The sequence below is a fragment of the Phalacrocorax carbo genome, chromosome 13, assembly GCF_963921805.1.
Source record: "Phalacrocorax carbo chromosome 13, bPhaCar2.1, whole genome shotgun sequence".
Classification (NCBI taxonomy): Eukaryota; Metazoa; Chordata; class Aves; order Suliformes; family Phalacrocoracidae; genus Phalacrocorax; species Phalacrocorax carbo.
Window position 1 is genome coordinate 14673931 of NC_087525.1, and position 452946 is coordinate 15126876.

At 43.6% G+C, this 452946-nt stretch overlaps 2 protein-coding genes and 1 long non-coding RNA gene across 14 annotated transcripts; all 3 read right to left on the bottom strand.

Moving 5' to 3' along the window:
- Nucleotides 1–11860: 11860 nt before the first annotated feature.
- Nucleotides 11861–21189, bottom strand: LOC135315620 (uncharacterized). 2 transcript variants are annotated; one of them, XR_010375104.1, is made up of 3 exons: nucleotides 20790–21189; nucleotides 18769–18826; nucleotides 11861–17791 (listed from the first exon to the last, which is right to left on the bottom strand). It is a non-coding gene; the product is annotated as an uncharacterized LOC135315620 (long non-coding RNA). The 2 variants fall into 2 exon arrangements; XR_010375105.1 differs by having other exon boundaries at nucleotides 11861–17221; nucleotides 17565–18826.
- Nucleotides 21190–29159: 7970 nt separating this feature from the next.
- Nucleotides 29160–37655, bottom strand: PPIF (peptidylprolyl isomerase F). The gene is made up of 6 exons (XM_064464891.1): nucleotides 37319–37655; nucleotides 35318–35348; nucleotides 34412–34500; nucleotides 32137–32233; nucleotides 31281–31356; nucleotides 29160–30890 (listed from the first exon to the last, which is right to left on the bottom strand). Exons 1-6 carry the CDS (start codon nucleotides 37508–37510, stop codon nucleotides 30755–30757), a joined length of 621 nt encoding a protein of 206 aa, XP_064320961.1. The 5' UTR covers nucleotides 37511–37655; the 3' UTR covers nucleotides 29160–30754.
- Nucleotides 37656–48061: 10406 nt separating this feature from the next.
- Nucleotides 48062–406543, bottom strand: ZMIZ1 (zinc finger MIZ-type containing 1). 11 transcript variants are annotated; one of them, XM_064464893.1, is made up of 23 exons: nucleotides 406434–406543; nucleotides 354483–354623; nucleotides 281780–281862; nucleotides 209085–209195; nucleotides 192047–192160; nucleotides 179078–179183; nucleotides 101393–101537; nucleotides 85429–85543; nucleotides 82972–83189; nucleotides 81350–81548; nucleotides 80022–80312; nucleotides 78247–78429; nucleotides 75793–75967; nucleotides 74330–74516; nucleotides 70725–70935; nucleotides 69418–69523; nucleotides 68710–68870; nucleotides 68364–68431; nucleotides 66425–66493; nucleotides 65645–65892; nucleotides 62454–62617; nucleotides 56386–56634; nucleotides 48062–52715 (listed from the first exon to the last, which is right to left on the bottom strand). In XM_064464893.1, exons 4-23 carry the CDS (start codon nucleotides 209142–209144, stop codon nucleotides 52608–52610), a joined length of 3177 nt encoding a protein of 1058 aa, XP_064320963.1. In that variant the 5' UTR covers nucleotides 209145–209195; nucleotides 281780–281862; nucleotides 354483–354623; nucleotides 406434–406543; the 3' UTR covers nucleotides 48062–52607. The 11 variants fall into 11 exon arrangements, with proteins under 11 accessions (XP_064320963.1, XP_064320972.1, XP_064320966.1 ...); XM_064464902.1 differs by lacking the exon at nucleotides 406434–406543 and adding an exon at nucleotides 405905–406050 and having other exon boundaries at nucleotides 74330–74471; nucleotides 80022–80294; XM_064464896.1 differs by lacking the exon at nucleotides 406434–406543 and adding an exon at nucleotides 405905–406050 and having other exon boundaries at nucleotides 80022–80294.
- Nucleotides 406544–452946: the final 46403 nt, after the last annotated feature.

Here is a 452946-nt window from a genome sequence, read left to right on the forward strand (position 1 = left end):
CTGATCGCCCCTACAAACACGGCGTTCTTTACCCCAGTGACACCATGTGTATCACGCAGCCGGCCTGATTTCTGGGAAGGTTTGGGTGTTCTTCTCATTCAGCCCGCATGAGAGAGAGCAAGAACGCACACTCACATGTGCGCATTGGTATGCACTGGGGGGAAGGGGGGAGAGGAGGTTGGCCAAGGAATCATGCAATTCTAAAGCCCTGAAAAAAGTGACTATTTTATCAAATGATGGACATCCTCCCAGCTGAACCGCATGGAAAGGAAAACCATGTATTCAGAGCTAGTTGATAAATTATTGTTTGAAAAAACAAAGCATACTGCTCTTCAATATAAAGTTTGCCAGTAGCACTGTTCCCATAGCAAGCACAAGCCACAAAGCCAAGCTCAGAACTGAAATACATCTTTCCACCAGAAGAACTGGGGGGTCCCCAAATGCCAACACCTCAAATTTAGCACTCCACTGAGACCAGGGAAAAAAAAAAAGCCAAGTAGACCAACTGCAAAGCCCTAGCTCCCTATTACCACATTTTCTATGATTCCTCAAAGAAATAACTTTCATGTTTAAAACAAAAGTAAATTAACACAAACAATATGGCGTCAAAAATGATCAAACTACTTTTCCCTCATTTTTCATTGCCAAGCGCTTCGCCTTCCTGCTCTATGTGAATGAGGTCAGGAGACAATGCAACACCCTGCTGGTCACAGAAGGGCCAAATAATTCCCACTTTAAGAAAAATAACAGGGATTCCATAACAGATTTCATATACCATTGATACTTAGAAATGAAAAGCTGTTTCATTATTCTTCATGGTACTACCACTTAAATAGTACACTATGGTTACTATTTTTGAAGTTGGTCACAATCACATCAAAACCCCCATCTCGGATCCTCCCAGTATATTAGCAGGCATAAGATCTAGACTAGATTCCAACTGTGCATTAAACTTGGGTAGTCTTGCTCAAGGCCCCCATACATGAATCATTCTCTGCCATATAACACAAGTCAGATACATTAAAAAGGCTCCTCCTTTCTCCATATGCCTCTGAAGGGTGTACACAAGAGACACTGGCAACACAGGAACGTGGAACGCCAAGGGCTGAATGCTGACAGTCAGGTCTTTTCTACTACCTAGTTAGTTTTTGATCCTGAAAAAAATAGACTACAACATTTGGCTTTGCTTTTCTGACCTTGAGAAACAGATCATTTGCAACCTCCTGTCTCTAACACCAGCTGTTGGGCCCACACCTACTCACTGACCACTTCTGTTTTACTGGAAGTAACACAGTTGCTCTTCCTCACCATCTGTATCTCAAAAATACTTCAGAAAAAAACAAAACTGAGGAAACTGGCCTTGATATAAATAATACCTAGATTAAACAAATAACACAGTAGATAAATACCTCTCACAATCCTTTTACAAATGCCAGGAGACAATTTTTAGTAACTGAACATGCTGAGAAACACCTACCTCAGTCAGCATTACTGGGTCTTCTTCCAAAGGGCCAAAACTGCAGCTGAGGCAATCACATTTGTGAGGACTTAGAGCATCGCTGATTTGCAGCCCAGGTGAGCAGAGACAGCCAACACTCCTCTGCAAGAGAGCAGAACACCGTCAGCCACAGCAGTTTAAAAGCACTGCCCAGGCATACAGCTCGGGGCCCACGAGGACACCAGAGAGGCAGCAGCAAGCCTGGGCATTCTTGGGAGACTTTGCTTCTATACCAAATAAAAATGCAATAGTCATGGATATTTTTTTCCTTTTTTTAAAAAAATCAAGTCTAAAAATGGAGCTTACATGCCCAGCTAACCCAACCAAAACCCGTGCCTACAAGGAAAGCAAATCCTAGCCAAAAACTTTATGGATATTTTAAGTGGAGTAGGGTGCAAGCCAAAGACTTTCTTTTATTTTGTACCCTAGCCTCCTTTTCACCAGCTGAGAACAGAAACGAGAATGCCACAACACCATAAGAAAGCTTTCTTTTACACAGTTTCCAAACACATCTAAGCAGCAAGCACAGAAAAGCTAACTGCAGCTAGCTTTTTATAAGGTTTCCCTACAGATTTGCAACATAACAAGGAGATAAAACTCAATGGACTTCCAAGGAGACAGACATATTTTTACTCAATTTGATTTTAGCCAGCAAAACTTAGAGAAGTAATAATGCAGGAAAACACTGCAAAGGCAATAGGAAATAAGACCTCAAAACTCACTGCTTGTAAATAAAACAGTGACAAACAAACAAATACCACTAGCGTAGGAAAAAAAATACCTTTGTTGAGGACCTTCAGGTACAAAGCCAGAGAGCAGGAAAGGGCCTTCTTTCCCTCCACCTCTCTTATATTGGCTGCTGCTCCCGATTGCTGGGGGGCTTCAGCTGTGCTGGCCAGCTGTGGGGGCACCAGCTCCTCCCCAGGTGCAGGCGCTTCCCGCCCGGCTGTGCCTGCTGCAGCGCAGAACCAAGCAGCCCTCCCCGACAGCACGATGAGAAAAAAGGGCAAAGGCATCGGTGCCACCACCAGGAATCCTCGTGGGCAGCTGGGAGGCAAAGGACAGGTCAATTCCTGTCTAGGAGAGACAAATAACTCTCATTTTAATGTTCACAGTAATTGTAATCTCAGCATGGTTATGGGTTAGGCAGCTGTAGGAATTTCATCGAGGAAATATGCAAAAGTAAGCTTTGTGGGACAAACACGACCAGTGCGCGTTGTAATGAACCAACTCAAACTGCTTTCCAACATACGCTGCTGAGGTTTCTGAATGTGCCAGACAATTTCTGAATGCAGTGATTGCACATATGAAGTAATACCTTACCCAGCTATGTGGTCTGACGTGTAGTTACTTCACTGGCCATTTGGCTACCCCATGTGTTTGCATTCCTTTAACTAAACTGAGGTAAAAGTGTCTGAGTTAAATAAAGACAACAGGTACCCACTGACACCAACGTCTTTCAGGATTTGGAGGAACTGAACCAACTTCATTAAACCAATCTTCCATAGGGACATGAACAACAATTCACTGATTCAGAGCAACAAAAGCAAAACCAAACATGTAGTAGCTGACAGAGTCCCTGACGCTCGGTGAAAGACACCCCAAATAGAGCATATTCAGTAACAGAGTTTAAATTAGCTAGTAACAGTCAGGATAAGCACACGGTGTTATTTTGGATAATTCAACTCAATGGTCATAAGAGTTTATAAAAAAGGAGGCAAATAGAGGGTTTGGAAGTAGGGACAGGAAATGAAACAAAAACTATCATTATGTGATCCTTATCGCTCTGAAAGGATAAAACAGAAGTCTAAAAAATCAGGAATGATGAAAGGCAACAAATAGTTTCCCTGAGAAAGGAGACTTTGCACAAGGCCTCCATCTCCTGAGAAAGAGATCACTGAGGATGGATGTGATAGTGGCCTATAACATAATAATAAATGACACAAATGAGGGAGGAAATATTAATTGCTTCTACAATGTTTTCCTTCTAGAAGCAGGGAATTTTGGATAAAATTATCTCAGGTAACATCATTAAAACAAAAATTTCACACAGCAGACTGAAATTCATAGTCATGGGATATTCTAGCTGTCAAAAGAATAAATGAGATCAAAACCACATAAAAAGTAAAAATCATAATAATTTTTAAAATCCTGTAAGGGTTATTAACCACGAAGATGCAACCCTGGCTCAGGAAGTCCCAAAGCACTGAAGTAGCCAGCAGGAAGAGGTGATGCCACCAGAAGGCTGATTGCCTATGTTTAGTAGCTTTTCCCTCATTAAGCTATTATAGGAAAGACGATATCAGAGTAGGTGCTGGTCTGATCGCCGGGCTGGCCTGAGAGGACTATTTTTTGTGTGACAGTAGGAGCTGCCATATAGGAATGTTTTAAACTTCATATAAGTTAAAAATACTTATGTAAGGAAACACTTGCACGGCGCCCATCAGGCACCTGCCGGCTGTTCGGGCAGGCTCAGACAAACATGCCCAAGGAAATACCCTTTAGTTCCCCAGCATTCATGCTTTGGAAGAAAACCTCGCGGCTCACCTACATTTGCCCTCGGTTGGGCTAATTGGCAGGAAACTAATCGAAACACCACCGTAATTTGTAGTCTACAAGTGAATATTGAGCTACTGCAGCTAGGTTTTTATCTTTTGGGGTTTGTTTTCTTTAAATTCATTGCAGATACCTTTGGTTGAAAAGCTGGTCCTAATTAGCTGTGTTCAGAGTTATTTTAAATGCATTCACGCACGGCATTCCTGCTCGCTGGGCCACGCTGCCCGCTCTGGCTCTCCACGTGGCAGGATAAGGTTTAGCCCTCAATTAGTCTCACCGTATGGTTTCTGGGGTCACAAAGGAATTTACTGAGTCAAGTAAAATTTCTAAGAGGTGTTTAAGCATCTCCTAGCCTCCTATAGGTCCGGTAAATGGAGCTTATAAGGATGAGGTCGTGGGCTCTGGCTGAGCCTTGTGCCGTGCCGTGACACGGAGAGGAGGCAGCCGAGGCACGTTGGGCTTCCATGATGGGTTTCAGCCATGCCACACTATGCCCTTCTGCCCAGCACCGAGCCACAGCCGAGGACATCCCGGATTATTGTGGAGCTTGGTTAGCCTGCGCCGATCTTAAATGATGGCTTTAACTCCAGGGCTACAGCTTCACGCCCAGACAGCCCCTCATGCTGTTCAGAGTCCTGAGGCGCTCCTGTGTGAGTGAAAACGCGCAGGAGCTGTGAGGAGAGCACGAGACCTGGGTTGAGAAACACTTTGCAATTTGTCTTTTCTGCCATAAATATCTCTGCCCACCTCTCTACAAGGGGAGGAAATGTTAGTCTGAAGCAGACAGACATATTCAGACTAAAGGAGTTACATCTGGAGGCTTTTGTGAGATTAATGTAGCCAAGAGAAGAAAGTGAACTTCTTCTCCCCTGATTTCCTTCCTACGTTGAGCCCTGTGCACCTCCTCACAAGAATTTAGCGCAACGGGAGAAGAAATAGAGGCTCAAATAAGGCTTTACAGTCCCAGGAAAGGTGAAGTTCAGCCTAAGGTATGTATGATTTGCTCCCTCAAGGACTGTACACGTGAAATATAGCTTAGATTTTTGGTTTTTCAAAATGAGAATTTAATACGCTTCCTAAACCTGATCTTCTCTTCAACACCTTACCAGCAAACCCGACAGATTCCAAACAGCTTTCTAAATATGAGAAGTAAGGGAAATTTTTCACCTGAGTTCTTTTTGTAAAAGTAGACAATACAGCTGGTTGTGTTTAACTTTACAGTAATGGGCAGATAAACCTTATTTTCACTACTGGCATGTAGTCTTGTTTTCTTAAGAGTTAAAAGCTGCTTTTCTTTTAACCCAGGTACTGCCTGGTCTCTAGCATGTCACCAATCCCTTTCAGAGATATCTAAAGAAAAAGAAAAAAAGAAGAAAAACAAATTCCAAAGCTGTGCCCTGCTCCCCAGGTCAAACAAACAAACAAACAAATCCCAGTAATTAATTAGAATTAATCTTCTAAAAAACCCCGCTGGTTAAAATCTGGTTCAGTGACTGGAATGAGCCATGTACGTTTAGATTCTCAAGTTTATCAACTTCAGCGGAGGCTCCTTCACCTATAGATTTAGTCTGTAAGTCATTGTGCATGAAATAACTGGAACTGTAAACTTCAAGTCCCTAGATGCCTCCTACCTCCTTGTTTTCTCTTGCCTTCCTCAACTCCCCCTCCATTGCCTGTATTTCACAGTTGTTGGTCTTTTGTGGCCTCTTTATTTCAAGTCTGAAGTTATATTACGTGCTTTGCACCACCCCAGTTTTTCAAAAGCAATATTTTTGTATTACAATAAGATGCTGCCCCCTCCCACGGCCTTAACAGCATTCTCACACACATCCCAAGCAGCCCGTGCCCCACGCCGCCTGCGGCGTAGGCAAAGGCCCCGGTGCTCTCCGCTGCCCGTGGTCCTTTGAAGAAAATTATTTGTTCTAGTGTTGAGTATTTTATTTTCAAAAGAGAAACATTTATTTAGAAAGCACTGAAAGGGCCTTAAGTTTGACAGAAGGACATGGAGAAACAGCTAAGCCATAGGAAATAGGCTTCGCCCAGCGCCAAAGCCTGGTACCTCTAGATCAGAAGGAAGCAGGTGTGTGACCACAGCTGTTTCACTGCCCTTGCAGGAAGCAAAGCGAGGCCTCTGTCATGAAGTCACGATTGTGGTTTCTGGTCTTTCGCACACCGTCCCGGCTACTAGCTCAGCAGAGAACCAAACATGCCATGTACGAGGCAGATAGCACTACTTTGCCAGGGGCGGGAGCTGAGTTCCTGGTTGCCCTGTTAGTCCCCAGGCATGGCCACCTGCAGCTGAACTAAAGCCTAATAATCCCCACCTTTTCTACTCCCCAGAGCTCCTCCTGTCACTCCTCAGAGAGCTCAATAGCTCTAGGAGGCCTTACTAGCAGGGATGAATCTGATTTTTCTGCTGCTGTTTGAAACCCTCTTTGTTTGGCCAGGTGGAGCCATGGAATAGCTCTTCAGGGCAGAAAGCACCTTGCTTAGGGGAGCGCTTTGCTCCCTTGAACGTTAGGGGAGACAAGTGACACGGTGCAATGGTTTTGCAGTGCAGCAAAAACAATTTCCCAAACACAGTAAGCTGGGTGTGAAAATGATCTTCTTGATGTCTCCGTTTAGCACATTTGGTTGCCTAGTGAGAAGGAGCCCGAGACGGCGTTAGCAGACGGGTCTGCAAGATCAGTGCTGGCAAATGTGGAAACTTTTGCAGCCTCTGGCTCCAGCCCCAGCTCGTCCCCACTTTCCATGAATGCCTAATTGAGGCTGCTTGGCTTTTTCCGCAGAGGTGAGAGCCAGTTTCCAGGCAGGGCATATGGGTGTATTCTGTAAGTCTTTGCCTTGTAAAGTTTTAGCACCCAAAAAAGCCTCCCGTCTCCAGTATGATTCAGTTGGCTGGCAAGGGAGTGGCTGACAGGCAGGGGTGATGGTTGTTGCTGTTGGCGGGAGAAACCAGAGGGTAGGAGTGGGGACAGAGCGGCTCTCTTTTAAAGAAATTATGCTGACAGCAATCATCTCATTTCGTATGGGGCATGAAACCCTCTCAGGCTACTACACTAAAGTCCCAGCGAGACAGAACACCTGGGTACAGCCGCAGCACAGGGACAACAGGCAGCAGCGTGAGGCCGAGGGTGTAGCCTTTTGTGGCTGTCCATCCCTGTGCCATTTCTCCTGGTGCAATCCATGTCAGCCGGCCCGTCCCCCAGCTTAGCATCTGCCAGAGACCACTTGCAGCAGCCATGGGACTTACGTGGCACTCACACCTCCACCTGCAGCACCTCAGCCTCTGGACCGCGCAGCGCTGGCGGCAGCATCCCGCCGCTACGTCCCGCTACGCTGCGGGTTCAGAGGGGCAGGTCCCGAAAGAGGCATGCCTCGTACCGCTGTGCGGGCAGTGGCTCCCATGCCAGAACTAGGCTGAGCTGCTGTTTCCATGTGTGGAGCAGCGCAAAGAGCCGCACAAAGCCACAGCTCAGCATCCAGAGCAGGACGGGGCCGCCCATGCCAAGAGCTTGCCCCCCACTGATTTCCCATAGGTGCCCGAGTCAATATTAACTTAGGCGCAGCTTAGATAGGGAGCATCCGATAACACCCAGCTAGGAAGCTGTCTAGGCTCCCCAACATGCTGTGTTCACACTGTTCCTTTCTCAGGGGGCCAGACCCTGCACCTGCCAAACATAATGTGGATAATGGAGCGGCCTGGCCTATCACGGATGTTGGGGTTTTATATTAATCACATGGAAATAATTTTGGACAATTAAGCATACAGATGAAAGGCCAACTGGCTGCACATGTTGTGTGGGGCACGGCCTAAAAGCAGCCCCAGTGATTGAGATGATGTAGTGTGAAAGCTGGATTAAACAGGTCAAGTAAATTTGGAGCAGCTAAAATAAACTAAACGCTCTTCCAAAACTTATGTTGTGCTTGCCACATAATATTGCTGTGCTGTGGTAGCATGTCCCAAACATGCCAAAACTGTGATGTGCTTGTTCCAGGGTCACAGTGCCAGAGGGTGAGAGAGCGAGGACGGTTACTTTGGAAAAAAAGCCGGTCGGAAAGTAGTTCTGAGAAAGTCACAAGCGCTTCTGAATGAGCGGCCTGATAAGGCCTTGCACGTCTTCCCTGCCAGCCAACCTGCCCAAAGACCCTGAGCCCTAGGAAGGGATCCAGGCTCACACTGAGCAATCAAATGCAAATGAATGTTCTGGGCTTTTGCTCCCCTCTATAAACATTTTCCAGCTAGTGGTAAGCTGTTTTGAAAGCCCCCAGCAGCTTGGCTGGGAGCTGAAGCCATTTTACAACATCTGGGAATGATTCCCGAATCACTTCCCCACATACACCTGTATTGAACTCCATTTGCAGCCAGTTTGCTGTGGAAAGCCAGCCTGCACTGCCCATCCAGGGCCGGGGGGGGCATCACCATCATCCAGGATGGCCAACTCCAGCCCCAGCGTGGTTTGTGGGGCTCTGCAGGGGTGGCTAACGGTGTGAAATGCTTGCCATCCCTCTGTGCTGACCTCACCTTGGGCCATCACCAGCAACACAGCATGCAAAAGGCTTTAGGAGAGTGAGAAAGCCATGTAGGAAAATAAAACGGCCCTCAGGCACTCATGGGCAGATTCCTAGGCTGGACATTAATCATACTGGGAACACAGGGAGTCCAAAGTGAGTTGCAAAAGGGCTTGGATGAACCTCAGCCCTTTTCCTATCACGCAGCCCTCCGTGGCCACCCCTGCCCAGGCTGGTGCTGCTCAGTCTTCCACAGTGCTCTTGTTTTATTTTCTTACCATTTAATTGCCATATGCTTCGTATTATCTTTGTTTTTACTTTGTCTTGGTCATTCCAATCCTTCGCTACACCAGATAATCAAGAGTTGTCAGCAGTAAGCCATTAGAGAGTAAAACACAGCACTTGAAAGATAGGAAATGTTAAGGGTCGATGCTTCAAATTCTTCCTTGTATGGAGCCCTGCAACATGTAAAGGGTTTTATCCATCTTGAACTCATCACTGGAAAAGCGTTTTTAGCTTGTATGTGTGGTTTCAGTGTTGTTCTTTTGAATGGCTGTATTTCAGTATCGTATTAATTGCCAAAGCCCTGCCTCATTTGCAAGGGCAGTGATGGAGAGTGCACGTGGCACAAAGGTGCCAGAGCGAGAGAAGGCGGTAAGAGCTCACTGCCCCAGAGACAGCTGGACAGCACACACTCTTTTGGGTTTTTTTTTAATTTCTCCATGAGAATTTGCAAATGTACCAAAGTTCATGAGTTTGCAATTAATGTTCTTTATATGAAGCATGTAAACCCATGGAAAGCTTTGTGAAGGAAGAGCAAACTACTCAGAGAAGGTAAAATAAGCTGACTAGAAACTTGGTGATTCCCAACTAACCACATATGAGCTAAGGGGGAGGCATTTGCATTTGCCACGGTGACCGGTTGGTTGTGTGCAAAACTCCTGGGTACCCAAGCAACCTGCTCGGAGGTGCGGGGAGAGGGAAAGGGGAAGGTCAAAAGATGGAGAAGCTCTGAACCCTGAATTTAGTGTGATTGCTGCTGGAGTTCAGAAGTATCCTCTGGAAATACGGAAGAGAGGGTGTGAGCCTTTGGCTACAGATCCCTGGGGTTCCAAGCTGGAGGACTGTACTTGGGTAAACGAGGAAAAGAAACCTACGCTTAATATTCAGAGCTTTGGGGTCTGTACTTTATTTTCTCCACCCCTCTTGTTCTATACCTATTTTCTAGAAAACCTTGACCTGAAGGCTTGCTAAACAACCATTTGCTTTGGTTCAGCGCCAGCCCCATTTACCTGGCGGCACAGAATAGAGAAAAGCAAGACCTGCAGGCAGCCTGGTGACAGCGGGAGTATCCGGGCAGCGTCTGGGAACATGCCCTGACCGTCTGCAGAAGATCAGAGCAGGGTTTTTTTGTTTGCCTTTGGAGGAGTGCCCCTTGGCTGACACAGGCATCCTGGCTGTAAGGAGTGGTGACAGTAAAGCACAACAGATAAAACCGAAAGCCTTGCAGGAGTTGTCATACATTTATTAATGACTTACAAAGCAAGAGTGGGGCTGCCTGCAGCGTAACAACCCACTGCCCTTCTAAACTTACACACCTATTTGAAACCGTTCCTTAAAAATAAATGAGATGGTCAGCTTCAGTGCAGCTAAAACCTCAGAGCATCAAGCCTTTTGGCCATCAACTGTTTTTTCCTGGTGAAGGGCAGCTACAGCCCCTATTTCTGAGCCCTGTGAAGCACTCCTAGGCTGGAAAGGCGGTTGTGCAGGTGTCACCGACGTCAGGGTGAGCCCAGCCAGGCTGACTGGAGCCCTTTCTCCTCGGGTACACTGTCATGCACCCAGGATGAGATGGAAAGGACGCAGCGAAATGCTGATGGCTTCTGAGAAACTCTGCCTGCTGCCTCCGAGGCCAGCCCAGGGATTCGCTTTCCAACCTTTCCATCGCCCCACTGGTGCTGCGGGATGCCCCGCAACACTGAACACAGCCTTTAATCACTGCAGCGCTGACAGCAAGCCCCGTTATGTGTGTGTGTGCTCACCGAGGCCTGTTTTATTTATGTCCAGAAGGATCTTTTATAAAATCAAATGTCTGAACAATGTCAGCGCTGCGTGGTTATTCTCTGAAGGCTGCGGCAGCGTGTTTCTGTGCTGTTGTGTTTCTCCAGAAGACTTTTGCCAGACAGCTATACATGGCTGTGGAGTTACTGAGAGAGCTAAATGGAGCCCTGATGCAGACATCCCCTTAAAAACTTTTGTGTATTTAGCTTCCCAGAAATACAATGATTTTCAAGCATAACGAGAGTTTTAAAGACAAATGTGAACTTTTCTAAACACGTTAGAGCTTTTCTCTTTCTGAAAAACAAATAGGGGCTGGTGGTTGAGTACTGCAATTACACTGACAAGCTGACAGGCTTACGCCAGGATAACATCTATCATTTTGGAATGGCCGACATGACCTGAGAAGTAATGCTGCAGCACGAGGTCAGGCCAAGGCTGAGCATGCCAGTTTCTCCATCCCATCAGATCTCTTCTGGCCAAAGAAAGAGGTCTAGTGGGGAAGTCAGGGGATATGTTCAAGCTCTCTTGTGCTGGAGAAAGGAAAATAAAAGGGAAACCTGAATGCTGGAGACTGGCAGAGCACTGGGAATTACCTTCGATGGCTGCCTTGCTACCTGGTCACCTTCCTAGTGGTCAAGCCAATGACGAAGGTGGCTGGAAGCACAGCATCCCTGGCATCAGGCAAGGGCTCCCCCAGTGCCCCTGGGGTCCCTGCACCCCAGGGCCTCACGCAGCGAGGGGTCAGGTCCCCAGCGTGGTCCCTCTTTGCCAGCACTGAGGTGAGGCTGGCGAGGGGGACCCCACTCCTGGCAGTCACAGAATCACAGAGTGGTGAGAGTTGGCAGGGCCCTCTGGAGCTCACCCCGTCCCACCCCCCGCTGGAGCAGGCACCCCCAGAGCAGGGGCACAGGGCCGCGTCCAGGCGGGGGGTGAATGTCTCCAGGGAAGGGACCCCACAGCCTCCCTGGGCAGCCTGTGCCCCTGCTCTGGCACCCGCACAGGGAAGGGGTTTGTCCTCATGTTCAGGGGGAACTTCCCGTGTTCCAGCTTGTGCCCGCGGCCCCTTGGCCTGGCGTTGGGCACCGCTGAAAAGAGCCCGGCCCCATCCCCCTGACACCCACCCTTCAGATATTTATAGGCACTGATGAGATCCCCCCTCAGCCTTCTCTTCCCCAGGCTGAACAGACCCAGGTGCCTCAGCCTTTCCTCAGAAGGGAGATGCTCCAGGCCCCTGATCACCTTGGCAGCTCTGCGCTGGGCTTGCTCCAGCAGTCAACTGAGGCAAAATAGCCCCCTGTCCTGCTCCTGCTTCCCACTCCCTTTGGTAGATGATTCCCACCCCCAACGGGCCTTATGGTACAAATAAGGGACGACTGCTTTGTGGTTGAGCACCTACGGCACTGACAGAGACTAGATTGCCACCCGTTATTTCCCTCTTGTAAGTAAAAGGGGAAACTGTGGCATCTCACACACCTCTGGGCAGAAATAGCTGACAAATACCAAATTCTTCATGGCAAAGACTGCCACTTATGGCATCTGGGCCGCGCTTTGAGATGTTAAACAACTAATTTCAAATGCTGCCCTGTGATATGAAGCATATTTATAGTTGGAGCAATCAGGGTGTTTTGGGAAGACTTGCCTTTATAAATAACCCCCTGGCCTAGACGTTGACACTGGTTTTACAGCTGCCACACAGCTCCCAGGACTCGAGGACAAGATCAAACTACGGCCCTACTCACTGGCCGGCTACTTGTGCAGAACAAACATGCACAAATTAACATCTCTGGACATTTCCAGGAGCAATGGAAACTAATAATTCTTTTGGACAGGATGGATTTCCTGCTGAATTTAATAACAACATTTGGAGACAACCGTCTGGATACTTGCTGCTTTGAGATAACCAGCCAGTAAAATAACTGTGGTGATTTTCCTTGCAAAAAAATTCATGTGTGACAGCCAGACATGTACTCTCTTATTTCTAGTCATCGTTGTGTATAGTTTTAGAACCTCCATCAGAAAAATACTTAAGATGAAGGAATAAAACTCAAGACAGCCCGCTATCAGCAAGCTTGCTTTTTATGAGGCTTTCAAAGCTCCACCGAATTTCAGGGCTCTGGGTTGAGGCTTTCACAAGATCTGCATTTGGCACCCAGTTCCCTTTGAATTCAGATGAAGCTGGGAGTGTAACTCCCTTCAGGCCCTTCAAAAGAACCCCAGTTTTTGTCTGCAGTGGCATAAAAAATAAGAGCGGGGGGGGCAGGGGAGAGAGAGGAACTCCTCCAAGAACAGACTGAGAACAAGAGTAGAAAGAAATGATAAGGAGTGCTGGGAAGCCAAGATTCACATCATGAAAGAGGGGTTTAAATGCAGTCGGACGCCAAAAGGCAACACTGAGGCATCTATTCTGACAGCCTGTATGCTACAAGTCATTAAATCTCAGCCAGTTACTGTAATTTTTGTCCTAATAACTCCTCTGGCATATCTTCAAAGAGAGGCATTTTGTCTTCACTGGAAGAGCCACATCAGTTGGTGGCTTGGTCCAAAGCTAATCATCCCCACTGGTCAGACATCGATCCTCATTTTCTATGTTCATTTGCACACCTCAGATTCCAGGTGTTGTGTCTTTTTGTGCTTTCATATGGTAAATTAAGTACATGGTATTTTTTTCCTACATTCCATTATAAAGTGTAATTAAGTCACTCTCAGTCCTTTCCTTTCCCCCATCCCATTTTATTGCCCTTCAGGATAAAAAGTCTCTTTTTATAAGGGATTTTCTTCTAGTCCAAATAATTTCTGTGGCTGTTTTCTGCAACTTGCCTGGTTTTTCAACATTTTTTGAAAGTGGTCCCTGAACTTCACAGAGCATGCCTTTGTCCCTCTCTCCTTTTTAAAGACAAGGCTTCCCCCTCTTTCTGCTTCCTATCCCCAGCAATCGCAGCGGCCCTTTTGCCACCGCACCGTAATGGAAGCTCGTGCTGAGTTTTTGCACCCACGGCCGCCCCCGCCGCCTTCAGACCTGCAGGTTTTAGGATGCAGTACTCTACCTATACACGCCACCTCCATGTTCTCACAAGTATAGCTTTGTAGTTATCTAGATAAAAACCCATAGACATGAACCTATCAATTCACTCTCATTACTGTGCCTGACTTTCCTTGTTACCTGTTTATCATCAGTCTGTCCATAAGTTTTACCAGCAGTGATTTTTATATTGGTGTTGACAAAAAGGATTGATCGGGAATCTGCTTAAAAGCCCAGTCTTTGTAAAATGCCACTGACTACACCCGTCCCCGCATTTGGTGACTACTTCAGGGGAGCTATTGGGTATCAAATTCCAATTCAATTGTCAGGTGCTATATTGAGGTTACAATTATTTTTTCCTTAAAACAGAAAGCCGTGATGTCCTAAGTCACATATGGTACAGAAGGTGAAGCGTATTATGTCACACTCGCGGTTTTATCAGCCAAATCTAGAATGTCTTCCAGGAGCGCAGCCTGGATGCCCCGTGTTAGGCGCTGCAGCGGCAGTGTGGCCGGGGCAGCTCAGGGGAGCGGTCGGGAGCCACGCCAGGCTGCGCAGCCTGAGCCGTCGCATTCCCCGCTTCTGACAGGACGGCCTCGCTCTCCGACTTCTGTGCACACCAGGACTGCCTAGGCATGACAGCTAAAGACAGCCTCAATGCGGAGGTTTCATATCTCACAGGTACATCGGAGGCCTCTCTCACAAAGCACTCTCCGCTTCTCCGACGCTGCCCGCACAACCCAAGCAGGCTACTGCCGGAGGCACCAACATTTCAGGCAAGAAAATCACATTCTAAGGCTCAGTTTTGCCAACTAGATGATACTTCTGCCATTAATGAACATTTCTAATTCATCTCACTTGCTGTTTGCGTGGGTATATCAGCTACTGGGAAAACAAAACCTGCTGTCTTTGGATTCCTGGGGAGGGACAGGAGGCTGCCTGCAGTAGCACACTCCCGATATCCTTCCCAGTCCAGCCACAGTCTCTGTGCTCCTTGGGGACTGTCGGGCAGGAAAGCTGAGCTCTTTCTGCTGTCCTGTACCTCTGCCTGGCAGCGGTACTGGAGCCGTACGTCCCAGCAGTCCCTGGGCAGGGATGCATCAGCCTGTGCGTACCTCAGCATCGCCCAGTCCTTGCGGGGCCCGGGGTGGAGGTCATCTCCCTGGGACACAGCTATATTTTGGGTGGGTGCGAGGGGCAGACAAGCCCGTCTAGTGCTGGATATGTGACAAGTATGAGTTCATTAGGAGAGACTGCAGTTACAGCCCAGCCTTGCTCCTCCACCGAGACAAAGTCCAGCAGCACGATGTGCTGTAAGACAAATGAACTGGCTTCTCCTAGGAAAGCTTCTAAAAACTAATGGTGTTTGAGGGAAAGCATAGCTCGAAGGAATTAAACTTGATTCCAACCTGACAGCAATCCAAAGAGAAAATTAATTCCATTTTAAATACTAGAGGGTTTTTTAAAATTTTTTTTTTTTGGTTACTGAAGCAGGCTTTAAGCTGGATCATCATCTCTTTTACTGGGCCCTCACCCACTAGGACCAGAAAGAATGCTTTTACAGCTTTATTTTTTATATTTCTGACAAGGGTTACTTTCCCCTTGAATGTTCCTATGCTGCACTTCTGGAGCAGATTATGTGGAATAAAAAAAAAAAGGAAATCTCTAGCACAGACTGGCAGGGAACCCCAGTAACAGACCAGCACATTTTCCTCAAACCCAAGCACTTTTGCTAGGCCATTTAGAGACAGACACCTTTGCCAAATTACAAATCTTTCAGGAAACCTCTGGGTCCGTGAATGTGCTTTGGTCCATCTTTGGTACAAAAGGGTCTCACTAAATGGGGGTCAAGAGAAAACACAGTTATTACAAATCAAGGCTTATAGGTGTCATTTGAATCACTGCAAACCCTTCCCTTCACTTACAAAACCCATGCAGTAATTCAGCCTTATCTGTCAGTAGCTGCTTTTGGTTGAAGCCGTTCATTTATCACTAGAGATTCCTATCGCTCCCCAAACTACCGAGGCACCAGTAGCCTGCCGAGCATGAAGCCAGCGGAGGCTTATCTGCAGGAAGGGCAGGCCAAGCCCCGCTCACCCTGGGGCTGGTGTCCTCTGAGCCTGAGACTTAGCCCAGCGTCTTACCATGGGAAAAAAAAATAACAACATATAAACAGCAGGGAGATGCATTACCTCCATTTTAAACAAACTTTTAAAATAGAGTTGTAAACATAGAAAGCAGCCATCGTTATGCATTGCCCCAGATGACCATCTCTAACCTAATGGTGAGGATAAACCGCAGCGGGCTGGTGTTAGCGGTGCTCAGGTGGGGGTGAGAGCTGCCACAGACCCCCCTCCCAGGGCTTGGTGGAGGTGTCACCAAAAGCAAGACCCCAGGAACAGCAACCTGAGAGCCCAAAGCTTGTCCTGATCCGGCAGCTCTCGGGCAAAACCCAGCACCGCACCGGCGTGGCGTTAGGGCTGGCAGGGAGCACAGCAGCACAGGCAGCTCCTGGTTTGGCCACGTCGCAGCCCGGAGGTTTACTAACCCCTGGCAGCTAGAGCAGGAACACAAAGCACAAAAACAGCTCCCCAAAATGCCAAGTCAGCAGTTTTCTTATCAGAGGAGGCTGAAAAACAGGGCTCTGAAATACACTGGGAGACTTTCCCATTAAACATCAACTACGAGGTCTTTATTTATAACTTATAAAAGTAATCGCATTTCAAATTTGTCAGGGGAAAGAGGGGCTGCTTTAGGTTTTTTTTTAAGCTATGAATTTTGTTACCAAAAAACTGCTGTATTAAGCATGAATGCTGATTATTAAAAAGCAAAGCCAATAAAAATGATCCAAAGGACAACATTCCTTAATGGAGACCATAAAATACAAGGACAAGGGAAGGACAATTTGGAACAAAGTGATAGGAAATTAATACCTTTTACTGCCAGTTAGTCTTACAAACAGAACGAATCACATCAATGGACTTAAAAAAAAATAAAAATAACATAACTTTCAGACTCATCGTTGATCATGCATGCTTGGGAAGAGTTTCAATTGGGATTGAATTTTAATCCTCAGACACTGCTAACCACACCGGGCATTTTGCCTTTAGCGTTCGTGGGCAAGCATTTAAGTTAACCCATTGACCTAATAGCTTTGTACATCCAGGTGCGAGGAGTTTTGTCCGCATAGGGAAGTAGGGGAGGAGAAATGAGAAGTTGTTTACTGGTGTGTTGGGCTTGGCTTTTGTTTTAACCATTAGAGACCGGTTGTCGAAAGCTGCAGGGTTTGGATGCAGCCATTCAGACACAGTCAGGCAGAGGTTTGGTCTCGGTCCATTTCCAGTTTTAATAACCAGTGGCTGCAATAAAGGACAAGGAACTTGAAAATGTGCAGGGCTAAGATATAATATTTTATAGTTCATCTTGGAAGGCAGAAAGTTGATATCTCACTAATGCATATTAGAGGTTGTTGGAGAGTTTCCAAACCTAAAGGACCTACCTTATTTTGTTTTTATTCATTCTGGTCTGAAGTCTGTGGTTTTGTTTTCTCCAGCTTTCCATTGCTCCGTGTCAGCCTAGTACAAAATAGGTGTAAAATACCGTCTGCCCTCATTTATGCTGATGGTCTGCTGGTAGCAAAGAAGCCATTGCAACACTGCTGCCCTAACGCTGATACCCTAGCTGTATGCCTATATGACTGTAGAAAAAGACCTGAGAAATAAGCAGCTACAAATTGTTTACCCAGGAGGAGAGTGTCTTGTCCTAAAAAATTACAGTGGATTGAAATAGGTTACAAATTTCACTGATTATAAAGGATCTATATCAGCTTGAGGGTCACACCACATAGGTTCAAGTCATTTTGCCTGCTGTTTTTTCCCCCTTTGGGACCACCACCATTTCCCAGCGCATCCCACTTACGTGACTAAACAGCAGGGAACGAGCCAGAGACACCTGGAGTGGGGACAGGATCGGCCTCAGCACCCCAGTCAGCAGAGAACCGGCTTGCCAGGTGAATTATGTCAGCTACAAACCAGGTCAGAACTGCCACCATTTTATCATCCAGACACGTATTTCTGCCAGGTTTCAAGAGGGTGATTGAAGAATACATGTTGAAGCTGTGACTTTAGAGACAGCTAAAGGGAACGCTGAACTAATAAAATAGGGGGAAATTCAGGATAACAAATTACATCAATGGAACAGGAACAATTTGGGGTCTTGTTAAGCCCAGGATCTTAGTCAGCAATGACACACTGGGCCAATATTATTTTAACCCTTTGACTCCTTGATACAGAGTTCAGTCTGCTCTTAGAGGGGCCCTGCTCTCGAAGAACAACAGGGAACAAACCTACGTTATCTGCAAGCTGTTAGCAGCCATTGAAAAACCATCAGCTTCATTCCTGAGGAATGGAGGCAGCTTCTGGGCAGACAAAGCTGGCACAGACCACGCTCCAGATGCCCCAAAAGGGGGAAATAAAGGAACAGAGTTCTCTTAGATGGGATAATAAGGACTGCAGCTGCAAAGTCCCACTGAGAGCAAGGCAGTGCCTTCAGGCTGTAAGCTTAAGCTCTATTTAAAGGCTTAGGAGGCAATGCTGCCACACGCTAAGGATGTCTGCAGAAGCCTGTCAGCTGGACGGGAACCACCAGCCCAGCTCCCAGGGTGACCCCAGCCCTGCCGGGAAATCCTCGTCCCTGCGGCTTCGTCCCAGCTCCGGCCGGGCAGGATGGAAAGGCTCCCACCCGCCAGGTGTGCAGAGGCCCTCGCTGCGGGCGAGCGGGAGGGCTCAGCCTCAGGCGGTGTGCAGAAACCCCAGCGCTGGCAGGAGGAATGGGGATGGGACGCGTCGCAGCCCTGCAGCAGTTGCAGGTAGCTGGGTGCTCTGTTCGGCTCTCCTCCCCAGCCGCAGGCTCAGATACACAGCTGATTTCCCAGCGCTCTCATCTTTTGAGTTCTGTGGCTCCTAAAAGGCATTGGTTTACCTCATTTTTTTTTCTGAAATACTGTATCGATTCCTCTCTTACAGAGATAACATATTCTTTTCTTCTGTATTGTAATGTACTGCGCCCACACTGAGCTGTTTTGGTTTCAGAATTGTTTCTGCTTCACCGACCCACCTGGCACTTTGCTGCACGTTACCGCGGCTTTGTCTCTCTTCAGTCTTGCACCCTTGCTTTTTCACCTGTGTTTTGAGTTTAGAAAGCAGAGGAAATAGAAAGTAGGAGGAATACATTATTCTGCGCCCATGGCTCAGGATGCTGCTGTTGCACCCCAGGTGTGACATTGGCAGCAAAGGACATCCCTCCTTCCTCTGCGCCTCGGGCAGCGGCGGGTGGAGGTGCCCCCTGCCACCCTGCTTCTCAGATGCCCTCAGAAAGAAGATGATATAAACCTCATTAACTGGGGCAGCAATTAAATGGGAGTAAAAATATCACCAGCAGCTGGGAAACGCTGCTGTGCTGCCTGCAGGCAGAGGTAACCGGCCCCCGGCCTCCCCTGCGCCCGCTGCCTCCTCCGCCTTTCTCAGGAATCAGATCTTAATGGCAGAGAGAAGCACTAGCTGTAAACTTCAAAAGTCACATTTTTTGAGCGTGGCCAAGAAGTGGGGTTGTAAAATTAGGGGCCGGCCGCAGCTTTCGGGTTTGCATGCAGCAGGACCCCACAGGAAGGGCATGTCATCCAGCCGTCAGGGTACAGTCTGGCCGCCCTCTCTTGTGAATTGTGTGCTGAACCAGATGCAGTTTTATAACTCTGCTTAAGGCGATCTGGGCCAGGATGGTTTCTGGAAAATTATTTCATATTATTCTGAAGAGAAAAAAAAGCATTTCCTTCCACTTTGGCACGCAGGGAACAGTGGTGAAAAGGTAGAGAGGAGCAAGATGTAATTATCTTCTCCACTGATCCACACCAATTTCTGTGCATTTTGTAACTAACCATCCTATAATCCTCCTGTTCACCCCAGAAATGAAATCATCCCTACAACTAAAAGAAGTATCTAGTTTTCCTTCGTTATGCACTCCTGCATCTGTGTGCATGAATACTATTTTCCAAAATCCAGGGGCATCAAACCACTTTTCCAGTGGTTTCAAAACAACTGGAAAAGAAACAGAATACAAGCACTGGAAAAATTAACTGCTTTGCCTTGACCCAATGTGACACAGTCAGTTCCAACAAGCAGTTTGTAACAACAGCTACCCTAGAGGTGGCCAATCCACTGGTGATCTCTCATTTTGCTGGCTTGTGTTTCAAGCCCTCAAGCTCTGTGCGATCCTGTTCTCCCTGCAAATGAAAGTATTTAACAGAGAGAGTTGATTTCCCACCCCCCCACCCCCCTGCCAATATATTAAATCCTTGCACCTCTTTTAGCTTCAGTGACTTGGGATTGATGCTTTCAGCCAGACGGGCCAGATTGACCACAGAGGGACAAGCTTGCAGCCCAAAGGGATGCAGGAGCACTGCTCAGAGTCAGGGCAGTCGTGTCCACCTTTGCTCTCTAAAAGTGGGTCAGTGACAAAAGCCCGAGAGATTCAGCCACGCCAGAGGACCCCCAGCTCTGCACGGGTGGATGGGAGCAGCGCAGGCTGAAGGCAGGCGCCCTGACCCCTCCATCATCCTCCTCTAGAGGCACGGCCACCGCATGAGGGCCACGAATTGGTGACAGTCCGCAAACACCGCACACGCCTAGAGTTTGGTTTCCAAGTCAACGTCTGCCTTCACTGGGAGGTTTACTGGAAAGAAGGTGGTATTAGAGGTGTGATTTCAGGTGGGAGACTCACAGACAGTCGAGGGAACGGCGTGATCTCGCTGCAGGCTAGGGCAGTTACTTTAGTACAGGGCAAGCCAGATCCAGCTGGACGTGAGAGGGAGTGCATCCTCAGGCACCCAAAATGCCAGTGTAAGGAAAGCACAAGCAGCAGCACGCGTGTTCGCAGAGACCTGCAACAACGGGCCCGGCTGCACCCGCTCCTGGAGGCAGCAGCACGACAGTGCCCACCGTCACATCCCCCTAGCCGTGCCACGCTGCCTGGCCCCACCACCCGCCCAGCAGCTGGCGAAGGAAAGCCAGCAACGGCCTCCACCTCCGCCTGGTGTCACCCTGTGGGAAGCAACACCTGCAAAGCCACCAGCCCTGAATCCAGCCCTACCTTCAGAACGGCTGTTGGTGCCACAGCTGCGAACACGCTGCTGCATCGGGAGGGGGGGCGGAGGACAGATGTGCTGTCGGAGCGGCTCTTGCATGGGGAGCTCTGCTGCCCGGGGGTTGTGCACGCTCCCTCCTCACCGGGCACGACAAAGCTCTGCCTGCACCCTGCTGACCCAGGGATGGAATCACAGAATCATTAAGGCTGAAAAAGACCTGTAGGATAGTCAAGTCCAACCATCAACCCAACACCACCATGTCTCCCAAACCATGCCCTGAAGTGGCACAGCTACACACCTTTTAAACACCCCCAGGGATGGTGACTCCCCCACCTCTCTGGGCAGCCTGTGCCAGTGCCTGACCACTCTTTCAGGGAAGACATTTTTCCTAATACCCAGTCTAAACCTCCCCTGATGCAGCGTGAGGCCGTTCCCTCTTTTCCTGTCACTGGTGACCTGGGAGACCGACCCCCCCCTCACTCCAGCCCCTCTCAGGCAGCTGCAGAGAGCGAGAAGGGCTCCCCTCAGCCCCCCCTTCTCCAGGCTAAACCCCCCCAGCCCCCTCAGCCGCCCCCCAGCACACTTGTGCTCCAGACCCTGCCCCAGCCCCGCTGCCCTTCTCTGGACACGCTCCAGCCCCTCCAGGCCCTTCTTGTCCCGAGGGGCCCAAACCTGAGCCCAGCATTCGAGGTGGGGCCTCCCCAGGGCCAGGCACAGGGGCACGATCACTTCCCTACTCGCAGCCAGATCTTCTGGCAGCGGGCTAAACTGCAGCTTCCTTTGGTTTTCCTCTGTGGGCTGGAGGGAGTACATATCTCATGGGGCTGAGCTGCCCGGCCTCAAATCAGGAGCCAAGGAAGAGTTACCTCTGCAGCTCCCTTGCGCTGAACACTCCGTTACTTGCCATCACCGACCGCACAGAGGAGCGCAGGTGATGGCAAGAGCAAGGAGGGAGGCATCCGAGGCAAAAGCCTATTTTTGCAGGCTGCTTTGGGCCGGGAGCTGCCTGATGTGGTGTACACACACCGTGCCCTACAAATCCGGCCCCAGCTCTCGATCCGAGGTCCTGCCACAAACCCAACAGCAATCTTAAAGACCTCCCTTGTCAGCCACGGGTAATTAATGCTCGCGGTGCCTGTCACGGCAGCAATCTGCATTGTTTCCCCGTTGCGCAGGGCCAGCCTATTGTTTGCATAGGCCAGTGAGTCAAGGGGCGAAGGGTTAGTGGGTTAACAGCTACGTAACGTCATGCTGTGCTCAGGGTGGGGGACACGGGCTGTAGCTCTGCGTTTGGGTGTAACTGCCTGCTGGCCCCAAGCTACAACCCCTTCACCCCTGCCCAGCCAGCCGCCTTGGCTCGGCTGCACGCTCCTCCCACAAGCTGTACAACCCCATACTGAAAAAGAATCAGACCAAAAAAATGCAAAGCTTCAGCTTCTGCAGTTTAAGCAAGGAAACGTTCTTTAAAAAAATGCAGCAAAAGCGTTTATAGGATCCTGGCGACATAAGCAAAGCACGTGACAGGCTGCGAGGCTGAGGCTGCGTGCTGGCATCCCCCAGCTTTTAATGTACAGAATCACACAGCTTTCTCCAAGGACACTTTGCACTTTGCTTGGCCTTGGCAACCATCAAGTTAATAGCAATGCTGCTTCCAAAAAAATAAAATCCTAACCAAACGCTGACTTTTGGCAGGGGGGGGAAAAAACCAACAAAAAAACCGGCTAAGACACTGCATCATTTGGAGCGTGCACTGTTTAGTACTAACACAAAATTTATTGCTCTGGCAAAGCCTGAACACTAGCAGCTGCCTCCTCCTCCTCCTCCTCGCACTCCTCTGCATCTCTGAGGAGCACCTCGTGTCAGCTGTGCCAGCGGTGGGGTTGGAGCAGCGAGCCCTCCGAGAGCCCCCCCAGGGCTCCTCCTCGGGGCCAGGGTCCCAGCGGAGGCTGGTGCTGCAGCTGCCACACATCACTAACAGATTGCCTTTGGCTCGGCTCTGACAGCGGTTGTTATTAGAGAGACACCAGCAACACAAAACCCTCTCTGGAGGAAACTGCAGCGAGCAGGGGATGAGGTAGGAGCGGAGGGGGAGAGAGAGTGAGCAGGAAAACCACAAGACACTTGCGCCTGCTAAAAATGATTTCCACCTAGTAATTTTAGCAGCTGTTGTGTTCCTCTGCCTACCTTCCTGGATGAATTTTAAGTAGGAGGTGAGTGAAAATGAGAACGATGACAGAGTTTTTCCCCCCGAAACCTCTGTATCTGCACATTTTTAACTTCTCCATGACCCCATCTTAAAGACACAGTCAATTATTTTCCCCAGTTACGTGGTTTTTGCCCTGGCTGGTAAAAAAGAACCAGGAATTCACACCAATGTTTCTCAAGGATGGTTAAAAATAGCGACCCATCGGAGGAGGATGGAGCTGGGTCAGCACCCCTGGTCCAACGCTGCACCCCAGCCCACGTGGCTGGACCTACCCTCCAGCTCCAGGATACGGATGCAAAAAGAAATGCAGCTTCCTAATAAGTAATAAATGCCATGAAGCCGCTGCTCCTTCCCGCCTGGTGAGGGGTGGTTTCTCTCTGGCGTGTCCCGGGGTGGACCTCAGCAATGCCCTGCTCTGCGTGGAGGCGGCCCTGAGGAGCAGCAGCGCAGGGCGGTCGCTGCGCCTGTCCCCTCACCCTACAGCTGCTTGGAGAGGATGAGGACAACTGGAGAAACCCCCTCTGAGCCCTGCGGTTAAGCAGGTGCTCTGCTGAAATGCACACGCGTTGAAGCACTCGCTCTGCTCTTCGGTTGGAGGTACGCTGGTGTTTACACACAAGCCATAACCTGTGCTTTAATCCTCAAAAATACGTGTGCATACTGAGCATAGGCTAACGTCAAGCAACACGCATGGCGTGCTATCAAATGAGGTGAACTGTCCCCTTAATGAGGGCAGGTAGACTGGAACAGCAGTTTTAGTTTGAAGTTCAGTTACCTGCTCATCTATGCTGCCTTTTTTCTGGGGCCTTTGGGACCTGAATGTTTTGCTGAATCCCTGAGAGATGATGAGATGTGCTGCTGAGTAAGTTTTCCTCCATTCTTCTCAAATTACATCAATTCCAATGATGACCAAATTTTAGGTTTTTCTTCACCTAAACAGCTAATAAATAATGAGCAGTTTGAAGTCAGCATTAACCTCTGATATGGTTGCACTGAACTCTAGTCAAAAACACCAGCATCATTTTATTCCCAGCTACATCCCAGGACATCTCCTTCATCACTGACAGAACAGGCAGCGCGTACCGACAGCCTTCCGCAGCGAGGTCCCTCAAACCTTTTTCTATTTAGGCATGGCATCTGAAGGCAAACAAGCTTGTCCTCATTCAGGTCTCCTGTAACAAAACCATCTCCCTCTACACAAGTGCCTCCAAGTGCCATCATCTTCCAGCATTTAGAGCTCACAGTGAAGATCCTCCCTCATCCCCAGCTCTTAAATCACGCCTTTGCCAGTCCATGACACCCTTGGCCTCGGCTCTGACAAAAGAAAAATACACCTCTTTGCTCCTGTTTGCCTCCCAAAGCAGTGAGTCACTTGCTTCCCCGGGTGCAGCCTTGCTGTCCTGCAGCTCCCCCAAGCCCACCTCTCCACCACACCGGGGCACTTTGTGCAGGAACAGAAGCCCCTTCTCTTAGAGATTTTGGGGAGAGCAAAAGACCACTGCTAATCTCTGTCTGCTCTCACCCAGCTGGGTACTGCTGGGAAAGCGGTTTTGCTCACATGAAACAAACCGTACGCAGTCCCCTCCCACGAGGATGGAAATTCTGTATGGGGGAGCGAGGCAGGGGCTCAGCCAGCCTGCGGCACGACAAGGCACGGCACGGCCCCGATGTGGGGCTCCGAGGCCTCAGCCACTGCAAGGAGAGACGTGACATGGGAAAGGTACTTGTGCTTTCACGGTGCTGTGGCTCTTTTCTCACCCACCATCTGGCAGTGCACCCACGGCTAACGTAGGACGCAGGCTCCACGTGGCCGCAGCACCCCGTGCAGCATCCCCTGGCAGACACAGGGACCACGTGGAGGCAGGAGAGCACGGAAAAGGCATATCCAGAGCTGTACTGGAAAAATCAGGGAGCTGATAACCGAAGAGCGAACGTCAAGGCTCAGGACAATTGTTGCCAAGGTTCAGTTTTCAGTTTGACAGCGCAACAAATTGATGTTTTGGGCTGTGAAGGTTTGGGTCCAAAATTCACCTGCGATCAGCTGGTTCATGCAACGTCTTTAAACTGAGTCAGACTCAATACAAAAATCTGCAGTTCAAGACTTAAAGGTTTTTCGCTTGAAGGTCAATATCTTTTTAGCCTGGTTACTTCTAAATTGGTTAGAAAGCGTCTGTCCAACTACAAATTCTCAGCTAGCAGCAGGACATCCAGCTTGCCCTTGAAATACCACTTAAAATGATTTGTACTCTGAGTAATTACCTTCTTTGTGGTTCTGATTGTTGATATATTGCGAGCAGCAGCATATACCGCATTACAAAAGAGAACAACATTTTGTACCTCAAATATCTTGACTTCAAAGCATTCAAACTTTATAAACAAAGAGACATCGCCTGAGTCTAGCACCAAAGAAAGCAATTTATGTAAGCAGAAAGTCTGGAACAAGTAATTAAAACACGAGACTAAACAAAAACATTTGTGAGTTTGTTGAAACAACTTTGAAATGTAAACTCTTTTTTTCTGTGTATATTTATTTGCACTGTACCTAATGGTGCCCTTCAAGGGTGTTATTTCTTACTGGGGTTGCATTTGGAAGTACGTCAGCGGTCCCCACGCGGAGCTCGCTCTGCAGGCTCTCCTCCCGGCGTGCCCACGCCTCACCCCAGAAGCAGCGGGATGTGCCACGCGCCGTGACGGCCCCTCTTTATCCTCTTTTTATTCTAAACATCCGGGTGAAAACCTGCAGCAGCAGAGCTGGCACCCCTCCGCTCATCTCAGAACCACAGCTCCATAGTGAATACCTTTCTCTTCTGTGACCTATTAGAGCCGTGCAGGATTTCTAATCAGTAGACACCCCCCACCCCACACTGTTTTGGACAATAGACTCCATTTTAACACCTTCCGTCGCACCTCAGTAAGTCACAGATCGCGGCAACGTGCGGTTGCGCTTGGGAAAGGCGTTACTTTACTAATTTGTCTTCTCACCCTCCAGGAGCTGAAGCAGGGATCGCCAGGTTTACACTCGCCCAGGCAACTGCAGCTTTTGTGCTTCAGGAGTAATTAAATGCAGCTCAGCTCATTGCGGTGTGGCTGAAAGGAAGCTGCAGGACAATTTGTTACCAACACCACTGTAATTCTACCTGCTTCTCACCTGAGTTTAGCGGTGCTTTGCGATCTCCAGCTCTTTCACGGGGGTTCTTACGGAAAAGGCGCGGCTGGTGCTGTCAGCGCTGGCGTCACGGCGGCCAAGCGCGATGGGCAATCGCGTGGTGCCATCTCGTGGGGAGCGGGGCGGCGGGGAGCCTCCTCCGCCCGCCCAAAGCCAGGCTTTAGGAGCGCGAGGCCTCCGTGGGAGTTCATCAGGAAGGATACGGCGACACAAGGCAGACGGAGGGAGCGGGTCACTCACCTCTGGGATCTGGCAAAGCCAACGGCAGGCAGCTGTTCATCAACTGCTTGAGTCGCTACCAACGTGCTCGATCCACAGCGCAGCTTGCGACCAGCGACAGCAGCCGAGGGTCAAACCCAACCGGACAATTAAAATCTAACACGCTGGGGGGGGGGTGGGAAATAATAATTTCCATGCTGATCATTTGGTGGGGAGAGATATTTCTTGCACCAGAAAACCAAATGTTCGACCTAATCCTCTGCTACACCAAAAGCAGGGACTCCCCAGCACTTCTGGACACCTCAGCCATGTGCCAGCGTTGCCGCTCTGCCCAGAGCTGCTGTGCCAGAGCAGCCTGATGTCGCACGTCACCGGGCAGGGGATGTGTCATGGTTTCAGCTGGGATAGAGTTAATTTTCTTCACTCTAGCTGGTATAGCGCCATGCTTTGAAATTAGCATGGAAAAAAAACCTGTTGAGATAACACACAGATGTTTAGGCTGTTGCTGGGTAGCGCTTATACTAGTCAAGGACATGTCCAGCCTCCCACACTCTGCCGGGGCACAAGGAGCCAGGAGGGGAGGGGGCACAGCCGAGAGAGCAGATCCAAACTGGCCAAACGGATATTCCATATCATGTAACGTCATGCCCAGTGTGTTACCTGGGAGGGGCTGGCCAGGGGAAGGGGGAGCAATCGCGGCTCGGGGACGGGCAGCGTCGGTCAGCGGGTGGTGAGCGGCTGTGTCGCTTCTGTTTCTGTGGGTTTTTTTTTTCTGTTTTCCCTTTCCCTTCCTTTTCCCTTTTATTATATTAACATTATTGCCATTATTATCATAATCATTTATCATTATCATTTATTGTAATCATTAAACTGTGCTTATCTCAACCCACAAGTTCTTTTGCTCGTTCGATTCTCTTCCCCATCCCACAGGGGTGGGGGGAGTGAGCGAGCGGCTGCGGGGTGTTCAGTTGCCAGCTGAGACTGAGCCACGACAGGATGGAAAAGTCACACTGTACTTTTCTTGTATAGCAGCAATTTTTCACATTTTTAATATATACACGAATAACATTAGTTACTCTGGGATCACTCAGCTGATTTAAGACGAGCTACATTCCGAATTGCTTTAAGATCAATGCTTTTTGACAGCAGAAGACAAAGAAAGCATAATTCATTTAGCATCTAAATGTATTGAAAAAATAATTTCAGGCAATTTCCCGTCTTACAGTTCAAGTGGATTAACTTTAGAAGTCAAAGTCCTTTTCTGCATGTGACAGAGCTGTGAGGCAGAGTTTAGTGTTGTCGTAATATGCATCATTTTGCTATGAAGGGGTACAAAATCCAGGAGTAAGGGAGTCACAAACAAGTGGTGACACTGCCTAGGCTCTCCCTGTTCTAGCCCATGATTTTGAAGCTGACAAAACCATCACACAAGGCTGCCAAAGGAGAACCCTCTGCCCCCAGTAGCTGTTTGTAACGCGTGAGGGCTAATAGGGGAGGGACAGGCACTTAGGATCCTGTAGAAAATTAGACCCAGGCAGCGAATCACTAGCAAAGGCTGATTTGGGTGTACTTACCCACGAATGCAGTCCTGACGGGGGTTTGCAGAGGACAAGCTGCCCAGGACTGACAGCACGGGCCCCCAGAGGGCTAGGGCCAGCCCTCGGGTCCTGCGACCCTCGCTGTGGTGTGCCACAGTGCCACAACCACCTCTTAAAATTAGCTCAGGTGTACTTAGTACAAGCTGTAGTTGTGTACGTTCAACATCGGAACAGCCTGGCAATGCTGCAGGGTGCAAGACTTACACTGGAGTAGAGCTCTGTGCCTTCTTAAATAAAGGGAAGTGGGATGGGGGGGAAGAAAAAGGGAAGAAAAAACCGGGAAGAACAGAACCCCAGAAAAATCCATTTTGAAGAAGATACTTTATAGAAGAAAACTTTAAGAGATTGACCTGTTCAGTTTGTCAAAACATTCAGACTCGCAGTGCGCCGCTCTCAGCACCCAGGCAGCAAAGACTTTCTTCTGGCAGAGCAAAGCATGCAGAGGGCTGGTACCTGGAAACCAAAGGCAGCCCCATCAAGACACTGCAACCAGGGCTACCAATCACCGTGATTTTGCAGCTCTTCACATCTATCTTCTCGTCAAGACTGTGAGCCTTGATGGAAAACTTTAGCTTTTACATTTCAGAAGTCAGGGCAGAAACGTGTCTGTAAAAGCCACGGCCATATATAATACACCATTATAACATGCATAACACTAATACTTAAGGCTTAACACAGTCCTGAGAAAATGGACTGGTTTGTGGCAAAGCATCTTCCATTGGGCTTTCCAGCCTACAAATACTGCAGCTACGCAGGAAGATGCTTAATTATTAGGGTCCTCTCTGATCACACAGCAAGGAAGGAGCTTTTCCTCAGTTGTCCAGCAAAAAACTCGAACTACCAACGTCTCAAAAAGGAATTCAGAAATTTAAAAACAAACACCCAGTAAATTTACGCTTTCCCCATTATCTCTGCAAATGGATGGAATCAGAGAACAGCCTCAGAACATGAACCGCTGTCCATATACCAGGTATTTGAGACTCACTAGCGAGAGGCGAAGCACGGCACCGTGACCCGTCTCTTGCTGGCTGCGTCTCCGACAGCACGGCTTCTGAATACCTCTGGGTATTCAGACCCCTCGCAAGCGGAGGGAATAGAAAAGCCTGAGTAAACACAAAAGGTTTTGGCTCCTCACACTCCTGCTTTTGAGTAAGTGTGCAAAGTAATATTTAAAAAAGGAACAGACTTTGTTGTGGTAGGACTGTATTTAATTATTTTGCATATACAAATTAAGATAACACCAAAAAAACCCCAAACCACCATTATTCTATCAAACTGGAATAAACTGAATCAGCACAAATTAATATTTCAAAAATACTACAAAGCGTAATGAAACAGCTACATTGGTAACAATAAAAAGCTCTTCCATTCCATTTTCTGCAAAATTACACTCTTAATAACTACCTCGCACACACAAGAATGCAGCCCTCAGTGGAAAAAAAACCACTAGTGGAAAACAGTTTGAAACCCACGTATTATCAGAATGCAATGGAAGTAAATTCACAGTTGAGGAGAGCCATCACAGTTTATTTTTTAATTCAGTAGCAAGATTATTGCACAAAAACAGTCAAGTGCTTTTTCCCCCAAGCATTCTTTAAAGCTTTAGTGACTCTAGAAGCAGTGCTGTGAGGTTGCAACGTTTGTTAATGCTCAAGCACTCCACCTAACACACACTGGTCTATGCATGGGAAATGGGCTTATCTGATCAGCTGAATTCTTTCCTTCTCGTGCATCAACCCCAACAATGATTTTGTCGCACTGATCAAGCCTTGTGATTTCGTGGTGACCATTTTTGACTTCTGATGATGATGCATGAGAAGAAATCATAATCCCAGTAATATCCAAGGTGGGCTGACTTGGCAGGACCAACAGGACAAAAAAAAAAAGCAATGAAACCTATTTCTCCCTCAAGCAAGCTCACTATACTCCGATTATAGTCTCAAAGTGCAAAAACAGGCTATTGGGAATGGTGCTGTACTCCTCACAGAATCAGTTCTCAGAGCAGAACTGCGCTTCAAGTGAGTTCACAGCTGCGTAACAGCAAAGTCCCATGATCTTTTGGCTGATTTGTGGCCTTACTGCCCAGGCAGAGCTCCAGCAGCAGGCTAACTCGACCTAAAGCAACTTACTTAGCCCAAAAGTCAAATCGCTCCACTGAAGCAAGGTAAGGTAGAATTCAGTTTTAAACAGTGGTCTGTGACTACAAAAAAAAACCCAAACAACAAAAAACTAAGATTAAACCAGAATTAATCTTAAAAACCCCACCACCACACATTAATTCTGTTGGATAGACTTAAACTGAGACACAGAAAGAAAATGTCTGACAATCGTGTTGCAGCCAGCCTTGAGAGCACTGGTTAGGATTATTTCTTCCAAATGATGTGACGAACAACGGAACAGGTGTTTATTAGCACCAGAGGAAACCTGACATTTCTCAATTTACAGAACACCTAAGTTGTCAGCTCCACCACCGATTCCAACACCTGAAACATCCAAACGCTACGAACAGTACCGACGCTGCAGTCAGATGTGCTCTGGGTGACTGTGCTACCGATTTCAAACCGCAATGGGACTTTCCCAAACCAGTGTGACAACAAGGTAGCTCAGTTAAAACACGTTTCAGTTTTTGTTTTATGCTTTTCATCTCTATTATTCAATGTAAGTATAAAAGTTGGACCAAGTTTAATAGAAAATATGGTGCCATAAGGTGCTACTCATGGGATCAGAAATGTGTGGGGTTTTTCACAGCATCGAAGTTGTCCCGAATGGTAGGGCAGAAGGCTAGGACAGCTGGCCACAGTCAGTAATGACAATCTTTTTGGAGGTCTTGCCGTTCTGGGAACCAAAGCTCTCGATTTTTTTCACAACATCCATTCCTTCCTTTACATGCCCAAAAACTACATGTTTTCCGTCCAGCCTGTAAAACAAACAAACAAAGGCAGTTTTAGTTAAAACAACATAAAGGCTTAGCAAAGGGATGTTAGCAGACCTTCATAGCTCCCCCCTGCTGATCGTCTCTATGGCAAAGGCACAACTGCTACACAAGTGACACGAAATACTTTCAGCTCTGGATCTTAGAAGAATAATGAGGGAGAGCGGCCTTGCTACCCTCACAGCCCTTCCTCCCTCAAGTAGCACAAACCAATTTGTTTTCCCCTGTGAGTCAAGGAGTTTGGAAAATAAGAAAAACAAAACCCCCAAAACAAAACAAACAAAACCCCATCAACCCACGAACAAACAAAATAACCCAAACCCGCCAGATGCCAGCGTCAGTTCATCAGGTCAATACTCAGGGCTGAGAACCTACCAGTCGGTTTTTGCAGTGCAAATGAAGAACTGAGATCCGTTTGTATTGGGTCCCGCGTTGGCCATTGAAAGAACACCTAGAACAGCAGCAGAGAGGACAATTTTCCTCTGCACGTTTAGACTAAAGACGGAGAGACAGAAGATGCAATGATCTCACACTGCCCCCAAATGACTTCTAATGGCAACTTCTTGTCTTTGACTGTTCTGCCGAGCCCAGCCTCCCTTCTTCCCGCAGCAAGAATGCTAGTTATGTAATTACTTGTACTCATCCTGAATGTGATTAACATCAGGTAACCTCTACCGTGGTTCAACAGCAGCAGCAGTTTCCTGTGATGAGGAAGTAACAATCCAAAAAAGAGAGACTATAGGATTCAAATCAGATGTTCTTTTGGGTGGCTTTTCCTTTGTTTTTTCTTGATCTAATTTGAGCTTAAAAGGACACGTCTGAGTTATCTAGCAAATAAGAAATCTCAGATTGCTTTGTTTCACTTCTGCAGTAATCATCTAAGTAAAAGTTCCAGTCTAGGACTTATGAAAGAGGAAAACAAAAGCAGTAATTTCACCTTTGTAGAATTTGTAAGAGAAATACAAAACCCCCATACTTCATTTTGCAGAGTCCCTTTTATAGTAAGAGCAAGAGTGGCAACGTCACCCATTACGTGCTGACTTGTATTTGTACAGCACTACAAAAATAACCACATGCCAGGGACAACACACTTAAACTTCCTTGGTATTTCTGTAACTACCAAGTGCCCCCCACATCTAAAAAAAAAAGTATTTTTTAAAAATACATCTTCATAAACAATGCTTCATTTTAAGTTACAGTCATCAGAGGTAGAAAGAATATGCTTACTTACCAGGTCCTACATGCTTAAGTATGAAATTTTCATCTGGAAATCTACTGCCATAAATGGATTTTCCACCGGTTCCATTATGATTTGTAAAGTCACCACCCTGAAACAGAAATGGCTATTAACTTGACTAGCACACAAGCACTGTTTTACATCAGAAGTGATGCTATGGAAAATATGCTCACTTGCCCTAATTTAAAAGTAATAAAATCAGCAAATTTCCTTCAGGTTAAGAATAACTATTGTCACATGAGCATTTAAAACCACGTAAACTAGACGAACATACCATCAAGCGGAAAGTAAACTGCTGCTCCAGGTATTGCTGATATTCTCCAAATGGCATCCATAACTCCAACAACCACCTTTTCTGTGTTCCCAGCCTTGCTCCAAAATGTCACCCAATAAATAGCAGTAATTTTAAGAAGCACCTCAAAGGCCTCATAACAAAATCACCCTAATTCGTTACCACAGGCAAGACCTGAGAACTTCCCTCCCACCTTTCTTTCTTTCTCCCAACAGGTATAAACACTGGTCAGGTTCTCCATTATTACTATTTGCTATTTCTTGGGTTTGTTGTTTAAGGGTTACACCTGAGCTTCCCTCAGCCAGGTGCTGTTTGCTGGGATAGATGTCACCACCTGCCTTAGGTCAGACACACAAAACCCCACAAATGAACGAACAGACCAGCCACAGAGACTCCCGAAGGTGGTTACTAAACACTGCTTCCAGCAATCCACCATCTCCTCTCCCAGAAGTGACACCACCCATGCTGGCAAAGAACGCGTACCTGACAAGTATTTCATGTGATGTTCGTCTTTTCCATTCCCACCTTGAGCAATCTATTACAGGTGGTGTTACAGCTACTCCTACGCAGTCCCAGAAGTATGCTCTGCATGCCATGTGGAGGCATCTGAATTGCCAACTGCCGGGTCTGATGACCTCCAATTAGGCTATACCAATTGCCTGAATCATATTCATGTTCCATCTCAACAAGCGGAAAGGCCTCTACTGTTTCCTCTCACTTTAAAATATCTGAAACCTGTACCAGTATTTCCACTTCCATAATGACTATCAAGTAATTCTTAAACGTCAGTTCACCACCTCACCGTACCACAGAGCCCAATATCCTCCATTTGCTGGGACAAAACAAGGAGAACAGCCTTACACGGAACTTCACAAAGTAGTAGTATAACTGGGAGTAGGATTTCTATTTTTCTTATATTGAGATATTTCTGACTCCAGCAAGAACTTCTAAACTTTGTCTCCTTGTCAGTATCACAGAATCTTAGTTTGCATTTCAAAGGTAAGAAAACAGGTCCTTTACAGCACACTTGTCCCCTTTCTCTTCTTTGAAATAGGTCGTAAGATTAGGGTCTCTTGTTCTGACAACTGTATTTTTAGCTTAAGAAAAGGTAAGTTAGGAGAGCATCACAGTCAGGCTTACTAAAACCTTCAACTCAAATTCTTTACAGAGCCATTCTATGATGCAATGCTGTTGAAATGTAGCTTCTTTTAAGAGAAGAGAGGACCACCAGGAATCACACAGTCCAGTGCACTACAGCAGCTGGAATCCTGCTCATCTGCCAAGCACAGCACAAAACAGGCTTTCAGAAAGGCTTTTCCTATTTATGGTATTTTTTGTTGTTGTTGTTATTGCTGTTTAAGAAAAAAAATCGCTAACGTCCATGGACTTTAATTCAGAATTTTACAAGATTCATCCTTTAAATCAAACCAAAAACCATTTCAGGCGTGTCAACCCCAAAATCTACCACAACCAACCCTTTTGGTTCCCTCCTCTCCTCCATTATCAGGGAGATGTTCAGGAAAAAAAAATATTTTTTTAAAAAACACATTCTCTATTGTGAACCGATTATTCTACTAGGAATAAATAATAGACACGTTGTTTTCTTAGCTCGCCTGGAACACAAGGTTGATTGTCATTCGACCCACAAATGCTTTTCCCAAGAAAGTGCCATTTTGCCAAATACGCCCCACGCTAAAGTACACTGCTATACAAAAGCAGAAAGCCTTAAGCCAGTGTTTTTAAGACTGTCTGCACATAATTTATATTTACTTGTACAGAAGATGTGCTAAGCAACAGCCATAGAAAAAAGATCAGAAATTCAAGTCACACCGCCACTTTGTTATTCTGTAGTTAGCAAAGGTTAGAGCAGAGCCACTTAAAATGTTACTACTAGTCTAACCGGTTCTAAAAAATATTTACGTAACATACAGATACATTTAATAGCAAAAGTAAACAAAACAGAGAAAAACACGTTACCTGGCACATAAATGAAGGAATCACTCTATGAAAAGTGGATCCTTTGTACCCAAATCCTTTTTCACCAGTACAAAGAGCTCTAAAATTTTCTGTGAAAACAAAGCACAAAGTATGTTTACATATGTATTATACATAATACATAATATATCAAACATAACGAAATTTATACGCTTCAAAAATTTTATGGTATCTTTAAGGTATTATTGATTTATTAGTTGTTTCCATGCTTTAAAAAATGCTCTGTTATAAAGGTAAGGACACAAAGCTTGTGAATTCCCAGAGCAGGGTACAAACACAACCTTTTCCACCTCATCACCCTCTTATTTTGCTGTTATAACTCCAATCCCGCCGCCTCCCCATACACACCACCCTGGAGTCAAAGATTTCATTTTCTGACTTATATGCCTTTCTTCTCTATAGTAACTGCGAAGATGCTGCTGCTTTTTTTTATTTTTTTTATTTTTTAAGGATATTCCTCTCCGGAAACTGAAAGAAAAGTAAAAGTTTTTCAGAACTACTAAGCTAGTGACAAGGAAAACAAAACCCTGTACGCTCTTTGGAAACTCTAAGAGACACCACCCCATTGGCTTAGCCTTTCCCATTTGCTTTAGAGTTTGATTTTACTGCAGACTGATGTGTTTTTAGACATATTTATTCACCACTGATAACCAAACACATGGACTGTACTGTCTTGGCACAAATTACAAAATGAAACATCTGGAACAACAACTAATTATAGCTTCTCACTAGCACTGTTCTGACAAAGTTCATGTCATAGTTCTCTATTTACAAATGGGGGTGGAATACAGAAATAGTTTCTAAATGGTAACAGAATATTCTTGTTCCTGAAAATGACAATCTAAATCTTAAACATTTAAGTATGAAACTCTGGAGATGCTGCCTTACCTGCTGTCTTTGGAACCACGTCAGCTTTCAGCTGTTAAAGAGAAATAAACAAATTATAAGTCAGCTTTGTCATAGGCACATGAGAAAAACTTCTACGTGGGGGCTGGTACAACTGAACCCTCTTTCCCAAGGTGATGATCTGAAATCACAAGCCAAGCAAAGATTCCAAGAACACCTTAAGACTTTCCAAGCATTTGGCTAGTAATTGAAAATACCCCCTCAATACAACTTTCGGTCAGTTAATGAAGAGCAACTTGAGCAGTGTCTAATGATTTCATTGATCAACACAATAATTTAGCAATAACTAAGAAGAATCTCCACGATGGACCCCAAGGATCAAAGCCAGCTTGGATGCAAGTGGAGAGATCAAAGTCTCCCCAGCACAGAGCCATCCGCTGAAATCGGCAGAAAAGGCAAAAGGAAGAAGAGGAGCAGAAACTGTCTATCAAAATTGACTTGTGATGTTACATACGCATCTGTTGCCAACAAAATTTCTGACTTTGATTAGCATCTATCTTTTACTAATCTTAAAAATGTATGGTGTTATAACTGCCTGGAAAAGGCCGTAACAGGTCAGACCAAAGTTTTATCTAGTCACGCACCCTGACAGCGGCCAGCAGCGGACACCTAGAAACAGCACGGCTGTGGCAAGAAGTTCATGTTCCTTCCCTAGGATGCTCTCCTCGGACGCCTATAATTTGCAGCAGAATCTAAGCACAGCTTAGCCAAAGATTCAAAGGCGCTGCCGCAATACATTCAGACAATCTGTAAAGCGGGCACATTAAAAATCTTTAACACGGAAGCTACATGCTGCAACAGAAATATAACAACATTAACGCTGTTTTTTGTAACACCATCCAGCTATTTACTAAATCTCACTGATGAATAAGGAACTTGCAGAGCAGTATTTTTACCTATGACTCCTTCAAATGAATTGGGGTCTAGCCTCAAGGGAAACCCTTACAGAGAGAACCCTTAGGAACTACATTTAAAAAAAAAAAATAAATAAACCTAGAGAAAAAAATCGATGGATGGGCGCTGGAGGCAGAAGGGCACCCTGAGCGCCCTGGGCGTTCCCGCTGCGGCGCGGCGGCGGGGCGCGGCCCCCGCTCCTTCCCGCCCGCCACCGGCCCGTGCAGGGGCACGCGCCCGGCCCGAAGCCCTTGTGGTGGGGCACCATGAACGTCTCGGCGCTTACTGTGCTTTCCCTAAGAGCGGCGCGCACCGCGGTTTTCCTGTTCAGGTAGTCTGTAAATAGCTGAGTGTTTCACGAGGTTGAATTTTTAACGATAAAGCCGCTTGCTAGCAGGCTGCCGAGCCAGCTGTCGGGTCAAGCAGAGCTGTGCAACTCTTTTAACGCACGTGAAAGAGGAAACTGAAAGAGACGGTACCCCTGAAACCTAAAGATTATGTATCAAACAACAAACACCCAGACAGGGGGGGAAAAAAAAGAACAGAAAAGGAAAAAAAAGAGGGCGAAGCTGTGCGAGCGGCTGAAGGCCCCTGCGGGCGCGCTGCCCCAGGAGCACGCCGACCCCTGGGTCCGCCCTGTGGCGGGGCCCCCGGAGCCCCGCTTGGGGCGCCCGCAGCGAGCGGAACGCGCCGGTAGGAGGTTTGCTCCTGTCGAGTACTTCAGCTTTCCCACTACGGTTGGAAGTTTTCTTCCACCGAGGCTCCCGCCACAGCAGGGCCCGGCCTCCGGCTCAGTGAGGCCCGAGCCCCGCAGCCCCGTCCCGCGGGATGGCCGGGGTTACACGGGCGGCCGTCACCGCTGCCCGCTTCAGCCCTCCTCCGAGCCCGCCCCGGCGGCAGCCGCCTCGCCTCCCCTCCCCTCCCGGGGCACAGGGCCTCGACAGCGGCCGGCCCATCTCACACCCGCACCGAGGGCGGCCGTGCCGTCCCCCCCGACCTTGCCGCTCGCCGGCCGCCATGCCCGGGCACTGTCGCTCGGGCCCCGGCGCCCGAGGAGCTGCCGGCAGCGCCCGCCCCCGCCGCCCTCACCTCCAGCACGACGCGTCCCAGCGGCTGGTTGTCGGCGCCCACGTCCAAGTACACCACCGGGTTCGGCCGGTCGGCGCCGCTCCCGAAGCCGCGGCGGGCTCCGGCCGCCCGCATGCAGGCGAGCCCCGCCGGCGGCAGCAGCAGGTCCCCGGGCGGGCGAAGAAGGCGGCGGGCGGCGCTCAGCGCCAGCATAGCGCAATCGGTCGGTCTGTCTGTCGGTCCGCCTGACACACACCGCACACACAGAGACACGCGGTCGGTGCCGCCGCCTTTTATAGGCTCCGCCACGGCGCCCGCTGGGGAGGGCGGACGGGCGCGCAGGGCAAGATGGCGGCGGGCGGCGCTGTGGGGCAGCGCGGGGAGAAGCGGCCCGGGGCGGCGGGGTTGTGCGGGGCCGGCGATGTGGGGCCGGGCGGGACGGAGGGAGGCGGTGCTCGTCCCTCACAAGGCGCCATTGCGGGCTCCGGCTGCCCTCACGGCTGCCAAGCGGGACCCGCACCCTCCTCTCACCAGCTATCATTTTGCAACGATGTTTAGGAGCCGTTGGGGTTTTGTTTGGGGTTTTGGGGGTTTCTTTTGCATGTTTCCTCACAGCCCCTTACTCTGGGATCAGTGGTGATGGGAAGTTTCTGTAGTTTTGTAATATCACCTGACACCTTTGGGCTTGTCCTGCAGGCCCCAAGGGGAGCACCTCGGCGGGAAAGGCCGTGCTGCCGCCATCGTGGGATGACTGCAGGGAAACGGGAGTCACGGGCCGCCCGTGCGGCGTTGCTCACCGACAGCGCCCAGGGGGTTACATCATGACGTGACGAAACAAGAGGGGTGCGCCCGAGCACGGACCGGTGCTGTCACCCCGGCACCGCAGACCCCCGCCGGTGCCCGCGACATCGCTTCGTAGCCTGACCTTGGCTTTGCCGGGAAACCTGCCAGAGGGGTTACAGAAGTGAGCAGTGGTAGTCCAGGTTAAATGGTTTATAAAGGGACATATTGTTTGCGTTTTATGAAAATAACATTTAGCACTTCAGTTTACCCAACTTGGATCAAAATACTTAGCACTTATTTTACTCATATTCAGATATAATTTTGAAATCCTCTCCCATTGCCAACCTGATTCTGTATATAAGAACTTTAAAAAGTTTTTTGAATTCTTAATGCCACAAAACGTCTTTGGTTTGGTCCTGGTCTATGAGGTCAAAGAAAGCTCTTCCATCAGCAGGACAACTCCTCTCATAAGTCGGTATACATTGTCTCTAAAAACCTAGTCCTGTTGGGATATGTTACAATCTGCATACATTTTATTTCATTCACATAATTAATGGTGCAGTTCCTCGCTCCTAGGTGAACCACAGCCTACTACTACTGTATCAGCACTTCTTCAGTCCACACTCTTATCACTGACGCAAACCCACTGATAGCAGAGACTAACTCTTTTTTCATTGAAAACAAACAGGAAAAGAAGTTCTGTTCTCCATGACAAGGTAATGCAAGTGTGATCCTACACCTACAGTGTTCTACCCCATCACACCCGAAGCAAAGGACACCCAGGGTGCCTGATGCTTTTCATTTATCATAAACCTTGCAGTTAACAGGATACAACTGGACCACTGAGTCTCTGTAAAATGAGCTCTGCACGTACCTGATATTCCGTCTGCTTGCTCTGCTCTTTCAGCTTCCCCGACGGAAACAGGATTTCCATTAAGGCATTTCTAAAAAGGATGTGTGGTTTTATACAGATTATTTTAAAGCAGTAACTCACGAAAACTAAATAGCATTTATCTATAGTATGGCAGGCTACTCTTGTTAAAAATAATAGCCCTTGAATGTGGGAAAATAGCTCCTAAAGTGATTCTTAAAAAAAAAACAACACCCAAACCAAGGAAGATTCTAGTAGTTATGCACCTGTAATTTTCATGTTCCTTGTATTATAAATTCAGTTATTCTAATGAAGGTTAGAGTAACACAACCACATAATACAGTATGACAGAATCATGCAGACAGCCTCTACACAAAGAACAGTAAACTTTCAATCCTGCCTAAATTCTTTGTTGTCAATCAGCTAAAAGTGACTTCATCAGTGACACTCAGTGAACCGTCAGAAAGCTGTCAATCAAGGCAATGCCCTGACCACAAAGTTCAGGGCAGAACAACAATGTACAATTACAGACGACTGAGAAATCCTAAGTGAACCCTGTTTTTCAGGCACATGCTCCAGAGAGACCCATACTTCATGCCCATTAAGTGAAAGGACATCAGGGACAAATTTAGAAAGTTAAGAGTTTTGAGATAGCAGTTCAAGAGCTGGCGGTATTGTAGGGATGACTCTAGCACGTACCATGCTTTGCAACTACAGAACCATATTAGGCTCTGTCAAAGGGACCATCTTGTCCCAAAGCCTGTCTCAAAGGAATGCCTAAAGAAGAGTGAAAACGGGAGGGGCACGTTATAGGCCAGTACACGTTCAGTGTCCTACTGCTTCCACTTCAGAGAACTTCCCAAGTTGGATGTGACTTGGGTACGTAGTAATATTTTCTTTTTTTTTCTTTTTTCCTGTGTACTTACCCACTCATTGGACCTGTCTTAACTCTTAGCATCCGCAGCTTCCTTGGCAGTGAATTGGAAGCTGCCCTTCCACAGGCCTGCTGCCTGGCGCATCAAGAATCTGTTTTGAATATCGCTCCTATTAGTTCCATCCCATGCACCCTACTTCTTCTACTGGAGAAGACATGTTGATTGGTATCCATCTTTGTCATCCTGTGCGTGATTTTAGACCTACATCTTTTCTCCTCTCAGTCATTTCTTTTTAGGACTGAAAAATCACAGCCAACTCAATTATTTTTACAAGAAAGCTGTTCCATGTCTTCTGGATCATCTTTATTGCCCTTTTCCAAGCTGTTCCCACTTTTATGGATTTTTTGATGTGAGGGGATCATTGCTTAGTATCCAATACAAGGGTGAGCAATAACTTTATACATAAAGTGCCATGCGGTGTTTTCTATTCCTTTACTAATAATCTAAAGGCGATTTATTTTTTTTAGCAGTAGGTAAATCAGGAGAGGCATTTTCTAGTTACCTTGTCACATCGTCTCAGCTTCAAGTCTGTTTTTGGGAAATGACAACTTCACTTAATCAAATCATCCGTCTGCTTGTTCTCTGGTGACCATAAAAAAAACCTCACACTCTTTTTAATGTTGTTTTAGTTGTGGTAGCTACTAGAAGCCCAAACCAAAATTAGCACTTGGGTGTTAAGTTCTGTGCATACCTGTAACAACAGAGAGTTCTGAAGGATTCATAAATCCTTCAATAAACAAGACAGAAGATGAGCAAAAGAAAATACCATCTTATTTACACTTGGGAAACACCAGCAGAACAGCTTTGAACTGTTTTGCTAAGAGTTCAGAGGCATCTTTGGTAGAGCGAACAGTGCAGTTTTCCTCATTTGCAGGCCTTGGTGAGAAGGCAAAGCAACTCGCTTTCCTTTCACAGTGGTGATTTTTTTTATTTGGGAATATGGACTGAGTTATTATCTCTAGGCACACGCAATAAAGCTAGTAAATCACCCATTATGGTCTACTCCTGCACAGTCAGATGAATTAAAACTCACGCAGGCAGCATGACTAGGAACTTGTGAGTTACAGAGGTCACTTTCTGAGAAGGACATAAAAAAATGCTTCAAAACCTCTGTCAAAGACCACCCTAAGATCACTACCAAGTGAGGCTTAGAGCTAGCTCAGCAAACTGAAATGATTTTAGAGGAGCTTTGAACACACTCATCTGAAGGTACGGTCATTGTTGAAATTCTGCAATATCTGGCTAGGAGAGAAGCACATTTGGCTAGGAAACGAGCGCACCTGGCATCCCCGCACTATACAAGGTAGGGAACATAATGTGGCAGCACAGGCAAAAGTCCAAGATAGATGCTTCAGCAGAGCCACCAAGGAGATGCGTGCCCGCCCTACAGATTCCATCACTCTCTCTCCCTCCCCCCAATCTCGAAAGACAATGTACAAGTTACAGATGGATAAACCAGGAAGAGCCTTTTGATATAAGTTCCTAAATAGGTATTTTTAGAAACGCACCTATTAAAGGACACTTACATTCTAGCAGAGAAATTCCTGCACAGGAAAAAGATCCTTAAATGATACAAGAACAATATTTCATATTGCTACATTGCATACCACTTAAAAGTCTTCATAAACGAGACTATGAAGTAACAGAGTAAATCCTGCCACTGCTGTGCCAAGACCGACAGGAACCAACAGTGGTTGCGTGACTCTTCTAAAGAAACAGAAGGAATAAATGCCTGAAACATGACCTAAATTTGGGGGTTTTGATTTCAAGGGACTTGAAATGCTGTTACCTCCCAGCAGGGAGACACTGCGCCGGCAAAAAGGTGGTACGTATTCCTGATCCTAACTGCCCGGCTGCATGCCTGCTTGTTCGTGACACAGGAATGTCGGTTAATTGTATTATTCAGCCTTGGCTTGATCTTGGCAGCTGTGGCAAGAACACAACTACACGCAAGTCATCTTTGTCCGTGGCACACTTTGATACGCTCTTCATCGGGCTGTATGCTTGGACCGTGGAAATAAAAACTCATATATAGATTACAGCAATCTACTATTACGTGGATTTCACTTGAACATCGCTTGATACTGTGATACAGGGAATTCCCATGGTATTGATTTTAACATTGATTTTAAGAACCCCCTGGCGCATCTGGGACCTAGTTATCTCAAGGACTCTGCTGATCTGGACTTAAGTTAGTAGAGGGAGAGGTCATACAGGGACTCAGCTTGACTTTAAGTGGGAAGAGCAGGAATTTGCAGTGAGCCTTCCCACCCTCCACCTGCAGAGCCTCGATGGGCTGCACTTCAAAACACTCAGCGTAATTTTCCCTTCAAGGTTTTGGCTAAGCTGGAAGATGAGTGGAGAGCGGGAAAGGATTTATGTGATCTGTATCTGTGATATGCATTTATTTATGAATGGGGACTAGCGTGAGGGAGACAGTCAAAGACCATTTTCTATCATACTAAGTGATTGCACAGTGAAATTAAATTGTACGAGAGCTCAAAGGGCACAGAGTAGCCACACAGGTACATTTACAGATAAAAAGAAAAAATGCTAATAAATACTTCCCCCGATGAAGGTTTCCTCTCAGGAACTTGTAGTAACCCAGCTAACAACACGAATCTTCTCTCCAGCACATACTGTACATAAAGGAGGAGTTTCCCCACATGACTTCATACTAATTACCTACAAATAGTCATACAAGAAAAACCTCGATCCACTCATGCTCTTTACGGCCGTGATTAGCATTTCTGTTTCAGAAGTTCGGAGTGACATTGCTTCCTCGGAATTCATTACTCAATCTCCCTGCATAATGTATGGAAACTCACTGCTAACACATCAGCTTACACAGCGCCTGTACGCCGTGCCCAGGGCACCTTGCAGCTGCCGGCAGCTTCCCAGATGATTGTCCGTACACCGCTACAGCTGGTTGACGAACCTTTACGGATAGATCACACCAGCCTGGTGAGGCACGTAGGACATTTCAAATGCATGTTTTTAGGCTACAAGAAAAATGTGGCTATTACTCCCAGTGGACTCACAAAGCTTCAGGACGTCTAGACAGGTGGTTTGTCTGCGGGTGGGGAGATGCTTTGCGTACTTATGAAACAGTATTAACATACAGCAAAAGTTACAGGAGCCCTTCTGTCTTCTAAAACACACAAATTTCAGTCAGAACTTGAAATTTATAGGGGTAAGTTCAGTTTACTTACCTGCGAAGTACCACCTCTGGCGTGAGGAACAAGGAATAGGGTGTTAGTATCAGAAATACTTCTAGAATTGGTTAGTCATGCTACTTGATCTTGTATGAGTAAGACGAGTCTGGAGCTTGGGATGATCTTGCTGAAAATGGAACTACCCAGGAATTACTCATCAGAGGAGGCTCCCAGCAGCTCCTTCGCAGGGAGTGGAAGTCAGCACTGCGTTGCCCCCCACTCCATCCCAAGAGGCTGCTGCTGCACCCACTTGCATGGAAACCCACATCTGTTCTCTCGCCGCTGCCAGCTCCTGCCGTGCCTCGTCTTTTCTCTCGCTGTGTGACTCCATTGACCGCATCTCGTTTCTGTGATATAACAGAAAACCAAAACCAGAGTACCACCGACGCTTCCTATAATCGCTGTCAAGAACACTAGAAAATGCAGCCAGGTGAAAGAAAGGGGAAGAACATCCCACATTTAGCATTTTAAGACTGACAGCACGGTCATACGACATTGTAGGTCGAGCTGCATTTTAGAAATTGGTTTTACCTGCAGTTCAGGTAGGAAACAGTTGCAGTGTTCACAGCGGCACAGGGCCATACAGCATGGTACCAGCAGCACCCAGTTCCCAGCTGTGTGTTCTTTACTCTCTATCCCTCCTATAGTACTTGGGATTGTAAAAACTTTCTCATGCATCTATGGTTCAGTTTGGTCCCTTTTCTGATCTTTTCCCCTCCCCAATATTTAGCAGCTGCCTACACAATTATTTCCCTTATGTTGTCATGTCTTCATGGCCTTTCTCTGCTATGCTGTTTCTCAAGATCTCTGCTCTAATCGTCTGCCTGGCAAAGCCTTGGGCTTTCCTTGGATTTGTCTTGTGTGTAAATCTGAACGATGACTCTGAGGAAAGAGCTGCCTCTGTACCTTGTACAAGATGAATTGTCCTGTCTGTGCTAAACTAATTCTAACAATAATCGTAGTTCTGAAACATGTTTTTTAGTTGAGCAACTTCACAACAGGAGTTGAAAGCTAAAAATGGTCAGATAGCATCAGATGAAAGAACAACCACCCAGAAATTAAAAGCTTCACAGATGTAACAAGGCTAAAAAAATTCCACCAGTTTTTCTAATGAACAGTTCTGCTGGAACCAACCTCACAATACAGAATCTCTCAGATTCTTTTCTGCTTTTTTTATTTTTTGCAGTTTCACTCCAGAAAGGATTGCATCCCATCAGCACATAGCAGCATTACTGCAGTAGCTAGCACAGAACATTATGACGTACTCATATGACATAATTGCACGTGACAATCACCTGAATACACAACGTCCCACCAACTGAAAGGCAAGTTGTCAGATGCAAATTAATGTGTGTCACACTTAGAACTGAAGATCATCATTTTTGGATAATGAAATGTTTGGTGAAATACTTAAAACCTCAGGGTGAGAATTAGAGTTTCTGTTTGCGTTCAGAGGAGCTAGGAGCCTCGGCTTCCTTACCTTTTGGTTTTGTCTCAGTGTCACTCCTCTCCATTCTGCCATCAGTTTGACAGTGGCTGTGTGGAAGTAATGCTTCTTCCCATCATTCATCATTTAGAAAGGAAAACCGTGAGCCAAATCGGATTTCTTGTGAAGTAACATATTCTGCCTAACTTTATGAACCGGGTATTCTCGCCATCACCAATCAGCTAATCAGATGGGTACATGGGTACGTCCAAAATTCACTGATTTTGTATGTCTTAAACATGTACAAAATGTACATTCTGAGAAATACAGAAGCAATGGACAAGGCAAAAATGAGCCTTGATTATAAATTTAAAACATAAGAATGATTGGTGAAAATTTGATTTAACTATGCGTTAAAACCCTAATAAGACTTCAACTCCAGCATTTCATTAGCTAAGTGTGGGGTATTTCACTAGTTTTTGCAAACCAAATGAGGACAAAAAAGAAAAAAAGAATACAGCCCTAACAATAGTCTGAATATTTTAAAAAATATTTCACTCCTCCTAGTGTTTGACTAGTTAAAATTTATGAAAATTAACCTATCTCCATGTTCACAATAATCTATGTGTTGGTACATGAACGAGGTGACAAATGAAACTAAATGTTCCAGAACAGTTCAAAATAAAAAAAAAAAAATTAATGAGACAACTATGGACAAACAGGAAAGTCTAGTTTGTAAGATTCAGTTAAAAACTTAATTGGTCAAAACTCTGACGTAGGGGAAAAACAGAATTGGTAACCCCCGAACTCTTAGAATGTCCAATAAAGCAAAAAAAAGTGTGGAGAAACCAGCGTATTTAGAAGTACTAGATACTGGCATTCCTAAAGAAGCTGACGGTGCCGTGTGTAACTGGATCTATGAAAAATACAGCGAGATCAGTAATTGGAAAGACACTGGACAAACCAAGCAGACACATTCAATAAACAGGGGAAAGAGCTTGATCTTGTCTACTCCACACACAGAAAAGAGAAGGTTTTTAACAGAATAGTCTTAAATAGCAGAAAACCTATTATTATGATTTAGGCAAGGATTTTCTGGAAATGCAGATGAGCTACGCAGCGAACAAACCGGTACGTCCATCCGTACCACGCTGCCTGCTAACGCCTGTAGGAGTCATGACGCAATCGCTCTCTGCTTGCGTTATAAACGAAATTGTGTAAATGATTGGGCTCCTTGCGGACTATTTTTGTGTTCCCCTGGAAATCTCTGTAGACCGATGGAGACAAGGTACCTCAGCAGATGATTTCAGAGGTCTCTCTGCCACAAGAAAAAGCCTGCGTTCCTTTCAGAGAGAACAAATGTGAATAACGCATTGACACAATAACAGACATTAGGAGTAATATCCACACGAGTCGGTAAGATTTCAGTGACGCAGAAAGTGGAAAACTGTAATAGGGTGGCATGCTGGTAATTCAAAATGTAAGAAAGAAAGGCAATCGTTCAAAGATTCACAGTTTTCACAGGAAGATTTGCACAGACTTGGAATTTAAGCAGATAAGAGGGAAGTGGGTTCAGGTTCAATATACATGCAAATAAAAGACTAGGTACACAAACGTAAAAATACATTAATCAGTTTTAAAGGGAAACAGAGAAGGCTAACAAACACCGCGCATCAGGCAAGTGTCGTACAACTGCCTTATATGCCACCTAGCTTACTCCTTTAAAGGAAAGCCAGCAGCTCTGTTTACACAGAGGAGACCCATCCCCGTTGTCCAAGCAGAAAACAAGCAGGGGGTCCTTCTTCCCTGTTTCTAATTGTTTTCAGTCTCCTGCCTCTGTAAAAAGGCACAGTGAAGCGACAACAGAATACGAAGCTCATCACAAAAATAGTGTGGTTCAAAGATCCATACTGATTAGGAAGAGCAGAGAAGAAAAGTAGGGAAATAATCGTGTTCTGAAGTTGTTCAACAATTGATAAACACAGGGATAGGCAGAGAAGTCACAGATGCTCGTGTAGGTGGCTGCCTGGAAGCACCCGCAGAGCGCACGATGCACAGAACACGCTGCCGGAACGCGGGACGGGAGACACCGGCATCAACTGGATCCCAACGCCATACCTATGCCGGGGTCCTCGGGCGACATCTGGGAGAAACTCCGCTTCCAGAATTGTCGTAGCCTCCTCGGACTTCAAAGCAAGCTTGAAAAATGTCCAGCGCTTAAGGACATCACTCGAGCTCTTCATACTTTTCTCCATCTTTACAGTGCTGAAACGGGTTTGCACAATGTCTCGCTGACACTTCTTGGGAGCTTCCAGGAGAGCAGAACACCAAAACCAAAATATTCATTAATGACTGGCTGGAATGGATAAATATTTATGCTGTTTCACTACTGAGCACACTGTAACTCAGCTTATTAGGTTATCCTAAAAGCCCATTGTAATGGGTAGTGCCAGCAAGGAAGGCAGAAGTTGAGAGTGAGAAATAAATGTTTTTTCCCACTTTTGAGAAAATAAGTCTCTAGTTTAGATTTTTAAAATACATAAATATATATGTAAATATAATCTGTATACATACTTGTGTGTACCTCAGTCAACAATAAGGACTTGTGTCCTTGCGGAGCTGTGGAGCAACTGCTATGTCTCAGTTACGTGGGTGCTCATACTCTGAAATGGTTAGGTTGCTCCTCTGTATTTGAATGCATTTCAAAGGTGGGTTTAGACAAAACACTTCCGGCAAATGCCATACACAAATACAGAGATACTCAGTAACTCTCTAGTAACACAAGTTCTCAGATGCGAAGTGACTGCCGTCTGTGGCCGTGGCTAAGCGCGGGCGGAGAACTCCGGCGGGACAGACCTGTGCCTGCCACGGCTGTTGCTGATACAGCCCCGTGTGCGTTCCTTGTGTCACGGTTCAGCCTGCTGACGGTTAAACAGGCAGATAAAGTAAGCAGGCGTTTTAACTCAAAGGCTGCATTTTGAAACCAAGTCCTTCAACGTAAGATGGGGATGCATTAAAAAAAACACCTCTCATTTTAGTCCTCTTCCAAGGTCACCGATTTCACTTTAATGACAGGCTCCAATTGAAAGAAAATTATCAAACTCCTGAGAATTGAAATCAAAGCCAAAGCTAACCATCTACTGTGCTGGACGCTTAATCCCTCCACACGTGCCAACACCAGAGACAAGCCCTCCTTTCCCTGTCATTCCTATCACGCAAAGATTTCATTTCCAAGCAGTTATGAGCTGTTTAGGTGATCCCCAGCGCCCTGCGCACCAACCTGCAAGTCACCAGGGACGTTTTCCTACGCGATCCCGTGCCTATCGGTAAATTTGGCATTCATAATCTTTTATTCTGTGTCTCTTCCAGGGTGGTTCCCGCCTGTCCCCTCCTGCAGCAAGTCTTGCTCCCCAAAAAGGTACGTCCTGCACGACCGACTTTCACGTTAGCACAAAGCAGGGGAGGGCAACGGGGAAGTTGGCCGTTTCAAAAAGAAACTCAAAATTTACAAAGCAGCTGCCAATTAGCCAGACCTTAATTTTGCAAATTTATTTAGGAAAAAAAAATTAACATGAGCAAATGAGAATACTTCAGTGTTACAACAGAGTATATAAATGTCTAGCAATAGTCAAATAATTTGATCTTTAAATACAAAATAACCACATGAACACCTAATATACAGGTTTCATCTGAATACATATTTATTAGATAAATATTAGGTTGTCACATCATCTAACTACATACAGTTTTGCAAGACTAAAAATCACAATTATTTTTTCTGACCAGTTTAAAGTATGAAATGATTGCATTGTACTGTACATACAATGTACAAACAAAGACAATGGCCATTTTTGCATGTTACTTCGGATTGTACTTTTTTTTTTTAATTCTCCTCTGATCGTGATATCAAAAATTGTACAAAGTATGAATTTGGTTACAATTTTTTTTTTAATCCCCTTATTTTTCTTCATTATTTCTGTAGCACCCTAAAAATACACAGGTGATAGACTAGTACACATAAGCTAAATATTACATGTAGATAAAACAAAACAAAACAAAGGATCAGAGTATATTACAGAAGTGAAAGTGAAACAAATGCTGAGACTCCACAAACGCTAACAAACAGGATTCATTTTCCACATAAGATGGAGCTTCAAGCTTTTTTTTTTTCCTGCGAAATAAAAACAATGCACATTCCAAGGAAAATGAATGCATTTCTGTTAACATGTCTCTATTTGTCATTTACATATGTACAGCTGTCCCTTGAGTCTCCGCTGCAGACATTGGCGTGTATCTGTCAGTCCTATAATGTCTTGGCAGCAGAACTGTAGATCTCTGTGGGTTCTTTCCCAGATGAACTTCCATAGGGAAACAATTAAAAAGTAAACAAACAAAAAAAAGAATAAAAATACTACTGGAATTTCATATAATAATTAAGCTTTAAAAGAAATGACTGTGATTACCCTATTTGCTAGGTTTTTTTCTCTAGACTTTAATATGGCAGTGAACAGATAAAAAAAATAACTAGATTTTCATTTAGAAGCTTTTTCATACTGACTCCGCTATACAGTACCTGATTTTAGCTGTCAAATAAGTTTTAAAACTGTCTCAAATGTCCAATATTTGGGTGATGGGTAAAAATCGCATTTTCTCAAAGTTCTGCTTAGAAACCAAACATCTCTGGAAGCTTAAAAACTTCAACCGTCCACTCTAATTCTCTGTTACCGTACAAAGCAGATGCAAACACTGCTCCAGACATATTGCTGATACCTATGGGGGTGGTTTTTTTCCCTTTATGCTTTCCAACAGGTACTTTTAACTGATACATTTTAAATACTACCAGTTAGCAAAAGGTCAATCCTTAACATACCTGGTTTAACATACTAATGTTGTGTTTAAGAGAAAAATCATTTCAGGTGCCTAACTTAGCTGATCAGGAATCAACGGAGGCTGGGAATTCAATGGAATCAATTAAAAAAAACCTGAGCAACCGGTTCCAACTAACAGTGAGAAATCATCTTTATTCCCAAACCTATGGCTTAAGAAACTCTTCCCCCCCCCCTCCCCCGACAAAAACCCCAAACTCTAAGGGCATAGAGTCAGTGTATCATTAGCCACCCCTGCAAACGACTTCAATACCTATGTGAACAACACGGCAGAAACACAGGGGGGAACTACTACAGAAAAATGGCTGCAAACCACGGCTGTAACTCAAGAACGGTCTCTCCTAGGAATTGTGTGATGGCAGCACCACGCCACAACCATGTCGCCGTGTATTACACCAGGGTGTCTCTAAGACTCTGCAGAGATCCTCTACAGGTTGTCAAGCCTATATAAGAAAAAAGACACTTCGAAGCAAAATAAAATATGCTATACCGTTCCCCTCCCCCCGCCCCCCAGCATCCCTAAGTGTCGCCACACCCCAGTTTCAGAGGCCGCAGCACCAGTATCGCGATATAAATACGGTACCTTGCGTACTCGCTGCTTGCCTCAGTGCATCTTTACCTGTTCGGACAGCTGGTCCTAGGTGTTCTGCTCACTTGGGCGAACAAACATCTCTGCCATGACCAGCCCAGTCACCCGCAGTCAGTGAACGTCGGTCGGTTAATTGGTGTTTTGGTTTTTTTTTTTTGCCCTAGGCAATCACTTAGCATTACGTTTCCACGACAGAGCTGGGCCCTGATTGTCCAGGTACTGCCTGATGTATCAATTCATTCATCACATAAATGGATATGAAATTTGGGCTAATTTATCAGAAGAAAACAGGGAAAAAAGTAAAAAAAAACAAAAACAACAAAACCAAAACCAAACAACAACCAAACCAACTCCCTTATTCTGTTAAAGAACCCTCAATTTTCTTTTTTAAAAAAGGACCCATATTTTTCTTCAGACAAGGTATTTAAAAACACCAGCAAAAGTATAACCAGATCATGAAAATGTTGAATATTATCAAAGACGATACTAAAATATTCACAAAGATATTTACAATAGCAATTCTTAAAATAATTGATTTTGCATAATGAACAGCGCCTTTCTTAAAAAAACTTGAAACAGGAAAAATATAAGTGTGGGACCATCTCTACATAATATGTTTGACAGATTCAATACTCCTACTGGAAAATAAAAGAACTAAACCGCCATTTCCTTTAATATCTACAGCAAGGTGCTGCTGACTAGCATATATATATCATGACGCATGTACAGCAGTAGTGGGAAACGTTAACAAGAAGAGCAAAACAAAACAAAAACCGCAAAGGATTTACAAATATGACTTTGGTGAGGAAAGCAAATCCGGAGGCGTAAGCACAGAGCATGCCATTTACAGCATTGCAAACTAAACACGGAGGGCTAGGAAGCTATCTAGTCAAACCGACAGGAACAAACAAAATTTTGCCTGGCACTTCAGTTGAAAACGTCTTGTGGCGAGCAAACGGAGGGCGGTCGGTTGGATTTGGGATGAGGAAAAGGAGTAGGGTCGGATTTGCTTTAGTAGCAAAAAGAAATGAAACCAATAACTGTACGGTGGGCAAAAGCTGAAATGGTGCACCACAAGGGCAAAGTTGGCACACATGCACTTCTTACACAGCTACTGTACATCGTTTATAAGAGAGAGAAAGAGAGAGAGACGAAGAGCACAGAAATGGGCACAGAAGCAATAGGAAGCTCATGCAGGAGCAGCAACCACACCAGAAGCACAGATCGCAGGGGCAAGACGGTGATTGTGGCAGCAGGGTCTCTTGAGGGCAGTAGCAATCTACCGACAGTGACTTATTCTCCCCACGCCCGGTCCTTCAGGAGAAAAGAGCTCATCCCGGCAGCCAAAGTTTAACAAAAGAAACTGAAGGAGGAGAAAAGAAATAGGCTGAATTATCTGTAACAGTCACAAAAACGGAACGCAAAGCAAACAAAAATGAAGCTGTAAGATGTCTGTCCAATGTCAACGCCCCTTCTCAAGCCGATTATTAAAAATAATTATGCAGATAGCGATGTTACTCTCCCTCCATCCTGCAGTGATTCCTGGCTGCCCTCAACCCAGCGGGTCTTACTACGTATTGCGCGGTACGGACAGCGACACAAACGCTCGGGGCACTGAAGGCCGTAGGTAATAATCAGGAACAGTTTGGTTTGCGTCCCCCCTCCCTCTCTTTTCCATTCCGCACGGCATACACGGCAAAAAGATCAATTACAGCCATCTCAACAGCCGGATGTTAACGCAGCCGCAAACGGTACTGATTTGAAACCAAAACCACATAAAAATCCCTAAGCATTGCAAACTTTTTTTTTTTTTAATTTTCCAATCTGTGTGTTTGGCCAGAGGAATCTTCTGCAAAGAGGTGGTTAAGATTCCTGCGCTTGCAGAAATACCAACACCCACGGCTGCAGCCTGGCGATTCTCCGGACTCCGTTACTGAAGTCGCGTTAGCTAAACTGCTGGCTCCCTCGGACGGGCCTGTACGTCTTCCCTATCTTTGCCACTCGACTGTAGGATTTGTGCTTTTTTTGAGCTTTGTACGTGTTTTTGTTTTTCCTTTTGTGTGTGGCCAGGACAATCGCTCCAACGCAAACCTGAGGTTGGAGGGGGGCGGAGGGGGAGGTGGGGCGGAGGGAGACACAGTTTCAAAAAAATGGAAGAACACGCGGTGGAAGGACACTCGGAGACGGGTCAGTTAAAGACAGGTCCATTTTGTTGCCTTTTCTTCCCTTGCCAAGATTCGTTTTTGCCAAGATACTTCACACTATGTTTATCACAGAACTCTCTCTCTAGAGGATGAACAACAAATGGGGTTTCCAAGAGCTGCACGACTGTCTATGCTTCCTTGTCACGTGTAGCACGGCAGACTCGGAGGTTACTGCATTTATTGATTTTCTTTTAAAATTTTTTTCTCCCGTCACTTTCGCAGTCTTTGAAGCTGACAAAAGCAGTTCTGAGATGAAGAAAGCAGGGAGTGCACCATTGGATCAAGTTGTGAGTTTTTTTTTTTTTTTTCTTCTTCTCTTGTGGAAAAGGAGTGTTAAGATTCCTCGCTGTGCAGCCACACACGTGTGAACGAGTGAAAGGGATGGGAGAATACATAGGGTTTCAGTTGTTCTCAAAGAGAGACAGAAGGTCATCATTGCTATTGCTTGGCAAATCAGGAGGATCCAGGTATGAAAGCAGCTCATCTGGATTTGTGAGTTCTGGAAGCAGCTATAAAATATAAAGATAAAAGGAAAATTACAGGTAACAGAAACACAACTGAGAAAATAAAAGGGATTAAACACCACACGTTCCTGGAAACAAGCTTTCATATGCGTATATCCAAATAAATCGGAGGGCAGCGACGCAAACCTAACCCCTAAGATGATGCAGTATCCACCTGTTCGGCAAAGTCTGCGTTACTTTTCACCCGCGAGTCGCACCGCCACCTCAGACAGGGTTTCTCAATCAACCTCCCCAGCGCAAAGTTTGTCAGTAAACAAAGTACGTCTCGCTAAAAAGCTCATTATATATGTTACTTTCATATAAAACACTGAATAAAAACTTGAAACGTGCAGTTTGAGTTATACTTATTTGAGCTTTAAGGCAGATCAGCGCAGACTGGTCTGGCTCGCACGGGTCGGGGTGACGACCACCGCAGCCCTCGGCCCTACAGAGCGGGCAGCTCTGTCCCCTCCTCACCCCTCCATTGCCCCCGGACGCCTCTGGGCGCTGATGGAAGCTCTGGGGCAGCGAGCTGGAGCAGGGAGCTCACCCCGGGTTAGAGCTAGCCCAGAAAGGGAAAAAAAGGAGAGAAAAACCCAGCTGAGGAGGAGTGTGGGAGAGGAGCGGCAAGGCAGGTGGCGAGCGCCGTTCCCTTCCGAGGCAGCGAGCCTGCAGCGGTCGGGAGCACTTCCTCAGCTGCAGCGTGACGTGCAATTCCAGACATTTTAAAGGGTCGGGGGGTAACACCCCATCCAACAGAAGATGCTCTCATCTCCACAACATTTTCGAGTACCAAAAGGAATAACTGTGGGGGTCTGATTTGTATGTTTATGAATACTGTGTTTCAAATAGAAAATTCTGTTTTTCCAGCCAGCACTCAGATTCTTTTTGATCTGACAGACAACAAGCAAATCCTAACTCCTGGTTGCGTGCCAGGCAATGTCTTCTGCTTCATTCTACATCTCGCCGTCTCCTAGTCAAAAGTAAAAGAGTCATATTTGGAAAAAAAAAAAAAAAAAAAAAAAAGGCAGGGAAAAGTTTGTAATAAACTCCCTTTACATTCCGTGTTGTGTTAAAGCAAAGACAGAAAAATATGAACTGCTTTAACAAACTTAATAGTAGGGATAAGAAACCCATTTTACGTTGTTCTATGTTTTCAAATACTATAAAACTAAAAGCTTGACTGCATCACATTTAGCATGCAAATATTATATTTATATGCTTCTATTACTCCTGTGCAAATGCAGCTTCATCTTCTAATGTTATATGGATGAACATATTTTTCAATAAGCTAAACACAAAACGCAGAAAGAAGTTTATTACTTCCTAAGTGTTTTGAAAAAAATGCAATGTCAAGTTTACATAAACAGAATCTCCCAGAAGGAATGTTTTTCTTAAAATACCGCCGCCTTTTATGCACGGTAAAAATGCTATTGGCATAGTACTAGACTAAAGGTATAAGGCTTGTAAATGTATTTCACCTGCTACCATGATTTCTTATGAATACCTTGCACGGAAGCCCAAAAGAGAACTGTGGCCCCACCAAATGCGTAGAAAGTTAAAAAATTGGTTGAATTTGTCCTACAATTTTACAACTTAATTCTTAAAAATCTAACGTAACGTCTCTGAGACTCATTCTTGCATACAGGGGATTTTAAAAAGTTTTTTTTAGAAAGGTGAGTTTTAAATAGTCTGCCCAGTGTCTGCAAAGATGAAGCCACCATGTTGAGAGGGTGACCTCGGCTCGCCCCGGCCAGAGGGGCCGGGCAGCACAGCCCGCCTCCGGCCCAGCTGGAGAGTGAACCGCAGACCTCGGAGAGGACGCGCGGGGGGCTGCGGGTGCTGCGCTGGAGCAGGGGCACGAGGCAGAGGAGCGCCGGGGGCTGCGAGGGGCAGGAGCTACGGGACGTGCTAGGCTTGGGGGCAGGATTTGGAGGGGCGCACCCAGTGCTGAAGCGAATTCTTGAGAGGTCTAACCAGTCGTGTGAGACTTGTGCCTCTGCTCTGAGGTACACGTGCAGATCACCTGTATCTACACCTAACTCTAAACGCGGTACATCCTTTAACCCAGGTTAAGCCTTAGACTGCATCACACCGAAGGCCGAACGAACTAGCGTGGCCGTGTCAGCAGGGAGCGGGGCAAGTCGCCCATGGTACAGTCCCCCGTTCGGTTTGCTGCACGCGACTTTTTCAGCCTGGTTCCGTAACAGCCACTGAAAAGTTAAACCCATCGAAATAACCCATCTGATCATGACTGAGCTCACAGATGCTTCAAAGAACTATATTCCCTGCACTGTACAGCACTTGCCTTCTCATTTAGCTATGAGAATTTCAGCCTCCCGTTAAAAATCCAGCATTCCCCCATCAGTGATAACCACGGTACTGTGACAAATGTACAGGTTTTTCTACTTTGCTTTTCACCGAGGAAGGAGAGCCTGACCCGTAACAGCATACCTTATGTTGCTTAAGTATTCGAAGAAAAAAAAAAAAGACGTTTTTATTTCACCTATTAATATTGCTCATACGGGGTCCTTAAGGGTTCAGAACTCTAACTGCCACATCAACCATTGTTCCCAAAGGGTGTGCACGTAACCGTGTTGCGGGAAACAGCATCAGTCTGGTTCAGAGAGAAGTTACTCTACTGAGCATCGATCCTGTAACTGGAACATCCCTCCCTCCCCTAACCCGTTCCCTCCCCTCTGCGAGGCTCCCTGCCGGGACAGCGCTGGTGCGTGACAGGGAACACGTAAGTATACAGCAACAGTAAATACAGATATAAATCCGAGGCACAGAGGTGAACATTTCTCTAAGAAAATTACACTGTGCAGCAGCAGACTTTGGAACAGACAGCAGATACACATACGGGAACGCATGACTCAGACGAAAATCCAATCCTAGTGCTAAGGAGTTTGTATTTCGGGAGGGAGGCGGTTAACCAGAGAGATACCTCAGAGAAGTCACTTCCGACTCCACTGACTGGATGGTAAGAGACAGAAGATGACTTCTGGCCTTAAAACTAGGTTTATCTTTGTTTAGTTGTGAGCCGCCTCCCACAGAGGCTAAGGAGGCAGAAGGCGTCCTTGTTTATTTTCCTGCGTGGCGTAGCGGGAGGAAGCACTTGTGCTGCCGAGCTACCCGCACGAGCGGGCACGGGCACGGGTTTTGGCCGTGGGGAGCAGGGGCAGTGCCATGGGGCGGGCTGGCACAGACCCGACCCCCCCGCCGGCCCGGGCACGCTGCGGGGCTCGGCGCGCAGCTCGCGTGGCACAGCTCTGCCACCGTCGGAACCACACGCGGCTGCGTCCTTCCTCTTACTCAGGCACTGCGATGGCTTCAGGGTCTACATGAGCACACGGGAGCCCCCGTCCAGCGACGAGGGGGAAGGAGGAGAAGGCTCCCAGCCTGGCGCCTGAACCGCCGTCTGAAGAAACGCCTGCCTTGGTGCTAGGAGAGGCCGTGGCTCGCAGGCCACCCAGCTGCTCAAACCAGAACCGCTCTCCCAGCAAGCCAGAAGCGCCCTGTCACCTCGGCTGCAGCACCTGCGCCCATGTACCAAAGCATGAGAGGATGGCATGTGCTGTGGAAGCGGCTCCCCGTCCCCGCGCCCTCCCCGCCCTCCCACCGCGATGCGAAGCACACGCTATGGCAGGCAGATGATAGTATGACACAGACTTACATCCAGCGAGGGCTCCGGCATGTCGGGTGCTCCCTGTCCACCAGCCTGACCCTCTAAGGCTGAGGAGGGATTAAAGGTCAGGTCACTGTGTGGATGGTTGCTAGAAGCGGCCGGGGGCGGCTGCCGGGACTGCTGGGTAGGAGGCCCGCTGTGATGTAATGGCTGCCCTGACTGGCTGCTGGGGTGAGGGACGTGCAAACCTTGCTGCATGGAAGTATGGGACTGATCAGTGCTGCCGGGATGAGGGATCTGCGGAGGAGGAAAAAAGCAGGAAAAGAAAGTGAGGCCACAAGGTACAGTGCTCGCGGTGCCTGACTCTGTAACCGCATGTTACAAAAATAAAGAAATAAATTAACAAAAACAAAAACAAAAAGAGACACACACACCACCAACAACAACAGAAAAAAAAAAAAACAAACAAAAAAACCCCAACAAAATAAATTTAAAAAGCGCAATTGGCAAAGAAAACTCCATATCCCAATGCTGGAGGAAGTGTTTCAGCTTTTTGAAGGTTATCTGCAAGGGGGAGATAAACACATTGGATTTGTGCTGTTGGTTTGCTTCCTTGTGATGTGGGGAACTGCGCTTGAAGATGCAAAATAAGGAACCCCAAAGAGGAGGGAGGGAGGCTTATGGGCGCCGCTCAGCACTAGCAAGGCAGGTGCTTTTGCCCTAAAAAATCCCACGAATGAACGGAGAGTTTGTTGAGTAACAATCCCTACGCTGGGAAACTGATTAACTGCGAAAACGCATCATTTCTGCTCAGCTCCCTTACTGGTAATGTAGCTTCCTGACACCGCTGCCTATTTGTGTTTCAGCTCATTACAAACACCCTGCAAACACCAGCCCCTCCTTTTCAGAAGGCAACACCCGTTTGAAGGGCTGAAGATCTTCCCCGCTGGTACTCGTGGTTCCACTGGTTGACAGAACCCCGAGTCGCGTCGCTCAGCCAGCGAGCTGCTGGGGGTGGCTGCACGCCTGCTCTCGGCGAAGCACCACGCATTAGCTTAAGCTAAGCCAGTGATCATGCTCCTGTTTTGTATTCACGCTGCGGAAGAGTTCTCTAGCAAAATTTAGTATTTTATGTGTTTTCTGTTGGGAATAAACTACCCAACCACAGGCATCTTCCAAACCCTGTCATGGAAGAACAGGGGAAAAGTTCTTCTCACATGACAACGAAGCAACAGAAACGCACAAGCCCAATTCTTCCTTCTGCTGCATGTCACATTTAATGCGAGTGGATTTTTGGGGCTTGACCTTGGTGCCATGAGAGAGAAGCGTCTGAATGCCCCAGAATCGGATGTCTCGTGTTAATTGGGTATATGGAGAAGCAAAAAATGTAAACATTTTTTGAGGAATGCTACATATTGCCACAATGTGGAGCTGAAATAAAAGAACAGATACATACAACAACAGCATGAAATTCATCCAGCCAAGGCAACAGAAACCAGCAAAATGCTATGTCAGCATTGACCCTTTCGTATCACAGTAAACTGCAAGGTTATTTTAACCTTAATCTTCAGTTTTGGAAAGCAAAAGGGAGATTATTACCAAACTTAATTAAAATGTTCCCACAAAATTAAAAAAAAATTACAGAAGCATTTTAAAAAAAAAGTACATTTCACCACCCTTATGAAAACTGAAACCTGAACGCTGATCCATTGGGACAGAGACACTCAGCTACGCGTGGTCCTTTTCAACACTTTGGTGGCACGAAGGTTGGTGGAAACGAGCAGGATTCTATCTGCAACGCCGCGTTTGGGCCTCTCGCCCATGTGAGTGTTTAAAGTAACTGTTAAGAAGTACTGATGCACACTCCTCTCTCCGTTAGGGTCGGTTGGACTACTTGAAACGTGTCGTGCAACATCATTGCTGTTACCTTAAGGGTAAACTTGTACAAAATGTGCCCACAGACCACACCTTAATGGAAATGAACCTGCAGCCTAAAAGCTTTGCAGGAGTCCGAGTGAAAGCAGATGTCTATAAAATAGTGCCGTTCCCTTCTCCGTTCATTGAGGGCATGTGCAACAGAAAGTGTGGAAATTAAGAAAGCTTAATAATAACAAAAAGTAAAAAGCAATTTAAGACAGCATTGCTGAAGTGGGAAAGCAGTTTCCGGGGGAAAAAACCAAACCAAAACAGGATTATCTTGAACAGTCTCTTACGTTTATCCCTGAATGCATAAAGCGAGAGTCATACTGGCATGTTTGTAGCGATGACTACTTAAACCTAGAGGCACTCATATGTTCTCAGACATACTTGAAAACAAATAAGCAGGTCAGAAATTCTACGTTATGTTTATATTGGCAAGCATTTTATATGTATAAATATCGAGTTGGTAAGGCAGTATCGTGGGCCCTGAGATTGCTGTTGGATAGGGAGTAATTTTCATTGTAAGACTGAGGGCCACCATGATCTTAAACAGCCATCGCAGGTACAAAATCCATCTGACTTAGGCCACAGCCTCCACCAGCCTACCTGTGAGAGAGCAAAATGCTCAGGACTTCAGCATTTTTCTGTTTGCATTCAGCTACCTCATGGTAAGTCTGCCGTGGTGCAAAACCATTGTGAGCGATACACTTTGTGGATGTTCAGCTTGTGCCTGCAACTCCATCATTTTATTTTAAAAACACTAACCTGCACTATGAACACAGAGCCTAACAGTTACATTTGCTTACGTAGCAAGGTAACTCCAGAGCTGGTTTTAGGAGCGTAAACTTTAGCACTCTTAAAACGTTTACAATCTATAAAAGAAAAGCTTACAGCAGACCCAACTACATCTTCAGCTTAATAGCCCAAAACAACACAACTCTACGAGCCCAACAGTGGCCTCTAGGAGTGCCGAGGTGTACAGCTGTAGAGCAACGCGACCTGCCAGCAGCAGAACAATGTTCCTTTCGTCTCAGGAAAAAATTGATAGTGGAAAAAATAAGATCAGCAGGGAAAGTCGATGGTTTATATCTCTCTCCATTACTGGGGTCATAGTTTTACCAGCTCTTTTGCTGGGGTAGCTGGCAGAACCACTGAAAGGTGCTATCCTGCCCTGCTGTTCTCGGCCACTTTTCCCACCCGCCTCCTTGCCATCAGGTGCGTCCTTGCAGACGTGCAGTGAACTCAACTGGGGAGCTGACTTGGATCAAAGCTAAGCTTCCCCCAGCCCCCTGAATTATTTTTCAATCGCATCAGTACTCGGATCCAGATCACTTCATGGCTGCAACGACACTTGTGCTGGCGTGAGAGAGAGGAAAAGTGAAAATAGAAACAAGAGCGACGGCTTTTTACAGAGGCACCAGCTCACATCTGTGTATATGAAACTATGGCACCGTCATCCACTGCTCAGCCATACACCGCTCCTTACACTGTCTGCAGTAAGCACTAAGCTAGAGCTAACTCTGAATTTGCCGTCGTCCTAAACACGTTTACAGCTTCTGAAAACAAACACGATGCGATTGTGGCAGCTATTTTATAGTGACCTTGCGCTGACACAGAGGCATCTGTCCTACAGTTCTCACAACACTTTACACTGGGGAGGACATATTTCTTCTAGCCATGTTTCAGGTCTTGATTTTTTCCTTCTTCCACAAGAACAGAACAGCAGTGTTGAGAGAAGGTATTGCTGATGATGCAGCCCTGCTTATCCAGCCCTGCCTACGCTGGGCAAACACATCTGCATTTCCTGGAGTGACCTACAGAGTATGTCTGGAGGGATCCACTTGCTCTGCCTACCATTATGTAAGGGCCACCACAGAAATCTTCATAATAGGAAAATTAACTGGAGCTGAATGCTGCTGAGGAAGTTCCTACAAGGACCAAACACCTGATCCTAACTCACCATGTACACCTGATCCTAACTCGCCTTGCAACCACAGAACGGTCAAAGTGAGCAGTAGACAAAAACAAAATACACCTTAAATGTGTACGAAGAAAAGACAGAAAGCCAGACAAGAGCACAGGCAACATCTTAAAACCTTATCTCAATTACGCAATGTGATTTATAGTTATTTTTGTACATAGATGTCTGTCCAAAGACATTCAGCTAACACAATTTAGGAATGTGTTAATGGCATGCATTTCTCTAAAAGCAGTAATTTTAAAGCTGCCTTTCTTGAGTGTCGGCTACAGACCAACAGTTCATTTTTGAGCGAAGAAAAGAAGAAGGAGAAAAGGAGAGAAAGAGGAAAGCAGAGACTTTGTTATACTGAAAAAGCTATGTGGGAGCACTAACAGTCCTCAGATGTCGCCTGAAGACTACGTGGCCACGTTAACAAGGCCAATGTAATTCCTTTGTGCTCGTAGAGCTGAAAACTGATCCTCTTTACAGAAAATCAGCCATTGACATAAACTAGGTGGAACCTGCTTTAGCGCCGCTTCCCGTTCCCAACCAGTATAGCTTGCGTATCATGATAGATGAGAGAGAAGTGAGGCAAAGGTTTACTTTAATTGCCAGCTATCATAAGCAAGTATCACATTTGCTACAGACTGGCCCAGAGAACCAAAAATCTGTTAACATTTGCCCAAATACCCTCTTACAGCTCTGGAACATGCATAGCCTTGAGCAACGCTGACCTTTGCTATCATCTGTAAGCAGTCCCACTTTCAGAAAGCCGCGGATTCTTCACTTTCATATTCAACCACTTCATATCCTACCACTTCAGAAATTTCGCTGGGGCAACTACTATAGCAGAGGTGTAGCTGTTAACTGACAAAGTCAAGAGGTAGGTGTCAGGGAATGGGAGGCAAAGAATAATTCCACAGGGCTTTGATTCAAAGGAAAGCCGCTTGGAGTGGTTCAGGCTGGCGGTGTTTTGCCTCACTGCTATATTCTAATGCTGTATGGTTGGTTCTGATGCAGGTAATTCAGACTGCTCTTTGAGCGGGGTACGTGGAATTTGCCAACATAAAATTAAGTTTACAGCATGTTTGTTCTGTCCGTTATTAGCCTGTAAAGTGGTACAGTCGTTACGGTTTCTGGACTTTTCCTTTGCAGACAGTCTTATTACTTGGGCTCTTTCCAAGCTATACTAAGAATTCTCTCTCTCCACACTTCCCATTTCTCACCATCCCCCTTGGAAAACCCACTGTCAGCTAGAGGAGATGTTGACTGAGTAGGCTTTTGCTGAGCATCTGCTACCACATTTCCTCATTACATTCTGAAATTGTACTTTCTAGTATTCACTAAAGACACGGCACAGACAACTTGTCAAGTTAAACATCCTTCCTGTGCAGTAACAGCACACTATAAAGCCCCTGCCCTGTAACTTAAATGAACATAAAAGGATGTATACACACACCCCCCACCACAGTGTTAAAATAGATGACTAGCCATGCCTAAGAGCTAAATGCTGCCGGTAGCTTTTCTATCACCTAGCTGCTGCAGTACTGCGTTTTCTGGAGATATATAAAGTTCTGTATATAAAGCTCAGCGCTCTGAGCAAGCTGCTTTTCCGACACACAGTTCTGCCTCTCCATCTGAGACCTGAGGAACCTCCATTTTTCAGTCTCTTACACTGATACACTCTCAGACCAGTGGCAGAGTCTCCGTTGAAATCTACAGGCTTGTCCTCTTCCCAACAGCTTAAAGGTGCCTTTCATGCTACTTGGGTAGAATTCCCCCTCAAAATGCTTTGATGCAAATTTTGCCCTCAGGGACAAAGCCAGGGAAGATATTGTCCCTGCTTTGAAGTCAGTCAGTGTCTTGCTCTAACAAGCTGTCTGCTGAAGATGGATATTCACAGACCCTGCTGGCCTAGGGAATGAAGTCTAGTTTTTTTCAGGTGTCAGAGCAAAGCACAATGATTAACACAAGCACACCGAGCCGGGTTGTCTCGTTCAGATAAACAAGCTTAAATGACAATTCAAAAAACTCAGAAATGCTTCTCCAAATTCTTGAAAAGACCAGAAACTTTAAAATGGCATTTTTGGCATTTCTCAGGACTACTCTATTTCACAAGCTTCCCAAGTGAGGAATCCACAAGAAGTAAAAGCAGTTCACAGGCAAGCCCGTTAGCTGGGTGAGAGTTCCTTACCCCCGACAAAGGAAAATCTACGTCCACAGCACCATTACTTACAGATTCCTGCATGGGGTGACTGAGAGGTTTGTCGAGAGCTGCCATGCTGCTCGGCATGTCCGGGGGATGGGACAGCTGTGGCCCATGCATGAAGTCATTCATAGACGTGCCACCGGGATTCCCGTGTGGGAAGTCAAAATTGCCGTGACCTTGGTAACTGTTGCCTAAAAGAGAAACGGACGCGATATGAAAGAAGCTATTTGTTTCCCAACATTGATCTCTCAGAGTATCTGGCAGAAGCCGTGCGGCGTGGCATCCTCCCCGCACAGCGCAGGGCAACTGCAACGCTGCCGGCCACCACGCTGCGCTCCCCGCTGCTGGAGGCATAGGGAGGAAAAAAACAGCACTCAGCTTTCAAACCCTGGCTGCTGTAATGATTCACGTACCTCTTGTAACTAATTGAAAACTGCTGACATTGTGAAAATACCACTGTCAGGCCACCAAATAAACTTAACCAAGTCGAGAAGCGAAAGGGACGTTAAATTCTATGGGCTATGTGCATCTGGAAGCGTCTCGGTGCAACTGAGGCTGACTGTCCAAGCCCAAAATTATTTATAGGACACCTGTGTTATTTATGTCTACGCTTCTACGCACTCAGTGAGATTGTAGCATCGCTTCAGTTTCTGATGAAGCGAATTGACAGCACTGTATCAGGAAGATGCCGCAGTACCAGTTCACAGCACAGCTTCTATTTTACCCCTTCTTCTGCAGTACGAGCAGGCAACTTCCATAAAGATAACGCAGAAGAGGCCTTCACGTCTAACTGGGGTGGGCGATGTAATTCTCCTTGCTCCCACAAAACATAATAAAATTCCCTTGACTGTCTGCAAATACAGCATCAGTTTTCCCCTCTTGGATCCATTCTTCTCATTTTCAGAGTCACAAACTGGCTGCCTGTAAGCCCCTGTTTCAGCATGCGGACATGCACGCTTGTAATGAAAAACCAGTGAATTTATGAAGTCTACCTAATTTCAGCCTGAAACGATGTTCTCCCAAGCACCAAAACTTCACACCAATTCAGAAAAATTGATCTGGATTTATCCCTACACATCTGCCATCTAGCAACAAGCCTGCAGTGCCGTGCTGATCTGCAGGACAAGTAGTGCATGACCATCGTCGGTATGTTTTGATCCACCCCACCTCAGCCCAGGGATCTTCACTTGAATTCTAAAGCAAGCATGCATCCCAATACAGGGATTTCGCTCTCCATATTTCTTCTGTCCAGATCCCTGCATTAACACTTCCGACTGAGATACCAACTCCGTGGCTTATTTGCTATGAACAGCAAAAATTGAGCTAAAGCCATGCAGCTATTTCGTATAAGCAACTGAATCGGATGATACTGAGCTCTGAAATAATGGAATAGCTTTGGAGCTTGCATGGAGAGCCTGCGGCTCGTCAGCTGAAGTACAGCAGCTTTAAATGTTCAAGTCAAGAAGGGAGTTTGACAAACTGAAGTAGCTGCATCATTTGCTCTTTAGCACAGCTTCACAAGCAGAAGTTTAATCTCGGAGGAATAGATGTCATTAGCCATGTAAGAGTATTTCTCAAAGAAGTCAGGACTTTGATCTATCATGTAAATACTGCAGAGCCTTACTAATTCTCATTTTGTTAATCTGCAGACTGGATGAGTCTCACAGAATACAGCCACTCTGGCCTTGCTTCTCGGGGAAGATTTAATAGCAGGGAGCTGGAATAAGGTCTTGTATTACTAAGTACTTGTTATATTTGCAAATTAAACTCCAGTATGCTTACTGTCAAACCCAAATAAATGTAAACCACAGTAGTAATACTACTACTACTACTTTGCTCTAGAGCCCTGTTAATCAGAGGACATTACCCAATTCTAAACACACAGTTTCAGTGCACGTATTGACGGAGAATGAAGATGCAAGGCAGTACGCCCAGGGAGCCCCAGCCATGCAGCAGCGTGCCCTCCTCTGGGGCAAGCGTTGTGCCACATGCTGAGGGACAGACCTGGAAAGACATTTAGGATGATCTGGTGCCCTGCATCGACGCGCCCATTGCAGGGGAAATAGGAGAGCGTGGGTTTCACCTGCCGCTGGTGAGTCAGGGCTCCGAGAAGCAATGACTACCTCTGCTACAGGATCCACAGGGGAAGGCAGGGAAATAAATAGTCTCAGCAGCAATCGTTACACAAACACAAAACCCCACTTTAGGTGACTACCCTGTCCGTTCCTCATTATGAGCTAGAAAGGTGACGAAGAATAGATGGCTCTGTTCTCATGCTCTGACTGCATTTCACTCCTACTAAACGAGTGAAAAATTTGTGATTCAGAGCTCTTGCCTTTGTTATAATAATCATTCATCTGCTTGAAAACCTAAGAAGTTTTATCACCTGTCATCAGTTTTGCAGTCATTGGAGCAAATTAACCACATTTTGCATGCGATCTATATTTTTCTTCAAACGCCTGCAAAAAGCACATATATCACCTTGTAATCAATTTGGGGATTCTGATGGTGTGAACAGTTGGTCTTTTACCAGAGCTGAACTGAGTCATATCGTATTACTTGCAAAAGAAACAGTCTCTGGTTTTGTATTTCAGAATTGTCACTATAATGGAGTTATTCACAATATACCAGTCCTTTGAAAATGTATCTCCGCTGCCTGTATTTAGTTCCCTATTTCTTGATCTGGCAGCACAGGGGTAGAGGAGCTCAAAAGTAATGTTCTAATGCAAAGGTGTTTGCAAAGTCGTCCGCTTTCTGGGTGGCCTACCAAATGTCACCCACCTGGCCACAAGTTAAACTTAGTGGCCCGAGTAGCAGGGTTAATGGGCCAGGTTCTCTGCTTTGTAACTTGGGTAGCTCTAGGAGCCTTCACTTGAACAAGAGGGGAACGGAAGGCAAATGGACAGAAAAAAATAAGGAAAGATGTATATTGTGGCAGGCCATGAATATATAGGGTAACACACAACATTTGTTGATTCAGGGAGGGCTGCATGGCAATAAATATGACAAGCACGGATTTTCTTACTAAAATATATTTTCCTCTGAACAGATGAATCTTAAATGGAAAGACTGATGCCGAATTTCAGAACTGCAGCCATATAATTTGCATTCCTTACGCATCTCCCTGAGAAGAGGCGCTGATACACCTGAATCACAAAGCTGACTGAACCACTGACTTCTAGCGCGACTGCCTGGGTGCACAAAGCTGTAAAACTAACCTTGGTTACCATATTCGGTGGAGTTGTTGCCTCCTGGAGGAGGGGGTAGGGATGGGTAAGGTGATGGGCCAGGACCCAACGCTGCAATCATCTCCATCACATTTGGCATGATCATCTGGCTTGGACTCATGGTCTTAAATCTTTTTGAGGGAATGCCATCTGGGTCATCTTTGATGTGAATATCTGACTTTATAGGGACTGGCCTCCAACTGCAAGTTGGATCAATGGTAACTTCTTCAAACTCTGAGCTGCAAAATAATGTGAAAATTTTAGCACGTTAATTGATTATTATTTTTTTTAATCAAGTCTGCTGACATTTCCATAAAGAAACTACATGGTAACAAATGTTCTGAAATACTCTAGTGTAATACCACCTCAAGATCTTTCACTCCTCAAGTGTGTGCCGAAAGCAAGTTTTAAGAAACGCAGCTGAGAGAGCACATTCCTGTGTTTGTCCACACAATGAAATCCAACCATATCTATGTGCTCTGCCACACGTGAATCAGAGGGACTACTTGTAAACAGGAGAAAGCATTTAATCCTCCATTCTCACTCTTCCCTCTGCTTCACTGGTGAGGCTTCCATCAAGAGATAAACCAAACAAGATATATTAAGTAGATGGAAACTGATGCACTCTATCACTAGCCCCATCAAGGATCCATGAAATAGAATAGTCAAGTTCAGTCGCCGAGACCCACTTTGGCATGGCTATCTCAGTACTCTTTAACCTATCTCCTAGTTGCTTAGTCTTGGGTATCAGAAACGAATAAGGTCACTTACTTTTGTATAGCGTTCAGAATACCCCACATATACTGGTCAACCTCCAAGCCCTCCAGCAGAGCAGTTTTACTAGAAAGGAAAAAAGAAACCCAAACCTCGTGTTAGAATATCACTACACATGGGTAAAAGAGGGCTGGAAGAAGATAGGTCAGTGATGAAATCAGCAGACTGGGATCCACCACCCTACTATCTGTAACACATAATTTAGGAATGATTTGGGGCAAACAGTTTTAGTTCTACATCTGCATGAGCAGGGTAATAGTATTCTACATCAAATCAAGGAGGTAAGGATACATCTACTTGTGTGTGTCCATGAGCTGTTCACATCCTCTAAATATTTTTTTTAGTGAATTTGAAGGCTTTTCAAACATAGCAGATCTTTCCTGTGAACACCAGCTAGCACTATTTTTTTTTTTTTTCAAATTGGATTTTTTTTGAGCTAGACAGCAATATGGCTTCAAAGTAACTATGTTTTATAGCTGTTTTACTTAAGATCAGCACAGATGGGGACAGAACGAAACAAAACCAGCAATGGTTTAGTTATGTAGGCACTTAGATCTGAATGCAGGTGCTCATACTCAGAGAAATAGGACAAAAACTTTGGCCTGGATATATGAATACATAAGTAAAGAAGCAAGACATAAAATTCTTGGGATATTTTTAGCCTAACTTAGAAGATAGAAAAGATTCAGGTAGTTCTGAGAAAGCACCTGCACTTTAGGGTACATATCTATAATCAACAGTCATCGAAACAAGCTCGTCTCAAGCCTGCAGTGTGCACAGAAGCAGTCAGAATGGACGATCTCCACTCCTGTTCATACCTAACATGGGCTGGCACAGCAGGGACTGAACTGGAGACTTGCAGAGATAAAGTACAAGCTGCTACAGCTACAGCTGCTTGAGCTCAAGAGCCCTGGCTCCTCGGCTGAGGCTGGAACAAACTTGTAACTCTGGGGACTGAACACAGGAGGTTGCAGCCACTGAACTGGCCTGCAGAGGTTCTGCCATTCTTTCTGCCCAGTTAAACGTAAGAATGGGCAGTCTGTAACCACTTCAAAGCTTTTTGTTCCGTTTCTTCTGCAGTATACTGGCTCGCTGGTCAAAACATAAGGTTGAAGGTATGCCAAGGCATCCCTCTTGTCCTTCAAGTAATCACTCCAAACTTCTGCTCCTCGGACATCTTTCACCTTTTTTAAAATCAGTCTTACTCTGGACTAGAATCCTCCCTGCGTTCTGCTCTCACTTTAAATTGCACTTGATGTTGACTTTGACCTTGGAGGATCCAACTTCTTTTCCTACCTAATTACTGGGAAACGTTGCAGACTCCAAAATTCCCCCTTCCCTTGAACACTGCCATTAACTGCCTATCTATGTGACTCAAAGCACAGTACCCGAGACAGTCATTTCACACCCTTACTTAATGTTCAGCTGGATGCTGAGCACTTCAGTACCTACACATTTGAACTTCAGGGATTTGGGCACTACAACATCAAAATTACACAAAAATAACTCTAGAATAGACTGTCCGCTCTTTTGCCATGGCATGTTGTTGTGTAGTAATTGCTTATTCCTCATAATCTAGGGGAAGACAAACTCCCAGTTCATTCGTTTATGTCAGTATCTGTCTGATCAATGTAAATATTTGAGCTTCTGTTGAACTCTACGCAACCCATTAATAGCCTGTAATGACAGCTCGCAGATTATCTATTTTGTGAGAAAATATCTCGTCATCTGTTTTTAAGTTTCTAATAACCCAGGGCCTTCCCTCAATTTATGAAATATTGTAAGAACTCTCATTGGACTTCATGCTATTAGGTAAATGTAATATATACACCTTATTTCCTAGCACTTCCTTCTTCTCCCCTCCATGACCTTAAATACGACCTGAATTTGGTCAAATCGTGTACAACTGCGTTTCATGTAGTATGGGTGCACTTACTTGCATACCGGACACCTCCAAGTTCCTCTTTCACAGTTCAGTTGCAAGTAAGATTCCAGATCAAAGCACTAGGTATCAGAGAGAAACAAAGGAAAAAAAAAAACCAACTGTATTAACTGAAACAGTTGGACACAAGTGAAACTGCCATGAAAAAGAAAAGCCTATTAGCACCAAAGACTACACCAAATAGCTTGCTTTGTCCCTCTACATTAAACATATATATACGGTTAATTATTTAGGTTGATAGACACGAAGAAATCCCATTTCATTAGGTGCTCTCATATGATAACCAAGCTAAACAACACATGGCTGAGGGAATACTGCCAGGCCACTGGCACCTACTCACTTGTACATGCTTGCAGTCGTGACCCCTTGCTGGGAGCTGAATCCGCCGGAATGTGATCGGACACTTCAGAGACACTTTAATAGCGGTTTGCTCTACTCCATCTTCCCCGTTTAGTGTTGCATTGCCAGAGGAAGCTGCTACGCTACTGAAGTTCCTCTTTACTGTTTAGGAAGAAGGCACGTGTATGTGTGAGAAAACGCAAGTGTACTGTAAATTCTACCATAGAAATCTGAAAGACCAACACTTCAACCTTTAAGGGCCAATTTAATGGACAATTTGCCCACGTAGGTGTATCCTGTGTGATTTAGAACATTCTCCTGAACAGGGAAACCATCACACATATCAGCTATACCCCCAACCAAATAAAAATGCCATACAAGCACTTGATAAAGAAAGAACACTCTTTCTACACAAAGCTTTTAGGTAAGTCAAAAACAAAGATGGAGGAAAAGCCAGAAAGATTCTCCTGCAATGGGAGAGTCCTCATGGGAACTAAGCTTGTGTCTTGGTACTTTGTTAGCCTCACCCAAATAGCCCTCGACATTTGAGGATACCGAGGAATTAATCTATGCACATGATGTTCTGGAAATTCATGAACAAGAACAGCTTCAGGTTTTCAATAAGCAAGTAAATCTTGCGTAGAAACAGTTTATCACAACTGAACATCGGCACTCTCAAAAGCCATCTCCACACAACATGGAAACTCACTCTTAGTGATACAATGTTCTGCTGGGAGGAGGCGTTTCTTTAGTAGACCTTGAAGTACGGAGCGAACTGATGGCCGGTGTACTAACTGCAACACGAACAAGTGTGACTGAAAGAAAACACATTTTGTTACCAAGAGAACCAAACGCGTGCGGTAAATACGCTGCTGAACAGAGCTGCATTCTTCCCTTGGACACGTGCCTTTCGTACGAGCCTGAGGCTTACGTACGAAAGCTGGTTCTGCTCCGCTGCGCACGTGCGCTCCCTTAGGGATATTCTGCATGCTGCGCAGTACCTTGTTCCATGCTCCAGGGGCATAATGTATACAAGGGCTTTAAAAAAAAGCAACGATTTTCTGCATTTTCTCCCTCCTTAATATTCAGAAAACATAGGGCTGACGTATGCGTCTCTGACATCAGGGTTTATTTTTAAAACCCTGGATTCTTTGACACAGTCTAGTCTACCTGCCTGCCCTCAGACTACGTCGGAAGTTGCAAAAACAATTTGCTACTGATGTGTCTGGAACCAACTGAGTCTTCCTCCCCAACACAAAGCTTGTTGTGGATTCACAGGATGCGCCCTTGCTCTTCGCCACCAGATAAATGACATTACGCAGACAAACATCGGCGTGAAGAAAAGCGAAATGGGTGGATGGCTTCTTGTCAAAGTGTCTCACGCTGCGACCTTGGAAGAGGTAGAGGCTTGCTTTCTTGTCAGTGACAACAGAACAGTCAAAAGCTCAGACTACGTGTGCAACAGTCTGCATTAAAAATACAGTACTCGACCCCGAGAATAACTAAATCATAGAAAAGGAGAAAGGGTAAAGACACGTGGTCTAGACTGCCTCATGGAGTATGAGTTTTTCATCTGAAAAACTATTTGAAAAATCATCACCACCACCAATGATTATGGTGTTGATGACCTCATGTCAAACTAAACACCGTTTAAATACCCTAAGTCAATGAAATTAGTACCGGAAAACAGTCTGCATCACAATAATCTACATTAACACACTTTGGCTGCCTTGTTACACAGGCTAAATAGGTAGGGGATCAAAGTCCTTTTCTCCTCTAGACCACAAGCCTTTTCAGAGACATCGGAAGGGCACCGCTACATTCGGCAATAATTCAGCAGCAAAAATTTCCATATTAGCACTCTGACTGTGTCAACATCGTCAAACAAGCACCTTACCAGAAAAATGTGTGGAAAAAAACGAGAGTAAGGCTTTCTCAGCTAAGGCAACATTTGCCAACTGTACTAAACAGCAAGCTCAGCATCAGCAGCTGCAGCCGTGAGCTCAGTGTACTTACACAACAACATGCTGTGACTGTAATTTGAATCGTGTTTCTTCCTGGCTGGCAGACGTGCTTTAGGTGCAGAGGTTTATGAGATGTCTTGTTGTCGCCACGTTCGATGGTAAGTGGGGTTGCATTAACGCTGACCTGGACTGAAGCTGGCCAGTTTGTGTTCATTTGTCTGTCTTCATGGTGATAGCACTTGAACTGTAATTCCAAGTCAGACCTGTACAACAACCAATAAATCTTCCTTTAACTTTGTTTTCACATTGCAGAGGAAGGTCGTTTTGATGCTAGGAACGCTTTTCTTTATCAGTCAGATTATTTTTCTAGAATTATTGCCAGTAAAGGATATAACATACTTTCTTCATAAAAGCCCTTAACAGACGCAAGGCACGATGAATTCATGAAGCAAGCATGCCACAAAGTTGTTAATATTTTACACTTAGAAAGGACTTTCCAGCGGAACATCTCAAACCACTTTGCAAAACTAGACCACGAAATGGTGCTGCAGAAAGAAAAACATTAACATCAGGATGGTCCTTCCTGTGTGTTACGAGTTAAGAACAAGAAAGTGATACGCTGCAGTGGGTTGTGCTGGAAGAGCGAATTCTTCACTACTTCAGAGCACTGAAAGAGCATTTGAACGAATACTTGTCAGACAAAATACAGGTACAACTAATCCTGCCTTGGAACAGGTAAATCAACTAAGATAAAATGACCCCTGTATCTCACCCCCTGTGTTTCTGTGACTCCAAATTAACACAGCTGTGGATTAAACCTACCCAATTTAGACCTTCTTTCAGAGCATGAATTCCTCCCACCTCTCCAACAATAATTTCCACACACTATTTAGCTCCTCAAAAATTAGTTTTATAACGCCTCCAGAAAAGGAAGAGGCTGAGATTAAGTTAATCACAAATTAAGTGGGTAGAAACTATGACTTCAGTTTCACACACTATGACTTCAGTTTCATACATGGATGGTAACGTTGTGTTAGGAATGACTAATTTGAAGAAGGAACTTAAAGTCCTGAACTGAAATGTCAGGATTCTGCGGTTCATGACAGCAAAAGATAGCGGAATGTTTATCTTTTATGCTTGAAAATATAGGCGCTCATTTCTTCGTCTTGCCTGAAGGAAGATATCATTGTAAGATCCACGAGGAACAGCTCGTTCAGGAGATCACCACCTTAACCGCCATTTTCCTTATCCAAACCCAGAGATTTCAATTCTGACTTAACATAATCTTTTCTGGATTTCAAAACGTCAAGGTTTAGCACTGGATAAAACCATGTTGGTTTTTTTTTTTAAATAAAGGTATACAGTACAAATCACCTGACCTTTCAACATAATCCATCTATATTAAGTCATTCCAGGCTTTTTTTCCCCCCCCCCAATATTTTATTAACAATTTTTTGAAAGCTCTCTCTGCAAGATGCACTGGAGAGTCTCACCTCACGAGAACACACTGCAGTCGCCCAAACCTGGTGGGAAGCAAGGCTCGGTACCTCTGGCATAAAACGCAAGCAGAGGAAGCGTGCCCCCGAGGGCTCTGAGCAGGCTGCCGAGTGGCACGGAGCGGACGCAGAGCTCAGGAGAGGTCTCCTCATGCTCTCAGCACGCAGCATCTCCACAGCGGGACGCTATTAGTAACTGAGCAGTGCTAAGACTGAACCAGCTTCAAGGCGGCATTTTCCCCTGCCTTCAGCCTTTCTGTTTCTCGTAACCACGAAAAGTTCCCAGTGGGGAGAAAACCAGTTACGTTGCTACTCATTGTGCGCGTACACGTGAGGGGTTTTGCCGAATATTTTAACTGGCAGACAAATATTAAGAATTGGCTCAATTCCACCATTCTCTATAAAACCGAAATCCATCCACACATGTGACAAATTCACTTTTCTGGAATCCATCCAGCCCTGAGTTAAATGCGAAATGACTTCATTACAGGACCATCCGTTCTCCCCGCTATTAACAAGCTTTTCAAAACAACAGACCTGAGCACAGTTTACCTATGACTCTTCATTAAAATAAGTTTAAATAAAGGCTATGTGTTTGGTGAGCTAAGGAAGAAAGAAAGAACAGATATTAAGAAACAGCCTCATGCCTCAGTGCAGCACTATAAATCTACTGAATGAGCCAGCACAATCCCCAGTAGTGATTACTTATTAATAAGAACCAGCAAATAACTGCCAAAACTCCCTCTGCTGCGAGTACTCCACGATAATGAAATGCAAGTAAGCAATAACTGACCTCAAAGTTAGGTGTTAATTATTGGATTTGGTCCACCTGCAATCTCCCTGCTTTCCAAGCCCCGGGCTGCCTCAGGGTAGGGGGCACCGTGGCAGCGAGGGCTCCTGCATCCCGCATCAAGCCTCAGCTTTAGAGCCAGAGTCCGTCCCTGGGGCTGGGAACGGCACACCTCTCGGCCCACCTCGCACCCTCCACACCATGAAAAGAGAGGTCTCAAGAGAATTACAGTGAATGGAAAGATGATCCTCAAAGGGAAAAATGCTGAGGCTACAAGTTATCACTCCCCTTGAGGTCAGGGCGTGTGTGGTCCAGACTCAGGGAGAAACAAAAAGTGAAGCAGGTGTAATGGAAAATGTGCTTAAGAGGCTGCGTTTTACCATCTCAGCTGCTACACCTGTGAAACAACCTCCACATGAGATCTCGAGCAACTAACCAGCCTCCTCTGCACAGAGATAGGCTCAAACAAGGCAATCGGCAGCCAGGATAAACCCTGGGATGCCTTCTGAGAAAAACAGAACGAGGAGACAAAATTATTCCATGGTTTTGAGAATATACAAATTAAAAAAATTAAGGCTCTGGCTGTCATTTGATCTAAAGCCCTTCCCTGAGCATGGTGGAATCAGGACATAACCTGTAATCACTTACGCAGATCTACATTAAAAGCAGGCAAGTACCACCTAGGAAGACCCTTCTTCTGTGCTGGAAATTAGTACTCGCTGGAAGCGAAAACCAGAAGCCTCTGTACATGGCAAACTATGCTCTGGTATTTCTGACCTGTCCTTTACTCGTGGAGTCATAGGAGAGGGGGAATGTAGGAATTTACCTTCTAAAGTTTGGAGGATTTAAGCACTTGTCTTTCTGTACGATTTTACCAAGCCTCTAAATCAGGTCCTCCGTTAGTGTGTTATTTTTCATTATCAGATATTCTGCGCCATTTAATTTAAGCATAAACTCTAAGAGCCCTGCATGTTACAACTGAACAACAACAACAACAACTCCTGCAACTAACATTTCACAGGACGCAGGGTACCAGTGTCTCCCAAACGGAAGCCTATACTGGTGCCGGTCGTGCGTGTCCCACACCGTCCCACCCAGAGCAGAAAGGATGCAACAGTTGCAGTGATTTGTCAAGCACTGCATGCCGTGTGCTATCAGCAAGGAGGTGCAACACAGATCAGGAAGCATTTTAGAACACGCTGTCACTGGAAAGTGGACAGGTGAGGGTATCTGTGAGTTTAAAGGGCATTTTTCCTACCCAGACCACAATTTCTGAAGTGAAATTAATGAGGAAACCTAAATTAAGTTCACCTGACCTGCCACTCCTCTGTCAGCGGGTGCGAGACTGCCTCGCAGCAAGGCTGAGCTTACCTCCACATCAGCGTCTGATGAACAGTGGGCCGTAAGTGAAAGACGTGGTTACTGACTGCCAGGTTGTGTTCCAGCCGGAAGGGCTCCAGTACAACCCCGTCTCTCACGGGAAACGTCAGACGCAGCTCATCATTGTGGTTGGCTGGGATCGAAGAGGGAGAGAAAGCGTGAACTTTCCCTTTAGCATCTGCAGTGCAATAATAATGTGTATATTTATACAGAATAGTAACAAATGGCACAGTGATCTGCTACTGGGTCTAACTTAGCGGGTTCATACACATGAAAAAGAAATCACAAGTAATTACATCATCTAACTGATACAACTGACAGGGCTCAAACTGATAGCGATGGCAAACCCAAGTCTACTCTCCCACACTTAACATCAGGAGCTCAGCATTCCAGCCACAAACAGAAACCAGGCACGGCATGAATTCCTGTTTTTTATTACTGAATAGGTCTGTGTCCAGGCTCACTCTGTTGGCAGAAGACTGGCAAGAAATCTCTTAATTATGGCAAAGGGTGATAATGCTTATTTTCCCTGCTCTGACCTGTGATCAACGTTACCCAATTACTCCCAACAGTTTCATCAGCTGAAACTATCCAATGACCAAAGACACTGGTATTCAGTTACTCTCTGATCTCATAAAACAAGGTTTCGTGGTAACTTACAGCTAATCTATGAAGTCCAAATGTCTTTAAACGCTGTGTTCTTGGCCGAATAATACTGCAGGTCACATTCTTCTGCTGCATTTGTCACCTATCCTGAACTCCAAACACCAGTTGCCGAGTGCTAATGCACCAGCAGTTATTTTACAGAAAACATAAGGGTTCTCCCAGTTCCCTGGTAAATGATACCTCCTATCGTTCATCAGTCACTTCAAAACTTCAAATATCTTGCGCAAGTATACGGCCAGAGAGGTCTTGTTATTCCTGCCCCGTTCCCAGCCAAATGCAGCTGTGACGTTGAGTGGCTTTGAAAGGAACATATATCAATTTTTGGCACTCTACTGAATATTCTTAAGAAGGCTGTATGGATCACAATAGAGACACCACTATAAATATTCACACTTTCTCTATTCTGCAGTGATGTTCAATGAATGGCTCTGCCCTTGAACAAAACAGACCACAATGGAAGTTCATACAATAAACAAGCCTACCAGGCGCACACAGCGCAACCCAAAATCAAGTGTTTTATCCTCAGGAAGTGTACCAAAGGAATACTTCAGGAGTAAAATCCTTGTAAGTTTAACCCGAAAGAACTTTTCTGATGCTCTGATTTAGGAGGGGATAGCAATCTTTCTCCTTCCTACCCACTGGCTCCGGTCAGCCTGCACCGTGCATGCCACCTAAGCACATCTTAGCAATCCGAGCCTCTCCCAGAGCAGCAGTCAGACTCTGAAACGTACGTGGCAGGGAACAGAGGGACAATAAATGACTGTGGGGGCATTCGGTTTGCTACTCACTTGGAGGTGGTGGTAAAGCATTGATATTTGGTTTAATGTCAGGTGGGAATGGTGGTTTGACATCCTGGTTAGGTGACAGGTATGGAGGAATATTGCTCCCTGGAGTCATAGGTGGCGTGGGGTTTCCTGGAACAGGTGAATGAGGGTAATTTGCCACAGGTACAGGCCTTGATGGCTAGAAAATAAATAACATCGCATTGTTATTGCAGTCTGAAAAGAAGAATGATAAGCCTCGTGAACTGCACTGCTATCAAACACCAAAGACTACAAAGAAGGTAGGGAGGCCTCTGTCTCCGGAAGGACAAGAAACCACAGGTCACCCCATGAGGCCTTCGGGAAGAGGCAGAGTAGGAGAGCAAAGCAGGAACTGAAACCACCAGACCAGCCAGCTTAATTCAGGCAATGAGCAGATACAAGCAAGGCTGCCAAGAGGCTTATCACATTCCTCTGAATGCTCTCTTTCCAAAACCAACGAGCCATTCCCTGCAGTTTTTCCACACTTCCCCAACCCACCCAGACCTTTTTCTCTCTCTTTGGCTTTCTCCCAAATAGCCCCACTGCACAAAAGCCTACACGAACAACAAAATCCAAAGGCACAGCAATTAGAATGTCTGTGTCCCTTTTACTTCCATTTATCCTTTCTTCCACCCTGTCCAACTCATCTACTCAGAATGAAAGCTCCGGGGGTCAGGGGATGTTTTTTGTTCTGTGTACCTACAGTTTGATTCGGTTCTTAGTTTGCTGCTGAATAAGACAAACTAAGAGAAAAGGGAGAGCTAAGTATAAATAGCAGCTATAGCATTAAAACACCATTAGTTTTGTTTCTTGTAATTAAGAGGACAGTTGCACAGTTAACAGAATAAACCAGTAACGATGATGCGAAGGAAGCTGACATTAAACAAAACTGCAGTTGCGTGGCACTCTCTTGTAATAGCTCATGTACCATAAGCACACACACCAGAGTGTCAGAAGACGAAAATCTTTAGAGGCAGCCAAAGTATCAGGACTTCATATCTAATTCTGTATCTAAATGCTGCGCTGCTGGCCTAGGATACTGTAACGTATATAAGAGAGCTGCATTCTGAAGTCTTAAGCATTTACATTTCCAACCATCTTTGTTTTTTCTTTATCACATAGTTACTTTCTCTGCAATCACTACCATCCAAAGGTTTAGGTCTGGTCTGTGGCAAGCTGGAACTTTCCCCCTAGCCAGGATAATCTCCCTTGTTAACAAGGTCTCTTATTTTCTAACTGTTTCCAGAGCAGTTGATATTTGAAAACAACAAAATAGGAGACGCATTGGACAGACCACAGAGTCCCTGTTAGAACTATCCTGTAAACAAAAAAGTTAAACCCCATCTAAAATAAACACATGTAAAATGTATTAAAAAGATCTGTCACTTTAAAACTTCACAGAGATCTGCTGTTATTTTAGTCTAAGTGACTGCACTGGAATTACAGTAGTTGAGGATCTGTCTCCTCCTGGGGTCCTTCCTGGCGGCACACTGCAAAAGCTGCCACGGTGCAACAGGCATTCCTTTGGGTACCGCAGTGGACAGCTTGGCTGCACGTAGAACCCTATTGTAAAGGGTTTCCCTCCCCTTTTTTCAATGGTTTTTTCTGTGCAAATCACACCAGCACAATTCCAGTTCAAGACCAATGTGCATCTTAGATGCTTTTAGCCTACATTCAAAATCAGAATATAGTCCAGAGAGTTCAACAGGTGATGCTTTAAGAGCAGGTCCTTCCCATTTTTATGCTCACTGGAGTACCTGTGTGCAAAAGATCACCTGTGTGTGCACTTCAAAGGCATCAGACTTCAGCGGGCCCTCAGTACAAACTCAGTTTGAATAATACTAAGTGCTCAAGATGGATCCATAAAAGAGGTTTTAGGCAACATTTTAACAATTTTAATTCTTGCCCAAAACAAGCAGCACATAAGGAAAAGGAGGAGAAAAGGGGGAGGGAGAGGTCAGAGAAAGTCATGCAAACTTCAGTTCAAAGATGAATTCTGCAGCTGGAACAGCTTTAAATTTGGGCTGGCTTAATCCAACAGTGACCACTGTAGGTCTGAAATCAGAATGCTGCAATGTGGAACTTGTTTATTACAAATTTCCACAGCCGTACTCTTGCAGGGTGCCAGGAATAGGTGAAAATATTACACCTGAATCCCATCAGGTACTTCTTTTTACATGCTGTATTTAAAGCGAAACCAGTATTTTCTTGTAAAAGCCTCTAATGAGCTGCAGGAGCATTCAATTTTCTTTATGAACTGCTCTGAAGTTACAACGCAACTTGGCTGACTGACTTGATTCTGTGATATCCAAAACATGAGTGAAACCACTGTACTTTTTTTCTCCCTTTAATTACGTAAAAGCAGGTATCTATGAAGCCCTTAACGTGACTTCATTCATAAATGTCTACCAGAACACAAGATAATCTGAAAATTCTTACCTTGTAATACTGCCCCATGTTGACCGTTGGAGGAGGGTACTGCCCTGTGTTTTGCTGGCTTGGCATCCTCTGTCCAGGATAGTTGGGAGACGTGAGGGGTCTTGGAGGGTTGGGAGTGGGGTACTGACCAGGCTGGTTTGGAAACTGGCTATTTGGTCCATACTGCTGGTTTCCGTAATTTGGCTATTTCATGACAGAGATGAAAGAAGACAAAGATCTGGTTCATGCAAGCAGCTGTCTTGAATTGATTATTAGCATATATTCAATAGTGGAATCGAATCAAAACGAAAAAGAAACCCTCCAGGTGAATACTCCTCAACTTAGTGCCACTCGCGCCTAACCAGGGCTCTAATGGCTAGAAGTGAAAACTCACTCAAAAGCATGAAAGTCCTGCAAACCAAAGTGGGAGAAGAATAACCATGTACCTTAACACACACGCACACACACACACACACACTCTCTCAGCCTTCCAGGGCTGTCAAAGGGTACCATGTTTGAAGAAAGCAGAATTACAACCAGATGCAACAGTCACAAAATCTCTGTGTTTCTGCAAGTGCTCCCTGCCCCATTCCTGGGGCTCCTTTTCCAGATGGAGAATGAAAGCACAAAAAGTAACATTAAAAACACCAAACACCCTGCAATCGACAGAGAATAGAAGCTGTGTTGTCCGTGTCTGTTTGCTCAACACAGCCGCTATGTTTGCTATATTTTCTGCAGACCACGGTACTCTTTCTTATATATTTTCTACAAACTCTCGCCACCATTATTACAGTCAGGGCAATATCATAATATGCAGAGCTCTACATGTGGAGTTACAGCTGTTGTAGCCTCAGTTTAATATAGGATTTTTACAGGAAATGATCTCCAAAGCTAGTAACTGGTGGCTAGACTTCTAAAGACATTTAAGTGCATATGGATGCTGAGAGAGAGTTGGTGAGATTCTGAAAAGCATCTACTGCCCGATTCACATCAATTTGAATAGTAGTATGCATTGGTGCTTGTTAAAAATCCAAAAGCTTGTCTGTTTAGATCTCTGGTTGTCTAAATTTCTTCAAAATTTTGACCCTAAGTGTTTTGCCCAAGGTCATAATACAAGTCAATGGCGATGCAATTCTGTCTACAAAGCCACTCAGATCTCATACAAGAGCATGGGAACTTAGACAGAAATACCACACTCCAAATAAACTTATGCTAGATAAATGCTGACACAGAGGGATTTGAGTTCAACATGATTTATATTCATCTCAGTGCCTATGAAAATCAAGCCTCAAGAAGTTTGGAAAGCAATTGGTCTTTAAAATAAATGTTATTACTATTGGTGTTTATACAACATATGCCCTGTATTTCTTTAGAACAATAAAACCATCCAAGAAAATGCAGATCACATATGTATTGGGCTCAAATGAAGTATTTCACCTTCGGCATCTCTTTGAAGTTGTCACGTTAAATAAATCCACTCCTGTGAAAGAAGTCTGCTTCTGGTCTATGAATTCACCATCTAGCATGAGAATCTCAAAGTGACATTTTGAGGGCTCAGCCGGTTTTGGGCCTTTCTTGGTTGTAATGACTGTCATCTTGACTAACACAGCGAGGGCCAGCCTGAATACTTTAGAAGCTAAAAAGGAAGAGCTGCTGCCACTCGTATTTCAACGGCGGTGTTCCTACCAAGGCTAGAACAAAGATGTACCTATCGTACAGGGATGCACGCCACACATCACCCAGCACGTTGCAACTTTGGGTCAAAATAACAGCGTAGGCAAAATAGCATTTATTACCTCTCCTGGGTACGGTCTCTTTATGCCCTGTATAGGCAAAGACTGGGGGCGTGGGCCTGGGTAGGCTTGCTGAGGCATCCTCTGCCCATGGGTGCTGAAGGGACTCATTCCAGGAGGCCGAGGCTGGTTCATGCCCATGGGTGGCCCACTCATGCTGGAAGGTGTCATTCCGGCTCCCATGCTTGCTGGGTTCATGTTGCCCGGCATAGAAGCAGGGCCACGAGGACCAGGCTGGTTCATAAACTGGTTGTTGTAAGCCTGAGTTGGACCCATCTGGAAAGAGGAACAAACCTTCAACGGAAGAAGAAGAAAAAAAAAAAAGAATAAAATGCGACATGCATTTAAAATGGGAGGAGGGAGATGAACATGCTTTTGGGGGAGGGAAGAAGGGAGGATTTATGTCGCATTTTCTTTCAATGTTCTCCAACATCTGATGGGCGGTGAGGTTATTTATAATAAATTCAGTTGGAATTGTAGAAGGCATAAGAGAGACAGACAGACGTAAATCTAAGGTGAGCAATTAAATCGTTTAAATTGGCTACTCTGCTACTGCAAGGTAACAGGTCAGGAAGTTGGCTGCGTAAATACAGCACAACACTACAATTTCTAAGACACTGTGCTTCTTTACATCGCCTGGCATATGGGCCCATGTACTTCAAAACTCAGAGAGACAGAAAAGCTAAGGAGGAAAAAACCGGAATTGATCAAATCCTTGTTTATTTTAAGAAAAAAATATTACACAAAGTCATGACATGCTGGAGGCTATGGATCACCAGAAATGTGCGTCTCGCATAGCTGTCCTCATAGACAATGTTAATAAAAAGCAAATCTCTTATCTTCTGTTGTTTTCTTGTTTGATGGGGGGGAAAAACCCAAACAACCAACTGTAGTTGGCAAAATAAACAATCACCCGAGCGGTACAAAACCTATTCCAAGATGCTGGAACATTTCACCTGGAACGTTTCACTGGGTACTCAAATTTAGAGGTTCACAGGGCTGGCAAAGGCAGCAATAATATATCACATCAGATGCAGCCGTAACTTTAGGTAATCTTCAATTCTTTTAAGGGGCAATCTCCAAACTACAAAATACACGTAGGCAAGATTTATTGGGAAAAACACGGGAGACCGACTCATACCTACATACACACATTCCAGCAGTTTCTCTTAAGCGTTTATAACCATGCCCATGCACAAAAAAAAAAAAAAAAAAAAGGGAAAAAAAAGTAGAGTAGGCACCCTAATAAACAGGGGAGTAGGAAGGACAGCCCGGTTCCCTGTAATGGCCCAGATCAGGCAGGTATGAAGACATAAGGGTTACTCTCTTACCGGTCCATACTGGTTCATGTCCTTATTCTGCGTTTCCTGAAGGGCCGCCACAGTGGCTGTAGCTGTAGCTGTTGCTGTAGCAGCTGCAGCCGCAACAGCAGCAGCGGCAGCAGCTGCAGCTGGCTGGGTGAAATCAGCTGGCGGCCTCGTGTGGGGGGGGATCCCCATTCCCGCAGGGGTATTTGGGCCTCCAGGGTAACTAACAGGGAAGAGAAGAAAGAAAGAAAGAGAGAATTGAGACATGCCTGGTGGATTCTGATTTGAACGCTGGTGTGATCCTCAGCTGGAACTGTTCCAAACCCACGTATCAATGCCTAATAAAAGCCAGCAGGACGGGGAATTAGGTATGTACACGAGGTACAAGTGTTGCTCAGGTGCAGCAGTCACAGGGCTGTCACCGGGATTGCAAGGCACCACTGCCAGTTGTTTCGGGGGCAGCAAACTGCTTTGCAGCTCTGTGGCTTACCGCGAAGTTGAACTGAAATCCCGAATGCATGCTCCATTTCCCAACAGTGTGGGGGCAGACTGCACACACCGCGCGAGAACAGAGCGCTTCCTCCACTACGGCGCGTACATCTGCCTCAGTGGTGAATCGTGCCAAGTGTTCCCGACGTTGTAAAAGCGTTCCTCCCTGAACCTCAGCAGAAAGGCCAGGAGAGGCCCAACGCGATCGGCTCTGCTGGATCTCACACAATGTATTCCGCAGTTCCTACCCAGCTCTCCTACTGAACCTAAGCTAAATTAAGCTAAACTATGCCTCTCCCACTCCAAGACATCAACTATCTTTATAAATATGGGCCAGTATACGGTGCCCATTTTAGAGATGTTAATACAAAACTAAAGAAACTTTCTGACTTGTTCAAGGTCACTCAGTAGGTCAGTGGCAGAGATGAAAGGAGAGGCAAGTTCGCCAAGTCCCAGGCTTATACTTCTCACACCAGACCGACTATGCTGACAACCTTTTCAGCAGGCTTTGCAGAGGTACCATAAATAGTGGCTTCAGATAAGCACACTTACCACCCTTGTTTACAAAGCATAGACGCCGAAAGTCAAAATGTGACAAAACCCAGGCTATTGGTTTTGGCTTTTTTTCACCAATGCAGCATTTAATTCCCTGAAATAAATACGCAGCTTGATCATCTCTTTTAACAAACATCTTCACCCCCAATTCTTTTTGAATTCCTGCTGCGGAGTAAGTCTTTGGGCGGAAACATCCCATTGCATAGGAACCTACTTTGCCTAATACTCAAGCTTATTCCTCCATACGCATGTAGAAATTATCCCATCAATACCTTTCACATCCTGGCCTTATTAAATGTTAATCATTCCTAAGCCTGTGGTCTGTTTAACAATCTCTCTTAATTAAAACTTTATTTTGGGGGTTTATTAGAGCTAATTGATTGACCTAAGCCATTTCCATTTGCTGTGATGAATTTCATTGCAGTTTGGGTAGCTGATTTCCAAAGCTGTAAAAGCAGTATGCACTTCAGTTAACCAGCATAAAACAGCCACTGAGACTTATTATATAATTAAAATAAGCCCGTGACACTTCTGCCAGGTCACTAAACCAAGCTTCATTGACTATTTGCATCCATTTTCCACCTCGCTCAAGTAAATCTTACCTGCCACCAAAGCCTCCACTTCCAGGATAATTGGGTCGCCCATACATGCCCTGCTGTATGTACGGCTGAGTGGAGCCTGCCTTGGCTGAAAATTGTTGCTGCTGTCCAGCAAACTGAGGGGAATTGATTCCAGGGTTGCTGGTAGTCATCCCAGAAGCCATGGGATTTCCTGCTGGGTTCATAGGGTTATTAGCATTTGCCATTGGATTTCCCAGCACCTGTGAGTAGAAACATGAGAATAAGGGGCTGTACCTTGAACTACGTCAAGCCAATGACGTTGATTTGCTGCAATCAATAAATTACAATATAACCACCCTGTACTCTGAACCCTAATGAACATACACCTTGCTCATATCTAGGTTTACGTACCTTGTGGTTTCTTCTTTTCTTTTGCCATTTCCAAACAAACAAGCGTTTCTGATCTCTAGTCATCCTTCCCAGGAGAGTTTTTACTAGATGGAACCCAAACTAACACGCTTATGAAGACAGTTAAAATAACTACCTGCTAGAACCATGCTCTGTAGGAAATTCATCCCATTAAAAGAAGGTATGTGCTTTTCCCTTTTTTTTTTTTTTTAAATGCAGGACTTTGAAATAACTTGCATATATTCAGTCTCATTGGCATACTGTGAAGGGTACTACAGATGCAAATCCTGGGAAAGAATATATTTCAGTGGCGTAACTTGTTCTTGAATCTAACTCCCTCTAAAGTGTACACAGGTCTGTCGGTTGTTACCAGTGCTTCTTAGAAAGGAGCCCTCTGTTCTGTCTTTAAAAGGACTTGGTTTGCTTGTTTGAAGCTTCCCCCCCATCCCCAGCTGAACCAAAATTGCTATGATCTCTGCTGAGATGTAAGTATGGCTGTTCACAGATCACCTGGATGGAGATCTATCTCCTGCCTGGGAAGAAATTTAATGGTCATGATTTTTGCAGAAGACCAAGTCATCAGCTCTGGCAATTTATGAAAGGGAATTGGTGAGCCCGGCTCATTCCTTTCCCTCGGGGAGCATGAAGGCTTACGGGAAACCCTGCCATTCATTTCAGCCTGCTCCAAACAGCTGCAGCCACCTTCCACGTTTCAGAGTTCCACCCTTCCCTTGCAGTGATTCTGAAGAAGCAATTTCTTCTTTTTACCAAGGCACGTTTTTCCTTTTATTGCACATTCCTCTGAAGTATCATGAGGAGTCCAAGTTACATTATGGTTTTCTTATGATAGAACAAAACTCTGAGTCTTTTTGGTTTTTTTCTTTCCTTTTGCCTTTTTAGATGTGAAGGGCTTTCACAAGAACTATATTTCCATTTTCTGGCCATTGTATAGACCGACCTGTTTATTCAGGTGTTTCTCTCCCAGACGGGATACCTTTTCTTTTAAGGTGTTAAAAAGAAATCAACAGTAATAAATGATGTTATAGATCCTGTAACTGCTTCCTCTCTTTATTTTTTGAAGAAAGACTTTGGCACAACCAGCGCTTAAATAACTGCCATGTGAGCATCTATATGACTTCGCCCCTGAATTATTTCTTTTTCAAATGGCTTGATCATATAACAATTTTGTTTTTCAATTACTGACCAAAATTAAAATAATTTAAAAAAAAGGCAGAAAATTTTGTATGGGACCTATTATCACTTGATTTGCACAAGGTCGAAAAGACAAGTTAGATTTATGTACCATTTGCACTCATTAAAGACGGTGATGTGTTTAGAGCACCGCATCCATGGTGTAAGAAAAGACTAGGCTGCCTGAGAGCTTGATTTGCACCACATCCCCTGTAGAGGGATGTCACAAATAATTGGCATCTCCTTCATTAAAGCTGCTTCTTTTTGTATAGCATAATTGAATATGCATTCCAGAAGTAAAAGGTAAGAGCGGAGAGAACCCAATGCGAATCCGGTAAGTATGGCTCTCACCTGGAAGCCACGAGCTCATGCTTTTGCTCCAATGCATATTGAAATAATACTGCCTTACTTCGCAACAACAGGAGAGGCTGGAAAGAGCACAGCCTATAGTTGGTAGCACCTCAGCGTGGGGGTAGACCTGGCACTGGATAAAATCAACTGGGTAAAAATCAACAATAACCATCATTTGGTGAATCTAGCTAGAAATGTCATTTTTAATAGAACAACTCTTCAAATTCCATCTGAAATTCCCAAGAGGTTTGAGATTATTCCCAAATCATGCTTTTAGTGTTGAAATCACACAGTGCGAAATACGCACTAAACCCAAGCCCGACGTGCGCGCAGCTAAAGGAGTTACTGACTCAAGCTCTCAGGCGCCTCCTTTCTGATGCCACCAAAGAGGACAGGACCAGAAAAAAAAAAAAAAGGTGCATCAAATACAAAAAGGAGAACACAGACACTGTTAACGATCCCAAGAGGATTTTCCAGACAACTTTCCGTTTTGCAAACATTAGTGAAAACCGGCATCTACAGGGCAGGGAGCATAAAAACAAAGCTTACCTGGCTTTGAGAGGTGTTAGTCACACCCCATACTGTGGTGACCACTGATAAAGAGCCGGGAGGCTGGTTGGTATTTTGCTGCCAGGGAACAGAATCGTAAGGGAAAGACCCATCACTGCAAAAACAAATGTTTAGGAGGGTGAGATTTTGGAAGTTCAAACAGTGGCAAGTTGCTGGTGGGGACAAAGGGATTAACACCTGACACGACGTTAACGCCTCACTCCTCCTTCCATTGTTAGCCTAGTACTCTCAGCGGCATACAGTTTCTCTAATAGTAACGTGTTCATATCAAAACCATGCAGAACTAATGAATTCCTTAACTACATTGAACCACAGGGCTTTTACCATAAAGGTCTGTTACCAATGAAAGTAAAAATAAACTCGGGGCAGTGTTTCAAACAAGGACACTAAGCAAGTTGCTCAAAAGCACTTATTTTTTGCAATCCATCTCAAGCTGTTCAACAGTCACTGCTTCAGCTGCCTTGTATCAATTCAATTAGATTTTGAGACCAGACTGCAGCTCCGCTGTCTGCACCGGGTCCCCAAATGGCCAGAAAAGCCTTTAAAGGAATAGCAGTTCAACATCATTTTGAAAAGTAAATTGAAATTCAGATAGTGTTCTCCCACACGATGGATAAGCTGCATGCCAAAAACAGTATTAGCTAATCAGCATTCTACAAAATCAACCGCAGATATACAACACTTCTTTCAGATAAATATGTGGATGAGGGGATCGGGTTTTTCCATTACCTTTGTCCTCAGATACAAGCAAACATTTCTTACAGTTCTTTTCACACGAAAGCATTGATGCTTTCAAAAGGAACTCAGGATAGGTATGCATCTAGTGTAATTGATGAAATACATTAAATCCAGTAAAAGTAACTATTAATCCCATAACTGTAAGATATATCCCACTTGAAATTTGCTCGTCCTCACACTATTAACTTGTAAATTAGATTTCTGTTTGCATGTATGTACACATACACACACACGTGATTTCTCCTCTAGATATATACACCATTTAATACACACACAAATCACACCCTCATTTTCAAACGCTGTTGACTTGTACTTCATATCGAGAACTGCATTTTTCCCTGGAGTACCAGCTGTCGCTGGAATTCTATACAGGGCTACCTTGCCTAAAGAATGCATACAGGCTCCACGAGCGCTGTATCCACGTGCCTCAACGCCTGCGCCGCAAAGCGCCACGCAGTTAACTCCTCCAAGTCGTGGTGAGACAACCAACCTCTGAAGCCCGAAAAAGGGCTCTACGGCAGAGCAGGGAGCTGACCCTCCCACACCCCAGGCAGCGCTCCAGGCTCGGACCACTTCTCCTTCCCTTTGTGCTGTGAGCCAAAATCAAGGACTACCCACGTGCTCATCCTTTAGCCTGTTCATAACACCTAGTGAAAATCATTTAAGAATAGGAATTGCACCGCACAAAGAAGCGCTCGCACACGCGACAGAAACTGCCTACGTCCCACGTAAGCCATAATCTAACAACAGCGACAGCAACCGCGTAAGGTAAAATGAAACAGTGAATACATTTTACAAACAACTAGGAAATATGGAACAAATTCCACAACGCTGTGCCAGCACAACAGCACTCTATTAGACCATAACTGTGAATTTGAACTGACCTATTTGTTTCAAAATGCCCAAACCGAATTAAGAAACAAAATCACACCCAAAAAATTAATTAAATTAGGGAAAAGAATAATTTACCCTAACAAATAATTAGGGAAAATTAATGGAAAAGAGTAGTTCTCTATAAGATGCTTGACATGTAATGTTGACGTTGACAGCATCCATATAAACCAACGTGTGAATACAGGGCACATTTAACACCTTGCAATCAGTGAGGAGTCGTAGCCCACTTTTTAAAAACATATTTTCTCTTAGAAGGCTGAAAATCTTCCCTCTCGTTCAGCGGCTCAGACAATGGCTTCAGTGACTAATACCTGCAAGTGACACAATGCTTCAGCAAGTCCCCTCCACCGGCATGGAGAGAAATGATGACTAACCCAGAATCTGTGACTGCTGTGACACCTTCCTCTTTTTTCCTGCTCTGAATGACGCCTCCCACTTTACTTCCTTCTCTGTTTTTGATGATGTCTGCTCTGTGATTTGTTTGGATATTTACAGCACCTGTAAGTGTTTGTATACTTCAATGACTACAGAGCAGCTCTCTCCATGACATAAGCAGTTACAGCACTCACTGCAGCCATCCCTCTCTATTCCCCACTGACAGGCTCTGGACAGGCAATAAAACCTGAGGGACAAGGCAAATATTTTGCAAGTGTATAAGTAAACAAGAAGGGTAATGCCAGGCAGGGATCAAAGCAGAGAGTCACTGAAGGGTCTTCTGATGCCGTACGGTTTGTACGCGTACTCAGACTTTGAGCTAGCGATGCCTTAGCCTGCTGTTAAGAAGTTATAACCATTTCTTCACTTTCTTTGCCCCCAAAGCACGGTTCTCTTACCCCTTCCTCTCCTTCACAGTACACAGAAGAGATTTCGTATGTTACTCATCCGTCCTTTCCAATGGTAGAGTCAGAGCGTTTGTTTAGTGGAAGGCTGCATTGGGTTCTCAGAGACCGTACCAATCACTTCATCTAATTACAAAGCAGAGCAAATTGCTCCATTTCTACTGTGTTACAGTTGGGTGACACCTCAAGAAACCATACCGTTGACACTTGATGAAAGCCTCCAGCACAGGGCCCAGCGTAACGCATGAAAGCCACAAAAAAAGACCACGCAGAGATTTGTTGAGAGCTATTCACTGTGCACGTTGAACCACGTGACCGTTACATCACCCAACACAGGACTTTGCTTTAAATCACAGACAACGTTCGCGTCAGAAATTACGGCGACGCTGAAACAGCGATGGATGTGCCTTGCAGAACACCAACTTACACGCCCTAATACACACTTACTGCGCCAGACCTTACTTCAGTCAAACCTCACCTTCGTTACCCCACCGAGAAGTACACAGCATTCCCGTGGTTTGCATTCCCCAACGCGATGCTCTGGCCCATCACCACTTACACGCGTGTTTGCATATGGCTTTTGCCATACTGGATGCAACACGCATTCTTCCTCCACCATGTGAAGGCTTCTCTGGGTTCAAGCAGTAGGAGACACTGAAACGCGTGCCACGCAAGCGAGGGATTGCTTGTCCCGCTACTTCGCTCTTTCAACTTGCGTTTCTGTCCTTGGACAACCCAAAGGAATACTGCCACCCTCAAAGGAAAATCCATGTAAGTACCGTGATGAAACACGACCAATCCAGTTCTCATTTGCAAAAGAGTGGTGGCTTTCCACTGTTATTACAGAGCTGTGAATTATTCTGAAATCCCTTTCTTTAAACTTGAAAATGGCAGCCAGTAGAGAAAGAAGCTTCAACCTCTCCAGCCACAGCGAAATGCTGCCCACGACACTGTTCCTGTTGAACGGTACAAGGGTAATTAAGTCTCTCACTACACCCTGGAGGGCAGTGAGTCAGTTTGGGCTCAGCTGGAGTCCACTAAAAGAGTATTGACTAAATTTATAATAGTGTTAATGAACCTATACATACTACTGGTCAGCATTAAAGGCCAAACAGCAGAGGAAGCCATGGAGCAAAGAAGAAGAGGTGGAGGGAAATTACTTCTCAAACTATGATGTAGTGAAACCACAGTCAAGGAATAAGGAGGAAGGATTTCTTAGCTGCTGGCAAATGTACTGAAACCATCGGTAATGCAACACTCGTGTTGGAGAAATACATCTGTACTTAGGTCTGAACAGCTTCTCTTAATCTCAGTACTAGGAAAACGGAACCAGACAGATATCCAGCCTCTTTGGAATAGTTACAGACTTCATGGCCGACACAGACTGTTAGCTGATTCTGATAAAAGCTGCTTAATAAAAAGTGCGCTCTGTAAATTAATACTAGTGAATTACTATAATTTATATCTGATTTGTGACATTATCTGAAAATGCTGTATTTTAAATATGTTTATGTTGTCATTAAAGCAATTGTATGTGTATCTGATACTCCGCTTACACGTCTTCATTGATTGAGGAAGGAGAGATTCAGTGAAGTACGCATCCCTAGAGCACTGGTGCTTTACATGTCGCGGAGGAGGGTGAAAACTGGGAATTATGCCTTCCCCGTGATTTTCCACATCACTTGTTGAGAAGGCCAGGTGTCTAAACCACTACCTTTATAAAGCATCTATCTTCATTTTAAACACTGAAAACCTATCAACTACAGCAGAAAAGCACCAGATGTTGGCTTTCTCAAAAAACCTTTTCACTCCAAGCACTGCAATCAAGTTTTCCACCACTGGGCTTTCAGTGACAAGTTTTTATTGCTCACCCTGAAGCCAGCTTTACAGTTTTGCTGGGGTTTCAATGTTTCTGAAGCACGGTCATCCCACCTGGCTGGTAGCTGACACACACAGAGTCCACAGTCCTTTAAATCTACAGACTCTATCATAAAGTTCTTCAGCTGACGCCAAGATGAGCGGGTAATTGCCAGTGTAACACTGCCTGTCATGTCTCCGTGTCCTCTTTTGACACCTAGAGAGGAGAGCATCTGACAACAAGGAGCGAGGTGTCAGAGATCTACCCAGGGCAAACAATCCTTTGTAATTACACACGGCCAAAAGTCAGAACGGTCCAAATACAGCCCAGAACTGGGGCTCCCGATCTGTTCTTGCCCGCCGGCACCTCTCTGTGTCTGCGCCTCGCTCTGCCCCTACACCCGCCTCTGGGCACACGTGCTCAGGGTGCCCAGCACCCCCCCGGATGTATTCTTGGTTGGAGCCTCTAGGTGACACTACTTTAATACAAACTAAAACATAACAATCTCCAAACAAGGCTCCTTGTTCCTGCCTCACCCCTCCTTTCCCCCTAAAACTTCATGTGTCTGCAGTGGAAAAATATCACAAATCCCACAATCAGAACAGGAAATAAAGCCCTCGGCAACTGTAGCACCAATCCTTGTGCTTCACCTGGACTGTCTCACAAGTTAGGCAAGCTCAGCTTCTTTCATACAGGTTTAGGTTTTGTTTTACTTGGGTTTCTTGAATGAACACCACTCACGTAGCTTTAATTATCAATACGGATCCAGTTAGCAATTCTTCATTAGGCCACCACCATAAACTTCTTTTAAGCGTACTCTTGCTTAAGATGACGACTGTTTTGCATGGTACAGTGCAAATACTGAATTTGAACTGCCTTTTCCGTGTGCTTATGTTATGGGTCAGGCATGAATTTCACCACATTTTTATAATTTTCCTATCAGTATAAACAAAACCTACCAACTTCTTTAATCATAAAATTGCAAGAACAGACGGACCACTATTAGCAGTTTCCTGCAACACTAGAACACTTCAGGACAGACTTCAGCTGATTCTTTTCCAATTTGATAAACTAGGAATCCCTCACAATCTATTCATAAATAACAGATCAAATGGATTTTTAAATTAGATTTTATTTATTTCTGGTCAAATTTGCACTGAAAATATCCTTGGTGTCAACTATTAATTTGACTAAAACAACGTGACACCCGAAAGCCGAAATTTGTTTCTTCTTACTGACAAACAAAAACATTCAGAGATCTACTTTTCTTTTCTTTTTAAAAACCCCGGACATTTAGAAGAAAACAACTGAATTCTCGTTTTCCACTGAGATTTTTTTTCAGAGGAACAAAACCAACGCCTCACCAGCTGAGATAAATGTGCTATCTTCATATGGCTGAAGTGCTTGGTCAAAGCGTTCTAACTTAAAAACTTAAAATTAGTTTTCAGTCTAGTTAGCAGGTATTACAACACACTGCTATTAAAAAAATTTTATAACCCCAAATTTGACCAAGTTATCCCTTAACCTTTAGTGCTGTGTTTTCCACAGACTGTAGAAACCACTCTACACAATCCATTCCCCATTCACATGGAGGAACATGGCAGAGCAAGGAAAGGAAACACCCACGCAGGAAGGACACAAAGACCACTTTGAGTCAGCAAGGCAATACGAAGACATATTGTAAAGAAAACACTAACTACCTCTGTACATCCCACACTGACATAAAGCAAATTAAAAGCCGATGATGTGCACAGGTATCCTGGTGAGGAAGAAAAAAGGTGGTGGTATAGTGTGTATGCCAATACTGACTTTGGATGGCTAGCAGTCATTTACTTTGATTGATGCTGCCCCTGTGATGCATGCCTTCCTCAAATACGTTCCTCTATTCAGTATCGTTATTTGAAGAGGTTTAAATGGTTTTGGCATAAATTAAGGCTCCATCATGTATTTCACTGAACAACTACGTAAGGCAGAATCCCAACCAAATCACCAGGTGTTGTTTATGTAATGCAAAAGTGAAAAAAGTTTGGAAGCATTTTGCAAGACTTTATTTCCCCCTGCTTCTTAACAGCATGACTCCAAACACTCAGACCTTACAGGGAAAACATACAGCTCCAAAAACTATCCCCCCACAGTTACTCAAGTCTGTTGCTTCCCTCCACTCTTTCCAACTAGATAAGTATGTTCTCTAACCCTCTGGAAAGCTTAGATTCTTGTGACTCCACAGAGGATCCACACCTAGTCCTTCCCTATCAAGAACGACCTCAAGTGCTGTTTTGGTACTGGATGTTGCCTGTACCGGGCTATGAGCAATGTAAACTGAAGAGGAGGAGTGAAAGCGGTTAGAAATTTCACAATTCACCATAAAAAAGAAGGCAGGCTGTTTTCTGGCAAACAGTTCGAAAACACAGAAGCATTCTGAACCTGTTCTAGGTGAGCAGATGCAGGTGAAGCAGTCAAAAGGTGAAAGCAGCAAGCCATTTATCAGCTCGGTGGTTTGGGTGGCACCTGCAGCTCGCAGGTGGCTATCACCCCCCCCCCCCCCCGCCTCTGCTCTTTTAGATATCAACACTCATCTACAATAACCATTCATGCAGCCACGCACATACGCACAATACAGCCGCCTGCATGGAGACCGAGATGGTCAAATTGAGCCGGCGCTTCAGCAGGTGATGCTTAGTGCCTCTGGAAGCTGAAAGCCCGTAACTTTTTCTTTATAGCCCTGACAAGGCCCACGAGGCCTGGATGACTTACGACCGCGTGAGGTGGGAACGCTGCCTTCCATTTCACACTGGGTTGCTACAGGTCGGGCCGTGACATGCTTGCTGCTGCTTCCTGGCGCCTTACTCTACACACAGCCTCATCAGTTAGAGAGCCGTGCCTGCAAAGTAGCACGCTGCTCACCAAGAGTTAGTGCATCTGAATCTAACCCCTGAAATCAGAAAAAAACGCATCAGGCCAAAAAATTAGATTAATTCAGAAGTTTCTGAACCTGCGAACGCCCACAGCCCCCTGCACACCCACGCAGCCCTGCTACGTTATAGATTTCATATACGTCCATGCACATGTGTGTGCGCACGCGCGCAAAGACACAGAGATAACACAACTTATTTCCGTCCGTGTGGAACAAACGATCATGGCTATGCAGGTAAGCAACAAAAATGCTACTGAGACCCGCTCCTGCCTCAGGAGAAGCTGAAGGGGTTACCGTCGTCTGACATTATGGGACTACAGCATCCTTCCGATCAAAGGAAAAAAAAAAAAAAACAAAAAAGATTAAAGCATCACACCCAGCTCTATTGTCACACAAGTAGACCATGCAACGCATTACTACAGCCCGGATTACAGTTACAAAATCCACCGGTAACAGCCCTGTTATGAACATGCCACCTGTTACCTTTTCCAAAATGCTGAAATTATCTTATGATCGTTTTCAGCTTGACAAATGCAGTTTAATCTTTATTGCATCTCACAGCACAGACCTGCTTCATCCATGTCCTATTTATCTCACGTGTGTCGGAATGCAACCCCGAGCCCTCGGTCCCCCCCCTGCCACCAGGCATTCCTTCTGCTCTGCTTTATCAATATACCTGGGTTTCCATATCCGACTGCTCCTTTACAATAAAAAACACACCCACCCAGTATTCTACCATTGCCTGTTGCCTTGGTAATCCAAATGCCTGGGTACTCGCTGATTATCGGCGAATGAGACTCGCATTGTTCACACCGCAGCGCGTCTGCTATGTTAATGTGAGATAATGGCAGCCAGAAGACTCCTTTTGTTCCCAGCTTTGCTGTTTATTCATAGTGCCTGGAGGTCAGCGACTGCTACAACAACCGGGGAAGGAACCGCCGAAAGCGTGAGCAGATTCCACTTCTGCTTTTGCCTCCGAGCCAGGGGGAAACACGAGCAGCCCCGCACAGCGAGAAGGGCACCGGGAGCTCTGCAGTCTGACTCACGCAAGGTGTAGCAGGCGCCTGGGAGGAAGATTTGATGGACTTGCACTTCCGAGATTTTAGATGAAGCTGATTTACGCTCCCCGACAACAGAAAAAAAAAAACCCGCTTTCTTCAAGAGGCGCGGCGGGAAGGGCGGGAGGGAGGGGAGGGGGGCAGCACAGCACCGCCGCAACTTGCTGGAAGCGAGCCGGGCTGGGGGCTCCGGGGCTGGCCGAGGAGCGGGGGCGAGCCGGGCTGAGCCCCGCCGGGTCCCGCAGCCTCCCGCGGGCAGCGGCCGGGGCCAGGGCGGCGGCGGCGCCCGCGGCGGGACCGGGCTGGAACCGGCGGGACGGGACGGGACGGGACGGGACGGGGGGCAGCCGCCGAGCAGCCCCCTCGCCGTGGGGCGGGCAGCGGGAGCCCCGGGGCGAGGGCGGGGGGGAGCCCGGGCAGGAGGAACCCGAGACAAGGGGGGGAGCCCCGAGCAAAGGGGCGGGGGGGGGAGGGGCAGAGCCCCGGGGCAAGGGGGAAACTCGGGGTAAAGGCGCGGGGGGAGCCCGGGCAGGGGGAGCCCAGGCAAAAGGGCAGTGGGGGACGCCGGGGTAAATGCGTGGTCCGGTGCGGGAGGGCTGCGCTCCGTGGCACGTAAGGGTCAGGTGTGAGAAACATCTCTCCGAGCCGCCTCCCGACACTCTGAGCCTTGACAAAGTTGTTTGGGAATGATGTCGGTGACACGGGCAAACGACCCATCGCATCGCGTCTGCCCTGGCGCGGTAAGTGGGAAGGGAGAGCGTGAGCGGGCTGCGGTACCTTCCCCGCAGCCCCGGCTCGGCGGAGATGGATGGGGGCGTTGGGAAGGTGCCCCGGGTGGCGAGCTATTCCTCATCGCTGGAACAGCCCTTCCACGGGAAGAAACCACCGATTCCTCCTAAAGCCACCGTCAGAATCTCATTCCTGTCACCGGCCCATCTGCACAGGTGGTTGATGTGCTCGGGCTTTGTTGTCATCTCTAGAGAAAACCAGGCAGGATTTTTTTTTTTTTTTTTGATATAGCAAGAATTTCTAACCCTTTTGATTTTAGGAAAACCATTAGAAAAGCCCTCCATCACTGCAAGTAGTAATGGCTATTTCCTTTTCTTCCCACTGTGATACTAAAGAGACTGGAGAACCCATGCATATGGGAAGAGCAAGAATTTGAAAAAGGAATTGACTCCTTTTGTAATCTATTTACAAGGGAATCCTGCGGAGGGTCACGTTTTCATCTAAGAGAAAGAATGACAGATATGTGTAAAGAAAAGGCATCAAGAAAAATACCAGGTTTTAGACACATCTGTGCTCCTGTTGCCAAATTATCCCAAAAGAACAAAAATCTTGAAAAAAGACATGGTATTTGCCATCATTTATGCTGGTGACTTTTTTTTTCCTCCCCCCACTCCACTGAGAATTGAAAACGCAGTCACCAGACTGTACGACTGCCTCCCTGCTCAGGAGCCGCGTCACCCCCCGGCAGGCTGGAGCGCGGGGCTGGCATCATGGGTACCCAGCACACAGCTACTGGCCCTGAACTCGCCCGCGTGAGCCACGGGCTGTCCCTCTCCCAGCCCTCTGCGCGTGGGAAGGACTGCCAAACCTCACCCGGGGGCCTGCGCCCCACAGCTGAAGGGCACTGACTTGGTTCTGATGTTCCCTACCCAAAGGTACCCAATCCAGCTAAAAGATTCCCGATGATTTTAATGAGTTTTGCATCAGAGAGCTAGGCAAAGTATATCTGTCAGTGTCACCACGCGGTTATCATGCTGACGGTCAGAATGGGTGTTGCCACAACTGAGTGATTTTTAAGTCCGGTGCCATCAGAAATGAGTTGGTTTCACTGAGAACAAGTGACAGAGGGAACCTTCCCAGCACACTGGAAGAGGAAAAGCACCCAGACTCAGCACAAACCATCTGCTTTTGAGAGCAGCCCTCATATAAAGAGTGTGATACTATTGTGATTGTCACTAAACAGTAAATTGCGATCAATTAGACATTTTCAGCAGCTGGATGTTCAATATGGCCCAAACACGAGAATGACAGCTGTCTTCTCAAAGGCGTTAGTTACTGTATTTTAAAAGCCAGCACAGACTGGGCAAAGCCTGAGAAGGTCACGCTTCACCTCAGTCAGCAGGCACCCCTTTATTAGTATTTACCTAATCTTTACTAGGATTTTCAAAAATATCAGCTGACACATTTCAATTGAGAAAAAAAAACCAAACCAAAAAACCAAGAAACACAAACCACAAAACAAAACCCTAGAACTTTTTATCTACTATTTACAACGCTTAGCGGAAGAAAATGTAGAGTACGTAACACTTACATGTACTTATCAGAAAAAAAAAAACCACAAAAGTAGTTACGTTGCTACATATTATTCTAATTGCAGTAGCACTAATTTGACCATCTAGTAAATAGGAAAGCCCTATTTTCACATCTGCACAAGATGCTGTAGACACAATAGAAGATCCTTATCCTATACCTTTTACCAAGCATGTGAAGAACGTGTTTTTGAAGAGAAGTTAAGCAGCCCATTGTTGTTTTCAGAGATCATGTCTCTCAGTCCCTCCTGTTAGCACAAGAATTGACCACAAACTTATCTCACCTAAAACAAAACGTAGATTTTTTTCACGTGAAAATATTACAGGTTTAATTATTAACAGCTGATGGTTTCACATTATCAGTTTTCAGCCAGAGAGTGCTAATAATTTGCTTTTGGCTTCAACATTCTTCCATGGTTTTCTGCCATCTCCTCCCTATAATATGCATATGCGCTGGAACTATTATTTTTGGTGGTTTCACTCAGAGGCCAAGATGGGCAAACAAGTCTTGGGACAGTACTTTTGAGCAATTAGTTTTGTCTTTACACTGCTTAGAGCATCAGAGGCCTTACTTAATACAGTTCTGAACAAATCTTGAGGTCCTGGGTTTTTTTCTTTAAGAAATGGCACTTCTGCGGAAGCATTTTTGAATTCTGAACTTTTCCCTTATTTTCTCCTGATGGTGGATTTTAACATTTCGTGACAGAAAGGAAGACAGAAGGAAAAGAGAGGCTGCTCTTGCAGAATCAGGAGTAATACAGGTTGCTTTACTGGGTATGTTCTCTTACATGAGGATTTACCAGTCCTTAATTATATTTATTTAACAACTTCCCAAACAGAATGATGAAAAGACTTTGAAACAATCTTATCTTTCACCTGAAGAGTTTTGAATTCTTTTGCAAAGACTGTTCCTGCATGCCCCAGCCCCGTGCAGTAATGAAGTGCTCCCCGACTTCCAACTGATCTATAGAAGCAGCACAATGTGCTCATTTTCACAGAAGTGTGTATATGGTGCACGTGACCTTTCACACTTCAACCATTTCTCTCCTCCAGACATTTGTAAAGTGTCTATCACTGTCGGTTAAAACCACCTATGATGGCAAAATTGAAAAGGGAGCAACCTTTGCAGGAACTCTGACACTGTTCCTACCGGTACCTAACAGCCACCTGATTCCCGATTCCTAACAAACGACCTGAGAGCCGATCCTGACCAGCCAGTAAAAATTCAGACACAGAATTGCTGTTCTTTTCCATAGAGCTCCTACCGATGTTGAAAGTTCAGCTCTTAGTAAGGTTTAAGTTGGAAGGAAAAAGGGACAAAACAAACACTAAAGATAAGCACCCCTGTAAAGCAAGCCTAACCAATAAAGCGTATTTATGGCGATTGCCTGAATGTAAAACAGTAATGATAATAAATAAAGCACCTACCGTAATACTGAATTACTACCTAATTTGATCTACTGTTTAATTTTCTCAAAACCTCTGGCACTAAGTAATTTGTGATAAAAATAATTTTATCTTCATATTTCTCATCAACTTGACTTGCCCTGTACAGACAGGCATTACTACCCTGCGGTCACTAACTGCAGGACAGCTGGCAATTAAAAGAGAAGACCAAATTTTGGAGCAAGAGAGAAGACAATAAGAACCCAATGGCTGCTCATGAGATACTCCCAAACCGCAGCTAACAGCTGTCTATTTTCAGGTGTTTTTGTTGACAAAGTAAGCTTTACTACAAGCTATGCAAGAAAGGAGAAGCCTCCTAGGGTTTGCATGGGCCAGATCCAGCTCAAACTGAATGAGGGCACAGTTCCAGCTGGGACTGATGGAAGCTGTACCCTTTTCAACCAAGATTCAATTTGATCCACATTTAAAGGTCTGTCACTTAATGCAATGAAGCATTAAGTAGGAACCTAAAGCAAAGAAAGGTGTATCATGACAATAATTTGTACTTACATAACAGTATTTGCCAAAGACCTTAAAATTCATTTCAAAGTAAAAAAAAAAATCAGGCACCTCGAGCAGCATCTGTTATTACAGACATTATGTCAGATTGGAAAACTACAAACACAAAGAAGTTACATTACTCCCTACAGCTGGAAAGCACGAAATTTCATCCCTATGCAGAAGGGCCAGCCCAAAGACTACCAGCTTTAAGTCCTCCATAAATCCTTTAAGCAGGGCTTAAATTAGATGTTATACAGGATTAAGGAGGTGGACAGGTCTCATACTGGTCCTTCAGTACAGGAGGGAAGTTTTACCCCCATAAATCAGTAAAAAAGTCCAAAAGAAAAACCAAACCAAAAACCCGCAAACAAACAAAAAAAACCCAAAACCAGTGAACGATCATTCCATTCAAGTTGGAGACAGCTATTATTACACTAAACTGACTTAAAAAAAGGTAAGGTTGAGGGTGGTTTGAGAATCCAGTGCTCATGCTGTTCATAAAGCACAGGAGTTTGCAGCCCAAACAAACCACCCCACGTTAGGAAGTAGGTATTTAACTGAATTTTTGTTCTATATGCAACACTCAATCATTCTGTTAATGAAAATCTAAATTTAGGAAGAATTCGCACAATATAGTCCCTACTCTGAAAGCATTTGTTGCATGTGTGCACATCCTTGTATGGCTTATGTCCTGCTCTCTGTAAGTGCATTTAACCAACAGGTTCATTATCAAAGCCCTCCTTGATCTGTCTACTTCATTTTCTTCCTACAACTCAATTAACTTCTTAAAAATAAAAGGTTGTCCCTAAAAATAGGCCAGACCTGAATTCCCTCCAGTGTATGTACCCCACCAGTTTCTTAAATCTGAACCTTACATTTAGATTCTTGTGAAACAGTCTTGAGTCAGAATTTATTTTCAATAGCTGAGCCCTGTTTCAACTTTGAGACTAAGCAGCTGTGTTTCTCTAGTGCCAGGCACACCAGAATTCTAGTCCCTGACTAGAGTTCTGGGTGACTTCATTGCTAGTAAAAGCAACAGCAGAAAAAGCTCTTTGTGAAGGACCCAAGATAGTCTAATGACAGGGGAGGGTTGGGTTTTTTCTCTTGTCCAGTCATATTCAGCAGCTGACATATATCCTATACTCCCTCCGTTAAGCTACGTCAGGTTCTTCAATAGGCTCTTGGTTATTCCAATATAATATCTGATTCTTTTACAAAACCTGCAGTAGCTGCCTACGTAGATTTCTCGTAGGAAATGCAAAGCATACTTTCTTGTTTGTTTGAATTCATACAAAAACCTTGCGAATTAGAGATAAGATACTGTGAACTTTAATTCTAAGCTTTTGACCCAAATGTAATCCAATGCAAATACAAATGTTGCTTCACCACCAGCTTCATCACTGGGATTGTTGTTAATGGCTTTTCATCTTTTGTTTAATTCAGGCAAACAGAACACTCACTTCTTCACCCCATACTTCACTACTGTCTTATGGACCAATCATAAAACATCCGTGGAAATAAACAGTTCCAGCTGCAGAAAGATGTTGGAGAGCCCCAAGATGTCTCATTCTAATGTACCACCTGAGAGATTTTGACCAGTCATGGTTACGGCTAAATTACAGACAAGACAACAGCACACACTGAAGCAGCGATGCAGGTATTCCAAACCCCTAAGAGGCTGCTGCAGCTATTATAGATAAGAAGTTACGCCACAGGAATTACGCTCCTAGAGGGGCATCTCGTAGGTAAACAGCAGTAATTTAGAACTGATTCCCAGTGCCTTCCTCAGTAAAGCATTTCAAGGGCAATACTGAAGAGAAACTTCCAGGGATGGTTTGATAACGGGCAGGATGTTCTACTGTTAGGTAGGATATTGGGTAACCAGCTATTGCCAGAAAGGCTGGTATTTTGGTTTAGCAGAAGAAAGTATTTCTTTTTTGACATGTGACAGAATTTCAATGGAAAACTGACATGAAAGAAGAGAGTTGTGCCTATCTTATCTAGTAACGTAGCACACAGGCCCTGCGAGATAGAACAGTGCTTTCATCCTTACTTTATAGACTCTATGGGAACAGAGGCTAAAAGGTCGGATGAGAATCAGGCATCTGAAAACTACAAAAATACACCTAAGAGAGCGTATACACTGTCCCATACCTTCTCGGCAGAGTGGCCACTAATTTCACCTTGGCTTCTGCAAAGCTTCTCCCAGATGTAAAAATAAGCTATTATAGAACAGAAGGTTTTCTGAGCTTTTTTCAAAGTGTGTTTACGATTGATCATTTCACAAGCAACTGAAAAAAGAGGCAATCCAGCTACTCCGGAAAGTCAGTGATATATTCTATTAGTTATAATGCAAAAAAGGACTTTATTCTCAAGGGCTATAAAAAAAGGCAGAGCGTTTGCATGGTTTTCCCATGAACACAACAAAAATAAGGGGTAAAAAAAAAAGCCCAGCCCAAACCCAAAAGTTGTTTCCAGACGAATTCACACATGCAAATGCACTCGTACAAAGATGTCCCTCAGCTCCACTCTAACACAGAAGTTCAAGTTACTTATGCTACCATGGAATTTAGGTACAAGCAGTTTAGACTCATCCACCACTCTTATAATCCTTTACTAACAGAAGTGCCCTACACTAAAACCAACTTATCCTATTTGTGATTTCTTTAACGTGGTGCTGAGGGAAAGAAAGCCTTGAAAAAACCTCCCAGAAACATACAGCATGAAATGAACGTTTAATCCTGTCTACACTTATTCTTCAGCTTTTGGCTTGACCTCTGCAGGCAAGAAATACAAATACAACTCCTCCACATAATTTGGTAATCAAAGGCTTCCCATCTGCAGCGTCTTCTAGTGTCCTTTAAAGCTCACGTTTTCTCTAAATTAACAAAAGTGCTTTGCGATCCTCACCTGATATAAGGAGGATACGGGCCATTCTCCCATTTGTGGCTACGACCACCATACAATTGCACTGTATACATTTCCAACGACACAAAACAGAATATCCGTGAAATATTTTCAACCTCAAGAAAAACCACTTGTATTTAAATAAATGGTAGGAAAATATCTGGTGAGAGACATGTTGTAGAAGTTTCTCTCTAGGGCACAACTTGGAGCCTGAAAGCAAGCCCACTTGATCTGAGCACAGACTTGAAGATAGAAGTGTCTCTTCACTATGTGCCAGGCAACAGCAAAGACAAAACCTGAGTTTATTTAGTACTTGCTGTAATTACAGATCCCCTGTTGCCTGTAGTGCTGTTCAGTGCAAGGAACAGCGTAGCTTCCTCCATCATTGGTAAGAAGCATGTCAATCAACAGACCTGGCACGCAGCACATTGGTACAAACTGCCACTCCTCCGGACCGGGCTGAGACTCACCTATGAGAGAGGGTGGGTTTCATGGAGCTCATAGAGTTCATGGGGGGTTGCATGGGTAGCTTCCCTGGAGGATCGTTCTGCCGGCTTTTCTGGTGGCGAAGCAGCAAGAGCCGTCCCAGCTCCTCACACCACGACGAGAGCAGCGCTGCGCAAACAGAACACAAGGACAGTAAGCGCACAACCGAAGAACCGGCGCGGCCGGGTGCAGACGCAAGCTACTCTAACAGGAGTCGCAATTCGAACAGACAAACCCCAGGAGTGAAAAGCTTGTCCATGAACCTCCACTCACACTATTATCCTATCAAATTGAGTCTGTAATTGCCCTACGCTACCATTATAATGTTTTTATACAAGTTACAAACATTCTGCGCGGCCCAGGAGGCGCGAGAGACCTTGCCTGAGCTGAGCGGCACCGAGGTGAAGAACGGATGAAGCACAAGGACATGGGATAGCTGTTGTGAGTGAAAAAAGATGCAGAAGACTTCATTTCACACTAACAGAAACGTAACAAAAACATACAGCAGACATCATTCACAGGGGGGAGCAAAGAACAACAAGATCCCTTTTCTGTTTGGCTGTTTTTGTGCAAAAGATTAATCGGAGAGAAACCCACGTGCAGGAATTCATTTCCAAAACTGCTATCGGCTACCAGTCTTGAACAGACAAACAGGCAAATATGGCCACACTGATGTATGGATACAAAGTTAGGCACTTGAATCTATATTTGACCCGGCACAACCCCTAAACGCTTGTTTCCATTATGTGCCTAATCTTCTGGTCAATGAGCATAATTTTGTGCTTACAGGAAAATCGCACTTACAAACTACGAAGATGCAGAGATTTCCTAGAGGGACAAAAAGCTTGCAGCTCCCTCTGAAAACGTGGCCTCCCCCTTACACACCCACACTCAGAAAAGACCAGCCCCTGTTACAGAAACCACCTACTTTGCAGTAAGCAGAGCCCCAGACAGCGACTGCGGGTGAAACCTGGCTCCCATGAGCACACCTGGCCGAGACACCCCACTGAAGCCTCCAGCAACACCCAACCGAGCCTCAAAGCTGCCTGTTTAATGCCAGCATCAGAGGTGGCTCTGGTGAAAAGTCACCAAGGTCTAACATGGTGAAGAGTTTCACTGGAAAAAAGCGCAGACTAATTGCTAAATTCTGCAGTTGAAGAAATGTTCTCTCTCAAGTGGAAGCGCTTGGGGGTTTTCCTTCTTTAGAGTATGTTTTACAAAACCCTCAGAACAAGAAAATGCTTCATATTTAATTTTTAACTAAGGGCTTTCCTCAGGTGTTATGAACTGAACACAAATCAACAGATTGCAGAAGCAGGTGAGAACCAGAAGACTGCTCAAAACCCAAGCTGCCACAGTGGTTTAGAGTAGGAGAGCTCTACGTGTAATTCTAGGCTTGCTGGTTCAACAGAGACAAGTGCAGAATTCTCTAAAATAGAGGCTTTTATTTTTACTTCTTATTTTTTTAATGGTTGTCTTTTCATCAGATAACATAATCACAAGCAGTAGCAAACTATCATCTCAGGGTACACCACCTTCTTTCTCCAGGAGCTACTCACAGCTACTGTTAGCATGTACTTTAGTTCCAAAGAGACTAATTGTAAAGTCATCTTTGTAGGCGAAAGAAAGGAACATGCTTTGCCAAGAACACCCACAAATGGGATTTTTCAGTAGGAGAAACAATTGGAATTTCTCAAGTTTAGCAGCCACACAAGAAGAATACTTAAAGCCCGGGCCATTCCTGTGAATTAATCACATGTTTGGACACAGGAGAGGTAGTAATTTCACTGCATTTATCAAGCAGAAGGTCAAGAGCAGTGTTCAGGGAGGCATTTTAGAGTTCTGCTGCGACAAAAAGGGGACACCGCTTCTTTATGCGACTAAATACGGTCACTCGGAAATTGTCAGCCTCACATGTAGCCTACAGAAAGCATTCCCCTGAGCTCTGTGAAATGTTCCAGCAATGAGTGTCAGTCTAAGCTGCTTCTCTATTAGCCAAGGAATCTGTCAACAAGCATTTGATCAAATTATACTCACCTTTTATTCCTGGCATATCATTACTGATGTGCCAGTGACAAAGACCCCCCTCCCCCTTTTCCAGCCGCCTGGAGATACAAATCCCTGCCTCGCAGGGCTTCCCCCCGCGCGCCACGGCCCCTTCGGCTCTGAGAAACGCGAACAAAGTGTTCTGCCGAACGCTAAACGCAGCCGTCGCAGAGCAATAGTGGATGCTGAGCACTTCCACAGCTGAGTGTAATTACTACGGTGTCAACTGGAAATCGTCCATCTTAAAGGAGGCTTTGATGGGAGGAGGGAGCTGCTCCTTCTGCACACCTATATGCACTTGACAAGTAAGATGAAAAAGCAACAACCCAATGGGTCTGAGGGCACAAATCTGCAAACAAAAGCCAAACCTGCTTGGAAAAAAAGCAGAGTAACTCCTGGAAGAGGAGTATGCCAATGAGATAGCATTGCTTTGGTGAGGTGAAGATAGAGATCATGATGACTTATTTATTACCAATATCCAATACACACATTTATAAAGGTGAAATGTAAACTGTCAAAGAACAAAGAGGTCCTCCTCAAGATAAGCTGGACGGTTTCATTCTACAGGTCACCTGTGGAGGACTCATGTTTTTAGAAACTGAGAGACTGCGGGTATAAAACGTAGCAAATTTACTCATCCCTATCACAGCACTCATTACAGAGAGGTTTAACCTGTCCTCCCCCGGGACATTTCGACTCATGTACCATGTATAATAATCGCTCTCTTCCCTGCATCGGTGTTTGTGCACGGAATGAAAACAGAGCTGTTTGTAGCCACCTTAGGAGTCACCAGCCCCCCTCGATCCTGCTCAGCAGGAGCAAGAACCCTCTGCAGAAGCCTGCTCTCCTCTCCTGAAATGCTGGGGCGGCCTCCCTTCTCCTCTGCCCCATCCACCTCCACTCCGCTCTCTGCTCGGTAAGATGAATATATACCCCACACGCACATCTGGTACAGCTGGCTTCTGGAGAACATCACTTCCTGGGCTATTCAAGCAAGATGAAACAAACTCGAAATGAATTTACAGATTACGCTATTCATCTTTAGTGTACTTAGTTACTGCTTTTTATGCTGACAGTATTAGGCACATCTCAACTCATTTACACTCAAAGCACGAGAAATTCAGTATCATACTATAATGAACAGATAAAGCAGCAAGCACAAAGGACAGCTACAGATGGTGCCAACAGTCAGTCTCTCCCTCTCATAGCACAGCCAAGCAGCTGCTTTTTCTCCCCCCTCCGCCCCTCCTCCTTGTACAACAGGAGCACAGATTTTGCAGATGGACCATCCACCCAGTCTCTCGCAGCCTCTTGCTGCGACAGTTTAATGATCAGATTTAAATCGTGTTCCTGTGCTGCATTGCTACAATGTCCCTTGCATATAATGATGTGGCTTTCCCGCTTAAGTCGAAGTCAACTGTTGCAATGAGGGGGGAAAGGAAAAATCCTTAAACACGCACCCCCCCACGCAGCCCAGGTGGAAAATACAACCTGGTTATTACACCAGAATTGACATTTTCAACCCCTGTGCAGTCACAGTGGGCTCTGCCAGCTCATGCCAAAAGATGCATAATAATGGCAATCTAATGACGTGCTGACAGTTTAAGTGCGTTCACACGTTTATTTGGCTTAAAGGGGCACACTTGGGGATGATTGGTGCAATATTTGACCTACTTTCCTCCATTTGCAGAACCTGTATCATTCTTAATGGGATTGCATTTTACTTTAAGCATCGATGTATTTTCATAGGAATAAATCAATACTGATTTGCTAACAACTGCTTTCAGAAACCAACACAGAATGAGCAGCCTCAGCTTTCACATTTGTGAAATAGAGGAAAACCAGAAAGATTTAAAAATAAGAGAAATTTCAATTACAAGAAGGCCAAGGGGTTTCCCTAAGGAAGCGAGAGAAAAAAAATGGCTCAGAGATATTCAGCTTGCTGCTACCCAGTCCCATTTTTGTTTCTCCTTCCTCTGAAGACATCGCAAGAGTGTGTTTCAGCACAGAATGTGACTGACCTTTCCTTAAAATACTCAATAAATACTCCCACACACCCAGAGTTGGCCACACTTTGTGTCCTTCTGGATGCCTCCGATAGTTTTAAACACTTTCATTGAAAAAAATCGTAAGACGTAGCAATGCATCCGCACTGGGATCCTGGGGACAAGGAGAGGGAAGAGAGCTGGAAGGCAAAGATTTATTTTTTTTCCCTTCAGCCTGAGTCACATTTCAAGCATTTCTCTGCAGCCACAGAGCTAAGCCTTACTTGAAAGAGAAAGAAAGCAATTGTTATTTAATCCCCCGCCTCTAGGAGCCAGATCTTTAAGAACGTGCCAAATATCACAAGATTTGCGACACAATTATTAGGACCGGGCACATCCCCCGGTACCGCTCCTTTCCTGCGAGGGCCCTTTTGTGCCAAAAGCCTGCCAGGCAGTGGGGAAGCAAAGGCCTCCGCTGCCCGCTCCGTGGCACCTTCCCATCACCCAGCAGCAGCGTCGCAACCGCTTTGGAAGCGCTGGGCCCTTCTATTAGCAAAACCAAGAGGCTCAAGCTGGGGGAAGCCACAGGTCACGCTCAGGCTGCCCGCACCGCTTCTTGCTTCTGGACCACAAACGATGCCGGCGGACTTGCAACAATTACGTGATGGATGCTGATGACACAGTTCGAAGGGTAGTTTATAGCCACGGCATCGAATATTGGTACAGCCCATTACAATCCCTTTTGGGCCCAGGAACAGAAAGGGGAAGGAAAACAGGCTAAGCGATCAATGCTACCCCATAGATTCTCTAATGCATTTCATTAGCTGTATCCACACCGGCACCGATAGCTGCAGTCCTGTAACTGACTGATTTAACTCGGCGCGGAGCAAAGTGCTGTAGTAAGCATCTCCGAGTGAATGAGCCAGCAGGCTCCCTAGAAAGCAAAATACAGAGAAGCACGGTGCTAATCTATTTACCTATTATGATACCCTAGTATTAGTTACAGCTTATCACCTCAGTAAATCACTGCCTCTTGTTAGGGAACGTGCTTAAAGGTGCAGCAAACTGTTATTTACAGGCAGACACTATATTTACAGCCACAAAGACAGGTGAGGAGGGGATAGGACAACAGCTCAGTAATTTCAATGCCTTCTGCTTCCCGGGAGACTGCTGGAGGAGCACAATAGGATTACCGCTTCCTTGCTGCAGTTAAGCTGCAGTAGATAGTTCAATAGGCAGGCTGGCAGACCCGTATTTCTTACTCACTGCAATGAAAATATTAGGGAAAAAAGGAGGAGTTTGATTCAGAGAACTATCTGTTCAGCACCGTCGCGCTAGTTTGGTTTTGTGTCTCAGAAGGAAACGCGTTTGCCTAAACAGGTATTTTACAGCCCAAGTAAGAAAATTCAGCATTTTTTCACAGATCACATCCATTAATTTTATACTGCTCTCAGAAACAAATTCCTATTTTTTACGCAGAGAATTCAAGATAAGTGCAATACAGAGCTACCGAGGGCTTTCTATCCCCTTCTGTATAGGCTGCAATCTAAATACAGTTTTTATAAATCATCCAGTGAGATAATTTGGTGGGGTGGGAAGGGAAGCAGTGAAGAGAAGAGAAGGAGAGGAGCAGAAATAACTCGTCTTGGTTATTTAAGAGCGCTACTCGTTTTACACAGAAAAATGGAGACTATATACTGTTTGGAAAAATATATTAAAAATGTTAACTACCTAATGCTCAATGCGCTGTAGTATCAAAAAAATAACTTCAATTGCATTCAAAGGATGGAATCTTTGCCCACAATTTTGGGAAGCAGTAAATCGCATGTTTTCCTTCTGTTTTAAAAGCCATTTTGCTTTTAAAGAGCTGGGAAATGGAGAGAGAGGGAGAAAATGGTCATCCCAAACTATTTCAGGGATTGATTTTCCTGCAGCTCTCTTCCTCACGCACTCCAGCAGAGCCTGGCAATGGCTGGCTAACCCATCGGCCACTTAGTCAGGGCAGGAAAGCAAGACCACAAAGGAAATAGGATGTAACTATCCATTAGGAGAGACCCAGAGTATGTGTGTTTGCTCCTCCTCTTCAGCGCTTTCAAGGTACCGCTACGTGTCCTAACCCTGCGACAGACGAGCCCTACCCTTGTCATTACACAAGCTTCTGCTCTGGATCTGCCTCGATGCCGAGAGCACAAAAGGAGTGTATATAATGCCAATTACAAAGCAGAAGTAGTCGTTTCTCAGCAGTCTGGCTGTTCAACATGGACTCGCAGCGGTTCGCAGGGAGCCCACCCCTCCTCCCAGGCCTGCATCCCTGGCTGCCGGCAGATGTCCACTCCGCGCGCAGGGACCCACGGCACGGAGCCAGTGCTTGCTCCCAGGTGTTGGCTCCCACCTCATCCCTGGAGGCTCACACCCCAGCTGGCTGCTTTTCTGGAGCAGCTGAGGACTGTGCTTGCTGTTGTCCATCAGGCAAAATCAGCGATGCTAGCTTCAACAGCCCAAGCAAACACACTGGATTAAACTGACTGATTTTATCTGAAGCTACAGGTACCAACACAAACCTGCTCCACTAGTGAGGAGAGCAAGTTGTATTTTTGGTACTGCCTCCAAACACACACAGGTTTACAAAGCGCTTGGTCCAGCGACGGCACAGCAAACTGTGCGGAACTGAACGCCCCGGCAGAGCGAAGGGGGCAGCTGGCTCAGCCCCTGCTTCGGGAGGCACCAACTGCCCCGCGAATCGCAACAGGAACACCAAGTCAACAGGCATGGTTCCACGTTGTGAAACTGGGTTGATACGTGTTTCTACCACTAATATCCAAGTAATGTCCTTTATCACCAATGCCTTTTCATTACTACAGCTACAGCTGCATCCTGCAGAAATACCCAGCTTTGCCCCGGTAGGATCTACAATGCAGTTATGTATTATCATGGAAAAAACCCAACCACCAGCAGGTTTGTAGCAAAACAGATAATGTGGGGAATGCCTGACTAAACTGAATGTAATATCAAATTAATTAGCAGAGGTTTTATTCAATAAAACCTTCACTGCAAACCTGAGAGTTATCTAGCACGTGCTTTCAAGGCTGCTGCATGAGAGTGACACCACATTCAAGTCTGGTCTTGAATATGGGTCCAGCTTGCCTTGGCATACCTTCAGCTCTTCACAAATGCCCCTCAAGACACACACACACACACACACACACACATATATATATATACAGGCTCTCCCAAAAGCTCTTGCTAATTGGAACCGTACATACTGGAGACACAGATTTGAACACTGCTATGCTTATCCCATGACTTCAGTGGAACCAGGATTCCCCAATTTCCTTCTACACTTGCCAAAACTTGGCAGAGCACCTTACTAGATTCACTACATTAACTTTGAAGTAATACATTACAAAACATAGCAACAGTGGCTCCATTTGGCAAGAATAAAACACTCTGCACGGATCCAGATAAAATACGTAAGCATCTCATTTGGGCTTAGCTGTACCCACGTTGCTACATCTGAAAACATGCCCCATTATAAAGGGAAGACAAAGCTGGTGAAAGGCCACCAACAAGTGAATCTGGGATACGGCTTTCCAAAGGAAATGCTCTCCAATAGCATCAGACTGCTTGTTTTCTTACTCATCCAATTGTTGGTTTCACTGCTTAGATTTCAAACAACAGGGTCTTTCATTACTGCTGTATGCTTTTATTTTGTAACACCAGTCCTAGTCATCAACAGATTTCAGACATAATACAAGCATCTGAAAGATGGCAGTGACTCACTTGAACCCATCTTTGGCTACATTCAGACTGGTGACCTGTAGGTGCGGGGCTCGGTTTCGCTTAATCCATCCTGAGCCCCCCAATTACTACTGTAAAAAACTGCTGAGCTAACACTACCACTAACACCCAAAAGTGCCAGAAAAAAAATACCAGAGACATTTAACCAGAGCTTGAACAGCGGGAATCCATGCACTATCAGTTCAATGATGAAAGTCTGAAAAAGGGAAAAATCTAGTGGCTATCTTCAAAAAAAGGAAAAGGGAAACCTGAAGATTTGGAGGTCCAGTTTCCTACCGGCAAAAAATAACCCCAACTCTTCAAAAGGACCAAGAGAAAGTAAAAAGTGAGTAACAACCAAAATGGATTTGTCAGGAACAGATCACGCCATGCTTCTGTACTTTCTTTATACTAGCAGACAAGAGACCTTGAGCATAGATTAGTTTGATTTTCGGGAGCCTTCAGTGCTGCTTTACACAACATTCTTACAAATAAACAAGGGAAATAAGGTCTAGAGATGAACACAACACAAAATGGCTGAAAAACTTAAGCTTAAACTATTAAACCAACATCTGTAATAGAAACAAGCATCATCAGATGGGGTTTTGCAGGAATTTGTTCTGGGCCTGAAATTACCGAATGCTTCATTTATGGATATCCAGGATGTGGACGGATGAAGTGCTAGAACTTGTTCTGGGTCAATTTACACATGGCGTAAGCTGGAAAGAAGCATCAGTTCACTGCAGAAATCTCAAAAAGCTGGAGAAATGGTCTGAACCTACACCCTCACAGGGACAAGTAGCACGTACGACACCGCGCGCCTTCCCCACAACAGGGTGGGAACCATCTCCAAAGGCGGGAGCTCTCGGAGGCGGAGCTGAAGGCGGTACCCGCGCAGGGGCCGAGCTGCGCCGTGCTGCCGCAGCAAACTCCACCAGCCGCCTCGGCTGCACGAGCGGAAGCCAAGTCTGAAAGATGCACGGTTCTCCTTTCTCTCTACCCCAGCACAACGTACAGCCACAGAAGGGGGAGGAAAGTTACCAGAGTGATTAGGAAAACAACCTAACGATATAACCTGCAAGAAAAATCTGCATGGAGTAGGCGTTTTGCTGGTTTTCATTTGGGGTTGTTTTTTTTTACAAGAGGGAAAATTGATGGCGGTATTCTGATTTACTGATTAACAAAGCATTATCCATATCCCCAGCAGAAACACTAAAAAAATAATATACAAAGAGATAGAAAAGACACAGGTTAGGTATTAGAAGCATCCTAGTGCTCCTAAATCCCCTAAGGGGTAAGTCGAGGCATCTCCAGGAATGGAGATGCTGAGGAAAGGTCAGATGAACATCTGGTGAGAACTGCATTAAGGATTCTTCAGGCAAGGGGCCATGGCATAGATGACGTTTTGAAGTCTCTTACAATTAAATCAATCTATGATTGTGAACACAGGAATTTCAATCAAACAGCCTGCACTGGAAAAACATTTAAGTCTGGCTTGCATTTATAATTATTCCAAAAAGACAAGAAATGTTAATATACTTAACACCTCGGTTCGGGAGCGGGGAGTCCCTGCAGAGACTGCTGAAGTGGCCGTCCAGCCGCGTGGCTTGCTGGCTAAGTTTTAAAGATGAAAGAAACCGAGAGCAGGTGATGTGCTGAAGGTCACACCATTTGTGGCGGAACAAGTCCCAGAACAGAGCGGATCATACACCTTCCTCTCTTTGCAAGGAAAAACCACAACCACCACATCAAGGGGTTACTGCTCTGTGCCCGCAGTCTCAGTGCCTGCCATGGAACATTTTCAAACAACAACTGTAAAACATCTGGAGAGGCTTTCAAGGAGGGGGAAAAAAGAAAATTACAAAAACCACACAACCAAAATTTATAGCAGAAACGTGTTTCCAAAGTTAACATTGCGCAGCCAGAACTTCTGAGAAGGACCAAAAGCTATTTTAGGAATTTTCGCTTCTTGGTTCTGCAGTCTCGCTCTTTGCTTTAATTTGACATTATTTTACATTTTTATGGGAAAGAAATGTTTTATCAGGTGTCCCCAGAATTTCTGTATTTTTGTACGATTTGCGTAATACAACCTTTGCCAACTTCTCTTTAAATGTGGAAGGAAAAAAAAAAGTTAGCTTTCAAAGTTGGGGGCTGCAGGACCATTTTTTGCATCGTACAAACTTTGTACTTGAACAGGACTAAGCTGAAAGCACTCTGGCCCTACCCTTGTATCTTGTTTTTCATTCTGAAAGAAAATTACAACTACATATAAAATGACCTCTATGTGCTGAACATGAAAACAGATAAGGACATCGGCAAAGAGAAACTCAGCCTACAGGAGTTTTTACCTTACTTGTTTCTGTTCAAACAACACGGAGCAGACCGATGCGTGCATGAGCTGCTATTTCAAGGCAGCGATGTTTCCCACCTCACCCCCCAGTTAATGTGGTAGTTTTCTAACACGAAGCCATTGCTTCTCTTTTTCCCCTCTGTGCCCCACCAACCCCACAAACCCTGTCGTCTTCCCTTTACTAGCAACCTGCTCTGCTCCTCTGCTACCAATCACCTTTTCTTGAGAACTGCCTAATTAATTAACATTCAATTAACATACCAAAGTTAAACGCCAAATAATTGTTCCCAAGCTGCACTGGGAACTTGGTAACTAATCTGAGCAAGAGAAGGGCTTCTGTACCCTCAAAGTTCGTTTCTCCTAGCTGTGTCCGTTGGGCTGATGGACATATCTCACCTCAGACAGGGCTGTGTTGCAAGAGCACGACGTCTGTTATATTTATTTTATTTATTACCAATAAAGCAAAGCTAGCAAATCATCCACAGTCTGTTACGATTAGGGCCACAAAGAAAACTCAAGTTGGCATAAAATAAGAAATATCTCAAAAACCCTACCCTGATCTTCAGATTATTTTGATTGTATTTTTGTGACACAAAGCGTTCAGCAGCAATGCTGCCCTCAGGTGCCCCTGTCTTCTGCTGTCTCTGCCCATGCCCTGCTGTGGCTCGCATGCTCCCAGCTGGGCCGTAGCATCTCTTCACATGACCACCCTGTGAACCTGACCAGGGATCTCATCTGACTGGTATTTTTTCTTCTTTTATTTTTTTCCTTATTATTTGGTTCTGTTTTGTGTTTTTCCCCCAGGTAGATGAATTCCCTGCTGCGGCTCAGAGCCTGGCCCCGGCACCGAGGCTACGGCACTCCGCAGAGGCAGAAATCAGCCAGCTGTTTCTCTGCACAGGCGGTATCCGAAGACGCTGCACCGGTACACACGTACATGCCTCAGCTCAATTAGCTGAGCTACAAGCACACAGCAGTTTTGAACACAAGACTCCTTTATTTAAAAGCCTAAGTATGAACATTAGTTTGGGGCAGATTAGAAACTGCTGTTCCCTTGTCTTCAGGGGAATGTTGATGGGTTTACATAGGTAGACATAGGTTATCTATGGAATAGGGGAGAGGTTAAAGAAATGAACATGGCTAATTGCTTTTCACTTGCATCTAGGGAAGAAGCCAGTAGAAATCACAGCCCACACTCATTTTTCAGTACCTTTCTTTTCTCTGTCTGAAAATAAAAAAGAAATGGGGAAGGAGGAAAGGGTTATTTGTGACCGCCTCACCCCATGGACATTTACGGAAGAGCAGCCTGCCTAAATTCTCACAGAGGGCATCTGGCCCCCTCTCCCTGCATACAAGTGCTATAATTTCAGGACTGGAGTGCTCTAAGATAATGCCATCACTGTTCTTGCCATCTATAAATAACAACTGCATTTGGATCCAGCCGAGTCACGTGGAAAAGCTGGCCAGCGATACGTACATGTGTGTGAGCACGCATTTGGAAACCCAAATAATTCTAATAATCTTGCATGAAATAAGCTTTAGCTTTCCAAATTTAGCTCTGGTCCATGCACTCTCTGCGGCTCGCTGAGGACTGCTATTATTTCCTTTTTTTTTTTCTAATACAGTTCTTCCCTTGGAAGCTGCTGACTCGGGCATTAGCGGGGTATTGTGCAAAACCGTATCATGTGCTGCTGCGCAGACAGCCTGCTTGGAGGGGCAGACAAGAATCAATTCCTCCGGCAGCTCTGCTAACCCTCCCTCCCCTCTCATTGACATCTTATCTCAGCCACTGAAAAGGCGAATGGGCCCGAGCGAGGCAGCCGTGGGGAGGGGTGGGCGGGTGAGAAGGCGAGACAGACAGCACAGCATGGATGCCACACGCTGGAACAGTTTCCCGATTTTGCATCGAACTGCAGCATGAGTCTTCCCAGCCTCCTGCGAATATTTCAGGCGGACTGGGATGACAGAGAAAATAATACAGTTCTAATGACACACAGAACCAGGCTTTGGCACCAATCTTCTCCAGCAAATCTGTTAGAGCAGTGCAAAAGGATGATTAAAAAGATACTTATATGAATATAACGATTTGGATGCTTAAACAATCCCACAGCATTAGCAACAAGCACAAATAGGAAACCATTTCAGACGAGTTGTACGCAACTCCTCCGGGTGTTTTCTGGGAAAATGACTAGAATACAACCTGACATGACCAACAGAGCCTACAAAAAATGTTGTTTATCCAAGGCTGTAATACCCACAAGACATTATCAGGGGTAAGATTTTCATCTTTGGAAGCTAAAACTGAAGAGAGCATCTACCGAGGAGGAGAGGAGAAAGGAGGAGGGAGGGCAGCGAGGGACCCAGAGGATTTCCCAAGACTTCAAGCCCCGTTAATTCTGCAGAGCTTTTCACAAGGACAGCACTTCTGTTTCACAGCCTGTAGAAAAGCTGCAGTTTATACCAGCACCGAGCAAACATCCTATCTAAATAGCAACCACATCTATTTTATGTTCCCAGAACATCTGGATAAGAAGAATCAAAATGGACATCAGAAAACCAAATATTACTGTAAAACACCCAGTAAGATGCTATCCGAGCAGATGGTAGATAAAATTCTCCATTCTTGGTCAGAACCATTTTGGATTAAGCTCCTGCTCCTGCTGAAGTTGGTAGAAAATACTGTAAACAATTTTAGTGGCAGGAAGGCTGAATCTCTTCCATTACTTTTACACAACCTCCACCAAGCTTTTTTTTTTTTTTTTTAAATACACCATTTTAAGTGTACTTTACAAAATGTAACTTCCCCTTTTTACACTGACAAGTACTTTCACGTTAGCCTAGCAGATGATAATTTCATTTTAGTGATGTAAATTATGAGATTATGTGGAAAGTGGCTAGAACGGAGGGTCGGAACCAAGAGAAATGAGAGCAGAAGATAAGATAATATGTTAAAGAAAGATAAGGTTTCTGAAAGGTTAGAGATACATTTATTGCCTACAGACTGTGCCTGGCTACTTACTGTCTGGGGACTATATAAATGGCCTTTCACAAACACATAAGAACTGGCTCCTTTCATAAGGAACTTGAAAGAAACGCAATAAAAGTTCAAAAACAAGATGGCATGGGCAAAAATTTCTCAGGGAAATTAACACAGGAATGTTTTCTGGAAGGAGCTGGTTACTTGAAGGGCTTGAAAGAAAGAAGGGGTTTGCAGCCAAGTATTAGGAAATTTTCTCTAAGGGGAATAGACTGAAGTAATTTTGAAAACACGAGGGTGGAGGAAGAGATGAGGAGAACCCTCAAGAGCAACACAAACCCAGGGAACAAGGACGGAGGGAACAGGAACAGACCTGAAGGCACTGGCTGACTGTTTAATGAGAAGGGAGAGTGGGTAATTACGTGGGCTCCGAGAAGGTGTGATTTTATTTTTTTTTTCCCTGCATACTTTTGGTCCCATGTTTCACTTTAAGAAAAAGTTTCTACTACATTTTCTTCCTGTTTAGAGCCCATACATTTACCTCCTCATGGAGGAAAGCCCCCTGAAAACCAAAGCGTCCAAATTTGGCCAAATTAAAATAATTTCTTCATGCAACACCCCATCTAATCTTGTCTATTGCAATATAAATCAATCTGCATTAACTATGAAAGCTAGAAATGACAGCACTTCAGAATTTCAGGTTTTGGGTCATTTCATTGACATTCACTGGAATTGCTCCTGCTCTTGTACTACAGACACACACATCATCCTTCTACCTCTTTATTAGCGCAACCCTTTTGAAGGAAAAAAACCTGGCTGTTGAGAACATCTGGTTTGTTCTCTCTTGGATTTCACACTGATTGTTAAGATCAATTCAGGATACCAGCTCCAGTTCCAAAGGCTGTCAAGAGGGATAAAAAAAAAGAAGGGGGGGCGCGGGGGGAGAGAAGACAAAAAAAAAAAGGCAGGCAGTGCAGCTTGACTGTGGTGTTGGCCAAAAAAAAAAATGGTAAAAAACATTTTTTTAACTTCCTACACAACATAGTTGTTCTCCCTCTGTCTTCTGAGTCATATCTGTTCATGTTACTAAGAAAGCCCCACAGAGCCAATATTGCTAGGGAAGAACAAGATGTATTTTCAACAAGACTGTTAGCGGATTCCAGCTGCTGCAAAACCTTTATTTTCAGAAATGATAAAAAAAGCAGAAAAAAAACCCAGTGTGAACTTCAGGTTCTAGACACTTTAATTCATGAACCAGGGATATTTGGTGTGGAGAGGTAACAGCAGACATAGCCTGCCTTCTGTCTAGCAAGATAACTCTTGAAGGATGGCTTTGTGTTTCCTTCTACCTTTATATAGTACTTGCAGCCATTAGGCCAGATGCGTTCTTGAAATTTCCAGCGTGACCACGAAAATCCTACATACTAACACAAAAAAAAATAAAGGTAATAAACCAAAAAGAATAGGGCAGAATATTTGTAAATTGCTTCAGTTTTCAGGAAGCAGGATTCAGTTCTAAAAATATGCACATCTTAATAACCGTCTGCAACAATTATTTTGTAGCAGTATCCTAAATCAGGTGTTTTTCAAAGGCAGAGTTGAGCACTGCCATGTGATCCAAGACCATGCAGTCTAAGAGATATATATGTAAACAAAGCACTTCTTTTATCTGCAAGTCGCTGATAAACACAAGCTAATCCTCACCTAATCCTGTGAAGAGAACATCACTCTAGTTTCACAAAGAGGGAAGCTAAGGTAGTGAACTAATCCTTTGGGAAAAATACTCAGGGTGGAATGCCGGAGAGACTAGTTATTGTCTAAAGGTAGAGTGAAATCACATCTAACTGCTGCCAGGGTGAGGGACTCTGAGGCTACTGACTGGTAGGTCCTACGTGAAAATTTCTACCTGTTCTGACACATTTCTGCTACTGAGACTACCCGCTCTCTCTCCCTGAGGGACCTTTTGGGTAACTGTTGATAACAACAACCAGGAAGGAGAGAACGGGTTTGGACATCAACACAGAGACAGGATTTTCACATCTGTAGAGCAGGGTGTCTTGACAGGAGAGAGGAACTGCTCTGCTCTGGAGGAGGATAATGCCGTCATTAAGGACACATGTTCACAGTCATCCATAGCATCCTGAAGAGGAGAGGATCAATGCACTCAACATCAGATGTGGGATTAGAGCTCAGAGGCTCTTTTCCTAGCCTGGATGCAGACCACTAGACCATGCTAATCTGACAGGAGGAGTTCCTGCAAGGCAACACGGGGCGGGGGGGTGGGGGGGAGAGGAAGCAGACATTCGTGTTGCAGAAAATAAAACGGGGTTTCTAAAACCTCTTCGCAAATTCTTGCCCAAGCAAATGTGCCACTGAACACCATAGAATAAATAATAACAAAGCGGCAAAGGCTAAAAATCTTCCTGGGAAAGCACTCGACTCTGCAGCCTGTCTGACACCCGGAGCAACGACCGCAGAGAACTCCAGCACCAGTCCAGCAACGTGAGCCCGAACGTTCAAGAGAGAAAAGAAGGTTCAAAAGCCGAAGGCTAGGATCAAGCAATCAAAGCTTTAAAGTGAAACAGTCTAGTTCACGGCAGTATTTATAAAAGGTAGTATCTCAAAGCTTTCATGGAGTACAGACTAAGCCCCCGCTATTACAGACTGGAATAAACTAATAGGGAAGGTATGTTAAGGAAGCCTTGTAAAGCAAAAATGTATTTCATCCTGGAAAAATCTAGGAATCAAAAAGGATAGCAGAACACAACATGGGTAAGCCAACACGAACTGCTTTGTAAGATAAAAGGGATGCATTAAAAAAGGTATAAAGACTTCGTAAGGGAAGGCTGGAAGAATGTTACATGATCTACAGCAAACATTACTGTAGGTATCATGATGAAACAAATTACAGCCTTCCATCAGACAGGCTCCTAACCAACAGGTTTCTGCAGATAGACACTGATTAAAAAGCACAACCAGCAAAACCCACAACCTGGACCTTTGTAGACTAAGGTGAGGAGAAGCAGTAGACAGTAAGCACAGTCACTACACTATCGAGAGATAACAACAGAGCAATTAACAAAGACAGTTGTTATCTCTTGCAACTGATACTGCAACAGATACTGATGCATTCCAGACACTCACAAAGCACTAGAAGTCCTAAGGTAACTTTACTAAAGACCTCTTTTGGTAAAGGGGAGAAATGACAGTGGATGAAACCCACGGTCTCTTGAGTTCAGGGTGTATTTTCATCTGTCCTAGGCAATGGAGAAAGCATTTCCAATGTGCTTACTTTACCAAAGGCACCCTACAGGGGCCAGAGGAGTCCTTTCCAGTGTTGGGACAGACAACATCAGCTCAGAAACTTAAGATCGAACAGTAATCCTCCATATATGTAGAACTGAAAACACAGCAATCTCAATCCTAACATACGTGCAGCCAAGTTATAATTAATCCCCAACTCTAAACAAACCTTTAAAATACAGGAAACATTCCTTTTTTAGAAAGGACCACCCAGCAGTGTTTCACTGGGCACTGGGGCTTTGCAAAGTCTTTGTCCACCAATGTGATGATACGCTAAAACTTGGGGTTTTTTTAATTATTTGGGAACTTGCATTTGATCAAGATAAGAATTGACTATCTAAGTATCCCTACTATAACTACAGAGAGGCATGAGTGGCAGAGATCCGTTAGATAAGCATAACTGAAGTGCAAAAAGCAGCATTAAGAAGTAAGGTGAAAGGACTGAAGTATAAATCTGCTCCACTCTTTGGAGCAGAGACTGTCTCTTCAAATGTGTTTGTACAGTGCTTAGCACAATAGGCGTTCTGATTTAGATATGAGCACTAACCAAACATTAATAACGGCAAATGCCTTAACCTCAATGAAACAGCACATCTGTAGCTGGCATTCTTTAATGGTGGAAAGAATCGGGATCAGAAAAAGAAAAACCCAACCCTGTCAGTGAAATATTACCAGCGATCGTGCCTAAATCTGGTGAAATCACACAGCATTCTAAAATACTATCAAAAACGTCAAAAATATTACGTTATCGCGTGCTGGCTCACAACTTGCACCACGGGGACTCTGCAGTTCTGGGTTCAGCTTGTTCAGTTTAAAGCTCCATATTAAGGAATATTTTGTCTATCAGCAGTAAAGTATGCTCCGAAGAAGACAGAAGGAACCAGTGACATCGGCTCCAAGAAAAAAATTAGCTGCTGTTACGTTGCTTAAGACATGGTAAACACAACTGGGTAAGGCAAAGACTTAACAATGTGCAAGAAACATAAAAAGTAAATGGGAGAAAGGATGGCCACAGTAGGCAAGGGCATGCTTCCCAAGGATTTGAAAAAAGGCACTAAAAAACTAAAAAGGAATGGGGACGAGGAGGAAGGCGCTGCCTGACTTGTGTCTGGGAACAGTACATGGACCTGCAGGTCTGCTCGGAGGAGAACGGGGGAAAAGGGGAGGAAAAGCAGAGGAGAAATGGGGGCGAGTAGGTAATGGAAAGGGAAAGAGTCATGTTCACGAGCTCTCCCATAACGCCCCTGCACACATGCCATGCCCCAGTTTGAGAACCCCTCGTCTACCAAGGGCCAGAAAGGAATGAGCTGCCAAGAGGCCCCGGCACGGGAGGACACCCGATTCCCACATTGCCCACCCCTGCTGCAGCCTGAAAAAAGGCTTGGGTCGACTCAGGGGTGAAAGCAGCAATTCAGGACTTTAACTGCCCAACTCCAAGGGTTACATTTTAATTATCCCACAGTATTTTTACATGTGTATAAGTTACCTATGGTGATTTATTCCTACAAAGAGTAATTCCATTGGCGTTTTGAGGAGTTACAATTAATCCAAATTTTCACTTACAAACAAATTCAAGTCTAACTGGTGATGACTGAACTTGAGAAGACAATGTATAAAGGCAGGCGCACACACACACACTCTTTGGGTATTTGGCCAAAAGCTGATGATAGAAAGCTTCCCCCGCCTTATTCTAAGCAGTTGCTGTGGTTCAGAAAGCAGAGTGACCCCATCAAGAATAGAATAAACCGATATTTAAGTAACTGAAAGTTGAGACAGAACACGGGCGTACCCGAGCTAAGCCTTATTGCTTGTGTACCAATACCAGCCAGAGCTCGAGGCCGTGAGGGAGGGAAGCAACGGGCGCATCCATCTGTCTGCAATCTTCCGACCAGGGAACTCAAGGAGTGGACGGGGAACTCATGGAATATACGGCACCACAAAGTTTTGATCCTCAAAGGAAAAACTGAGATGTTGTTTCACGTTATTCAAATCAATTCCAACGTCTCTACTGCTATCAAAATGGTTTCAAGGTTTTACAGCTTGCTCGTACTAGAAAAAATTAACTATGAAGAATAAAAAAATCATTTATCTGAACCCTTCAACTGGGTATTACACCACTACTTGCAAATTAGTATTCCATTTTGCACAGTTACAGTAGAGTAAGTTGCATTCAATTTATATTCGATCAGTTCAACAGTTACAAATTCAGAATGGTCCACCTCAGCAATCTCTCAGCTTCCACATCGTTTCAGGTGGGAAATACCTCATACTTTTGACAGCAGAACATGCAAATGTCCTGACAAGCACCACAGAATAAGGCATCTGCTAGTGTAAATGCTGTAATTTTTCTGATGGATATATTATGCATTTCAAATCCAAACTATTATGACTAGACTCTGATAATGTGACCTATTTCTATTTTCAGTGTGATGCGTAATAGCTGCCAAAGGGGTCTGGCTTCACTGGTGCTGCCTGGCTACGCCTGCTCAGCTGGTAAGTCAGGCCGGCGCCTGAACATGCTGGTTAGCAGTCAAAGCTGGGAGCAGTTCAAACATGGTCAGCCACGAGGAGGTCTTCTGAGATTTTCTCTTCTAAAGCCAAGGAGGTCCCTTGTGAGTACTTGCAAACCACAGCCATCCAGCTGGGTATCAACTTAGCCAACCCCGGGTAGATTTTGTTTTTTAAATAGAAAAAAAAAAACCAACCAAACCAAAAAACAATTCCTGATGACTTTGCTACTAAAAGACCAGCATCTTGCCAAGTGGGAAACACGCTATCTGGAAGGAAAAGGTCAATAGGCATTTTTTTCCATAAACACTGGCCTAGCCTGTTCTCTGAAACACACATATATAGAGTATATATATTCCTTCTTTCCTTCCTCTTTTTTCCCCCTTCCCTTCAGATGCAGATGCCTACTTTGTAAGATTTCAGCCGGAATTGTTAAAACCCAGCAAAAGGATAAGGACCCAAAAAAAGTCTCATGATGGGAATGATGAGCCCTAGCAATCCTGCCTTTATGAGAAATATACTTAAAGTCGAGCTCCAATGTTATCACTTGCCCATGTAAGACTAATTAAAAAAAGCTCTGACAACCACTTTAAATCCACAAAGACCAAGTGGTGAAATTGCCTTTGTAACCGCTGAAATCATTCTGGTACTACAATGCTGCTTAGAGCACATGGCATAAAACCTTGATAAAGATTCCTGCCTGGGTTATTTATTTTGGTCTGTCCTTGGTCAGGTCAGCCTCCTCCTGATTACACTTCATCTGAAACAAAATAAAAACCGCTACAAAACACCAGCCTTCTCTGGATACGATTTCCTATGTAATGAAACTCAGCTACCGAAGGATGGGCATCTTTTAAGGACTTGATATCAAAATCCCTTTTCCTCTTCTCTTCACAGGTGCTATGAACCATTATGGTGCATTCCACAATTCCAATTCATACAAAGCCCTGGGAGGTGTTTTGTTGGTGGTGGCAGTGATAGGATAAGCTCCGGTTGCGCCTACAAGCTATAACATATGTCACATTCCCACCAATCCTCAGCAGTATGCAAAAAACACAGATTGATTTTTTTTTTTTTTTTTTAGAACAAGTGGAAGTTTTGGAATCCACGATAGTTACAGAAGTGATGTTCTTTGACGCGACGACCTCTGTTTAACTGGAGAAAAGCTCAAAAAGAAAACCAAACAAACCAACCTCCCTGTCACAGGCTTGTCCTGCTTCACGCGATGACTAATCCTCCAGCCCAGCAACGCTGGAGACCTTGACGGTCTCCACACTGACGGAAGCCCAGTCCCCTCACTTGTGTGCCAACAAGGGTTCGCAGGTGTTACAGCACATCAAGCTGAAAGCCAGACACCCCATCTGCTGCCAACAGGAACAAGGTCATCATCTCATTTGAAGGGGGCATCAAACAGTTGCCCCAAGCCAACGGGCACCTGACTGTGAAGCCTTGGTACTGTTTGGCTGCTAGTGGCCTTCTCTCAGTACCTCAGAAGTCACACAGAGGTGAGGTGGGACCACAGTAAGCGTCCAGGTAGAGATGTTAAACTTACAGCTGTTGAAACAAGAATATAATTTCACAAGCACTTTTAACAGCAGTGCTATCTTGCAACCTTTCAACACTCTGCTCCTCCCGCCACTTGCTCCCACCTCCACGACCAGTATAACTGCAGAGAGAGCCACTGATGAGAGACGATCTTTTTTACCTCTGCCAGTGATGCCACCAAAGAGACATTTCCTAAGACGACAGTGCAAAAGGGGTCTTTTAATTGTAATAAAATGTGTTGTTTTGCCTTTTTTTTTAAAGTTGCCTCAACTTGTTGGATTTCAATTTTCACTTTTTAATAGGTTGTTTTAATTTTTTGGCAGATATCTTAATTTTTACAGCTCAGGGAACTGGACTTTGCAATGCAGATGTCTTGAGAAATGATCGGCAAAGCTTGTAAACCATACTGAAACTGATAAACGCACACTTGTTTTAATAGCTATTAGAACACCCTCTAGTTGAAAAAAAGATTACAACACAAGTAAAGGCCAGTAAATTCTGTCATCTTATTAGATTTTACCGCACATACTTTTTTAAAGTTGAAAGTAACGAATTCTCACAAAACCTGCAACGGAATTCTTTTATTCCCACATGGAAGTCAGGTAGGCTAAACGACAAAGGTATGAATTCATACCTGGAATAGGTAGTAGGGTGAAATACAACTTGAGCCAAGGAAGCTGATACCCTATACCAGATCTCTACTGGCTCCAGAAGTTATATGTAACATATTTCAAACTGACTTTCCAAATTAGGTCCTGAGGTCAGAGGGCGGCATACCCGAAGGGGCTGAGTGCGAGTATTACAGTAATGCTCTTAATTCAGGATGAAACTGTACAGTTTTACAGCATTATTTACAAGGTGCAGTAAAAGGTAAAGAATAACAGTCTGAAATCTGATTTTGATTCAGCTTTTGACTTTCTGTGCAAGCACAAGGCAGTTCTCAGCAGGAAGATGAGAAGCCAGAGAACAAAATTTCTGCTACAGCAGAGATGTTCTCTGATTGAGAGGCTCAGCAGAGCCTTGCTGCCCAGGAAGAACATCTGCAATACTACTGCAGACAAGACCAAGTGGACACTGGATGTTTGACTCAGGCCCTCAGATCACTTTCAGGCTGTCTATCATTATATTTTTAAAATAATAAAAATAAATAGAATAAGCACAGAAAGTGTGCTTTGGAGAAAAGCCAGTTGTGGCAAAAGTTGCTTTGTCTGTGAGTCCAAAAATACCATCTCATTCACTCACAAGAGAAACTACTCGTGGACAGAAAGAACACTGCATAATTTGTAGGTCTTTGCAGGGTTTTTCCCACCCCCAAGACTCCCTTTTCCTAGAAACAGCATGAGCCAGACAGAGCTTTTTGCCCCCCTACCAGTCTTGAATATTTTAGGTCTTGTACGAGTGAATCGTAAAGAGCTGTGTCATGAAGTTCAGTTTAACCAACTGCCAAACAGGAAAGCACTCATTACTTGTTTAAAAGCATCCTTTGTGCAAATGACTAGAGTAGAGCATGATGAATTTTTTAAAAAAATAAAATATATATATAATCCCACACAGGCAACGTGACCAGAGTCCATCTACCCAGCACGGTGCAAACAGCAGGAAGACACTACTGTCTCCTTTATCTGCTCTCTCAAACTGACCTTGCTGGTCTGCTAGATCGTGAGGCACTGTACCGGATCCCTAAAAACAGGCAGACAGCTGACTTGCACCAGAACCTCAGCAAAGCCCCTGCTTCTACTTTGCCTGCAAGGCTTTTATTGCTGACAGGAAACCTGAGTCTTATGAACAGGACATTTGAAAAGTTTGCTCAAGGATAGGCGCACCAATTAATATTTGTTAATATGGACAGTTACAGCACCAGACAAGAGCTCCAAGAGTTCAATTTATCACGTGCCTTACAACTAGAGAGGATATAAATTACTTATGCTCTGCATTGGCAACCGGGCAACAGTACCGAGAAGTACTGTCCTCCTCCACAGCGCACACAGTTTAGCTGGCCATTTAATGCTATTGCTTTCTTTAACAGCAAAACATCTGAGGTGTGCCGAGTCCCAAGTTAATGGGTTTCAGATCAGTTAACCTTAATTTAATACCCAGAAACATGTAACTGAACAGACAACAGAGGTAAACCAGTACAGTTCTTTGATGGTCTCAGTGAAAACATGCCTGACATGAAGTTTGTTCACGTAACTCCATTTTTGAAGAACCTTGGACAAAGCCTGCGACAATAGACTATCGAGAAACTCAGACGTGGTGGGATCTGTGGCAAGCAGCATTGTCATCTGCTCGGAGCTGCTTAACAGGAAGACAAACAGAATCAACAGTTCTCAATACAACAAACGATTAACAAGTGAGGGGGGGCAAAATCAGGTCAAAAATTAAAGGTGTTTAATGTATTCACCCAGTCTCTGGGAAAAAAAGTCTGAAAGTAAGATGATGAAATTTGCAGGTGACATTTCTGGGTTAAAAAAAGACAAGATGGGGAAGGAAAAAAAACCTGTCTGGTCAAGTGGGTGCCATGCTACGCTTTGTTTTGATGAATACAACCATTTGTACCAGTTTAGGACCATGACTGGGTTCTAAACCTGTGCAGCCTTTCAGGATAAGGGCACTGTAAAAAAACCTAGATGAAATCATCAATATGTAATAAGAAAAAGAAAAATGGGACATAACAAAGAAATGGCAATAATATTTTAATTATTACTACTTAAGTCAAGGGCTCACTGGTCAGTGGAATATAGTATATCGTTTTGGTTTCTCTGCCTCAAAAAGCTAAGCGAGCAGTTAAAAGATTCGGAGATCAGCATACCGGACTGAAGAAACAAAGACACCTGAATGAGTAAACAGGAAAAAACTATGTTATTGCTAAAAAGCCAAATATAGAAACATCAAGCTTCATGGAAAAGGTTTCACAATTATGTCACTAGTATTCAGAAATGAATAAGTTTTTTACTAATGCTGGTTTTCACACAGCTCGAACAGTCAAGTTCATTAAATCCCTATTATAAAGTATTTATGAAGCCAAGAACACAGTGGAACTCAAAAGAAAATTAAGCATTTACATGTACACATGCTCGCTGACATTAGAAAAGATAAATGACATAAATGGACATGAAACATTAGCTCTTGTTCTTAGAGGTATAGCAGGTTTCATACATTTGTCACACGTCGCATCTAAGATCAAAAGTGGGAAAAAAAAGAAGAGTCATCTTCTGAAATGTAGGATACTAACTTCAACAAAGACCCAGCAATTACTTGTACTTAATGATTCTATTCAATAGTTACCTCCGCAATGAAAGCAACATGTACAAACTTCTTGTATTAGTCAAAAAGGCCACAGGCTCAGCTCAAAACAACGACAAGCTGAAAAATCAGGATTAGCAAACTGAAGGCCAGAAAATAAGAACTGAATCATACGAGCGTGCTGCCTATACAAAGCACCGGGGCAGCACATTTTAAATCAATCTGTTCATCCCAGGCAATATGTATATTGGGACAGTTATTTGTTTTCCTTTCTCCAATGTTTAGTCACTGTAAAAACCACCTACATGAAAACCGCTTGTGCTTTACAGTTCTGATGAAGCTCATAAAAAATTAATAGAATGTGAAGAAGGAAACATGATGATGCATAGAGATTACATGTCCAAAAGACAAGAGGTATGTGCAGTTCTCATTGACAATATGCTTAGTTCATTTTCACTTCCGAGGCAGCATTTTAAACCTAAAGGTTGAATTATAAAATGCATATCGGGAGTTGTTAGCTATCATGTCAAAACTAAAACGCACGTGAATTGAAGACAGATAATTTATTCAATAGTTTCTCTTTCATTTATGGGGAATGGGAGAAACAAGTACAGGAAAATGCGCTCCTCTGGTGAAGTCCTGAGTGCGCGCAGGAGAACGGCAAAACCTACATCAGCTACTGCAAGGACGGGATTTTATCTGCTAGGTAGGATTCCAACTACGGTCCCAGGGCCGAGGATGCTGACACCGCCCTCTGTATCACAAAGCAACCCTTCGGTTTCTGGGCAGAGCGGAAGCACAGACCATTGCATCAGGCTTTCAGGCCCCCCTCTGCACCCCCAGCTCCACATGCACGTGCTTCTTACAGTGGGTGCGAGGACTTGACGGGGCCACTTAACCACTGCAGCGCATTGAGGAGGATATACCAAGGTGCAGAGCTTATCCTCATGCTTCACCCTAGAAAGCGAAGGGGGTTATCTGGGAGAGAATCACGTAGTAAATTGGCAGAACAGTTTTCTCAGCTCATCTGGGACTTCCCTACATACTCCCCAGTGACCTTACACAGTATTGCAGTTTCAAAATTGTGTTGAATCAGGTCAGTAGAACTATTTTTCTGTCTTCCTAGCAAAAGACACTAAGGTGTATACTAAATTGCCTTCTGATGTCTTATTTAAGATATGCTATTTCCTCCTAATACCTTAAGAAGAAGTATAAATACACATGCAGCAGCAAAAAATCAGGTTAAAATCAGTCATGGAGGAAGCAGTCTAGAACTGTGTTTGCATCATAAATCCTTACCTTATGTTATCAATGTGGGAATTAAACTCTGATAAGCAACTATAAAAAGGCCTTTTTCAGGTCCCTCATTTATCCTCCTTAATCTCAAGATTGCCTGTTCTAAAATATGTTATGAGAATAGGAAACTATTGTGAACTAATGCTCATTAACACCAATGGTTGGCGAAGAAAGAGGAATCAACTGCAGGTAGCAAATAAGCAGAATCCCCTTCAGGTTTTAGTGCTGTACTTGTTCATAAGTAGATGTAGTAAAACTAGCAGGCAAAGAAAAGGAAGAAAGACTGGATTCATAATGCTAGACACTGTTTTCAGAGAGGCTCTTCTCCAAACAGAAAATAACCTTCTAGACTTCAGAATTGAGGATAAAATAGAAATCAAAGAACTCCTCCCTGAGAGGGGAAACAACACCTCACCCTGCCCATCTCAAGGGGGATGTCCTACCCCTTCCAATCTTCTGACACACTCCTGGTATCATGTTGAATAAAATCCGTGTAACAATACATTGTGTAAGTGCTTTTGGAATTCTTGCTATAAAGTAGTTGTGCACACGATTGTATTTCCAGCTGCCATTTCACTGTAATTTAATGCTAATTCCTTTATGTTTATATTTGATGCTTTTAATACCGTTGTTTTCTAAGGCATTTCAAGAAAGTATTTACCTCAATGAGTGTGTGCTGGTGAAATTAAATCAAACAAAACAAAAACAGTTACATGAACCTCTCTGCTGCCCAGACTGACTAAACCATCTTCAAAACTAACCTGCAACATTCCTGAAGCATGTCAGTAAGCATACACAAGCTTCTAAGCTCAAAAAGGATGGAATTACGAACACTAATGAGTCATAAGCAGACCGGTAGAAACTGAACTTACAAGTTGATTCAAGATACCCTTCCATTGACAGGGACAGCGAAAGGAACCGTACGGCACATACTAATTCAGTTCTATCACAGGCTGGTTAAGACTACCGGTGTCAACATTAATCATTTGAGTCTTGTTCCAAATCGTTCCTCTGCTTACGCCATTTTGCTATTCACATCTGTCCTATTATATACCTGTTTATTTAAAGAAAAAGAACATATGGCACTAGAGAGACTGAGATAGCAAATGCAGACTAATGGGTACAGCTGTCACGCAGGGAAGTCAGGCAGGTATGTTCACCCATCTGCCTACTGACACAGACCTACCACAATATCGGCCAGCCCCTTCCCACAGCAAGAGAGAAGTCCTGAAAGCCTGTTCTCAAACTCGAGACAAAATTTTGGTATCACTTCATTCGTTAATTCTTCAAAGGTTTTGTTAGCTGAACTTTTAAAACAAAGTCATAAACGCTCTTGCCAAGTATAAGCTTGTAAAGCAAAAAGCACATCTGAACTTTAGTGTTGCTATTAGACACTTGATCTTCCCCTCACCTGTACCTAATATCTTCTTTAACTTAGGGAGTTCTTCCTCACCCTGGCTGAGATCAGATTCAGGTGTGCTCCCTACCAGCGTCTGTGTATTGGAATTTTGTTATTCCTACATTCATGGACTTTAGCTATCCTGCTTATATTTTGGGCGTTATAACTGTTTATTCAGCTGTCTTTATTATGGAATTGGAGTCTAACAGCACCTTTAGTTCTGCAGCCCAGAGACCACACAACTTCTTTCCTGCCGACAGACCCACTCTTTCTGCAGAGAGAAAAGACGTTATCTTCTCAGGTGGGGGGAGAGTGAGCGCGCATCATTTCAGCGAAGTTGTGCGTGGAGATGAGGACCGGTATGCTGGTTACTCGCGCACAGCAGGTCCCGGTCCTGAATGCATTTCACCTAACCCGAGCTTTTTGTAGGACTGCAGCTGCAAGGTTGTGCCTGGATTTATGTTCTCCCACTTTTTCTGTTCCAATGAAAACAGAAACTTTCAATAGTCATGAACAGAAATGAAAGAATTCAGTTCATGATAAACAGCTGAATTTTACGGTTATTAAAACCAAAACAAATTACTGATTTGTTTTTACTCCAAATTGTTATTTCAAGTAACCAGCATGCAGATGAAAACACAATTAATTTTCAAACGGAAAAACTACCTACAGCAAAATAACCAGCGTTACTCATCGTGGCTCCCTGCCTGCAAGCACACAGCACATAGGAATGGGTCAGAACTGACAAAGGTTGGCTCTCCAACTTCAGCACAGGCTTCCCCAGGTGGGGCACACGCAAACTGGCTCCACATGAGGACGAACTCCAGCCCCACTGTGGGTAACGGGTTGGTCAGTCACTGGATTGTCATTTTACGGCTTGGATTCACCTAACTAACATCAACAAGTCCCTTACTGCTGGATGAACAAGATATTTGATGAGGCTAAACATGATATTCCAAACAAGCAATTATCAAATACTAGAAATAATTATTACACTTAAATTGCTGGAATATGGACAGAAGTTCTCCCATGTTATTGTCATTTGATCCAAATACTGGTTTATTTGTCAAAACCTAAAAGCTAAGTAAAAAAAGAAACAATCACGTTTCCACAGAAGCAAACCAACACTGGAGAAAGACGACCAGCAGCAATATTTACCTTTGAACAAATCTTCCAATAAACAGTTAAAGACCATTTGGCTGGAAAAGACTGGACCACATCAATTTTGGTGTAAAAGGCACAACTGCATTTTAATCCATTTACGAAAAGCTCACAGATGTGGTTTAGACAAAAGTTGCTCAAGTTGCAAATATGCCTTGCTCTGGAAAGTCCCAATTTCTTTCCAAAGGGTAGGTTGCTGCATGGAAGAGCAAAAAGGAAAAACCAAGCAGCCCTGGGAATACATGAAAAACAGCTTTCACTCAGAGCTAGGAGTTGAATATTTTTATACTGAAACCAGGCTAAACTGCTTCTTCAGGAAATTATCAAAGGAAACACAGCTGAGATTGCTCGAAGAGCAAGACGGGTTAGTATGCATTTGGTCAACAGTTTTGGGCAACTACAAATTCAGTGAAGAATGTGCAAGATGTTGCTGTTAATAAAGTCAAGCCCACTTAAATGGAGTTCATAATTTCTTTGATAGTTCTTGGAACCTGAAACTCAAAATGAAACTCGGGGTGGGATCAAGCCCTTCCGGATTGAAACCTCTGAATTACATATAGCTCTGCAGTAGACTGATCCTAAAAACAACTCTCAAGGAGTAAAACTTTATTTATGCATTTCCATAATGCCAACACGACGCTCATGAACGAGTGTGTAACATTTTGGTGTAGTTCAGCTGCTTACCCCTCTTTAAAAGCCAGCCTTTTTTTTTTTTTTCCCCTACAGAATCTGTAGACCAGGCAGGTCTACTGTTTTTCCATGGGTGATCCATGACATAAAGAAAAATGATGCTATGGGGAAGACGACTGTTTCAGAGGGAGATATTGAGGAATATCCAGGGGAGAGTCTTTGGAAACAAATTTCCTAGAACATGCGCCTCAACTAACCTCATAAGCTACAATACATTTTCATACTAACTACACTGCCTAAAGGCTCAATCGGAGTTTGAATACGCAGTATGAGACAGCGACAGAGCGTTACCCTGAAAATAGCGCTTAGTGAAAAGGTTGGAAAGTTCACATAAGCAGTAAGAGATGTAGCTACTTCCAGGAGTGTGTTTCTTGCCTTTTCTCTTCCTTGTGACCATTTCAGTGGATATTCTGCCAGCACAACCACCCTCAAAAAAGCCTGATATACGTGCCTATTGCAAATACAGTTTGTATCAGCAAAGAAAAGTGATCTTCTAGTTTATAGCTTATACTAATAATTCCTTGAGTGAGACAAGCTACATCAGCAAAAGACCATTTTTGTTGTAGAACTATACCTACCCTAGCACTTTCGCCTGTATTGAGAGTTGTAAATAAGCACAGTCTTCAACGACATTTCCATGCTCACGCAAGTTTTATGTGTAGGTCTCACTTCAGGTAATCTCATCCTCACTCCACAAAACTCCTTATCACTGTAGCTTAACGTCTTTCTTCCAGGCTTCAGAGAAATCACTGAAACCAAGTAACAAACCCTCTCCCCAAAGGTACACGCCTTTCACGTCCTGTAAAACTGAAATTCAGTGGAGAGGAGGCAAATTTTCAGAGCTCAGATTATAAAAAAGGGAAGCATATGAAGCTCTGTGGGGAAATGTGAAGGGGTTAGCAATGCCAAAATTAGCAAAGAATTGTTGGGTTGGTAACCTTCTCTTCCCCTCCCTCTTTTCTTCCTCTTTTCCCCCGCTTGCTTACAGGTACTGTCAAACCAGAACACAGGTCTATTCTATTTCCTACCCAGGTAGAGCTATCTTCCAGCTTTTAAGAGAGAAATTACCATCACTGGAGGAAATCTGATCATGAATTATTTTGCCACTTGTGTCAATACTGGTATATGTAGGTATTACGACTCATGCAGTATGTAACACAATCTTCAATCTCTAGTGTAATTAGGAAGAAAAGGGGGAGTTAAGGACAGGCCAGAAATATCTTAATCATCAATGAAATCTGCAGCAGAAGCTTCTGGAGAGAGACACTTAGATATATTCCCCCCCTTGCCGAGTCCTTGATTCATACAAAACTGATCTCAAAACAGATTAGGCAAACAATGAAAATACATATGGGAAAACTCGACTGTAGGCTCCAGTTTTAGATGGTGACAACTGGCAAAAATTTTTAAAAATGCCTTCGTCTGTTAACAATCTGAAGCCCTTTGAAGAAGCCTTTGAAAAATTTGCCAAATACTACGAGTGAAACTGTACAACAGCTTGAAATGGCATAAATTAGAAAGGTAGCTTATGGTGATTCCACTGATGAAAACCCGAGAGCCACAATTAGCCTTCAGTTTAAGGTAACAAGCACTATTTCAAGTGAGATTTTTGAGAAATTATCAGCTGTTTGACATGCTTTGTGAAGATCAACAAATACAGAGACATTTCAGTGTAAAGACAATGAATAATAAATATTACTTTCACACTAAGACGTTAACTTTCATACTGCAGTCAGACAGACATTTTGACAGTCAAGGTATTGCACAAATGCAGGCACAGAGGCAGAAAGTGAGGCAACATTAGGGAAAAGTGCCATTATATATTAAACACAGATTTGAAAGTAGGCAGAATTGAGCTGCAGGAGAAATACTCAGGCTACTACTTAGGCCTCCACTAAAACAAGAAACGTTTAACTCACTCATATTATTATTTTATGATCAGGCTCTGCCTCATTCAAATAAATTCCCTCATTTCAATCTGCTTTGGGTCACCCTGACACCTCTTGTAATTTGTACATCCTTAAACCAATTAAACAGCTGGAAAATCAAATGCGTGTTTCAAGTAAAGTATCTGTCACCCAGTATTTTGGATGACTTAGGCAAAATCTGAGCGTTCATATGGGTTAGGCACATGTTCTCTGGCTACAGGAAAGACACTTGTCATTGAGAAGTGGGAAGCTCAGGGTAAACATACTGGTAACAGAAACCATCACAACTGGGAATCAACACTGAGGATTAAATAACCTAAAACATTGTCAGAGGTCCCATTTTCCCTGTGATCTGCATCAGTTTTGCTTGACTTGACACTAAGAAGAACACAGCAGAGAATCAGAACCAATGAATCTGGCACTGTGGAAAGCCGCTTGCCTGACTCTGTAAACTGCTTTTTCCTTGCTGTTTAATAAAAAAAACACCTATAAAAAGTAGGTATCTGAGATCGTTGTGATCCAGCTAAATAAACAACAGTGTACTGAGAGGAGCCTTTCATTGCTCCCCATTTTTGTAAAAGCTGTTATCATGTCTTTGCCACGGAAGTAGAAATAGCAACAGTTCAGGTATTTTCTCTTAGGACAGCTACACAACCTTTAAAAAACGCATTTCCCAGGAGCCAGAAAGAACCCCAGATTTTCACCAGCAGGCAGCTGCTGCCTGGGAGGGGTCCTCTCCTCTCCCTCCACTAAGCAATTAATTGTAATCTACTTTGAACCCTTCCAAAATGCTGCAGACAATTTTATTCAAAAAGAAAACTGTCAATGACATGTCTGTCACACGTACCCCAAGACAAGCCCAGAAAACAGTGTAATGTCTGGCTTGCTACCACAAGCTCATCTTTTTTGCATCTGCTAGAAACAGCTGATGAGATCATTCACTAGACTGACATGAAGTAAAAATATTACCCGTCAATACACTCAAGCTCTTGGATCAAAGGGACAGCCCATCTCCTGACACTCTCTCCACGGCTGCCTGATGACTGATTTCATTCCTTACCTCTCCATCTCTTCTCGCTTAGTGCAGCGGGGGCCCTGGGAGGTTCTTGGGATTTGTATGCCAAAGAAAAGAGAAGTACACCTGTAACTTTCAGAGGCTCAGGATTTTGGAGCATTCCAGCTCAGGATTTAGTACTGAGTGTAATTGCTCCAAAAAAAAAAAAAAAAAAAGGAACAGGAGTTACTTTTCCTGAAGAATGGGTATTTGTCCTCCTTGCTCAGAGGCCAATTTGTTCCAGCGTCTATCCCAATTAATGTCACCTCAGACAACTCAAGCTTTTTCTTTTTGAAATTTATTTTATTTATGCAACTAATGCCCTATGCATAGTTTAGCAGCAGGGACCACATTTTCTTTTACCTTGCTTGATTGTGCTATATGAGAAAAATGGACATGGGGGGGGGGGAACCCAAACCAAACAGTCTGTAACAGAAGGTCTTTTCCTTGCGAATGAAATGGCTGCAGTGCATTTCCCTCTATCACTTACATGTAAGATCTCAAACAAGGCGTATTTCCAAAGAGCAGCATTTTATTAGCTTTCTTCTCTTTCCTCACCTTGCATCACACTGCTGGTTGTTAAGAAACCAAGTCAGCGCAGCACTGCTTCAGAAGCCAAAGTCAGATCACCCTTTAACTAAAAAAAGTAGTATTAACAACTTGCAATAATTTAAAGCAAACAACCTCACAAAGAGAGAGAACTGCTCTGAACTGGGACGCCCTCACTCAGATAAGGTGCCAAACTCAGCTACAGGTTGCACACGACACGGTCACATCGCCTCTTCTACTGCACGTTTCAGTGTCTATTGGACGTGACATGTGTACCATCCCTCAGTTCAGAAACATTACGGAATCTCTCACGGCGTTAGCGACCACCAGGCACTGTCTCATAATCACAGGGAGACCACCAAAGAGCTACAAAACTACTTTCAGCATTTCCGCAGGTAACTGAAAACAAACTAGCAAAAGGTAAACGGCCTCGCATCTCCAGTGCTTTCCTCTGCTCAGGATAAAGCGCAGAGGCGGTCAATATGAGCAACTGTGCAGTGTTGCTGCCCTTCCCACGCTCGCTCTGCAGAGGACATTCGTTTCCGGAGGTGTCGGTTCAGCACCTTCTCTGAGCTGAATCTAGTATTGAGCCCGACCGCCCCAAAAGCCAGCCCAACATTCCCTCCTGACTTGGGTCAGCCCTCGGTGCACTCTGACTAACGCACGTAGCAAAGCATCCTTATTCCCTTACTCAAGGGAACAAGCTCCCACTGAAACATCTGTAAACCTTAATGTACGAGTGCAAGAGAGAGAAAAGAAGCCACAGAAGACATCTGGGACAGAACTGAGGATACTCCACATTCTCCCTCATAAAGATGTCAAGGAAACAATTTTTTTTTCTTTCCCCCTGCCCCCCCGCCATTTTTAAGGTATTAATAGGAAGTAAAACCAAAATAAGCAAGAAGAAACACTTCAAACAGGTCAAATGTGTGTTCAAGTGGAGGTAAGAAACCACTTAAAGCTCTCACAGGATTATAAGCCCCTTTGACAGGTCTGATAATTTTAAAGGCCTAATTCCATTACAGTATCTGGCAGCCTGCAAGGGCACATTTTACTAACCATAGGCCACCAGGTCATGATAGATGTTGACAGAAAACATTAAAGGTTAAGTAGATGTAAGATCATAAAGCATTTCAAGCTGTACAGTGCCAACAATGTTAACTAGCAACCATGCCGCTGTTTGAGAGGAGAAAAAACACAGTTGGGTCTTCCCATCAAGTGCAGTCCCAGGGAGCCCTCGCAGAACCAGGCGCCAGCACCAGGCATGCTCACGTGACACGAAAATCTTCTTTGCTATAGCAAAGCCCAAATTTCATATGTTACTTAAAATTCGAAAAGTGCAAGATCGGATTAATTAAGCTTAAGAAGACATACCCATACAATAGATTTCACTAGTCCTCTTCAGATGGGAAACGCCGGCAGCTGCTGTGCGGCCAGGGGCAGCGGCGGTGCCGCAGAGGAGCGGCAAGGCAGGAGGCATCCCGGCAGCTAGGGTCAGGCAACCTGCAATTGCCTCTCTGTACCAGCATAGCATTCTGACTTTGAAGAGGAGCACTCAGATCCTCACCATGATGAGAAGCTAAGCTAACAGTTAAAACGATTTAGCAAGACGCCGTAATTTTGCCTTAAAGCCCCCGCAAAACTCATTTGAGAACAGCGGTGTAATCGCTGCAGGTGGCAGCGCGCACTTCAACTCTGCCTGAGAGTATTTACGCAACACGTTTATGCACTTGCAGCTCTGACATGTGATTTTGATTGCTCATTCCTTAAAGGTGTCTAGATGCAACAACAATGGCCGTAATCACAGAGTTAACCTTATTCCAGTCATTGAATATAAAACCTAATATTTCACGTTCCCATCCAGTTAACAGAAAGGAAGGTACCGCACAGATCATTGCCTGTGAGTGTGGGAAAGGCTTGAAAGCTGCTTTGCATACTCTCTTCTATAAGGATATTCACAAATAAATCTTCAGGTTTTTCCCTCTTATTTTTTTTTTTAAAAGAGCTCCTCTGACTGACATCTATCTGGCTAATAAATTGCCAACACCGCAAACAATTAAATTAAAAGCTGTTCAATATGTAAGGGGGAGGGAGTTGACTACTGACCAAATCTGACATACAAATAGCTTGCTAATTTGTCAGCGAGCCAAAATAAATGGAATGGGCTGGCTACAGGTGCAGGTAAATGCCTCAGAAATAGACATCAATAAATCATTTAGCTCTCTATCACATTTTAGATTACAGTCATTTAACAAGAAGGACATTTTTGCTTTTGCAACATGATTCGTGAGTGCTTCAAGTGAGCCATTTTAAGTCAACACTTCAGATGGGACTTCAAAACTTCCTTTTTCATCTCTTGTAATCTACTCTTTAACTTAGCAGAAATTATGAATCGTATGTTTTGTTCTGCTTACCGCAAAATGCATAATCCAAGATTACGGGGTATTATGTACTAATGATCAGGTAACTCTCCAAGTCCAAAACTCTCTCCATGAGAGAATAAATCCTCCCTGATATTTTTTGTAGATGGAGAGACAAAGAAGCAGCTTGCTGGATGTCAGGCAAGCCAGAAGGCCAACATCCTAGTCTCACTAAATGTAAAGTCTCTGCATGTAAGGGTGAAAACAGCGGGTCATTTTGTATCAAACATGTTCCTTACAGGCAAAATCACTTGGTCCCCATAATTGTCCATCTCAAGTATTTCTTCTAAAGCCAGCCCCTGGCTATCTTGTCTTTCTGCCCAAACACCATCTGCTGGGCCCTTTTTCTATGAAAATGATACATGGAGCCACAAATAATAACAGACAGAAGCTTAATTGCACGTTCAAAAGGTCACCCTCATATTAAAACCAGAAACACAAAAACACAAGGAGCATCTACGCTTCTGTTTTTCAAAAAGCTTAAACGTATATTCTCAAGCCATAAAGTCATTTAGTAAAAAGATTAAAATCTCTGGTTTCTAATGGACTAAGACCATATAAAAGCTTCCATGGATGTTTCTGTTTTTAACCTGATTCTAATGCAACTTTTGTCTAATCAAGCATATTTCTTGACAGCCACAAATTACTTTGGATAGTCACTTTAAGGACCTTCCAGGTAAATCAGCCAATTAAGGAATTACACTATTTCCACCCTAAGGAATAGTTTGAAAACATATGTAGCCATTTGGAAAGCTGACTGGAACAGGACAATGTAATGGTACTCATCCATGTGCAAGGAAACGACATGGTTTAGAAGTTTCTTCTCAATTGCCCCATTGCTAGAAAAGCAGTAGGAATGCATATGGATGGAACGGTACGTAGGAACATGAAGGACTGGTGCTTACTTCCAAAACCATGCCATTTTATTCCACCTAGGGCAGGAGGAGTTTTTACACGCTTACAGCCAAACACGACAGCCAGGCACACTGCCAAACATGCACCATAAATCAGAGCTAACAGCCAAATCTGGTCAGAACCCCGGTTTCAGCACCAAAGTTCACTGAGCTATTACCAAACTTATCAAAAACCACAAAGGGTGACACAATCCTGCGGCACATCTGTCTGAGCGGGAAGGATGGAGTTAAAGCTATCGACAGCAACAAAATGAGAACGTTGAGAAATATCCATAGTAGACCCCGTTAACAGAAGCAGGGAGACCTACAAGCTGCTCAAGGCAGTCAAGTAACAGCCCGTGATCAATAGAAGCAAATACTGCTGGCAGATCAAGCAGGATCAAGACTACATAAGCCACTGCAATCTGTATGAATAAGTAAATCATGACAGGCTCCTCTGAAAGCCGTGGTGTTAGGGCGATGCTTGAAAAATGCAACTTTCTTAAACAGTTGGATAGTGTCAGCAGATAAGACAGTGAAAGTACTGCTAACACCCTTCTTTGAAGTCTGGCTAGAATATGGATAAGTAAGTGGCAATACGTAAGCGGCAAAAAAACCCCCACAGTATTTATCTCTTTTCCTACCACTTACTAATGCAGAAATAAGGTTATTAATAAAATGTTAAATGTACTAAACCACTAAAACAAACAAACAAAAAAGGTCAGTGAAGCTGGTTAGCAGAGCTAACTGAGTACTGAAGAGAGTTGTATGACAATCTCCTATTAGCTCACTCTGGTACTTTCTTGGGCTTGAGTAAAGAAAAGACACCCAAGAATAAGTAAAAGAGGAATTTTTATGAGCATCCCAGGTTGCCCTAGTTCTGCTTCTGCTGAACCTCTACTCACTTCATTTGTAACAAAGTTAGATGAGAACAATTTCCAAAATCCAGTACAAACAGTTTTAATGACAAGCATGCACAAGAAGGAACCCATCCAGGTATTATAACATTATATTCAATTAGCATTCTAACGAGCTCGTATTTACCAACAGTTGTGGGTTTTTGTCTGCTTCCAGGATATCAAGACAGACGAGAGTCCAGCTTGCCTGCCTCCTGAAATTTCAGGGATTTAAGAGGTGTAAGGGGCACTGAGCAGGCACAAAGAACACCAATTATTAACAAGAAAACTCTGTTAGAGGATTAGAAGTTGATAAAGGTTATTCATCAGACCAGCGAGAGCCGCACTTCAGTTATAATAAACAAGAAGTATTAGGAGCTTAGCTGGGTATCTGAACATTTTATTGATACTAACAAAGACAACTGAGAACAAAATTCACTACTCCTGGAACAGGTAAAACTGCCATTGGTTGCACTGGATTACTGTGAACAGAATGAACGCAACAAGCTAAGCATCAGGATTAGTAGCACACCCCAGAGAATGCCAGACATTTGAGAATGATCCAGGTCAAGAACTGGAGAAACGTATAGTATTTATTATAGGTAGGCTGAGTGGCAGCCTTCCACGCTGCTGAAGTAATTACTGTCCCAGTGTCACTCATTTCATAACTATACCTTGTCTCGATTTTTAAGGAGACAATTCTTCAGAGAACTTCCAATTAAAAATGGGGAAGACAACCTCTGTTCTTTCTAGGCTTCTCTTGTCTCCTTCCTGAATCCTCAGTGAAAGAGCCTACGTACGTGCCAGACTGGCTGGCTGCTTTCTCATTGATGACGAACGGATACGCGCTCTTTGCCATGCCTTAAAAGCTATTACTGCTTTGCTTTATTGCGCATCGGTGCACCTCTGATAATTATTGAAACATCCATTTCATTTGAAGGCTAGCTCATCCTTTTACATTCTGGTTTAAAAGGTTTTGTTCAGTAACCCCATTGTTCTGATATTGAAGAAGCTGATTTTTAGTTTCTTCTTGAACAACCGTTTTATATACCTAAACACCCTTTGGCTAACGCATTTTACAAGCAGGTATACCTGGTGGAATTTTCGTCCCTGTCCTGCTGTTAGAAGAGCCAAAAGAGATTAACACAAAATATTTTTGCCTGTGTGTTAACTTTTAGCTATTTATATAAGGACCTCCTTGTTCTGGTCACTCCAAAGAAACCATCAGTAGCTCTACACTACAGTGAAACAGATGCCACGTCTAGAGTTTTTTTCACAGAACTTGCTGGTTTCTTCTGGAAGGACAGTACAAGGAAAGCTACCACAGCAAACTCTAGGAAATTTAGAGGACAGGCAATGGGGTCATTTGTTACAGCAGTATTTTTAAAACTCCCAGGGCACGTCTATGCTGTACCACATGCTGTACCCTGCAAAGTATCAGAGGTACCTGACCCACTCAGCCTGCACAGCCACCCACATGGCCCAGCTAGGCTTCTGACACTCAGCCTGGATCACCCAGCCCTGGCTTGGACAACTCTGAACTCCAACACAGCAATAGCTCGGCAGCACTGGGAGGAAGCCACTTTTCCCCACTTTTTCACTTTTTTCCTTGAGAGAAAGCCTTGCTGTCCAGCTGCTTACAGCAGTTTCATGGTGGTCTATTAACAGCAGCTGCTTCTGCTTGTTCCACCCAAGACAAAGCAGAAGTTCCACCTGCAAGGCAGCCTCAGAGGAAGGTATTTCCTGTGGCTGTCTGTTCTCAAACCAAGAGGAACAAAACCAGAGAGCATCTTCACTGAGATCTCTGGAACATCAATTTAGCAATGGCCCGCATGGTAAGGTTTTGGGTTTGTTTGTTTTCCCCTGCTTAACTCTTTTGCTGTTTAATATAAAGTTCTGTCTTTTCTTTTGTTGTGAGAGAAAAAAAGAAATTACAATTGTAAAATCCCATAGAGTGACAGTTTCCTGTTGGCGGCACTCTAGGTAAGATTTTTTTGTTGCTGTTGATCAGTAATACCCCTTTTGCTGGTGTCCCGCTGTGAGAAAGCAGCCCTGTGTTGTCACACCCCAGCGACAACCGAGGATAACATGGGAACTTCTGTGTCCTCAGCTTACCTTGACGTAAGAAAACACTATCCTCTTGTCTTAGTTGCACATCTTGTAATTGCGGGGTTTGGAGGGTTGGATTCAGAGACACTCTTACTCTAATTACTATGCTAACCCTTGTGGCAACAGAAAGCCCGTTTTGCCAGACTGTTCTCTCTTAAATTATCTCACTGTAATTAATATAGTACCTGTTACTACAACAACAAATTGTTTATTAATTGAGCCCAGAGTATCCTCTATTATTCCTTCATTGCTGGTTTGCATGCTCTTCTGTTTTGCTTTGTGACCAAGGGCTGTCCCCTGCGCACTACGTGGGGACAAGCTTTCTGGGGTGTTCCTGGAGCATCCACCAGCACAAGGGTTCCAGGACTAAATGCTACTGTCAGCACAAGTAATACCAGTAAAAGTGCACATGTGTCACTGAAGTGTGAACGGAGCAACGTTTCTGCCAGGGCCACTGAGACACTATCAGGCACAGATTTGATGTTTGCGCCTGTTCTACTACAGTCTATGCAAGATTAAAGGCTGAAGACTAAGTTTCAAACCTCTCATGATCAGTATTTTCAATTGCTACCATGAAACTGTATGTTGCACATTCAGATGCCTTCTCTGTGAGTGAAATGTCCCTGCATTTGCAGATGTATTTCCCCAGAGATTTTCTGATGGCTCCTCCAGAAAGGGGTAAAAGCGGGGTGGGTGGGAGTCAAATAATTGTGAAGTATTTTTTTAAATCTAAATTTTAATCATAAATTCAGAACTGATCCTTTGGTAACGCTCCTCTGTTGGCTTAAACTCATGCCAAAGCATTACTGACTGAGCACTTCTGAAGTAAATTTACATGAAACCAAATTTGTTCTCAAGTTCTACTGCACTTTAACTGCCATCTTGATTTAAGCGCTAAGCAAAAAGAGGAACAAAATCCTGCTAAGCAGATCAGTGACAGCACGGAGGAAACATGCTTTTGCTCGACTGAGAGGAGATTCTACTTTTATGCATGATTAGCTGCTGATAATTACTTTCTTTAGCAATATAACCATAGTATTGTTCTAACTTGAGGAAAAATTAAAGGAAATACTGGGCAACTTAGAGCAATTTAAGTTGGATCTTAATTTTATGTACTTCCATTTCCAGGTAGTGTTTCAGCCACACCGTTTCTCTCAGATCATCCCAGCTGAATGACCTGGTTAGCTTAACCTGATTGAGACATAACTCCTGAAATAAACTACCTCCACAGGAACTTTTCTCTGCAAGACCTACGGATTTGCACAACAAACATCATCTGTAGTTTTATGAGCCAAGATAAGTTGTTGTCGTAAAAGGGGGTTCAAACCGGCCAGTTCACCCCACGAGATCCGTCCACAGAGAGCATTCGTTCCATCAAAAGTTGGCAGATACTAAGCGATTTTCAGCTGGATCTTACCATGGGCTCACCTGAACTCGGGGGGAGTAGTTTGTATGACTGATGTCAATGCTTGTTTTGACAGTGACTTCAGTGGATGCAGGTTCACGGGTACCACTTTAGGCAGTCTGCTTCACCTTATGCAGCGATTTTACTGATCAAAGAGCTGCTACGTGCAATAGCCAGTCTCTTCCCCCAACAAGCCATGCTGTCAATGACCGAGTTGCAAACACCAACGCTGTATAGGTTCCTTGCACCTCATTTTTGCCGTACACAAATACATGCCATTTTATTCAGTTTGAAGTTATTATTTACTTTGATCCTAGTAACTAAACCAAAAAATAAGCCAACAACTCAAATTCCACTCTGGCATCCCTAGTTTGAAACTTTCCAAAAACTCTGTAAACGATACGCAAATTAAATAATCTTTTTAGTTTTTACACAGGCAAAGAGATAAACAAGACGCTTGTTACTACTCAACACAAGGGGCAAAAAACTTGTCAACTTGAATGCCCGAGACTGCCACTGACACTAGCACTTCTTTGGGATCTTCTTCGAAACCACTTGCCACAGATGTGAGTTCTGCACGGCAAGGTCTTTATAAAGACAGCAAAAATGAAATGGTGGCAGCAGTATTGTCATTGCCGTTCGCAGAACAGCACATCATGTTTTGACAGTGCCAGACAGGCTGAAGTTGGAGAAAATGCCACAGATAATTGCTGTTGCCTTTTGGTTTTACAACTGCAGATACAGTAAGCAAGATTCTTGGCAAATTTAAAGGGTTCACCTCCTCAAATAAAAATATGGTAAAGCCCAGCTAAATCAGCAAGCTGTGAATTTCCGTCTCGCATCCCCAAATCTCAGAAGGGGCAGCCGGGACGAAGGGTGGCCGTAGGCAAAGCCGTCCCAGTTTCCCGGCGGAGCCTGCCTGCCATCCCCTCTGACAACATGCAGCACTGCCTTACCCACAATGCACCCTCGCGCTGGCACACGCTCGCACACACACACACACTCATGCACACGCACACGCTCCCAGGCGTGCCGAGGCGAACACACGCGCGCACACAAACACGTCCCCGCTTACACATGTACGCCCCCCTTCCCACCCCCCACCCCCCCCCGCCCCCAAAACCAACTTACCCACAAGTTATATTTCATTCAAAAAAAACCTAAGTCTTCCTCCGCTCCCCCTCCTCTGCTTGCCTGCCTCTCTTCTGCTGCGGAAAAAGGCCACATATGTCTGCAAACACTTCTAGGCAGAAACCAGCCAGTGCAGAACAAAGACAGCCGGGGTTGCCTTCATCTCAGCACAAGGCAGCCAGTAGCTATTTTCAAGCTTGTTCGCTCTCCCCCCTCTGAGGGCACCCTGCTCTGTTTCTCCCTCTCTCTCTCCTCTTTGCCTGTCCAGCTACTGCACAACACACATCAATTATTCATTGCTTGTCTCCCGGTTTCCAGGCAAAACCAATCACAGATGGAGTCTTGCTAATGGGCTCATGCCGTACTTGCCAACAGGCTATTTGTGCTCAAGCTACAACCCTCTAGAGACAATAAAGAGAATCAGGTTAAGCTTTAAAACTTCACACGTACGCGAACAGACCTAAAACGGCAATATACATGTAAGCATCCCTATGACATTGCTTAGGAGTACGTCTTCAGCACACAGCATGGCAGAAGGCTGCTTTAAATCTTCTGAAAGGGTTTTAAGAAATCAAACACTCAGAAAAATCTCACCTCAGCTGCATGTTACTGATATTGATGGTTTTCTTTTCTGGCTCTAGTGATCCATCTCTTGCTCTCCCATTACACCTCTCCCTCCTTCTCTCATACTCATGCACGCACGCACACACACACGCACACCCAGCCACTTTGCCAGAAGGAAGAGAGAGAAAGAGAGAGGAGGGAGGGAAAAAAAAAAAAACACACACACACACACACACACACACCACCCAGGCAGCTCACATTTCAAACTTGCAAGGAGGGGTGGTGCTTAAAACGCTAGGACAAAGCCTCTCTCTCTGGCGTCCGGCCAAAATACTAAAATAAACCCGCTCGATCAATTAATTGGAAGCAACACTTGTTCGAGTCCGCATAACAACCCAGTAAGGGCACCGGGGCTGAAAAGTCTTTAGATTTGGGAAATCTTATACACTTGTTTCCCCCTCCTCCCTGTTTGCTGAATGCTGTTGACTAAATCCATCAAACTAGTCATGCTAATTAGCGTCCGGAGCAGCCTGGGCGGCGGAGCAGGGCCAAGCGACAGGCATCGGCCTCCGCCGCGGAGGGGAAACTGAGGCACACGCAGGCAGTGGGGCTGCGGGTGACAGCTGGAATCGCTGCCAGCACCGAGACAGCCGTGTTTGGGTTGTTTGCTTCAGGTTTGGGGGTCTTTTTTTTTTTTTTTTAATCTCTGCCGGCCGCCTGGTTGCTCCTAACAGCATCGCCCTTTCCCACGCCACGCCAAGTTCAGCACTGCCCATCAGAGAGTTTTAAACAAGTTTCACGTATCAAACGGTACCACAACGCAGCCTTCGGTGGACAGCGTTTCAGTGACAGTGGAAAAGGGAAAGACAAAAAACCAAAAAAAACCCCAAAAGACCAAAACCAAACAGGAAGCTAATGTGTGACAATTTTTTTTGCTCCCCTCAGAGGGAAAACTGGCAGTTTAAGTTGTGGCCAGCCGAGCACCAGCCTTTTCCTGCGAGCCTCCTGCGGTGCTGAGCCACTTCCTTCCCCGGCACAACCTGCACAAAGGCACCTCCACCTCTTAAAGGCGCACCCGGCCCTTTTGCAGCCAAGCTAGCTGCAGGTTCCAGCAAAAAGACCGAGTGAAATAGAAGCAACAAAAAAAAAAAAAAAAAAGAGGGGGAATTAAAAAAAAAAAAAGATACTGGCTCTCCAGCAAAATTCCTTTCAGCTAAAAAAAACAGCCTCGGCTTTCCTTGCCATGCTTACAGTCACTTAACCATGCTTCGTAAACACCTCAGCAGAGAGTCTGCAACATGACAGATCGGAGCAGCTAACTATCAGAGATATCAAAGAGCAGCTCTTCTCTGAAAAATGATTCCACAAAAAAGCATTGTCAGATTTCATGTTCATTTTTTCTTTTCCCAGGGAATCCACTTCAAACAAGTACAAGGTGTGCGTGCTTTTCACCCAACTTCCACTCCTGAAGTACCAGCTCAAGGTCAGCCTGTCAGACAGGGTTATTGCTTTCTCTCCTCAGCCATCAGACGACGCAGTACTGCAAACCAAACCCTCCGTAACACTTCTGCAATCTCAGAGCTGCACAAGCCTGACCGAAGGAAGATGTCTCAACGACATGGCTGCTACAGGTGGTACGAAACACGGCGCTGGGCCGGTACCCACGGCAGGCAGTCCGTACGGCGCCGGCAAGCCTTCCGCCGGGCCCTCAGAGACCGAGGCGGACCCACGGGGCTGCTGGAACAAACCCTTATGCAAAATATAGTTTCCATCGCAGTTGATCAGATTTGAGATTCAGTCACGCAAAAGGAAAGTACGGAACCTCATACAACTGTTCTTATTGTCTTTTGGAGCGGATGGATGCCTTAAGGAGATGTAAATTACACAGCTAGGCTGGCGGAACAGAGAATAGCAAGCACGAGTTTTGGAGGACTGGCAAAGCAAGAGAAGGATGTTGATAATCCCAGACAAGGACCGAATTACTCCCCTAACGTAACTGCACTGAGTTCAGACTTGGTGGACGTGAATGAAGTTCATAATTCACTATAACTCTAGATAAATTCTAGACAGGCACAGAATGTACATTTTTGTGCTTGTTTCAGGTTGTACTGCATTTCCAACATTTTCACACAGTTCATAAGCCACCATAGTGTTACTTCGTATTTCAAAAAAACACCAAAAGAACATATGAGGCAGTTGCGAGGTCCCAGATACTGAGACTGGCTCCTTCCTCGTAGAAGCCTCACTAAAATCTTAGTTTATGCGGGAAAAAAGAATTTTATTTTTTCTGTATAGCAAACTCTTTTCCCCAGTATCCTGCGTTCTTCTCTCTACCTGCCACGGTAAGTAAGAGGATTGCCTCCCCCCACACACAATTAAACGCTCTTTCTAGTGTAACAGTGTAAGTTTCCCTTTTCAGCTGCCTGTCTTCTCAGCAGAAGTGGTTTAGAGTAGACAAATCACTTATCTAAAAATTATGTACTTACTTCTCCTTTGACAAATCTTCAGCAGGTTTCTAATCCCACCCTGCCACTTGAAATATCACTTTCTGTGATGACATTTGAGTCACAGTTGTCAGAAGCATCAGGCTCTGTAGTTAAATGGATTAAATCACACTTCATAGCATGTAGTATTTTGAAGAAGGAGTGGTTTATCATTTGTAGAAATTAATCATAACAGTTTTTTCTCTAGGGCAAATTCCCAATCACTTTTAAAGATTACTATGTTTAAGCCCCACTGACAGCAGTATGTCAAATTACATCACAGGGAAGGTTATCTCAGGCAGTGATAACTATTCACAAGGCTCACCGAAGACATCTACTAGTGGGAAAAGCAGGTCCGTACGGGGGAAGCACCTTTTAGATGCAGCACTCTGGTTGAGCTTTGTGCGGCTACTGGTGCCCCAGGGATCCGGCTGCCCGGTGGCGTGCCCAGCCACTCGCATCCCGTGCGGCCGCTCGCCCGCCAGGCCAGCGAGATGCTCAGCCCCACGGGGAGGGCAGGCAGGGCGTCAGGGCATCGTTCAGTCCTACGGGGGGAGGAGGAGACACTTGTCTGGGCCACCCCTAGCTGATTATGGAGAAGAATTAAAATCTTTTCAAAGACATCCCATTTACCTCCAAACCGGAGGCAGCATTTGTCCATTTAACATGTTGTCGACGCCAAGCAGTATTACTGATCAGAATCCTCCCAAAACTCAGTTCCGTCAGTTTGTCACTTGGCACAGAAATAAATCACCACCAGCACATCCGTATGGTACCGCTCTTTGCTCTCTATGCCAAGGCGCTTCTCTCTGAAAGAGCGTATTTTTAACAAGTCGGAAGTCCACCCTTAAGTCACGATGCTGCAACAGACCTGCACGCCCATGGGACACCGATTTTTATGGTGAAGAGAGTGATGTGGGCAGATTTGTAAGCTCAGGTGCCTTTGATGGCTCAAAATAAATGGCACAATGCTTATCTTCAACTAGTTCAAGCGAGGTAGCCTTTGGCTGTAATTCTTGCTTTCGCCCCTCCTTGCACCTCTTTGTGATATTGCCAAAAATGAACCAAATACATGAACACCTGTAATCAGGACACAGACCGCCAAGAGGAAAAGGAGGAAAGGCTGCAGAGGGGCAGAGATCAACACCCCTCATTTGGATGCTTCAGTAACAAGCAGGCTGTACACGGGGGGACATCACCACATTCCTCTCTAATTTCGTTATGAGAGGTGCACAGAGGAAAGAGCAGAAAAGTTGTTTAGAGAAAGAAAACACAAGGGGTAAGGAAATTCTCTTCAAGTAGCTGTAATACCAGTTAACTGCCCACTGAGTCATAATATAACTCTTTAGCAATGCAAATTTTCTATGACCAAAGATTTAAAGGTTTATCTTGGGGACCGTTCTTTTTTCATCAGTTTTGCTGCACTGCTGAACACAGCAGGGTAGTTCCTTACAACATTTGTCTCGAACAGGTTATTTGCCCAAGAATTAGTTCCCTGGATATGTATATACTTTACTACTGATTCAAAGGATTCCAAAAACTCTTCAGAAGGTTTACAATTACATAGCTGAATACGTGGATCAGTGGCCTTGTGGATTTTTCCTAATGTTTCACAGTAGGCTGAGTCAGTTGAAGCTGTTATAAATCACAGGGCTGCATCCCAGTCAGAAACCAACCATGTACTTGGGGGCGGGGAGGGGCAATAAAAAAAATCCTTTGACTCTGCATCAAATGCCTTTCATGCATAACCCACTTTTCGAGGATCAGACCAACTCCATCCAGAGGGAGGTGTGAGAGGAAAACCCAGTGTAAAAAGCAAAGTAAAAAAGACTCTCTTATGTGGTTTAGTCCTGTCTTGTTTAAATCAAAGATTACTATGACTAAAGTACTTATCCTTCCGTCCCCTTCTTTGTCAAGCTTTATAAATCAAAGGTAGCAAAGTTACAAAATATAACAACACAGCATTTCCCTTCCTCCTGCTGTCCACGACCACACAAGGGCATGTGCCCTTGGTAGCTAAATGTTTTGACGGACCCTCTGATCTGGACCATGCACCTGGACACACTGAATGCTGGTTTGGATGCACACAACAATTGGACCCAAACACTCAAAATCTTCTGAAAGAGACTTACGCCCTTTTTCATTTTCAAGACCATGGAAACGCTCATGTTCCTGTTACCCAATTATGAAAAATCATTCCTTCAAACTGTGCAGGGGCTCAGGACAGATCTGTAGCCACTGCGATGAAAAAGACCTCTGCCAACTACCATCATCTTTGGAAAAGGACGGATGCCTTAAATCCATCTAATAAAACATAACGTTGCCATTTTCTAATCTCTATTTCCTTCCTTCTTTTGATTAAATGTCTTTACCACGTGCAGGAAAACAAAATGTTCTGTAAAATTACAACAAAATATGGGGGGAAAACCCCAAGAATTACAGAGTGAAGCCACATTCATCATATTTGTATCTTTGATTCTCTTCACAGCTATACTTTTACAGAAAACCGAGAAGCAAAAGCAACTAAACCATGCAGAAACAAGGAATGAAGTACACCAAGGAAAAATCACATCTGTAATGGAGGATGACAGTCAGAAGAGAGGCTTTACAGAACAACAACAACAAAAAAAATCACTGTACAATGACGGCACCAGTTCAGAGTTGTCTCCAGAACTATTTCACCAGCAACAGAACTACTGCAGCTGCCCCCTCCCACGCCTACTTGTCTATCAGGCAAATCTAAAGACGGACAGAACATACCCCGCCTGTGATGCTCTGCCCTTCTTTTACTGCATCTATTTTGCTACAAATACTAATAAATGTTTTAAAAACTGCTTTTTCTGACATGGGAGCTTCACTGTTTTTCCAAATTCTAGAGATGTCTTAATATTTAGATACTCCCATTCAAAGTCCTCGGTAGACTGGAGCACGGCACAAACGTCCGCAGTGCGCGTCTCCGCTTTCAGTGCCTCTTTTGGCACCTGGGCGAGCGTTCATGACATCTCTTCCAGCAAATCAGAAAGAAATAGAAATTAACTGAAGCCCTTTCCATAGGAAATCAAATTTTTCAGCATGATCAAATGGATTCCTAAAACATCCATATTTTTCACTAACTTCTGTTTACATAGATTTTTTTATACCACATTTTGCAAAATGCTCAATTTTCCTCATATAGTTTAGACATTTTTAGCCTGATGCCACTTCGGAGGAATATCTGATCAACTGTTTCTTCAGATTTCAAACATTTAGCATTCATATGTTCTGCAAAGGACTAAAACCTGTTAAACATGAAGAAGACTTCCAAAGGCAATGAGGATTAGCCTGCCTCTCTAAGAAAGTCTTACTATGCACTTTGTGTTCTTGTGCTGGTTTTTTTGAGATGCTCAAGATTACCTCCTCAGTCACAATATCTGTTTTCACTGAGCGTGCAGCCATTTGTAGCTGAAGCGCCACCCCACCGCTGGCAACCTGTGGGTTAATTACAGCTACTTCCTCTTTCCCTGCTTAACTCTTCAAGGGGATGAGGAGGCAGCTCTGAAGACAGCAACCTAACCAGGTCTCGCTGGAAGAGGCAGAGAACTCTCAGAACAGCTGCTTGTGAGGCTGTGTAGTACTAAAGAGATCCGAAGGAGTAAATGAAACCGAAGTTTGGAAAGTAGAAGCCCCGCTAGGGCTCCTGGTCTTGGTGTTAGATCTGGTTTGTGCTGTTTGGACTGTTAGCAATATTTTTCAGAAATATAAATTGTCTGAGTATTCCTCATTAAGATTTCAAAAGAATAAGCCCTCCATGAAAATACTCAATCCCAGTGACTATTTTCCTTTAATTTTTAGCTTCTCGGTTATACACGCATTCACCTCCAGTCGACACTTCTTATTCCAGCCCCCTCGGAGCGGTGCGGTGAGCAGGGCTGCTCCAGCTCTCCGGGCAGCGGCTCAGTCCACGCTGTCCTCCCCTCTGCACAAGCCTGTCGGCCCCATCTTACTGAGCTGCCCCTAATCCAAAAGTAGGTTTGAGAGGAAACCTAGGCTAGTTGCTTATATCCTTTTTTTAATAATTACTTTTTAGAAACAATCCACTAAAATATGGAAAGTATCAGCAGTGAGAAGGTGTATGTGATAGACACATCCTAAGTGGGACATAAATGGAGTAACAAAAGATCTAAAGAGAAGATATGCCCTTCGTTAGCCACAGTATTTACACTCTATACACAGGAAAATTAATGACAGAGTCCTTTTTCTGTGCTATGAGTGAACTGTGACAGCATTCAAATGCATATGTTGAGATGCAGTATATATTTTTTAATTAAAAAACAAATCTATCTGAAAACAACACTGTATGTCACTTTCTCCAAGACAACTGCAGAGTCTAGAAAACCATCAAAGGTGCGTAGAGCTGTTTAAAGATGCCATATCTAACATATGAGAGATTATATAAATAAATAGATAAAAGTCCAAAGTTACAAATTAGAAGAAAAGTTACAAATTGGTGACTATGCATCACTGTCTTGGAAAGCTGCCATTCTGGAATACAAAGACATTCATCATTTGGAGGCCAGCTCATGCTTCTAGCTTTGTATTTAAACAAATCCATGTACCATCATCATACACTTTTTATATCAATCTGCAAGAAGGCCATACAGAGTTATTTTTAGCAGACTGGGAGATAAAGTACAGTTTAGCTTGCAAAGTAGCCTAATAAGGCAAAATGCTCTTGGTGAAGACCAAATGCAGTCACTGCCACTCTTCCCCCCAATACACTAATCAATCTCTAAGAGCATCCCTTAATTTTTCCCACTTACCATGGAGGATTTACTGCATTAGCAACAAGAAGACAGAACTAGGGGGATCTTTATCATTTTGTCTGTTTTGATAATCAAATATACAGTGATTGCAGAGGAAAGGAAATGGTCAGAAAAGAAAAGTGGTTTTGCTCAGATTTGTCAAGGAAACATTTTGGTAGACAATCATTTTCAGAGAAACAACAGCCTAATATCAGTTTTTGCTTTCAGAAACTGGCAAACTGGTCTCAGTCAACTCCCAACACTTCAGGCCTCACGCTTTTCCAGTGCCAAGTTTCTTTCCACCATGTTGGCAGTGGAACAAAGCTTTAAAGTGAATATAAAGGACTATATGCTTAAATAATAGCAAGGATCTTAAAACTAAAAATGTTCCAAAATCTACTAGATCACTCAGAATCTGAAAAAAAGATTCATTCTGACATGTTGCTGGGGCGGGGGGGGGGGGGGGGGGGGGGGGGGGCAGAGGATGTGCGTGTGGGGCATAATTCTGTAACAATTTGTGAGAACAAGATTAAAACCAGCAATTAACAGAGACTTCTATCTTTAGTAATTATTCATATACCTGTTTAGCTGATTACAAGTCGTAGCTCCAGGCTGGCTGCCTGCATTGCTAGGACACAGACAGCAACCTTTGCTAAATTGACTCCACTGGCTATGCTCATGCTGCAAGAGCTGTTTTCAAGGACAGATGTACAATGTTATATGGGTAAAGAGACAAGCAAATTAAAGATGGGTATTCTGTCAGGAAAAGGACTGAAGAACTTGCGTCAGCATTTCCTTACATTAATAGGACCTCAGATTTTTAACCCTTCAACACTGATTATTTCGATTTAAGAAGCACCTTCCTTATATAGATAGTACAACTGCATCTTGTCAAATAAAACCAGGAAAACACAATAGCTCAGAACAAAATACAAGGGCATGCACTACAGATAACGATATATCTATATATAGATATAGAGGGATTCACGAGGAGCTTTTAATCCTTCTTAAACTGTGATTCATTTTAAAGCATCATAGCTTGTGGGTTAAAGAAGCTGAGAACACGAAGTTACCAAAACATACTATTGCCACACAACACAAAAGTAACTCTCCATTTGAGATCATCAACAAACAATCCCGCACATTCCTACCAAAAAGCTACACTCACATTTTTGATTTTTCTTTCTATCATCTTAATTCTGCAATATTTCTCTTTAACGGTGTGTATGTATTTCTTTACGTAAGGCTGAAAGTCTTTTAGGCTTACTCTACTCTGAGAAATATTTCGCAGCACAACCATAGAAGAGAGTTATACTGGCAGCTCCTACCAAGTGTAGATGCAGTTTGTACCGGCAAGAAGCTGTGTCTTGTGTCGCCTTTACTGGCTCTCCGTTGAAATTAAGTTTACAATCAAGGGGTTATGTGATCGCACTAAAAGAGGGCTTCTGGCATGTACATAAACACATCTGATTGGGACTAAGAGCAAGTCCCCGCCTTGCAATGATGTTAACGACGAAGAGCCATTGATAAGCTCCCATGCAGCAAGGCTGTCCTGTCCTGCGACGCTGACTTCAGTCCCAACAGCCACGCAGGGCTGTTATCATACTACTACACCACGGACTGTTAACCCTTCTGCTTGGCAAGGATAACTAGCTGGGGCACCTCACTATTGACCATCTCACTTCTGAATCCAGAGGTAGGTTTGCGGCCGCAGCCTCAGGGTCTACACTACATCGTGCTTTATCTCTGCTGAACTATTTCTCTCCTCTTCAGAAACTCCTCTCAGTAAAAGTTTCTACTTGATTGAGAAGAATCATCAGGTGTCATGTGGGACCTGCTCCTTTTCATAGAAAGGCAAAATTAAAGAGGCTTTTCAGAACTTCACTATGGACAAGCTCTTTCCAGGAAACCGATTATGACCTAAACCAGCCGTCGATTCCCAGTGCAGGGATCAATTATAAAAATGGTGTATTTCCAACAACTACAGCTATTGCAGAGTTTCCCATAACTAGACAATGCAGGAGACAAAATTAGACGGTAACATATTATCAGTGTTTTCTCTGAAATGAAGTAATATTTATTATGACTACTGAAAATTACCCCCACTCCCTGATGCGATTAAAAATACGCCACGGACAGCCATAGGAAACCTAGCATAAGGAACAACCCTACACAGGGAACTTGACAGAAAACCTAAGAAGTTTCTATTTTTTAACATAGTGAATTTCTGCATTCATGAAACAGCAGAGAAGCTTACTGGGGGCTTTAACCCCCACCCCCACCACCAAAACACGCTTTTCCTATATCTGAATACAGAGAAATACTAAGGTTCACACTTCAAGATTTTTAATAACTTCACCCATCTGTTAAATAATTTACATTCTGCTAGAATATGCAGCAATAGTATAGCTATGAAAATATACATTACTCCATAACCTGGAACCTATCCATCAGTATTTAACACTATTTCTTACTTCTCTCCTGCAACGCTGCATGGAGAGTTTCACAAAAGTAGCGCTTTAATGACATACAGGCACCAGAAAGGAACCTTGTGCCTGAGAGACGCTTTGAAATACCTCGATCAAGTCAAGAATCCTTCCCCTTCCGCTGTGAATGACAGGAACTGCCCGCTTTTTAATCAATATGCATCAGATTAGTCTTTCTGTCCACTGTATACAGCACATTACCTTGATGGGCTGATTGTCCACAGCCAAAAGACTGAACATTGAGAATTGAACAGTTCAAGACAAAAGCTTTAGGACGGGAGGTCTGATGGAGACCTATTTCTAATTAAGCCTTCAAAGTAAAACCAGAAGAATTTTGCACGTTCCCTTAAGCTGTAAATGTGATTTTGCTTTTTGTTTCATATTTAAATCCACTTGTAAGTTAACATTAGAGCTGAACATATTATTTGGAAGCTTAACCAGACAACTGTACTTTTAATCGCTTAATTTCTTAAAGTACTTGGAGAATACACACTGAAGCATTTCCCTTTTAACTACAAAAGCTGAAGTGAAAGTTCAAGTGTAGTGAGACTGACCTAAATAACGAAGTACAATTTGGAGAAGATACTCAAAAGAAATTAAACTTTTGGATACCTTGACTTGAGAAAGCATAACTGGGTCTGACTTTCTAAAAGCGCTAAATCTCCTGCAGCTCAAACTTAAGCATCTTTAACATATTTCCAGTTGAGCATCCAAGAACTGAGGAACCTCAGGTCTGCTTTGGGAATTGTGACCTGTATCACCACCGCTCTTAACTTTTGACCAGTCACTGTCAGCTCTCCGAACTATTTACTGACTAGTGCACCTTTATCATCAACATTTTAAATGAAAAAGTGCTGGCAGGTTATTTAAAGGAGGCTTAATACACATTAGTGTTACTCTGCTGGCCACTTATCTTGGCCTGGAGGGCTGCTGTCTAGAAAACCCTGTGCAGCCTTTAAAATGACTCACAACAAAATCTTTCTTAAAAAGATGTAATATAATTTCATACCTGCAAAGAAAAAACTGGTAGATTCAAAGCCAATCACTTTTACCAAAAATAGGAGAAATAAAGTTACAAAACTTACATTTCTTTTTACTTTGGGAAAGGGAATGGTAGATTTATTTACAGAAATCTACGTCAATGGAAAAAGGAATCTGCCTTATGCTTAAAGATAGCTTCTGTGATGAGGGATTAGAGACAGTAAACCTTCAGGAGCTGGGTCCTTCCAAGAAGGGAAGACGAAGATCCTACAGTGCCTCAGATATCTTCAAAACCATTCCTGTTTTCCCATGAATAGGGTGTCCTCTACAAATTTACTTTCTTTTGCTTTGAATCACCATTACCTTCTTTGAAGAATTCTTCTGGGTAAAGGCCTGTAATTTTAATATTTATAGCCCTGAGCAAATTAGGGTTTATATTGTAGTGCTCTCTCCACTCCATTCTGCCATCACTTTCTGGGCTTTAATGGTAGCTCTCATCTCTGCTGAAGGAGCAAAGTTCAGTCAACTAAGTCTCCTCACTTCGATCAGATCAGAATCAGAGGGGTCTGTCATAAACTCCTATATGTAAAATCAGAGAGGGGGAAATGGAAGCCAGCTTTACAAAACCAGAACAAAAGAGTTAATGAGTACCCTTCAATACTGCTCGACAGCTTTGCCATTCAGAAGAGAGAAATGACTGCTTCAGCAAGCTGAGAAGACTTATGTGCCTCCTAATGTTCTTTGAAATCTTCTCATGTTCCCAGGAGTAAGGGGGAGAAAGACGGAGGGAAACAGAAAGTTGGTTCCTCATGTATTTTTCACATTGGTGGAAAGAGGAGGATGGGAGAGAGAGAATCCTAGTTTCTCAGTAACCCTCGATATATCACTTCTGCGCTCCTACTCCCATGCCGGACACACGCCACTCTCTGCAAGCCTCCTCCCAGTACACTATAAGCAAACTATTTCAAGTCGGCAGCACCATGTTCTTTTTCCACATGTGGAGAACAGACTCATTCCTGGGTTCGCCATGAAAGCAACCAGGATTTACTTCAGTTTTTCCTCATCTTTGGTAGCAGTTCCTCTACAGAAAATATTTTAGGAAGGATGGGAATAGATGATGACTCTTGCTTGAATTTTTTTATTGGCTTCAAGGGGAAACCATATATGATAACACTTCTAAGCCAGTTCACTTCTGACCTGTGCTCTCTCCACTGGCCTCAGTATGAAAAAAACCCAACATATTCACACACATTTCTGTTTTTTCTGTTGCAGCTTAATTTACATTCCTGAATACAGTTTCCCAAATAAAGCTACAGATCAATCAGGAAAAATGAAATGCCTTTAAATTTGGAGCTACTTAAAACCAAAACATGAAAGCCCGTACAAGTAGTTTCCATACTCTGGGAGTAAGAATGCAAGTCCCATCAGTTAGTGATGAGGCAAAAAAAACCAAAAAGGGAATATTGATCAAATCAACATTTTGTTTTGTCTTAAGTATCATCACAGCCACAGGGAGACATCAGCTAGGCTGAAGAAGTATAGGTCCAATGTAATTAACATTCCTATGACTAATCACTGGAGTTACAGTATTGCCCAGAGACACAAGGAGGATTAGAATATCATCATAGCAGAAATTATCAGTATTACTTGTTAACTTTTAGTTTTAAAAATACAACTAAGTTCTTAAGACTTTGGCATTGCCTCATAAAAGAGCAAGAATGATTTCTGGCCATTCAGCAAGGAAGAAAAAAAAAAAAGCATGAATCCCTACAGAATGCCACAGGAAAGCAAGTAATAACCCAAACCTACTAAAACGTGGAACGTAATTTACATGATTCTTCTAAAATATTTATGTTACTTGCAGACAAAGTATCGACTGAGATATCCGATTTCATCAAAAACATGAAAACATTCTCCAAATAATTACATCAGATTAAAGAGCTGATATTTAAGCAACAACGCTCCTAGAGCAGTCATCCTGCAGGCAGAAGAATGCACAGGTAAGAAAAAACGGTGTGGGAAAACATCACTTCAGTGTCATGGTTAACATGACTGAGGATGACTGTGTCAATCAACTGTAATGCAAGCTAGCAAGTAAGCTGCAACACAGGCTGCGTGTCTGAAGGAAAATCCATATGTTCTTTTAACTCTTGCATTTAACTGCCAGAGCAGCAAGCGGTGCCCTTGCAGCAACCAAGACAGGGGGACACTGCTGCTGCTGCCGTCCCGGAGGGCAGAGCTGGGAGGCGGCAGCATGGGGAAGGAAAATCTTTCGAGATTGAGGTGTGCTTTGGGGAGGGAGCCACGCTGGGAATTCGTGCAAACCAGACCAAATCCTCCCGAGTAACCTGGCACACTTTCCATTCTGTGGTTGTAAATGAAAAAACGAGAGAGACGGAGAAGAAGGCACTCTTGCCCAGAAACAGGAAATAAAAGCAGTACCCAACCCCCAGCACAACTAGTTATATTTACAAAGACAGAAAACAGAGAAGAGAAAAAGGAAAGAAGTCACTGTGTTGCCGTTTGAGCCCTGCTTGGGAGGAATTCCACACACTAACATAATCGATTACACTAGTGCATAACAGCAAATCCACTGCTCGTCTGCTCTCCTCACTTCAGGGAGCAGTCGAGCGAGGAGGGCTGCCGGTACATCCCATAGGCAGGCGAGGGGGAGGTCGCCGTGCTCTCAGGGGCACAGTGTTGGGTGCTGATTCAGAGCCCTCAGCCCCCGTGGCAAGACTGGCTCCCTTCTGCTGCTGACTGCTTTGCCCTGAACCAAAACCCGTAACCTGACCATAAAAACGTGATCCTTAAACTGAAGTTTGGTTAAATTTGGTTTCTGACTGCTTTCAGAAAGAACTCACGGTGGTAAATTGCAATTAGTCCAAAAGCTCTTGTAACTGAGTTAACACTGTTTGTTTCCACAGGAGGCTTATCGTCATTTAAGATGACGACGTCAAATCCAGAAGGAAGTCTCTTAACTACAGAAAATTCTCTACCCTCTCTCTCCAAAACAGCAGTAGCAGAAAAACGACTGCGTGATCAAGGCAGTTGGGAGACTCAAGACAGCAGTTCCCAGTTCTCGGACAGGGTGAACTCAGTTCCCACCGCTTCCTCCCCAGCCCTTGCCTTCATCTACCCTCTGTCTTTTCTGCCTACCTCACTTACAAGTTCCTCAAAGAAAGGACCTTCGAACTGTCTGCAGCGTTTCTTAGTGCAACTGGCCTTGATCTCACGTGGGATCTTTGAGAGCCCCAGTAGCATCAACACCACAACCCAGCAACACCGCATCAGGGCGCCAGAAAAACCATGCGTTAGGTCCTTGGAAACGTTCTGTGCTTTCTTCTTTCGCGACTGAGGCAGATGAAGTTACCTGCCTAGGACAGAGAAGACTTCGACTACAGCCAGTACTTGGTATAACAAATATTTAGCTATCTAATGAACAGAATAAGGCAAGAACTAAGGTTTTTAATAACTTGTTTAAAAGAGAACCTTATACAACGTAAGGAGGCCAGGAGTGATATATTTTTTCCTTTTAAAAAGACGTATCTTTATAATCAGGGATGTGAGTGTAACAGCTGAGTTCTAGATGTTGTTAATGGGTTGAGCTATGGTTTGGGTTGTGATATAGCCTGGGTTATCTCGTTACCATCAATAGCTGTTCAGCAGCTTATACCAAATGAGTGCACTGGTCACAGTTCAGCTCACATGCCTACATCGCCTAATTCGTTATCTTGTATTTAGCCTCTCTGAAATCTCTTTTGATCAAGAAGTAAAGGACTTAAAACAGATACTGCCTGGTTATTTTGTTCAGATCTAAGTTACTTTTGAAAATTTGCTAATCTCTTGCTCACGTTGCAGTTGTCCACAGTTCAAGAGAGTTTCATACCTAGGGATTCTGCTTAGAGAAACGTTACATTTTTTTGAGAACATTTCATTTCACTTCTGTCATCTAATGCCTAGTAAGCTCTTAATCAGTAGGCTGCATCCCTGAAATGTTATCCCTCACCTGTATTTTGGAATGTTTCTCATTTAGTGTTCCCCCCCCCCCCCCCAAAAAAAAAAAAAAACCACCACCCCTTAAAACAGCTACATAGCAGGACCGATGCAGCAAAGCACATCAGGCTTTTACAACCCATTTGCACTTCTGCAGACTAAGATATAACAAAAGAAATGAAAAAGGAATGTTATTATCTAACACCACAGTGTGTCAACAACACACACACAACAAACTCTCCCCACACATTTTAATTCAACTTGTTTTGCCATACGTGTTTTAATTTGGACTTAAATTGCTGAATTTCCATCAGCAAAGGTTTTTCCTTGCCACTGTTTGCTTTTTGTTGGTTTCTCCCCCATGGAATAAACCCAAGATTTTTCTATGACATCTTCAGTAATTAATTCCTTTTAATCTTTTCGTACCTCCATCTAACGTCATCAATATTCAATATTCTACCTCTGTCAACAACAAAAAAACACTCTACCATTTTCTCCATTCTCCTCCCAGACGCAGTACCGTTATTACCATTTTTTCATAGCCAGCTTTCCTCCTGCATACATCTACCCCGCTGCCATTTCAGGCCAAGACCACTAGGCATCGAGTGATCAAAGGATGAGACTGGCTACATGAATCCTCATTTAGTACAACAGCCATACTGCACCAAGTTTTTAAAAAATTAATTTTTTCATATTCTCTCCAACTAAAGTCACCAGATCAGCTCACATCTCTACTTTTGATCTAAGAAGATTCCCAAGTGGGACAGCAAATAACCCTTAGATAGTAGAGCAAGTGACATCCCTGAATAAAAGACATCCAGAAGATTTACGCAGAAGATCAACAAGAAGCAGCACATTTTTAAGCGCGTACTTAAAACGGGCGCTCAGTCTCCCCCATGGAGCTCAATAAGCAGAGCAATTTCTCACCGTCTGTGCATTAAAAGCCGAGGCAAGGCAAAAAGTTTCTGTTATATCTACTAACAAAAACTGTGCATACCTTGGCCTTTCAGACATATGTGGTCTTACACTTTGTCACTTCAAGAGCAGATGTTTAATTGGGAGGAAGCGATTTTAAACATCTGTAGCCAACATCTGAGAAGCTGGATGAAGACCACACAGAGCCTCGAGGAAATTAAAAGTGTATGCAATTATGTCACTTCCTTGACTGTGTATTTAGGAGAATTAAAAAAAATAAACAAAAACAGAAGTTTCAATAGAGAACCTTCAAAATTGTTCCTCTCCCCTCATTTGCCTTCCTCCACCTTCAAAAAATTTGCTACTTCAGGAGACATAAAGTCCATTAACTAAGTAACCAAGGTTCGGCCAACAAGAGACACTGCGTCCCCCGAAGGAAAAAAACAGGGACTAAAAACCAATTTAGTATCAAGCCTTTAATCCCTTAGGGAAACAAAGCAAAGCAAAGTAAATATTTAGAAGATTAAACATTACTCAGTTCTAGTGGGTCTCAGGTGTATTGCAATAAGTCAGGTTTAGCGAATACACCTGCGGTGCGTACAACAGCAAGAAAGTCTTCCACCAAGACGAGCCAGGGGACAGTCTCTCCAGAACCCAAGTCTCTGACCTGCAACGGCATTGCTGGCGGCACCCCCCAGACTCGAGCAACCGAGCTGCCTCCTTATTTCCAGTTCCATCTTTCGGAAGCCAGGTTCTTTACTTCACAGAAGAGCTGAGATAAGAAAGAGTATTCGGCTAAGCTTTGTCTGCTTGGGTAGCTGCTACAGGGGGAGATGAAAACAGGAAGTGAGGCGGCCAAACAGACCCGTTCCCACGGACGCGAGGGGAGATGGCCACGAGATTCACTTCCAGCATCACGCGGTGAGACTTGCGTTTTTTCAAAACTGCTTTGTTTAAACAGAACATCATCTACAGAAATCAGAGAGTTACCGAATTCCTAAAATTCTAATTTAAAACTAAAAACTTTCACAAAATTAAGAGCACCTTTAATAAAAATACAACCGTAGCTTGATTTTGCTACCGTCCTTTTCAGAAGTCATTTATTAATGCGCTGTACACAAGCAGCATTCCATTTCCCACCTTGAATGTGGAAGTCGGGACTTTTTGCATTATCGAATACATAAAAATAAATGTTACTTCACTAGAAATATTACTGTTTGAAAACTTTAAATTTAACTAGGGTCAAGACAACAAAATGGTAAGCGCTCTGCTCATGCAAAGTTTGTACAAGAGGAAAATCACAAGGTTTCACAAAAGTTTTAAGTGACCAATAAATATTTTCTTAAGTCCACAAAACTCTATCTCTAAAAATGTTCCTCAAGGAGAGGCCAAACCTTTTGATCTAGTCTCTGAGAGCAGAGAACCATTATGTAAAATACATTGTAAGCAGCGCTAGTACACTATTGGTACTTTGGGATATCAAGAGCACTTGTCACATTTTGCAACCTACCAAACCGCCAGAGCGGCTCCACGGCAGAAGTGAAAGTGCGGTATGTGCGTGGTGTCTTCCTTTGATCTATATTACAGACTAGGGCTTTAAAAAAAAAAAAAAAGGTAGCTCAGAAGAGGAAGATGCTGTTTCACAACACGCGTTGGGGAGGACAAGACTCCATACTGTGTGCAAGTCCCCCGGCCTTAGGCCTTCTGTGAAGGCATCTGTTCCTCTGGAACAGCAGGGAGAGCGCACCTGATGCTGCAGCTTCAGGAGAGGTCTCTGGACCGTGAGACTGTCTAGAAACTTCCCTGTACAAATCAACATGTATCGATTGCCAGACGCGCACATCCGGAGCACCAAAACCACATACCATTTAAGAGTACTGTGGTATCTTTGTTCTCTAAGGACTAGAACTGGAACACGGTCTTCCCCTCCAGGGAACACACCCAAACACAAGTAGCAAAATTTCCAAGAAAAAATTACTGCTAAAAGCTCTGTGGAAAACTTCTGGGTTTGTCCTGCATGAAAATGATGCATTGCCTCAATTTGTAGCACATACAGATGTTTCGAAAAAGTAAAAAAAAAAAAAATACAAAAAACAAACCTCCCAAACTTAAAAGAATTAATTGCTATTAATGAGCAGCCAAAGACAGAGAAACAAGTATGCTCTCTCATCTCCTCTGAGTTATGATGGTTCACTCGAAGCTGACTCAGGAACTAATGTAGCTTGTCTCAAGAAACAAAATAGCAAAAGATTCAATCTTTGGCAGCTTTTAAACCATCTGTTCCACACTGTTTTAATCACTTCTGCTCAGTACAGAGATTATGGGTTTCAGTTCATTTGTGGTGGAAAAACAAAGAATGCTGCATTTTTGGAGCACGTGGGGGGAAATCCAGAATCCTCCCAACTACTCTGCAACTGGGGTATTTGAAGCAAGCAAAAGCTTACTGCTTGCACGCTCCAGCGTGATAAAACAACCCTCCCCCTCCGTGGGGGATTCCTCCTGTGCCTTGAAGCAAACACAAATTGGAATGTGCCACACTGACCTGAAAAAAGGGGGATGTGGGGAAGGAGCTCCTATTAGCCACATTATTATGGCAAAACAATTAGTATCATTCTTTCCAATGGAAGAAACCAAAAGTTCCCATTGCTATTTGTTGTGGGAAATTGCTTATTAACGTGAAGAATGTGTTTCCTCAGCTCAAAAGCTACAGACTTCCCACGACTTTCTTGTAGTACTAAAAGAGCAGTAGGGCAGAAGCAGTAGGAAGGTTTGAAGAGATAAGCATGTCTTCTCTGTAACACAGTGATTTCTCCTTTCTCTCCATTCCCAAAAGCAGAGCAAACGCTTCTCTGAGACGACAAGCAAAGAGAAAAGGTTAGTCCCACAGCTAATTTGAATCAATCTTCAACTAACAGTGTCCTCCGTGCAGGTAACTGGTGCATCAACACCAGCGTTTGTGCTTACCTGCCTGAGCTGTATGAATGACTATTCCCCTAAACCATTTTCATCTTCCCCAAGGAACTGTACTGTTATGGTTTCCGCTTCCCACTGTGTCTTCTTAGCACTTCTAAAGGGCTCTGACACAGCTTTGTGCTGCTCTAAGCTGAAATGGCGTGCCTGTTCCTTCCCAGGGCACGGAAGGGAAATACGTCTTCCCCAACATCAAAAGCCAATGAAGTCATCTTGAAAACAGTGAAAGGGTTATTGGGACCTCAAATGTTTTAGCCTGTGATCTGACCAAGAGGTAGGTAGGCAAATGGGTTTAGTGAGAGGGAACTCAATCCCTACGTAACCATGTCAGCTTGCCCAAGGGAAACAACCCGCTGAAAAAGTGTAGTGAAAAAGACTGTAAAGAATAATTCTCAGTATCTCCATGATCAATAACTCCCATGTGTTACCATTTAATACAGATATCAAAGGAGCAACTCAACTATGTGAAGGTCAGCACAGATTTGGCTAAACAGGATTGGTAAGTTTGCTTGCACGGCCTTGGATGACTCTAAGCAGCGTCGGCTGGAAAACAAGTAAATAAAATGCATTATAAAATTTTTCATTTTTGTTAACAGTTTTCAATGAGTCCAGTGTAAATTTACATTTAGCACCTTTTATAGTCATCCAAACTAGTAGGAAATAGAATATATTCACAAAAATGCTTTATTTTTGTATATAGGAAGAGCACGGGCAGAAACAAAAATCTAAAGATAATCAACAATTCATCTAGAGTGTAAAAGACATCCAAAGAATATAAGCAGTATGAGTAAATATCTATTTTATATGATTAAAACACTGAGAGTTAAGCTATGACCGTTGTTATGGTGCAGAATAAACCCCTACACTTGTAGCTAAGAACGTAATAACTCTTAACTATGTGAATCGAGGAGACAGAGAAGATCCCTTGATTTCCATAGATTTGTGCAGCCACCTTCCATTGCTGAAGGATCCACTAAGTGGATCAATCATCTCTGATCTCAGCCCACTCAGAGTAAGCTAAAGGTTTCCACAGGCAACATCACCTGTACTACAGCAAATGAAAATACAGTGAGGTACTTTCCTTCCTCTTTTAGCACCCAACTGGCCCAATTTGGGGCCTTTCGCATTCCATCTGGCATATCCCGCTACTCCAAACCTCTGAAAATCAGAACCTGAGTGAATATTTCATACCTGTAAAGGGAGTCGGTCTGAACCAGAAAGGGATTGTAGTGATCTATTTTTAGGACAGAAATGTCACAGTCAGTAGCGAGGCAAATATCCTGCTTCACTCCGCCCTGGAGGTAACAGCTTTAAAGGTCAGAAAGCAACGCTTTCTGGAGATACTCCACTTTAGCTTCTCTAATAAGGATGTGTGATTAGCCTTCTGAATGAGAATGTTATTTACCGATAGCGGGAGCACTTCGAACTGCACAGACCCTGCATGTATATACACTTTGGATGGTTGTTCGCCACGAGCACTTAAGAGGTTTGCATTGTTTCTCAGAGCCCATGGGATGCCTGGTGCTCTTTGCTCTCTGTAACGGGAGTATGAAAGACGGATCGTACCTCGTGTTCTTAACTGTCCCTTAGCAGCAACCCCAGAAAACGAAAGGATGATAAAAGGAAAAGAATGAAGAGTGGGAAATGGATTTCCTCCTCAGAGAACTGTCTCTGGTGGTCAGCGAACGGCTGTTTTCTCTCTTCAATTGATTGTTTTTTATACAGTCTCAAATATTTATATTTGAGATGCTTCCAAAGATTTCCAACTCGTCATGCAAACAAGACATTGCATGATGGCTCTAAGAGCCACCCACTGTGCCTCTGAAGGGCAGCTGAGAATGGCTGTGAAGAGAAGAGAGACAAATCTTTAGGGAAGCCCCAGCTGTAACTCAAGACCTCTGGTAGCACGCTCTAATTGTAACTAAATCTGCCCACTTAAGTGATTTTATCACAGGTTCTACTGTAACCTGTTATCCATTTAGACAACTTCTATGTATAAAATGACTGTGCCCCCACTGTGATCCTTCTGTTATCACGATGACTTTTTTGGATACAGTTTGACACTTTAATCCTCTTTAGTATGCAAAATATGGAGATATGGCTGCAAAAAAAATCTCAGAAAATTGGTAGAGGAATATCCTAGTTTAAATTAACTAAATCATCACCTCAGGGAGACAAATGGGATGCAGTCTGGGAATACTCTGCAAAAAAGGGGGTCAAAAAATGCACCATTCATGCCTGAGTTTTTCTTCTGCTTCACTGGCTGAGACGTTGTCCAGCAAAAAAAGATAATTTATAGCATATTCACAAGAAAGCTGCTTGCCTGATGGGCTGCTTCCTTCCTCTAACTCCACGCACACAGCTTCAGCAGTTGCAGCCGCCGCTCTGACTCTGTACGGGTTATACTCTTGCCCTGTGGCAAGATGATGAGCTGCTGCAGGAGAGAGGAGGATAACGTGGGAGATACCCATAGAGGAGAGAGCTGACGCTTTGCCGCTGGCAGTAGCCCAGCTCTCTCGTTAGAGAACGGCCTCTCATTCACTGTTCAAACAGCTGCTCCCTCTCTCCTTACTTTACCTTACCCAGCAAAGGGAGCCACGTCACACTGAAGCTCTGACTTGACTTACAAGCCCCCTGTTAGACCATGCTACTCTGGGCTGTGAATACAGCTGCTAATTGGCATGAAATAAATTACATTATAAGACAAATACTGTCTACAAGGTTACCCATTCTCTGTCAAGGCACCCTACACAGGTAGGGGAGCACTCTTCCAAAAGCTTTCAGTCGCTATCAGTAAAACAGATGCGGATGTCATCAGGAGGGAAGGTGATTTTTGTTTTTGGAACTACAAAGATATGAATACTTAAATGAATACATGTCATTTTCTGGTATCTAAAGGAAGATGATTAAATTTAAGCTTCAGACTCGGGCAATCACCAGGAAACAGTGATAGAAGATAACATACACTATAACAAAACGTTGAGTACCTTTTAAAACAGAAGCCTAGATTTATTTAGCTCTCTTACCTGCTTTTCCTTTTTGAACTTCTTGCTGTTGATAACTTTATTAACTTCCTCGCAGCCCCTAAGTCCCTGTGGCGTGAGTTTTACCAAGTGGAAGAAATCTGATCTTTTGCAGTGCACCTCCCTGATTAATCCCTTGCTAGTACACCAGGGCAGCTTTGCTGTGTTGTTTAGGCAGGGAGCATAGTTAAAAGCTCACAACCAGCCCCAGCTCATTTACGAAACGTGGCTGAAATTCCCATAGGTGTGTTTGTGTGCAAGAAGTATCATGTTGTCCTTCGTATTCCTACAGGGGAAATTCTCATTAGGCCCTTAATGGTTCAAGGCCAACAAATAATGGGTTATTTATTTGTGACATCATAAATTAAAACAACATATGAAACCAAAGGAATCAAAGCGTCTTCTGTACGACAGGCATTCTTCATGTAACGCTTCTGTCTACATGCTTTCTTCATTCCTAGTTTTGTTATGAAAACGAGTTAGTAGTTTGGCTTTCAGAGACTTGACAAAGGGATTCATTTTGTAAGGGTGGCACGAGGAAGAGCAAAGCTGAAAAGATTACTGTGTTGGGCCCAGTCCTGCCATACTGCACGGAGGAAAGGTGCCTTAAAAATACCAGGGATCCAGCCGTCACGTTTGAGGTATTGTTAGCAAACACTTCAAGACACTTTAACATATTGATACATGCCTTCACCATCGTGACTCAAACAAAATGCTAGCAGGCAGACCTCAGAAGAGCTGATGGAGGAAAGGGGGAGTTTAAACTCCTTCCCATCCACAGAATCAAGCTTTGGACCAGCAATGCTGTCCTTTTATTCGTTGGCTCAGAAATACTGATTCAGCAAAGAATTTAAGCATGTGCCTAAATTTAAGCAGTTTAATTAACTTTGACGTCAGTGAGCCTACTTGTGCGCTTATAATTAGATATGTGCTTGCTGAAGCAGAGCCCATCTGAATAGAAACTCGTTGATTTTAATTTGGCCCTTTGTCTTTGCCCCTCATTTATTCTTCGCAGCGACTGAAGGATTACTGCTAAGGTTCTGATTCAGGAATGCACTTAAACAACTCATCTTCACTCACAACATGCAAGAAGAGGCTAAGCATGTCCCAAAAGACAAACATAGACCTAAGTGCTTTCCTGAATAATGACAATTTCATGATTGAAGAACGATGGGAGAGTTATTTCGCTCATACTGTAAATTGGGTGGTCCGGTCCTTCTTTTTGTAAGTCAGATTTTTTTTAAAAAAAGATAGAAAATCCTTTTTTGTTTATGTAAATATGGAGCCAACAGTTGTGCTCCAAAAACTATAAATAAAAATTTATGAGTAAGCAGCTACTTCATAGAGAAATTAATTTTGTATTGGAATTCTTTTTCACTGTTGTTAGTTCTTGCAGTGTGGAAGAGCCTGCTGTAAATGTCTTATTTGTTCATTTGAACGATGGCTTTTAGGTCCCGATACCTGGGATATGTTAAAGCCACGTAAAACCAAACACAAAATAATAAAGCATTAAAAAAAAAAACCAACGCAAACCAAAACCCAGCAAAGAACCCAACTGCATGAAGAATGCTGAGAACATGAACAGCACTCATCCAGACAACAGAAATAACAGTCCAAGTCCCCAGAGGGCAAAAGAAGGCGAGGTGCCTCCGCATGGCACACCCCGCAGCAAAGCAGCAAGCCCAAAGCCCCAGCTCCTGCCAGGACGCTATGCTAAACACCTCCAGAGGAAAATCTGATGCCTTTTATCGTGCCCATGCAATTGTATTCAGCACACAGATAGCATCTCGAACAAGCCTTTTAACCCAGATACTTCAGCCCATTCTTTTGCGTTTAGGGCCTTTTAAAACCTGGAATACATGACAGCTGTTATTAACTGCAGGCACGCTACAATTAAAGGTGGATTTGGAAGGATACAGTAGTGGAGGGGGAAGAGGAAAACAGAAGGAAAACCAATAAGTGAGTTTACTATGGAAAACACTACAGAAAAAGTTACTCGGCATAAACAAGGAATCCCAAAGAGTACTTCTGAAGACTCTCTGCTGTCTATCACAATCCTCATCTCCAAAGCTCACCGCAGGATTCCCTGATCCTCTGTACCAAGATGCTGCGGCACAGCAGGACGGCTGTGCTGCACCCGGGTGCACTGCTAATGGAACGACTGCCAGGTGCCTGAGCTGCGCCGAGCAACTGGAACAGCAAAGGATTTGTTATGCAGTTTGCAGCAATTGTACTGGTAAATACCCAGCTAAAACACCAACAGGTCTTTGAAAAATATTCAGCAGAAATCCCACTGACTTCGTGACTCTTCAGAACCCCCACTTACGACTGCGTGCCTGCAGCGAGATGGCTAGTCCTTCATTTACTCAAAAACTGTTGCCACATACCTAAGGTTCTGCTTTCAAAAGAACGTTGGAAAAAAGTTTAAAAGGGTCCAGCCTCAACTTATACTGAAGAGAAAGCTGATGATATAAAGAAATGAACTATTTCATGAGTGCATTTGGAGACACAAGAACGTACCAGTTGGATTATCAAAGTAACATGCTTTACGTGACAGAACTAATACTATTCTTTTAAAGCCATATAGTTTGTTAAGATAGGTTGACATATTGGGGTTGAAGGAGATTTAGGAAAAAATTAATTTAGCTAGTAATTTCATTTATGGGGGTGTTATTTGCTTATTAACTTACACATGCCGTAACGAGAACCAGATTATTACCTGCATAAAACGTCATTTTCCCATTCCCATTACTTTGGATTTTGCATTACCTTATGCTTGGGCTTCCCTGGACACTTCTAGATTTTTCATCCTAACATTTCTATTTTTAGCCTAAGATTCAGGCTCTCCCACACTACCTCATTTGTCTAGAACTTGCCAGCTTTGCAGGCGGAGCAGGCATACGCTGTCCTTCTCCTTTGCTCCCATACTGTGACCTCTCCCTTCTTTGCTCCCCATCTTTTTGCTGCATCAGTAAAAGCAACAGACCTATTTAAACTGTCATCTCTACTCTTCTACTGCTTTAAAAACTTACAAACAGCTGCCAGAGGAACGGACACTGTTTGATGTGCAGGACAGATGATGTTTGGTCTGGGAACATTGAAAACGCCAAATCTACAATTTCTCACCACCCTGTGCAGGCAGCAATCACGGCTTTCTCCCCAGCAAGGGGGAGACTTCGAGTTCAGAAAAGGCACCACTGACAAATAATGCTTCTAGACATGGAACCTTAAAGGTAATTCCAGCATTGCTATAGCAGACAGCTATTTCTGCATGCATGAGCCTTCTCAGGCATAGTTTGGTATTTTCAATCTCTCTGTGACCTCTGTAGCTTTATTGACCTCATGGTAAATAAAAAGCTTTGGACAGAGAGATGAAAGGCAGATAAAAACATCACCTATGCAAATAAATACAACAATAGAACAATGATCCTTTACAGACTTTTTGGATTCCACCTTTGTAGACTAAATGGCACCTGCAGAATAAACGGTTTCCTTTCATGGGGGAACGTGTGTAATTAATATGTGACTATTCCAAGTTTCCAGTATGTTTTCAAACCACAGTCCAAATATATTTACTTCACAATAGATGCACATATACGCTCACATTTCTTCCAGATCTTCAGTTTGTTTTTTCTCCTCTTCTCCACAACTCCCCTCCAGCATGATTTGTATCACGCAGAGACTGTCAGCCATGTATCAGCATTAGCTTTTTGAAGATTACCCTTAGAGGTCATCATCATCCTTCTACAGAGTTTAAGACTATCAGATTGACAAGTTTAAGATTTAGTTAAATGTGGGGCCAATATATTTCCCATCCTCCCTCGATTTGAAAACATGACCCTCCCCACAGTTGGAGACTCTTGCACTCTGAGTGGAAGCGTACATTTGTCACTGATGCGCAAAGACATGAATTCTACCAGATCAAGAAAACACAAGGAACACAGAACATACTTTCATCTGCGCAAGTCTGGCAGTCTGCAGTGCTGACTGAACAAAGGGGACTGTGCCAAGTCAGACATGGCACTCAGGATTTCCCCTCTGTTTTTCTAACATCACCTTCAATGTTTGCTACTCCACACACTACAATACAAGAAGAAAAAAAAAAGAAAAATGCTGAAATGGCTCTGCATATGTACCTGTTCTAAAGGGATGCTGAAAATCATTCTGCTGTCCTTCCTAAGGACTGAGGTGTGTTTGAAGCCTAGCTCCTAGCAAGGACTCTACAGGAAGCCTGGCTGCTGAACCCTGCTTAGCTGTCACCTTTGCCCACACACACGGTTTGGGTTCTCATATGAGCCATAAATTCACTCAAATTTAACTAAGTTTGAATTTTGGTGTGTGTCAGACTTATCTTATAATCAATAACCAAAGGATCCCCACGAACCTCCAGCAGTGGTTTGATGATCCACCAGCTTCGTGTCACAGGCTGAAGGACTGTGCTTTCAAGACGTTACTCTCGTTTCTCACCCCAGCTTTCTGTCCCTTTAGAGGCACTGAATGATTCTGCGTGAGGGCTGATCCCGCTTACACAAAACAAACAGGCAGCACAAAACTTCTTCCCACCCCTCTTCTCAGGAGTCTCTGAAAGGTGGATCAGTCCCCAGATCCCATGCCAAGCATGCGGCTTCACACAGTTGCTTTGATATCACTGAGAGCAGTGCAGAGGCAGGGACTCCTTGAGCGACAGCCACTGCCACAGCTGAGGAGCTTCTGCCTTCCACCTCTATCACTGCAAGTTGGGAGCAGTATTTGGCTGCAAAGAATCAAACAAAGAATCTGCTCCAATCAAAGACTGTCTTTACCCATTATTTTTTCCACACTTCCAGACAAGAAAAAAGAATCTCACTCTTTTGAAGAATGTTTTTCCTCTCTTACACCCCGACAGTTGCTAGACCCCAATGTCAGTCCAGCCCTTCTCCAGCTCACAATGATCCTATGTATTGGATATATATTTAGCAAAATTGAGTTAAATTTTAAATCACAACTTAAAAGCAATTTACAGCCCTGTAAAGCAAGCTAGATGTTGTAACAGAACAGAGAAAGGAGGTTTGCACAACTTTGGTTCCAACAAAAGCCTTCTTCAAGTCTTTGCTTTTGCTCTCAAGACAGCACGGCAGTGACACAACTGCAATAGCTTGTTTTTTCCTTCAGTCAAGTCACAGTTACTGCAGTTACTTGCTAATTATTACAAACACATTTGGCTGTAATACTAGAAGACCTCTAAAGCAAAACCCCTTATTGCTTGCAATGGTATCTGGCTTTTCAAGGCCCACTAGGACCACTCCAACATTCCCGGTGGGAGACAGCAACTGTTATAAATTTCCAACAATTTACATCCCCCAATCTCATTTCAGAGCAGCAGTGAGTCTTTTTTCACACTGAGAACCTAGAGGTCTCTCTGGTTCCTTGCCTTAATTGAAATTGCTTCTGTAGTAAATACACTAAATAATTTCATTTGGGTTTTTTTATGATGGAAAGACAATATCTTCCAGAGTGAGCAAGATTAATGTCATTTGGGTCTGACCAGACCATCATAGAGGAGACTATCACACAAGAAACAAATACCCTGCTTTGTACACAGATGCTCAGTGTTCAATTTGTCTCCTCAGGAGCAGCCCCTGTTCAGCCTTCTATTATTGAGTTCAAAGCCAAGTCAGTAATACCTGCCCTGAAAAATGTTTAAATCTGTGCTTCTTGTGAGAGCTTGCTTTAGAAGATGCACATTTTAAATCAGACTGTGAACCTGAAACTAGGGATCGGTGTCTGTGGCTGCAGGTTTGAATCCACACAGCCCTAAATGGGGCTTTGGGAACACCACCACAGGCAGGATGGAAAAATACATAACTAGTTCTGTCCACTACAGTTAGTAACCCCAGCACACTTCAAATGTAGCCACTTCTCGAAGAAAAAAGGAATATATTGAAGAGGGTTGCATTTAACCATTGATTCAATCACATATTTCATAGAAGCTATGTTTCTGTATGAAATGCCACTACTTTAAGTTTTGCTGAGAGTGACTCTCCAAAGTCAGTTCATACAAAACACAAAGAAACACTGGCTTTTTGTAACACTGCACGGAGAAATACACATTCACAACAACAAAAGAAAGCGTAGCTACAACAGAGATACTCTCAATACAGACAGATAAAAGAGTCTAAAAGATTTGCTGAGGACTGCACAATATCGAGGCATCTTAAGATTCCGTAATTTTTCCCTTCCAACAAATTAGGAAATCCCACCTATGAGCCCCGGCCCCAACAACAACTACGTTTATGGAGACATCTTACAGGAGCAGAGACACACCCACCATCATAGACTTGTTTCTTGGACTTCCCATCCAGAAGTAAAAGCCTGGTTTAAGTGACAGAAATACGATTCAAAACAACTTCAGTTTCAGATCCACACCTTTCGGGTTTTATTACTGTTAAGCTACTGAACTTCACAACTTCCTCTTTTTGAGTGAAATCTTATTTCTTCCATTTATTCCTCAAGTCAGGTGTTATTGATAACCACTACAAAGCATGATTTAGCATATGCAGATGTCAGGAATAAATAAGGAAAGTATGGATTTATTAGGATATTAACAATAGTTCACAATGAGACGCAAATATCCTTGCAGTTTTAATCAGATTTCAAAAAATAAAAAGTATTCGCCTTGGCATCCCGAAAACCTGCAGAGGAAAGCCAAATATGATGGTTTTCTTTACATGTGTTATTGAAACGGAAGTAAGTTGAGACAAAAGTAATCCATAAAATGGAAACAATCCAGAAGCCTTATCAGACATGAACATACTAACCTCCACTGAACTTCTCAGAAAAATAGCACACATAAGGAACAATACTGCACTTGTTTTGGGAATATATTACTTAATAGTCCTCTTCAAACCGATTTTCTGTTATTCTGTGGTCTTTCTCCTTGAATGCCGTCTCATGAAGAGGCACAAAGACTAATACAGATTAGAACGATCTACGATGATGAATCCTTATGATTCTCTGATTCTTTAACTGATATTTAAATGAATGTATGTTATCTCATAGCGCTTATGTAAATACCCTGCTATCGGCATACTTTAACAGGTGTATTAGAACGTGAGCATTAAAAAGGATGAAACACTAACACAGTTACTCGGTAAGACTTCTCAGTATGGAAACCTCTCTTTTTAAAGAGAAATACTACATTTAACATCTCGTCTACTAAGCAGCGTGTTCCACAGAGTGTCTTCTCTAGAGTATTCGGAGCAAGAACTTTCCTTAACAGGCCGGACTAGATGCTGCAGAGCAACCTGCAGGAATTAGGAACGGATCTGAAATTTCGACCAGTGGAATATCAATTGTATTTACGAAATGAACTTGCTGTCCTGAAGCTTGATGATCTGATCTGTTCACGCAGTTCATGCTTTCTGTTGTTCAGCCCTCCAGCAGCAAAAAAGCTACCAATCCCCATGGAAGTTGCTGTGTTACTGCTCCTAGCTGGACTCCTCATGGACAACTTTGAATGCCTCCAAGACACACAGGCTGATAAAAGAGCCCTGGGAGTGAGGTACATTTGGATGCACTGCAGCTCAGAAGGGAACACATTCAGGACTGCATGCTGTAAGCTGAGAAAAGGTAACTTGTAAAGGGCAAATGCCATTCTGAAGAGTCTGCTGTCTTCTCTCCCATGAATATATGCATGTTTTCACAGCTGCCTCCCTTCTTGCTTTCCATTTGTGACTTACCTCATAGCCAGAAGGACAGATATGTTATTCAAAACAACAAGAAAAAAATAAAACATCAAAATTCACACCGAGACCAAGCTCTAGTCTGCCTCTATCACCAAATTTTCAGTTGCTCTCAGCACATATGGGGTCTCTGAAGCAGAAGACAGAAAACAGTGATAGAAATCAACAGAAATCTTCTCTAGAGAATGCCAATTCCAGTCCAAGCGAAAGTGTGTTGCACACGCTAGGAAAAGATACCGCCCAGGAATTGCATGATGAGCTAATCCTCCATACACTTTGAATCCACAGCCAAGTGAGCATTCAGGTAAGCACCAGCCTCATGAAAATCCAAGGCACAGACTGAGAAAACAGCAGAGCTAGCTTGTTGCTATAGTTGAGTCTTTGCAATCTTCCTAAAGTGCTACCATAAAGGCATTAGTGCAAAAATTCTCCAACCTTGCAACAGAGTTTTACTGCTACATCTCTCCGAGTCAGAATTCATACCATGGTAACATGAACCTGTCAAATGTCAAAATGCCCTAAAACTCACATTAAAGACAAAGAGGAATCACCAAACCAAGGATAATGGAAGTCTGACACAAATAACATCCTGTTTCTTCTAAGAGTCGAAGGCAGACCAAATGCAGCAGGAGTGGACATCTCTGAGGAAGGGAACAGGAACAGCTCAAACAAGGAAGGCCAAGTGGGGAAGAGTATCTCTCATTCTGCAGCTCTTCAGATGCTCCATCTCGAGATGTTTGAGTGCTGGCTCCTGACAAGTCTGCCGCGTGCCAAGCCGACCTGACAGAGGCTATAATTTTCCAAACCACAGGTCTTTTAGAGTTTTGTTCTCAGTAAACTCACAGGCAAGAGAAATGGGCAAAGTCCACTGTGCCTTCCCTGCGTTGCCCTTTTCTGCAGGCAATGTGAATGCAGCTGTCACAGACTACAGACATAAATTAACGCTGCTTGCTGTGAAGCAGCAGTACTGACTCTGCCTCCGTTTGGTCAAGGGGAGGTGCCGACTTCATTAGCAGAAACTAATGAAACTAACCCCATAATCTGAATAAATTAAGAATGAATTACTCGCTTATTTGCAGTATCCATACTATAAATCTTCAGAAAAGAGAGCCGTAGTTGCAAAGATACATCTTGCCAATATGTGTTCCAGAACAGAATTATTTTATCCGTATGATAACAAAGCGTAAGTGTCTCACAGCTGAAACCATGGCTCCACTGCACTGGATACATACCTACAGGGGAAAAGGTAGTTTCTGTCCTGCATAATATTGAATTTAATTAAACCAGACAAATAAAAGCGAGATGGAAGGTGCATTATTATCCTTGCTTCAAAGATATAAAACTACAAAACAGAGAGCAAAGCAGCCAAGGGCACACAGCGAGAATCCGTGCTAAGAGCTGGAAAAGGAACCTAGAGATCACCTGAAATGTAGCCAGTCTTCTGCATCAAAAGCAGATTCAGAAGGTAACAGCTAAATGAAAACGATGCTTTTACTTTAATGAAGAGCGTCAAGTGGACAGTTTTAGGACACTAACTCTAAGTACCACTGGATCAGACAGCTGCATGGAAATACAGCAAGAATTGAGGAATACACAGATGAAAGGTTTTTTACCAGCTTCCAACTACATCAAGACCCACATTATACAGTCAGTTCATACATTTATTGAGTTTTATCTTTAAAAAGGGAGTTTGATTTTCCATTTCCTTCCCTCTCTGCTGTCACTCTAACTGAAAACCTATTCCAAATACAACTGCCCTAATAATGCAGAATTTCCCCCTTATTGAAATAACTTATTCAACTTACACCTATATGGTTTTGTGCCAACACTGTCCTGTAGCTTCACAGCTCTTCTTGCTCTAGGTTGTTTATTTGTCAGTATTTACATACATTTCATAACTCTGCTCAGCTTCCATTTCATGAACAACCCAAGCCAAACTCTGCCTTCATAAGGCTGCCTACTTGTTCTTATCTGCCACTGTCCTAAGTACAGGTGGAGCATTTGTATTTCTCCAATCATGTGAGATCATTTTGACTCGACTGATTTGCTGAAGATCTTTGCTGTGCGGCACAAGACTCACAATTCATATACTATTTCTTTCCAAACGCAGGCACGTCGATCATTCAGTCCCTTCAAGCTGGAGGGATGCCATCAGCCTTGGCTGAAGTTATTTCCATTCTATACTTGTAATCCTTTTAGCCGCCTTGCTTTGCATTGCCTCCACAGATAATGTGAGCATTATTATTGGAAACTTAGCCAAAGTGGTCTTCTAGCTTTACGGTCCCCCATAAACTGGAGATTACCCTTACTTTCTACCTTTTCCTCACTCAGACTGTAGCCTCATTTCATCTGTCCTTTTCTCTCATTTCTGTAAGTTTGGTCCGATAATATGCCAAAACACACTTTGCCCAATCTACACTACTGCTTTGAAACAAGGCAGTAAACCATGTTAGATGATACATCCTCATCAGGACATACCTTAGGTCTCAAAACATCACTGGACAAGATAGTAACACCACCATGTGCCAGTACTTTCACTGTAGATACCTTTGTTAACCCAGGGGCCAATTAATTCACGGCTTTGGTATCAGATGCACTAAGAACAGCCCTATTATTTTATTGTTATATTACAATAATTAAAGCTAAAGGAATAAACAAACCAAAGTGTAAAATCCTCAAACACCATTAAGTTTTTGTTTATGCCTCATACAAAATTAAGATTATTAAGTAATACTGCTCCTGAAAAGTAAATCAAAAGCACACCAGGCAGAGCCTAAGGGACTAAAAACAAAGCAATATCAAAAAGGGGCTGCCATCTCTGCTATCAAACACCTAATGCTCAGCTGCTCATCCAAGCTACCACAGCATTTGTTTGCTGTAGCTTCTCAGATTGCTAAAGTACCTTTTCTGCACAGTTCTGCCCTCGGGATCCTTCCTCCCTCTCTCTCTCTCTTTACAGAGCTACTGAACACTGTCCTTTTCTGACAAAGCTCCCTGTATGATCTCATCCTGTCGTCCCCTTGTCTGGCCTCAGCTTGGCCTCCTGACAAAAGCAAAAGTAGCTACAAGAGCAATGAAGTTCAGTAGCTTGATAAAGTATTTTAAAATATAAATATTTCAGAAAAGTATTCCTTTTTTTTTTTTTTTTTTAATGAACACTGATCGGTGAACTGTTTTCCTTTAATAGCAGACCTTAAAATAAAGCTACCAAATCACTTAAAATCTACAGGAAGGACAAACGCAGCAGATATCATGCTCAGAAAAGGTCCAAGCAAGCACTATTCAGAAAGAAGGCCTTCTTCAGGCTCGAGGAAGAAAAACCGGCATACACAAACACCGATGCACTCACATACCAAGGGCAACTGCAGTTTGAAAGCAAATGAGCAGGCAGCCAACCTGCTGGGCCATTCCCTATCGGTGTCACAACAAGGCAAAGGAATTTGCCGTGGAAGGTTTGGGGAGCAGCTGTCTCCAAGACAGACACAAATATTTTTCAAGGCTTTGTCATTTGTCTTCAGGGTAGGAACCGCTGTACTTGACCTCCTGCTGAGGCAGCAGCCCAGATGCAGCAGCATGGGCTAGAAGAATAAAAGGAGGCACAGCTATTATTTCAGGTACAAACACCACAAAGCAGAGACAAAAGGCACAGTCATTAAATCATCATTACTATTTAAAAGCACACATGACAACTTCTTAATACTTTTCATGCCACACGGGTCTCCCCTCAAGGCATTCTCCAAAACAATTTGTATTAGCTAATTGTTAACCATCCCAGTGGTCAAGTAAAACAAGATGAAAAAGCAGGACATGAAACACACTCTGGGCAACACCAAACAGTCCTGGATGGGAAATGCTAAGGAGCTGACAGCTCTTGGTCCGTTCCCCTGCCTTCCCCCGGCTGAGGCTGTGCCACCTGAGAAGGCTGCTGTCCCACCCGGCTCCAGCCCCTCATCTCTCCCTGCTTCCTCCCATGCTTGCCTGTACTCCGATCTGCCATCTGCAGCTCCTGTAATCACTCCTCGACCCCTTCAGCTTAGCAGGGAGCTACCACCAAAACAGTTTAAACCAACAGGGATGGCAGAGCGCAGGGCCAATTGCATGAGCCAGGGGTGTGGGTTTCCCATGGAGTTGAGCCAATTTGGCAGCTGGCTGCTCTGCCCTCTGTCCTCAGGCTCCAGCCCTCTTCCATCAGGGATAGCCGAGACCCTTGGGCATGGCCACGGGAAGCCTCGCTCTCCTGGGGCCCAGCAGAGAGCCAGCTCAGGGAGCCAGTCCAACAGAAAACAAGCCGTGCTGGCAAAAGCTCTTCTGCCAGTAGAGGTCCCTGAGAAAGCTCAGGCTGGGAATCACCAGAGAACAGAAGCAGGGCTACCAATTGCACCGGTCCAGCTGCCTCTGCAAACCAGCAGGCCTGAGGGCTGTCAGGCTGGGGTGGTCTGCCTGCTCCACACAGCAGAGCTGCGAAGCCCGCCGGCCACCACCGCCAGGCCGCTGCAGGCACCCCAGCCTGCGGGACAGCGGTCACCCAGCCCTGTCCTAAGCTGTAACGAGGTACCATGAAAGGATTCCACGCAAATATTTTTCCCCCAATGTTCACCTACTCCAATGCGTTTTAATTAGAAAAGTTTTTTCCCCTTCTTACATTTCAGGATGACAGGCACTAAACAACATGGATTAAAAATGTTTCCAGAGCGATCCCTTTGGCAGCATTGAATTCATACTTGGAGGAATAAATTCAAACCATTGTAAGTTCCCCATAAGGCTGGAGGAAGGGGAAAAACAAATGCTTATTCATTAAAAATAATGCCATTTGATATCTATGTCAGGGGACTTCTGTAGGAAAGTGACTGGAAGAAGTGCTGAAGGTGTCTTTCAATAGATGTAACAGAAAAAAGAATGAGTTACAACAACATGCAAGCACCCTTGACAACAACTCAAGCAAATCATGAAAAGCAGCTTTCAATGATGCACACTGTAAAGCAAAGGACAATCTCAACCTTTTTACAACAACTGAATGAGGGAGCAGAGTCCCTGTTGCTTTAGAAATCAGAAAATATTCATGCACTCAGATGTGGAAATTAACTCTTTCAAAATAAGTCAGGTTGGTCTGAAATGACCTCACATTTGTAAATCCAGCCTGTCAATCTTTGAGTTGCCCATTCGGTGACATACCTCTCTCAGATCGTATGTGACGCTGACACCCTTAGAGTAGGGGTATTTCACAAAATACGTTACCATATGCCCCAAAACATGGGTATTTAGTACCAACAGTAAGAGAGCTAAAAAACACTATCTGGATGGGCATGATGCAATCCCTGGAATAACTGGTGAAACAACTGTATTCAGGGTAAAACTAAAGTCGTTGTGAAACCAAATAGTTGAGATCATTAGAAATAAATTAGTTGGATATGCAACTGGGAAACAGGAAGCAAAACGAAGGACTGAGAAGGTTTTTAAGAACACACTGAGAGAAGAGCAAGAGCTTGTTACAAGCTTCCCCAGTATTGTATCAGTTAACAATAGGAAGACTGAAATCTGTACCGATTGCTAGGATAATGAGTTGAAAAAAAAAAAGCACATATTTCTAAGAAGTGATCAAACACTGACATTGGGCTTTTATAGGACATGATCACCAACTAGTGGCTTTTGAGACTATCCCCTCATCCAAGGCCTAAAGGAAAGGGACTACAACATTAAAAGATGCAAAGACTCACAACCTCTCCTTCACTACCACACTGATAGAGACACACCTCAGGAAGAACTGGCAAGAGAGGGAACATGACTACTTTTGATGGGTATATTTCAAAGAAACTAATGTTTTAATGTCTCACTTTATGCACTTATAGCTAGAAATCCTCATTTGACAAGCTTTAGAAAAAATCAGGAAGAAATGTAATAGCTAACTATTGGAGAAACTTACTAGAAATCCAGAAAAAAAAGGGAAATTGTGCCTCGTCAACTGAATGTTTTATCTTCTACACAGTTTTCCCAGATGAAGATCAGACAACTTACTTGACATTTAGTAAAATTAATGATACCTTTCCCATATGAAAAATAAATCAGGAAGTCCAGTGAATATGCCTTGATGTGAAAGCCACTTTTGCATGAGGAACTGCTTAAAGCACTTAGGACAAAAGGTAGCCAAGAGAAAAGAAGCTTGGGGATGATAAAAACTGAAAAGGAACATGAAAAGAAATGTTAAGACCCTATCAGTTGACTACAAATTACTGTTTTGGAAGAAGGTAACCTTTTCTGATGTCCTAAAACGGGGACTGCATAACAGTTTAGTACTAAGCAGAAGTTATCCATGCTCAGTCTGGAATGGAACAGTTCTCTGCCTGTTTTCCAAGCCAGTGAACATTATGTTGACATTCATCAGCTAAGAAAAGGAGAACCAGAATTAAATGCTCCAGTTAAATCAAACATGTGAGAAGCAGAAACACCCTAAAGTGCATTTTCTACTTTTACTGTACAGAGAAGCAGTGGCAATGCATCATGATCAAATATTGCTACTTGATCAGAGCCCTGTAACAGATCATTGCCATAAAATACTGGAAAAATGGCTACTTAATACTATACCAATAGTGTTGCCACCTACTCTTGGCTCAAAATTCTAAAGCTAATGACTAGGTGTACGAGAAACCACGGTACTTCTTTGTACAGACATACGCAGTCAAGGAGTAGAAGTTTGGTAACAGATACATCAGGGAGTGCAGAATGGCTGTGAAAGACTTAGAGGTTGACACATGGCAGAAAATCAATGGTTTACCAAGATGAAGGGGCCTAAGCACGTTCATTCCCACCGTGAAATTACTGAACATCGGTGCTTCTGGAAGTAACATTTCATCTATAAGATCAAGCAGGGCAACAAACAGCACTAGTTGGGGAAAATACAGATTTCTGAAGTCACATATCCTCAGAAGAGCAGGCCATCGAAATGCTAAAAGCAGCAGCACTGTTACCACCAAATACGCACTTGGTTTTGGGATTGTTTTTTAAAGAATGCAAGACAGTCGCTGGTAGCATTTATTTAGAATATGACCACCCAAGAATCAGTAATATACCAAGAAAAGGCTTTTCCTACCAGCTGATTTTGGAGTGAATTTGTCCCTGTTGGCTGCACATACTGCCAGTAGCCTGTATCCAAGATCCAAGTCAAATCCTTGCTGAGCTGCCACTCGACTAACCACCTGCAAAGGGAAAGAGAGAAAGCTTCATTAGGGGTTACTTGACCTCTTTGCAAAATTACATTAACCTGCTTATCAGCACCGATATCAGGGAACTGAATTTGCTGTGACAGCCACAGTACAAACACGGTGTGAGGCACTGCTCTCCAGTAGTTTCCAGTGCAAGCGCGGCAAACCAAACACAGGAGCCTTCTGGTGATCTGGTTATTTGACCACTTGCCAGATGAAAGGCCTAGTAGTTCCATGCAAGTTGGAGACACAATGCTTTTCCAGAAGAAATAATACAAGATAAATGTATGCAAAGATTGTACAGAATTTATTTTACCGTACTTGAGCCTTTAGGATGGGAAGTCCCTAAGTCTGCAGCTCTGTGTCACAGGCGGTTCCTGGCCCTGTTCTCAAGAGCAGCGCCCAGGTCCTTTAGGTTAAAACGCCCTCCTCCACACTGATGGGCAGCGCTCGCCTCCGCTGTGATCAGCGTCACGGTTGCTGCATTTTAACAATACTGTATTGGGAAGCACATTCACTACAGGTTTAGAATAAACAGGCCTGTGAAAGAGTATTTGCCAAACACATTAAACAGGGAAAGAAGTTTGTTGTTGGGTTTTTTGGGTTTGTTTGGGGTTTTTTTGGACTTCTCCTGGAGATGGCAGCTGATCTAGAAGGAGTAGCAAAACTAGGCAAATCAAAGACCGGGGTTAAGGACACAGTCAACTGTTTCTCCAGGCCACCAACTCAGCTATCAGCCAAGAATGTATCCGCATGAAAATCTGCATAGTATAAACACAATACTGCGGTCGTTCTGGCAAACTATGCTAAAGTTATACGCAGCAGAGCTTTTATATTGCCTTCTAGTGGCACAGGATGACTTCAGACTCAGAGGCATAGATAAAAACAGATTATTCTTAACGTTGCCATTACTGTTTTGCATTGAAACAATGCTCAAAGAATTCCAGAAGAAACAGAACACCATTTCCTTGTGTGAAGCAAAAGAAAGTTCCTATCTTAAACAGCTTACCATGCAAAAAAATTATCCTTTTCCCAGCCCCATCTCCATCTGAAAGTTTGTTTCTAAATTAGCGACACTGCAATTATCTGTGGCCAGGACTGGTTCCCCCCAAAATGCAACAGTATGGAACAGAGTGAAGAGCCAACATATGTGACAACCTACAATGGTAAATAAATGCGCTATTCTGACCTACCTGCTCAACACTATTACATGAATCTTATTGTTCCGAACTTTTTCCAATATCCACTTTTCCTAATTAACAATTAAGAACCCAATTTCTTTCTTAAGAAAGAATTAGCATGGATAAAGTTCCCAGGTAGATTTTTGTTGTTCTGTTGTTCCTGTTAATTTAGAAATTACAGATTCACAGGAATTGATGAGGTGGGGGTGGTCCCTCCCTAAATTTTTTTTTAATCCTCCCAATCTCAAAACTGAGCAGTAGAGACCTTCAGGGAAATGAAATGAGAATTTGGGATAATCAGTACAGTAATAGACAACGCTAGAAGACACCTACTGTCTCATCTCCTGTTTCTCTTTACAATTACAATTGCAAGTTATAGATAGGAAAGAAAAAATTATTTGCAAGAAAGAATGCAATTATTTTTGATAAATAAAAAACATTTCCAATTTGGTAGATCAGCCTTTAATCCTTTACACTTGCAAGTTTAACTGTTGTTAATATCCCGTCTAAGACTCTGGGTCCAAACTTGGAAATTTAAGATAAAATAAAAAAAATAGTGCCAGAACAACATCAGACCAACAAGATACCTCATATTTCATGCTAGGTAGCAATAGGAGTGAAAACTGGTGGATGGCTATGAGAGCTGGAAGACACTTATGCACTTGGAAATCGAACTGCTTCCCTTTCCCACTTCCAGAACCACCACAGTTCAGGCACTGATGGGTGGACACTAGGGAAGGGATCAGCAGGAAGCAGACAGAAAGCTCCTCTTAAAAACCCCATCTTGTTAAAGGCTCCTGAGGGCAATGTCTCATTAACGTGTAAACATTATTTAAACTCCTTATAGGCATCACCTACTGTACCATCACGGAGGAACACACTTCAGAGTGCTACTCGGGTCTGCAGAATAAAGGAGAAAGGGCCCTCCCATTTTCCCTTCTGAAAAAACACATTATCATTGAAATATTTACTTTGAAACTGGACAGGAAGGCAGGCAGATACACCTGCTCAGCAGCAAGCGTACGGTAACTCACAAAACACATTGTCCGCTTCTACGCTTGGTTCATCTCCAGACGTGAAGCTACCAACACTGAGACCCTGCTGGCCAGAGGCCAGACCACTGCTCTCAACTGACAGCTTGCTAATTACGGAAAAAATTCTACCAAGTAACTCAGGAAATACAGAGAATCGTAAAACCCTGAGCCCATGAAAGCCAGTCTACGACTGCAATACTGAATACTACACGTCTTCACTGAATAGATTGCAAAGTCTGGGTCAGTCCGAGTCCTAACAACAGGCGGAGGCCTAAGCTGTTACGCTCTCATTTCACATCAGTTTCCTTGTCTTAACTTCCCCCACCAGAGAAAACACTCCTCTGTACCTCACGGCGGCCAAAAGCAGAGCTCCCAGATGCCAGAGCGTGCAGCCCCGACACTGACTGCAGCCTGACGGCCATGGCACCGTCCTGCTAAAGCCTGCCTACCTCAAAGCGGGTGCGGCTACGCCTTAGCAAGCACTGCAAGCAGAAGACTAAGCACAAAAACGTGGAATCTGAATTTGAGAAGACAGCTAGTCAAACTATTACTTATTGCTCAAGTTTTTCATGAAAAATGTGAGGAAAACAAATGGCAAATTCACTTTAGCTTAAAAAAAAAATCTAAATGTGAAAGTGTTTCTACTGACAAACTGCACAAAACCCCTTTCCTCCTCTCAAAAGAGGAACAACAAAACCCTCAGCTACTTAATAGAAAACAGACATTTCTAATAAAGTTTTCATTTTGCCAAGAGTCATTTTCCACCTAAATTGTTCTTCTGTGCACTCCGCTAAATGCAGAAAGAGCCTCTGTAAAACAAACCGGTGTAACTGTGCTCAAGAGGGCTTTTCCCTGGGCCCTTCTCCCCGGTCCTTGCCTTTTGTACACCGCTCCTCAGCCACCCCCTCCGTCAACACAAATAGGGTGGTTCACTTTTTATTTCCAGTTTCTTCATAGGCTTATGAATTTTTGCAGTAACTGTATTTAAAGTCTGAAGTCTCTCTTCCAATTGTGACAGCTAAAGACTTATTTTTATTTCAAAATGAAAGTCAAACAGAATGGATCATATATCCTCCAACGACCCCCGTTTCGGGTTGCCTACAACCGACATCAGGCATTGCTCACTCATACTTGGAAGGCTCTCCTCCGGTGAACCTGTATGCTAGGGACCTCCTGGCCTTTTAAATAAACACTGAGATTTCTCAGAAACAAGATGACAAATGTATCATAGGAATATGATCCAGAAAATGCAAAGAACTGACTACAAGACATTTGGTAAGTTTAATACATTCAAGTCCGCAGACCCTGCTGAACTTTACCTTGGATCGCCTCGAAGGCACTAGCCTGGGCAAACCTTCTGACTGCTAATGATTATCTTTGGCAATTCATCCAAGACAGAGACCTTGGAGGCATATCAAACCTCTGGTTTTAAGATGCTAAAAAGGTGAATCTCAGAAATTACAGGTACCCAGACAGACCACAAAACAGATTTCTAAACAAACATTAAGTGAGTAATAGAGAACATAATCGTGAATCCATCAGCACTGTGCAGTTTTCTTCTTTGATAACTGCCCTTCTACACGTAAGGACGATAGCGGATGTAACGTACCTTAACTCTAATATGCCTTTTGACATGGGCCTGTATGACACTGTCATAACAGAGGAACACAGCCCAGATTACAGCAGTATAAATTTTACTCAGATTATTAATTAATACTCCTCTGTCAAATCATAACTTGTACTGGATACAGGCAATTTCTATGTACTCAGTCATGACTTGGGACAATGAAACAGAGTAAATTGCAAAACTTCTAGATGATAACAGGCAGAAGAGTCTGCAAACACTTACAGGGTAAGAGTTTCAAATAATCTTTATAAACTGGCAAAATGCTCCAAAAAACAGGCCAAAAGCACATATGAAATACTACAGGTGGGAAAGAAAAATCAAATGCCCAAACAGAAAATTAGGAACACACAGAGGAATTAATCTGCTCAGAGCACAAAGGACTACAGGTAAATGCTGGAAAAATGTTCTAGGTATTAAAGATTTTCAAGCACTGGAGCAGGCTGCCAACCCCTGGAGCTTGGTGGGTAAGGGGCTTTACAGTAGACCAGAAAATATGTATACGACATCCCATCCTGGGGAAGAAGAGCAGACACCGTGCTCCCTCAGGTCCATCCCAAGCCGAATCTCAGCGATTTCAGACAGCTGCTGCTGACTGGAGCCACCCAGCTCAGTCTGAACCCTGTCCCAGGAACTCCCCCAAGCTTTAAACCTCCTCTGATTTTGATCGTACTCAGGGAACAGTGCTGATCAGATGGGACCAAGTCAACACAGCTTCAATTATCCATTCAGTGTTACAGCTGAGTGATGTGAAAGCGCTTACAAACATACTCAGGCTTTCTCCAACTGCTAATTCAAGGTGAGCACATCGGCAAAAGTTCAGACAACACAGGGGCAGCACCACGTGTTCAGCCATGACTTCATTGTGCAATGCTGTAAGCGTGTATCTTGGTTGACCTAAGCATACGTGCCATAAAATTCAGTTGAAAAGTAGTGCATTTAAAAAAAATAGTATACATAGTTGCCAGTGATACCACAATCATAAATTGAGAAGATCATTCTTTCTCACAGTTGAGAGAGGTGCTTGGCCAGCCCAAGGTTCAACACTTAATATTTCTCTATGTTATTTTACAATAACAGTTTAGACAGACCTTATAAAAGCCAGCCTATTTCCCACGTATGTTTGTAACACCTAGCTTTTATTTTAACTCAGATATGGTGCTGACAACTATTTCAAGCTGTGTCTTTAAAGGAACATATACCTTATTTGCGAACAAACGTTATGGTAACATTAACTGCCAGTAAGAAAATCTGATCACCCCAAACCTTTGAAATATTTGATCTGAATAATATCACATTCGTAACTGAGACATTGCATTCTCTGCCTGCGACACAGCTCTGCAGAGCCCCAGATGCCTGAACTCTCAGTGTCATTGACAGTGAGGGAAAATTATGAGAGTTAGGCTTTAATAGCATGAAGAGCAGAGGAATTTGGTTACCAATTTCTTTTCTCTTTGCTGAATTTAACTGCAACACTTTTTTTTTGTCTTTTTCCGTTTGCAAGGTGAAGGAGCTACACCATGGCAAGCTCTGCTCCCTGCCCTTGTCATCACACCACGAAGTACTGGAACAATGTACCTCTTAACCTAACAGGCCTGCTAATCAAGAGAGCTATATGACTGCTTATTACACAACTCCCTTCCCATTATGTTGCACTTTCAATGAATCTCTTAACTAGCAGCAGTCAAGAGCACCCCCCCCTGCTGGCATTAGAATGAATTTTACCAATTCAATTTGCTGGCTGCTCAAAACTAAAAATGCCAGCTGATTGCTAGTTCAGACGGCTCTGTGTTCAGCCACTTGTGCATACTTGAAATTATCTGAATGCAGTTTGAAGACTACAGCAGAAATTTTGTAATTAGAATTCTGCAATGTAGATGGTAATTTTTCCCCCTCAGTAACACACAAAGATCAGATAAACAGGAAGCAAATTGAGGAATTTTGCAACATGAATAGCGATCTGCCTCAAACAGAAAAAAAAAAAAGGCGGGGGGGAGGGAGGAAGAAAGCTTTGTGATCTGAAGTCCTGGTCTGATGAGACACACTCCAGTTGCAGAAGGGCTGCCTCAATACAATCAATGCAGGTGAGTAAAGTTATATATCATTAACTAGTTTCTTGCCTTTCATGCTTGAAAAGAGACATTAAGCAGGTTCTGCAAATGTAAGAGACCCTACAGTGCCCTTGTATTCAAACTAGTGTTTTCTTAAAATGGATTTTCCACCCCATAAGGTGAATAAGGACCAAATTTTCAAAATGAAATAGACCAGTATCTTTGCCATCTGCTACTTTTCTTGACACTCCCTACAACATTGAAGTAAAACATGCTGAATAAGGCTGTCTCCTCCTTCACATACTTTCCTCCTCTGCATGTCTCTAACAACCATCAGCACAGGGCAGAAGGTCACTATACTCAACCCTCTCCATCTGAAATTTTCTCCCAGAAGGAAAGATGCAGGGATTTTGCTTTAATTAAGCCAGCTGATCACTGGGTCACTGCAATACTGTTGCCACCTGAGTCCTGGCAGACTTTGAACAACGATACGGATGGAATATATGGCCATCGGATGAAGCAAGTGATACAGGGATTCCAGAAGCTTTTTGATTTGGACAGCAACACACCTCAAACGAATATTTTAAGGTTGTAAGATGCCTTGACTAACTAAATAAAGTTTAAAAAGAGGCTTTAGGACACCACGAGGTCATACGCCAGCCAGTAACACCGAGTTATCTGGTAGCATTATGAGCGGCTCTGAAGCAGAGTGTTCTGTGCCTGCTGGCTGTACTCTGACGGTACAGCACGTACACAGTCCTGGAGTGCTGCGATGCACTGCAAACACACAGACCTGTGTGCTTAGCAAATGCAGGGAGACGATGATAGAAGCAGAATTTCTTCCACGTGAACTTTTTGCTCTGGAAGTCTTGGACACAAAGACTAAACACAATATTTCTAGGGCTCTGGTGGGCAGCTGCGTCCTGCCATTTTCTGGCTATAGATACGCTGAACCAACTCTTCCATCTGTAATTACTCGCATTCAGATCATAACCTGATTTGAAATCTGCTTTTTTAATGTCACATATTGATTTTCATTACAAAGAGAAAGAACCCAGCCCGGTGTGAAGCCAATGTAGCAGCAGATACCTTGTGAACACATTAGCGTTAGCTCGACTTTGCTGTTTCTGCTGTCCAAGGCATCCTATGGTGGAAACTTGATGTTATTCAAAGATACTGTTCTTGTATTTTTTTCTTTTTTAAAGCAATTCTGTTTTTCATTACATATCGAATGAGCTAAAATAGATTTCTCTATCATGAAACTGAGAGCAGCTGTTTTTCCTAAAATGACCTAAAAAATCTCAACAGTCCCAATCCCAGGATTTTTCAAAGAGAAAAGCAGTTCAAAAGATTATTGTACCATGTATTGGTATCACTAAAAAAGCAGATACTTCCATCAGTTTAACACAGGTTCTTGTTATTTCAGCAACTCCCTTCAGCAGTAGAGAGATCTAGTAAGAGCTACAAGCAGCACGAGAGACTTAAATGAAATCTATAATCTTCAGGTAGAGTACCAGTCAGACTACAGCTTTGGGTGGTTTTGTTCTTTAATTTAAAGAGAAAAATTTCTTAAACAAACATGCGTGAGTTTCCCACATCTGATGACTGATGTCAACCCAACATTTGAAGCAGAAATCTAGAACATTAAGAAAGCTGGAGAGGGGAAGCATTTTTAGTGACGATTTCAGCATAGCTTTATATGGTCAAACTGGGGTAGGAAGTGCTCTCAGTTGGACCTAGCCATGGTGGTCAGAGCGCCCAGTTTTCACTAGAACAGCTCTGTTACGTTCAGTGCTTTGGCCAAGAACTAGCTCAGGTGAGCACACCCTGACTACCTAAATTCTTCCTACTGTCCAAACCCCTTCTGGTGCTGGATTTTACTTTCTTAGACTAAGCCTCTAGGTACAGTTGCAGAGTAACTGCACACAGCTGTGCTTCTCTCGCCCTTTTGTTTCCTTTTCCGGCACGCTAAAGAGCCTGAAGAATGATGAACTCCGTGCCTTGAAATGCTGAAGCACAGTAAGAGAACAAAGCAGTGCCTTTAATGTCCTTTGCTGAAGGCAAGTCAGTAAATCTGACCATTTTGCTCTCAGCTGTCCCCTTGTTCCCATTTTTGCTGCAGCATCGACACAGAAGATAGCCAATGCCCTTAGTAAGACCATTTCCATGTTAAACTGCTTGGCAAGAGCAGACCTATGGGATGAGACTAGAGTGGATCTGAGAAAAGGCAGAAGAGAGTGAGACAACCTTGTCCAACCAAACCAGGGTTATTTTTTTTAACTGCTGTGTAGTAACCAAAGCTGTTTTTTTCAGAAGATGATATGGTAATGCCATATACAGTTCATTTTTAGAGAACTATATTCTTAAATTTATCAAGAATATGAGCCTTACTGTAACATAATCTCATGCCAAAACTATGAACACTAGAATCAGAAACTGTTTCAATCATAATCAAAACATAGCTACGTCTGGTTTGTGGATATCGTAGGTGTTTTTAATCAGCTCCCTGTACCACTATGCAAGAAGTAATGTTACATGCCAAAGTACACCGTACCCATTGCTATTTCAATAATTTATAGAATCAATGATTTCAATTGTAATTCAGATTTCTGGCTTACAGAGTTCTATTTGATTTAAATAACTACTGCTGAAAAATAACACCTAGCTTTCCCTGGTGAGTTAGAAGAGAGTTTATTGTCTCTGAGAAAGATGATTATTAGTTTGCATGAGTTCCATCAAAGCTGTTTAAAGGAACCTTTCTGCAGCCTGTAGCTTGCAAAGAAGAAAACAGATTCAAAGCTGAGCCCTCCCTCCTTGACTTTTATCTGTTGAAATGCGTTTTCTTTATAAACTTGTATTACCTGCTCACTTTGGCAATTTTCTGTATTGGGTGAGCACAAAAAGGTAAGCTCTCAAATTACTGTCTGCAGGAACTGTCTGAACAGAACAGGGATGCACAGGCAGTCACGCACATTTTTGCCAGAAAGGGCACAGCTTTTGGGGCTTAGTTCAGGGAAAAAAGAATTTTTACAGTACAAGCCACAGGTTTACCCATGTACCCTAAGCCTTTTCTCTTTGACTGTTTGCACTGCACAGAATTATTCCAGTTTTATTCATAGGCCTTGACAGCATCAGCCTAAGTTCTTTATCACAACGAGAAGTTATTTCACCTCTAAAAGTGCAATCATTTAAAGTATCCTATATAACAAACACAAAGTATTTAACTAGCTAAACAAAGCCTGTTTACAGGCCTTATTAGACACCTCTCTGGTAAAATTTTAGCGATTTTACCAAATCCTGAGTATGTTTTTGAGATAAGAAAACCATTCCTATTATCCTAATCACAATGTCACTGGAGCCCATAATAGGAAATTTCACTCCAGTAATATCAAGTACTGCTGATACGTCAAAACGATTACCTGCTGCTAACAGCCAGCATGTATACTGTGCACATCTACTATTCTAAAAGAGGGAAAAAAAAAAATCACTGAAGAAAAACTAACTCTAGAAACGTGTTGGCGTTCAACATGTGTTGTCTAGCTAACTCATGAGGTTTTCAAGTCATCAAGATTTCCGTAAAGTGCTGGCACTACCATTTAAGCACAGAAAACCTTCCGTAACAGCCTATTCTATATATTATTATCAAAAACAGTGATTCCATAAGGGAAGCTGTAGGCTTTTCTGCTGATGCCCAAGCAGAATATTTCCAAGACAATTCTTCTGCATCCACTCAGGGTGCGTTGGACTGGCAGCAGGAATAAAAACATACTGGTGTTATAAAGTGAACCAGGTACTACTGAGCTACTGAGAGTGCAATTATGGAGATGGCGTGTAGGATACACAGAACTACTTTCTAAGAACCGCTTCTTAAAATTACAGCACGATTTCAAGATTTAGAGCAATTTTTTACTTTGTATTAATAGGATTAAGTTTAATTGGCTAATTTTTGCAAACATATTATAGGTCATACTTAAATGATGCAAAGAATCTGTTATACAAGAGGTACCACTAAAGTGGCTATTCGTAATACAACAGATCTGTTTCGATGCTCTGTCATTACACCTGATGCATTTGAACTTAGCAGTGTATGAATGGAAGGTTTGTTCACTCCCGAGAGCACTCACCCTTCTGCGGTCATGACATGTTAATAATATCCTTCAATTTGGATTAGTATATACCGGGTTATCTGCTAGTAGGATATGATGATTTCATATCCCTTGACGGTTCCAGAATAGTTTAGTATACCACTTTTTCCCTGGTCAGGGAGCTAATAGAACAGAATGTCATAAAAGACAAAAAAAAGCCCCTTCCGTACACTACAGAGGAGAAGTCTTATAAGCAAGCAAGCATTTTTAGTCTTTGTAGAATTTCTGGAGTAGATGCACTTGCCTTTAGGAATCCAGACAGCTCAAGTGTTGTAACGACGGTAGAGACTACTTGCTTTAAAAAGCATGTCCAAAAACATGGAAGTTTTAAGGGAATGTGGTTTTGAAGGTCTTTTTAAAGATTGACAAAATAACACAATAATCCTGTTTTAGAGGTTGAACACACTTTCATACTGATTTTTCATCTTTTCTTTTAGCAGAATCCTCACAAAGAAGAACACTGATAAACTTTGTCAGCATTAAGAAAAAGTGGCTCCTGATAACAGAGAACATAGAGCTAAGCAAGCTAATGCTAAATTTTAGTCATGGTATTCCAGTATTTCAGCTGCCTGTCACATCTTTGCAACTTTCTGAACAATTTCCCTGGAAGCAGACTGAAGTTCTACCTTGTTTATTGAACTAAGGTAGATAAACACATTTTCCTGTAAGAGGACAACAAGCCGCAACATCAACCTGTGCAAAGTTTTGAAGAAAAAAAGAAAAATTATTTACAAAGAAGTTACATATGAGCAAGCTCAGAAAAAAAATGAATTTTTAAAAGAAAAAAAGGATCAAAGGAGACCTTGCCCACTGTCCTGCTATACAGTAGGAAGAAACAGGATGTATCTCCCTCCTGGGGTATAACCACGTAGCTAAGCCTGTTTAACGGGAAGCAGGAAGATGGATGTACGCAGGGAGAAATTAAAGAATACCTTCCTTAGAGGGACTTTAAAATTAGGAACAAGGAACACATATTCATTGCAGTTTATATGTATTCTGCAAATCCTGTATATTTATCTAATGCAAAAGAAGCCAAGCAGTTAAGTTCCTGTGTTTCTTCCTTGTTAAGAATATAATGAGATTACAACATGTGATAAAGACGCTGCTTCCAGGCGGTCCTGCGCTGTGGACAGTGCTCTCCCACAACAAGCTTGGGGAAGGGGGATTTCATGCCTCCCTGTTCAGATTTCAGGGAGGAGCATGAAGCAGAGCACTTCATGCTGTTCAAATCTTAACAGTACTTAGATAATAAGGATTTTTCTTCTGTCCTTCTTGCCACAAGAAAATACAGTATTTTCATGTCAAGAAACTCTGATAACCAGGTATTGTGTGTTTTCCCTCAGTCATTTTCATGGAGCATTTCCTTCTTGCTTTCTCTGTGCTCTGTGAAGACAGTAAATCACTAACAGTCAGACCTTACTTTGACCCTGCGCTTGGGCAGGGCTGCAGGTCTGCTTATGCAGAAAGAAAAGATTTAAGCAGGAAGGAAGTCGCAGGTCAGATTCACAGTGTTCTAGCAGAAGTCTGCAGAGAAATACTGTGCACGAGCTGCCTAAGTATACTTGAGCTGAATGTCTCCTTTCCCAGACACTAACCTGAAAATGCTAGCAAAGTTTTTTTAAAAAAGTATAAATAAAATATGTTTATGGTCACATCAGATCCTACGTACAGTTTTTTTGTGACTGAGGTTATATATTTACAGTAACTTTTACTTCAAACAGAATAATGAAAATTCTTATCTCTGGACTCTACGAACATTTCTAACTTTGTTTTTTCTGATCGGAAGCAAGCTATGCGCCTCCTTAGATGACTGGATTTACTCTAAGTTTCTTGACACAGAAATCTGATGGATGCTATACACTTGAGTACATTAAGATGGAGCCATTCCTTAACATTTGGATTTCTGGCAACTAAATCTCAGTCTTCATGTCTGTTTTACAAACATCAGCTACACAGCACATGAAAATAATCCATGTGCTTCTGCCTCCCCACCAAATACAATGATGGTCTCTTCATGAATCATTTTTAAATTTCTGTCTTCTTGGCAACTATTTTATTTATATCAACTTGTTCTTCAAATTGCAGTGAAGTTTTTGAACACACTACTCCAGTCAGAATTTAATTCCTCTCAAGTCTTGAGTGGATTTTGGACTGGATCCTGCTGCTGGGTGCACGGGAAATAAAACTTTCAAAACCAGAAACGCTGTTGTGTACACAATAAAATATATTTTCAATGCATTATAATGAAGTTGCTTTAGGAACTGCAGTGGTCTTAATAAAGAGTGAATAGAAAGAAAACCACAGAAGACAATAAAACTGTTGGAATCAGTATGTCAGGATTAGACCTGCAGTCAATTTATGTAACCAAGTAAGCCGAACAGGCGAGACAGAAACACTGTTTAGATGAAAGTACAGCATACCTAGGACAGAAAACAAGCAGCCCTCCAATCCCAGCAAAAATAAGCAAAGGAAAATAAATGCCCGAAAGGTCCATTAACTCCATAAGAACACAGCTCACTTAGCAATTTTAAACCATGAATATAGATATTATACATGCATATCAAGTAACCTAGCCTGTGCGCTTGTAAGTAATCAAACTATAGACGTTTTTCCCTTCTATGATTTAACTTCTTGTTACTGCACTTTGCTTCTTGTTAAGTCTAATAAGCAGTTGTTAGGATCTGGCTTCATGTGTTTAAGATAAGTGACAAGAACACACCACAAAATGCAGATTCTGAAAGTCAAGTTCCCTTGGCCACGACAGACTGCACACAGTGTAAAACAGGGGATAGGAACCACCGCCACAGAGGGAATGGACGTACCGTCAAACAACCCATCAGGCTCTGCTCAAATGGTCTCTGGAAGGCTCTGGGGTCTCCGCACCAGTCCAGGAGCTCTGTTGCTGCATTATGGAAGTTTGCAGGGTTCTGTAAGTGCTGGAAAGGGAAGACGAAGCAACATGGTGAATAACATACAGAAGGGCTCACATTGTGTTAATGTGCTGTAGAAAAGACTAAGTTTGGAAACTACAAACAGCATATAATTTGGAAGCAAGACCTTAAATTTTACAGTAAACACAGAAAATCCTCCTTCGTTCTTACTAATGCATATGCAGGTTTTCTGATATGAACTCATTAGCTACAGGCGAGCTGCGGCTGAAATACCAGATCTCCCCTGAATTCCTTCCTCCATAACATCACCTAGCCCACCTGCACACCGTAATGGATTCTACTCCGAAACCAGATCTGCCCGAGCCCAAATTGAGGGACATTACAGTCTTACATTCAAAGTCTTTGCCTCAGGCTTATGCCCCGTCAGGACATGCCAGCATAGCCGTGCCTTCCAACAATCAAGATTTCAATCTTTGCCTGCCAGCCAGGAGGCAAACACCACAGCCTCAGAAAACACCAGCGACAGAGCCAAGCACACTTACTGTACCAATCCTTTCCAGGAATTCTGGTTTCTGCTCATCATGATGTATGAACATGAGCAATTTGGGTGACCACCTTTGGGATGATGAATAATGGAGGATTATTTCTTGACTGAAGCGTGGTGGGATATTGCCATGACCAGAAATGTTTTCACATGTATAGGAAGCAGGTAGAAATTTAGTGTGGAATCCTACCTCTCCTGAAGAGTCTGGCACAGTTTCGAGACAAAAATCTGACTTTGTTTTGAAATTTGCATGGACAATATAAGTTTTTTGACTCTTACATTCATCTCTGCCTTTGTACTGACAACCGGTAGTCCTGTTTTTAGAGCATTTAGTAAACTTAGCTGGTACTATTATTCACACTGTCATCCCTCACTGTGCTACATTGCCGAAGTGTTCCAACATTTCAGCAGGAGCAGAGGGAGGGCACAGGAAAGAAGGAATACAATTTCCATCCATAATATTGCTACTAAATTTTGCAGTTCTGGTGATGCTAGGCGTTTCAATGAAAACTCCACAAACAAGAAGAAAAGAGTGTGTTTAGGAATTGTCAGTATCTTTTTAAATAGTGTTTTTATAGTTTTTGGGATTGCAGAGGAAAACATGAAAACGAGCAGAGTGTTTTATCTGGAAGGCACAAAACCCGAAGGCATCATTTTTAAAATACATCATTATTTTTGAATCAGTTGCATAATTTGGGAAAACATGACTGCTCATTTCCAAGCATCTGGATTAATAATAATTTTCACAATCTTTTTTTTCCCCCCATCCCCTTGTGCCTGAGAAGCCGCATACATTAACTCCACGATAAATGAAGGAAAAAAATTCCTCCCGTGCCAGGCTTTGAGGAGTTCCCAGTGTGTGAGCTTTTGGATCACGTTACTGTAATTCTTATTCAATGAAGGCTCTTGGTCAGAGGCCTTGTTTTAACAAGAGATGACTGACATGTGGGGCACAAATTTAAAACAATAGCAGAATCTGAAAGAGCAGACAGGCGTTGTGCAATGCGGTTTTCTTCGTCTGCTCTACAAATACAGACTATAGCTCACGCTACCATCCAGTTCGATAGCTTTACCTAGGCTGCATTTCAGAACAACTCTCCCTTGCCTGCTGATCATCTAGTTGTTGGAGGAGTCAGACTATTGTGCACACAAAGGGCAGAATCCACATAAATAAGTGTAAAAAGCCATGTTTTAACGCTTGTTGCAAAAAAAAAAAAAAAGGTCCCATGAACAGAGCCAGAAGTTTGGATTATGAGTCTTGTAAGTAAAAAGGAAAAGGATGCCTTTTTGAAGGCTTCTTTTAATCCTCCAGAGAAGTGATTGCCTAAAACCAAATCTCTCAGCGTAAACTGCTCCTTCCACACACCACTTTGATCTGCAGGGGAAACAGAAGTTGGTTCAAACCGCTCTATGATAGCATGTATAAGTTCTGTTGCCATCAAATATACGATTTCCAGACGGCAGGAAAAGTGTGCAAGCTGGTGAACAAATTGCACGATACTGAACATGTACTGCACCAGTAGGAGACAGGTCACAGATCTCTCAGTAGGGGCAAGAAACCCCAAACCAAAATCCTCTTCCACACAGAAACAACATAGGGAAAAATTCACTGAAAGCTACTCAATTCTGTACTTGAAATAGTCTTTAATAATCCTTCCCTCCTTGGGAAATGAACTGAGATCTGCTGATGAAAAGCCCTAAATAAGGGCTAGATATTACTTATTGTCACCAGCGTTGCCATCTGCCAGCTACCCACATCATCTTCCACTAACACCTACAAGGAAAACTCCCCACTGAGAAACAGACATTATACTTGGATCAGAACAATTTGTATAGGTTTAGGCTAACAAATGAAAAGCAGAGCGGGACCTCCGCCATATGCTTCATTTTCAGTTTAGCACCGTATAATGCCAATTTCTACTTACTGTGACACCACTGAAAAGCAGTGTCGCTTTCCTAGAGTAAAGGGCCAACATATATTAATTTTACACTTCCCTGTTGGAAGAGAAGGCTCCTCTACTTGCCTGTGTCACCTGAGGGGTGACCTCAATGACTTGATTTGTTTGTTCTGTAACTCTCCATCAAGTTATTTCACTGCATCAGGACTGAGCACTGAGACACACTATCATAACCCACGCCTTAAATACAGAGGGAATCTGAAATCCTGACTACTTAAATGCAACTACACAACTGAAACTAGTTTAGAAACAAGTTGGGTGAGATAGGCAATTCTATTAGTTCCATTATAGGCTAAAAACCCCCGAACAAACCATAAGAAGAAGTTGTCAGAACACCAGTGTTTTCCATCTCCGGGGAGTGGATTTGAGCAGTTTCTGGGATGAGAGGAAAGCTGGTCATGCAGGAACACTTCTAGCAATGTCACATACAGTTCTGTCTGGAACATATTTCTCACAGCTTTCTGCCTTTTCAATATTTTCAAGGTTTTTCCTCCATTTTTTTTTCCAGGATACAGAGGGCAAAGTTACTTTTGTGGAAAACAAAGAAAATCCAGCACGAACCAAAGCACTATGGCAAGTGCCATTCCTTCCCTGAGTTACGCTAAATGAAATTCCAAATGCCTTCTGTGAGGTTTTTTTTTTAATTTATTGACAGCTTAAACGCTGCACCCAGGGCAAAAAGCCCTGATGTCATTCACATCCTCACAACAAAGAGCCTGCTTGAGAAGAATATTACATCTACTATATTCATTGAACAAGAAATTAAAGATATTTTCTGAGCTCTCGATCCAAGAACAGAAGTACAAAACAAAGCTTATGCCAGACCCATCCATCAGCTTTGTTGTGAAGCATTTCCCATGCATGGCTCCATCCTCCTCAACTGAAATTATTGGCAGCACTTTGACAGAAGCAAGGCTGAAGAGACTGAAGAGTCTAGTCTGAAACTGTGCTTCATGTAAACAAAGAAAAAAAAAGTCACCTCATCAGTAGATGGTTTAGAAAAAAGTGACAATGAACTCGATCTTGCTATGACACACCTTGGTGGATCTTCAAAGCCACTAGCAAAGGGCCACCTAACACCACCACACTTGCAAGCAATGGTGTTTTCAACAACTGGGAAAGATTTGTATGAATAAAATCTGGAGCAGAGATGAACAAAGCCAAGAAACTGAATGGATCAGTTATTTACCAGATTGCTTTCAGTATCATCTGCTTTTTAGAAGGCTGTTAGTGAAACATGACCATCTTCATTATTTCAAAACCTAAGAAAGTTTTCATTGTAATAACTCTAAAACCCTAATATTCTCTTAGCTTGAACGGAACAGAAATCACAGAAACACTTGATGCATGTGACTGTATCATTATTGCAGCGATCACCAGGTGGTGCTTTGAAGAGACAGTCTCTCAGAGTCATTTATTTTTCGTCTTGGAAGGAATCTTTGTAGCACTTCAATTAACAGTCTGGCGTAGGGGGATGGAGAAAACAGCAAAGGACTTTGCTCCCCACTTTATTATGTCCAGCCAGAGTGAACTGTACCAACAAAGACCCTTTCTGAGGACCAGGTAACATTTGGACTGGATTCCAGGGAAGACAGGAACATCCACCTCTTGCTCATGACCACTTCTGGCTTACACATTTTATTTACATAGAGAACAGACCATCTTTGTAAATTAGGGTGGACATATGGGCAGAGGATGAGGTACACTAGGACAGCCAAGTTCATTAGCTCTCACAGCAACTGACTGTGTGCCTGTTCCCTGGTTTGCTGCTGTGTAGTCACCAGGGGAGGGGAAAAACCAACACTCACATGGGGAGTTACACAGAACAGCTAATATGTGGCAATTTTTTAGTGCAAACATTTCAAAATACAGCCACTTCTTGAAACTGTTACTCCCTTCCAATTAGAGGGTGATCAAAAGGTCTTGATGTGCAACAAAACTCTGCAGTGGGCCCAAAAGCGTAAGCTTCGCACCACGTATCAATTCAGGCCCCTGTGAGTGAATAGGCATATGTAACAGAGATCTTATTTTTTACAAGGATACTAAAGCACAATTGAGTACTTTCAGTTTACACACCCACACCAAAGTGGGTGCAAACCACTTCCGGCAACCAAAGACTCAATACGATTTGAGAGACAGAAACCAGTTATCCACGCTGAAACATGGCAAGGACAACAGCCTTATTTCCTCTAAATATAGAGGACTGCAACCCAGATGTGCACTGGCGTATCTTAGAACAGTCTAGTAAGTAATGGGAGAATAACAGTCAAAATTAAGAGCAATTACAGAGGGTTAAAGTTATCTCGCACACACATCAAGAAATGCTAACATGACAGCAGCGGTATGGAAAGTGAATCATTTCAACATGGAATCCATATGTTCCAGTTTGTTGCTATAGAAAACAAATGTAGAATTTCAATTTACAAATGACACATCTCTGGTGGAGGATTTTTTTTCTCTCTTTTCGGCGGAATACATCAGACTGAAGGCACAGACCTAATTTGCCACAACTTAACCTATTCAAAATGAGATGTCATGCAAATAAGTTTTTGAGCAGCAAACTGCTTAACTATGCTAAACAAGTTATTGCATTTATTTACGTGATGTCGCACCAAATTATGAAGGCTGACTCAAGTTGTCTGCTTATTTTGCAGAGTTACGTCTGCTCTGTGTCTCACTCCTTGATTTAATTGAGCTGCTGAAGATAATATAACTTATCACACAGACACTATGCCATGTTGCTAGATTCTAGGTTAATTAACAGTAGCCTACAGTCACTGAATTTCTCACATGGTTAGCCACTTGGACCCTGTCTACTGTCTAGCTTCACTAATCAACGAGTCTGGGAATTCTACATTAGCAATAGAACACACTGGCGACATACGGAGCCTCTGACTGCACGGAAAAAGAAAACACAGCTAGGTGGTAGGTAGCCTTTTCCTCACTCTGAAGTTAACCCGTTCCTACACACTGTGTGGCAAAGCCGCACGCTTGGCAAAGCTTCTGGTGCACCAGTTGGGGAAATTAAATCCAGGAGGCGGCTGCTCTCCTGCAGGACAGAAAGCTATGGCTGCTGTTCCGCAAGCACTGCCAGCTAACGCGGCCACCAGCAGCTGCCAGCCCTGGAAGGCTCCTGCCTCCCATGGCTTTGCCTCCCCTGCCTGCTCTCCTGCGCAGCAAAGAGGACACATGGCTCTGTGTGGTGAACTAGCCTCATCCTACACTGACAATTTCAGCTGCACCAGCTCTCCGTAATGGCCTGCAGTGCTGTTCTTCAAACCTTAGCCCTACCGGGGGAGACAGAAGCAACGTGTGCAGCTCAGGAGCTCATGGGAACAGCCACAGGTTACAGCACATCATCTTCTCATGCCAATACAAGGCTGAAGTTGACTTAACACTGAGGATATATTTTCTTGATATGCTTAGTCTCGTGGCAGGCTGCCCCTGAAAGCTTCTTTCCCAAACCACATACTCCCACCACTTCCAGTGCATCAGAGCACACTCGCTATTCTGAGTGTGAACCAACCTCCCAAATACTGATTTTCAGTCATCCCTTACAGTGAGATTCCCAATGCGACCACGCGATCGTGAGACCTGACTCAAAGATGGTGGCAGCAAACACAAAGTAGGGCTGGGAAGGTACCAGCACTCTGCCCTCAACAGCCCATGCTTTGGATTAAACGCATCACGAAACTTCTCCCGAAGGTGGAGCTATACCATCAATGTAAGAGGAAGACAAAGTTAACTTCACAGTACAAATACTCCTCCTGCCTTACCAACACCCCCCTTTTTTAAAAATAATGATACTTTCGATTTTGTCAACCTAGAGAAAAATTTTTTGTAATTAATATTCCTCATTATCCCCCATAAAACACAACGCGTAGAGAGAGGTGCCAAAAGCAAATAATGATTTTTAGTGTTCTGATATTGTACATATTTACTCCGGGGTTAATCCTCAGACTTCAGCCAAGTTATTCCTAGTTTAGACAACAGGTTCGTCTGCGAGTCCTGCAAAACCTTGCAACAGGTCCAGAATTCCAAGCGATATAAAACCCAGTACCAAACCCATCTTTTCCAAACGATGAGCCAGATACTCGGCATGCCATAAATTTTGCGTAGAGGCTTGTGACATTTCAAATGCATGTACACAACTCTGAAGCTCACATGATCTGCTTGCTATTTTCAGCTGCTGGCATGCAGGTTTTCAAGCCTTTCTCCACAACAATGAAAGTTAAAGTTATCACGTGGTAAAATCTAGGAATTTAAAAGCAAAACGAAACACAGCAGTTATCGAACTTTATATATAGAAATAAGGAAGCTCAAAACTATTAATGCAGAAACTGTAGCTCCTTTGGCCTAAACCAGTTGATACCATTTGAGGAAGGAGCTGACCCACTCTCTTCCATGCCTACATGACTTCTCTGACTCTGGTGCATGCCCACTTTGACCCTTGAGACAGGATTTGGTGTCCAGGTGCTTTGGCAGATTCTGCCACGCAATTCACTCTCTTGTGTGTGTGTGTGTGTGTGTGTTAATCTTAATATTCATCCAGTCATGCCTGCAATCACGTGTCATGAAAACGCACTGTTGTACTGAAGGGGGGGGTGAAAAGGAGAGTAGGAAAGAAAGGGACCGGGAAAGGGAAGGGACAGAGAGAACAGAAAGAGATTACGTGCCCTTCAACTGAAACAACCCAGGAGCAGAATTACCATGGTCCTGCATGTTGGGCAAAGCGCGTTCAGCTCCCAGATGAACACTAATCACGTATCTAAAGAATGTAAACAGGATTCCTGGTCAGGCACCCTTGACACAGCATAACCATGGGGAGACAAGGCTGGTCTCTGTGGATTACTCAGCACACAAGTATGCTCCCACTAGACCTAAATTTGATAGCTCACTCAGCACCATAAGCAAGCAGTAGAGGACCTGCAAACCAGCAAGGGTCATTTGCTGTAATACATTAATAGAGCCTTTATTACTTTAAAACCCAAACAGGCTCTGAGAGTGAGCCCAACCACGAGCCCCTCTCCCCTCCCATGCACAAACCTCCACTTCAGATCCCCACCCACCAAGGATTCTCTCTCCCCGGCATGCCCTCCACTGGCTGCAGCAGAGCTGGGGGGTGTTACAGAAACACAGGACATTAACTGAAGATACACTTTAAATGCAGAAAATGCCGTAGCCTGAAATAGGTGGTTTCTCTATTACTTTTTTTTTTTTTTACAGTCAAGTGTGATTATACAAAGGCCTTATCCACAAGCAGCTATACTCAGTACATTAAAAACTCATCTGCAAAGAAGATTCAAAACAAATGGTCTTTTTCTTTTTCAAGAGGATAGAGGGGAGTGTTGAGCTATTTTCTGTCTTTTGGGAGAGTGATTTTTGTTTATCTGGATATGGTTATATATAGTTCAATTCTCTACAGTCCCCTTCAATAGCGAAGATTGTTTTATTTATCAAAAAATATTAAAAGGCTCAAGCTGTGCATTTTGTATTCAGATAATCCCCCCCCTCCCAATTTAGCGTTTGTGAGATTGAGAGATTCCTAATTAATAGAATTATCTTGCACTTACATAGCTCATTCCATTGGAGGCTTTATAAATATTTTATTAAGCTCACATTTTGAGAAGCACTAGATACACTGAGAGATTAAAGCCATGTTAGCCATGCCTACTTATGAAAAACAGAATGAAAGGGAGTCACCTTTGTCCCATTTGTCCACTGCAGCTTCTTTTTCAAAGGAAAACAGTAAATACTGAGCAAAGACCAGCACACCTCTTTATCAGATGTTTTAACTACATGAAAATACTGGGCAAGATGAGCAGGGGAGTCAACACTAAAGACAGGAGATCACATGCTAAACAAATGAGAAAAAAACAAATAAAACCCACAAGCATCACTGAACTGCAAAAAAGGAAATTGTCCAGGTGTGAGCTTTAGGAGAGCAAAACCTGAACTAACGCAGATTTCCATAGATGCTTCTCTCATACACTTTTAGTATAAAGTGTATGTGTAAAGCAGTATTGGTTTCAGAAAAGGTGAATGCCTGGTAATGGAATAGCCACGTTCTGCTGCCTGGATCTCTGATAGCATGAGAGACACCTGTGAGGAAGACTGTGCATCCACGTGCATGTGGTGGAGGAAAGGAAAGAAGCTGCAACCTTGGCTTGTCCGTTACTTTTACAAAAGTGTTAGAGGAGGATTCAACATCCTGACCCTCAAGCACTGTACACAGAAGCTAGAAGAGCTAAAACAAGAATCACTCCGTAGCTCTGCTGATCAGAATCACATTGCCGTCTTCCTGCTTTGTACCCGTCACATCTACAGAACTGCAGTATATTTATGATATACTTGGATATAGTTTTGTGTTATATAAGGGAACATCTGACAAATTAAACTACATTCGCCAAAGACCCATCTACCGCTGCTCCACCCCACCCTCCCCTGCCCAAGAGGAAACTATCACTTTGGGGTCTAAAGGCCGCTGACTGAAGATAGAACAGGACACACTAATGGCAACATGTCCTTTTGTTCATCTATTGATAAATGGAACAACAGTGCCCAGACCAATCTCTGTACCCTTCTTACCACCAGCACCTGGACTGCTATTATGCCAGTTGAAAGCACCAAAACCAGTATGGTTTACAAGAGACTCAAACACAGGGCTTTGAATTATATTTCCTTAATCACTCACAGAGAGTCATCTTATAGGAAAAAAGTCAAGAAACAAAGATACAACTGTTTGTTCTTTCTCTAAGGCCATGCTCAGTGATGCAAGACTCTAATCTTTAAATTTGCAATTACAGCTCAACTGAATTATGAAATCAGTTTGCCTAACCAGTTCACTCACTCTTCTTGCCTCAGAAACTAGCCATTTTCCATTAGTATCCCCCTGCCATAACATGCTAGCATAAGTTGTCCCTGTATGTGACCACAGCAACGGCGCTGAGGCTTCTTTAGCTTTGTCATTCCAATAGACCATGTAATGATACAGGAGCTTTCTCCTCTAATGCCCTCGTGATTTTCAGCAAGTAGTTTCACTCCTAAATATCTCGACATATCAAGGAGTTAATTTTATCAAAGCAGTGGCCACGCTCTTTCCCTTAGAATCATATTGTGCTATTAGAATAAGGAACTAAATATTTACTTAAAACGTTAATGGCTTTTATTGCTGAAAAAAGGCTTATTTGTTCCAGACTTGTTTACCTGCCTTCTTTAAAGCAAACAAACAAAGAAAAACCTAGCTTCACAATGCCTTTTAGTAGAAGATTAAGTGAAGGATAAGGCAGAGTGGGGCATCTACGTAAGTACTACCGTGTTATGAACCATTTAATAATTTGAGGTACATATCACAGTGTCTTGAAAAGTTGGGGTCGGTGGGTTTTTTCATGCAGTTCTTTCCATATCAAGGTGTTTTGAGGACGTTAGTGAAGTTTTACAATATCCCTTGACTGGAAGATTATTGTCAATAGTGCATCCTTTGAAAAGAGTATAAGGTGAGTTGATGGCAAGCGGAAAAAAAATTTCCCGACTTATGTACTGAACCAACTTGAAAGAAAACAGAATTTAAAATAAATACATGTATTAATATTGTAAATTTCAGGAGAATAAATGCACTGATTTTTAAAAATAACCTATAGCCTTCAGTAAACCTGGTCAAACAGCAGCACAATTGTTGGGCATTTTATATTCCAATTAGGTTTTTTGACTCATTTGAGTAATTTATTTACTCACTGATTGTGCTTTTTATAGCACTTTTAATTGACTTAATCTTTATTATTTTAATCTCTTAATCTAGGCAGAGATAAAATCTCAAGGTGACTAGTGAAAATGACCACAACATGAACTGGTACCACGTGGAAGATGTAAAATCCACATGACTTATTCTCCAGGGTCCCACCAGCTAGCTAGACACTACCGAGATATTGCCAAGTCAAAAGACATGTTTTGTATTTGCACGTGCTTACAGAACTGCCCGCAGCACGTGCTTTGTGACCTGCCAATGTACAACGTTAACGGCTCTTCCTGTGCAGTGCACAGAAGTAATAAGGAGCGAATGTGACCTGTAAGGAGACTTTTCCTTCAGTAGATGATGGTGGAGGTCTGCACAGCTGAAGGCTCTTGGTATTAACAGCACTATCACCACTTCAAACAACTCTTCCACAAACACCTTTTGCTTTTACAAGCAGGTACGATGGTCCTTCAGTGCAAACGCTGTATAAGGCATACCTGCTACGGATTTGCTGTTGCACTAACACACCGAAAGGAAGGAACTCAAGTAGCAAATGCGTACGTACGAAGGAAGAGCCAGAAATGGCATGACAGAAGCTAGAGACATGTTGCCAGCTATGTCACATGTTCACAGCGGAGTTTGACCCAGCTGCTGATGAAGAGGATTTCCTATCCTCATCTGACACCAAGGTGACACTGTGGATCCAACCCACACACTTCTGGAATTCTCAAATGTTCATCCCCATTTACCAATAGGCAATTCCAAGCAATAGGCCAGATTAGTTAGTTGCAAGAAAACAATAACATTATTCTAAATACTATGGGTACTAGAAGTTTTAAGTGCAAGTTTAAAACACATTTTCTCTTAAAAAACAGTTCACAATACTCATGTCCCAGCACTCAAGGACAAGTGCTGCAGTGAAACAAGCAGCAGAATTGGGAAGGAGGGAAGCATACCTACACCAACTTTCCCAGCCCCCCTCAAAAGGCGATGGGTTATATTTCGCCCACTGGAATCTTGTCAGATAAACAGACCAGCCAAATATTGCAATTACCAAGAAGGTGTTTTCTTCCCCCTTCCTTCTAGCATTTTGCCTCTTTGCTCTTTCCCTTATGGCTTCACCGCCTGAGCTAGAGCAGTCCCTACCAGGACGCAGGATCTAACAGGGCAGGAATGTTGATTGACAAGCCTCTAAGAGGACTAGAGGAGCCAGGAAAGCTGGTCTGCTGTCAGTTTCTCCTAAACATACTTAACTCTAGCAGAGGAATATTCCAACAGACTGAGCATGAAAGTAAAGAATTCGCAGCTATTGGTCTCAAAAAATAAAGGACAAAAAATTTAGCTACTAAGATAGCACGGATGGGCCGTTCAACCAAAGGTGTAACACTTGAGACCCATCAAAAGCCTTTGTATGAGAAAGAAAGGTCTTTTTCTCCATTAGCCTTACTGGTGTATGCCATTTCATATTTTGCTGCTAAAAAAACCCCTGTAACACTTACAAGGGCTACAACCAAAAAAATACGTATTCTAAATAAATGTGCCCTTCATTTTCAAAGCTCTTGAAGAATGAAGTTTTTGTGAAGCTTTATTAAAACCTTTTCAGCTGTATTTTCATACCGGTCCAAAAGATATTAAAAATGCCATGCTTAGGACTGTTGAGCATTTACACGAGCCTGCGACAATAATATCGAAGAACAAAATAATTATTTCAAACATTTCAGGGCTTAAATGCTAACCGTTACATAGATATACAAAGAATTCTGTTTCCTCTGAATTGCAAGCGACCAAAAACCCCGTTGCTGAATGATGAAAGAAATGGGCCTGTTTGTTTCCATTTTGAGCAAGAAAATATCAACACAAACACACAGCAATTACAACTTCTAGCATGTCTCTCTGAATGGCTGGGTAGGCATTATAAAGCATCGCAACTGCAGCAACTGAGCGAGCTTTCTTGAAGGAAAGAGGGGAGAAATGCTAATTTCTATGAATCAGCCACGCGATGTGTGGCTCCAATTCAGCGGGGTTCCCCGAGAGATCCAGCATCATTCGCCGATATTGCTCCACGTGTTCTGACGTAACGTGATGCAAGCAGCAGAAACAACCTCCTCTGTTCCCACCACGACCAAATACTTTGGACACCAGAGAGCCCTTTCATACTTCCCTTTAACCTGCCAATAAAATTTCAGCACAGCTCTAGTACATACACTGACAACCATCCCCAGGCACGGCAGAAAGATATCATGCAGTGATTCTGATTCCTTGTACCCTAAATATAGAAACATTTTCGCCATCATCTTCTCTTCAAGAATTGAGAGATGTACAGACTCCTTACAAACTGACCAACAGCAGAGACAACAAAAGGTAGAAGTCCCCAGATTTAAAATAGCTCCAACTTTTGAAAGTGGACCCACCAGATCCACTGGTTTCACCTGGTATTTGCTCATATCACATAAGAGAATGGATGGTGTTCGACTGAAGCCATACCTCTGGTCTGTTACGAGGAACCTTTAAGAAAACCAGTCAGTTCTCTGTCAGGACTTCCTATGCAGTGGGAGCGAAGCTGGCTCATACAGAAGGCCGTGCCTGGGCCCCGGGCACCAGGGAAGCCCTCAAATTCAGCTCTGTGGCTGCCTGAGCCAACTCCAGCTGCCCCGGAGTTCCACAGTGGATGATGCATCAGAGTCACCTGAGCCATGAGCACTCGGCAGCTGAACAGATTATTACCGCAACCTCAAATAGGGCCATTCTCAAGGGCTAACAGACCTTCGCTGAGCACAAAATCACTTTATGTTTCCGTTTGTATGGACAAAGAATTAAGAAGAAAGTCTGCACCCTGAAGATCCAGCCTTCTTCAACGTACCTTGAAAAGTCTCCTGTGTCATGACAAACTAATTGCATGTGTTAAGGGAAGGCTGTTACTTCGGCTTTTTCCACAGTACATAAAAGAAAAAAAAAAACAAATCCGGTTTGATTTTAAAGCACATACACTTAAAAATACTGAGGGAATCAGCTACAAAGAGACCACACAAGCTGTTCCAGCCTTCCACAGAAGTCTGGGGTTTTTTTTTTTAAGCATAAATACACAGCCACCTCTTCAGTTTGCCCTTTCATCTATTCTGAAACACTTCTTAACACACACTTCGTTTCCTAACTAGCTGATCATATACAAGTTTTGGGTTTATATCTTTAACGCGCTAAAAAAGATGAAGGCAAAATACAACCTTGATCCTGGAACAGAAGTCAGCAAGGATCTTGTGGGTGTCTCACAAGTCACAGAGCTGGGAAGAAAGAAGCCTGTCCTGACCCTACGTTGAAACCTGATCAGTTCAAGAGGCACACGGATTACCATTTATAGCATTTCTCAGGGGCTGGGGTGAGGGTCAAGGAGGGCGACAGACAGCTCTGGGTCTGGCTGCATGAGCCACTAGCTGCCAGCAAGGTTATAAAACATGCAGATGGTGGGTGCTGAGGCAGGATGGTTTTCCTCACCCTGTTGCAGCACACCTTCCGTGCCACTGCTGTGTTAATCACCCTCAAAGCACATATCTCTTCAGCAGAACAGCAGTACTGTTTGTTCACAGGCTGGGAAGAAAGGATTAAAAAACAAGACAGGAAGAAAAGGCAGGCAAATTTTTGTTCGACCCTGCAGTTAATCCCCAGAATTGGTGAAGATACATTAACATAGCCACACGAGGTACTGCTTTGCTCCCAAAATCAACCTGCACATAACATCGTGTGGTCCAGTTCTCTACAGGTGAACTGGAAATTACTCTGTTCATTTTAGCAGCTAATGACCTGTCTCAAAAAACAAGGTAGATGTCTCCAAGCTGGAAATTTATGACCCTGCGACAGAGAGGTGAGTCTCCTCCAAAAAACTAGTCAGAGTGGGTTTCTGTCTCTTACTCCACTACAGCAAAGGTAACAACAGCACAAGAGTTTGGAACCATTGAAAAGCAAAGAGCAGTCTCTATGCTAAGTTCTTCAACAAAACAAAGTAACAAACAAAACCCCAAAATAAACAAACAAAAAAACCCCAGCCATTCCTCTCCAACAAAACTGCAAGTATTGCCACTTTGCCACCAAAAAAAAGCTGCTATGTATTTTTGGTATTCAGCCACAGCCTCGATTAGCTACACTTTTTAATGAGTTGAAAACAAAAGCACGCCTAGTCTCTTATTCGGGCCTGTACAGAACACAGGCACCACAAATTCACAAGCATGCCTGGGTAGGGTACCTCATCAGGCACCCTTTGCTGTCAGACAGAACAAAGCAGCTACGCAAGCGTGCCCCTGTCCACCAGAGAAGCCCGAGCTCTCTTCCAGGCAGGCTCAAACAAAACAGAATGCTCCGTGGATGCTGGGAAGTCTGACGTTCCTCTCTTCCTCTTGGCCTTCATCGCTGAAGAAGTACCCTAACTGCCTATGTAAACCAGCACTATGTATAAATGAAGTTAGTGGCTTAACTGACAGAGTACCCATTACACAGCAAAAATCTCTCTTTAATACTGGAAGGAATGTAATTTGATATTCTTTTATCTAATTAAAATAATACAAACCCTCTGCTAAACTGACAGCTCTAGAAAAAGGAACTGAGCAGCATCCTCCATTTGTCTCCACTTGATCTAAAGGTCTGTTCTTACAGCTTAACAAAGGTTAAATTGCTCTGCAAGTCACTTCATTCTTCATCCTATGGGTCAGGATGGCCAAAAAGGAGACCAGTCTGTGCCAGCCAGTAGCACGTTTTTTCTGAACCAGACAGTTGCTCGTAAGAAACCGTGATGAAATCCCAAAATTTCATCAACAAGAGAGAGCGCGCCACCACAGACGGAGGCTGGATTATGACCAGCACTTCTGCAGCGATGGAGACCTATTTCTGCTCCTTGACCTACGAACTAGCTTTGATTTATTCTGAAATCCTCTCTTATAAAGGAAACATAGAGCGAAAAATCAGCTGGTTTAGGTATAAACTCAATTCTTTTTTCATATCCCCCAAAGCATCTGCACGGCCAGGCTTGCAAATAAACGCACATTTTCTGTTCTTTGCGTTACAACACTTTCTAGAAAATATAAACCTCTACTAATATCTAGGCAAACATGACAAAACATAATGATGGAGACTGCTGAAACAAAGGGAATGGAAACAGATAATCATAGAATATCTCAAGTTGGAAGGGTGCCGTAAGGATCACTGAGTCCAACTCCCTGCTCCTTGCAGGTCTACCTAAAACTAAAGCATGTGACTAAGATCATCATCCAGACGCTCCTTGAACTCGGACAGGCTGGGTGCCGTGACCTTCCCTGGGGAGCCTGTTCCAGTGACTGACCACCCTCTCAGTGACAGAACCTTTCCTCACGTCCAATGTGAACTTCCCCTGAGGCAGCTTCACTCCGTTTCCTCGTGTCCTGTTGCTGGTCACCAGAGAGAGATCAGCACCTTCCCCTCCACCGCCCCTCTTGAGGAAATTGTAGATAAGAGAAAATAAGTGAAGTTTAAAAACCTAGACTGATCCAGTAGCAAACCCCATGCTTATTTTTTTACCAGTTCCTTTGATTTGAGGTGCTTTTGTCTACAAACAAGGAAATCCATGAACAGGGAAATGCCGCATTCCCTCAAGCAGCAATATGCACATGTCCCAGGGCAAAAGTAGGCAGGGAGTTTTTTTTTAACTTAGTTAATACAAATATAAAGCTGAAACAGCAGGACTCTGGCCTCTAAACAAGCTGTGGCTTGAACTGACAAAAAACTGCTCAGACAACAGGGAAAAATGGTTTGGGAACATTATTTCACAGAGTAATGTCTTTCTATTTTTCCAATGTAATTCAGAAAATTTCAACCAGTTCTGAAGACATGAACTTCGGACTCATCTCACAGATCCAGCTGGGATAACCAGTCTTCAAAAGGCTTGTGTGCTGCTTGCATTTATGCTTTGCTGCACGTGTGCGTTGGGTTTCAGAGATAAAACCAGGAAACATCAACAGGAGAAACCATTCTCTTGCTCACCTCCCCTACACAAAGGACCATTGCTATGAATTTTCTATAAGGATTCTTGCATGCGGAGAACAACATACGTGAGGGGAGGATACGTGCTGCCTGCAGTGCCAGAGAGCAAAACTCACTGCGAAAGGTAAAACAGGGAAAGAAGGTACCTGCTCACTCCACCCTTGCTTTTGCAGTTTTACTTCGTTGCAGAAGCACTTGCAAGCACAGTTACAGTGGGGAAATCCACAAATGAGACTTGGATCCCACTGCCTTTCAGTGAATTATAAGGGCCCTTCCCCTCCACAAACAGATGCTTCTCAACATTTTACCTTGCAAATGGAAGCTTTTAGATATCCACACAAACCTATTAACCTGAGCACTTGGAGGTATGCCAAACATCCAAGTTCGAGTCTCCAGGTAGCACAGGTTTCAGGTGAGATGCTGGATTACATCAAAACTGGCCCATGGAAATTTTGGATTACTGTGCTCTACCGACTGTGGCACCTTCAGGGCAGAGCCGACAGGACTAGCACCGCTCTGCTTCAGCCGAGGCAGGTTTGGTAAGTCTCCAGGCTGAAGATTTCTTAGAAAGGTGAAAGGGAAAGTTTGGCTCCTGCAGCAGATATTCCTCTCTTCAGTGAGACGACAATGTCTCATTGCTACCACTCTCCTCCCCTCTAAAAGGCAAGGATATTAACCACGCAACAAGTAACCAAAACACGCATCCAGCAGCAGTGATCTCCACCTTCAGCTTACCTGTTTTATGCACTGCAGCCGGTCATTGGTCTGCTGTATGTGCCTGTCCATAGAATTCATTTTGATTGTCTCCACTTGGCTTCTACCTGAAAGCCATTAAAATCCCTCGATCTGCAAAACAAAAAGGACAGTAAAGATCACTGAGTGCAGTCCATGCACTTCTACCACCAAACAATCAGGCAGAGCCGCTTGCAAGAAACCCCTGAGGACACTGAGAGATAAAATAATAATAATCCCAGTAACAGTCTGGCTTTGCAAGGACAAGGGCATGGGGATTCTTCCTAATCTTCCTCTAAGAGAAAACACCTCCCATAAATATTAAATGAATCAGATATGGCAGAGTATTATATGGCCAAACATAACACAAAGTGTGTGTTATGAAGACTCTGGATTTTGGTATTGAAAATAAAAGCAACAGGTATACTTTGGACCCTCCTTCAATCCTAAAACTAGCAGACCTGTTCAATGAGCTCCTGAAATGGCTGAGAACAGTGGGTGAGGGACTGGGATTCACAGCTCAGCCAAGACTTTCAGAACAACTAATGATTCCAGATGCACAATCCAGTGTATATAGAAGAGGCCCCATGTTCTGACCAAAGGGTTGAGCAGTTCCTGCCCTCTGGAAGTCAGGCTCCTTCGGGTATCCATAGCTGAACAAACTACATGTTACTTCTGTAACAGAACATGGTCCTGTGTCCTTTAAGGCCACCTCTAACAAACCCTATCTTAAGGAAAATTAAAACTTCCCAGTGACTTTAAAAACAACTAGAAAATGGAAATGAAGGCTCAGAGTGATGCTAGGAATTTTAATTCATACTGCTACAGCTGTATAAAAATCAAAGGAAAACTGGCCACAAGTTTTGATGATCCAGAGAGCAAACCTGCAGTCCCCTAAGCCCACCACTGATGCTCATCATGCCGAGATAGGTTTGTGGGTACAGCTTGGTACCCAGTGGCACCATCAAGACAAGCCCTGCTTCATGTATTCGTTAACTCTTTTTCAGAGCCATGCTTTACATCATATCCCATGATCACATATAAGTGGCCCTTTGTCAAGATAACGGTGTATGTCTAGAATCAAGAACACTGCCCGCAAGAGGGGGAAACGGTAGATGCTAAATCAACATGGAGGCATCACACTGAATTCGCCTTTTACTTCTCTCTCATCCCTGTGTTCGGACTGGGGTAAGGGATTAGCCATAGCACAAACAGCTCTCCTGATCCGATAGTCAGGAATGGCCAAAATGCCACTCAAAGTTGGACCAAGAGCAAGATGCTAAAAGCACAAGTAAGCCTAAGTGAGGCTCCTGGTGTGGGTGTGGTTTGTGTTTCGCCAGGCCTCTTCCACCTGCTCCCTCTCTCTGGCCTTACCCTATCCTTCTATCCTGGCAGAGGGGCAGATCGTAAAGACAGAAGCCAACAACTATCAACAGTTTCAGTCCATAATTCATATTACCAAAGAGTTTGCACCGTGACTTCTACTTATTTATGTTTTAAGCAGAACTGCATGAGACTCCAGCCTGTACTTAATAAGCTGAGGAGTTTTAAGTGGTTTTTTCTAGAATTCACTTCTCAGGGGCACAGAGATGTTTCACGCACACACATGTATACTCTGCTGTTTCAATCACTTTCATGGCATCTAAAATGGAAAGGAAACCATAGATACTGTGCAGTGGAACATGGAAACAGTCTTTGCCTACAAATTCCTGTATCCTTTTACTGCAACAGAACGGTACAGTCTAAAAAGTTGTATCCTCACGAACAGGGAGCAGGCACAGATTCAGAGATACACACCCAAATGCTGTATTTATATAAAACCTTAGTGCAAACAAGGTCCCAGACTTGCACAGAAACCTCCCCATCACGAATCTCTTCAGCAACACTGAGCGGTTTGTTACTCCGAGAGCTGTCTATGGCAAATCTCTTTTCCACTCCTTACGTACACATAAGAGATAGCAAAATTTTCAGATAGCGGTTCAGTTTGAGAAGCCAGCCGCTTACCCCTCCTACTAGACATGACTCAACATCTCTTCTATTAAAGCAGCTCTATAAGTCCAGCACTGTCCATACTCAACCCCCAGAAGGAGAAGAGTGCTCCCCGTGGTGGGAACCCTGACTGCCTGGCTGTCAGGGCGAGACAGACTCCAGACCACGCATCTGTGTGCGTCCCACACACCCGAGCTGCCGGAGATTTCTGTACCTAGCTGATAAAGTTCTTCCATGGCTCCTGCCGGATTAGAGTCAGGGAAAGAAATCTTTTCTGCTAGACAGCTAAATGAGGTCTTACAACAGCAGCTCAAGCTCCTCATCTCCACACTCTAGACACAAGAGGGTTCAATAAAGCACTCCTGTCAATAAATTATAATACTTAAGAAATGGAAAAGCCAGTTTCACATACAAGCATTATCGTTTGATTATGCCACTGCCACCTTCTCAACAGCAAATGCCAACCAAAGGTCCTTTCGCAAATGTAAATTGATAGTATTTTATTAAAAGCAAGTAACACAGTCTTATCTGCCTGTAAGACCCCCCAACAGATCTCAGTAGTCATGAAATTTAATCTCTCAGTGGACAGCAGAGGTATTTATCAAGAGATAAGCTAGCCCAAACATGACACCACTTCAGCAGCGATCCATCTTACAAGCTAGGACACATTATCTGCATTTTAATTGAACATCAGGACAGATGGAGAAGGGCATGTTGAAAACACACACAAACGTATACATGCACAGAGATTTTTGTTGAAATATTTGAAGAATTGCAAACTGAGGCTTTTTTTTTTTTTTTAAAGAAGTCAGGACATTTTTGCTTAATGAACCAGTAAGCAAAATACCGTGTTTCTGGTTGACTTGGTAACACAATTTTTGTCTCTTTTGGCATTGCCTGTTTAACCTCCTCAGTTCCATACAGCCACACAGAGAAACTGGGTGCCAAATGAAAAAGGTATCCATCCCGAGCAACCGATACACAGACATACTGCCAGAAACCACAATTTCGCCAGTAAAGCCAGATACACCAGCACTCAGACTCACAGCTAGTGGCATCAGGAGCTGCCTCTGGTGTTAGTGGCAGTATACTTCAGGGCTGGGAGACTGCAGAGAGATCTTACTGAGACAATGACAGCGATTTGCATTCATGCGCTGTCACTCATGCCAACAAACTAGCCTGCACATTGATTTATAGACTGTACATATAATACCACCCCAATTCTCTGCCTTCCAGTTAACCATAAACAAAATCGAAGGTTGCTGTCAGCTACCTGAACCACAGCTTGCTATTCTACTCGTCCAAATTGTCATTCCTCCCACACAGTGTAGCCTCTCAAATCCCGCCTGGAAAAGCAGGGGGCAGAGCACACAGAACTAACCCGCACGACTGAGCAGGAGCCCGACGGGGCTCTCAGAGGCCAGACTGCGAGTGCAGTCCCCTGCTCTCTTACACAGTCATGCCGTACAACTTCTGCTATAAAGCACTCAAATTCAGTCTCAGAAATAGTTCTGCTTTTAACGCTCAGTGGCTCCCATTGAAAAGCACTCCGTGACTCTCACCCTTCCCCTGGTAGCTAGAATTATTTTCACTTCCATCCTCAAATTCCACTTGTTCTCACATCACTAATGCTCTCTGGCTAAAACAGCCTTTGTCCTGCCGGGCTCCCTCCACCTCCCTCACTGCACGGACAGACACCCACCAACCGTTTACCACCTCCAGTTTCCTACTTTCACCAACCCAAACTCATTTATTCTCTTCCGGTCAGGAGAAGCCCCTCAGTCCACTGAACTCCTCCTGGCCAGTAAACATTTGTTGCATGAACCACCCAGCCAAAATCGTACGTATGAAGCCTCACCACATACAATGACATTAAGACTTGGGACGTGAAATATCCTGCCTCACCCCTGCGAGATCATGTTTACCTTCCTCTCAGATACATCATAAGAGCATCAAATAAAATATTTTTTTTCAGTGAGCATACTGGCTCAAAGTCATTTCTGCTCTAAAAAACATGGAGCTAATTAGTGGGAAACCATTATTATCTGGAGATTATTCTTTCATAGGCCTCAGCGAGAATTAAAAGATTGAACAGAGAAAGTGAAAGTTATCATATGGACCTGAAGTTTTACCAAGGCAGAATACACATTCTGAGACCAGACCGTTTTGCTGGGAAAAAATACCAGCAGAAATAGATTTCCAGTAACTATACCTACTACACAGGTACTGCTGTAGACTGGTTTGGCTTCCCATGTGCACATCACACCCTGAAATTTAAAAAAATGCCCTTTCTGTCCATCTCACGCTGTTTTAAAAGTAGTGGCAAGATCACCTTACTCAAAAATAATGGTGCTTAAGACACAGAAAGGCCGGCAGGGCCGAATAAGAGCAGAGTTCTATTCAGTTAAGTGCCAAGCGTGTATCAGGTCATAAGTGAAAATGACTTTGCAGGGTTCCTCGCTAGCCTCTGGCGTACCAGCATTAGAAACCACGCTAAGGTTCAGGTGCTGCGAGCAGCTCGGGAGACAGCAGGGTATGTTGCTGGTCGGGATTAAGGGTACTGGCAGAGAGGAACAGAGAAGGGAATTTTACCTGGTGCTCCGTAACAAATCCCCTCTGTTTGGTGCACCCATTAGCCAGAAAGGCTGTACGCTACTGCTTTATATGCTAACTCCATCCAGAAGGATAAACAAAAAAAGAAGTGTTCCCAGCACTTTCTGGTAATTCAGCAATAAAAAGCCCCATTTTTCTGCTCGCTCTTCTGAGGTAAAGACCCAATCTCTCTTCAAAACAAAAAAGAAAAAAAAAATTACGTGAATTATTCTTTGCCTTCCTTCTTCCCTCCCCTCTAGCATGCGAGTTTATAGCCCTAGGCAGTAATTAAAGAGCCCTCATTTACATATTTATGATGTCTCAAAAATGGAAAATGTGTTTTTTTAAAGGAACAGATGTATCGACCTTTTAGACTTTTTTTTTTTAACCCTAAACGTACAGTACCTTTTTTCTTAAACAATTACTACAAAACCTACTTTAATAATGAAAAAGAAAGAAATTAGATAGTGGCTTTAAAAAAGAGAATTTTTTAAGGAAGATTCTGCTATGCTCTGTGTTGGCTGAAAGTTCAAGTTAGGAGTTTGCAATTATTATATCAGCAACTGGACTTCCGGTAATGCATTTAAGAGCAATTTAGTAACACATGGTCCCTACCAGTTCCTAGGGAAGCCTAATCAGCCTCTTAAAACAAAAAAATTAAGCAATTCAGCACTGCTTCAAAACACTGACATATCTAAAAGTCTACTGCATTTGAGAGTGTGGTTTCAGTTCTGCTCTGGGATGAGCTCTCCTCATGGCCAGGGCTGCCGTCCACAGCAAGAGCTCTGCCAGCCCGGGATGAAGGGACCCTCAAAATCTGCTCGCCTGCAGCCAGGGGTGACCGGAATCACCAACCGAAACAGGCCCGACCTTCTCCCGGGTTTAGAGGGACTTTTCAGGCTGTGCTTTTTGCCTTTCCTCCCCCTCACACACTTTCTCCCCTCACTGCCGGGCAGAAACAGAAGTAGAGCAGAGCTCACTGGCAACATGGCGCCTGCCGCCCAGCCGAGGGTGGTGCAGCCCCACAGCCACCTGCTCCTCCTGAGCAGGAGAGGGCCATTTCCTGAGAAATCAAGCTTTTAGTGAAGTCTTTCCACCAAAAAGACGTTTTGAGAGCAGAGGAGGAAAGGCAGACCTTCCAAGGAGAGGGGCGAGGCAGGGAAATGGCCGCTGTGAGGTGTTCGAGGGCCCGCAGCAGCGGGTTACAGCGGGTTTCTGTTTCCACAGGGGACGAGCACGCAGTCAGCCGCCCTCTGGGGAACCGCGGCCACTGTAATTAACAACATCTAATTTGGAGCCACTGAAAACCGCTCAATGGAAGAAGGACGTGAAAAAGAGACACACAAAACCCCCTTATCAGACAAGCAATTCGTTTTTAAACATTGAGTAGGTGAGAGGACGGAGAAAAGGGTTCCCTAAGCATGAATTCAACACAGCAGTTTCCAAACGTTCCTCTTCCCCGCTGCGACGCATCCCACCACAGAACACAAGTTGGTTAATACTGTTTATTCCATCGACTAAAACGAATAATTTCCTGCATGTCTCCAGCGTGCTGAGGGTTGTACGAGAGGGCGGGCTATTTTTACCTAATAAGTGACTTTGATCAAGCAACAAGCCAAGCCAGAGCGGGCGCAGGAGGGGACTGCGCCGGCCGACAGCGGCGGGGGAGCGCGGGGCCGCGGAGGCCGCTCCCCGCCGCGCCGGCAGGGGGCGCCGCAGGGCCGCGCCGCGCCGCCCGCCATGAGGGAGCGCGGGGCCCGCCCGCCCTGAGGGAGCGGAGGCCGCCGCCCGCCCTCCCCCGGGCGCGGAGGCCGAAAGGTCCCTCTTCTCCCTCCGGAAAGGCCGCGTTCCGTCACCTTAAAGCGGGGATTCCGGGGGAGAGGGGTCAGAAATAGCCCGGTAGCCCTCGGGAGCCCGTGGCTTCCAACCATAAATCTAAGAAACATCACCGCCCTCAGCGCCCGGTCCTGGCGACAAAACGCGGCCACCCAGGGACAAAACACATCTTAATTCCTCTTGACATTTTCCTTAACGTGACACGTCTTTTAAAAAGTTGTTTCTTGAACTATCAGAACATACCTCTCTGCATATAGATACAGGATAAATATTATTAATTGGGTATAATTGCATTAATTCGCTTTTCCAGTGTTCAGCTGCTGCCCTTCCGCAGCATAGAAAGAAAAAAACCCAACCAAACAGAGACCTGCAGTCAGACCTCAAAATGCAAAGGTACAACGCAGCTCGGCACACGTGCATTTATGCAGGCACAGATGTACCAGCGTTATCTCCTCACACCGTAGGAAAAGGTCTCTCAGTCTGCCTTTCCGTAAGGGAATTTTCAAAGATGCTCTTAAAGATTATTTTCCTTTCAAGAATAAAACCGGAAAAAGTTTAATATCTATCCATGACAACTATTTTATTTCCCCTGCTAGGTATAGTACTGGGGGGTGTGTGTGTATAAAATGTCAGGTGAAAGGCCATTTTAATCATTAAACACTTGAGAAAGGAAGTTGTTTTAATAAAGATTTGTTTACCATAAGCTGCTAAATAGCTACTGCTGTTGGCGCTGAGCTATTAAAAAGGTCCAGATGTGAGACAAAGCGGCGTTTGTTATGCTGGGTGAGGAAGAATAGATATTTGTGCTGTGCTGCTTTCCATTGTTGCTCTAACAAATGTGCAGTAATCCCCAGAAGACTTTCTATCATCTTTGACTGCGAGGGGGGAACGCGAGCGTGCGCGCGCTGCCAACAGGCACAGCTTCGGCGAGGTGGGAGCGGGTGCCTGTAATTTATGGTGGCTCGAGCTGGCAGTTTTGTCGGGTTTAAGGAAGCTGTTTCCGCAGCCGTGTGTGCTAGGGAACATTTTTATATACAGAGCCTATTATATGCAGGCATGAACAGCCAGCCGGATACACACAAAAGCAAACCCACACATGCTTTTGAAAAAAAAAAAAAAAAAGACAGCATGACAGCTTGCATAAGCAAGCCTGCTGGACTCCTCTGGGAGGAGGAGCGGCAGTGCGCAGAAGTTGTTCAATCATGAAGCACATCTGCAGCCTGATGACAAAAGCAAAGGTGGTAGGGCTAGCTGGAAGCGCCACACGGCACTGGGATATGACCTATGCTTGAAGTATAGACATAAAGAAAAAAAAAAATCCAACAAAAAAAAAAACCACTAGGAGCGGGATTGCAGGGACATAAAAATACCACACCTCTAGCTAAGGAGAGTGCTCCTTTGAGCATGGACAAGGTGATCAGCAGCCAGTGCCAACCATAAAGCTGCTGCTCTGGCAGCTCTCACCTCCAGCCCACTGGCTGAAATGACTCGTTTCCTCAGACCCAGAGCAGCATCTGCAGATCCCAGTTTCGGGTAATTGCCCTGCTGCATGCTTATATTACAAGGTTGGTTTCCCTGCATTCCACCCAGCTCCTAGTGCCATGAGCTCTGTCGGCTTGTTATCTTTAGGGAGAGCAAGGAGGGAAAAGGACACTGCAGTTTAAAACAGCAAGAGGTAATAACACAAAATTAAAGGCAAAAGTGCGTAGAAGTGTGCTCCTGGGGAGCCAGGGCTGACAGACCTGCTGTAGTGCTCTCAGAGGCTTTGCACACTTCAATATAGACAGATCTGCTAGAACAAACATTGACAGTTCCACAGCAGAATCCACTGATCCAGTGGCTTATTAAACGTACTGTAGCTTGCAGGTAAGAAATGCTAATCCTCATCGGGACAGCTACAAGCAAATGAGCCATCCCTAAAAGCTTGCAGTGTTGCACTCAAATAATTTCATAACCTGTGTCCCTGATCACTCATACAACAATGCTGTTAAAAAAAAAAATCCCCTTCCTGATAAATTGCAAATTCCTAGAGCAAGAAGAACCTAGCATCTCTACCCACCGTTCGGGCTCAGTACGAGTACTGCCGAGGAAATCAGGTGAACAGAAAAACTGAAAAGGATTTGCATTCTGGCATGTTATGCTCGCTTATTTACCTAATGAAAGCTCATTTCTTTCAGAGGTTCTGTGGTAAGATCTGCAGTATTTGTTGAAAATTCTTTGTGTTTGCCTATCGAATACTGCGATACGCATGAAGTGTTGCTAACATCATCTGGCTTACATGCATTCTGGGGGCTGAGCCTGTAGAGTTGCTACAAAGGATGTCTATGAGCTGTACGCTTCTTCCTGCTCTTGCTAGACATTTATCAGCCACTAAAGAAAGCCAACTGGTTTGGACATATTTATCCAAGTTATTTGCTTAAAACCTGAAAGATGAGCTACAGAAGACAACCTAATTTAAGCATTTTCTAAAGGTCCAGAGGAAACAGTGAGAACACAATCAATCTGTACAAAGATGGTCTCAGAATCAGGAGAAAAGAAAGATGGAAAAAGAGACGGCACTAGCAGCAAATATTTTTTAACAATAACCTATCAAAAAGTGAAGATGCTATTTTCTGTTTGCTATGCTCCGATAACATCTCCCTCGAACCAGACAGCCTGCTATATAACAAACAGAGGTCAAAACCTCTTGGGCCAGCCCAAAGAAACACTCTTAGCAAGAAACATCTCAAGCCCACTGTGAATTAGAAATGAGAAGGATTTGCATTCTGACACTGAATGCCCTCTTACTTATCTGATTAAACTAGGCATGTTTTGGAAGTTGAACCGTAGCATTTGAAGGAAATTGCCAATTTCTTCTTGTGATACTCCATCATCGCAACCTACATTCCTCATTACTGGGTGGCAACAGAAAGAACGTAACAATCCCCCATCCCCAAGCTATATTGCTCCCAATAAAGGAATGAAGATAGATGGGGACTCCCCCCCCCTCCGCCCCCCGTAAGTTTAGCTTTGTGAAGAAGGCATATAGCCAAAGTAGACGGTAATTCCTCTTTATGGTCTATAAACACAAGATTTATTCACCTTTTCTTTCATCCTGTGAGAACTGCTCCCAAGACCAATGATTCCTGGGAAGCCACCAGGGAATGCATCACTCCTTTGGAGAAAATCACTCAGGGAGAGGGAAGGAGAGGAGGAAGAAAAGCTGCATTGCCTCAATTAGCAAAGTCTCTAGAGAACCGAGCAACTGAATAGATGCTTTGGGACACAGGCACTAATAACTTCGATATCTGCCATTATCCTGGTCCATTCTGATGGAATTTAAGTAAAGATTTACCCAGCTTCCCAGAATGGAAGCGAGATATATTGCAGGACCACCAGCAAAACCTGGAAAGGCTAAATATAGCTGAAGATAGAAGGTAGAAATTGGATGGCTGTGAATTTTTGTAGCCAGAGAAACAAGAGTAGTCGCTGGCAGCCAAATTACATAGTGTGCACTGCTTTCAGTGGCTACCCAAAAGCTCCCTCGCTCAAACACTCCACTTATTTTGAATTATGACAATTTAGTGCTGGAGGGTACCATTTCGTTAAAATAACTTAAACTAAAGATACTGGACATCTAGACACCATGAAACTGCAGTTTTGGTGAGCTCTATAGTCCATTTCATCACCTTCATCTTAAGCCAGCTGATTGGAGAACCATCCATATTAATCCTTCTGGTCCTGCAGAATATACATCAAAACCCAAGGTATTTGGTTTTATTCAATTGTCCTGCAGACAAACGTCCACTATTTCAAGTCACTACGAAACCCTGAATGATAAGAAACCTTGCTTACAGTCTGGGTAAAATGATCTAGGATTGGAGAAGCAAAACAAATGACTGTGTATCCCTCAAGGAAAACCTTTTTGTACACACACAGTGAAGCATCATGTGAACACAAGATACGGGGAGGCTTGAAATGTGACTGCTATTTACGTTAGTCTCAACAGCTAATATTCAAGCACCTGAAACACGACCAAAGTGACAGATCCATTGCTACTTAAACTTTATGAAGCCGCCCAGAAATATTTTTGACATCCTAGAATTGATTTTGAAAACAATGTCATTTAATAACTAGTTCCAACTGCAGCGCCTTCATTCCAAGAAAGTCAAAGCTTTGACTATCTATAATGTAGTCGTTGCTTTTCCTGTTTTCTAAGTGCCCGTAATTCTAGTAAGGTGGAAATTCTTCTAGACACCACCTAGATCACAAAACACCGCAGGAGCTTTACATAGCAAAGTCTCCTGCCTTCGAGAAAGACTTTTAACTGAAACACCCATGATCATCTGCACTGCCCCGTTCTGTTTTCTCACTGCCTTACCACTTGAGACAACCTCTGTATCTAGAAACTCGTCTTTGAAAATTGCCAGTGGCCCAGATCTACTTAACAGGCAAATAAAGAGAATTTTACACTTGCCAAGAAACGTTTCATTTCACCAAGAACCTTAACAGACAATTCAGTTTTCAAAGGATCAGTGAATTCCACGGCTAAAGATCTGTCACCTGCTCAGTTCACAAACCTCGTGGGATAATCAAGAACAGATTTCAGTAGCACTTCTGAGGGCACAGATCTCTGCTAGCTGTGCCTCCACGGGGTCTCTCGCCCTCAGGTGATGGCATGAGGAAAGCTGAAATGGCATTTGGCAGAACACAACACAGATATCGAGCAGGTGTTTCAAAATCCTATCAAGTATTTGAAAGCAGCAACTATACAAATGCTAAATTGGGCCTGAACAAAAGCAACCATGATGGAAAGGACTAGGAATCTACATGGTATCGCCTGGTAAGAAGAGGAAGGCACAGTTCCCATCATCACCACTGCTCTTTCGACTGGAACGGGCCAGGAGTGAGCCTGACAACTGATGAGTGGCAACTGTCTTACAAACTGAAGCAGGCAGACTTCCCATTTTTATTACAGACAGAAACACTATCTTTAATGAATTACAGTGCGGTCCATAAATTAAGACACCTAGACTGTCTTGTGTTTTTCATTATTACAGAGTATCTGCCCAGAAGCTTTTTCCCATAACCGCAGGGCAAAGTCAGCCCTGTGAACAGAGACCGGAGCTCTTCTCTGGACTAACCACCACCAAACACTTCACTTCTTCAGCTCCTTTGGCTTTCCAATTACATCGAGACCTCCTCAGGGCAGATGCTAGCTCCTCCAAACACACATAAAGCACCTAGCACAAATCACAATCCAGCCTGGAGTTACCCCATGCTAGTTTAACATGAAGAATGACAAGTGATATAATAAAATCTTTAAAGTATGCACTGCTATAAGTTAAGGATAAAACACCTAGTATTACCCTTCCTCTGATTTCAAGACAAAATTCCCAACATTCAGCCGGACTTCCAAATATAGAATTAAATTAACCTGATAAACTTACACTGCACACCCAGATGACATCTGGATAAAAGCAGTTTAAGTCCAGATGGCATTTTCTTTTCTTCTACTCATATCCTTCCGTTCTTATTTTTTGTTTAAATGGTTATTACGGCACAGTTTAACAGATCTCAAAAAGCTACACACTTTTCTTCTTTGTTCCCAACGGCAACACTACAGACTCTGGAGGTCAGCTTTATAGCCTTCAAGTTTTTCTGAAGCCCTGCCTGATTAGACATACTCTGGAGCGACTTTCATTCTGATCAAACGTGACGTGTTGGCGACACGCATACAAAGCTGGCAGAGCAACTGTACAGCAAAGCCTTCAGCAGGCAGGAGTGGGTGTAACGTCTTATTTGAAATAATGCACAGCTCCCCTGAAAAGGGAACAAGTATCCCCTCTGAAAAGGTGGGTATATAGAAGTGGCTGTACTTGGAACACAGACCGATACACCACATTTTCATTCTGATGAACTCAAGAAGAGACATGGTGTGACGACTTCAAACCTTGCAGAGAATAAAACCACTTCTATCCAACTTCTTGTCCTTGGCTCCTGATTTTTGTCATCCTTGAATGGCTGCATTTTGGCACCTTTTCTCCCCTGAATAACTGGGGTTCATTAAATCTGAAATTTGGAAGGATATGTTTTGAAAGATGATTCATTTTTTAAAAAGCCTAGGTGCCCACTATGCCACATTACAGGATTAAAAAGGTTCCTGCCTATTGCATGGCTGATGCAAGAAAGGATATGAAAGGAAAGGGCAGGCTCGCACAAAACCGGCCGTGCTGCAGGAGCAGCCCCTTCGCTCCTGTCCCATCTGGGGTAAGGGAACAGATTCGGACAGCTAGTACCAGATGTGAGAGGTTTTATTTTTTCTCATTTTGCTTCTCTTGACATAAATCAAGCCATGAAGAAGGAATCATATAGTAAACAGCAGCTTTTCCTTCCCAACCACCATCTTGCTACCTTGCGCTACTTCAAAATCAGGACTTCTTTGAGCCACCCTTTCCTACCTTTTCCATAGGCCAAAAATTGAACCTGGCTCCGCTGTCCTTTATAATACATTCAGACGCTCACCAGTCCTGGATGAGGCAGTTTCTGCTCTTGTACCTTTCCGTGCTGTCTAACAGCTGGTTAGGAGTTAGGCAGTTGCAATTCTTCCTCCTAAGGCAATGGTGGTATTCAAAAAGGCAGACACTAAACTACTAAATAATGCAGCGCTCTGTCTTTTATCTCTATGCTTCTCAGCTTATAATTTCACCTTTCTGACCGTACAAAGCAGGAGAAGCAGGCAAACACCCACGTAAGTCTTCCACCAACAGCTGACTTCTTGGCTATTGGCAAGCACCAAAGCGGCAACAACTAAACAAGTCCTGAAGTTAGCTGCAGGCAAATAAGAATAACTTTAGAAGGAAAGTCTAAGAGAACAGAACTCACCAACCTTTTTACAGGTTGGTGCGAACACCGGAGATGTACGGGCAAATGGGATATCTATGATGCCAGACGCAACAAGATGCAATCTCCTCCTACTTCTGTGAAACACCATGGGAGAAAGCACAACCTCCAAGTTCTTCTCAACTACTACTTCTCTTCTTCAGAAGAATTATTTGACAACTGTGTCTTTTTCTTCCCAGCTCAAATACAGAGGTATTACTGAAACATTCAGTTCTACGACCGTCCATACAGCAGGACAAAATCAGGGCACGAACCCCTTCTTGACTCCAGAAGGCTTTGTTCAGAAAGCAAGCTGTACGCGCAAGCCAGGAGTAAGCCTCATGATGTGCAGACAGAACCCTAACCTGAAGAACTGGGGACCTGGGCCTGCCCAGAAAGACACAAAAAGATGTGGATTGAAAGCCATTTGTATTGGCAAGAAAGGCAAAAAAAAAAAAGTATACATGAAGAAAAAAAAAAAGACCCCGCCACAAAGTTTGTGGAGTGTAAGTTAAGCACAGTTAATCACTTCCCTTTGCAATCATTACAGCATGATAAAGATCTTTGTAAGATTTTTAGTAAAAAGAAGAGCATTTATTAATCACCTACATTAATTCCATCTTAAGCTCATTAACAATAAACACACAAATAAATGGAAACCCCAAAACGCCAATTCTGTAACTGTAAAAATACGATGCATTAGTTCCTCGCAAGATTGATTCGGCCCCTGAAGATATCCCATGATGCTGTGGGTAACAGTCAAGTCTGTGGATCCCGGCTCCACAGAATGATGACCTGCAGCCACCTGCAAGTGTCATAAATCCATTGAACAAGCTGACCATTTTCAAGCCTCTTCCCATTTTGCTTTCCATGAGAAGGGACACAGTTTGCACCTAAGTTTCCTTTTTACTGCCTCCAATAGGCCTGAAAAAAACTCATGGGGACGCATATGATGTCATATAGCAATGTTGTGACTTTTTTCCACTGCTGAGCAACAAAAAAAAAATACTCTCTTCAAAAATGTTAAGTGGGAAAGTATTTTACTCAAAGGTTGGCTTTAGTCTAGGGAGCCAAACTGGCTCTTTATTACAGTTTTGGCAGTTGGGTCTCCTCTGCCGCGGAGACGCACTGCAGGAGCCCACACGTGTGTTCTCTAGGTGCCTTGTCCAAGGTGACACCGCAGGCAATTATTTTGAACCTCTCACGTATGCACCAGACAGTGTCCTAACACCCAAGTCTTTCCTTCCTCGTCTGTCGTAAGGACATGTCAAAAAAACCCTGTAGGTTGTCCTATTCTGTTTCTAGCCAATGTTTGGAATTGAGATTCATTCTCTAAAATGGTTTAAAACCAATTCAGAGACCTGTTTCCTGGGATGACTCTCATTTGTTCTCAAGTCTCTCAAGTACCGCTAAGGACATAAGTTAGTTTACTGCTGCCAGCCATTCGGATTCAGTGTATCGGGGGTGCCATTTTCACTCTCCTCCTTGTTTTAGATTCTGTTTAGAGACTTGTGCGAAACTCTAGAAAGGACTGGTTTACATTTACATGACCTGCAACTCAAGTTTCTTTAAACCTCGGTATCATAATGCAAGTGCTTTTGATACACCACACCAGTTCCAGAGTTGAGATTCCAGAGTTGAGAATTACTAGCGGCCTGCGCAGCAACTGCGCTGCTACTACACAGCTATGGGAAGAAAACCTCTGCTGGGTGTAAGAAGCAAAGGTCCTGAGCGCTGACTGGCCTGTGAAAAGTAATTCCCCAGCATAAATTTTTTTCTGAATAAGCCTCTTTCCTTGTGAAACCTGACTGAGCTGCTATTTATAAGGCTTTGATTAAATTAACACGCACAAACACATATATAAGCACACAGGCGCGGATGCCACAGGATGAAATGCTAGGGAAGAAACAATTTCTATATACAAATGCATGTAAACGCTTTCTTGCAAGAGTGAACAACAAATCCTAAGTGTTACAAAATACGGGAGAAAAGTTCACACAAGCGATATTTAGCAGATTTGTTCCAGAAACAGGGATTTTCTGCAGTTTAATTCATCGATCGTGCAGAACGTGCCTAGCGTCAGCCTAGGTTTTTATGAATCATCCCATGTACTAAATTATAAAGGGAGAATAAGGGGAAATATGATGTGTTTTGGGTCATATTTTCATGTCCCTACCTGCAAGAAATTTAATTTTTATATCAGCTTCAAACATTCATTTAACAAAACACATTCAGGAACTGAAGGAGCAATTTAACACTCAACAGAACAAAGCAGCATTTAACAGCGACGATGACCCAGCGGGCCTCCCCGCAGGCTCAGCGAAGCACGGGCTGCCTCGTCAGGCTGGTACGTAGAAGGATACGCGCTGGCAAGGCAAATACCAAAGTTGGAAGGTCATATAAATTGCTAGACATGGAGACAAGATCTGTCAGAAAGACAAACAACCGAACAATTTTAACCTATTGGCTAGAGCTGGCTGCCCACATCAGCATAATATTAACATATATTATAACCTCATTGCAAAATATGCGTGTAAATGGAGGAGAACTGCAGCAAAACTCCCTCATCTTCTGTTTAGACAGGAACTCATTCTAATGGAGGCCTAAGGGAATCTGTTCTCTAATTTTTTTTCCCATCTGACCCCAATATATTACACGTATTACAAGTGAGAGAAAATTGTTACTGTTAAAAACATAGTTGTGGATTCTGCTAGAGTTCATCCAAAGCATCCATCACAAGCACCTCTGGTTTTCGACAACCGTGAATTGTTAATTATTACTGATTTTATTTATTTTTAAATAAAAGCTTTTCTGAACAGTCACTGAAATGTTTAAAATAGAAAGGTGGCCATTTGATAGACAGGGAATCAACTTTTTAATAATTCAAATTATCTGCATTTTCCCCAACTATTACAACTCAATTATTATTATGGAGCTGCATCAGTTCCTGCATCAGATGTGGCTGACTCTCCATTTTTAATGTAAAATCGTCTCGTGATTTCACTTCTGTTGAGACCACTGCAACTTCTCGAGGCCACATGATTTTTACTTGCCATCTCAAAGCTCCGCTGCTTTGCAGTTTATTGCTTTTGTCATCTCGCCCCTGGCCTTATTTGCATCAGCATTAGCGAGAAGGCCTTTGGGAAGGCCTGGAAGTATTCGTCAAGTTAGTAGGTGGGATGCTTCCCTGGGAGAGTATTAAGCTAAATCTCTAGGAGTACTTTCAGGGGATCCTAATATGGTTAATCCCCCAGGGTTTATGCATGAAACGTGACAGCTGAGATTAGTTCAGGAGCATCTGTTCATAATGCCCAGAACTGAACCTCCAAGAACATACCGCACATCATTTTCAGAAAAAAGACACCTCCCATAAAGCTTCATTTCCCCATTGAGCCACCGAAGCAAAAATCCAATGATTATAAAACTGACCTGTTTCTCATCCTTTGACCCACTAAGTGACACATGAAACTCAAATGACAAAACTCCCTGCAAGTTCCACTAGGTTAGACTCCGCTTATGGTACATGCCCTACTTCCAATAATTTTTTTTCATTCTTGGGGAGTGATTCAGGATACGTATTCTTACCTGTCGATTTTCACAGTAACTAGCCTGCTGAGCAGCTGGCCAACGAAGATAAACAAAGCCAGCAAACAGAAAAGAAAATTTTCTGGATTTCTGATTTTTACTTTGGGTGGTTTTCTGTTTGTTTTTGTTGGGTTTTTTTTGTTTGATTTTTTTTTCCCTAAACACAATACAAGCAGAAGCCAATTCTGAAGGATTTGTAAGGGCAGTGTATATTCCCTCCCAGCTATTCAAGCAGACAGTAGGTATTCATGAGTACTAAGAGATGCACATAATTATGCCTGGATGATTATCTATCCAGAATGAAGAGCAACTGTGAGGCATCTATCACTCTCTGTTCCAGGTCAGAAGTTTCAGCTAGCCATTTAAAAAGAAAAAAAAAAAAAAAAAAGAAAAAGCATAATGTGGATGAAGCAACCAACACTATACTGAGCACCGTGAATACTGAATACACAAATCAAAGCGTTTCAGAAGCATAAAAGCTCTAAAGTTAGACCTGTTTGTCATGTATTGCTGAACACAAAAAATTAGTTTGGGTTGCAAAAGAGACATTAACAAAACATATTAATTCTTTTAAAAGATGCATTATATGCTTAGGGTAGCCATTTCCTACTGATTGTGATATATATCCTGTTTAATTTCTTTTAACTAGACACTAAGCAGGATATACCCAACAGTAGATCAAGCCAACCAAGGGGACTACGCTGAAGTATTGAATAGCATGCAGCGGCATCTGACACACTTGCACATTCTGGTTCCTGTATTCCATCATCTTCAGCTGGTCAGGAAGGTATTGGAGAGCTGTAACACCAAGTTCCCCAGGGCCGCTGGGTACAGAGCTCTCCAGTGTGTGTCCGTTTCTACTTCTAGGCTGGCACGGTACAGAAAAGAGGGACAGTTGATACCCAAAACCCCTCCTGTGAATGCTGCCTGGAGAACACAAGGAACTAACTTCATCTGGTTTTATTCTATGCTAATGTTCCCAACGCCACATGTACTTGTCAAGGCTGTTAGAGTATGTATTAATGCTGTATGGTATTTCATGAAAACAAATTGTGAAGATGCTTAAAATTTCCCCACCACTTGAAAATAAAACCAAACCTTCAGCATGCTGCGTTTGGTACCACGTGAAATGGTGCTTTCCATCTATCAAGCACAGTCTGAACCAAGACAGTATGGCCACACCGCATTGGGGATTGTAGTTCCCTGCAGCATTTCACACAGAGACAGATGGAAAGGAGAAGGGTGCGGGAAGGGAAAGGACTCTGGCTATTACACCTGCAGTAAGACACACAATTTTACCGACGCGTGGCTCTGGATGCCTGCGGAAGCGTGCGGTCTGTCTGCACGAGGGCCTCTGGCATTAGCACCGCTGCTGGTAACGCTAGCACCAGGGGACAACGGCTGTAAAAAATAGTTTGTCTGAGGTAACCGAACTTGGGCCTCATTCTTCGTTGGTTCCGACAGCACAGCACAAATCCTCATCTTCCTTAGAAACAGATCAGCAGGACAAAGGATGGAGTTGGTTTGGCTAACTTAGTTTCACTGACTTGATGTGAAAAGAAGACCATGGCAGAAAGCTGGAATTAATTCAAAGTAAAAGGCAGTTGGTTTTATCCTACCCTCCTACACAGCAAGACAAGGAAGGAATACTAACCGACTCCTAATCACAACCAGGACAGTTTAAAGCTAAACAACTGCTCATTTTTAAATATGTCATCTAAGAAAACAATGAATGAGTTTGGCTTTAAACTTGTTCTTTCTTCAGGGCAAAGAAATAGCAAAGGTATTTAAAATTAAACAGGACATTCACAATTAATCTGCTTTTTAATTAACTTACTCTGCTGCTGTAAGTGATTCTGCATTTACTCTCATTCTTTTGAAAATTCCAGAGTGCTACTTCTGACCTGTGATTTACTGTTGCCGTACATCTTTATAAGCAGTACTTTAGTTTAAGTGGCAGTTGCATATTAATTACAAAGTTAATTATGTGCTATGTAATCACGCTGTAATTCATTAGTTTACTCCGCAGTGTGAAAGGATAATGCTAAATGGAAGACCTGATGCAGAGTATTTTAGTAATTTACATTTTTGCATCAAATATTCAAAAAATTAATAAGAATACATTGTCTGCATCTAAGGGAGCCTACAAAGATGCGCACCATGATTCTACTAATAATTACGCTTAAACTTTTCCTCCTTAAAAAAAAGTTGTAGCAATTTTAGCAGGGTAAAATACTTTCTCAAAGACCAAGTACACATCTAACTGCTGCTCAGACCAGGGCAAAATATCAGAAATATTGGAGGAGTTCAAGTATCCAAATTTGGTACTTCTTGACATGACTCATCCTTAAAAGACAGGTGATCTCTGCTTTCTGAAATCGGGTTTAAGATCTTTCAGCTTGAAATCCTCAACACTGCGGCATCCAGTAGCATAAACCACAGTCAAAGACACAGGCTGCAGGCTTTTACGGTTCTTAATTACTGACGCTTTGCACAAAGTTCCTACAGCCAGATAATTTACTACCGGTTTCTGTCCGAAATTTGCAGGGCAATGCAATTCCTGTTTGCACCGGTCTCAAAATAAGTCTGTTACTACAGATCTATGCTTCCCAACAGAAGTATTGAACAGAAATGTAAATATTCGTTTTTAAGATAATGATTTTTGGTGAAAGATGAACTAGGCACAATACCATAAAGCTGTCTTTCTGTCCCAGGTTTAATTATCCCTGGAACCATCCAGCTTACTCTGATCAATAGAAATACAAAACCTAATTTTTACAAAGATGCTCTTCGTCATGAAGAATTCCTTTTCAGCTCCCCCCGCCTTGGAAGCATTCCAACACTTACTCTTCTTCATCAAGAATTGCTGTTTTTCAACACCGATTCTTCACAAGTTGTAATCTTTCCTCCTTCCACTAGCTATCACTGTTGACGCAGAACGATGCTCTTTGTGTGATACTTAATAGTCAACAGAGAGAGGAGTATCTCCTCCTAAAACTAACACCATAAAACCTGTCATAAAGAGCACTTTAAAACCCATGATAAAAAGCAGCTATCACTTAAAATAAAATTACAGGTAGAAAAATTACCATGCAAAGGGTCTGCTTTTGCAGCACATACTTGATCTCTGTACGTTGGCGTTATTTTCACTTACAAACCCAAAAGCAATAACTATTGATAAACTCTGCGAAAAAATCAAGACGCAGATCATGACTGGAGCTGTCAACTGTTGGGCAGCGTTTTGGCTACACAGTCTTTATCATCGGGCAGGCTGCATCAACAGAATGAAGCCCTAACTCTCCAAACAAACATCAAGAGATTACCAAATCCTGAGCACCCCCGGGATTCTGTCTCAGGGGCTGAGCGAGTTTCCCTTTGAAGTCATTTGGGAAAAATAAAGAATCTGTATTTTTACAGGAGAATTAGGACAGTCAAACTACTAAGAGCTCTTCATTCCTTCAAATCCTTATAGCTTTATTGATAAAACATCATAGAGACCTTTAAATATAAATAAACCGCACACAGAGTAATTAAAGTTCCAGGGGAAAAAAAATTGAATTAATGATATGGTACTACTGAAAATTTAAATATAGCAAAATAGCATACTGTTTCATGCTACTGCAATTGGAGTACTATATATGTAATTATCTGAGGTTTGAGCTGGTTACTTAAAGTTTTTAAAACAGCAATTAAAGAAAATGCATATACACCAGTGGCTTTGAAAAAAAAAAAAAAGAAACAGACCTGGAATCTATGTCAAAACCTTTATGTGCTCTGTAGCCTCAGCTAAAAATAAACAGTTCTCTCTCTTTAAGCACTGTGGTCATGGATTTTGCACTGAGAAATGTAGTTAAAAATTAATTTCAAGCTCTGCTAGAAAAAGAAAACAATAAATATTTTGTCCGATATGAAAGGAAAAACACAAATCAGGGGAAAAACTAATTTTACTTGCAGAGTTATACACAAGTACCACAACAGCTGAGAAAAATGAAAGCATTTGCTCCCCCTTCAGAAACAGCCACGAGACATTTAACTTTGTATGTAAGGTTAGTATTTGCTGAGCTGTGTAATTAATTTAGGTCTGTAGGGACTGGGTTACAGCTCATACAGATCCACCGTCATCTTTGGCTTCTACTTTGGAACAGGCACCTAACGTGTGTACTGTTAGGCAGTGCATAGTATGGAATAGACCCGACAGTTTGTGGTTTATAGAATTGAAAAAGCTTCTTTTTTTTTTTTTTTTTTTTTTTGGGGGGGGGGGGGGATATATGATAATACATCCATAATCCAACAACAAGTAAACAGTGAAAAACACAGTTCAAAATCTCCTCACCATTTTAGCCCATGGTAGAAAGCACCAGTCTTCCATTTCCACATGCTTGTGTCAAAACACATTTTAAGAGCAAGTAAACCTTTCAAAAAATTTAAGCTTATTACTTTAATTTAATTTCAATAGTTTCATGGTCATACGGATGACTCATCCTTTTAGGGTCTTTAGAGATTTCTGCACGGAAAAGGAGAAGAAAGAAAGGCACAGAGAAAGAGAAAAGAAACTTTTGGTTCAGTTACTGACTTTTCTCCCATCTTAGCAAAAGGACCGACAACTCTACTTTCACATTTTCAGAAACGACTTTGGCACGGATTCGTAACATTAGCATCTAATCGAGAGGCTGTGGCCTACGCCAACCGCCCAGGTTCCACCAACAGTCCATGGCGAGCAGGACTTTCAGAGGACGATTTGTCTGGTGCTAAGACACGTGTCAAAAATGGGTGGCACAAATTGCTCCCTGCAGATCCCCACTGCTGCCCACTGATTACAGAGCACGCCTAGATCATTTCTTAAGAAACCAGAGTCTTCACTGACTTGGCAGATGATGCCAACTCTTTAGTCCCTGCCTCATTTTTGTAAATGAAACTTTTATTACCTCGATGCTTCTGAAAATTGTGTGCTAATGTTACGAAGTGCATTAATGTGGATAGAATTAAAAGTATCTGAAAAGTAAGTCCTGATTTATTACACGATTCTTGGTTTCTCACTACGAAAATATTAGAATTGTTTCTTACATAATTAATAAGACCTATTTTTTATATTTTATTGTAAATTGTATGTAAATATGTTACCGTACATTCCACTTGCCCGTTAGTAAAATATAAGTATTCTCACTTCCAAAAATCATTAAAAATTGCTTTGGCAAAGAGACCTTTCCAGAGGCTTGAGTTTTGTAGGACGTGGATATTTTATGTAATATATTCAGTAATTTATATAAGCCCCATTCTCTACCCTAACACGTGCAAATGTACATATTCTTCACACATAATAAGATGGGAGGACTTCATTTGGAGTCAAGGGATCCAGGAAGCTGCACTCCACTCCTCCATCATTCCCCCCACGGAAGCCTGGGCAAGCCATAGGGTCTCCTGTGCACTTCTTCAACAGCAGTGGACCAGGGGGATAATGCACTTTCCCAGGGCGTTATGGGAATAGATTCATAAAAGTTATGAACTACCCAATTAGTCCAGTCACACAGGTAACATAAAAGTATCTAGATGAAGTATACACTGCAATACAAGTGTTTTCTTTAAATTAAGTACACCTCTCTCAGCTTTACACCAAGCCAAATTACAAATGCCCACTTAGATGAATATCCTGAAAAAAAACAAGCCTAGAGTCCGGTATGATGCGTTATCACCTTTAATTATTAAAAAAAAAAATATTACAAGACACTGAGATTACTTTGGCTCTTTGTCCTTATCAGAGAGTTTATTCTAACACAAATTTTTAGAGGGAGAAAGGAGAACCTGACACTGGGCAGGACCATTAGCACATTCTTGTCTGCCCTGGTATAGCCTTAATAGAAGAGCCTGCTACTGATTTACAACTTCGAAAGTAAACAGAATTGCAAATCTCTCGCACATATCTTCCTTATCGCCCTCCTCGGGACATGCAGGCATGTAATGAATTCCCAGGAACAGACAGGCCACCACCTCCTCTCACCTTTGCTACCATAACGCTCGGGCTTCTCGGTTGCTGGTGGCTGGCTGGCGAGCCGTCCTTGCGCAGCTTTGCAGGAGCTGCGAGCCCTCTGAAGAGAAGCGGCCGGCTGCACTACACCAACTGCTGTTTACAAAGCAGCCTCGAGCTCTGCACTGATTACCAACCACTGGGCAATCAAGATGATACACTGGTTTAGCTAATTATTGACATCTGGACGAGCTGTGTTATTAAACAAAAAAAGGCTCCATTGTTTAGCCATTCCTAGGGAGTTTGAAAGCTCAAGATTTGTTTCCAAAAAACTCAGAATTCCGGTGCTAACGGCACTCTAAACCCCGTTTTCCCTTAGTCACAATTTAAGATGAACTTCGGAATTTAGCAGCTCGGACTTGTTCTTACATTGAATTCCCCACCAAATGCCATTTCTGCCCGCTAAGACCGCGTTTTGGTTACTCCTGTTACCATTCAACTGTGGGCAATAATTATTAAGGAAGCAGGAAGGCTGAGTCCTTGCTCAGTGCAAGCGTAACAGTTCAGACAGCAAGCTCCATGTGAAAGTCAGCAAAGATTGCCTTACTGCTTCCCTTACAGACCTCTACATCACAATATAGTTAGTAACTCCAGAGCTCAACGTTTTTTGTTTTTTTTAAAAAAAAATCAAAACACACCACCACAAAAAACCCCCAAGCAACACCCAAAAAACAACAAACAAACAAAAAAAAAAACCACAAAAAAAACCCTAAAACCCACCCTGGATCGCAAAATACCATTTCTAAATCCTCCAGCCCAGGATGCCTCCATATATTTACACTTACAATCTTTTAAGGTTCAATTCTCTCCTCCTATGAAAGCACCTCCTGAGACTTCCTTGGTTGTGAGACATTTTCCTTTCAGAGGTTTATCAGTCTCCGTAGTCACGGTGGAGTCTCCGAAGCCACTCAGATAGCTTGCCCCAGCACCAGCGAAGGAAAAAAAGTTGGTAGGAGAATCTTTTTAATGCTAAAACCAGGAGTGCCCTCTAGTGAGATTCCACAGGGAGCGTGTACGACTAGCAGTTGTCAGCTAGCACTTCTTTATCTTCATAGGTGGTCTGATCTGTCGGGAGTGTAATTACTATAACGTGCTTCCCACAACGCAACATCGAGCATGGGAAAGCACGAGCAGACTGTGTGGGTTTAGGCAACACCGCTGGGCCACAAAACGGGCATGGGCTGGCTGGTGAGGGAAAGCCCAGGACTAACGCAGCCGCAGAAGGTCCCACCGCGTACCCGCTGTAGCGCTACAGAAGGGCTATCCGCTCGGGAGCGGGGAGTGCCTCGGCTCAGGCGCAGCGTTAGTTAACATGAGCAAGAGTTTCATAAACAGACATCAAACACAAACTCATCTAACAATATCTGCCCTCTTATTATATGCTTTGAAATGCTCGCCTCTAATCTTTCATCCTGCTTTAGTCTGGTGCTCGTATTTAGAAGACTAGAACTACTAAAACTGGAAATGAACAGATCCAGACACCACCTAAGCAGATAAAACGCAGCGCACATGATCAAACAGGCAGATTGAGAAATTCTGCGTCCTGTTGTTTCACACTGTAAAACTGCTGATCCATCAGCAACGTAAAGCAACTGTGACTCTTGTAGCGTCCCCCATAGCAGTGCTTGCAGCGCAAGCCTCAGGGTGTTTTTTTAACTTATTAGAGACCTCCTTCTGTCAGCTTGTGACGGCAGTTCTTTGTAGGGCTAAATAACTTGCATATCCATCTTTGTTATATCTAAAGAGAAACATATTCATACTTTAGAAGTTGTGGATTAGTAGCACTTATTCCCCAGACCTGTTTGACTGAGGGTTTTCAAGAAAGGAGTGGAAAGCCATGATCTTTTGGCCTACAAACAAAGCGGAAACGGACAGGGCAAATTATTTATTAGAGGCCACAGAATAATGGAAATCATGGTGCAGTATTGGAGATGGATAGTTATGCACACGCTAAATTTAAGGAGACCGATAGGTAAAACAACACTGAAGAAAAAGTCACATTGTGCTGTAGGCGTGCAAGTCAGAGAGCACGTAGCAAGGGAATCGCAGGGGACGCTGTTTAAGAGGAAAAACCATCTCTCAGGAAACTGTTTACTAATTATGTAAGCAAAAATGACAGCAGGAGTATGGAGAGCACAAAAATAATTAAAAAAAAGAATAAGAAAGGTTGTGTTTTAAAACGGGAAAACGAAGAATTGTTGCAGAGATCGGATCTTGGGCTGTGTTTTTGTTAATAGCTTATTTTCACTAACACGGCACACTTTAAGCAAGAGGCTGCTAACTCGAAGAGTTAACAGAGTTAACTACAACATATAACAATAAAAGAAAGAACAGATGGAGGAGAAATGTTTTCCTTCACTTACTTGTAAAGTGTTTGACTTCACACACATCCCGGGCTACGTATCAAAACTAAAACTAAATTTGATGGCTCATATTCCTAATAGGATACAGCGGCCTTCACCTTTAGGTCGCGGGTTCAAATGCAAGCCCAATCAGTGGTGACCAAACGTTGTCACCATCTGCCTGTTTAGTGGCCTAGATGAGAGGAGAAAGGTTGTTCAGCTCAGTCCCTTTGTTAATGGGCAGGTGTCTCCGTCACAGAGACAACCATCACGAGTGCCACTAACTGGAAGTTAAGTCAGAGAGGTCAAGAACTGAATGGGCATAAAAACTGAATTAATAGATTAAAGAGTCCCTCTAGGAAAGGGTCAAGGCAGTTGTGTGCTTGCTGTCTAGATAAAGAGCATTTCAGTCTTCAGGGCTTGCAGTCACATGCCTATCACTGAACCAAATTAATTTTTTAATGGAAACAGAATTGAATAAAATGATTTATAATTTGATTTAAGTTTAGCTATTAGGCTGGTTCCCATTTGCTTTAGCATCAGCTGGAGGTGTACAGGAGCATACGCACATCTGGGGCTTACACAGCCGCACTGCTCAGTATCAGTAGCCTTCTGGATGATCAGAGGTGTTCAGAGCTTCCCGCTTGACGGGTAGCGGACGTGCCCACGGCCACGCCACGGCTACGCCACCCAGTGCTAACGTGTTCCACGCAACCGGCTTGAAAAGCCACCAGGGCTTTTAAGTGTTGAGACTGGTAGTGACAGCACTGGAAAGGTACACTGGTTTTTACTGATATTATCATAAACAAAAGGGAATACGTATTTTTTTTGTAATTTTCTTGCAGGATTTGGTATCTGCAAACAAAGCGCATTAGTAGAGCTATCTTAATGAAACTCTTTATATTGATACTGATAAGAAACTCTTTCTTAGCTTTTGTTCTGCTGCCTGTTTTTAATTCCTTTATTACACTTGTATTTCTGACAGTATCTCAAAATGCTAACACTTTATAGACTCAGTCCAAAATGTTTTTCTTTCCACTACACATACATGTATTTTTACTTCTGCATAGTCCCACTGAAATCAGATGATAATTACCTTGTTTTGATCCTCACAGTAAGTGTTGTGCTGGAGTCAACAATGAAGCAGGAAGATGTCAGACGCCCAAAGAAGATAGCCTGAAGCATCAGCTTTGAAAAATTTTGGACAGAAAGTAACTTGGCTCTCCTCCCTGCCAGGGGAGGTTATCTGAGCTCTGTTCAATTTAGAGCATGTACGTGCGTACGTATCTTTGGGAACGTTAACACGAGGATGATGTTCTTCACAGGAGGAGGAGCTTGCTCAGGCTTGCCCAACAATTCCCATATTGCAACTGTCGTGAAGCTGTGCTTTTCGCAAATCAGATACTTCTCCTTGTCACAGTTTACCACAAGAGCTTTCGACACCACTTTGGGAAACACGAGTGTGCTCTCTTCTACCCTGCAACTCGCACTGTTTCTCACTGCTATCTTATTTGGAGCATGCTTTTGGATGCTTTCTGTAATTCATATATATTACTATTATTAAATATTAATATTTTTAAAACAAAAAGCAAGGCAAACATTCTTATTCACAAAGTTCATTTAAAAAAAAAAAAAAAGAGAGAAGGACATAGTCTCTAGTCTCTTCACAAAGTCACAATAAATAGCAGTTTATGTAATTCTCACCCAGCACTGACACACACCCAAGTATATTTTCTTCAGGTAGAAGGAAAATAAATTCTACTCCAATTATTTTCTTTCACCACAGCTGAAGGCAGTAATGCAATTTCTAGGAAATAACTGTCCTTCATAGATTACACCTGTGTTTGGCAAGGCACACACACACACACACACACAAAAGTGCATTGGGGGGTGAAAGTATGAGTCAATATTATAAGTTAGAAGGGGTCTCAGTAAGTAAGAAAACATAGTTACTGTCTACATGCCAGAGACGACCGAGAAGAGGCAACAATGGGCAACGTCTTCACTATGACAGTGTCAAGGAGCCTCCAGGATAAAATGGGTCATTTCAAGAGAACGGACAACTCCACTATTCATTGCTTGTCCAGATAACCACCAACAGGTCACCTGCAGAATAACGGCACATTAGCATTTACGCCCAGGCCATGCCAGCCACTTGGCCACCACGTAATTTAGTTTTCCTTACTGAAAAGCCTCCTTTCCATTCAGAAGGAATCCCCATCCCATTACCCTTCACCGTCTGTGACACAATCCACCCGACTAGCGGCTTCCTAATGAGCTGTGGTCTCCAAGGCATTCGCACTCACTGCGGCTGAATGGATACGCTATGTTTCCAGCTTCATCCCCAGGCTACAACATAATCCCAGAGAAACACTTTTCTTTCGCTCCCATACCTTGTTTATTCAGACTGCCCCTTTGGGAACAGGAGCAATGCGGTATTTCAAGACAGCCAGGCACAACCCGGCCACAAACTCTTGTGAAGCCTCCTATGCTCTACACGTAAAGCATATCCTAAGGTCCTCTACTAGCTGTGATATTAGAAAATAAACTCACAAGTTACTGGGATAATATGAAAAGAGAACTGAAAAATGTCCCGCAGGTTGACGTCTTCAGTGTCACCTCCTAGAACCTAAGCAATGAAACCATGGCTCCTGTCACCATACAGAGACAACAAGAGAGTTTACCAGCTCCCATTTTATTCTGTGATGGATCAGACAGGAGTACGATACACAAAGTAAATCCCCTGGTGCCTCTGAGTGAAGCATAATGACATGGCTGCCTGTTTCTGCAGAAGGATCGTTTCAATGATCCAGATTATCTCTTCCTATCACAAGTTTCTCGGGACCGGACACGGCAGCCTGCTTTGAAGAGTTAGGAGCAACTTTCTTCCATTTCAAACAAGTTTGACGATGATGCTTTAGCAGGGCCTTCCCTTCTTCAGAAAGGGCTCCTCTCCGGACACTCCTCCTGAGTGTCCTCGGGATTAAGTGCACTGGAACATGACATGGAAACCACTGAACCCTACTGAAGCAGTAAGGCAACCAAACGAGACAGGATGTCACTGCAATAAGGGAATAAAAGTGATCTTACTGCCACGTTTTCAATTGTTTCGCTTGCTGTGCCTCTTGGAGCATACTCAGCATGCCTTGCTAAAAAGAATCACTGCCTTCATTCTCCAGGTCACGTTGGCAAAAAGACGGAGAAACTTCTCATGTTTAGAACTGCTCCATGTTAACTATCTATTCTTTTTACTATTCTTGCTGCTTATTGCCCAAAGCATTAAAACATTCTAAAATCTGGTAACTAATTCCCTGCTAAAACATGAAAAAAAAAGCAGAGCACTCAAAAGCTGCCCATAACTATTTCATCTAGTCAAGTAATTTTTCAGTGAAGCTACTGAATTACAAGCTCCACATCTAACCGAGATCCCACACAGGAAAATGGAATATCTAACAACTGCTTCCGAGGCACACATCCATCATCCTACCCAGCTCCTCAACCTGTAACACTATTTCTTTGTACTCTGGCTTTGTATTAGATGAGGCTTAAGCTCACTGAAGTGGCTAACGCCGGAAAACACAAGTAGGAGGCATGAACTGCTGAAGATACAGTCCTGAGCCCCGTTAGTCATTTGTACAGGGGGTGAGGAAAGCTTTGGCAAAGGCAGGCCTAACTATGCTGCGTAAGCACCGCTGCTGAGGAACTTTCAGGGTTTCCAGTTTCCAAGCTCACATCACGAGCAATGATGTGGTCTAGACCACAGGACAGCTGTCCCGTGCATTTCACCTACCTTCCATGGACTAAATGTGTAACTTCTCCCAGGATGTACAAATGATGACGAAAGGGATTACGTACGCTGGTTCTCGGTACAGCTTTGTCACAGGGGTAACACTTTGTGTGAGAGATGCGGGGACAGGCCCAAAACAAACCCTACAGTTATGCTGGAAATATCTACAAGTTATAACCCTGTTCCAGGTGTCACAACAGACTGAACCACAACCCCGTTTGCACCAACTTACATACCTTGCCTCTAGAGCCAGGTAGTAACACACTTGTGTTTAAAACCAGCTTTTTCAGAATGATTGTTAATTCCTTGGAAGTAAGAGACAAACACACCCTTAATCACAGTCTAAATAAGATAAATGTACAAACGTCGGCTTTACGTCTATGGCTTTTGATAAACACCTCAAATCCGTTCAAACTTAATGAAACTCAGAAGATATAGCTGGAAGCGCACATCCAAAACGCCCACTCTCAGTGCCTAAAAATTCTCACACGGGACAATGCTCAGACTGCTAATTGGTCATATTGTAACAACAGAGCAAATCCCGGTCTAACGCTGCACCGACAGCTGTGGATCACTCTCGGTGGCATTAGATAAAACAAGAGGAGATCCAAAGCCTGTGTGCTTTCATAGAATAATGGTATCACCAACCAGACAATAAAACCCTTCGTTTGCGTGCGCCTCTTGGCAACTTTCAGAAGCTAAAGCAGAAAGGAAGCTATTGCGGCATCGCATCTTCAGAGCCATCGGAGTCAGGAGTCACACCTATCGCAGGCTGCAGCCCACAACCCAGCAATAGCCTCCGTTATAGAAGTGAGAAGAAGTTTTTGCTTTCTATAAATTAGACACAACTTAATGTATGTGTTTGACTAAGAAGGAGACAAATCTAATTAATGGAACTCACGTGGAAGCTTAAATTGGTGTGTGTGTATATATAAAACACACACACACATATATATACACACAAAATTAATAACAGTTTTCTGAATGTGCCTACCCTCTTGGCCTCGCAGTGGCGGCATTCTCTGTTATTCATCACTTGTGTTAGATGTGTTTGCCTTTTGCCATTCAGTTTCAGCAAACCCATCCTTGTTCTTATGCTACAAAGAGAGACTACAAGATGTTTGATTCACCTCCACACTATTCCTTATTTCATATTCCCCGCCACATTCCCATTTAGTTGTCTTCTAAACTCCATACATCAGTCTTTAATTTCTCTTTACCCTTCTGACTAGTACACTTGTTGCCAGGATTTAAATCTTCTCCATCTTGTCTATTCATAACCAACCAGAAAATCAGTTTTTATTCAGGGTGAGGTGACCCGTGTTTCATCTTACAGTATTTTCAGCATTATTCTCTGAATATTTCCTCAGTCCAAAGTCATGTAAATTCATGTAAAACACAGGCTTGTACTTTAAGTATTTCTCCCCATTCTGAAAAAAAAAAAGCCCCACAACAAATCCCAAACCCAAACCCAGTTATACTAACAGAAACTCTACCGGTGAGAAATTCACCTTGTTACACCGTTCCCATTTTGTAAGAGTGATTAGCACAGGAATATGCCTTTGTCACAGCCTGAAAATATACACTGTGTAATTGATGATTTGATGATACATATTGCCAGTATTACATCACTGTTAAAGGAGTTTCCTTGACAATTGAACTGATCACTAATTATTATAACCCTTTCTTCCCATGCACAGCCTATATAAAATATAGTACTGAGAACAGGTGAAGTTTGACAGACTCCACCTTCGAGACCAGCTTCCCAGGATAACAATTTTCCTGTTATTAGCGAGGGGTCTGATCTCTTGCTCACAAGGGCACCTTGGCTCTAACTCCCCAGCTGGTACAGCACGCAGGTTATATTATCACATTGACTAATGTGCCTGGACAGTAGCAAGCTGTGTGTCGTCTTGTTGTTATTATATTATTTTTGTTATCTATAACATTATGTGTATGTTTATATAACGTATATTTTACATATATAGAACCACCAATATTATCCTATTGTTGCAGCTTTCCTTTCCTTGAGCTACCTAACGTACAAAAACAACTACCCAGAAGAATTTCTCCAGGACCTCCCAGGCTGGGATTCAGCGATCCAGCTGATGGCTGGAGGCAGTAGCCTCCAACCTGGAGCGCTCACTTTGGTGAAAGACGACACAGCCTCCCATAAGCAATCCCATTGCTGAATGTGCTCCTGCCCTTTTCCTCCCGTTGCCGTGCCGGCTGTTTGCAATGCAGCCTCTGCACGTGACAGCTATTGTCAGATCCAGCGCAGGGGCCAGGAGGGAGCCCTTCATCGCCCCACCGCTCTCAAAAGAAACCTTACAAGCACGCGGCCAACACAATATGCAACCTGCGTATGCTCATTTTCTTGCCTCTGCCTCTTTGTGTCTCTACACGTTAGACAACACTGAGATCAGAAACAATACTTTAGTTGCAGAATTATTATTTACATTTTTGTGTAAGACTAAGGAGAAAGAACACAGTCCCACATACCAGACAAACACACATACATGTGCCTCATCTAATTCATGGCAAACATTTCACACTCAGTTTCTTGGCATTTTAGGTGAATATATATTAAGTCTAACTGGGTTTTATGTTGAATATGTCAACGGTGTCATACATAAAGCTGCCTTACAGTCTTACAGGAGCAACAAAATGGTGAAACAAATATATCGGGGGCTCCTGACTACCTTGAGGCGCCGTGGAGTGATCTGGAGGCTCACAACCAAAGTCGTGTCATTTTGCTCTTCGATGATAACCTCCGACACGCCAGACACTCCTTCCCCCCTGCCTCCTGCGTGGGGACGTGGTCCCCCGTGCCCGTGGGGTGCTCCTGCCCTGCCCACCCGTCCTTCGGGCGCTCGTCCCCACGGCCGCCAGCGCCGCAAAGACTCCGCGCGTTGGCTCCTGACGCTTGCACCGCTACGCCGGGCTGTGGGCAAATTGTGGTTTGTCTCTTCAGCCCTCCCTAAATTTTTTTACCTTAAGAATCATCTTTCATGCTACACCAGCAGGCAGAAAGTTTAAGATTATGATAATTTTCTGTTATTCTTCTCTGGCCATGTCTGATACTTTCTTATCTGCATTTCTTTTGCTAAAGACATTTGCTGATCTTAAACCTGGCTTGAATGAATAGCAATTGTTCCCTTCTGGTTTTGAAGGTACTTTGTTTGTCTACCCCATTCACTGGCCTGAAATCAGCAAGGCCTCAGATGGCTGTTGCCATGGCAACTCTGTTCATTCAACACTGGCATATAATGAAGACAATGTGTTTTCCATTTAGATGAGTTTTAGAGCAAAAGAGAGAAGACTCCTGCTTAACAGTCCCTGAGAATGCCAGGGTAATACAATCAGGGTTTCGGTAGTACCAGTAAAACCACGATGTGCAACTAAAAGAGGGAAAGAACGAAAGTTACGTTGATATTTCACAATAATTACAGCGCTGGGCAAATTAATCAACGGTGCAACTGCATTTTTTTACTCTTTAAGACCTTCTCTACCGAGAATAATTCAGAAATAAATGTTTTGCTCGTACTTTTTCCTAGCAAAATGGCAATTTGGACACTACTGACTCCCTAGTAAGACACCCAAGAGCATCTCTCTCTTCCCCCTGCTTCCTTAAGCAAAGGGGCTCTTTGAAAGCACAATTAAGACGTGTGGCTATGTGCTTGTTTTTAAAGCAAGCGCTCATTAACACTGACAGGCAGAATTACCAATGCAACAACTTTCTCTGCCTCCTCTCATGTGCTGGGCACTGGCCACGCAGGCTACGTCTGCAAGGCGGCGAGGGTCCCTCCACAGCGGCGCTGCAGATCCGCACCACTCTCAGAAACAAGGAACAGAGTTCTTAACGAAAGGCTGCTTTGAATATAGACATGCTTCACTCTTCACATCTACACTCTAGGTTTTTCTACCTACCTCTTATGTTAAAACTAAGTGCAATGTGTCAGGAGGGATGCGTATCTCCACTGAAGGCCACTACCGAACCAGGTATTTTAAAGAGATTCTTACCAACACAAACATTTCCAAAAAACATACAGCACAGAAACTTGTCTACTGCTTTGATCCACAAAGTCCAAACGTTTCCCCTCTCTCCCTCCTCTCCTTCCCTCTCTCTTGCTCTCCCACAAGCCTTTTCCTAACTTTTTATCTGGTTACCTTGTGGGCGTCGCTCAGGAAAAGAAAATAGGGATTTTTGAGATCCCCAGCAATAACAACGAAGAGGAAAATGGAAACTAGGCATTATAAGTTGTTCTTCTATTTACAGTGGAAACTGACTTGAAAAGATTTCTCTTTTCCACTGTTTTCGCAGAGCAGCAGGGAGCAAACACTTCCTGAAGGGAAAGCCAGCTTTCCAAACTCAAGTCCAATGTTTTAAAACTCTTCAAACAGGAAACATCATGTTTTCAGTTGACACGTCAGTCATTTAATCAGTGCTATCTCCTTATTTCACTCCAAGGAGGTGAGTGGTTTTGGAACTAAGTCTTTTTTTCTTTTCCTTTAGGAGTCACATTTATGTAATTTTTTTAAATGGCAAAGTAAAAAAGACTAACATCAAGCTGGAGTAAAGATACAGAACCTACATTTATCTACCTTCCAGTGTTTTTTTTTTTCCATTGCTGAAGTTAAGATTTCCAGGAGTAAGGAAATGGCCTGTTTTAATACACAGGAGGTTCTCTTCACACATGGAGGGGTTGTGGAATCGAAGTCGAGAAATCCCAGGCACCCCCAGCGATTTCAGCCTTTGCATAACAGCAATTTGTGAAGTCGTGCACATTGACCGCGAGACACAAACCGCCCCAGGATTCTCAATAGCTGTGCCACCAGCTCGCTTAAAATTTCTGAAAACAAAACAGAACATTCTGCCCATAGATATCCACAGTAAGACATCCGATGTTTCTAATCTCCCAAATACAAGTTTTACGCAGGTGGAGCCAACTAATATTTCTCTGTTATCCAAGTGAGCTGGGCTTTGATGGGTTATAAAACTTGGTGATTACCCATATATTTTGTAACGCTACCTAAGGAGGAGGAAGATGTACGTCAAGATCTGTGTTTGTTCCTTTGCACTTCTACAGCTGAAGAAAGCAGTCATGTTTACGTCTGTCAGATCTTTTCTGGCTCTTCACTTGTGCTGACAGCCTACAGCCTTGCTTCAGTTCCTACAAAGCTCAAAACCTGCAGCTGCACTAGCTGGCATGCCTTTTCTCGTTCCTCCCCTCCACCTCTTATCTGCCCCCCTCTGTTCCCCCCCCTCTTTATTTCTAAGTTGGTTTTTTTTTCTGTCTAGATCAAAAGCATATAGTCACCAAACCTGACTGGGCTCCAAGAAGAGACAAAGACTGAATTTTAAGGCACGACTACGAGTATGTTGTACATGCACTCACACACGCACACTTTCCTCTTCCAGTTTCAAACAACCAACCCCTATTCTGACACTCGGCTATTGCACTGATCTCACTTATTGTACCAAAAAAACAACCATCATTTATGCAAGGAAGGCAGCCATATAAATCAAGACAAGCCCAGAGTACTCAAGTGTAGATTCATTATCACTTCAGACCTTGAGACGTAGCTCTTTGGCTCTTGCCAGCTAAGTCAAGATTCAAGGTTACGACTCCCCAGATAAAATGACAGACAAACCCATTCTGTAGCGTCAGCCCAAGCGAAGGGTACTTTTGTTTAAATCCAGTAATGCAAGCTGCTTAAAAATATTGTAAGAAACAACACTGATTCTTACAAAAATCTGTGTATTCCCTGCAAGTTACAAAACCACAACTGCCTTGTTAATTTTGGGGTCCGCAGGAAGAGCTGCAGAGTAACTGTACTGGCAAATGAAGTTACGGTTTTGAAGCGTTAGAGGTAAAATTCACAATAATGTTCAGGTCAAACTATTCACTAAAGGATTAATTTGTTTTCTTTCACTCACTCTCCTCTGGAGACAAAACTACTGTAGAAGCAGTAGTGAGCGGGGCAGAGCTGTAAAAGAGCAGGACACAAACCAAAAGAGCAGAGCACGCAACAGCAGAGGGTTCGGGAGGGAAAACTCGCTGGTTTTCCTAGATCCACAACGTCCCCGCTAATCCACACAGACAAGACAGCAGCAGTAAGCACTACTCCCTCCGAAACAAAAGGCAATTTCAACAAGATTCAGCAACGAATCTGCAGTGTACTTCAGCATCACTCAGCGTTCGTACCACGCTGGCATCTCAAGGCTCTCGGCACAGACCAGCGCAGGAGGTGCTGCAGGGGCCTGACTGTAAATGTGAATAATCCCATGAACACCAAGGGATTATTCTCCATGGTTCAGCCATCTCAGTCTTTGCACGCAAGGTGGGGAGAGGATAAAGCGGCTCTGCAGCCTGTAATGCAACGTGTGCCCATCGAGCCGTGCAACACAGGGGTGGCCCCGGCCTTAAGCTGGGACCACATCTCCTGACGGGGTTAGTTTAGGTGCAAGCAAGCCTCAGTTAATCCACAGATCCCGGCGTGCAGGGCACCCCTCCTTCTGGCAGCCGAGGACCCTGTGGCGTGCAGCACAGCTGCTGAGCCAAAGTTAGCAGGTCAGGCTTCTGCGCCAGCAAGAGCTCCCCGTGCCGCGCTGTCAGCAGGCGAGGGAAAGGGAAACAAATGCCAGTAAGATCTTCTGGGCTTATTAGCTTATGCCCTGCACAGGAGGGGGAATTGCTGGAAGATGGGGCACAGTAGGATCCCGCTGCTCTTCGAGATATTTCAGGTTCCTAACTCTTTTTACCGTTCCTAATTCATGAGCCTTGTGCCTTCCTCAGCAGTGATGCTGCTTCTGTAAGAGGCCCGGAGCGGGGAGGGGAAGCCCCCGCTCCCAGACGAGACAGAAACCCTGGATCTGAATAAGCAGAAGGCCAAGTCCCTTGCAGCAGAGGCAGGCACAGAGTGAGACATGGAAGGACAGAGAGCTGCTTAGAAGGAAAAGTGGCAGTGAACCCCTCAAAGATACGCTGGGAATTCCTAGCATAGGCAATACTAAAACTGAAGAAACCTTATTTTTACAAACAAAAGGAAGTAATGTACCAGCTGATGTTTATTGCCCTCATTCCATCTCCTTCTATGGCACTGTGATAATGTATATGGGTTTACGACCTGTCCCAAAGCAGCAGCAGTAGTTTTTTGATCTACACTGAAACACTGCGGGTTCTTGAAAAAGAAAATATTTTCTTTATATTTTTAAAATTTTTTTCCTTTTATCATCTATGCAGGCATGGTGGCTAGCAAACCGCAGCCTGGTCGTAGGTGGGCTGCCTCTCAGTATTATCGTAAATAACTGAAAGAATTGTTTCAGCACAAACAGTTTGAACAGTGAAAATAAATTTGTTCTTCTCACTAATGCACTAAAAAATGGCAACAACAACAGAAGCAGCAGCATACATGTGATGATTCAATGTTTACAGAATTACAGTATTTGCAAAAATTGCCAGGGAACTTTTAAATTTGGACCAAAAAAATGTTTTTATTTAAGAAGTTTCAGCTGTCTCTAAGAAAGCTGATTAGCCCCTGGACTGGACTGACTGGACTCCCCCGCACTGGTTTTGTTAGCCCGAACTGCTGAATACCCGACACTGTCCTATTGAACGTCCACTCAGAATATGACATGTTCAAGTAAATAAATTAGAAGTACTTTCTTCCCCCCATCATATTCAAAAGCATAGCCATTTTTGCATCGTAAATTCCTCCTCATCTCAGGAACAGTTACTGAGCAAATCGAAAGCTGAGATTTTCAACCAAACAACCAGAATTGTCATTACAATTATAGAGGTGCTATATAGAAGTCTACAGGATTTAAGTCTTCATTAGGTAGTCAAGTAATCTAAATATTAAGCACCAGGTTCTTAATATTCTACACTCTTGCTAACCATAATGTGAGAGTCACCACTCTGATGAGAATTTTGAGCAATGGGTCATGTTTTCGGTAGGGAATGGGATGTACTCAGGTAGATGCTCCGCAGCTCTATTCCTTCTGTGTTGCAATACAGCGTGCACCAGCTCACGAGTGCTGCTAATAAAGATATTACAACGCTAGCAAACATCATGGCTAAACTAAATCCTAATGTAAACTACTGTTAGAGGGGTATTACATTGTTTTCATTTGCTCTGAGTTGCAGACTTTAGGATAATAATATTGCTCGGTAATAGCGATAGCTTAATTTCATGTTGTAACACCCTAATGACTTTATTGTTTCACTCCCATTCCAATTCCAATAGCTATTACCATTTAAACACCTGTATTATCAAAGTGTTGTGCTTGAGTACCTTCTGGATAATTTACTTATGTTACAAAAGACTAATTCAAAGGAAAGCTATAGTTTCTCTAACTGGCGCACCATTTATCTTTTTACCGTAAGCAGAATCCATCAGAAAAGCATGTGTTGGTTAAAAAAACAACCATCCTACAGTCAGACTTCGGTTCATGTGCAGGATGTATTTCCTTCAACATGATGATGAGAGAGAGAGAGAGAGACAGACAGACAGAGAATAATCAGTTTGTACTTTTGGAGGCATTTCTAAAAAATTTCCAGAGCACCAAGTTCTTGCTACACACAATTAAGAAATTAAAACTTCTCAGGCAGAAATGTCCGACTACTACTTTTAGGTCAATGTTTTACCAACATTAACTGCTTCCTCCATGGAGGTGGGCAACAGCGTACAGATCTTAATTTCATGAGTGACTATTAAAAGTCAAATTCTTATACACGCAGTGATTTGGGCACTAAAAGAACAGGATAAGCTATAAGAGTAATACACAACCTATCAGACAAAAGATACCCTTAATTGGCCTTCAACCACATTAGATGACCAGACCTGCTCAAAAAATTCTACTCTACTTGCCATAGATAAATATATTGAGCTAAAACATACCTTCAACCTTTATTTCAAAGCCAGGTTCAACAATTATTTATTTTTTTTTTTACTTCATCCTAATCAACAGATAAAGTGCCTCAAATAAATGGTAAATCACAACTAAAACATACCAATGCTTAAAAAGCATTTTCAGAATCAACTGTTTCCCCAGTAATTACTTGACTGAAATTTCTTTCATCACAATCTATCTAATGCGGAGTCTCTCACGGGAGCAATGTGAAAGTCTGAAATACTTGCACATCGGGGACTTCTAAAAACCTGCTGGTCCGAACTGGGGACTCTCAGGGCTGGTGACCCCAGTACAGGTAAACATCCCCTGTACGGCAATTTGTACTATTTAGCCTTGTTGCGAAGCACCGTGGCAGTTCTGTTGTACTACACATACTATCTGCTGTCCTTTTACAAATTTGGGGGGTAAGATTTTAATGGGCTTAATACAGCTGTGGTAAGAAGGTTCCCTGTAGTGGTTACGGTGGAAAAATAAGCTTACCTTACCCCTTGCGCTCCATTTTGTGTTCTTCAGTCTTACCTCAGGACTCAAATGAATCTCGTTTTTACAGACTGTTATCCACAGAAGTGAGCAACCTGCAACTGCTTTAATTGCACGCATTACGTAAAAACACTCTTCAAGACCTACAAGGTACCGCAAGAAAGCTGTATGCCGAAATCTAACAGTAAAAGAAAAAATAGTTTTAAAAAAATCTCTCCTCTTATGCAAAAAATATTTCAGGCAAGGCTGACAAAATACTGCGCGCTCCGCTGCTTTTTTCAAAAATTTTCCATACTGCTATTTACCAACAAATACATACTAAAGCTCTGTGAACTTTTGCAGTTAGCACGGAATGCAGAGAAGCGTTTTTAAATTGGAAGCTCTCCCTGTTGAATTTTCCATTAAGGATATTTACACGCTTTCTCTATAATATTTATTTTTTTCACGTATGGAACTAAACGAGTGGGGTTTTTTAATATAAACAGAAAATATGTGCCACCATCATGAAATGTAAAGGCTAACTCTCTCTGGTTAAGAGGTGTCTGAACTACATCTGTGCGTCTCCAAATATTTGGATAAGCATGTAAATAAAGACCTCAACTGCCACCATTCAAGTTTATATTCTCTTTATGCCAACTGCAGTAGGATCCAGTAGGACTTTGCCAACCCATCCAGATAAAATTGGTTCTGAATACATCCAGCAAGCCGCCTCCGATAAAAAGACCAAGGTCAGTGCTTGTGAAGTGTATGTATTACTGACATACTCATCTGCTATGTGGATGCTTATCCTCATTCAACCAATCTGGCAAGATTAAAAGAAAATTATGCAGTTTTTAATATTATTCATGTATTTAAAGAAAACACAGCTTTAAAAGACAACGGATATTTTGAAGTCTATCAGAAAAAGCTCACCCCGCTGACAACTTTGTTGTAGAAGACAGGGTAAGTCAGAGCATTTATTATTATTACTATATATGATTATTTATTAACTCAAGGACTCTTGAGTTCAATACCCCTTTGTGGCACTGACTCACAACATGCCCTTAAGTAAGTGGCCTGGTTATTCTGTGCCTTATTTTGTTGTGGTTGCAATCTTTTTCTATTAGAAATGTGGGAAATAAATTTTTCAGATCCTTGGACCAAAATCCCTTCTGAAAGCGCTGACCAATAGGCTGCACCATCTGAACACGGGAGTGGAAAGCAACTTATCAATTAGCTACGATCAAATTCTTCCTGGCATAAAAGGGAAGAGATTTATATTTTCCTGAACTATGTGCTCAAGAGTTTCATTTTTGTTTTTGATCTCTTTCACATGTGCTGTTATTCAAGGGATCTTCTTTGCTATCATCCACCAAATATGTTGGGAGAGGACACAAAGAGGTTAGAAAGATGAAGAGAGGGGAAAGAAGAAAAAAAACATAAGAAATTATTCTTTCTATGCAATACTCAAACCTTGACATTGATTAGTATGTCAGAATCAATAGTAATTTCTCCCATATATATTATTATTGCCATAGCATAAAGGATAATCATTGTTTCCATAGTTCCATTATTTCCCAGGCTTATTCTCACAACAGAAGGATGTTTACACAACATTTTTGAAGGCAAAAAAGCCTCTTTCAGCCTCTTCTAATTAATAGTATTGACCAAATTATGGTGGTTCATTTGTTCTCCTACACAGAAAACAACTGCCTTCCAGTTAAAAAAAATAAAGTTATATTAGCTTTTAATTTCCATTTTCAAAGGTATGTTCATGGAATATTTACATTTGTAACAACTCTTCCTAGAACACGTAACGACTAGTGGGTGTTCACTCTTGTGCTCCCCACTTGCCCACTCCATCCACCCTCCACCCTGAACCTACATTGTAATTACAAATATAATTATAAATTTACATTATACTTTAGGTGTTTGTGTGAGTGTCCGTGGATAATAAACAGAATCACTAACTTAGAGAGAAAAAACTAACACTGAGTTTCTTGGCTTGTCCTAAGAAACACTTGAACTTGGTTTGGACCATGTGAAAGGACCAGGATGTGGGATGTAGCCCAAAGCTCCAACTGGAAAAACAGCTTTTTAAAATACTGTTTCTGCTACTGCAGTGGAAAAAAATAATAATCCGTTTCTTCGGAATCCTTGTTTAATAAGGATTTTGCATTTCATTGGAACATGACAAAGGTTCTTGAAGAAATTCCTGCGCTGGGTTAACATCCTAAAGCAACCAGCACTTAAGCAGGAACTTCCTAAGGATGCAGCAGCAAAGCACGCTACCATGTTTAGTGCAACGTGGAGTTAGGCGCAAGCTCAGGCTCAAGAGCTGTACTAGAGCCTCCATTGCTCGAATAGTTTACATCCTGATGATAGATTTCCAAAGTTTGGGTGGGGCAGAGACAAGAGCTTTGCTTAGACTGAAAACCACTTACTTCTAAAGGCAAAACATGGATATCAGCAAACAGCCTCAACATGAAACTCAAAACGTTTCTACTGAAAACAACACTTCAGTGCAGAGGAAAGCTGCAAAACTCTGCATCAATTGACTCTGGTAAACCAGTCTTGTTCTCTCCCTGTCTCAAATGCTTCACTTGTATACCACAGCACAACCTCTCCATCCCAGCATCCAAAGATTCCCACCAGTTGTAACTCCCAACCCAGAAGTGATCTGCTCAACATTCAGCTTGGCCAACAACTGCACCAGACGACAGCTACCTTAAAAAAAAGGGGGGGCGGGGAATTATTCCCTAATGTAGTTCACTGTTGTTTTCCCCGAGGTCAGTTCTAATTATTTTCCAGCATGGCAACTTTAAGGAAACGAACACATACTGAGCAGTCTCCTAGAAAAAAAAAAAAAGAAAACCACCCCTCCAAAAAAAACCAACCCACCCCAAAACCAAGAAACCAAACAAGAATCAAATTTCAAGGAAGGCATCGCATCCAATTTTGCAGCTTTCTGGTTCTCCCCAACCCAACTCAAACTCCGGATATCAAAGTGAATTTGACATTTGGCCACCGGGGACAACCCAGGGCTCCGCCAGCCTCCCCGGGGCCTGACGGTGGAACAAAACATGCCAGTACAGTCGTCACACCCACACCTCGCCCGCCCAAGAGAAAGCCCTCGGACACACCACCTAAGCGCACGCAGTTCTTGGCATCTGGAACACGGCTGCGATTCAGAAATCTTCGTTCTGATATCCATCTAATCGTGAGACTTCAACACAAGGTAAAAAACTAACCCCAATTCATAAAAATAACTTGATGGAAGCGCACACAGTGTTTTCCGTTTCTCGCTCTTTGGAATAAACAGCACCACTACAGCACATGCCTCCAGAGGAATAAAGCCAGACAAAAACTTTGATTTTTGTCACTCTCACAACTTCTCTTAGAGCACTTCAGCTCTCGCATGGCTTTCTTCCCAGCTAGAGCCGGTTATTGCTGGAAGGGAGCCGATAACTTTTCATGCTTCTCAAAGCAAAGCAAGTCACCTGAGCTCTCACTAGCAGCAGGCCTGTGATAAAGGCAGCACTGAGGAAAATGATGGTCCTATTTAAAGCAGCAAGGTAGAAAGTTTACCAGCCAAAGATTTTGGTGTACGTATTAGCAACACCCAAAGAACCGTTTAGCATAAGATTCAGTGAGGTCTGGCCAGAGATGACAGCCACATCCAACGGAACAGATGAATACGATTATTAATGAGTTCAGCATAGCCTCTTGCAGAGGGATCGGGTATTAAGCACGTGGCAGCTCACCACGAGGCAGAACACGCTGCCGGTCAGCCCCGCCACCTCTCGCGCCGCGAGCGAGGGAGCGCCCGCGCTGCCCAGCACGGCCCCGCCGCAGCACCGCGCCAGGCGGCCTCAACCAGGCGGCACGTCCTTATCTCCCGCCAACAGAAACCTTGTTTGGGGGCCACCGGGCATAACAGAGCTCCAGTCTTACTCATGAAGTGTTCCATTTTTTCCAGAGGAAAAAAACCCCAACATTTAGGGGATTCATTTCCCCCTTGGTGTGCCCAGGCTGTCACACAGATTAGTACCTTCAATGAAACGTTGCAGTAAAACACTTTCCAGTCCAGCTCGCTTTGTTCCAACCTGATTTTCTGAAAATCACACGGAGAGTTTTGAGCTGTAAGCACCGTTTCTTGCAGTGCATTATTTAATTACTGTAAAGGTGCTGGTCACAGACCTGATAAAGCACTGCAGTCCCTAATTCTCTTGACTCGTGTCTGACCTGCCAAGTGAAAATATAAATAAAGGAATCATTCTCAGTGGTAACTTCCATGATGTTAACAGTTTTCCGCAACTTGAGGAAGAAAAACGTGATTTTGCATAACTACACAGCAACATGCAGCCGGCAACAGCATTCACTCATTTCTGATTTATCCTCAGACTGATTTTACCAAGTGAATCATGTAACGATGACAAAGTCTAAGACCTCTATTTGGCTGAGACTTAAATTAAGATCCGGTAGCTTACCTAACTAAATTATGAGATTATTTTTTTTGCAGTCAGATATAGTGTTTGTTTACCAGGAATCACAAAATTAAACAAAAAAGCATTAAACTTCTTCAATACTCCAATTTTTCACTTAACCCTGGGCAGCAAAGTAATTTAATTTCTCAGTGCCTGATAATATTTCTGCAGGATATCCAATCTTAACTTTAGACATAGCTCAAATCCTTTATTAATATCGCTAGAAATGGGGGGACCGACTTTCTTACTCATTTCTCATTCCCAAAGAAGAAGAGCTGGAGATCAATTGCATACCTGTTAGAACAACATGATTTAAAACTTTACAACAGAACGGAGCTCCTGTTGTACCGCCTGGTTAACAAGCTGTCAGTTCATTTATTAAGAACTACAGAGATCTGATGGAATTTGGGGCAGCGGCTGACAGCCCATCATATTTCTAATTCTAAGGTACATCCTGTCTTTCAGTAAAGTTTGAATAAAACAATTCCACATGCCAGGTTCGCAAGTGAGCTATACAAAGAACAAAGGCACTCGGGAGAAAGCTTCTAAAGATCTCAAGCTTTGTAGGGTATCTAGAGAAATGTACCTAGAACCAGACACTGAACCGGTCTTCATTTCCCCTGCTACCCTCCTCAGTGCCTTTCTCCCACCCCTCCTCCATCCCATACTGCTTTCTTCAGCACAAGGAGGTTCTGAGGCAGGTTTACAGGAGGTAACCACTGTTGGAGGGAGGGAGGGTAGGAGTTTTTAATCTCAAAAGCTAAACGGATGAGGCTGATCTTAATGGATAGCATCTGAAACTGTTCTCAGGTTGAGGAGGGACTTTGGACTAGCTGAGGAACAAAAACAAGTCTCAGCTTAAGCCTAAGAAAAAATGTGATTCTTGGCTGTCCAAAGAATCCTTTGGAAAAAGGAGTTCTTACCTTACAGGAGCTGAAAGTGACAAAAACTTAACTTTTAGTACCCTTATTGGATGTTTTACTACATCCTCACCAGGACCTTCATTAAAATCCTAGTTGATCTTAAGTCAGTGGCTGGTTGCAGTGGTGACGTGAGGCCCCTGGGATGTTGCCCAAAGTGATTAAAAAGCACACAGAGCACTGCCACAAAGGGCAGCTTTTTCAGCTTGGATATCCCTGTGGTTTTATTTTCATTTTTAAGGACACTGCAACAAACCTTTTTGACTGAAAATACACCAACTGTTAGGAAATACCTTCTGTTGGAAGAGAGAAGGTGTGCAGCACCAGCCTCTGGGACCGGCGCTAACACAAGCGGCTCCTCTGCTTTGACGCAACAGCATCATTACCCACAACGTGATGGTTGGGATCAGGGGAACAAGTTCTATTTCTGAATGTTTTGAGTGCAACAGTAACCCTTTTTGGAATGCAAAAAAGCATAGCACAGTCTGCCTTGCACTACACCAGTGCTGGAAGACCACATTTGAATAATGCTCAGACGTACCTAAAAGATCCAAGTCCATCTGCTGCTCAAGTCTTTGCAGGCCCCAGCGTTACTTTCAAGACTGTCAACTGACAGGAGACAAGTAGTTTCACCTCTGTTGGCAGGACGATCACTAAGTCACAGAAAGATCCAGCCATTTCCCAAAAACCACACAGGAAAGCCTGACAGAGCCAACGCCGAACCTACAGATCCTGGTCAGAAACGGCCAATCGGTCACACAAATACCTACTTCTCACTCTTGTCACAAAAGCGTTTGGCCAGGATCCTTTGATTTACACGTCTCCAACACTTGGAGTTCCTGGAGCTGGCTTTATCTCCATGGCGCAACTAGTCCTTTTCTGGTTATTTGATTGACATAGCTCTGAGTCAGGACTCCACTACCATATGTAATTATGTTCACACTAAGTACTCCACAAAATAACATCAAGACTGAAGTTAAACACGTGCTTTTCTAAACTCTAGTCTCAACAGTGACACAGGAGTAAATATTTTTATAGCTCAAAAATCTCAAAACCTTTACCAGCTCTTTTAATCCCTACCGTTTTAGGCGCTATTATTTAAATGCATAAAATTGAGTTATTTTATATAAAAACAGAGCATACTGATTCCTTTGTTATCATAAAGAGATGAGCATGTTTCCCTTTTCATAACTGTAGGTAATGCACAAGGGACCAGAACTTGCAGACATTTTATCACTGAGCATTATACAACAGCACTTCTCAAAATTGCAGCTTATTCTCTGCCTTAAAACCAGAACCAATGCTAACAGAACAAAAGGGAAGATACACCTGCTCTCCTTGAGCTGTAACGTTCTGGGGGTTGCTTTGCTTTCAGATGCAAGCTCCATAGAAGAGCAAGCTAATTTGCAGAAACATGCTACCTCTGGATAGTTTGAGCTTAAAAACTAAAGAGAAAGTGACTGTAAAACACGGCCTAACAGGTGGAACAATTCTGTTGGTAAGTTATTAGTAAAACTTTTCTTTAAAATTGCTCAATTACAAAATTTGCCAAAGCAAACAAGCTTGCCAAACAGCCTTTAAACCCCAGGAGAGGACAGGCGTGGTGAGGGGTGACTTCCTTGGGAGCTCCCGTTTCCCTCCTGCCTGCTGGGATGTGCAGGACCTCTGCGCAGAGAGACCTTTCACAGCAACGTCAGGTCGCACAGAGCTGACGTTTCCAGAACGGTTAAATAAAGTCCTGCGGGAACCTAAACTGAATGGTTTTAGCTCCAAACTTCTGAAGATACTTCTTAGAAACTCAGAGGTGCTGAACCTTCATGAAAATTCCACATGGCCGGGTTTCTGCTTGCATGCAGCTCCTTGTTGGATCGGGACCCAGGAAAAATGATTTGTACGGGCTCTCCTGATTAAATAAAATTCCCTCAGAAAACACTGGTTGAATATGAAATTCATTCAAATACTAAGGCTCCCTGTCTTAGATACTGAAAGCTTCACAAGTCCAGTAATTAGCAGTATCGAGACTTGCTCTTGAGTCAACGATTAAGACAAGCCAGGGTCTTGGTCAGGACTGCCCTACCACAGCGGCTCCGCAGAGCTCAAGAAACAACACAGGTACACTAATATTTTTGTTACAGCATGGTGTGGTAGACAAAGCTACTGAGAAACTGGAGGACGGCAGCATTCTGCTTCGTTTAAGAGACACCAGTTGCAAAGCAACTTTTTTTCTAAAACTTTTTTGTTCATAGGAAATTTGAAAGACTTTGGATTTCCAGTTCATTTGAGGTGGAAACTCAGACTGCCTGGAAAATTCTCTTTCTCATCCACTTCTCAATTACAAAATAAGGAGTTTTCAAGGTTCTAAATTCACACTGTGTTCTGTTATAAACACAGGATGACAACATATATGAGAATAATAGAACCATACAGATATTTTAAGCATGTTACCATCGTCTTTTAGGCTGCCAAGGTGCTAATGGGGTTAAACGTTAAAATAAATGCTTCATCAAATAAGAGGGAAGAATTCTGTTCAGAATCTTATGCTTAATGTGTGCTGTTCACACGGAAGTGTGCTGCCCCGTCTTCTCTTCTTAAATCACTCCCATAACTTCAGTGTTGCAGATTTTGTGGGAATAGAAATGGGGAAGGGGGAAGACAGGGTAGAAGGAACCAAAAATCATTCTTCAGTTCTCAAAAGGCTTTAAAATACCTTTTTTTATATATCACAACAAGTTTTCCTTTTTCAAAACCCCCAATGTGCATCTTTTTTTCAGGCATCGTTAATTGCCACTAGCACTGTGCAAACCTCAAAACTCTCGGAGGTTTGGGCTGGCTTCCAGAAGGTGACATACTTACCAGCATCTCTTTGGTCTAGAAATCCAGGGAGAGTTTCAATTCTTCCCGGTTCCCGAACGGTCACAAATATTTCCGTAACAGCCTTTTCTGTGGTATTTCTCTCTCCTCTTCCAAGCACACAGTTCAGAGGCATGTGAAAAATCCTGTGAAATGCCTCTTGTACCTTCCTCAACCACTTAAAAAGGATCCAAGTTTTGGATAAAGGTTTGCTTTTTGAAGCAGGATCCAAAACGGTAACCCACGACAGGCATTACGAACGCTCTTGGCAAAAGTTCGCCTCCCATTACAGCCCAAATGGGAGCATCTAAATCTCCTCTTCCAGGAGTTGCAAAATCTTGTTGCACTTGCACCTCTCACAGCAAAGGTCAGGATCTAGCAGAGTCACCCGCTATACTATCTCATTTACAAAGAGATATCTTTTTCCGCATTTCCCTCATAGGAGTTATTGGAGCCAATAGCCGATTTGTACCTTTAACCTTCTGATAACCTTGCAACAATACTGCTGCCCTGCAAGCAATTGGGCCTTGCTGTTCATTGATTTCAGCAAGAAGCAGGTTTTGCACAAGGATGCATTATCTGCCCAAGACTGAAAAAGATTTATGTATCGCAACTCTGAAAAATCAGCTCTTGAGAGCAGTTACAGGATGAACTCAAAGGTCTGAAAAATTCTAAGTGAGGCAACAAATAGGTTTAAAATCGTGTTTGATAAAATACCTGCAGAGGCCAAAAATTTCACTTTATCATGACTAATTTCAGCAGATGTACATTGCTAAGCTCGGCCTCAACTACAGACCCTTTGTTTTGGCGAAATTAGGGGATAACGTAAATTCTTTCTGACCTCGTAACAAAACAGCAATAATGCAAGAACTTTATTTCACTACGAGAGGAAATGTCAACAAAAATAGGTTGCTTTTTTAAAAAAATAAAAAGAAATAGGGGCTTTTGCTGCCAACAACTCCCAATATTATTTTTTTTTTCCCTAAACTGTCGGCAAGTACTTCACAGCAGACTGCAATGATTTTGGCCTTTGCTGAAACGCGTTCCCACTGACAGCCATCACTACATCATCATCCTTCTGTAGCCGTCTCGGCTTAAGGCTTAACGTATAAGGTATCATAGACAGACCACTACTATGAAGTCTATTCTGCCAGCAGCACTGCTTTCTGGTTTACCTCCCTGTGTCAGCCTGTCATTCATAGCAGGTCAGCAGCTGCTTGGTGAGCGGCTCCGCCAGCCCTGCTGCAGCAGAGCAAGCTCCCGCGGAAGGGACCAGACAGCCTGAGGTGAAACCAGCTCAGCCGCCCCAAGCCAAGCCACGCTTCCCCATGAATCACAGCCTTTAGCCACGCTTAAGCAACACAAACACGGCGTATTTGAACAGCGGCGTGCTTTGCTGGGGACCAGCTGCGTGCTAACTTTTACAAAGGTGCCCATTAAAGCCTGCGTTTCCTTTTGTCTTTCGGATCTTGCAGTGCTCCCATGCCAGCCTGCTTTTGAAAATTACTCTTAGTGCTTCCATGAAAGCTTTGCCTTTTGGAAGAATAAGGTGGGTTGTCCAAGCAGTGTTTGGGGCCTTTCCAAACAGCTGATCGTAGCTGAACGTCAGCGGAGTGGCAATATGGCATATCCCCACTAACAGAGACGAGCCACTATGGTTTTGTTGCACGATGGCAGAGACGTTATTAAACCTGCCTGTATGGCAGCAATGTCATAAGCTAACGACCAACTTCTTGATAAATACACCAAAAAATCCCACCTATGATTAAAATTTATAGAGACAAGAAGCAAAGGTAGGGTTACTACTCCTCTTTCAGCGAGTGGGACTTAGTGACTCCCCTAAGGCCCTGCAGCTACTGAAGCAGTACTTTGCTAGTGCCTTAAGCACAGAGCCGCCGTCCCCACCGCAGGACACCCTCCGTGCTGCCTTCGGCAACCTGATCGGCGGATTCCGCTGCTGAAGAACTGCTGCACCAAGTGCTCGGCTCTTATCTAGCGGCTCTGGGAAACCAAAGAATCACAAGTTTGTTAGTAAGCCAATTACCATTTTGCTAGCACTACCTTCATATTTAATTATATTTAGGAAGCAATTATCAGCAAAACCTTAGTCAATACCCTCACCGCTATTAGCAAAGTCACGCCCAAGGAACAAACAGGGACAGCACAGGAGTATTATTCAAAGCAATTTGAACCACATGAACGCTGCATTATATTCCTGTCAGGTATGTTCTCTTTCTATCGTTTTAATTTTTCACTTTTTAAATTACCCCATCACATGACAGCTTTTAAAAGCTTCAACAAATTAAACAGCTTGACAGAAATATTATTGGAAAGGAGACTCCTGGCTCTATGCAGGAGCATAGATTAGACTGACATATTTATCCTTTCTGACATTATAAAACAATTAAAAAGTAATCTTTCTTATGTTATTTTCAATTAAAGTGTTATTTTGTAATTAAAGAGTCAAGTCCTAGAATTAAGCGGCTATCACCTGGAAATCTTATTTCTCTCCCTTTTTAAAGTTTATAGCGCATTAGTAGCACAAACTTTGAAAAATATAATTCCAGTGTCCTGAATACCATAAAAGCAAAAGGAAAACATAAACCCAAACCCAAAAATGCTATTCTTAAAAAAAAAAACACCAAACAAATTTGCTCCCCCACACTTGTAAGCTTTTTCAGAGAAAGGCTAACAGACTTGCCATCAGAAGCAAGTAAGGTTTTCCTCCTGACGACATGCAAATCCATGAAATTTCTAATATTAAGCCCTGAAAAAGCCAGAGCTGAATTCCCACAAATCCAGCGCGCTGCTACTCCAACTCACGCAGCCTGTGGCCAGCCACACCGGCCAAACCCTCGCGACACGCCGCGTTACACGACGAGCTCTCCTTCCACGCGGACCAGCAGCTTCTCCGCATGGCAGCGTCAGCAAGTGGCCTGGATGCAAGTCAGTGAACTGGAAGGGAGAGTCTCCCACGTGAAGTTCCTTTTCCAGCGCCAAGGCAAGCATGAAGGGTATCAGTTCAAAACGAGAGGTGAACAGGAACAAGAGTTTCATCACATGGAATAAGCCCGTTACTTCCCCGGAGCGGCGTGAGCTGTGCTTGCTAGCATGTACGCGGGTAAGAGTTATCACATTTATCGGCTCCTTCTGAATGACAAGCCTTCCCCCAAGGAAGCATATGTTGTGACCGCAACTTAAACACACAATTTCTACACCAACGCCACAGGAAGATCTCTAGTTTAATGTAGGAGAAAAGACTGCAAGCGATCATATATCGTTCTTTGTATTTCAGAATGAGTTTGCAAAACTTTTCAAGGGCTACACAGTCACTCACAACATTTATTTATCTGAATAAACAGCAAATTTCAACTTAAAGGTTTGGGGTTTTTTTACTGGCAAGAATCAGACTAGGAAGGCGACAGAGTGAAGGAACCCTTCTGTAGCCAAGTGGGGCACCAGATCAGAAGAGCAAGGTTAAAAAGAAATCCCTATCTCTATCGAAGGCCAGTGTTCCAGAAAAAAAGCCCACTACCCTTATTTCTATTCTTTGTTTTACAATATTCTCTTTAAGACCCTTTGCCAGATACAAAAGCAAACGGCGACAAGTATTCTCCCAGCAGAGATTTATAATCTAATAACAGGATACGGCATAGGTGAAGAGACTTGTCCAAGGTCACACAGTAGATACACGACACAAATAAGGATGTCGATACTTCCTGACACTCTCTCTAGTCCCTTGCCTTCTAATTCACATTGCCTCCCTACACCTTTGATGACAAACAAGCAGAAGAATCTATTTAGGGCAGCAAGAGGAGGAAATGATCCTTCAGACAACTATCAGCCTATTTTGCTGATTAAATAAAAAGTTCCCATTTATCTTTAAAGGAAGTAGTTGCAGGTACAGTATTTGCTATTACAACAAAATAAGGATAAATTATATTAATAAATTTCGTTTTATATCATAGTTTTAATTTCACAACAACCATACATAAAAATCCTGTTACTTAAAAATAGCAATATCTACACCGATCTTCCTTTTCTGATATTTGTTGCCACTAATTTTCAACAGACACATTTTAAGGAGATCTAAAGCATTAAGAAACATAAGCTTAACTATCTTCCTTCCCTGCCTGCCTTTGTTTACCATGTAAATTGCCACCCACACACTTGCCCATATAGAACACAGTGGGGTACTATTCACCAACCCAGAGCTTCAGCAAATGTAGCTCCTGTCCCCAGCAGGAATAAGGTTATGCCTGGAGTTCACTCTTTAAGTTGCATAAATTTATCTGGGGGTAACAGGAAAAAGAGGTCTGATAAGAGTCACTGAGCTAATCCGACTTAAGCCTAATGGACTTGAGGGTGGGGAAGCGGAGGGAGATGAGGAACAGAAAATAGATCATTTCAGGGAAAGTAATTTTAACCCCATTAAGTTGTATTTTACTGGGGTTCCTTAACGACACATAACCCATGTGCCACATGCATCCAAAAATGCCTTAAATCAAGAAAACGAAAAATAACCCAAAGATCCAGAACTATGTAGGTTTCAACTCTTCAAAGCAAGAGGAATTGTTGACAAATACTTGAAGGGTCTTGTCTTAAATATTATTTTCTTCCTTTCAAAAGCCTTAACAATTGCTACACACCCTCAAAACCCATTTATGAAGTGCTGTCCTACGCACAGACACTCAGCGAAGGCGCACGATGTCGCCGACTCTCTCAGCAAAGCGGCAACGTTCATATTTTCACAACCTCGACACCCATCTGCGCACCGGGCTGCATGGTACGGGAAAGGGGCTCCAGGAGCAGCTCGCTGCTCTCCAGTTCCAGCGGGGGCTGCGGGAGGGAGAGTGGGCAGGGGAACCTTCACACGCCTCAGCTGCCCTTTGGTTAAAGCATTACTAACCTCAAGAGGATAAAGCCCCTAAGATCTCTAAACTGCTGTACACCACAGCCTGCGGAGGGGAAAAACAGAAACGCGTGCACCCGCCACAAGCTTTGCACAGGGAAAAGTATCTTATTCCAAGACCTCAGTGCAAGGTTACTGCAGGAGAAGCTGGCACTGAAAAAAAAAAAAAGCACAGGGGAAGAGCAGAGAGAAGCAGAACCAAAACAGTCTAGCATCCCCATCTGTGATTCCCATCCTTTTAGAGGTCCGCACGGGCACACGTGCACAACCAAAACCTCTACTTTCCATCAGAAGGCCAAATACAAGATGCCACTTGTACAAACACACACACGTATCGCCACGTGCGCACATTTACTACAGCCATGCACTTATGTTTATGGAGCAAGAAAAAAAAAAACAACCCGAATTAAATCACACAAAAACTTCATCCAAAGCGTATGTCTGAGAATTTTCAGGTACCGCTTCTCCAGTTACCTCAGTAATAACTTTTGAATTTCCATGATGGGGGTATCCCTTGCAGGTTTCAATTAGTAGCCTTTACTGTCTGAAAGTCTTTACTTTAATCTGATTTTTTTCCTCCAGTGAAATGTTTTGCCATTAAGCAAAATGGAGGATTAGGAATAATCACAATTAATGGAGCAAATGTTTGTATAATGAAATCATGCTTGTATCAGCAGGCAAAGCGAGAGACTCGGGACAGCCTTCTCCGCTCTCGATTTTATACTGTGCAGCCTCAGATATTACAGGAAAACAATTTAGAGTGAAAGATTATCCCCTGGCTCCTGATCTGGCATTGTGTTTACTAAGGACAAACAGAAGTGATGTTATCCCAAGTGACATGTTAGGCAAGCTCAGAACTTATATTTTGTTCTGCCTTTTTCTTCCTCCTTCCCTTGAAAAGGTTGGGGGGAAATACGGATTTTTAAGAGGTCTGACTACTGTGGGGTTTCGTGGCTGAGGAATTAAGAAATTAAGTTTCCCGTTGTCTAAATACCATATTATTTCAGGGAGACTGTAGCGTGCTTTTAGATCCCTTTTCTGAAACATCATCTTTTAGTATCAACTTCCTATCATTCTTCTCTCAAAATGTTTTATTCTAAGCATCAGCATGGATCTACAGATTAGACGATGAGCTTACCACAGAGCCAAAGTTTCACAGACAGGATACAAGGGTAAGGGCCACCTTCTAACTCTGACGTAAACAGTTACACGGGAGATAATGCAGTGAGACAGCGGCCGCAGGAAAATTTCAGAGTATTCCCTCAAAACCATGCCTTTGATTATTCCCAGGTTAGCTTTGCCCCCCAAAGCGGTATCCCCTGCGTACAGTGTCTAAGCGGGAAGCTGCAGAGACTGGTCAAATCCCCACAGGGGAAGAAATGAGGAAAGGTTGGTCCTCACTGAGAATTTAATGCTGTTCTTTTCATTAAAAATCAGTTCTCAAATGGATGGAAAACAGCCTGTGCTTTAAGTATCAGTATCCAGCAAGGGTCTCTGCCCAAATAACTGAGACCACTGAACACTACTCTTATCTAAATATTTGAGTGTACCAAGGTTGTTAAAAAAAAAAAAAAAAAAAAAACCAGGAGGGACTTCAGGGCAAAACACTCCTCTTCCTTCTCTTCCCCCCCAGGTGCCTGAATAATGGGTCACTATATAATTCCTTCTTACTCTCTTTGCCTTGGAGCTGGAAGGCATGGTATGCACTCGGGGCTGTATTTTTCACACGCTAAAAAAATCCAAAAATTTAAGATAATATGTAGAGACACATGCACACAGCATGCTTTGTTGAGTCTTTATATGTCTTTAAATTTATTTTTTTTTGAGTCCCAAAGACACATCTAGATTTAGTTTCGTTCTGCTGGCATGTCTGTACAATATTATTTATTGAAAGTAGTACCTCCTGTGAGATGCAGGTTGCTTATGCTTTCATTTAAGATTGCTGACATCAGTATCACAGGAGATGTTCACAAAATGAGGACTGGTGATTCTGGGGATGGGTACTAGATTACAGGGTGCCTTTACTGGCAAAGTGAGCTTGATCGGCAAAGGTGCAGCCTAGACGTGCTCTCCCCCAAATCCAGACAGATTTGCGTCCTGAAGCTTTGGTTTGGACCCAATGTATTCTAATTAGTAGCAAAAAAGTACACCTTGCACGCCAGTATACTCACAGATGTTCAGCAGAGGAGGTAAACTATGGACAGGCTGTCAAAATGAGATCCGTGATCGCTCCGCATTTGGATTTACTCCGTAGCACATGCTGGAGGGCAGCGGTCCGCAACTGCCACCATTGCGAACATCCCTCGTGCACAACCCCTAGCAGGCATGCCAACGTGGCAGCTGGCTTCTCCGAGTCCCTCGCCCCCAGTGAAACCAACTGAGGAAAGCAGACAGCCAGCTGCCACGAGCTCTTCCACCAGCAAGGCAACCTGGACGCCGACCATCTCACGGTCCCCATAACAACGTGGCATACAAAGGTTTCTGCGCTAGCCTTCACGCGCTACGGTTCCCACGCAACTTCCACGACAAAGGACTTCACAGCGTTCAAATTAAAACAAAGAGGGCAACGGGCTCTCTAGGGACATCAGCTGCAAAATTGACTTGTGATGCAGTTCGTCCTCTCAGCTATACACACAGCAGCCTGATTTTGGCCAACGTGTGCCACAACCACGTGAATTATTTTTATGGATTAATAGCGTTTTATAGTTCAAGTCTTCTGAACTACCCACTGAGTCACACTGTTCAGGGAAAACAAGTTCTTTCACAAATTCCAGCCATGTTTTGGCTGGTTCTTCCTGAATGGTCCAACGAAAAGATTCATCATTCATAAATGCACGCTGAAGGGGTCGCAAATCCATTTCTAATGGCAGTTTGGGGGTCGCTTACCTTTTGTACGTGCTATTTCCTCACTTGAGGTGTACGACTGGACACAAACCGATGAGGGCTGTTGCTACTCTAACTTCATATCCAGCGGAGAAAGAACAGTAACTATTTTGCCTATTCACCTTCATCCTCCCTTCTCTCTCCCTCAAAAAAAAGCCTCAAAACCAAAACATGTTTCAACCTACATTTTCAGGAAAACCACTTATGCTAGGATCTGTGGAACTCCCTCAATTCACTGACACTGTAACAAAGACACCCTGCTTACCCATGTACTTCAGAAAGTACTAAGCACAATTTTATACTCTAATTTAGTTGAATATTTTTGTGTTACTCAACAGCTTTTACCCAGAGCATATTCTCAAGAACACATATGCAACATTGTATTGCTAATTACTCCGTCGCTACGAAAGTCTGTCAGGATTCTTACCTTTTATTTTTAGCCACTTCCAAGTACTTTTTGTCCAAGTCTGAACCGGGGAGCAGGGAGCATAAATTTCTATTAATCAATCAATGATGGCAGTGGTGGTGCGCTCTATTTTTTCATTCTGACTGCAAAGCAAAATTAAAAGCTATATTTTGCAAATTTACGCATTATAGATTGTAGCGGCAGCTGGTGGACTGCTGCTGAGACAGACCGTCTTTTCCCTTCCAGTCCCCTGTGACCGAGATGGAAGAATTACAGGACAGCACTAGCAGCTGCTGCTGCTGCCCCAGAAGCAGCAAGCCAAGGTCTCTGGAAAAATAATTGGGGAGGCGGGGGAAGGGAAGAAGGGGGACAAAGAAGTTGGGGAGGGGAAGGCATTGCCAAGGCTGGCTGCACAAACACCACGCTGCACCTTGCCCTTAAAAGAAACAATTGAACCGGTTTGGGCTTCCTTCAGTAGACACAAGACTCAAACCATTATGAGACTCTGAAAACTAGCAATTTTTGATAAGGACTTTTAGAGATGAAACAAAAAGGGAGCAAAGGCAATATTCCTCCAGTCTGGTGACTGCAGCAGTTTGCTCTTGAATCCTCTAAAAATAAAGCGTAACATAATGAGAAACACCCTTCCTTACAGCTTTTCAAAAGCTTTAAGACAGTCATTCTATGAAGCACTCTACAACAGCACAGGCAGAGTCTACAAGTCAATTCACACGCCACCTTCTCCTGTAAAACAGGGATAACCAAATCCCTTCTCACACACGTGCAGCCACGAAGATAAATAATTAATGACTCCAAGACATCATGTGCAAACAGTAAAGATCACTTCATTTTATTAGAGAGATATGAAAGTGGAAGTAGCAGGGATTATGCCAGTTTGTGAAAAAACCGCTCAGTGCAAAAATCAGGTCGCTTATATATTTGGCCACCTAAGCAGTGGCTCAGTGCAGGCAAGCGATGCCCATTCCTGCTGCTCACCACACTAAGCATACAAAGAGCATCCCGGCAGGGCTGAAAAATACACAGATACAGTGACTGGCCAAACAACATCTACCCACATCTCAAATCCCCAGTGAGCTTCACCCCAAAGCTTTCCCATTTCCTGGTGGATCTCCCGGGTCTCAGCAGCTCGGTGCCCACAGCTGAGCTCGGGGGCTCTGGTGCCCCACCAAATGGGACAGCAACAGGCCTCCCTCTGCAAGTGTTCCCGTGAAGGAAGAGCACCCTTTACAGCACTAACTTCCAGTTTAACAGAAATAACCTATGGATGCTCATTTTCAAGAAATACAGTCTCTCATACACCAACCATAAATGGGTCGTGTGTGTCTTACTGTTCCTCCTACCAGACTTAAACGCAAGATACCAGCTGGTCCAGCGGACACTGCTTCATTTCCACAGTGGTGGCCAAGACTTCCAGATTAGCCACAAAACAGATTAACTGAAGAAAACATTCAGCTATTCTAAAAGAAAAAAAGCCACCACTACCACCACAGATGCAGCCTTCTGTGCCCTTTACGCAAAGATTTAATAGGAAGACATGCATTCACAGTTTTATTCCTGTAGGGGAGACTATGCTTCAGTTTAAATATATATCTTATCTTTTAATTGCAGGACCTGTTTTCATCCAGTATGTTTGGTCATTTAAAAAAAAAAAAAAGAGAAAAAGAAAAAAGAAAGAAAACATCAAATCGCCCTTGAATTAATCTCATACACATAAACCAAGAAATGCTTAAGGTCAGAAGAAAGTACTGCTGGCTGAAACTGTTTTCATAGGTTTTGTTGTGCGTCAGAATCCCTTTCAAGATAAGGCCAGAACTCCGTATACAAACCCAGCACCATTATAAGCAGACACAGCCTCCTCTCAGTGTTCGAATTTCACATTCATTTGGGGAAGCTAAGCCGGTGATTGCTATCTGAAGAAACAGCTTTTGATATATCATCAATTTCCTGAAGAACATATCAGTTTATTGAGTGGGGGTTTTCAGACTCTTGTATCTCATTTGATAGCATTACGCCTCACTTTTTTTTTTATTATGAAAACTACAGTTAAAATATTGAGACGCCCGCAGAAGACACTTAATTCCTCAAAATCTAACCGCAGGTATCTGTTGCTAAGATTATCAGGGACTCAACCTGGGTTTTTTGTTTTTGTTTTTGTTTTTTGAAATTGAATAAACCCTTCCCTCCTTGGCATATTAGATCCTACTTTGTTTCTAAATCCAGAGAGTATCTAGTCAAAACACTTGTACACGTGTCTGAGATTAAACCCACCAGCACTTCTATTTTTAAGGTATATAGTAAAGGACTCTCGGAAACTTTAAACCATTTCTGCTGCTACAAATGCTACACAACGTACCACCCAATCCCCACGACCTACGGAGCTACCTTATCTCACAGCAAAGGTACTGGCCTCGTGGCGCTCACTACGCAATTTCCCTCAGATTTCATCCTCTGGTAATCTTTGAAATTACCACGCCGAAGTTCACTAAAAACCATACCTAGCTAAAAAAAAAATCCGTTACAGACGAACTGCTCTTGTCCCTGTCACTGGGCAGCACTGAACAGAGCCCGGCTCTGCCGTCTTTGCATCCTCCCTTCAGATCTTTATACACATCTCTAAGATCCCACCTGAGCCATCTCTTCTCCAGGCTGAACTGCCCCAGCTCTCTCAGCCTTTCCTCACACGTGAGGTGCTCCAGGCCCTTCTTCGTCTTTGCGGGACTCTCACCAGCAGGTCCGTGCCTCGCTGGTACGGAGGAGCCCAGCACAGGGCACAGCACTCCAAGGGCGGCCTCGCCAGAGCTGAGCGGAGGGGAAGGATCACCTCCCGCGACCTGCTGCCAACGCTCTGCCTGATGCAGTCTGGGATACGGCCAGCGCCGGTGCAGCAAGGGCACGTGGCTCATGGTCACCTCGGAACCTACCAGGACCCCCAGGTCTGCCAAGCTGCCTCCCAGCTGGGTGGGAGCCAGCACCCGCTGGTGCCTGGGGTTGCTCCTGCTCAGGTGCAGGACTTTGCTTTCCCTTTTCTTGAACTTCATGAGGCCCCTGACGGCCCGTTTCTCCAGCACCACCCTCCGCTGTTACCAGCCACTCCTCCCAGTTCTGTGCCATCTGCAGGCTTGCCGAAGGTGCGCTCTGCTCCATCATCCGGATGGTTAGTGGAGATGCTGAACAGAGCTGGCACTGAACCCTGGGGTACACTGGTAGTTACTGGCCTCCAACTAGACTTTGTGCCACTGCGCTAGCGCTCTTCCTGGCAGGCAGAGTCGAGGGAGTGAAAAATAATGGCATAGAAATCAAATTACTCTTTTACTCCCACTAGGGGCTTTTGCAGATCAGAGCTGAACAGTATAATAGTACAGCACAGCTGGAAGTCGATGCTTCCTAGCTGGTCATGTTCTAGCAAAAAAAAAATCCTCCTCACATAACATCTAGTCCCAAGAACTGTCACACTGACATTTACCTCTAGGATATGCATTTCTTACAAGTTACCCAGGCTCCTACTCAGCCTTTATTCCTAGGGCAAGGAAATTGGTAAGGTTCGGAGACCTGGTGTAAATATTTGCAGTAATGCTGATACAGCCGTATTTCCAAACCAAAAGTTTTAACCAAAACAACTTTTCCTATTAGAAAAACTTTTGACTTCAGCTGTCTGTACAGTTTGACTGACATCTCTTGTACCCACGCATTACAAAATGAAGTTCAGCCATGACTTCAGGGTGATACAGCGGTGATAAGGGTTAGAGCGTTTGTTCAGCGTTCAGGCCAATGTATAGCTTTGTAAGTGAGGACCCAGCTGAGGACGAGTACAAACGTTAAATTACAGAAGAGCCTTCACCGTTCTCCTAAAAGTCTTAACCAGTTAAGGAAGATACAGTTTTTTTCCCTCCATAATTCATTAGGAAGGATTTATAGAATGGCTCAGCTTATTGCCACAAGACAACCAAAGCATGTGGCCTCAGAAGTCACACCATCACACACATGGAAAAAGAGGATCGATAGAGGCCGGTAAATAGGGTATAATGACAACCTGCACCTGGAGCAGCCTATTTCAGGTATTGATTTCATGTGGCTCTATACTGAAAATATAAGCTAACGCAGGCCTCTTCCTAAGCAGCAGTTCTCTCAATGACATCTCAGGCACTCAAACATTATCTGAAGTTACGCACCTCCGTGACTCTAACAACTCCCTCTCCTCCCTTCTTTTTGACACAGAGGTATTTTTGAACTCTACCTTCTTTCAGTCTCTCCAGTAAGAATGAAGCATTCGATTCTTCTCGGGGTTTGGGACCATGATGAAGAGGGAGGTACTGTCCCGTTCTTGTGATCGAGCGCTTTTTGCTCTCCCTCTATTATCTCTTTGTCACCCATGTTTATTTATGCATGATTCACTTGTTTCCTTTAACTAAAGGATCACTATAGCATACGTTTCTTCCCCTCTTGGCTGGGAGGCCGCCGTTTCACAACACAGAAATTTAAGGGGAACCATTTACTTCCTTTCTTCTTTCCATCTTTCTCCTCCGCAGTAAGTTAGCCTGGTGTAAGTGGTTTTACACCTACTAAATATAAACACATACGGAGGTATTTAAGGTATCCTGCCATTTGCTCCACCTCTAAAGACTGAGAAGTCTCAAGGTCAAGAACAAGAAAAACTTTGAAGACATTGTGGCCTTACCACACGCATGTTTTCATAAGACACTTGAAATCATAGACTCTGCCTGTTCTTTGCGTTTCAAACTTTCTACACTCCAGCAGTTACTTCACATTTCATGCGAAGGGCATTAGGAACGTGACACCTGGGCTCACACATTTAGCCTGATGCTTCAGGCCGATAATGCATTTTGTGCATGTTTGCGCGCGCACACACATTGCCAAAAAGCAATCAACTGCAAGCTTGCAAAAGTAAGAAAGCAGACATACTGCAAAGTACAGCAGCTCCGTCAGAGAACATTACGTCTATAAATATTACAATTCTGGTAGCCTGCATAGTACACATGTTACAAGTAGAAAATTGGTTTTGCGTGTGTTTATATCCAAAGTACTAAATTTAACAGCTACAAAAAACAAAGGCAAAACCTTCCCAAAAATGCTGGATGTTGTCACAGACAGTCTTGACCAATATCATCACTGAATCCAATCCACTCAACTGCTTGCAGAAGTCCAGCTACCTTTATTCAACAGCATGAGCAAATCTGGTCAATCCCCTGGTTTCCATGGATGAACTTATCATGTCATCAGGTTAAGAACCAGAGTAGTTACTGGTTACTCAGAACCTTTAATAAGGCATAATTGGAGTCTAATATCTCCAGTCCTGCACCACACTGTGGAGGAAAGGAGTAAGCATTGAAACAAACACAGCGGACCCTATTTCTAAAACACCTTCAGTTCATCATCACGGTTCATTCTGAGCGAAGAATTTTCATTCTACGAAGAACTGGACAGTGAACTCGATATCAGTTCAGCTTCAGACAAACACTGCTAATACTTAAAGCCCTTTGACAATGGCTATTAAAAGAAAAGTTCTATTTATGCCAGACCTATTACTGAGGTTCCCTATTGAGGAACATAATGATTTGCTGGATGACTACTTTATTGTGTAATTAGTCAGAGCTTATTATATACACATCATCTCATAAGATAATGTGGATTGTCCTACAATGTTCATCTCTCCCCGACCAGTCCTTACAAGAAGCTAGAGACGCAAGCTGGTTTGACAAGTTTCTGGACCAAAACTGTAGCTGGCAATGGTTCAAACTGATTGCATCCGAAGAGTTGCAAATGGATGCAACGGCCAAGGGTAGCGAAGCCTGTACTCCAGATGTTTGCCTTCAGTAAAGCTAGGAGGAAAACGGGCTTTAGCTGTGTACGACCAGTGAGAGCAGCACGATTACTTCACTTGAGAAAAGCAGATGCTGCATTATCTGAACCTTAGCGCAAAAAAGCGTTGCAGCCTCGGCAAAGGCATTGAAAGGCAGTTTAAGTGGCACAGTAACATTAAGTGCCAGAGCCCTGTTTATTTCTGGTGTGTACAGCCTACAGTAAATACCTGGTATGCGTTCGATAAATGACAAAGAGCCCTCCCATCCTGAACTTCATGCTATTGCTCACTGCTGCGCCACAATAACAAGCACGTGTCCCTTATTTAGGAAAAGGAGCACTAGAAGATTTCCAATGTCACTTTGTTCAATGATACAGCCTGGATCAAGCTCCCTCCACAAGCTCATCGCCTTACGGCTTCATACATACTTCCTCAAGAGCAAAACTATTACTTGTTGTGCCACATTAGAAGGAGAAATGCGATTTAAATCTATTTTTATCTACATGCTTCTAGAGAGCTAGTATACAGATGTACTTTTCTTGTACTTGCATATGTAATCAATATTTTACATTTTCTATTTTTACTTTAAACCGACAGCTCATAGGAGTAATTGCTAACTGCACAGATCAGCAGAGACCCACTCTGGAGAGTTCTTTGTCTACGGACATTTTTCAGGAAAGCCCACTGCCTTTAACCTGAAGAAACACCCAACAGAAAGAAACGGTGGGGCAGAACCAGCTTCCTGCTGTACATCTTAGAAGATAAGCTAGCGACAACCAAAGCAACATCAAGATAGAGCAGTCCTCCAAATCCAAACTGAAAATTTAGCCTCTGTGAGACTACATAAAACCCATAAAAATATTAACATAAAAGCTTAGCCTTCTCTCTTAGTCTTCTTCAGAAGACTGAAGAACACCCCATGCCTCCGCTGTTTTTGATTTAACTTAAAATACAGTGTGAATAACATTTTAAGTACTGTTATATCCCTGAACGCAGTAGGAACAGAGGACATGCCATACTGGGTTAATCCAGTCATCCATCTAGCTCAGCATTCTGTCTCCAAGGATGACAGCAGAAGATCCTGTGTAGGCAGGGTACATGAGCCCAGCCATTATCTGTAGTTTATTGCCTTTCCTCCCCAGCACCCACAGTCAGATGTTAGCGGGAACACATGCTCCCTTTGGCATCTGTTCACAGACCCGTTGTCCATAGCCACGCTTAACCTGCTTATCTGCCCCCACAACCTCCTATGGCAGCAGGTCTGCCGAGTAAGACAACTCTCATAGCCAATGCTTCCCTACAAATATGAGGCTTGCACCATTCTGTAATAAGTAGTTAAGGCTATTTTTAGAAAGAAGACCTGTAAAAATAATTTCCAGTACCTTCAGCACTCCGTTTGAGCACTGGCATGCAACAGCCAAGCGCACCTCTCGCCCCTGAGACTGTTTCTAAGAATTTCCCATCACATGGAGTACAGCAAGAAGAAAACAGGAATTACCAAAGGGGAACTGGGCCCATGTTCTAGGCTAGAGGAAAACAAACTGTTCAAATAAGCAGACTGTTGTTGGGGTTCCTCCCTCAACTGCTTTGAGTACAGACAAGGCACAGCCATGTGTCCTATTCACTTGGTGGATGCTCTGCCAGTAGAAAAGTTTATCGACCCCTGCCCAAGCAGTGTGTCACTGTTGCCATTCTCACCACTGGAAGCTAGGCATCAGTTCAACTTCCCTTGCCTTAGATGATCCTTTTATTATTATTGGTTTTATTTTTTCCAAGTGTTCATGTCACCCCAAAAGCTGCAGTTAAAACTCAGTGAAGGAAAGACAAGGGAAAACTCACATGGTAAAGTTTACTGCCTATCAGCCAGCCAGACTACTTCTGCGATGATTATCTGTTTCTTGCAGAAAGAATGATCCAAAGCTACTATTTACATGTCTAAACTAACCCAGCTCAGTTTGTCTCTAATGGTGCATGGAATAATCATGTGAACTATCTAGCTAGCAGATCTGAATGGCAGTAACTTCTGCCAGAGGCAGCAATAAGCTGCTGAGAACACATGCTTTTCACAGCCTAATCTCTCTCTCTAAATTCAACCAGAGCTGTCTGAATGATGAGTACATTTGAAAAGAGGTATCAAAATTGTTGTGATGGGCCATACACATGAATTTAGAAGGAATTTCTAAGGCACAAAGGGGAGAGGGGCATCCATCTCCCTTGGTACATTCAATTGCAAGAGTGTCCCTGCCTCTTCAGGTTAGCATTGGGGATCTGCTCTGGAAAACACTCATCTTGGGGCTCAGCATTTTCCATCATTCTGGGCACCCACTGACACCTTGGGTTTATGCTTATCTATCAACTACTCTGATTGACACACAGAAAAAAACAGCCCTCGGTACTGTTTTCTCCACTCACATCATCAGCCATTTGAACCGTCCATATCTATCACTCCCCCTCCTTTGGTTACGCTCTCAGCGTTTGTTGACAGTGCAAGCGGTGCACAGGTGATAAAGGGCCTGAGACAGAGAAGGAACACTGGTGAGTTAGGCATAATTTTTTTTTTTTAAAACCCCTAATCTACATATTTGGAGAGGCAAAGAAACAGAGATTATATGATTCACCCTTGACATTCTGCCAGATAACTTCAATCCTGTAAAATGCCCCCTAATGACCTGGATATAATACCATGGTGTTACAGTGTCATTTAAATACTGCAGGGTTCTTCCACTGGCAGCGCAGTCTGCAGACTTAATATGTAATGTACAGGATTATACTGCCACTAAAATATTACTTAGTGCTGCTGAAATTTCAAATTAATTCTGGGAGCTAAATCATTATTCAACTCTGCCTTTGCAGAGATACATTCCACTGGTTGTTTTAATAACAGCGATTTTGGAACTAAAAAGGTTGGTACCGCCTCTGTGAGGCTTGCTCAGAGAAGTGGCCCCTAAACTGTCAAGCAAATTAACACAGCGATGCATGGGGGTTTGTGACCAAGAAAATAGTTTGAGAAAAATGGGCTGAAATATTAAGAGAGCTCATAGCGATGTGGCCGATGAATCATTTTATTATTTCACAATAACCGGTTTTCTCTGTATTTCCATGCATAGACACTCATATGTTCCTATCCACCACCACACTCCTCCACAGACAGAAGGTTTCTTAATATTTGAGGGGACACATGCTTGCTGAAGTAAATAACACAACTGTTGGTAACTGATGAAACCAGTCTATGCCAGCTGAGGATGTGGCTTTCAAGTCATTCCAAGCTCTAGTTTTGCAGACTGAAGTAAACATGCTTCAGCTTTTTACAGCTCTGGGTTTCTTCTTCCTATGTAATTCCTGTTACTTAAAGGTACAAAATACTCACTAGTGACTATAGTACTTCAACACTAAGATGGGCAGATCCTTGACACTATATTATAACCAATGTACACACTAAGCTGCTAACATATGAAGTAAGGGAAGACAAAAATAGAGGATGGGCTAATTGTAAAAGGCAAATTTCTCCCCTCTGAGATTCTGCCCATTTTTAACTTTGTATTTAGATTAGTTTCTGCCTCCCAGTTAAAATACCAGGCAGCTCACTTCTACAATGAAGCTTCTTAAACCTGGGAAACCTTCCCAAGAAACATTGTAAAAAAAGTAACAAACACAGTGGTAAACGAACAAGATGGGGCCAAACACAGGGGCTGAAAACGACTTGTGGCAGTGAGTCTACACTTGGAATAATCAATCCTCCTCCTTTTTAAAACTGTTACCTACTTCCTCATTCATTAATATTGTCCTTGTTTACGCTTGCAGCCAGGCCAAAGATTTTTTTCCCCTCCCTCCGAATATAATTTCCTGCTATTGACAGACACGTTCAAGTGCTGGATGTGTATACGTCTACATGGCATACTGCAGGCAGAGGCGAGCCTTCTTGGCCACCATCCAAGCCAGCTGTAAATGAGCCAGCTCCAAACTGGAAGCTGTGTAAGCACAATTAGCACAGCAGTAAGCCTGATCTAACACATCCTGCCAAGAGACCGAGCTTATTAGCTCGAGCTCAACACAATGCTAACAATGGATATGGGGCTTCTGGTTTGGCTCCACACGGAACACGGCCAGCTGAAGATGAGCAGATGAAGCTCATGTCTGCCCACAAGATCCAGCGTAGGTGCACGTTCTCTCGGGGTACATCCCTCTACTGCAAGAGCTTTTTGTTTTCCTCTACATGAACTCTCAAAATGCTCTGACTGCAAACCAACAAGACATGAGGGCTGTGAGCGGATGGAGGGAACGGGGGCCTCCAGGTGAGAACTTCAGAGGCAGTATGAGAAAAAAAGGCACCAGGCAGGTGACGGGCACCAGAAATGCCAAAGGTGTGAGGGAAGGGCAGGACAAAGTACTGCAAGACTCCACGAACTGATAAAGAGTGCTCTGGCTCCAGCTTCTCCCAGGTCCAGGGCAATAATGACCAAAACCCCCCGTTACCACATAGTAGGTGTGAAGTGGACTCTGCACGGACAGGCATCCGTCCCACCAACCAACAAAGAACCCGCTGCACTTGGCAGATGTTTGAACAATCCCCAAGAGGAACGTGCTCCGAGCAGGAACTCTGCTATCAAACTGGGGCCTGAGAAAGCAGCCTTCCTCTGATGCTGTAGTTTATATTAATGTGATAATCAGTGATAATCTGATGGTTGGCAATAGTTTGTAAGATAAACTTATGGATTCAGAGCAAAACCAGACAAAAATCCAAGGGTAGCAATGAAAATCGTCGGGGCGGGGGTTGGGGGAAGAAGCACATTGTAAGAAGAGCGCCTGAAGAGAGTGGGAATGTTTACATTGAAAAGGAGCGTAATAAAACAGTCATTGCTAAACTATACTAAACAGAAACCAGCCTACAGAATTTAGAGAGCCCTGCCCACCCAGTAAGACAGCACATGAGCAAGAAAAAATCCCATTAAAGTGCTCCATTCAAAGGCAACACCTTCTTATTCAACATGGAATTACTTTATTGAGCTCTCTGCCACCAGACTGTTCCTGTGGCAAATACTCAGTATCTTTGAAAGGTGGTGTTCGTGCCCATTTTCTTCCTCCTCCCACTCTATTTGTAAAGCTGTATTTTTAGTTTGCAGTTGTTCGAGCTTTCCACTATATGGGACAGGTATAAGCAAGTGAGAGAAGGGACCCCACGCAGTGTTGCAGGCACGTTCCTCTGCATATTCACATTCTGCAGCTCAGTTAGGCTTATTTTCACTTCTGAGATTTTAGATTACATTGTGTATATAGAGGTTTTCCGTGATTTGTTAGCGCAAAATCTTCTCTTTGAAAAGCGTTAGTTTGACCTGTGGTGCAGACTGTACCTTCTTAGCAGAGTACAGCTGGTTGAAATACTTGGCCCCAATCATCAGTTCAGGCTACGCACCTGCTGGCATTTCACACTCCTGGTAACACAGGTCTCAGTCATATGTATCTTTATGATTCAAGAGCATGTCCAGAGAAGGGCAACGAAGTTGGTGAAGGGTCTAGAGAACAAGTCTTTTGAGCAGGGGCTGAAGGAATTGGGGTTGTTCAATCTGGAGAAGAGGAGGCTGAGGGGAGACCTTATCGCTCTCTGCAGCTGCCTGAGAGGAGGTTGTAGCGAGGTGGGGGTTGGTCTCTTCTCCCAAGTAACAAGTGATAGAATGAGAGGAAACGGCCTCAAGCTGCGCCAGGGGAAGTTTAGGTTGGATATTAGGAAAAATGTCTTTACTGAAAGGGTTGCCAAGCATTGGCACAGGGTGTCCAGGGAGGTGGTGGAGTCTCCATCCCTGGAGGTATTTAAAAGAAGGGTAGACGTGGTGCTTGAGGATATGGTTTAGGGGTGGACTTGGCAGCAATGGGTTAGCAGCTGGGCTCGATGATCTTAAGGGTCTTTTCCATCCTTAACGATTCTATGATTCTATCAATCACTGATAGGTGCTTCAAAGACTTTTTTGTTTTCCTCCCTTTTCCCTGTCCTTTCACAAACTTCTAAAACCATGAACAAATCTAACTGGATTAATCATACCGGGTTAAGAGATGGATTTAGCCATAGACAAAAGAAAAACTGAGAGCTGAGATTATACTTGCATTGTTCTTTTGTCTTGAGAAGAAAATAAATTTCTTTCCCTCTTCCCACTTCAATATCTGAAAAAGAGCTATGCTACCAGAAATATCAAGGACTAATAAAATGTGTGAAACACAGTTGTACCTTGATTTTCCTAATTTCAGTAAGATTAAATAAGAGTTTAGTTAAACACTGTTCAATATGAAATATATTTAAAAATCCGCAGCAGTTTCATTATTGCAGGTTAATTTAACCTGATTTAAAATTTGTCAGTCACTTAAACGTACATAGATAATATAACTGTCAACCATTAACACACTGTTCTGAAACAAGATCTCAGCTTACACATATATAATATACCAAAATATGTCTAATATATAGCATATACAAAATACCTATGCATAAAAGTCAAATTAACCTCTCAGTCCCTTTCCTTGCACATGCTTTCAGTGAAAGGATACAAATTCTTGGCTTGTAAAGCAGCTGATCTAAAATACCTTAGAAGACAACATTTCTAATATTTAGAAGAAAGCATGGAGGAGATAACCAAGATTAAGGGGGGAAGGGAGAGTAGAGACGGAAAATATTTGCCAGTTCGCTACAAACACTTTTGTATTGAACAAAAATATTCAATCAGCATATTATTTCTTCTGGAAATACTTCTTTGCAGAGAGGAATGCAAGCTGGCATCCTTTATAAAGCCGTAAGAATCTTGTCCATATCACCCTAGAATAGGTTTAGTACAGGATACAGCCATCTCCCATGCAGTCAACATGAGAAGCAGAATACTTGAGTACTGATTCTGTTTGGTCTTTTGGTCTTCCTTCAAAGCAATACTTCTAAAAAAATAAATAAAATTTAAAAAAAAAATCAGAAGCCATCTGCCAAAGGAAGTACCTCAGACTAAAAGGCCTGTCTACACTCGGTATGTGTACATTGCTTTTTGTTTAGACAAAATAAAACCAGGATAAACTGCAATGTGTCTGTAGAAGGTTCTATTTTTAACCAATACTGTCCTGCCAGTAACAATTCATCCAGACACAGAATCCTTCATTGAAAATATAATTTATTTTGGTTGCTTTCAACTATGCCGAAGTGATATCTTTCCCAACCACTCTCAAAGGCAATTAAGAACACGGAGCTTCTGAGAAAAAGTTTCAACTGTGATTCCTGTTTTCCTGCCTAAACAAAATTCCCTTATAAAGACTTGGGAAGTCTTAGATAGCAAGGGGGCAAAGCCAAACGACATGTAAAGTATTATTTGGATATACATATTATCATTGCAAAACTAACTGTAAAAAGTCTTTGCACATTCTCATCAAGGCACAGAAGCCACAAGCCAGAGAGATACACTAAGGAACAAGAACAACCACTGGAACGTCTCCAAAAAAAAAAGCTCTTGTACGCTATTTCTACTACCAAAAGAAGTGGATTTGTGTCCCTTTTTCACCTCAACCTTAAGGTGTTGCAGCATTTTACCAAAAAGCACAGCACTGAAGTCAAGAAATGACCAACATTTTACTCAGTTACACCATACATGATTCTTTGGGTATTTCTCTACATTTCTACATGTTCATGTGGAAAAAAACCATACACAAGCAGATAAAGCAACTTAAAACACAGTTTGCCTTTAAATCGTGGCTTACTTTTACAAAAGAAAACTTAAATATAAATGCTCTACTATTTGTAAGCTGATTGTTGAAACAGTAGGTTTCAACACATAGGGGTCCAACAGCTTCACAACTACCTCCTAGCTCCATACCATTCCTTCTCAGTCGACTGCTCCAGCTACAGACCAGTAGGTACCACCAGTCCAGAAGACTTGGACCAATTATCACAGTATGTGTTTTAAGTCACAGGATCCAAGAGTTTTCTACCAATAACCAGAGGTAAGCGGGCTGGGGGGGGTGGGGCGGGGGGAGGAAGGACTCTCCATTCCCCAGTCACCACCCCAATACCAACATGACAAGGGGCAGAGTGCCCAGGAAAAGGTGGGAACATTACCAGTTCAGCTCACTGCCTTCAGACTCAAAGCATGCCTCAACTCAGCTTTACAGACATGCAAACAGAAGTGACCTAGACAGCATTTGCCGTTCCCCATCTGCCTACCCCTACAGCATGGGAGCATTTCCAAAATTACCCCTACGACCACCTCAACCAGTTCTTCCCATCTTCCTTTAGACGGGAGAATGCCCATATTTTCTTCCATCTATTTCTGTCAAAGCTGATTCTGGGAGGGACAATTTCCCTTCCTCAAACCTCCAGCCCTTTTTCCTGCCATGTCTTCACCTTACTCTTCCCACCCTAAGACCTTCCCAGCAATTCAGTTCATGATTTTGCTCGTCTTCCTTCTTCTGTTGTCCAACGTCTGTGTTGCCGTGTCCACACAGGTGTGTGCGGGGGTACCCGCAGGAGTTGGACAACATGGCATCTGCGGCGATCAGACATCACATTTTATTGGAACAAAACATACATCTTACTTGAATGAAGTAAATGATGCTACACTTCCACACCAGGAGAATATCATTACATAATTAGTCACACTTAAAGATGGGCTTCAAAGAGTTTGCTAGGGGAGAGGAGGAAGGAGCAAGGAAGCCCTGCCAACATGCAGAACCCAAGCCCTTGCTCAGTTCCCGATCTACTGAGGCTCCATTTGCCAGTTCAGGGCCTGAATTTGGGGGGAAAAGAGACAAAAAAAAAAAATCAATCTACTGTTTCATGCTTTAAACGAAAGCTCTAAGATAAACTCTGCTGCCTTTGTGTAACTTCTGATGTAATTAATAATCTGACTCAGCAACAAGCCCATCTGGATATGGTTATAAACCTTGCACTGACCATTCCCTGATCGGCCTCGTGGCATACACAGCCATGCTGCTGAGGTGGTTTTTCACAGTGGCAAAGCTGCAACAAGCAGTTCCTCCGTCTGGCCGCTTGCTACCAGCTCCCCTTGAGCTGCCCTCTCCCCACCCCTCCTGGCAGTGTTAGGACAGCTTTATGGTACTGTGTAGCGAACAGAGTTGGTTAAGCTAAAAATAGTCCATTCATCCTCCTCCTCCTCCCTCCTCATTTTTGCCAAGTTATTTTTAAAACGTCCAACAGGCAGCTCAGCTCAGCTGGAAGGGAGTAGGAGGAGAAGATGCATCTCTGCCAGCCCAGGGGTGTTAAGAGGGACTGCAGGGTCTCCTGTAGCCCACCTTGCCACTAAGACGCAACATATCCATGATGTTACAGATGAGCACAGCGGTCCTCACAATCCCAGTTTGAGCTGGTGTTTGCAAAGTCTCAGAGGAGCATGTGCAATTCCTAGAGTTAGGAAGAAGAGGTTCGCATAATCTTAACCCTCATATCCCAGGAGCCAGAACTAATTCCGTGCTTTTCTGATTTGACTTGGGGATTCTACGCCGCCGCAGCAGGACTTAGGGAATGGCTCTTCGCTGTAACCTTGTTTGAGCGCTCATCTTTTGTTTGCATTACTTGAGCTTGCAAGATGACAGCTATCAAGTCAGATTACTGAATGCCACTCACAGTGACACATGCCAAAAGTAAACCAGTAAGACAGTCTAAATAGTGAGTTAGGCTTAATATGTAGGTTGCCAGGTATTACCTTAAGAAATAATTATAGGCAAATTAAGCAATTAAAAAAGTGCCAGATACCTTTTAACTTTTTCTTTTAAAAAAACAAACAGATTAAGTCTTAAGTCATTGGACTGATCCGATAAAAACTCTCCTGAATTCATAAAAAACCCCACACCTAAAATGTAACGAATTTAGGCTGCCAAAAAAAAAAAGGGGGGGAGACACGGGACAGGAACACAACACAGAATATTATAATAATAATAAAAAATCCTCCTAACCCCCCCCATTCTTTCTGTGTGTTTATGAAGCCTCCGGAAATACCATGGCAAACATTCCAGCTCTACAGCAGCGAGGCCACGTGACCTGAAGGCACAACAAGGAACTTCTTTCCCAAGTTCCTTCATGGAACAAAAAAAAAAAAAAAGTGATTTATTTATTTTTTAATTTCTTAAACCAGGATCCAGATCTAGGGAAAACTCCAGGAAATTTTGAGGAACACAGTTTTATAACAGGGTGGGTATTGGTGTGGTGGGGTTTTTTTGTTTGTTTGTTTTGGGGGGTTTTTTGGGGGTGGGGGGGTGGTTGTTTCCTTTTTTTTTTCTCCTTCCTATAATTATTTCTATGCCTGCACACGTTATTTTTATAATAGAAGACCAAAGTCTTCTATTGAGGGAGCATAAAGCACAGCATACTCGGAACACACCGCTAAAACTATCTGCAATGTTCCCTAAATCTCCTGTTCGAGTTACAATCAGTACTATTGTATTTCTTAATACAGCCAAGATCTTTTTCAAGCGAAAATTATGGCACAGCTAAAACCTCTCCTCCTTCCAGTCTTCCAGGATGATTTCAGTTAGAACTATCAATGAAAGGATTTATGCACATGGGCTTTGCTAAACATTATGAAAAAGTACTCAAAATCTGAATTTGAATAACAACCTTCCCTTTTTACAAACAATCATGTGGAAGTACTTGGAAGTAGTCTTTTAAAATCTAGGAGTCTGGATGAATCATAACGTAATAGTTGAGTAGCAGTTGAAATTTGAGTTTTGTCTTAAAACAAAGTAGATGAAAGCATCACCATACAGAAAGGAGAACAGTCCTGCAGTACAAAAGCACAGCAAATGGCAGGCACACACCACTAACTTGCTTTTGTAGCCGTGTCAGAAATGCTTCTAATTATCAGAGGTAAAAGAGGGATGGCATTTCTGCTGGAAGCAAGTTTTACGCTTTAGTCTTTCCTCTCCCCTCTCTTTCAGCCTATAAATATTAGTCTTACACATTTTTCTCCCATGCAGCTCTTGAAAATGTTGAGGTTTTTCAAGTCTGAGAGCAGACAGAAATGTTCATCAAGAAATGCCTTCAGGTCAACTGTCTGTAGATCATCAAAGTGCAGCACTGAAAATATGGATGAGGGGGAGGAGGATTATAGGAGCATGGCAGAGCATATTAGAAAAAAAAAATTTCCATGTTCCAATGATCATTAACTTCTTTCCTTTCGGAAATGGGTTCAGTTATCACCCGTGCACCTCAGTGGTGACAGGCACAAGGGTACTCACTTCTCCCCCCCTAATTTCAGCTGCATTCAAAACAACTACGAATACATGAAAGCATCGTTAATGCTATTTCCCAATACAAGGAAATGCCACCGGGATGCGACAAGGAGTGGAAGTGGAGAAGACCCATGTAACAGTGTAAGGAAAGGCAGCTGCTCCACAAGAAAACTAAGATGCGGATCCAATTCTTGAGAAGCTCTGAACTACACTGGAAACAAGGCAAAGATGAGATTACCTATTGCTTTATAGAACACTTAAAATATCTAAAAAAAACCCAAAACAAAGCAAAAGCAGCGTCAAAACAAGTTTACAAAGACTATTTTTTGTAAGGGGGGAGGTAACACAAACCCTGCAGTGCCCACTCTGTGGTTTTTTTTTTCCTCCCACTTCTGTCCAACAGCTGGGCATGAGCTATTGAATGCATTCTTGAAACTAGTGTTCATTTCTGCTCAGGGTTTTTCTACTTTGTGTATTATAAATGCACATTTATTGGCAGCAAGTAGAACATATTATTCCTGTCTTATAGCTCGAATGGCTCACGCAAAGAGTAATTTGTTTGTATTCTGTTTCAGGATCAATATTGTACCAGGGATAGCCCCAGGAATGTTTATGCCGAGGGCTTTGCTTGCAGTGTTTTGTTGTTGCAATCAATTGACCAAACAGGACTGCTTCTTAAAACAACAAATAAACTTTGGTAGTGACCAGATCAGCCGTTAAAGCATAAAACACGATGCAGCATCTGGAAAAAGACTGAAGGCCCACAAGTGTTTTTTATTGCCTGAGGGTCCATAAAGCTTTCCTACCTGAATATTTCCCACTGGCCTTTCTTCCTCTCGGTAGCTGGGGACCGTTTCCGTGATGCCCTCACATAACAACATCCATTTTCCTGCAATAAAAATACAGACACATCACGCTTCCGTTCTCCTACATACCACGGCAGCATTTGAAGCAGCTCCCTGAACAGTCCTGAAATCAGTTAAGAGCATTTCAGAGTGCCAGGACTAGGCCTGAGGACCAGAACTGAGCCTGGGTCAGGGTTGTAGCCCAGCTCTGCCACCCCCAAGCTTTTGAGACTCACTCCAGCAGTTTAAGTCTTACAGGTTTTCTTGCCTGTAACAGTGAGATGAGGAAAAGATAATAAGAATTCTGTTGAGGTTTATATCAAAATTTCCTAAGCCAAATTGTAGGTTTTTTTCTTTTCAGTTAAAGGTCATGCTGAAGTCTCTCTTATTCTCTACATAAAGGATACTCACTGACTGTTGTGAACTAAGTGCCATTAAAAAAAAAATAAACCAACCCCCAAACTCTGCTTAAGCAAATATGCCAAAATATCTCAAAACCACCATCCTGCCTGTAGCAAAACAAAGCAAGTTTATGGATTGCGTTGGCACAGAACTGCGACTTCTAGGAAATGTTTTTTAATTATAAAGACAGACTGCAAAGGGAGACGGGGGAATGTTTATGGGCGGTGTGTATTTTGTCACATGCTGTTTCAGCAGGCAGACAAGGTGTCCTTAACAGCCTCATGCGACTAGGCTCCAAAGCTCAGCAACTATTGAAGAAAGGAACACGATGACTACGTCTTGCTTCTCTTTTTACTAACTTTCAAACAACTTGGTTACAAAACTATTTTCCGAACATGAAAAAGCACACATTACAGAAAAAAACCAAGGCACACAATTCGCCGCCAGTCAAAGTTCCTCCCCAAGGACCAGCCATGGGAGCAGCCGCTTCCGAAACAACTCGTGTGAGGCAGAAGTCACAGGTGACTTTAAAAAATGCAGAAGAAAAAACTCAAGTTATTACAAATAACTTGCTAGTGGCATTCAGTATTTGTTCTGCAGTTCTTTTCTCCCTTAATTCACAACGAATAAAAACCACGTTTGAAAACCGTGTGTTAGAAACAGCCATCCCGCCCTGACACGTACAGTGCCACCAAGCGACCGTCTGCTTCAGGCAGGAACTCTGCTGGTTTTCTTGTCTCACAACAAACAGCAATTTTAGAGAAGTTACATATTGACAGGCACCCTGGGTGAATGATTGGCTTTTAAGGCCTCATTGAGCTGCGAATGTTTTCCCCCAGAATATATTTAGTCCCATCCAGAAGTTTTCCCCAGTGCTTTCGTTCTGCTTATACAAGCCAGGAAAAACATGTTAATTGATTCAGATTTAGTATGTGTTAACATGATTTTCTCAGCTAATGCAGACCGGGTCTTTAATGAAGTTGGGATTAGTTATTTATCCAACTTCTAAATTTGTTCCTCCAGAGGATGAACTTTTGTTCTGTCTGCCCCAGGAGCTGGGTACCATTCCAGGTGCGACCGGATGGGACTTTGGCAAATCAGGCTGTAGCATTTACTTGGCGGTTTAAACTTTACCTCTCGCTTCTCTCCTGGACGCTTGCTTCCAGCCCCACGTTTGTGCGGCTCCACAGGGGAGCTGGGTCGGGGGAACTCATTTCTTTCAGCACGTTGTCTCATAAACAGCTGTGCCAACACAACACACAGGGACCGGGCACAGGGCAAGAGCGATCGGCTGCACTGGCAGAGGGTAGGAACAGAGGCTGCTTTAACCAGCTCAAACTGCACTGCTGCAACACACGAAGCCAACGCTTTGCTCCCCTCCTCTGTGCTTTAGTTCTGCCCATCTGTAAAACTGGCACCACCATTCCTACTTTGTTTTATAAAGCACCTCTTAAAAGGGCTACGCCATTAACATTTCTGTGAATTCACACTACAGACCACCCACCCCTTCTGCAAATCGGGTCCAAGCTTATTCTAAGGACACTGGCACTGTCCCCGCCAGCATCTGCTCCCTGGTTTCACCACGCAATCTGCTCAGGGGCTGTACGTCTCCCCCGCCACCGCCCCAGCCTGTTCCCCTGCCCTCGCGCCAGCCCCAGCTCTGCCAGCACACTTCACAGGGTTTTGCTCTGAACTGGAATCCCTTTCTAAAAATAAAATCAGCTTCTTATTAAAGCCTGATCCCTTCTCTCATCCTATTTCTAGGAAGATCCCCAAAACAGTCTCACTGGCACAGTCTGGGGGTAGCAGGCTGCACCTGAAAATGAGAAGAGATGCACGGGGAAGAGGAGACAACTGCAAACACCTTAAACCTGGCATCTGCCACCCTTTCCAGGTGTGAAACCACGGCCTCGCAGCGGCACAACTTGATGCCACACTATCCCAACCCTATCCAACATTCGTACCTGGTTCATGTCCCGTGACGCAGCTGCACAAGCGGACACGGGAAATCACCGAGTCCTGCCCGCAGACACCCACTGGTGCCCGACAACGGAGCCGCCGGGTGTGAATCCGGGAAGAGCGAGGAGGGGAACCAGTGGCGTTCTGGCCAGTGAATATTTCCTGCTCTTCCAGATCCAGCAGAGGGAGCACAAAATCACAGGTTGGGGTTTTTTTTTGGCCAAATGCTTTTTTGGCTACAAACTGCTCAATGCTTAAAATGCCAGGCACCTCGTATGACATTATTCCTATAGTAATGCATGTGCGGAGCATTACAAGCACATAATAGACAAAACCCTTGCTCTGAGTAGATTAAACAGTAAAAATCAACACGGTGAAGGAGACGACCAACATGAGCGGGGAAGGCTGCAGAGGTTGAGAGGAGGAAGGAGAGGCAACACAGCAGGGCTGCCAACTCTGGCGATTTTATCATGTCTCCTGCGATACTAAGAATTTTTGCTAAAGCCAGCTCTCCAAAGCCTCATCATTACATAAAGATTTCAGCTTTCAGATTTTCGTCTGTCTGTTTTGAAGGACATAGGAAGTTCAAAAGCAAAGCTGTAAAGGTGATTAAGGTGAACCCCAAAGATGCAAAAACCTGGACAAGTAGTACAAGACACCCCAAAATTTGTTGTCTTACATCACGGGCAAAACAATCTCAACTCAGGGAATTTTACTTAACTGTATTTATTGCCAATTAACACGCTTTTAACTACTGTTTCAGGAGTTGAAGGAGAAAAAGGAGACTAAGCAGTTCAGAAAACAATGGGGGAACTCTTTTCCTCCCCCTTCCCAAGTTTTCTTCAGTCAAACACCTTTCCTCCCCCCCACTTTCCTGGTCTAATCTCCCTTGTTTCTGCCATGCCTGACACTCAGCTCATCCCAACACCAACAGCAAGGCGACAGGCAGCACAGCAGGCTTTGAGTTGTGCGTGCAATAGTTAGTCTACTCCTCGCTTCTCACTTGTCCTTCCACTGCTCCTTGATGTGTCACTCCCCTTCCCCTATCCCAGCCTGGACGACTCCTCCACTGGTCCCAGTCCCCCGAGGAAGTCCTGGCTCCGGCCTGGGGTGGCTGCAGTCCCTCAGGGGTGCCTCCCCTCCAGTCTGGGGCAGCCGAGGTCCTTGGGGGCATCCCAGGGGATGCCCCCCACCCCTGCAGCCCCTGTCACCAAGCCCAGCAATATACCACAGATCGTCAAGATTTTTCTTTTAACATGGCGCTCTGGTTCTTAGCGATTTTGCCAAGATGTAATGACCTTTTCTATTGATTCACGCAGAGCAAACTCTTCATCTCAGCAAGCCTTAAAATTAAAGCATATAAGAAACACTGAAGGGGGGAACTGCAAGAAGTCCAACAGGGAAGCACACAGAGTTCATCTTTAGGCCTCATAAGTCTCAGCCATACCATTGCAACAGACTTGGGTCAAGCACAAGCACCTTTCCCTGCTTTGTCATCACAGCCTGGTCCCACCTGGTGGCCACCAGCTTTTAGAGACTGGACTATTATAGATCTTCCTGGACTACAGACTTCCCATAGCCTCATTCTCTGAAGAAAGCAAGAGGGACCCCAGGGTATCTCACTGTCTACACCTCAGCACTCAGCCTGTGATAGACTTAAGTAACTGTCAATAAATACAATTCGAAGGGTAACTAGGAGCCAAACCTTCAGTTTCCACACACAAGATACCACTTGGTCTCTACACGCCCAAAGGAAAATGAAGAGATAGCAAATACAAAACACACGCAGAAATTCTTGGAAAACAAATACTGCAGAGATAGACAGTTAAGGATGTTGTACAACCTTCTTATGGAAATACACAAGGCCAGTGCACTTCAGAATATTCTTCTACTTTCACAAGTTATTTCCAAGTTCCAGCATTATTCTCCTTGAACTGCAGAATATGTTCAAACTCAAAATTCCTGTAAAACCACAGCGTGTCGACAATCCCGGCTTCTCATTTATCCAGGGCTGTAACTGGGTCATAAGTGAAGAACGCGAAGTGCTGCACTTCCTAAACAAGCTTACTGGTCAAACAACAGTCCTTCTGCTATACAGGAAATCTTACAAACTTCTACACAGAGTGTTTAAATATTGTATGCAGTCCTTGTTAGGTATCTAAAAACTCCTGAGCTCACAGAGGGCTATGAAACTTGGGCTTTTTTGAGATTCTAAAGCACCTCAAAATCAACACTGAGCGTACGCCTGTTGAGCATCCGATGTTGTCCTCTGCCAAAAAGGGGGTAGTCTGCTAGTTTTATATGAAAGAGAAGCATAAAATGTTTCTCAAGTAAGCAATGCAAAGTAGGTGGGGGTTTTGGAGGGGGGAAGGAGAGAGAAAGAGAGACTAAGCTCAAGACAGGCTGGCGTGCTCCTTTCCTGGGCAGAGACGGGGTAAGGGAGGACAGGAAAGTTGGAAAGAAAAGATCTGGTGGAAGAAAAGATCTGGAAGCAGAAGGAAGAGGGGCAGAGGGACTGCAGCTTCAACCTTTCACCTTCACCTACACCTAGACTTGGTCCTCAAAGACCCTCATTAAGCCAAGAATCAAAAAGCACAGAAACACATCACACCAAAATGCAGCAGCCACGTGGCTGTAAAACCCCAGCATTCATCTGCATGAACAGAAAGGATGAGCACTCCTTCCAAACACAAGCTGCAGAAAGCCACAGAAAGCAGCCACGCTGCACCGAACCCACCGTGTTCCCCACCTGGCACCACCGAACGCATCCTCCTCCCTGCCCAGCAGCGCTCTGCCTGCCTGCCCCAGCGAGCCCTGCGTCAGCCCCCCGCCTCCGTCCCACCGGGCCTCCCCGTGCCCCCAGAGTCCCGGGCAAACCCTTGCTCCACACTCCTGCGCTACAGCATTTCTTCCCCATACAGTTTGTTGCCGAAACAGGAGCAGGTTCTCACGGGGCAGATCGCAGGGGGCTGCGATGGCAAACCTCACCGGGCTGAACACCACAGCTGCTCAGACACACTATCAGACCCGTGGCTACTGCAACTGGTCCTCCCGAGAGATTTGTCAGGCTCAGCCTGCTAGGCAGAACGCTACCAGGGCAGAGCAAAATAAGGAAGAATCACAGTAATAACCATTTTAATTTTGGCTTGGGTTTTTTCCCCCCCCGTGTTTTTCAAAGGAGTAAAAGCAAAAGTTTTGTTTCTTCAGTCACCATTTCCTTGATAAGTTTTCCCAATTTTCAACAAAAATTTATCTTTCCTTTTTCCCTCTGCATAAACAGATATTAAATCAATCTCAAAATTGTATTTCACATTATTTTAAAAAATTAAAACAGTACTGGAGTACACTTTTTCTCAGGTGTAGGAAGCCATGAAGTTGTAACTTCCTCACTTCGAGCCAGAAGGGAACGCTAGGGTTGTGTCACACCCTCCTTAGGTAAGGCCTAACAGCAAGAGCAAGCAATATCATGATCTTCAGTTTACAACAACAAAATCCTTTGCTTCTCCCAACTTGTTCCAAAAAATTCCACTGCTGGAAGAACCACCTTTCCAACCCGGCTCTCTTTTCCATGCTGCATGCAAATTTATATGGGCCCAGCACACCTAAAAAGTCACTGTTGCCCAGGTCTCTGCTCTCCTGCCACAACCCTGGAAACCCTCAGGTTTGCGGGGCAGCGCTGCACCCGGCCTCGTGTCCCTAAATCTCGGCAGGCTGGATCCGGAGATCCAGCGCCAGGAGCGAGGAAGAGGCGTGAGCAGGAAGAAGGAAATCTGACTGGGAAGATGGACACTTTGGTGCATCTTTGTGAAGACACATGCCACAGCTTTGCTGTGAAACAGTAACCTGACGGAGGCAGCTTTGGCCTAAGCTGAAATAAGGTGGATTTGGCGTGCCCACGCTGCGCGAGGGAGCCAGGGCAGCCGAGCCCCGTGCCCCCGGCCGGGCTGCTCCTCCGCCAGCGCCCGTCCGGCCCAACAGCACCGCCAGCGAGGGTCGGCCTGGGGCGGACGAATCCAAAACGACTGAAGGCTGCCATTTGTTATCATTGCACAAGTGACCATCGTAGTAAGGGCTCCGAGCTAGGCCGCAGCAGACAGTAGCATATTAGACTGCATCTGTTTATAGCAGAGGACCGAGCTGCCAACCCACAGGCGTAGGATAACGAGCGCTATTAACCTTGGCTTAAACCAAACCATTGTTCTGGAGATTGGACACCTCTCATAAAATCCCATTATTAGAGACCATTTGCCATCTATTTCCGTACCAACTTTTTAAGTTTGTTTTGTTCTATTTTAGAAAAATTTTCCCCTTCCCTTTTCCTTATATCCTATTGTACTGACAGAGCCTTAAACAATAACCCACTCAAGCACAGCCATGGAAGTGGTTTGAAGGAACAAAGGCTGCTTCTGGCACAGCCAGTGCATCTGACTCTCCCTGCGTACAGCTGCCTGCATATCCTCCGCAGATTTGCAGAGCACCAGAAGCTAATGATTTCCCTCTGCTTCTGCTGTGTGTCGGATACAAAGTAAACTGTAGGCAGGAGGTGTCTACTAAAATTACATTTGAAGCATCGACTAAGGGTGCAGGTGAGTCACAAGCAAGTTCTGCAGCTAATCTTGCTGAAGGAATAGGCAAGAGAAGGCTGACCTGAAAAGAAAGCAGTATGCATAAACAAGATGAATTCAAGGTGGGGGGGAGAACCCAAACCAACCTAACTCCAGGGAGGCGGTGCAGTACAAGCAGAGTGTCTCAGGCTCTGCTAAAGAAGATTATTGCCACATCTAGCAGTTAGCACCCACCCATGTAGTGTACCATCAACTTAACTCTCAAGCGAGACTAGCAGAAGAGCGAGACAGGATTAGACATGCTTGTTTTTAACCATTCATTTCTCTCTCTGGTGGAACACTATCAGCACAACATTGGCATCAAAATTACTACCCTTCAGAATGTGCAGAGCGCATTTTTAATTTTACATGTAGCAGTTATGTCATATGGGGTTATTTATTTTTTAATTTCAAAGTGGTAAAACATATTTAATCTGTTTGAGAAAAGAACAAATTGATTTAGCGAGCAGTTCAAGGCTCTCCCTGGAGACACTCAACCACACTCGGCAATCTGGATACAAGTTGAGACTTCACTAAAGTCTTTTTAATTGTAGGTCATAAGAAATGTCAAGATATAAAGCACCAAGGAATACTAAAAATTAAGCCATCATCTCCGAGACTAACAAATGTCTTGTAATTGGCAGTAGAATATTTTTTTTAAATCATTATGGCATTACTACTTAAGCACAGCAGCAGAGCAAACTGCTTAGAGCTGCATGTAAAACATGCGCATTATTTTTGCTGGTGGGGGGAGAAAAAATCCCAATACCTACCTTAAAGGAAAAATACCAGGGTGAAAGAAACTAACAAGACTAGACTTGTAATGATGGTGGTGTATCTATTCCACTTTGTTTCATTACACTAAACTTCTTCTGTTTATAAATAAAAAGATTTGTTTCACCTTGGTCAGAAAATCTTCCCTAATACAGTGTGAAGGAAATAGGGCTGCATGTACAGCAGGGCACACATGCAGAAAGGAGCACAAAAGCTATGAAAGACAGTTTTTAAAGAAAACTTCAAACAAACAAAAACCCACAAAACCTTAAATGCTTTCAGAGATTTGCGCCCTGGTTTTATAAGAAAAAAAACTCTTTGTTTCTTCTTAGCTAAAAAAGTGCATTTAAACAGCTTTTTTCCCCACAAGGAAAGTACCCCCGACTTCTGTCCTGTAGCTTTGAGCTGGATCCCTCATTTACTAAAACCCGTTTGTAGCACTTAACTGCAATCCCAAAGTTTCCTTTGTCCACTTGCCTCAGATAACGATGACAAAAAGAGGGCTCCGACCTTAGCAGCAGAAAGCAAAACCGCCTCCGGTTTAACTTCTTAAAACAGAGGAAGTTAAAAAATTAGGTACATTAACTTTCAAAACCAAAGAGTAATATTGAAGAGCTTTTACTAAAGTAGCTAAAGAAAACATATCTAACACATCTCCTTCTCCCACATTCTCCTATCTAAAATCAAGCTCAGCAATGAGAAGTCACTGGCAGATTTTTTTTTTTACCATCCCTGCCCAATAACCTTTTAAACATCATCAATATACCAATTTCCATTCCCATCATTATGTTCCACTCATGGGAGTGGAGACGAGAAGGGTATTTCCCCTTTCTAGTTAAAGCAAGATAAAATTAATCAGTAAACAGGTATTTGAACAGGAAGTTCGAGTGATGGACTAAAACCCCACATTTATGTGAAAAAAAGAAAAGAAATTGTAATTTTAACATCCTATATTGCTGTCAGCCAACTCACTAATTACAAATGACAAAATGCTGATTTCATCGGGTTTAGCCCCACTCCCCAGTAGATGCGCCAAAACCTTCGGATGAACCCGTACCTCTCCAAAGGTGAAGTGAAGCTTTTCATGCAAGTTCAAATCTATCCGCTGCCAAGTCCTTTTTCCTGACTGCCTTCCCATCAGCTCACTGAATACTACCATACTCTAACCTGTAAGATTAAAAACCACGCACGCATGCAAACCTACATCCGCACACAGCATAGCGCGGGGGCTACGCCTGCTTTGCCTGCGTGAGCCGCGCTGTCCTGCCAGGGAAGCGAACGGCAGGAAAGCTGCAACACCGCGACCCAAGGAAGATGCAGGCAAACAGTTTTACAGATCCAAACCTTTTATACAAATTAATGTCATGGAAATAAAAGAACCAAGAGGAATAATCGCTCAGATGCCTCAGAGAAAGAGTCATATCTTGGGATTTAATAGCTAGAAGCAGTCTTTCCCCCCATCTTCCCTGTAAGCCATTTGGTCACAGCAGATGAGTGCTCCTTGCTGTCTATCACACAAGCCCTTACGAAAGAACTCCCAAACTGGTAGCCCTGGATCCTGATTTTCTGGTCCCCTGGAGGGTTGCAAGGCAAGGTCCAGGGCCTCCCCTCATGCCAAGCCCTGCCAGGCTGCCCACGCTGAAACTCGAGGCCATCGGCAGCTCGGAGAGGCGGCCAAAAGCAGGCAACGTTGCACAATTTGTGTTCTGTGTGGACATCTGAGCTGGAAAGACAGTCATTTCAAAACAAGCTGAAGTTTGCCTCAGGATCTTCTAAGTTTTACTGCGGGCTGTTCTTAAACTCTTCCACTGATAGCATTTGTAAAACTCAGATTAATTTTCTGTGACACTGAAAGGGGGGGGAGAGACCCTAAACAAAACCCCAGCCCTGCCTCACCAACTTCCCTCCTTACATCCGCATAAACATCCACTCGCTTCTCCCCTGTCCTCGAACGCCCTTTCTTTCCAACACGCCAAAAGCTTTTAACCCATGTTAAAGCCACTAGCGTCCAGCCCCTGCTCCGAGCCGGCACTGCTGTGGCAAAGCCACTACTCTGTGAGAGGTGAGCCCTGGAAAGTCTTGCTCGGACACTTTTGAGATGTGGCTGCCACATCTCTCCGGCAGAGAGGAGGCTCCCCGGATCCACACCTCCGCTTGACACGTGTGCAGGGTGGTTCAGTCAAGGAAAGTGCATTTTTCATTAACCAAGTGGATGACGGACAGTTTCAGCAACTGAGGCAGAGGCACACATTGCCTTCTGGCAGCTCCTCTCCGGGGGTGGGATGGACATCTGAGGAGGGGTGAATTAGAGGGAGAACAGCTGTTTGTTCAGTGAATGAGTCACAGGACTCAGCTATTAATTCTTCCTCCCAAGAGAATATGCCCCCATGCCAGCCCACCCACCATCCTATAAAACAAACAAACATAATGGACATCGGGGAGGGGGAGCTCAGTAAGAGGAAAGGAAAAAAGGGGGGGAAAAAATGCCCAAGCATTTAATATTTACGTAGGAATGAAATGTTTCATTAATTACATACAGAATCAATTTGCAGCTATTTTCCTTAAATTTCTCCGTCAAACCCACAGATTTGAAGCACTTTGAACTGTGCTGCGCCAGTAATTGCGGATGAATGTTTTAGATCAGTCTTGAATCACTGTACCGCACACACCAAATGAACTAATAAGCTGCTCATGTGTGGACTACTAATGCATTTTTCTTTCTTTCCTAGACAGATGGAGTGCAGTCTAAAATCAGTTGAATTGGCTACTGGGAATCTTCAGAAAGACTTAGAAAATCTTTAGTTCTACTGTTTTATTAAAAATACCACTCAACAGCCTGTACGCACTAAAAAGGAGCCAAGAAGATGCAGAAAAACCCAAACAAATTTGCAAAGATATAAAGGAAGAGTCGGACATTTCACATGACTACAGCAACCTCCAGAGAGTGACAACGAATAGTGCGCTGTGAAATGTTATTACAGGACTATCGAAAAGATGGACATCCTTGCCATCTAGGTGATATTTATCACAATACATCCATTTATGGGCAGTCATTTTAAATCACATATAGTGGCATATCAATTCTGTAATCTGACAGATGTGTTCTAGTTTACAGAAGCATCTGTTGAGTCATCAGGACATCAGAATAGTTAATTGCACTTTGGGGATGCTTTCAGTGATTACAAGTTCCCTTATTTGAAGCAAATTTTAAGTGTCCTCATAGATTTTCAAAGTTAACGTATGCACCCACACTCCAGCAAAATTAATGTGTGAAAAATATAAAGAATAACTTCCTTGAGGAATTATCTGTTTTCTGCCTTCTGCACACCCTGCCTCACACTGTGCTCAGCTATGTGGAACAGAAAACAAAGATAGGACTTGAATCACGCCTAATTCTGAAATATAAACTAAGACGTGACCTACGCTGGCTGGGCAAAGAAAGCAGAAGAAGCTGCCTTCAGTCAAGAACTTCTGAAAAAGATGTAACAGCTGAAAACCACTAGATGATGGCTGCTTTTTTTTTTTTTTGCAAGATACTTATTATTATATTTCATAAGCTTTTACTCCTGTTGATTTTAAAAGAAACGCTGTACAGGAGCATATCTTTCACCACCACAGGGGTATAAAGACAAGCCAGGAGAACCACCCACAAGACAAAGCATGGGCTGAGCGACATTAAGCCATCCCCACATCTGAAATTGTACCAATTGCTTCTATGCCCAGCTAGGGACTGGAGACAAGCAATCTTCCTTCATTTACCTAATTACTTAAATATTTTAATTAAAAAGAGCAAAACACCTTGTGGAAGACTCCAAGTTCTCAACATGAGTGAGCAGATTATATCTTTCTCATACTTCCAACCTGCCTTTCCTTGCAACCTTATGGCCTTCGTGGCAGTAGGAGGATTAAAAAAAAAACCTATCTCTTAGGAAGAAGGATCCATTGTATAAACTTTGGTTTAAAACCATTCAGCAGTGGTTTTGTTGTTTGGTTGGTGTTTTACCAAACAAAACAAAATGAACCAACCAAAAATAAAAGGGATAATCTACTGTTTCTCAGACGTGACTGAATCAGTCTGGTCTCTAACTCACGAACCACAGGGTTCCCATGACTAATTTAAAGAACTATTTGATTTCACTCAAGAAGTGATCATGAAGCTGAAGTGCGAGTGCGCAACTGAGAGCACCATACAAAGCTACAGCTACCAACGCCACATCTGGGTTTTGATTCCTATAAATCCTAAAGCAACAGCACACCTCCGTCTAAGTAGACTGTTACTCTTTAGTGCGGAGGAAATCAAACTTGAAGTGAGAGTGTAAAAGTTGAGACAAGCACTGCAATCAAGACCACGCCTTAAAAGGTCCCTCACACTTTGGAAGTTACAGCATATTCCCTTGCTGCTAAACCCAACTGCTGTCTCAGTTGCATTAAATTATTAGCTAATTAGCCCTGAGTAAGGACAACAGTGTGCTGCTGCTGGCAAGCTGTGAAAAGAACACTTCAGCAAAGATCAATAGCATTTTTGTCTGGCTTACAATAAGAAAACTGCTGGCCCAGGTTATGAGTTTAAGCCATTTTTCATTTGGCAGACAAGACAGCGCTAGTGACAGATCAATACAGTAACTTTATGATAGGCTGCTGCTCCCACAGATGGCAGGACCATAAACAGGCATCATTTTTAAAGCCTGGAGCAATCCATTACTTAGAAACCACCTGACCTTTTATAATACTTAGACATTCCTACATAAAAATGAAAATCAGAAAACAAAACGGGGAAAATCAGGAGGATGAGCTGTCCCATAAGGCAGAAGGGAACATTAGCTCTTTGGAAGTCAGTATGCGAAGTAGCCAGCTTCTGCGCTGCTTGGGAGATGACACTAAAGCCACAAGGTTGGCACCAGGTAACGACTTATCCCTTTCAAAGAAAAAATGTTATTGGGGATCAGTTTTTATTTGATGCAAGTGTCATATCTCTAGGTTATCTGGGATAATAAAAGAGCCTATCTATTAATCCTAAAAAAACAAATAAACAAACCAACCAACCCACAAACAAACATGTCCTTAAAACATTAGATGAGTCAATAACACCTGCAATTAGTAAGCACTTGAGAGAACACCATTACAAGTGGGTGGTTATTTTTCCCATATTGCATTATACACACTGTAGCCCCTGCACCTTGGTTCGTTGTTCCGCACCAGTATTAGGGTTGCCGATAGCCTTCCACTATTTTAACAAAGGCAAAGGAAAACAAGAAGAAGGTTTTATAATTCTAATGCTTTTTATGGTAAGACCTCTAGCTGAGGAGAATGTAAAGGATAGCACCTTAATAAATTATTCAGGCCAGATCTTCAGCTGAGGACACAGGTGGAGCATCTGGCCCTATATTTAAAGTCATCTTTTTACTGTAAACATGAAATAACCACAGAACATGGTGAATTAATCACACAACCAGCTTGCCTCTGCCTTCCCATCTGAGGCTGGCTTGTGTCAATTATTAGAGAAATATCTGCTTAAGCAGGAAACTAATTTTACAAAAGCACATTGGGTTGGCGGGCTTTCATCAATACTTTTTGGTTGCTGCAAGTAACTAATTAACGTTAATGTCAACATAAAGGATAGACGAAGGAGGAAAATATTAACAAGCACAATATAAAAACTGAGCTGGCTGCTTCTTCCCCATACAGTACTGCCATGCAACTGGCTTCCAGTCCATGCCTGAAAAACGAGTTGTTATTAATTTGGTCATTAATTTTACCTTGCATGATGTAAGCAAACAAGCGCTACATTTTCCCCTTAACTAATACCAATTACACACAGCATCAGTTTAAAATGCGGCAGAATAGCACACAACCCAGAAGTCTTCTGACTGGGCTCCACTTCTGCGAATAATGGCCTGGCTCACACGTACACGATGCTAAATCTGCCAGTGATCTGCTTTGCTCCAAAACTAACCCCCCTGCACCTTCTACAAGATCCTATATACAGCAAGCTGAATTAAAGCAGGAAAGTTAGGTACTGAATCTATTTTTAAAACAAATGGAATTTCTTTAAACTAAAAGGCAAAGGATTCTTTCAACAGTTTCACATTTGTAATCTCACCTCTTTTTAGCATCACAAGGGCTCTTTATGCCCAACCGTGCTTGGACAGGCTGCCCACCACGCCTGCCAGCCACCAACGCTCGGTTGCGACCCAGCCTACTGCGAATTCACTGGCGCAAACACACAAAACAGCAGCCCACAATCCTGACTCGCAGGACACATCCTCAGAGATGATGCCCCCGTGATCTGGCTAAACAAGACACTCAAACTCAGTGGCTTGGTTTTTGTTTCTTCCTTTTGTTGTGTGCCTTTTTTTCTCCAGTAAACTTACTATGGTTTTGGCTGCAAAAGCGCAGCACTTGGAAATAATTACCGACGCTTCTTTTACAGCGCCTCAATGACACTGTTTCAATTTTAAGACAACCCAGAGCATTTCACTCACCCCACGGCATATAGATGCAGGCAGCAACCCCCACGCTGCCTGTTCCAAGATGCTGGCTCAGCCCCGGCACACCTGGGACGTGCACCCCCTTCCACCTGACTGCCGCCTCCGGGAAGGGGAACGGGCCTTCCAGAGCTCGGCTGCACAGACCCTCGCTAAAAGGAGCGTTAGGAGGAGCGATCACATAACCTGGCATCCGAGTACCCGAGGCCTGTGTTCAAAGGGAGGCGAGAGCATCTGCCTAGAGGAAAGGGGAAGAGAGCCCCTCTCCCTCAAGAAGTAGGAGGCCGTGCTCCTCCTGTGCCCCAAATGATTATTGCTTGCTTTCTGGTGTAATAACTCCCTAATATGTATTTCCTTCAGCACTTCAGCCACTTTTATCCCACTCCTCCACTGCGGATACTCCTGTACTTCCATTTCTTACGCTTTTTTCCTTCTTTTCCCTACATCCTATTGGAAAACAGCGTGTTGGCACTTCAATCCTTCTCCGCAAGATCCTCACCACAACTCTGACTTTTTCTTGGTTTTCCTCCATCCCTGTTAAGATCTAAACTACACTCTTCATCCCAGACCCATCTCTGCAGATTCCTGTTCTGTCCCTCCTTCGATCCAATTGCCTGGACTTTCTGTACTAAGAGAGTTTTAGTCAACAGGGACATTAAATCTCCTTATTGCTACTGTACTATTAAAATGACATGATCCTCATCTAAAGATAGCACTGTGTGAGCAGCTGTATAAACTTTAACATGACCACCAGTGAAGGAAGACCCCCTCGAGGACCTCCAGAGTTTCTTGTTGAAGAAATTGTACATAAGTGACAAATCCGCAAGTACAAATGACCATGCAATAACTTTGCTACTGAGCAACAGGTTAATTAAGTTAAAGAAAATCATGGAGAGGCTTCAACACCACAAACGTCCTCATTGTTACATTTCCAGACTCCAGATTAACCACAAAAACCATACCCAACACCTTATTATCTATTTTTCTTCCCTAGCAAAATCTTGCTTGAAAAGCTATGATTTAACACTTGCTTCGCACCCCTCCAAAAAAGAAAACCACCTCTTTACTTTGTATTTTGGATATTGCATTTCTGCGAGGTACACAAGGACTTCGCCACTGTAATAAAACTATAAACTATTAGTTGGATAATAAAGCATTTGTGACAGGCACCATATCTTCATTACGGATAGTACCGCAACCATATTTAAGTCCACGATGGTGACCAGAAGATCACAATGCATATATTAACACAAATAAGGAGACTAAAATAGCACATTCACATTACACATTGTTCACACTACCATCTACTAGAGCCAATCCTTTTGAGTGTAATAAAGTGAAGGTATTATAATGAGAGTTCATAATGCCCATTAATCACGCGTGGAGCTGGAGCACAGTGGGTTGCATACCAAAGATAAAACCACATGAAGAAGTACAACAGCGAGTGCAAGGAAGGGCACACATATTCTTCAGGGAAAATAAGTTACTACAAAGCCATGTTTGTGCTCAAGTACTCAACCTAGAGGGTTGCATACCAGGTAATTTTACATCATGAAAATAAGTTATTTCATAAACTGCAAATGAAATATGACCACAAAAATGTCTTTTGATGCTGACAGACAGAAAACCCCAGATTAGAGTTCTCAATTGTGAATTAATTCTTCATAGTTTTAGCTGAAGAATTCGTTATACTTCAACAGCATTATAATTATTTTTATACTACTGCTTATTATTTACAAAGTGCTTTACAATAACCAACCAGTTTCCATGACACCTCTAGAAGTCTCCGTGTAGCGAGGCTGAAACAGGAGTGTCCTGAGCTATCAGCAGCACAACAGCAAGGGCCAAGTGAAATCAGGAGTAAAACCGAGAACTCTTCCGATATCAGGCCATTTTCCTGGGCGTCACAGTACCCTTGGCACACCTAGCACACGGTGCTTCTAACAATCAAGATCAATGTTAAAACCACTTCTTCCTGTGTCTCAAAACCAGACTGGGACCTAGCCTGCTCCTCCTCCCATGAAACACAAAAATGTATGCTTTAAAAGTCAGAAGCCACCCTTGCAAGCAAGAGGGATCAGACGCTCACTTCTGTGCATTAGATTAGCTTCCTGACCAACCTGAAAAACCTTGCACGGCCACCTGTCCTGGACTCACGTCGTTGGTTGGCAGGAACGAACACACCAGATGAGGAAGGACCCTGATGCCAACAGTTGCAGCTACTACTCATTCCCCTTCCAATACACCAAAGAAGTCCAGTGTTACTCTCTACAGAAAGAGTAAAGACTGCTCCTAAGTAGCCTTGGTTTTAACCACACCATTTTTAGGAAAAGTTGAAAAATAGTTTCCATTTTATGTACGGAGAAACTTGTTTGACAAACGCAGTAAGTCAGGAGCACAACCACTGAATGTTCCGAGAAAAACAGGTGGGATTTGGGGCACAAAGTGTAATGGGACACTTGTCATTTATTTCCCAGATGCAGCTAAGAAATCTTACAGACTTTAGCTTCACCTTGATTTGGGGCCTTAAGAGCCCAAATACAATTCTTCATTATAACGCATAAATAACAGTAAATATACCTAATGTATGTATCCAAGTTACCAGGTATGTGTAACTTAACACACAAGTAACATCAGGAAAATTAAAGCAGAAAAATGACGCGGCAGCACAGAGCTTCAAAAAAATCACCCCCGAGCAAGCAAGCGTCTTCGGACTGAAGTGTTATTAAAACATTTGTTACGTATGTAACAGCACATTCTCAAATGACTGCAGATAAGAAATAAAAAATTCTGAATTAAAACAGGGTCTGATTTAGCACCCACTAAGGTTGCAAAAAAAGGCTCCTGTTGACCGTAGACAGCGCTGGGTCATACCCTAGTCACACTGCTACACAAGTTTCCTGCGCCTTTCAGCTTATTTCTGTGACAGTTACACAGCTAGCCGGTCCCAAAATAGCAAGATACGAGCTTCCGTCTGCCTGGATGTTCTTTACAGACAACAGCTCGACACTCCTAATCGCTAAAAAAAGGACTTCACAAACTAGGAGTCAGTTGTACCCTGACCCGTAGAGTCCCACTCAACCTTCGCCATCTCCAGAGAAGCACAGTGATCAGGATCATTTATCTTAACTCATGTCCAAAGTTTCACAGACTGGTTTCTTCTTTCCCTGCCCATCATGCTCAAGTCCTCTTTCAGAACTGCATGCCAGTTCTTATCACTTATTCCCAAATAGCCCATTAATTTAGAACTTGCAGTAATTTTTCGCATCAACAACACATTTAAAATACTTGGGTGCTTAAGTTCTGTAGGAATGAGGGTCCCAAAACATGATCATGGAGAGGAAATGAGATGTTTGCTTTGTTTCTTCCTTTAAAGCATTAATTTACATAAGGTTTAGGAAAACTTTCTCCTCATCTGTGCCCTAAAAATATTCCTTAAAATGTGGGAGAAGGCTCAATATGCATAAGACAAACACCAATTGAAGTACACCAAACAAAAGGCACAACAAATAGTTTAATCCTCACTCAACAGATAAACAACATAATTCACAGCTTTGAAATGGATGAAATACACATCTATTCTTTATTAGTAGGGATAAATGTTTGTCACCTTGATCTCCAATATGCTGTTCTTCTATAACTATGGGGTATATTCCCAGGTCAATCTGTGGGAAATTTAGGCAGACAATGTTAATCCTAGCACAAGACTTGAGGAACATGAATCAAGCCAAAGTGTTGCAGAACATTTTAGCCACAAGCAGTAGCTCCCATCAAACAGGACACAGTCAAGATAAAAATCATGCTGTTCTAATATCCTTAGGGCTTTATCCTGCCAGCACTAACTGATAGCGTTGCTTATGAGAGATACTGGCAGAACACAACAACAGCAAGGACAAAAATATATCACAAATCCTTTGTTGACGTGGGTAATTTTAATGAACGCTTCATCTCTACTGCTTTTGACTGAAACCGTGCCACGATATTAAACTGTTTAGATGCCCACCCGTTTCACTCTGCTTACATGCACAGTGTTGGTTCTGTAAACATCCCGCAGGACCATTTACACCAAAGAGTACATTTGCTATACTGATTACAGACTTCAAATGCCATTAATGTCTGTCTTGCAGAAAGGCTGCAGCACCTTGGTGTTGAAAATCAAGCTTTTTAAGAAATGCAAATTGGCAAACTCAAAAACCAGCACCCAAATCTAAACCCAGAGCTCCTATTTCCTGTACTTTCAATAGAAAAATTTCAATTTATTCAGATCTATTGCTCTGTTAATTTCTATTTAAAATGTTAGCCCTTTATTTGCACCATAGTTCCTTGTTAATGCTTCAAAGTGAAAGCCAGACAGTTGCTTGACACAAGCTAAAACTATTTAACATCCTTTTCAAATAAATGGGTGTTACACACCTAAACGCATTGCATCACACCTCTTAATTTTTCTTCAGTCTTTCTAACTTTCCCTAAAGCAAGACACTAGAATAATCACTTTATTGTTACATTTACTGACAACGACCCTCAGAAGGCGATAACGTTTTGATCCCATTTGATTACATTAGTCTTAATAGATCCTAATGGCAACACAAGTAAATCCTCTTTCTTATCACTCATTAAATTCCACAGTCACTATAACTTAACCACTCAAAGGGCACCAAATACAAATGAAAGAGAACTTGCACTGCCTTTCACTTACACCTTTAATCTTGTTCACCGAATGAATATAGGGTAACTCTAAAAACGGAGTCCCAAGCGTCCCAGGACAGAGCTGTCACAGGGCCAGCAGGGCTTAACACTGCTACGATGCTGACAACGCAGCAGCAGCCCACGGGAGACAAGACCCAGGAAAGCGCCCACCCAAGAGCTCACAGTCTAAGCAAAACCAAATAGATGGGACGTACCTGGAGGCTCATAAAAGAAAACAAATCTGACTATTATGATTCACTGACTTCACGCTGACACTGCTGAAGTACTGAGTCGTTAGGTGGGATCCGAGAAGAGCAAGCAGGGAAAGGGACATCTTACAAGGAAGCGTGTCCCATATGCAAAAGGTGATGCCAGCAAAGGCATGAGGGCCATCATGGGAGAAGCAGGTGGCCAGGGCATCAAGCCTCACCCTGCTGAAAGAACAGCCTTCTGGCACAGACGGTCACCTATAGGTGCTCACATCTACTCTACCCAAGGTTGTTCTGGCAAGTGAAAGAAGCGCACAGCTCCGGTAAGTAGCTGTCATCTTGATTTCCCTACCTGATGCCACCTTTAGAAAACAGAGGTCCTGACGTGAGAAATCAGAGCGGCCCACAAATGAGCCAACTGTGCTGAAATCTGGTTTGACTGCAGAGGTCAGGACAGCTCATCAGCCAGCTGCTCTGCTATGTAAGTGTAACGAGACACCCGCAGCTTGCTGCCCCGCCAGTGCAATTGCACATCTTGTTCTTTGTAATCATGCTTACCGCTTATACGCTGCTGTAGAGACATAACTAATCCTCACAGATCCCACTGAGAGGCAGGCAGAAAAGTATTACCATCCCTGTTTTACAGATGGAGAGAAGTATATATTACCTACAGGAGTCCGTTAATGACTGGAATAACCTGATGCACTTCCACAGACCCGGGAGGACTCAGCCTCGCGCGCGCCGGTGGCCCACTGGGCCAGCAGAGGTCAAGCCATTTGTCAAAAGCCATCGGGTGTTACTGTGAGATACGGGAGGATGAGAAGTCTCACGGCACCGATGCCAGCTTTGTTCTCAGGTCAGCGTACAAACAGTGCCCGGTAAATAGCTGCGGTGGGTTGGTTTGGGGTTTTACTGGGGGGGTGAGTGTGGGTGGAGGTTTTTTGTTGTTGCTTTGGGGTTTGTTTGCTTTTAAACCAACCCATAAGGGATTATAATTTAAAAGAAGCACAAATAAAACTATGGCTTTTGTAAAGTTCCCCAAGTGGAAGGAAAGAAACTCCCTGCAATTTTATTAATTCTGAAAATAATTACAATTATTATCTTCCTGCAGCATCCAGAAAATACCGTGGTAGCTGCTGCCAGAAGAGAGATAGTTACTTACAAATGAAATGCATAATACATGAAAAACAGAGACAGCAACGTACAAGCGATGTGACGTATATACAGTAAATAACACAGGGAGGAGGCAGCACGATTTTTTTTTTTTGGTCTGTTGTTTACTAGGCTACATACCTTATTCCCAAATGCCACGATAGGTGGGGAAAAAAGTTTCAACTGTCATTTTCTATTAATTTTAAGGCCTCAAAGTTAAAATCAAGCAAATGTAGCTTGCTATATTTCTGCGCTTAAAACCACAAATGATCAATAATCATCAGTCAACCATCCAAACTTCCAAGACAATTATGAAACACTTCTGATATACTGAAATTATATTCACCATCTTTCTTCTGGATTAAGCACTGCTAGGAACTTTAGGAATGGCAAACGATCTTATCAGTTTGGTTTTAACGATCATCTGACTCCAGAAGGCAAGGTTTTAAATAAAATTATCATCACAAGGCCAAGGCCGGGGAATTGCCCCCACTATTATTTCCAGATCCATTGCTATTGCTCGGTCCCTTTTCCATGTACCCTGCACATCAAAATGGGAGCTATGTAGTTCACAGCCCTGCACTGAAGTTGCTTCTCATTAGCAGGAAACATTCACAAAGCTGTTTTAAATCAGAGATTGACATTTTAGCCAGGTCCACAGACAGAAGCTTCAATACAGTGGCTAACTAGATAAACTTTCCCCCCACACCATCTTTATGCTGTTGAGAACTTTGCCATCCTTTGGCAATTTTCACCTTTTTAACTCTCTGCTTCAACAAGAAGCAGCAATGTTATTTTTCATCATCCTAATGGGAATCCTTTCTAACTATTTTAAGACTTGGGTAGGAAGTGAAAGGAGGAGAGGTTTTACCTCAAAAACTAGGCTATTTGCTGTCAATCTGAACAGCCAGCTCTTCCGACCAGGCCGTCCTCTGGTCAGGCACCAGCTAGAGCAGCACATCTCCCTCCTCAGCGATGATCGGCTGAGGATGTCAGCAGGATTCCTTACTGTTAACTAAGCTTACTCTACCTATGTGTCAATACAATATCATTTTCTTCAGCTTTGGAAGTGGATACAGGTTTAAATATACTTTACACGACTGAACTTAGACATGAAGGTGAATTATGTGACACTGTATCCTGGACCCAGCATTAACATAAAAAAAACCCCATACTTATTTCGATATTCAGTCCAGCTTGTTTATGAAACTACCTGGCTAATAGCCAAAAGACAGCAATTTCAAGGGCTTTTATAGATTCACTCAGAAAAATAAAAAACCCATTTTCTCAAAAAAGACTCACAAGTCACCAACTCCTTAAGTCGAAAGAAAGGTGGCAGAACTCTACCTTTTTCCAACTTTCTGTTACATAGCTTTACAGTCAAAACACACATCTTGGGATAAATCATCTCACCTGTTTACGCTTTCATGTTTCCACGCGCACAATTTACCTACCAGTTTTTAGGGATTATGTAAACAGTTATTAATGACATGTGGTTTCAACTAGTAGGAGAAAATCCCTGATAAAATTGCTCACCAAGTGACCTTTATAGCTTTCCTTTAGCACGCAAAATTAAGCAAGAAAGTCTTGTAATGATTATATGTGCTTTTAAGTAACATTATTTCAAAAGGGAAGAATGACCTATGAAAATTTTCTTTCTGAAGAAATAAAGGTCAATCTGCACAAACCGCAAGACACCTGCCAGACAAATCAGAGGACAATCTCCAAACAACCTAGTATCAAAGTGAGTAAACATAAAATACTTCAACACGTTCTAAGGCCCCAAAAGATGACAACAGCCATCCTCTAAGCTGACCTCTCCGCTCCCACTAAAAATCATGCAGTACAGATCATGCAGATCTCTGAGCCATAGTGCAGCAGGGTCACTCTTGGATTATACAGCACATAACATTTGATAAGCTTGTTACAGATATAAGTACACTAAAGGTAATTAGAAACCTACCAAGATAAGCTAAGAAAATAGCCAGAAGATTCAGTATTTTTGTTTTCTTTTACAACAAAGTATTTGCTTTTTTTGGTGACAAAATTCTGACTTCTCATTGGAGGACTGTAAACCAAATTCAGGTTTGTTTTTTTTCTTTTTCCCCAACAAGCAGAACTATTTTCGTCCAAAAACTGGGGTGGGTGGGACAGGGAGGAAGAAAACAAGCAAAAAAAAACCAACCCAAACCCGCAGGGGTAACTTGAGACAGCCGATACACAACCTAACATTATCCAGCTCCAGCTGGTTTTCTGCTAACAGGATCTCAGAGCCAGCAGCACAGCAGCAGAAGGAACAAACTTGTACCGCATCGGGGAAGCCGGCTGCGCTGTGAGCCCAAGCAGGGCAGCAAGGCGGAGCAGAGCCTGCGGGTCGGCACCCAGCCGCAGCCACGCGGGAGAACGGGGCGCGCAAGCCTCCTGCCTCAGTTTCCCCACCCGAAGGAACAGCATTTACCCACCTCACACAGGAGCACTGAAAAAGTTAGCTCCTGTGTGCAAAGTGCTTTTAAAATGCAAGCACGCTTTATTTCTCGCCTTTCAGCGGTGGCAGTCATCCTCGCAAAAATCCGAGTAGCCGGGAGCTTCCTATTCAGCCAGTTATAAAAGTCACGGTTCTCTTGGTAGCTCTGCGTGACCCACTTCTCCACCTCGAGCCTGCCGCAGCAGCATTTAAATGTCGAGGAGTTTAATCAGTATATAACTGAAATGTTAAGGGGGGAAGCATATTAGTAGGGACAGGAAGAGGCAGAATTTATAACACGTAAAAGGCACTGCTTATTCGGATTAAATTTATTATAGCCCATTTGAGTTAAAATATCGCATATGTATGAGACCTCCATGGAACCATAATCCAGACGGAAGCCGGGAGAAGATCGAGCGAGCTGCCCACTTGTGCAGAAAGAATTTGCTCCTGAAGGCTGGCAGGCAGAGACGTAACCAGCTGCGCGTTTGCGTTTGGGGCCGGCATCAGCGGCATAAAAACAAAGATCCCTACAGCCCTGCAAATTAACAGGAGGAAGCGAGTTGCAGAAACAAACCGACAAAGGAAGACATATCAAAGGTTCCAAATCTATTCAATATTAGACATTGTGGGGTAGAGGCACAATGAATCACAGCTGATTAGCGCTAAGAGTAGCTCTTATTGCCTGCGTGCACAGCAAGTAGCAAGACAGAAACCTAACGCTGCAGGAAGCTTCAGGGGTTTTCAAGAAAAAAAAAATGTGAAACCAACCACTTCCATAGGAAGGGCTCCTCCGCAAACTGCTTAAACAAAGTGGTTTTAGTCCTTTCCTCCCCTTACACAGAGCAGCTGCGGAGGTTTCCACTTATCCTTCCTGTAACGGACGCCTGGCTACCCCGCTGCCTGTTTGCCGATGAAGGAGGAGGAGGACAGCAACCGCATTCCTGTTTAGTGCCATTAAACATGCAGCAGTACACGCAGAGCGCAAGGAGTCTGGCCACCGACCCTTTCTGCTGAGGCTGCTGGTGACTCACGAGCCAAGGCCCACACACACACATGCACACACGTGCGATACATGCACTAAAGGCAGGCTTTTGTGTCTGCTTTTCAGAGACTTCTTCCCGCCCTGCTGACTCCATGGCCCTCTCGTCCATCTCTGGCCCGCACAGGGCTGTACAAGGGAAGTCTGAATTTACAGCCCGCTGCTGGCACCGCTGCTTCAGAATTAGGCAGCAACATCAAAAGACATCAGCCTAGCTCATTTCACAAATTTTAAATTCCTTCAAAACCACCTTTCCCCTGTAGCTGTCTTCGCAAATGCAACACGCGCTATACACAGCTTTGGTTCCGTTCACCAATACTGCTAACACGTGAAAAATTTGAAATACTGAATTAAGGAAGTCATGGTTCAGAGCACCTATGATCAGTCAACTACGTCATCAAGAAACACCATGACTGAATCTTTATTTCCTAGATTAAATCATGAGGAAATATTTCTGGACAGCATCAATTAACTAGGGAGCCTGAAGGCAGCGTGACAGATGTAGGAGCCGCTGTTGTGTCAACGACTGACGCCCGGTGCTACAGGCAGCTGAAGCTCAGAGGCCAGCAACAGCAACTGTCTCTGTGATGACCACATCAACTGCTCTCCCGGTAAGGCTTCGCCTACAACTCACTGCCACGCTCCATCTCATCTCATCCAAAAATACCTTCCTCTATTTCTTGTCTTGATTGAGAAAATAACCACAATAAGTGGTGAAAAGCTGGGACATAAATAAAGCAGGACATACGTTCCTGCAGAACACAAGACAGATGGTCAGGGACAGACAAACTTAACTCTAATTTCCTTCATTTTGAATCAAGTGAAAGATTTCCAGAAAATCCATGAGAGGAGAAGAATTAAATCAATACACTGACTATGTTTGACTTATGTCCTTTTACGAGCCTCATACTTTGTTAAAATTGTAAGCTGTTATTAACAGTGTTACTTTTGAAATAAACAAACATCTGCATTATTCTTCCAATAGTAAACAGAAAAAATGCATAAACCAATATATTTGTAACTAGCATAATCAATTTCTGGGGATGTATTTCTGGCCATCCAACATGAACTCTCACTCCAGAAGGACTCATTTCTCCTACGTACGCACATACATGCGATCGCAGCTGTAGTTAGAGCCGCACCCAACACACGGGACGCCATTAGCAACCATGGGCAGAATTTAGGAAGCCGTGAAATGAATATGCCATACAAAGGACAGAACGTTGGCAGCTAAGCAGGTAATAAGCCTTATTAAAATGCAAGTTAACAACAGCTGAATTGTACTTAGGCTTTCACATTACTATTTTATGAAATACAGCATAACACCTCCTGTACTGAAAACATGAACTTTTCGGAAAATAATCAAAATTCAGCTCACTGTCAGTGAACATAGTCAAAGTACAAGAAACACAGATGGCTTAGCCTGGGCAAATACTAAAAACAAAACGCCACACCAAAAAAAAAAAAAACAAAAACAAACCAACCCCAAACAACAAAACCCCCCCAAACCCACCAAAAAAGCCAACAACAAAACACAACCACCACCAAAAAACCCCACCACAACCCCCAAGCCCCCAGCATTATCCAGGTTTTATCCTCCGTGAAAGTCCTTAATTCAGTGTAATACCAGTTATAGGTGCTTTGAGTTATCATACCAGACATGTAATTTCTCCATGAGTTTCATTGTAAGCAACGTTTACATCTCCTTGAGTTTGGTAGTTATCGGGAAACCTCCTTTCACACTTCTTAAGTTTTACGGCACATTTTTAGCCTTTCTGTTTTATGTGGAATAGATGCCCGCTGAAGCCACGACAGCCAGCAGACAGAGGATTTTCCTCTAGACATCTTTTCTGAAAAACTTCAATATATATACAAATATCAATATATACTAACATCTTCCACCAGCAGTACTGCTTGGTAAGCGCTGCTGCCCCTCTGAGTCCAGACAACCACTACCGTAGACATTTTGAAGTGGTACCAAGGGGCAAGATGCCCAATTCCCAGCCAGCCGTGGGCTTGGTGGCACTGCCTTGAGCTCTGCAGTAAAACAAACAGCTCATAACTGAGCTCTGAGTTTTTAGCATCCTTTTTTAAGTTCTCCCTCAAATAAGGAAACACCCCCAGATAAGCAAAGGAGCACACACACACACACACTCACAAAAAGTAGATGCTACGATTTGCGCTAACGAGACAGAAATAGCAGCATGACCGAAGCCCAAGTGCACGACATGACACGTGCAGCTGTCCAAACAGCTCCGCTGTCAGTGTCGCTGCGTGCTAATGGCATTCCTTTCTGCTTGGCCTCCTCTCGCCACTTTACACACGAGTTTAAAAATTCAGGCGCTTCCAGCTCCACCGACCAAACTATTCTCTTCAACAAATAGGAAAAATAGCCACACGACTAGTTAAGCTTTCACTCCCTTTGAATGGATTCAAGAAAGCTTGGATCATCTGGCAAGAACCCAAGTAACTCTGATTTCTGGAGTATTTTATAAAAAAAAGTGGCAATTTTTTATTTTCTTTCCGTCTTTATGAAGGTCTTTTTCAAAGGAAAAGTAGTAAACAAGAAAAAGCATTTACACCTCCTGCGCAGCAACAATTAACATAATATTGTGAAAATACCAGCAGAGCAATCTCTCAATGTTAACCTGTCTTTTCTACAAGATGACATTTTACTGGAGAAACTACTTTCTGGTCATGTACTGCATGCGTTGTGCACTTTTGACGTCTGAAACACCCTAGAACAATTTCGAGCATCCAAATGCTCATCAGAAATACCCCCAGTGGTTTACCAGCCCAGCAGAGGTATGCCATGGTGCTGCCATGTCACCTCATTATTTGCTTTTTAAAATTTTATTTTAAACAAACCCCACCTTCATTTAAAGGGAAGCACAAAAACACATTTTTGTTATTTTGAGATTTATACTCTAACTGTAATTGCGTTGTAATCCCAGCATAATGTGGTGGATCCAGCGCCCCTGCCACATCAGTTCCTTCCCCATAGCACCCATGCTAAAAATATCAGCCAAAAGACCTTTCTTCTGTAAGCAATGATGGGCCCCTGCAATAGAATCTACTTAACGCCAGCAAAATCTAAATTAGAACAATTTTAAGAGTTTTTGGGAGCATGCAGATTTTGTAAATTCTGGATGCCGTCACATGAACGTAGACCTAGATTTCAGTTTCAGATTCTAAACTGGAATAAAATTTTGTATAGACCGTGCCAAGAAAAATAAATAAATAAATAAAGCTTACTTGTGATTTAACTGTGGCACCAGAGTATTAGAAACTAGCTCAATACACCAAAACACATAGCGCATCTATACTAATCAACAAAAGGGAGGCTAAAACAGAGCATTATTTATCCACCTTGTTATCCTAAGACATTTTTATTGAAATACAGGTCTTTTCTGGGCCTGCAGACGGCCAGATGGACTCTGCTGCACACAATGAACAGAAGAGCTCACACCACATGTATCAGCCATCAGACACAGAAGAGCATACCAGGCACTACTGCCTAAACATCTCCTAAAACATCTAGACGGCCAGCAGAAAGCACCTTCTCACAACCAACATCATTTTGGGTGTAGACTGGACCCCTGTTCTCCTGTGGGCTTTTGCAGATGTCAGCCCTGGGCACTAGGGCTTTTTACCAGCTTTAAATTCTCTAGAAGAAATATCGTTTCAAAGGAAACTGAACCTAGACATCAAAAGCAATGCAGAACAACCACTTACCAAAAGCAAGCATCTCTTTGCCAACGTATCCATAAAGCACCAAATGCATTCGGAGCCCACAGAAATCCAGCAGGTTGAGGGTTTACAGACACTTGTTTAAAAAAAAAAAAAAAAGGGCAAACCAAAAGAAACTACACTATATGTGGCTTAAAAAAGAATTACCATATGTAGGTATGCCATTAAAGATTGAGCCATTCTATCTCAGGTAATTAAAAAGAAAAAAGAAATGTCATCTTTATGCCCACCAGCATAACACAAAGCTCAGAGGCCAAAATTTCTGCTTGGCCTCTGCTGCAGGAAGAGTTTATACCCCATGCAAGGAGATTACAGTCACCTGTGCATCGCCCCATTTGGGCTGCCGGCATCACACACACCTGGGTGGAAAGGCAAGGTGAGGGTGGAGAAAGGCAAGTTTGACAGAAACAATCAACATCTGTGCAAATTAATGAGTTCAATTTAATTACCTCCCAACAGCAAGATTAAATAGGGTGCAACCTGTGACATGAAATTGTCCTAACGGGTTCCACTGCTTGAATCCACCTCTCATCAAGTTGAATTGATTTTTAAACAGTGGAAATTCAAACAACTCCCATGAGAAACTAACACAATTCCCATCTCAATCAAATGCTTTGGAATAGTTACATATAAAATGTGATTTTTGCAGCGGGGGAGTAGATTATTTCTTCCCCTTTCATTCCTATAGGAGGCCTGGCAAATTGATAGTATTATCAGAACAACGCTGGAATACTAGCACCAACTGAGGGTGAGAAGCGTGCAAGCACACTACGAATAGTATTTTGCAAATAACTCAAAACCGCATTGTTTAATAAAAGTGGTAGCTAAGTATCACGAGTGCTGAAAATAGCAGGACAGTTAGGCTATTGTTAAGTTCTTCATAATCCCAACCTTCCAGAAATAAATTTGCAACTTCGCGAACACCCTGAAAGTAACTGAAGATAGCAATTAATCTATATTTTATAGTATGTTCCCAAAGCAAAGATTTCAAATTTTGCTGCTAGTTTCAAGTATCCAGCTGAGCTCCTTCAAGTGCACCTGAATTCAGAATGTGCCATGAATCCTTTACGGAGTTTCTACTTGGGCATGAACAGTTTTTGAACAAAAATCACTACTGAGTTCAAGGAAGTCCTGATTTCAGCAAAAAAAAAAAAAAAAGACCCTTTTTTTTTTTAAATTGACACTTGTATAAAACAATCCCCATCTTTTCACATGCATACATCAATACACAAAGTATCATACAACATTTTGGAGAATGCTTTTTGCCATGACCTCTGAAGGCAGACTCAACTTCAACTATTTCCACTTCCACTATTTTCCACTGTATTTCACACAAAAAAAGATATTTTAAAAAATATATATACCTAGAGCTGGAAAAAAAAAAAACCTATCTAGAGCTGAGATGCTGCCTGACAAATCCTATCTCACAAGTGATTAATGTGCTGACAGTTTGCCAAAAAAAAGGGCCCATTTATCCGCTCAGTGGGCAAGCAAACATTTGCGAGGACAATTGGTATCTATGCAAGGCAGCCACAGACTGACTGGTCATCAGGTGTTAAATAGCAACTGACGTTTTAAATGAAATCCAAGGGCTGTCAGCATCAAAGGTTCACTGAACTGGAGCAACCGAAAGCAAGGCGAAGGGAAGGGAGCAAACAAAATAGCTGGATGTCTTCTCAGCGGCAGTTCCCTGTTTAATTTTATTTTTGCTAATCAATACTGTAACAATATAGCATTTCCAATATTGGTTTTGTGTAATTCTTCTTCATTAAATCATACTTGCATGAAAGGAGATCAGACTTGCACAGCTTTAGAGCGAGGATCTACTCCAGGTGACATCAAAGACTAAAAAGGGGAGGGGGCGAGAGAAGAAGAAAAAGCCACCATGCGCAATGTTAAATACCTAACAGGAGATGACAAATCAAATGGGAATTACTGTGGTAAAAACATAATTAAAAACTTGATTGAAGTTAAACAGAATTTACATAACACTGCAAATTAACTTTACGCTGGAAGTATTCGCTGGGAAAGCAATGAAAAGGCATTTCATTAGTAATCTATATTTAAACAATATGTACAATAGAGTTGTTCTAATGAGAAACGTAGGGGTTTTAATAACAGCAGTTTCCAATGGCTGCCAAGAGACACTGCTATCACTGAGACTTCTGCACATAAACGATCTTTGGCAATGCCACGCGTGGACTGTAGCCCTGAGACCCAGCACAGGTTGGTACTCTACAGCACCTTCTTACAAATTACCTGCATTTAAAACACCAGCGCACAGCCCCGTGCTGCCCATTCAGCATGAACCTCCCACCCTCGCGTGGAGGCATAGCCCCATTGCAGCAGAACTAGGATTTCTGTTTTTCTTCAAGTTTTCCTTCTTAAAGAATGTATTATTCTTAAAGTTTTCAGTAACACACATCTGTCGCTATGACATGTCATTCCCATCTCTTCAGGGACACTGACTATTTGTGACAGCAATGAAGAATCACACTGCAATCAATCAGTAAGTCACATAACACAGTATTAGCAGTAAAATAGTAATAATGAAAATAGTAACAACAGCACATGAAATATAAATTACCCAAGCGCGTACCATTCATCTCCAAATGTTAAAGGTAAAACACGTAAGAAATGCACTTACAATCCCGAGATGGAAGCTTCCTACAACGTATGATGGAGAACATAAATTCAGTTTAACCCTGATTTCAGAGGGAATCCAAAAAGATTCCATTCACTTAAGGATTTCTTCCTTCTTCCTTGTATCAGACAAATACGTTTTGGTCTTTTTCAAGCCACAGACTCTTCACAAATCCTGTTGAAAGTTTAACAGGCTTGTGGCAACAACCCTGCTTGGCCACCATTTCTAAGTAATCCAGTCGTCTCCTCATGTCACCGAACCACAACCTTAAACCCACGCCATAAAACCAAACCAACTGGATGGTTTGTGTGGGTATTGTTCCTGTATTTTTCACGCCAATTGACAAAGGCCATAATTTCAAAAAAGGATTAAGCTGCCTTCAGGTGCAGGCTGCCATTCATTGCACTTTCTGACTAGAATTGGGTTTTCAACACTTAGACAGCAGCTCAGTGCTCTCTCTGCCTTTCTCTACTGAAAAGACTTTAGCAAGTCCATCCCAAGCAACAGTGACTCTGAAAGAAAAATAATCAAGAGAAAAAAACTGATCAAAGTCTTTGTTGACAGAAATGAAACACAAAAGTTTATTCTGGCAGGCTTTTTGACCTAACACAAGTATTTTTATACCTTTCCCGTAGATATCTGCTGTGTGTTTTGGGTACTATCAAGTAGTACCTAGTATAACAAAGTCAAGCCAACAAAAGCCAGATTTGTTCTATGTCTTGGAATGGTAAACATCAGAAAGCTGCCCATGAAAGTGGGCACTGGATACTATGGAACTATGATGTTGAAATCGATGTTACCTTAATTAACACACCCTACGACATTCAGAGCAAAAGCCTTGATTTCCCTGGTTGACAGGTTTCCAGCTTATATAAAAGGACTTAAGTGAAATGGCTACAAGCCAAGTGATTTATTTCCCGAAGCGCCCCAAACACAAGCCCCGAGATTAGGAATCAAGGAAGATGCTCTGCAGATGATCCTGGAGCCTGTAGGATAAGGAGCTCTTCCGAGACACAGGAACCAAGGACTGCAGGCTTTGTGGTTATCGCAGGGCTGTGGCATTCGCCAAGAGATTGTCTCCGCACACCCTCCCCGGTTTTGTGGATCTGTATTTCAGGAATTAATATTTTTACTTTTCTATGCCATTAAAAAGGAAAAAAAAAATATCTTTAAACAATATAAGTGCCTGAGACATGTTTTCTTATCAAATTGAGTTTAGATTGGTTTCATGTCAGTAAGGAAACAAGCAAACAGTGTTTCACCCTGTTTTGGCTGCTGAACTGCATTAAGAAAATATATACATAGAGATTAATTTCCTCCCATTTGTTGAAAACTTGGTAGATAATGTTCGTTGAACACTTGTAAGTCACACCAGTATTACTTCTTCTGTCCAAAACCCCACAAGTTCTAGAATTACTTTTTTCTCTAAAACCCGTATTTACTTTTTAAAAAAAAAAAAAAGCACAAAGCAAAACAAACCGTAACGTTCTATCTTGCCTAAACACATGAATACCCAACGCCATCTCCACACACGGGGGTTTTTTGGAGCAGAAAGATGACGGCCAGCTTACAAAGCTGATGACACTTGCTAACCCACGCTAACTATGATGAAAGGCAACCTCAAATAAAACACCAGAAAGACAAGAGAACTAGCTGGAAGAGAGCCCCATCGCATTTACTCTAGCAGCCACTGGGAAAAAGTATGCGTGACATTATTCCAACAACTGCACTAGTGACCTAAATTGTCACGTTATATGTTGTTCCTCTGCTAAGGTTGCATGCAACTTCCAGATTTCAAGTATTAAATGCAAATTGTTGCATCCAAAAAACCATCTGACATTATGCATGAGAGATGTGCGTGTCCCGCAGGCTTTCCATGGCACTGAACAAATTACGGTCATCTTCCTTCCCACCTCCTGAGACCCGCACCCATTCTGCTGTTGTATCAAGCCACCGAAATTACCACAAAGTTCCACAAATCTCCCAAAGCTGACGGTAAGTCAGGCAAGATGTAGAGTGAGCAGTACCTTACCAGGATCTCTCTCCTGGCAGCGCAGATTCTCCCAGGGGGTCAGCTGGTTGTGCCAAGGCCGATTTCTCCAACTGGCAAAGGAGGACAGGAGAAGGCACATCATTCTCAGGCTCACGCAGGAGCCATGAGCTCAGGGGAAAGGCATTGCCTCATCAGTTCCGAGAAGAGTTTGACACACCAGAAAGCAAGCTGCTATCAGTGCTTGTCCTTTTTTAACACGGTGTGTCTATACTCGAGAGAATGCAGCTCACACGCAACAACCACCCAGGTCAGAATAACTACGCTTTCACCACAGAGGGCATAGAGAAAGCACGTGCTTCTGAAGCCTTTTCTACTCTAGCCTTATTCTGTATCCTGAGGACAACACACAGGAAAGGGGATGCTGGGTTTTGGGGCCAAAGGACCTAACTAGAGCTTGCTGTAGAAGAAGAAAAAAATTGTGTTGCAGTAAAAACTACAGGCCCAGCCAAGACTGCATTTTGCCACACACTGTGCAAACACACGAGAATGAAGTTATATTTATTTCCAAAAGCTTGTAATTCAGTGAATAAAGCAAGAGAGAAGGCCCACAACATTTTTTTTTAATGCTACTTATAAAGATATGAATGCTCAGAATATACCAATGGATAGGTTTCAGTGAAGTTGTTGCAAGCTTTTTATTTTACTTTGGACAACAGCTATCAAATTAATTATACTTAGGCTATTTGAAGAACACCGTGACTCTACATACGTATGTTTGGAAAAGGGGTATTGCAGGAAAACAGAGCCAATGAGTCAAAAACTGAATACTCAAGTGTACTCTTAGGATCACTGAATATAAGTCACCGACGTCACAGGAAAAGCTCCCCCAAAACCTCTAACGTCTGTGCCACCCTACCACTGACAACCAAGGTCCATCATCTTCTCCCCCTTCCAAGGGCATGCCCTGCTGGTCAGTGGGTAACTGGAGTAAAGCCATCAGCTTGGCTCTGACAACAGGGGAGCTGTGGTGTACAGCGACACTAACCGCTGGCTCGAGTTTGTACAGGGCCAAGACAGCTGCCTCTGTACCAGGGTACATTTTATTTCTCAAGTCCGCACCAAGCCGGCTCAGCTCTATCTGTGCAGATATTCTAAAAATCAGAAGCAAGCACTGCTTCCCCACACATCAAATGCTCAAGACAGTCCTGTTTCATAATCTCAGTCTCCAAATTCAAGTCAACCAACACAAAGTACTCGGTACTTAAATCCATTCCAAGAGAAATTGATTAAGAGGGGACAAGAAACATAAGATTGCTTCCTTAAGCAAATGAACATGAGCACATGATGGGTTAGGTCCTACAACCACCCCTTGGAGAGACCTATTCAAGGTAACGCTGTTCCTCAGTGAGGACAACGGAACTTCAGTTCCAAACTCCACTGGAAATTCTGTTTTCCAGATCAGGCCAGCAAACCCAAACAACTAGCAGAAGCCAAGTGTGCCCCAAACTCACTGTTGGCACAAGCGTTGCCAAACACTCCGGCTTTCTATCCTCTTTCCTCTATACTGAGAGAAAGTTCGAGGCGATGTAAAAACCTTCCGCCATATACATCTACCCATGCACTTGACAATCCGGAACTATCTGCAACCCTCATGACACCTGAGGAGGCCCTGTGACAGAAGCATAGATTAGGGCACATTTATGACTTTAGCACACATTATTTTATTATCTTAAACCCATCCTATCCCAAATGAGGACAGGGAAGCGGCACAACGTCTACAGGAGGATCCAGTAAAACTAGACCCGCAGAGATACAGCAACAGCCAGGACTGCAAATCCCGAAATAGAGAAGATAACAGAAATAGAAGGTAAAATGAATAAAGGCCTCATGCAGTGAAGTGGGAAGAACCCAGAGTACAAAGCATGTCATACAAGTCCTCTGCTCTCACCGAGTCTGAGCATCGCTACTGTCCTCTTACTCAGTTCAGCTCAAAAGAGTGAGCATCTCCAGCAACGTGCCAAGTACTCTCAGCTCCGACTGGTTTCCAGAGAACCTCAGAGGAACTGCCCAGGACTCTGCTGTGCCCAAACTTCACACCTGTATCGGTGCTTATCCATCCCCCCTTTACCTTGCCTGTGGCTCCGTTCACACAAGCACTTCTCGTCACTGCAGGCAGCGCTTGAAGCAGTCAAACCTCTCTGCAGACAGCTGCCTGCAACTAACCCCGTGCACACGCACAGAGCGAGGCCAGGAGCCGCCCTCATCGAGATACAGCCGGCTTTACGAAGCCTAAGTCTGAAGGCAAAGGTAAGCTTTCCAGAAATGCAGACAGTACCAGAAATGAAAGTCTAGACTAAAGACACTCTTGATTTAGATCCTGACCAAGACCAAAGGACTCTGCCCTGCAACACAGCCAGGCTCAGCATGGCATCCCGGAACAGAGCAAATGCTTCCCTCTTCCTCGTAATCCAAGAGCTCAGCAATACTACTGCAACACAGCAGCCACAGACACAATCTAGGTGGAAAACCAGAACACACACAGAAGTGCAAATCAAGTGCTTTTGTCATTTTTTCGTAAGAAGGAGGCAGCTTTACCTTTTGGCCACACAGCATTTAATACTACTTGTGTGTTTTGAGTCACTTGCCAGATGCTGTTGGCAAAAAAAAAAAAAAAAACAAGTTGAAGATAAATGAATCTCATACATTATAAAAAAAGTTTTTCATTAAAAATCTAAGTTATGAATTAGAAGTAGTGACAAAAAACAAAACATCCTTTAGAAGACAAATCTATCTGTACCTTTCTGTGCAGATAATCTGTATTTTCATTTGGTGACGTGCTGCACAGCTGAAAAATGTTTATAAACTGAGAAAAACTTATTTAACTCACTTGCCAGATTTTATTCACGAAAAACAAAAGTCATCTGTCATCTTTGAAACTGCACGTCACTGTAAGAGGGAGAGGCCAGTATTTTCAGCTGAGCATACAAAGCTTTTGCTGTCTCTCTCCCCAACCCAGCCCCAGAGTCGTCTCACCCAACAGCCACCTCCAAAACTGTACTCTGACCTGCCATTAAGTTCTTTACTCGTTATGAATTAGCTCTGAGACTTTTTTTTTACTGACATTGTATGTACATCTATGAACACGAGAGCGTACATGACTCCATGCATATTGTGTGGACTTATTTCAGACAACACAAATAAAAAAATATATGTTAACGATGTGGCAGAACATCTTGTAAATGCTCTCTTCCCACTTCCAGCAAGCTTACTGGAAATAACAGCAACTCAGCAGTCCTTGGGAAGTGAGAGTATGAGTTAGTACGTGTTAGCTAATTCAAGAGGTCTTCTACAAATCTAATAATTATACTTAATTTCATAAACAAAGGTCATCATTAAATTCTTTACAGTTTTGTATTTCAACAGATTAATACTTCAGCAGTAATTTACTTAACATAAGGAAAAATACCACAACATTAATCACCTGCAAACAGCAGCACTGCAGATTTTAGCAGGGTGCACTGGAAGCCATAAAGTATTTTGGCTAGTGCACACACATTTTGGCCATTTTTAGATCATGTTATATATTTAACAAGAAAAAAAAAATCCAAATCTAGAAGTCTCTTTTAGTACTCTATGTCTAAATAAATGAGACCTACTTAAAAAGCTGAATAATTTCCAGTTGTGAGAAGAGAAAGCAGGAAGCGCAACTGAGGTTGGAAAACAGTGACGCAGACAGCTAGAGGCGGGACACAACGGGGCAGTTTGCATAAAAACTAAGACTGAGCTGAAAAACTCTGAAGAGGCATTACTACACAGTTGTAACACCGCAACAGAGCACCGTCACGATCTAGCAAGAGGGCCTCAAGTTTTAGTAAGGCTGCAACAGAAGAAGGGGCTATTTATCCCATAAAGATCCTGGTTTCGCCACCTCTAATCTGCAGGCCAGGTTGACAAACCAGAACTGACAGAAGTGCCACATGAGATGAAGTGGATTGGGTGACTACTACGGGATAGACCACAGAAGTCTGGCTTGCTTATGAAGAAGGGAAGAAGAGGAAAAAAAAAGTGTTGGCATCATTGCTTAGACTTAAAAGGCGCCTGTGCTATTAAAAGGCGAGGTATAAGGAGACCTGGAGACCCAAGGATGCAAGATTACTTGGAAGCAAAAATGGGAAAAAGCTACTGCCTCCTGATCTCAAGCACCAGTGTTTCATATTTTGACCCTCTGAGCTTGCACAGTCATATCCAGATCCATTCGCTTCTATGTTTGCGTTGACAGGCTAAAAAAGATACAACCCTTCCCTCCCATTAGGCCTAGCACTTCAATATTTATAAGACCTGAAAAATGCATTCAACATCCACAAAATCATGCAACATTGATCCTGACCTTCTGGAAGCGGAACAGAAAGTCTCCTAGCTGGGATACAAACAGCAAAGTGAAACGGCACCCCGCCAGCACAACACTGCCATATTTGCCTTGCTCCTCATGAAGCAGTCATGGAATTTAATTTAAAAATAAACATGATGCACCAAGCAACTGCTATACCAATGGTTCCATTTTCATGCAGGACAATGAAAAAATGTCCTGATTTCATTTTTTCCAGTTGCACAACAGTTGGATGGAAGGAAGCCTTGGCTCCAGCAGAAGACACATAGTCTTGCTGACCCTCCCGCCCCAGAGGGATGGAAGTACAGAAGGTGCACATGGGCTGGGGGCGCGGCGATGGGGCAGGGTGGGCTGGGAGGAGGACTTTGGGAACGAGGAGGGGAACTTGGCTTTCCCAGACCAGATGGGTTTACCACACTGAGTTCAGGTCTGGACAGCACAGCTGCAAGTTATAAATGTCGAGGCAGGCCAAGGCGAGTGGCATCCCCTCCGGGCTGCCAAATTCCAGACAATTAGAGCCAGCGGCGCCCTCGGCTCCCTGGTGGGTGCCTGGACAGAGGCACGGCAGCAGGGAAGAGCTTGCGAGAGGGCAGAGCGAGCAGGGAGGGGAGGAGCGCTGCTTTATGGCGGTATGGTAAATCAATTGCATTTTTTATTTCCAGCGCTGAATATTATTATGCTCTCTCTGTGGCTTTTATGAATGTTTGCCTTACACCATAATGCATTGCCAGAAATCAATAGTCTCTTATCCTTGCAAACTAGTAGCCAATGTCACCACCCTTCCAGCTTGCAGATCAAGTAGCGCTGCCCACTGCATCCAGAACAGGAAAACTGGTTTCTTACTTGTTGCATTTCATACAAATCTTCAGCTAGGAAAGTGGAGATAAATACACCTATTTCAAGGCAGCTGCCAACAGCTTTTAAATCAAAGGCTGTGTCTTAAAATATGCTTTTCCATTGAGCAAGTATGGAGGGACCATTACAGGCCCTCATTAAAGAAACAGCTCGTACCAGGAATATGAGCATTTTGAATTGCCTCATCAGGATGTGCTAGGGATGGTTTACTCCCAAGAGAATTGGAAGGAAAGGAAAGATGCTCTTATACAATTCAAATGACAGTAGCAAAAATTACTATTCTAAATGAAAGTAATATGCAGAGGACCAATTGTGAAAGGTGATGCACATTTATGTAGCAGTTTTAAATATAATTTTTTTAATTCACATGAGAAAAAAAAACAACCCTAAAAGTAGAAGAGACACTGTGACTGTAATTAAGACATGAAAAAAGACATGATGCTCTACATGTCTCAGCTTTCTCCAGAAACTCCCTTTCTTCCTCTATCAGTCCTCTGCCAAATCATCCAAATCCCAGCCTCCAGCCTTTGCTCCAAAGCTTGAGCCAAGTTCCCTAGAAATTTTTCTTCTGAATTTTTATAAAGCTTACAGTTTTTCCCTTCTTTGCTACAGAACCTCCAAAAGCAGGGATAACCTTTTCAGGTAAAATCTGTATATCCCCTCAGCCTCCATACTCTTTCCAATTTCATTTTGTTTGGTTTATAAGTTTTCTCTGCTGTAAATGGGTTAACAGTGATCTTTTTGCCTTCTCTAACTTATCTCCGTTTACTGTTTATCGTCCTATTCTAGATCTGGCTTTCAGAGCCTCCGACTGCTCCCTCTGATCAGAAAGCCAACCATATCCTGGGCTGCATCAAATGCAGTGCGGCCAGCAGGTTGAGGGAGGGGATTCTGCCGCTCTGGTGAGCAGGGTATCTGCTGTGGAAAATGGCAGCCCTTACTGGGAAGTATGAGACTGCAGGAGGTCCCCTACCCTACACATGCAAGTAAACCCCTTTTTCTTCCCGCTGATACCAACTGTATTTTAGCATAACTTCTTATGTCTACATCAACAGGTCCTAAAAAAACCCAAACCTTAAAACAGTCAAGTAGTCTACATGTAGTGGATGGAATAGAGGCTTCTTTCCTCTCCGCAGCACTGAACAAACAAGCCGAGTGTGGATTTTATATGCAACTTCACCTAAGTAGTGCAGCTACTGCACTTTTATTGCAGATGAGCTGTAGTTCCTGCATGCACAGCTGCGTGTGCCCTCAGCTGCCTTGCTGAGGAACACCTGCCCTGAACCTGGCACAGAGGTGACGGTACCCACCACCCACTGACCACGTCACATCCCCTCTTGAGAGCATCACCGAGCTAGAGCAGAAATAGCCACCTCACGCTCTTGCCCAGCTCTGAGGTAGGTTAGAAGCACATCTGTTTACGGGATTGCCTTCTCCTGTGACCCATCCCTGAGCACAAAGGGTGAATTGTAACCTCGCTACTGCACCAGGCAAACAAGGGCAAGGAAGCACCCGCCTGCTGCTCTTGCGAGCAGCCCCCGCACTTTTGCCCGAATGGACGCTCTGTTGCTGTCGCATACTCTTCTGCAAACAGGCAAGTGCCAATTTCCACTCTGTTAGGACTAGTAAATTTTATGTTTGTAATGCCTGGTTGGTGAAAAGAAAATAACAGGCTTGTTCATGAAAAGCCCAGGGTTGGTAGTGCTAAACAGTGAACCAGGAAGCTGCTTCGAGCAGAGCTGGATCCGTCAGCCCAGGCTCAGATTATACCTCTGCAAAGCCATAAAACCGCTTCTGTGGGGGAGAGCCATCATTCAACCGACAGCCTGAGATAAACCACAATCTGATGACTGTCACAGTCCCTTTGACACCAACACTTACCATCTCCTAGTGTTTACAGACTAATCAGTTTAGCCTTCCCAACTGGCTGCATACGAGGCAGCTGCTCATCATGGCTTGGGTTTTCTTAAAGCCTCCCAGAGCAGACACCCAGGGCGCTGTAATTTCCTCCGCTCCTCTGGCTCACGCTGCCCAAAAGGAGGAAGAAAGAGACATTCATTTTCACAGTTCCTGTGTTGGGGAGAATCCTTACTCATTTCTAGTGAACACTCAGGATTTGATTAGCCATTTTTAAAGAACAGTCTTTCACGTAAATCTCAAAGTTAACAGTTACTACAGTAACAGTTCTGTTATTTCTTTTTGTTTTCAACAAAAGTATTTTTAAAATATTGATATTACCAAATTTTAGAAAGGCTTTTTCAAGCATTGAAGTTGATATACTTGTAATATACACACGGTTTTTTATTTCTAACTTTTTTTAATAAATAAATTATATAAACAGGCTGCTTTCATTGCTCAGAGCATCCAGCATTAAGTACTGGGGCATAGCTTTAGGCATAATTGTACTACTGAATTCATCAGCTGCCTAATCATCATTCATTTTGCATCTATTTCTGCTAATTAAAAAGAGAAAAACTACTAACAACTTTTACATAAATACTGTATTTGTTCTCCGCAAAGACGCGAGGCTAATTTACCAGTGATTAACTGATTATCTAATTTTATAGCTGTCACTCCACAAGGACCAGCACCCAGAGCCACCAGGAAAGGAAACAAAAAGGCCAGGCTAAGTCCATCGCCCCATACCTGCTGTCACCCTCGCTCCTCTGACTTGGGACCCCAAGGGTAACAGCCTCGGCCCCGGGCTGCACTCACGGGCCCCATGGCTGGTATTGGGGAACGGACTGGTCCTCGGTGGTAAACCTCTCAGTGTTTGTGAGCGCTCAGCCGTGCACTAAAGGACCCAGTGGGAGAGCAGAAAACCTGCTGGCCACAATAAAATCTGGCAAGGGCACTACCCAGAGCGAGAGCTCAGGGCGGTTGGGCAGCCTCGTAAGACCCTCTGCCACAAGCTGGCCATTAACTTCAGTGTGTTTCCTCTGCCCTCGTCCCTTCACCTGAAGTCCGGTGTAATGCAGACTCTGCAGCAGCATCCCCTCTGCTTAGGCCCCTGCTAACACCAGAATCTTTTGCTTTCAAAGAACATCTGTCAGCATTTAAAGACCTATCCTCTTCTGGGGAGGGCGGGGGGAAACCTGGCCAGCCCTCAGGAAAAGAGGGAAGCGCCGCCTCAGGTACCGGCCAATGCCTCCAGGCACGCGTGCCGTGCCGAAAGCAGAACCCAACCACGATCACCTCCCCACCAGTGGCGCAGACCCCCAGGGTGAGCTGAGAGGACACGAACTGCAGCGCACAAGAGGCGATGCACAGCATCCCTACGAGGAGCAGCTTTCCCCCCCCCCCCCCATAACCCAATTATATTTAATTGAGAAATCAAGTAACTTGAGCAAGGTAGCTTTAACCTGTGTGACTTTCATGAATTTTCACCAATTTCAATGCATAGCTGTTGCTAACCTCATTGCAGAGGTACATGCAGCAAAAGCAGTTGTGAAAGCAAGAATGAACAAGGGTGACACCACCAACATTAGTTCTGTAGGCAAGTGCTGTTCAGCTCTCCATAAATTCTCTCCTATAGCATTAATTAGAGGCATTACCACTCCCAGACCCTCTGCTCCTCACAGGTGACAGCAGGATAGGCAAATTAGATCCAGAGGCAGAGATAGGCATTTAAGTTCATTATGGCACCTTGGATTTTTGTCACTACGTATTTCAAAAGCAAAGGAGCAAAAACCAGCAGTCATATTTACTTTTGGTAACAGCTGAAGAATCACTTTTATATATTCCTTTTTTGACCCAACTTAGTAACACCGACAAATGGGAGAGGAGGTAGGAGAGAGAATGTGTCTGAGCTACGCAGAGATGTGAAGTCACCCTCTCTTTTAATAAACTGGACAGAAAGCGATAACTGAGTATTTGGTGAGGTATGAGACGCATGCATTTCACTATCAGCCTGATTCCTGGACTGAAAACTACACTCCGTACACAGAATAATATGTTGTAGCATGTATACCAAAGCTTTACCTGCTTATTTTTTTGAAAATCTTTCTATTTCCCCAGTTATACAGCTCCTTTTTTCGAGAAACTCCAGGGTGAGAACCTAGACTTGACCCATCAGAAGAACTGATTCAGCTTTTACCACTACCCCTTCTTGTCATCCTTCCTGCAACAGAAAGTCTGCTACAGGATGGGCAAATTATTTTGGACCTCTGCTTTTCTCTCCCAAAGCTCCAAAACCTTTCTCTCGCCCTTTGGCCAAAAGCAATTCCGATCCCAGGAAGGGCACGAGCAGCCTGCTCGCAGCACTCGACCAGGAGAGCACGTCCTGGGAGGCAGCACGTAAGCACCACGCCTCAGGCGTGGCTATATGGCTACCGCCAGGTACGTTTATTACGTGGTAGTGGACCAAAACACATTATGGCCATACCATCACCATAATGTATTTCACAACCGGTACTGAGTCATAACATACCGTCCTCTACTACTATTGAAGTTGTTACAGAGTTTGCCCCAATTGAAATTTTCATTACGATGGGCTAAATTACCCCCTTAGAAATACAACAGACAAAATAAACCATTTACCTTCGTAGACCTCTTAGTAAGTAGATAAGGGAGCTAAGAAGATGCTGCTGTTTGAGGAGTGGGGGGAAGAGGCGTTTAACATAAAAAGAGAATCTCCCAAAGAACTGCACGTAGGGACAACACTAACTTGACGCACTGGAAAAGGTGCAACTCAGTGTAACTCTCTGAGGAGGATCCGCCTAACAGTGCATAAAGGTAAGCATAAGCATGAATGCATCCTTAGTGGACTAAGGAGAAAACACTATTCACAACAGCAATTTGTTGTTCCAGAGTTAAAGTTGCTGAGAACAGTTTCACCCCAACAGGGAATAAAATCCACTGACACGCCACCTGTACAAGAATACCAAGAATACCAAAAGGCACAGCACTAATACTGACCTTGGTTCAAGTATGGAATAAAGCAGGATGCTATTTATAAAAGCCAACTTCTTCACCTCCGCTGGATACAGAAAGCACTTCAGTGGAACTTGAAACATGCAAAATTAACTGAAAATAGAAGGGTTTGGCAGCTTCCATTTATTTAATGCCTCACTGATATGTATTCAAAAAGACAAAATGCACAAGAATGAAGTACAGGTTTTCATTAAGATTTACAGAAAAAACAAGCCACAAACACTTCAGACAATATGTATTTACAAAACACAGTCTGTTTAGCTGACTGCATAGCCCAACTAAGGATAGATCATGATCTTTAAAACTTGAGTAATAGATAAAATCTTAGATATCAACTTTTTCAAGAAAAAACCCACTCCTAAAGGACATAGAAACAGTTTCAGTAAGTTTATGGCTGAAGGAATAACGACTAAATTCTCATCAAGTGAGAGCAGATTGCTTATAGATTTCAAATCAGATTTTCTCCACACAATTTATTCTACAAAAGTACAGTGCATCTTCGAAACTTTAATCTAGAGGCATAAAACAACAACAGGCACTTTGCTTCATGAGCTACATCCATGTGCTGCATTTTAAAGGTGCTGATTTATCCGATAAGTGGGATATATAGATTTGCTCAAGTGGTTATACCACCCCGTGCTGATTTGTGGGTTGCAGAGCCGTGTAGAAGTGCTAGGCTGAAGCAGAGGAAGTACAGTTCTGGTATATGGATCAATGGAAAGGCAATGTTCCAGGTTCAATGATTTCCTTCTAAATTTTAAAGCCAAGTCAGTGAATGGTCTGGATGCAGGGAACAGGGACATCAGGCTCTAGCTCTGCCATACATTATTAAATAAATTACAGCGTGCTTTTGTACCTGCAGTATTCATCTGCAGAAAAGCGATGAAACCACCGAATATTCTTCCCAACCTACTCTGACAGTGAACACCCCAGGCACAGGCAGCCTGTTCCCAGGTACTAATACAGCCCCTAGAACAACAAAGGAATCTTGAAACTGCTGGAACAAAAACCACAGTGGTAAACCTAGGATTTTTTATATCAAAAATGCCAGGGAGGTTGGTTTTATTGCCTTCTGGATTAGCTAAAATTTCTATTTCTAACTGGAATCAATTTTAAAAGGTATGAAGTAAATATATTTTATCGTCAAGCACCAATTCAGACCCTAATTTCGAATCACAGCACTAAATACTGTGTCAGTGACCTGAACCAGCGAACAGAAATTTGTGGTAACAGACTAACATAAGTTTTAAGCTGTTGCTGCTCCTTGTATCACAGATGTTGTAATAATGGCTACTTTAAATAAAAAAAAAAACCCAACTGTCAATAAAAAGATACATGCTTACTGATGGTGTAAAAATTATATTTTGGAATTATAGTGAGATATCTGAATACACATATAGCTGATCAGAAGTAATAATACTCATGAACGCTTTATTATTATATTCCCTAATGGAAATAATTCCTATTTAATACCATTGTACAATTACGAATTGTATAACAGTGTTGTTGGGTATTACAATGGAGTGAAAAGTACAATTTAAGCTTCAAGAATCTTTGCGGTAACATTTCATGTCACAGCATATTTCTTAATATCCTCATTTTATTACAATTACAATGTTAAAACTATAGGGTTCCCCAACAGTCATGTGAAATCTGAAAACTGTGAAAGGAATAAAGCGCACACTGAATACCACGAGAGTTTTCTCCTCTTCGCTACAGAAAAGCGGAACGCGTGCACAATTGGAGTATCTACCTCTTCTCATTTACTAAGCACTCTCCTACACCTCTCCCGTCAACTCCTCAGAGGCACTGGCTGGATCTTCTTTTGGATGTCAAATTTTTTAGTGAAATCCCAGATGGGCTGAAGCCAGTGGCAAAATTCCCACAGCAACTCAACAGGGCCAGAAATTTGGCTCTTAACATGCATGATCTCCTCTCGACTCTGTAAGGTGCAAAGTCATTCCCAAGCGTGAACTTCTTTTCAAAGGTGGCTGACGCCCTCACACCCTGGCAGCAACAGGGCTCACCATGTGCAATCGCGTGTGGCCTTCAAGCCTCCCTACCACCTGAAATCCAACAACCCATAGTTACCATGGAACCGGTAACCTTTTTGACCGGGCAACATAACCCAAGTGCATTATGGACTCAGATTTTATAATCCTTTGAAATGCACACTTGGATTGCGAAAGGAAGAGAGCCATCACAAGTGCCCACGTTTTCACATCTCCAAAAGCTGCACCTCACAGTGTATTTCAAATCCTTTACATTTAGTGGGAGAAAGCAGTTAAAGAGATGGGGGGAAATAACAAGGATTAACACATACGCTCTTTATTTAAACGGACTGAGGCACCGCGAGGGTTTTTTGCAGCAATTAGTTCCAGCCTACGAAAGGCACAGACATGGATACCGCACCGTTGCATTCTCCTTGCCAAACCAGACACCATACTCCGATCTCAATTTCTAAATCAAGTTCACTTCCAAATATATCTCCTGCCACATGCGCATGGAGGGACACACATATACTCCTTTACCACCAGTGAGCCCCCTTCCTGTACCAGAGCAGGTCAGGGAAGGGCAGCTGCCCATCTAGGACCTGGCTGCACACAAACGCTTCCAGGGATGGGGGCTCATTCCCAAACAAGCCCACGAAGAGCTCAGTTTGTAGCAGATGGACATAAAAGGTCCCCGCATGAGGCTGCTTCTCAATCTGCCCACTGGCCTCAGCAAGAAGCCGCTCAGTGCTTCGGCCAGGCTGGCGACACAAAGATGCGCAAGGCAGGAATAATCCCCTCCTGCAGATCCCTGCATCCATCTTTTCTTACGGACACCATCTCCACATTGCAGGAGAGCCCTGTGGCAGCTGCCAATGTGCAGGGAGGTTTCCTTCACACCGTGAGGAGGGGTTAGGCAGGACCAGATGCAACTTGGCTTCTCCCTCGAACTGCGCAAGGGGGAAACAGAGAGCCCTCAGATGCATTTAGACCAGGCAGTCCTGCTCCTGGGGGCCTCTCCACGCCTTGGGCAGATGGCAGAACCCAGTTTCCAGCCTGCAGGTGCAGAAGCAGCAAGCCGGGACTCTCCAAACACTCAGCAGGCATCTAACATCCCCAACTGGACTTTATGCTCCAACTGGCTGTGTGTACTGATAACCCTGCACGTATCTCCCCCGGGCTCATGTTGCCATCCTCAGCTGTGTTCAGCTCAGCTGGTTGGAGATGCTGCTGCCCCTAGTTAATACAAGCGATCAGCTGGAGATCAGTGATCACTGACACCACCCCCCCGCCCCCTCCCCCCGTCATGGGAAGAGAAAATGCAAGTACTGAGCCAGACATGCAAAATCCAATAAATTAGCTGAACTCCACTAGCAGCTTAAAATAACGTGCCTGCCTCTGGAAAGGAGTCTGGAAAGGAGGTGGAGCGTTCAGAGGACTCCTGCCACAGCCAGGCTGTGGGAAAGGCGATACACAGGAAGCAGAGTGCTGTGCAAAGTTAGTTTCTCCATGTCCTCATCTGTGCTTCACTCTCCTGCAGTCTTCACTTTGTGATACAGCCAACCATGCCTCTGAGGACCATAACACACATATGGGAAAATATGGAAAACGCATACTGTGAAGCTCCTGTTCTTAACACTGCATGCAAAAATCAAGCCGAAAGAGTGAGGTTTTGCAAATGAGACAATCGAATGGCTCACTGCTGTCCTAAAAGCTGGTCCCACTCCTGGCCACGCTCTTCTGCTGCCAGCCTTGTGTTGGCTCTGGCACTTGACAGACTATAGAAACCTATTCACTTTAACTCAGCAAAGGACCAACTCAATAGGGTGGGGTTTTTTGAGTTTAGTGAACCGGTTCAGCTAAACACCTACCCAGTAGGAGTTACGGGTGGGTAGCTAACTACTTAGCTAACTAAGAGAGCTGAACCTACTCGAGGGATGCAGTGGAAACACAGGGGCAGGAGTTCAATCCTCCCCTTTGTTGGTGTCAAATTTATATTGCTTCAGTTATCTTGCAAAACTTCACACATAAGTGCTAAGAGATCACTGTCCTGCGACTCTTTCCTTTGCCCTGAGCTGAAGTACTTCCACTATATCTAAATACATATATTATATAAGTAAGAACTGAAGTAACATAGGTTTTCTGCCCTTACCTGGTCCACCCTACACCTCTCCTCAATCCACAGATCTGTATTAGAACACCAACTAAAGTGTTCACATATCATATTGCACAATAGCACGCTATTTTTAGTCACGTAAAATGACTGACAGTAAAGCAGACAATATTTCTCCGGCGATTAACATCTTTCACCGGTATTTTAACCTCTCAACTCTTCTCCTGCAGACCAATATACTTAGAATAGCTGAAGACTTTTCATACCTGTTATTTCCCAACTTGCAGTTCTTCAACTCTGTCAAATTCTGCCCATTTCCTTTGCTGAAATGACTGACATATCTCAGCTGTTACCTTCTATACACTTTTTTTTTCCTTTTACTCAAATAACAGTCCAACCAAACTGGTCAGAAACTTGCTCTTTACACGCCTTACAGCTCACCACCCAGTCTTCCTATCTGGGTATTCAGACTGCAAAGGGGGATTGAACAAAAGTCTCCTGCCAGATCCTCACATCATTTCTTACAGGATTCTGATTTCTCTGGAAGCTCCTACGTTCAGGAACCCCTTTGTAGGCAGTGAGGGCAGGAGGAAAAAAAATAAGTGTCACAAAAATCAGACCAAAACTCACATTTTCTGTAAACTACCCTATGCTTTTATGCTCTTGCATTTGAACCTCATGTTGTTGAACAAAATCATAAAAACATTTCCCATCTGGTAAGAATATAATTCTTTACATTTAATCTCAGTAGAAAAGCAAATCTTTCAAAAGCAAATACGTGAAATATTACAAGGTGGCATTCTAACAGGCAGTCCAATGATTTTTAAAATTCTGTGGTATTCCAACAAATATTTAGTTGAGAACAGCTACCAATTTCACCAGTCCACTGTTAATCTTCCTGTGCTTCCACGATTACAGCTATTCCTTGTACAACGTACAATATTGCATGCCTTCCTGCCAGTGACAGATTGCCTGTACCTAGAGTTTCCAGTACGGGCACACCAGGCTTCGAAAATATAGTCAGGCTCAGAAAATATAGCGCATAAAAAACTCAGAGCATATAAAAGTTTGACATATGTGGATAATCGATAGTAGACAGAAAGCAATGGCCAAAAGCAGCACAGGCTGTTGCCAGAAGGCACACAGCGGCCCCACTACCGCTGCAGCAACTCTCCACATTGGCTAAGCAAGAATAGTAGTACCAAGGGGAATGGCAGGCAAGGTGGGAAGTTTTCCAGAGCTAGATTTACAATCCAGCTATTTAAATACACCTTGCGTAAGAGTCCATGAAAAGGGGTCAGCGCAGGGACAATACTCCGCCAGAATCAGAATGTAAAAATAAAGCAGACAGCTCGAACATGAAGTACAATTAACACACCATTACGGACAGAATCCTTGCTTTTCCAATACCGTGGGGTTTTTTGTGTTTTATAGAACATTATAGTTCACTCCGCCCCCCCCCCCCCCCCGGAAGAGCTATAAAAACCTGTAGCAAGGGAGGAAAGAAGGAAAAAAAGAGAGATAGAAGGCAGTCTGTGATGCACCAATTATTCTGACTCTGAGTTTACAAGAGGTAAGCACCAGGGTCAGGCTGTGAGCAGGAACACAGGCAGCCCTGCTTTCTCACCAGCCCCGGCACCCAGTGCGGGGCTCCCTGGCAGGTCTGGTGATCACACCCTGGCTGATGGGGCACCGCTGACCCCAGCAAGATTATTCTCTCCATCACCGTGAGCACTGCTCTTTCTCTGTCGTCTCGAGAGCTCACAGCCTCTCACGGGTACCACGACCATGAATTTCCAGGCTTCTTCTAACTAAAGGCCAGGTTTAATGGAAATGGCTCAGAGAAGACAGCACGAAAGGTGGAGAACAGCCGCTCTCACCAGCCACAAAATTAGTGTCTCCTGAGTCTTTCCTAGTGCTATTCATCAACTGTGGGGTTTTTTTTCCACAGGGCTGTGAAAAATCAATGATATTTGTGCTGCAAACTGTTCATTATGACAGGGAAAGCTCTGCAAAGAAATTGATTTAAGTGTAACACCACTACCTACACTCCCCCACAACTTTGGGGGGCAGACCCTCAAGACCTCAGGCAAAAAGGTACGAGGCTAAACCTCCTTGCTATGCTGAGTCCTTTTTATTTAAAAAAAAAAATTAGCTTCAGACTACCAGTTAAAATGAAGGCAAAGCAGCAGAGAGACAGAGTGCAAAATGGTTCAGTAAATGAATGAAACCATATTAATACATTGTGTAAATTACATGCAGCAGTAAAGATTAAAGATTCTGATCTGTCCCCTGTGTTTTGTCCTCATTTCACCTTCTCACAAGTGTAGCACTTGACTAGCAATATTTCCATAAAATCTCAAACACTAAATATGGAAAGAGTCTAACATGAATATGGAAAAGAAAACCATAATGAAGCACAAAAAAAGCTAGCCGTCATTTTAACTCACAGCTATCAGTTAAGCAGCTCCTCCCAAACGAAATCCACCCTGGAATAAGTGCCTTGGTGGGTTTCGTAGATGCGCCAGACAACAGAGAGAGTGCTGGAGCAGGAGTCGAGCTGTTTTCCATCCTCGACACTTGTTTTTGGCATGAATTGGGACAAATCACGTTACTTGTGAGTGCCTGTTTCTCCTTCCACAATTGCTGACTCAAACTATGAAGTTTTGGGGCACGGACTGCCTGTTGCTTTGAATGAGCAGAGCTATTACCATCGTGGGGGTCCAGCCTCAGGTGAGGATTAAGCACTGTTGTAATACCACGAGTAATGAATGAAGTACAAGGGTGTCTTGTCATCGGGCTTGTCATCCAAAGCACTGGAGCATACAAAGCACTCAGGTCCCAGCTCTTTGAGGGAAAGAACACATCGGTACCAGAACTCTGTGGCTTTTGGCATCTGTATTTATAGGGGCATAAACAGCAGACACCAACTAAGAGCACAGACGGGTCCCAGCGTTTGGGAGCAGGACAGTACACACATCAAAGCATGGCACGCGATTAACAGCTACAGCGCACATCTGAATGGCATCTGCCTCGTTGACTCACAGGAACAAAAAAGTACAAGTCCAGACACATGTGCGATTATAGGTACAAAAATCCTCAAAACATCACACAAGAATCAGACATCCATTTTACCCTCTCCCACTAACTGTGTTGCAAAATCCCCCCAAATCCTAACCTGAAGCAGTAGAAACTTCACTACATAACACGCTATTGTGTTACAGTTAAATGCTGACAGTTATTATACAATAAAAGTTTTAAAAAAAAAGAATTTAAAAAACAAACAAACCCCACCCAGTTTCATTAGGTTAAATGATCTTATCACACAAGCTTTGCCTCTGCTACCATTAAGTAAGGAGATTCTGAGCATGTTTCAGTAACAAGGTGATCAAGCCCACCGCAATGGTTTGCTTTGCTCCCAATTTGTAGTCATTCTTAGAGAAAAAGCACAACACAAAACCAGAAGAGTGGATATTATCACAGCAACACAAACGTCTTTGCTAACAGTTTTTTCCTCCTATTACTCATGCCAGCAGAGCTCAAAGATCACGCCCACCACTCCTCAAACATCGGGAACATATTGTGCAAATGTCATCAAGTGAAGAAGAGAGTTCAATTTCCCCAAGAGATACTTCCACAAGAGAAAAATGATAGACTTCGTAACAAGTCTGCAATGCAAATAAGCAAGTTAAAAGCCTTAATGGTATGACTCAACACCATTTTAAGTGGACAAAAGTGTTCTGTTACATCCCATGGCTAATTTCTTTTTAAACATTAATTATACTCTAGCGAGAGGATTTCTGTATCTGCAGGCAGGTACCAGCGGCCTGTTGAAATAATCATGCTGAGGTACATTTCTTCATAAAAAACAAGGAATTCCTGCAATGAAGACCATCATATCCTTTGGTGCACACGTATACATGTATTCATGAATACACAAAACATATCATAGAGCCTCTTTGGTCAGGAAATCCAGGAAGATAAGAAGTTACAGACATGCAAGACAAACTAATTCCTGTGTTATACATTACATCTCCTTCAGAAGCGACTGGATTAGCGGACCCCTACACAAGAAGACTTGTTCGTTTCCACGGTGAGCTTTTCAGCATACTTAAGAAACAGAAGGTTTAAACGCTGTGTTTGCAGCAGGTAAGAGTCATAGTTGGTGCCTACAGCTCAAGAACAGGCTGTAACGAGGAACAGAGTGCAAGCACAGCTGAGCCTCAGAGGAAATGGAAGGAGTTTCCTAGGGACAGGCAGGACTGCACAGAGTTTTATGCAACTCAGAAATTCGCCAAGTTGGATAAAAATCTGCTCTCAGGTTAAGACCCACCTGCAGAAATACAGCAGAAAACACCAAGTTTTCATTTTACTATCTTAAATTGTCTTAAAAAAACCTTTTTATTTCCATTTTCTTATCTAGCTGCTTTGCATTTTTTCTGTTTAAAGAGTTAATTATGCCAGTACTTAGTCAAATAAAATTTCTCTTTCAGAGATTAAAAGCTTTTGGGTCTTTTTGGAAGAGTCGCTATAGGAAAAGGTCTAAGCACATCCAACCCCAAGCTCTGGGTAGTTCAAGGTCCTGTTGGTTCCCTGCAAAAAAAATATGTAGGGATCAACCTTGGTCCTAGAACCAAATTCCCAAATACACAGAAGCTGACAATTTTCTTGGATTATATACTTGCCACACGTGTATGTAACATACAAGTCCAAAATATTAACTTGAATGCATTAAATTGTGACCCTGTTTTTTTTTTTTTTTTAAGTTAAACCATTGTCAGATTGGATTTTGCAGGGTTAAGGAAATAAAAACCCTGCGCAGGATCTCTGAGCAGAAGGGTAGGTGGCAAGCTCTATGTGATTCCACACATGAAACCAACATTTCAGTGTGACCAAATTCCAGGGGCTCAGAACAAAAGGTCCTACATCTTGCCTGTTGTTCTATACACCACCCTTAAAACATATGATGAAGAGTAAGCTGCCCAGGCCGACGAGATGTACTTGGGACCCCGTTAGGGAAGTGTGTTCACGCACGCTATGAGAGCTGACGTAGCAATACCAAATGCTGGCAGAAGCCAAGCAAGTTCTTCTCCTGCAGACCTCAGGTATATGGTTACACTGCTGCGACATGCCCGTGTTATTCCTAGGACAATGCTAATATTTCTGCCAAAGGTTGTGCTATGTGAATGTACCAGAGGAGGGTAGTATTTGCTTGGGCATCTCTCTATGGCACTCCATTGTGTTGCTTAGGAATGCCCTAAAACAGCAGATCAACTGCTGAACAATTTCACTCATCTGCATGTCAATGATTTACTAGGTCTGAAAAGTGTTTTGGTCCCATTGAGTCTGGCATAATTTTTTAACCTTTTTTACCTCCAAATGCCATTCGGTTTGAAGAGTATATTGGGCAGTGAACCTTCTTTGGTTCCCCAACCCCAAAACTTTTCATGGGAAGTTGGTCTTTAATGCCCTACAGGGCATCTGGTCTCCCATTTTAATTTCAGGATATCTGAAGGCATCTTCAGCATATCGACCTCTCCCAGCTGTGGGATTCCCACCCCCCTCCACACTTTCAAGGAAGTCTGTCACCTCTCACTGAAAGGTTAGGGACAAAAGACCCCATTTGTACTTCTGTAGAACTCCCCTTTCCTTACTGTGAAAGGACACTAATGCTTCCTATTCTCCGGTTTCCTCATTAAGAGAAAAGCTGGGTTTTTTTGAAATCTCAAAAACTATGAAAGCAATCACAATTTACAATAAAAATAAGATAAAAACTGTTTAAACTAATTCACCGTGTTATTTTCCCCAAAGAGGCAAAAGCAAGTGGCATGGTGAAATACAGCGTTCTCATTACAGCAGCGAATGTTCTTCGCTTTATGCTGCTCTAGCAGCTGCAGCCCATCTATTTGTTTTATTTGGCCTTTTTAACATCTGCATAACTTGCATTCTTCAGATACTAGGTTACTTCTTTCTCTGGATGCGGGGGTGAAGAAAAGGGGGAGGGGGGACAGAGCCCTACCGTTTACCTGGTTCTGAAATCCCCCATACCTGTGAAGTCAGACGCACAGATTAATGTGCGTTAGACATTTAGTCTCCATAGGAAAAAGTGAAGGAAAAAATATTTTTTTAAAAGGAAGAACTTTTAACCATTCACTTGTAGGTAAATATTACAAAATTATTAGTAAGAAAAACACCCCAACCACCACGTATCCACAGCTCCAGAAGCATTCATTCAGCCAACTCCTATGGCTTAATGGAAGTTATACTCTGTGAAGAGCTAGAAGAATAATTAACAGACCGCCTCTGACCTAAAGTCTTCTAATTATTACAACCAAGTCCCTTAGCACAGTGATAGCACAGCAAATGGGCATTAAACATGCAGGTCTTGCCACAGATACTGTTTAGGACTATTGCAACCACTTTGTTAGGAGAAGAGTGGCTCAAACACCACCACCTAGAATTACTCGCTTTATTTTTTTTATCCAGCCAATACTCCATACAGGCTTTGCTGCTTGCTCAAATGGTTTGTGACAAGGAAACGAGAGAATGAGAGTTGGCGACACTGGTGACAGAGAAAGGCGGGCAGTGAGAAGTTTGAAGATGATAACTTGCTACTGTTATTTGCCTTGGCATATGAACTAATACTGCACCAAATTGCACTAGTTCCTACCTACAGTCATTATGAAAACCACCAAAAAGATGCTCTAACCTGAAAATCGGTATAATCTACTGAAGGAAAGCTCAAATGGATAAACTACAGATAGGATTCAGGGTCACTGTAAACAATCAAAGCTCCAGTTGATTCACATCAAATTATATAATTTGTCTTACAAGTTCAAATAACATTAGTTTACCAAGCCCGTAACACAGATTGGTAAAGAGACTAGGAGAACAGCCTGAAGTTAGGTAGGCAGTGCCAACTATCCAGGAGAGGAGGACAGGCACACCGTAGAAGGGAAGAAGCAGAGCTACACCAACAGCCAACATTTCCAGAAGCAGCCATGATTTAATAATACATCAGATTAAAGCATATGTTAAAAAAAGTCATATTTCCCATTAAGATGCAACCACATTTATTCAAAAGTAGGCTTTTACAATAGGCTTCAACTTCTTTCAAAGTCACCCCTCCTTCCTAGTTAGTCACGAAGATCCAATTACAAACTCTGGCCTTTTTACACATTGCCACGCTCATTAAGGACAAATGACTCCTGACCTTGGATTAAGAAATCGGACTGAGGCGGGTAAGACTGCCAACCTGAAATGATTGGCACTTAGTTGTTCCATCAAAACATTAAATGTAAACCTGAAGAAACATTCATGTCCACAAAAGTTTACTTTTCCAACTACACCAGCTGACCTAATTGAAAACCCTCTACCTACAAATCTTGTCCTGACAATTAAACAGAAATCCCTCTGCCTATTCATTTTTACACTAAGTACTAGTTTTATATTTCTAAAGCAGAGAAACATCAAACAAAAATTGTTTCTTAAGGGGATTTATTTCTGATTTTTTCTAGCATTACTTTAATGAACAAATACAGCCCCGAAAGAAGACAGCGACTGGATGGAGGTATTATAACTGCTCCTGTCTCTTTTCATCTGGCAAGAAGGTAATGCTTCAAACACCTTTAATTTCCTATAACCACAGGGGACTTAGAAGGAATCCAAAAGAAGCTTCTAAACGCTACTGAAAATCATCAGTAATTGCAACACTCTTCTGGTTTCACCCATAGTTACCATTGGCATCTTCCATCTCATAGGAAGAGTGGTGGTATATGACACCAGGCATTTCAAAAACCATTTTGCATATCTACCCTTTCCTTCCAAACAGCTGGTCTCCATACACGTGAAGAGCTGGATAAAGCTGCAAGAACTCTCAAGTAAATGAAAGGATATAGAAACAGGCCAAACTGTGACTCCCTGTGTCAAGGCCATTTTGCTGGGGAACTGGGGAAGCACAACTGATTACAACAGTCTGCAAAAGACTGAGAAGAGACCAGTCTCACGGAAGTCGCTTGAAATTTCCTGCGTTTGTAATTGTTCTCCATCCATGTAGATGTGGCACTTACGGAAATGGTTCAGCGGAGGACTTGGCAGTATTAGGTTAACGATTGGACTCAATGATCTTAAAGGTCCTTTCCACCCTAAATGATTCTATAATTCTATCTGGGAAAGGTTGTTAGGGTAAGGGAAAAGAACTGCAAGGGAAAACAGATGGATATCTGACTACAGAAGCAATTGATTTCAGCCGTTTAGAGAACAAACCCAAACACAGCAAGTGGGCTGCTGCCTTCATAATGGAAATGCTGGTCAAGTCTAGCTGCCCTCATCTGCAAAAAGGTGGCACCAATATACAACCTGTGCGTATTTCGGTATTAGCACTAACACTTTTGCACTGCCCTACCATATATTACACTTTCTTCTTTCTGAGGGGAATTTTTTAAAATTTTAAGTTTCTAAATAAAAAGAAAAACCTATTTTTTAACCAACTACCATCTAATCTAGTTGTGATGTCTTGACATGTGAAAGGTACGAAGGATTTCGATTCCATTAGTTTTATTTTGAACCTCTTTTAGCCTGTTTGATTATACATAAAATACTGTTGAACTCACTTAACCAGTCCCTCACCACTCCATTGGGGAACATATAGTCTACACTTCTGTTAAGCACAGGCACAAAGCAGTCTGATGAGCGCCAGAGTGCTACAGCCATTGACGTTATAAATGTTGTTTTATTATCGTGGCAGCGAGTCACGCTATGAATTGCAATAAAAATCTATTAACGTTTTATTCAAGTTCACAGTAATATTAGGTCAAGTGCTTGTGAATAAACTCTAGAGGATGGAGGACTGGCTTTGAGGCTGTTGTTACCAATTGGTTACATTTTAATAGATTTATTATTCAGCTCAAATTGTAGAGCTGTGACTTTATTTCATCAGGGACAAAATGTTTGTAAAGATCATTTTGAGAAGACCAAGAAGAAAAATAAATATGACTCTAAGGATACTTACATAGATGCATCAACACCACATCAGATGAGGATATCATTCTGCTAACAACGACGGCACACTGTACGCATGCCTTAAGTTACTTCATTAATAACGACATTTTGCCACACCAAATGCAGACCAGTGTTAGCGATACAAGCATTAAGTCTTCAAACGTAATAAACAAGAGCAGCCACATTTGCTCCAGATAAAAATCTTGTAAATACCGTTCTTCCTCAGCAGTGTGGTACAAACACAGTGTCTGTATTTCTTGGATACTGAATTTTAAAAGACTGTCAGCTCCTCACAGGATAACCAATCCCTTGTTTTTTAATCTTAATGCTAGGCAGTTTGACGAAAGTATTATTTAATCTAATTATGGAATATATTTCATAATATAAATATTCCAAGCTCTACAGCAGGATTCCATTTGTAACTCAAAGCAGTGTAAAAACAAGAGTTAATTGCCTGTACAAATATTTCAGGGTAGTGTTTACGTAATCTACAGTACATTAAGTACCAGAGTTGTGCTCTACTGATAGGTGAAAGAACAACTTTGAAAGGCAACTGCATTGCCAATTAGCTTTCAACAAATATGTACACAAGCTGTGCTCACAGGCTTGCGCTCAGCTTCCTCATTCTCCCCAGATTGCCTGCTTTTATAATGGTGAACTCCTTTCTACTCAAATACCTAGCTAACTTCCCACTGCTGGAACAAGGCTAGACAGCATGCTTTATTCAGCTGGAGTTGCAACCCACCCAAATCTCACAGTTTAAGATCACAATCTTTGACCAAAGCCACACTCCAGTCACAAGGATTGAACACAAAAACCCTTAGTTAGGACTGAGCGGGGGGGGGGGGTGGGGGGGGTGGGGGAATAGTAGATTTTTTTATAAATCTACTATTGCAGTTAGTCCAAAGGGCTGAGAGCTTGTCCATAGCACTCGAACACATACAAACATCCCGCAAGTCCTAGCTCCTGTGTGTCGGTCCTCCTCGAGGAGGCTGAGCCAAGAACATGCACGCCCACGTGCGTGCTCTCTGCGGCAACACCATGTTTTTGCCTAACAGAGCTGTACACAAATTAAGAAACAAACCCAAGTTCACAAAACCACATAAAGAGATCTGCAGTCTTTGGGTATATATACACGTTGCTCCACCCTGAAAAGGGACTTTTTTAAAAAAAAAAAAAAAGAAAACCTCAGGAAAGCTGACTACCTTGGTTGACCCCTGCACCGCTTCGCTTTGGGTACCCAGATTTGGTCTCTGGGTGGTAGTTTGGGTATTGGTGGACAACAGTGTGCAAATCCTTTGTTTTCTCTTGATAATTTGCTTTGTAGATCACTGCTATCAGCATTATAATAGACCAGGTCTAAAAGAAATATTTTGCAACCACCTTTCCAATAAATGCTAAAACACAGCTTTCTGCAATGCTTCCAAGATTCAGCCCTTTTCATAAAGTATTTTTGTACACACGCACCTCCCGAAAGAGTTACCGTTGCAGTTACTAAGATGGAAGCAGACTGCAGAAACAGGAGAGTTAAAACAATTCTGGAATTCTGCTTCATGAATTCCTTTAACTCACATAATTTATGTTACATAAATTGTAATTTTGATAATAAGGCAGCCGAAATAAGTCTAGTCTTGTAAGTTGTGTGGGTGTATGGTTACGCTTATGTAAGTTTAGGTATCCACATTACTTTATAAGCGTATGTTTAAGTATGCTTTCGTGGATATCTATGCTCTCTGTCTGCACGTTTTGTTTCAGTATTTAGGAAAAATATCACTATGCCATATTGTGTAAAGCTTGTGAAATCTTTTTGTAAGGGAAAAGTGAACAAAGCCCGTTTTTCCACTAGGACACTCATGCTATTAAACTGGCTGAAGAGAGAGGAAGGAGATGTGGTGAGGCATGGAAGTACAGCCGAGACTTGCGTGGCCTTGCTACTGGTGATTTAGGAAAGTAATTTCTGTTGCATTTTCTATTAAGTGGTTCACATCTGGACTCTGTTACAACAGGAAGGATTGCCTGGCGATCAGTCACAGCCAGCCTAAAGATACCAAAGAATAAAAAACTGTTCCTTTGATTCATTTCTGTGTGAAGGACAGCTTAACCTACTGAAAATCTGTGCGTCTTTTGTTTGCTAATGCAGTGTATGACACAAATAAGCCCCCAAACTTTTTAATTATTCTTTTGGAAATGCACTGGTCTCAGATACGGTGTGTTACCGAGTTGGGATGACCGTTTCCTAGAGTGGCTTATCCTCTCAACAACATCCACTTTCCTCCAAAACAGTATTTGAACTTCTGTTGAGGCGTAGAGGACACGACATGCATTTCACCAAAAAAATAAGGGAAGCTTAAATTTACATTCAAATGCAGCAGAACTGAAAAACAACTCAGACCAGCTCGTGTAGCTCAGCACAGGTAGCCTGAGCAAATGAACACGTCCTTGCTCCTGGGTGGGACTGGCTCAGGGAGGATGAGCAGCGGCAGCCTGGGCAGCACAAAAGCTTTCGGCACCGCTTCGCTTGAGAGAAAAACGAGCTGAACACGGTGGCATTTCCCCCAGCAAACCCACATCTGCTTATGTGCCTTTATGGGGATCTTCAAGTTCAACTGTAAGGCAGGGGATTTGAAAACTCATGCACTTCTCCCAGATTATGGAGGCCTTGGTATCAGCTATATACCCATACATATGGTGGGTTAAAGAAAAAGAAAGCTAAATACCGATTAGACTAAATGACTTGGAACGCATCACTATAGAATCAAAGATTGAGAAGATGTATGGTGACTGCACTAAATTGAAGGAGGGCCATACGATAAAAAATACTTTGCAGGAGTAATACAGGCCTTGTAAGAAGCTAAGTTAACTTTACATAATTTTTTAAGTTTCAAATTGTGTGTGTCTATATATATACAAAAACATACAGCTTCACATATCATACTGCAATATAAGGAGTCAGATTTTTTTAACATCTCCAATTATTCACACAGTAAAATACGTCGCTCTGTTTTAGCTTACATTTAGATGGAGATAATAACTATTTTCCATGATAGCACTTCAGAACTTCCCTGTCCTCCACACACTACATACATTAGACCTTTCCAATTATATCAACTGCAGTTTTATTCCTACGTAATGATAGCAAGAACTTGAACATGATTTATACAGAACTAGCCATGCACCAAATTGTATTTCTTCCTCCTAGAAAAAGTCTGAAGATGAACAAAAGATTTAAGCAGCCGCTTTTAAATAAAACATACCAGTACCCTTCAGTTTATATTTAGAATTACAAGTACCTGTTTTCTTCAAGAAATGTGTGCTTTCAAACTTTTTTTTTTCAATTTCATTTCCCTTTATGTTTGCGTACCTGTCACATTTGTGATCTTTTATCGTTATTATACTGGGCAAAACAAAAAGGGGTAAAAAAAATTATACTTAAGAAATATGTCAGCATTTCAGATCCCTGTCATTCCCTCTAATCATTCAGGGCAATATAACTTCTGGTTAACACTGACCATCTAGTGATATCGTTGAAGGCAGCGCTTAGCCCTGTCCATATATCTTGACATTTTTCATGTTGCCAAATTTCTCTTCTTGCTACCACAGCTGAAGAAAATACTCAAATAAACAAGAAAACCAAATATACAAAACTGATTTCACAGAAGGCCAGGCTGGTTATTCGTTCGCAGACCCGCACCTCCATTTGCAATCCACTCCTAGTTGGGAAAGGTCCGAGTACATACAAAATGTCAACCTTGCTCATCCTTGAATATTTTCCTTTATTATTCAAAACATTTATTATACAGAGCCCACTGCCTGCAAAAAGATGGGCAGGATGACCATGTATCATATAAAGTACCTTCCTAGCTTTGTATTTCAACTATTTAGGATTTCACAGAGAAATAACTAACCCTTGTTTTCTCATTGAGAAACCAATTATTTGTCATTATGCAGGAAGGGGTGGGGGGTAAGGAAATTTGTCAAATGTAAATCCAACAGCAAGGGGAAAATGCGGTTGTATACTAATTATGCTCACGCATGCGAGGATCTCTAAACTCTTCAGACTTGTGTCAAACTCTACAGGCAACACAGTACCCTCCCAAACCCTTAAACAGCCAGGACCGGTGCCAGCCAGTCACCAAAGCTTCTTCCTGGCAGTTCATTAGCTGCCAAGACCTCACCAACACAACCCCTTGCAACCCCACACTGCTCTCCCCCCACAGAGCTACAACCGACTTCTCAGGCAGCATCCCTGGCATTCTGCTGCTTCCACACCCATGACAGGTGAAGATGGTAGCATGCCCTCAAAAATCACTTAAAAAAACAAAACCACCCAACTGTGTGACTCATCATTTTGATAGCCTGCTCCAGATCAGAAATAAGCTGACCTATATTTAAATACATTTAAGAGGGCTGCTCACAGATTAAAGCCAGGGTTGCTTTGATTTGGCTTCCTGCTTCCCCACCCCACCACTGTGAAAGATGAAATTACCTCACTGTAAAAATACTGGCAGGAGGGATGCGCACCACAACAGAGGCTGCCCAGGCACATGCTGCTCCCTCCCTGAAGTTCACGTGAATGGGGAATATCAGGCGTCTTTTCTTCCAAACCGAGTCCTGCCTCCATCCTGCACTAGCAGGATCCAAAGAGGACCTTCCACTGCGCCACACACAACTGTGGGTCACCAGTTCTATCCCCAGCAGCTGCAATCTGGTGCCGTGGTGCGGGCTCAAGGCTGGGCTTCGAGGCAGGAGCCTGGCTGCAAGAACTGGGCTGCCACAAAGAACCAGAGCTGGACGGGGGACCTCAGGGCTCTCTGCCTCTCGTGGAGTGACCCCAGTGGCTTCTTCAGCAAGACGCAGAGGGCAAAAAACACGGGAGGGAGAGCAAATCGCAAGAACAGTAACTGCTGGTCACAAGGATTTTGTGTTCTTTCTATATGCAATTAGCATGTAGAGGGAAATAGCTGATTTTAGCATCCTCAGTCTTCCAGATGTAGTTGCATTCCTTTTCTCCTAACTCCTCCCATCTTAAAAAAACAAACAAACAAAAAAACCCACAGAAAACCCCAAATATCTACCTTTATTTCTAAGTCAGGGAAACAGACTTGAGCTTGCTTGAGCTCCTGGACCCAAAGTTGCACTAAAGTTTGCGGAATTTTACCTGAATTGCTGATGCGTCATATGATTTTTAGACTGTTAACATTTATATCTCCATAACACTGATCTCTAATTGTGCTAATTTTAGAACAATTTGAGCCAATTCAGAAAACAGGACATAACTACAGAGGCACCACAGATGAAGCTCAGTTAAAATCCTGTGCCGGCTTTTCTAAACTGGTATTTGAAACCATACACCTCATCAATATTATGGATTAATATTGACTTTTACTCTTCAGCTCGCAGTATTTTTCCAGCTGTATTTAATGGTTATTACTACAATTATCTGCATTTTAATTTTTCAGCATTCACATTTTTCTACTACTCTCTCCAACAGATATTTTTTATTATTATTATTTCTTTTGGCCCACTGCCCTTCCTCAGTGTCCATAATCCGTGGAGAAGAGATTGCTGATGGCGTTATCACAGGCAAACAGAATGAAGCTAATGGTAACAGGCACTCCTTGCTAGGTAATTATTATAGGAGAAAGAATGCAAATGAGCCCTAATCTGTCTCACACAATGGCAGAGGTCTCGGATTTGCATTAAACCTTTTGCAGCGCTCTCCCAGATCGGGGACTCTGCAGATAACAATGCATCTGCAACACAGGCTGCTCCTTCCACTCAGCTCGGTTATTAAATTGTGCCCCCAGCAGGTACAGTTGTCCCTGAATGACTTTCCCCTCCCCCTTCATTGCCTCGTCCCCTCCTCCTTCCCTCTTCCCCCCTCAGCTTTGCTGGGAAAAAAAGAAAAAAAAAAAAAGAAAAAAGCTAATTGTGCATGCCATTTGGCTTGATTCATGTTTACAATGAGGAAGAAGAAAGCGCTGTTTAGTAATTATAAGAGGGGAATGGACATCAGGAAATCTCTGTTCTATTCCCAGCTATGTCATTTACTTGCCAGGGGACTGCAGGGAAATAACTTTGCTTTTCTGTGCATCCATGTGTTCAGCTAGAAATATAAGGTTGACATTTGTAGTGGCCCAATAGACTCTTTCATTTTACAACGACATCTGCCAAACACTTTCAGGAAGCAAACGCTACACTTCGCTTGAATCTAGGTTGAGCTCACGATAAGCTGCGGTTCTTCAGAAGAACCGATGCCTGGTCTCAATTCCCCATCTGATAATAGGTTGCAAAGAAGGATATGTTTTTCCAGTGCTGTGTCCTGCTATAAAAGGACCTAAACTAACGCCTGCCAGCTGGGGCTGTGCTCAGTGCCCACAAAGGTGTCTGCCAGCTAACAGATCTTATCAGACAACATCGTAGGAGTAATGTTTGAGGTGCTCTGATCACAGGTCATGCAGCACTAGGACAACACCATTCTCTCGAACCTTATCATCTCCAGTGTCTTCCATTATGGCTTGTTTGGATTAGGAGCATGGGAGTTAAGTGTACTGAACCCTTCCCTAGGGAGTCCCTAGTTGAAGGCAAACCTTACTAGGACATGAGGTGCAGGAGACACTTGCAAACACAAGTGCCTTCCTGAACACTTGTTTTCTCCCAAGACATTCTTGTCAGATGAGAGAAAAGAAATATTATTTTATTTTCAAAATCGCCCTTCAGGAATCAGAAAGTATCTGCCACAACACCACTCTTCTCTCTTGACAAGAAGATGAAGGCTACCAAACTCTCTATAAATGGGCACATAAAGTAACTTCTCAGTATGTAAGAAAACCCAAACCAAAACATATACATTGTGTGTTAGGAATCGTTTCAAAAAATCAAGATGAACCACCAATTCAGCTGCACATAGCCATTACTATTCTAGGAGCACTTGTTTAGTTTTGAATTTATATCTGAAATACTAACAAAGACTAGCAAAGACTTACTTCTTGAAAATCTGTTATTAGGCTGGTGTCACACTAATTCAAATTAAAATTATTCCACAAATAATTAAACGATATTTGCTATCAAGTTATTGGCATACAGTATAAAGTAGCTACAGTTAATTAAGGTGCACTAAGTGTATGGGGACCAACGTTCTTTGCAAGGAAATACCCTTTTTCAGATTCCTACTACTAAGGAGGGGGGTAAAAAAAAATCTAAACTGAATTCTGAAAGCACCATATGCAACTATTTTCATTTCTCTTCAACCAAGAATTTGGGGACTTATGTAAGACTATCTGACAACTTAAATTTGAGTCCTAACCACAGATGCCCACAGGGTTCTATGCCAGGCCTGGAGTGAAACACTCAGGGAACCCCAAGAGCCAAAAACAATTTAAGCAGTCACCAAAAACCAGCACAACATCGCATGACTAGATACCACCACTCTCAATTACACCGTTCAGATAATTAATATATCTGCTCTATTTGCTCTGGAGACAGCTATATGCTTTGTTCTTTCATCTATGAGGGTTGGTTTTTTTTCCCTTCTGAATCTACCAATGCTAATACTGACAAGCAGGTACTCTGGAAATCGGATGTGGGTATTTTTAAAGCCTCCGTAGCTGTCTAGATTGGATAAATACTCTAAGTATAGTCCTTGCTAAACTATTGCCAGAAATTAACAATAGTTAAGAAAACCCCAAAGCTATGGAAAGGGCTATAGTTTTTTTTAATGCCATGTAACAAGTTGATTTTTCCATCATCCAAGTTTTGCTCATTTCCATCCCATGGAGCAGTAGGTGGGGCAGTGCTCCTTCTTTATGCAGTTACTGGATTACGCTATGCTTGCCTCTAGGTCAGACTAACAGATTGCTGCGATCCTCAACCGACAGCAGTACTGGGCACAAGTACTATATGGCAGTCGTTACACCTAAGCAATCAGTGGCTAGTTAAAAAAAAAACAAAACACAAACTTATTTTTAAGTCGATGCTTTGGCTCTGTTACGATACTGAGGTTCTCTGAAAGGATCTTCTCCCATTTGCACTGACATTTAAAGCTCTTGCCACTTGGAAGGACTGAGGTGGGACAATGTTATGAATGAGCAATTTTATGTCAGAAAAGCAAAAGCTGTCTTGCACTGGTTAGTTCACATGAAACAAAGGAGGAGATTTTCATTTGACTCATTCATAAAGCTGCAAACGTTTTCCCATATAATCTTTGTGCTAAGTTTCCAATGTTAGAAAGCATTTCCTTTGGAGCACTGCAGGGATCCAATACCAGAAGGGGGTATTTCTAAATCATCAAGGTATGACAGGTGGTCAGAACCTACAATTTCTTACATTTCTTAGATGCTCAGGTCCAGGTTTGTCGCTGATCTCCAGGCTGCTCCTCCACAATGACCAGTTACTAACAGCTGCCTACTGGTGCCATTTTTATATATATGCATAAAAACCTTCTTCCAAATCCCGATGTAGTTGTAGAGAGACTCAGGTGCTCACCCTCACTTCAAAGTCAGAGATTACCGCGCTGTTGCCAGACCAGCAAAAGCATCAGGGCAGAGTAAGGCAGGCAGGGCAGCCCAAACCAATTCTCTGCCACCTGACCACAGCCAGCTGGCTCTGCCGGGAGCGCAGGCAGCTAGCTCCCACCTCCTCCTGCCTGCAGATCTGGGGGGCGGCAGTCCTGAACGATGAGGAGCAGGGAACACTGATGTCTTCACAGAGAACTACTGCTCACACCGTGACCCTCGGCCTGTCCCCCAAGCCAAGCGCTTCAGGACCGCTCTCACATTAAGCATTAACTCAACCGGTTCAGCTGTGTTGCTGAGTAGCCGGTCAAATATTTACAAGGTTTTTAGAAGGTGCTAGATTAACCTCATCCTTTCAGTATACAGACAAGGTCCAAGATTTCGTACTCTATTTTGCATACCCAGAAGTTACACTTCTGAAGCTTTGAGACTCCTACCACAGAGTTGTTAGAAGGAAAAATCCAAACAGGAAAACTAAGAGGGACTCAATGCATGCTGTAGACAAAATATTGGCACCACATATTGTGCTGGCAAGTAGAGCAGCATGCTGTGTTCTTAAGGGGGACAGCAAGTAAAATCCAACTCCTAGAGCTGGTGATTGCAACCTCACCTGAACAGCAGCTTTCCCTTTGTTCAAGCTCGTCTCTAGGTCATTTTATGGTGAAGACAAAAAATTGCCAGCGCGCTTTCAAGGATCTCGACAGCTTTTCCCCCTGCCATTCTCACCAGCCTTTTGAGAGTTTCCCTCTATAGCAGCATTCCCCGTTTCAGGGATTCAACCTTTCAACTGAAGCATGCGAGATCACTTATACTCTTGAACCGGCGGAGCTGCCAGCCTCCCCTTTGTTGCAAAGGGATTTACACTTGAATAGCGGTGGGAAGCAAGGTCTTTTAAGGAAAGGCTGGTGGGGGAAAGACAATTTACTTGCCAGCATCCTATTCTCAAATCACATTATCTACCAGCTCAACTTGCCCAGTTCACGGAACTACAGTAACCTTACTGCACCAGTCCTTCGTAAGGAGTTTGCTGTGAGGTGACTTTTATGAACTAATTGCTAATTTGAGTTTACTTCAAAAAGGATCTTTATACATAGTCATACATAAAGCTACTTTCAAGCCTAAATGTAGATGTTTACACTAATTTAATTTAACCCAGAGTAAATTATTTCACCATTCTACAAAGCTACACGTGTGCTCATTTTGTCAGTCGCTTAATCTAGGAATTTTTAGGTATTTCCTATCCTAGCCCTGCCTTGCCAGGCACATCGCCGCACAACCTGATGGCTTCTACAGCTTTTCAGGAGAGAGACAGGGGAACACCACGACGGCACAGATGCACTGCTAAGGGCAGCAGATCGTCTGAACAAGAGCAAGCAAGTCTGCTTCAGTTTAACAGCTAGCGACATGCTGGCTTTGGCCCTCCACCTAAACACACACACAAGTAGCACCTCCCCGGTGCATTTCTGTTCCTAAATTGCAAATTGGTAGGTAACTGCTGATAGGTTTCAGGCTATGTTAGTAGTTACCAGGCAGTATCATATTGCTGCCTTTCAAACAGCGTCACCCTCTTGTAAATCCACACAAGGTTTTTGTTTGCTTACTTGCTGTGTATGCACAAAGCCTGCTACCTCCAGAGAAAGGTAACAACATCCAAAGTATGAAAGTTGGCTAGTCTCTGACAGAGAAAGATCTGGAAGGAATATTTCCTTGTTCTGTTTTTAAAGTGTTATACCTGCTTCTGATAGGATCCATCTCCTGCATTCTGAATGGGCCACATGCTACAACCCACGGAGAGCGCGGCCCACAGCAAGAGAGGGGCTTGCGTGCCCCAAAGCTGGTGGCAAGCCACGGTCCCCATGAAAGCCACGTGTGCCAGAGACCAAGTAGTTTGTATTTTGCTTACTGCTAATAAAGCTGCTTCACTTCATTAAAAGCAGCTTATCATTTTATCTACTCACTCTGATTAATTAACCTCCAGTTAAAACGAATGAGCACTTGATTTGAGGATTTTATTAATGTGACACCGGTGAACCACCACTTGCATACTTCCATCCTCACCCTTTTGTCCTCCAGTCCCCCTATACCAACAGTCTCTTATTAAGCCATTCGGACTGACACCCCCAGCACCCTTTCAGCATACTACAAGTAAGTTTATCAAGAGGAGTGAGAAAGAAAAGGTCCCACAGTCCAAACTCATCCAAGGCTCAATTTCCCTGCTGGAACATAGAGATGGATATCATCTACTTCTCACTGTAATTATGATCACAAGCTTGGAAGGAAACAGCACGGAAAGAAAAGAAGAGCGAGGGAAATATGCCGAATTGGTGGGAACAGGGGAAAAACAACAGTACAGTTAATACACACAACTCATTTGTCTTTCCAGAATAAGTTTAAATACAAAGCACGAACAGCAGTCACTTCCATCAAAAACCTGACTTTCTTAGAGAGCAAAGAACTTTCTCCCAAGCCAACTACCATGTGCTGTATATGAATAAAGACAGCTTCTGCTACAGTATATGCCTACAGATTTCACAGTTGCATATTACCGCCAAAATCTCCATTTCTTGCAGTAAAAAAACTTATGTTACCATTCTTTAGCCAAGCATCTGAAGATGAAAATATACCAGAGCTGCTCATTTTGCTGGCAAACAGTGCTTCCTCTCATATACCCAATTTTCAGCTCTATTCAACTGATTTTATGAATGTCACAAATATCCGAAGGTGTTTGGGGAAGTTAAAGAAACCCCACCAAAAACCACCACACCCACCTTCCCTTTTTCTTCCTTTACCTTCTTTGTCAAGTTAAGCATCCATTCTTTTGCAACAATGTCCACAGATCATTAGGCCTCAAATTGTACCAAATTCATAGCTTGAGGGAGGAATGGGGGAGAAGAGGTTGAGGGGAAGTAGAAATAAAAGTTCCTGGGTCACCCCTAACATTTAGGTCTAAATTCCTGTGCAATCAGCATAAACCATAGGCATATTACCACCAAAGTGACTGGAAACTTTGTATTTACATTCCAAGCAATTCAAGAGGTTTCTTTCGAGAGAAGAGCTTGTTTAGGGTAAGAACCATTGAACATAAGCACGAGCCTGAAATTCACCATCCAGCCAGACAAGGCTGCACGTAGGAAGGCACCAAAGAAAGATCTGGTTTACATCACACAGCAGGGCAGTAAGTGACCACGAGTCACTGATGCACTTTTCGTCTGGCTTTTAAGGCCATCAGCATTAGATCAAAAATGTTTCAGACCACATGTTACAAAGCACTTCCCAGCACAATGTACCCAGCCAGTTCAAATCTGCACAGAATTTGCTAGACAAAACTTCTTTATAACGCAAGGCTTACTGCAGGATCAAATATGTTCTGTCCTGCAGCTGACAAGATGTTAGCTCAGCTCTCTACCCTCATGCTTGGGCTAATGGAACAGGATTCTTCCCATGGGGTAAACCTAAAAGGGATGAGGCGAGATGAGGGATCCCTCCCCCTCCTGGCACCACCACCTGAGCTGTAAGTAGCACCCAGTCCTCCCAACGCCCCAGGCAGTGCTACATTTTCTACACCTTAACCATGTGCATACCAGACACAGTAGAGAAGAAAAACAAACCTAGGAAACACTGTTTTGGAACATCAAATCATGATTTCCATTCATACTTTACAATACATGTTTTGGGGGAGAATAATTCTGCTGGTTTGTTTTTTGTTTTGTGTTCTTGTTTTGTTTTTGGTTTGTTGTTTTTTTTTTTAACAAGCAAAATATTTTAATATATTAAGGAATTCACATGCATCTTTGCATAGCGGAAGGACGGAACAGGATGCACCCAGATGGGTCGTTCCCTGGTAGGAGGGAACAGTCCTCACTTGTAGGGAAATCAGGCAGTAAACCAGGTCTTTTTCCATTGCTAACTTCAACAACATTCAAACCTGATTCAGGCCTTCCAGCCTTTGAGGGACTAACCGGTAACATAAGCAAAAGCAAAATACTAGAAACTGCCACCTCCACTAATACCGCTGCGTTACACTTTGTTCCTCTCAGACACTAATTATGGATTAGCACCACAGTTTCTTTCCAAAAAACTCCTTCCTGCAGACTGTCAATGTGCACTCCCACCGCTCTACAGAGGCCACTGCAAGTCACGCAAAGCAGAGCTCCTCCTACCAGGCCTGCAAAGCTCCAGAGAGGGCAAGAACCCACCTCACTCAATGCTTAGTGCAATTACTTACACCCCAGGGGAGATGGTGGGCAGACATCTAGCATCCAGAAGCAGCCCTTCAACCCCTGGCACTGCACGCAAAGAAAAGTCGAGCAATGACCCAAAGGCAGCTCGCTGGGATGGTGGAGCGGGGAAGGAAGGGATGCCCCAGCACAAGGGAACACGCCACCCCACATCAGACTTATTCCTAAGTAAATTCAGTTTTATATTCAGAAGTAGGTCTGTACACCTCAAATACAATGATGGCGAGGAGTACTGAGAACTCCACTGCATTAAGGGCAACTGAGGCAGGCAGACCATAACTGCTGAAACTGGAGGGAAGCCGAGCGACCCAGGGCTGGCTCAGCTAATGCTGAAGAACTGAAGGGTTTTAACCAGCGACAACAAATGGTCATTGCCATAGCTACACTACTTGGAGAAAACAATACCTTCAAGCCTCCCATACAGATAGAGATGCCCTGAGGCAACCTCTTGCAGTCTTTTCACCACCTCTCCCCGCAACCCTATTCACTTACTCACTTCGCCAGACCTGTGAAGTCTGCCCTCCAAAAAAGGGTGACCCAGACAACTGAAAGGATAAGGAAATTCAAAATCATGGCTCTTACTACCATTTTAATCTAGCTTCTTGTGCCTAGATAGGCCAGATTTTTACTCTGCTTCTTAATATTTCTTAGACCTTGTATATGAAAGAAGTGACTTAAGAACTAATCTCAGCTCTGAAGTCCCTGCTTTGTGTGTTTAAAACCAAAGATGTTTAAAACAAATCCTTTTGGAGGTACAAAATAAAGTGTGGAAGTTGAAAAATTTTTTAAACTTACATACTACATCATAAACAGATTCTAAACATACAAATGACCTGAAAAATGCACTGCTGGGATGGCAATTTTTCTTCTCCAATAAAATTTTGAGATTTAAATCTTCCCCATATCAGAATAAAAAATTAAAACCTGTAACCTTCATGAAATGAAAATCAGAAAAATATCAAAGGTTTCATTAAAAAACAAGAGAGCACAGGCTCATTGTTAACATAAAGTTAATTAAGTACTTAAAGGCCTTAAGCAGTGGTAAAGTCCTGATTTAAACTGGGAGATGATTAAGGCTTTGCAAACTGAGGACTCTGGAAGAACCTGTCATCCTCTTGTAAGGTGCAGTATAGCTTTGACAGGCACTTCATTTTACTGAATACAGTCACTGAATGAAAAAATCTAACCCCAAACTTGTCTCAAAATGATTTGGAGGAGGGGGGCAGTGTGTGGAAATCCAAGAGTTGAAAGAAGCGTCTTGTTGAAACGTTCTACAAAGGCTCACGAGCTACAAACTTGATTTATATATGAGAAGAGAAACACAAACAAACAGGGTAAGCTTCCCACTGACAACTACGTTGTTACAGGCACGCTGCTTAACATACAGTGTCACCCACCTGAAACGTTAGCTAGCAGCAGTATCACCTTTCCTTTGGAGATTGTTCAGGTTGATACAAGCAAGCGAGGAAAACGGGGAGAAGTAATGAGGGAAATAAAGTTCCTTCAAAAGTCAGTGCAAAATCACCACTCTACGTGCAACGATGAGAAACACAACTTCTGAACCATCTGAATGGAGGAATGGTTGCTTTTTCAGTTAAAAAAACAGTTATCTTTGCCCAATTTTAGTTCGACGAAATGGGGGAGGGAAGCACAGCAATTAAAGGCAGCAAACAAAAACCAGCGAAGCGTGGGCCACTAGCCAGCCTGATCTTTTGTTCCGTTGCCCCTGCCCCGCCTCTCCCCTCCTCTCTATCCCACTTCAACTTTTCCAGCCTGGGAAGGGGTACATGCTTCCCCTTCCTCCATCTTTCTCGAGCCTGCTCTAGTCCAAGACATGGGCAAGAATTTCCGTTTGCTTTGGTTCTCAAATTTCACTATCACATTCAGCTTTCTCCTCCCAAAGCTTTTCACCTGGAGGAATACAGTCTACATGACTGCATTTGATAATACAGCCTCTGCTGCTTAAATACCATATATTTGCAGACAGTTAGAGCATGTTTTACAAAGGTACCATACAGGAGTTCAGCAACATACATCTCCTGGGCACGCAAGTCACAGCAGCAGCTGGAAAGGGAGCACGTCCAACAGGGGGACAGTCTCCCTCTCCTCGAAAGGACGGAAAGGAGCGCAGAGAGACAAGGTGTTTGTGCTGGAGCTGTTCCCAAACCACAGCTTCGGAGGTATGATCCATCTGACATGTTGTAACTTGGGAAGCACGTGCAGAGGAAGGAGGAGGGGAACAGCAGGCAGGGAATCCCCTCCAAATTTCCAGTGCCGTGCGAGAGGGACAAACAGATGCGTCCAGCCAGAGAGAAATGGCAGTGGGCTGTGCATGGCCTCTCAGCTGACCCTATGAATCGAGCAGAGGCACTTGTCCCCACTGCACATCACTGCCTAAGACGCGTGATGGGAGGGAGGCAACAACAACTGATGCCTACGATCGTCCAAAACAGCTTGCCAAGCTCGCGCTTCCCTCAGCCCCCAAGCCAGGGAGTTTGAAGGCATTCAGGAACTGCACAAAAACTCGGCTGGAGCTACGAATCTTAATAGCAGCTTTCCTCCACACCTGCAGCTCAGCCAAGCCTCCCACGTTTCAGTGCACCCCGAAATTCTCATTTCAAAGGAATTTTACACAGCCTTCACTCATCTGAGAGAAAACAGGTTCAGAGGCCACAAGGCAGCTTCTGTGGGCTCCTCCTCTCAGCATGCTGCAGCGTCAGCAGCAGGGCAATGCCTGCCTCCAACAGCACAGGCAGCTGCATTATTTAGTCTGGCACCAAGGAGAAAAGCTATCATCCATTTTTAAGTTAGGTTCAGGGAACCAGCTGGGGACCAGCAATTGCAATTTTTGAAGTGCAAGAAGAGTGTAACCAGCCTTTCCATAGTAACAGAGATTAGCGGCCTGGAGTCTGACACTCCTCCCACATTAAAAGATAGGAGACAAAGCGATAGACAGGTAATTACACAGAAGGAGCCCTGGGGAAATTGCCAACTCCTTGAGAACCCTTTAGCTGGTCTGTATGTTTCTCCTTGTCTCTGCTTCAGCTGAAGGTCTCCAAGAAACATTTGCCCATTAGGTCATTAGCTTTATTGCAGAAGGTAGCCAGGCAGCTGGTAGACTTAGCTTGCCTCTGCACCATCGAGAACAAAAAAGAGAACATCCCAAGGCACATTACCTGTCTGCAACTTATCCTTGATAACTTAGTGCACTTAGTCTGAGGGGTCTGACAAATGAACTCTGACAAATCTCACTGGGGCAGTTTAAGACATTATTGCATCGCACAGTCTTCCCAAATGCTTCACAAATGTTAGCGCCACAGAGCAAATCCAGCAGAAAAAATTTATATCACGCACTGGCCTCCCCAATTCAGAGCCTAGCAAGTTAGCATAAACCCCTTCTCAGAGCTGGTTTAAGTTAAGACGTTGACTGTGAGCTGGAATAGCTGAGGTCTAGACAGAAGATATTGCCTCTACTACAAGGAGCATTAATGTCTATCACAAAGACGGAATGGGAAATAACACCTCAAAGCACTGCAGCCAGCTCCTAAGCAAATACAAATCTAAACACGGAGTTTTGGTACTAAGACATATATATGCAATTTGTCTAGCAACCAACTTGAGTCTACTCATGCACCTCAGGGTGCTCTGTGAATCACAGCACTAATTTTTTGTACTTTATATGTCCTGACACATAAATCAAAGGTCTTCAAGTCAAAAGACCAACATGGATTACATGTGGATCACATCACCAGATAACTACAAAAATTAATTGCTTAGAAGCATTACAAAAAGGGCACTGCATTTGAACTCTCACCCATCACATTGTGCACTTCTGCCCAAAACTAAAGGAAGTCTGGAAAGGTGAAGAATTGCCATCTGTTTCCAACTCTTCACAAAACACACCATTCTGAGCTAGAGCTGTGGTTCCAGCTCGTTCCTATCTTATCTGTCACTGGTACAACCAGCCATGAAGCCATGAAGGACCCCAGACAACACAATCAGATTTTAATAAACAGAAAGAAAAAAAACCCACCCAAACAACAATTTTAAAAATCTCTATCTGATTAGATGTACATATATGATAAAAATAAAAGCAGCACTTTGAGACACTGTTCTTCAACTCGGATTCTCCAGACCTAACTCACTGTCTTCTCATCTAAGCTGATATTCAAATATTTAGTTAATCAGTCTGCAATACAACAGTTACACAATTTTTTTCCTCTGCAAGCATTTAAAATGTATCTTGTCTTCTAGTTTCTCCCAAGGGACTGCATCCTGCACATGGAAGTAGAGCATGAAGCTCATGAAGCTTCTGTTTGCATCACACTGTTAGAAGGGCAATCCACATTAACTAGAAGACTTGTCTAAACTCTACATAGACAAGCTTCTTCTAACATCATCCTCCTTTCCAGAAGGAGCTGAGCAGGCAAGACACCTCGAAAACGAAAAGTAGATAATTGTTATCTCTTACCTTTCTGACGAGGCCGCCGCCAATTAGCACATTCCTGGAGCTTCTAATTCAGGCAAGAAGAAAGGAGAAAAGAAGAGAAGGGGGGGGGAGGGGAGAAGAGGGAGCGGGGAGCTGTTTTCTTCCTCAGCACAACAGTATTTCCTAAGGGGTGGGGGGAAAAAAAAGAAGATAAAGAAAATTAGAAACAAGTATTAGTTTTTGTGTTTTTGCAGAGGTTACAGATTACAACTACTCCTTGGAAGAGCTACTGTGCCTCTCCTCCTCCAGTCCCAAAATACCAACTTGTGCTGTCCTGTATTTTCTCCTTCTATCGTCACCTTATCAAAATACGGAATATAAAGGTCAAGTCACCTACTACTAAGAAAAACAAAGATGGATTCATGTCAGAATGGGATAAAGTCCCATTCAAAAATATTCTTGAGCACTCATTCTGTTAAGTAAACATGCTTCAGCCAAGCTCACACCCACTTCTGTAAAAATTCAAATGAGCCACATTTACTATCAAAATAGTTGGCAAGAGGCAAATTCCAACATGTATACTGATACTCAACATACAGGTATATACTGACATTCAAGTGCTTATATACTCTTCCCTGGAAGGATCATACCTAGATTTATGAGGTTCATGCAACCAGTCATAACTTCTGTTTCTTTTTAAAAGACAACTACTCTTTTTCTTAAGACAATGTGATTTCTTAAGACAACCTATTCCAGCTATACTGAAACTTTCAGTAACAGTAAGAGCAAAAAACAAAATGAAGTATCAGACTGAAGGGAAAGGGAACCACAAAGCCTTTTTGTGACAAACAATACCATTTAGAAATCCAGCTTCACTCCCATAAAACCATAATCCCTCACCTCAGACCATATCTCTCCCTCTGCCCACTTGTAACATGAATTTGAAGAGACTTACAGACATTCAGATTTAATGGGCCCCTCCCTACCTCCAGTACCTGCCTCTGATGAAAGGCAGGAAAATCAAGTGGAAAATTATTTTAAAGGGTGCATGCAAGACATTAACATATTTGAGGAAATGGCAATCAGGGTTTTCCATGGGGAATGAGCAAAGGGAAACGCATCCAGTCTGTTCTCCATCACATTGTGTTGGCTTATATTCACACAGAAAACTCTGCCCTTTTCTGTACCATGGAAAATCTGAATGCAAGTTCTCAAAACAAGGAAAAAAAGTCTATGCTACCTTACATTTCCCCACACACCTCTACCATCCCCCAAAACATAATTATCCCATCTGCTAACAGCATGCAACCGCATACGGATCCTAGTCCCCCGAAGGAGATTTTATACAAGGGGCCCCAACAGATAGGAAACAGCATAAAAGGCAGCACTCCCATCACAGCATCTGCCTGAAAGCCCACCATGTCGGTCCAATTCTAAGTGGCCACAGTTCCTGTGTTTCTCTAGGGGACAAAAAGCTCTCTTCTTCCCTCCTCCTGTCAGCAAGACTTAAAGCTGCAAAAATAATTCTGTCCAGATTCCCCTCTAGATAGGCAATGATTTAAAGAATTCATGAACTAACAGTGGCAGTGTAAATAAACAATGAAAAACTAAATAAAGATCACAGAAGATGACACACAGAAAATGTGAACTAAGGAGAAAAAAAAACAAGATCAGTGATTCAAAACCTTTATCGCCTTATTATGTTCACCCATAAAGAGGCCCAGCAATAATGTGACAATGCGCAAGGATGGATCGTGACACAAAAACGAACCTGCTCAAAAACCTGCCTCCCCAACCTGTTGTGTAAAGGCAAACCTTCCCACACTGTTTAAACTCCACTTTCTCCATGTCTTACACCCCTCGGTCACATTTCTGCTTTCTGTCAGATTGGGCCCTCGTGTACTAATTGACGCAATGCAACTTACGCCAACACCTGGAGTACTCAAATTATTATACTTTTTTAAAAAGAGGGAGACAGTGCTACAGCCCTCTTTGTGGGGATGGGAGAAGAAATGCTGCTCAGTGAATCACTCCCAACACGTGCACATCCCCAGGCTATGCGCTAATCAATACTTACTGCGCAGCTCAGCACAGACCAGGCTGCTAAGCACAAGGGGGAAAAAATTGTATCCACACACTACTTCTGTACCCCTGAATCAAATGCATCATTTGCTTTTCTTTTTCATTATTAAATCAGAAGGATGCTTTAGACAGCCCTTTTCTCCCTGCTAAGGGAAACCCCCCACTTAAGTCAAGCGAAGTCTGCTAAGAATTGATATAGGGGTTACATTTCAAGCACTTAAATTTTTACACTTTCAACCTCTTACTGGTAGAAGTAATTTCAAGCAGCCATACAAGATTTGGAGGAAGCATATTTTTAATCCAACACAAAATCCAGAGGTGGCAAAAAAGGCCAAGTGAGAGAAGAAAAAAGAAACCCAACCAAAAAAAACCCAAAACATTTATTAACAACACTCTCAGGGAGACAGAAATCTGTCAGAAGTACCACTTAGGGATGCAGCTTTGACCCAGCATCACTTGCCCCAAAGGAAGTAAGATTGCCCTGTTCCCAAATCCTCAGGCAAGAAATAAAATAAAATGAAATACATTACCCAAAAGTCAAATTCTAAGTGGAGAAATCCAGCAAAGCGACTTACAATACCAAAAGACTTGACTAAATTTCTGGCAGGGCCAGAGATAATTTGTATAAGAAACATGTCAAAATGTTTTGGGTATACAGCCACTACGGGAAGGAAACAAACAGAAAACTGGGAAACACTGTATCGAAACCCAACAAATCGTTGACATCAACATTAGATAGATGAAGAGGCATATGTTAAAACAAACACCCTCAGATGGTGTGTGAGTCAACTTCTGCAGTGGATTTAGCAGCGTTGCTTTCCTATACCAAGCTTAATAAATATAATCCTCGATTCCACCAGTGAGAGCTGGTTTTTCATTACATCTCACACTACGCACGCCGATTCTGGACAGTACCCGAGCTGGAAACATGGACCCGGGTTCTGAAACGTGATCTTGGCTAATAATTAACCCTTCTTTCTGGAGAATCAGTGCCAGATTTATTCTTCTAGCGGCACAATGAAAAGGTAGTGGTATTTCCAGGCGTTACCCAACTCTAACTCCCTTCCCACAGTTAAATGCAAAGATTCTGCATGACATTTGCCTGGATCTAGTTCACAATTTAATTGATCCAGAGACTTAAAGTTCAGAAAATAAAGAGTTTTGGTAAAGTCACTCCCCTCACTTGCAGCCTGCACCACATGACCGGCAAAGAGCTGGCTCACCTCGTCCCACAGCAGCCCCTTGGGGAGCTACTCTGTTAAAGGGAGCCTCCATTATACACAACCAACCTGGGAGATGCTCTAGTTTATCAGATTTTCTAGCTCTATGATGTCAATTCTTCCATTACAACAAGAACTAGAGAAAGGAATTAGATTAGAGCACTGCTGTATGTAACAGCCCCCTCCCCTCACAACAAAGCAGGGTTTGAAGGGGAGGGTACATCAGCACCACCTCACACACGTTACGGCCAGGGGTGGGGGGAAATGTTCTCCAGGTTCTTCGGTTTACATTTAACCAACAGTTACTTTTCTTCAGGTGAATTATATGCACGCTTTGGCATGCACTAATACAAATAGGTCAAGTTTCTATCACAGTAAAAAATTTTGGTTTTATCCTGTTTCTTTCCCAACCTCTCCATGTAGGAGACATAATCACTATTCCATTAATATCTATTGTGGGAAGCAGTGATCTCAATTTCTCATTGTAAAAAACAAGCAAGTTAAGAAGCTAAAAATACCTACTCTTGACCATCACGATAAAACAGACAAAAAGACCTTTTTCCAGATATGTTCTTGTATAACCCGTAGTTATAATGTTCCTTAGAACAGTGCCAGAAGTCTCTCTCACATACCTTACTAAAATAGATGAGTCTGTCGTCTCTCTACCACTAATGGCAGTGGCACCTCCCAAGTATTTTGGATACCGTCCCTTAACTCTCAGGGCAGGACTCTCAGCCCCCTGGTTTGAAGCCAGGAACCTCACCTCCCCCTGAGGCAGGCTCCTTCTCCAACCTACTTTCTAATATCTACGCTTTGGACATAGTATGAAATGACACTTGCCTCTAACACAGCACTTACCTACAGCAACAGAAAGACTACAAGCTAGGAATTAACAAGGGCCTGTTTAATTTCGTATGAGTCAAAAGCATATCCCCATTACCTGTGAATACGGGCATGTGTGCAAGCGTGTATGTGTCTGCACACACAGAACAGGGCAAGCGCTTCCACCCCAAACACCTGTACCGGAGCTATTTGTGAAGGAACAAGCTTCTTCATACATAAATACTATTTTCCCAGAACTGTATCTACACCATGATAGGAAGCTCTTCTCAAGCATCTATTACAAATAGCCAAGAAAAAGTTACCAAAATATTGCTGCAGAAGCGCAGACAAAAGATAAAAGCATGGTAAGAGTGAATCAAAACACAGGCCTCCTAAATAAATTTTCCTTTGATTTGCCCATGTCTTAGTGAACTCATTGGCTCTACCCATCAATAGATGTGTAAGGATAAGACTCTGCTCTTCACTTCATGAAGTACAGATCCTAAACAAGAAGCATAGTTTTTATTAATTTGAACCACGTTTATTCAAATGCACTATATTTCTATATCTTCATTTAGAGGTGTTTACACAATTCTTTCCTGCAGCTTAAATGTTATACCTATCTGGATTTCCCCACCTGCTTTCCTTGTATCCTGGAAAAAGCTCTTCCCAAAATGACATTTGTCCATGCGAAAATCTAAGTTTACAGAAGCACTATTCATATGCACGCATTTAGATAACATGCTTATTAAAACACACCAACCTATGCATGACATTTACTTACCGGTCTAACTCCAGCAACACCAATAATGGAAAAAAAAGATTTAATTTTCTCCTAGCCACCAAAAAAAGGGTACGTACCTAGCAAAAGTAAGGTTTTTATACCCCATATTTTATAGGCAAAGCCTTGAGGACCAAACCCCATGCACACAAGCACAATGGGAGACCCTCATCACTTCAAAGATTTGGTCCCTTCCCAAGAAATGGGGGGAATAATTTTTTCTAACCATTTATTGCTCCCTTTTAAGCTAGATCTAGAAGGATGCACTTCTTTCTCTAAAAGCCATACTCCTCAACCTTCCCCCCAAGTGACTCGGGTGACAGAATGCTGATAAACCAGCTAAAACATCAGTGCTGTGGTGAGACTCAGGACCTAGGAGGTAGGGGACAGGACAGTCAGGCGCATGGTCACGTCCTGGAGAGCAGCATGCTGCCAGGGTGGCAGCGTGTGCCCCCCTGCGTGCCACCGTCAGTGGGCCACAGGCTGACGTGACTACAGACACCTCCTCACCCAGAGCAGCCACCACCTTCCGCAAGGCAAGAGCAAGCGCCCGGCTCTACACAACAACCCAAAGGATATCGGGGTGGGGAGGGGGCACACAGGAATATTTGTCTTGCAAGATCTATCTCCATCTTACAAGCCTGACTTCATTTTTTAATTAAGAATAAGACAGAAAAATGAGGATACACTTCATGTCAGAAATCTGTATTTTTTGAAGCTTGAATCATTTAGCCTATTAAACCCAAGCCTGTAATATGGGTGTTATTTCTTAAAAACATACAGTAAATGCATTAAATTATTGATAGTCATTAAACAGGAAAAAAATTTAAACAGCTCTCAGCTTTTATCAATCATTAATGCAGTTTCCACTTGCACATCTCACTGGGTTGCTATCGTATAGCACAGAGCAAAGAGTACAAATCCTGAAGGCATGAATTCATTTTCTCTTGACACAGAGTAAAAATATTCTTGGCAGCAGGAGAGAGGCTAAAACATGAACCAGAACGGTTGAAAGGAGGCTTCTGTCTTTTGCAGTAAACAGGTAGCAATACAAGGGAGCGGCAATTTTAGGGACGGAGGCCCATCCGCTTCCCCTCATCTCCTCTAAGGGCCAGTAACAACGTCGTCAATCACCTCCGACACCCAGCAGCCTAAAGCAGTCACGGCCACCCCGACAGTGTTTACAAATTTGATCTCTACTTGAAATATATGATAATTCAATGACATATGGGGGCAAAAAAGGAGCATGGAGGTCAATAGTAAAGCACTCGGCAGCCTCAGCAAGACGATGATTTCACCCCAAGCTGCTCACCAGCTAGCGAGCCAGCACAACACATAATGTGCAGGAAGACCCAACTGTCACCAAACTGACAGCCTCAGCTCAGGAAAATGATGGAGACTGAGATAGTCTCTTGAAGCTATTGTGAGCCTTTACTGGGGCAAGTTATGATTAGAGTTAATGTTTTTATCAGCCATGAATGACTCTTGTCAGTATGGGGAATCCGGAGACAGATGCCAATTGGTGGCATCTTGCCTGGCTGCGATATGCCGCTACCAGCGAAAGGAAGCAAAACCCCCTGGATTTTTGTCCATTTTATGCACAGACTGAAGATCCGTCTTACAAATGTGCTCTCTCAACTTTCACCCCCTGCAATTTTATTGAAATTCACTAGTTTAAAACACAGCAAAGAGGCAACACAATCTTCAGTGACAAGCCAGGTATGATTGCAGCATGCAAGGACCTACCTGACCAACCTCTGAAGCAGCTATTGTTGGTGAGCCATAGCCATTAAAACATGAACATGAAACAAAAACACCAGCTCTGGCTAGATAGTCAGTGAAACCTTACCCTTTCAGCAGCCCTGCTACTGGAACCCAAATTAATTTGTTTTAAACCACCTTACATCTGTTTAAATGAGCTGTAATAATAGCTCTGGAGCACAACGCAGACACATCCAAAACTAAACACGGTGCGAAGATTGCTCGAGAGACACGTGCCCACACGTGGAGCCCACTTCAAAAGTACTAGCATGAGCAACTCCTCAACCAGAGTGTTCCGCTCCCCACAATGGTATAAATTCCTCCGAAGAACATTTCTGTTCACGCAGAAAAAACCCTGAATGTTAAAGATTTCGAAAAAAGTACAGAAAGAATCTTCGTGTGCTCCCCAAAAAAATCTAAGTCCTGTGGAGGTTTTTTTGGTGGTTTGTTGTTGTGGGTTTTAGGGTTTTTTTGTGTCCCGTCCCCCCCCCCCGCAAATAATTCAAGAATGCACTGAGCCGAGCAACTAGATAATGCCAAATGTTGATATCAAAGTAGCCAGGAAAAGCTGCTGTCACTGGAAAATATTTTCTAGCCTGATTACTTACAGACAACTATGTTATAAAATACAAAGATATTTATTTCCAACCATCATCAGTGCAAATCTACATCATGTTTTAAAAAAAAACAAAAAACAACACCCACACACCAAAATTAATTTAAGAACATGCTTATGTCCCATTATACTGACTCCCAAGGAAGGTAATACAGTATTTGAAGTAATAATACAAAAGCTATTACATCACTGAATTGATTTCATGTTATATCAACAAAGTAATTCACAATCAATTTCAGCATAATATTAATCCTTATCCATACACGGAACTGTAAGGGTGGTAGCCTGTATTATTAATGTAACACACAACTAGTACCAGCCTTCGCACCAGTCCAGGAACCAGCATCAACCCCGGAGAGAAGACGCTCGCCTGACCTTCAGGCCATAAGCAGCGTACCAGGGTGCTAACTGCCTGCAAAGATAAGCGGAATGGAAATCAGGGCATGGACATGAGGCACTTGGAGCAGCTCCACGGCCTCCTGCACGAAGCCACTGCCGCGCACAGCTGAACAAACCACAGGCTGAGCGGCCAGCATGCCAGGGCCGACATCCCCTCCCCACCGCCACGGCCTCGGAGGCGAGGCAAGGGACAGGCTCCGCTTCAGCTTGTGCTCTTCGTTCCTCAGGACAGACGTATGAGAAGTCCGTGGGGTTCTGACGCTGGTTTTAAGCACCCCCTTGCAGAACGTACTGGAAACGTTTTTGGGTTTTGTGCATTATGTCCCCCCATCCCCCCCCCAAAAAGGATTGATTACTTGTAATGCATTCTTCTTGCCAAACATTTTTTCCCCAAGTAATTAATCCATTGGTTTGTTTTTGTTTTGGTTTTTTGTTTGGTTTTTTTGTTTGTTTTGGTAGGGTTTTTTGTTTGTTGGTTTGGTTTTTTTAAACCACTCAAGTTCACATCTCTTCCCCACCCCACTCCAAGAACACACACTTCAAGAAGCTACAACTGCTATTAAATTTTGCCTAGCCTGCAGAGCACACTAGCTTTCCAGTAAGTTATGTGGAATTTTTGCCACCACAATCTGGATCTCTGTGTAAAAGATAGGACATGAGTGTCCAAGTCCCTAGCATCACCTCTTTCTAACCAAAAGCAAGGCTTGTACGAGAAGACCCAAGCAAAGGCTGCAAAACAAACTTTCTCAGACCCCCAAATATGTGTCTCATGACAACTGCAACTAAGTCTAATGGAAAACAACTCCAAACTAACAGTTAACGCCTTTCAAATTCTCATCGGTGTTCATAAGGGATATGGTATCAAAGAGATGCATCTTCTAGTAGACTATTGCACATTTAACTGACTTATCACAGAGCCACACTTGAGGATTAACTATTTGACTTCTATTAGTTTCAGAGACAGGACCCTTCTTCATTGGATGTTTGGGCCTCATACGGCGGTATCTGTGCATACACACCAACCCCCTCCCTTGATTTTTATAAGCTGATTCCATGATAAAAGTCGCTTAAAATAACAAAGCCAGACAACTGTCAAACCACCACTAATATGAGCTTTCAAACAGGTTTCCATTTCATAAATCATTTCGGTGATCTAGTTTCGCACCACCCCAGGGAAAGTTACACGCATAACAGAGAAAATTCATTATCAATATGCAGAGATCATTTGGCAACAATATTGCTGCTAGTAAAGACTTGTGCGGTGGCACTATGATTTCAGTGCATTGCGCATGCAGTACAGCAGAGCTGTTTAAAACCAGTGGATTAGCTCTAGGTTTGCAAAATCATCACAAGTCAACCAGTCCTCCTTCAGGTCCTTGGTCATCCACTTCCCCCTGAACCAGCGCACGGTGGGCACAGGGAAGAGAGGAGAGCATTAGCCGCGGGTACTAACTTGCTGCTTCTGCTCAGAAAGTAATTTCCATAATGTTCAGAAGATTTGCTCGTGATCCCAAGGGTCTAACAAGTTCAGAGACCCCAGAAATGGAAGACTTTGTTCATTTATTGGTTAAAACTTGCTCATGCACCATGTTCAAAGGCCGTGCTAGGAACATCATTATTGTTTTCTATGGTACACGTGTTTTCAGGTATTTATGATATTAATGCTTCATATTATTTTCTAATAGCCACCGACATTTTAATTACTACTAGTATTTTCTTTGCATCTTAAAAAAGTGAATTCTCTTGTTCTGTTCCCCCATTCCGATGCTTCTTTCCATACTTTGAAGTACTGTAAGTCAGAATAGAAGTAAGTTGAATGAGAAGCGTTTAGCAGCTGGTTATCTGAAGTTAGTAACTAAACGAGGCATTTTCACAGTAACTACAGCTATAGCTAATGTCAAAGGCAGAACTAGGTTTCAGCTAGCAGAAGATTTCAGCTGAGCTTTCTCTGAAAAATAACCAAAAATGCAGTAGCAGAGATGAAATTCAGGATCAAGGACAGAAACAGGTAACCAACAGAGCAGTGAGACCCGCAAGCAAGTAAGAAGTAACCAACCACCTTTCAGCCAGAGGCTCCAAGCCTGTAAATAGCACCACGGCAGGAATCGCTTGACTTCCCCAGGCTCTGTACAAGACAATTAGCAGAAACAAGGCTTACGTGGCCAACCCTGCATCTGCCATTTGGTTCATCCTTACTTTCACATGTCGGCAGTAACCTCGTACAAATATCAGCTGGAGTTTATACACTAAGTATTCCAATTAACATGGACCAGAACAATTGCATTGCTCTGAAACTCGCATACAAAATCCCTGGCTGTTTTCTGTGGTGCCACCAGCTCCCCCACCCAGCATCGTGACGTACCTGCCACGCATCCCGCACTACGGCGAAGATCTCGAGCAGGTGGGGCAGGAACCTGCTTGGTTCCTGCCATTCCAAAAGAATGGTTTTGTCACCAACATTTAAGACACCAGTTTAGAATATAAAATTCAACAGCCGCATTAGCTACAGGTGCTCAGAGGTCCTCAGTTTACACTGTCTGTGTACCAGGAGTTGAATCAGTGGTAGAGAGATTTTAGAGAGAAGGGGGGGGGACGGGACACGGACGGGACACGACGGAATTTTTCAGCACTACCTATGCGATTTAGAAGGGCAGATCTCACTGTGTCTAAATCATTTAGATATATCAAAAAGCCACTCCTGGCCATTCGTTGTTATTCTATTAGATGTAACTACAAACCATTACCCTAAAATTTATGCACAAATATCACTTGTCAATAGTACTTTAAGAAGAAGAGAAAAGGTGCAATTTTTACCAGTCGGATTGTGAGAGAATTTCCCATCACGCTGTGGTACGTATGCAAAGCTTCTCAGCAGCCTGTTCCACGGCAAAGCAACAATGGAGGGGATTATTTGATTCAGCATCTACTCAAGTGGCCAATTCCTTCAGCAATCAATACTAATCAACAAGCTAAAGCCTTGTAAGAAAAATCAGACAGCATCTGAATCCTTCCTGCTGCAGCAGGCAGGGCTCTGAGGCCTTATGGTCCGACACAGACACCTTAGATGCTGCAATTTTGGAAAATCAAGTTTACCTGGGATTTAAAACACACTCTATGCTTCTTTCCAAATGCCAAAACACAAAGCTCACCTTTTCAAAGAAATTCTGAAAAGAAAAATACATACGTTCAAACAACTTGCATCTAATAACACCTATTTGCTCCTTCCTACCTCAGCTGTGCAGAAAAGACCTTAACAGGAGCACAGGGGACCGGGATTAAAATGAGAGCAATGCATTTTAGAGCAAAACACAGGCAACACGCACACACCTTTTGCATTAATAACATCAGAAATTTCACATTTTCCTATTAGTCTTATCTTTTAGGGCAAGTTAAGAGACCTGAATTACTTCACCCTGACAACATACACAAGGGAAGCTGAGTGTCAAAATTTTAACAAGAACTTAGGAAAAATAGTATCTTTGTGTTCCTTCAGAAAAAAAAAAAAACACAACCCAAACTACCCCCACAAAAGAGAGCGAAGTTATATTTTCAAATGCCCCTTTTGCTCGATCCAAGGCCATGTCTCACGCACTTTACTTGCTTTGGTGTCATATTAAAACAGAGACCAACCTTCAGATCATCAAGCAGACCAAAGCGCCTTCGGCATCTGTTAAGACCCCACATTCAAGCTGTTTTACCAGTCCTGGGAGTCCTCTCTCATGTGTCTTTAAGAAGTAGAAAGTACACAAATCTGTCTTCCCCTCCGTTACACGGTCACTCCAAATCCCGTTGCAATTACTAAGTAATTCTTGGCATAGCTGTACGAGAGTGACCAAACCCACGTTCAAAGAGAATAAATTGGCAGGCAAGCCGTGTTGACTAGGTGGAGGGGGGAGAGCTGGGAACACAGTGTTTCCAGGAGTGCCACACACTTGGATGATAGGGTAGAAATGGGACGATGCAATCATCCGGTAGAACAGAAAGGCCTGTCTCTGTTTATCAGGGGACAGCTCGTTTGGATAACAGGAAGCATAATGACTCCAGGCTGCATGAATAGCCAGATTCAGAAGGAAGAGTGCTAGGGTTTGGGATTCCTAGAAAAAAAGCTGAAGGAAAAGGGTGATCTGTAAGCACGGACTGTTCTGCAGAGCCAAGTCTGCCAGCGAGGAACAGTTGGGCAAGTCTGAAACAAAAATATCAGCTTTCACGGAAATTCACCTTCATAGCCGGCAAAGTTTGACAAACTGACAAAGCCAGGATTTTGTATTTTAAATAAAGCTCCAGAGAAATTCAGACATATATTTAAGCTACTGTGAAAAACATGTGACCAGACGTTAAATCCTCTATGCCGAGCCACTGCTAATGTGCTAGCAGACCCGACGCTCAGTTCTGTGCCCTGCTCTTCACCCACCAAAACATATAGAAATCATTCCCAACAGGAAGGTCATTTCTTCCACAGCCCTTTCAAGTCTGCAGACAAGTGGAAACAAATGCGTATACATTTTTTAGACATACCCATGTTTTTAAAAGTTTCACGTATAGCTATAGTTTGTACCTATTTACATGCACTTTCCATATACATTCATGCTTGTTTATGCGAAATAAAAGCTCAACATTTTAGAAACGACCAAGTTACAGTTTTTGCACTAGGCAATGATGATTAAATCTGAATATTTCATAGTGGTGAATCACACTGCCAAGTCTCTAGGGATCAGAGCAATTTGAATTGGCATAAACGAATGTTTCCCAATCTTCTGCTGCTTCTGTAATGAGTTATGTTCCAGTCCTGCCAATCATTTCTCGGAAGGCAGACCCACTCTTCGGCTTTTTAGCTATATTCACCACTCACGAGGGCTGGGAAGACTGTGCTTGCTTCCACATGTGCAACTGCTGCTGTCTCACAACAGCAGCCCATCTGCACTTTGGACCTTTTGCCAAAGCCCTCCGAGAGCTTCCTCAGCACTTTCCTGCCCCTCGTTTGCATGGAGCAGAGGGAGGGAGAAGCCTCAATTCCACAGAGCCCGTCCTCCCGTCAGCTTTTATCTTCCCAAATCACCAAGTAAAATAATTTCTAGATCAGCAAAGATGGAAAAAGAACGCAAACAAAGCGGTTTCAATCCCTGTACCCACATTTAAACTGGCTGCCCTCTAGACCCAAACTGCGAGCCTTTTCCCGCCAGCAACTCTGCCGAGTGAGTCTCTGGATGACTTCTGATCTCAAATGTTAACACGTTCCCCCACCAATACAAGTTTAACCTCAAGAGAAGAGAGGAAACAAGCTGCTACGCACAGATTAGAGCTGATGAGCAGTAGGTAATGACTGGAGCTGTGTCAAACTGCGGTTACAACTTTTTTCCTTTTATTTTTTTTTTAAAGGTACATATGGGTTCACACACTGAAGTTTCCTTTTGAGCTTACTGTGCAAACGCCTGAACTTCAACCAAAACTCTGCCAAAAACACACTTGTAGGGACTTGCCTGAATGGCACAAGAACCTTCTGGCAAACGTGGGCATAGCTTTTCTTGGAGGGTTCAAACAAGTACACTTGCAGATAACTAAAAGGAATAGGAAATTAAACTGTAGACTGCTAACTCAGACAATTTTTTCTTTTAAAAATTGACATGACATTGCCAACCCGCTGTTCGGTGATGTACTAATTCTACAGTTAATGAAGACATTAAAAATTATGTTTCTACATGAGCTGACAGAGCCAAGACAAATTTTGCTGCTACCTAGCTTTGACTTTTTTTTCTTTTTTAAATCTCCCACAGGTCCTCACCCTCTAGTTCTAACAAAACATTCTTACTTCTACCTTAAATGACCTTATTTAGAAGGGTATTAAAATTGCTGACAAGAGACACTACTTCTGGCTGGCATCCTCCCTCCTATTACCACTAGTGGATTTACATTATCAGATTGCTGGGGTTTTTTGTGTTTTAGCTTTGTATTCGGCCATTTCTTAAGGACTCCTAGCACAAAATCCAAGGCACAAAGACTCCAGGCAGTGGTGAAAAGCACAAAAGTGTACTGATTTACTGAGACATAACAGGTGTCACTGCATTAAGAATACAGAGATTCTGAGTGTATGCACGTCCCAGTATGTTGGCTCCCTCGCTTGCAATTAAAGAAAAAAAAAAATCAAAGTTTTTTCACTTATTCTAACACCACCAATGTCACTGTCAAGTCACTGTATCAAGCAGAGGAGTTATCAGCAATTTAAGTTTTGTTCATGTGCACAGAAACAAAAGGGGAACTTGCAATGGAAATTGCTAGAGGAAATAACCTAGCAATAGAAAGGCAACAGCTATTTTCCCTCTCTGTCAGCTCCCAGCACCCCAAGTGCTAACAGCTGTCTATTAATCCATCAGCCTTGAGGCCTCATAAGCTACCTCTACTCCTTGCAACTCTAGCTGTGCTGAGAGTAAGCATTTGTAACTCTCTGAAGGATCCACTCCTCTAAAATGGTTTTCCAGCCTGAGCAGTGGCCTTTCTCCAGCCCTTTTTATTATTAGTATTATTTTAAAATCAGATACACAATGGACTATTCCCTTGATCAAATTTTTCAGAAGTTGAAATTTCAGCAGCACCCTGGGAGAAAGCCCAAAACACCGAAATAAATCAAAACGACACAGAACTTGTATCCAACAGAGCTCTGTTGTCCATTTCCCGACAGCTTCTATCTATCCAACAAATTACAACCAATTAAGTCTTTTGCACGGAAAGTTTTTGTTTACAGCGATGCTGGGTAAAAAAAAATTAAAAGAGCTAAGAGGCATTACTCCAAAGGTATTAAAATAATTAGTCCATCCACAAACACCACTGGAAATTGCCTTGGGTTTCTCCAAAGAACTTCAGTTTTGTTATTGTGTGTAATTATAATAATCAAGAGTTCCTAACCAGGTTCTGCAAACATTAGGCTGGTTAAAATAGAGAAGGTTTAAGGAATTGCATTCTTTCTTACAACTCCTGGGTCCTTCCTTTCTGTTTCATGCTCAAAATACAGAAAGTCCATTTTGCAGTCATACTTTTTCACATAAATAAAAAAATCTGTAAATCAGCTGTTTATTCTAAGATATTTCTGACCTAGAAGCCTCACATATGCCAAAGATAAAACAAGCTCACAACTCTATCAGCATCCTACTGGAAGAACGCTAAAGCCAAAGCACAGCTTCTATATGGGTGCTAAAATTCAGAGCTGCATCCGGAAAGGTGTGCAAAGTCAGCTTGGCTCACCAGCCAGAAGGCAACTAGACTAGCAACCCTAAAAAGCTAATTTCAGAATATATAATATGGAAATTGTGAGCCTAGTAAAAAGTAAGTACTTGTAACCTTTATCATGTTTTCCCAATTCTACTGTCTCCTCACCATTAATCTAAAGCATTTTGCTTTCAAATGATGAATACTTTATGTTCCTGAGAAAAATTTTAATTAAAAATACAGTTTAACACCTGATGATGTAAACAAGCTTTATTTTCCTTGCAAGGAAATGCTGTTGACATTAGTGAATACCCAGGCGCTTAAACTCACACATCAGATCACAAGCAAAATCCCTGCTGCACTGCAGTCAATCACATTTTTGGCATTGACTTCACTAGAACTCAGATTTCAAGTGCTGGCTGCATCAGATCGATAGTTTTCAAAGCCTCTGGGTTGGTGTTTTGTTTTTTTTTTTTTACCCTTCTTTTAAAGCACAAGTAAGATGCCCTGACATTCATGGCTTTAAGAGAAAACACAAACTGTTAATTTTAACGCAGTGAAAGTGTTAACCTAACAGTCAACCCAGAAAATACTTTTTGAGAAGTCTCACCATGATTACGTGTGAATTACCGTGGATGAAAGCAGGTCACATCATAATATTATAAAGGCCTTAATTCACAGTACTCCACAGCCTATCGAGCAACATCATCTTTGTTGAAATTTCCATGGAAGAGAGGAACAGGAAAGAAGCATCACAACGTGCAATAGTCACCCCAGAAGGCAGGAGCAGAACCCAGCACATTCCTTATTGTGCTGCCTACACTGCTTCCCTTCATACTGCACTCAGCTGTGCAATGCTAATGGCATAATACATATTAATGGCTCGGTCAGACTCCAGTGCTACGTTGTACCCTCCCAGACAGAATGTAATAGTCTCCTGGATGTAAATACTGCATTTTGATGTACATAACCCATGGTTTGGGTAACCTCCACTGCTTTTTCAGATTTTCCCGAGAGGAGATTCTCATTCAGATAACCACAACCGAATCAGGGCTAGGGAGAAGGGAAAAAACAGTAGCGGCACATCTTGCAAAAGCAAGAACGGTGCCCCGGGGTAAAACGCCGTTGGTATAACCAGAGTGCAGGTAAATATGGGCATCCAACCCTAGCCCTTACTCAAGAAAGCACTGTAATATTTTACAGAATATACACTTTTCAAAGGACTTTTTAAGCACTCCCAGAAACTTCTACGAATGTTATGTTACAGCACTTCAGCACCAGTAAACAGGTTGTAGGTCCCAAGGAAATGCTAGCTTATTTAAACAGAAGGACTTTATATGATTTCAGATGATGCTGGATAAAGAATCCAGAAAAGAGTTCTGCCACAAGGGTATTCCCTGAAATTAAGGTAACTGCAGAATTAAGCATTCACTGAAATGCTTTGCTGGCTGGAAAAACAGCTAAAGATTTATATACATTCAATTAAAAACAAAAAAATCCAAACAAACAAAATCCCCCACACTGTCAATCGTTTTCACTAGAAGTAACATTTTTAAGTAGACCAACAGGCTACAGTTCTTGACTTTCTGCCAGACAGCTTTTGCAGTATGTTTCTCTCCTAAAAAGCTCTCTCTGAAGGTTAAAACAAGCTCAACAATAATAGTCAGATGGCATTAATCTGCACAACAAACTCAGTTACAAACCATCAATATTTATTAGATAAAAATCTCAAGCCCTCTTACAAGTTATAACAAGTTATATAAATTAACCTTGCACAAGATACTCATCAACATATTTTCTAACTTTAACATCATTAAAACAGCACTCACCAAGTACCCCTTGTCATAGTCAGCAGCTGTTTGCACTTAGCTTTCCGCACCTTAATCTTTTATTTGGCTAAGCTAATGAAATTAATATTCAAGCTTCCTTTTTCTTTTCACACTTGCATTCCAAGACAAAATTGTGTCAAATTAAAAAATGTAAATAATCACTTATCACTAACACAGATAACTTGCACAGATCAGAGGAAAACAAAGCACTTGCAGTGTAAAATGCACTGGAGTTTTGAAAAAAAAAAAAAACACGCCACAGATTTGGAAAGGGATTTCAACTACAATTTAAACCTTTGGATCTTCCAAAGAACAGCTGCACAAATATTTGAGAAAAAAAAACTATAGCGAGTGCTACCTTTAGGAAGAAAGAATAGATTTTTATAGTGTTCTTTAAAACCTCAATATTGAATTGTACAGTGATCAGATATTTTCACCAGTAATTAAGTCACTGCATGAAGAACGCAGAGCTGCAGACCAAGTTCCCCAGCTTCTCTCAAGCCCAAAACAAGACAGCACAATACACTTACAAACTTCTGCTCCTAAAGTTCCTACCCTACCAATTCTTATACCAACCTCCTGTCAGGAGGCACAGAGGCTGCAATAAAAGCAAGCCAGCAGAACACCTGAGGGATTTCAGAGTTTAATTCAGCAGCTGATGATATTTAAGCATATGGTCAATGTAAGCACTTTTCTGAATAAGGACAAAATTAACATGTGCTTGACTGAACCTGAGCTCTAACAGACTTCAAATTTGACTCAAAACTGGCTGAATGAATAGACTTGAATACACTCCAGCTCTTGCTCCATACTTTGTTTTTAGAGTAAGCAGAACACTCTGCCCTGTCTTTTTATAGGTAACCATCAACATTCACCAATTGCTCCTACCGATTTAAAGTAAAAATGTTTTTGAAGAGAAGCACACGCATCCCCAGACAATCTGATATTGAGGATTTATCTCCAAGCAAACGGCTCAAAGGCAACAATACTCACTTTGTTCTTCCCACCCAAGACAAAGGCCGCAATCTGCGAGATGTTTCTTCCACAGGAAAGAAATCCAATCAACCAACTACATTATTCCAAGCAGTTTTAAGAGAAGTCAGGTAAGCTTTACTGGTTTAATGTCACAGTAAACTTGATTAAAGAAATAAATTCTAAGCTTCTGCCCAATATATCTTCTGATACCTGTAACTGAAACACCCTTAATGCACTCCTCAAAGACTTCTGGAAATACAGTATAGATACACACACATATATGTTCTTTTTAAAATACAGCATATGGGAGTGCACAGTGGCTGGAGGGCAACAGCATCATTGCGCGGTGCCAGTAGACTCTGTGAAACGATTTAGACACCTAAGTGTTATCTTTTCCTTATCAAGAATGATCATTTAGCAGGGTTTCTTATTCCTGAAACACCTAGAGAAAACTGAAGCTAAGTTCCAAGAACGATGATTAAATTATGTATTTTCAAAAGAGAAACATGACAAAGGCAACTTCATCTTATTCCAGATGTTCTCCTTCTTGGAGAAATCTCAAGTTTTAAAAGCTCCATCTCTTGTCTTTCTATCTCAAAAATATATTAAAATCGGTTGTAATTGAAGGCTAATTCAGTCTCTAATTAGTTTGGAATCTTAATGGCTCTGTTCCTATGTGTTAAAACTAATTTTTATCATGTCTGATACTTCACGGATGTATCATGTTCTCGCTAATCTGGGTCAGCACTTTTGGCAAAGTTTTATTGTGAGTAGTGCGAAGGCAAGACATTTCAAATATCAGATCGTCTTGTGACAATGCACCAGAGAACAGATGGAAATAAAGCAGCTGGGATTATTCAAGGGATGGAAGCCTTCTTCCCAAAAGAGGATTTGGGAAAGTAACCTGCAGTCCTTATGGAGTTCTGCCTACAGGTTGGCTTTTAACCTTAGAAAGAGAGAAATACATATCAATACCAAACCATTCACTCTAACGGCTTTTCTTAGATGCTGCACTTGAGAACTTCACAAAGTAAAACAGAACGGAAATCCTCTTTACTCTTACACCTGGTTTCTAATCAATTGCCATTTATAGAACAGCACAGGTAGACTAAAAGGGCATAAAATATATGTTCCGTTGGGGTAAGTTTGGCATTCTTGACGCAATGGGTCTGTTTGAGGTGGCTGCCTCACTGGTAGAGAACGCGCTCAACCCAATGCGATGCAAAATTTTATATTCATGTTATATACTCTCATATGTCACCAGCAGCTACGTGAAATGCAGCTTCAAATTTACTCTCGCCAATTTGACTTGGATACATTTGAAGACGTAGGGATGTTCTCAACCGATTGGTATTATCTCAGCGTAGCAGTGGGTCAGTGCAGTGGCAAACCACTTGGCCTCTTAGGAGAAGTTTCTTTCAAAGCTGTGACTGGTGGAAGCCAGCTGAACAGCCACATGTTCATCAGTCCCATTACAAAACTACCACAAGACTTGGCACCACGTGCAGTATTTCCAGGAAGGAAGCCAGATGTATATTAATATGGATAGAAGTATCCAGATGAAGGAACACAGGCCAAGGCAGTAGATACATGCTCTGCATCACCCCTCATTACACCTACCTCAAGGGGACGAGGTTCACCCCATCCCTGAGAAACTGAAACCAGGGTATAACCATTAGAACTGCAGGTTGAATCCTGGGCTCCTGTTCACTGCTCTGCCCTGGCATGCTTTGAACCCCAGAAAAACATCCCCTTCAAGTATCCTACAGGCCAAAGATTTGACCGATGGACTTTAGCTCCACTGAAATTATCATGCCATGCTGAGGCATAACTCCACGTGGTCTGGGGCTACACCTCTGCAACAGACTGCACACAATGACTTTCTGCATATCCTCTAACGAAAGCGTTCATTTTAAGAGAATGGCTCCACAAACTTCTACAGAAGGAAAGCAAGAGGACAAGCACATACCCTCAGTCTAAGCCGAGTTTGTTGTTATGAACTGGAATCCATGCTTTCTTTCATGTAACACTCAGCCAACTGTACAGTTTTATAAGGTGCCGGAGGAATGTATTTCCTGTTATCCAAAACACATCGCTTCTAGAGCACATGAACGACAGTTTGTGTTAAGTTTCTACAATAAACTAAGAGGGCTGTCAAGTTTGATGGCACATTAGTTTGTCACTTGTAACAGGCAAAGCTGTGTGAGCAGATTAGACAATGCTACATAATTTAATAATTTTATCATCCATTCTACTTGACATTACCAGCTACTCCTCATGATTTCATCTGCCTATGACACTATGTGCCAGACAGAGAGGCTTTTTACTGAAGTGAATATTGTCCACCTAGCCCACAGACACCACCGTTTAACCTATAAAAGGCAAGCCTGACTTTCAACACCAAAAAAGCAATCAAAAAACCCAAACCTCACAAACCTCCAACTTTAATTCCTGGAAACTCACATGTACAAGTTCAGAGCAGCTCTTCTGAAGGGCTAATGTGGAATGAGATCTATTTAGGCAGTTCTACTCACATTAAAATATATAACAGGTACTTACAGACCTTTAATCAAATTCACGGAAGCAAAGCCTTAAAAGCTGACCCTCTGCAGGGGATGAAGTGTAGAGAGAAACTGAAAGGTTAGGGAGAAAGAAGAAGAAAAAAAAATTTTAAATCATACTGTACCAAAAAGCCTCTGACAGAGTCATTTTAAGAAAGTCAAATACATAAATGATATCAGAAGTTTTATATATACATACACACAGATGTGTATGTGTCCAGTTACCCTGAATTAAGGAAATAGTTACCAATGAGTAGAACAAAGGGAGGCATCTACATTTAAACCAGCAATGATGTTCAAAAAACCCAAGCAGCAAATCAGCCACATGCATGTATTTTCAAGAAAAGTTTGGGCTTGCATTGTAGTTTTCTTTCTAAACACAGCTTCCAGTTCTAGGGCTCCAAGGAAAGTGGGAACAGATAAGAGGTAAACAGACAGGTTTAGGACCACAGGAGGAGTTGAGGACACATTGAGTAGACTAGTTACAACTGGAATCAAAATCTTCCCAGGAAATACTGTTTCCAGCCTCCTTTATTCTGCATATTACTCATTTCCAACTGCAGAAGGGATATAAAAAAAATATCTCTTGCGCTCTGCTGCTTGTGCACTTGGCCAGTAATCTAGGAAATTAACAACTTCAGTAGTCAAATATCGCTGCTTTCACAAAATAGCTGGAGAAGAAAGAATCTTGTACATGCTGGTGGGGTATAGGGTTTTTTTGACCATGGACCACAACCCTTCGTTTTACGCCGCTGTGGGATGCTCAGCACCAACATGCACTGCAAGTTCCCAGGACACATGAATTACAAGAACATTTGAGGCATTCAACCCACAGCTTACAAGATGCACCAACTCCTGCCAGTGCTCAGAATCGAACCCTCTGTTCACCCTGCCCGACACTGCCAGCATGCCCAAGGAGCCTGAAGTATTCACAACTTACAGGAACACCACTAAGCTACACTGGGCACCAGTGAATCAGCTGGCATATCACCCTGCCTTCTCTGAAGGTATTAAGAACCAAAAATTGCTTTTGTACAGGTGCAAGCAACCCCAAGGGAGCAAAATGGGCCAAAGACTTTTGCTCAAACTTCTGCCAGTTGACCACAGCTCAAAGAATCACTACAGCTAAAATGGCAGCAAATTCCAGGGACGTAGATAAGGCATGAGCCAGCTCCGAACTACTGAAAGAAAAGCTGGGTTACATTGAAAAAAATTCCTGTAAGTCTGATATCTGCCCACAGAGAATCAGCCTATCAATTTTTTAAAGGGCATTTCTTTTAACTAAACTCCTGTAATGTATTTTATGCAGGATTACATTACTAATAATTTCCATGGGATTTCAGGCATGAGAAGTACCAGTTACATCCTCCCTGGAAGAATGCGTGGAGATAGGACAAGGGAAAAATCATTATGCTTTAAAGGTTTACTTATAAAGCGTCTGCATGCTTTTTTCACATCAAAAAATCCAAACAAGAAAAACTTCCCCCCCCAAAGCTTGCAGAGATCAGAAATTAACAACGGCTCTCTGCAAGGGGGTGAGCCGTCCCCTGCAACAGCTCAGCTCAGCTCAAAGTGCACACACTTGTCCCACGCTGCTTGCAAGGAGTTACAACCGGGAAACTGCTTCAGCCAACTTTGGCCCAGAGCCACCCAAAGCTACCGCTAATGCGACACAAAGTCACAAACTTATCCCTATAAAGGGCAAGGGCTTCCTTTGTGTTTCTGGAGACCTCATTTTGTTGTAAGAGTGGAAAGAGAGAAAAACGCACACCCCAACTTGGTGAACGTGTAAATCAGTGTAGCCCATGACGAAAGCTTGTGTTCCTCACAACGCAGAAGTAGATGGTGTTCAAATTCAAACGTCCTTATCAGTATTTACTCTTAGCAAACTCGTTTGTTTATTTTTCCTTTATGTTGCAGGTATTTGTACCACTTTCCAGCTGTTTATGTAATTCTGACCTAAATCAACAGTGACACGGATTTGCAACATAACCATTTCATTTTTTGAAGTAACTGCTCTAGGTCTAGGAAGTCTTTCGAATGGGTTAATCCAAAGATATGGAGAAATCCTGATTCACTAAGCAGTGTAAAATGCAAACGTGAAAAAACAGAGTCAGAAGGACTAGAAAAGCCACTCGACTGGTTCTCCCGATGCCTCCCCAGTACTGGTTGTTAATTAGGATACTCAACAACTGCCTTGCTGTTGTATTCGTGCAAGTTCCTTGATGACTAGTTCTGCTTCCAGTTTCCATCAAAATTATCATCATGGCTAATAAATTGCTAACTGTACAACAGCCGATTACTGGACTGCATTTCTGATGCGACGCCACCATACACAGAACATATTTAAAAGTGAAGTTGGCTATTCTTTTAACCTCTATCTCTATTACTAAACATTAAAAAGGTGCAGTTATCATTTCAGCCACCACCAGAAACTGCCAAGGAAGACCACATATGTAGCAAGCATAAGAGACAGAAGTGACAGAAATTGATAAAAACTTCATCACATGGCTGACACCCCATATATCAAAGCCCTAAATCTCATTCTCTGCTTGCCTCCAATTTCCATCAAAGCCTGCCAGCTGCACATTTATTGAGAAGTTTGTGATCTGACAGCCACTGTATTACCAACATTAATGATGCATCAGTCTCTAGAATTACTGGGGAAACAGTCCAATTGATTTTATTATTATACAGAGTTCCTCACATTTCATTTCAGGCAGCTTCCTACCACAAATTTTAGCGATAACTAAAAACGCTACACAGCTGATGCTCAAAAACGCTAGGGCGAAATATGGTTCCCACAGCTTCATGCCACTCTGTTCTCCCTCCAGGAGAGCTCCAAATCACTCAGACACCACTGTGTAACCCATGAGTTATTGGTCCATAAACTAAAAGGGCTTACACAATATGGTGTGACAAACAGTGCACCACTAATATTCACTAATTTGACCAAGAAAGCTACAGAGACATGATGTCTTCAGCTCCCCAAAAAAGCAGTTCTCTCAAAGTCTTATAAATCCATAAATCCCTGCTATTGACACTAGATAAAAAACCACTCAGGGTGGGGGGAGAGGGCGGGAAGGAGATAACTTAAAAATATATTGCCATATAGATTGAAGTTGGTTCCACAGGTACCATAAAGTACAAGTACACATTTTCTTTGCAGCAAATTGCCTGCTGTAGTCTGTCCTTTTCATCCTAGAAGACTTCCTTCTCTTAAAAACACAGGAAAATTACTGTCACAGCTATTAAAAAGATGCAATAATGCAATACAACAAATCAAGCTTGCGGGGTCTTTTTTAAATCACAATCAAGTATTTTAAATACATATGTAAGTTAAGATTCCCAACATCATTTGGGAAAATGTCTCCATGAGATCTCCAGCATCTATTCCCAGAAGTCCCCAAAGGTACTATGGTTTGTTTTGCCTCTTTTTCCCCCCCCACAGCGAGCCTGACAATGACACCTAACAGAGAACTATTCCTGTCACTTTTTAAGGTTTGAAAGACAACAAGTAAATGCTGCCATAGTTTAGGAAAAGTCATTTTAAAGCTCCGTATCTCAAAAAAAAAAAAGCAAGAGAGAAATACAGTTTTCCGCCTCTATTTTTAATCTCTTAACTTCACCTTTCCCAAAGATCATAAACAAAATATTTTCAAGCACTTGTATTAACAGTGGTTTACTCAGTTTGATAGACAAGGTCTGCAGCATAGTGACAAGAGGAATACATCAGACGGAACAAACAAGAACTACGGTAGAAGTAGAATGAGATCCTTTCCCTTTTACCTTTTTTTTTACTTGACAAGAGCAATTTAGTCATTTTGAGTTTTGTAAGAAATGATTTTGAGTTATTAGAGGAGATTCTCAAAGAGATCAATATGAATGCTTTAAAAAAACCTGCTACAGAAGAAAGTACTGTATCTGCTTCTATAGAAACTCCTCCCTAACTCCATAGCAAGATCTCAAATTACAAGCACTAAAGGGAAAAAAAAAGCTAATCACTAGCGAATGCACCGAGAGTAGGAAGCTGCTTCCAGATGTGTAATGCAGCCCAGACCTTATACAAATAAGTGGTAGGAAATGCTGCTCCATTTTTTCTTCCTTGTTTTCTTGCAGTCCACTCTTTTAGAGGCATGCAACATATTCACCTTTGAGTAACATGCATAAAGTTGGCTTAGCCCCCATCCTACTCCCAGGCTCTGCTCCCCAAGCTAAGAGAGAACATATTTGGACAGAATTACCTGCATTAATTATGGTATCGTCTAAAACAGATCCCAGTCTTAACTGTGCTCCGATTCACAAGTTCAGAGGTAGAGCCCTACTCCAGACTGCCCACCTGACACGTGCTGGAGGGGTAGTTCATCTGCTATTAATCCCTTACAGATGACAGCCTGTAAACACGAAAGGCAAATGAAACGAGTCCTGGTTCACTTCAGTACAGCAAACAGTTCAGCAGCTCCTGAAGAGGAGCAGAAGCGTCGGAGGAAGGGGCAGAGCAGACCAGCCCTTCTGAGCAGGAAATCAAACAGACAAGCCCAAAGCAGGAGGTTCAGTGTGGGTTGGTGTTTGTTTTTTTTTCTGTTGTTGTGCGGTTTTTGTTTTTAAACACTGTCTAGTTATCCACTTAAACATGTATAAAAACTTTCACACATGCTTACGTCTGGCATAAAATGTAACAGGTACTTCATTAGCACTCCCTTTTGGGGTGGTCAAAAGGACAAGCAAAACAGGCAGGAAAACACAATTGGTTTGAGGAAGCAGAACTTTCCAAGTACCTTCCTGATGGCAATGAGCATAAATATAAATATGCACAGACAGTTGAGAGGACAGTCACTACCAAACCTTTTTTACTTTACCAGTACAGCTTACATTTACAACACACACATTAAAAAAACCCAAAACATCACAATCATTATTTTGCAATACATGTAACAGGCTGAATGCAGGCAACTTGAATAAGGAATTCATTAACTTGGGAACAAATAGTTCATATAATTAGTTCCCAGAAAATATTCAACATGCATTTACAGGTTTATTCTTGAATCACTAAGTGCGACTCTAGGCACTAAGGCTGAATACCTCAGGGGGGTGTGGGAGACGGGAAACGGACACACAGAAATCCTGAAGTATTTAAACCACAATCAGTTACTCCATTATTCCCTAGATCAAGAACCATGTGACACATACACCGTTTATTTGCACATACAGCCAGTGCTGTTTGTTAGAAAGCTGTTTTCCAACATGCAAATTGGTGACTTCTGTAGGTCAAACACTAGCATGAGCAAGCTGATAAAAATCACGTTAAACTGGGACTTTTATCTCTCTTACACAGCTGGTGGAGATGCAGGCAGTCATACTGCTATTAATGTTTCAGATTATTAGAAAGACCGCTTAAGTGGAAAGTACTTAATATTCATGAAGTCTCTTTAGCATCTGATTAGGTTCTTCCCCTTCCTCTGCCTCATGCTTCATTTATTACATTTTCACCTGGGCCAAAAATGCAACTATGAAACCACCTTTATTTTGCATTTAGCTGACAGTAAATGTTGTTAAACAGATTGGGATTTCTGTCCTTTTGGAAGCTGGAAAGGAACATTCATTCGGCAGAGAAACATACGCAGGCTTTCAAGTTAAATGAACAAACTCTATTAACATATGTTGGCTTATGGTAAAAGCAACTTACATTAACATAATCGGGTCTGATAAGCCATTACTATTATTTATTATTCATATGTATATTTATACATATACATACAAATTATATATAATTTATATGTGTATTAATAATTAGGCTCCTGGGAGTGGGCAGGAAGCACATACTAATGGAAGATGGGCCCTGGGAGACTGCGCTGACCAAGGGCAACCCTAGACTCTGTGTCCTCAAAGCAAGGGTTCACGATTACTGTACGCAGATTACGCGATGTTAAATAAATCATACCTTATGCCAAATAAATTCCCAAGCAGGGGGAATGGTAACAGGAGAAACCCGTGCCTAACAATGAAGGCCGTGATTTGACCAGGATGTAACAGTACAGTGAATACTATCATAGTTCATGCACCTTTCCAAGAGCTTAGTAAGTGTATGAATGTCCTCAAAGTATTAACTTTATTTCCTAAAAAAACCTTGTTCTGTCAAAACTGCTGCTTAAGTCGTGCCTCCAGTAGGCCCCTGGGTGAAAACAGACTCGTCCGTGCATAAGTGAAACCCCCAAACCTGAGCTGCCACCGCACACTCCTTTGAGCCCCGAGGCCTTCCCCCCGCCAAAGCTCAAAGGTTTCTGCAGTTCCACTTCTTGAGGCAAGTGCGGGGCCGTTCACAACCGTAAAGTGCCTCAAATGCCCCGAAACATCACCCACCCAGTTCACAGGCCTTGGCCAGGGCGGTGCCAAAACCCCGCCGCCGGCAGGAGGGCGAGCACCGCCCAGCAGCCCGCGCCTCAGGAGAGCACCGCTCTCATCCTACATTTTGATGGTCTCGGCCCTAATTTTGCCCTCCACATATGGCGCCTGATCTTTCCGCACAACTTTTCTTTTTAATTACCTCAGTGGCTCTGGCTCCGGAGGTGCTGCGGGGAGCCTCACGGCCTCACCACATGGCCTGGTGGGTGCCCCTGGGCACAGGGGGCCAGCAGCCCCGCCACCCCCAGGAGACTGCTCATCTTCATCATCCCTCCATTAAAAAATAAGCCAGCTTTAAGGTCTTTAAAAGAGGTCTCAGTTTTCAGAGTTAAAAAAAAAAAAAAAGGAAAAAAAAGAGGTGAAGTAGCTTTAAGTTCATCCCCTCAGTGGTAATAAATAAGGCCTAAGCGTGGAGGCAAAGTTAACCACAATCCCGGGACTCGATCCAAGTCTCCCATGACAATAGGAAAACATTAGAACTATAACATTAAAAATATTATTTAACTTTTAAAGTTTCAGCGCAGTTCAAAGTCTCCTTTGTGGAACAGCGCTTTTGAAAATGTCGGTTGCCTTCCAGAGACCATTTCCTCCTAATCAGGCCCGGCGTTATTTAAATAGCGAGGAATACCAGCAAGAACTGGAATTGCTTGGCTGAGCCAAGGAGGGGGAAAGTCCTCAAAATGACTGCAGAATTCTTAAAAGCTGGTAAAAAGGCCTAATCCTATATAATGATTTACAAAACGACAAGGAAAATAGATTTACTGTGACAGTTTGAAAGGAGACCAACATAAATAAAATTACTGCTCACGTGGTGGCAGCCTCCCCACCGCCCCCGTGGCGGATGGCAGCACCGACAACCGGAGCCCTCCACCGACCCGCATTGGTTTTCCTTCCACCCACCCAGGCCTCCCTCACAGCCAACACCAAGGGAGAAAAAAAAAACCCACCAAGCAGCTTAAAAAGAAAATTACTTGCTCCAAAGTCAGAAATTCTTTCCAAGGCACAAGCTTATTGATTATCAGTGCAGCAACTCACACGTAACACCTCTTTGTATGGTAATCCCAGATTAAAAAAAAGACAACTAATTATCCCTCTCTCGTCCCACAAAAAGAACAACAAAAAACCTTACACCCAAAAGCTTTGAGCTTTGGTTTTATTCATTAAGTTCCCGACTGCAGCACCACAGCTGCAATACGCAGAGGCAGAGCACAGTGCCAAGTATTTGCAGACCAAGCACGCTAAACATTTCTCCGGCCAGTAAGTGTGATGTGGGTCAGGAAGGCCTGGTACTACTTATTCATGGCTTTTTTGATATATAGAAGATGCAGAGCCACGTTTAACCATTTCTTCACTGAAGGGCAGGCGAGGCGGCGGCAGGACTGCCAGCCTGCACACACGCACCCACCCCTCCCCGCACCAGGCCCCCCTCTGCCACGCGTCGGTCTGCACAGCACGGTTACACGGGTGCCGAGGGGCGAGCTTTCCTCCGCTGAAGCGAAGCCATTCAGCTTCCAGCTGCACAGCAAAAAGCACCCGAGCGCGCTGGCGAGGGACCAGCTGCTCTTCCCTGCCTCCACAGCGCCAGGCAGCTGCGTCGCCGCCACATACGGACCCCCCAAAAATCAGCCCATGCCATGCCCTCTAACCTCCCCCATGGCTTCTGCATCGTGTGAACTGAGGGGGGAAACCCCTCCCCGAAATGGCAGCACCCTCCTCCTGCTGCTGAATGTGAGGTCCCTTTATACTGCTTCGCTTGCTGCCTCCTCACAGCCAGTGTCAAGCATCTCCTTCCGTAATGTGAAATTACTGAATAAACACAACAAATACCCCCTCCCCACCAGAGCCATGCCAGAGACTGTAAGCAGGTCATTAACTGCCACGGTCATCTTGTCTGTGAAAAAGAAAGGACAACGTTACCATTAAGACTCTAATACGGTAAAACAGCAATGACAGCAACAAAGAAACATAATCTTAATGTTTCCTTTAACCCTCGCTAAAACACACATTCGAAGTCATCTGATTCAGCCGTATGACTTCGCAAATTACCGTTCATTAAGCAGGTTTTGGGTCGATTCAGCCCCATTTCACGCTTGCACCATCCCAACATCTTGTGCAGGATCTCTTGCTAAACCTCATTTCCAAGCAGAAAACAAGTAATCAGGCATTTCAAAACTTGTCATCAGCAGAGCCATCCACCCGCTCCTGCCCATCAGCTTTTAGGGCACACTACAGCATCTTTGAACAGCTGTGTGGGACCTGCCTGGGTGCAGCAGCAACACCCCTGCCTACCCAGCAGGCTCCCCAGCCCCCCCCTTTCCTGTAGGGAGCATATAAATTTTTCTCCATCTGAGTCTTAACTACTGTTTGTCCGCAGACTTGTAAAATACACTAAGAAATGCCTAATGAGACACTGATCTGGCATCCAAATGTTCTCCCCCATCCATTTCCCCAGCGGGCCATTGCCTGAGCAGCACGCACGTTGAGGCTGTAATTTGTTTGCCAGCTCTCCAAGGAAGGAAGGAAGGAAAGTGGGCGGGTGGGTGAGAGCTGGAGTCGGCGCAACATCGGCACATGGCTGGCTCGCACATGTTTTCAGTCACTCACTACTAAGAAAATATATACATATACACAATACTCTGAAGGCCCAAATGAAGACAGCAGGTTGCTAGGATAACATCACTTCCTTTGCACCAGGAGCTAATAAATTAAGGAAAAAACACTGCTCTCAGGAAAGACTGATATATGCTGAGCTTTTGAGACCCTACAAAAATGCAATCCTTCTGACTTCCAGGTAGCCCAACACCTGTACTTCATGGGCCCTCACAAATTACAATCTTACGGTAGCACTGTGAATCTAGCTTCTGCACAAAAACCGGGGAAATCCAGGCGAGAGACAGAAGATTGCATAATTCGACCCATTTTATTCCTGGGACACACAGGCACTCCGAGTCTAAGCAATCTGTTCAAAGTTACTTGAGAAGTCTGGAGAGGAAGAATTAGCTGAATCAGGCAACCGCAGCCCCGAGTTCAGTGACCCAAAGCCAAGCCTCCTGCCCTCTAACCCAACGCTTAACTCTTGCCAGAGAGAGCCCGAACATGGAGACAAAGGACTCCTGCAGGTCAGTAAGCCAGCTGTTACCTTGCCTGCTGCTGCCGGGAGGAGTTACCCATGTGGCCGGTTTTGCATTCTCTGAACGCATCTTGTTGTGGCACTGGGCCTTGAAGTATTTTTTTTTAATTAAAAAAGTATTTTTGAGAGTACTATAAATATTTTAAAAACCTGAAAGAGGTTCCAGACTACAAATATTTATACACATTCTTAATTTTATGTGCAAGTAGTTCAACTAAGTTTAAATAACCATTTTTTATGTCTAACCTTAACTATGTATATAAATATTTACAAGATTGTGACTTTGATTTTTCCACCCTTGTGCTCAGTATATCACCTGGCTCGAGTGGCTGGGGTCAAGGAAGCGAGCGGCTTTCTCAGTTTCATGCATTATTCCTATCCTGTGTTGCCTGGCTTGCAAACAGAGGAGCAGCAATGTGGAAATCCAAAACCTAAAAGCCCACGCTACTTTTAAGTGGTTAGCGTTCTGCAAAAACATTGTCAGAGGCTGAAACCTTGAATAACTGTACCTATTTTGAAATCTCACACAGATGAATTTGAGCAGGGTACTAAATGGATGCTATAAACCCATTTTACTCTTTCCTATGAAAACTTACATATGAGTTACTTACATAGCAGCCAGCAACGAGGCAGCTCATGTGCCTCAGTGGCGATTTCACTGGTGTGCACACAGATAAACCCTTGATCTCTACAGGCCAGGGGGTTTAAATGAGTTTCAGGATTTAAAAAAGAAATCTAAGACACTGTAATAGCCTAATCTAAGTTTTATTCACACTGATTAAAACTTGGAAAGATACAGAAGAAGTTTTGGGAGCGTGAGCAGCAGCATTCGCTTCCCGGATCTGCAGAGTGAGGCACAGCGCTTTGGTCCCAGGAAGGGGGTTCAGCCTGCTCTTTCCCTTCCCCACCGACATGAGGGATACGGGAGGGAGGGAAAGTAGGCTGTACGCAGCCCAACTTCCCAGCTGTTAAGCCTCATAGGTACTAGCCTCTTCCTTCTTCAGCATCAGCCATAAGAAACATTCAAAAGCAGAAAGTTAATGATGTTAATATGAACGTTAGAGGTTTGTTTCTGCGTTTGATAGCGCTTGTGCTTAGCTACTCTATTTCCTCCAGTACACCAGCTCACCTGCCAGTTTCCTCTGTTTGTGTAGAGCCTTTGATAGTGAAATAGGACAGAAAAAAATTTAAATGCTTTAAAGTGTATGCATTCTGGCTTTAAAACCACAAAGCCTGGCAGAGTGATTCACCAACAGTCAAAATCCCCCAAACAATGTTCTCTTTAAAAGAAAATTCAGAATTTATTTTGTGCTTCAACAGAATGTCTTCTATAACTTTTTATTAATTTGTAATACACTGAAGTCTCACCATTAATTTCTGAAATCTGTACAGTTCTTGCAGCTACTAGAATACAGCATCCTGCCAAATTATAGCCCAAATTTCCTAAACATTACATTAATGGATGTAAACAATCTCTTGCCTTGGATAAGACTAGAGAAGGAAAATCAAATATCTGTATACAAGCTGATTTTCATTAATATATTAAACTCTCATAGTGTATTATCGAAAATACTTTAAACAACACAATTTCACTAAATTCAACTGGTGCTGCTCAACAGTTACAAAATATCACAATGAATCTTAATGGCAAAGGCTTATGCTATGCTACCCTTAATAACTTGACCCACGGAAAGGTTCAGTATGGTGATTTGTTCGGAATGTAATTAAAAGTACCAATCACAAAAGGAAAAGAGCAAAACATCTGCAAAAATTCATTTGTGTCTTTCATTTTTAGAAATGGTCTAGAAACTTTAAAATCTTCATAGCACTTGGAGATTTTTGGATGCCTCACTTCATATTAGTTGAAAATAGCCAATTTTCAGAAACAGCATGCATTGCACTTAATAGAATAGGGGCCTGTTTCAGGCATTTTCAGGAATCTGTTGCTTTAGAAAAACAAGGATTTTCCAATAATTCAGTTTTTAGAGAAAAACAAAATTAACAGAAAATGAAGGCAAGAGATGAGGATACTCACAAGTTCTGTTTTTAACCATAAGTAATTTTATTTTTTCCTGAAGTCTCAGAATAATTTTCAATTTTGAAAAGAAACCAAAAAGCTAATTGGAGCTATTAAAAGCTATTTTACAATAAGGGATGGCAGTACAGAACATCTGCATACAAAGCTATCAGCTGCAATCCAATTCGAATACAATTTTCTTCATCAAAATCTCTATGCCATGTTGTACCCCAAACAGCAATCTACTCAAAATCTGTTCCCAACACGGGGACAAAGCCTAGGCCCAGGTCACCTGTATGTGCAGGTACTTGTTAACTTCAGGTATCAGTAGTGTTTCAGAATACTTAACCTGAGATTGCTTAGACTGTCCACAGTTAAATGCATGCAAAGATGGCCAGTTTAAGGTTCTCACTTGCTTTTATTTGGGGACTTTTTTTCTCCAAAAGCTTAAGATTACCATTTTATGCATTTCTGTTCAACAGCTCCGTGACACCTCATTTGTGTAAGGCGTAAAGACAGAGAACACCCTTTAATAACTAACATGTGCCAAATAATCAGGGAGGACATTTAATTCCCTCGGACCATAAGGCGCCCCACAGATGTGACTCATCTACACCCACAAGCCAGAACAAGTTACCCTCAACCCCCCAAGGCACTACGGCCACTTATGGCTGATCCGTTCACTCGAGCCCCCAGACTTGGAGCGACAGAACACCACTAAAAACAAAAAGCAAACACACCACACCACGGTCCTTAGGGAACGTAAAGAAAAATACTTTAAAATCACAACTGGCGTTTATACAACACAGCTTGATAATAAGGGTTATTTGTGTTATCATGGTGCCCAGGAGATCCAGCCACCAGCCAGGGCTCCCATCGTGCAAAAGGCACCATTTCAGCAGAGCTCCTTCTGCAGCACTTCAGCCCCCAAATGAGGCTCTAAAGCTGCAAAAATTGAGCAGGGAGCGGGAGAGGCACGGAGCCAGGGGCTGTTGCCAGCTGGCCTTGGTGGAGGCCGCGGCTCCCGGAAAGGAGCCGCCTGCGCTGGACCGCGCGGGCACCGAGAGGAGGTCGCCCACCAGCCGCTGGCTCCCTGCGGGAAGGGTGGGAAGAGCAGATGCTAGCAGGAATACTTCAGCGCTGCAAACAGGAGCCTGGCTCCCCTTCCAGGTTTTAGCTTTTGGTCTTACTGTGCATTTTATGACAATACATTGTGGCTTTTTCCGCCACGGATGGGTGTGCTAGAGGTATCCTCTAGCCACGCCAACTGTAGGGGAGGATGGGCTTCAAGCTTAGGGCTACCTCCTGCCAGATTGTACAGTGTGAAGTTCCCATGACCTGGTTTGACAAAAAAGGGAATAATCCATTTCAGTTGAAAAGCAGTTTGTACAAAACAAAAAAGCCAACACAAAACAAAACAAAAAAACCCCACCAACATGTTCCCTAAGATCCACATTAGGGCTTCCAGTCTCTGGAAACCAGAGCCACCTTCTGCAAACATTTCCAAGAGCCGCATGGCAAGGGGGACTTAGTCCGAACTGGAGGTACTAACCTGCAGGACATACCACAGCAGGTTTCAGTGCCAGCTCACACACTACCTCCCACCTTGCAGGAGGTACAAAGGAGCTTTAAATGGCTCAGGTTCTCCAGGGAACCCAAACTACCCATCCCAATCCCAGGAGAGCACCCGGCAGCGCCAAAACAAGGACACTCCCACACAGCCTGGCCAGGCGTGGTGAGGCACAGGGCTGCTCTCTCTGGTGGGTAGACCTGGCCCTGCCACGCTTCCCTGGCACCCTCAACTGCAAGCCAACGCCACAGCTGGGGATTGAGCACTTCCAGCATCACTTAGCTTCTCCAGGCCGTATCACTGTGGAGGGCAGGAGCCTCCAGCCTCTGCAGCTCATACGCTTGATGAAGGGCTTTAGGCAGGAACCGGCTGGAGTCAGGCAGGGACACAGTGCTGCAGAGCTGAGCTCTCTTTGGTTGGTTGGCTCTGGTTTTCAGGACTCCCGACCAGGTCCAGGGGCTGGACTAACAGACAAGTGGTGCCCAACGTAGAGAGGGTTACGTGCGATTTATATTTTAGTTTAGTGAGAATCTACCTGCCCCCAGCAACAGACGCTCTGGTACTAATAGGAAAACACTAGTACTAATAGGAAAACAAGTTTATGCAAATAAAAAAACCTTGTGGTTTTAATCACTTGATCCAATCTATTTACAAGCTGGCGTTATTATTTTCTGCTAATTGTGAGGTTGTGGATCCATCTGACTTTCCTAGGGGGGAGTGCCAGTTAAAGCACTCTCCCCCAGCTCCACGCCTGCCATGCAGCTTGGCTTCCCGGCCTTCTGCCGCTGCCCGCGTGGTGCTTGCAGGGCAATTTGTGCGGCCACACAGGGGAGGCATCTGGGGAACTGATCCAAGGGGCTGGGGTGAGAAGCAAGAACATACACAGAAACACAAAAGGGTTTTTTGTTTTTGTCTTCATCAGTTCACCAGTCTGATTCATCGTGCACCTGCACAAACACTGGTGCTAACGCAGCGTAAGGGTGGGAATAACATGCAACAGGGAACCGAGAGGCTTAAGTAGTCCTGACTGTGTAAAACCACAGCCTGAGGATGGAAACAGGGATTGTCCATCTTTCTCACAGACTATCATGTTTATACTGGGCACCATGGTACAGCTCCCACAGTATTAATGGTTTGTTTATTCCTGGCCAGGAGAAGTGAATGAGAAAGGCCATAAGAGATGCTTCCCCATACTCAAGCCACCCACCCTGGCGCTGCAATGGTCCCTTTCCCAGGGCCCTACCTTTCCCGGTGCCCACCAACCCTGTACTGGTGGCACAGCCAGTGCCACCTCCAAAACACACCATTTCTCACCACCTTCCCAAGGAAGAGACAAGTGGCACAGATGGGACCCAGCACACCCCGACACCTCCCCTCTGCAGCTCTGGTCAGTGGAAGGGATGGGGGAAAGGGCAGGACTGTGGCTACGCCAGGGATAACACGGTCACAGCCCTGTGCTGCCCTTTGCTCAAGCAGCAAAGCTTAAGCAGTTGCACATCCTCCCGCTTATTTTCTAAAAATCACCATGCCACCAGCCGATGAACTTCAGCATTTAATTTCAGTATTATATCAAGTGAAGCTGGAAAGAGATATTCGGTTCAATAGGACTCTGACAAAAATGCACATGAACATGCGTTCGAACACATTATGTATGTTCCATAAATATCGTAAAGACACAAAAATAACTTCTCTCAGACACTTGTCAACTTCAGAAGACTATTCTACAGAGAAAAAAAAAAAAAAGAGGCATTTCTGGAAAACCAGGCTGATGTACTATTCCGAGGTGTGTGCAAGCGCTTGCTGTTGTCTGGGGGAACTGCAAGGCAGCTGCAGACCCCAGGGAAGTGTCACAGCCTGAAGCCTGTTGAGCTGAGCCCAAGGGGAGGGTCCTGGCCCTCCCACCAGCGTGGCTGGGGTGTTCCCAACAGTGCCTTTCACTGATGCAGAGACCGGGCAGTCATGCAGATAGTGGTATCAATCATTGCTAATTCAGCTGAAAATGAACAAGGGAAAAAACACCCAACACCCAGCCATACAAAAGCATACTAAAAACAACCCAAAAAACCCAAAAGCCTTTTCTCAATCAGCAACCTGATCCTGCGGCCCAGTCAGGGGGTGCATGTAAATTGGGACCCATAATTATCCCATATTTAAATGATTCTGTTTAAAGGACCATTTCTTAGGAATGTTTTATTTTTATGATTTAAGTAAACAGTTTGAAGTAGACAACTGCAGTCTAACAATAAGCATCATACAGCAAAATGAAAAGCATCATCTCAACTACTTGTAGACACTCAAGTACAGCTTTTACAGGGGGGACGGGACACCACTGCCAGGCACACTTCACTGCCATCACATCTGCAGCAGCAGCAGAAGCGGCAGTGCTTGTTACGGCTCCTGGTGCCTAAGACCACTGCATTTTGAACCCATGTGCTCAACCAAGGCAGAGAGCGAGGTGGAGCCTCACACCTCCCCACGCCGGAGCTGCCCTGCCCACCGCAGTCACAAGCGGCTCACGTGCATTAGCAACTTTTCTCCCATCACAGACAAACTGAAAGCGTACGAATGCAAACAGGTAGTCCTCCAAGGCCCTATATTAAAGCTATGAATGTCTGCCAACTCCGATACCTTTCTGGAGCGTGGCATTGTTCTCAAACTCACTGGCATAAGGAAAGCGGCTGCAACTTCTGGTCATCAAAACTTCTAAGCCTTTAATTTATCAAGATTAAAGTCAATTAACCAAAAGGCAAGAGATTAAGGTTGAATTTTAATATTAAAGGACTTCAACATTTTAAAACACATCCTGTCACATTACGCTTTTAGCTATAATTACAGTATGGGACATGTGCTTGACACTTCTTTTTAGTGTTCAAAAACATTTCAGTTGCTAGCCCTTTGCCATCTGTTTCCTATCATTATTTCATTAAAATACTTTTTATTCTCTCACAGTAGAAGAGTAAAACTGTTTTCTGGGTGACTAGATTGTTATCTCCTTTACTTCAACAGCATCGTTCCAGCTTTTTTTTTTCTTTTTTAAATCTACTTTTTGAAGATGCATATACACTTCCTCCCAACTCCCCCCAGCAAGGGCTAACAAAGCAAGCTAGTTTAAAACCTGACAAACACATCCCCTTTCTCTTCGCCTGTCAAGAACACGTCTCCAAAGTCTGTCAGGAAACTACATAAAGTAACTCATCAACTGCAAAAACCATGGGGATTTTCCTCCCAGAAAGAGGAAACTCCCACTCGAGCACACCTTGGATGAAAACCAAGGTCCAGCGTACAACATGTAGCTTACACCACGCAAAACACACCGTTCCTAGTCAAAATATTAGAGCTCAACGGCTTACACCGCCGTGACTACCCGTGCAGGGGCAAAGTTGCCCACGTACAAGGAAGAGGTGGTTTCTGAGCAGATATCAGGAGCGAGCGCAATAATTCTTACCTGGAAAATGCTGTTTGCAGCTGCTCACCGATTTGTTAGCACACACGCTGCTCTCGCCTCATGATTTATGATGCTCTCTCCAGCACAGAGACTTCTATTACTGTCCTCATTTATTGCCTGCAGCTGTCATTCTCACCAACAATTCTACAGTTGTTTGTAGGTGAGGTATCAAAGGTATTTAGTGTGTACCTTGAGATGTAATTTTAATCAAACCTACTCGCAGGCAGTATTTAAATGTTAGAACAACTGCACAGAGTGCAGCAATTAATGTGGACTTGACCAACCAAAATTATGACAGCCAGAAGCGTTTACTCATAAATGCCTCAAAAGGATGTACGTCCAACAGGCCTGTGAACACCTGCCGACTTGTAAATGAAGATAAAAATAGTACCCATAGATCACAAAGCCTTCCGACAGGTATTTGAACACACAATAAGTACATTAACACAGCTTCAGCGGTTTTACTTTCTACGGCCAAAATGCCGATAAGGCGGTAAATCCAGCTACACCTTTCTCACCACGTATTTCTCCCAGCCAGCTATTTTCCCCTTAGACTAGCCAGGTTTTCCAGCATCTCCTGAAAACCTGCTGAATCTGCCTATTTTCGAACAACAGCAGTGGAGGGGGAAGCAGATTTACATCCAACAATTCCACTTCCGAAAGATCTTAGTGTGTTTTCTAAACATTAAGAATTTGCAAATCAAGAAGTTCTGACCCAATGCAGTCCTTACGTAACTGCCTGGGGAGCCACAAGACACCCGATGATTTGAAAAACAGGCAAGCGGGGTTACTAAACACAACTACCAATCGCACCACCCTGCTGTGAGAGAGGCTGGCAAACGGCCTCTGGGTGCGAATCGGACCTACCACCACCGAACACAGCATGGAAGTGCAACAGAAAGTAAAAAAGGAGTCCTGGAGCTAAGCCTAATACTACTGTCACGTGTACTCTAAAGCTCCAACTCCTTAAGTCAACCGGTTGTAACAGCATCTCTGTTTATTTAATGAGTTTCTAGTGCTTGTGATTCAGGATGAAACTTGAAAACATGAACCCTAAACAAGTCCCAAAAGGCAGATTTTGCAAAAGAATGCAAGCTTATTATTATTTAAAACTATTCTATAGGCCTGGCTTGTGGTGGCCAAATGTTTTAAGGCTGGCAATCTTAAATTAGTCTAATTGGTACTCTCAGCACTGAAACTCACTTTCTGTATTATAAGTTCTTTTCTTCAACGCCATCCACGCTGTACAGCTTGGAAATGGCACTCAAGGCAAAACCAACAATTGCAAGTTTACAGTCAAAAGGTAGCCTGAAGGCCATCACTCTCATCGCCAAGCTCTATTTATAGCTGAACAGATAGCGTCAAAATATACACTACAAATGAAACACACAACTCCACAAGAGGAAAAAATGATGATGCACTTCATCATGATAAAGTACCAAAGAACCTCTGGTGCTCAGAAGTCGCTAATACTTGGAGTGTGCACAGATATCGATTAATCTTATTACCTCTCCGTGTTCCAGCCCCTTCAACCAAGATGATGGGGTCACACTGAGACAAGTACGCAGAAGTGAGCCGTCACCAACTGTGAGCCCGCATTAAACCATCAGCTGGTGTGCAACAGCCTGCTCTCAGGTTAAAAAACCAACACCTGCTTTTAAACAGAACACTAATTGGAGCACATTTTGGAGTTCAAGAATATATGACCTTCAAACTATTCTGAGGATGCATTTCAGTCGTTTAAATCCAGGATATACCACTTATCTTCCCGCAATATTTATTAGGAATATCAGTCTGAGTTGGTCATATATATTTCATCGGTGGCTGGGGAGGAAGCACCATGCAAAAGCTGAACTCACCTATGTTTTAATACTTTTTTTTAAATTATTTTTTGTTTCAGCTTTTACTCTACACCCAACCCCTTTCCTATATATAACTGCAGAATGTTTATATATTTGGGTGGAAGTAACATATCTATAGAGAATACATACATTATGTGCTTTACATATGTCAGCTTCGATGCTAGAGAAAGCATTTTCAGTCTAACCAAGTCACTCCACTCCTCTGCTGTGAAAGGTCCATCCAAACAGAGAAGCTGGATCCAACTGCCTGGCACTCACCTGATGTGACTGCAATGCTCAGATGTCTCAGAGACGGAGGATCCTTACTGTTAAAAGCACCCCTGAGATTCCTCACTCCAGTCACTCAGCAATTGGAGAACAAAAAAAGAAAAAACAACAAAAAAAAACCCCAAACAAACAACAAAAAACCCACAACCACCACACACAAAAACCCCATACAACCAAAAACTTGACATTTCCCCAGTCATTTTCCCATGTTTCTTAATACTGGACAAGAGAATATTTTACTGGCAACGGCGGGGGGGGGGAACCCAAAAAGAGTCTTTTTTTCCCAAACCTAACACAGCTGAGAGGATATTTAAGCGATAATTGCTCTTAGATTCCAACACAGATTCACATCCTATCCTCCAATGATGTCTTTAGGATCTGCTCGCTCATGCGTATACGTACGGTTCTTCGCTGACAAGCAACCTGACTCCTCTACTTGGGCAACTTGCATTACTCATAGGAAAGCCTTGGCAGAGGCAAGCCAGCATATGTTAATTACTGGGTTGCATTATAATAGGTCTAACATCTTGTTTCCCATCCAGGGTTTTAAAATAAATGGAAACAACAGTCTCTTTGGATACAAAAGTACGTATTTTTGTATCTCCGGCTAAAAATACTCTACGTTGAAAACACAAATAGATCAACTGCCAAAGAATTCCTGCCTCCTCAGTGTTTCTTTTTGGGGTTTTATCCTTATTAAACATGGAAGCCAGGCAATCTTTAAGAGAGGTTAGCATACGTGCATTCATCTTTCATTTCCTGCAAATTATCCTTAAGTCGGGTGTAACAGCAAAAAGGGGAGCTTGACTTCCTAGTCTTTTGGTTCTATAAACAGTTTATCAAGTAAAGTTGGCTACCAGTTTCTACAGCAAAATAAAGCATAAAATTCATTAACGCTGACGAGCAGGAATAGAGCAAAGATATACTTTAAAATATATTTTTCATATGGCAGGAGATATGCACTATATTCCTTCATTTTATGATTTAATACGCCAGGATATTACCAGGACAAGATGCTGGCAACACTACAAGTATTTTTGATTTAAATTTCTCTTTATTGAGAAAGAGGCATTGAGGGCCATAACTGCGATTTCAGACAAAGGACTAAGACCCTACACTGACATGTTGTTTCTTTTTGGGTAACCAAACGCAAAGTTTTAAATCCAAATTTGAAATCACGCGACACCACAAAGCTGGCAGAAATATCAGAAGTTCTGTTGAAATTTTGAAACACAGTAATTTTTTTTAAATAGGCACCGGTACAAGACTTTATTTCACAAAAGGCTTGGCAAAAAGTTCACGCATTGAATGACTAATTCATACATGCATTTAGGATGAAAAACTTTCAGGATACAGTGAAAACACTGTCTCAGAATTTTTATTTTTTGAAGTCATTAAGCAAATTTAACAACACAACTACCATGCAACCGTGACCTGAAACCTACTAACCATCATCCTCTCCTCCTTCCCCGCCCGAGCCCCCCTGCGCAGGGGCAGCGCTGGTCCCCGCTCCCGAAGGCTGAGCGCCAGCCAAGAGGCGCCAGCGAGGAGCAGACAGATGGTGGCCAATAAGGAAACTATCACGCCGCCTTAGTCACCATGGCAGAGCCGGGGTGCCGCACAGTAGCGCCCTGACTATCCACCACTCTACTCCTCATTTCAGCTCGTTAATATGTTTACCTGCAGATGGTAAGTGCTCCCAGCTACAGGGCAAATAGACCCGAGAGCTGCATTAGGTGTAGAGTCCAGCGTCACATCGGGCTTGCGAAGACCCACCGCAGCCAAGCTTAGCGCTGAAGCCAGACATCCAAAGGCTACAAAACAGCGCACTAAGCCCAGCGTACTAACCGCAGCTCAGCGGGAGCGGTTCCGCTCTGCGTTAGCTAAGAGGAAATGTGCCAAACTCTTCAAAATGGATGCTCAACATATCAATTAACAAAAGAAACTTCAACAGATGAATCCTAAATTTCACGGTTTTTGTATTTAGAAACAAAATGACCTTGATATTTTGCTTAAGGATAAGAGAAGCATGGTCCTGAATTTAGGGTGCCCATCCGCTTCCCCCCAAGCAATTCCTCAAACCCAGGCTCTGAACCTTCCAGCAGCCTCCTCCTCCCCTTCTCCCCCACAGACCCCACACCTCCCAGGCAACTGTCTACTTCACAAACAACAACCTGCCATGAACAACGGTAGAAAAAAGCGATCACAAATATTTTCAGAACCCATTTTAGTCAAAATGAGTCTGAACTGCCAATCATCCACAGCACCATCCCTTGCAAAGCCTTTGCAGAAAGGACGGCCGCTTCGCCCAAGGCTGTGCAGCACCGAGCACCATCTGGTCTATGCCTCGGGGGGGACCCTTCTGCTGTCTCAACCCGTACGGCTCCAGTTAGTGCCACCAGCAGCGGCACCCATCGCCTCCGTGCTCCCTGCCACGCGGACTGAGGAGGATGTGGCAATTCCATGCAAAAGTTTGAAAATGTTTATCTTGCGTCCTGTTGCTGATTCCTTCTGAAGTATAAACACGGTCTGAATGGCCTCCCCTGTATTTGTAATTCATACCCAAGGATCACTCGGTACACAAGGTTCGGTCTTGACGGTATACTGCTCAGAAAATTCTGAGTACGGCCTCTTTCATGTGTACGCTGTATCTTTGTTAAACACCAGGATTAAAGTATTTGTTATTAACAAACATTTCAAAGGGTTCCCCTGATTTACTCTGCTCTCTGTCTCTTGGTGGTCACCAACAACTGCCGTCAAGAGTTTTACTTGCCCTTCAGTAAAAAATAACTAGGCCAACTGAAACAGCAACTCCTGAGCTACACATAAACAAGCGGGCGCCTGCTGCAGAGTTGGGACTCTGGTTATCTGGGTATCCACCTTCCCACGCACCTCCTGCCCGCTGCCGCAGGAGCCCAGAGCCCCCAGCGACCGGCCCACGCAGCCCCCCCCAGCCCTCCTTCCAGTCCCACCCCAAAGCAGCAGGGAGGATGAAAGCTGGTGCTGAGCAAGGCTGAGCCCCAGGGTCTCCACAGCAGCATGAACTGCTGTGGCAGAAGCAGGTTCAGAGCCAGAGCCGCAGCCTGAGCTAAGTCAAGGGCAGGCGACTGGGAAAGGACACGCCACCCGCACCCTTACACCGCCAAAATGCTATGGGAAGAGGACACGAGCCCAAACGTTTTAACTCTCAAGGCTGATTTAACCAAGTCTTAGAAGGCCCCGCTAGTGACCCAGAATAACTTCTCCTTACATAATACTGTTACGATTTTAATGTGCGAGATGTCAGAGTTTTACAGTGCCAAAAGCCAAAGCTATGCATTCAGTTGGAAAGCTAGCAGGCTGCCATGTCTAATGGTATCAAACTCCAGCTTGACTGCAACCCAGTACTTTTTAAAAGTGACGTAAATTTGAGAGAAATCTCATCCTTGAGAGGAGGACAGGAAAAGACTGAAGTATAGCTCCTGAAGCAAATTTCTTAAAGGATGGAGAGCTGCTTTAAATCTCACCAGGTGAGATGTATCGCAGTAGATCTCTCAGAAGCAAGGAAGAAGGGGCTTGTGAATGGGATGAAGTTGAACACTGGTTTGTAGAAAAACAGCCTTACTAACACAACATACGCTGAATTCACATCTTCAGTCACAGAACTGCTACCCCATTTGCACTTATGTATCCACTGCAACTGAGTGTCTTGATTTTCTGTGAAACAGAGTACCTGTATCCCAGTGGCAAGGTAGGACTTCATGGTTTTGTAAAGCACCCGAAGGACAGCGAATCTAGCACGCAGACAGTCAGGATCGCAAGAGCATTTCTGGATGACAGTTCACTGGCCTGGAGTCTTTTTAGAACGAGCATTCCAGTCTTTAAAAATAAAAATCATTTAGTCAAATGTAAAGTGCATCAACCTGCGCTAAGTGGTGGAGGGAAGAAAAGCTTTCTTTGAAAAGCCTTGGGGGAAGCATTGGGTTGCTGTAAGGGAGGCCAACATAAGCTGTACACCAGCCGTAAACAAGTTAACTTCTGTGATCCCACTGCTGGGAAAAGGGTTATAAGCGCAATAAACACACACAGAATTTACAAAAAGGACACCAAGAGATTGGTTAGACTGCCAGACAGCCACATCATTCTTCTTCCCCCCTGCAAACCTGCGGGATAATAAACCCTTCTCTTTCATAGATAGATAGGTAGATGAACAAGCCGCTCTTCTGAGAATGCAATGTCAACAGAGTCTCTAAAACCACTTTTTAAAGCTCTTCTCCTGCCTTTGGGCGGGGGGGGCAGAGATAACCAAACGGGTCTTCCATTGACATATGAATGCGTTTCATTTCAAAACAAAAAAAAAAGTGACAGTGCTTGTTGTCAAACTACTCCAGCTGCAGGAACTTGTACTTTTGCAATGTATTTTAAGTAAAAGCATTTTCCAAGAAAATCTTCCTGTTTATAAGGCTTTTTTGTCATTTACAACAGCCACAATCTCAAGAGATACATGCAATGCTATGGAAGACTAAGGCTTACATTAAAGCAATGATAGACAAGGTATTTCTTGGTTTCAAACCACCTGAGGGGGCATCCCACCGTCTGGCTGCATGAACACAAGTACCACTCAGACATGGGGGCAGCAGGACGGCGAGTTGGCGAATTTCTCTTGCTTCCTTGAGAAAGTGCAAGTAGTTGGAGGGGTGAGGCTCCTGCAACTGAAGACACAAGCCTTTCCTCACTGCCACTCCACTCTTCTGCCGTGGGTTTCCCCCGTCACACCCTCACACCCCTATGTACCTCACACTCTGTATGTACCCTCACACCATATACCTGGTGAGAGTCAGACAACAATCACGCCCAAAAACAGCACAGAGGAAGGGTCTGGGCCTTGCGATACACTGAAGAGAAGTTGTAAAAACACCTTACAATCTTAAGATGTTTTCTACCTCTGGCAAACTAGAAATCATGGTTGGACTAGGGACACACCCCCCCTTCTCAGTGTCAGTGTGAAATCAGCCAACTTCCAGGGAAGTCCAATTTCAAACCCTCTGTACTGGGTTTGCATGGCAAGGGTTTGGTAGCAGGGGGCTACAGGGGTGGCTTCTGAAAGAAGTTGCAAGAAGCTTCCCCCAGGTCCGATAGAGCTGGCTGGCAATGGCTGTAAGATGGACCCACCACCAGCCAAGGCCATCAGTGACGGTGGCAGCACCTCTAGGATAACATATATAATAAGGGGAGACGTAAAAAGAAAAAACCACTGTGCAACTGCACCCAGAAAGGGGAGCGAGAATGTGTGAGAGGAGCAGCCCTGCAGATACCCAGGTCAGTGAGGAAGGAGGGGGAGGAGGTGCTCCAGACACTGGAGCAGAGATTCCCCTGCAGCCCATGATGAAGACCATGGTGAGGCAGGCTGTGCCCTGCCACCCAGGGAGGTTAGCCGTGGGGCAGAGATACACCAGCAGCCTGTGGAGGACCCTATGCCAGAGCAGATGGGTGCCCCCAGAGGAGACTGACCCCGTGGGAAGCCCACGCAGGAGCAGGCTCCTGGCAGGGCCTGTGGCCCCGTGGGGAGAAGAGCCCACGCTGGCGCAAGTTTGCTGGCAGGACTTGTGATCCCCGGGGGGGCCCAGGTGGAGCAGTGCATGGAGGACTGTGTCCCGTGGGAGGGACCCCACGCTGGAGCAGGGGAGGAGTGTGAGGAGTCCTCCCCATGAGGAGGAAGGAGCGGCAGAGACAGCATGTGATGGACTGACCCCAAGCCCCATTCCCCGTCCCCCTGCACCGCTGGCAGGAGGAGAGAGAAATTGGGAGTAAAGCTGAGCCCGGAAAGAAGGGAGGGGTGTGGGAAGGTGTTTTAAGATTTAGTTTTTATTTCTCATTACCTTACTCTGATTTGACGGGAAATAAATTAAGCTTATTTCCCCAAGTTGAGTCTGTTTTGCCCATGACAGTAGCTGGTGAATGATCTCTCTATGTCCCTACCTTGACCCACAAGCCTCTTGTTATATCTTCCCTCCCCTGTCCAGCCGAGGAGGGGAAGGACAGGGCAGCTTTGGTGGGTACCCGGCATCCAGCCAGCGTCAGCCCACCACACTGTCACACACCAGGTGCCCCACAATACGTCAGCCTCAGCATTGCTCTGCTCTGCTCCCCCATCCCACAACACCCCTACTTACAGAGTAAGCCTGTGTTCAATCAGTTCATCTGTTTTTGGAATGGGTGTTCAAGAACAAGAGAGGAAGAGAAACCTGCACTACAGAATTTACTGAGGGAGATACAGGAGATGTGTATTTCAGGGCAGCCTAAAAGGCTCTGCTGTTCTCAGAGGGAATCAGGAATACAGCCAAGAAACAAGCAGATATTCATCAAGGGAACTGTTTTTGCTACTAAATGGCCAATTGAAGCCCCTCCTATTCTGTCATATATCTATGTCACTACAGCCCCAATAAATAAACCCTTCTTATTAGTTATGAGACTACCTAGAAATCTCCGAGATGGATACCATTCGCTTTGCCAGCTGGTCAGTCATTGCAGCCCTACAGTCTCAAAGGAATTAAAATTAAAAAAATCGAAAAGACAACACAAACTTACCATCAAATTTTTGTCGTACTCCTCAAACATGTATGTTTTTACCTAATCAGCAAAGACAGCAAATTATGTTTCTCAGGTACAAAAAGCTGCAGTATGAATGGGGCAGAGTTTATCCACACTTGTGCATTAGTTCAACCAGGTAGCATTCCCTAGTTAATGCTATCTTGACAGAATTGACTACTAAAATAAATCACCAGGAAAGTTTACCAGTCACCAGACAAAGAGCTGAGAACAAGATTTGAAGACGACCAGATAAAGACAAGAAGCAGTACCCATACTGGTTTTGCATGACACTATCAGATGCACAAAGCCTGTGGCTTTCCTTCTCATGCTAGCTTTGACAACACATACATATCACCTATAGGCTAGAGTTGTTCCCCTTTCCAAGTCAGGCTCACAGTGGTGCTGCTTTTCTCTGGCAAAAAAAAGACTTAGAGCCACCACAGTCCCTCTGTGCTCACAGCCCATATCAACTACCAGGAAACTGGAATATGGCTCTACAGGGAGAGGACACCACCACTGCCTAAGGGTCAGGCAGCCAGAGGATCACCTGGACAGGCTTCACAGGACTGAAGAAGGATGTTTTGGCATGAGGACATAGGTTTTATAAATTGGCTCGCCACCATTCACTGACGTATAAAGTCAAGAAAAACAGAACTTAAAACAAGCAAACAAAACCCCCAGATAAACTCCTTATAAAGACAGTAAGCAGTAGAGGCAACCCAATTCCACAGTTTTAGGCAGTTTCCACAGGTCTGCAGCATCATGCATATTAAGACCTTTTGAGCCATTTCTTTTCCTCCCTCCCCCCCCCACGTTGAGCCAGTAACCTTGCTTTGCTTTGGGAACTGATTCAAAGCTGCTCTGCAGAGTCCAAACAAACGCTGTATTACCAACCCAGAGATATGCTTCCCACGTTTATCTTAATGGGATGTTAACCCGATAGCTTGTGTGTGACTATCTCAATAGTAGTACACTAGACAAAATACAAACCAGCTCGATTTATTGAATTATCTGTGGAAAAGACAGAAGTTTCTTTTTGAGCTTAGGTATTTCATTAGGTCCTAAACCTTATTTAAAAAAAAAAGCATCAACCATCACCCCTTCCCCACTGAAAGGAGCTGCATTTGCCCTTTCCAGGAGTCAACACAGGAGTACAAACTACTGCTTCTATCCTCTGCTGCAGGTCTAAAAAGCTTGAGCAGCTGAAGGAAACTACAGGTGGCCCAGATCAAATGATCACGTATGTGGGCAGGTTCTTTTAAGAACAAATCATCCCCTGTGAAGTAACTTAATTTCTGTTGACACTTACAGGAGAAATTATACAGAAAGTGATCTTGTCTGCCTAAGAGCAACGTTCTTTTTTCTACCAGGTATGTAACACCCATACAAATTTGCCCTGCTCCATAAAGAGAAGGGTAGAGGCACTGTGCTGAAGCCGGCAAACCTCACCTTTGCAGGCCATGTAAACTTCAGTGTATCTTGTAATATTAGAACCAAAAATAACACATAACAAGTGTAAGACCATCTCCTACTCTTATAATACACTACTGCCTCCAACAGTCGAGCTGTGGAGATCCATTACAACCCATTGCCTGGACATTTCTCCTGCAGCCTGTATCACCTTTAAAATACTCTAACATTAACCAAGCTGAATGCTAATGGTCATGTGAAACCTATTAGAAATAAAGACATTGAAAATTGCTGTGTAAGAAGTTTTTGCTTTTAGGAAAAGAAGGGGAGATCAACATGACAAAGCAACATTCCAGTTTACAAATCTTTCATTTTTAAGCCAAAACATACCATTTTAAAGCAGAAACTATTTCTAATATCACCAACAGCCTCAACTTAGCAGCAGCAGGAATGCTGACAATACACCTAAATTCAGTGAAAGGAGAACACACGATGTCCGAGCCAGAGGTATACTGGTGCCCATCTGTGGTGGGTCGTATCAACGCACGCTGTTCACCGCGCTGTCCCCTAAGAGACACCTAAATGGCTAAAGAGGGTTTGCGTTCCTCATCCCACAACAGCCAGTTGACAAGAACAAGCATAAACCAACTTTAAACCCTTCAGCAATATTCTCGCCGCTTCGCCGTAATACAGGCTAGGATTTCACAAAAATTGGTCTAACTAGGAGTGAACAAATCAGCCAATTGCATAGTGGTCACATTTGTTACCACAGGCATTAACTGCAGTCCTGCTTTATTTATGAGAAACAGGCTTCCCAGGTAAAGCCATAACAATCCCAGCTGGCTCCCTCCGCAGCATTTGATCACCCACGTTGTCACAGCAGCACAGCAGGCACCACCAGCTCCTGGCCAGCCACTACATCCATTGCTCATCATTACATTAACTTCCGTGCGACTGGAGAAAAGAAAAAAAAAAAAAGGCTGGATCCCCGTTGTCCTGAAGCCTATCAACACCACTGCGGAAGGCAAAAGGAATTTCAACTTCGCTTCCTTTCTGGGATCTATTTTTCTTCCTTTTCAGAAGAGAAACCAGGCTTTCCAGGCTGCTAGTACAAACACTGAGTTGCTAAAAACTAGCCAACATTGTCTCCAACTATAGTATCGGTGATGCAACTGCCATCCGTCAGGGACTTTTTTTTTTTTGTCGACACAAAACCTTTGGAGCCTATAAAAGTGGAAGAGATTTGGGGTAAAGGGCAAGCAACTCCCAAGACAAGTTATGAATGGAAGCGTGCTACAAAGCCTCTTCTCCTTTCCACCCCTCATAACCGCTGCTGATCAGGACAAATCTTTCAGATGATGCAGAAACTGATTTATTATCTTTTGTGGGTTTCTTAAAATATTCTAAAAACAGAACTGTATGCCGCATTAAGATCGCAGTTTTATTTCATCTCCGACAGCACAAAACACTCTCTGTATATAAACACAGCAACTCACTTCTTTCCTGAAACAAAGTTTTCATTGATCCTTTGCCACAGACTCAATTATTGTTTCTAATCATGATCAACGTTTATTTAAGGTACTGTGGACCGTAAACAATGTAAACAATAACAGCATCTGTCCATGTTGACAGGAGTGTTACTGGCAGGTTAGATACCTATATCGACTGGTCCCGAGGGCGTTCTTTTTAAATTCTGAAAGCCCAAAGTAAATTTAAATTACAATTTACAGAATAATCTTTCAATCAGCCACCTTTTGAGGTAGTGTTATCTCAAGTAGATAAAAATCACAATCTGTCAGTTAAATCCCAAGAAATTTTCATTGTTTTAAAACATAATCCTAAAGACTTTTTTTTAAAAAAAAAAAGCTTTTTTTTTTTCATAGGGGAGATTCTGCAAAACTCCTGGTCCTCCTCACACCCACCAGGAAAAAGAGTCATCTTGTAATTTGGCATTTTTAGACACATAGGTTAAAAAGTAGAAAAATCAAAACATTTTAACAAGACATTTAAAAAGTAAAGATAAAAAGAAGAAATGTCCTTGACTGTGGGTTATTTAGAGGATCTCAAGTCACGTTTTCCATAGCGACATTTTAAATATAAGTGGCCTTTTCTTTCTCCTCTCCCCCACCCCAAACTCTGAGGAAAACAGTCACCAAATGCACTCAACTAGCCTCAAAGTCACACGTGCTCCATTGCAGATCTTGCTTTCAATGTGTCTTTTGTTTGATGGCTGGTGTTTCAACATCCTCAACTTGAACAGAAAAAGGTCAGAGCGAGTCTTCTGGCATTCACGGACCTGCACCAGGCCCCGCCAAGGGAAGATTGATGCCACAGTACATTTCCCCTAATTGGGAGAAGGAAGCGGAGGTTTGAATCCGAGGCCGGCTTAGGGTCGTTAGAAGGATCCTTATTCTCCCAAAGACCGTCGGCGATGTTTAGTTCTGCTGCTATACTCCTCTGTGAAACTTTTCTGCTGGTGCCGGTAATGCTTTCGAGTTAAGAGCTCCACCACCGTGCCCCAGCATCACGACCCAAGCAGCTTCCCACCAGCAAGAGGTTTTTGGCCCTACGTCCCAGCGCAGGGCGCTTTCTCCAGCCCTCCGGTTTTGCTTCACCTCCCAGTTACCTCCGGTGCCCTGTTGCCCTCACCTTCGCTCCCCCTGCCCGGGGAGGAGAGGCTGCACCATTAACCTTCCCCTGTGCAAGGCCAAGGTCCACGCTGCAGCTAGAGAGAAGCCCTCGCTAAAGATTCCTTAAAAGCTTTGGCACTTGGAGGCGGTTGGAACTACTCAACCAGAGCTGGGAGCCAAAGCTTCGCCACAGCATTAATGAGCTTTTGCCCTTTTAAATTTTATAAGCCTGTCGCCTTTCTGATGCGCGCAGTTTTATTCAGAGCCCTAAATGGCCATTTCATATTTAAAATAAAGCTTGCATAGGTAGCACCCTAAAACTACCCCAGGTCATTCATCTCCCCCGCTCTCCTACTGTCTCTTAGGAAACCTTTGATAGAGCATTTGTTCAGGCTGCCAAGTTAAATCCTCTTCTCTCCTGTCAATGCATTGAAAAAAAAAAAAAGCAGTCAGAACACCAGCTTCGCTCAGGCCTGCTGAAGTAAATGGAGAAAACCAATTCCTCTGGCACGACAGAGCCATTAAGCCGTTTGCAGATTATTAACCGAAGCACAAAAATATATACGCCGCGCACAATCGGACGGCAACGCAGAGCCGTTCCTTAAGTTAGATCCAGCCTTAATAAACCACCGATACGGCTGCGATTCGGAACGGGTCACACGGCTCCCCAAACTGTTTAGCGGGACCCTGACAGCCCCAGACCAAAGCCGTCCGGGGGGTGGGGGTGGGGGGTCACACAGGGCCACTCTCACCTTTGATAACCACAGTCTAACGGGGGTTACGCTGGGAGGAGAACACCCGAGCCCCCTCCCCAGCCCCGCGCCCTAATCCCAGCCTACGAGGTAGCACCGAAATTAAACTTTACACGTGCAAAACAAACAAACAAAAAAAGTTTACAGTCTAAAATTCCCCATTATAGTAACAAGTTCCTCCCTCTGCCTTCGGCTGCCTCGCTCCTTCCCCGCCACCGAGCGCTATCCCGAGCGGCACAGGGAGGGAAGGGGCGGAGGGGGGGGGATAAAAAGCGTGGCTGGATGGCTCCTATTTTTATGTTTACATTCCTGAAGTGTCTTCTAACTGACTGCCATTCCCCCTCTCCCCGCCAGCCGCCCCCGGGAGCGCTTCCCCCGCTCCCCTCGCACAAAGGCAGGGGGGCCGGGCCGGGCCCCCCCACCCCGGCCCTCTGCCCCCGCGCCCCCTCCCCTCCGCCCGCCGGCTTCCTGGACAGATGCACCGGGGGGAGGAGGAGGAGGAGGAGGAGGGGGGTGGGGGGGGGCTGCTCCTTCCTCCAGCCCACCGAGAGAGGCCCCGGTCCCAACTGCCTCTCGCAACCCAGACACAAGGAATTTAACACCCAGCCAAGCTTCCCGAAAAAAAAAAATTTTAACAAAAAAAAAAAAGCCCAAGCGCAAGCTGCCCCCCCTCCCCGCAAACCCACCACGCGTGGCCGGCCACGCACCCCGCCAAGCCGCGGGGCTCCAGCCGCCCCCCCACCCCGCAGCACCCTTTGGGGGGGCTTCTCGGGTTTGGGGTTTTTTGTGTTTGGGGTTTTTTTTTTTTTTTTTGCGGCGGTTCCGACACCCTCCCGCCCACCTCCCGTCTCCAAGTTAGACCCGGGCCGCCCCCCCCGCCCCCCCGGGAAGGGCATTCCCGGGGCAGAGCCGAGCCGCCCTCCCGCCGCCGGGCCCGGCTCCGCCGCTCCCCGCCGGGGACAGCGCGAAGTCTCCGCACATTTTCTCCCCTCGCCCAAGAAATACGCTTCCCTCGGGGGTGTCCGCGTCCCGTGTGCCCCGTCCCCCCCCGCCACCTCCGTCCCCAGCGCGGTGGCTCCATTGTTTGTGCTCCGCCGAGGCGCGACCCCAGCCCGGCCGGGTGCGGGAAGGTGCGGGCGGGCAGCGCAAATCCACGCGAAACTTACCTCCAGCTTGCAAAAGCAGCCTTGCAGCAGCAAAATAATAAGGAAGAAGGCAGGCAAAAAAAAAAAAAAAAAAATCCTCTCTCCCCAACTGATTTGCAGCCCTACTCGGGTATTTTTGAAATATATAATTTTGTTTATTCCCCCCCCCTTTTTCCTTCACCCCCCCCGGCTTTCTTTTTCCTTTCTTTCTCCCCCCTCCCTTTCCCCCCCCCTTGCCCACAGACAGTGAAAAGGAGCTCAATGTTAGTGGGTGAGTAAGTGAATCAACTAGCAGAGAGCACAGCAAGTTGAAGTGTCAAATTACATTGGCTATTCTATTACCAAAGGGCCATGCTTTGTGGCTGCTGGCAAAATCTGTCCCAGATTCCTATCTGAAAGGGAGCTGCCTCCTGCAGGGATGTGCTTTCCTGCGCCCTCTCCCTTTTTCCTCACCTCCCCCCTCCATTTCCCCCCCCCTTCCCCCAAATCGCACAAAGTTAAAAAAAAAAAAAAATCTTCTATACGACTTAAAACACAAATATTGTCTTACAGGATAATTTTAAGGCGGGGATTCTCGGTTTAAGTCTTCCCGAACACCAGGCGCACGCAAACCCTTCCACTCGGGAGACTGAAAGCAGGAGAACATCCATCCTCCTTTATTTTTTTCGATTATTAAATCGGTGAAGACCACCCCGGACCCCGCGGTGCCCCCGCCCGGAGCATTATTTCAGGGGGCCGGGAGGAGCCCCGGGGGAGGGTGGGGGGATCACGGGGGGCGCCGAGGCGTCCCGCTGCTCCGGGGATCTCGCTCCAGCCCCCCCCCCCCCCCCCCCAATTTATTGCCACCCCGGGGGGCCGCTATTGCGGAGCCGGGGGAGCTCCCGCCTCTCCGGGGTGTCCCCCCGGGGGTCCCCGCCCGCCAGCGGGGCGAAGCAGCCTTCGTAGGGCGTGTTCCCCCCCCCTCCTTCCTCCTCCTCCTCCTCCTCCTCAGGAAATCCAGCCCGATTTCCAGGGAGAAAATAACAAGAAACCGTCCTTGTCTGACGAGCACCAATCTGCTAAAAAACATCTCCCTCGGCTTCTCTTCCCCTTGATAAAACACTTCCAGGACAATCAATATTTTATGATGAGTTGTTAATAAGCCTAATATATTCATCCCTGCTCCAACGGGGCTTGTTAGATTATGCAATTAAGATAAGCAATTTAAACAGCGCTGTGCAGCTCCTCGCTGGTCACATTCGTCTTGTTGTTGTTGGAGGAGGAGGAGGAGAAAGATCTGGACTTTAAAGGGGTGGCGGGTGACTCGGGGAGCGGGGGGGGGGAAATCTTCCTTTTTTAAAAAAGAAAAAAAATTTAAAAAAAGGGGAAATTCCCGCGTGGAGCTGGAGCGGCGCGTTCCCGCCGGGCCCCCCCAGGGGCGCTCCCGAACCCCCCCCCCCGCCCAAACTGCTGATTTAGCGACTGATTTGCACGGGGCCGTTCGGCCGGCGGGGGCTGACCCCCCCCCCGGGGCAGCGCCCCCTCATTGACACCTCCGCGCCTTCCCCAAAACCAGAATAAAAATTTTAAAATAAAAATAAATAACTCTTCGTGCCGCCCCCCCCCCGCCGCTCGCCCGGGGGGGGGTGGGGGGTGTCCGGCGCCTCCCTCCCGCCGGCTCCGCTCCGGCTCCGCGTTTTGCGCCCGGCCGCGGCGTCAGCCGGGGAGCGCCGAGTAACAAAGGCAAGTTTGAGAGCAGCGGCCGCCGCCGCCGCGCAGGCTGCCGCTGACGTCAGCGAACAATGCTGTCGCCAGCCCGCCCGCCCCGCGCCCCTTAAAGGCGCAGCGCCGCCGCCGCCACCACCCCGCTCCCGCCTCCAAGCCCTCCCCGGGAGGTGGGCCCTGGGGAGCAGGTGCGGGGCCGGCCGGCCCCGCATCCAGGTGTCACACCTGGTAGCCATCGAGGGAGCCTTTTCCCCCTCAGGATCGCCGGACTGAGCGCCTGCAGCGCGTCGGGCCAAGATGCCACCACCCTCCGCTGCTCCAACGGCAGCCCCTCGTCGCTGCCCTCCGCCCAGGGCCACGCCGACCCCAACGATTTTGACCCGCAGATTACAAGAGCGGGCGCTGCTTAGTCGATGCAGCCCATACGTCGTTCCACCCCTGCACAGCATCCGATGTCCGGCATTAAAACAAGCACCGAATAGAACCAGCCTTTTCAGTAACCGATAACGGCACTGTAGCTGTATAGTCATTTCCCAATAATCGCACAGATGTCCTTGTATCATACCTTAATAATAAATTTGCTATTAATACCTTGGGGTTTTAAGGCATTGGCTTGGTAAGGCGTCAAAAACTTCTGTCTTGCACACAGGCGAAGTCAGGCAGTAGGTTTGTTGTTTCACCGCTTCAAACCATCTTACAGACATACAGGATTATAAAATTAAACATATCTCTGTGCTGAAAAGCAATTACAAGGGCACAGCCTGTCCACTGTATTTAAGCGTAACTTCCATTGATGTCATCCAGGCAGAAAACAAATTGGTAATAACACATCCAGTTTTTCGAGCTTTTCGTAGTTTTGCTGCAGAATACTTTCCACACCACCAGCTGCAACGTCCTGCAGAAACTAAGTCACTGGACCAGTGCACGGCTTGGAAAATCAAGGTCTCGCAGGGAATAAGTTTGGTGATCTCGCAGCTGCCATCGTGCCCTCTGAGCCTCTCTCTCTACTCAGAGAGCGTTGCCACACACCGCTCAGGGGCGCCCGTGGGGCTGGGGGCGATGCCCGTCCGGAGGGGATGCGCAGCTGAGACCACCTGAGCCACTTGCAGTCGTTAGAGACCAGACAGCACTGGCGGCGACAGCCAGCGTTATCTGGTGCCGCAGCCGCATCCCAACCACGACGCCTGCCCGCATAGAGCCCGTCACGCTCTCAGCTGCGGGAGACACTCCTTACGTCCTCCATAGGCCACGTTAGTCACCCGCTGGGTTTTGGGCCGAAAGCTGTTGCAGCAGTCAGTTTATCTAGTATATTTTTCAGTTCGTAAATGAAATTTAACTCCCTGAAGACTAGGAGTGCCTTAGTTTTCTCCGACCTGTGCTGACGTGATTCTTGAAATTAGAAAGGTGCCTCTAACGCACGTTGACGTACTTGCTTTCAGCCAGGGACTGGGCTAATCCACAACAAACAATAAAGCACGTTTCGAGCTGCTCCAGTTCACTGCCTGTTGCCTGCTGGGATGTAAAGGGTGGACTGGCCACTTGGCTTAAAAAAAAAAAGTTTAAGAGTTAGGGCTGGCTTAGGTTATTCAGTGCTGTCCCAAGAAGAGGTCTGCAAATAAAGTGCTCCATTAGCCTGATCAGCCTAATTTTCCAACTCCGTTGCAATGTCAGAACAAAGCAAAAGCAGCATTTTCAACGTGGTCAAGGATTAGGCCCTTTTTTGTTCGTTTTAAGAGACCAGGCTGCTCTTTGCAAATGAGCGCTCTTGACAATTCCGAGGTGGAGAGTAGTTGTAACCAGCCTTAAAACAGAAGCCGCGCAAGCTTCAGCACGTGATCTCGGGTCCTGGCTGAACATCCTTCTGCTGCTGCAGTAGCGAGGCCATCAGCGAGCAGGCAGGCGGACAGTTACCCATGTTATTCCACGCTCTGCGGTGGGCCTATCCACAAGGGATTAGGCCAAATCTGCTAACCTCATTTCTGTTACGTAACCTAAGACAGATCTGAACTCTTTTTCTCCAGAGGATTGCATGTTAAAGCAGAATATCGCCTCCCGCTAACCCTCTTCAGCTGGAGTTCAAATTAGGTTTTGCTGCTATCATAATTCTTACTGTAGCATAACGAAAACGGAATTGATCGAGATGGCAGATGGCCATTGCGTCCAGGCAAACCCAGGTTACTTGTACACAAGTTTTATCAGGTAAGCGCTATCAGCACGGCTTTTTGCAGCGCTGGGTTTAGTGCAGAGCATGAGGACCAACGCGAGCGAGGGCTTAGATCGCAAGCCCACGCTGAGCTATTGGGTGCCACAGCCATCGGTAACTGCGCTGCCCAGTTTAAGAGCTGACTCAAGTAAGCCCAACGTGGACTGCAGGCCTACAATACGCACAAAAGACTACGATCGGTGCCCATTTCCTAATAGGGTCTGACATCAGGAAAGAATTGCTTTTCTTGTAGCTATTTGCTAGAGTCACGTCGCAGTCACACGCGGGGCACCACCACCACACCTGCTGCTCCCCAGAAACATGTGTTTTCTGGTCTTCTGAGCCCTCGCAGCACTGTTCGTGCATCAACACAGATCTCTGATCTAACTCTTCTGTCATAGCCCATGGGCTTATCTCCTGCAAATGCTTACTCAGATCAAGAGTTACACTGAAGTTTAGCTAATATTGCCTCAGAATGAGGGAGAACAAATCTTTTTTCAACTTCGCAACAGCATGGAATGCTGGATGCAGTTAAATTACACCAGTATGAAAGCGAGATTACGTTTAAGCGAGGCTGCTGTCAGGCTGTACACATTTCACTATGCACAGTGAGAAACACCAGTTTCTTGAGGACTATGTCCATTTTTATCTTTTCCATAATAGTATGGGAAAGAAAACAGGGTTTATTTGGATTCTTAAATTAGAGATGAAATTGCTATGCAAAGATATTAAGGAAATCTGCAGTTATGCAACTGGAGTCCTAGAGGAAAAAGTAAACGATTTTCCAGAGAAAAACAAATTGAAAACAATTATGAGGCATTCAGAGGGAAGTGGCTGGAGGTTTGGGCTTTTTCTCTCCCCACCCCCCCTCCATCTTTCCTTTTCCTTTTGAGGCCTGCAAATATTTGCATATTGTCTTAAATTTGATCCCTCTTTGGTCCTCCTCAACCTATACTGCTGAAATCACATAGTCATTTGTGACTAGAAGAGGGGACTGGATTCCTCCAACGGAGCTTCAGTGCAACAGGGAAGGAAAGTACCATCATCAAGGCATTTCTTAGTCACCGAGGAAACACGTCTTGTCTTTTATGGGAGTTTACACTCACACCTCCTTTTACAGTCATTCTTTCCAAACAAAGCTGCTATTTATGCCAGTCTTCTGCAAATTGTTCCATGTACTCAAAAGCGTAAAACTCTTTTAGGGGCTCCACGGGGTGCCATGGTAAGGCAAGGTATACCCTTAACGCTCTAGTCTTGCAAAGACAAGACCCAAGTAACTATGAGTCTTGAGTAACCACTGAGCAACTCTGCACCCGCGGCTCGGCTGAGCATGGGGTATACTCCCCAAAGGATCAGAGCGGTCGTCGGCAGCACTGTACTCAGCCTTCATAAGCGCACCATGCTGGATTAAGCCAGGTGATTTGATTAGCCTGGCAAGGAGAATAAAGCCTTTAAAAATACAATGTAGGAAGGCAGGACTGAAATCCAGGATGTATGCCTTCAGGAGTCAAGGATACAGCTTAAAAACAAAAACAAAAAAGATCTGAAAGGATAGGAAGAGAAGGCACGCCACGTGCTTATAACATACTGAAAAGGAACTTAACATATGTGAGCTGAGGAAGCACAGCATTGTAAACATGCTATTTATATAGTGCTGAAAGTGTACTTTTATGGGGACATAAACATTAGTCACCCCAGCGCATACAATCTTTCCTTCTAAAGATAAAGACATTGCCCTGCCAGAGCCAAATCAAAGTCCGAATTCAAGAACCAAGCACGTCTCAACTTGGAGACATCTCAAAAATCAGAATTTGGTCTGGGGTGAAGTCACTTGACTCGCGCAAACCTTGCCCATAGAGTAAATAACTTCCGAACATTGCAACTGAGACTTGTAAATAAGGACTTTAGTCACTTCTGTTGTTATTAGACTCTTTTCTAGCTACACCAGGAGGAAAAAGTGAAAAAGAAAACAAAATCTTATCCAAGTTTAAACTCAGGGGAATGTATTCAGGCAGAACATAATTAGCAGAGCTGGAAGATGGCCAAAGTGCTGCGCGCAACATCATGCTCTTACACACACAGAAAAAAAAATACCCAAGGATTTTGAATGACCGCAAACATCAGGACGTTATTTTTAAGCTGCTCTAAATAATGCAGTTGGGTAGCCTTACGTAAAACCAGACACGCACATAACTACCCTGAGAGCATTTCAGTTGGTACATTAGCAGAGATGTCTATGATGTGGATTCCTCTTTCGCAGACGGTAGAGAGAATTCTACTCTGCCTTTCTATCATTTGACTACCTACTGGCAGATTTTGACAGTAAGCAGCTCTACTTTTAGCCTCACTGAATTTTAATGGAGAAATGTAATGAGATTTAAAGAACAACAAGTGCAGCCATGTGTAGAGCACGCATGTTGAAGTCCGAGTCCTATTCCTCCCCTTGCCTTGAGCTCTTATCTGACCAAATAACAACAGCACCAAGTAGAGAACTCTTGGGCTGAACTCTGGTCTGAGTTTCTGTGAGATACTGTAGTCTATAACTAGCCGGCCTAACAACGTGAAAGGAGAGCAAACAACAGTAAAAGATGATGTTATTCTAAGGACATTGACGACTGCTTTGTATCAGACAGAGCTTGCCAGAACGTTATAATGCTTCTTAACACAGCTAATCACACTAAATAAAGTGTAGCCTTGAACACACTTAGGACTAGATTCTCAATGGGTCCTCCCATTTAGCATGCAGCATAATTTATTTTTTTTCCTAGCCAACTGTAATTTGTACCACAAGGGATGGTTAATACAATTTTGGAAAAAAGAAATAAATTAATAAAATATTTTAAAATAACCATAAGTTGTTTACACAAACATTCTGGGGCATGGGATTTCATTCAGTACTTGCCATATTGGTCGTAAAACGGGCCTGAGAGCCCAAAGTATTACTTTATTGCATTTAGCAGCAACAATTAGCCTCTCAATTTTTCACTGCTTTAACAGGCAGTATGGTTTTCTACTCTAAGAGGTTAAAAAAAGCAAACCAAAAAAACCCCACAAATCCAACCAAAACGCAGGCTCTTCTGCGTGGCTGTATGCTCCACAGGCATAGGCACAAGGGGCACAAAAGGCCATCAAGGCTTGAACTATGATCTGAAGTGCATGAAACAAAACTGGAAAAAAAAAAGACAATTTTCCTTCCTATTCTGGGGGACGACGTAGGGCAGAGGGAGCAGTGAAGAATTTCGTAACGAGGCACTCTCTGAAGTACCACAGGCAACAAATTCCTTACAGCTGAATAGGAGAATAAGTGCAAAACTGAAGACAACAGGAAGAGGTGTGGTCCCTAATACATCATTTGCTGTATTTTATTGTCTGTGAGCCAAGAGAAGTAGAAGGCCACTGAAATTCCTAGAGAACAGAAGAGCCTGGAAAACTACTGAATTCGCAAGCGTCCTAGGGCTTGGGATTTTGACAATAAACACCTCCTATAAGAAAGGAAACATATGCTTTGCAAGAAAGCACTTGTGAGCTGAAACCTTCTCCCCCAATCTTAATTCAAAGATTAATTAGGATAAACAATATAATTAAGTAATTTGGAAACACTTGGTTTTTCCCCGGTCATAGACATTCAGCTAAACACGGCAGCCGAGGTGCATGTCGCGAGCACTGCAGCCGTGCAGACACTTGTAACTGGAGGAAGAGGGAAGATGCAATAGAAATTTGGGAATTTCATTCAGGTGAGCTACAGATGCAACAGAGGATGTAGATACCGATGCAGCAGTTCCCTCACAATCCAGATAATTAACCCAAGGGTAATCAAGAATTGATGGTATTACACTAACTGCAGAAGCTACTGCATCCTGGAAACATTGCTGGGAATATCCATCTCATATTTTCATCTCAGCAGAACTCTAATTTGGACAGCTTATTGACCTACTTTCAGCATGTCACCGCTTTCAGCATGTTAACCCCCCCCAGCCCCAAACACTCCCAGCTATTTCAGCTAAGGGCAAGAAGAAGAAAGGCAACACTACAGAGATGTTGCTTGTGCACAAAATCCATGCATCCCTCCCCCACTAAAGTTTAATAAGGATTGTTAGTACATCATTGTAGCTGGTAATTTTGTAGGTACACATGGTAATTGCATGTATTTGCACTAATTATGTAAATGCACAATAATTAAAGCTCCAGGGTTTTCATGGTAAATTTTTAAGACACTCATGGATTTGTCATGGCGAAAGTGTCAGTCATGTAACCTAGTGGGAAAGGGGAGGAGGAGGCAGCTCAGGAGAACATGCTTCTTAAAATACAGAGATTTTTTACATAAATAAGTGGATAGAGGACACTACCGCATCATCGAACACAGCTGTCACGCCTGGGCAGGGTTTCTTTCAGAGTCTTTTATGAGGTTTAAAAAAAAATTTAGAAAAATCTCCAAAACATGTTGAGTTTTTCATGGTAGGTTAAAACTAGAGACCAAGTACTCCCTCCCTTTCTCCACTTAATGTCCAAGCTTTTCCCATTTAGCCAAGGAAAGGCAGGAGGAGAAATTATTTTGTGCTTTTTTGCTATCGTGGTGATCACTCGCTACTATTACCAGTTTGCTCCCTCTCCCAGAGGCCTTATCACACTCCACTGAATACGTCAGTGAAAATATCCTGGCACTGCTTAGATTTGGATCAATCTCCCAGCGCGGTGCGCTGCCTTAGCTCGGGACTCGTACGCTGGGGGTTCAGGTTGCTTTGCCTCAGGGTGTTCCCCCTTTTCCATTCTCCCTGAGACTTCAGCCATTCCCCGCACGCCGCAGTCCTCAGGGGCGAACGCGCAGGTTTCCCCCGGGGAGCAGCCGGACCGTCCTGCGAGCAGACCCCCAGCACAGCGGGCGGGAGCGCCGTGCCTCCCCACGCACAGCCGCTCACCACAGCCTTTGCTGCTGGGCTCCGTGGACCTGTAGCGTCCTGGGGAATTAGCTACTCCTTAACGACTGCAGGCATATGAAGGAAACGCAGCTTTAGAGATGCGCAGCGTATGTCTCCTCGTACTAAGACAGCACATGGGGACATGCATCACCCAGCCGTTTAGCTGGTTTTAATCACCCCTGACAGCAGACCTGAGCAGCTCCCTAGAACGATCCCATTATCCTTATGCCAGGGACACAAAAGGCTGTTCAAGAAGCACAGCAACGTGACACAAGGTGCTACGGATTCAGAGCACTACTAAGCATTTCTCACTGAAAAGTTTTCAATTTCAAAACACATTGTTTGAGATTTTAATCACTTAAGTGGTGCTTTTTTCACTCACTGAAAGGTACCTGCATTCATAAGACTTAATCTGCTTGGAAAACATCAACCTGTCTTGTATGTAATGCAGAAATATTCTTTACACCACCACCCCTGTTTGATTTTGGGTGTACTTGTCTGTCCCCACTGCACAGCTGCAGTCTTATTTATTTATACACAGCTACCCATCTTGATGGCCACCTCAACAGATAGTCAGCACAAGAGTTTTAAGCTACCAAGAACTAATAGCTTAAGCCAAGCCACAGAAGAGAGCTTCCTCTAGATCTGCAACAAAGCTTCAAGAAGATTCACAGGACTCAACAACCCATTGTTCCTTATTTAAACCTAACACCATATATGTGGGCCAAAAAACTCTGTATTTGTAGCACCTACCTTCACTGCACCCCAGCACACCACCAGCCACATCTCTTACCTGTAGGACTGAAGCCAGGCCTCTCTAGGGCAGCAGAAGATACAAAACCCTATCCTATCAACCCTGAACCACCCATGGGGCTGCACTATAAACCTCCCAACCCTTCCCTAATCCTCCATACAGCACACCCAGCTGCTAACTTCAGGCGGGGTTTTCAGTACAGCTGTTTCAAATTGGCTACTCAGCCACAGCGGGGGCAATAATTAGTCCTCTCTTTAATACTTCCTGGGCTGGAGGAGTTGTCAGGAACTGAATTTTTTTGTTGGTGGTTTTTAAACTTATTTTTTTTTTAATATGCAATCTGCTAATTGTTTGGCAAAACAAAAATGAACTTAAACCCAGCAACCCTGTCTCCCCTCCCAAAAGTCCAAACTCCTACTTACTTCTGAGAATAGGACTAACAAATGTTTCTGTACTTAAAACATAAGGGAAAGAAATTACTAGAACTACAGCTGAACTGCAATAGTGTATTTTTCCTGATGCTCTGGACAAGTTTCATATGGTTCAGGTGCTTTTTCATCAAAAAAATGTGGTCTTGAAAATAGTCTTTCAACTTTAAAGCTAAAATCGAAGGAAAAAAATGTAGCTATGTGATCAAAATAGATCAAATCAAACACAAAATTATTTTAAAAGCAGCTTTTAATTGGTGGGGTTCACTCAAACAAGAGAAGCTGTCTGGGACAGAGGATATTTTCTACCTTTTTTCTAACAATAGACATATTTTCAAGGTTTTTATTTCCTATGTTAATAGGAATGCCTATACTCATGCTTGGTAGGGATTAAAGATGGTAAGGTGTCATTTTAAAATTTTCAATTTGCAGTAACATGTTTTTTAATTAATTGAGACTCTTGTAGGAGCACAGAGGATTGCAGACAAATGCAGTCTGTCTGAGAAAAGGGAAGTATTGCGAACACAGCGATCTGTTGTATTAATTTCCTTTAATTTTTCAGTAAATTCAACTGTCCTTCAGCTAATGGATGGTGGATGTTTAAAACCATAGAATATGGGGTTTGTGGGCATGAATGGGAAGCAGGGAGCTGGGTTACAGCTGGAGCACGTTTTCTGCGTGTCTGTAGGGAATTTATTTCAGCTTGTCTTTGTTGTAGAGCGGCATTGTGAGTCTAAGTTAGAGCTTTAACTTGTGTTAATGCAGGACCAAAGGTCTTTCGGATGTTTATGTCTAGCAGCAACTTGTATGATAAACACTTGCTTCCAGCATCAGGACTACCCAAGCTGAGTAAGCCTGCAAGCCACGAAGGTCCCTTGGACCTGATGCTCCTCCATGTGCTGCCCAAATACATTTGCGGAGGCAGGAAAAACCTAAGACCTCCATTTGGGGAAGACTTACAGGTCACAAGGAGAAAAATGACTTTGTCTGGGCCCTAGGGTTTTTTTAAAGGACAGTGAACTGAAGGCATTTGTGATACCTACTGAAACAATTCATATATGACCTTTTGGTATCTCCTACTCCAGCTACGAGCTCCAACGCTGGTGATGCCAGGCCTGGTGCAAACGCAGAGCTGTGCTCGTCACATTGCCTAAATGTCACTGTTGCTTTCCCAGTATGTTTCAAAGATCATACCAGCTTCTCCATTTCACAGATGGGAAAACTGTGTTATGAAAAGGTGAAATGACCACAGTCGTCTAGAAGACCAACAGAAGAAGGCGATGTAGATATTCTAGTGCTAGTCCCACTCTCAATTTACCCCTCCAGTGCAAGCACGGTCTTTTGTGAAGCATCGCTCTGGTCAGTGCCTAATTTATGTAAACAGTTTTGGTCAATCAGATTAACACAAGCAGTTTGCTGGTACAGCTGACATTCACATTCCTTAGCAAGAAGGAATGCACTGTTAACTTGTCTGAAAATCATGTCCACAGTGTCCCAAACCGATAGCTTGGACGTGAAAATATCTGCCGTTAGCAAACAGTTCATTTAGAAATTAAACAGCTGTTGGATTCTGTTGGCTTGCATAAAAATATGAACAAATGTGGTTAAATACAAGTAGAACTAAGTAAATACAAATATATGTGTATCAACGTACATCACAGGTGGTGCTTGTGAAATGAACTTGTTGCTCTGAGATCCTTACACGAGAAACGCTGACACAGCAGGTTATTCGGAAGGGACTGTTGGAATATACTAACCGTGGCTGTTCCAAGCCTGTCCGTGGTGAAGGTGTCCTTCACTGGATAGTCGCAACCCAAACGCTCAGCAACAGAAGATATTCTTGCAAATCTCGGCATCGTGATTTACTCAAAAATCATTGGCAGATGCCTGACCAGAACCTGTACCTGAACCTGTTCCTGACAGGGAAACTGCATTGTCAAGTGCCTTGTTCCAACAAGTCGGCAACCGTGTCTGCATATTTTAAATCCCTGCGTTGAGTCATCGTCATTTAAATGGAACTTAAACCACCTGAGCGTGTCAGCCTTACTAACCTGCTACAAACTCCCCATGGAGTTTTCCCTTTGCGGAGCAGGCGCAGCCCCATAAATTCATCCCTAACGTGACCCAGGGCCAGGCAGGTATTTCCTAGCTGCTGTATCGCAATATATGGCTACAAAGGGAAGCGCGCCAACGCTTGTTTGCTTGCTGTGCGTGTTCTTTTAAAGGAGAATAATAACGTTATCGGTCCAAGCAGAATTATGCTTGTTCCACTTTCCCTTGCCCTCAAAAATTTTAAAGCAGAGAGTAATCATTTAAGATATGTCTTTGGCTGTCAGATTTTATGTAATCTCTATACATACATGTTTTTACAGTATACATGCTGAAACAGCAGCCATTTGATTTCCTGTTATTGTTAATGATTCTACATTTTTTTGTGAATGTTCTGTTTTAAACAGGGGCTCATGCAGTAAGTTTGACTTGAATTAATTTCTTCCTGACTTTTGATGTAATTCTTTTTACAAATGCTACTTTTCCATATTTCCTTTCTGGAATTTTTTCTTCCCTTTTGGCGGCTGGCACGCAGCAGTTAGACCCTATCTGATGGGTAGGGGCCAAAATAGTCCCAATATATAGAGGTGGCTTTAAGACCACTTATTTCTACATAGACTTCACCTTTAAAAACCTGGAAAATTCCCAGACCCATCTGGAAGCATGTATAGCATGCGTTATATGGCTACTACTATTGGGTTTTGCTTAAATACTCAATAAAACTTGTGGATGGAAGCTAGCAACTACAATTATTTCTGTTCAGACTCCATAATCTCACATGATGGGGAGTATGGAAATTACCAGCGACACCGCCAACGTTATGTCCTTCTCTGGCTTGGTAGGACTTGAAGATTAGATCAGTGGAGTACAAGGTACCCTCATCAAAGTCCTGAAATCACAAGGCATCTTTGCTAAAAGAAACGGTAGTGAGGAGGAAGCACAAATTCTCATGCTGCCTGCACGGCTCTATCATTTTCACAGCTGAGAGAAATCCCAGTTATGGACAATCTGCGCTAATGCAGCCCATCCTCTCCTCAGCGTTGCCTCCTTGTAGCGTGTTTTAGAATCAGTCCTCGGGGACTGAAGGGAGACTTTGTCTGGCCCTACAGAGCGGGGAAGAGACAAGCAGAACAACTGGCCTCTCAGATGATGGGGATGGGAAAAAGCAGAAGAGCAATAAAAAAATTCCCTTAGCCTGATATTAAACATCCCTCCTATCTTGTTTTAAATTGATCTGGAGGAAAGGCTAGAGACAAGCGACTCTGATCTTTTCAAATATATGAACAATCTTTTTGCTATTTTATAGGTATGTGGAAGACACATCTTGCCAGAGCTGAATTCATGTAATTCATGTAATATTTAGACACCTGTAGTGAGATCATTTTTCCTGTTTTAATTTGCAGAGCCTGCATTTCTCAGTCTTTTTGCTGTTGAGACTACTGAAGAACTTAGCTATTTCTCTGGGGAAAATGTATGCCAAAAAACCTGGCAGTCTGGCCCAACAGTACTTATATTCCAAGTACTATAAAACATATGTAACAAGAAGGCTGTTGCTTTCTTTTCATGGAAGCTGAACAATGAATCCCACAGGGCATCAGTGGGAGCAGAGTCAAATCTCCCTCCATTTCAGTGGTTTTTCTCCGCTTTTGTGACATGAAGTTAAGGCCCAAAGTCTACAAAATGATCAACAGGGGAACTTATGCAGCCCAGTGGCTTCCCTGAGGCACCATTTATGTAGAATTTGTTGCAAGATTAGGATCAGAGGCTCTTTTCTCCCTGTCCATCTACCTCCTTGGCTCTTATTTTCCCATTGTTATGTTTTTCTTTTTAAATTGTTTTGACTGAAGTCGAGTAAAAATCGTTGGTACATTTTAAATCAGTGTCCGCTCGGCTAATTGTTGGGCTGTCAGAGGTCAGCCATGGAGAGTTTGACTTCAGAGCAAGAAGTGACTATATTGCACGAGCTCTGTAAGGACCCAGTTCCACAAGAATCAAGCCCCAAATGATTGGACCGGGAGTACGGCAAAGCCATGAGACATTCACGGTGCAAACGTGGCATCCAACTTCAGCCGCCCTCTTTCTGCAGAGGTCAGAGCGTTTATAAATATCAGTCAAATGGGGTAAGATCTGCCCCTTTTAAAATGCTCTATTACCACCCACAAGTGCTTGATAACAGAGAGGACATACTTCTGCTCCCCTGGCACAATGCTGCAAGCTACAGCTACTCCTCTGAAGTCAGTGGAGTTGCTCTGTCTGCCAAGTGGCATGTGTCTAATCTAGCTATACATTTGAGTTTGACAGTAAGATTTCTACTTCAGCGTTTGTTTTAATTCAGAATCCAAAGAAAAAAAGTTGGCACGTTGAAGATTTCTTGTGAAAAGTTGAAAAACCATGCCTGTCATCAAAATATTAAACAGTGGTATCAATATTGCAATATGTAGTATACCATAACACTGGAAACAAAAGCAATTGAAGTGAGTCAGCGTGAAATGTTTTCCTCTTACCAAAATAAATGTGAATGTTGAAATACTGCATTGCTGCTCTCTGCCTTTGAAAATGTCATCGAAATCAAGACATTCTCACAAAAGATCTGGATTTCACTCGAAGTGCGTTTCCCAGCTGAGAAGCGTACGCTCTCCATCAGCCTAAACGGCCGCCGGAGGTAGAAGGAAATGGTAAATCGGGCCCCTGGACTTACGCGGGGGTGCGAGCAGAAAGTGCTGTACGGCGTGTGTTAACGGGCGTTAATTCACGTGTACCTGCTTCCAGAGATCCGCGGGCAGCTCTGGACGTTGCGATGTGCCCAATTTCTTTCTGTACGAGTAAAGAGGAATGTGAATACTTGAAAAGCCGAAGCCTGCTCTGGAGTAGAAAAGCCAGCCCTACTACAAAGAAATTCTTGTGCCTCTTTAATTACCCTTCTTCACCTATAGGTGGAATTTCCACTCCGACAGCTTTAGCAAGGAGCCTGTTAGCCTGGGAGGAGATTTCTGTTTGTCTTTGTACAGCAAACACTGGCTCTGTTGTGCAGCGCCAGTTTCTGATTCTAATGATTTCCTGAATTCATTCTCTTCTGTACCTCAGGGAAGGAAGAGGTGATCCTCTTGAAAATTCAGTTAATTGCTTTTATTTGATTTTTATTAAACCTCATTCAACAATAATATGATGGCTTTTTTTTTTATTACATTGTTCATCACCGTGGCATTTTTAAATTTGCTTTACTAAAAGAAACAGTTTACTAAGCCAAGGATTTAATTCCGGGATTTTTGCGGAGGGAAAACTGGGAGCTTTTTTTTTGGAGGGTGTTTTGATTTCAAAGACTTTCGTAATACTGATATCTATCTATTATTATCTCCACTTTCTTTAATAGCCCAGGCTTCTTCCCCAGCCCCAGCAACCAGAGCACGCTGCGGTTTATTGTGTACGCACCTGGAGCTGGCAGGGCCGGCTTGGCCCCGGCTGCGCCTGGCTGCCTCGGAGGCGAGGCGGTGCGAGGGACGCTCCCCTGCCATGGCCATCGCATCGCCTGGGCAAGGCTGATACCCGCTCTCGTGCGCGGACGGCCGTGGGGAAACGGCGGGCTCCAGCTCCGGCGGGAGATAAGCGTGGGGACAGGCGCAGAGCGCCCGCGGGGGTTATCCTACCACACAGCTGGGGGAAAGGCATCCCCGGGTCCTGCCTGAGTCACGGGCTCCGGGGTGGCAGCTCAGTCTTCCCGCTGGAGAGCAGAAACATGCGGCAAGGCCCTGATTAATCAATCAGTCCATCCATCCTTCCCTCCCTCCCTAGAAAACTCTTGTGTGGCTGATGTTACATGTATTATTCCCACTGTACGCACGGAGCGACGGATGCAGAGAAGCAAAATGCATCATCTGCACTTAGCAGAAATAAAAGTGGCCAAGCAATTAAAATTCAGGACCGACAACTTCATGTTGCTAACACTAAAGAATATGCATTTGGGAAATTTAATCTATTTACCTCTTTGCTGCCAGTGTGACATCATCTGCTGTCCATTAATAAGTCACACACAGAGCTACTTGATGTGTGGTTTTATGAGAGGTAGTAGTTTAAGAGTTGGTCATTTAAGAGAAGTGTTTAGGAACATGAGATTTTCATATACTTTTAGAGCAAGTTTTCCCCTTTTTTCCATTTTATCACAGGAAATAACATCTCAAAACACTGTGAAGACTTTGTAAAAGGCTCTTTTTTATCTCAAAAAGTTTTTAACAAGAATCCAGTCATCTTAGTTAATCCCTTTAAACCCTGTCAATATTTGCTTTTAAGTGGAGTTTCAAGTACTCAATCAGCTGCACTCTCAGTTTAATCAGGACAATTCCCATTGACTGGGAATTCCAGCTGAATACTGCAGGGGTTTACCTGGACTCCTCGTAGTTACAACTTGGAATGGCAGTAAGGATGGTGGGATGTCTGTCGTTAGCTTACGCATCTGTCCATGAAAAGCGGGTCCCCCCCCGGACTGTTTTTAGCCAGCTGCTGGGCTCCTGCCACATCTGTGACGTTCTGTACCCCCCACGAGGTTTCCAGAAGGGCCCACAGTCACTAAAACAGTCAGCGTGGGATTTCTAAATCGGTGTGTTCGCCCTTGCCTGTTCACCCATGGCCTTTGGAAGAAACGTGGCGATTTGGCAACAGCTTGACCCCTGCTCAGAGGGGTGATGCAGAGGGCCGGTCACAAACCTCAGCACCCCGCAGAGGGTTACGTGCCGTGAACGAGCAGCTCCGGTGCGCAGCTGATCCCCAACCGCAAGGCGCAGTTTTTGTCGCTGAAAGCCTGTCGATACAAACGGGACTTCAACAGCTCTTGCAGGATAACAGGCAGCTACAGTTGGTTGAGCATAGGTGTCGTTGACACAGCTAAAGACCCTTAATAAGCACTGCGGCCACTTCCCGTGGTTATCTGCAACCTATAATTTGTGAGAGAAGCGTATTTCTAACGCTACTGGCTCCTAGACCTTTGTCTTCTAATTTTGATGGAGTAATGGCAACAGTCCTTGCACTGCAAGACAGAAGACAGACAGGTGGAGCACCATTTCATTATATAGTTACCCTATTTTACCCTCCCTTTCTTGAGGCACGGGACAGGTTATTTCCTACCACACGGGATAGCTTGTCTTTGCCCTTCTCTCACGGCAGATGCATTCGGATCAGAGAAGTCAGTTGATCCAAGACACGGCTGGCATTACATTCTTTAAGATATCCCGTCAATGTGTCCTGCTCACATCCTCAAAATTAAACTATCACCAGTGTTCCAAGCAATAAGAATTTTTTCTTCCATTTAAAACAGGCTTTTCCTCTGCTTTTTTTCTATAACGTGGAACGGGGTTGCTGTCTGCAATGGTTGGGAAGTTTTATTCTGCAAGTCCTCTGCTATGGCAGTGACACAGGGTATCCCTGGTACCTCTGATCCCCTTCTTGTCTGTCTGTGATACATCATAAAAACATAGCCTCTTTTTTTTTCTTCTTTTTAAACTAGAGGTCTTATTTTTCCTGGGGAACATCAGTAACCATTTCCTTGGCTGAGGATGTGGAGTCATCATTCTGAGGAACCGCCTGTCACTAGGTATCACCTGCACCATTGCAGGGATCGCTTGGGATGACTCGGGTGTCCCCTTCCAGTCCCACGTCCCCAGGGAGGGGAGATGTTTCCAATCTGGTAATATGGCAACAGGGAAAGGCCTCAGCTCACCCTCGTGGTCCCCAGCGTGGGACACCGTGGGGATGTAGGGGAGGCAATGACTGAAATATTGTAAATTGCAGGGTAGCTCCTGGGCTAGGACACCACGTTCCTTGTCGTTTTCCTGACCACGTCTTACTCGCACGCTGCTCTGTTCATTCCGATCGCGCGCTGTTTGCACTTAACATTAGTGAAGCGAACTGAAAATTATAAAGCTATGGCAAAGATCAGAAGGCAGAAAAAGGTGAGTAAATATAAACAGTGAAGTGAAGGAATGCGACTGGAGAGCAGCGAGCGCTAAATGGCATATTTCACAAGAACTTGAGCGTGCGCTTCCCTAGAGTCTCTGCAACACAGCTCTCAAGTCTCCAACTAGTTACCTTTTTCCTTCCAGATTAATGTTCATTTTAGGACACCTTGGCTTTGGCTACTGCTGGCTCTAAGCTATTTATTTTCTGAGAGACTGACTTTCACATCATATAATAAATTGCTGGGATATATGGTGCATGCAGAGAACTGCTGGGTACATTTCAACTAAAAACCAGACTGGATCAATCTCTCTGCATAGACATATTTCTTTTCCAGGCAAAAAAAAAAAAAGCTACAGATAATTTTGTTCAGGTTTTTTTCACCACAACAATAACTTCACAGAGAGAAAAAACAAAGCGGTAACATCCCCTCTTGGCTTTTCTTTTCCTTTCTGGTAGAACTTTGCTAAAATTAAACATTTTCAGAATTATTTTAAGCTTAACTGTCCTGATTTCAGCTGGGATAGAATTACTTTTCTTCCTAGTAGCTGGTACAGTGCTGTGTTTTGGGTTTAGCATGAGAATAATTTGATAACATGCTGATGTTTTAGTTGTTGCTGAGCAGGGCTTGCACTAGTCAAGGACTTTTCAACTTCCCGTGCTCTGCCAGCGAGGGGGTGCACAAGGAGCCGGGAGGGGGCACAGCCAGGACGGCTGACCCCGGCTGGCCGAAGGGCTATTCCATACCATATGGCGTCATGCTCAGCATATAAACTGGGGGGAGTTGGTCGAGAGGCAGCGATCGCTGCTCGGGGCTGGGCCGGGCGTTGTTGGTGGGTGGTGAGCGGATGCATCACTTGTTTTTGCTGGGTTTGTTGCTCTCTCTCTTTTGTTGCTTTTCCTTACGCTATATTCTTCTTATTATATTTCTATTATTAAACTGTTCTTTTTTCAACTCACAAGTTTTCTCACTTTTTCCCTTCCGATTCTCTCCCCCCTCCCACTGCGGGGGAGCGAGCGAGCGGCTGCGCGGGGCTGAGTTGCTGGCTGGGGTTAAACCACAACAATAATTTAAAAGTAGCTCTGGATCTGGAATTTGACTAAACCGCAAATGAAAGAGACCTTTTCTCATTGCTTCTTCCTGATGCTAAAGATTGTTCACCTTACTGCGACGCAACGTTCTGGGTTTGTGAGATAACCCCTAGGGACCCCCCCAGCCACTGGCACAGCTGTGGCGGTACCTGCCACACTGAGATCCCTTCCACGTTCCCACTGCTTTGCAGTATATACGGGCAACGCCACTGCTTCTTTTCTTGGCCTCTCTAGAACAACTCAAAAATAAACCAGCACATATCAAATAAATCCTACTTGCTTTGTCTGTCTCAGATCTTTTCCCATCTGGAGCAGTTTCCTGCGGGCTCAAGAGTCTTATTCCTGAAGACCACACCCCCACCCGGCCTCTGAAGCATGCTTGTCTCTTCCTCTCTCCTCCCCAAAAACTTCCTTTTGAACATATTGAGTCAGTTATATGTTTCCTTATTATTGTCTGGTCTCATTGTTGGTCAGAAAACAGTCCCCTGTTAAGGTCTGTTGTCCCTTAACAGTCCTTCAATAGCTGACAATCCGTTTCAGTGAACAGCGGATCCCCAGCCATGGTAAGGTGCGGAACAGGAGAGCCGCTTTGCAGCAAATCTCTCCATCATCCCCATTTATCCTGTGCTGGTTTGATTTGCTGATTTGGTGCACATGAATCGCATTCCTTTTGGAGGAAACTAAACCAGAAGCTCTGCTTCAGGTGCACACCGGTGGTGCTGTAACCCCTAGCAGGGACAAAAGAGATCCGTAGGATACGTTTAAACCGCGTGGATTTGGGATGTCCAGTCCAGTAAATCAAACTAAATAGAATCTGAAGTAAACTGCCAACCACATGCACTGTAGATGTAGAGCTCCCACAGCCAGTTGCACTGTCCTACTGCTCTGCTCTTACCACGCCTAATGGCTTGCTAATGTAGACTAAGTCAGAGGCGCATAAAAGCTACGGCAGTTTCATATCATCGGCTTCCTAAAATCAATGAGTTCATAAGTTTCTGAGATCATTTAAGCTCATGACTTATGTCTCCAGGCAGCTAGCAATATACAGATGTTACAGTCTACAGTACCTACAGAGCTGAATTTGGTAGATGCCTTAATTTGGTGTTACAATAATTAATGGATTTGTATGTAATAAAAAGATGGGGCGAGCAGGGAGATCGTCTATCAATATTTCACCTATTGGGAGCTGTGATTTAAGTCCTTGAAGCGTTGAGATGTGGTCAGGCTGCAGAGCAGTTAGGGATAACAAGTGAAGACTGTTATCAGGTCCAATTACTCTCGAAAGGAAATTAAGAGAGGCAGAATATAATTACTTGAACTGGAATGTAGCCAGAGTGTTGGGGTGATCATTTGCTATATGATCATTAATGACTGTGGTAGAAAACTGTGGATTTAATGCCACGAGGTAAATATTCACTCTCTCCAAAGAGTACGCTCGTTAAGAATAATATGGATGCAGTCATAAAAGAATGTTAATTGAATCCTGTGTATGGGTGAGCATTCATCTTCTGAAACCAAGTATCAGCACTAACATCTCTCAAAATACACAGAAACATGTAGTAGGGGTAGGCAATCAAAAGGGCTGCCTATCATTTTTTTGGTTCTGATGATAAGGCATAAGATGAAATTTCCATAGTCAGGGCAGCCTGGCCTCTTTTGGGTACTACAGAAGCAGACGTATAGGGATGCAAGCAAAAATGCTGAACAGTATGGATGTAAGGAACAGCTTACCAGAAATTCTAGATATGAAAAGAAGCTTTTGGGGTTTCGTGGAAGCCAGAGTGTTTAACAAATGATGTATTGTCTCGTTTTTTGTCCTTCTTCTGTCCTGAAAGTAATAGCAAGATTTTGTGTGTCAGTAGTGTCTTTCATGCATTTAGATTACCCTTCAATCGAGCTTCATAATACTCCAAAACAGAAGGATAAACAATATAAGATAATTGCTTTACCTTTTACTGCAGTGCTGCAGACATAACCACATTATCAACAGAGGTGTGAAAAAACCCCCAGTGCTTGACAATGCTTAAAGAATTTGAGAAGAATGCAGTTTAGACTTTTAACATTTGAGAATAAAAGCTTGACTAAAGCTTGACTGCGACTATTTCTGTGCAATACTTAGGTGACCAGCTACCAAGATGGTTACATGTATCTTTTACGTCCAACCTATCAGTTCATACTCAATTCCCACTAGGATGCTGGGCACTACAGCAGTTGCCAGACTTTCAGGACTTTTAAAATACTTTCCTAGGGAGAGATAGTTTGCTTAACTAGTGCCCAGTGGCTGTGCTTCACAGCTCACCTGAAGAAGGGCACCATATCTCTCACTTCACATAATGCACGGGCTCAATCAGAAAGGTCCCTCTGCTGAAACCCGAAAGCTGCATCCATGGATGCTTCTGGGAGAAGTAGATTAGAATTGGCATCTCTGAGTCTTTACTGGCTAGAGGAGCACTCTTTTATGAAATAGCTGCTGAGGAAGGTCTTGGAATGATGACACTCGGCTCAAAACTAAAACCTAACATCCACTAATGTAGTTTATTGCAAGTCTCTTTCGTTCAGAGGCACCAAAGTTCCTCAAGAGGTTCCTGTGCTTGCCAGAGTTTTGTAAGGATGTCTTGGTAGACTGAGAAAAACTTTAAATCCAGGTGGTGAAGCTTCTTGACAAAAGAACTGGCCACTTAAAATGTAGGAAGCTTGATCCAGAACTTGCTCAAGTCTGTAGGACAGTCTCTTTCACGTATGGAGGCAGGTGAAGCTTTCATTCAACCCGATGAACTTGCAGGAAGGTTCATCCAAGCGCACAGAAAATGGCAAAGACGTTTGTGACTGACACCAGGAGAGCGAGAGAAATAGCAGTCTCTCCTGCTACTGCTTTCCTGGAAGTCCCACAAGCCCTTTTGTGCTTCTGGAAGCGTGAGAGGTGAAGGGACCTGCTTGATTTGAATCAAAAGAATCTTGTTAAAAGTATTCAAGCCTCTGAGAGGGCTGCTTACATTAGCGTGATTATTTAGTCTGGAAAAAAGCGCCTTCGTTGCACTCGTCTTTGGGATGCCCTGAGTGCCAGCTGCAACTCCAGAAAAAGGAAATTCCATCCAGCACAGAGAGCGCTCCTGTTCCCATCGCCCAGGAGTCGCCTGCTCATGGCCAAGGCTTCTGGAGGCTTTGGGACCCTCTCACTTGCTGCTTTTTTACAGAGTAAGAAGGCAGTTGTCATAAACGAGTGTTCTCCCTGAAAGGAAGGACCAGACCCGCCTTCTGAGGCACCCCTGACAACTGTAATAACCGCCCTGGCAGAAGACAACCAGAAGAAACCAGACCTAGAACTAGCAGAGAGACCTTACAGTCAGCCGTATTTCAGCACATCTCATTTAGTAAGGGAACAGCAACAATAAATCCTATCGTGTCTTTAATAGTTCAAGACCTTTGCATGCTGGGAGGGGAGAAAGTCTGTGGTGTAGTGCATCAAGTTTTATGTCATTCTCTTACTTCTGAGCCTGTAAAGGCAGCTCACAGCACTTAACCTAACACTGCTGCTATTGGTAAACAGGAAAACATCCATTAAACAGTGTAACTTTGAGGAGAAAACTCTTAATTCATCAAACCAAGCTCATCAAAGGGGGATCCTTTATAGCATCATTACATGAAGGGTACATTTTCTTTCCTTTTTAACTGAAACTGTGACAAGCCAGTCCCTCAGGCACCTTGTGACGGTGAGGGCCATCCTACAGGTTGTGAAGGATTTTATTGACCACTAGACATTTCATACCGCTGCCTGGAATGAAGAGAAACTTTATTCTAGCAGAATTATACAGGATATAGTGAGCAAACATGGGAGCTGGAACATGCTGCCTTGACAGGAAAAAAAAAAAGTGTCTGTGCACCCACTGCAGTAAGTTAACTGCTCCATGGACCATCTCCAGTGGTTTGTGGCGTTGGATGCTGGGCATGGGCAGCCGGCACGCAGACATTTGCTCTGGCGTTAGAATATGGGTTTATGAGAAGCAGAAGATGGAAGTAAGACCTGGAGCAGGTGGGTTGGCTGAAGGGAAGGATTTGAAATGTCATTGCAGTTCCCAAATATCCTGGTCAGAGCAGCTGAGATGATTAAGAAGAGAGAAGGAGGCATCCCCACTGTTTACAGCTATGAGCTTATAGAAAATCGCTGCTTCTGCATCCTTCCCCTCTGAGCTTCCTAAGGTACTCTGACTTCTACGCTATTGCAGCCGAGTACTCATGCTGAGGCCTTGGAGCAAAGCCACAGTCTAGCCTTTATTTCTAGCCTCGTAGTATAAATCCATAAATAAAGTAAACCCCCTTATGGCAGAGTAATCTTCAAGAATGCCTCAGTTTGAATAAATGTTTATAGCAAAACTATAACCCTTTTCTTTGCAAGTCAAACAAAGGTCATCTGATTTATAGCTTTTGTTGTTATCGTTATGGGCCACACTGAGAGTGGCCAGGTTCCCCCGTTTCCTGGCAGATAAACCACCGCGTGTGCAGGAGATAGTAAGAAGCGATTCAGTGGAAGCGACAGCGCACTGGGCAAAGCCCTCCCAGCATGGGGAAGCTCTTTGGCTGCCTGGTCAAGGCATGGTCGCGGCCGCTTGGGGTTTCTCCGCCGCCTGCTGAAGTCCGTAGCAAAACAAAGGGAAAATCAAATAGGAGGTAACATTTAAGTTTGGTTTTAAAATTAAGATGCAAATCTGCTACACAAACATGCTACAGCAGGCACGTCCAAAGGGAGCATGTTTCATTTTGGATTGGCTTAACTTTCTTAAACTAACTTCACTGACATTTGTCTTGTGCCGGTTAATTTACTTATGTCTGCTTTACCATTATCGCACTAAGCATAGATAAAGTTCTCCACGCGAAGGTTTGCGCTAGCGTGACAAATCTTGTGCTGCAGCAAAAATGTTTTTGTATCAAACTCGCCCTGTGCATCAGCAACAGCCACCACTGTGCGCCCTTATTTGTTCTTGCTGGAAAAGGGTGAAGCGGCGTTTGCTGTGTCCCGGGCAGGCTGCGGGAACATGAGAGTAACTCTTTTGCCGAGGAAGATGCAGAGCAGACTCGCAGGGCTGGAGGCAGTAACCAACTCACGGGCAATTTTTAGTTGACCTAGGCTATCTGCTTTTTACCATAAAATATTCATTTATAATATATTGACTAATATGGGTATTAAAAATATAGGAGGATTTCAACACCCTTTGAAAAGTATAATGATTTTAGCAGTAAAAGGGTAAAATGACTGTATAAAATTAATCTAGTTTTTTATTTTTTCAAAATTATCCTTTTCTAGTCAGTTCTAAACCTCATTGTGTAAAGCTGGAGGAGAAAATGAGCTTTGTCAAGTACTTTGAGGAAGGAAGGTATCAATTCTCAGTCTTCATTTACCAATTCCCCCCCGCACCCCAAACAATGCCCGCCCTTGGAGAGTTGTACAGCTCACTTACTAAAAAAAAGAAGTTTTAGAGTCTCCATTTATGATACACTGTTTTACCCATAGTATCACGGTTCCTATCACTTCTTGTGACTGCTTCTGCCTTTCACAACAGATATATAGATAAAAGTCAGGATGTTCTAGTTTCCCTTTCTAAACCATTAAAAAATACACATAAACAGAACAACAACAACAAACAGCTCAGCGACCTTTTTCCCTTTCACTGTAAGGGTCAAGCGCCGGCTGGGAGGCAGCAACCACGAGCTCCCCACGCCAGGGACGAGCGCGGTCTGTGGGGAAGGGCAAGAGTCAGGCTCCCACCTTTGGGGACGGAGGAGTGGAAATGCAGAGAAAAGCTCCTGCTCGCTTACGGGCAGGAAGGAGGGTGATTTTTTTTCTGTTCCAAAGTTAATTGCAACTTCAGGTTCTCTCTGAATGCCTTTCAAGTACCTCTGCTACAAAGGCTTTGGAGCCACTATTATTTACAAAGCAGGAAAATGCAACCAATGCCGATTACAAGAGCTCTTTTCTAAGAAGAAAGGAAGAGCTCTGCACTCTTCCAGCATCTTACCACGGTTACAAATATGGTGATTGCACTTGTAGGCAGGCAAATAGTCATTTAGCATGCTATTTTACCTGTACCGTCATGGAGCCTGCAATGATTAATGAGTAGGTTCATTTTCTATATTTCATTTTAAAGCATTGGTGCTATAGAGCACTTTTGCATGTCTGGAGATTTAACCATTTTCAGCTGCCTGGGTGGTACTGGAGCCTTTTTCAAAGAAATAAATAAAGACAGACACAAACAAACAAATAAAGCCTTTCTGGTTAGTCCTCTGCTCTTCCCACTATGTGCAAAGACACCCACTGTCCCCAGGCGCTATACCACTTCACTTTCCAACTTTACTCCACTCTTGACCAAACGGAGCAAAGGAAATGTACACCAGAAAAAAAACCTCCTCATTGTTTCAGTCTTCTGGATAATTTTCTCCTTTCCAGGTATTGTCCCAGATGTTTACATTGCCATTACTTTGCCTTGTGGCTTCTTAGTGAGTCACGTTGCTGGTACCATTCAGAATTTCTTCCTCTCTCAGTCATCTTCCCACAGTTACAGTGTTAAGTTTTCTGAAAATATTTACTGTCAGAATCCATAATTTTTAGTCTTTAAAAGCAATTGGGCCAAAACCAGAAAGGAAACAAATGGGTATGGATCTGACATATCGACTACAACATAAGCTCAGATAATACATGAATACGCTGCGTATATATGAACTATGAAATCAAAGAATTAACCTGCCACGTGCTACATAAGTCCACTGTACCCATGATTTATTTTAAATGTCTTTGGGTAGGGTCACCTTCCGTTAGCGTGCCAATATACATGACCGTTTATGCATTTAGAGGTTGATCATATCTGAAAGATCTGTGGTGCTGGGATGAACCGTTACATTCTTTTAAGGTGCACTTTTAGATTGTCTTTACACCAACGTGGGTACCCATGTGAAACAGAGTCTGCACAAGCAAAGCCTCCAGAATAAAAGCAGGAAGGCTGGCAAAAGCTTCGTGTTCACTGTGGCCTGGTACTTTCCCAATCCAACAAAGAAACCTGACCCTCCCTCTCCCTGTTGCCCAGGATGGTCTATCATGTGAGATCGTTTATTTCATCTTTTATAATATATAACATTTTTACGACGGTTCACTCAGCTGCGTTCTGCCATCGCAGAAGGCTTAGCGGATTGATAACCTGTCCCTTCCTCAGGAGGTGCAGACTCCTCTAAATAGCTAATCAACCCACTGGGGGTTAGACACCAAAACCATGGCTTTCTTTAAATGCTACCAGGCACCAAGCTACCTTTGTAATTTTGGCCTAACTCTGCACCCGTCACTGGGAATATGTACGGTTGTGGAAACCGTCAGCGTTGCAGCGGTGTAAAATTCAAACAGGCGCTGTGCGGTGGTGCCTGATAAGAAAAGTTATTTTGTGATCTCAAGATAGTTTGTCTCCTCTGACAGCTTTCATGGCACTGTTAAGGACTTCTTGCACAGCATTTGTCTGCATATCTAGGAAACAAATAGCATTTGGGAAACAGCTTGATTTTTTTTACCTAATGAAACTAATAATACTGATTTTTATATGAAATTAGGGTTCTCAAACAAAAACCACATCCTTTCCAAATAAGTGCATTTTGCTACTGCATTTCTATCAGGTTTCACCTTATTGCACAGAAAAATATTTCTTCAGAGAAGAAAAAAAAAAAAATCACGTGATACAGCTTTTACAGAAATACTGTTATTTTTGTGGTTAGCTGAAATGCTGAGAAATGGCAGTGAGGAAGAAGGCTTTGAAAATTTTGGGTCGCCTTCTTGGAGATCTGGAGTCCTTGGGATGGTAAAGAAAAAAGTAAAATCGCCAAAATAAGGCTTTCATTCTGCAGTTTCACTCTGGCTAGCTCTCGTGGAAGGACATCATTTCCTGCTCAGGAAAAGGCTCTACCTTCTCTTTAACAGCAATGGTCCTGTTCTCATGTTCTTTATTTTCTGTTTATTTTGGACCAGCGCATCCAAGACTCCCACAGTGTGCTACTGTCATGAGGATGTAACACACGCACTACCTGACGCAGGCAACGCCCCTCCGTTTTATCTTTAGCCATTCCAGGATCAAAAGTTCTCATCTAAGCAAGGCGAGTGCACTATGACCGTATAGTGCCCAGTAAGACACTACTGCGGAAGAAATCTCGGTTCATACTCTCCTATCTTGCATTCTTGAACGTATTCGTCAGCAGCCAGGCACGCGCGAGGACTCCTGCATGTCTACGCCATGAAGCGGCGCCTCCCCGAACTTTACCAAACGTGTTCCGGAGCGAGCATTGGGTGGGCGATGCCCCCTGTTGAGGCAGCAACGAGGGTCTCTGCTCTGCAGGGCTGTGCTTTTAAAAAGTAAGTCTCCCAAGGAGTAGGGGTGCAATGAGCGCGTAAGGCTGCAAGGTGATGCTGGGCCACGTCCTGATAAAATATTAATGAAATCAACTGGAAATCAATGTAAGTTTTACTCCTCATGTCAGCACTAGAATTAAGCTAACGTTGAACACTTCTGAAATATTTGAACGTGCAAAGCTTTACTTGGTTGCAAGGAAGAGCCACATAGAAATGAATTGCCCCGCACAAATCTGTTGCTGAGGTTGCTACGCTCCCTGACAACAGCATCCACTTCCACAGGCTAATCCTCATCCCGCTTTACGCTCATTGCTTGCAGTTCTTGTCCTCCTCCTGCCTCTACAACGGCAGTATAGCCGCTTGCTCTGCCCCACATCCCTGCCAGCCGTCCGCCACGCCAGAGCCCGTGCAAACAGACGGGTTAAAAAGCCACCTCTCAGCGTTACCCCGCGGGGCACCGGGCGCCCGGCCCTAACCGTGACACTGCGCGCGAGAGCCGCGACGTGGCCTTTCCCAGCTGCTAAAGTCCTCGCTGTCGGGCACGGATGGAGGTGTGCTACCACCGTAAAGTAGCCTTGGAAATTAAAGAATCTACGGTTAAAAATATTAAGAAATTTTCTGTAAGTCCAGCCATGCCCCTTTCCAAGTTTTCTCTATTAAAGAGAAGGCAACGTGTGTTTTTTCTGAACAGGACACAGTGTTCTCTGTTCAATGGTGTGTGCTGGAAACAAGGTTTACAAACTTTTGCTGGCAACTTAGGAAAATATAACAGCATTTTTATATTTCCTCAGTACAGGCCCTAACTTTGCGCCGGGGCAGGTGAGTTTTGGAAATTTTGGACAAAAGTGCTGAAGGCTGCTGGAATCCATTTTAACAGCTAATATGTTGAACTTCTAAGTAAGGGAGATAGTGTCGGTAAATCTTTTCAAAAGATTGAGCTATTTATTATTACATTGAAGATTTTTTTTCTTTATCGGAATGAAGAACTGAAGAGGTTTAATAAATGCGCTTCTCCCCAGAGTCCTTTCCCTTTGAAAGTTCTACCTGTACTGACATCTAAGGGTCCAATTCACAGACCACAGACTTGGTGAAAATGTTCTTGCTGAACACAAGGCGAGGTCTGACCCAGGCCCAGGGGAGAAGACCTGAAGCCATCATTACATGCGATGCTCATCAGCCTCAGGTGCCACGGAACAGACCATTTAAACAGGTTTTGTGCGTGGAGTTTTTGTCTTCTGCGTTTCTGTGGTGTGTGACTGAATTGAACTTTATAAATATCAAGCAGGCCTGTGGTCAGACTGCTGCGGCTGCGGCACGTACCAGGGAAAAAGAGAAAGGGGCTGTTTGAAACTTATAATTTTCCTCACTTTGTTTCCTGTGTATTGAACTTTTAACATTTTAATATCTGTGTCTATCTTTAGAGGCAGCTGCCGTCTCTTTGGCTGCAGCACTTCACAGAGCACAGCCATACCGTGCCGGCTCTGATGCACCCGCTTTGTCCTCTGCTTATTTTCCCTCAGGTAACTTTTGCATGTAAATATATCTTGCTCCCTGTGCTGGAAAACTGAAGAGCCACAGACTAGTCAAAAACGGGGGAAATAACCTGCCAATAATACGTGGGTTTTTCAGAAATGTGATGTAAGAAGTTTTGACTGGAAATCAATTAAAGTCCATCATGGAGTATTTGAACTTCAAGAGATTTTAGTATGAAGCCGGGGCAGGAGGAAACACCATCAGGGTCCTTTGCACCAGAAAGATCCAGTGTTTTTACAAAGAGCTAAGAGCAGACTTTCCAAGGACAGAACGCACTCCCTCAGACTCCTGCACAGGATTCAGACTAAACCACCTGAAGTTAATTGAGATTTTTCTTTCTCTTTTCATCCTCCTTTTCACTAAACCCAGCAGTCGTGCTGTGCAAGATCTGTGCGGTTTGTGTAAACTCTAGATGTCTTCTTACACTTCTAATAACAGCTTTGACTTCTATTCTGCGTATGTCCCGAGACTGGGGACACCAACGGTACTGTAATTTGCTTTTCCCATCTATCTTATCTTTCCATATGCAACCATGCTTGTGATGTTTGATAAAAATTCAGTCTGTTAATTACCTAACAAGGCTTATACTAAAGAACTAGTCACGTCAGTCACATCTTTGGCCTCCTGGCTCATCCTTATCCCACCGCTCACGGCGTAAGGCTGTTCTGGCAGCATGGCCTGCTCTACATTATAATGCGGCCATCGAGTGCAGTACATGATCATTGCATAATTAAGAGACAAAGAGACAGGAGTTGTATTGCAAGTCACCACTTGACTACAGAATGGTTATTTGAAGCCATTTGTTGTGTAATTGCTTGAAACTCTCTTGGAGATTTTTGAAGCATTTCAGAGGTGTTTTAAGGGGATTGCTTTAAAAGATTAGTGGTTAGAAATTAATAAATGCAATGATTTATGGGACTTTTCCCCATTTTATTAACAAAAACCTAGAGCAATTAATTTTAACAGTTAATCACTGCTGTTCTTTCATTATTATTTTTTTTTAAAGAAAGACCATAATGTGTTCTATGTGCCTGTACCTGTCTTTCCTTGTACCCACTCACAGACAGACACAGTGAAAAGCAATTTTTCCATTCTAAGGACTCTCTTTTCCATGCTTTATGCCCAAATATCTTTTCCCTGTGGCTTAATATCCTAATTCGCGTAACATGGCCTCATCCTCAAGGTCCAAATCTTTCAAGTGGTTTGTAAGATATTATTTAGTGACGATTATAGACTACAGGCGACAGTGTGTCACATCCACTAACTAAGAATACAAAGCATACACAGGAATAGTAGGGTTTGCAAGAGAGCGATACCAGGCTGCAGGACAAAGCAAGAAGCAACATGTGGCACGGTTTTACAGTGAAGCTTGAACTGATCAATGTTTATAGTATAGATTTAAAAACAAAATAAAAGAAATAAGGCCAGTTGGGGAAATAAAAGCCTGGTGGAGGAAAAGTGTGAGAATGGGAAAGACGGTTCTTTAGGAGGTATCGGGTTGGACCTGGAGAACAAGGAAGATAAATTTCACCAGCAAGAAGTTTGTAACAACACAGCTTAACAGTGTGGTTAAGCAACATAAAAACACTGAAATCAGCCAGAGATTCAGATATTTAACGCCTCATGTCCCAGGAGCTGACTCAACAATAGCACAGCGATATTTCAACGTACATTTTACAACGTATTTCCCTTGCCAATATGCTTAGGACAATCTATAATTAGATATAATAATTAGGAGCATGGTAATATATTATTTGCATTGAGTGAACGTCTTGCAGTAGAGAGACATTTCTTGCTTGTTGCATTTTCCATTAGCAAACTGGATCTTGCTTAGAGATTGCCAGAACACCTACTTTGATTACTGCTTTTTCAGTTTTCTTGAATGGAATGATTACTGTTTGCCTGGACTATTCGCCACTCTATCCAAATCCCTGTAGGCTACACTTCCTCAGGAGCTAAGCCTTAGATAAACAAGGCATACTGTTGAAGCTGAGAGTCTGAAATTTTGGTTTGTGTAGTCCCATGACTTTATGGTTATTACACACGGCTGGGGTTTAGTTTTTTTGGGTTTTTTTTGTGTTTTTTTTTTGAGGTTACAGGTCTGAGAAAGTGAGGTCAGATCTCTGTGCCAGGGCTATCATGTAAGAGTCAGCAAAAGTTGTTCTCTTGTCATGTTTAGTAGAGGCAACATCACCTCTAAGTTTATCTTCTGCTGCCCGCACCACGGTCACTACCAGAGGAACTGCCTATGGACACAAACAGCCCAGCTCTGCCATTGGGTCCAGCTGCCTCCTTTCGCAGATGCAACCGCAAAGCCCTTTGGAGGGATGTTGGCAGGGGATTTCTCTGTGTTTATCAAAAGTTGGCCAGTATAATTACCTGTTTCAATCTAGAGTTCTGGCTACTGTGGTTGGGTCTTCCAGATTTTCCAAGCTGCCACAGAAACATGTATGAAGATTTAGCGGGGGGGGGGGGGGGGGGGGGCAGGAGGAATAAAAAAGGACAGAAATCTTGGAAAGGCAGTAGTGTTCAGGGGACAAAGTTTAATCCTCATTAGGTGGTGTAATGTTGAACATGATTTCATGATTTGCTCTACTGCAGCTTTGCTAGTCAGCTAACACCTTGAGTTTACAGTTGTGCTCACACACAGTTCACATTTTTATTTAAGGAATCCCAGTAAAGGTACTATGCCTCGTGCTGTGGCTATGGCTTGAAAAATAACGGAGTTAGTTATAACTGAGTTTAGTTTATAAGTAAAAGCTTAGTTTCTTTAAATGGCAATTAAACTTTAATAGTGGTTTTTTTTTTTTCTTTTATTGATCTTTTGAACACTTCATTCGATACCAAAACTAGAAGCAAGCTGAATTACCCGTTCCAAACCCTAAGGGCAGGACTGGACAGTCTGAAGTCGAAACTGAAATCAGAATATTGAAAGATCACCTTTCGCCTACAACAGGCTAAAACAAAGCCTCTATTTCCTCCCCGTCTTCCTGAACTTTGGAGTGGTCTGACCCTGTCAGCCTGCATAGAGGCTTTGGAAGAGAACCTCTGAACTGCGATGCCAAACCTTGGCTACAAATTGCTGCCTCTTCTAGACAGGAGCATTTTCTGCGATGTATTGCAGACCCTCTGCTCCTGCTGTGAACTAGTGGAAACGATGCAGTAGAATGCAAATAGCACAAATACCCTGGGTCGCCTCACTGCCTGCACCGAGTGCGGTTCTGGTGACGGTGGCATCGTCCTGTCGGGGGAACAAAAACGCCTTTGCTGTAAGTGCAGCCGTTCAGCCAAGATAGGCTTCTGATTTCTCACCCTGGCTAAGCGACGCGATGTGATTAAATTAGATCTCTTACATTGTTCACTGACTTCTGGTAAATTACACCTTTGATTTCTGGTCCAATGAAAAGGTGCTAATTACCTTTTTAAGTGCTCATTTAATGTTCTGCAGTGACATAAAGCATGAGTGCAGCCGCCTGCACGCCCAAACCTTCCAGAGGTTTCTCCCTGGCTGCTCGCTCTCATCAGCCTTTTTCATTTTTCCTCTGCTCCTTCCCTCTGTCCCTCCAAGGCACCTGCTGTGTGCCAGTTCTTCTACAGCTGAATAAATAAATCAACAATGTTGTTTGCTGCAACTGGCTCCATTTTAACTCATTTAAAAAAAAAAAACAAACCAGCAACCTGTCTGGGTCTTATTGCCCATCTTGCATTATGATTTTTCTTTAGCTGGAGCTAGCAGATCTCAGTTTGCAAATGGGTTTCCCTACTCGTCCCATGACAAAGAGGTTTATCTGAGGAAACAATTCTCCCAGGCCTTACACAGCCTGCACCTCCCTGTTTTAAAAATGCTTTATAAATGCTCTCTGTTGTCACCTATGCTAGCAGCACTCGGAGGCCAAGGCATCCAGCCCACCAGGATTTGCACGCAAGCACCATGGGGAAGCGGCTGGAGCCAGGGGCTGCCCTCCCCTTGCAAGCAGCGCGCAGCCTGGGCTCCGCATCTCCAAAGCGGTGGGAGCTCTGGGATGGTTTGGACACGGTCCTGCCCTCAGACGGCTTCTCCCTTCAACCCCCGTGCCCTAGCCCTCGACACTGGCGACTCAGACCTCAGCCTCTCCGCTGCGGCTGCTCCCGAGCCTCGTGCCAGCTCAGACGGGGACGCTGCAGTTTGCCCCTGGCCCCCCTGCATAGGGATTTCGACAGCTGCTCCGTGGCAGCCCCCCGTCTTCCCTCTCCAAGGCACAGCTCCTTCTGGCCTCGTTCTGAACTCAAATTTTTAGGTATGGCTTACCGCAACAAAAGCAGAGGCTTAAAATTCTGTTGTAATTTAAGTACCTGTAACTACATTCTGTAAAAAAACTGGCAGATTCTAACAGCTTGTATTTAATTAGGGGAAAAAAACCAAAACACTGCTTTTGCTTTTACTAACCGCCTCTCTCTGGGAGCTTTCCTGTGCTCAGGGGCAGCAGTAAGCAGCCACGGAGCTGCACCTCGCGAGGCGGGTACCCCCAGAGCATCGCTGCCCCTCAGCCCAGAGCTGCTTGAGGCTCACGGTAGCCCTGTCCCTGAAAGGTCGCAGGCTCGTACAAAGCCAAGAATGTTTCAGTTTTCCTTAGCTGCATAAATGTAAAAAATGCAGCGTGGAAGCGTGGCAGCACAGACGGCTCCCGGTGCCCTGCCTCTGCTGATGAACCCACGCTTGCAACGGAGATGGAGCAGGCTGAGGCTGTGTCACAGGGGTTTTTTTTTCCCTTCCTAGTTTAAACATTGTTAAGCCTTTTCATGTCAGCTTTGTTTGCCACAACCTGTCTGTTATGGCTCGGCAGGGGCTCTGCTCACGAGTAACGTGCACGGCCGCGCTGCCGGCAGCTCTTCCAGGACAAAACGCGCTCACGGGGCGCAGCCACGGCCAGGGCTCGGCAGGGCTGGCCGGCGTGTGCTCAGCCACTTCTGTTAGATTTCTTTTTAAAAGTAGACCTGCTTATTTTTCTGTTGTTACTTCCAAAGAGCGTTAAATATGCCCTAATTTGAACCTGAAGAATTACTTTGCTTTCACTTAAATATCCTGCTATGCTATATGAAACCCAGGCTCGCGAGGCCATTGCATGAGAGCTGGATTGCCCCTGCCTCCCTCCCGCAGGATCCTGCTGCCAGAGGTTTTATTCCCTAATCATTACCAGGACAAATATTCCCGGGTGCTGTGGTGCAGCTCAATTATTGGAAAAAAAAGAAAGAAAGAAAAATGAGAAGCCACAAATCAGAGATTTCAAACAGGAGTTCACTTGCTTAACCATCACTTGCTTGCTAAGTGCCAGGGATCCTGCAGGTATTTACGGGAGGCGACGCACCACAGCGCGGCTGCTCCACCTGAATGAGTGCGCCCCTACGCCACGCACTTGCTTGGTGCTCTGTTTTGTTCCGAGACCCTGTTCCTCCAGTCGCCCCCACCGTGACACGTGCCATTTGCTACTGCACTCGTGGAGACGAAGCCCATGCAGAGCGGGCAGCACGCTTCACTCCCCGGCGCCGCGCCAGAGACAAAAGAACATGGGTGACATAAAACTGTGTTCCCTACGGCTGGACAAGCAGTACCTCAGCAGGGTTTGTGCCCTCAAATGCCTCCTCGCCTCATCACGCCGCACAGCACACGTCCGCGGAAGCTCGCCGGGCGTGTGCCGTGCCGGGGGCCGGCGGTGCAGCTTCTCCCCGTCGCGGGCACGTTGAACCAAAACGCCTCTTATGCGCTAAGGTCACTGATGATGTTGCCGGACAGCCTGGTGAGGCTCACAGCTCTGTGTTTGGACGTGGCCAATGCACTCCAAGGGGCCGAAGCCCAGAGCGTTGCGGATACGATTGAGCACAAACCTGCGGCCCTGGCTTCCCTCTCTGGTGTGGTCACTTGGGATGGGGAGGGAGAGCGTTTTCCTGCTCACTGTGATTGATTCTTCCAACCTAGACCTCCATTAGCCCTTTCCTGCACTCAGCCCCAGCACACTGAAATAGCGTTTCCAGATATATTCTAATGAGGCCAGGAGGGTGTAAGGACATCCAAGGACCGAAGTGAAAAGATTTTTGTCTGGAGCAGCACTCCTCCTTTCCAACCTCTTTGATATGTCTGCACTGAACAGTAAACCAATGATGACCTACCCTGGTATTGTTCAGAATTTAGTCTTTACCAAAACTTTATACAGTCCTTTATAGCTTGCATATCTCTTCACAGCCCGGAGAGATACAGGATCCAGCATAAATAAGACTATGTCAAGAGTGGAGTAATTTACAGTTTACCCAGATATTAAGAAAGATTATTCTATACATAGAGCTACAGAAAATTATTCAGATTTTTTTTTTTAATTTAGATGTGAACTGGGGAGAGTTTGTAGGTAGTTGTGATTTTTATGAGCTATTTAAGAGTGAACTTGTGAGATGCTTTGTTTTGTGGTTTTTTTTTTTTTGTTTATTTTGTTCTGTTTTTTTAAAAAAGGAAAACCTCAATGCATTAAAATATGGTAGTGTAGCTGATATTGTCTTAGGCATAATTTTTCTCACTAAAAGTGTATTGTTACATTTCAACGAATGCAATTTGGTTTAAAGGACTACTGAGAAGGTAAGTCATTCTTTCAGAGCGGTAATTATTTTTGTCCTGAGGAGCTGTCAGGGTTAAATTGTTAACACATAAGTTTTCTGAAATATGAACATGATATATTAATGACCCAATATGCTCCCCAAGGAAGCCATTTGGTTTTTAGCTTTTTAACCACTTTTTTTATTATTTATATTGAGGAAACAATCAAATTCTCATCTGGGAATTTTTTCATTGACATCAGTATGATTGCTTTGGGCTTTTATACAGGAGAATTAATTAAGGGTGCTGATTCATGATTGAATTGGATTCAACTTTGGTGGCTAAAGAGGTTACTGCCGAGGTGATAACCTCAGCCCTTCTGAACCTGACAGGAGTCACGAACCAGAGACCCCTCCTGCTGCAGCTCACAGCCCAGCATGTTAACACAAATTGAAATCAATGGCCGTTGGAGTTAACACACCACGCTGCGAACTGTGATGGCCCAAGAGCAGAGAAACTACCTCTTCCACCACCTCTGCTATGGTAACTTCTGCCAGAGTGGGATGGCCATCGGGGACCAATAGCTTTTTCAGTGGTCCAGAGCGTGCCAAACCCCCTCTGTGCCTTACCATCTAGCCAGAGTGTGAAAAGCTGGACACTAAACATCAGACCGAGCTGGATTTTTGTTAGGTTTCTGTAATTGCTAGGCTTGGCTAGTGCAGCCAGTCTCATTGATTTCAGGAGGAGTTTTGTGGAGGTTTATGGCTCTGCAAAACAATAAGCTAATTCTATAAAATTTTACTTTGAAATAAGCCAGGCAAAAGATACATTTCCCAGCTCACATCACCATTCCCTGCACAATAAGTATTTTACGCATGATTTTAACTTGGAGGTGGGAAAAGAGCCAAGAATGAGTTCCCAAGGTATACAAAACCTTACCAAATTGGAGCGTAACACTAGGAAAAAAGTGCACATGCAGATGTGAATTCAACCAATCTTCAAGGGGACGTTTGCTTTTGCAATCCTATTCTCATTTCTACAGCTGCTGGTGATTAAAGCCTAGACCATTGTAGCTACTGCCAGTAAAAGAAGAGTCTAAATTTGTGTCTCTGACAGAGACAAGATTGAAAACAAGGTGCCAGAGCCTGGCTGTTAACACCTTAGACAACGACCTGAAATACAGCTGGAGAATTTTTTCGAGTGAAGAAGAGACTTTCATCACAGAGGAAGACGGAAAAAGTGCCGTTCAATGTCAAAGTTAATTCTGAATTCATGTAAAGTCTGGTGAGGTAGGTTCTGCAGATTTGCTTGGAAGAAAACATGTGATTACATTCTTCTAATATTTCTAGCTTTGTTGAAAACTCAAGTTAAATACCTTAACAATGAAGCAGGGAAAAGACTTCCAAGATAAACTAGATGGTTTAGGGACTTTTGAGGGAGAGCAGAGATAGGAACCTTTTTTCAACTGCTTTTGTCTTCAGAGCCTGACTCGTACACATATGAAGTACCAAAATGCTGCGAATTGCACCCCTTTGCCATTCTTCTCCATTTCTAACAGTTTTATGTGATACATCGCAGTAATTTATTATCCTAGCTGAACCTCGCCTAGAGATTTCTACAGGAGATTTCACCTGATACCAGCACACTGCATTTAGTCTCACACCTGCCACTAGTCATTCCAGTAAGAATATGTGATGGCAAAAATGTACAAAGTTCTTATAGTCAGACATCATAAAACACTTGTAACTGTCACCGAGCTGTAACTTAGAAACCATATCCCAAAAAAAGCAAGAGACTCACCCAGGAGAGCATCCTCTGTTGGATCTTCCTTGCTCACGCCGATTTCCATCAGGGATTCGAATCAGGTGTGGGGCTGATTTCTCATTTTCTTATTGCTAAGGGCAGCTGGTTTTTTGCTCACATTTACTGGGAAGAGCAAAGCAGATGAGAGACAATCTAGTTCTAACTCATGAATGACCAAAACACCCCAAGCCTGCTTGTTTTTGACAGTCTTCTCAAGACTGCAGTTAAGGGCCATTCCCTGGGTAGTCTTGCATGACTCCCCAAATTTAGCACCACTCAGGCCATGAGACTGATTTTAATTTAATACATGTTTAAGGTTTTACTGTTTACAAAGGACTGCACTCATAGCAATCATGTTTATATCTGCAATGAGCAATGACGCACTTCTTATTGCTTTCCTAGCAAACGGGGAGAGGCACAAGGAGCAGCACCTCTTTTCTTATTTTGGTTATGAGTCATCAGCTCTTACCTTAAATACTAAGGTAAGGTCTCGCCATCAAAGGAAAAAATGGCTCTAATCAGGAAACAGAAGTAGTCAAGCTTGGAGAGAAGAATTAAATTGATAATTATGAGGCATTTAAGTAATCCCCATGTTAATGAAGCCAAAACCCCTGGAGCAGATGATATTTTCCTTCTCTACAGCAAGTGTGAAATTTCTTGAAGAAAGCAAGGGCTCTACTGTCTTAGAAAGGCCACTGGGACCACGCACACACCTGTGACTCTGTAGCATCTCACAGGATCAGAAAAGTTCTTGTTTTAAGCTGTATTCTTTCTTTAAAAAAAAATAAGGCTTCTGTTTCTCTCCCCCAGCACTTAAATTGCAGACAATTGTAGCTATTACTTCTAGAGTTGCTAATTCTCAGACTTCTGAAAATGAACTCTGACTATTCTGAAGCAGAGAGCATACTTCACCTTGCTAGAAAAAAGCCCTGTAGGATCTGGTGCTTGTGCAGAGCTGCAGACTAGAGCCCCTGAACCAGCTCCTCCACAGCGCAAACCTAACCAAACTGTGAGAAAGGCAGGAAGGAGCACTGATTTATACCATCTGAAGAGCTGACCCAGAAGCTGGAGTAAATGGGCTTGATCTAGCAATTCCCAACGTCCTCGCACTCCAGCAGTATTAACGATCAATTAGGAGGCACTTTGTTTCCATACTGCAGCAGCAATAGCTTTAGCCCTCCCTTGAAAGGGCACGAAAGGGCAGAGGGCAATAGCAGAGCAGAGAGATGACAAAATAAAGTGGGGGGAAACCAGGGACTTTTAGAAACCTAACTGCAAATCTTGTAACAAAATGCAATTGGACAGAAGGGACTTGGTTTCAGATGTAAAGTAAGCTAAATAGGTGAAAGAGTTCTCTTTAAACTGTCATCGTTAATTTAAGCCAAACTTAATTAAAAAAATAAACTAAAACAGCTGGGTGTAGGAAGTGGCTGGCTGACCTCAGTGCTGGGGCCGTTTTCCTTTTCTCCTTTTAAACCATTGTTCATCAGCTTCCACTTAAAGCAAACCAGAACCGTCCGACTAACCACAATCAAAACCATAGGACTTGCGTGCATCTAGTATTTATTTCTCTCTGTGTTATGACACCCGTTAAAAGAAAGGGGTATCATCGGAAAGTCCCTCTTGCACATTCGCATGGTGCCATACTATGTCACATGCATGAGAGGACCAGTGGGGTATTTAAAGCCTCGAGAGCATCTTCTGTTCCAAAAGATCCTTGAATGTGTTTATGACATTTGGAAAACCTAATTTCTACTACTCATTCTACATAAGCTTCTGAATAAAAGCAAAAATACTGCTACACCACAGCCTCTTACCTTAGCCACCCTTTGTCAGGTTGAGATAAACAGTAAGCTCTTTGGGGCAGGTACCATCTTATGCTGTGTATTTCCGGAGCCTCTCCCCCTCCATTGCCACCCGATATGGCCATGCAAAAATGCAGTACAAATACGTGCTAACAACCAAAAGGCAGCCTACTTCAGCTCCAGATGGAAAACAGTACCCAGTTCCTCTGGAGGGCAATTAAAGAGCATCATGCAAAGCATCTAATTTACCTGAGATAAGCCAAATAGTGGGAATTTAGTAAGCCTGCCCTGAAAACTTTCTGGTCCTCACATCACTTCTGCTTGGGCAGCCCAACGGTGAGTTCATGCCTGCACAGCTGTCACAGTGGAGCCCTCTCAGAGGGACGGTCTACTTATGGCTCACCTACTATTGATGGGTGTAGGGTGTCCAACAGAACATCTGTTTCCGTTTCAAAATACTACAGTGTTATTGGAACTCATCAATTCTGCAGTAGGAGGAGATCACTAACATAAAGCTCATTCCTATACGCTTCAAATGCAGATCAAGCGATAGTTTCTGAGAGACGTTACTCCATAAGTAATCAATTACCCTTGTGAAGGAAACAAGTTTCTCAGTTTTTTCTTGGCTGATAGTCATCTGTTCCCTGAGGCACATCCTTTTTACCTCAGTGGGACTTACTAATATGCCTGAAGTTAATAATATCCTTAAGACGCATATTTCAAGAGTCTGAAAGGCTTATAAAGTGTAAACAATCATCTTACCTTCAGAGGGCTTCTTTTAGCTTAGCTGGCTCAGGCATCAGAAAGTCAGTCAGGCACGGTTACGTTCTACCACGCAGAGAACAGAACTTACAAAAAGATATTACACCGCACACAAAAAGCAGGATGGGTTAATGCAAATTCTTGTGGTAGAGAGAAACCTTGGGTTAATCCATCACGATCACAAAATAGCGGTTACATCGCGGCTCCCTTTGCGAGGGGGACACTGGTGCGTACGCAGGTGCCACGTACGGACATACACAACTTCTTGCGGTATCTCAGTGACATATTGGCACACTTTGGGATTCCTAAAGCGGTTCGAACCAAATATCCCAATTTGCAAAACTTTGATTTCATTTTAAAGTTGGGGTCGGTTTTCTTTCTGTTCACTTATCGTGTCTGGGTTCCCAGTACCGCTGTAGCAAAGGCATTTCTGGCGGTTTTGTATGAGTTCTCCATCCCTTTTAAATTAGTCTAGTTAATGCATTTTTATCTCAGTGACACTCGTCCTCCCAGCCCACTGCCATGAGCTACCAGACTTGTCTAATGGCTTTGAAAAACCTACTGTCACATCTGGATCGGTTCACGCATTTAAAAGGACCATCTATCAATTCACTGTTAAAAAAAACCCCATCAAACTCAAATCCATGATAGTTCTGTCTGTAGAAAGGAAATGGTGATCTGCCCATCCACAGGATTAAAGTTTCTTTCTGTTCTGGTGAACTCCTGAAAGGCAGCTATAATCACCGTGGATGTGCAGGCCGTGGCAGTGGGTCGCGGTGATGGCAGCGGGAGCTTGTGCTGTGAAGGGCAAAGAGCTCCTCGCCGCGGTGTCCGGGGACATCCCGCCATGGGCGGAGGGAGCGCTCCTCTGGTGGAGCTGCTGGGCTGGACCACCCCTGGACAAGTCCCAGAGCTTCTGGCCCCTCGACGGCAGGGGCAGAACTGGGATTTAAGCCACCGGACCACCTTGGTCTTGCCTGGCCCTTGATGCAGGGGGGCGTAGGAGCCATGAGATGAGTGGCGTGAGCTGCCTGCCCGGGCTCTGCAGCACCTCCTGCAGCTGGAGCGGTGGCAGAGAAAACAGCCGCGGGAGTTTTCTCTAAGAATCTTTGAAATCAACGGTCCTGTAAATAATCAGATTCTGAAGAATAAACAGGTTGTCCCAGGAAGAAGCAATTCATTTGTTTTACTCTTTGACCTGTTAAAATGCAAAAATTGCTGTGGAATTTACTCTGTGGTGACATGTTCCAGCAACGGAGCAGCCTCCATTAGTGCTAGTGTTTTCCTAATTACAGCTATAAATAAAAGTTAACCTCCATCCTGATCCAAAATGGATTCCACGGACTGCCAGGTGCATAGGTGATGCAGTGCAGGGAGATGAATGCAGCGGCATTTGCATCGCCGCATTGACTTACAGCTTGGGGGTTAATTATTGCATTCTTTTGCCATGTATTGGGGCAGCCGTTTTCAGTCGTTTCCAAAATGCTAAAAAGAAACTTGACAGCTTCTCATTAGATTAGAATAGACAAGCTGCTTGAATCAACAATGAAATTTTATTAGGGATGCTCAAGTATAAAAACAAGAGCTTTTCATTTTGATATTGTGTACTTTACACTGTATTGATTTGCTTTTATTGATTTTTAATAAAAAAGTGTAAGTGTTTTTCCAAATGCTGTAAATTAATTGTTATTGCACCACAGAAAACAGAAGACTGCACCGCAGTAATTAACATTTCCTGGCAAGGAATATAAGCGAGCTTGCTGCTGAAATGGGCTTTAAAGCATATTTTGACAGTACCACAAATGCTAGCATATGTCTGTGAGGCGGCGATGTGGCAGGCACGGCAATCACTTTAACGACTCTGAGAGAAGCAGATGCCCTCCTGGTTACACAAGGCCCTGGCTCCATGAGCTCAGCGAGGGAATGAACTGGCTACCAGCCCTCCTCCTCCTCCTCAGTGCGCTCCACAGCTGCCTGAAGGCAGCTGCATGGGTGAAGGATAGAGCACACCATTCACGTAGCAGCTATTTGGAGGCTAGGTTCACCAAACTGTGAGGCATGGCTACGACGTCGTTCTGTTTCCTCCAGTTCTTGGTATCTATCCGTTATTTTCTCTCATACCCGAGTTGCCTTCTCTATGTAAAAGGGGCTTCTTCCCTGCTTGGCACACCCAGAGCTCCTGGCCGGAGCTGCACGGCACTGTAGCAGACTAAGGCGCTTGGTCCTACCAAACCAGGGGAGAGGAAAAAAAGCACGTACAGCAGGTATCTCTGATGTCAGAAGGAATACGGAAACTGAGAAGAAGCACCTCTTCTCCACCATGAGGCAGCTTTAGAAGAACTTGAGCAAACTTTGGTAGAATGAAGTCGCTACAACCAGCTCCTAAAAAATCAGAGTTTAAGTAAGAAGAAGAAAACACCACCTTTTTTCTATGCAATCAGTAAGGACAGGGAGGCACAGATAACTGAAAAGATTAATTAGCAGCTGGGAGATGAATACTATCACGTTCGCTGCTGCAACTTAAACACAACACAATCCCTTCTTTTGAGACCATCTGAGTTACATAGTAATTATAAACTATGTGTTACAAGAAAGGAAGCCCTCCTTAAATAATTTAAAACACATGAAGTGAGAGTGGTAAATCAATTAAGAAAACAAAAAACTCTATATACCTTTTTTCACACAAGCAAGTTTTCTTCTTTTATACTAAGTAAATTAACAAAAAAATTTATCAAGTAAATAACATTTTATCTTAGCAAAATGGCACCCAATCAGTAAAAAAAACAGAAGCTGGTCTACATATATGCTCAGACAGAACGTAAAAACTGGTGGTGAAGGCTAACCCTGCAGCTGGAAGTATCAGGACACCTCTTCATTCAAAGGAAATGCAATGTGAATAGAGCACCTCTGCAGGAAGCGAGAGCCCAAAAGAACCCTGACTGCTGTAACCACCTAGGCCCCCGCACTCACAGCTAAGAGAACAGCTAAAGCCCACCCTCCGACCCAGGAAGCAGCATCCCTTTGTAGCTCAGGCACCTGATTTATATCTCGTCTTCTAATCTCCTGTGCCAGGGAAGCTTAAATGAGCATTAACTCCTTGTTTGCTAGATATCAGGTGAAGACCCTATCTCCAGGCAGAAGCTGAAAGACATTTTGTAATCAGGCAGAAGAGTGCCATAACTGTGTTTTCCTTTAATTGGCAGTGATGTAAAAGTGCACATGTACAGTGCTTTTTGTTTTGTTCAGAGAGGTGGGGCTAACACGACCAGGAAAAAATGATCTCTCGCCTACTTTTCCCAGATGGGTAAATAAAGTTTGGGTTACTTCTGTATCCTGCACCCCTCCGCTAGCTTTCCCTCTTGTGCAGATCTCCACATGAGGGTCTTGCTGTGGCAAGCAAATCAGACTGAAAAAGAGTGTCCGTATGTTACTTATGCTGTGGTACATTTATTCCAAGAAGTACCGATCTTTCTGTAAGAGCATGAGTGTGGCTCAGCTATCCGGAGCAAAATTCAGTCCTGGGGTCTGCTAGAGGCTCCTTTTTGAAGTTTCTATTAAATCTGTTTCAAGAATTTTGGACAATGGAACTAGGTATTTGTATAAAAATAAAATTCCCTGGCAAGACGCTATCTTGCTAGATATTCTTCCTAGTGTCAAACATGAATTTTTAATATAAGGGGCAGCTACTGGTGTACACATATTCCCAAGTGGTACAAAGATCCTGCTTGTTGACTGTTTAGAGGTGATCCCAAATGAAAGACTCAGACTCCCAAATCTTGAAATTTAGGATTGAAAAAAAACCATTATTCCATTAAAGTAGCCTTTATTTTAATGAGATTGGTTATAATTAAGATTCTTTTTTTCTTTAGGACTAGTTTTTCTGCTGTCAGTCAATCTTCCAAAAGCCCTGCTACTGGGTGAATAACTCAGAAAGCTTTAGGTCTGAAAAGCATGGACTATATGAGCAGCTGGTACAAATTAAAGGAGTTGTGCTCTATTATGAGAGCCGAGAATCTGACATTCACATTTTTGTCCCTGTTTTCATATAGCTGCATTTGATACCAGGAGCCTAAACCTGAGAAATTAGCAGCCAAACTCTTGCTGGGGTCAGTAGAAGACTGAGGTGGGCAGGGCTGCCTTCGAACACTCTCGATAGAAATCATCTGTCACAAAAGCGACAAAAAGTGTTAGCACTAAAGTGAGCGGGACGAGACCTATATGGCAAGAGCGAAGCAATGGGTGGTTCTAGCTCTGCTTGGTAGAGCACTGCGTGATCACAGCTTGCTTTAAAATTTAGGAACGTGTATCCCAATGGGCTGGTATGACATATATCTATACCGTTAAGTGGATCAAGACATTATAGTGTTAGTCATGCAGATAAGGCTTTGTTACCCTTATGGTGATCTGTAGGAGAAAGAATGTTTGCCTGCAGAGGAGATAAGACAGTAAAACTGCCCTGCTCTTGTACTGCTGTGATTCTGCGGTCAGGAGCTATTTCCACTACTGAAAAGTTCAGGTCCGACAAAGGTCCTCTGGCAGTCTTAGCTGGTGACTTCACGATGGCTTCAGACAAAGGCTGTTGCTTGAGATAGGCTATGAATTGAAACAATCTGGTAAAGAAAAACATTGAGTCAGAATTCAATAGAAGTTCAAATCTAAAAGTCTCCCCCCACCAGACATATTTTAATGAATGCATAGTTACAGGGTGACTATGTTATCTCACTTTTCTTGTGTCATTAACTGAGAAGTGAGTTTAAAAAAAGTGTCCCCGCAGAAATCTTATTCATATGTTTTATTATATGCTCCAGCACGGGCACCACTTCAGTTTAATGGTGTGTTGGATGATGGTACAAATTTATAGCCAAAGGTTTACATCACAGACAGCTGGAATGAATAACAATAAATTAATTTAAAGTGCTACAAAAGTGCTCCCCATAGTATGCAGTGCTTATGTGCTCAAGGCTAATAATTTATAAATGCACGTCTTTTATAATCCTGATCTAAAGTCCTGAAAGCAGCTAGTTAAAAAGCAGTCACATGACATAAATTATTTTTATTAATATTTCAAATGCATGATTAGGGTGGGCACCACGGTCATTAGCATTAGATAGCTTTCATTTATGACCAAGTGCAATGAAGCAATAGCCAGAGACAGGGAAACTAGCTAAGCAATGGCACATTGGCCATTCACATGTTCTTCCACGTGATTTTTACATGCTAGTAATCACCACGGCTGTGGCTGTTTCCTTTCCTTTTGCTGGTCTGTAGTGTTCAGCACATTAGATACTCACGAGGCCTGAAGAATAAAAATATGTGCTACTGAGTGCGGCCAGACGTGGTTCTCCTTCCATGCCCAGGCACGGAAGAGCAGCACCGCGTCACGCAGCGAGGGGACTGGTCAAAGGAGGCTGTCACGGCTTCCCCCACTACGGCAGCAGGGCTAGTTTGAACGCTGAGCGAATATCAGACTTTCATACCAGCTCTTGCTTGTATAGGGTAGGCTGCTTTAAAGCACTTGATTTGCTTCACGAGGCCACTGCCGTGTTTGGCTCTGTGTCGGAGGACTAGAGCGCAGTCATGCTTCCAGGCAAACAAGTATTTGCAGAAAAGCGTTGTGGAGCCTAAGGGTAAGGCCAGGCCATAGGATGCCTTTTTGGGGTGAGGGACTATTTTTTTTTGCTAGCGTAACCCAACATCTAGCAGCAACCTTCCCTAGCAAAAGTGCATATTCACTATTACTAGTGAGGGTAAAAGAGCAACCGGCTCACATGGCTCGGGCAACGTCGCACCCTTTCCCCCGACGCAGTCCTCAGGCACACCTCGCTGCAGGGATGTCACTCGTCTTAATACCACCCTTATTTTCTCCAGGCAAATTTGGCTCTCACTTTTCTTGGTGAAAATCATTTACTTCTTAAATGCAGAGTCATTAAGCTGAGGTTATAGAAGGAGTCTTTCACGCTGAAAGAAGGATCATGAATAATTTCTGTGTCTCTCATTCTGGGCCATTGCCATATATTAGACTACATACTTGAATCTCAGCAGATTGAAAAAATATGCTCCACAAGCAACCCCATTCACTTCAGCGGCCCGTCTAGCAAAGTAAGCAGAGTGAGACACAAAGTGGGCAGGAGCAGCATCATCTGGTCCTTCCACTCCCTCTTTAAAAAAAAAAAAAAGCTTTCTGCATTATGCAAAACGCAAACTTCTAAGTAACCATTCGCAATCAATTTCTGTTGCTATCACAAACCTCTGCAAACTCATTCTCTCCTCTTCCTTTCTGGCTTTCTTTGAAAGGATTTTGTAATGTAACATGGGTTTTTTTCAGAGGTCAATGGGGGCATATTTGCATTTTGATACATTTTAATTTTTCGCCTCCAGCACGCCACTCGAATGCACGGTGCTAATCAGAAGCGAGTAATGATCTCCTAGATGCTTGAAGAGGGTGACTAGGCATATAAAAGCACCTCAAAAATGCAAAATCAGTGAGAGAGCAATACACAGTAAAAAAAAAAAAAATTTAAAAAAAGGGGGGGATGATGCTGGCAAAAGCAGTTTGGCTTTGTAAGCTGAGGGGTCTGCCTGGAATAAGCAGCTAATGTGTTTATGTGCACCACTGAAGTGATAAGGGGATTCCGGGGACTCCTGCATCAGCCGGCTGCACTGACGGGCGGCGGGTTTCTCCGCGCCTATCACTTGTATGTCAACGTGCTCAAATGAAGCATAAGCATTTCTGAGGTGTGGGTTTTTTTCTAATACCATCAGCAATACGGTATGTTCTGAACAACCCAAATCCAAGATTAGGCAGGATCTAGAAAAATGGGGCAGTCCCCAAAGCATGGGTTTATCTGTGTGGAGGTCTCTTATTTTTAGCACTAGTGACAGGTTTACACTCATACGTGCCTGCCCCAAGGGGGGGGAAGGTGTCTGGGAGAGAGAAAAAAACCCAGAACTCAAGAGATTATTTAATTTTAAAATTTATTTTTTTTTTAAGTACAAATATCTTTGACAGACAGAGTTGCAGGTAAACATGAGCGCTTCCTCACTAACCACAGCATAGGAAGAAAAACCCCTGATAAGCAGATGTGTGGCTTAGGCAGCGATCAGCTAGGCAGCGCGTGCGGTACGGGGGAGAGGGATG

Coding starts and splice junctions, on each gene's coding strand:
- PPIF (XM_064464891.1), bottom strand. CDS start 37,510: ATGCTGGCGCTGAGCGCCGCCCGCCGCCTTCTTCGCCCGCCCGGGGAC. Junction 35,349..37,318: donor TGGGACGCGTCGTGCTGGAG/GTGAGGGCGGCG, acceptor TCTCTTTAACAG/CTGAAAGCTGACGTGGTTCC. Junction 34,501..35,317: donor CGTGGTTCCAAAGACAGCAG/GTAAGGCAGCAT, acceptor TTGTTTTCACAG/AAAATTTTAGAGCTCTTTGT.
- ZMIZ1 (XM_064464893.1), bottom strand. CDS start 209,144: ATGAATTCTATGGACAGGCACATACAGCAGACCAATGACCGGCTGCAG. Junction 70,936..74,329: donor CATCAGACGCTGATGTGGAG/GTAAGCTCAGCC, acceptor GTTGTTGTACAG/GTCTGACTTGGAATTACAGT. Junction 68,871..69,417: donor AGAACATTGTATCACTAAGA/GTGAGTTTCCAT, acceptor CTTCCTAAACAG/TAAAGAGGAACTTCAGTAGC.